Below are 545,073 nucleotides of genomic sequence, written 5' to 3'. Positions count from 1 at the left end.
TGATTTTCCTCCTTTTGTCCCAGATTTACCTGTTCCCTTCTGCCCTTTCCTATAGTTCCCCTCCAGTAGGTGTTTTAGAATTGTGGCAAATTAAAGGGCCTCAACGGCCTTGATTTGGGGCAATCCTGTTTGGCTAGCCATTTACCCATGATAGGATAGGTAACTTTGGGTATTTCATTTATTTCTTTTCTCTCTTTGCATGCTAATTCCATTAAAGTTCTTTTCTATTAAAGGTCTGTCACACTAAGAATATGCTTTGTCTTTATGTGGCAGATGGCAGAGCTGTTTAGAGTGTACAAATTTGGGGTTCTCTTGGGTGCCCCTCAACCTGCCTAACATCACCACTCTGGGAACATTCCTGTCAGGAACAGAGGGAGACACTGGGAACCCATATTTATGCAGTTGTATCCTTTGATTATTGCAAGGTTCTCAACCCTGCCAGCATATTATCTGGATTGCTAATAAAAATAGCCATTTGCTACGCTCCTCATAACAGTGGTTATGATTTAAGAGGTCTGGGGTTAGCCCAAGCATTTGTAGGTATTAAATAATGTTTTCTAGGTAATTCTACTGTACATCCAGGTCTGGGAATCTTGGAACTCTGCTCATATCAAATTTTTTTTTATTGCTCACTAATGCTTGTGAGTAGAAATTTTGGTGTCTGTGAGTTCATTTCTACTATTCTCCAAACTCATTTGGGTCCCTCATTAGGCTTAAGATGGAGGGAAAGAGAAAGAGGCAAGCAGCTAGAGAGATTAAAAAAAAAAATCATTAAAAAGAAATATCTGAGGTTCTCCCCTGCTGGTGCAGGCTGTTGAGCGCTGTGCTGTGAAGCTGTCCGCAGCCTCTGCAGTGCTGGTTCGATCCCGGCCAGCCGGCGAGAGTCCCACATGGTGCGGCGGACCTCTCCTGCCTCACCCACTGCTCCCCTCAGTCTGCCTGTTCTTTTCCCCGCTCTGTCTCTGGTGGATTCTCTCACCCTCCCACGCATCTGTCCTGTGCCCCGGTTCTTGTATAAAAAATAAATAAATCTTTAAAAAAAATATATCTGAAACAGAGGGCATGTAAAGGGAGAAGGGGGAGATAGTTAAGGGAAATGCGGAGTTCTTCACTCCACATTCACTCCAGAACCTTTGTGCACAAGATCCAATAGTTTTCAGTTTGTAAATATTTGCACTGATTTTCAATACACACTTGGAGTTTGAAAACTCTGATGTGTTGAGACATCCATCTAAAGTACAGTCAATGAGGAATTGATAGGGATCATGTGCAGATGGTGATGAGACAGAGGGTTTCATCATTTTCATCATCAATGAGACTTGGAGTAAGCAGAAGAGCTTAGGTTTGCTGATTGGATTTAGAAAAAATTCCCCATAAATTTGGGAAGGCTTTGTATGAAAATCAAAACCTAACTTCATCTTATCTGAGGCAATGGCCAAATGGCATACCTACCTGAGTTGGGCCCTCAAAATGAAGCTCCTCAAAGGCCAGTCATTGGATTTAGGACTCATTCTAATGCAATTGATTGATTATATTTGCAGAGACCCTATTTCTGGATAAGGTCACATTTACAGGAACAAGAGATTAAGATTTCAATATACCTTTTCGGGAAACACAATTCAACCCATACAGACATCCTGTGCAGAGCTGCCTTCATTTTGTATAAAGCTGTTTTAGCCATGAATCCAATAGTGGCCATACTTTTGAAATCCATTTTCCCCACCTCTTCATTTACAGACCTATAAATTATTCTTTCTAGCGTTGTACTTTCACTTGGTAAAAGTGCAGCTAAGTAGCAAGGAATGGTGACATGTTGTCACTTTCTCTATCACCAGACTGATAAGCATTAAATTACACTGACAAGACAGATGGCCTGGGAGTAAATGGCCAGTTTGCAGAGAAAAAAAAGAGTAGCAATCAAAGTACATGTGAAGACACCTCATTTTAAAGCTCTTTTTCCTGTGCACACATTGAAATACTTGTTTGACCACAAGAAGTTATTTTACTTCAGTTTTTGTTCTGTGCACAGTACTTGAATGTCGGTCTGAGAAGGCACAGAATTCTGGAGAGGCAGGCTAAATAGCCTCTTGGGATTCCTTGGAAATGTTTGATCTTTTTTATTTTTGCTGTTGGAAAGTGTTGTAAGAAAACTCCCCACACTTCGCTCCAAAACTAAGAAACATCTTTAATTTGGTCACAGACTAGAATAAATTTGTTCTTATTCAGTGAGATTCTACTTCTACTGGATTGTAGGCATAATACATTATAAATAGACAATTCCAGTTACAAGTTGTGAATAAGACAGCTTTTAGGTTCAGGTTGCCAAAATCTAGATCAGAATCAAAGAGGTAAGACTGTATGGAGAAAAGGAGAAAGAGATAGTAGGAAGAACTGAGGTCAGGGGCAAAGCATAGCAAAGTCAGAATGGCTGGGATGCTGAAGACTCTGATTGGATCAAGGCAGATTATGACCACACCTGACTGGACCTGGGAACATTTCCTTCTCCTTCATGGTGTGAAAGGAGGCTCCTACAGGATCGTGGAAGTGTTACTAAAGTAGTTCTACAGATTTTGATCCATATTTAAGGTAGGAGACTGGAGAGGGAAAAGAGGATGCAGGACTTCAGTTCTCTGACTGTTTACACTTCAAACACAATAATCCCAAACAACATGCATAGTGCTTATGTTTCTGAATGAACAGTGCTATTTTATCACCACACAACTCCACCCTGCAGGTGTGTGGTCCAGAGTTATCTTGTTTTCTTATTTATCAATGTTGTAAAGGCATTCCCTAGAGATGGGAGAACATGAAAAACACATCACTGAGCGGCAGGAGAGTAAAAACAATCCAAATATATTCTGACTCTGGGTGTGGAGCTTAAGTCATAAAGGAAAGGAGACTTTTTGCGTGGCATCTTCCCCCTCTCCCAACAACAGCTCAAATCAACTGCTAAGAAGTCATGTGATTGTTGCCCAGATAGGGCCTTTGATGACACCCATATAGGCTTCTACGACTGACTCCTGTACTGGACAGAATTTTGGGGTTCATATTCCTCTATGGCCTGAGAATTGTGCATATGAGTCTAAATAAAATATTGTTTCTAAACAAGAAGGAACTTATTGAGCTGTACAGGAAGAAGGGAAACCATAGAACTAAGTACCCTCAGCTGTGCTTGTATGACTTGCATAGTATAAAAATATACTCATAAATTTTAGGTAGCAAACACATTAGCATAACTTACTAAGAGTTGAGGGCTTCCTGCATATTGAGATTTAAGGTGTCCCAATAAAAGCGCCCCTCCCACGAATTTTCTTCTAGGATTCCATAAAATCACCATAGTCTGAACTTCTTTGCATAAAGGTGAAGGTCCCTGATTCAGATATGTTAAGTTACCAAATGCAGTCTCCATGGTAGCCCTGCAAGTCAATCACCATCACCATTCATGGCTATCCTGCCTTTCTTGGTTGGAAATTCTAAGAATGTCATACAGGATCAGCATTGAGTGAACACCATCCCTCCAGTTTTCAAGGAAATAAATAGAAGCGTCTCCCACACAAGAAAGTTAGTCACTAGTTAACTTTATGTGAAACATTTAAATTAGCAATTTTTTTACTAGACTATTGTAAATTGAGAAACAACATAGAGCAAGTGAATCTGGATTTGGATTGAAAAGTCCTTAAATAGCAGTTTTTCATATCATGGCTATTATAATTTGGGCCATGACATAAATTTTTTCTTCATCTGTAAGGGTAGATTAATATTTGTTTCACAGCATTGTTTCACATGTCTGGAACACATTTGGGAGTTTTTAATAAATGTTTATATACAGCAATATGGATGGAGCTGGGTTTGTGCTCAGTCACAAGGAAGCAGACAGATACCAGGTGGTGTCACTAACATGTGGAATATAGAGAAACGGAACAAAGGGTCAGGTAAAGCCAGACTCAAAAACTAACCTTGAAAGTTAACTAGAATTGAGGCATTTAGTTGGGGAGGGGCAAGAGCAAAATAGGGAGGGAATGCAAAGGACTGTGGTTGTGGACTATGGGAGATTTCGTGGTGGTAGTGCTATGGTAACACCTTAAGAGGGGGATAGTACCCTTCCAAAATACAAAGAAGAATAACTATAAGAAAGAAAATATCAAAATCAACAAACAACTATGAGAACAGAGACACTCTATGGGGGGTGGGGGACGGGGAAAGGAGGGTTTGGGGTCAAAATAAGGGGGTTGTAATTGTATGGGGAATATAAAAATAAAATTAAAAAAATGAAATAAAATTCAACTCTTACACTTAAAAAAAAGATGTAAATCAATGTTACTTCAATAAAAATATTTACAAAATAAGTATTTAACTAATAGACCATTACATTTTTCAAATGTGTATATATATAATTAATATAATAAATTAAAATGTGTATATATAATTAATATAATATATAATTAATATATAATTAATATATAATTAATAATGTGTATATATATAATTCAAAGGGAATACTGAAATGGCACATTTATCTACTTAATTATTTGGGAATTTAAATAGTTATATTGAAATGGTCAGAGGGTAAATGGACTTGTCATTTGACAAGTGTTAAAATATTCAGCTGTTGGGCCTCCCTGGTGGTGCAAGGGATTGAGATATAACCTATGAAGCTGTCTGCAGCCACTGTAGCACGAGTTCGATCCCTGCCCAGGGAGCTACCCACATGGTGCAACAGACCTCTTCTGCTCACCCACTGCTCCTTTCAGCAGTGTGTTTTGGTGGGTCTGCCTGTTCTGTTTTCCACTCAGTCTCTGTTGAGTCCTCTCACCCCACCCCATACCTCTGGCTTGTACCCCAGCTCTTGTATGCATAAATAATAAATAAATCTTTAAAAATATATTCAGCTGTCTTTCCTTACTTGGTAAATAAATTCATTTGCTTCCAGGTATTGGGTTGTGTCTCACCATTGATCAATTTGGAAGGCTCATTTTGGGTGCTTGGCATAGCAAGTTTCCTTTATGGAAGTCCCAAGAGGCCATATGATGAATCTAAGCGGTATAGTTTGAAGTCAGAGTGCTGTCAGGCTCCTCTGAAGCAGTTGACACAATGACTGACTTACTCTTTGCTAGCACATTGATATCAAATCACAGGTTTTCTCAGATCCCAAGATGGACTCATAATTTTTTAAAAATTTATTTATTGGCATACAAAACTGGGGTACAGGTGTGGGGGATGAGAGGATTCACCAGAGACAGAGTGGGGAACAGAACAGGCAGACCTGCTGAAATACACTGCTGAGGAGAGCAGTGGGTGAGACAGGAGAGGTCTGCTGCGCCACGTGGGTAGCTCCCTGGCCAGGGATCAAACTCATGCTACAGTGGCTGCGGAGAGCTTCATAGGTTGCATCTTAACCCCCTGCATCACCAGGGAGGCCCTCATAATTTTTCTTATCCTGTCCTTAACATGCATTTGGAGGGATGCTAGTCTTTTCCTCACCTCAGAAGATTCAGAGAGACACACTCACTTGACTCCAACCTGAATTGTTGTTTTCACTGGAAATGGTTATTTTCTTAAAATACTAGGATGCAGTCAGGAATAAAACTGCTGGATGATTGATAAGTGAGAATTGTGCTGTACTAGGGAGAGTTATATCTATAAATCATAAGAATTTATATGAGTCCATGGGAGCATGTAGGCATAAATTAATACGCCTTTGAGTCCAGCTTTTGGGATGTGTGGTTATTTGGCAATGAGGAGATGTCAGGTAGTCCCATAATGACATTACCAAAAAGAGCAGTTTAGGTTTCTGAAGAGATTTTTATTCTAGAGGCCATCTAGCAAAAAATCTCAATATAAACTTCTGTTCTTCTCTTTGAATGCACTGAATAGTGCTGGAAGTGTTTAACTTGTTTCAGAGATGCTAATTTGAGGCTCCGACAGCTGCAGTAGTTATTAATATGAGCACAATAGCTGACAATTTGACAACAGCCTCGAGTTTTCATTTGCTGCTTTCATACTAAATGTCCCTTTTGTGCACAGGGTGTAAAAACCATGGTCAGATGACAGACTTGGGAGACAGGCCTGTGGACTGACCAGCATCTGGGAGCTTTTTTTTTTTTTTAAAGAGTGATACCCTTTTAATAAGGATATTGGTGTATCTCATACTAGATTACAAATCTTTAACACATGACTAGTTTTCCCACAGTGCAGTGAAAACTGAAGAAGAAAGTTATTAATGAAATTACTGAGGGGTGATATGCATTTAATGAATATTTACTCTAGATAAATGGACATATAAAAGTGTCATGTGACATTAACCTCCTTAGAACAAATGTTTTTTTTTTTTTTGTCGATGTGATTTAGAGGTGACTATTTTAAATCAATCTTGGGTTTTCGTGCCTCTTCATTCTTTACAATTGTCCATAAATAATGTTATGCAAGTGAAAAAAAATCTGATGGCATGTATTTTCTTTTCTCAGTTGGGTTTTATGAGTCTGTGTTGGATTGATGTGTAAAAAAATATTTGTATTTGGTCTGTATGTTTTGCTTACAGAGCACCATATTGCTTGGTTGAACTCTCTTTTGTAAATGTACAAAGGCTTAAATCATCCTGTGGGCATCTCTGCATGTGTCACATTCAATAGATAAGTTGTCTAACTCCATGAATGTGTTTCTTTTGAAGGACTCAGCTGATCTATTGTTTGAATAAATGCAAATAACCAAGTAAAGGCTGAAAAACTATCTCTTACCTGTGCTGAGTCAAAGTCAGTTAAAATACAGGCATTTTCCTATAGTGTACGATTTCACAATTGAAACTGGATATCTTAAGGTTACTATAGCAATAGTATATAACTATAGGTTACTATAAAGAGATTGATTAACTAGGAAACGTACCTTGTATAAAGCAGCTTGTCTTTCCAGTTAGAAAATCAGCTCCATCAGACCAGAGACTGTTTTCAAATCCTGAATCCTGTATATCTGGTTCGGTGCATGTCACAGGAGTGAGTGAATAAGTGAGTGAATGAATGAATTGTTACAGAACTTGAATATTTATACAGGACTTGAATGTAAGATGTTTTATTCTAACAACCAATATGCAACATGAGCATTCTTATTTCCATCTCTTGAAGAAAGAAATTTAAGCAAACATTAGAATTATTTTTCAATATTATCCAGCTAGGGAGGGATAGAGCTGAAAATTGAATTCCTGTTGTTCATTCCAAATTTTAGACAATTATCAATGTCCTCATAATATCAAATCTCTGTACTTAGGATTTACTTCTGCCGCTATATGAAAATAGTATATACACCACCCTTGTGTTAACAAACTTTTTCTGTGAATGGTCAGATAGTAAATATCTAAGGTTTTGAGCCATCTGATCTGTAATATAGCCCCTCAATTCTGTCATTATGGCATGAAAGTACCCTTATGGTATATATACATATATATACACACACACATACACACACATATATACATATACATGCACATATATGCATATATACACACTCATATATATATATGTTTTCCAATAAAATTTGATTTATAAAACAGGTAGTGGGCTGGATTTGGCATATGGGAGATAATTTGTGGTCCCTCTAGTAATAATAGAATAGAGGACCAGTCTCAGAAAATATCTGAGGATTTTAAGAACTTAATACTCCAGGTTGCAGTATTAAAAATGGAAATTTTAAAAAATTAGTAAAAATACAAAGAGCTAACATTTATTAACTCAATAAATATAAGTTCTTCATCAAATTTATCTCATTTTTTGGAATCTAGAAAACCTAAATAAGGGACCAGGAAAAAGAATAACTATAAGAAAGAAAAAAATCAAAATCAACAAACAACTATGAACCAGAGACACACTATGGGGAGTGAGGAAAGGAGGGATTGGGGTCAAAATAAGGGGGTTGCAACTGTATGGGGAATATAAAAATAAAATTAAAAAAAATCTCATTTTTAAACCTGTGTGCAGAAAAAACTATGCCAGTCACTCAAGATCATTGCCCTATTAGTTGTAGAGCTGGGCTTAAGCAGGTCTGCTTCCTCAGCACACCCTCAAGTCTCAGGAACCACAACAGGAAGCTCCTGCTCTCAACAAGATGAAACAACATGCTGCAGGATCTGAACAAAGCCAGTCCATCATCTTTGGTGACATGGAATCCAGGAAGAGATGATGTTTTGCGCTCCCACAGGCTGGCACACGGGGATGCTGGCTGTCTGGGATAAGCCATCACTGATGACACAGAACTCGGTAAAGAGCAGATTCTGGGATGTGTGCTGCTCCTCTTGGCATTTACAAACAACTCTCCTGAGCCCTGATTGCTTTCTAGTGCATCAATGTAAATGTTTTCTTCTCTTTGAATATCTAATAAAGGACTCATTTAAATAGAATTATGCAAAGACAATGTTGCTGGGTCAAATTTGAATCTGCAAACCCATACCAGGGCCACTGTACCTTTTCACTCTGTCTCATCTTGAGAAATGCATGTCTGCTCCAGGGGCAGACAACCTCACCCAGTGAACATGGCCATTAGGCAGTTTCCAGTACTGGGCAAGTATATGTTACCCTATGGAGCATTGGAAGGTTGCTGTTGCTATGGCCGCAATCCTTGCATCCCAGTTGCAGGAATGTGGTTGGGTGGGAAAGTGAGAATTGTGGACAGGCACAACTTATTTTTATAGTGATCTATATCGAGAGCTCCCCTTAAGACAGGGAAAATTCACAGGTAAATTTCCAACATTACAAGAGCCAAATAGTCTTCTCCTGATTTTCTTTCACTGGCTATCTATTCTTGTTTGCTTTACAGACTCCATAGGGAAGGTAACAGCCTGAGACTTTAGATTCTTTCAACTCACTTTCCTCACTGCTGAACTAGACCAGGACTATATAACATATACAGTACCATGAGAAGTTAGAGAAAGCAGAAGAAAGATAAGTAGAGAGGAAAGGATGAGTAAAATACTATCTTTGACTAATGTATGAAAAGCAATGATGGCAGAGGGGAGGTAAGGAGATAGTATTTACTAGGTATAGATGCAAAATCCTAGAGATCTGTTGCACAATAATGTGAATATACTTATCACTATTAAACTGCACACTTAAAAATGATTTAAGATGGCAAATTTTTTGTTATGTGTTTTTTAAATCATAGTTTCAAATAAAAATAGGAGGAGATGTGGTTGAAAACCTAGCTCTGTAACTAGTTATATGAATCTGAGAGACTTAGGAAGCTTGACTTCTGCATAGCTAAGGTCAGAATATGATTCCTACCATACTAGGTGGATAAAGTTAAATGAGATAATGTATGTAAAGTGCCAGTTGCAGTATTTCACACCAGCAGAATTTCAATAAAAGTTAACATCCTTTTCCACCTCTATAATTCTCCTCCATTACCCTTTGTCCATAGCTTTGCTGACAATTTTATTTTCCTATGTAATATTTTTCCTGGGAGGTCAAAAATAATTTAACTGGCTTCTCTTGATGTCCATTATTTAGTTCATTTTGTACATGTTGTGGTCTACCCAACACACTAAGTAATAAACTAAGAGTTATCTGGATTTATGAGTCAGCTGGATTTACTAGTGCTGTAGTCATCAAATTGCAAAGTGTGAACAATTCAGGGGGTTGGGATGAAATATGCTATATAGTATTTCCTAAATGTCCCAAGGAAGAATAAGAGTTGTTGAGTGGTAAACCAATAATGTTAAATCCCTAGTCATGACAACGATAAGAAAAGTTAAAAATAGAATGTGAATCAGGAAACTAGATCTTAGCAGACTACCAGTTATCCCTTCAAGGACAGAGGTGGAAGCTGAGGAGCAAGTTGGTGAGAGTTGTAAGTAGTAAAGTAATGAAGAATTCATATTTCACTTAATGCTTACTAGAGACGAGTTAGTTCACCTTCGCCTCCTTCCCAATTGTCTCAGAGTTTGTTTGACAATGGTTGTTTTTTTTGTACATGGTTATAGAGACATGCATATAGTTTTACAAAACCATTTTTTTCAGTGGCCCTTATTTTTTTTTCTCATAAACTTACACTTAGCACCTAGTCTAGACATAGCCTAGTGCTGGGTGCTGAGAGGAATAGTGGGCTAATGCCAAAAGAGTCCCTGTCTAGTCTTCTGGGTGAGAGGAAAGAATAGAAGTGTGTGAGCACGCACAAACACATAAATGCATAATCACACACTCATGTGTATTAGTTAAGCATAGAGCAGGGCAGGTACATTAATAATTATCAAATTCAGAATTTTATATCATCAATACTTCAGATGTTGACAAAAGGGAGAGGTCAGGGTAAGGTGAATCAGTTTTCCTCAAATGCAAGTGTGCAATCAAAACCCCAGGAGATCTTGTTATAATGCAGATGCTGATTCTGTAGGTCTAGATTGGAGTCCACATTTCTAGCAAATTTCTGGTACATTTTGTTTATTTGTGTATTTGTTCATTGTTGAGTCTGTCATGCACTATGCATTGTGCTATATGCCAGGAATAAAGCAGCAATAAAATACAGCCCTTCCCTCAAGGAAACAAGTAAAGCAAAACTTAGGACTACATAACTTATAGGAATACTCTAAGGTTTTTTTCTGAGTCTAGAGGTATAAGATGCAGACTTATGAAAGAAGGATATGAGTTTACATAGTAAACAAGTTGTTGTGGGAAGTACAGGTAGGAGGGACAGTGTGCATGAAGTCCTGAAGGTGTTCAACAGCATCCATGAGGTTGATTGAAGTCTACGATGTGGCCAAAGCAAAGGCTTAGGTGGAAGAATGGAGAGATAAAGAACTGGGCAGAGGCCAGGGTCCAGGTTGTATGCCAAGGATGTTAGCACAACATCCTAAAAGTCTAGGTGAGCTGTGGGAGAATCCACAAGCAGCTTAGAGTTTCCCTTAATAGACATTATGTCTCAGCCTTGACTTTCACTTGTATATGTCCACATCAACTCCTCTCTGGGACTGAAGTGCTTGATTTGGCGCCCACCCTGAGCCACCCTCCAAACCATGTGAACCACTCCTTTCTATATTCTGCTGCTCCAGTGGTTTTTTTAGAAGTTGTTAGTAATGCACAAAGAAACAAAACTGTTTTGTCCAAAACAGGACCTCTTAGAGAGATTAAGAGAAGCTTCAGCAACTTTCAATGTCTAAGTCTTCTAGTTTATTTAAAAAACAAACGAGTTAAAATAAGGTGACAAAGTTTGTATTTTAAATATTCTCTTGAATAAATTAAAACTTTTACCATAAGACATATACTGCAGTGTGTGCTATTTTAAAGATAATTATATCTTTATAAGCACCAAAGTACATTAGGAGCAGAATGTGGTATAAAATTAATGCCTGCTTTTCAATCCTGTGTCTCTATAACCACACACATAACCTATTTTATTGACATAAAGTAAGAATATGAGAGCTTTTGTATATGTGAGATTAGGTCAAACTGTTACCATACTCCCTACCCTCCCTACCCATACATCCTAATAGGCCCAAATCCAGGAACTTCAGAGATTCTATTTGCTTGTTTAAATATTGGAGCAACCAAGCAGAGACCTCACAGAAAATCACTGCACTGATGGAAGGATATGCCGGGTGACCAATGACCTTCAAATGTCACCTTGAAAGTTGACAGAAAAGCCCACTGTCTTGCCAATCTGGACACATTCAATAAAATGACAAAAACCACCGAAGAGGAAATGGACATGTCATCGTGTTAAAAACAGACTAGCTGGTCCTCAATCATTATCCTCCTCCTCCTCCTTTTTTTTTTTTTTAACTTAGTGGAAGATTTCCTGATTTGAAAAGACAGGTTTATTTTGGAGACAATGAAACCTAAATGAATGCACAAACAAAAGGCATATCTGGCAGCATAAGAAGCAGTTTGCAGTTTAAAACAACGATAAACACCAAATTTAGCTCCCATTCCCTGAAACAGCCCAAGAAGCAATATACAGAAAGCTGCATTCAGTAAACAGACTCATGTCTGTGTTGTATTCACTGGCTCTGGAAATCAAGATAGCAGGTCTTCATAGGTATAGTTTCTGTGCTTGAATTATTATTTTTTTCAGAGAAATAAAACATGATCTGAATCCACAGAATATATTACTGAAGAGCTTATTATTTGTTGGAAGAAAAAAAGGAGCATCCTAACAAGGAAAACGAAAACAAACTATGATTTAGTCACTTGGATAAATTGAAATTGTCCAGCCTGGAAAAGATCTGATTGGCTGGAGTTAATTTTGGAGTGAAATTTTATGGTTATGTCATCGAAAAAACATGTAAATTGGCAAGCACAACGTCAATTGGACCTTGCAGGCATCAGCAAGAACACACTGTCCATCTCACTTAAGAGATGGCTGCCCCTGCTCAAAGACCTCCAGTGATTCATGCCAGCACGCTTTGGCTTTGGCCATGAGGGAGTCTGGAGGAACAGTGGGGGTGGGGCAGAGAGCTTTCAAATGAAAAAGGATCCTGCTCTGTAGAGAAAATGGAGCCAGAGCCATAGACAATGAACCTGGAGGACTCACCCTTTGCTGTGCTTTCCTTTGCAGCAAGAGGATTTCTGGCAAGGTTGAGAAGAATTTACATAAATGCCCTTTAGGATGCAGAGGTAGGTATCTAGACTAGAAAAGGAGGAGGTTGGAAACATGGCTAAAGCAGGAACAGAGAGGTTCACAGATTATGAAGATATCAGAGTAGCAGTGGCTTTAGAGGTTTTCTAGCCTGATGCCTTTTTTTTATACAAATGAGGCATGAAGGTATACCTCAAGTGATTTGCTTAGGGTCGCACCATGGTATGTTATCAGGGTAGAGTATTAACAACATATAAAGTTTCTGAGTCAAGTGACTATAACAGATTATTGCAAAAGTGACCCCGATTTTTCCCTCTCTGTATCTGTAACCAGAGAAACGCCTAGCCTGACTAAGAAGAGCAGAGCAGAGAGCCAACTATGATCTGTGAGAATAGTAATGGATATTCTTCTAAGCCTCTCAGTTGGGGGGTGGTTTGTTTGCAACATTCTTGTGACAATATGTGTCTTGGTGGTGGCACCGTGAGATATCAGTTGTGGAGAGGAGAAAGAAGGAGCAGGATAATCCCCAAAGTTTAAACCCTGAAATTTCTATCATATAGAGGCGCATTGAGGTCTAGTATAAGACAAGATCCTGGAAACATAATTCCCAGAAAATCTCCTCATGCCATCATCGAATTATGCTCCCTAAATGCCAGATCATCCCAAAGCATTGTTTAGTCACACCCAGGAGCTGTAATAATGCTGGAAATCTTCCAATCCTTATTTTACAGATAAGGAAACAGAGGCTGGATGTGAAGGCAAAATCGGCGGTGTAATTTTCAGGACACAACAAAAAATGAAAGTGTGGAGGCTTTTGTTTAAAAACCAAAAATTTTAAGACTAAGATGGCAGAGCAGTAAACTGAGTATGGGGCCTTTCTAAGTGTAGGTGCTTCTGCAACTGGGTAGGATGTATGCATGGAAATCAGCCTGGAGTTGAGCAACTGGTCCAAGGACACCCCTTCAGGTCCTCCTGCTTAGCTTCTACTAAAAAAAAGTAACTCAGTATATTTGTTAACAGCTAATTAAGATGTAGGGCAAGAACCTAAGGCCTGTAGTTCCTACTCCAGTGACTGTTTTTTCTTCATTTTATGAAAGACTGCTAGAAAGAAAACCTGAATCAGAAACAATATGGCTAATGTGGGGTCTGACTCAGAGAGAAAAATTTACAATTCTTTATAGAATATGCTGAAGCATAGGAATCTGGATTCAAGTAAACTTTGAAATTAGAATTGTTACATCAAGAATTTGCTGTGTTGAATTATATCTTTATATCATATTATAAAGATATAAAAGATTATATCAATGATATAAAGATATAATGTTTCTTTATGGAAGTAGATTACAGTTTATTACAATAAATTCCTTGAATTGTCTGTCTCTTAGCTATTTCTATCTTATCTTTGCTTTTGTCTTGTCTTTTCCCTTTTAAGAGAAAATGCTCAGGTGCTAAGTAAACAAGCATTTAATTTTTTTTATTTCTCTTTAGTTTTGCCATATTATGACATTAATGGATTTCCAATAGCTCTGAATGCTTCTTTCCTTCAGAGCTCTGAAAAAAATGATTGTTAAGTACATTCTTCACCCCATCCTCAACCAAATTTGTCATTATTTTTAACACTGTTCTCTGTGATTACACAAGATACTGCAGTTAAATTTATGGGAATCCTTATTTCTGCAGGAAACCAGTTTCCATTTCTAAATTTTATATTTAATTTAAAAAGAAAATGGATGCTTCTTCTGTAGGATTTTTAATTTTCTTTTCTCATTGGTTTATTGTGGTATATTAAAAAAGGCCCCATAGGTAGTAGAGAAGAGCGTGTGGGTTAAAAACTTTTTCTTTTAGAAAATACAAGGTTTCTTTGACCTCTTTTTTTAAAAGACAATGAAAGGGACAAGGCAAGATCTGAGATGACAAAGTTAAAGGCATCACTAAGGGCAAAAGCCAGAGATGAGAAACAAGAGTGAGAACACACACAAACGCTAGAGGCGATGTCATGAGGAACAGAGCTCAGCTTCTTTGTGCATCAAAGGTCAAACTAACTGAACATTAATGCTTGATGCCAGGCAGAGTGCCTGCTGCACAGAGGTGGATTGTTTTCTGAATTAACATGGGTTCTTCTGGCTTTAAGGGTCACTTGCTAAGTCACCAAAGACACATATTGGTGCAGTGACTTGCATCTTTCCTCCCATCCACCTGGCCTTGTCTGCAGCTGCAAATGAAAGTCAGGTTCTCAGCATTCCCTCACAACTTCTCCTCCCTCAAAAATCACCATCCCGGGATTACATTTGGTCAGTCACCTCTAAATGAATTAATAAAATGTTTAATTGAATTTGGAAAAATGAGTCTTGATTCTGCTTTAGTTTATTTGGATTCTTATCAAAAGAGATTAATTTTTTTAATGGAGGTAATATTGGTTTACATTGTAATTTGTGTTTTAGAAGTATAGGCTCTTCCCACTTCAGGTATTGTTACCAAACTGCACCCACCACCAAAGCTCTCCTAGTCTACTACCTCAGTCCATTTTGCTCCTTCCTCACCTGGTTCTCACTCCTTCTCCTCTCCCTCCCGACCAATAGAACTGGTAGCCTCAGTTCTACTGTCAGATTTTCCAGTGTTTGTTATTAGTTTGGCTTCATCTGATCCTTTATTCGATTTCACTACATTCTACATAACAGAGATACAATCTGGTATTTGTCTTTCTTCTGAATCAGAATAAGTTTCCATAGTCCCTAATGGAAACACCAACTTTTTCCATCAGGTTGGCAAAGGAATTACATTACCAAAGGCAGAGGTTTTTTGATTCAGTTTCTAGAGTAAGTACCGCAGCGGTCAGGACTGGTCAAAGAACTGTAGGTCAGAATAATCATGACTGGCTCTGGTTATTATACTTTGGGCATGTTTTTTCTTCTCCTCCCTGCTGTTTCTACCTAGTCTATCTCTCACCTCTCTTTCACTTTTCTCCCCTATACCAACGCTGTGATCCTTCTTTGATTTTTCCAAAGTCACATTGGTTCAGAAATCTTTCAGCAGGCTTCCCTTAGGGACAAAATCAAACTGAAACTTTCTGTCCTTAAACTGAAAGTTATATAAGCCTTTAGCTACTTAGCTTCTGTTTGGCCTTTTCTCTTTCTTTTTTATCCATTCTTCCTCTCCCAAACACCAGGCGCACTAGATTGCTTCCTGTGCCTCTCTCTTGCTTCCTTTCGTTTGACCCTGAAAGACAAAATGCTGATAAGAGCATTTCCTTTGCCTCATTAAAAAATAGCCATAAAATTTATAGGTGGTTTAGGCTGGCCATCACTGATCTTCTTGATTTAGTTATTGCTAAGAAGTGTTTTATGATTATTCACTGACTTATTTACAACAAGCTCAACAAAGTCCTTGGTGTTAGGAGCCTGAGTAGATCCTCCAATTTGTTTGGAAAATAGAGTGGGTAATCGTAGTTCCCTGCATAGAATGAGGTGACTTGGGTTGTTTGACTTGCACATTTTATAGTAGAAGATAAAATCTCCATGGTTTAATATGTAATAACAGTAAATAATTGTGCTGCTGTGTAGAAAATGTATACAACCCTATGACAACGCAGGAAACTTTCCCAAGCATTAGTTTCAAGGGGCCATTAGTTTCAGGAGGCCATTAGCAAGGCTGGTAATTGAAAACAAATTGCACTGGTGATATTAAAATTGTCTATTGGTAGAAATCGCTTGAATATTTGAATGTGATGAACTCAGTTGATGAAACAAGAGTGATTTAGAGGATGATGTAATAACCACTAATCTTGAAACTATTTCAAGGATTGCTCAGGGCAGGAATGATTTAAATGTTTGATACATTTGAATTGTGTTGACTTTTCAGATGTATATTTGAAATAGTGAAAGTGACCTCTTCCTCTTACAACCCCAGGTATCATGTTGGTTATGACGAGAACTTAAGGTGCTTAATCGTACCCAAAGCTTTTTAACAGGTGGATGTTTTATTCTGAGAAAAATAATATAATTACCTAGAACAGATCCATTGAGAAGAGTTGTGATGCATGTTTTCAAAGAGAAATCTTGACTATATCTTTCAGGAGTTAATCCAAAACTAGGGTGCCCTTGATGACTCGAGCACTTGACTATCAAAGAAGGAATCTTATGTCCATAGGGTGGTTGTATTGTTCTGCCATTGTTAGTCACTTCCCAACTGACTAAGCCAGGTTTGGGATCTGAGGTGCTGTCACTAGAGATTGCCTGTACTACTATACAGATGACTGTACTACTGACCACTGCATACCTTTGATGAGGCCAGTGCTATTTTATGGGGAGTTGCTTATGGAAAAGAGCTTGGTGGTAAAGGTGGAAGAATGAAGACTCTTATTTAAGGCATAGTAAAAACAATATACATAGGAACCACAAGATCATAACATGGCAGACCTGTCACCACACGATTAGAAAAGTGCCACTTAGCAATTCAGGAAATGTGGCTGCATGAACAGGCACAAACTGGGGTCTCACAAGGCCATGTCTCCACATGATGCTCCACTAAAAAGCACAGTCCAGAAACCAAAGTAATTACAGCTGAAAGCTAATGGTTACTTTCAACTCTTAAAGATCATGAAAACAGATTCAATTTTAATTCACAGTAAAACACTGTTCAAAACTCTCTTTGCTTTCTTTTCAGTTTCTCAGACAGCAAAGCTGCTCTAAAGACACCCAGGATGCTTCTTCTCATATAACATGCAGATTTTCATCACTTACTTTACTTCCTCAGCTTTCATTTGGCAGGTCTACTCAGGCTCATTTGATGTTTTTTTGTTATTGTTGTTTGTTGTCTAATGTGTTTCTGGATTATGCTTATTCTTACAAAAAGATTAGGAACTAACGTGGTGAAATTTTTTTCAGACCCTCAGGCAAGAGGAAGAGAAGAACCAAAATTCTTATAAGCTAGGGTGGGAGGAGTGTCAAATTACTACAAGATTACAGTTAATATTTTTTGTTCCTACTATAATCTATAATTAAAAACTAACATTTATTAGTAGTTCCACTCATTTTGTTTCACATGTTCTACTCTTTTTTGCTACCTGTTATTGCATTAATGATGTCATAATAAAATTAATATTCTTGGGCCTCCCCTGGTGGTGCAGGCAGTTGAGAGCCATGCCGTGAAACTGTCCGCAGCCTCTGCAGCCCAGGTTTGATCCCGACCAGTGAGGGTCCCACATGGCGCAGCAGACCTCTCCTGTCTCGCCCACTGCTCCCCTCAGCAATGTATTTCGTCAGTCTGCCTGTTCTGTTCCCAGCTCTGTCTCTGGTGTATCCTCTTACCCTCATGCATATCTGGCCTGTACCCCAGGTCTTGTATAAATAAATAAATAAATCTTTAAAAAAATAAAATTAATATTCTTGTAATTTGTAATATCGCTAATAATGACACTAGTTTAAAGTGGTTGAATAACTTGCCCAAAGTTATACTGCTGGTATATGGCAGAACTATCCTTTCTCTGTCTCAATCTCCTTCCAAAGCCTCTGTTTTAATCATCATAAACTTAGGTATTCTCATTCCCTGACAGTGGAGGTTAAATGGAGGAGAATGAAGCAACCATTTAAACACAATGCCACATGTTTGTATGTAATAAATACAATTTAACTCATTCTTTTTTTTTCTTTTGCACAAGTTTTTAGCCAAATGCACCATTTTGTACCCAGATCTGCATTAACATACTGGTCACCAAATAGGATACATTTCTACAAATTAGTACTAGAACTTCCCAACTAAAAATCTATAAATGCTTGTGATTTGTGGAGAAAAATATAGAGTATACTTTTTTCTTGTTTTTTCCCCTTATTATTTACTGGGTTTTTTTCCAAAAGATCAAGAGGTTTGTGGCCCAAGGTCATAATCTGGAGTCTATTCCCTCTGAGTAGTTCATCTCTACAGTTTCTCATCTTTCAGGTTGGGGGAAGGATTAGAAGAGGGATTAGGAACTCCTCAGAGCAAGAAAGTGACAAGGGGAATACAGAGAGTATGAAATGAACTCCAAATGCAACTGTCAACTACCCTGTCTAACATACAACCTCAAAAATTTCCTTTATGTTAAATCTCTAATTTTTGAATAAAAATGTTTCCTTGCTAGTTATATATCTTGACTGAAAGTCAAATGCTCTGCCTCTCATGAAATTTGTCATTATTTCTCAGAAGTCAGGTCTTAAGTCAATACTTTCCATTTGTCTCTCTTAGTAGATGACTTCAACCTGGAGTATCTCTTGAGTCAGTTACTTTAATTTTCAATGTCTAGAATCAGTGTTAACTCGCCACTTGGTAGTGAGTCTTGGTGTCAATTGCCTTTCATGTTTGTCAGTTGGCCTTCTTTATAATAAAATGAAAGTGTGACCATGTTATTTAAAGCAAATGGGAAAAGGATAGGTAAGCTGAATAAACCTTACATTTGGATGACTGGCCCTTTTGAATTAAAGCAAACACCAGAGTTACAAAGAGAATCATTCCAAGTCATCCATCTCCAATTTCTTGGCCCTATTATAGAAAAGGTTTATTGGAACTATTACAAGAGATTTCTTTTTTTAATTTAAATTTTATTTTTATATCCCCCATATAATTACAACCTGTTTATTTTGACCCCAATCCCTCCTTTCCCCACCCCCCCAATCCCCATAAAGTGTCTCTGGTTCATAGTTGTTTGTTGATTTTGATATTTTCTTTCTTATAGTTATTCCTTTTCCTGGTCCCTTATTTAAGTTTTCTAGATTCCTGCTATGAGTGAGACCATCCAGAATTTTTCTTTTTTCTTTCTGGCTTATTTCGCCGAGCATGATCCCTTCCAGCTCCATCCATGTTGCTGCAAATTGCATGTGTTTATCTTTTTTGAATGCTGAGTAATATTCCATGGTGTATATGTACCACATCTTCTTGATCCAGTCAACTATTTTTGGGCATTTGGGTTGTTTCCCAAGCTTAGCTATTGTAAATAGTGCTGCTATAAACATAGGGGTGCAGGTGCTCTTTGGAATTGATGTTTCTGTGTCCTTTGGGTAAATACCTAGGAGTGGAATTGCTGGATCACGCCACTGACTGGGAGAACATTTTTGCACACAACACTATGATAAAGGGCTGATCACAAAAATCTACAAAGAGCTGATGAGACTCAACAACAACAAAGAAAATAATCCTGTCCAAAAATGGGCAGAAGAGCTAAATAGAAACTTCTCTGAAGAGGAAATGCAAGTGGCCAACAGGCATATGAAAAAATGTTCAACATCACTTGCAATCAGGGAAATGCAAATCAAAACTACAATGAGATACCATCTTACACCAGTGAGAATGGCACATATTAAAAAAACTAGCAACAACAAATGTTGGCAAGGTTGTGGAAAAAAAGGAACTCTCCTGCACTGTTGGTGGGAGTGCAAACTGGTCCAACCACTATGGAGAGCTGTGTGGAGATTTCTTGACCTACTAAATATTACAAGTGATTTCTATATTCCTATGCTAAAAATAAATACACCTTAGATGTACCTGTAGTATTTGTTTTTCACATTTAAATAAGTGCTTTGTAACAAATACATGTTAAAATAATGTGTAACATACATTATTATAATAATACAGCTTTTATGATATGTGTGTATAAAAGTCAATATATCAATGTAAGCAAGAGATCCAGCTACTATCATGAAACATTTGTGAACCCTTTTGTTAGAAAGGAGTTTTCATTTTTTAAACAGCTGGGAATCACTAAACTAAATGGTAGTTCCCATGTGGTCAGCAAAACGGGAAGAAATATGACAGTGGTCATAAATATGAAGGCATTTCTACAAATATAGATCAGGAGGTCTCTAACTAAATTGATCAGTTTTTGTTGGGAAAATGGCTGACGTATCCTTGCTTTACCTTGGAGCTATAGAAAACGACTGCTTGATTTAGCAGGGGTGTTAAAGTATCCCGTGTCAGCAAACTCACAGGAAGAACTTGTCATTTGTACTGGTATTTTGTCTAAGCTTCAAGATGGCACAGCACTCAGGTGCCCTAGTATGTCATAATATCTTTGACATTTTCCTGAGGAAAAGTCATAGATTATGAGTCAATGCACAAAGGGGCAATAATGAGCTATCTCTTATTGTGAAATTTCTGCTTCTAGTTGGCAATCAAAAGAATCACCTAAAGGGCATAGCACTTAAGTAGTTTTATCAGTTTTTACCTGCCTAACTTCATCTCTCTTGCTTTTGGTAACAGAATCTCAGTTTTCTTTTAGGGAATGGGCCATACACACAGACGGGCACATGCCTTGGATCTGCTCTCAAAACTTTTTTGGCTATTGAGAAGAAGTTGAATTCATCTGGATGAGGTTTTGAACCTGTTTAGAAGTCAGTTTGGTGTTGCTTGTGGTCATCTTTGTCATCACAGAAAAAGCCTGCTTGAGAATAAAGCAACACAGGTGAAAGCTCACCAGAAAACAGCAAAAGAGTCCAAAAACATCACTTGAATATCTGTTCCAGGTATTCCTGGCTTTGCTTTTTGAGTTATGACTCAATCAAGCTGTCTTTGTTGCTTACATGTTTGAGTTAGGGTATTGTCACTGGCACCTTAAAGAAAACTGATTAATGCAAGCTTGTCCTTCAGCCTCTGATAGAATTTACTGTCTTTTTCCAATTGTTTCCACATTCCAACTCCAGGAAAGCCCCACCCTGCCGGGTCAGGGTACCATAACCTCACACCATTGTGGATGCTCTTGGTGTGCAGCAGAAGGACTTTTTCCTCTGGTACCCCTGCTGATTTCTCAGCCACACTGAAGAGGTTAAAAAATAGGTGCAGGGCCTTTATCATAAATGGATGTTAAACCTTGTAGAACGCTTTCTCAGCAACAATTGATATGATCATATGTTTTTTTTTTTCCTTTTTTGTTAATGTGTTGGATTACATTAATTGATTTTTGGATCATGGATGGAGCTTGAAGGGATCATACTCAGTGAAATAAGCCTAAAAAAAATGGAAAAATACAGGATTGTTTCACTTATAGGAGGAATGTAGAGGATCCAAATAAGGGCTCGGGGTGGGGGTATGGGGGAAGTAATTATAATAAAGTGAAAATCAAAATCAACAAGCAACTATAAACCAGAGACATTCTGCAGTGGGGCTGGGGGGGGGGGACGGGAGTAGGATCAAAACAGGGGTGGGTAGAGCACAAAGGACTACAGTGATGGTACACGGGTGAATTGGTAATGGGAATTTCACTGGGACTATAGCTGAGATGAGAAAGCATACATTGCACAAAAATGAACAACGATGTAATAATATATAAAATTAAAAAACATTTTAAAAAAGAAAAATAGGTGGAGACAGCAGAGACCCTATTGATTTCCTGGAGAACTTGACTGCCAGACATGATGAAAAGTCACCTCACAGTAGAGGGTTCTAAGATACAAACTTGAGGCTTTCTTTTCAACTGACAATAAACAGCAAATGATGCAGCACAGTATAAAATGATTACCAATTCTTGATAGAGATGCCTAGTAGCTCAGCTGGAGATTCTAAGAGGGAAGACTATAATAAGTACAGCATTATGTAGAGGGGCTATTTTGATGCTGACCCTTTGATTTTGCTTCCATTCCTTTCTTCTGTGTTTTTTGTCTTTTTTGTTTCACCTACTGTGTTCTTTTCCAATATCATTCTTCTCTTTGTCTAAAATTGGACCTACAGAAATGAGCCTATAATAAGGGGACATGAGAGTCCCTAAACTGCTCTCATTTTGATTTTCTACTTTATTAATATTTCAGTATATGGAACATGCAGGAGGTATTTTAGCTCACTGGCCCTTCAACTTATTCATTCTGCTACTCTCTAATCTTTGCATGGAAAATCTGAATATGCATCACAGCACCTAAAATTGACATTTCTAAATCTGTGCTACATTGTATAGGAAATTATTTTTCTCTCATTAGTAATTGACAAACCTTCTTCATACATCATTCCAACATCCAGGGAAATAAAGAAAGTGGGGAGATTTGTATACATGGGAAATGCAGTAATAATAATATTATGAGCCATTGATAAGAGAAAGCGATTTGCTTGGCTTAAAAATGATACATGATTTTTGTCTTCTTGTGGTGCTTAATATATAATGAAATAGGATAATTGCTCCTTCATTATCTTTGCATAGAAGTAAAAAAATAAACTATAATGAAATGAAATGTCTCCTCCCTCAAATATATGCAGAAGCCCTTTAAGACTTCAGGTATAGTGAACATTTATTATGTGCCAATTATTTTATATGTATTACCTCATTTGGTCTTTAGAACAATTTTATAAGACAGAAATAGCTAGTCTCCTGATTTTCGAAGGGGAGAAATTGAGAGCTAAAGAAACCAAGCAATCTATTCAGAGGCTAGTATGAGATCTGTCTCAATCCAGCGACCATGCTCCTAACAGAGAGGGTAGAAAGAGGAAAGATGTTCTACTATTATATTACAGATTCTTATGGAACCCTGGATTCATGGATTAATGGGGAGAAAACAAAATAAAGTCTCTTCCTAGGTTTCTGATTTGAGGTCATTCAGAGACAATGGAGCAGAAATAGACAAGACTAGGTGTTAGGGGTGGGGTGGTTTTGTCCTAAGGTAATTTTGGATTCAGCGGGCACTTTCACAGCAGTTTGCAGAGTTGCCAAAAGCTTCTTTCTTTTACTGATGACTTGGCAACAGCTGGAGCCTAAGACACACTTGTCCCCTGTCCACATCATCTCTTTCATTGCTCCCTCACACCCTACACTCTAAACCATGGTGGATTTTACGCACCTTGAGCTCATTTTCTCACTTCTGGGCCTTTACACATCCTGTCCTACCTGGCACATCCCATTCCCTTCTTTCCTCCCCTAAGTATAACTGTGCAGGTGCAAGTTTAATGATTTTTTTTCCTCCATGAAACTTTTGTGCTATCCCTGAGTCAATTCAGCTCTGTTTTGGACAGGTACATTTGACTGTAATGTCTTTTTTACTTTTATCCCACTTACTAAGTTATAAGATAAAAATCCCTATATACTCTGATGGAGAACTCACTGAATAAACTGTTGTTATGTGTTTAATGTTTGGTCTTTCCACTGGACTAAAGCCACTTTGAGGCAGGAATCCTGTCTTTTGTTCACCACTGAATTCTCTGAGCCTAGTAGAATATCTGGAACATAGTAAGATCTTAATAATATTTATTAAGTAATTGAATAAGTAAATGAATGAAATAATTCAAGTTAAATAACTCAGTGCAATTTTTGCACCGAATATTAGAATGGGTCAACAAGTAATCCTTAAACAACGTTTTAACAGGTGAAACTAAAACAACAGTGACAGCAGCAATATGCCTTGAGGATACAACAGTGTTACATATTACTTGGAAAGGGGAGAGAGAATGACCCATTACTGGCCTATTATTTATTTATTTATTTATTCATTCATTCATTCATTCATTCATTCATTTATCTTTTAAGTGAGAATAGGGACCCATTATTTATTTATTTATCTATCTATCTGTTTATTTATTTATTTATGCTGGTTTATTTATCTATTTATTTATTTATTTATACAAGCACTGGGTACAGTCAGAAGCACGGTAGGGTGAGAGAATTCACCAGAACCAGAGAGGAGAGCAGAACAGGCAGATTGACGAAATACACTGCTGAGGGGAGCAGCGGGCGCCACAGGAGAGGTCTGCGCACCATGTGGGACCCTCCCCCGGGGTCCAGAATCAACCGGTGCTACAGAGCTTCGCAGCCCAGTGCTCAACCGCTGTGCCACCCAGGAGGCCCCACTGGCCTATTATTTAGAGTACAATACAATATATGTGAATTTTTTTCGTAGTGTACAATAAGAGAAACAACCTACAGCAAGACCTAGTACACATACACACACAACTAAAACATAATTTTCTCAAAATACTTACATTTCCTATGTGAGGCATACTGATAATTGATTTTATTTTAAGTTTTCTCCTCTATTTCATTAAAGAATGCTGATCACGACCCATTAAATTGATCTCCTATGTCTTTCAAGAGTCCAAGCATCTGTTTGTAGTGGTGAGGAACACGGGTTCTAGAGTAAGATGACTTTCTGACTCTGATACATTGGTCCAATCCTGATCCAACATGGTGATGCCTCATTGTGATATTTGCAAAATGAGGATGATGTTAGTAGCCCACAGGGTGGTGGGAAGGCATGATGGGAAAGCACTTAATACAGTGTCTCACACAGAGAAAATCCTCAATAAGCAGCCTTTAGCATGTACCAGGTACTATACGCATGCTTGTTAGGTATCTCCCTTTTCCTATGACAAGTGTTATGAGATAGCATTCATTATTATCAATTTATAAAAAGAAAAGTGAGGATTAGAGAGGTTAAATGCATAGTCCAAGACTAAATGGTTAATATATGCAGAGTTGGTACTCAAATCTTGTCTGTTTGACTTTGAGGCCCATAGTTTTTCTAGGAAATGTCAAGAAATTCTGAGAAAAACTTCACAAAAGTAGTGAGATTTAAGGTGGGCTTTGAAAGATGAATGAATGAAATATATCCAAATGCTACTGCATATGGTTGAAAATGGTAAGTTTCCTGATTTCTTCAAATCTATCCTTAACTCTATCACTTACCAACTTAGTGATTATGTGTAATTTTACTTAGCTTCCTGAGCTTTAGTTTTCTCAGCTTTATACTATTTATATCAACTTTGCAATGTTTTGTGAATAAATGAATTATGCATAATATATTTTCTATTGTATGACATATAAGAGCTCAACAAATAGAAACTGCTTTTATTGGATAGAATTTGCTTGTAGAGTATGGGAGCGAAATAATTTCCCACCCAAGATTTAATTAAATCTGTGGTTTGTAGGCTTCAATAGATACAATTTTCAACCATACTGGGAACATGGGTAAACATAAACTGTAAAAACGGATCTAGTAAGTTTTATTATTAATCCTCTTAAGCAGTTCCAAATGGAATGACTATGAGTGACATTAAGATTGCAGTTATTGATTGTACTTCTGGTAGTAGAGTTTGCCAACATAATCTCTTCCAAATTATTGGCAAAATTGTTTGGCTTCCAGGAGTTAATGTAAAGTAGATACTTCTGCTCACCTAGGGGCCATCAGAACATTTCAGTGGCCTTTAGCAAGTATTATGGAGTATCAAATGACAGAAGGGCCAATTTGGCAGCACTGTTCATTTCCATCTCAGTTTAATAACCAACTCTAGTGCTTGTTTTTCAAGCCTTGAGGCCAGGAATGAATCAAATATGGGAACTATAAAGTTGGCTCTTTCTGCCCCATCTCACTTCCACTTTTGTGGATTTGAAGACAGAGAAAATCAAATTTCTTACTCCCTAGGGTACCAATGAAAGTATGTTTTACGACTTAACAGGGCATGCGGCTTCAACTGCTATTCATCTCTGGTTACTTTGAAATCATTCAGTTTAATTTTTCCCCTGTGGACTTCAAGGTGTGTTAGGTGGTTACTAAAGCCCTGGGCATCAGAGGTAGAGTATGGCAATGATTCTAAAAGGTTCAGTCATAAGTGGAAAATGGTGACAGCAGAACTTACAAAGTTGGGAGGGCTTGTTAAGACTGTTAGCTGTCCAACCAAGCTTGGACAAACATTATCCTGCATGTGAATCATGAGATATAGGAAAAACAAGTGTTTTCGTCTTTTGGGCAATTACTACATTCCTCTGACAGAGCAACTAGGAGAGTTGAAACTGCCAAAATGGCAATTTATATACATAAATTATCATAAGTAGGGGTATAATTCTACCTTAGAAATTTTAGGTTTTATGTGTTTAGTGATATAAGAAAAGTGTTTTAGTAAAAAGTATTCCCTCAAATAGCTTATTTATTAATAAGTAGCAGTAAAAAGCACTGAAGTCAAGAGAAAGGAATTTGAATGCTCATCCTACTGCAATAGTTTGTGTTGACTTGGGCAAATCACCTATGTTTTGATCTTTTAAAAATTAATTTGTAAAGTTCAGATTTATTTCCATGGAACATTGAGTCTACTTCCAAGATTATTTACCTGATATTCTGTAAGTCTAATTTAATCAAGCTGGGCTATGTGTATGTGCATGTTTATTGATTGGGATTAAACTCCATTAACATTTCTTGAACAGAAGGAACCCTTTGCATAGTACTAAGGATCTCTACCCACAAGTTAGCATCTGACATGTCAGATAAAAGAGCCATATATAGAATATGTCAATGAACTACTTCCCTTCAAATACTGTATTTATTAATGAGTAGCAATAAAAGAATGAAAGATAGAGTTTTCAAGATTGTCACACATCTCATATGATATTCATAAAAACTCTATAAGGTAAGTTATTATTCTAATTTAATAGAAAAAAGAACTGAGGTTTTTAAAATAATTCATTTCTTACCCACGTTTACATAATTAAGAGGCAAAGATGAATCTTACCAATGGTCATGATATTAGGAATCCTTTGTACTATGCCACATATCTTTCAACTTTCAGCCAAATGCACTTGAATATACATGATTTTGTGTAGCCAAGGCAGAAGTTGTTAATCTGTGAGGTAAAAATCCCTGGTGAGGTGGTTGGAAGGTAATTTCTAAAAGCATTTGGAAATCCTTATGGATACTAAGCTTTATCTATTTACTAAATGTCAGTTTGAATGTGCTGCTATAACAAAGGGTAGACTAGGTGGCTAATAGACAACAGAAATTCATTTCTCATTGTTCTGGAGGCTGGAAGATCAAGGAGCCAGTATGGTTGGGTTTTGGTGAGGGCCAATTTCTGGGTCACAGTCTGCCTATTTTTTGTGGTACCTTCACATGATGAGAGCAGAGAAATCTCTCTAGGGTTTATTTTATAATGGTACTGATCCCATTCATGAGAATTTCACTATCATGACATAATTGCCAATCAAAGTACCTCCTAATACCACCCATCACATTGGAAGTCAAGATTTCTAACAAATAAATTTTGGTATATACAAATCATTAATCTGTAACACCAAATAAGCATTATAAATACATATGAATGGTTCTTCTATTACTCAAATATTGTAATACAATTGTGATTACTGAAAAATTACATTAAAAATTACTGAACTAGGGCCTCCCCGGTGGCGCAGTGGTTGAGTGCTGGGTTGCGAAGCTGCCCGCGGCCTCTGAGACGCCAGTTCCATCCCCGGCTGCTCCCCGGCCAGCAGAGGAGGGTCCCACATGGCGCGCAGACCTCTCCTGCCGCCCGCTGCTCCCCTCAGCAGTGTACTTCGGTCCTTCTGCCTGCTCTGCTCCCTGCTCTGGCTCTGGTGAATTCTCTCACCCACCCGCGCTTCTGACTGTACCCAGCGCTTGTATAAATAAATAAATAAATAAATAAATAAATAAATAAATGAATAAATAAATAAATAAATCTTTAAAAAAAATAAATAAAAATTACTAAACTAGTAATAACTTTTTGTCAATAGTATTTTTCAATCAGTAGATCTGAAAGTACAAATAATACTGGTTGGACTCTGAAACTTTGGACTTGTGAACTTGTGAACTTCCTGGGGTTATAGAAGTGTTCTCTATCAAGATTTGGTGTTAACCACATAGGTATAGACGTTTGTCAAAATACACTGAATTATATGCTTGAGATCTATATATTTCCCTACTAGCAATTTTATCTCATTAAAAAAAAATGAATCCTTAGATACTAGGAAATTTAACAACCCAAATGTATAGCAACCTCTTGGGTCCTACTTTGTTTTCTCCTTGTAGGCAGTATTTTGTGTGACAGTGTCATTCTCTGTGTCGCCCTCTGTGAGCTAAGCTACTAAAAATCACCATCAGTGAGTAAAATTGGCTACCTGTGAGTGCAAACGAAGAAATTTCCTGCAACTGAGTGTCTAGAAGGCGTGAAAACAGCTGTAGTGTCAACCAAAGTGATCAGGACATACATATGTGAAGGCAGAAAGAGAAGGTTACTTTAATTTAAGAAATGGAATCTAACTGAATGTTTAGAGAAAGCAAAAAGTCAATAAAATTTATTCGGTTCTGTGAATAGAAGGGATAGTCAATCTGAAGTGTATAAAGGAAGTATGAGGATTATCTAATGTTGCCCAGAGAAGAAATCTCTTGAATCCAATAGATACAAATTCAGATGTTCTCTTTGGTAGCAATGTAGATTACAAAACTTCATTTGGTTAAAATAAAGCAGGTCCAAATTAGCTGCCTTTTATTGTTCTGATTCCCAATCTTGAGACAAGTTTATGTTTGCCCATTTGACATGACAGGCAACATAATTCTGGGAAATAAGTGCCCAAGTTACAAAATGGGCCTGAAGACAGTGATGACTCCTTTATTAGTCAAGAATTTTTGGTCTTCAAGTAACATGAACAACCCAACTTGATTAGGTAAAAGCAGGAATTTACTGACTCATTTAACTAAGAAGTTCAAGGTGGCATAACCTTGTTGAGCAGAATCAGGGCTTGAATAATTTGGCTGCAAATATTGCAATCTCTACTGCTAAGCTGTGCTTTACCTTCCATAAGCTCCATTTTTATTCTGTTTTCCTTTGTGTCTGGACAACATGCTTGTAAATAGATCTAAATTAGTCTCAAATTAAAAGATATTTCAAAAAGAAAACAATCTTTAGTTGCAAAGTCTCCCTTCACCCTCTCAAAAGTCAAATTGACTTGATAAATGTCAAGAGGATAAGCTTGAATTAATCACCATTGCCCAGGCCAGGAAAAAAGAACGTGCTGATTGACCTGAGATATCTATCCTCACTCCTAAATGTTAGCTGCACCTGGAGGCTGAGATGGCCCTCCCAATTTGGAGAGATGAAGAATGGGGAAGGAGAGTTCTCAAATAGAAATCAGAGGTTCAACATCTGCTTTAAGAAGAATGGAAGCTAGGCAGGAAAACACATTAAAGATCCACCATAACCCTCAAAGTCGTACAAATCTATCAAGCTTTTCTTGGCCTGTCAGCCAATAGCTCTTAATTCATTTTTGTTACTGTTTTCCTTTATTACCTCCAATCCCCCAACCAGTAAGTAAATTAATACCCCCCCAAAAGTATCAGTGGTCATGATTTGTAAATGTCTTTTAAAAACCAATATATTCTAAATTTTATTTAGGGAGTAAATCAAATATAATGTGGAGTTTGTATCCTAAGGACATAAACCCAATAGTTATCCTTAAATAAGTGTGGATCTGCTGAGAACAAAAGGATTACTTGAAACCAAAATAATATTTTTGAGACATGCTCTTCTATGTAAACACATAAAGGCTGCTTTGTAACAGTGGATCATCCATTCATTCTTCATTCAGCAATTATTTATTAAGAACCTACTGTATGCCCAGAACTGATCTTAAAAAACTATTGCATTAACATTCAATTTACACGATTGTGACCCAAAAGATGATTTTGGAAGTCATATTGTCAATGTCTAACACAATATATTCATAGTTAAATAGTCAGGAGTGTACCAGATTGAAATAAGCAATGTTTATTAAACATTGCTTTATGAGTGATTGGTAAGGGCATAGGAATGAAAGTGAGCCTCCATTCTGGCAAAACTACTACACAGTATAGATTATAGGCCCAAGCACTATGGCAAGGAGACCAAAATAGTGGTCCAGATGCTGGAATAGTGTCATGAGGTGGAAATGAATTCAGAAAAAAGGCAGAAACCAAGCAACTAGATTGCAACTTTTGCTACAAATGAGGTAGCAGAAAGCACAGCATAATTCTGTGTCATAGAGAAAGCTCTGACCAGCTTGGAGTCAGCAGAGGCAATACAGAGCTACACTTGGGCATCAGGGAGAGCCCAGATAAGGGGAGCAAGAAAAGGGTGGTTGAGCACAGGCCTCAGGCAAGTCATTCCAGCCATGTTTATTGATGACATTAAATTGCTGGTTTAGCAATCCTGTGTGTGTGTGTGTGTGTGTGTGTGTGTACATGCTTCTAGTGTTAATCAATATTCTAGTGTGTGTGGACCTACTTTTAGAATGTTTTTTTCACACATCTCCTTTGAATTCCTAAAACATTTCTGCAAAAACTTTATCAAGATGCTTCTTTAGAAAAATAAGCACATTTCTAGCAACTAACCAGCAAAAAGAAGAAATTTAAAAATGCTTTCGTAAATCAAACATCAGAATTACATGACTTTTTTAAAAGGGAGAAAATATTTTCAACCAAGTTGCTATTTAGACACCATCTTTAAAGTATATAGGATTGTTCTAATCTTTCACTGTGCGAGAAAATAAATGCTGTGCTATATAGAGTGACTAAACAAGAGAGATTCCTAGGAAAAGATTATTGGGCTATCAGTAAGAACAAAGAGCTCCTCCCTTCTCTCCCTCCTCCACCCCATTTTTCTTTTTCTCCTTACATTTTTTTTTTTTAAATCCAGAATTATATCGAAAACCTGGGCTGGACTTCAGAGAGGAACACTGGAGGGCTTTGGCGCAGCGGTTAAGCGCTGGGCTGTGAAGCTGCCCACAGCCTCTGCAGTGCCAGTTCAATCCCCGGCCACCCACGAGAGTCCCACATGGTGCGAGAGACCTCTCCTGCCGCGCCCACTGCTCCCCTCAGCAGTGTATTTCGTACTCTGCCTCTTCTGTTCCCTGCTCTGGCTCTGGTGAATTCTCTTACCCTCCTGCGCTTCTGACTGCACCCAGTGCTTGTATAAATAAATAAATCTTTAAAAAAAAAAAAAAAAGAAGAAGCACTGGATCCTACATCTTCATGCAATTTCTCCCCCTGTGTCCTTGGATAGAGAATAAGTCTCTGTTTGATACTGTTGGGGGTGAAGAACATGTTCATTTCCATTTATGTTTGCACCCATCTCAAATTCACACCACAATTAAATGTCCTTCTTGGATATCTCAGTAAAATTGAGGCTCTTTGAGTCTTACATAACTTTCCCATGAACTTGTTAAGAAATGAGAAAATTCAAATTCTGGTCTATGATCTATTTTGGCAAATGCCTTAACTTTTCTCAACCTGTTATTTCTTCTACAACCAAACAGTTTTGACTAGATTCACATTTTCAAAAATCCTGGCACTCAGGCAGCATGGAAAAGTTTTTATATTCATCAGCTAAATATAGAGAACATGCTACATATGGCAAATTATAAAGCAAGAATATATCAGTCTGAATCCTATGATCCATGAGTTTATTTAAAAACTTTCTGTAAAAATGGTTGGAAAACATCAAAAATAATAAAATGCTAATGAAGTACTAAAACAAGATGAAGGATAGATATTTCAGTACTTTCCTCCTTTCTTTCATGTCACTCTTTTTCTCAGACATGTCAATTTGGGTATAATTTCCTGCTTTCAGGTGGCAACATACAGCAGTCTGGCTCAGGTACTCAGGCTGGCAGTAATAATAGCAGCAGACATTTGTTATTGTATATCAGGTCGTTTGCTAAACAATAATCTTCCTTAGTCCTTATCAAACCTTCCCCCTAACATATATACCATTTTACAGATCAGGAAACTGACGCTCAGAACTAACAGCACCAGGTCAATGAATGGCAGCCCTGAGAAGAAAGTCTGGTTTGTTTGGGTTTGGCCTACACTCCTTCTACTATGCATGTGTCCTGTACCACATAGAAAACAAAAGAACATTTTGGGATTTGAAGAGAAGAATAAGACTGCAAACAGAACAAATGCCTTGTGCAAATGTATAATTTATTAAAGATTTGTAATTTCACAAAAGTGTCAAAAATCTAGGTCTCTTTGCAAAGCAACTCACAGATCCTTAGCAAGCATCCAAGGAAAAAGGCAGAAACCAAGCAACTAGATTGCAACTTTTTTTGCACTACAAAATATTTTTGAAAGTCCTGTCTACAAGATCTTTAACTAAGGATATTTCAGTGTTAACTTACACCTGTCCTTTACTGATCTTTAATCATTAATATAGGATAGTTCCTATTTTTGGATGGGCAGATATGTTGCCCTTCTTAGTTTTCATTCTAGGGCATTAAACTTCTATTGGAGGTTTTTCCAGTGAACATGATCACAATATATAGAAGTGAAATTTTGGGAGTAGGAAACAAAAAGAGGAGAGATGAAGAGCAGATTTAGCTGTTGTTGCAGTAGTGAAAGAACATTGGACTAAGCAATGGGCTCATTCCAACCCAGCCCTTCTCTCTTCAGATAGAGGAATTCATGTGTGTTAGATTGGCTGGGCCTACTCATCAAAAGGGGCTGAAAAAATGAGACTCCACCAGGATCTGAGTTTGTGAGGAACTGACCTGAAGAAGTAACCAAGCCAAGTACACTTAATGCTATTCAATTCCTCTAAAGGAAATCTGCTGTTTCAAAGCCTGGACCCTGAGAGTATCACATAATAACATAGACTTTTATTTGAAAAGTTAAGTCCTAAGATTGTTTCTTGATCATACCTTCCTGATTGGCTTCCTAAATCCTATCTTCATGTACCTGACAGATGTACTAGTGTTCTGAGATATTTCTGGCATATGAAAATATAGATTGTTGCATTCTCAAGAAAAGAAAAGAAAACATTCAAGAATGTAGCAACACTTACTTATGTAATTTCTCTCACTTTTTTTTTATTCACACACACATACACACACATGTGTACATGGAAATACATGGTTGTTTCCTAGGCTCATGGCACAACAAAAGCAATAAAGAAAAAAGGAGAGGTAACATGAAGTCAAGATCTCTAGGCATGTTCTGCACTAATTATGTGTGGTCTTGAGTGAATGTCCTTGAAAAGTGACCACCTCTAAATTAGAATATGTTGTTTGATCAGAAATATTTGATGTTGAAAAATTGTAAACTCAAAATTTGACAACACTTTTCTATTGAGAAGCCAACAGCAGCATAAACTACCTAGAAAGTGGAGAGTTTGGACTCTTGACCCAGAAAAGCTTTGGTTTTCCTCAGGTCTCAGTAGATAGGTCAGTTATTTCTGCTTGTTAAATACTCTAAGTCCAAGAGACATCTTTAAAGTACTATTCAATAGCAGGTATCACTATACAAAAGTGATAAATGTGTTTTAATCTTTTTTGTGTCTTAATTTTTTTTCAATACATATGTGCATGTGAGCGTGAGTGTGTGTGTGTGTGTGTGTGTGTGTGTGTATGTGATTATCCTTTATACAAGGTCAGGGCCTGTCAGCAGCCTGAGTGGCTTCCCCCACACTCATGTTGCAGAATTCTACACAAAGCGAGCACTTTCTATTTCATTAATAATTTTAAGCAGATAAAGGAAAGGAGTAGAAACTGCCTCAAAGAGCATATAACATTTTGCTTTTAAAATTTTTGTTCTTTATTTAGCTCCTAGCTAAATCCTCTCTCCCACAGGATATTTCTCCATGTAGTAAATTCTGTTTCTCTTCTCAGCTTACAAATGACACTATTTAAAGAGGTGGAAAGGCTGGAATCTTGCTAAACAACCACCATTTATTATCTAAGCAAAGGAACATTATGATACCAATCAATATCATATATATAAATGCATGGACAACCACATGAATTATGCCTTTTATGCATAGAATCTAGTTAAAGGTGTATTTCTCATACATATTGCCTACTGTAACAATCTCTATCAGGATATAATAAACACTACTAGTGTTTGGTCTTCATTCATTTTTACCAAACGAATGAAAAAGATCATGATGAGCCGAGGAGATCAGAGGAACACCAGGAGGTGCAGTGTCTGGTTTGGGATCAGAATGAGTCTAGAAACTTTGGGACAATTGCTGAGGTGGGTTTGATGTTAGGTGAAATAAATGTCAGGGACAGCTGTGTCAGGAACTTCTTCCCTACTTGTGGATGTCCATACCAACTAATAGCTGCCTTACCCTGCCAATCCCAACCCAATTCCCCCTTTACTCTTCCCTAAAGGGCTCCTGCGGGCAATAATGATAGCCTTAGCAGCTGGCAGTGACAAGAGAGACTCACAGTTATACAGTCCCTTTTCCCCCTCTGAATCCTTATATAATCTTGTAGTATCTCCAGCTGAGCAGGCATTCTGTCAAAACCCAGAGCTATCAGAAAAAAAGGGGGCAAAGAAAGGTTACAGGGCAAACTCCCTGGTTCCCTTGAGCCCTGTCACTGATTTCTGTCATCTGGTAATAGTTTGAACTCCCCCTTTTCCAGCCTGTTCTCCTCCAGAGATGCTCACATCTCCATGGTTCAGACAGCAATTACAATGAACACCAGACATGTAGGTCAAGGGAGGACCGACAAGATTAGCTTCATGTCATAAGAACAGGGAGTGAAAGAGACAGCAAAAGGCTTTCTTTACTCCAAAGCAGTATCTGATTTCTATTAAAGATCACTTACTCAAATTCTTCACCTAACATATATACAACACAGAATTGAAGACAAGGGTTCATATAGATACTTGTACTTCAATGTTCACTGCAGTATGATTCACAGTAGGGAAAAAGTAGAAACAATATGGGACTATGAATAGATGAATGGATAAACAAAATGAAGTATATAAAATCAATGGAATATTATTCAGTTACAAAAAAGGAACGAAGTTCTAATATATGCAATGATATAAATGAATCTTAAAATACATTTTTCTAACTAGAATTAGCCAGATGCAAAAAAAAAAAAAAAACCCCACATATTGCATGGTTCCACTTACATAAAACATCTAGAATAAGCAAACTCAGAGACAGAACATGGGTTAGAAATTACTGGGAGCTAAGGGGAGAGGAGATTGGTTGGCTTGTTATTGTTTAATTGTAACAGAGTTTCTGTTTGTGGAACTGATAATGTTTTGAAAATAAAGGTAATGGCATCACAACATTATAAATATAATTCATGCCACTGAATTGTACCCTTAAAAATGGTTAAAACAGCAACTTTGTGCTATATACATCTTAACACATCAAATAAATCATTCAGTGAACATTTGTTTGTTTCCATAAGTAGTCTTTATAGATTCTGCCAAGTTGCTGAAAAATTTTTATCTCAACAGATTGACACATATTCGCTTTTCTTTTTCTGCATTTCCCCATTGTCTGCTCCTCTAAGCAACTATTAGCAAAAATAATTACTTAGCAGTTAAGAAGTCCCAGGCGCTCTTCTACATGAATTAATGAATTCAATTCATATGACAAGTGCTATTATTATTACAGCTATTTAACAGCAGGAGAAGCAGATATCTTTCCCAGTGTCGTCCAGGAAGTAAAGGCAGAGTCAGGTGTCATTCCCTGAGAGTTAGGGTCCAAAACTCATATTCTTAGCCACTACATTATGGTATCCTTGGTATGCTGCAATGGATGCTCTTAGAATACTTGGAAAGAATCAGACTCATGGTCTACCTCATACTGATGGAATCAGAAGTGCTAGAGGTGAGGCCCAGGAATTTACTTTTAAAAAAAAAAATCTCTAACAAGAACTAATCTTTGTGGGTGGGATTGGAGTAAATAGTAATACCCTGGAAACAAAACAAAACAAAAATAAAATAAAATAAAACATGTCAAAAAATAAAACAAAAATAAAACTATCTTCACATGTCCCAATTTCAAAACTTACTACAAAGTTATAATTATCAGTGTCATTGCGGCACTAACATAAGGATAAACAACAAATTAATGAATAGAAGTGCTAGTGCAGAAATAAACTCTCACAACAGATATTTGACAAGTGTCAAGACAATTCAATAGGAAAAGAATAGTCTTTTTAACAAGATGGTGCTGAGAAAACTGGATATTTCAAGTAATAAAAACAAATTTTATTAAAAAAGTAACTGAAAGAAAATCAAACTTAAAATCTAAAACTATAAAATCCCCAGAGGTAAACATAGGTGTTAATCTTCATTATCTGGGATTAGGCAAATCTTTTTTAGATATGACATCAAAATCACAAGCAGAAAAACAAAATTGATGAACTGAAGTTTATCAAAATTAAAAACATTATTCTAAGGACACCATTAAGAAAGTGAAAAGTGTGCCATTTGCCTCTGAATCTGTCCACACTCACTCTTGAGTGTGTACTTTTACCTACAATAAAGCTGCTTTTCTAGGACCTCCCCTCGTGGCACAGCAGTTGAGTGCTGGGCTGAGAAGCTGCCTGCAGCCTCTGCAGCGCCGGTTCGATCCCTGGCCCCCGGCAAGGGTCTCACATGGCGCGCAGACCTCTCCTGCCGCGCCCTCTGCTCCCCTCAGCATTGTATTTCTTCAGTCTGCCTGTTCTGTTCCGTGCTCTGGCTCTGGTGAATTCTCTCACCCTCCCGTGATCTTTATAAAGCTGCTTTTCTAACTCACCAAAAAAAAAAAAAGAAAGAAAAAAGTGAAAAGATAACACATAGAGCAGGAGAAAATATTTATAAATTCTGCATTTGAGAAGGTACTTGTTTTTAGATGTTATGGATGGATTGTCAATCATTGGAGGTAGTTATATAAAACTATAGGAGAAAAAATTCTTAAGACACTATAATAAATTGTTCAATTGAGAGATATGAAGACTGAACTGTGAAGCCTCCTACAACTTAACAAAATTATATATTCTCCAATTAAAAATGGGTAAAGGATTTCAGTAGAAAAATCTCCAAAGGAGAAATACAAATAACCAATTTGCACAAAAAGGAAGTCCAACATGATTAGTCATCAGGGAATTACAAATCACAGCTAGACACCACTTCACATCCACTAGAAATTCTAGATTCCAACACAAAGATAATAACAAGTATTGTTGAGGATGTGGGAAAACTGGAACTCTTATCAATCACTGATGGGAATGTAAAATGGCACAGTAACTTTGGATGAAAGTATGGTAGTTCCTCAAAAGGTTAAATATAAAGTGACCTATGAACCAATAACAATTCTACTTCCAGACATATACCCAAGAGTGATAGAAACATATATTCACATGAAACATACACACAAATGTTTATAGCAGCATTTCAAAACTGACAAATAGAACAACTTAAATGCCTAGCAACTGAATGAATAAAAGGTGGTATATCCACATAAGATGGAATATTATTAGGCAATGAAGAAGGAATAAAGTACCGATATATGCCAGAACATGATGCACATTTGTTGCGAGCCAGCCGCAGCAGTCTGGATGTCGGGGGTTCCTGAAGGATGGGAAGGCGTCAGCGCAATTGTAGAGAAAATGGTAAGGGAAGGGGGAGAGGGAATGAGGAGATGCAGACACTTGATCAGGGTGCTGACATCATCCTGCTGAGGGTCTCAGCAGCCCTTTATTTATACTATGAGTACACAAGCATAAGGTAGGAAGATAACAATCATCACATGTCCTTTTTCAGGAGCCGCCAAGGGTTTGTTTGCCTTCCTGCAGAGGTGTAACATTTATTATTCTTTGTCTTAAAGAAGGCACAGTTGCTAAACAAATGTTTTCAAAATAGTTATTTACTTTAAACAATCTAACAGTTATTTTATTACTAGCAAAAAGCCTATGTGTCTACAACTAACATTTCTAAGTTTGCCATGGTGAACGATTAACTATGGGCTGAGGGAAACAAAGGGCAGGAAGTTACCTGGGGGATGGGAGACAAAGATTATTTCTAACTAACCTATAAAGTTTAGACCAACATATAACTAATTGATTAAAGTAAAAAACAGAAGGCTTTTATTTAGAAATTATTATCTATATTGTTTTAGCTCGACCAGTCATAAAATTGCTGTTGACTTATTCTTGAATGCATACTCTAACAGCTACCATACCAATTGTCACCTCCAGGGGAATCAGCCCTAAACAAACAGGAAGAATTTAGCAGGAGTCAGCTATGGCGCCTCCTGGCTCATCAGGAATTTTCTTACACTTGGAGCATGGATCACGTCTGCCACCCAACTGCTATCTTTAAAGTAATAGAATTTCCTTCTCCAATTAGCTCTTGCCTCAAAAGACCACATCTCCATATTAAAGACTTGGCCAAGGGATGTTTATAGCATTTTGTTCCCAGAAGTTTTTTTACTTGTTAATGTAAGGCCAAATGTTGACTGCCTTTTGGCAGAGAAGGACTAATTTTATAAAAAATGTAATATTTGTATCATGCAGTGCCATTTGCCATCAAATTGGTTATTCAGTAATTGATCAGTATTTGCAGTTTTACTTTTAAATGCGTATTTTTAGCAATGGTAGAAACTAGCCATAAACAAATGAGGAGAATCTTGGAGTCAGCTAATGAGATTCCTGATTTTTCAGAAATCTGCCCCAAGCCCGGACTTTTGTCAGACGACATGAGTAGCATGGCTCCCAATACACATTAAAGGCACTAAGCCAAGTAAAGGACATATATTGTATAAGTCTACTGATAGGAAATTTGCAGAATAGGCAAATTCATAGAACAAAGAGTAGATCAATGGTTGCCTAGTGCTGGGGAAGTTTAGGAGGGGGGAGTGACACTAATGGGTAAGAGTTTCTTTTAGGGGTGATTAAAATGTTTTAATATTGATTGTGGTGATTGTTGCACAACTTTGCTAATACATTAAAAAATTAAATTGTGCATTTTTAAATGAGTAAATTGTATGGTGTGTAAATTATATATCAATAAAGCTGCTATTAAAAAAATTCTCTATGTTCTCAAGCTAAAGACCTATGAAAGGCAAATTGGCATTTTTTAAATTAGAGTGAAATAGTAGAGTAGTAATAGATAATTATTTTATGGACCTACTATATTCTGTACATCATTACATTAATCCATTTGACCCTCACAGAAAACAAAATTTTTAACACAATTTTTGTTTTGCTCTTATGATCCCCAATTCAGGTACTCTTAGGTATAAATTGAAATGATGGGATAGGCAAGATTCTCTAAAAAGGGCAAGAGGACAGAGAGATGGGTTGAGAACACCTATATATTGTAGAAGAGACAGAAAAGAGGGCATAATGCAAGAAGATTGAGAAATATAAGGAGATATAGGACAAGAATCAAAAGAAATGACAAGGCAAATATTTAAGAAGGAGAATGTTGACTTGACAAGCTCATCAATGAAGTACTTATTATGATACTCTTAGTTGCAAATAGATTTAATAATAGGATTTAAGACTGTCTTACTCAATCTAAAGGCAGGCATATGGCCAGGCCTCACAATGTGCTGGAACAAGGAACTGCACAGCTGTCAGGAACCAAGAGAAATACCTATTTAGTTCTCTAACAACTGCTTCATTCATTTCTCTGCAGATGGTCTCTTTCTTCTTGCTGAGTAGTTCTCTGAATCCCAATTTCAAGTCATTAGAGGGAGAATCTGTTTACAGCTGGGTTAGGTGCCCACGCATTATCCAATCATTATCCATGGTCAGGGTGGGGAAAGATACCTAGAATAAATATGGCAGCCACGAGCTGCTTCTGTGAACAAGTGAAGAAATTTCAGAGAGGGACTGATTGCTGTGAATTAGGCAAATGCCTACAAAGATATCTACTATAAGATTAATCAAAATGACTACACTAAAATTTGGCAACATATTTATAGGGTAAGGAAAAATATCAGGCTTTTCTGCCCTCCTGCCATCAGGATAGATGAAGGAACCCTGTGATCCTGAATGCATGCCTGATGGCGGGCACCTGGAGTGGGTACACCTGGGCTAACACTGTGCTTTTAAGGGCGGCATCACGGGGACGCCAGATGAAGCCGAAGCAGAAGCCAAAAGAGAAGCCGAGAAAGAAGTAGCAGAAGCCAAGAGAGAAGCAGAGAACGCTGGAGAGCCCAGATAGAGTGAAGACTTGCTGGGGGCTGGGAGGCCTGCCAGCCTCCCTGCCCCCCCAGCACCCCTGCCTGCTACATGCCTGGTGAACCCCAATAAAAGGCCTGCAAAACCACTGAGGACTCTGACTCCTCCTTTACCCAGTCTGCTGGATCCTAGAAAACCTGCACTGGTGCCTGTTCCTGCCCTTTACAATTGGCGTAAGTCGGCAAGATGATCCATGCAGATGGGTATTAGAGCCCTCCAAAGGCCTGGAGAGACTAAGGAGTCAAAGACTGCCTGTGACGATGCTGGGGGTGTCATGGCGACCTAGCAGGTGGATAAGGTCCAGAAGCTACGGGATAAGACCACGCCTGGAGGAGGAGACACCCGACAGGACCAGCCAACGACACCTGAAAGGACCAGCCAATGACCCCTGAGGCAGCAGAATCATCGGCGAAGAGAGGACCACGAATCGGAGCTCGCCAGTGCTGATGCAGGGAGAGGCCAACGGACTTCAACTGATGGACATGGACTGATGAACTTGGACTGACAATCCCGCCAGAAGGTGGAGGAACTTGCAGGTTGATATGTTTTGGGATGCTGGGGATGGAACAGTTTTGTTTGTAAACCCCAGGAGATGGGACTCTGGGGGTGGCCAGTAGGTCTTGGTGGCCAAAAGCAGCCTGTGTATGTCCAGCAGCCAGGCGGAGGAGAAAAGCCAACTGAGAAGGCAAAAGCTGGTGCTGATGCTAAGTTGAGAAGCCCTGAGTGGCTGTTAAGCAGCCTGAGTATGCTGAAGAGCTGTGAGTCTCGTAAAATCACCTGTGGGTGATGCCCTGATCATTCTTGAGGGAGGGTGAGGAGCTGAGGAACCTGTCCTTGAGGGACAGGTGGGGAAGATGGCTTGGGGTGGAGCCCAAGCTGCATGTAGAGTTTGGATCCCCGACCCATGTGCTTGTGCAGTGGGTTGGCCTGAGTGCAGGGGTCTGCGAGTCGCATGGGTGGCTATGAAGGCCAAGTGTTGGAGCGACTGCAGACCGAAACCCTGAGGGTTGGCGATTATACCCAACAGAATAGATTCGCCAATCCCAGAGCTAGTGCATCCTGGGGGTGGATGCTGTGTGTGGCTTGTAGCCTAGACTATAGCCAGAGAAGGCCAGGAAGCCTGACAGCTCCTGGTGTGTTACAGTAGATGCTGTGAGTGGTTCCCCTCCCTCGTATGAGCAGTGCCTTCGGCAGCAGGTTTGGTGGCTCATCTGCTGGTACCAATAATTGTCTTTTGCACTAGGTTGGGGCCCTGCCTGGACTTATTTGTGTTCCATTGTATTTTGTTATATTGTGATGTATTTCATTTACTTTTGTGGGCCATGGCTGCAGTGTTCATATTGCCAAGAGACATGTGTTTATAATTTGTATATAGAGACTGATAAAGACTATATGGCAAAAAACCCTGAGGGGGTAGACTGTAGGGTAAGGAAAAATATCAGGCTTTTCTGCCCTCCCGTCATCAGGATAGACGAGGGAACCCTGTGATCCTGAATGCATGCCTGATGGCGGGCACCTGGAGTGGGTACACCTGGGCTAACACTGTGCTTTTAAGGGCGGCATCACGGGGACGCCAGATGAAGCCGAAGCAGAAGCCAAAAGAGAAGCCGAGAAAGAAGTAGCAGAAGCCAAGAGAGAAGCAGAGAACGCTGGAGAGCCCAGATAGAGTGAAGACTTGCTGGGGGCTGGGAGGCCTGCCAGCCTCCCTGGCCCCCAGCACCCCTGCCTGCCATATGCCTGGTGAACCCCAATAAAAGGCCTGCAAAACCACTGAGGACTCTGACTCTTCCTTTACCCAGTCTGCTGGATCCTAGAAAACCTGCACTGGTCCAGTTCCTGCCCTTTACAATATTACAAAGGAAAGAACCTGACTCCTTTTCTTTCTTCTGTTCTTATTTCTTCTGATAGTCCAGAGGGAAAATTGTATTGTTTATGTTGATTTTTCCATAACAGATTAGAATAAAAATTTGGGAAATTCCTTGATGTAATCAGGTCAAATATCTAAATAAATACAAAGGATTTTAGATATTTTTTAGGAAGAGCTAAAGCTTCCTGGTTGTTTTTGCCTTCCCTGGGTCTCACTGATCTCCCAGGTTGTACTAGCTGCTTTCTGGCCTCATTAATCAAACTGCCACCTATGATAGACTGCTGGCCCCTTGTCTTATTTTGATTAATTCCATTCTCACATTCATCTCTCTCAAATAGTTTGCAGTGGATGATTCGTTAGGGCAGAATGGGATGGGGGATGACTAGGAATTTGGAGCAGTGGAGTCATCTCCTGAATCTGATTGAGTCTATCTGCTAACAGAAATATTTTTCCCCTTCATTCCTACCAGATCTAAGAATAGCAGTACCAGCTGTACTTGCCCGAGCCATATCTAAATTAATAAAGTGGGATTATTGACATTTTCTTGCTTCAACTAGCAAATGTGCATCTTTGAATTTTTATCAACGAAAATGTTCTTATAATGGAACATTCACAGAAATGGGTTTGACATAAAAATGATAATGCACACTTTACTCATGCTAATTATGCATTTGTATTCCTCTTACTCATGTTGTCCTTTTATCTATTTTGCATTTCAGAAATGAGTATTAAACTGAGACAGCTAAAGGAAAGCAGTATAGGTTAGTAATCAGGAAAGGGTTTTTGTCGTGAGACTTGTGTTGATTCCCAGTTCTATTACCTAAAGCCTGTGCGACCTGAGAGAAATTATTTAACCTTTCTGAGCCTCATTTTCAAATTTACATAATTATTCTGTTTTGAAGCGTAAATGATATATGTAAAGAATGCACTATAGTATCTGACACATGGCAAAGGCTAATTAATGTTAGTTCCAAAAAAGTTGTTTAGGTGGGGAAAGAGCGACTTCTCAGCCACACTATTCAGAATCCTTGCTTCAGACATCGAGGTAGAGGGACCATTTAATGAGTGGATGAACCCAAGAGAAATCTAGGAACCTGATTTAGCAGTGAGACTAGAATGCTAGCTTTCGATCTATAAAAGTAAATAATCAGTTCTAGATTTCTGCATTGTCTTTGATCTACTTCTCCAAAAGCTTCAATTCTTTATCTTGACCACATTGAGTCCTGGATTTAGTGGGAAGACATGATCATTGAATACTTAAGCTGTGCTTGTGATAGCTTGGTGATAGCACTTTAACTTGTTAATGTTAACAGGTTACCTTGTTTATGTTAACTGCAATCTATCCAGGCTGAATTGGATTATGAAGCGCTGTCATTCTGCCTTCAGATGATGGCCAAGAATGAGATGATACAAGACCTTGTTTGCCTGTATATGGAGTTTCAATTACATATCAAGGGAAGCCATTGTAAAGTTTTAAGCAGAGGAAATGTGACCTTATGAAATTGGGATTTTTAAAATGGGGCTATGTCTAAAGGAGAAAAAGGTGTAATAAAACTAAGTAGGAGGCTTAATCATCTCTAGTTTCCCTTTGAGCTTCTTTAAGGAGAAACCTTGTGAATCATTTTCATGTGGGTATCCACAGAACCTAGCACAGAGCCTCGTATGTGGACATTAAGTCAGTGAAGACTACTGAAGTAATCAGTGAATAAAAAAAGGACTAAAACCTCCCAGAGGGCAAAAAGAGTTCTTTGTCACTGATCAAATTTTGAATGGCTACTATGTACAAAGAGTGGGCTTAATGCATAGAGCACAAAGTGGCATAGCCTCTTTTGTAGTAAATTATAAGCTATTGAAAGGCAGCAGCTGTAACTCTTTTTCTTTGCATCTCTGCTTGCCCTTCCTCCTAGCACCTAGCACAGTTATTTGTACATAGTAGGCCATTAATAAATGTTTACTAAATGAAAATTTCTAGTTTTAGACTAGAAAAGTATATTTTTTAAGTAAACTGCTAAATAATCATTTTAATATCCTTCCTATGTTTCCCAGTGCCTCTTTGTGAGAGTGGTTCTGAGCATTATAACTACGAACAACTGAAAGAAATAAAAACAAAGAACACCCAAACGAGACCAAACTAGAAGTGTTAGAGGTCATCTGATCCAAGTCCCTACACTATGTGCAGTGGGACAACTGCTATAGGTATTACTTTCTATTTTGGTCTCATGGTTGACCCATACATGACTTCTCTGAGCTCTGTCCTCATTTCTTTCCAGCCCTGTATAGTACACATTAGCATGATTCTACTATATCAGTTTGAAAATGTAAAAATAAGATGAATATCAGTGTGACCTACTGAGTGTCATTAAACCCGGCACAGATCAACTTCTTTGGCATTAAAATAGGGCCTTCTGGACTAAGAAGTATTAGGTGTTCTAGAAGAATGCATAACCATAATGTTTGGGGCATTTTACTGGGATTTGCAGAAGTTACTTTTTGTACCTTTCAAGTGACTTAATAAACAAAACAAACATATAAGGTGGATATTGGGATAATGTATATTCACCATTTAGTAATGTTATCACTAATAAGCATCCCTAAAGTTCTTTATTGGAGTTTTTATCCTCTTATTTACTTACAAAATGTTTTCATAAATTTTGTTTCTCTTTGTCAATGCATTTAAGCTCTTTAAAATATCAATTACATCAACCATGAACACTCAGTCAAGAACTACTCTGCTGTGTCATGCTTTATATGGTAGGTCATACAAAGAAGTAGACCACTTGCCCTCTAATAGTATGTGTTGGTTGCTGACAACAGGAATAATGAGTTATTGCAAGGCTATTGGCTAGTTTAAAGAAAAGTTAGGCTTGACCTAAAGAGAATCTGGTAGGTGGGCATACAGAAAAGAGTAAAAGGTAGATGTCTTCCCCAGGTCACTACTACTAAGAAAAAAATGAATTGTTTTCCCTAAGTTTGTGATACTTTGTTCAAGTTTTAAAGCCCTGGGAGAGAAATTCCAACAAGCCCTGGAGTCAATTACCCTTAAGAAAATAAAAGACAAAGATTCCCTCAAGACAATGCACAATGGAAGAGGAAAGAAAGGGAACACTATTAATAATTAGACAACAGACATAAAATAGGACTGTCCTGAAAAAACGAGGACACTGGGTCACTCTATCTATAACCAATTCCTCACATGGAGTCAAAGTTAAAGGATGGTTAATTATATTTAAAAACTTAATGCTGGGGGCTTCCCCGGTGGCGCAGCGGTTGAGCGCTGGGTTGTGAAGCCACCCGCAGCCTCTGCAGCACCGGTACGATCCCCAGCTGCTCCCTGGCCACTGGAGGAGGGTCCCACATGGCACGCAGACCTCTCCTGCCACCCGCTGCTCCCCTCAGCAGTGTGCTTCGGTCCTTTTGCCTGCTCTGCTCCCCACTCTGGCTCTGGTGAATTCTCTCACCCTCCCGCGCTTCTGACTGTACCCAGCGCTTGTATAAATAAATAAATAAATAAATAAATAAATAAATAAATAAACAAATCTTTAAAAAAAAACACAAAAAACCTAATGCTATCTTACCTAATTTCAGGTTACTCTTTAAGTGACACTCAAGACTAATTTTTAGCTGTTGATGAGAGCTGTGGACTTTCACATTTAAGAAGTCCCACCCTTACTCCTGCCCATCCCTGTATCATTGTGGCTTTTTTCTTCCTCTACCTTGGGTTTGTGTGTGTGCCTATTTGCCAATAATTATATATTAACTACTGAAACTATTGCTTATTCATAGCTAATGTTTGTAACATTATGACCACAGGATTTTTTTTTTTTTTTAGCAACACGGGGTTATTCAATTTCTCATCGAATGTCTGAGTATGTTTGTGTTTACTTCTTAATGGAATTCTATAGACGTACTGAATTTACATGTTTGAAGGATTTTTTTTTTTTTTTACAAAAAAGTTTAGTACATTTGATTTGTCTTTAAAAGTGTTGGTTGACAGGGCCTCCCTGGTGGTGCAGCAGTTGAACGTTGGGCTGCAAAGCTGCCCACAGCCACTGCAGCGCCGGCTCGAACCCCGGCCACCAGCGAGGGTCCCACATGGCGCACAGACCTCTCTTGCCATGCCCGCTGCTCCCCTCAGCAGTGTATTTCGGTCCATCTGCCTGTTCTGTTCCCCTCTCTGGCTCTGGTGAATTCTCTCACCCTCCTGTGCTTCTGACTGTACCCAGTGCTTGTATAAATAAATAAATAAATCTTTAAAAAAAAAAAGTGTTGGTTGGCAGACCTCACTAACTTAATCCAGTTGTCACCTTAATTAATGGCTGTTGTCATTAATCAAAGGACTGCTTAGTATGACATCGGTGAACATTCTAATTGCCATAAAATATAAACTCCCAAATCTCAATGGTTTAAAAAAATAAAAGTAATTTCTTTTTAACTCAGACCAAAATGAAGACAGATATTCCTAAGAAGTAGGATGACTTTTGTCTGAGAAATGATTAAGAGACCTAATTTCCTTCCATCTTCCTGCTCTTAGGCCAGAGTGGAGATGTTACACATCACATCCACATCTTTTGTGGGCCAGAATTGAGTCATATTTCTATACATCACCGCATACAGCTGTGAAATGAAGTCTAGTTGCAGTCATAAGAGGAAGAGTAAATAGGTTTGGTGAACACTCAGGCAGTCTTTGCCACAAAGGTGATTCTTCCACACCATTTGCATGGCACACTGGACAAGAATTGCACTTAGTACAATAAATTCAGGACTTAGTGTGTACCATATCTCCTCACTGTGAGAATAGACCCTTAAATTTTATCCAAGCCCTTAAAAGGCAATAGATCAAACAGACTCAGGTATGACCTTGAATAATTCATTTCACATCTACGGGCTTCAGTTTTCCTATCTGTACAATTTAGGTAAAATTGCCTAGTATCATTTATGGCACACAGAAAGCTAGTAGCTAAAATTTTTACGGATTTACCATGGCCTGTGCTGTGCACCAATATTGGATTCATTGCAGGTTAGTTTTGTTTTTGTGGTATCTTTCTTACTAAGTAAGATAAATTAACAGGTATTTAATGGCGATATCCACCCCAAAGCATACCATTACCTTTCCCAGTAACCAGGGCTTCCTTCAGTCCTCCAAGTTGCTAGACGATACCTAGTGGCCCTCCTGCAAGGTCCTATTGATAATCCATCTAGTTTCTTAATGCATGATTCAGTGATTTCTTGCTTTATTCTGGTATAGTTTTCCATTTTCCCTTATGAAAAAATACTCGTTTCTGGGCTATATTTGAATTCCTTTAGCAGATATTTTTATAGGATATAGTAAATATCAGTTCAAGGATTACTGGCATTAACAATATCAGTTGCTCAAAATCAGGAACAGTCCGCAGGCTAGATTCCCTTAAACATGGCTTTCCGGTTTTATATAGACCATCATTTTTATTTTTACATTTGCCTTCAGGAAAGATAGTGTCATGAACTCATATATATAGTAGGAAGCAAAAGGAAAAACATAGTAGTTTTTTATAAATATTAACTTATTTTTTCCATATTTTTGAGATGTAATTGACATATAATATTGTATTAGCTTAATTTATACAACATAATGATTGATATATATCTATATTGTGAAATGAACACTAACTTACTGTATCCTCACATATTTAAAAATCTTCATTTTAATAAAATGAGTAAGCCAAATTCAGGGATATTAGTTGATTTGTCCAGTTTCTTTTTTAAAGATTTATTTATTTATTTATACAAGAACTGGGGTACAGGCCAGATGTGCAGGAGGGCGAGAGGATTCACCAGGGATAGAGTGGAGAACAGAACAGGCAGACTGATGAAATACACTGCTGAGGGGAGCAGCGGGCGCAACAGGAGAGGTCTGCTGCGCCATGTGGGACCCTCGCCGGCAGGCTGGGATCGAACCGGTGCTGCAGAGAATGCGGACAGCTTCACAGCGTGGCAATCAACTGCCTGTGCCACCAGGGAGGCCCAACTTGTCCAGTTTTGAGAGAAGCTTTAGAATTCACAGAAGACACATGCTCCTTTCTAATACACATTCTCAAGGTGTGGTCCAGGAACTATCTATTTCAGAATTATCAGAATCCCACATAAGAGTTTTAAGACAGGACAGAAATCACTGAGGGAGGCTTTCAGAAACTACAAATAAGTAAATTAATTAATTGATAATTTACTTTTCATTTAAAGTTTTTGAGGTAACATTGATTTACATCATTGGTAGTTTTTTTGAAGTACAGGATCCCCATCTTCAGGAGTTGTTACCCTAGTGCACCCATCACCAAAACACCATCACCAAATCACCATAGTCCATAGTCCATAGCACCCATCACCAAAACAGCATAGTCCATAGCTCCTTTCCCAGTCCATTTTTGTCCCTCCCCTGCCCGCTCTAGATGCTTCAGCTCTATAGTTTAAGGGTTAGTTTTTGTGGTTGACTTTATCTGACCCTTTTTTTGGTTTCTCTGTATTCCACACATAAGTGACACCATCTGGGATTTGTCTTTCTGCTTCTGACTTATTTCACTTAGCATAATTCCCTCCAGTTCCATTCATGTTGCTACAAATGGCATGCATTTATCTTTTTGATTGCTGAGTAGTATTCCATTGTGTGTATGTACCTATGTGTGTGTATGTCAAGAAGATGTGATATATGTATATGTGTACACACATACATACACACACACACCACACATTCGTTTTGGGACACTTAGGCTGTTTTCATGGTTTGGCTATTATAAATAGTGCTGTAATGAACATGGGTATGTGAAGCTTCCTTTTGAATTCTTATATTCTTTAGGTAGATACCTAGGAGTGGAATTGATGGGTCATATGGAAGATCCACTTTCAATCTTTTGAGAAACCTCCATACTGTTTTCCATAAGGATGTAGACAAGTCTATATCCTCATCAATAATGTAAAAGGGTTCTTCATTTGCCATGCCCTTGCCAGCACTTGTTTCTTATTCTTGGATATGGTTCATTCTCACAAAAGTGAGCTGGCATCTCATTGTGGTTTTGATTTGCATTTCACTGATAATAAGTGATGAACATTTTTCACATGCCTATTCGCAAAGTGTATGACTTCTTTGGAGAAGTGCCTATTTAGCACTTTTGCCCCTTTATTTGATTGGTTTGTTTTCTTAAAGTGGAGTTGTTTAATTTCTTTGTAGATCTTTGATATTAGCCCCTTGTCTGATGCAAATATTTTTCCCATTCATTAGAGTATTGGTTTCTCTATATTTCACACATAAGTAACACCATCTGGGATTTGCCTTTCTTCTTCTGACTTATTTTTCCCATTCAGTAGGGAGTTTTTTCATTTCAGATTCAGTGCAGAATCTTTTTAGTCTGATGTAGTTCCAGTTGTTTACATTCTCTTTTGTTTTTCTTGCTGTTAGAGAAGACTCTGCAAAGACATCACTGAAATTTATGTTGTGTTTTGCCTATTTTCATGTGACGTGTTTTGCCTATTTTTTTCTATGTATTTTATGGTTTCAGGGTTAACAAAGAAATATTTATCTGTGTTGAGTTGATTTTTGTGTATGTGTAAGACAGTGGCCGAGTTTCATTCTTTTGCATGTGGTCCAGTTTTCTCAACACCATTTATTGATAAAGGCTTTCCTTGTTCCAGTCTATATTCTTGGCTCCTTTGTTGTAGATTAACTGTCTATATAGATGTGGGTTTATTTCTGGGCTCTCAATTCTATTCTATTGGACTGTACGTATGTTTTTAATTATTTTGGCTGTAGAGTATCATTTGAAGTCTAGAGGTGTGATACTGCCCTTCTGCTGGCCCTCCCTGATTACTTTAACCTCACCTGCTAATTTTACCACAAAAACATTCCTTAAATTCCTTAGTTCACTGCCATCAATTAACGCCACAATCTTTATTCAGAGGTTCATTATTTCTCAATTTGTTACCTGCTCAGCCTTCTGAATTATAGTTTGTCCCTTTCTTAGTCCAGAAATAAAATATCCACAAAACTTCACTAAAAGACACACCATCTTTGAGACAGGGAGGTTCACGTCTGGACCTCACTAAAACTGTATGGAACTGAGAAAGGGCTGTCCCTGGTGTCAGAGGTGAGCTGACATCCGGCACGAGCCAGGCCCGGTGACTGCCACAAATCAGAGTCCAGAAGGGAATCTAGCCATTGCCCAGGCAGACCACGCACAGGGGAGCATCCCACAGATGCACCATCTTTAAGACAGGGAGGTTCGCATCTGGACTTCACCAAAACTGTCAGAGCTTCCAACATCCCAGAAGGAGCTCACCAAAGAGATGCCGGCCAGTACTAGTAACACAGTGTCCCAACTCATAGGACAAATCAGAAAATAAGCAGCAGGGAGAAGAAAAACTACAAGCAACCAAGCAAGCCCTCAGGGAAATCATATGAAGTAGATCATATGACTAAAGCTCTAAACAAGGATTTAGACTCTTGGGCTTAACAGACAACTAGAACACTACACCCCCAAAAATCTGAGTACACATTTTTCTCAAGAGCACATGGATCATTCTCCAGAATCGATCACATGCAGGGGCACAAGACAAACATCAACAGATATACTAAGATTGAAATCATACCAACCATCAGGGCCTCCCCTGGTGGTGCAGGCAGTTGATTGCCATGCTGTGAAGCTGTCCACAGCCTCTGCAGTGCCAGTTCAATCCTGGCCGGCTGGCGAGGGTTCCACATGGTGGTGGCAGACCTCTCCTGTCTTGCCCACTGCTCCCCTCAGCAGTGTATTTCGTCAGTCTGCCTATTCTGTTCCCCACTCTGTCTCTGGTGAATCCTCTCATCCTCCTGTGCATCTGGCCTATACCCCGGTTCTTGTATAAAATAAATAAATAAATCCTTAAAAAAAAAAAGAAATCATACCAACCATCTTCTCTGACTATGAAGGCATCAAACTAGAAATAAACCATAAAAAGAAGGCAAGGAACCTTCCTACATCCTGGAGATTGAAACTCACATTACTGGAAGACCACTGGAATAAAGAGGAGATCAAAGAAGAAATTAAAAAATACTTTGAGTTGAACAACAAGGAGGATACCAATTTCCTAATGTATGGGACACAGCAAAAGCAGTGATAAGAGGAAAATATATAGCAATAGAGGCTCACATCAAGAAACAAGAAAGAACTCAAAGAAACAAACTAATCTCACAGCTCAAAGAACTAGAAAAAGAACTACAAAAAAACTCTAATACCAGTAGAAGAAAGGAAATAATAAAAATGAAAGCAGAAATAAATGAAATAGAAATTAAAAAAAAAAATCCAAAAGATCAATGAAACCAAAAGCTGGTTCTTTGAAAAAATAAAATAGACAAACCCCTAGCCAGACTCACAAAGGAAAAATGGGAGAAAGCACAAATAAATAGGATCACAAATGAAAAAGGAGAAATCACAATAGACACAGAAGAAATTGAAAGAATATTCAGAAACTACTATGAACAGTTATATGCGAAAACGTTCAACAATCTAGAAGAGATGGGCAAATTCCTACAACTTTACAATCACCCAAAGCTAGAAAAAAGAAACAGAATGCCTAAACAGCCCAATTACAAGAAGTGGAATTGAAATGGTAATCAAAACCCTCCCCAAAAACAAAAGCCCAGGACCTGATGGATTTACAAATGAATTCTACCAAATATTCAGAAAAAATTAGTGCCTATCCTTCACAAACTCTTTCAAAAAATTGAGAAGGAAGGGATAATACCAAACACGTTCTACGAAGCCAACATTACACTAATACCAAAACCGAACAAGGACAACACAAAAAAGGAAAACTACAGGCCAATCTCCCTAATGAACACTGATGCAAAAATCCTCAATAAAATTTTAGCCATCAGAATCCAACAATGTATCCATAAGATAATTCACCACGACCAAGTAGGATTCATTCCAGGGACACCAGGATGGTTCAACATCCAAAAATCAATCAATGTAATTCAACACATCAACAAAAGGAATATAAAAACCATATGATAATATCAATAGATGCTGAAAAAGCTTTAGACAAAGTACAACACCCATTTATGAGAAAGGCCCTTGAAATTCTTGGGATACAAGGAACTTACCTCAACATCATAAAGGACATATATGACAAGTCCATAGCCAATATCATTCTCAATGGTGAAAAGTTGAAAGCACTTCCATTAAGATCTGGAACAAGACAAGGATATCCACTCTCACTACTGTTTTTCTTTTTTTTTTAAGATTTATTTAGATATTTTACACAAGAACCTGGGTACAGTCCAGATGTGCAGGAGGGTAAGAGGATTTACCAGAGACAGAGAGGGGAACAGAACAGGCAGAGTGACGAAATACACTGCTAAGGGGAGCAGCGGGTACAACAGAAGAGGTCTGCGGCACCATGAGGGACCCTCACCGGCTGGCCAGGATCAAACTGAAGCTTCAGAGGCTGCAGACAGCTTCACAGCATGGCGTTCAACTGCCTGCGCCACCAGGGGAGGCCCGCCACTGCTTTTCAATATAATACTAGAAGTCCTAGCCAGAGTAATAAGACAAGAGAAAGACAGCAAGGAATCCAAATAGGGAAGGAAGAAGTAAAATTATCACTATTCACAGATGATGTGATAATACACATAGAGAACCCAAAATCTCCACAGAAAAACTAATCAAAGTAATCAACCAGTTTAGTAAAGTAGCAGGATACAAAATCAACATGCAAAAATCAGTAGCCTTCCTATACACAACCAATAAATCTGTAGAAGAAATCAAGAAAACCATCTCTTTTCTTATTGAAACAAAAAAAATCAAATACTTGGGAATAAACCTAACAAAGGAGGTAAAGGACCTACACAAAGAAAACTATAACACAATGTTAAAAGAAATAAAACAGAAAGAAATGGAAAGACATCCCCTGCTCATGGATTGGAAGAATTAACATTATCAAAATGGCCATCCTACCAAAAGCAATTTATAGATTTAATGCTATTCAAATAAAAATTTCAATGACATTCTTCAAAGAAATAGAACAAATATTGATGAAATTCATATGGAACCACCAAAAACGCCAAACAGCCAAAGGTCTCCTGAAAAAAAAAAAAAAAAAAAAAAAAAAAGAACGGAATGGAGGTATCACACTCTTAGATTTCAAACTATACTACAAAGTCATAATAATCAAAACTGCATGGTATTGGGACAAGAACAGACATACAGACCAATGGACCTGAATAGAAAATCCAGAAATCAACCCACAAATTTACAGTCAACTAATCTTTGACAAAGCAGCAAAGACTATGCAATGGAGCAAAGAAAGTTTGTTCAATAAATGGTGCTGTGAAAACTGGGTCGCTATATGCAAAAGAATGAAGCCTGACCACTACCTCACACCATGCACAAAAACCAACTCAAAATGGATTAAAAAACTAGACATAAGACCTGAAACCATAAAATATATAGAAGGAAAATAGGTAAAACACTATATGACATACACCTCAGTAACATCTTTAAAGACACATTACCCAGAGCAGTGATAGTAAAGGAAAAGATAAACAGATGGGACTACATCAAATTAAAAAGCTTATGTACAGCAAAAGAGACAGTAACCAAAACAAAGAGACACCCCACTGATTAGGAGAAAATTTTTTACACAACACTAATGATAAAGGACTGATCACAAAAATCTACAAAGAGCTGACGAGACTCAACAAAGTAAATAACAGAGTCAAAAAAGGGCAGAAAAGCCAAAAAGAAACTTCTCCAGGGAGGAAATGCAAATGGCCAATAGACATATGAAAAAAATGTTCAACATCACTGATAATCAGGGAAATGCAAATCAAAATGACAATGAGATACCATCCTACACCAGTGAGAATGGCACATATGAAAAAACTAGCAAGAACAAATGTTGGCGAGAATGTGGAGAAAAAGGAACTCTCCTGCACTGCTGATGGCAGTGCAAACTGGTCCAACCATTATGGAGAGCTGTGTGGAGGATTCTCAATCTGCTAAAGATGGAGCTTCCACATGATCCAGCAATTCCACTCCTATGTATTTACCCAAAGGATACAGAAACATTAATTTTAAAGGGCACCCGCACCCCTATGTTTATAGCAGCACTATGTACAATAGCTAAGCTATGGAAACAACCCAAAAGCCCCAAAATAGATGACTGTTTCAAGAAGATATAGTACATATACACAATGGAATATTACTCAGCAATCAAAAAAGATAAACTCATGCAATTAGCAGCAACATAGATGGAGCTGGAAGGGATCATGCTCAGTGAAATAAGCCAGAAAGAAAAAGAAAAATACCAGATGGTCTCACTCATAGCAGGAGTTTAGAAAACCTAACTAAGGGATCAGGAAAAATACTAATTATAATAAAGTAAAAATCAAAATCAACAAGCAACTATGAACCAGAGACACACTATGGGGGAGTGAGGGGGAGAGGAAGTAGTATCAAAACAAGGGTGTTGGGAACTGTACAGGGACTATAACCAAGATGAAAATGCATACATTGCACAAAAATGAAAAAAATGATGTAAAAATATATACAATTAAAAAACCAAGAAAAAAAAATAGTATAATCTACCTCAAACCCAATCTGCCATGTTTCTGCTAGGTTTACCCATTTCCATGGCTCCCCACCTCTAAGAAAAGTCTAAGTTTCCTAATACAGCTTACAAGACCCACCAACATCTTATTCTGGCCCTCCTAACCACCTCATTGCTCATCATTGTTCTGTCACTAACTCATATTCCAGCCATGCCAAATTCTCTTCTCAATGTCTCTTCTCCTACAGATATGCTGTATCTTCCATTTTTTCTTATTCTAAAATCCATCTCCCATGTCCCGTACTGCTCCTAGAAAAATTTCAATTTACACCAAGTCAAAGAAATGTCTGCCAAACCTTGAAGTATTTCCTCTCCATAGGATGTTTATATTTTAACGGAGGATGAAAAACCAGTCTCTAATTGTGGAATTTCTAGCACTGATGTGCATGTGGAGGAAATATGAAATCACACCACGAGGCTTGAGCCCAAGCATAAAAACAGACCTTTGAAATAATATCTCTTGAGTATGTTTAGGAAAGGATAAATCCAAATCCTTATGTAAATCATTACATTAAATTAAATTCCAGATGGATCAAAGATTTAAATATAAAAAAAGAAACCAGAGGAGTGCTAGAAGAAAATATATTTTTCAGTAATTTTATGGTGGTTTAAGTCTTTTTAAGCATAGTTTTAAAACTAAATAAAAGATTGATACATTTAATTGCAAAAGATGGAAAACGCAAAACATGAATGTAAAAATATTAGTATAAATATCATTGAAAGACAATAGTAAAGTGTGTGTGGGGTGCTAGGTTTTCTATACACATATTGCCTATTTAAATTGGTATAGCTTTTGTGCAGAACAGTGTGGCACACTGTGCAAAAATGTAAATGTTTATTCACTGAGCAATCTTACTTTGGGGACATTAGCATACTGATATAGACAGGCAGGTAGGTAGGTAGACAGACAGACAGACAGATACATATAGATGCAATGTTTATGGATTATTACTGAATGGAAAAAGATGTAGATTATAGACTGATTTGAAAACAATCTCATCTGTATAAAGTTATACATAATCTAACACAGTTTTAAAAACTACGTGTGTATTTATACATAGAGGGGGGATATCTATTTTTTCACGCCATTTCAATTTATTTTTTATATTTTTAAAAATTAATTTATGTATTTATATATATTTTACATCATTGTTCATTTTTGTACAATGTTTGCTTTCTCCTCTCAGCTATAATCTCTATAAAATTCCCACCACCAATTCACTTGTGAATTCACAGTCCCTTGTGTTCTTCCCTCCTGTTTTGCTCCCTCCCCCTCTTGCTCCCCTGCAGAATGTCCCTGATTTATAGTTGCCTGTTAATTTTTTTCTTTATTATTGTTGTTATAATTTTCTTGATCCCTTATTTGGTTCCCCTATATTGAGAGGAGGAAATCTTAAAGACAAAGGCATGGTTCTTTCTTGCACACACCTTTAAATGTTCTGTGCCTGTCACATAATAGATATTAAATGAGTAGATGGGAGAGGAAAGGATACTGGATTAAAAGGAGGTTGAGAGGTAGAGAAAGATTATATGTCAAAATGTTTAATGGTTGATAGGTTTTCAGGTCATTTTTAAAACACTCAATATATCACTTTTCTAAATTTCTTTGATATTTGTTTCCCAAATAGCATACATAGCTAGAAAAATAACAAACCGATTTTGTATAAGTAAATATTTTGTAGCTGAATATACAGGAGAGATTTAGTGGTCTTTGGAAAAATCCCAGTCATCTGAGACTGAGGAGAATGGGCTTTTCGCATGGCCAAGGAGCAAAAAAAAAAAAGGAGGGATTGTTGTCTTTTCAGCCTTTTCTTGCCACCCCCAAAGTAACCACTTCATCTTAGGAGAAAAGAAGAGACTTTCACCCTAAACTTTATTAGGTGACGCCGGACAGTTCCCAAAGCCTACTTCAGTGGAGTCTCCATGAGTTAAGCTTGTCCTGTCTCATCATCCTCCTATAGGGTCTTGCCAGTATTAAGCCCACTCATGGGATTTGCATTACTGATTTAAGTTAAAGTTATTTATGCCCTCCTTCCTCTCTCTTGCCTCCCTTACATGATCATTTTTGAAGCTTTTCCTTCAGTCACTGATTTCCATCTTCTCAATGTCCAGGCCACATGATCCAGTTCTAGTTTCTGCAAGAGACAAAAAAAATAAATAAATAAATAAATAAATAAAGGTCTGTCTGCCAGGAGAGGAAACAGGATGCTGAAGTGGTGCCTGGTTGCCCCACATAAAGTGCTTCTGTCTGGATCTTTTCCCAGAATCCTTGGGAGAAGAGGCTGCTGCCAGTGGGTGTGCTTTTTCAGATGGGGTTTGGCAAATTAGAGATAGTCTCACTTCCCTCTGTGCTGTGGGAACACTAAGGCCAGATTACAGGAATGTGGCCTCTTTGGGGTTCACCCTCCAGAAGCTGAATCTGGTGCTCTTTATCTGCCTAGGCTGGCGACAACCAGACTCCAGTCAGCTCCAGGGCAACTCAGTACTTTGCTTGCCAAGGCCTTTCCAACCTGACCCTAGTGTTGACAAAGACCACCTATTTCTTTCTAAATGAACAAAAGCCAAGTTTAGTTCCAAGGCACTTTTCAAGCACTTTGGTGCTTGTCCTGGTATCTTAATATATATTCTCAACATTTATTTCTGTATTGGCCAGTGTTGGTTTTTTTTTTTGTTTGTTTTGTTTTGTTTTGGAAATAACTCTGGCTTCTTTGTTGCTTTTTTTTTTTCTGTCTTCCTTTCCTTCTATCTTTCAAATTGCATTTTTATTTTTTTTTCAGTTTTAGTAGACATATTTCTCATGTTTAAAGTGTACAGCACAATGATTTAATATGTACATATTTTACAGAATGGTTATCATAATGTTATTTAATACATTCCTCACCTCACATGGTTACAACTTCTTTTTGTGTGAGGTGAAACTTTTTAACATCTATTCTCCTAGAAACTTTCAAAAATATAATACAGAATTGTTAACTATAGCCATCAGGCTTACATGACATCCCCCAAATTTATTCATCTTATAATTAGAAGCATATGTCTTTTGACAAGCCTGGTTTATAATTCTCTAACCGTATACTAGATACATTCATTTCATAGCTACATTGAAGAATTATAGCACAGGGAATCCTCAAGCAGTAAGTCAAAAAAATCTTACTAAAATGAACATTTGATCATGTTATTAATGTATTAGTGCGGTGGAAATAAAGACCACAGACTTAACCTTTTAAATTGGATCTCTAACATCTTCAAACAGGTAGACAAAATAGGATAGGCTCACAAACAGCACTGATTCCATGTCTCAAACTGCTTGGTGTTTTGGTCTTTCAATTGTACTTCTACTTGTTCTTTAATGCAACTGGCTTAATAGTTTAAGAAAAGGGTCCGAAGTATCCTTACAACAGCTTCCAATTTTTGTCATGAGAGGCCTCCTTCCAAGAATGGCATTTTTCAAAAAACAACAAGTATTCTTTTGACTCTGAAGAACCACATTTTAGGAAGCTGGGCATTAAAAGCAGTCACAACTTCAACCCCTCCTCTGCCTCTCCCCTCGCCAAAGAAAAACCAATGCTCAAGCCTCTTTCTCTGTGTGCGCTAAAATAACTGTATATTCTCTTTTAGACAGAAATGGTTTTCTCTACTAGGTAGGAGAACGTCCTCTGGGAGTAGCAGTTTCCTAGCTTTTCCAGTGGCAAGTAAAGAATGTCTCCTTTGAGCTTGTGTGTGTTCTTACACATTATACTTCTGGCCAATCACTGAGGCAGGGAGGTTCTTGTGATTGGTCAATTGTTGGTCCACTGACAGACCAATCGCTGGGCCCAGGAGGCAGACCACTGAGGTCTTGTGAAAACCAGGGTGTTAGAGCACCACCCCAGGTATAGTGGTAGTCCTGGATGGCCTCTAAAAGCCCTCTGCAATACTCCTACCGAAGATTCTTCAGTGATTCTTCACTCCATGGGATGTTCCTCAGGGTCTACCTTTGTGGCTTCATGCCTCACTCTGTTTCTGTACTCATTTTAGTTCTTCAGTGAAGCTGTTCTGTTCCCTGCTGCACCCCATGTCTCATTTACTTAGCAAACTTCAAATTAACATTCAGGATTACATTTCTAAGTCACTTCCTTGGAGAGACATTCCCATCATCAATGCTTCCTCCCGTGAGTCTCCTTAACTTCTTGTTAGCAATCCTATCATTTATTTACATGCTTTACTGTCTCTTCTCCAGAATCTAGAATATATTGGGTTCCATTTATCTTTGTTTTTAGGATTTAACACAGCCACTGACACTTCCATAGATGTTTGTAGAATGAATAGATGAATAAATTAATGGAAGGCAAGGGAAGGAGGGAGAAGAACCCTTTAAATTTGACTAGATTCTTTAGAAAAGAACTTACAAATGCGGGCCTTCCCAGCGGTTGAGCGCTGGGTTGCAAAGCTGCCCGCGGCCTCTGCAGCGCTGGTTCGATCCCCGGCTGCTCCCCGGCCACCGGAGGAGGGTCCCACATGGCGCGCAGACCTCTCCTGCCGCCCGCTGCTCCCCTCAGCAATGTGCTTCGGTCCTTCTGCCTGCTCTGCTCCCCGCTGTGGCTCTGGTGAATTCTCTCACCCTCCCACACTTCTGACTGTGCCCTGTGCCTGTGTAAATAAATAAATAAATAAAATCTTTAAAAAAAAAAAAACCTTACAAAGGCTCTATTATTTCAAAGCCTGCATCATCAAAACGATTTGTATTGGAGCCATGTTTGTAAATTGGGCAATAGTAGTTGCAGAGTAGTCCCTAACATTGTATTTAAATTAATTAAACTACACCTAGCAGCTGGTGTGCTGGGGAAGGGGGAGGGTGCTTGGAACAGTTGAGAGAGATAATTGAGAATAAGAAAATCACAGGAAAACATATGTTTTTACATTTGCCAGGGAAGTCCTGATTTTAAACATTCTATCTCATTGTCTATTTAAGCATACTAGTTTCTGTTAAATTATTCTGATAGCTGAGTAGGGAAAAACGGTAACAACATGCAAAATCAATCTCTCTCTAGTTCATAATAAAAAAAAGAGAGACTTGAAAGTGAAGGCACAAAGGGACTAAAGGGCCTTATGTAAATTTCTACTAGTTTGAAACTTTCAGCCTGGTGGAATAGTCTGTTGATACAAGACAGAGAAAAGCAAATCTATGGAAATTGTTAATTTAAACACTCAATGTTATCATTTAAGGACAAAGAATCAAGGTATCACATTTTGTTGAGGTACTTGATGAATAAATGGTCATTTTCATGAAGAAAAGTGTGTTGTTTCTCTGTCTCTTTTTGGCCATACTTTTGGGAAAATTGGCCCCAAAGTCAAAGAATTAATTTCTGTATGTTGTTAATTATTTTTAGTTTTAGGGAAAAGTAAAATTTAAAGCAATGGTTGCTAATCCTAGCAATCTTTTCAGTCTGCATTAGAGATATTCAACCAGTCTCCTACCTCCTGTTCTCTTGCTAGATTCTGGCTCTACATAACTCTGGACTGGAACATCAGTGAAAGTATTTAAGAAAAGCTTCAGAGACATCCAATTTCAAGGACTGAGCTTGTATACTAATGCTTTTCAGGTGACGGTATTGTTCTAACCCAATCAGAACACCTGGGTACGTAAGAAAAAATCAGATTTTCATATCTTGTCTAGCATCCATTGACAGCTTCTGGATGGAAAGTTCAAGAAAATGCATTCGAGGGCCTCCCCAGTGGTGTAGCGGGTTGAACACAGCACTATGAAGCTGTCCGCAGCCTCTGCAGCGTGGGTTCAATTCCCAACCAGCTAGGGAGCTACCCACATGGGACAGCAGACCTCTCCTGTCTCGCCCACTGCTCCCCTCATCAGTGTATTTCAGTCAATCTGCCTTTTCTGCTTCCCACTGTTTCTGGAGAATGAATCCTCTCACCCCCTGCATCTCTGGCCTGCACCCCAGCTTTTGTATGCATAAATAAATAAATATTAAAAAATATTGATAACTATTAACACCCACCTAGCCATGTAGATCTATATAACCAGAATGCTCAGAGAACTGGAAATTCAAGCTAATTTTGTGTCAAAATTATCCTTAACAATACTTAGAGTGCTCCCATCTTCTGAGCCTAATCATAAATTCTAAAATTTTCAGAACATTCCTCCCATAATTTTATTTACAAGTAGCACCCATGAGCTTCCTAGGAAAGAGCACTCCACAGAGAGAAATATTGAAGAAACCACCCTTCGTCCAAAGGCAATAGGATGGCACCAGAAGCGAGGGCAAGCAAGGAGAGTGAGGTTTAAGAACTTTATACACCAAAAGTGAAAACAAGTATAATGTCTAGAATACTCCAAATCATTGTCTTTATTACAGGACAAACAAAGCAGGTGAAGCATGCTTTTCAATGTTGAGGTGGTTGGTTATATTCACAGTACAGTAAAAAATGGTGGCTTTCTGCTTATTCATTCTCACTGAGATGTTGAACTGGGAGGCCATGCCTACATATTTCTGACTGATAAAGTCAGAATATATTCCAGTGTGGCAGGAATTTGAGGAATTTGAACAAAATGAGCACTATGTGATGTTGACAGGATAACATTCTTCCCAGTTCATGAAATACAAGTGCTGGGGGCTTCCAAAATCACTGAGGGAGATTTTTGGAATGTGCGATTTTCTTGTAGATAGTAGACGTGCATGCAACTATTTTCTATTCTCTACTGTTTTTGTGAGATTCACAATACCTAAGGAAACAGGGAATGTATGTGTTTTCTTTAATGGAATTCAGTCTAATATGATATGTTCCTGCTATAGTATGGAGTAGAGAAGATTACTTTGTAATGATAAGAAAATGTGCTAAACCAGATATCAGTAACCCAGTATATTCTAATTCTGGGATCCATTCTCTGCTGTGTGACTTTGAGTCAGTTTTAGTTTCCTTTGAGATCCACCTAGGGTTCTGCTTTGATTAAATTAAATAATAATTGAGAATGTACTATACAAATGTAAGAGGTTCTGATTATAATTGAATCTGCTCTTGATTGAGGTAGTCTGGTGATTACTGAACAGTTCTCTTGAGCATTTGCTCTAAGGGTCATTCCATAATGCCTGCAGGCATTAAAAATTTGTAATTTGTAATACCTGTAATTAAAAATTACAAAGTATGCACCTGCCCTGACTTTGCATATTCTGATGGGAGAAGGGAAGGCCTCTACATATATATCTAAAACTCTTCAGATGAATCTAAGGGACAGCAGAGGCTGAGAGCCACTGCTTTAGTGTGGAGGTCAACTGTAAGTGGACAGAGTACTGACAACCTGAGTCCTGCCTCTGTCCCCAATACATTTCTTTGCAGAAGAAGTAAGCACAGTAGGAGCTTGAAAATTCACTGAACTCCCCAGTTTTTATTTTTCCCATTTGTAAAATGTAGATCTAGACTAACCAATGAATGTGTTTTTGTCACCATTATTCAATGAGAATTTTACTTGGAAGCAATGATAAAACAAACAAACAAAGCAGCTCTGCTTTGATTTCACCCCAGCAACACCTACAGGATTTCAGAAACCTTTGACCTGCATAGTTGAAAATGTCCCTTTAATACTATAATTCTCTTCAAAGCAGAGAAAATTTTCATAAATGTGTACCTCTTCTCTTTCATTATAGTTAGATGGTATAGATATATAGATATATATTTTGGGGACCGTGACTTTGGTAAATAGGCAGATAGACCTGGACTTCTGCCGGTTTGCCATCTTATCTTTTCCTTGCCCTGCTCTATTTTATAAATGCACTTGCCAGCTGGCTGTGAGCTGGGTTTGGTCAAAAGGATGCACTGACAGGAGTGTGGATGTCATGAGAAATTGTGAACTATAATATTTCAATCCGACTTTGTCTGCTTTGAATGATGCCTCGGGTAGACAAATGCTATCTCCTCCCTCTTCCGGAGCCAAACTGCTAGAGACAGAGTGTGGAGGTTCTCCTTCTAGATGTCCCACCAACCCTAGGGATTGTGGCAGCTACTGTTTATATCTATGTCTAATATCTATGTTGTCTCACCATCATCCCTATGGCCTCTCAACAATTCCAACACCTCTTCACTGTATTAATTTGCCTTTGTTGAACTACCTGGCAAGAACTCCGATTTTTTAACTAGATCTTGACTGATGATGGTCTGTTGGGATTACATCATCAGGACCTTGAAAAGCATGCTAAGAAGTCTGAATTTTAAGACTTAATGTTGGAACCATGTGTTTAAGAAAATTGTAGTGGGTCATGTGTGGTATCAAATTGGAAAAACCAATGAGAGGACATAGGAGATAATGAATGTTACCAGAATACAATGACACAACCTCGTCACTACTCAAATTCATAAAATGTTTTAACCATTCTGGTTATGTTGTTTTCTCAAGGAATTTCTGTTTTACAACAACAACAAAAAACTCAACACAACACAACAAAAATAAACAAGCAACTATAAATCAGAGATACTCTGCAGGGGAGAGAGAGGGAAAGGGATTAAAACAAGGGTGAGAAGAGCACAAGGGATGATGGTGATGGTGCATGGGTGAATTGGTGGTGGAAATTCTATGGGGACTAAACCTGAGAAAAGAAAGCAAACATTGTAAGAAAAAATGAATAAATAAATGGATTTTTAAAAAGAATTTTCTGTTTTATCAGTTTGGGGGAATTCTGCCTCCAAATATCTCTTGGCTGCTTGATCCACCCACTCCTTTCACTCTGACTTTCAAAAGAGGAGTTAGATGGCACAGAAAGGGATCTGTGACAGGGCATTTAAGGAATTCCATGATAATAGAGGTGAGACAACTTAAAGCAATGCCACTCCTAGGTACATACCCAAGAAAAATAATAATTCATATCCACACAAAGATTTGCAGACTAATTGTTCTTCACAGTGCTATTCATAATATCCCTAGACAGGAAACAACTTAAAGGTCCATCAATTGGTCAACAGGTTAATAAAATGTGCATATGTGTAAAGAGTAATGTTATTGAACAGTAATACTGAATTGGTGAAATACTGATACATCCTACAATGCTTGTGAATTTCAAAAACATATCAGGTGAAAGACACCAGACATGAAACCACATATTGTATGGTTTCACTTATATAAATGTCCAGTAAAGGCAAATCTATAACGACAGAAAGTGAATTAATGGTTGCCCAGGGTGGGGTAGGGAAGGAGGGTAGGTGGGATTAACCCATAAAATAGTAGAAGCAATCTAATTGGGGGTGATGAAAATGTTCTGAAATTAAATTTGAAGAATAGGTGCCCAACTTGGAAAATGTACTAGGAAATTATTGACTTGTACAATGGATGTGAGTGAATTATATGATATATAAAATACGCCTCAAAAAGGTAATTAAAAAAAGAAAGAGAAAGGTAATAGGCAGCAGCACCATTATTAATCTATGACTTTCTGAAAACCAATTAATTTCCGTATTGCTTTAAGCTACTTTATCCCCAAATCTATGTTATTTTCATGGACTATCATCCGAAAACACTGTTTGGAGCTTGCTGAAGCCTAAATAGATTATTCTGGTATTCCTATGCATTTATTCAGTTCCAAACAAAAAGGTGATTTGGTCTGCCATAGTTCAGGCTCTTATAAATGTGTATTGATTTTTTTTTTTTAAGGACCATTCCCTTGGAGGTTCAGGACTTTAAACTCCTACCTTCATTTAATTTCAAAATGGTCCATAAACTAGTAACCTAATACCATTTCCTGCAAGAGATTTGGGAAAATATAAACTATTTTTGCATAATTTGCACTGAGAGGTGTGGAAGAGAACGCTTGCCTTTGTTCTCTTCCCAATAGCTGAGGGATAAACAAACATTTTTAAAAATAATTTCTGCCCAACATGGTAATAGCTTTAATTCCTACGATCCGAAGAAAAAGAAGCCCTCTTTACCTTGCTGTGTTGTGGCAATAAGGTACTTGCTGTGAAAGGCTGCTGTTCATAACAAAGTTCAATGACTCACATAATAATCTATTGATTCTTCCCACACTGAGTTTGTCGTTACCTTCAGATTAAAGCCCCCTTTTCTGATTTCAGTGTTCGCAAATCTGCCATGAACAGCCCAGTGAGTATCAAATCACGGTCTTTGAAATGACTGAGCTAGATATTTAGTTTCTTACTTATATTATTCTCTCATACTTTCTCTCTGGGAGGGAAAATAATTGGTCTCCACCTCTCCACACCCAAACCTGTACCTCAGCATGGCTAAAAAGGAGAGAGTCCACTCAGCCATAACTCTGTCATAATTAATTGAGGAACCTCAGGAAAATTACTGAAGCTTAGAGTCTTCATCTACAAAACAGATTTCTTACAGTGTCTGTCTCCTTTGCTGCAAGATCGTGAAGAGGAAAGTAATATGTAAACATTTAAAAAAAATATTTACTGGAGGAGCTATTCAGAGACATTTTGATTCTAAATTGAAATCAAGCTGAATTTCAAATATGTGTAGGGAGGTAGGGAGAAGAAAAACAGACAACAGGATTAATGTCAAATTTTTCAAGGACTGCATTGCTTTCAGATTCTGAACACTCTGCTTGGTGCTCTTTGTGTCGGGATCCTGCAGCTGATCTGAGTAAAGGAGGGACAGCTGCGGGTCTTTCGATAATTGAATTATAAGAGGACTGACAGTAAATGCCACCACACCCCCTCTAATCCCATGTCACTCCCAGTAGCAAGATGTCTATCCCCAATCAAAATCCTGTCCCCTGTACTCTCTGTTGCCTCTCCTCGGCCCCGCCACATCTGATACTCTTTTCATCTCCACTTAATAGATGCCTAAATGCCTGACATGCAACAGCAATGCCTGTTCCCATGGTGCCGCTGCTTCCAGGAAAACTAGCAACACACAAATCCACGACAGAAAATGGCCTCCTTCTTGGGGATGAAAAGAAGCTGCCTTGATGAGGAAATCTGTTCCTAGTTTTCCTGTCACTAAAATTCTCTTCTGACTCTGGTTAACTTTATTGTGCACCCCCAGAAATAATTGTTCTCTCATAAAGAAACACACACTAGAGAAAATATTGATTCTACAAACTGATTTTTATGAATTCGACCAAAATGGAATGATCAATACAAAAATGGGGGTTGCTAATTACCTTAAGACTAAGATTTTATCTCCTGTTGTGCCTTTATATTGCTGGGAGAACACTCAAGTCTAACTTGAAAATATCTGAAAGAAAACAATTATTGCCTGTGTATCAGCTTGCAATGTAGTTCATACCTATAGCTGTGTCTGTATCAGTTTATTAGAATCAATGTATTTCTAAGTGCCTAACACAAATCAGCTGCAATGATGGGCACTGAGGAAACAAAGATGGGGGTTCTGCCTTCCAGGATCTTACATTTCAGAAAGGTAGGCATATGAATAACTACCTGCGGAACGTTGTGTTAAGTTACTCAGAAAAGTGCAACAGAGGCACAGGTGAGGTAGCAAAGAGCTGGGTGAAAAAAAAAAGGGGGGGGGCCTCCCCAGGTGGCGCAGCAGTTGAGCGCTGGGCTGCGAAGCTGCCCGCAGCCTCTGCAGCACCGGTTCGATCCCCGGCCACTGGGTGAGGGTCCCACATGGGTTCCTGCTGCCCGCTGCTCCCCTCAGCAGTGTACCTCGGTCCCTTTCCCTGCTCTGCTCCCCGCTCTGGCTCTGGTGAATTCTCTCACCCTCCCGCGCTTCTGACTGTACCCAGTGCTTGCATAAATAAATAAATAAATCTTTAAAAAAAAAAAAGTGGAAAAAAAGTAAAAACTTAAAAAAAAAAGAAAAAAAAAGGAGCATTTGAAATAAAAACCCATAAGAGAAAAGACATTTATACTGGGTTTTCAAAGGATGAGTTGATATTTTTCTGGTTAGACAAGGATGGAAAGGGCATATTTCAGCAGAGGTAAACTGAATAAAGACCCTGAAACATGGAAGTGCATGTCATGTCCAAGAAACATGTAAACCTTGAGGGTGAGAACACTCAGTAAGCATCTCTCCTACCTGCTTGTGATACAGGCGTTTCTTTTCACAAACCTTTTCCCTTTGCAAAGCAGCAGCAGCAGTTCTCTGCCTGCCTGTGTCTATTCAGGTGCCCCCATTTTTCTGTTATTTTCCTAATAAACTTGTCCTTTTAAAATGTAAAAAAAAAAAGGAAAGGAATGGTGGATAATACTTCACCAAAGACAGTCATCAGTTTCACCATCATTTTGGATGTTTCTTCTATTTTCAGCTTCCTGAGTCCCAGACTAAACATATTGTATTAGAATATGTGAAAATAAGGAAGAGGAACATGAATTTTAGAAGTGTCCCATCCCTTGTCTGGGTGATAAATAAAGGTTGAGGACAATCTATTCAGGTTGTTCCAGGTAGTGTGGAGAATGCAGGGAAGGGCATGCTGACTTAGCTCTCCAAGTGGTTATACATCTATACACTATCAGTCAGACTGGTAAATTCAGTCTTCAACGTGTTTTAATGAAATAAACACAATTCACTGTTTATAAATTTATTATTATAAATTGTAAATCTTCTATAAACAGAGATTCACCTATTGTAAATCTAAAAACTCAGAAAACAAAAATTCAACTGAGATAGTTTGAAAATGGGAAAATGCTTTCCAAACTGTTTTCAGGTCCAAAAAGAAGCTTTTTCTCATAAAACACTGGATCTTGATTAAAATTTCTCCCAGCTCGGCAACACAAAACTCTCTCAAGGAGTTTCAAAAGAGAGTCCTCTTAGAGTTGCTTACAACAACCCTTCCGTCCTCGAGCATAGTGTATCACTATACAAGCTGGGGTGACAGCAGGGGCATTGCGAGGGGGACAGGGCAGAGAGCAAGTTGAGAAGTTGATGGACTCCTTGTCTGAGGCACAGAGTCTGTACCAGGAAGACTGGATAGTTCAGAGAGAAAGATGAATTTCTTAACTGGCACATCATCATCAATGCAAAATGATAATGATAAGAAACAGACAACATGAGTCTGACAGCAGCAAAATAAAATCAAAACAAGGCAAAATATTGTTAACCACTTATAGAATTACACTTTTCAACCTGTTCCCAGAGTGATTTACCAATTTCACAGCTATACTGTAGTCCTGGTGACCTACCATCTTCAACAATTTTGCCACAAATATCTGCAATTGAGTTACTGGTTTAAATTCAATATAAAATTTAGTCAGAGTTGCCAATGTTTCTCAGTAAAGCCCTTTGCCCTTCTAAGATGGGATTTCTCATATGACAGCAAACAGATTCTTCCATCAGATTCTTAGCTAATCTTGTTAAAATGCTAACAATTGGATGCCAACCCCTAGCCTCCAGGAATCTGCATTTTCACAGACTTATGTGGATGATCCTTAAGCAGAAATAGGTTGAAAAACCTCTAATTTAAAGGTCCTGCTTAAGTCTCTTTAGGTAATGCTGACATAAGCTAACTGAAGGGGGTAGCCTCAGTAGGATCAATCTGATGGGGTAGAACTGGTATAGAAGCCAACAGTGTAGAACTGACCCCTAACTAGGTGCAATTTCAATCAGGCAATTATTGGATTAGGTAGCTGTGAAAATATCTGGCTATTTGGTTAGTTGAATTAAAGGAATAATTCAGTTATTTTAACATTGTGAAAACATAGTCAAAATACAGCTCATTATAATGCCTTTGCATCATTGGGGCTAAGAGTATTGGGGAGACCAATAAATCAAATGTTTCTCATTAATACTAAGGGTATCATAAAATAACAAAGGTGTAAGAGGCCTTAAAGATGTTGTCATCTGACATTTTATTATACAAATGAAGAAAATAGCCTGGGTAGGCCTAGTTTATCAAGGTCATATAAGTCATTACTGGTCAAGAACCAAAATGTCCTGACTTCTAGCCTGGGGTTCTTTCGATGATGCTTCCCCTGAGATCACAATAAGTTCCATTGCTAAAAAGGCAAAATAATTTTTTCCCTTAAAAAGTTACCTCATCTCCTCATTGAAAAGAAATTCACTGAAATCAAAAGTATATACAAAGATACATTTTTTTTTTGTTCATGAGAACAAATAATAGATTTGATCACACCAGGAAAGTCACCAATTAATTAATTAATTGATTGATTAATTCAATGTGCATTGTAGAAGGCTACATCTCCTCATACCTTGAGTAGGAAAAGTTCTTGAGTAAGAAGTAAGAAGACACTACATAGAGCTTGCTATTTCGCTCCTTCACCTGTATTCACTTGCTCCATTTAATTTTCAGTCTCATTGTTTCTCAAATTAAACAGTCCATTTCAGCCACTCATTCTCCCCATCAGCTTTATACCTGCTTTCCTCAACCGGCTATGCCTTCCCAATCTCTCTTTTGATTCTTCGAATTCCAAGCTCAAGAGTCTTTGCTTCCTTCTTCAAGTCTCTCTTCTTAGATCCTAAATTCTTTCCCTTCAGTCATCTCTTGTTACACTCAGTACTAAATAAAATACTTGGAAATTTTTTCCTCATTGGAAATTTTTCTGGTGAAGCTTTGAATGGCCATAGTATATGGTTGAAATTCAAGTGCAGAGATTTAAGCATAAGTTGCTAACTAACTGCCAGAGTTTCTCATAGGTATCTCTAGTTCAGCAACTTACCCACCTTCAATCCAACCTCCCCTCCTGCAACAAACCTATTCATTTTCCTATTTTGTCAAGAAACTGGGGTTCATTTTTTACCATTATCATTCCCTCACATAGTAACAATCATAATGCAACATTTTCCCTTTTAAACATCTCCAGAATCTACCCACCTCTCTTCACCACCACTCCTGTACCATCCTTAAGGCTGACATCAATCCTCATTTAGATTATTATAATAACAACAAAGTCCTGCCTTGCCTCCTTCAATGTTAGCTATTCTGCAACCATGAAGATCTTTCTTAAATTCTCGTAATGCCACTTCCCTACTTAAACCTTTTGGTTCTCAGGTTAAAGTTCCAACCCACTCAAAGCACTTTAAAAATCAAGTCCCTTGCTAGTCCTCCAACTCCATTTATTTTTCTTTTTCACCTTAACTTCATTTCCAGCTCAATGGCTTACACATGCATCAAACTCTCTATTGCTGCTGGTTTCTACATATTGGTTCTTCTACCTGGACTGCTTTTCTCCCATGGTTTTCCTTGTCTACTGCTAGTTTTGGAGAGATTAGCTTAGGCAATATCTCTTCTAGAAAATTTCTCTGATCCAGGTGTCACTCTTTTGTATTCTGCTAACATTCTCAGCTTACTCACCATGATATTGATTAAATCATGTCTTGCCCCAACAAGACAAGTGGAAGTCCTAACCACTAGTATTTGTGCATGTGACCTTATTTGGAAATAGGGTTTTTTGAGATACAACCAAGTTATGATGACATCACTAGTATGGAACCTACTCCAATATAACTGGTGTTCTTATAAGAGGATGCCAAGTGAAGATGGAGTCACATAGGTGAATGTTACGTGGTAGCAGAGGCAGGAAATGGAGTGATGTAGCTGCAAGTCAAGAAATGGCAAGGCTTCACAGTCACTGCCAGGAGGAAGAAAGAAGTAAGGAAAGATTCTACAGGGAACAAGTGGGAACATGGCCCTGATAAAAACTTGAATTTGGAGTTTTCAATAATAAATTTTTTCAATAATAAATTCTTTCAATAATAAATATATACATAATAATAAATAATATTTTTCTATAATAAATAAATTTCAATAACAAATTCTTGTTTTTGAGCTACACAGTTTGTGGTACTTTGTTACAGTAACCCTAGGAGAAGAAAATACTCTGATTGGGGCATTTTGCCGCTATATTGTATTGGCTTGACATAGTAGTATGGAGACAGACATCTTTGAAATCCAGGGATCTTCTAAATTCCAAGGACATAATAATTGCTCAATAATTAGTGGGAAAAAAAGTTCAGGGCTATGAAAATGAACTGAAATATTTTAATATCTCTAGCAAAGTACCTGGTATAGTGAATGTCAATTACCTTCCCTTTCATCACTCTAATCTTTTCAGATGCAAACATGTAACCTTCTTTCTTCATTTCCTTTACAGTACTGGAATAATGCAACAGAGAGCATTGGGGCTTCCTAAACATCCACATGCTCCTCATATTCTCTAGCCTCCCTGGCATTTAAGATTAAGGTCATATAATGGATTCTAGTCAATTAGCCAAATATCTTCTGCCTAAACCTTTGGAGATGTCTTACCATGCTGTGGCAAACTTGGGGACCCACTGGCTAAGTAGGTATGAGATGAAGGAAAGTGAAATGATATGCACAGAATTTTTTATGAGTGTGACATACAGTACTCTTGTTAATTCCTGAGATTTGAGGGTTATGTACAACCACAGAAGAACCTAGCCTATCTTGATTAATACAGAGAAGCAATGTGTACACATAGGGGTTCTGAAAAGTGTCTGTCTGTTGGTTGGTTAATTAAGTTATCACAACAAATAAAGAGATTGGAGAGGCCTGACTGAATAAAGACTGTTTGAGGAATACTGGCATCTTTATGTTTTCTCTTGGCATTCTCTTATAGTTTTAAAAAGAATCTGGAGCTTGAATATTTTGATTGAGAAGAATTTGCCCAGCCAAGACACCTGCTATGGGGAGGCTGTCCCCCCATGACACAAGACTGGTCTATGTGCCTGGGAATTAAAAGGAATTAGTTCAGTGGAACCAAATAAAACTGATGGCTTCTGTTCTCCTCATTCTTCTGGTGGAAGGTATATTTATATCATAAGACATGTTTTTGTAATACATTATTGTCAGGTTGTAGCTCTTGCCATAAAGTTAATAAGGATAGTTAATTAAGACACTAAAAACCTAAACGATGATAATTATCTGCAAGTAAATGTCTAGTATGGTAGAAAACACAGCATCACCAATAAAAGATACATTGAGCAGACATTCTCTAGTAATAAAATTAAAATTTCACATTGTAAACTGGTTAACCACTTGGTATTATAATGTATATTTAAAGCTTTATTTGCATAGAGATATATAGACTCCAAAACATTTGGGCAGAAGTTTCAGTGCTTAATTAGGAGTTGAGTCCACTTTTCTTGACAGTGCATTGGATGTTCCTGGGATGGGAAAGGAACTTGTTGACTGCCACAATTCATTAATGCCCAAAGGGCAAGAGTCATCAGCACTCATTTGTATGACTGACTCACAAAAGCCACACAGGAGTGTTTCCTGCTAATGGTTCTCACAGTTAGAATTAGTACTGTAGTGTATTATCAGCCCTATTGCTCTTGCCCATTCTATGTCACATCTTTTCCATGCTATGGTGCACACAAAAATGATCATTCTGTACCTTTTCCTCTCCAGACTCTTCAACTTTGCTCTTAGCCAATGAAAATGCTTGTTAATTCACTGAAGAAACAAAAGCAATGGCAATAGCATGTTCACACATTCTCTTAACCACGCTAACTCATTACCTCTTTCTGTTCCCATTTATTCTGCCTTATCTTCTATTGCTTATGGACGAAATATATGAAATCCTGTACTTGTCACTAGACATCAGCACATTTAATTTACTCAGTAAATTGGTCCAGAAATTCTCTCCCTGTCTCTTATCCATCAATAACTTCTCTACCGGATTGTTCTTACCAATACACAAATCAAAAGAACTATGAAAAGACTGAGATTTTACCCAAATGCAAACCGCAAGTTAGCTTATTCTTGTTTCAGCTGGCTGAAACAGAGACATAGGACTTTATTACTGACATCAACAGCAGTCATCAAAATACTGGCATTTTATTGTGATGATTCCCCAAGCCCCAGACCCACAGGGCAATGCCAAAAGGACCAAATAACTCCTGCAAACATGGTGAAGAATATATTATTGATTCATTAATATTGAACTTCTAACTTATATCTGAACAAAACTTACATATGCTTGTCAACAAGGGCCATCACAGCCTTTTTTTACTAAGAAACACTAGATTGTGCCTGGGGAGGTGGTTGTGTGTGTGGGGGGGAGGTACATTTAAACAGAAAAATCACTGATAACACAAAAATGAAAAAAAAAAAAACATTAAAAAAGTGCCACTAAACAGACCAAGGACATTTGTTAGTATGAGATAGTAAGAGACCAGAGCTAGGAGGGCAAAGTTTTGCATTGTTTGATCTCACCAAAGAATGTTGCCTGTCAAGTGACACAAGTTTTCACTGCTCTTGCATGTTTACAAATGACCATGAAAAGTTGTACTGACTGTAGTTACAAATAACTTTTAGCAGAATTCACAAATATGGAATCCATGAGTAATGACAAAGAACTGTACTTATTATATATATTATGAATTTCTGTATGTAACTACTACTATTTATTGTGTTTCTCTACTAAAATAACAACTCTGGAGATTTTTGTCTGTTTATATCACTGATGTTTTCCCAGTGCCTAGAATAGTAATTGGTACACTCAATAATACTATGTGATTAAATGAAGGTACCTTTCTCCCTAGGATGGAAATTGAAGTGCTATTGAGGATTCTGAAGGCCAGGAATGTTGATATTGGGGGCCAGGGTTCCAAGGTTATGGAAGTCATGGGAACATTCAGAATAAATATCTAGCAGAAAATGTGAAGTTTGCATGCCAGGGAAAGAAATGTCAATGAATCATTAAACGCAAGGTGGGGTGGGGAGGGTGAGGTACCAAGTAAAGAGAACTAGGAGTGAAGCTTGGAAGCAGAGGGACAAGAGAGGGATGCCCTGAGCACTGGACTAAAAGACAAAATAGGACAGTAGTTAGGAAAAATCTCTGAAATTCTGGTTAATGTCTTTGCCTAGGTTTTTCATGACCATGATGGCAAAGACTGCGAAAGGGCCAGCTGGATGTAAAAATTCAGAAATATGGAATACACCACTAGTTGTGAGCTGCTTTAAATCAGCACATGTCCATTCCAGCTTTGTATTTCAGCTTCTGACAATACATGACAAACAGTAGTTCTAAAAAAGTTATTGCTGAAAAACCTCATATAAACTATCAGAAGAAAGTATTTGTGCAAATTCATAAGTCTATGAATCTTTTAAAGAAGACCTCCATTCAAATTGGACTACATTTCAACAAGGTCCTAATTTGGGTACAGCTTCCTCCTCTCTGTTTTCAATCCTACTCTACTAGCTTTCTGAGAGAGGTTTCCTATATGTTCTTAGTCCTCTATGTTCTGGAATAGATCCATGAAAGAAAAAAATGTTTACTGAAGTTGATCAACTCAGTTACCTTTTTAAGGGCAGAAATGATTAATCTGGCATATATGAACTGATGTCAAATCTATGAATTTACTGACATGTAAAATGTTAGGTGTGCATATGTGAAATTTTCTGGGAAGAAGATTCATAGATTTCACCAAGGTGGATGCATTTAGTCAAAAAACTATGAGAACAATTTCTTAAGAGTCATTATGATAGTTCCTGCAGACTAGGGATAGAATTATCAATGAGTAGAACTCAGTAGAGTATCCATCAAGGGAATTAATTGTTCCTTCATGTAGATAGAGGTTATAAAATGTCAGTGTGCATGGAAATCACTTGGGGACCCTGATAAAAAAGGGTCTGAGACACTGAAATTCAGATTAGTAAATCCAGGTTAGTGTTCTGAAATTGGCCTTTTATTTATTTATTTTTTAAAAGATTTATTTATTTATACAAGCATTGGGTACAGTCAGAAGCCCAGGAGGGTGAGAGAATTCACTAGAGCCAGAGCGGGGAATAGAACAGGCAGATTGACGAAATACACTGCTGAGGGGAGCAGCGGGCACGGCAGGAGAGGTCTGCACGCCATGTGGGACCCTCGCTGGTGGCCGGGGATCGAACCGGCACTGCAGAGGCTGCAGGCAGCTTCGCAGCCCAGCGCTTAACCACTGCGGCACCAGGGGACGCCCCTGAAATTGGCCTTTTAAATAAACTTGAAAGGAAATTATGATATAGGTGATCCCAAGAGTGCACTTCTGATTTTCTAAAATGTCTGTTCAAGTAAAGACATGTCTCTTGTCCATTTTTGTTCAGTTGATTCCATTTCATTGGTCTGGGCAGTGGTCTCCAAACCTGTTTGGAATTACTCCATCAGCTGCTGTTTAGTTGGTTGTGGTGGTGGTCGTTTCAATATACAAATGCTCAGGCTACACACTAGAGATCTTACTAGAGACACTAACCTAAGTTGTGGTAGGGGCTGAAGATATACATTTCAAAAATAACCAAGGTATCTACATTTTCAAAAATAACCAAGGTATATTTATTCTATACACAAACATGATTACAACAACTGGAGTAGAGGCAGGACAAGAAACATCATTTAAATAATGGCACACCATGGGTAAGGCCATCCTCGTGGACCTGGTCCCATAAACAAGCTTGAAATTTAATATACAACCAAGCTTTGCTGAGAAAACATTTTCATTTTGTTAAGCTTTGGACTCCTCTTAAAAAGGCAAGTGAGCAAGTAACAATTTAACACTTGTTAATGTTTATTTTCACAGAAATCAGTGAAGGAAAACATACTTCATGAATTGAATTTCAAATTGGAGAATTAGCCATGTAAAGGCCAAAGTGAGACCCATACTAAAACTAGCTGTGGAAGTTCCTCCAAGCAACAGTTAGATTAAAATAAAAATGACTTAATTAAGGAGCTGAGTGAAAAATACCAGAAGGTAAAATGGTGACCCAACTTTTTAGAACAGTATGTTCTACAAATACCAAATAAGAACAATACAAATGCATCATTAATGTTCAAAATTCCCTCCAGTTACAAATAGTCCTTAACAGTTACTTTTGTGTCTAATACTCTCAAAATATGAACATAAGCCAAATAGTCACTATCTAAAAACAAAGAAAACCCACAATGACTATATGGCATTTATACAAAAGGACAGTTTAAAACTAATACCCTAAAGAAACATTTAGTAATTTTTTTTTTGTAATTAAGGTTTCATCATATTGCTTTTTATTTGTCTTTTTTTGAATATTTTTTATTTAATATATTTTTACATCATTTTTCATTTTTGTACAATGTATGCATTTTCATCTTGATTATGGTCCCCATACAATTCCCACCACCCTTGTTTTGATCCTTCCTCTTTCTTCCCCCCACCCCCTGTAGTGTGTCTCTGGTTTATAGTTGCTTGTTGGTTTTGATTTTTACTTTATTATAATTAGTTTTTTCCCTGCTCCATTATTTAGGTTTACTAAATTTCTGCTATGAGAGAGACCATCGGGTATTTTTCTTTTTCTTTTTCTTTCTGGTTTATTTCACTGAGCATGATCCCTTCCAGTTCCATCCATGTTGCTGTAAATTGCATGAGTTTATCTTTTTTGATTGCTGAGTAATATTCCATTGTGTATATGTACCACATCTTCTTGATCCAGTCATCTATAGTAATTTTTAATAAAATACTCAGCTTAAACAAACCCTTATTCTATCCTAATTTACTATGATTCAAAGGAAATAATGTCTATAGAGTCCTTATCATGGTATCCATTGTACAGTAAGTATTTAATGAATTATCATCCTAACAGTTTATAATTCTGGAATCTGTAACAAGTCTGATGTGCGTGAAAGTTCCCAGGTCACTTTGCACAAAACTTTGTGACTGATGGCTTGACTCCTAAATCCACAACAAAAATTCTCAGATCAAAGAAAGATGAAGACTATGCTAACATCTATTCCAGGAAGATGCAGAGTTTGTTTGTTTGTTTTTTAAGTATGAGAGATAAAGACACTTTTCCCATCTTAGAACACAGCTCTAGAGTTGGTAAAAGAGACTCAAATGGTTTCAGACTATTAGTTTCAAGTCCCTAGGAAATTTGGTATGAAGTATCTAGATGGAGAAAAACATAAATCATACACAAGAAGTACAATACCTGAGGCACATTTGGAGGAAAATCTCTTAGAAATCTCTCCAGGCTTCTACATCTCTCACTCTTCTTTTTCACTGGAGCCTCTCACTGGCTTTTTTCCCTACCAGTCCCCTCCTCTCCTCAGGATTTAATGATTAAGGCTCTTCTTTGCTTCCTTAATTCTCATTACCATCTTGCTATGGTCTTATTCTGAGCAATATTACCCCAGACCTGCTGAATCAGAACCACATTTTATCAAGATTTCCAGGTCATTTATATTTGGATTAAAGTTTGAGTAGCACTGGTTTAAAATACATAATTTAGCGCCCCTTTGTTTCACAGTGTCCATGAAGAGTTTTAAATTGTACATTAAAAGTTTGTGATTAATTCACAAACAACTGGGAGCCATGGAAAATTTTAAGCAGCAGAGTGAAAGAGCACAGGCTTGAAATGTGTTCAACTTGATGACCAATGGTAGTTTATTGCACTAAGGTTTCAATATTACTTTGGCTTATGACCAAATTTGAGTAGAAGTTGAGAATTTCATATTAGAGAAAATAGCATGCACTTAAAAAAAAACTGGCTTAGAATCTTTTAATTGGGAACATCAAGTTATATGCTCCAGTTAAGCCAATATCTACCCTCCTGCCAGAGGAAGCATCTTCACATTTTCAACCACAACCTGAAAAGTTCATAATAGTTATTTTTTCTGACATGCTTGTGATTTAGTCTTATGAGTCATCCTTCTTAGCAAAACAGAAATTGGATCTGGAGCCATGGAATTGTACAGAAATAGCTCATGGTTCAGCTCCCCAGATCTCTCATTCTGCTTTGATTTTTTTTAAAAGCAAACTGTCCTAACTTTATGATTCTTTACTTTAAAAACACCAAACCTATATCCATACCGTTTTCCCTTTTTTCAATGAACTGGTCACTTAGTTCAACAAAGAAAAGTCAAATCAAGCAACTGCAAACACCAATAGATGGTAGGCAGAAATGACACACAAGCAATACAAAGAAAAAGAAAAAAAAAAGGCGAAGATTTAAAACACCAGGCAACAAAGGGGGATAAGGACATTCCCAGTCCAGACAAAGCTAGAATAGCTTCGCTAAAGGAAAAGCTATAATTTGTAGCAGCTAAAATTTGTTGCTTAAGTACCAGCTATGTTATAGACATTTTTCTAATTCCCTAACTGCCCTGTGAAGTAGACATTATTTGTTCTTCACAGAGGAACACACTGACACTGAGAGCTTATCTAACTTGCTCCAAATTATAGACATACCAAGGGCATAATTAGAATATTGCCCCAGGTTTAACAGCCTTTGAAGCCCACAGTCCTGTCCACTCTGCCGTCATGTCTCCCTTGAGGAGAGGGTTACCTTACATTTTTCTGTCTTCACTGTAAAGAAGAGCTCCTAGATCTGACATTCCTGCATTTTCTATAATGTGCCTAAAGGAACACCAACCCTGAGAGATCCTCTGTGAAAGGGACTCAAAGGCTGGGTATACTAGGAAACAGGGAGAACTTAGAGGATCCCAGTGCACATTTAAGGTGGTCTTGAGAACTCATTTGATCTTGATACATTTATTCTACCTATATTTTGGTATATTTAGTGTTTTAAAGAACACTAGAGGAGAGATCTCACCTTAATCTCTCTGAGATACCTATGTCTAGGTGCTTAATAATGAAAATGTATAATGTTATGGGAAAGCATTATCCTGAGAGTCAGATAAAGGATACGGATTTGTGAAGGACTTCAAGCTAATAATTAACTCTTGAATTTCTACTGTTCGCCTCTATCCCACTTCCTCAATCCATCAAATTCTAGATTCTGATCCTTCCATATCCATCAAATCTGACCTCTTCAATTAAGGATCCTTGTTGTCATTGCTTTTTCAGAAACTTCATTTCCATATTTCATCTTTCACACATCATTTTTCCAATCAACCTCATTTTCCACACTTCATCTAGAAATCTTTCTAGAAAATTAAATCTTGAAAAACATAAGCATGTGCTGAATTTTGTTTTAACACCTCTACTCTCTCTCTGTTGCTAACTTGATGAAGTTCAAAGCTTTTTGCTGGCACATGCAAGCTTCACACTCTGGTCCCAACATGTATCTTGTTATTGTCCAATCAAGCTGAGCTCAATATTGTTCCCAACATTTTCCAGGTTTTTCAAGATTCCTTTATGCATGGTGTAGCCTCTGTCCAAAATATTCTTTTCTCCCTTCATTGTAAGGCAAACCCCATTCCTCCTCCATCCCCAGTTTAATTACCACCTCCATAATAAAACCATTTTTAGTTCTCTGAGGCAAAGTTTGCTCCTTTCATTTTTATACTCATTGTTTTTTTGTTCCTTTCTCTAGGCTTACGAGGCAGTTTTTTCTTTCAGATTGAGTCCTGGTGTCTCTCTGTCTCTCTCCATCTCTCTGTCTCTGTCTCTCTCTCTTTCTCTTTTTCACACACACACCCCCCCCCAACACTTTTTTTTTCTTTTCAAAATGTATCATTAGGATAGTAAAATAGGGTAAATAGGACATCACAAGCCCACAGCATCAAATCCAAATTCTGCTTCTCTCCCAGCTGCTTTTCACTGCATGTCCATGACAGTGGTTAGCCTCATGCCTATTTGGAAAATTCCAGCTTATCTTCTATTGTCTTTGTTTTTGAAATAACATTGATGTACAACACTGTGTATGATCCAGAGTTATAGGATCACTAGACAGCCCTCTAACTTAATTACTTTCCTGTTTTTCATCCTTACCAGACTGTAAACTCCTTAAAAATAAGAGCTGTATTTTATTTATTTTGTGGTCTTATTTTTAATGGGTGTTAACTAAATGTACAAAAAAATGAAAGCCTATTACCAAGTACCCCTAATATAAAGATTTATTACAGTAGCTGCTCTGTTTTCTCTTTCATGCCCTCATGTAGAAGATAAACTTCCTCATACTCTAAATATCTTAGGTTTTCTTGACTTGGCAAATTTCACAATTATTTCTTTAGAAAATCTTGCCCAACTCATGACAATCCATCATATCATTTCTTTGATCATCTAGAGCCTTTTGAACCAGGCCTACCATTCCTTGCACTAGTGTTTATGATTTAAACCTTGTTGTTCATTTAGGGGAGAAGCGTTTCTTTTTGAAAGGCATCAAAACTGTTTCCCAAAAGGTTCAAAGTTAGTGACTTGGGCACAGTTTTCCTCATGTGAATTTCTCTTTTGCTTATGTCAGAAACCCTTGGTGAGAGGTCATAAAACAAAATAATATAACATGACTATATTTCCTTAAGTCCTTCAGGTCAGTGTGAGGTACATTAAAGCTTAAGAACCAAGCTGTAAAAGCTTGGGCTTTGGAGTCAGAATACCTGGATTCAAACCCTTGTTTTACCTAACACCCTTTGTACCCCGTATCACATCCTCCTGGCCAGCACTGTAACTTCTGCCATTGGTGTGATAAACTCTCTTGACCATACTTTGCTCAGTTAAGCTCATCTCTTGCTTTCTGCTCTTCCATTGACACATTGGACAGCTATACAAACCTGTACAACATTCTAATATGTTTGTAAACCTGAAATGAAGGGAGTTAACCACTTACGGGGCAGCCCTTGACCAATGGGGTTTGGGAACCAATTATTTAAAAGTCCTTTGTTCCGTTCTTTGAGGATAATTTTGTGGCATTTTCTTCTCCCCTCCTCAGAGCATCCATGGTTGATTGAAGTTCTGCTGCCCACCCAGTGACCATGTGCCTTTAATAGCTTTGAATGGCTTTCCCTGCTCTTCTCTCTCACTCTTCCCAGTCCCCATTCTTGTTCCTTGAGGTCACTTCCCAAAATAAATTATTTGCCAGATAAATCCTTCTTTCTGACTCTATTTCAGGAACCTCAGGCTGAAACATCAGATAAGATCCTTCATTTCTCCAAACCAGGCCTAATATCCTAACATGAGTCAGTATAATAACTGCATTTACTTTATATGCTTTTTTAAAGGGCATTAAGTGCAATAATGCCAAAGTGCATAGAATAGCTTCAATATGATCGACAAAAGTTAAGATTACTATTATTCCCTTCTTCCTTTAATTTGTTCACAACTATCTAGTCTCCATCTGTGACCCTATTTTTTATTTCTTTGATTACAGGTAGAAAATCTAAAGTCTTAAAAGACTTTAGATCAGCTTGGGGAGGATATCAGCTTTGAGGGCAAACCTCATCTTTTTGTCTCTCAAGGAAGCTGAAATTGAAATGGGAAGATCATAGTTTTTGGAACTAGGAAACAAATATTTGGCTGCTCATAGTTGCTGAGTGAATTTCTAAAAGTGTTACTTCTGCTTTTTCTGTAGACTGGAATAATCTTACTTACTTGTAAGTTCTCATGAGCAATATAAGATAAATCTTATATAGAGTCAGGAAGATGATAAGTCCTCAGTAAATGCCGGTTCTTTCTTTCAGTGAAATATGACTTTTTTTCTCCATTTTTATTGTCACTGTCCTGGCCCAAGACCTCAACACCTCCTCACCTTATCTTTTACTGCACTTTGATTTCTTTCCTCATTGTAATCTTTATAGTCTTTAATACATACCACATACCCTGAAAGGCCTTTCTAGAAATATTATTGCATTTGATGGCCTTTGATAATATTGTTTGAACCTAAATATGCGATCTTATTTTTCACTATTTCAATTTATATTTTTCATACAATCTCCATTTTCTTTCACACTAAATACCGACATTTTATGTTCTCACTTCTTCCTGTCCTGCCCTGCGTTGCATTCCTCATGGACACTTTCATTTCCCAAGGTTCTTTCTTTAAGCTTCTTCATTTGGAATGGTCTTCCCTTTTTCTCTCAAATAATAGCATCCTCACTTCCCAGATGCCAGCATCTCCAACTACTGCTTTGGTTTCTTTCTCCTCTGATGACTCCTGCATTTGTAGTTAACAGCAAACAACTGGGTGCTTAAGAGTCCACATTTAAGGCCCACTCTTGCACAGCTTAGTATCAGGGCATTTGGACAGCATTAAGGAACAATGCCAATATCAAGAGGTCACCTAAATGACCTTTCATTTCAATTTTATAGTCATCCAGTCTTAACAGAAGGGAACATATATACATTTGTATTGCAAGATACTTGATATTATTTTTGGAAGAATATTATAAGCTATAACTAAGTGGTCATCAGTTGTAAATATTTGGCACTAAGATAGCAGCAATCATAAGTTATTACCCTGAGGCATGCATTCAACCTCCCCAAAACACAAATACGAAGACTTTAGATTTTCTACCTGTAATATAAGAAAAGTAATCCTTATTAAATAAAAACATCCTAAGAAAAGTTGAAGAACATGCCATCTAATGTTGAAGAATACCCCATCTATTGTTCTCATGTCACTTTTGCTCATCAGAGAAACAGTTCTGAAAACTGTACAACTACCTGTATTCATTTAATTTGAGTAAAGGCTAAACTCACAGTTTTCAGCTTACTTTGCAGAGGGATAAAAGGTTACATGATTTCATGTATCTATCTTCATCCTCACCCTGGGTCACTGGATCTAAGTGTCACCCAAGATACAGATAATTTGTTTATGGGTAAGAGTTATAACAGCTTAGTACTTGTTGGTGCTTATTTATGGGTATTTTGTTTTGGTAATAGTTTGAATATACACATTTCAGGGTGATAATTTATGATTACTGCAATCTTAGTGCCAAATATTTATAATTCATGATCACTTATAGTTTATAATCTTCTTCCAAACATAATATCAAGTATCTGGCAATATAAATGAATATATACTCCTACATGGAGTTTAAAATAAACAAGAAAAGGATATCAAACATCACATAAAGGAAGGTCACAAGTCTCCCAGGACTTCACAAGGAAGTCTAGATGATTGTCCTAGATAAAACTGCCACTTTTGGGATCTTGGCTGACTCCCACACTCAACCAGATGATCTCTCCACAGCTTCCCTTTCTTTACTCAGGTTATCTGGAGAGTTTGTGGGAACATGATAAGGAAGCAGAAGTAAACCAAGGGTGGGCTAATGAGAGTAATCAAGTATTGCATTAATTCCAAACAATTCCTGAGAGCCAAACCAGGAAAGAAACAAAGGGGGAAATAGATATAACTCTCATACTAATAAAGCAAAGAACTACCTGACATATAAGTGAGGTGAATATTCTTTCTGAAGAGTTTTGGGGAAATGGAATTGTATATAATTATTCATAAATGTAAATGTGATGAGGTCAAATCATGGGAAATATCTTCAGATGATGTTTTCTGATGATCATTTCACATATGAAACCACCATTTTTAAAAATGTATTATTAAATTGTGGTTTTCAAACAGGCAGACGGGGCAACAGGGTAAATGGAAGGATGGAACGGCAACCCACCTGCCCTAGCTCTAAAACAAGAGAGTCTCTGAAAAGCCCCAAAAGGCCGAGAACCAAAACCAAGGGCTATTGCAATCCAATACCCACATAATAGGAGCCTATGGGCTATAGCTGAACAACAGGACAGGGACACAGTAGGACAGGTCACTCTCTGTGGGTTCTCACCCATGCATACAATTGCAAGAGACCTCGGAGTCCAGAAACAATCACCATGGGGTTTACTTTACAAACAGAGGAAACAAAGAGCTTACTGTAGCCACAACTGGCTGGTTATCTCAACCAGATAGGGTCAGTAATGGTCGCCACCAGTCACCAGGAGTGCTGGACAGCACTGGACAGTAGTGATGAATACTACTGGTCTCTCAGAGGCAGTGTGAGAGACTCAAGTGTTAACAGCTCTTTGTGAGTTAGTTGGGCTATCCCAGCAACAAACAACTCTTCGAGACACCAGGACCAGAACCTTTGGTGTTCCCATCAGGCAATGTCAGAGACAGGACCAAAGGCTCAGGCTCTGCAGAGGTCTTTGCCTTTTCTTTCTTCCTCAGAGGTTGGCTGCTGGAGACTTCTTTTTTTCTTTCTTCTTTGGAGGCCAGGAAAGGAGTCCTCCCCTTCTTTCTTCTTCCTGTGGAGGCTGGAACCATCTGTCCTGTATAAGGGCTGGAGTCATCTCTTCTGTTCTGGGCTGGAACCATCTCCTGTTTGGGGGCTGGCATCATATCTCTTTTAACTCCCTCCAACCTTGGCTTATATTCTCTTTCAGGGTGCCCCACCCACAAGACTGGTTGGCTGACTGGACCATTTAGCACCAATCAGCTCATAGCTTGCACTTGATTGGTCTATTCCACAATCCAGGAAGTACACTATTACATAAAAAGGGCTCTGAGAAGCAACTGCCACAACAAACTTGTGGTGGAGCAGCAGAGTGAAGGAACACCATGAGACTGCTGGCTCCATCCACTGAGGCAGCTGGGTTCCGGTAAGTTTGATAAAGGTATTTCTATAGGGAAATATGTACTACATATATATTTTGCTAGCACATTCAAAGTTGTTTTTAGCATGTAGAAAATTAGGAGAATAGCCCTCAAGCACTGTGGAGGAAGGGCAGGTTGGTGGGAAGCAGATGCACTAAATTTAGAGTTTGATGGTCAATGACCAAGGAAGGTATCTAAGAATTGTGAGAAATTTGTCTTCAAAATCTAGGGGTTGGAAATAAATCACACATAATCAAGCCCTAAAAGCATCCATGATCAACACTAACTCAATCTACCCCCAACAGGATTTTTCTGTGAAATCTTCATGGTGGTCCTTTGGAAGAGCTTCCTCTCCAGTCTTTAGATTCATTTTGTACTTAATTTTATCTGTATGAAAAAGGAGGTGGAGGCTGGCAGGTGGTCATGGACTTAAAGTTTACCCCAGAACCATACCCTGGTGAAGACGACTGTGAGTGCCTGAAAATTTAAACCATTGGATTTCAATGACACACTCTAATACACTTTGTGAAATTTGAGCCTGGCTTTTAAAGACAATTTATCAATGCCAGAATTTTCTACAGGTTCCTATGACTTTAAGAGGGGAAAGAGCTTAGCTGAGGTACTCTCAACCAGAGAGTTTTCTAGCTCAGCCAACAACTGAGCACTAACAGTAAAAAGAGTGTTGTGTTAAGCAGTGTTGTGCGATGGAAGAAAAAAAAAAGGAATTTGAAGTCAAAAGATAAGTGGTAAATCCTTTTATAATCCTGGTTAAGCTTTGTTACCCTTTTGCATTCAATGTCTTCAACATTAAAACAAATGGTTTGATTATATCATTATGAGTTCTTGCTGTATTATGACATGATTATAAATTATGGATTTGAATGTGCTGTGTGTATAGGGAGAGGGTAGTGCATGTGTGATCATGTTACTCCTTTATGTAATAGCCAACATTAGCTTTGGGGGTAAAATCTAAATTCTTCAGAGTTGGTTTATAAAACACTCCATGAATGGAGTCTGGTTAATGTCTACATCTATTATACACACACACATCCACACATACACATTACATAACATATGTACTATATATGTGTATATATATAATATGTATATTTTATATAAATACTAAATATTCTGTTACCCCAAGCTAGTTCTCTTAACTGAAGCCCCTTACATAAGCTGTTCCTCTAACATGATCTCCATCCTTCCCTTGAATCTCACCTACTCGTCCTTCAAATCCCAAATAACAAAAGCAACATAACAGTAGCAATAAAAATACTAGTTATAATAGTTTATGAATAGCAATAATACAGATAACAGTATCAACTCCAATTTTGCAGAACGTACTATAACTTAGCATATAACTATGCTAAGAAACTTTATATATATCATCTCATTTAATCTTCACCTCAAATTCATGAGGTTGTATTATTATTCTTTCTTTAAAGACAAAGAAACAGTGACAAAAATGTGACTTATCCAAAGTAATTTCCTCCTGCAAACCCTTCCTGATCTGATCTCTCAAATCTCCATTAGCTGCCCAAACAATGGGCTCCCACAGACAGCATCAATAACAGCAATCAGTACAGGAGGTTATGGCATCCACAGTGCTCCATAAAGGAATCTTGCTTATATTATATTCACTATGTCTGGCATAGTACTTGGTTCATAGTATGCACTAAACAAATATCTTTTGAATGGAGGAACAAACTCAGAACTCTCCTTATACAAAATTATGAATTAGGTCTAATTAAACATCAGTGTGTCCCATTCCCTATTCTTTACCCATATTTCCTTTCTAGTTACTTAGTGGATGCATTTCATTTTTTGTTGCTCAGCATCTGAAACCTCAAGAGTTGGTGAAAGGTAAGGCCACATTTCTCATCATGGAAGCCAAAAGGTTTGTAAGGTTATTCTTCAACCATGGCTGGACACAAGTTGCCATTGTTGATACAAGATATGGAGTTGCTCCTGGTTCTGCTGCTTTCTCTATTGTAGCAGTCTATGTATTACTAAGTAATTTTGAGTAGTGGATGGTAGCCAGAGAGTCCCTCATGTAAGGAGCCTCCTACAGATTGTCTCTTTGTCCACCCCCCTCCGCCCTCCTGAACAAGATAATATGAAAACTTGAAGATCCAATCACCTTGCCTCTGGGAATGGTCCTGGGAGCTTGGACACCTTCCCATTTGCCAGAAATGCCACATAGAGCAATATTAGTTATGAGCAAGATATAATGGATTTCTTAGTAAAGGAATAAAATAACATGCCAAGGTGTGTCCTGACTTAAGATACATTGGCTAATTTGCTTTTTCTTACAATTGGATTGCTGCCAGTTGCTATTTTTCAAACCCTAGAGATCCGATGACTCGATGGGCTGATTGTCCCCATTAGTCATCAGAGACCACAATTAACTATGATGAAGTCAAGTGGAAAGTTGGAAATCTTTGACAAAAGCTAAAATATCATTGAAACATTTCCTCTTCCTGAGATTCAAGCATAACACAAAATTTATTTTCATTATCCATGGTTTAGAAGGCATCATTTCCCTATGAATGTAGACTCATGAACCTTGGGTTCTATCACAGCAGCTGGTTCATTATGAAATTGAAACCAAAAAAGGGATTTTGTAAATAAGATGGTATAGTGTAATAGGACTTCTGGGTGGTATCTGAGGTCCTAGATGTTCTTTTTCACTGGTTCCACCTAATCATCTGTTTCCATATATGAAAAAGAACTATAGGAAAGGTCTAGTGAAATCCTTGAAAACAAACAAACCAAAAAAATGTTTCAAACATATTCTGATAAGTGTAGAAGGAGGAAGTTCAGTTGCATACCACCTTCTGGTGGTCATGGCTGTAGAGGAATTTCTTAGCAGCATCTGAAGGTTTTGGAGACACAATTCTATAGTTTATGGCAATGAATCTAATTTTTATCCCCAAGTGAAGCTCTGAGTATAAGTCAGCTGACTGGGAGAGCACATGGTAAACTGTCTAAAGTGAGAAAAACACTGTCTCTGTGATACTAAACTTTCCAAATCAAACAAGGAAATAAAGACCCCAAATCCAGATGTGTTGCCCAACAGTGAGATGTTGGGAAACAGCTGCTTCTTGGATTGATTCTCTCCTCTAATTTTTGTCCAGATGTGTACCAATGTCAAGATACATCTGGAGAGTCCTATTGCAACCCCCCTTCTCTTAACCACTCTACACATGTTGGCAGCAAAGTAAAGTGGTAGGGTTGGCAAACCAAAGCACATATGTGTTCTAAAAAATTGAGATGGACACATTACTTCTGGTATGCCACATGACACCTCATTTGAGAAAAAAGCTTGGGATGCCAGACTCCATTGAGTTTCTTAATCATTGTCAGTAGCAGTCTAGGACATGTAATCTCACTCTCAAGGTTTCTGAGACACAATCCTCTAGAAGTTCTTGTTAAAACACACCTTCCTAATTCCTGCCCTAAACATATGGAATCAGAATGTCTAGGCAGGGGACCTGCATTTTAAACAAGTTCCTGGTATGATTTTTATATACTCCAAAGTTTGAGAACTTCTATATATTTGAGAGTCCAGACATTGAGTTCCAAGCACTGAGAAAATCTGCTCAACTGCTCAACAATCATAAAGCAATATTTATTTAAAACAGAAAATAAATAGTTCAAAGTCACTGTTTCAGTAAGTTATCCTTTCTACCAGTTTATATCCCTAAACACGAATCCCTCATTCACATGGTTTTTGTTTTTGTTTTTTTTTTTTTTTTTGCTTTCTGTTCAGTCTTTCTGACCTGGTTTCCTGGCTCTACTTGGTTTTAATAACATATTAGAATAATATTAGAAGGGATATTAGACTACAGATCACTTGTACTACCCCCTACATTACAAGTAGGTTTGACTTTGGTGAGGTCCCCCTGAAACTTCTCTTGAGAGAATATTCTATTTGAGGGAAATTCAGTAATCCATCAAACATACATCAATCTAATTTGAGAAATAGATACTGAAAGTCTAGCACTGTTTTAAAAGATTTGGTTCTGAGAAATCAGAACCATATTAGTTAAGAGGCAACAAAGCAAACCATGCATGAATTATCCTCTTCTCACTGTTCTTCTATTTATGATTAGTTCTCCCTGAGTACAGATTTTATATATCAGCAGCATGTTACTCCTATGGACTTAGCCCAGACCTGCACACTACAGGCTCCTGGAAAATATCTGTTTAGTGATGGAAAAAGGGCAATATGAAAAGAAAGGTGGATTTGTTTTCTAAAACAGAATTCAGTGCTGGTCATGGTCAGGTAGGCTTGGGCTACCACAAAGAAACTGCTGGCGTTCATCAATATTTGTGTTCTTTTCTTTACTGGCAAAGAGCCAGTCTCTTTTCTTTTTTTTTTTTAAATAATAAATTTTATTTTTATATTCCCCATACAATTGCAACCCCCCCATTCTGACCCCAATCCCTCCCCTCCCGCCCCCCACAGTCTCTTTTCTAAGATATAGTTACATATCTGAGTTCCGGTTGAAAGAATGTGAGTAGAAGAGATAGATATGAATTCTATCCTTGGTCCGTGAAGACCTTCCACATAGGATTCTTAATGTCATTCTCCATCTACCTCTAGCTATAAGGGTCTAGAGAAAGGCAGGTCAACAAGGTGTACAAATATGATTTGTCATGTTTATACATTGCAATATAATTACCACTGCAGCATTGACTAACACTCCTAGTGCATTAATTATCATTTCGTTTTTGGATACAGGAAAAAGATCAAGTCTCTCAGCAACTTTGAAGTTTATAATACACTATAATCCTTATGTTGTACATTAGATCTCTGGGACTTATTTATCTAAAAGTTCCAAGTTTATTTTTATAAGTTCAAATTTTTTGAACTCCACATATAAGTGACATCATATAATATTGTTTTATCTCTGTCTGACATCTCACTTAGCATAATGCCCTTAAGGTCCATTCATATTGTCACAAGTGGCAGAATTTCCTTCTTTTTCATTGCTGAGTAATATTCTATTATATATCTATTACCACAACTTCTTTATCCATTCATTTGCTGGTGGACACTTACATTATTTGTATATCTTGGCTATTGTGAATAGTGCTGCAAAAATATGGGAGTATGTATGTATCTTCAAAATCCTGTTTTCATTTCCTTTGGATATATACCCAGAATTGAAAAAAAATGGATCATATGGTAGTTCTTTTTTTACTTTTTTGAGGAACCTCCATATGGCTTTTATAGTAGTTGATTGAGCCAATTTACATTCTCATCAACAGTGTACAAGGATTTGTCTCCATATCATCATCAACATTTGTTATCTTTTGTCTGCTTGCTGATACCCATTTCAACAAGTGTGAAGTGATACCTTATTGGGGTTCTGAGTTGCATTTTCCTGATCATTAGTGAAGCTAAACATTTTTTCATGTATTTCTTGGCTGTTTGGATACCTTCTTTGGAAAAATATCCAGTTAGTTCCTTTGTCAATCCTTTTTTTTTAAAAAAAATCAGATTGTATTTTGCTACTGAGTTGTATGAGTTCTTTATATATTTTGGATATTAAAACCTTACCCAGCATATGGTTTGCAAATATTATCTTCCATTCCACAGTCTGTCCTTTTACTTTAGTGATTGCTTATTTTGCCTCACAGATGATTTTTAGTTCTAGTCTCACTTTTTAATTTTGCTTTTGTTCTTATACTTTTGGTGTCATATCCAATAAATTATGACCCATATAAATGTCATAGATTTTCTTCCTTACATTTTATTCTATGAGTTTTACAGTATTAGGTATTATGTTTAAGTCTTTGATCAAGTCAATTTTCATTTTGTGAATGGTATAAGATAGAAGTTCAATTTCATTTATTTTTGGTACATGACTATTCAGTTTCTCACCATTTGGTGAAGAGACTTTCCCCATTGAGTTTTATTGGTTCCCTCTTCAAACATCACTTGACCATATATGCATAGGTTTATTTCTTTTTTTCTTTTTTTTTTTTTTAAAGATTTATTTATTTATTTATTTATACAAGCACTGGGTACAGTCAGAAGCGTGGGAGGGTGAGAGAATTCACCAGAGCCAGAGCGGGGAGCAGAGCAGGCAGAAGGACCGAAGTACACTGCTGAGGGGAGCAGCGGGAGGCAGGAAGAGGTCTGTGCGCCATGTGGGACCCTCCTCTGGTGGCCAGGGAGCAGCCAGGGATGAACCGGCGCTGCAGAGGCTGCGGGCAGCTTTGCAACCTAGCGCTCAACCGCTGCGCCACCGGGGAGGCCCGCATAGGTTTATTTCTAGGGTCTTTTTCCTGTGTTTATGTGTCTATTTTTCTACCAGCACAATACTGCTATAGTTACAGGTTCCTCCAATCCATGACATCTTTCCACTTCTGTCTTCTCTCAGGTGGTCCTTTAGACACTGCCTTTTGTAAGAATTCTCCCTGAAATCCTCCAGGATGGTTTTATTTGCTTGTCTCTCCTTTGTTTTCATAGCACCTCAGTATCCACACAAATAAGTACACACACACACACACAATCAGCCTCAGTAGGAAACAGATGGAATAATTGGCATAATTCAATTTAGCAATTTGATTGTAATTTAATAAATCAAAAATATAGGCAGAATTTGGGAGAATCAACAAGGGATTGACTCATGCTATTAGCATCAGAAAATGATAGACTATACAAAACTTGACAAAGGAAAGGAAAAAGCGGTTACCAAAATTTAGAGAAAATACCTGATAGAGAAGTCCACCTTATGAAGACTGTGACCTGTGGATAGAGTTACAACTGCACGAGGGAGCTCGAGAACTACATACCCCAATGTCACATTCCTATTGCCTTCTAATCTACTGCCAATGACACCAACTGGTTAAATCCAACCGGATGTCAAAAAGGAAGGAATGTATTTCTTTCAGAAAGTCTGGAGAAAGATGTAATTTGCATATGCAATCCAAAAATGCCAGCATTCTAGGTCAAAAAACAGGGTTTAGAGAAGTAGAGTGTGGATCCAGAGGGGGAAATATAAGATAAACTAGCACAGCTAATGCCCATTTATCTAATAGTACTTTACTTGTAAAATGGTACTCCTACTTCTTAAAAGTATCCTACATTATATATGCAGTTATCTTCACTTTTCAAGTGAGAAAACAGGCTAACTAGCTAGGCTAGCTAACAGGGGGCAGGGCATGGCTCAAATACAGTTATGTCTTGTTCTGAAAGCTGAGCTCTTTCTACTTTTTCACACTAGTATTTTGTTGTAATATTTTGTCTCATTCACTAGACTATGGTTGACTTGAGCACAAAAATAACATATTATTTATCTTTAAATCATTAATGCTTTGCACAGAAGCTTACCCATTGTAAATACAGAAAATAATGAATATTTGTGAAGTTAACAGAATGATTTACTAGTTATGTGAGTAGGATAGGTAATGGGATCATGCCAGGGGTTGTTAGTGAATTATATTTGGCACCAATACACTTCTTTGTAATTGTCCTTTATATAAATAATCATCTTCCTCTAAGTATCATAAGGAGAAAGAAAGTTTATCTTGTGGGGCCTCCCTGGTGGTGCAAGGGGTTGTCTCGGTGGTGCAAGGGGTTGTCTCAGCACCATGAAGCAATCCATAGCCACTGCAGCATGAGTTTGATACCCACCCAGGGAGCTAACCCAAATGGTCCTGCAGACCTCTCTTGTCTTGCCCACTGCTCCTATCAGCAGTGTATTTCAGTCAATTCACCTGTTCTGTTCCCCATTCTGTCTCTGGTGAATTCTCTCACCCTCCCTGCATCTCTGTCCTAATCCCCAGCTCTTGTGTGCATAAATAAATCAATTTTTAAAAAGAAAAAAAAAAGTTTATCTTGTCTTTTAGCCAAAATGGAGTGTAAAAAAACTGACAATAAATGGGTTCTCTGTATGCTGATCATCTTCTGTCTTCCTCCTGACTTGGTTAAGAACTAGTGTTAACAAACAATGGAGCCCGTTCTCCCAGTTCTTCCTGTGTGACTTTTCTTCTGAGCTGCCATGCCCCTTTCTAATGGTTCATTTCTCTTTCCTTTTCACTTAACTTGGCTTTTATATATCTGTCCATCACTGACATTCTCACTACCAGCTAGGATGGCCTGACTTTTTTTTTAACTTTCAAAGGAATTGCCTGCTCTGAATATGTGATGCTAGAAAATGGATTTTAGTAGATCCTTAAGAACACTTGTTTATGTTCTTTCAGAGGTTGCCAGGTAATAAATAGTTATTTGAAAGTGAAGGGGAACGTGGTATTTCATCACCCTGTTCTCTATTCTTGTGTTGGTTTGAATCATAAAACACTGTGATTCAAACTTCATAGAGAGATCTCATCAGCTTGGGGTTACTGAGTGGGCAGAGGCACTTGCTTCCCTACTCAGTACCCAGGGCACTACTCAATCCCGGCCCAGTTGGAACTCCACTGGCTGAACCTTTGAAACTCTGAGGCTGATTGAAGCTTCTGAGCCAACAAAAGAGGCAAAGGGTCTTTGTACTCCAGCATGGAAACATTCCAGTTCTTTTGCACTTTCCTAATAAAGGCTAGCCCTACAGCTCTAGTGTCCCTGGCTCACAGGAGGGGGTTGTAGGGAATAAAGACAATGACTCTTTGGGGTCACTCCTCTCTTCCCAGGGACTTTTATGGATGGCCTTCTAACCATTGAGGGGTTTTCTACTCTTTCAGATTTCATAGCTTTGTATCTGGGTGAGAAAAAATAAAGTTATCTTGTATATTGCTGAATTTCATCATATATATAAATGTATGATTTTCATGTATGTCTTGTCTCATTTACTTCAGCCCCTATCCAGTTTTGTTCATTTATGTCACCTGACTAGCCTCTTAGTGATTTCCATTTGCCACACAAAATTTATTTTGTAAATTATAGTGCAATGTAAATGATTTACTATTGTTACTGTTGGATCAAGTTAAAATGCTTCTTTGTATTGATGCAGATATTAATTCTAGTGCCATGTACCATGTAATACATTCATAAGCTGAATGAGAGAGTCCTCCCTCTTGACAAAATTTTTTAAAACGTGAGATTTTTTTTTTAAAGAGTCCAGGACCCACATTCTAATTTCCATTGTGACCTGTTGTATTATATATCTGGATTTGGAAATTGAGGCAAGCATAACTACAAACAGTAGATCTGAAAAGAGATTTAGAATCTGATCCCCAATCCTTGACTTTATAAAAAGGCTATTTGGGACCCATAGTGATTACTGGATAAGAGTATGTGAGATATGATAATAGTGTCCCACAGGTCATCAACTAGAAATCCCCAAATTTTCAGAGCCCCTTAGATAATTATGACACAACATCTGAGTTTACAATGAATGAACATAATGTAAACGAAGTCATTGAAACATCTGGCCCTAATCAGATTCCAATTTAAGACCTAGTTTACCTAAAGTTTTCTACAATTTATTTACATCAGAAGACTCCAAAAGTTATTTTTATGCAGAGAAAATTGGACTCAAGTTAAAGTTATTTTCATCATTTCATCTAATTATAAAGCTGAGCACAGAACTATGAACATTCAAACATGCTGCAGATATAACAAGAAGAGTAATAGCAATAAAGGACTATCTTGACTAGCTGCCAATGTAAGCAAAGTTGGGGGGAAGTGACTCTCATGATTGGAGAGGAAAGTAAGGAATTTGTAATTTCTTTTCAGAATTTTTAGGCACTCTGTTTAGTTCTATATTTTAAAAGCTCATGGTAACTATGCCATTGACTATTCCTTAGTAGATGTACATATTGTATATATAAGTATACATTGTATATACTTATATATAACTATATATACTATATAGTATATATACTATAATATATATACTTATATATGCTATACTATACTTACAGTATATATACTTACAGTATACTTATATATATATACTTATAGTATATATACTATAATATTATATACTATAATATATAATATAATATACTATTATATATACTATAATATATATATACTATAATATATAATATATATAATATATATATGCTATAATATATAATATACTATAATATATATACTTATAGTATATATGCTATACTATACTTACAGTATAGTACATATAGTACATATAGTACATAAGTATATACTATATAACTATATATACTATATAGTATATATACTATAATATATATACTTATATATGCTATACTATACTTACAGTATATATACTTACAGTATACTTATATATATATACTTATAGTATATATACTATAATATTATATACTATAATATATAATATAATATATATACTATTATATATACTATAATATATATATACTATAATATATAATATATATAATATATATATGCTATAATATATAATATACTATAATATATATACTTATAGTATATATGCTATACTATACTTACAGTATAGTACATATAGTTATATATAAGTATATACTATGTATACTTATATATACAATATGTACATCTACTAAGGAATAGCCAATGGCATAGTTACCATGAGCGTTTAAAATATAGAACTAAACAGAGTTAAAGTTGAGATTTAAGGCTGCAAGTTTATATCCCTTTGGGTGATTCTTTCTTTCTTTTGGGATCTATTGGTTCAACATCCAAAAATCAATGAACATAATTCACCACATCAACAAAAAGAAAAATAAAAACCATATGATCATATAAATAGATGCTGAAAAAGCACTTGAGAAAAAGTTAAACACCTATCTATAAAGGCCCTTGAAAAACATGAATAAAAATAACATATCTTAACATAATAAAAGTCATATATGATGAACCATAGCTAACATCATCCTTAATGGTGAAAAACTGAAAGCCTTTTCATTATGACATGGAACAAGACAAGGATGTCCACTTTTACCACTGCTATTCAATATAATATTGGAAGTCCCTGACATAAAAGACATCCAAATTGTAAAAAGAAGTAAAGCTATCATTATTTGCAGGTGATATGATTATATACATAGAGAACCCTAAAAGCCCATAGAAAAATTAATTAAAACAATAAACCAGGGCCTCCCTGGTGACGCAAGGAGTTAAGACGCAACCTATGAAGCTGGCTACAGCCACTGCAGCATGAGTTCAATCCCCCACCAGGGAGCTACCCACATGGCGCAGCAGACCTCTCCTGACTCACCCACTACTCCCCTCAGCAGTGTATTTCAGTTAATCAGCCTGTTCTGCTCCCCACTCTGTCTCTGGTGAATCCTCTGACACCCCTCACCTCTGGCCTGTACCCCAGTTCTTGTGTGCATAAATAAATAAATCTTTAAAAAAAAAAAACAATAAACCATTTCGGTAAAGTAGCAGGTTACAAAACCCAAATACAAAAATCAATTGCCTTCTTATATATGCAAATAATCATCCTGAAGAGGAAGAAACTAAGAAAAGTGTCCCATTTACAATTGTACCGAAAAAAAATTATTAAATACCTGGGAATAAACATAACAAAGGAGACAGAAGATCTATACAGGAAAATTACAAAACATCATTAAAACAACTCTCAATTACCTGTGGCCAGATTAAATGGATTTTAGTTTATCTAGTTCCCTTCTAATATATTGTTAGAGAAGCAACTGTGAAAATTTTCTTATTCATTTAGTTACTCATGCTGCCCAAGAGACCAAGACCTTAAACCAAAAGAAAAAAAAAAAAAGAAAAAGGAATGGTATCCCTACAAGACTACAAGGTATGGGTTTGCACTAATCCAAGATTTATTACTTCCCAGAAAATGGAAGAGGTTAGAAAGAGGATGGAGGAGTAACTTTCAGATTCATGTAAATGAAATACTTACTGTCCTTACAAGATGGAAACTTTCCAGATTTCAGACAATGGCATGTATAAATATATTATTATTGTGGAAGGGGGCTGAAAGGTATCACTTCATGAGTGTGGAGATTTTAATTTTATCAAAAATTCTCTTATCAAGCATTCTCTATGAGTTTCAGGCACATGCAGTCTTTTAGGTTATTTTATACTTTTTTTCTTTAAAGATTTATTTATTTATTTATGCATATAAGAGCTGGGGTGTAGGCCAAAGGTGCAGAGGGTGACAGGATTCACCAGAGACAGGGTGGGGAGCAGAACAGGCAGATCTACTGAAATACACTAATGAGGGGAGCAGTGGGCAAGACCGGAATGGTTTGCTGTGCCACGTGGGTTAGCTCCCTGACTGGGGATGGAACTGCAATGGCTGTGGATTGCTTCATGATGCTGAGATTTTTTTTTATAATAAATTTTATTTTTATATTCCCCATACAATTGCAACCCCCTTATTTTGACGCCAATCCCTCCCCTCCCGCCCTCTACCCCCATAGAGTGTCTCTGGTTCATAGTTGTTTGTTGATTTTGATTTTCACTTTCTTATAGTTATTCATTTTCCTGGTCTCTTATTTAAGTTTTCTAGATTCCTGCTATGAGTGAGACCATCCGGTATTTTTCTTTTTCTTTTTGGCTTATTTCGCTGAGCATGATCCCTTCCAGCTCCATCCATGTTGCTGCAAATTGCATGTGTTTATCTTTTTGAATGCTGAGTAATATTCCATGGTATATATGTACCACATCTTCTTGATCCAGTCATCTATTTTTGGGCATTTGGGCTGTTTCCAAAGCTTAGCTATTGTAAACAGTGCTGCTATAAACATAGGGGTGCAGGTGCTCTTTGGAATTGATGTTTCTGTGTCCTTTGGGTAAATACCTAGGAGTGGAATTGCTGGATCATATGGAAGCTCTATGTTTAGTAGGTCCAGAAATCTCCACACAGCTCTCCAGAGTGGTTGGACCAGTTTGCACTCCCACCAACAGTGCAGAAGAGTTCCTTTTTCTCCACACCCTCGCCAACATTTGTTGTTGCTAGTTTTTTTAATATGTGCCATTCTCACTGGTGTAAGATGGTATCTCATGGTAGTTTTGATTTGCATTTCCCTGATGACAAGTGATGTTGAACATTTTTTCATATGCCTGTTGGCCATTTGCATTTCCTCTTCAGAGAAGTTTCTTTTTGGCTCTTCTGCCCATTTTTTGACTGGATTATTTTCTTTGTTGTTGTTGAGTCTCATCAGGTCTTTGCAGATTTTTGTGATCAGTCCTTTATCATTAGTGTTGTGTGCAAAAATGTTCTCCCAGTTGGTGGGGTTTCTCTTTGTTTTTGTTATTGTCTCTTTTGCTGTGCAGAAGCTCTTTAATTTGATGTAGTCCCAGCTGTTTATCTTTGCCTTCACTATCACTGCTTTGGGTGATGTGTCTGTAAAGATGTCTTTGATGTGCAAATCACATAGTGTTTCGCCTATATTTCCTTCTATGTATTTTATGGTTTCAGGTCTTATGTCTAGTTTTTTAATCCATTTTGAGTTGATTTTGTGTATGGTGTGAGGTAGTGGTCAAGCTTCATTCTTTTGCATGTAGCAACCCAGTTTTCCCAGCACCATTTATTGAACAAACTTTCTTTGCTCCAATGCATATTCTTTGCTCCTTTGTCAAGGATTAGTTGACCATAAATCTGTGGGTTTATTTCTGGATTTTCTATTCGATTCCATTGGACTGTATGTCTGTTCTTCTTCAAATACCATGCAATTTTGATGATTATGGCTTTGTAGTAGAGTTTGAAGTCTGGGAGTGTGATGCCTCCATTCCCTTCTTTTTTTTTTTCAGGAGAGCTTTGGCTATTCGGGGTTTTTGGTGATTCCATATGAATTTCATCAATAATTGTTCTAATTCTTTGAAGAATGACATTGAAATTTTGATTGGAATAGCACTGAATCTGTATATTGCTTTTGGTAGGGTGGCCATTTTAATAATGTTTATTCTTCCAATCCATGAGCAGGGAATGTCTTTCCATTTCTTTGTGTCTTCTTCTATTTCTTTTAACAGTGTTTTATAGTTTTCTTTGTATATGTCCTTTACCTCTTTTGTTAGATTTATTCCCAAGTATTTGATTTTTTTTGTTTTGATAATAAAAGGGATAGTTTTTTAATTTCTTCTTCTTCAGATTTATCGTTTGTGTATAGGAAGGCTACTGACTTTTGCGTGTTGATTTTGTATCCTGCCACTTTACTGACCTGATTGATGAGTTGAATTAGTTTTTTGTGGAGTTTTTGAGGTTCTCTATGTATATTATCATATCATCTGCAAATAGTGATAGTTTGACTTCTTCTTTTCCTATTTGGATGCCTTGTATGTCTTTCTCTTGTCTTATTGCTCTGGCTAGGACTTCCAGTATTATATTGAAAAGCAGTGGTGAGAGTGGACATCCTTGTCTTGTTCCAGATCTTAATGGAATTGCTTTCAGCTTTTCACCATTGAGAATGATACTGGCTGTTGGCTTGTCATAGATGGCCTTTATGATGTTGAGGTATGTTCCTTGTATCCCAAGAATTTCAAGGGCTTTTATCATGAATGGGTGTTGCACTTTGTCGAAAGCTTTCTCAGCATCTATTGATATTATCATATGGTTTTTATATTTCTTTTTGTTGATGTGTTGGATAACGTTGATTGATTTTCGGATGTCGAACCATCCTTGTGTCCCTGGAATGAATCCTACTTGGTAGTGGTGAATTATCTTATGGATACATTGTTGGATTCTGATAGCTAAAATTTTATTGAGGATTTTTGCATCAGTGTTCATTAGGGAGATTGGCCTGTAGTTTTCCTTTTTTGTGTTGTCCTTGTTCGGTTTTGGTATTAGTGTAATGTTGGCTTCATAGAACGTGTTTGGTATTGTCCCTTCCTCCTCAATTTTTTGGAAGAGTTTGTGAAGGATAGGCACTAATTTTTTTCTGAATGTTTGGTAGAATTCATTTGTAAATCCATCAGGTCCTGGGCTTTTGTTTTTGGGGAGGTTTTTGATGACCATTTCAATTTCGCTGCTTGTAATTGGTCTGTTTAGGTGTTCTATTTCTTCTTTATCTAGCTTTGGGTGATTGTAGAGTTGTAGGAATTTGTCCATCTCCCCTAGATTGTTGAACTTGTTTCCATATAACTGTTCATAGTAGTTACTGATTATTCTTTTGATTTCTGCTGTGTCCGTTGTGATTTCTCCTTTTTCATTGATGATCCTGTTTATTTGTGCTTTCTCCCTTTTTTCCTTTGTGAGCCTGGCTAGGGGTTTGTCTATTTTATTGATTTTTTCCAAGAACCAGCTCTTGGTTTCATTGATCTTTTGGATTGTTTTTTTAGTTTCAATTTCATTTATTTCTGCTTTGGTTTTTATTATTTCTTTTCTTCTACTGGTTTTGGGGCTTTTTTGTTCTTTTTCTAGATCTTTGAGCTTAGAGATTAGGTTGTTTCTTTGAGTTCTTTCTTGTTTCTTGATGTGAGCCTCTATTCTATATATTTTCCTCTTATTACTGCTTTTGCTGCATCCCATACATTTAGGAAAGTGGTGTCCTCCTTGTCATTCAATTCAAAGAATTTTTTAATTTCTTCTTTGATGTCCTCATTAGTCCAGTGGTCTTCCAGTAGTGTGGTTTTTAATCTCCATGAGGTAGGAGAGTTCCTTGATGCCTTCATGGTCAGAAGAGATGGTTGGTATGATTTCAATCTTGGTGTATCTGTTAATGTTTGTCTTGTGCCCCAGTATGTGATTGATCCTGGAGAATGATCCATGTGCACTTGAGAAAAATGTGTACTCCGTTTTTGTTTTTTTTTTTTTTTTTTGGTTTAGTGTTCTATAGATGTCTGTTAAGCCCAAACGCTCTAGGTCCTTATTTAGAGCTTTAGTTTCTTTACTTATTTTTTGTCTTGTTGATCTATCCATTGTTGATAGAGGTGTGTTGAAGTCTTGACTGCACTACTTTAGTTAGTGAGCATTATGTTGGCACGAAGGGATCACTATCACCTCAATAATTTACCTTTATTGTGAACCTATGAAATGAAAATATCCAATATATTTTTGTTTTATTTAGTTGTTTCTTTTATACCGCCTTTCCCTTTCTCCAAAATAAATCATATGATACATAGCTGCAATGTAATATCTTTAAATACATATTTTTATGAGCTCCATTATGAATAAATACACACCTTATCTGTAACCAGAGTAGTTATGTGTTCAGTGACAAAAAACATTTCCTCCACTAACCTGATGCTCAAGACTTATATTTTACCAGTGAGTATTCTAGCATCAAAATGTTAATTACTCTACAGAAGTATTTCTCAACCATGACACTCTAATCAATATTTTGTATCAGATAATTTTTGATATGGGGAGTTCTGTGCATTGTAGGGTACTTAGTAGCATTTCTTTCCTCTACCTCCTAAATGACAGTAGAAACTGTCTCTACCAACTTTTCCCAAATTATAATAATCAAAAAATGTATCCAGATATTGCCAAATAACCCCTAAGGAGGCAAAATTGCCTCTAACTGAGAACCACAACCCCAGAGACAAGATTTTACTCCATTTTAAGTCATAGACAACATTATATTGTTTTTTCACATGAATAAAAACCCATCAGAATAAACCTTCACTGATGTTTGTTATAAAAATTATTATTAAAAATAGTATCATTCTTGGGCCTCCCCTGGTAGTGCAGTGGTTGAGCACTGGGTTGCCAGGCTTCCCGCAGCTTCGGCAATGCCGGTTCAATCCCTGGCCGCCAGCGAGGGTCCCACATGGCACGCAGACTTCTCCTGCCATGCCTGCTGCTCCCTTCAGCAGTATATTTCATCAGTCTGTCTGTTCTGTTCCCCACTCTGGCTCTGGTGAATTCTCTCACACTCCCACGCTTCTGACTGTACCCAGTGCTTGTATAAATAAATAAATAAATCTTTTTTAAAAAATGTATTTAAAAAAAATTAGTATCATTCTTGTAAAAAAATTGTTGCAGCTAAAAGCATAAAATACAGGTTAAATCTATTAGAAAGTAATATTTAATCACTCTTACTGTCATGTTCGAGAGTCAGGCAGCATTATTATTTATGTATCAATCCTCTTAATTAAACTCTTTAAAATGAAGTTAGATTGCATATACTGCTTAGCCACTTGATTATTTTTAAATTAATAATATCTGACAAAAATTATCCAGCTATAGCATACTTTTAAAAGAATAGCATCCCACAGTATGGCTTTAGAATTGGTGAATCATTCATCCATTTTATAAACATAGTGAACCCCTATGTATCAAGCAATATAGGTTCTAATCAATGCAATATGGTAAGAAAAAAAGAAAGACATCCAGATTAGGATGGTAGAAATGAAACTATTTTTAGGATACATACTTATCTAAGTTGAAAGTCCTAAACAACTTACAAAAATTCCTATGAGAATAAAGAAGTGAACTTAGGTCAAAGAATGAGTACATAAACTCCCAGCTTGTGGTACTCATATAACAATGAAATCAAAATACATTTACAAATTGAATGCAAACAAATAAAATAAAATAGCATAATTTTGATGTGAATGACTATTTTCTTTGCTTTCACAAGAGTATGAGATGCTTTATAACATCTTACATTGCTCTGAGGTAAGCAGTCCTATTATTACCTGTTACATGAAATGACCCAAATACTTCTTCCCTTCTATTTCAATTATTTACATAGCATCCTGAAATAAATTTTCATTTTTCATTGGCTTCAATACTTCATTTATTTGTTAACTTTTGACAAGAAGTAAAAATAAATAATAAAACTTGGAATTCACACAATCAAAATCACAACTACAAATATAAACTTTGGCACTGAAATGTGGTAGCAGTACTCAATTATATGTTAGCACCAAAATGATCCAGAATATGTTTAATTAATTTTGAAGTACTTTTATAAAAATATACCCTCCATATCACACAGGCACCTTCCATAATAACACATTTGTTGCCTAAACAACAATCCCAGTTCAAGAAATACTGGTAAATACGAGTCATTTGGCAGTAAACCCTAAAAAGTCTGGTTCTACCTCTCGCCTTATGTACAATACATTAGAGCCAAGGCATTTTCAAGCTTTTATGGAACAAAACTATGCTCAGTATGTAAAATAAGAAATTGTTTATTTTCTAAGGTAGGAGATATTCATCTGATATTTGATTACTTTATACCCAAATTCCACTTGAGTAGAGGAAATGCCCGACATATATCTGAAGAGGTATGATCCTATACCTTTGAATCACATTCAGTGTTTTAAACTAATGTTTCCTCAATTTTTGTTTAAAGAATGCCTTTGACCAATACAAAATTTTAAGGTTCAAATTGTCGTTTTCTCTCTGGTTGTAAAATTGGGGACATTACCTGTGTGTCATCAAATTTTAAAAGGTACTAGAATTAATATTGCCTGATACAAACTTTGAATGCTTTTATGTATATCATGAGAATACAGGTTTTATCTTACTTGATGCTACCACAATCCTATCAAAAAGGTTATGCTTTCCTCCAACTTATGTTGCTTAGGAAAGCATGAAAGTCCTAAGCCTTAGAGAGGGTCAACAATTGCCTAACCTCACCCAGCTACTAAGCAGCACAACTGAAATCTGAACTCACACTGATTAACTTTGAAATAGGGTACTATATCCCCATGTTTGCATGTTTTAGTGAATCCTGGAAGCTTCTCAGCTGTACCTGATGACCTTTGCCTCCAGAGCTTTGCAGTTTGCCCTACAGCTGAGTGAGTTGCTTGTACTGCCTTATATATACACATAAGTAAGAACATCACTTTGCTCCATGAAGACCTGTAAGGAAATGATATTATTTCTCAGTGGAGGTTTAGCTTATTTATTTGTACTCTGACATTTTGTGCATCTATTTTTTTAATGATTTGATTTGTGCAGCTGGGGCATGTTACTAATGTTCTGGGAGTGCTAACATACTTACATGTGGAGACTGATTTTTTACATCAGGAAAAAAAAAAGACTGGATTTTCATTTTCTTTGATAATCAAACTTACCACTCCCCTTAAACTACCCAAAAGGAGGGACAGCTTCTCCTTCATTCTCCATATTAAACTATATGATATTGAAGAGATATACCAGCCATCTGGATTTAATTAGTCAGTACACTGTGTGAATATGCTTGTGGCAGCATTACTGAGGGAAATTAGCTATAATGGAGAAAATCTTATATTTTGAGTCAGAAATTTTGTGTTTTCTTTGGTCTCTGCTACTAACTAACCTCTTACTCTATGGTTTTTTATCAAAAGAAAATAATATTTCCTTTGCTACTTTACTGGTGTCACTTCTACTTTGAAGATCGGATAATAAACTTTTGGAAATGTTTCAAAAAGCACAAACCATTGCATAATGCAAAAGCTTCTGTTGTTATTATTATAGTATCACATAATTTAATTCATTTTAAACTTTTTTAATTTTTGAAATATATTTTTACAACATTTTTTCATTTTTGCATAATGTATGCATTTTCATCTTGGTTATAGACCCCATAAAATTCCCACCCCCCTTGTTTTGATCCTACTCCCTTCTCCCCCCGTGTAATGTGTTTCTGGTTTATAGTTGCTTGTTGATTTTTACTTTATTATAATTTGCTTTTTCCTGGTCCCTTATTTAGGTTTTCTAAATTCCTGCTATGAATGAGACCATCCAGTATTTTTTTTTTCTTTCTGGCTTATTTCACTGAGCATGATCCCTTCCAGCTCCAACCATGTTGCTGCAAATTGCATGAGCTTATCTTTCTGATTGCTGAGTAATATTCCATAATCTTTGACAAAGGAGCAAAGACTATGCAATGGAGCAAAGAAAGTTTGTTCAATAAATGGTACTGGGAAAACTGGGTCACTACATGCAAAAGAATGAAGCTTGACCACTACCTCACACCACGCACAAAAACCAACTCAAAATGGATTAAATAACTAGACATACGACCTGAAACCATAAAATATTTGGAAGGAAATATAGGCGAAACACTACATGACATACACCTCAGCAACATTTTTAAATACTCATCACCCAAAGCAGTGATAGTGAAGGAAAAGATAAACAGATGGGACTACATCAAATTAAAGAGCTTATGTACAGCAAAAGAGACAGTAACCAAAACAGAGACACCCCACTGATTTGGAGAAAATTTTTGCACACAACACTAATGATAAAGGACTAATCACAAAAGTCGACAAAGAGCTGATGAGACTCAACAAAAACAAAGTAAATAACATGGTCAAAAAATGGGCAGAAGAGCTAAAAAGAAACTTCTCCAAAGAGGAAATGCAAACGGCCATTAGGCATATGAAAAAATGTTCAACATCACTGATAATCAGGGAAATGCAAATCAAAACGACAATGAGATACCATCTTACACCAGTGAGAATGGCACATATTAAAAAAACTAGCAACAACAAATGTTGGCAAGGATGTGGAGAAAAAGAAACTCTGGTGCGCTGCTGGTGGGAGTACAAACTGGTCCAACCACTATGAAGAGCTGTGTGGAGGTTCCTCAATCTGCTAAAGATGGAGCTCCCATATGATCCAGCCATTCCACTCCCATGTATTTACCCAAAGGACACAGAAACATTAATTCAAAAGGGCACCTGCACCCTTATGTTTATTGCAGCACTATTTACAATAGGTAAGCTATGGAAACAACCCAAATGCTCAAAAATAGATGACTGGATCAAGAAGGTGTGGTACATTTTAAACTAATTTTTACAACTATATGATATCTAACACTTTCTCATTTGTGATTTACTTGATTGAACAAAAGATGGGGAGCATAGACTTTTGAAACTCTCACTTTTGTAGTCCATTATCTCTGCAGTACCTGCTTAGTCATACAAGCCATCTATCATGAAATTAGAATTTTCTTTTATTTGAAAACTTTCCTTCCACTTCCTATTACCTGACATTTCAGAAGTTGAAATATTAGGGTATATTTGCAGGACGTCAAAAAATTATTATTGATTTCATATTGAGCTGAGGATTCCAAAATAGTTCAAATTCGAGAAAAATAATTTACATAGCACTTTTTTTTTTTTAGATTTATTTGTTTATTTATACAAGCACTGGGTACAGTCAGAAGTGCGGGAGGGAGAGAGAATTCACCAGAGCCATTGCGGGGAGCAGAACAGGCAGAAGGACCGAAGTACAATGTTGAGAGGAGCAGCAGGCGACAGGAGAGGTCTGCACACCATGTGGGACCCTCGCCAGCAGCCGGGGATTGAACTGGCGCTGCAGAGGCTGCGGGCAGCTTTGCAACCCAGCGCTCAACCACTGCGCCACTGGGGAGGCCCTACATAGAACTTCTAATTAGCCAGCTGTGACCAAAGGAAACCAAATTCTATAAGGGGAAACTTCAGTAGTATTAAATAATAACAGTGTGTGGTTCTGTGATTTTGGCCCAAGGTAGAAAATGTAGTGATTCTTAGATTTTTTTAAAATTTATTTATACAAGAGCTGGGGTATAGGCCAGAGGCCCAGGAGGGTGAGAGGATTCACCAGAGACAGAGCAGGGAGCAGAACAGGCAGAGGGACCGAAGTACACTGTGCGGGGAGCAGCAGGCATGACAGGAGACGTCTGAGACAGGAGAGGTCTGCCGCGCCATGTGGGTATATCCCTGGCTGGCCAGGAATTGAACCCACACTACAGTGGCTGCGGACAGCTTCACAGCACTGCACTCAACCTGCTGTGCCACCAGGGAGGTCCCAAAAATGTAGTGATTCTATACAGAGTTTGCTCTTTTAATGATATCTATGGCCATTCTCATTTCATGGCCAAATATTAGAAAATTAGACTTGGATTGTGTTCTTGAAAACCTGTCAGCTGATCATTAGTCAGGTAACAATAGAAGAGGAAAGATTTGTATTAGACTTTTAGCCACAGTCTCACTCCTTTGAGAAATCAGAGGAAAGTAAACAGACAAAACAAAATGAACAAACACCAAGCAAACAAAATACCAGTACATAAGCACTAAAAACCTAAATTACCAAGGAGATGATGTGATGTGATGTGATATGTCATTTGCCAACCCCACTCTTCCAGGTGGCTTTGTGACTTAGTAACTTGAAAGAAAATTTTCAATAGTTTTTCTTCTAGCATTAAATTTTAATTATGTGCTTTTCTTTTTTTCTCTTAAAAATATTTTAATGTATTATTGCAAAGATGATATGCAATATCTATAGAAAAATTGGGTATTAGCAAACAAAAACAAAATAAAATGAATAAAGCAGTCAACTTGGACAACTCATAACATTAATTATCAGCCTTATTGAGACAACTACACTGAATCAATGAAGACTCAATCACAGAAGTGATATAACAGTACTTCTTAAGTTTCCAGATGAATGCAGACTAGTAAGAACTAACCCTCACTGAAAGCTTACCATGTTTCAGACATTGTTTTGACCACTATGACAGAGATATTTAGTAACCCACCCAGAGTCACCCCAATAGAAGGGGGAAAGTTTAGATTTGAAATCAGTAGTCTGACTCCAGAGTTCATACCCTAAACCAGAAGTCATCATGTTATAGCCAGTAAACCAAATCTGACCCTCATATTCTTATTTTAAGTAAAGTTTTATTGAAACATACATACACACATCAATCATAATCTCAAAGCTCAAGGTTAACTTTATTGATTATCCATGGGTATATCCAAGGACATACCTTTTTTTTTTTTTTTTGAGAGGAAAGGGAAGAGATTATAATGACTAAGAACAGCGCATTTTTGAAAATTATTTAAGATTTATACCTATTCCAGATGGTTACCACTCAAATGATTTGCAAGAAAAAGTGTCACATGACATCTCAAGGAGAATATGAATTCATATATCTACTAGAGAAAGCTAAATCCTCAGACAGATTTTGATAATGCTGTCTTTGATAAACACAATTGGCTGTATTATTGTCAGAGTTCAGACTCAAATGAAGTACTGATTTATGCCTTGACCCTAAGTAGGATTGGTTTGGAAGTCAAGAGTTGTGAGAGGGGGCCTCCCTGGTGGCGCAAGGGGGTTAAGCACCATACTATGAAGCAATCGGCAGCCTCTGCAGCAGTTCGATCCCCGGGGCCGGTCAGGAGCAATCCACATGGCGACCGCTCCTGTCTCGCCCACTGCTCCCCTCAGCAGTGTATTTCAGTCCATCTGCTGTTCTGCTCCCCCCTCTGTCTCTGGTGAATCCTCTTATCCCACCCCCGCATATCTGGTCTGTACTCCAGTTCTTGCATGCATGCTTAAATAAATCTTTTAAAAAATAATAAAAAATAAAAAAAACTAAAAAAGAGTTGTGAGAGGTTAAAATATTTTAGAAATATAAATACTAATTATTATTTTTTTAAAAAAAAAAACCAAAACAGAATTTTAAAAGCCAGCAATTAATCATGTCAATGTAAATAAATATTTATTAAGTACTGCTTTGAGAGCTATAAAACAGACACGAGAAAGCTAACGTCTCTAATTTAAAGCTTACAACTTTGCTCACAAAAAGCTTACAAAATTTACTCTCTTACAGAGCTCCTAGCTGTATATGAGTTGTTTAAAGATACACCCTTCTAGGTTATTCCATTCTATGGGGACTGATTCTTTCTTGTCTTAGAACTATTTTCAACAGTATAAATTATAGATAACTGATAAAAAGACTTCTTGTCTATAGATATGCAAATATATTCTGATCAGTGAAAATTCAAAGACTTCCCTCTTCCCCTGTGGACACAGCAAGTTAAGACCATTTGCAAATCCACTTCAACATTTCTGACACATAATAATGTATATTCTTTAGATACTCTTGAACTGGTTCTAACATCTTTTTATTTATTTATTTAAAGATTTATTTAAAGATTTATTTATTTATTTATACAAGATCCAGGGTACAGAACAGATATGCAGGAGGGTGAGAGGATTCACCAGAGACAGAGTGGGGAACAGAACAAGCAGACTGATGAAATACACTGCTGAGGGGAGCAGTGGGTGAGACAGAAGAGGTCTGCCAGGCTATGTGGGATTCTCGCCAGCTGGTGGGGATCAAACCCGCGTTGCAGAGACTGCAGACAGCTTCACAGTTTGGCGCTAAACTGCCTGCGCCACCAGGGAGGCCCTAACGTCTTTTTTTAAAAAAGATTTATTTTTATTTATTTATGCATACAAGAACTGGGTTCTAGACCAGAGGTGCAGAGGGGTGAGAGGATTCACCAGAGACAGAGTGGGGAAAAGAACAGGCAGATCTACTGAAATACACTGCTGAGGGGAGCAGAAGGCGAGACAGGAGAGGTCTGCTGTGCCATGTGGGTTAGCTCCCTGGTGGGGGGATCCAACTCATGTTATAGTGGTTGGCGACAGCTTGATAGTGCTAAATTGTACCACCAGGGAGGCCCTGGTGCTAACATCTTACCACTTCTCTCATTTATATAACAAGCTAAAAAAATCTTTCACGTGTTCATTTTACATTTGTTAAAAATTTATCCTTCAACATGAACTTAAACTCTAGAGTCAACCAGGAATACAATCTAATCATTTTTTTTTTTTTTTTAGATTCTAGGTTTTTTTTTCCCCCACACTGGCTGTGTAAGTTTAAGCAAAAACTCGACCTGCCTATTAATAATACCTGTCTCATTCAATTGTTGTAAGATTATGTGACATGTTACATCTATCCTTAAACTTAGAAGCATTCAAGCAAAGACAAAATTTCTTTTAAGAATCAGCAGAGTCAATGTATGGAGTGATTAATGAGTAACACCAATAAACTATGCCCAGTCAAACAATATCCAGAAAGTATGATGACTAGATATTTTTACACCTTTAAAGTTGCTCTTTTTTTTTAAAACCTTTAAAGTTGCTGCCTTAATGTTTACGATTCAACTGCCTAAATAGGTCAAAATGTTTTCCAAAGCCATATAAATGAAACAGGCTCATGACTTTCAAATTCCAGTTACACATATTTAGTATGCAAAGGTTAATCAGCAAGTAATCTCTGCAATCATTTTTGCACAGGAAAGTACACATAATAGTCAATTTTATGCATTTCTTCTCTAAATAACTTTTCCTGAAGTTCTCTAAAATGTACTTCTTATCTAGCAAACATTAATGATAAGTTATTTTTCAGTGGATATGGAACACAAGTTATCCCCCCAAAATTAGTAATCCTTAGTTTTAATTCTTGCTTTAATCATGAATATAATTAATTCCTCCTACAATTATACTTTGCCATTTACATTTAGAAATACTGAAACAAGTTCCCCCTTTTTGAAACTGGAATGAATCATTAAAATACTTTTTTAGGGGGTGAAGACAGTTGACAAAACTGAACATATCACTGTGTGGTATAACATGACACTTATGTAAATAGTCATTAGTTCCAATTTGAGGTCCCTTTCAAAAATCATTAAGAGATTAAGAAGATCTCTGGGTTTTAGGAGATTTATTTACCAAGCATCTTAACTTCTGGACCAAAATTATCCCAAGTGCCCCACTTCAACATTCCCCATTCATCTGTTCCACTTTGAGATACATGAAGGCGTACTTTCTCAATGAGAAGCATGAGAGTTGAGAACACTGTAATAATATCCCTCTCAGAGATCACTGAAGATTCTGAGAAGGTCTATAGCAAAGAAACCTGTTGAATTTTGTTTAATCCAGTGGTTCCCAAATCCAGGACTTCACCTCACTGTTTGCCCTCTGCCTTCAGTCACATTTATCTTCCTTCATTCCCACTGAATCTCAACTCTGGTACATATCAGAATCCAAACCTCTACTCTAAAGTGCGCAAAATTATCTATTCTAAAGTGCATAAAGCGATTTTGCTAAAGTGCTCCACTCAGGTGATTCACATTCAGCTAGCATAGGAACCACTATTCTTAGCTCTAAATTACATGGCAGAAGGACTTGCATCTGATTTTGCTCACCTATATTATTCATATAATAGATAATTTTAAAAAGCTGTCAAATAAAGGCATGATGGATGAATGAATGAATTTTTCAAACAGAGGGTGAATGAATGGAAGGAACAAAAAGTGCTCCTTGGGAAACACTGCCTTAGAAAATCTCATGCTGACAAACAATATTACTAGGTACACATCTGTTTATGAATGGGGAGGGCTGGTCCAATTTTGACACTTCATGAAGAGCTCAACTCTTTTATTTTATTTTTTAAAGATTTATTTATTTATACAAGAACTGGGGTATGGGCAAGAGGTACGGGAGGGTGAGAGAATTCACCAGAGACAGAACAGGGAACTCTACCCTTTCAGACTTCTTTCTGCCCAGTAAAACTAGGTAAAACTCCTTAGACTTAAGCACAAAGTCCCAGAAAAAGATAATCCTGGTCATATTCTGTGGCTAAGGATTGCTGTTGGAGGAGCCCAAGTGTTTTCTCTAGCCCCTGTGAGTCTCATTTCTTTTTTTTTTTTACATTTTATTTTTTTTTTTTAATTTTTTTTAAAGATTTATTTTTATTTATTTATTTATACAAGCACTGGGTACAGTCAGAAGCGCGGGAGGGCGAGAAAATTCACCAGAGCCAGAGTGGGGAGCAGAGCAGACAGAAGGACCGAAGTACACTGCTGAGGGGAGCAGCGGGCGGCAGGAGAGGTCTGCACGCCATGCTGGACCCTCCTCCAGTGGCCGGGGAGCAGCCGGGGATCGAACCGGCGCTGCAAGACTGCGGGCTGCTTCGCAACCCAGCGCTCAACCGCTGCACCACCGGGGAGGCCCTATTTTATTATTTTTTAAACATTTATTTATGCATACAAGAACTAGGGTACAGGACAGAGGTGTGGGGGGTGAGAGGATTCACCAGAGACAGAGTGGGGAACAGAACAGGAGGATCTACTGAAACACTGCTGAGAGGAGCACAGGGTGAGACAGGAGAGGTCTGCTGTGCCATGTGGTAGCTCTCTGGCCGGGGATCGGGGATCAAACTCAAACTCATGCTGCAATAGCTGTGGACCGCTTCATAATGCTGATGCTTAACCCCTTGCACCACCAGGGAAGCCCCCCCCCCTTTTTCACATTTTAAAAGGATATGTTTATTTTTGGAAAGAGAAAGAAAAAGAGAGGCACCTGCATAGTCATGGGCAGGCAGGAAAGCTCCATTAACCTCATTTCTTTAGGAGCTTCTATAGCACAGATTCATGGGACGAATTCCATGCTCAGGTCCTTTATATCTGAAATTCCTTCCACAGTCAGTTGAAATCACATCATCATTGTGATGCCTTCTTGGTTCAAATATATCTCTTAACCTCCTCCAGCTCCTCTGAACAACCTTTGCTCTTATTTGCTCATCACGACAAAGCAGCAGCTCTGAGGGCCAGTGGCACAGACTTCAAGATCAGATTGTCTCAATTCAACTCCTTTCTCTACCACTTTCTGCCTGTCTAACACTGTAAAAATTACTCAACCTCTTTGTATCTCAGTTTCTTCATCTGGTCAATGAGGATAATATGAAATTCTCCTGCCTTCTAGAGTTGTGAGGATTAAATGAGATCATGAATGAAAAACATTTAACAACATGTTAGGAAAATGGAAAGCATTCTATTAGTAGCTATTATTATTATTACTCTCTCAATAGTAGTGATTTTTTTTTTTTTTTTTTTTTTGTGAGACCCTCGCTGGTGGCCGGGGAACAAACTGGCGCTGCAGAGGCTGTAGGCAGCCTCGCAGCCCAGCGCTAAACCGCTGTGCCACCAGGGGAAGCCCGCAACAGTAGTGATTTTTAATGTAGTTTGCTAGATTTAATGTGGTTTGCTAGATTTGCTAATTTTTTTTTAATTTTTAAAGATTTATTTATTTTTGCATACAAGAGCTGGGGTACAGGCCAGAGGTATGGGGGGTGAGAGGATTCACCAGAGACAGAGTGGGGAACAGAACAAGCAGATTGATGTAAGTACACTGCTGAGGGGAGCAGCGGGTGAATCAGGAGAAGTCTGCTGTGCCATGTGGGTTGCTCCCTGGCCAGCCAGGGGGTTGAACTTGTGCTTCACAGGCTGCGGGCAGCTTCATAGTTGCATCTTAACCCCTTGCACCACCAGGGAGGCCCTCATATGTTTATATCTTAATGTGACTTCTTGAATTATAAATTCATGAAAGCATGTCTTCATATTGTATGGTGTATGGTGTACATTGTTGGTTTTCAAAAAATAATTGCTGGTTATTATGATCCCTGCTCCTTGGCAGGGATCATATTTGATTCAGGATTCTTTTCTCTCTAATTCTCAGTTTCCTAAATTCCCTAAATGGCTGGAATGTCTAGTGTGTGAGGAAGAGTTATCTAGGTCTTTATAATTGTCCTGGATTCAAGGCAGACACTATGCTTGACTTGAGTCCTATCCCAAGAAGAATATGACCCACCAAAAAGACTTGGGGCTTAAGTGTACAAGATAGAGATTTATTATTTCTGCAAAGGCCTGCATTACCTGAGACATCTGAGACAGGCTGAAATATCTCTGTGTCTTGATAGGTCAATGAAATGTCAAAGAACTCTTAATATTGCCAGATAATTAGCAAGTGAAGGAGCCTATTTAACTTCTATTTGTTTCAGGAGAATTTAAAAAACCCAGGTTGCTTTGGTCTCACTATCCCCCAGGTTTCTTTTCCACCCAATTTTAGAGAATAGCTTCTTTTAAAGTAGAGTATGGAATAGTTGTAGACTTGAATCACCCAGGGAATATATATATATAAACACAAGTGCCCAGATTTAGTCCAATATCAATTAAATTAGAGTATCTCAAGATGGCATTGAACGTTAGTATTTTACAAAATATCCCCAGGTGAGTGTACTATGCAGCTAACATTGGTAATCACTAACATAGAGGTTGAAGCTCCTCTGAATAAGAATCAACAGTGAACAAAATTGAGCACATTATGCTAGGTACCGTAAAGGATACAAAACAACCAAAAATTTGTCTCTCCTCAAAAGCTATCGGTTACTTGCAGGAGAAAACTTCCCTCCAGAAAAAGGAAAAATAACCCAAAAGCTGTAAGCAGTGACTAAATAAGTATACCAGAAACTAAAAGCTGCAGAAACTTAGAGGTGAGCAATCAATAAAAGTGGAATGGTCAAAGTTTTCTTGGCAGAGGAGGGAGATAATTGAAGATATAGAGAGCTGTAAAGTCAAGAAAGGCTGACTTTTAAGGAACTTTGCTATGAACTTTAGAATAAATTTTAGTAGTGTGAGGTGCTTTTTAGGATACCCACTTTTGTTGACTAAATTTTTAACATTGCAAAATTTTTGTAAATACAATTTGTTATTTCTGCAAAGTTTCGATTCTCAGAACAGCTCTTGAAGGTCATGCTGTTATTATTTTCAGATTTAAAGAAGCATGGTACATCTGTAGGTGCACACTGAACTTTAGGGAACAAGCTGGTAAAATCTGTGGATCTCATATTCAGGCTACTTGTCAACATTTCTCAGAAAATTCAGAGTTCCTTTTGTCTTTTTGGTCTTTTCCTAGGTCATACAGAAAAGAAAACCTTCACTCTAAGTAGGTAAACAAAGTTCTAATGCCTGATGCCCCCCAGCTAGTAGCCTACAGACTCCTTTGCAAGTGGCACTGAAATTAGTCCATGGCTATTTACGTGTTCCTCTTGATAAGAATAAGTAATCTCATCTCTACTAATTTCAACACAATTTCTTTGCTATCGTCCCTAAGAGTTATACACAGAAGGAAAAAAAAAGTACTGAAGTTAATATACATTTTGATTTTTTCATGACTATCTTTTTTACATATGGAGTTTCTGAGATCACACCTTCGTAAAAGTCAAAAGAAACTCATTAACTTTCCCTAATGGAAGAATTAGAAGCATCTCTTATTTCAGCTGAAGTTTTAATTCTAACCAAGGACACGGCACACCATATGCTGTTTGCTTTAAAATCCTTTTTTTAGAGGGAATCTGACAGAACATTGACCCTAATTACTGGTGTGTGTGTATCTGTGTGTGTGTGTGCATGTACATGTGCTTAAATGCTGCTACTTCAAAATAAAAACCAATTTAATTCAACTCTATAGGAAAGCCTTATACAATTCCTCAGTTAGTCTGTAGCTCATTTCTACTTTGTGATATTTTTTCTTATTGTTTACACATAGTGTTCAATTACAGTGAATTGCCAGATCAGGTGCAAATCAGGTCTCAGAGAAATTCTATAGAATATGGGAAACATAAATTTCTATGCATTGATAATTTTCTGGTCCTAGGCATCTTGAGAACTCATTAATATTTTTAAGTTGTTCTACCAGGTAGTTTTGATTTTGCCATTTGTGAAAACAGCAATTGCTACCTTTAAGAGTAATTTGTAAATTGGTTTAATTTTCCAATGTCTTAAATATCTCTAAAATATAAATGGAATAATTATATTGCTAAGTATTAGTTTGAAATTGATAACAAAATCAGGTCATTAAAAATCAATTAGGCTCCACTAAAAAGAATAAAGTATAACAAAAGAGAAATCTTGGGCTTCAGTTATAGTATCCAATTCAGTAGAGTAGCAAAGGAAAGTCTCAGGATAAAGGTATGCAGTTTGCCTTCTAGAAAGCCACTGAAACTAAAATAAGAGGGCCAAATTTATTCTAGGAGCAAAGCATCTAGAAAAAAATAGAAATCAAAATTATCTGACAGGTTATATTTATCAGTAAGTCTATTAAATGCTGACTGCCACAGAATGTACACAAACTTACCTATCATTACAGAGAAAAATCAAATGAATTCCCTAAAAAAATGCAACTAATAACTTCAGGAAAAACTAAAAAGTATGTTCAGGGAAGGAAATAAAATTAGGTGCATGTTTCTTGACCCAAAGTGAAATATATTTACAATGTTAAAGTTAAACCTAAAGATAATCCTTAGAAAAATGGAGATTAGTGTTTCGCTTATATTTCCTTCTATGTATTTTATGGTTTCAGGTCTCATGTCTAGTTCTTTAATCCATTTTGAGTTAGTTTTTGTGTATGGTGTGAGGTAGTAGTCAAGCTTCATTCTTTTGCATGTAGCAACCCAGTTTTCCCAGAACCATTTATTGAACAAACTTTCTTTGCTCCAATGCATATTCTTTGCTCCTTTGTCAAAGATTAGGTTGTGGAGAAAAGGAACTCTCTTGCACTGTTGGTGGCAGTGCAAACTGGTCTAACCACTATGGAGAGCTGTGTGGAGATTTCTTGACCTACAAACATAGAGCTTCCATCTGATCCAGCAATTCCACTCCTAGGTATTTACCCAAAGGACACAGAAATATCAATTCCAAAGAGCACCTGCACCCCTATGTTTATAGCAGCACTATTTACAATAGCTAAGCTTTGGAAACAACCCAAATGCCCAAAAATAGATGACTGGATCAAGAAGATGAGGTACATATACACCATGGAATATTACTCAGCATTCAAAAAAGATAAACACATGCAATTTGCAGCAACATGGATGGCGCTGGAAGGGATCATGCTCAGCAAAATAAGCCAGAAAGAAAAAGAAAAATACTGGATGGTCTCACTCATAGCAGGAATCTAGAAAACTTAAATAAGAGACCAGGAAAAAAGAATAACTCTAAGAAAGTAAAAATCAAAATCAACAAACAACTATGAACCAGAGACACTCTATGGAGGGTGGGGGTCGGGGAAAGGAAAGATTGGGGTCGAAATAAGGGGGTTGCAATTGTATGGGGAATATAAAAATAAAATTAAAATTAAAAAAAAAGAAAAACGGAGATTAATACTAGAAGAAACAGGTAAGATATTTGAAAGTATCAGCCTCTTAAGAGTGGGGTTAATGTGGGGGAGAGCAGCTGTCAGTTTTAGTATAAGCTACTTAGCATTATATGACTTTTTATCTGTATGATTTTGATAAAAAATAACAATTTGAAATATAATTTTGCAATTCTAGTTATTTTTAGTGTAATTGCAAGTTTAGCATGCTTTCCCCAGTGTTTTGTGGAAACATGCTAAAGATGGATGACTTTCTTTTTTTTCTTTTTAAAGATTTATACAAGCACTGGGTACAGTCAGAAGTGCGGGAGGGTGAGAGAACTCAGCAGAGCCAGAGAGGGGAACAGAACAGGCAGATGGACTGAAATTCACTGCTAAGGGGAGAAGTGGGCGCGGCAGGAGAGGTCTGCGTGCCATGTAGGACACTCGCTGGCGGCCAGGGGAGGCCCTTTCTAAACATACATATCGGGAAGAATTTGGTGTGTTTGTTAGGAGGAACCATAGTTTGAAGTTCTATCTAGAATGCCCTGGTCAAATCTTGTAAATAATCTCTTTTGACATTGATCCAGCCCTGATAAATATAGAGACTTTAATAAACCTCAGAAGGATGAGTTCTTAGGGTTCATTTGGGATTTTGAGTTAATCCTTACCACTAGTGGCTGCTGGCCCAAATGTAATTTGCATTTTGAAAAATGTTTCTCTGGGATGCCTGAATGTGCATTGGTTTGTGTTTAAACCTTGATGTATAAGAGCATCTTGCTACATCTAAGGCCTTTGGGTGAAGAGGTTGAGGAACCACACCACATGTTTAGTTTTTCTCAGCTTGCAAAATAGGACCAAAGGGATATGGTAAATTTGGGTTAGTAATTACATTTTTTACTTGAGTAAGTTTCAAAATTTTACATTTCTGACCTTTTTTATATCATGACTAATTCTATGCCTGCATCAGTGTTCCGTCATAGCTTAGTTATTCAAACATAGCAAAAATTTTTCTCGAACTGGCAACTGGTCACTTGAGTTGAGGTATGTGATTTTTTTATAATCTTAAGTAATGGAATTGTTTACAGTCATGTTAATAATTAAGGGAGAAACACATTCTAGTTTAGGGTCAGATTAAGATGGAACACGGTATATATTTAGAGAAAGTATATAAGAATCTCTTATTTGCTAGGTATACTATATGTACATCATTCCATTAATTCCTACAACCCCCCCCCTGCATTATTCTTATTTTAAAGATAAAATACAGAGAAGTCATGTGACATTTCTATGGATTTCTACCTAGTAAGCTGTGAAATTGGAATTTTACCCAAGGTTTTACTAGCAACAATGAAAAAGAGACGCTGAGTCATTTATATTAGCATACATCCTCTTTCAGCAAAATAACTTGTAAAACTTATTAAAAAGTGGAAATTGCGGGCCTCCTTTCCTAAAATATTAAATCATGATTTCTAGGAAAAGGACCAGAAAATGCCCTGTGACTTTTATGTATTCTACAGTTTGAGAACCATTGCTGTATAATTGTAAAGTATGCTCCAATTATTTTGAAGAACACATAGTGTTATCCTACAGTTGAGCTCCCTGTAAGTTCAAGTTTGCTTTATCACACTGTCTACTATCTTTCAGTTACTCTGGATTCCATTAGAATTTATTTATTTTTTTTTAAAATAACAAATTTTATCTTTATATTCCCCATACAATTGCAACCCCCTTATTTTGACCCCAATCCCTCCCCTCCCACCCCCCTACCCCCATAGAGTGTCTCCATTAGAATTTATTAAAACTGCATGTATAGAAAATATCAAAGAATAAATAAGATTAAACTAAATTTGAGGCATAAAGAGTTAGCATTTTCTCCTCAAATTAAGTTTATGGAATAGTCATACAAAACAATGGTAGAATAGGAAGAACAAGAGCTGAGAAATTTACTGTGTGTGTGCACTGATGGAAAGAACCACAAAGCTACTGCAGCTATTGACTGTGGTTTCCTAATGACAGTACTATATTAACTGATAGAGGAACAGATTATTTTCTTCTGTTCATTCTGATGGATCAATGGTTATGTGCTAGTAGTTCTTGCTAGTACTTCTCTCGCTGTGTCTGTGTCTGTCTCTGTCTCTCTTCCCCTTTATTTCTTTTTTTTTTTTAAAGATTTATTTTTATTTATTTATACAAGCACTGGGTACAGTAGAAGCGCGGGAGGGTGAAAGAATCCACCAGAGCCAGAGCGGGGAGCAGAGCAGGCAGAAGGACTGAAGTACACTGCTGAGGGGAGCAGCGGCTGGCAGGAGAGGTCTGCGCGCCATGGGGGACCCTCCTCTAGTGGCCGGGGAGCAGCCGGGGATCGTAATGGCGCTGCAGAGGCTGCGGGCAGCTTCGCAACCCAGAGCTCAACCGCTGCGCCACCGGGGAGGCCCCCCTTTATTTCTTTTGACGCTCTTATGCATGGTTTATGCAGTGAATAGTATCGAATTTGAGAAGACTGGATGAATATTCTCAGAATCACTAAATAGATTATTATCAGAAATTAGATAAAAAAACGATAGACAGGGCCTCCCCGCTGGCGCAGCAGTTGAGCGCCGCACTGCGAAGCTGTCCGCAGACTCTGCAGCGCCGGTTTGATTCCCCGCCTGCCAGGGAGAACCCCACATGGCGTAGCAGATCTCTCCTGCCTTGCCTGCTGCTCCCCTCAGCAGTGTCTTAGGTCCGTCTGCCTGTTCCGTTCCCCACTCTGGCTCTGGTGAATTCTCTCACCCTCCCACGCTTCTGACCTGTACCCCAAGTCTTGTCTAAAATAAATAAATCTCTTTAAAAAAATGAAATAATAAAATAAATAAATAAATGAAAAACGATAGACATAGACAAAAATCAAGTGCCTTACAAAATTAAGGAAACGTAGGAAAGAGGGAGAAAAGAATGGAAGACATGCACTGGCCCATTTTCCCCATTAATCCAAATAAATGGGCCATGCCCTAAATATAACAGTACAGAAATGACCAGATGAAAAGAGATGAGTTCAGTTTATGCTCTTTCTACTGTGTCCTTTTCCAAAAATGGAAACCTGTTAATGTAGAAAGGTGGGAATTATGGATTTTGGCACTAGAGTGCAGTTTTTCCTTTTACAATAATTCAGCATATTTTAAAATAATAGAGTATAAGGTAACTAGTAAAATCTGGGATATTCATTTGGAGTTCAACGCATATTTACTGAATGACCTCTATACTAATAACCTCTGAGTTTTGAAATACTGAACTTCTAACAGGGAATGAGGATACATGAGTTCTAGCCCAGTTAATTATGTAATTTCAAGCTGCTCATTCATTTTCTCTGACCTCTAATCTCTTTCTCTGTAAAAGGAAGCCAGCTATTTCTGAAGTCCTTTCAAGCTCTGTGAATTTCCACATGGAAAGTCTAAAATTTTACTTTGGAGGATTAGGAGACTTTGAGTGAGGAAAGTTAAATTTAAAAAAAAAATTTAACATAAATTTGTTAAAATTATAAAAATGTAACTGTACAAAAAGATACTTAAATACAACTTGATAGTTATTATCTTTGGTTAACATATTCAGTTAATATGAGCCCAATAAAGGACCCAATCTGTATCTGCCTGTTTCTGAGACAGTTATCAAGTTAGTTCTGCTGATAAAATAAAATGCTAATTTTTAAGGTGTAAAGTGGAGAGGAGAAAGTGGTAAAACATTTGCATTTGATCAACCTGAGGTGATAACTTTCATGCACACTGTTGTATTCCTGCTAATTTTGAACAGTTTTACTGAGGTATTCATATATAATAAGTTGCACATACTCAAAGTGTATAATCTAATAAAACATATGTCCACATATTCAATATAATCCATGAACCCATCATCACAACAAAGATATTGAACATGTACATCTCTCTCAAATTATTCCTTGTGCCCTTTTGCCATCCCTATTTCCAGTCTTTTCCACCAATCAATTATCTGCTTTCTGTCACTATCTGATAATTTGCATTTCCTCGAATGTTATATAAAGAGAATCATATAGCATATACTCTTTTTTGCTTATCAAGCCAAAAAACTGTTTTGAGATTCCTCTCTATGTGGTTGCATCAAGATTTCATTCCTTTTGTTGTTAAATAGTATTACACTTCAAAGAAATTTTATCCATGCATATATTGATGGACATTTAGGTTGATTTCAGTTTGGAGCTGTAACAAATACAGTTATTATAAACGTTTATATGCAAGTCTTTATATGGAGATATGCTTTCATCTCCTGTGGGTAAATAAATGCCAAAGAAGAATGACTGAGTCATATGGCAGATGTATGTTTTTTTATAAAGAACTTCCAGACTATTTTCAAAGGGTTGTTCCATGAAACATTTCCACCCATGGTATATAATACTTTTATATTATAAAATGATAGTTTTCACAAGGCATATCTTTTTTTGAACTTTTCCTGTTAATTTATTTGTGTCTATAGTTGAAGTAGGTTTTTTGTAGACATCATATATACTTTGCATTAATTTTTTGTTCAATATAACAATCATTGTTTTTTAAAGCTGCATTGTTGTTTATTGAAGTAACTTTGGTTTAAAACATTGTATGTTTTAGGGGTATAGATTCTTATGTCCTCAGTTGTATGTTACCATATCATGTACATCATCAAAATCCCAATACTCCTCCACAACAGTCCAGTGGGCCCTGTCTCCATTTAACTCCCCAGGCTCTCTTTCAGTAGTGTCAACTCTTCAGTTATATTTCTAGAGTGTTTGGTTTAATTTTACCTGTTTCTTTGTTTTGTTTCTTTACATTCCACATATGAGTGAAATCAATCAGTATTTGTCTTTCTCTTCTGACTGATTTCTTTAGCACAATCCCCTCCCAGCTTCATGCATGTTGTGGCAAATGGCAAGATATTTTATTGATGAATAGTATTACAGTGTATAATGTATCATGTCTTCTTTACCACTCATCTGTCTGTGGGTACTTAAGTTGTTTCTATAATTTAGCTATTTTAAACAGTGCTACAATGAACATAGGAGTGCATCTAACCCTTTATATTAGTGTTTTTGCATTGGATGTGGTGTGGTATACACATGAAGAGTGTGATCTTATAACTTTAAATCATATACAATGTTATAAACCAACACTGGGAAACCAGTGTTGGGGAAAATTGAACAGTCACATGCAAAAGAATGAAATTAGACCACTATCTCACAACCCACACAAAAGTTAATTCAAAAATGGATGTAAGACCTGAAATCATAAAATACATAGAAGAAAAAACATAAGCAAAACACTCCATGATATTGTCTTCAGTGATGTCCTTAGGGATTGGACTACCAGAACAAGGGCAATAATAGTAAAATAAACAAGACTACATCAAATCAAAAAGTTTCTAAGTTTTATCTGACCGTTTGTTTTGTTTCTCTGTACTTTCACATATAAGTGCATCCTTTGGTATTCCTCCTTATTATATACTTTCTTACCATAATACTCTCCAGTTACATCCATGTTAAAAAATTCAAGAAGAGCTTGACATGTCTATATTCTAAACAACGGTGTGTGAAGCTTCCTATATCTCCACATTCTTGCCAATACTTGTTTCTGGCCTTTTTGATATGAGCCATTCTCATATGCGTAAGGTAGAATCTCATTGTGGTTTTCATTAGCACTTCTCTGATGATAAGTGATGAGGAACATTTTTCCATGTATCTGTTGGCAATGTGTATATAGTCCTTGGAGAAGTGCCTATTTAAGTCTTTGGTCCATTTTTCATTGGGTAATTTGTTTTCTTTTTGTTGAGTTGTATGAATTATTTTACATCTTGGTCATCAGCCCCTTGTCAGATGTATGGTGTGCAAATATTTTCTCCTATTCAGTAGGGTGTCTTTTTGTTTCATGACAGCTTTTATTTTTAACTATACAGGAGCTTTTTAGTCTGATGTAGTTCAAATTATTTATAATTATAATCTCTTGTTTTTCTTGCTATTGGACATGAATCCACAAAGACATCAATTACTGAAACCTATGTCATGAACAGTTTTAACTATGTTTTCTTCTGTGTAGTTTATGATTTCAGGTCTTATGCCTGAATCTTATATCTATTTTTGTGTATGGTATGAGATAGAGGTCTAGTTTCATTATTTTGCATGTGGCTACCCTGTTTTCCCAGCACCATTTATTGAAGAGACTTTCCTTTCATCAATGTATACTCTTGGATCCTTTGTTATAGATTAACTGTCCATGTCAGTGTGGGTTATTTCTGAGCTCTCATTTTTTTTCCATTGGTCTGTTGGTATGTTTTTGTTTTAGCACCATACTGTTTTGATTATTATAGCTTCATAGTATGATTTGAAGTCTGGTGGCATGGTACCACCAATCCACCTCTTTTTTTTTTTTTCAAGATTGCTTTGGCTATTCAAGGTCTTTGGTAGTTCTATATGAGTTTTAGTTTACATTTTTAACTTATCACAATCTACCTTCAAGTGATAATACTCATTTTAAATGACATCATTCAAGTGATATTATTACTGTAAGGGCCCTATGAACATTTACTTTCATTTTTCCCAACTTCGTTTTTGTGCCATTACTGTCATACATTTTAATTCTACATGTCTTATAAACCATACATCCCCTGTTATTTTTTACTTATGTAGTTGATTATATTATAAAGTCATTTAAATAATATTTTTTTCTTGTGTTTCATTTTGTTTAGGATATATTGCTGTACGTTCAGGTTCACTAAACTAATCTACCATTAATCTCTTCTTCATCCTGGTTTTATTATAGCATTTATTCTTTGATTTTTTTGCCTTTAGAAGTTTGATATTAATCTTTATATCTTTATCTATTTAGTACATCAATATTTTCTACAGTTATTTGAATAAAGGCAATATATAATTCCCTCATGTTCTCTTGTCAGCTAATTCTACATTGCTGTCAGTTCCGGGTCAGTTTTGGTTAATTGATTTTTCTCTTCATTATTATTCTCTTCATATATGTAAGTGGTATTTTCATGCTTCTTTTCATACCAGGCATTTTTTGATTAGTTGCAAGATATTGTGTGTTTATTGTGTTGGGTGCTGGATAATTTTGTACTCCAGTGACTTTTTGATTTTTTTTCTGATACACACTTTGTTTGAAAATGGTTTGATTCCTCCTCCTAATCTGCATTTAAGATTTATTAGGCAAGACTGGAGCAGTATTTTGTTTAAAGCTAAGTATTCTCCATTAGAGGCAAGACTCTATCCAATGTCTCATGAATTGAGGTTTTACTCTCTGGTAAGGAATTGAGCACTATTCTTGCTTCTATGTGGAATCTGAGTACTGTTATCTTTAATTTTTTTGAGTAATTCTTTTCTGAGCTGCAGTTTTCACACATATACATTTTGATAATTACTTGGGTGAATACTCCAAAAGGACTCTCAATTTTCAGAGTGCTCTCTCATTACAGTCCTCTCCTCTCTAGACCTATGCGGGTAAACTCCAAGTGCCATGGCCTTTCAAGATTTCCAGTTCCATCTTCTCAAAGCAGAGTGTTTGTTGGGCACTGCTTGTTTCTCCTTCATATACCGTGGTCTAGAAACTCTCTCAAAGAAAAAAGTTTTTACAATCACAGGGTTTCATTATCAGTTTGCGATGTCTTAGGAACTACTGGCCTTCAACGCCTGATATTTAATATCTTGAAATTTTTTCATAGTTGTTTCAGGAAAGAGGATAAATTCAATTCCTGCTACTTCTTCTTAACCAGAACCATATCTCTTCTACACCTTTTTAAGAGTAAACAGTAAAACTAAGTAGAAGAAAGAGTAAGAGCACAGAAATCACTGGGGGCGGTGCGGGGAGAGGAATGAGGAAGGAACTGAAGATTATCTTCAAAAACATATAATCTATGAGCAAGCCTTGCAAATTCCTTCCAAGCATCATTTCTTCATAACTTTCTATTCAAAATATGAGGTAAAATACTATTATAGTCACAAAATTCTGTGCAGTTTTAGAACATAGAACTATTTTCCCTGCCCCAACTTAGCTGTGCTTGATTTTTTTACTATGCATGGGCACTATCGATGGCAACAAGGTTTTGAATACCTTCATATGAGACCCAAGACTCATCATTGCAGGATGACTCAAGCTGACAAATTTAAAATAGAAAATCATTTTGATTGCTCTGCTGAAGTCTGACTCAGTAAGACAGGAAAAGCATTTCCCCCATTAAGCAGAATTCTCGACAAATGTCAAGATTCTACTGGACATTTTCATGAGAAAACTTGAAAAACATCCACGGTTTTATTCGGTTTTTATTACCAGGTCAATATGACTCCCTTTTATTTTGCCAAGTTCCATGGGCATTGAATGAGGAAAAATAAAAAACAAGTAATAAAAAATAAAGTTAGGGAGACTAAAATCAAGCCTCAAATTTCAGAGTTGACTTATTACATTTCTTCTCTCTTTTATATGGTATGTACTCTTGCTTCTCTTCCATTTTGTGAATTCCTTTCAAACTTAAAATTTATGTATATTTTCTCATATTCTTTACAAAAGGAATGGGCAAAAATATACTTAGTACATGTAAACAACAATCTAGTTGGTTATAATAGGTGGCTAAATTACTTGGAGGGCGGATAGTTCACAAATTAGCTAAAAAAAGAATCAATCACAGTGTGATATGACACTAGAACTAGAAAGATCTTAGTGACTGCACGAACAAGGACGGCAAGCACCTGGTACGAGGTGTTTTCATTTCTCTATCTTGAGCTTATGGCTAATTTATCACAAAACACTCATTGTATCAAGATTCATCTCAGCTATCTTAACTCAGTACCCCAGGTGGTCACTACCAAGTACTCTACATTAGACTTAGGTTATTTGCATTTCAGAATCTAGTCTATTCTTTTAATTTTATAGACATGGGACCTAAGGCTTCCAATCAACTGCAAGGTTCATATTGGAACCAGGTCTCTAACTCTAAGCACAGTCACTCCAGAAAGGTTAATTAGTCCTACAGGGCCAAACATTTTTGCATGAATACATGATGGCAAAGCAGATATGTAGACACAGGATGATAGAAGTAGTCTGGAAAGGAAAACAAAAAGACTCATCCCACTCTGCCTAGTGCCAGATTGAACCCAGGTATGAAATGGAAAATTTTGCCAAGAGAACAAAAAAATTTTCAGCTGATTAGAAACTAATCTTGTTTGTCAAGCAACCCAGGAGTATAGCAATAGATTTTTGTTTTTATTTTGTTCTGCCCCTCTAATACAGAGGCAGCTTTATATAAAACTGTATAAAAATTTAGGGTCATTGGAATTTAAATGAGCAGTCAATTCAAAATATTCCCTCATTGTCAATTCTTTCAGTAAATATAAAACCTATCAATACCCATTGATTTATTGTCCTAAAATATAAATTACTCTGGTTAGAAGAAAATCATTGGTAAGGGTATAAACAGAGTATTTTTCTAAGGGCAGTTTGTGATGAAGAAGAGGAATGAAAGAGAAAAAACATAGCAAGAGAGAGGCTGTGAACCAAAGAGGCTGGGACAACAAAGGTTATTTTTAACAATTTGGAGCTTAAGTTAGGATTAAGTGAGTTGCCCAAGGAAGGTCTTTCAGGTAAAACTAAATTTTGAATCCTAAATCCCTTGACCTGATTCACATTATATTCTACTGCATTGCACACAGCCCTGGCCATTCCATGATTAAAAACTATCGATTGCTTTTCAAAGTTCCAGATAATAATCACTAATATTAAGTGAATATCTTACTGTGTGCTAGATTATAGGCTTACTCATCATCCATTAACCAGCCAGAACATCAGTAAGAAAATTGCCTTAGATAAGATATTGAGCAGATGGGCTTGATAGTGATTTATAGGGCACTGTCCTTCCCTCCTAAACCCCCAAGGCTGACTACACCTTCTTCTCAAGTAAACATGGAACATATTCTTGAGGATAGGCTACATGCTGGGTCACAAAACAAGTAACAATAATTTATGAATATTGGGATCATATCAAGTATCTTCTTTTAATACAATGATATTAAACTAGAAATCAACCAAAGAAGAAAATAAGAGAAAACTTCAATTATATAGAGGCTAAAGGTAGTACTGAATAACTATTGAGTTAATTAGGAAATCAGAAGAGAAATGAAAACATAACCTGGAAATGAATTAAAATGAAGATATGAGCTATTAGACTTCTGGGATGCAGGAAAGACAGTACTAAGAGAAAATCTTTTATCAACATAAGCCTACTATCTACAAATAAGAAATATCTCAAGTAAGCAATTTAACTTTGGTATATGTGTTGCTAAAGCAAACACAAGCAAACTTAAGGAACTACAAAAAGAAGAACAAGAAGAAACCAAAAGCTTATGGAAGAAAGGAAATAAAAATTAGAACAGAAATAACCAAAATACAAATAAAAAAGACAGTACAAAAGATCAGTGATACCAAGAGTTGGTTCTTTGAAAAGATAATAAAAGAAAAATATCTATAGCTAGCTTCACTAAGAAAAAAGGAGAAACTCTAATAAATAGAATCAGAAATGAAAGAGAAGTTACAACAGATATAACAGAAACACTGGAGTTCATAAGATATTGCTTTAAACATCTTTATGCCAGGGCCTCCCCGGTGGCGCAGCGGTTGAGCGCTGGGTTGCGAAGCTGCCTGCAACCTCTGCAGCCGGTTCAATCCCCGGCTGCTCCCCGGCCACTGGAGGAGGGTCCCACATGGCGCGCAGACCTCTCCTGCCGCCCGCTGCTCCCCTCAGCAGTGTCCTTCGGTCCTTCTGCCTGCTCTGCTCCCCGCTCTGGCTCTGGTGAATTCTCTCACCCTCCCGCGCTTCTGACTGTACCCAGTGCATGTATAAACCAAACAAACAAACAAATAATAAATAAATAAATAAGACATGCCTCTAGAAAATTAAATAAATAAATATCTTTATGCCAAAAAACCCTGGAAAATCTAGGAAAAAAAATGACAAATTTTTAGAATCATACATGCACCCAAGACTTGATGAAGATGCAGAAAATCTGAACAAAATCAGAACAAGCAAGAAAATTGAAACAGTAGTCAAAAGTCTCTCACAAACAAAAGTCCAGGACCAGATGGTTTCACTTGTATATTTTATGAGACAAAATTACCTTGACACCAAAGAAAGATAAGGACACCACAAAAAAGAGATTACAGACCAATATCCCTGATGAACGTAGACAAAAATCCTCAAAATTCACTAGTGAAATGAATTAAACAATATTAAAAAGATCATACTTTATGACTAAGTATTCCAGGGATCCAAGGATATTTCAACATCCATGAATCAATTAATTTAATTTACCACATAAACAAAAGTATCAGTAAAAATCATGTGACCATATCAAGAGTTGCAGAGAAAATATCTTATAAGATCTAACATTCTATTTATGATAAAAACTCTCAATAAAATGGGGATAGAAGAAACATACCTTAATATAATAAAGGCAATATATGCCAAATCCATAGCTAAAGTCATATTCAGTGGTAAAAAACTGAAACCTTTTCCTCTAAAATCAAAACAAGTCTGACCACTCAACACTGCTATTGAATATAGTACTGAAAGTCTGAGCTAAAGCAATTAGGCAACCAAAGAAATAAAAGCATACCAAACTGGAGCAAAGTAAAATGTTAGTATATTTAGATAACATGATAATCATCATAGAAAACACTTAAAAGCTATTAGAAATAGTAAAGTGTCAGGCTACAAAATAAATACACAAAAGTCTGTTGCATTCTTACATGATAACAATAAACTAGAAGAGAATGAAATCAAGAAAACTATCCTATTTACAATCACATCAAGAATTAAATATCTAGGAATAAACTTAACAAAGGTGAATAACATGGGCTGAAGAAATTAACAATGTTAATGTAGCCATTTTACTGAAAGCAAAATACAGATTTAATGCAATCCTAATGTTTCAATGGCATTTTTCAAGAAAATGGAGGAAACATGATTGAAATTTGATTAGAACCCAGAATCATCAAAGAAATCCTGACAAAAACAAGAAAGGAAGTATTATATAAATGCCCAGGCTTCAAAGTATACTGCAAAGCTATAGTAATCAAAACAGTAGGTATTGGACTAAAGATAGACCCACAGATCAATGGAATAGAATTGAGAGTGCAGAAATAAATCCACACTTGGGGCCTCCCCGGTGGCGCAGCGGTTGAGCGCTGGGTTGCGAGGCTGCCCGCTGCCTCTGCGGCGCCGGTTCGATCCCCGGCTGCTCCCCGGCCACCGGAGGAGGGTCCCACATGGCGCGCAGACCTCTCCTGCCGCCCGCTGCTCCCCTCAGCAGTGTACTTCGGTCCTTCTGCCTGCTCTGCTCCCCGCTTTGGCTCTGGTGAATTCTCTCACCCTCCCGCGCTTCTGACTGTACCCAGTGCATGTACGAACAAACAAATAAATAAATAAATAAAACATGCCTCTATAAAAAAAAAAAAAAAAGAAATAAATCCACACTTACATGGACAGTTAATTTACAACAGAGGAGCCAAGGGTATTCAAATGAGAAAGGAAATTCTTCAACAAATGTTGGGAAAATTGGACAGTCACAAGCAAAAGAATTAAACTAACCACGATCTCACAATACAGACAAAAATTAATTCAAAAAGGGTGAGACTTGGGTGGAAGACATGAAGCCATAAAATGCATAGAAGAAAACAGGCAAAACATTCCATGGCACTGGCTTTAGTGATATGTGGGGACTAGACTACAAGGGTAAAGGAAATAATAGTAAAAACAAATGGGATGACATCAAATTAAAAGGATTACTCACAGTAAAAGAAACTATCATTAAAATGAAAAGACATCCAACTGAGTGGGAGAAAATACCTTCAAATCATATATCCAACAAGGGACTAATATACAAGATCTATAAAGAACTTATACAGTAAGAAAACAAGAAACCCAATCAAAAAATAGACAAAGATCTAAATAGGCACTTCTCTGAAGAAATACAAAATGGCCAAAAGTCACATGAAAAAATGCTCATCACCAGGTGTCATCAGGGAAATGCAAATCAGAACCACAAAGAGATACTACCTCATACCTATGAGAATGGCCCATATCAAAAAGACCAGAAACACAGAGATGGTATGAGGGTATGGAGAAAAGAGAATGCTCTTATTTTGTTGGTGAGAATGTAGACTAATACAAGCTTCAAAGAAAACAGTATGGAAGTTTCCCAATATATTAAAAATAGATCTATCATATGATAAAGCAGTTCAATTCTTAGATATTTAAAAGGATAGGAAAACACTAATTCAAAAAGATACATATTCATTGTAGCACTATTCACAATAGCTAAGCTACATAAACAACATCAATGACCAGCAACAGATGAATGGTTAAGAAGTACATATACACAATGTAATACTATTCAGCAATTAAAAACAGATGTAATCTTGCCATTTGCCATATCTATGGGACTGGTGGGGATTATGCTAAATGAAATAAGTCAGAAGGACAAAGACAAATACTAATTAATTTCACTCATATGTGGAATATAAAGAAATTAAAGAAAGGAACAGAAAAAAACTCAATCACAAATCAAACATGACAGCAGAATTTAGGCTACCAGAGAGGAAGGTTGGGGGTGGTGAGGCTGTGGGTGGGGAGTAAAGGGGTGAAGGGGGTCTCATGGATTATGGTGGAGTATTACTAGAGTGTGGTGGCAGGATTGGTGTGATAACACGCATTTGTAAGAGGTGTGAACCTATACCCCTAAATTATATATTGCAAACAAGGTTGTCTCAATAAATAAACATAATTAAAAAAAATTAAAACTTGGTTATCCCTGGCGGTGGAAAGGGTTAAACCTCAGTACCATGAAGCTATCAGCAGCTATGCAGCATGAGTTTGATCCCCAGCCAGGGAGCTGACCCACATGGTGCAGTAGACGTCTCCTGTCTGGCCTACTGCGCCCCTCAGCAGTGTATTGCAGTCAGCCTGCCTGTTCTGCTCCCCACTCTGTCTCTGGTGAATCCTCTCACCCCCCACACCCTTGGCCTGCACCCCATATGCATAAATAAATACAATAAATCTTTTTCAAAAATTAAAATTTTATGTAAATGGCATTAATTTTTATACTAAGGAGACATAAAATACTAAAGGACGCCCAAGTTTTACTTTCTGGGAGTACAGTAATGTTGGAAGTGTTATTCTCAGTTAGATATGGTCTATGGATGGATGGATGGAAGAGGAAAAACAGGAGATGCATTAAAGATTCTGAAAGAATGCCTTGTCCAAAAATAAGAAAACACTCCACAGTGTCCTGAAAGCCATTTGCTGCACATCTCTAATCTGTTATTGGAAATTGGGTATAAAAATAATTTTCCAATAATGTATTTTTATAGTCATTAAAAAAGGTATAATTTTTCTGTGTTGTCTGAAAATTCAGTGATCTAATGGAAACAATGTGTTACACATACAGATAAATAGAGGGGAACTGAATTATTGGGCATCAGTCCCACTAAAGCATTCTATAACATGTAGAGTCATTTCAGTGGTCTGTATAGATGCTAGAAACTAGAGGTGAAATTATAGCCATGGATTGAAAATTCTGCTATAAAACCTTGTTACCTACAAGTTATCCTCCCCAACAAGTTCATGAGCTTTGGCCTTCTCTAATTTCCCCTCAGTGCTAAGGAATTACCGATCTTTTTCTCCTACTTAATTTTTCCTGAGACTTGAAGAATTCACAAGTCTACACCTCCCGATATCTGATCTTTTATATCCCATCCTGCCTCCAACTCTCCCCAAACCTCAGCCTCAGACTTTTGTTTAAAGACACTTCCCTCACTTAGTAAGGCTGACTTCGCAGGATTGAGAGGCTGTGTTTTACTTTTCGCTGTGTTGTCTCCGAGGGTTCCCACTGAGTTCCTCCAATTTTACCTTCTCAATCCAATGATTTCCTCTTTTTTTGTCAGTCTAAAGAACACTTCTCTACTTTGAGTTTTGTCAGCATTAAAAGCTAAACTCCACAACTCACATTCAAGTCTCATTTGATTGTTAGTACACTTTCAATTTGTTTTTTTCCAATTTATTTTACACCATCTTAACTTCCTTTAACCATCTTTGTGCTGATGCACACTGTGGACTATTTATTAAAGTCATTTAAATCCATTCCTAAATTGAGGGCCCCACTATTCAATGAATGATTAGTACAACGTAACAATGCTTATGTTTTCCATTTGCTTCATTGTAGAGCCATTTCTATGGTACACTGCATCAGGAAGTTACTTTGAAGTCAATTATTTTGATCTGTTCATTCTGGAAATAAGAGATAATATCATTTAAAAGGCAAGATGACCTGAGAGAATTTATTACAAAAGTCTAGCCCTCCTGGCAAAGGAAAATTCTAGCACTCATTCTGTTGTTGCTCTCATGATAAGACCTCAAAAAAAAAAAAAAAGCTATTTAGAAGTAGGTCTGTCTATTAATTGAGAATGAACTACCTCTCAGTTTTCAGTGAGGAATAAATTGCTAAATCACATCCCTAACACACAGTGTTCTATAGCTCATCCCTGGACAGGGACCTGAGCCAAGAAGTATAAAAATGGCTCTCTAGATATCATCACACATCTTTTATAGGTGAGTCAATTCTAGGCAATAAAACTCACACATGTGAGTTAGAAAAAAATAGATTTAACTAAATCACAGATGAGTCAGTTTTTTTCAGGCAATGGAACTTAACACATAGAAACTTAAAAGTTCTTATCTAAAATGTGTTAGCTTAACTTCAGTTTAGCATGATTTATGATCCTGTAAAATGGGGTTAATATAGGCAGGAGTCCATAGGTCAAAATAATTTAAGGTTATTCTTCCTGGGCATCCCTGGTGGCACAGGGGTTAAATCTCAGCGCTATCACCCCTAGGGCCTGAGTTAAATCCCTGGCCAGGGAGCTAACCCACATATGGCTCAGCAGACCTCTCCTGTCTTGCCACTGCTCCTCCCAGCAGTGTATTTCAGTAAATCCACCTGCTTTGCTCCCCACTCTGGTGAATCTTTTCACCTGCTGCACCTCTGATTTACACTCCATTTCATCTATGCATAAATGAATAAATAAATCTTTTTTAAATGAGCAATTTTTTAAAAAAGATTTTATTTTTATACAAGATCTGGGGTACAGGCCAGAGGCGTAGGAGGGTGAGAGGATTCACCAGAGACAGAGCGGGGAACAGAACAGGCGGACTGATTGAAATACACTGCTGAGGGGAGCAGCAGGCGAGACAGGAGTGGCCTGCTCGCCATGTGAGTTGCTCCAAGGCTGGCAGGGCTCGAACCAGCACTGCAGAGGCTGTGGACAGCTTCACAGCGCAGCGCTCAACCCACTGCGCCACCGGGGAGGCCCAACAAATCTTTTTTAAAAAGACTATTCTTTGTTATACCACTGAGTGATATGTAACCAATGATTTAATACCTATCTTGCTAATAGACTTTAAGACCCATGAAAGCAGAGTTAAGTTTCCTGTTGTATTCAATATACATTTGCTGAATGAACAAATACATGGTTTAAAAGTGAAACTGATGTCAGGTTTTGTTGAGACAAGGATTCTGAGATTCTCATAGTTGAAATTCAATTCTACTTTTCAGGTGTTATTGATGTATTTGAGAATCACAATTTGGTTTGTGCAGGCTGGTACCAATTTTTAGAGGGTTTATTTTGTAAGGTTCTTTTGTGGGGGGTATTTTAGTGTTCCAAGTGAAATTTATTTAATGGCCTGCAAATGTTGGATCTGAAGTATAAAAACATAAGGCTCTATTTACAATCACAAACTAGATTGGAGCTCTGACTTGGGATGGGTCCACAGAATTAATCATAAAAAAAAAAAAAACTATTCACATATACTTTACCTATATTAACTAGTGCTCCTCTAATAAGTCCTGTATATGGAAACACCTAATTTTTCCAAGGTTCACTTGAGACTATACAATAGTAATAGTCTCTGTATACCCCATGATTCTGTAGCTTTATACTACTGGACCTACACAGGATTCTGACTACACTTTTTGAGCTCCCTCTGGTCATAGCTGAGTCTCTGTTGGAGGTGGATCATTAAGCCTGAAGATCAGAGCTAGACTTGTTTTAATCTTGTTATAGGAGTCATTGACTTGTCAGGTAACCCCTTATGTGGTAATCCTATATCGAAGCAAAATCCTCACTTTGTTGTGTACCAATCTCCAGAACATTCTCACCTTGTTCAGATGCCCTCAACAGGTAGCTCAGTTTCCCCCATCAGCCATTATTCCTTTCATGTCGAAAATAAGTTGTGATAATTCCAAAACTCTGATCTGAACTATATAAAATGGTATCCTCAATAGAGAGATCAAAACTACCTCAGATTGTGAAACTTGAACTCTTGTATATGAGAAAATGTCATTCATGTTGAGATAGAAAAAATGAGTAAAATCAGAGAGGCAAAAAGGAAGAATCATCCAGTGAGAGGAATAAGCTTGAGTGAGAGAGCAGGTTCTGTTAAGGAGCTGAAGGATATTCAACAGTGCAGGGAAAAGGTGAGGGAGTAGAAATAGGAATAAGTTAAAAGAAATAGTGCAGGATATTGGAAGTTCAGGAAGTCACTCTAAGGAGTTAAAAGTTTTAGTGATACAAAAATCAACTCAAAATGGATTAAAGAACTAGACATAAGACCTGAAACCATAAAATACATAGAAGGAAATATAGGCGAAACACTACGGGATTTGCACATCAAAGACATCTTTACAGACACATCACCCAAAGCAGTGATAGTGAAGACAAAGATAAACAGCTGGGACTAAATCAAATTAAAGAGCTTCTGCACAGCAAAAGAGACAATAACAAAAACAAAGAGAAACCCCACCAACTGGGAGAACATTTTTGCACCCAACACTAATGATAAAGGACTGATCACAAAAATCTGCAAAGAGCTGATGAGACTCAGCAACAACAAAGAAAATAATCCAGTCAAAAAATGGGCAGAAGAGCTAAAAAGAAACTTCTCTGAAGAGGAAATGCAAATGGCCAACAGACATATGAAAAAATGTTCAACATCACTTGCAATCAGGGAAATGCAAATCAAAACTACCATGAGATACCATCTTACACCAGTGAGAATGGCACATATTAAAAACACTAGCAACAACAAATGTTGGCGAGGATGTGGAGAAAAAGGAACTCTTCTGCACTGTTGGTGGGAGTGCAAACTGGTCCAACCACTCTGGAGAGCTGTGTGGAGATTTCTGGACCTACTAAACATAGAGCTTCCATATGATCCAGCAATTCCACTCCTAGGTATTTACCCAAAGGACACAGAAACATCAATTCCAAAGAGCACCTGCACCCCTATGTTTATAGCAGCACTGTTTACAATAGCTAAGCTTTGGAAACAACCCAAATGCCCAAAAGTAGATGACTGGATCAAGAAGATGTGGTACATATATACCATGGAATATTACTCAGCATTCAAAAAAGATAAACACATGCAATTTGCAGCAACATGGATGGCGCTGGAAGGGATCATGCTCAGCGAAATAAGCCAAAAAGAAAAAGAAAAATACCGGATGGTCTCACTCATAGCAGGAATCTAGAAAACTTAAATAAGGGACCAGGAAAATGAATATAAGAAAGTGAAAATCAAAATCAACAAAAAACTATGAACCAGAGACACTTTTTGGGGGTGGGGGGCGGGAGGGGAAGGATTGGGGTCAGAATGGGGCGTTTGCAATTGTATGGGGGAATATAAAAATAAAATTTAAGATTAAAAAAAAAAAAGTTTTAGTGATAGATAGAATAGAAGGTAATGGAGAAGGACTTACTAAGAATGACTCCCAGATAGGTGGGTTAGACAACTGGACAGTAGAGAAAGGAGGTTAATTCAGTTTTAGAGTAGTTTGACATACCTATCAGATCCACATAAAATATTTCAATTGCTGTATCTGAAACACAGAAAACAGTTTGAGTTAGAGATGTAGATTGGCAATTTGTCTGCATATAGCTAATAACTGAAACCAAGGGAGTGGGTAAGATTGCTAAAGGAACAAACAAAGGAGAAAAGAAGACTTTATCTTAGCCAGAAACTTCTATGCTACTATTTTGCTAGGGAATACAATTCAATAGAAGCAGGAGATGGTAAGGGGAATGAGTCAAGGGAAAAAGGACTAATAGTAGTCCTTTACCAAGCTGACTGCTGCTAAATATCAAATGGAACTACTTTAAAAAAAAAAAAAAAACTGAGTTAGTACTCTGTGTGTGTGGGGGTGGGGCATGTCAAAGGGAAGAAAAATGTATCATTCACAAGTCATGACTCCTGTCTCCCATTGGTTGAAGGTTTACCTCAGTGACATTCACTTTCCAAGAAAGTTTAAGTTGGTTTGTAAAGAGTCTGTACACTCTAGGGGAGAATATAACAAACACTAATATTTAAGAGATGAACAGAGGAAGAGTAGTGGTAAAGAAGACTGAAAAAAGCCCAGACAAATTGCTGGAAAGATGGGGGTGAAGGAGAGAATGAAAGCGGGGAATGGTCAGAAAATAAATAAATGCACTATATTCCAGCAAAATTAACGATTCCCGGAGTATCCACCCCACCCCATACCATTACTAATTATGTTCCCTCTTCTTAATGTATCTTTCCTTTCATTGTCTAACCTTGTATTTTACCATTTGGCAAGTGATGAATTCCTTCTGCACACAAAGTCTTTTATTATCTTCTCCATCAGGACCAGAGGTCATTTCCCCCTCCTCAGGACTACAGCACTGTAACACCTTTGCCTTTGGCTATTCTTATCTATCTATACACACTACAACCTCCTGAATATCTCTTCCAATATTTTTCCAGTAGCAGAGGCCCTAGGGATACCTATAGATTATAAATGATTTGAAGGATGAAATCATCATTGAAAAGCCATACTCAAAGGCTTATTATCTAGCTAATATTTCAAAGGACTAAATTCTAGAATGATAATTCTCTGAAGCCCAGACTCTTAAGTGAGCACTAAGAGGACGGATCAGGAAGTAAGAATAAACTGGGTTTTTGTTGCTTCAGTCTTCCTCGGTCTTCCTTTGTCTTTTTTCTCTCACTTTTTTGTCTTTGCTCTTTTCTCACATGCATTTTCATTTCCCCATCATTTTCTTTCGTCATTATTTGTGACTATTTCGTCATTATTCATTCCTTACTCATTTTCTTTTTCAGTCTCTCCGGTCTTTCTCCTCTCCCTCCAAACTTGTTGAGTGTTTCTTAAACACCTATTATGTATAAGGTGCATAAAGGGAATCACTACCTTGCTCATTTCTTCCAATTCATTCCTCTGTTGGTTTAGATTTTAAGGTGTCTTGTAATATTTCTTGCAGTGAGAGTTTGGTAGTAGCGAATTTCTGAAGATTTTGTTTGTCTGAGAAGGTCCTTATTTTTTCCTCACAAAGGAAGGAGAGTTTTGCAGGATAAAGTATTCTTGGCTAGCATTTTTTGTCTTGGAGTTTTTCTGAATATGTCACTCTATTCTCTTCTTCTTCATAATGTATTTTCAGAGAAGTCTGATGTCAGCCTAATATGTTTTCCTTTATAAGTTATCTGTTTCAAGGCCTCCCTGTTGGCACAAGGGGTTAAGCACAGCACAATGAAGCTATCCACAGCCTCTGCAGCATGAGTTTGATCCCCGGCTGGCCAACGAGCAACCCACATGGCGCAGCAGACCTCTCCTGTCTCACCGCTGCTCCCCTCTGCGGTATATTTCAGTCAGTCTGCCTGTTCTGCTCCTTATTCTGTCTCTGGTGAATCCTCTCACCCCCCACACCTCCGGCCTGTACCCCAGTTCTTGCATGCATAAATAATCTTTTAAAAAAGTTATCTGCTTCTTCCCCCTCATCAGCTTCATTATTTATTCTTTGTCTTGGACTTTTGGAAGCTTCACTGTTATGTTTCTTGCTGTAGTTCTCGTTCTAGCTTCCTGTATGTTTATTTTCATTTTCTTCTTCATGTTTGGAAAGTTCTCTTCAATTATTTCATTTAATAGTTTCTCAGTTCCTTTGTCTCTCTCTTTACCTTCTGGGACTCCTATGACTTCCATTTCCTTTCCTCAGGTGTTGGATAGCTCTCAAAGTGTTTCTTCATTCTTTTTCATTTCTCCTTCTCTTTCCTTTTCTTTTTTGGTTCTTTTTATAGCTGTATCTTCAAGAGAACTGATTTGTTCTTCCATTTCATCAGTTCTGTTTTCAATGCTTTCCCCAGAATTCTTTAGCTCCTTTATTGAGCTTTTAAGATCCTGCAGTTCCTTTATTTTCTTAAAGATTCATTTTTATTCTTCAGTTTGTTGATCATATTTCTCATATCATTCTTTTCCTTTTCTTCTTAAAGTGTTTCACTTATGGCAATTCTGAATTCTTTATCTGTCAGGCAAGAAATTCTTCCATGTTGGTGTTGAGTTCTGGGGAGTGATTTTCTTTTTGTGCTGTGTTGTTCCCTAGAGGGCTTGCTTGACTATTTGCATTTTTCTTTCCCCCTGTTGTTTACTTAGGATTTGTTCTATGAACAGGGCCACTGTGCCACTGCTGCCAGTGAGCAAGACTTCAGAGCGCTCCCACTCTGGGACGTCAGGAATTGAGGGCCAGGCTGAGGGTCAGGCAAGGATTGTGATGATGTGGATGGGTGGATGGGTGCTAGTCTTGGAGGTCACGGAGTCTCTGTGTGCTCTTGGTCCCTCCCTGTATGTGCACATCTTCACTCACAGTACTGGGTGGTGTGACACAGCCATGCTGGGCTTTGCACAGACACTGATGCTGTATGTGGGCCAATGGGCACTCTCCCCAGTGGTCCCTGTGTCTCTGTGTGCTTGTTGGTCCCTCCCTCTATCTGCATGCCTTCACTCACAGGGCCAAGTTGGGTCAGCACAGCCACGCGGACTCTTAAGATCAGGCACTTATGTCCCTCTATTCCATGTGTCTCCTCCTGTATCCCCCTTATCTTGTATCTCTCTTCTCTATGCATAAAGGGAATCAAATTAATGACCTCAAGGAATAGAAAATATAATTAGGTAAATGGAATACAGACATCTTAATATGATCTTTTATTAAATGCCTGGAACATGCCTCTCTATTTCTATTATTTCAGCTTTTTCTTCTCTATCACCCTTGCCACCCTTATTTTTGCCTCAAGTTCCTAACAACAGCAGTTCATTTTCAAGTTGTCATTGAGGTACACTATAGGTTTGGGTTTGAGACCTTGGACTTCAACCACAAACAGGCCTTAGTACAAGGCCAGTTATGCCACTTGCAAAGGAAGAACAGTGGGCCAGTTAAGACTCAGTTTCCTTGGAAAAATCAGAATTATAGCTTATTTCATTGGACGATTATTAGGTTTAGAGATAATGTATGCAAAGCATATAACAGAGTGCCTGGCACACATACACTGCACATTAAGTGTATCTATGGTAAAAATAATCATTGTAATAAGTCAGTATTATTAAGTTAGAGTCTATGTTTTGTTTAAAAATCAGATTAGAGATTAACCCTTTATAGCATTTTAGGATGGCAGGCAAATAAATGAAGTTATTTAAGACCAAGTGGCCTTTTATAGCAGTAGGGGAAGGTAGGGGGTTATTTCTCTTTTTGGGAATCAGCAGAGGAGCATTCTGCTTGAATATGGAGGAGAGGCAATATCCCATCCTTTATTCCCCAACCTCCTGCCTTTCACTTCCAATGACTGGGTTAAGTATGCCTTCTCAAAAATAAATAAAAACAAACAAACAAACAAATAAATAAATAAAAATGGAGCTCTGTTTTCTTTATGTTTATAAGTAGTTCCATGCTGTAAATTTCTAACTCTGCCCAGAGACATGGACTCTGTTAAGAAGATCCCATGAAAGAGTCAGGCCAATGCATTTTCTAGAATTGTGTTTTTGGTATGCTGTTGGCACTAACAGTCCCTATGGTTACCCACTCTTTTAGGAAGAGCACTTCCCCCAAGGGACTGGAATGGAGGAGGAGGTGGCAAATGCCCAGCATGCAATCTTGTCAGAGGAGAGTAATGGAGTAGGAATGATAAATGAAAGAATATACTGTGAAACAGAGACAAGTTAGGCAGGAGGAATAATAATTGGGCTGAAAAGGACTCTGGAAATAAAGGGAAAAAAGAATTTACCACAAAAGAACTTAGGGATAAAAATATAATTATTAAACCAATACAGATCACAATGAACTTTAAGGTCCCAAGCTATTATATGGAGAAGAAAGGAGTTATCTTATTGCTCCAAATAACTTTTGCACTAATTTTTTTTTAAAGATTTATTTATTTATTTATACAAGCACTGGGTACAGTCAGAAGCACGGGAGGGTGAGAGAATTCACCAGAGCCAGAGCAGGGAGCAGAGCAGGCAGAAGGACTGAAGTACACTGCTGAGGGGAGCAGCGGGCGGCAGGAGAGGTCTGCGCACCATGTGGGACCCTGCCCCAGTGCCCGAGGAGCATCCGGGGATCAAACCAGCTCTGCAGAGGCTGCGGGCAGCTTTGCAACCCAGCACTCAACTGCTGCGCCACCAGGGAGGCCCTGCACTAAATTTTGGAAGTCAAATCTATCTGATAATTTAGATCCCACCATACCCCCAGCTCCAGAGAAATGGTTCTTCAACTTTTTGCAGCTATAAGATAATTTATGTTTAAATCTAGTTCCATGCTGTAAATTTCTAACTCTACCCAGAGAGACTCTGTGTTAAGAAATAAACAGGCTGAGCATGATCCCTTCCAGCTCCATTCATGTTGCTGCAAATTTCATGAGTTTATCTTTTTTGATTGCTGAGTAATATTCAATTGTGTATATGTACCACATCTTCTTGATCCAGTCATCTATTTTTGGGCATTTGGGTTGTTTCCCAAGCTTAGCTATTGTAAATAGTGCTGCTATAAAGTGGGTGCAGGAGCCCTTTTGAATTAATATTTCTGTGTCTTTTTTAGAAAACCTAAATAAGGGACCAGGAAAAAGACTAATTATAATAAAGTAAAAATCAAAATCAACAAGTAATTATAAACCAGAGACACACTATGGGGGGATGAAGGGGTGGAGAAGGGCGTAGGATCAAAACAAGGAGGGTAGGAATTGTATGGGCACTATAACCAAGATGAAAATGCATACATTGTGCAAAAATGAAAAATGATATAAAAAGCATATAAAATAAAAAAGTTTAAAAAAAATAAATAAACAGGCAACTATAAACCAAAGACATTCTGCAGTGGGGAAGAAGGGAGCAGGATCAAGTCAGGGGTGGGAAGAGCACAAGGCACCATGGTAATGGTTCACGGGTGAATGGGTGATGGGAATCTCACCGGGATTATAACTGAGATGAAAATACACACATTGTACAAAAATGAAAAATGATGTAAAAAATATGTAAAATAATAATTTAAATAAATAAAAAAATATAGCCTATTTAAGTTAAAAAAAAAAAAAAAGAAGACCCCATGAAAGGGTCAGGCCAATTGTTTTTCTAGAATTGAGTTTTTGGAATGCTGTTGGCACTGATCGTCCCTATGGTTACCCACTCTGTTAGGCAGAGCACTTCCCCCAAGGAAGCAGAGGAATAGGGAGATGAGATGTAGGGAGCCATGAGAAGATGAGAGTTTTGGGCTCTCCCGCATAGAAAAGACTTCACTTAAAAACAAAATGATACATGAACTCCAGAGTTCTCCAATTGACAGAAATAAAATCTTTTGACCTCCTTTGACTGATGGCTTAGTTAAAATAAATCATTATTTTCAGAAAACAATTGATAAGGATAAAAGGCTAGTCCCAAATCTAAGAAAATAATAAAATCTTCACTCTGTGATCTAATACAAATTAAATATTATAACATTAACAAGGTTGTCAGATTGACTTGACAACCTCTGCTTAAGTGTTTTCTCTAAGGGCCTGAATTATGTAGGGAAAGTGAAAATTGTACATTTCTGCCAGTATCTAGTTTCTGTAGTTTGTTCATCTGATCAGAGGCAAAGGGCCTTCAGAGAGAAGCCTGGGTAGAGAAAAAGAGTGCTAAAGAGGGACTGTACATTTAAAGAGATGTATATTCCTATTTTACATGGCGAATAAATGATAAATACAGGATGATTAGAAAATTAAAACCAGGAAATAGCTAAAATACACAACTGAATTGATATAAGGGTTTTGTGGGACATAAATGTTAAACTTCAAAAGTGAAATTCAAAGAATCATGAATTTCTAAATGAAATGTAGGCTCCAAGAACAAAAATAGTTCACTAGTAGAACAGCAAGGGAAATCTGGAGAAAATCTATGATTTATTGAATAGTATTGTACCAATGTTAATATTCTAATTTTCATAAATAATCTGGTTATGTAAGATGTTGAGATGGGGGAAGTGGCATAAAGGAAATATTGGAAATTTCTTTTCTATCTTTGCAACACTTCTGTAAATCTAAATTTATTTCAAAATAAAATATTATTTTTTAAAAGAATCCTGAACAGAGAAGCCAAAATAAATCTTTTTAAAAAAAATCAAATCATCAGGGCCTTCCCGGTGGCGCAGCGGTTGAGTGCTGGGTTGCGAAGCTGCCCACAGCCTCTGCAGCGCCAGTTAGATTAGATCCCTGGCTGCAGGGGGAGGGTCCCACATGGCTCGTAGACCTCTCCTGCTGCCCACTGCTCCCCTCAACAGTGTACTTCCTCAGTCTGCCTGTTCTGCTCTCCGCTCTGGCTCTGGTGAATTCTCTCACCCTCCCCTGCTTCTGACTGTACCCCAGTGCTTGTATAAATAAATAAATAAATCTTTAAAAAAAATCAAATCATCAAATATGATTTCAGAAAAGTACATGCTGATCCAATCACTTTAAAACAGATTCCACCTGGTTCCTTAATAAATCCCCCCTTGCATTTCATCTCTCTTACTGTAACAGTCCTTCTTTACATTTGACTTGTTTCCTCTCTCCAGATTCCTTTTCATTTATGAAGAAAAGAAAACACTTGGTTCATCAAGCTTTACTCTTTTACATTCTTGAATTAGCTCTCCTATTTGGAGTAAAAAGATTCCTCTAACCCTTCTCACAAAGAAAAGTAATGCAGCAATTAATCACTTCCATTCTTTTCAAACTTGCTTCAAAATTTCATTTCCTCCTAAAATCCTATCAGTATAATTGGGTGGAAAAATATATAATGGATACTATGAAATGGATGTATTGACCTGTGAGCTGTAGGAAAAGAAAACACTGCCTTTCCAATGTTTTAAACAATTACATTGCTATCTTAATAAAAACAAATCCACCGAAAAATTTTTATGTAACCAATACAATATTTATCGAGAGCCTTTTATGAGACATTTAATGAGGGGAAACAAGGTTGACTAAGATGAAATCTTAACTTCAAGGAGATTCCATTTTAAGAAAAAAATAGAGAAAGAAGTAATTTCAGTGCAGTAAGTGCAATTAGAGAAGTATGCAGTTATCTTAGGGGATTCTATGTGTAAGGCACTGGGACTCTAGCCAAATGCATGTTTAAATAATTCTCTTGTCCAGTATTAAACAGATGAAATGGTATCTTTCCCATGGCTTAAAAAACAACAACAAAACAGATGCTTTTCCCTATACACAAAGCATCTTTTAATTATTTCACTTCAGACACATGCATCTATGACATGCCATTTTCTGTGAAACACATTGTTGCATTTTTGTCTAACACATTATTTTCCCAATGGCTATTTATCATCTGCTCTATGTTTGTCTAATGAACAAAAAGTGCAATGCCAGGAATAAAACACAACAAAACAATGGAAAGGCAACCATGCATCATTGATTTAGCAGGGCTAAAAAGGGAACAGATATAAAGAGCATGAAAACTCAGTTGCTTCTGAATACCCAGAAAAGGCATCTGTGTTTTTCAACATGTTAATAGTACCAACAGTGCCAACTAGTTGGAGCCACAGAGAAAGATAAAGCCTTACAAATTTAATACAGAAAAATTCTTCAGCTGTATTCAGGTGCTCCAAAAGTAAACAACCACTCCAAAAAACCAAAAACATCATTGTATGTAATTAGATTTCACATTTACCCAAACAATAATTTCTCCTTCCACTACCACTAATTCAACCATGGAAATATTTAAACATAGATAAATTAAATGCAAATATTTAACATCTAAAACTACTCATGTACTTAAACAGAAACTTATTTCTCCTAGTTCTAGAGACTGGGAAGTCTAAGATCAAGGTTTCAGCAAGAGGGGTTTCATTCTGAAGTCTCTTCTTTTGGCTTGGTAGGTGACCTTCATCTTATTATATGGATTCTTTATGATCTGGGGAGAGAGGGAGATCTCTCCAGTATCTCTTCTTATAAAAACATGTATTCTATTAGATGAGGGCCTTACCCAACAACTTCATTTTAATTTAAATTACTTCCTTAGAGGCTCTCTCCAAACATGGCCACAGTGGAGGAGATTAGGGTCTTAATATATGAATTAGGGTGGGGGGAGGCCACAAATAGTCTATAAAACTCATGAAATAAAAAGGATGGGAGGGGGAGTGCAATTGTCAGTTCATGCCAATACAAAATTATATATTCAAAAGTTAGTTGCTGGGTACACATCTTCTAAAAACACTGTCAACCAGAGTAGTATTTCTAGAGATGTCAGTGTCTCGGGCACATCTTCCTGAATGTCAGAATGATTAAAGCATCCTGGGAAGTTGGCACATAATACATGATTGGAAGTAATATATTGAAACTGGATTAGGGATTGGGGCAAAAAGGCAGGGAATGCAAAGAAGCTACTGGTAGATGAATAATATTACCCAGGAAAGAGTATTTAAAAATCTGGAAAAAAAGTAACTGTTTAAACTTATATTTGAATTAAAATAATTTGGAATGACTTTATGAGTGTAGCTTTGGAGAACTAGTGGGGTGTGTGTGTATGTGTGTGTGTGTGTGTGTGTGTACAACCTTTCATTGTCTAGGTCTCCATGGTCATTATATAGAATGGCACTGAAAAATACTTTTTATAACTTCTCACATTGAGACAGAATAACCATAACACATCAATATAGAACAGATTTTTTTTTGGTGGGGGAAGAGAAGTTTCTCCTACAAAAACACAAAACAGCTCATACATTTGGACAAAGCATCAGTAATCATTGGATTTCTCAATTGTAAAACAAGGATAGTAAACTAAAATTTGGTCTTTGAGATTCCTTTGAACTTTAAGACTCAATGTTTTTCATGTGATCAAACTTACAAATATAAAAATGCTGGGAATCTTTATGCTTATAAAAATCTTTAAATATTAAAAAAAGTTGAGGGGCCTCCCTGGTGGTGCAAGGGGTTAAGACACAACCTATGAAGCTCACCGCAGCCACTACAGCACAAGTTCAATCCCTGGCCAGGGAGCTGACCCACATGGCACAGCAGACCTCTCCTGATTCCCCTGACTTGCCCACTGCTCCCCTAAGCAGTATATTTTGATCATTGTACCTGTTCTGTTCCCCGCTTTGTCTCTGGTGAATCCTCTCACCCTCCTGCACATCTGTCCTGTATCCCAGTTCTTGTATAAATAAAAAATAAATCTTAAAAAAAAAAATAGTTGACTCCAGGGAAGTGTGTGACTAGTAAATGGCAGAGACTCAACCCACTCTTTTGATTCTAAACCTAGAAGCCTTTCTCCTCTGCCTTTCTAATATTAATCTTACTCTACAGTTCCTATAAACATCATTGGGAAATTTTAAAAATTTAATTTAAAAAATTTAATGGAAAATTTAAAAAATTATTAATCATATTATCCTATAAAGATTTATTGATTTTTTTTTAATTCTATACCTGTACTGGGCTTTGAGGTTATATTAATCAAATCAGAGTCCCTACAGGATTCCTATCTACAAAGCAAATATGAATTTATAGACATTTGCAAAACTAAAATTTCCACCTGTTTATAACATTTTTCATTTACCCACCTTACTAATTATTTTTTACTCTTCATAATTTATACCCCTTTGATATATTATGAGAAAAAAAAATGCCTTCTTCAATATTACCCAGTTTACCTACCAGTATACACTGACTTAAAAATGTGATTAAAGTAGGGCCTCCCTGGTGGCGCAGGCAGTTGAGCACAGTGCTCGCTGTGAAGCTGTCCACAGCCTCTGCAGTGCCAATTCATTCCCCGCCGACCTTGGAGCAACCCACATGGTGAGCAGACCTCTCCTGTCTCACCTGCTGCTCCCCTCAGCAGTGTATTTCGTCAGTCTGCCTGTTCTGTTCCCCACTCTATCGCTGGTGAATCCTCTCACCCTCCCACGCATCTGGCCTGTACCCCGGTTCTTGTATAAATAAAATAAATCTTAAAAAAAAATGTGGTTAAAGTAAATATAGAAAGAAAAAGTATAGTATTATACACTTATTTTCTGTGTTTTACTTCCTAGTTTTAATATATGGGAACTAGCTACTGTATTATTAGGGAAATGTCAAATGATGAAGGGTAAAGATAAAAGTCTAGGTTGTATTAGAGACTATCCAAATAAGAATTCTAGCAATGGCGGACATGATAAAAGTTATGATGAAAAAGAACAATTTCATGAATAGAATAATTCACTAGAGGAGATTCCATAACATTGCACTGTGTTGATATGATAACAAATTACCTAATATGTGCATTGTAGATCACACAGGGTTGATGATTAAGTGTACTAATATAATTACCATAAAAATACTTTTGCTGTTTAAATTGCTAGTACCTGGGAAAGATTTAGAAAGATCCTAAATAAGACTTCTCTTTATATTGGTCGAGAACCGAAAATTCAGGGACTTGAAGAAGAGTATAAAATGATAGTGAAGAGTACTGACTGGAAAGATGATATTTAAAATGTTGGGCTCAGAGTAGAGTTAGATTTGGAAATGGAGAACTGAATTTAAGATTTCATGCTAACAAATTAAAGAGAACAAAATATCTTTAGAGCCCAAAATGTGTGTCCATTGTTGACAGAAAGAGATGGCTATGCCTAAAGATGGGGTTACTAATAGAGCTATATAATTGGGAACTCTCATACCTCCTCAATTAATCACTTGTTAAAATTTATTGAAGTAGGTCACATTCTGCTTAAATATCTCCACATATCTAAAACAAGCTTCCCAGGAGGTTTTGTTTCCAATCCCTTCAGACAAGACAAATTCTTATTTATGTTAATTTGGCAACTGAAATCAGAGGAGTAGCTTCTTGGAAATCTTGGGGTCAAGGAATTTTACTAAAAATGTATTTCACTTTTGATCCAAGGGATTCTTATCACTGTAATTACTTGGTGTCATTTATAGGGAAAAAACACATTTTGCATTGCTGGAACATGGCTGAGAAGCATTTGTGTCCAATAATTTTTGGGTATAAAAGAAAATGTATGAAAAGTAACTGTGGTGTTAGAAGGTAAGGACTATAGTAATAGTATTCACTCTTTGTAATCACTAATTCATGGTAAAATGGGGAGAAAAAATGCTAGAGTAGTTATGTTTGCTTAGTGTTCGTCAACATTGAACACGTGCTAAACATCCCTTACTATGCTTACATAACATCAGGTTATATAAGAAAGACCTTATATAATAAGCCAGATTATATAGTCTTATGTTTACCACAAACAGAACTAAATTCTTCTCCTAAGGCTATGAAATGCCATTTTATGCCTCAAAGGAAGCAATTAATGAATAGGATAGAAATAAATTTTAATTTCTTTAGAATTCATAAGAAATTTTGATAATTTGTTTGATGTCCTCGGCCTACTTTGATAAGAAATACAGTCTGATTACGGCAACTCTAACCACATAAAAGACATATATTTCCTTCCTAAAAGAACATTTAAATTTTGTTCTAGTGTGTTTAGCATGGATATAAATGATCCTGTGCCTTAATTTAGGTACACTTTGTCTATATTTCAACTTTTTGCTTTGAGTTTATTTGGCTTGAACTTAACATTTGAAGACATTAAAGCAGTATGCATTTAGATTTTGTCTTTTACTATATGTACTTTTTCTGTGACATAAGTGTGGAACTTAAAAAGCTTGATAAAATCAGAGTGTTATCAACATGCACCTAGGTTATTCTTAGGGAGAGATCCTAAAAATAAGTTAGCTAAGTAAACTGTGGAATAGCACTCTGTCAATAATCAAATATACTGCTAATGAACCTGGGAATCTAACTGATGCAGACGGTAAGATAAGCCTGGTAGATTTCCCCAACAGAAGCCTGATAACAGACCCCAGCAGGGTCTGACCAAGTCAAAAGCCAGAAGCCCATGAAGAACAAGCATTCCTTGGATATCTTGCTTGAGACCCCCTCCCCTGTGGAAGCTGTTCTTCCCTCTCTAATAAATCACTGACTTCTTTCACACTACCGGAATCCTTGTTGTTCTTTATGGACACCTGTGGCAGCTAATTCCATTCTTCAGAAGCTGAGCTTCCCAGAACTCATTCAGGCAGGTTTGTCTACCTTCCCCAGTTTTATAACCATGTCTAATAATAATCCAAAATTGTGAATGTGAACTGTGACCATAACTAGGTCAGAGTCTGTCTCCACAAAAGGGTTAATAAGCTCTTGTTTTTATTTTGTAGTCATGTAGTATATTTTCTAGTCATGAAAAGCAAAAACTATGGTTGAATCTCATATAAACTTTTAATTCAACTAATAGAAATTGGGATTTCAGCATTGCAAAAAAAGAGAAAATATCAGGCAAACTAGGTGGAGTTAATCATCCTATCAATTGTCCTTGTCTCTTCTCCCTTCCTAAAAAATGAATATAGTGCCCAGAGGTAAAACTCTCACCTTAAAATGATAAGGATAAATGATTTTATAAAGTATAAATAAGGAAAACCTATGTCCCTAATGGCCTATCTAGCATTCAGCTTTGAACTATCACTTTAAAATCTCATTTTAGGCAGGAAAAAATCAACCTGGTATGTTGCAATTACTGGAGTAGCATTTCCTGTTAAGTGTAGTCAAATGTGTTCTGAACTTATGGATAAATCCAGTAGAATCAGAAAAGCTTCTTAGAAAAAATTGTGATTAAGCTGAATCTCAAATCAATGAATAAAAATTAACAAGGCAAAGAAAGGTTTTTTAGCCAGAGGTCAAGCCACGGTAGGCACTATGTGGAACAAATATAATGCCATTAGAAAACCCTCCATCTGTCCAGCATGAAGAAAATGACAAAGTGTACGACAACTACAGCCACTTGAAATTATGTGTGATGAAGTAGGGGGTGTGCATAATTCCCACAAGAAGAAAGCCAGAAAATATACAAGGCAGTCAGAGAAAAATGACTGATAAACACAGGGAAACAAATTATAGAAATGAAAGCTCACTCCTTCTCGGAAACAATAAAGACCAGAAAATAGTGGAACAAAATTATTAAAGTGCTGAAAAGAAAAACTTGCCAACCCTGAATTCTACATCAAGTGAAAATATCCTTCAAAAAATGAGGGGGAAATAGGGGCCTCCCTGGTGGTGCAAGGGGTTAAGACACAGCATTATGAAGCTGTCCACAGCCACTGCAACACGAGTTCGATCCCCAGCCAGGGTGGTGACGACCCAGATGGCACAGCAGACCTCTCCTGTCTCGCCCACCTCTCCTCAGCAGTGTATTTCAGTAGATCCGCCTGTTCTGTTCCCTACTCTGTCTCTGGTGAATCCTCTCACCCCCACACCCCTCTGTTCTTGTATGCATAAACAAATAAACCTTTAAAAAAAACTGAAGGGAAAATATAGACATTTCAAATAAGGGAAGATTGTCATACAACCATATTACAACAAATGCTCAAGGACATTCTCAGAACTTGATGGAACTTAAGAAATTAATAGAATTTCAAATGATAAATATATAAATATGAAAATTATTTCTATTAATTAAATGACTTTTTAAAAAATTATGTCATTATGTCATAAGGTTTAATGCAATAGGTGCAATAATGACTACAGTATAAAGGGTAGAGCGCTGCAACAAATGGGTCTATATAGGAACAAATATTTTATTAAATATTGTTAACTCAAAGCATATTGTGAAATGTTTGCTATGTATATTTGAAATATATCTAACATAACAACAGCCACATTAAAATGAATCTCTAAAAATATACAAGTAATCCAAAAGAAGATAATAAAAGAACAAGAAAGGGGAATCAAAACAGAGGGGAAAAAGCAAAAAAACAAGTGATAAAATATAAGATATAAATGTAATCATATCGGGGCCTCCCCGGTGGCGCAGTGGTTGAGCGCTGGGTTGCGAAGCTGCCCGCGGCCTCTGCGGTGCCGGTTCAATCCCCGGCTGCTCCCCGGCCACCGGAGGAGGGTCCCACATGGCGCGCAGACCTCTCCTGCCGCCCGCTGCTCCCCTCAGCAGTGTACCTTGGTCCTTCTGCCTGCTCTGCTCCCTGCTCTGGCTCTGGTGAATTCTCTCACCCTCCCGCGCTTCTGACTGTACCCAGTGCATGTACAAACAAATAAATAAAATGCCTCTATTAAAAAAAAAAAAAAAGAGTACTGTGCTAGGACTCAAAAGAATAATTTTTTAAAAAAAAAAAAAAATAATAAATTTAATCATATCAACAATTACAATAAATGTTAATGAACTATCTTAATGCATCAATTAAAAATTAGAGATAATCATAAAGTATTAACAATAAAGTCCAAAATACCTGCTCCACAAAAATGAATTTTATGTACACAGACACAAATAGGTTGAAAGTTAGCTAACAGTAAAGAGATACACTGCAAACAGTATGCATAAGAAAGCTGAAGAGCTTCTTAATAGAAAATAAAATAAAACTTCAAGGCAGAATACAAGCAGAGTTAAAAATGAACAGATCATAATGATATAAGTTGAACTCAAATAATAATCATAAATATTATACATGTAATCTAACTATTAAGAGGTTTTTTTTTTTTTTTGAAGATTTATTCATCTATCCATACAAGCACTGGGTATAGTCAGAAGCACGGGAGGGTGAGAGAACTCACAAGAGCCAGAGCGGAGAACAGAACAGGCAGAATGACGAAATACACCACTGAGGGAAGCAGCGGGCAGCAGAAGAGGTCTGCGCGCCATGTGGGACCCTCGCCTGGCAGCCAGGGATCGAAACAGCACTGCAGATGCTGCGGGCAGCTCTGCAGCCCAGCGCTCAATGGCTGCACCACCAGGGGAAGCCCTTAAGAGTTTTGAATATATGAAAACAACAAGCAGTTTTATTTTCATAACTAGAGAATGAATGACTCCTCTCTCAGACAAACTATATGAATGACACTCAACCATCTGGGCTTAAATAGTATCCTCAACAACTACAGAAATACATATTATTTTCAAGTGTATATGGTATTTTCACCTATGTACAAAATAAATCTTATAAAGTATAATTTCTGACCACAATGGAGTTAAAGAAAAAGGCAACAACAACTGCTACACCACATCTAATAATTGACTAAGGGAGACCAAGAGGAAGAGAAAAGACAAGTTACTGCAGGATGGACTGAAGAGAGAAATGTTGAAACATTTGTCCAGTGTTGTATAAAAAATATTTAATAAAATAATATAAAACAAATTATTATTACAAAATGCCCAAAGTCCAAGGTTTGGGCAATAATTAGAATGCAAAGAATATTTGTGAAAATCCACAAATTAAATGTGGAATAGAACCAAACTTAATCAGTACTTAGAGTAAAAATGTACATTTCTAAGAAAGGTCAACAGTGACCATCTCATTCAGAAGTCCTTCTACAGTGCCTATTTGAGAAAAAAAGAGATTCACAACTCTGGTTCCTGTTCGATTTGGGGAACCCAGAATGCATTGATTCAACTCTGTATTTTAATTTCCTGTTTATTCTTATCAACCTTGGCCATGAGGTCTCAGAAGGATTAATGAATTAATAATCTGAAACCATTTGAAGTTATTTGAGAAGATGGTGCTCTATTAGGTTTTATCTCCTGAGGGCAGAAAATAACTATTGGATGTTCCATGGTTGTACTATATGCTTTTCTTCTAGAGCAAAAGTTTGTGAAAATAACTCTTAACACATCACAATTTATTAAACTTGGTGGTACATAAAGCTATGTTATTCTGAGAAGTCTAAAAATACAGGGAAAGCCCAGGAATTTTGGATGCATAGACTTTGATTACCTCCTGGTACACAGACTGTGAGTGATACTTTCAGAGCTTGGCAAGTAATTCTCATGTCTAGAATGGGTTTTCCACTCCCTCAAGGACCATGACTAAAGCCTACAGAGAACTGAATCCTGATCCAACAACTAAAATAAATGATGTCATTGTAGAAGCACACAGGGTTATACATAAAAATAAAGCAAAATTTTCATTGCTTCCTTGGAAGAGTTACTTAATTAAAAAAAAAAAAGAATAAGAAGTTTGAAAATGTTTTTGTTTATTTAAAGTATAAGAGGCATGTGCATGAAATATAGTCATAAGACAGATTCAAGCAAGATATCTATGCATTGTCTAAATTGGTCTGTCTAAAAATCTATAGTCAGAATTATTTGAATAGATCAATATCTTTTATTCTGTTTCCCTAGGATTCTGTTCCTTGAATTTTTTGTAATTTTACAGTTCTTTTTGTGATTAGTTGAATGCTTTTTTCCACTAGTCTTTAAGTTATGACATGGATAGTCTGTTTTGTTAACAATTAAATATCTAGCACTTAGCATAATGACTGGCACAAGTGTGCATTCATTAAATATTTTTACTAGAAAATATTAATTATTAAGTTGTATTATTTTAGCCCATCTGTATCTCCTCATCCATATAACACATACAATAAAACACCATTATCAAATGTTAAAAAGATTAAATTGTATTATACACATTAATGTTCTCCATGAATAGCAAATTGCTTTGCAAATTACATACCATCATATTTTTATGATCCTTACTCCCCTTATCTCTCTGAATCTTTACCAAGAGTTCTTATCATTCTTTTCCTTCCTGTGCCTCCTCTCTACTTCCTATATCACGCTCTCTGTATCCTCATTATTTCCCTTTGAGTGCATTGCCTCATACTCAGCTCCTCCTTATTGAAATACATGGTGATGATGATGGTGACAATGATAATGATGTTGATGACAGCAATGACAATGACAATGACCCACTACCATCACAGTTAAGAATATAAGATTGTGTAGGATCTCATCAGAATAAAAAGGATAGAAGGCTCACATTCCCAAATCATCAGAATTGTATTTTTGTCTGGAGAAGTTTCTCTGCATCCTATGTTAGTTAATAATACACATTTTTCTCTTTTTGAAAAAAAATAAAGGAAAATTGTAATACTGACCTTCCACCATTTCAGCATCAAAAACTAGACTATTTTATAGCCATGTCTTTTTTCCTCTCCACCATGTGGACTGTGTAAGACTTGAGTTTAATCCAGTTAAGGACCATTTTACTCAAATGCAAAACTTAAGTTCTAGGGTGTCTTTGGGTTCAGCGTTTTGGCTTTTTCCTCACTACTCATATATATACAGCTATTTGGATGGTGAAGCGGACTCTTATTGTTCCAATACACAAACTGTATCCATTGGCTTACTGCCATTTTAGTAGAATTTAAATCAGGAGCAAATATAGATTACTGACTTGTAGAGGCCGAGACTACTGGTTGTTTTACTCAGTGTACACCATATTATCTATTGCTACCTAACAAACTGCTCAAATTAGTGCCTTAGAGCAGCAACCATCACATTCACTCAAGGATTCAGATACAGTTCAGCTGAGTAATTTTTCTTCTCCATGTGGCGTCAACCAGGATCACTGTCATTGCTGTATTCAGCTGATGGGTCTATTGGAAGCTGGGTTCAATTGTACTGCTGGAACAGCTGGGGTTTGAATGTACAAGAGAGCTTCACTCTGTTGGGATGACTGGAACAGTTAGGGCTGGAAGGTTGTATCTCTTTCTATGCTCTTCCCAAAGTAGCTGGATCACTTTACATGGTGGTTCAGGGCTCTGAGGAGGAAGCAGACACTGTTAAAGTCTAGCATCAGAAGTTTCACCATACTTTGTATGCCAAAGTAAGTCACAGGGAGAGCGCAGATTCTAGCAGCAGAGAAAGAGATTTTACTTCTTGAATGGTAAATGGCAAGGCTTCCTTGCAAGAGAGTATGTGGAATGAAACATAAAGTGATCATCTTTGGAAATAAAAACTACATACTCAGGTACATTTCCTACTGAGTAGTTTTCTCTGAATAACTTTGGGGTCAGCATCTTTAAGAAAAAAGGAATCTTAGAAGTTGCATAGTCTAACACATCAACCAATAAATAATCATATATATAACATGCATAAAGTAGTGACAGCTTGTTAGCCCACCATAACCCAGTGTCTTGCCCAAACTTAGTGACAGGTCAAAATGGCATTTCAAGCAGTTCATATTTGGACTACTCTAATTTCCTCTAGTTTTCTTAATCAGAATTAAGCAAGATCTACAAGTTGCATTTGACTGATTAGTCTCTCAGATATCTTTTAATAGAAATCGTTTTACCTATTGCTTGCCATTTATTTACTAAAAGAACTGGCTCATTTATCTTCAGAATTTCCCCTATTCTACACTTGTTTCCTTGGGAGATTGTTTAGACATCCCCCTATCCTCTGTATTTTCTGGAAAATGGTAATTGAGGTCAACATATTCAATTTTTTTGGCATGAATTTATTATAGTTGGTATACTTTTGATCAAATCATGTCAGGAAGTATAAAATGCCTGATTGTCTCTCTAACTATGTTCTTAAACTTATCAGTGGATTCAGGTGCTACAGGCTAATCTCCCCAGCATTAAGTTCCTCTCGTTTTAGTAGTCAAAATGTACTATTTCGTTAGGTATTACAAACTGATTATTTCCTGGTTCTGTCATTCTGAATTTATTAGCTGAAATTCCTCATTAGGAAAAAATTTTGCTCATCAACTATTTGGTTACACAGTTTGTGTAGCAAGAGAACAATAAATGCTTGATTTTTAAATTTCATTTTCCATCTCTTAGAATTAATAATTTGGTGCTCTAGCAACTTTTAAAGATGATCAATGAGTTCTGTTTTCAAACTCATATATTTTAATGTACTATTTCAATCCATTGGAATCATTAGTCTTTTGTTGCACAAACGTCCATTGTAGGTCTGTGATAGTCCTTAAAAGCTACCTCCAGATTCCTCCTGACACAGTGGTCTTTGATCACTTCCATATTTCCCAGCATAAGATGTTCCAAGCTAATCTAGTACATTTTTTGCCAGGATGTGGCATCAGTCTTTTCTCAAGGAAACTTGCTCCGTTTGGTGAAAAGCAAACTGAGAAATTTCAGTCTGGGTTCAGTTATTACTGTTTTTGTGTTGACATTACTTGAAATTTTTTTCAGTGGGTAGAGCTAGGAACTAAATATATCTATTTTCTAAAAGGAAAAATACATCATAAATTTTATACTGGTGTTAACAATTTAACTTTGAAATTGTAGGATTTTCCCTCAATTCATTTGATATCAATATTTGTATCTCATTTCACTTACTCTGAAATAATTATTCATAGACATTAACATAATTATTTATGGGTGACATAATAATTATATGAGCACCTAATATATGCATATAATTAGGAAATAGCAATATGATTAAGTATCTTTTATACTTTTTTTTTGCCTTCAGGATATATCTCCTAGAAATATACATTCAAATTACTGAGTTTTATAGATAATTGATTTCTTCTCTAACAAAGCTCCAACTTGACATAAAAATGTCTTATCTCATTTTCTAAGTTTTTTAAAGGAATTTCCTTGTTTTTCAGATTACTTTGACCTAGGTTAATTAACTATAACTTATTTATATGATTATCTTTTCAAAATAACTTGAGATATAATTTGCATAATGCAAAATTCACCACTTAAAAATGTACAATAAATTCCTTATGCTTTCACTGGTGTCCAACTACCATCACAATCTTTAAGATAATTTTTGTTCACCCAAAAAAGAAAGCCTTTAGCAGTCATTCCCCATTCCCAACCACCTCCATGCCTCTTCCCCCTAAGCCCTAGGCTTTTACTTTCAATCTCTATAGATTTGCCTATTCTGGTCATTTCATATAAATGGAATCATATAATAAATAGTTTTATATGACCAACTTCATTAAATTAGCATAATGTTTTCTAGTTTCATCCATGCTGTAGCTTTCTATCAACACTTCATTACTTTTCATTGATGAATAATACTCCATTATATGGAGTTTCTCTGTATCCATTCATCAACTGATGGACATTTTGGTTGCTTCTATTTTTTAGCCATTATGAATAATAGTACTACAAACATTTGTATACACATTTTGTGTGGACACATGCTTTCAGTTCACTTGGATATATATGGAAGAATGATATGTGTATCTTGTAAAGGCACAATTCTTTCTTATTAATAGAAATAGTAGTGATATTATCCTTTGCCATGTTATACACATTAAAGACTTATGTATCACTTTATGTAATCACTTTATGTATCACACATGTTCTATGTACCTGACAACTGCTGGTCATAATAATTTTTTATTGTATAATTTCAGCTTAAGGATGATATTAAGATTTAGTAAATAAAGTTTAGAAACAGCATTGTATTCTTTTTTTTACATGCTATATAATTTATTAACACCAACCCAACAGAGGTTGAGTACTAGCATGGTAATTGGTTGTGCACTGGGGTGTCTTGACAAATTATTGTGGGAAAGTTGTAAATGCTCTGTTTCCAGCAATTCATTCTCCTTCTTTTCTTTCACATACCATAATAAAAAAAAAAAAAAAAAACCTGGAACACTCAAGGTGACAGATGAAAAAAAGTGTCCTTAAAACTGTCTACAGATAAAACTCAGGCAGTTTGGCCCTTGTCCAGAGTTTCTTCATTCATTAAATGTAAATATCTCCATTCAGCTTTCTCCAGTGAGACTTAAATCTCTTTTGGTAATAGTGTCTTCTATGCCTGTTATCCTTAGGAGAAATAAATTTAATTTTTCTAGGTTGAGTTCCTATTTTCATTACACTATGTCTCTGTGTTCAAATCACTAAATCGAAGTCAGCTGATGGTGACCCAGCCCCGTTTGTTTCAAATTATGTTTGCCAAGTTTATTCATAAATCTTTCCAGGTATTCCAAGGTCTAACTTTTTTATGCTCATAAATTTGCTATAAATTGGAATGCTAATTTAAATTTAGCATCATTTTAGATTATATTTTCACTTATTCCATTTAGCATCATGTACTACAGGAGTTTGCACTAAACCAAGACATCATTAATAGTTCTGACAAAATCATTGTGTTTCATCAAATTGCTCCCTAGTTGACATTTCCTTGTTCACTAATGAAAAACAACAAAATTTTATGAAATAAAAATTGTTCTTACAATAAATTTTTTTCAGAGACCTGATCATTACTATTGTTTTCGTAATTACAAATGTAAATAAATGTTATGTCCTGTAACTGGGTTCCATTGAAAGAACCATTATTTATCTTCCACAAATAAGTTTTATGCAATTAAAAATTAATATTTGGCAAGTTCACTGTAAGCAAATTTATCAGCTTTTTGAGCTAAGTCAACATTCAATAAATGTGTATACTTGAAAAACACAACTTCATACATTTTGACATATGTTTATATACCCCAAGAAGCCATTAAAATACCCATCCCCAGCAGCTTCCTCATGCTTCTTGGACTTCCCCCTCTCCATATCTTTCCCTACTGTCCCACTGCTGCCTCATCCCTAAGATATCATTGATTTGCTTTGTCATGATAAGTTTGTTTATAATAGAAATGTATTACATAAATGAAAACACTAGGTGCTCTATTTTGTATCTTTTCCTTCACTCAGTATAATTATTTTGTGATTGACCCATGTTGTAATTTCCACTTCTTTTGTCCATTCACCTCATCATGAATATTGGGTTAGTTTCTGTTTGGGCAAACCCAAATAACACTTCAGGGAATATTTGTTACAAGTCTTTATATGATCTTTTAGTTGCTCTTAGGTAAACAGTAGTAGAGTGGATGAATCATTTGGTAGACGAATGACTTTTTTAAGAAACTGCCCAAATGTTTTTTGAAATGGTGGAACCATTTTACAAAGCCATCTCAGAATTCAGTATATTTGAATCAGTGTTTGAATTTCAGTCATTCCCATAGACATGTAGTGGTAATTCATTGTGTGAATTTGCATTTTCCTAGTAATTCATGATGTTGACCATCTTTTCAAGTGCTTATTTACCATCTGTATATTATTGAGTTGTTGGCTTTTTCATTAGTGGGTTTGGGGAGTTATTTTTATATTCTAGATAAAAGTCTTTTATCAGACTTAGACAATTCAAATATTTCCCCCAGTCTAGGGCTTTCCTTTTAATTTACCTAAAAGTATTCTTTGAGGAGTGTAAGCTTATCATTCTCATGAAGCCTAATTTTTATGAATTTTGCTTTTGGAGTCATGTTGCAGAAATATTTGCCTAAGATCATACAAATTTCCTCTGAGGTTTTTAAGATTAATTTATTTATGCATAGAAAAACTGTAGGTCAGAGGTGAAGGGGGGGGTGAGAGGATTCACCAGAGACAGAGTGAGGAGCAGAACAGGTGGATCTACTGAAATACCCTGCTAAGGGGAGCAGCAGGTGAGACATGAGAGGTCTACTGTGCCATATGTTGGTTACCTTCCTGGCTCGGGTCGAACTCAGGTCCTACTGGTGATAGCATGATAGTGCTGAGACTTAAACCCTACCACCAACTAGGACCTGTTTTCTTCTAAAAATTTAAGTTTTACATTTAAATTTGTGATGTATGTTGAGTTAACTATTCTGTATAGTACAACATATGGACTAAAGCTCCCCTCCCTTTTTAGTTACATCCAAACTTTTAATTGTTCCAGCATATTCTGTAAAAGCCTGTTCTTTATCCAATGAATTGTTTGAACCATCATCAAAAATCAGCTTCCCAAATATATATGGACTGTTCAACAAATATGAGAGTTAATTTCCATTCCATTTTTTAGTTCAAAATTTTCTGATTTCCCACCAATCCTCTTTTTCTTAGGTAAACATGCCAGTTATCTCAATTACTATTCCTACCGTGATACAATGATGGCTAGTTTTCCTGGTTAGGAGGGAAGTGAATTAGAAGAAATCTCTTTACGATAAACTGTAATTCTATTCCCTTTTGGTATTATTTTATTATTTGTCTTTATAAATGTAACAATTTGGTGATTGCATAAGATTATAACAAAGGCACTAGATCATCACTCAATGTCAATTAAATTCATACTGAGGTAATCTGGACTATACAGCAGGAAGGCATACATGTCACAAATCTATTTATGTCTGCTGTGCCGGGCCAGTCATGCAGATGAGTTCTCCCTTATCAGAATAAGACAAAAACTTGCATAGAATTGAGTCTGCAGACAAAGAAATAGAAAGGCACAAATAAAGAAAGACAAAGACAATCAAAAGTAGGGTAGTAGCATTGTGCTTATGCCTTGAGTATGTGTTCCTATAGTGTGTCTATCCCTAGGAGAATCAGCAATCCCTGTAACAATGAAAAGATCATGGGACTACTGTAAGATACCACTCAGAATGTTCATGCACTTATACAGACACTAGATTGACATTTTGAAACAAATATTGATTGATAAGGAAGGTGCTGAGTCACCTAAAACATAATTCTAATGATATTGAATTGATAGCTAACTTTTTTTTCAGGGGTTTTGCCATACTCCTACACTTTATTCATATTGAAATTGTTCTCCCTACACTTAAATACCAACTTGAAGAGGGATAAAGGAAGAATTAGAGAGCCTGACAGTTAAAACAGAATAAGTATTTTCTTTAATTCTGACTATATCCGCTATATCCGATTATATCTGATTATATCTGCTATTTTCTTTAATTCTTTAATTCTGATTATATCACCTCCACTTGGTGGAGGTGATATGACGCCATATAGATAACACAATTAAGCCTTATAAGTGTAGGCCTAAAGCACTTGACTGTTTTCATTTTAAACCTGTTTTTCTTTCTTTTTTTTTTTTTAGCATTTTCCAAGTTTTAATAAACTCGAAACTTTGAGAGCTCATTTGCCAAATTTAGGAAAAAACCCACAAAGCTGGTAAGAGTCCCCTCTTCCAATATTATTTGTGTATCTATAACCTACTATTAATGTAAAAACATTTCAATAATATAAGCTCTCAGATTAACAGTTTTCCCCATGACACAAGCCCAGTGGCACTAGTGTGCCGATGTCCTGGCTATGCAGGTCCTTACTCTAAGGTCATCCTTGGACTCCTCTGGAACTGTTCTTTCTCAAGAGGCTTTAAATAAATACAATAAATGCAACTTTATTTAACTACATCAACTGTGACCTTTATCAGATGGGCTATGAGGTTATGCAAGTTTTCCAAAAATGGATATTTTGTCAAAGTTCACAGTTTTAAAGGCAAAAGCAATTTATTCCCTTTTTAATCCCAGCTCAATCTGGCCTTTTCCATTCCTAGAACTGTTTTCTTCAGTTTCACCAGGATTCTCTATCCTACATCTTCTCAAAGAACCAACCTAACCATGCTACTCTTCATTTTTGCATATGTCTTCTTTTTTAGTTTCTGCTCTAATTGTTATTACTTTTATGTCCTCTCTATATACAACTTATTAAATTTCAATCTTTCTTCTACTCCAATGTTAGCAAAAGGATACAAATTTCTCCTTAGGAATTATCTTAGTTCCATCCCACAAGTTGGTTTGATAATGAAATCCTTATTATCATAGTTACATATGTTTTCTCATTCTTTTTGGTGAGTAACTTCAAATGTGTTTTAAGTCTCCCAAACTTATGGATTTTTCAAAGCTTTTGTTTTGTTATTGTCCTAACATTATACTGTAACACAATCACATTGTATTGATTAAGCTAATAAATTCAAGAGAAAAGCTCCCAGTTATTTAAAAAAGTCACCCCAAGCTTGGGAGAGGGATATGGGGCTGGCCTTCCCTGCCCATTGCCTTCTTGCAGTACTGCTGTCAAGGCCACGTGCTCCCAGTCCCTGCCAATCTTGTGCAGAGTGAACATTTCCATGATGCTCTGGGTAGGCAGCGGGGAGCAGAGCTAGTGATGCTTCATGTGATGACCTCACTCTCCATTCTCTGCCCCACTCAGGTACACAAACAGCTATAGAATCTTGGGCAGAAATATCAGCAAACCTCCCTCCCAAGTCATTCTGAGGGTCACCATCGTGTGGTCCTGAAACTTCCTTCAACTCTCCAGGTCTAAGGCTGTCCTGGGGCTTCTAAACCCAGGTTCTCCCTGAGGACTGCTCTTATGCACATGGAATAGCAGCCACATGATACTCCGACAGGGACAAGAAGCCAGCATGTGATCAGCCCATTTGGTACCGCTTACAAGTCCATGACACCATCAACAGTAAACACTCGAGACTCCAGGCCGGCGGCGTGAGATTGCGACCAAGCGAGAAGCTGCGGGTGTCGGGCATCGTGGGATGCGGCACAGGGAGGCAGTCACACCGCCGGCGAAGCGCCCCGGCGCCTCCACACAGGCCTAAACCTGTTTTACAATATTCAAGTTATGTTTGCTCCTTAGCACAAAAAGTTGAGAGTTGGTGTCAAGTTAAAAAATCTAGCATTGGGCCTCCCTGGTGGCGCAAGGGGTTAAGACACAACTTATGTTCCTCAGCCACCGCAGCATGAGTTCAATCCCCAGCCAGGAAAATACCCACAAGCGCAGCAGACCTCTCCTGACTGTGACCTCTCCTCTCCCACTGCTCCCCTCAGCAGTGTCTCCCACTCTGTCTCTGGTGAATCCTTTCACCCCCATACCTCTGGCCTGTACCCTGGTTCTTATATGCATAAATATTAAATCTTGCAAAAAATCTGGCATTACCATTATAAATCAGTAATGATAATGAGTTGGCCTTCTAGTTTTATATCTAAACTTGGGCAGGTAGTAGTAGTTATGTGATTGGAATAACAAGGTATAAAATTTGTGCTTAGTACAACTTAGTGAGCAAATGTCCATAATTTTCCTCCTATTGGAACACACTGCCTTAGGAAGCTATATACATTCAAGAAATACTAACATTTACTATCTCTAAATAAGAAGAAACTAAAGACAGATTACAGATATAGTCATTGGGTTTCTTAATAGCTTAAAACAAAAGTAAACAGTATTTTGCCACTGTCACTAGTATTCCACAAAACACCAAAATTCATTAAAACCACTAAATTATCCTGCTTTATATAGTTTTTCATGTAATTAAACTTTGGTTACATCTAAAATCTCAAGTCAAATTATTCTTACCCATAATTACTTCTAAGTCACTAGAATAGAGAAATATAAAAAAAATAGGGACAACTCCTTTGGGATCATATGTATTTAATTCTACAATAATTATTAAATAAAGACTCACAGTTCCTTAATTATATATTAAAATATTAGCACTATACACTTTAGTGCAAGTCAAATGTGTCTTTTTGGTTTTTGATTTCAAGAGGGTCATCCCAATCTGCGATCTCTTCTACATAGGTTGGGGTAAGGATGGGCCAGAAAACAGATGAGTTAAGAAGAAATGAGGTCAAATATCAAAAGCAAATGTTATGAACTAATATAAAGAACTAATAAAAAGTGAATTTTCAAAGAGCAGGAAAGGCATAAGTTTAGGGAAGTCAAAAGTGGAAGTTGATGAGTAGTTTGTCTAAATAAGAGGAAACAATTCTCAGTATTTGAGAAAATAAAATGCACAATTTAATGATCTGGGATCCCTGATATGACACATAAATCTACATTAAACAAAGTGAATCTCTAATAACTCTAACTACTTATAAATCACATTTTAAATATATTTCTGAAATCCTCCTAGTGATAGTACTAGGGAAGAAGATTAGCAGATAGGTCTGTTAAGGACTGCTAAAGGCTGTGAGCTAATTAATAAAGGTTTAAGGACCAGTGGGAGGGTAAAAGGAGATCTCTGATTTGCTGCATTAGTTAACTCATTTCTGTGGAAAAAAAATGTTTCCACCATGGCCAATTTGAAACTATCAACTTGACCTCACTAAAAACATTGTTTAGAAGAAATGTACAAAAACACTTTTAAAGTGATTTCTCCATATACATAAAATTGTTGTCAATAACCTCAAAAATACAGATAGTAATAAAATGCAGCAAAAGATTGTTTTGAGTATTTATAACCTTTGTTTATATAATTTATTTGAATGTTTATATAACTTAATTTTTAATAATGGCTGTGCTTAGCAGCTAGCATGTAAAAACACTGGAGATTTAATAATCAGCTCTTGCAAGCTGATATGAACAGATTATAACATCCCACTGCCATCAAAAACTGTTTAGATGACTTTTCAGGCCATAGTAAAAAAATAAAGCCCAATAAATTTTTCAGGCTTGATATCAAGTAACTAATTATAGGCAGGACATAGCTCCTAGTTATCTTACTCTCAATTCTAAAAGCAAATTCTATATCCTAATCAATCACTCAGAGTGTTTATTAATACTTTCTTCTGGCAAGGAAATTAAATGTAGGAGAAGTTGCTTGTTAGAAAACTCAACTGAAATAGCTCAGTGTTTAGAAAATTATATAATCACTGGAAAGGAATATAGATTCACTGTCACAGACTCAAAAACTAGCTGATAGCCAAGCATTAAGTCTAAACGAGAAGTGTAGCTCAGAATTGAAAGCTATGAATACTGGAGTTAAACAACCTGGTTTGATTCCTGGCTCTTGTACTCATAATTAGTGTAGGCTTGAGCTGCTTTGTGCCTGTGTACTCATTTATAAAATGTAAATCAAAATAATATCTAATAAATGTAAGTGCTGAGAACAGTCTCTGGCACATAGTATTTGTTAAATAATTAGTTATTGTTAAGAATAGAAAATATATTTTCTATTTTTTTCTATTTCTAATTTTCACTAATAGTTTAATCCTATTCAATAACTGATTATTTTATAGGAGTAATAAATGCCACTTTTAAACAACTACTTTAAATAAAAAGATTTATTTATTCATTTATTTATTTATTTTTGCATGGAAGAACTGGGGTGTAAGCCAGTGGCGCAGAGAGTGAGAGAATTCACCAGAGACAGAATGGGGAGCAGACAGGCAGATCTACTGAAATAAACTGCTGAGGGGAGCTGTGCACAACACAGGAGAGGTCTGCTGCACCATGTGGGTTAGCTCCCTGGCCAGGGATCAAACTCAGGAAGCTGTGGAGAGCCATTCAGGTGGCAGTGCTGACTCAACCCCTAGGCCACCAGGGAGGCCCCTTTAACAACTACTTTTGTGAGCCTTTTATGTATATGTGCATGTAAGCTCACATATATTTCTGTGTGGTTACTCATAATTTACAACCAAACTTAAGAAAAACACATTTTATCCCTTCATTTTATTGAGTATGAGATGTAAACTATTACCTAGTTTTTTAGTCTGTGACAGTGATTCTATATTCATTTTCTAGTGGTTATATAATTTCTAGTGTGTCATAGTTGACATAGCTAGAGGTAGAATTAACATTTAAACCCACACTCTGTGCCTGAAGAATGTACTTTTTTCATATTTAATGTGACCTCTCTATGATCTCACAAAATATGATGCTCTGATCACAACGTATTTCTTGAAGTATCCATTTCTGTGTCAATTTCTTCCAGCTCACCAGATCCAGTGTACTTGATCATCCCTATTGCAGAGTTTGAATCACACATTATAAATCACACTCACATGGTATTCTTGCTGAGTATATCTGCCTCTGTGTCCAAATTTCACTTTTATCAGGTATCAGTCATATTGGATTAGTATTCATTCTAATGACCTCATCTTAACTTGATTACATTTGAAAAAACTGTATTTTTAAATAAAGTCACATTCTGAGGTATTCAGAGCTATATGACTTCAACAAATGAAATATGGGGGATATATATACACAATGGAATACTATTCAGCAATCAAAAAAGATAAACTAATGCCATTCACAGCAACATGGATGGAGCTAAAAGGGATTATGCTCAGTGAAATAAGTCAGAAGGAAAAACAAAATATTGGATGGTTTCACTTATAGGAAGAATATAGGGGAACAAAATAAGACATTATGGAAAAAATAGTTAACAATAAAAAACATAACAAAACAAAACAAAAATAAACAGGCAACTATAAATCAGAGACATTCTGCAGGGGAGGGGAAGGAAGGGGGATCAAAACAAGGGGGAAGAGCACAAGGGACTATGGTAATGGTGCATGGGTGAACTGGTGGTGGAAATTCTATGGGGACTACACCTGAGAAAGGAAAGCAAACATTGAAAAAAAATGAAAAATTATATAAATTTTATATAAATAAAAAAAGAAATACGGAGGATAAGTCAAACCATAAATAGTACTCTACACTGATTTTCGGAAAATAAGAAATTTCTGCTTTATCTTTTTTTTTTCCCCAAAGGAGAACTCTTGTTTTTTTTTTTTTTTGTTTATTTATTTAGTTATTTATACAAGCACTGGGTATAGTCAGAAGCGTGGGAGGGTGAGAGAATTCACCAGAGCCAGAGCAGGGAGCAGAGCAGGCAGAAGGACCAAAGTACACTGCTAAGGGGAGCAGCGGGCGGCAGGAGAGGTCTGTGCGCCATGTGGGACCCTCCTCCAGTGGCCTGGGAGCAGCTGGGGATCGAACCGGTGCTGCAGAGGCTGTGGGCAGCTTCGCAACCCAGCGCCCAACCTCTGCGCCACCAGGGAGGCCCTCTGTTTTATCTTTTATGGTTTATCCATGCTTCATCTCTCAGCTTTGATTTTAAAATGCATAGGTTTTCAAAAGCAAAATTTTCAATATTTATTTATATTTGACCTCTTGCAAAGGGAACTTTCAGCAGTTAGAAAACAGCAAAATAAGGATAAACTAGATATATAAGATAATAAATGTGAAGATAGTATAAGTATAAAAATATAAACCTAGAAGACTTTTTTATTTTACATGTCATATGTCCTATACAGCAACTGCAGGAGGGTACAAGTATGAATTACAAGGATTTAATATTTTAAAGGACTTCCATTTATATGAAAATTACATTTACTGTAGAAATTTGGAAATCACAAAGAAAGCATTAACCATGCTTAATTCCACTATGAAAATGTGGGCATGTATCTTCCCAGGTTATAATAATATCAATAGGTAGTTTGTAATTTGGAAGTAAACAGTATGTACAAACTTGAATGCTATCTTTTTCACTTATTATATTTTGTGCATCATTCTGCAGCTTATTAATACCATAATTAATTTCATTTGAACTAATCTATCTTACATATGGTTGGCTAAGGGCATTATATTTTTTAAGAGATTGATAAAGATTATAAAATTAGGAACTAGATGCTAAAACTTACTTTCATCAAAACAGAATAGGGGCCTTCCAGGTGGCTCAAGGGGTTAAGCACCACACTATGAAGCAATCTGCAGCCTCTGCAGCATGAGTTCAAGCCCCGGCTAGCCAGAGAGCAACCCACATGGTGAAGCAGACCTCTCCTGTCTCGCCTGCTGCTCCCCTCAGGAATGTATTTCAGTCAGTCTGCCTGTTCTGTTCCCCATTCTGTCTCTGGTGAATCCTCTCACCCCCCACACCTCTGGCCTGTACCCCAGCTCTTGTATGCATAAATAAATAAATCTTTAAAAAAAAATAGGCAAGAACTATTTATAATTTAGCAAGACCCCACTTAAAAAATATAAATTACCAAAGGTATAGCTTTAGAAGAAATATCATACAATAAAAGGGCACTAGTAATGTTTAAAAGACCTGTACTCCATTTAATTAATTAATAGCTTTTTAGGACATAGATTGAGCAAGCTTACCCTGCATATATGTTCACTACTTTTTGACATACACTGTTTCATTCTACTGTTAAAACGTTTTTATATGAAAAGATATATCCTTTTATTACTGTAAAAAAGTATAAAAGGTCTATGATTTTACCCTGCTTATAAGCTAAGAAGCTAATCTATTACTGCTTAATGGATGCAGAAGATATGAGACTTCTGGACCTGAGACAAAAGACTTTCTTACTCATAACAAAGCAATATAGGTTCCTTTTGGTTTGCTTTGGTTGCCATGCCCTTCCAAATCCCACAGGGATAATATAAATGGCCCTAAATGGATGCCTTCAGAAGCAGTGTGTTACATCTAAGAATAAGAACACTGAATTTGGGGAAGTACTGCTTTTATAATAGTAGTTCTTTATCTCGGGAAAGACACCACCTTGCCCTCAAGATTGTTGCAAATACAATACTGAATAATTCCCTGGGAAATAACACAATACTGAATTATTGCCTGGAAAATTGCCTGGGTATTCTTGGTATACCAAATCAGAAAGTTCAGGGAACCTCTTGGTTGGTAGTAGATCGTACTTGCTCTTCTTGACCTTTCATTGACTACTATTCCATGCTTTACCAAAAATCCATCATTGTAGTGTAACAAATCACCATAAAGAAAATAAAACCCTACTTTCCAATAGCATTTGAATAAGTTGTTTTTAACTCTGCATTCTGCTTTTTGTGCCAAGGTTACAACCTTCATGCCTACATAAAAACCCATCTGTATTCTCTTTATTCTTCCAATTTCCCTCCCCAGACCTCCAAGTCACTAAAACTGTGTTCCAGGTTTCTTCTGGCTCTCTCAATCTCCTATATAAATCTGTTGCTGTGGGGAACAGTTGGTAAGCTTCATGCATTTTGGCAAGTTCACTGATGCATTTAAGGTGCTTTACTCCAGGAAGGGAGCACACATTTCAAACGACAATTTAATTTCAGGACTACCACTTCTCATTAAAGAGCTCCATGTTACTCTACTTTCTGCTTTCTCTAAGAAGTAATAACTTGATTCCAAATACCCATTATTGCCCACAGACCATTCTCCCTACCCTCCTTACCTTGGTCTATGATTGCAAGTTATCAGCTTTCTGATAACTTTTTAATCTTATCTAGAAACCTTTATCTTTTTTTTTAAGATAAAGGTTTCTTTTCATAGAAACCTTTATCTTAACATGTATCTGTGCAACCCGTATAGACAGACACCCCTCAATTTCATCAGTTTTTCCCTTAGCAGAAAAACTAGGTTGCATGAATATGTTAGCTAGGAAGGCAAACATAGCATTTCTATGCTAGCAATTTAAACAGATCCCCTAAATCTATACTTATGGGTCCCAAATTGAAATCAAATTTCTCCTTAGAAGCTGTTAAAGTATAAATTTGATGGGGCTGTTTTATAGAATTTAAAGGAATTCCTGCAAACATTACATAACCTTATTTGGCAACTCTGCCCCCTCCAAGATAATCTCTGTTTAAACATTAAAAAATAACTACCAGAATATCAATCTCATCCTCAATAAAGAAATGACTGTTGTATACTTACAATTTAATGAGTACCAAAATGTGCCAGGTGCTTAGTTTATCAAATTCTACTATAGACAGCTCTTACAATGTGTGTTATAAGTGAAAACTATACTTCTAAGTGTCTTTAAATATTAAAATGGTGGATCTGGGAGTCAGCCTTAGGCAATCAGATTGCAGATCTGTACACCTAATCACCAATTTTATACACACACACACACATATCATTCATATATATATATATATATATATATATATATATATATATAAACTGCCAGGCTCATAGTTATCTGCAATTTAAAATGAGAAAACTTAGGCAAAGAGAAGTTAAATATTTCGCCAGGCCATTCACCTATAAGTGGTGGATCTCAGATTTATTGAGATCTTTTCACAAAACACAATGCCTCCTTTATAAATTTTCCTTTCTAATTAAATCTTGTCTAATAGCATTATTCTCTCAGTTATTTATTTACAAAACAACCTTGCATAACAAACAAATTCTATACAAACTCACTGACTGCATTTAAAAATGTATTTATCTCACATATCTTTGTGGTTCTACTTACTCAGGCTGGGCTTGCTTGCGTGTCCGCACTCAGCTGTAGGTCAGCTACATAACTTTCTGATCCTGGATGGGCTCGTTCACATATCTTGGGATTGACTGGCTGTCAACAAATTTAATGTGGTATTAGCTGCAATGACAAAGGCCATTTGACTGTGCTAGCCTGGGTATGTTCAGATGGCAATGGCAGATTTTCAAAAAAAAAAAGTGGAAATGTGAAGATCTTTTTCAAACTTCCATTTGTGTTATATCTGCTAACATCACTCTAATCAAAACAAGTCACTTGGCTGTGTCTGAACAGTGAGTGGGAGGACACAACACATGGCATAGGGGGTAGAAAGGTGAGGAGTGAAGCACTGGAGCTATAACACAATCTACTGCAGTTGTTGTTGGGAATAAGTTATAGAATTACGCACTCAGTTGTGTGCATAAGAACAAACTACTAAATTTCAGGAATTTTGAGTCAGTGAAAAACCATTCATAGGTTGAAATTAGTCCATAGAGGTTTTGTACCACAAAAACTAGGCAACTACTACAAATCAGGGCTCTGTAAAGTCAGTTTACCAGTGTACCACTATACATCTTAAGACTTTCAGTTTCAACTTTCTCCTAAGTATAGAAAATTTCAGGTGATTATGTGATTGTTATATTTCTATTTTGCATCAAAGAAAATAATATGGGTATTATTACCAGGTTGCTGTTTTGTTTTCTTTTCCTAAATTACCGTCTACATGTGTAAATAGTCTAAAATTCTAAAAATAGATGGCTCATCATTTCATGACAGGTATAGTAAGACTAGTAATTAACACCATCAAAGAAATTACTTATGAATTTAAAGGTTCCAATTTGCTATTTTCAAGTATTTTAAGTCTCATTCATTCTGTGTTTTCAGCAATAATCCCCAGGTAGATAATAGGGGGGGGGGGGCGGGCGGGGGAAGGGATGAAGGGACAGCATCAGATGATAGAATGTATGAATTTTTGCCTGTAAACAGCTGAGGCTATAATTTTGGCTCACCTAAAATTATAGGTCATATGAGGCCTTCTATCATTCAAAGGATTTGGGCAAGAGATTATTTTTCATTAAAAATATTCTTTTTATTTCAAATACCAGTAAAACTGTTTTTCACAAACTCCTGTGACTTACAAAGCTGGGAAATACAGGAAATGGGAATCTTTCTATCCTTACAGCCATCACCCAATTCTCTGTTGTTGTCACCATCAACAACAATAAAGTTTACAATAGACCATAATTCAAGAAATTATATAACACTGGTGTTCCAAATAACTATCTATTGTTTTTCATTCCTCTGTGGGTAAGGAAAGTGATTCTTCTATCTCTGTGAGAATTTTAACTATGGTAGTAAAATGCAAAACTCTACAATTTCTTTCTTATGGAGAAGTAAAACACTGAATCTTATACATACATATATTCTATATTCTTTCCCTTTCTCTTATCACTTTCTCTTTATATGTATAATACATACATATACTTTTTTTTTTACTTTTGCAGAATAGAAAATGATTATGATTGAAACCAAAATGTGCCAGTTCAAATTCAAGTTCAGTGACTACAAAGTACTTAACAAAGTACTACAAAGTAATACCGAGTGCGGTATTTATTTTCCTCACCTGTAATATGGACATAAATAGTATCCAACCCAGAAGGTTGTTATAAATATTCAAAGAGCTAATACATGTAAAATACTTAGACCAATGCCTATAAATCCTCAAAAAGTGTTTCCTGTCATCATTCAGAAATCCAAAGTATTTTCAGTTAAGTAGGTTTTTAAAAATTAATCCGTTAACTCAATGTTTAATCATATTAGCTGCCATTATTATATATTGCCTTTTTTCTCAGTGACGTGTGTTATATCAATACAATTTAAGAATGTTTAGACACAGTCTGAGGTAGGCAACAGAAGCTCAAGGTAAAGAAAAGAACCTCCTATTTCAGTTTTAAGGCCACTGTGTGTTATTTACCCAGAAACATATGTCACAAAGACCTTATGAAAACATGATTTCTGTGTCACTTACAGTTCCATAGTACAGAAATTATAAACAAGATATGATAGAATTGACTGAGGTATACTTATCTTTTTTAGCTGTTATTTAACCAGGAAAAAAGTCAGAGAATGCTAAGAAATTTTTATTTTTGTTTTTGTCTTTTAATAAATACAACTTCACACTGAGGACAAAGAGAAAATGTACCTTGGTATCTTTTCATGATGTATGCCTAACAAAAGCCCAAAGGACATTACAGGAAAAGAGCCAACATTCCTTGTAATAACATAATTTATTATAGATGCTGACTTTACAACTTTATAATATACTATGATATAACTGATACAAAGACATATTTTGTAAGCGTGGAACTTGATTATATAGAACATATAACTGGAAATCTCACAGATATAAAGACATGTATATCTCAATGCAAAACCCACTGAGCTAAAAACTGGCAATTGAAAAATTGTATAGTGATTTTACTATACAGTGCTTATAGATAAGCCATGATAAGTAGAGAAACATGAAACTTGCTATTTATATGTATATTTATAGGAGATTAAAAAGCCTCAGACACTTTCAAATATAATATTCATATATTATAAGAAAATGATATTAGATGAATTGAATTAAAAAATTTAAGCTTATGATAGGTAATCACTCAAAATCAACCAGAGTTGAATCACTATTCAGGGGCCCAGAATTTCAAAGAATAGCACTGTCAACCAACTTTAGTGATCCTTGCCTTTAGATAAAATAAGAAAAGACATTAAACAATTTATAGTGGGGCCTCCCTGGTGGTGCAGCAGTGGAGCGCTGGGTTGAGAAGCTGCCCGCAGCCTCTGCAGCACCGGTTCGATCCCCAGCTGCTCCCGGGCCATGGGAGGAGGGTTCCACGTGGCGCGCAGACCTCTCCTGCCGCCCGCTGCTGCCCTCAGCAGTGTACTTCGGTCCCTCTGCCTGCTCTGCTCCCCGCTCTGGCTCTGGTGAATTCTCTCACCCTCCCACGCTTCTGACTGTACCCAGTGCTTGTATAAATAAATAAAGAAAGCTTTAAAAAAAAAAACAATTTACAGTGTACACAAATACTTTCATTATATCTAATGAAATTAAAATTGTTTATATAACTGGTCTCATTATTCAGCACTGTTAAATGCCCTCTGCACAGAGAATACTCATCTTCCTTAGTCATTAAAAAAAAAACAATTCCAAACAACAGATCAGCCATTTTACCCAATAATTCAACTCCTAGGCATCTAGGATGCCAATCAAATGGCAACATGCACTCCCATGTTTACTACATCAGCATTTACTATAACTAAGGGAATCAAGATGTGATATTATAGACAATGGAATATTATTAGTCAGTGATCAAAAAAGATAAACTCTGGCAATTTGTGGCAACATGAATGGAGCTGGATAGGATAATGCTAAGTCAAATGAGTCAGAAGGAGAAAGATAAATAGGAAGTGGTTTCACTAATATGTGAAATACAAAGAATAGTATTAAATATTAATATACTAAAAGATACAAAGTATATATAGTGGAATATAAAGAGTCAGATAAAGACTAGCTTAAAAACTAACCCTTGGGCCTCCCTGGTGACACAAAGGGTTGAGACGCAACCTATGAAGCTATCTGCAGCCACTGCAGCATGAGTTCAATCCCCAACCAGGGAGCAACACAAATGGTGCAGCAGACCTCCCCTGTCTTGCCCGCTGCTCCCCTCAGCAGTGTAGTTCTGTCAGTCTACCTGTACTGTTCTCCACTCCGTCTTTGGTAAATCTTCTCACCCCCCACACCTCTGGCCTGTACCCCAGTTCTTGTATGCATAAATAATAAATAAATCTTAAAAAGAAATAACACTTGATAGCGGACTACAGACCTAAACACCAGTGGGTGGGAGGGGTTAAGGGAGGGCTAAGAACAAAGAGAGAAGGAAACATAATGGACTATGGTGGAAGAATATGGGGGATTTGGATGTGGGTGCACTACGGTGGTAATAGTGGATGAGGATATCTGAATACTACCTCAATTTAAAAAAATTCCAAAGAACATATTATGTTGACACTGGTATGTTGACGCTGGGTGATTTGATCCAGCATTTTTTTCCTGATAAATCTACAGAAAAAAAGAAAAAAACTGTTTTTAGGAGTAAGATGAATGCTTTTGTGGATCCCTTTACAGATTAAAATGGTTGACTCAGCAGCACTCCAAGTACAATGTAGAGCTTAGAAAAGCAACCTGATGGCACTTAAGTTTACACTCAAGACAAGTGTTTTATTCACACAGATTTCCCTTAGCTAAAATTAATTTCTCTCTTCTTTGTGCTTGCACAGCACATGAGTTCTTCCTCTCCTGTAGTGTTTGTCACATTTTGCCTAATTCTGAGCACCACTGCTTGTTGTGAAAAGGAGAAATATCAATACCTACAAATATCTAGATAAACTTTTGAATGTTTTTCTATTTCTTCCCTCCTTCTCCATGTATTCTTCTCCTCTAAAATCAATACTCTAAAGCATATGCTGCTACCCAGAATACCAAGTATAGGTGGATTGGTACTACTACAAAATAAACAGCAATGAAAATGAAAGACAAGAGTGAGTTAGAATGAAGGCACAATATCTATTTTATGTTGTTTAAGTCTATACTCTGGTATGCCAAGAAACTATTAATGTCTTTCTTTCTGAACAAAAAATGTTTATAGTGTATATTGTATCATGAAAATCAGATTATTTGATGAGTTTGATGTGTCCTTTATGGCCAAAGGCTGTTATCTCCCTATGAATAAATTCAATCTCAGAATAAACTCTTTCACTTCTCTATCTTCTAGTACTTAGTGCCCTCAATATAGGAAGCATTAAAAACTTTTGTTAAAGTACTTTGATCAAACCAATTATGTTTACATTTATTAATTCTAGTCAGTCAGTCAATAATTTGGCAAACCTCCCCCATCTATTCTATACACATAGGCCACTACCATAATAAAGGAAAGAAAAATATCTTTAAATGACTGAGTTTCAGCTATCTTCTGTGTTTCCTGGGGAGTTGAGGCACAGAGAACAGATATAAATAGTTCAAGGAAACTGAAACCTTTCAATTATCTTATTATAACTCAGCTGTGTTAACAATTTCACAAGTTTACCATTTCAAGTAATTTAAAGACCATTATCTTGACAAAGGCACAGAAGCCTTAGGAGTAAGATGCACTACTATAGATTTGTGGTCTCTTAAGAATACATGGGGCAAAATCATTATGAACTATGTTTAAAAAGGACTTGAACACACTTTCAACCAAACATTCAAGAAAGTATTTTCAAGTATGAAACAAATTAGATGCTTGATTTGTTCATGTGACATCAGACAAGTTTTCTTGACTGAATAATCATCCATCCATTTCATGAAGTAAACAGTTGTTTGGTTATGTGTAAGTGTGTATATATATATATGTGTACATATACATATGTGTGTACATATACATATATGTACACACATATATACACATGTGTGTCTATCGTGTATATTAAGAGAGCGACAGAGAGAATGAATGATCAATGGATGTAAGACAGACCAGAAACCAGGGCAACAGAATATAGTATGAGACATAATAGAAAGAAATTATTATGCCTAGTCTGCTCAAAAGTTCAGTGTTGTCAGGTGATAGCTTAGAATTTTACTTTGTATTTGTATCAGTCTTTTTTCTGGGAGTATTAGAACCTATTCTGTAGACGTACACGAATATGTAATGTCTCACTCATAGACTTAGTCTGTCATTGGCTATGTTTGTTTAAAGACACTTAATTTCTTTTATATTATGTTATCTTAAGCCACTATTTTACTAGCAACATTTTTGTGAAGGAAAAGTAAATTCAGTATAGGATTGTGCTATAATACTACAAGCATCACGTAAGAGACCAAAGAAATAATCTCCCTTATCATTATAGCAGCATCAACTAAATCCTTATAAGACTATCTGGCTTCCTTTGTGAAAATGTGAAATAAGGCTTTTTATTGTGTTTCAGACTGTCAAACACCTTGCATACTATGGAAGATTAGCCTCTGATCTGTACCACAAAATGTGTGAATCCACTAATACTTTGTGGTTATATGACACTTATCATAAATAGAAAATCTTATTATCAAGCTTTATGACATATTCTGATTTAAAGGTCTTAGGGACCATAGAGTAATCAAGAGACTATATAAAATATAACTGCACTACAATAGTTATTTCATTTTTTATGTTATGCATAATTAGATTTAGTATCATCCGTGATTTTTAAAAATGAAACCTGTAGGCATTTCTTTCAGTTTAGAAATACAAGACATTAAGAAGCTTATTGTGAGAAACAATAAATGAAAGTGACTGTGAAGGACTTTACAAAATGAATAGCCATATACTGTCAAACAATAATAATCAAAAAGCATTTTTAATGTGAATGTACTAGCAATTTATTTAAATGTACTTACTTATAACCAAACAGTTCAGATGAGCTGCTTTATTGTGAATAAGCCACCCCATTACATTGTATTTAGTTCTGAGCATATTTTAAATGGGAAATATATTAATTTTAGAAACTATTTAGAAGAAAACGCAATACCCTTTGAGGCAAGCTGTAGTATTTGGAAAGATTTAGACTAGAGAAAAGAAGAATTAAAAGAGATGTGATGTTTGAATCTCTCTCTCTCTCTCTCTCTCTCTCTCTCTCTCTCTCTCACACACACACACACACACACACGGCTGTCACATGAAAAAGAATGAACTGTTCCCTCTGTCTCCAGGATTAAGTGGGAAAACACAGACAGTGGGAATAAGTTTTTGATTCCATATAATGTTGAATCTAGAGTTCTCTGTAAATAGAACAAACTAAGTCATCAAGAGGAAATAGTTGTTTAGTTGTTAGTTGTATTCACATACAATTTGGCTTAGCTATTGTGGAAAAGTTTTAAACATGGGAAGAGCAGTGACAAAAACAAACAAACTCCCAACTTTAAAGTATTTGATCCCTTTATGAATATTATACAGTGAATATGAGTAATCTCATTTATGTGTCCTAGTGATGGGGACATCATTAGGAAGAGCAAGAGGCAACGAGCTCTGTCTCCATGATGCTGGATACTGCCACTTTCTAGTTGAAGTCCCCTTTGTGAATAGTTAATAATTTTTTGTGATGGCATCTACTCTTGCTAAAAATAGTGAACCAAAAGCAACTCCATTTATCTTCATTCTAAGATAACAGTAATTTATCCTAGAATGAAGGATAAAATCCTTCATTAACAAAGGATAAATCCTAACTTGGTTAAAGATGTTGGCATAACCACTATTATCATCACAGAAAACTTACTTCCCATTCAATTATGTGCTCTAACCTCACACATGCATTGGTACATACACACAGATGTACACACACACACATAGCATTGGATTTTCATTCACTGACTGAATACTCTCTTTAATAAGCATCCACCCATCCTGAAGTTTTTCTCACTATGAATCTTAGAGCAAGCCTAGTTTGGATGGAGTCAGGTAAGTTAAACTGCAGCTGAATGCAGTGTGGTAGTTTTTGTTTACATTTATGTAACAGAGAAAGTCTCAAGGTAAGATATGGCTGTTAAATTAGGTCTTTTTACCAAACTAATGAGTGCATGGCCAGTGTACACTATAGAACATCACTAAAATTACAGAACCTTTCAGAAGGTTTGAGAGTATAGAAAAAATGAGATGGCTTTTAGATATAGATAGGCATTTCTTTAAGCTCAAGAAGAATTTAAGAAAAAGAATTGTGCTCATTATTATAAAAGTCACAGCTCTAATTCTGCAGAGATAGAAGTCTAGACAGAGCCTCCCTGGTGGCCTAGGGGTTAAGTCTCAGTGCTATCACCTCTAAGGCCTAAGTTGGATCCCTGACCAGGGAGCTAAACCACATGGTGCAGCAGACATCTCCAGTTTCACCTGCTGCTCCCCTTAACAGTGTACTTCAGTAGATCTGCCTGTTCTGCTCCCCACTCTCTCTCTGGTGAATCCAATCACCCCCACACCTCTGACCTACATCCCAGTTCTTCTAAATAAATAAATTAATTAATTAATTAATTAAATCTTTAAAAAATTCTAGACAAAGAATTACCAAGAAATCACTGTGTTTAGATTAAAGAGAACACCAATTAAATTGGGTTTTTTAGGAGAGGGGTTTTGAGCTGTGTTCTAGGGAAATAGACTATAGATACTGTTTTTTGACAACGTAAATAGGTAAATGAATTAGTTTTGAGGCTGATGAAAAACTTAAGACTAGAAAGATACATTTGTGAACCAAGAATAACCTGAAACTTAAGGCAAACTTATTGTGCTTATATACTTATAATTCTGTTGACCATATATAGTTTATTTCCATGATTCCCTGACATGGTGCTTAGGAAGAGCTTTATACTTCTGTATTTCACATTCTGAAATACTTACTGTGACTGATGATGAACAGAGGGAAAGGACCAGGGAAGAATAGAAAAAAGTTAAAGTTTTCAAAGTTTTTAAAGTTTTCCATCTACAGTCTCTATCCCTCCTAAAATTTTTCAAATCCAACTCCAGTGCTTTTTAAACTTGACTGAAGACAGCAGAGTTGGGTACAGAACATTTTTGTATTGTGGGTATAATACATTTTTCTTGTTTATATACCATATAGTGATATACTACAGTATTAATGGAATAGTATATAATCATCCGTATTATGAGTGAACCATTTAATCTTCTAAAATATCAAAATAATGAAGGACTCATTTTTGTGATGTTTTAAAAATAATTTCATAAACATAATAGTGTAACATCACTCTCTCAAATTCATTGCCTTTTTTCCATCCCCAATTCTATTATCCCAGTATATAACACCTTGTAATTTCCTGGTTGGACTACAGTAATCGCCTAAATTCATGTTTTCCTCTATTCCATTTGTCCTATGAAAAATACACAGAAAAATTTTATAACACAGTTTTGCAATTTTCATACAGTTGTCTAAAAAGTTTCAGTAGCTCACCATTAACTGTAGAACGAAAATAGGTAGCCACTGTATTTTACTGAGAAAATTCTACTTAAGGTGTTTTAGTGCACTGATCTTAGCAGAAGGATAGAATAAAAAGGAAGGTAGGAAAATGATGTACATGGAAATTTCAATAATCTGGAACAAACTAAGTCATCAAGAGGAAATAGTTGTTCAGTTGCTAGTTGTATTCACATACAATTTGGCTTAGCTACTGTGGAAAAGTTTTAAACATGGGAAGAGCAGTGGCAAAAACAAACTCCCATCTTTAAAGTATTTGATCCCTTTATGAATATTATACAGTGAATATGAGTAATCTCATTTATGTGTCGTAGTGATGAGGACATTGTTAGGAAGAGCAAGAGGCAACAAGCTCTGTCTCCATGATGCTGGATAGGAATCTTATGTACATGGAAAATTATGTACATAGAAATTTCAATAATCTGGTCAGTGATGAGAACCTAACTGTGGTAGTAGCACTTACAATTCAGGAGCACTTACAATACACACATGCAAAAAATTGCAAAATTTGAATTGCTTTCACAATAGTTTGATTTAAAGAAGAAAAATGAAAAGTTGAAATTTGGGTGATACTAACAAAAAAGATTTGCTACCAGTGACTATAATGGGGGAAATTAGAAAAGGGAATTAGATTGAAGGATGAATTGATTAATTAGAAATTATTATGGGAACATAAATAAAAAGGCTCATTGGCTGGCAATAGGGCAATGGCTTTTGTTTTGAGTTAGGACTTGAAATTTGATAAATATGAGAATTTAAATATTAAGAAGATATTAAAATTCATGGGGATGTGTGCATTCTCAGAGGAAATGGCTTTAAACAGATAAGAACATAATGTCAGAGGCTGAACTTTAAAGAACACCTAAACTCAAGAGGGCAGCTTAGAAGTTAGAGTTGATAAACATTAAGAATACATATAGGAAGAAATACAGACGAGTTCAGCACTACAGAAGTTCAACAGAAATAAATTGCTAAAATATCAAAGATATTTTATGCAAAAAGATAGTCTTTATATCTGGTAATACAAAAAATTCTACCAAATCCAAAGATGGCATTTGAAGAGTACAAATCAGAGTGGTGGTGATGGGTGATAAATTTTATGACATTTAAAGGAAATGGAGACAATAACACTTTCATAGCACTTCATAATTTATAATGGGCTTCTTTTATATATTAGAATTTTAAGAAATTGGATACTGTTTGCTTCAGGTAAGATAATATTTAAAAATCAAGGAAATATGACAACATTTAAAGACCAAAAATGCCAGAAAGGGGAAAAAATGAAGAAGCTGGTGGTGGGGAAAACAGGAAGCTAATTCTACCCTGAAGTGCACAGGCACTGAATGAAGACCACAACTGAGGGAAGAAGCAGTAAGTTTTACTAAGACCTATTGAACTAAAATTAAGAACTAATGAGAAATTTCACCTTTTTTCCCCCAGGAAAGAGAAAAAGTGATGATCTTCTGACAAGTTTTCAATAAGAACAGTTCTGTGATAGTCATAGAACTGTGAAGCATGTTAAATTTTGACAGGTTTTGGTGATATAAAATTAGGACTGAAGAAATAAAATATTAGGAAGGGACTCAATATTGAGTATTTGCTTTTGGGTTTGGCAAATCTGTCAGTGAAATAAAATCTAAAGCAAACATAATCTGATGTAATTCTTAAGAGTACCAACTTATTAAACCATAAAATTCTAAATATGAAAGTTCTTAATATTTTAAAGTATTTTTTCTTTTTCTTTTTCCTTCTGACTTACTTCACTGAGCATAACCCCTTCTAGCTCCATCCGCATTGCTGCAAGTGGCAGGAGCTGGATGGCTTCACTTATAGGAGGAATATAGGGGAAACAAGTAAGGGATATGTGAAAAAAATAATAAATAAAAAACTGAAACTAGCAGGCAACTATAAATCCAAGACATTCTACAGGGAAAGGGGAGGGGGAGGAATCAAAACAGGGCTCTGGAAAAGCACAAAGGACTATGGTGATGGTGCATAGGTAAATCGGTGGTGGAAATTTTATGGGGACTACACTTGAAAGGAGAAATCAAACATTGTACAAAAATGAACTATGATGCTATACACACACATTTTTAATTTATTATTAAAATATTTCTAAAAATCTGTAAATTTGATCCTATACTTTCTTAATGGCAGCCTTAGTATCCCATAATAGCAATATCCTAAATTGTGAGGATACTTTCACATGCATTATCTTATTTGATCTTCACAAGTCTAGACAGTATTCACCTTTAGTCAAGGTAATGAATTTAGAAAATTTGAATTGCTTTCAAATTTGATAATCACAAATTTTCTTTTCCCCTACCATTTGTAATAAGGAATTAGTGAAAACTCACAAGAGAAATGAAAAAAAAAATCCCATCATATATTGGTATAAAAATTTGTTTCTCCCTATGGTTTCAGTTTTTACTTTGTCCTCAGCCTAGTCATAAAAAACTGTGTTGTGCCTACAGCTGAGGTTCATCTAAGAATAACCTCTGTACTTACAAACTAACTTAAAGGACTTTGTAACTTACTTTTTCTTTGGGTTTGATAAAATTCTAAGCTGGTCGCAGCAATAGAATTAAACACATTCAAAGTTCTGAAGTTCAATCAAATAATTCAGCAAATTGTACTGAGTACCTTCTCTATGCAAATATTTTGATATGTGTTTAAAATTTACATCACACAGGCAAAATAAATGTTCAGGGAATAGGGATAGGTTTTTAGTGATTGCAAGCTCAGGATGTGCAAGAAGAGTGATATCACTGTCAGAGAAACAAATGAGTTCCTAGGCTGTTTTGCAAGATGTCTGGCATATAGAACAAAGATGGTAACAGACCACTGTATTTTCCTTTATATTATCATATTACCACATTGAACATGTTCACTTCTGGCCTCTTAGAAAAATTATAGGAATCCTGAGGAGAATGTCCAGAGTGAGACTGACTCAAAAAAATGTGGCGCCAGCAATGCCTGAAAGATTTAAGAATTAAGAGTATGGAGTCTGTGAACTGACTATATATAGACAGAAGGAAGGTTCATCTGAATATATACAGACAGAAGGAATTCAATTCATCATTGAATTCCAACAGAGGGAAAAATTAAGGCCTTTGTATTGACCTTATTGGTTCAGAATACAATTTTGGATTACTTCATGAGGATTTTATTTTACTATTTATTTAAAGATAACTTATTAGATAAGGGATTGAATTAGGGAATATTCTTTCCAAATTTGAATATCATTCTTCATGTTTATTTATAACTTAATGATATTAGATTTGTGGATGACTAAAAAATAAAACTTCATGGAAATAAAAAAGATTTTTGTCAAAGGAAATAATATTTATAGAAAAGGTACCATTTGAGTTGGAGTTTGAATGATTGGCAGGATTTTGACTGTTATAGTGGGCACCTCAAGCTAACAAATGATATAAGTATATATGGATTATGATTACTCATATTACAGCTTAGATATGGATTTTCTGATTTGGTCACCTTCATGAAATTTCATTCATTAATAAAAAGGGGAGGTGGAATCTTGTTTGTTTGTTTTAATCTAACCAAGCAATCTAGGTTCACCAGTATTTAATCAGTTCTTTTAGGTAAAGTTTGTTGTTTTTAATCTAACCAAGCAATCTAGGTTCACCAGAATTTAATCAGTTCTTTTAGGTAAAGTTCAGTTTCTTTTGATAAGACCCTCAGTCTTTCAGATTCCACCTTTTGCCCTTTATCTATTTTAGAGGATATTTGAAACTATTAGTAGAAAAGTCTTTTATTACCTTGAGGCAATGAGACAAAGGGTTATTGTATTTGAATAGTGTTCTCTACCTTCTTTGGTATCTGGTGATATCCTTTGGATGTGTAGTTGGTTCTATTCTTTCATTTGAAGTTGATGGCTAGAAAAACTCAAGATCTTTGCTTTCTCAGTATGATCAGGGCCTAGTAGCCATCTCTACCAAAAGATCTCATCTTTTTGACACTTTGAACATCCCTGGTTCAGAAGGTACATTCTGCAGTCTTTATTATTAGAGTATAATCGTGCTCTTTTAACATCAAGTCTCATAGGAGGTCAAGTAGCTCTCAAACTCAGGTAATGAAGTACACAGGAATTATCAACAGTGCTAGAAAGTAAAATCCTGTTCTCCCCCCACCTAACTAGGTTACCGGAATTGGTCCCCCTCTGCCTGCCAGGAAAAATCTGGGAATTGAGGCATAAGTTTCTTTGTTCTTGAGTTTTCCCATACCTATCTGGATAGCTCTAAAATCAAAACCTCTTACCCTACTTTCTCAAAGTGAGTGAGTAAAAATATCGTTGGTTCCCTTTTTTAAGCACTTCTACCCCTTTCCCATAGTTCTCTGCTAAACAGGAAAGACTATTCTACTTTATCTTCCTCATAGCCACCATCTTCCTCATACCAGCCTTTGACATAAGTATTGGTGGTGGACTGGAAAATACTGACTTTACAATGTGAGAAACTCTATCATTTGGGTCATTAGGCCTATTTTTGATATTACAAACAATAAATAAGTTTTATATTTTATCCATCAACAGTAACTTGATTTGCCTAACAACTTTCAAAAAACAGTGTATATTAAATGTCAAAAGTTGAATATTAACTTTTTATTTTGTATATTCTATATAATAATCTAGATCTTCAGTAGAAAGGTGCCTTGGATTGAATAGGTCTAATATCTAGAAAGTTCCATTAATATTTCTTAAAATATTGCTCCCTTTTCCAATTACACATATATACTGGTCTATAAATCTGCTTTTGTTAATTTCCTATTTAAAGTCTTTTTAGAAATAAAATAAAATAAAATCTTTTCAGAAACTTCCCTGACTAACCAGACTAAATTAGGAGCCCTGTGTGCACTTCCACAAGCTCTCACACTTATTCTTTCATAATACTCATCATTCTTTTACTTCTTTAATGTCTACAATTCCTAACAGATTTGAACTCAAAATATCCCACATCTAGGATATTTTCCTGAAAGTAACAGATGCTTAACAAATATTCACATGAGTTATAGTTTTATCTATATGCATGAGTTATATTCCTCACTTATAAAGCAATAAATTGGTAATCTAACTTACAGGTCCTTTGAAATTTGTCAATGTGTTGTGACTCTGAAAGATGAACTCACTGTGGTTAGAATGACGACATCAAGTTCTAGTCCTCCAGAGCTAGGGTTTGGAACTCAGGAAATTCACCAATAAGTGCCACCTTGTCGTATTTCTTGACAAGTAATAATTTATCCTCTCTTCAGGGAATTCTACATTGACACAAGAATTCTTTCAAACTACAGGAAGATCCTTCATTAATACCTACGTTCATAATGAGGGGGTTCTACTTTAAGATACCTAATAATCTTCCACAGATTTTTATCAACTTGCAATTGTGTCAAGTTTTCTCACAGGGTAATTTCACCGTTAGCTAGCCCTTCTGTTTTATGTGGCTTCAATTAACCAGATTCAGTCAGTTATGGCTACAAGATTGTGACTACAATTTACATAGCAATCCATATGTAAATTGTTACTCTATTGGGTTAACATTTGTGTTTGCAACTGGAAAATCAATGAAAAGGAACTTAATTTCAAACAAGCGTACACATTAAAAAAAAAATAAGAGGGGAGGGCACTATTTTTGATTCTGAGATAGCAACCACACTAAATCTATTCCAAAAATGCAAAGAGAGAATAGGGGTCATTAAATAGACTATGACCTCTGCCTATTTTATTGTAAAAACGTGTACCTCCACTCATGCATTGCAGAATTTTAAGGCCATTAAAAGCAAAGGCACGTAAATTTAGGGTAACTTGAGAAAGCACAGGTCAACCTCCACCATCCACTACAGAAGCAGTCCCTTCCACAGCCACGAGGGCAGGCGCTGTTCGTCCCACCCTTGGGTGGCATCCAGAACAATGCCTGGCAGAGTAAACACCTAACATGTATTTGCTGAATGAATGAAAGAAGCCCGACTGCAAAGGTTGAGCGGTAAGTGGTTTGTCAGCAGGAGGCACAGCCGAGGCTGGCTGGCATTTCTTCAGCCCCTCACCTTCCTGGCAGTTCTGAATTCCACCGGTTGCCCATCTTTCGGAAGGGCTCGGATCCTGTCCCTAAATCCCGCCACTCCTCACTTCATCTGCTCATTTTTCACACAGGCTCGGCCGTTTCTGAGGAACGTCCAGCCGGCCAAGCAGGGGGCAGGCGGCGAGCAGTCTGACACCTTTCGGGGGCTCCAACACCCCCACACAAAGGGTCTGGACCTTCTTTTCACAATCTTGTTACCTACCTACCCGTGCCGAAGCTAAAGTGCCAACCTGGGCTCCGTCAGACACAGCGAGGAGGGAGGAAAAGGACGCCAAATCTCACCAGGAGAGAGGGCCGCCCCAGAGCTCGGCGCACTCGGCTCACGCGCGCTCGGGCCCGACGCCTCGCGCGCGGGGTTGCGAGGGCCGTGGCGCGAGGGCAGCCGGGGGCGCGCGCGCGCGGGAGGGGGCGGGGGGCGGGAGGGAGCGGGGGAGGGTGGGGAGGAGGAGCGCCGCGCGCCAGCAGGTGGGCGCGTCCTCCCGCGCGCGTGCGCGCGCCGCGCCGTCTCGCTCACGTTCGCCGCGCGCCGCGTCCCCTGCCCGCCGAGCGCGCGCGGGTACCTCTCGGTGTCTCGGCGCCGCACACTCACCGGAGCTCTCGCCACGGCCGTCGCCTGGGCCGCGGCTCGCCAGCCCCGCGGCTCAGCCTCCGTCCCTCGGCGCTGCGTCCCAGCCCTTCTCCCTCTCCCTTTCCTTTCCGCCCTTCCCTCCCTGCGGCTGTGCGGAGAGAGTCTGGCTACGAAGCAGGCGGGCTTGAGACGGGGCTTGGAAAATGGAGGTGCCGCGCCTGGATCATGCCCTCAACAGCCCCACCAGCCCCTGTGAAGAGGTGATCAAAAACCTCAGCCTGGAGGCCATTCAGCTGTGCGACCGGGACGGTAAGTGCGTCCGGAAGCGGGAGGAGAGGGGCCGAGCCCGGCCCCGGCGCCGCGGCCGCCCCGGCTCAGCGCGCGCCACCCGCCCCGGCGGCGGGGTCTTTTGTTTTTCCCCCCTCCTTTCCTTAAGCCCCCCTCTTTGGGGGCCCCCCGACGGCCATCCCTCAGACGCGAAAAGCAGAGGAGCCCCCGAGGCTCAGGCTTTGGCGCGGAAATTCGCCATCGACCGCGGCCCCGGGGCCGCTCGCTTTCCTCGCCCGCTCGGACCAGCAGAGGAGCTGCCCCGGTGAGGACGCCGTTCCCGCCCGCCGGTCCTGCCCGGGCAGCGGCGCTTCCTGGCTTTGCCGCAGTCCGGGTTTCCTGGGGTCTTGGGGCCACTGGAGGGGAAATCCCCTCTGGATGTTTCTAGCACAATCCACAACCCCCCCACCCCACCCCATCACTAACCCCTTCCTCACGCACACACTAGTTAGCATTCTTTCCCAGAAACTTATCAGTTTCTTATCTCCAACCTTCAGACCCTCCCCCCCCCAATATTTATAAGTCTTTTTATCCTTATAGAATGGGATCACAATGTCAGTTTTTTCCAGTAAAGGGGAGGGCGAAGAGGGGGAGTGCGTTTCAGCACCAAGGACAGCCGCAAGCTTCATGGGTTGGGGCTGTGATTCATAACTGTCAAAAATCTGTAAAGGAATTGGCCTAATATATCGCCTGTGATTCAGAATATACGGCGAATACTCACCATTGTGTCTTGCTATTATGTAGCTTAGTCTATTGTTAAAGTTGGCAGTCTCCTAAAGGAAAACAAAATGAACACAGGGCGGAGGGTTAGAGATAAGCTAACCATGTGTGCAATGTGGGTAGTTATAGTGGTTCTGTGTTAGTTGCAGTAGTTGGAGAATCCATGCTATTTCAGTAATGTGGAATAGAACTTCATTTGTAAAGAAGTCATTTGATTAGTAACTGGCCAACTGATTGTAAAAAAATGTACATATGGAGTAAAAAAAATTACATGTTTAGATGACCCTGAACATTTTGGGGTGTTAATGTTTAACTATATAGAGACTATGATTTAGACAGATTTTTAGGCAAGGTTATGTAGAGATGATAATACGTTCTCAGTAAGGTCATAAAATTTAACAGTATGCAATCCAAAGAAATACAGAACAGAGGTCTTTCTAAAGTCATCTAAATGGTGATAAGTTGGTTAGGTGTTGCCACACAGTTTAGTTTAGGTTAATTGAGCAATGAAATTCTGTTTTTAGTAGGTTCAGGATGCAGAATAATTGCTCTTTGAAGCCAAAGCCACTTTAAATTATTCCAGAAACAGGTGTAGTAGGGATGAACACTTTTGAAAAGGCTGCTTGTATTTCCTTTGTCCTTAGATATTTTGGTCATTCAAATAATAGATGTACATTATTTGTGGGATCTTCAAAAATTAGCATTTTGGTATTCCATATAAGCTTCCACTATTAGATTATAAAGATTATTTTTACTATACCAGATAGAAAATTATGTGGGTTTTAGTTTATGCCTGCATGAAATGACTTTGTAATGTTACCATTGTAAATATTTCTATTTTCTTAGCTTGATTTTACAAAAAAGAGTCTAATGAAAGTAGATCATTTTCATTTCTTTCAGTGATTTATCAGGATAATTACTATAGTTAATGAAAATAGGCAATGTATTGTTGCTCCTAAGAATCCAGTAATCTTAATACTTAAAATTACAATTACCACATGTTTCAAAGAAGCCAGGGAAAATAAAGTTGCTTTTTATTTTTTGTGAAGTTCACAAAGTTAATAGTGTAGAGCACAAAAATCAATGCTATATTTACTGTGGTCTCTTCTCCTGGACTGATAGCTAATTTATTCTGGTAATAATTTTTAGTTATTCATTTTATGAATCCTGCAAATTATGCAACATTTAATTGGGGGTGGGTGGGTGCTAACATTATGCAGTATATGAAAATTACTTTTCAATCTTTGAATTGATTCGGTATTGACTAAATAGGGTTCCATTTTATAAAATAGCATGTACTGGCAAATACAAAGAGATAACTGTATTTAAAGATATGTAAAAAAAGTTAGCATTATAGGGATAATTTAGGGGGGAATAAGATAGTTTTTTAGAACAATTTAAAAATGTTGCATTAAATTTTTTTCCAGACCTTTTGTCACAATTTTATACAGAGAAATTTTCAGCTAGATGCTGTTTTACTCCCTTCCCTTCCTTCCTTTCACTTTTCTTCCTCTCAGTTCACATCATTTTATTTCTGTAAATATATAGAAAGATGAGGATGTGGCAGAAGGTCTATTATGTGCACATAATAAGTGCTATATTTTAATACTTTTATGGCCATGTAAATGCATTTTTCTTATTTGCTTATTACTTTTTTTTCACTTTTTTTTTACTAATAATCTGGTAATGGGGAAGAATGAAATCATATATTACTTGGAAATGAAATAAAGGTAAGAGAAAGTATAATGTGACTGTTCAGTATGCATTTTCATTTACCCTCTCCAACATAAATGTTTTTAATTTTATAATGTTTTACATATTTCATAATTAAGAGTTGTAGCTGCTAGTAAATATGGCTCTCCTTGGCTCTCGTATTTTTTTTTCCTCTTTATTTCTCTCATTTGTCTATTTTCTTTCTTTTAACTAAATGTCATTGATCTACCACTGATTTGCAATACTATATAAATTTTTGGAGCATAGCTTTACACCTCTATTATGTATTGATACATAAGGTCTCACCTCTGCTACCACCAAAATTATAGTGTGATTCCCACTATCAGATTGACTCTACTCCTCTCATGCTGTCCCTTCTCCCTCTAATAATCACTGAGTTTTCTTAGAGCCTTAGAGTTATTTTTGTTGTGATTTGTTAGTTTGTTTGCTTTGGTTATTATATTCCACATATGAGAGAAACCATCTGGTAATTGTCTTTCACTTTCTGAATTACTTAGCATAATCACCTCAAGTTCTATCAATATTGTTGCAAAAGACAAGATTTCATCTTTCTTAATAGCTGAATCTGTTTACTTAATTGGCAACAATTCACAATGTTTCTTTTATTCATAACTTATCAAAATATTTAATAGTCCCTGAAGATATAGAGCAGGGTGCAAGTAGTCATGTAATTACTTTTTTTTTTTAATTGAGCAAGATGGTTCCTATAAGCACATATTATCTCATGTATATTTTTATCCTAGGCATGTGTGCTTTGATTGCTAATACATGGTTCCTGCATAGAAATTACCTGTGGTTTGAAATGAGAATTCTGAATAGACTTCTGTTAGGGAACCTTCTGAAGATATGCCGAGGGTCTTGCAGTTTCTGAAATTGTTGTTGCCAGTATATTTCTGTTCCTCCGTCTCTTCTCTGCTGAAGAATACTCAAGTTGTGTTTATGATGTACTTTAATTTTGGCCTTTCCCAGCATTGAAGGAAAAAAACTAATTTGTCATCTTGAAACATCAGTAATATCAGAACCTGTGCTCAGTGTGTTTCTTCAGGTAGGTACTTCAAGCCTTACTGATATGTGAGAAGAAAAAACAGCTCCCTATTCTACCTATGATATAGTTATTCTACAATACTTCAACTTCTCTTCATCTTTTGTATTGTAACTATATAATGAAGCTCTGTTATTGAAAATAATAGATTTATCTAAATGTTGATTTACATGCTTCCCTGTACTCTTGTTGTAATGGTAAGGAAGAAAATATGAATTTAATTTGTTGTATAGCCTTTAAATCCACCCCCAAAGCTTCTTGGCTTTAACAAGTTTATTTCCATGGCCAGGCTAGTTTATGGCTGCCTAGATAAATAAAACTTATGGAGGTTATGATATTAGTCAACAAGGGCACACATTTTAAAGAAATTGCACAGACAGAAGTGGACAGATTTCCCTGTCTTAATTCCTAATAATAGTTGTTTTTTGGGTTTTTTTGGTGGGAAAAGAAAAAAAAAACTTTCCTTTTTTTCCTTGTTTAAAAAGATAAATTCCTTTGAATTTGGACATTATCATATCTATTTAACTTATAAATCAGTTGGGACCTTCTTCCTTATGCTTATTGAACTGTGCATTCAACAAATTATAACTTTGGGAACAAAATAACACAGAAATGCTTGGTGACACATTGCTGTAGTAGATAATCCTTAATGACATTTTCTGAAACAGACGTCTAGGAGACATATCAATAACTTTCCTTTAATAATCCAAGAATGATGGGTAGTCATTACTCAGTCTCATAGAGCAGCAGACCTCTGCTAAAACATTAACATCTTGTAGATAATATAATGTTAAGCAAATTACATAGCCTTTTAATTTTTTTTCAGTAATGTTTAGATCTTTGTTTTTTTTTTTATATCAGTTGAGTTTTGTTTATTTTGTAAGATCCTTCTACTTCATGAATATTCAGTGGAAACTAAGTTCTGAATTTTAAAAGAATAGTAAACTTTAGAATCACAATTACAATATTTTTATTCTTTGCTTTTATTTTACCATCCCTTCAGTAATATCCTAGTCAGCCTTAATCCTAAGAGCTGTTTTCAGCTTCTTTTTCAAATCTACAGTTTGCTGCTTTTCATGTGCCTTGTGACCTTGTTACTTTGAATAGGTATTTATATCAAAAACCTCTATTTTTGCTTTAACAATTTTTTTATTTATGACTTTCTCCCCTAAGGATTGATCTGTAATAGCCCATGTATGAAACGTTACAAAAAATACAAACTAGATGAAACAGATAAAAAACTTGAAAACCATCAGATTATGTTAAACCAATTTATATTCTTGGTAGGAGTTCTAATTCATTCCCTGAGAAGACCTCAAAGTTATTAGAGTAAAAGTCACATCAAAGGATATGTGCCCAGACTCCCTCCAGTGGTAGAATTACTGATGTGTCATAAGTAGTAAAACTGGCAACTTGTTTTGTTGCCTAGGTAGGCCAGTCACAAATTCACTTTATAGAACACTATGTAGACAACTTTTAAGTCTCTTGGTTTTATTGCTGCTGGTATTTCCCCTTCATCTGGGCCCAGCCTTTTTCTTATAATTTATATAAGGCTAGTTTCCTAATTACTTTTATATTTTATATTAAGCTTCAGTGATGACTGCAGCTGTAACAATCACTGCAGCAAGCATAGTTTGCTAATTTCTAGTTTTCCTTCTCTGCCCATAGTAAATGCACGATTTAAGTTTGCCTTATAGAGTTTGTTTTTTTCTTGGGTTTGTTTTCCATTTCTGTTGAATTTCTAAGAATTTTTATACTTTATTAAAATTCTATTTTTACTATGCTAAGACATAAGCCATATTTTTAGCTGTTTAAAATGTTGTTACTAAATTGTATTATTAAGTAGGAAGTAAATATTTGAGAAGTAAAATGAACATTTGGGGAAGACTTCTAGCAGAAATGTATAGAAGAGTTGAAGAGTCTTGATAGGGAAAACAAGTAGGCAGCATGTTCTCTAGAGGGAAGGACTGTGAGTAGCAATAGCATAAAAGAAACCGAAAAATAATTACCAAGAATTGGTGATTGGGTTTTCAAGATAAAAAAAAAAGATCAGTAATGACTTTAGATTTTAGGTAGTCAAAAAAAATCATTGGCAAGTAGGGGAAAAAAGAGAAAGGAAGTAATATTTAGACATCATGATGATATTAATTTTTTTATATTTCAAATTTTTAGTGTAAGTAGGCATCCAAATATGTCCTAATCCCTTTTCCAGAGCTGCTTCCCTCTCACAGAAATCATATTTCCAGAAGAGTATATGCTGCCTTTTCATTATTCTTTCAATGCGGATACTCAGAAAAGAACCCACGGACCATCTTTTTCAGCTATTTTCTTTATTCCCGTTCTTCAGAGGCTACTCATAATTCAATGATATTATGAGAATCAATATTAATTAAAAACTAAGCATTTGATACTTCATAGAAGTTTGTGAAATAGAGATTTCATAGTAATCTGTACAAAACTAGTTCTGGAATCTTAGAATTTTCAGATGGGTTTATTATAAAGTAAGATGAAATGTTCATGTTAAAAAATCTGAATCTAACAGTAAGAGTTGCCCTTGGAAACTTCTATCAAACATTTAGCAATTCATTTTGTGTTCTAGCGGAAAGAGTTCTAGAATGTACAAGAGAATTATTCATAGAACTCTATATTCCAGTAGGGAGACTATAACTTAAGTATGAAGTAGGAGCAGTCAGGGCAGGAGGCCGGATGGTAGGATGGAACAGCCACCCAGCCTGCCCAGGCTCTGGAACAAGAGAGCTGCCAAAAAGCCCCAAAAGGCCAAAAACCAAAACCAAGGGCTGTAGCAATCAAATACCCACACAATAAAGGCCTGTGGGCTATAGCCAAACAAAGGACAGTGCCCAAAAAGAGGACAAGTCGCTGTCTGTGGGTTCTCATCCACATGCACAATTGCAAGAGAGCTCAGGCTCTAAGAACACCAACCATGGGGTTTATTTTGCAAACAGGAGAAATAAAGAGCTTACTGTAGCCCCAAGTGGCTGGATATCTCAGATAGTGTTGGTGATGGTCACCACCAGTCACCAGGTGTACTGAACAGCACTGGCCAGTAGTGATGGTCACTACTGGTCCCCCAGAGGCAGTGTCAGAGACACCAAGTGTTAACAGCTCTTTGTGAGTTAGTTGGACTATATCAACAAAAAACAGGTCTTAGAGACACCAGGCCCAGGGCCTTTGGTGATCCTTTCAGGCTTTTCTTCCCTCCTCAAAGGTCGGCCGCTGGATTCTTCTTTTCTTCTTTCTTCTTTGGAGGCCAGGAACAGAGTCTTCCCCTTCCTTCTTCCTTCAGAGGCTGGAACTTTCTCTTCTGTTGTGGGGGCTGGGAGTGGTCTCTCCTTCAGCTTCCTCCCACTCTGGCTTATATCCTCTTTCAGGGTGCCCCACCTACAAGAATGCAACATTTTTCAACCCTGTGAGTGATTGGACTACTTAGCACCAATCAGGTCACAGCTCGTACCTGATTGGTCCATTCCATGATCCAGGAAGTACACAGTTAATAAAAGGGCTCTGAGGGGCAACTGCCACAGCTGACCTTGTGGTGGAGCAGCAGAGTGAGAGAATACCACTGTTGCTACTGGCTCCCACTGCTCAAGCAACTAGGTTCCCGTGACAGGTGAAGAGGATAGGAATTTACTTGGTTCTAGAGTAAACTCTAATGAGCATTGTGTCTCACCCCTTGAAGGAAAAGGGTGATCACATGCTGGAGAAAGCCAACTTTGAATTCCAAAGGTGAAGGAAATCCATAATCCAGGTTTATTAAAAATATAAACAGGAATTCTACATTTTGAAGTTGATCAATAGATGTGAGTTAAACAAAAAGCCTCATACTTGAATTGTAATTATTTTGTTTGTGATATTATGACTATTTGACCTAGTTTGTGGTTCATTTAAAGGGATTGCTCTGTGGGGATTTTTGCATATATTATTTGGTATGGTGGTTATGGAAGCTAGTGTAAATAAATCTGTCTTTTTGTTTTCTATAGCCTGTGGGAGTGTTGCTATATAATAATATGATGAAAGGTTTATAGCTTCCCTAGACATATGCCATTAAAGACAAATAATTTTTCAATATACTTTATTTTCTTGGAAAACGGTACCTTATCATTTATAAGCCTGAATGTTAGTTAAATTCAGTTTTTAAAATTTTTAAACTGATAATACAAATAAGAATCATAGAATTTTTGAGTGCCTATTATGTGATAGGTAGGTTCTTAATGATTGCATTTCAGGATTCTATGATGTAGAACAAGGTCAGCACTTTAGAGTCCTTGGAACAAATCCAAAAACCAACTGTCAGGTTTTGTAAGAAAAAAAATTATTAGAACAATTTTATTAGCCATGCCCATTTGTTTACATATTGTATATGGATGCTTTCTTGCTGCAGTAGCAGAATTGAATAACTGATAGCAGATCACATAACCCAGAAAACTTAAAATACTTTTTATCTGGGCCTTTATTGAAGTTTTCCAACTCCTAATGTAGGAGCTTGTGAAAATAAATATTTTGTGATAGAAGAATATTGAAAAAAATTTCCTTTTATATTTTTCCAGTGTTTTGAGACTATGCTGGTCAGGCAGAGAACTGTTAAAGGGGGACAAAAGGGTAGGCTTGTGTGGAGTCAATCCAAAATAGATACCCCTCTATGTCTGATTTTAACTAGAAATCTAGCCTCCATAAAGTAGGTTTAGAAAGAAATACTAGTTAGGCATTAGTATTTAGAGCTACACTCACAAACCTATTAATAGACATGTTTTAAAGTGTCAAAGATCATGTGAATGTTTAGAAGAAAGTTATATTGACACAAAATAGACAAATTATGTAAATCTTACAGTCTTCCTTCTAAACCCAACTTTTATTGAAAGAGTCATGGTCTTAATCTTATATCGTTTAATGTAGTGTTTTTCAATCTATCAGTGCTTTGCTGTTTTTTTTCAATATTCAATATGTCACTGATATTTCATAAAAATGTAATATAAACAATCAGAAAAATGAAATTTAAGAAAGCTGGAAAGATTCAATATAAAAATCACTGCCAAAATCCCATAAAAAATTTCTAAATGTGTAATCCCAATTATTGTATTTGTCTAATCATAGACTACTAGTTTGCAGACTGCTTGTGGGTGGACCATATTTCAAGTACACTAAAGAGAGGACAGTGCCATTCTATTCTTGTTCAATGAATAATTTTTAGATACTACACCTAACCAGTTAATATTCTCATCTTTTATTTGTTGTTCTTGCTCTTTTACTTGTGTAGTATTAACAATTATACTTAAAACTTGCTATTTCATATCAGCCTTAATAGCCACTTTATTTCTGTATTATTTTATTGTGCTGTGCCTAGGAAATTTTGCTTCATACAAATAGGGAGTAGCAAATAGTGTTGTTTTAAAACTCATTTTGCCTTCTTGACATAGAATTCAAATAAACTTAATTGTAAAGATCAGCTTCATTATCAACAACTTATTTTCACTTATAAACTTGGTAACACCATATTGTAAAATTGAGTTTCTTCAGTTTATTAAAGAGCTAGATAATCAAATTTATTTGCCCAAGGTTTTTATATTGGAAAGATTTTTGTCAAAGGACTCTTTAATAAAAAGTATTTCTTCTTTGTTTTAAAGTATTTTTTTTTTACAGCACCTCTCAGTTATACATTATTCAGGGAAAAACCTCCAATTTAAATAATAGTCTGTATGTGACTATGGAAAACTAAAATCTTGAAATACTTTAATATCTAATCGTTATTAGTGAACAATCACTACTTAATGAAGACTGGAAATAATTTTTTTCAGGAGCTAAAATTCTCGATTTTTTTTTAAATTTTATCTACTTCCCTTAATGTAATTTTCCCAACATTTCAGACAATTTAGTTGATAGTGTGTTAGATTTAGATATTATTGAAGTTTTCAATAATATAAGATATAATATAAAATATAAAAAGATATTATTGAACTGATTTAGATATTAAAATTTATTTCCATTCTGTTTTACCATCCTTGAATTTACCTTTGAGAAACTTCTACAAAAGCAAATGGATCAATCACATTTCATATCCAGCTAATTAGAAGGATTTTTACATAATCTCAACATTCAAATTAATCAAATAATGTGGTGAATAATTTTCTATTCCCCATTTTCCAATATATACCAGTGTTCCTTTTCAATTTTTTGATAATATTTTACTAATTTAACATATTTGTTTCAATGTCAGAAGTGAGGAGTTAATAAACTTTCCTCATTCAATTGTGTATGCTTTTGTTTATAATTGGTATGGTGACTTTGTTCTGAGCATACTTTAATTACTATATTTATAATAACTTTAGGCATGGTTTTTTTAATCAAAATTATGAAACTTGTTAGGAACTATATAACTACTTGCAAAATTTTGTTTTATGAAACCCAATGAAAATTTAGCAGTTTTTATTACTAAAATTTAAGTTCTACTGACAGATGACTGTCATTGAATTTTTAGCATTGCATTGTATTTGAGTTTTGGAGTGTAAGTACTTCCATTATATTTATTTCAATTTGAACACAGTTTCCAGTGTGGTAAACACTAGCTGAAAAAGAAATTGGTTCTAATTATGACTTGAGATATTTTGAGCCCAATCAATGTCAAACACCCATATTAAGATTTGTTTAATATTTCCTGATTTTAAATAGGGCTCCATTTCTACTTTTATAAGTAATTATTTCATTACCTATCTTGGAAAAAAGTATAGCTCTATCCCAAACCTAGAGTAACTCCACCACAAATATAATTAGAGAAGTACACAAAACTTACAGTATGACTTTAATCTATTTAATTTGTTCTGATGAGAAGGGCTAAACAGATGCAGCGGGGCCTTGCTGGCATGTAATTTGAATGTTGCATACAAATACATAATCTGTAACTGTAAAATTTTACTTGAGCATATACTTGCTGACTTGTGTGTTAAAAGACAAACATGAAATAACGTTTTCGTACATTGTGCCATTTTGAGCATTGAGGCAGCAAGCAAAATTTTATTTTGATGTTAACCCAAAATTACATCTTGCAGCATAATAGAATGTGTGCTATTTCAAAAAAAAAAAGTTTTTAAAAGTTTTGAGATAATTAAAAAGAAAGTTAAATGAATATATTGCTGAACCCCTTAATTATTTGTATTAAAAATTGAAATCTTTAGTTCTTAAAATTTATCACCTGGAGTGCTTGTTAAAACCTAGATTGTTTGGCCCCACCCTAGAGTTTCTAATTTATTAGCCCTGGGGTGGAGTCCAAGAATTTGCATTTCTAACAAATTCCCTGGTGATGGAATCAGAGACCACACAGCATGACTAAAGAGGTTACTTGGTAAGAAGAGATAGTAAATATTTCTAAGTCTAGTATCTATTAATAAATAATATTCTGATATCAATTTGAGGAATAAACTGGAATATTGAGCTCAAGAGTTTAACCACTTGTAAGGCAATTATAAATAATAGATAAGATAGGTAGAAATTGCTCAGCGAAATAAGCCAGAAAGAAAAATACTGGCTGATCTCACTCATAGCAGGAATTTAGAAAACCTAAATAAGGAACCAGGAAAAAGACTAATAATAAAAAAGTAAATATCAAAATCAACAAGCAAATGTAAATCAGAGACACACGGGGTGGGGGGGGAGTTTGGGGAGGAGGGATTCGGGTCAAAATAAGGGGAGGTGGAAATTGTATGGGGAATATAACCAAGATGAAAATGCATACATTGTGCAAAAATGAAAAATGATGTAAAAAATATATAAAATAAAATTTTAAAAAGATAGGTAGAAATTGGGGGTGAGATGGAGCAAATTTTCTAAAGCAAAAATCAGTCAACTTTGATTAAACCAGAAGCATAATATATGAAAATGGAGTTGTTGATGATGGTTAAATTTGCTAGATAGGGAGATTAGGTACAATTTACAACAAAAAGTAGAAATTGGTGGTGGTAGGGATTATGAAGGAATAGCCTTAATAACAAGCTATAAAATAATATCCTGTTTCAGATGTTTTTGGAGTATCTACATGGAAACATCCAGAAGGCTAGTAGAAATATTCATCTGTGTCTGACAAGGAAGGTTGGTTGTACACAAAAAGTGAAAATTCAGTAGTCCTTTTCAGTTGGCTTTATGGAATTTTTCTTATTTCTCTTTTATCAAGTGTGTTTCTTCATTTTTTAGCCAATCTTTTAGATCTAAGACAACTGTTGAACTGCTCATTCAAGTACATAAATTAGAATGTCGATACCTTTTTTTGTGGTGTCTAAAAGAAACATTGAAAATATTTTTTAAATAATTGAATTATGCTTGGGTCTGGTTGGTTGGTGTAGTTAACATGTGAGAAATATAATTGACCAAAGCTCTGTATTTGATGGGTTTCTCTCCTTTTATTTGACACAAGAGAATTAAGTGCATGCTTTTTTGTTTGCTTACTATGGAAATACACTAGTAATTTTTCCTTCCTTGACCACATAGTCAAGTACATAAGATAAATTAACTGTTAGAATTCAAATCAGCACAAAGATAATGATATTGGAGCTTAAAGGATAAATAAAATCTCCAGTAAAGCTATTGAAATACTGTAGCTTGGTGAAGGCTTTTTCATACTGAACATATGTCCAAGATTTTCTTTTGACTTTGAACTGCTAATTTTGATGTTTACTAGGATGTTTGTTGAATGCTAATTTAAATAAGTCAGACTTTTTTACACTTAATTTTTTTTTCAGATTCATGTTTAAGCTTAAACTTTCCATTATAATAGAGATTTTATATAATTTTTTCAAGCTGTGCTAAGATTGATTGTTTGAACCTATTTTTATATATTTTCTTGTGGTGCAGTTCATTGTATCTGATGTTAATTTTCCTGCAACTTTAATTAGCTTGTTATTTTAGTGATTTTTTTTTTTTTTTTTGTGGGACCCTCGCCAGTGGCCGGGGATCGAACTGGTGCCACAGAGGCTGCGGGCAGCCTCGCAACTCAGTGCTCAACCACTGTGCCACCAGGGGAGGCCCCCCTGATTTTTTTTTTCAATGAGGAAACCTAATGACTAAAATGCAGTTGGTCTGAAACTTGTTCTTTTTATCACTTGTTTTGCTAAAAGCTTTACTCACTCAAATTCTGATATAATTAATGATATATCATTTATAATAAGTAACATTTACAATTATAAAATTTGAGTTTCAAGTAATCAGGTTCAAGTAATATCCCAAATGAATCTGCCCACCACAATCATTCTACACCATGTCTTTTAGAATTGCATCTTCATTCATATAAACATTTCTAAGAGCTCTGCAAATATTTCTAAAAACTTCATAAGGATCTCCACCACTGAATAGTTTCTTCTCTGGTCTCATAATGATTTGAACAATTTTTTTCTAGATTTTTTTTTGCCCTCATTTTTAATACTTTACAATTTTAACTTTCTGACATACAAAGAGCACTTAGTTTCATTATCATGTATTAACATTTTAATTAAAATCTTAAATATTTCCCCGGATACATGTGTTACACTATTTTGTACAGATAATGTGCACTAAAATGCATGTAAGTTGCACTTTAAAATGCATGTAAGTTGCCCTTAAGGAAATCTGAAATAGGAAATCTAAACTTATAAAATATGTTAATCAGGGAAATATTATTTTCCCTGCAATCGTGTTCTCTGTCATTTTTATAATGCTCTTGTTTCCTTTAGAAGAAATTTACAAAGGCAAAATGACAATAAAATGTAATACAAACTAAATTGTCTTAAATAATGGTTTCTTAAATTGCCTAAAGTTTCCATAAAGGGAATTATATAGTAGTCATTGGAAATTCAAATCTTTAACATTTTTACCTTTATTTATATATAAGCCATGTTAATGATAGCTAAATTGTAACTTTTCTGACAACTGAATTTCAAATGCACTTTAGAATGTTGCATTTGTACCATGTGCTTATGAGTTTGCAAAGCTTGTGGTCCAACATTTCTAGTAATATTTTTAATTTTTTTTGCAGACAGAACTCTTATGAAATGTCAAAAATAATGTTTTAAAATATAAAGTGATTCCTTAGAAAACTCAGTGTATGATGGAAGAAAACAGAAAGGGGTCCCTGGTGGCGCAAGGGGTTAAGTCTCAGCACTATCAAGCTATTGGTAGCCACTGCAGCATGCTTTTCATCCCAGGTCAGAGAGCTAACCTACATGGCGCAGCAGACCTCTCCTGTCTCTCTCTCTGCTCCCCTCAGCAGTGTATTTCAGTAGATCTGCTTGTTCTGTTCCCTACTATGTCTGGTGAATCCTTTCACCTCCCACACCACTGGCCTACACCCCAGCTTTTGTATGCATAAATAACTAAAATAAATATTAAAAAAAAACAGGAAGGAGAAAAAGGATTTTACTCAGAATTGTCTTTGTTCAATTAAAAAGTAGTTTTGCAAGATTCTTGCATTGACTAAATTTGCTGTACTAGCATTGTAAGGAATAAAATAATGTATTATAGTGCCAGAATTTAATTGCTCTTAAAGTGACTTTTATTGTCTTGCATTATCATTAAGGATATGTGAATAGCTTGCTTATGTTTTTCTGTTGTATTGTTATTTTTTATGGGAAAATCATATGCCTTAATGTTTTTACAATGTAAGGACTTTCCAAAGTGATATGTATGTTTTGCAAATGCTATGAGTGTTTGTATGAACCCCAGAAGTCATGTAAGATAATCACTGAGCTACGGAAGAAAGTAGTAGAATTTATATTAATTTTTCTATCTTGTCTAAAATAAGAAAAAATAAGTTTTATTAACCATACCTATATATATATATTATACTTGATTTATCAAACTGTATGTGTGTAGGGTACACATATATATATTATATACTTGATTTATCAAACTGTATGTGTGCAGGGTACCTCTTTATAACTGATATATGAAATTGAGAAATGAAAAATGTTGGTGTTTAGTAAGATAACTACAGATGCACTTTATCCATTCCAGTGAACCCTTTCTTGTAGGATATCTTTTCCAACTGTCATAGCACTTGAAACCAAGTATCTAAGTCAAATTTAAAACTGATCATCTCCTGGATGGTCTCACTCATAGCAGGAATCTAGAAAACTTAAATAAGGGACCAGGAAAAGGAATAACTATAAGAAAGAAAATATCAAAATCAACAAACAACTATGAACCAGAGACACTCTATGGGGGGTGGGGGGCGGAGAAAGGAGGGATTAGGTTCAAAATAAGGGGGATGCAAATGTATGGGGAATATAAAAATAAAATTAAAAAAAATTAAAAAATAAAACTGATCATCTGAACTACTGCATCACAGTGCTAAAATAAAATTATCAGAGAATTAAATCTCATACTTTTTAGTGTTAAAAATATATTAAAAATATTTAAAATGTCTAGTTTGTTCATATTCTACATTCTTCTTAAAATATTAGAACAGTAGTATATATATACTATTTCCAAGAAATGACTGTACCTATATTATGAGAACACTGAATTTTTTTTATATAGAGATACAAGATCAAAAATTTTAAGAACAAATTTCATTATATTCTGTTTTTACACATCTTTTCATACAAGTATATCTATAATAAAATTCACTTAATATTAAAAGGATAGTATGATTGAAACATAACTATATACACTTTATCAAAAAAATTCTGAAATGTACTTTTTAACATGATGTGTTGTGAAGCAAATTAAATGAACTCCTGGTACTCAGGAGACCAAAAGAAAAAAATTTTAGTTGTATATATGAAATCTCAATTTAGGTACTCATTAAAGAACTAAAATATACTACAAATTAAGAAACATCGTGCTATTCCCATTAATAGTCTTCTTTTCCAAAAGATGTTTTCATTATCCTCCCCAACTCCCCAAACATTGACCTAGAATGATTCTCTATTAAAAAAAAAAAACAAATATTCTTTGAATTTCTTCTCTTTAGTACTGTAATCTGATTTTATCTGTTACAACTTTATAATTGAATGACTGAAAATCTCCTTGATGATCTACACATTATTATTCCCTCTTCCAGTCACATCTTTGTCTTGCTCTAAAAAGTACTCTTTGAAAATAGATTTTCAGCATCTATCTTCCCTGTTAAGTACCTTAATTCAAATTCAATGCATTTGTGTACTTTCATGAGCATGATTACAATTTTCTCTCTTTTAGGATCATTTAGTTTGGGTATTTACCACACAGTTAACCAGGTTACCTGGCTCACTACTCAGCTGACCATTTTTTTCATCTACATTTCATGTGTGTTCCTTCCAGCATCATACCAAGCGTGAAGCATATTGCTTAACATCATACAAATCATTGTACCACACTTTCCCCTACTTTTACTCTTCTCCTACAGTTTACCCATATCTTCTATCAATATTTTGGATTTGCTACCAGATTTATTGTCTTTCACCTAAGACTTTACTTCCTTCTTCTGTAGGATCCCTGTACTTGCTGGATCACTGACAATTCAAGAGCCTGCTTTCTTTTAAATTCAGTCTTAAAATAGTTAGTTTCTCTTTATTCAGTCATTCACATTTATTCTATTTCCAAAATTCTTTTGTGCTCTTCTTGCACATTATATATTTTTTAAGATTTATTTTCATTTGTGCATAGAAGAATGGGGGTGTAGGCCAGAGGTATGGGGGTGTGAGAGGATCCACCAGAGACAGAGAAGGGAGCAGAACAGGCAGATCTACTGAAATACACTGCAGAGGGGAGCAGTGGTCAAGACAGGAGAGGTCCGCTGTGCCTATGTGGGTTAGCTTCCTGGCCAAGGATTGAACTCAGGCAGCAGCCTTGGCTCTGAGACTTAACCCCTACACTACCAGGGAGGCCCCCTTGCACGTTATATTTACTGCTTTTTACTTTATCCTGTCAAGTACAGTTGCATTTGTGTTTTTGTTGCTAACTACTTAGGGTTGTGTCTGGGGCTTTATTTGCATTTGTATCCTCTTGTGGGAGGAAGCACAGAGGAAGAGTAGGCATAAGTAGAACTGGATCTATATTATATCTGCTTTCTTATTTTATTTTATTTTATTTTTTTTAAGATTTATTTATTTATTTATTTATTTATACAAGCACTGGGTACAGTCAGAAGTGCGGGAGGGTGAGAGAATTCACCAGAGCCAGAGCTGGGAACAGAACAGGCAGAGGGACCAAAGTACATTGCTGAGGGGAGCAGCAGGTGGCAGGAGAGGTCTGCACGCCATGTGGGACCCTCGCCAGGTAGCCAGGGATCAAACCTGTGCTGCAGAGGCTGCGGGCAGCTTCGCAACCCAGCACTCAATCACTGCGCCACCGGGGAGGCCCTCTGCTTTCTTATTTTTAGAAGGTGCCACCATACCTACTGTGATACAGTGATTTTGAAGAATCAGAATGTTGTTAAAGCCTTTGCCTTCCAGTTTCAGTCTCTGAATAATGAAATTTAAAACTTACTATTTTTCAAAATTATAAATTAAATATTGAGGGTGAATCTGAGCCTTGATACTTTAAAGATACAAATTTGAATCTTTATTTGCAGATTGAAGTTTCATCATTTATTCTTTTTTGTCTAATGAAGAAATATGTAGAAAGGTCTCCTAACTTACTTGGGGGCTGGGGGTGCATCAGGGGAGTAAAGTAAAACAATTTGCAGGATGAGTAGAGACTAGGAAGGAAAACGCCCTGAAGACAGTGGCTATAAGGGTGAGATAAAAGAAATAGATAGTAATTAGCCATGTATAAGGAATCGCTACAACAAAAGCTTAGTTATGACCAATGAGAGTAAGAATTGGAGTTATCAGAGGTTAGATCAGAGAAGAAAGTATGCCAGACCTTAAAGAGACAATTTTAAAAGTTATCCCAATTTAACTTTATCACATTGTTAGCCAAGAAGGATGTAAAGAATGGAAGTAGTATTATCATCACATGAATGTTTAAGAGGCAAATTTAAGTATTATTGTTCAGATTAATAACACCAAAATAATTCTTGCTAGCTGATTTGTATTATTTAGTTACGGAGGTGCATGTGTATGAATATGTGTGTGTGTGTCTGTGTCTGTGTGTGTGTGTCCTTGTGCTGATACTGTTTTATACCAGTTGGTTCTTTGATACTTTTAAGTACTATTACAGTTTATAACCAGAATTAAGGAAATAAGTTTAGAGCTAGAGAATACCTTTAAAATTATCTAATTCAAACTTTTCCATTTTTCAGATGTGAAAGTCAAGGATGATTGACATTATAAACTCTCTCATGTTACATAGTAAATAGCAGAGTCAGGGTCAGGATTTGAATCAGCATTCTTTAAATCCAAAGTTCATGCTCTTAACCAAACTACCATTATACAAAACAAAATCAACGATAGGTACAATTCATACATGAGTTTTCAAATTTTTGTTATTATATTCTTATTTTGCAATTTTAGCTGTTTACATATCATAATTTTGTACAAAGTCAAGACCACATTAACAAAAGCTACAGCATAGTAGCTCAACTTCTGTGGAATGTAGGTATTACACAGTAGGCAGTAGGTAGGGTTACATTTCTTAGCTATTTACGTAGGAATTCCTTTCCTTTGACTGGAAAGAGAGCAAAAAAGGCTTAAATGGCTTCATTGCTTTTTATAGAAATCTGCATCAAAGTCAAATTTCATGAAAGTCTTTATATGGACATAGAATATAGTTTATAGAATGTATATATGGTTATGTCAAAAAAACAACTTCAGTGCCTCCCCTGGTGGCACAGCGGTTGAGCGCTGGGCTGCGAAGCTGCCGGCAGCCTCTGCAGCTCCGGTTCCATCTCCGGCCACCGGCGAGGGTCCCACATGGTGCACAGACCTCTCCTGCTGCCCCCACTGCTCCCCTCAAAAGTATATTTCGTCAGTCTGCCTGTTCTGTTTCCTGCTCTGGCTCTGGTGAATTCTCTCACCCTCCTGCGCTTCTGACTCTATACCCAGTGTTTGTATAAATAAATTAAAAAAAAAAACTTAAAAAAAAAAAAACTTCAGAAAAATTTAGTAAAAAGAACTAAAATAGGTAAAAGAAATAAGCCATTAATATGCCTTTAAGATTACAAATGTTGAATTTAAAATATCCTAAACGTGCTAGAAAATTGTATCTTAAATTAACATTAAAATATGAAAATTGATGACTAAGCTACCATTTAAATTCTGTTACTGTTAAGGTACATGGTATCATGTGAGGGGACAAGTGATATAAATATGTTTAAGTGTATATTTACTGTCCACAATATAATCCACCCTGTATCTCAATCTTTTTTTTTTTTTTCAGTATTCACCTAAAAATTCTGTGTGAAGACAGACTAGTTCTATAAATTCAGCAGATCAGTGAAGCCTCATGACAAAAACTCCATGTTGTTTTTAGGTTTAGAAACACAGAAACACTTTTATTTAAGTCAAACTTGTTTACTGCATAAAGAGAGAAATAATTACAAAAGCTACCAGTTAACTAAAAGCTGTTCCAGTTTGGGTTATGTTTTATTTACTTCTTCTAGTAGTTTTTGGAAAACTGAATCCAAAGACTCAAGGAAAGGATAAATGTACCTGTTAGTTCATGCTGTTATTACATTTTAAGTAATTAAACAAAAGTATAGTTTATCTCCTGTACTAATCATGCTTTATGACATCCAAAATTATGGAAAACATGACAGGAGACATTATCATATTAGCTGACATTTCAAATAAGTAATGACGGCTTATTTAGTAAAATAACACAGAAAGATAGTCTTCTAGCGAACCAAAGGCTAGTGAGGATGGAGGGGAAATTTTCTCCTTCTCTTCCAGGTTCTTCTTGAGCTGGTCAAGTAATCAAAACATCAAACAGATTAATATGCGACCAAGTTTAATTACATACATGTGGAGCACTACATGAATATAAACTTTGGATTAAATAGGACAAAAAGGAAGTTTATATTTTGAGTTAAAAAGTGGAATAGGGACCTGGGACTTCAAGGAGAGGAAAGAGTGACTCATTTAGCAAAAACCAGATGCTCTGTAACTGGATGTTTGCCTTGCCATATGCATAGATTTCATTTATAGAAAGGTTGTTTCTGGAGACAGCCCTTATCTGGATAATAATCCTAATTTTCATTCTTCTATGGATTTAAGGTAATGCTATTAGTAAACTGTTACTATTACTTGCAAGGCCTTATGACGTTAGCTCAAAATAACCTGCATGCCAAGGTGAATCATCTTGGTGAGGCCTGTCCTTAAGCTAAAACAACAGAGATCACAGCTAACCAACCTTATTTAAGAATATCATAAATAGATCTTTCATTTAATTAAGTGTAAATTTAACTACCTTACAACAAAGAATGGGAATAAACCACAATACTTTATCGATCAAGTGATTTTGTTTATAGTTTGTCTTTCATAAAGTCTGATTCCTTTTCTAAAGTGAGATTCATATTTCTGATTATATATTTTTCTTTTCTCAAAAGGGGCTTATATTTTTGTTTCCATAGAGATAAAATCAAGCTGTTAGTGAAGTTTATCCCTAAGTAACCACAGACCCTGTAGTTTGTTTTTTTTAAATAATAGATTCATTCCAGTGTAACACTTAAGATTATATGGTACATAGCCTGTGTGTGTTCCAAATAATACAGCAATTTTCTAATTGTGGATTTATTTGCTTATCAAGTTAATTATTATAGATTATAAATTAATGATATATTGTATTTCAGTTACTTAGTCTATTAGATTTCCTTAGAAACCACATTTGTTGCCTATATCATTTTCAAAATGACAGTTGATAAAACAATTTTATATCCCTATTTCCTGTCAACTTATACTATACATTTTATAAATTAATTGGCAGTGATATGCCTTTCTGTGTATGGTTCCAAAGTATAGCTTTTGATTAATAATTTGCAGAAGACTGTGTATAATGTATAATAAGCTCCTCAATCGATTTGGATGAAAGGGCTTTTTAAGAAAAAAAGATAATCTCCTGTGCTCCTGTACTCTGTTAAGTGCTGCCAGAGGATCTACCAAGGATCCTTCTAGGATAGCATTTTATCATGTGATTTGCTACTCATAATTACTTAGGGGTTGCTTCTTGTCCATGTTATTAAATATTAACTCTAACATTAAAAAAAAAACCCTCGACAATTGGCCCTTATCTCCTAATCCAGCCTTATTTCCTGCCATTTCTCCTCTTTTTCTAACCTAATTGTCCTGCTTGCTTTGCTTTATCATCCCATGCTGTCTTTGAAAGCTTGAGGGAAAATATATTGAAAATTTATATAATTTTATAAATAAAATTTATATAATATATATTAAATATATATTAAATTTTAGAATAACCAACTGTAGCTATGATTATTCTCTGAAAAGAAAAATATAAGAATAATGGGGTGATATAATTTCATGTTTAATGATACACGATAAGAGTTGGTTACTAGAGTTAGTTCAGAAAATTCTGATAATTATATAATGGACATGTTTCAGTCATAGAATGTAGTGCCGACTCAATGGCTGCTATTTGGGGAATACTTCCTATTAAATTGTGGGAGCAAATCAGTTGTCTAGCTAGGTTCTTTGCTACAAATAGCCAAGACTACCTTGATTTAAAAATCAAAGTACAAATAAATTGGAAAAATTTCAGGTGACCCTTAATGTTAAAGCTAGAGGATATGCGCTGAACAGAAAACAAAGGATGCAACACAGCTAAGATTCTGCTACAAAAATAGTCTGTTTCAGGTACTGCCATTGTCATTGGATGCTCTCAGCCATTGTCACTGACCCTTTTCCTATAGGAAACCCCTGCTCTGCCTCTGGACTCAATAAATGGTGATATTTCTAATAAAGAAATGGGTTATTCAATTAATGATGTTGTACCAAGAGAGTCAACTAGATAAAAAATTAAAATAGATTCATACTCTGTAACATAAAGTCCTTATGTATCAAAAATTTAAACATTTAGCAAAATGAGTCAGAAAGAAAAAGAAAAATATCAGATAGTTTCACTTATAGGAGGACTATAGGGGAACCAAGTAAGAGATCAGGAAAATAATAATAATAAATAAATAAATAAACAAAATTAGCAGGCCACTATAAATCAGTGCCATTCTGCAAGGGAGGAGGAAAGCAGAGGGATCAAAAGAGCACAGGGGACAATGGTGATGGTAGACAGGTGAATTGGTGGTGGGAATTTTATGGGGACTACACCTGAGAGGAGAAAGCATGTATTGTACAAAAATGAACAATGATGTAAATATATATATATATATTTTATTTTTTTTAGTACATAACATACATGAATTTTTTTATTTTTTTGTGGGACCCTCGCCGGTGGCTGGGGATCGAACTGGTGCTGCAGAGGCTGTGGGCAGCCTTGCAACCCAGCGCTCAACCACTGCACCACCAGGGGAGGCCCTATATATATATATTTTTTTTTTTTTTTAAGAAAAAAATTAGAGAATGAAACTGTAAAAGTAACAAGGAGAAACAGTGTGGAGTTTCTTCAAAAAGAGGAATATATTCTTCAAAATTGATCTAAAGCCACATCTCTAAAAGCCTATGCTGATGACTCCAGGATCTATAGATAACTTTTTTCAGAACTCTTATAGCACTTTCTGTTAGTTCTGTATAGCCCACAGTTCTTCAGTTCTACTCTATATTTATACTGTATGGGCTTTGAATATATATAAGGCTTTGAGATCTTTGTCACTACTAGTTCTGTGATCTTGGAGAGATTACTTATGTGTGCTCAGGTGATTTGCCTTAAAAAAACATGTATAAGCATATATAAATATGAATAATCATATAAGTGTATCTATAAATATATATGTGCATGTATAAATATACACTAGATTGTATTGTCAGCTCCTTGAAAGCATTAACTGTAGTGTCTCATTGATTCATAGTTAAATTCTCTTGCACTTCAACTTTCAGCAAATGTCTATTGTACAGGAAGGTTATCTAGCCTTCTAACTATATACCTGAAGAAAAGAGCTTGTAATATGTATTTTAGTTTACTATTCTTGGAAGGAGACTCTAAACCTCAAAATTTTTGTATTTACTTGTGGAGATCTGCTCTTGCCTTTTCATAACCTTGAAGTGACGTTATAGCATACTAAGCTACCTTTTACAAAAGCACATCATTTGCAACCAAGACACATTTTAGTTTTCAAGTATATGGTGAATTTGAGTGAGGGGGTGCCAGTCTATTCTTTTTATTTAGGAAGATAAATTACAGTGTGTTGATCAATTTTATAACAATGCTCTGAATACAAATAGAGCTCTGTCTTGAAAGAAAATACTTTATAATGCAATAGCTTCTCTAGTGTTTGCAATCATACTTGCTGGTGAAAATTGGAATGAAGTAAAATGAATAAGTAACTTGTCAAAAACAAATATTGTATGTTTTTAAATTTCATTTTTTAAAATTTCTACTGCAGAGAAAAGTGTACATGTTTTTTTCTTTATTTTCTGTATAAAATATAATTGTGCTGTTTGTATTTCAAGGTAATATTTGCTCTTAAAATATTTTGTTTCTGTGCATACTGATACATGTGATATTAGTAGATTATCAGTGTATTTTATACTTTTAAATGCTTGTGAATAAAGTTCTGTGTATCATAGTAAGGAGTCAGATAAAAAACTCTCTTTTATAAATCATTCAATTTTAAAAATAATATTTGAATAACTGAGATATTTCTGATTCATAATCAAAACATAAGGAAAACTGAATGTATGTCACTTCCTACTAAATAGATATAATAGCTTTGCATCACTCTTACCTTCATTTGAGAAACAGTTCTTATAAAGGCATTTACCAGAAGAAATATTTCATCCTTTGTATCCAGATATTCAGAAATGGTGCAAGCAGAAGCCTTTCTGACCTTGGACTGAGACCAAAGTGAAATTCTCTTTTCACTCAGTTGCCTCCTCAAAGATTATTTTTCAAATGTTAACATAAGGTTCATTAAAATCAGACCCAAAGGTTCTACTCTCCATGCTGAGTCATCCAAGTCCATAGGCTAAAGATTGTTGCTTAAGTAGCTGTTCTTGTTTTGAACATTTTGGATTTTCATATTGGCTTGTGTTTTTCTTAGACAAGCAGGGATAGAGCCAAATTTTGTGGTGCCTAAAGTTTATACAATTTTAGGTACCCTATTTTGGAAAAACAACACAAAATTAAGGATAGAGAAATAGAGTGCTTAAAAAGTACAAGAGAAGAGCCCTTAAAGCTTAAGCTTTATTAACTTCCTGGTAAATTCACCTTTCCTGATGTAGTAGGTATCCTTCCCCCATTTTTCTTTTTGGATTTGAATAACTTGAATATATTTAAGTAATCTCTCCAAGATCACAGAACTATCAGTGACAAAAATACCAAAAACAAAAATACCAAAACCCTATCTGATACCAAAGCCTACACAATGTAGATATGGAGTAGAACAATACTGACAACATGCTGTAAGAGTTCTGAGAGAAGCTGTCCATAGACCCTGGAGTCATCATCGCAGGCTTTTAGAGATGTGGCTTAGATCAATTTTGAAGAATACCTTCTACTTTTTGAAAAAAACCCCACACTATTTCATAATGACTATACCAATTTTCGTTTCTATCAGCTGTATACAAGGATTCCCTTTTTCCACATCCTCTCCAACACTTATCCTTTTATCTTTCTAATAATGTTATCCTAACAGTTGTGAAATTATATTTCATTGTAGCATTGATTTGCATTTCCATAATGATCACTGATATTGCATGCCTTTTCATTACTTGCCTGTGGGCAGTCTGTATTTATAATTCTTGGGGAAATGTCTCATCAGGTCCATTTCTTGTTTTTAATAAAATTACTTTTTAAAATACTGAGTTCTATAAGCTACTTATATGTTGTAATGTGATTATTAACCCTGTATCAGATGTATATTTGCAATTTGTAGGTTGCCCTTTCATTTTGTTATTTTCTTTACTGTGCAGAAACTTCAGTTTGATGTCATCCCACTTGTTTTTTATTTTGTTGCCTGAGCTTTTGGTGTCACATCCAAAATATCACTGCCAAGGCCAATTCCATGCATCTTTATCCCTGTCTTTTCTTCTAAGCGTTTAACAGTCTTAAGTATCATGTATAAATCTTGGAAACATTTTGAATTGATTTTTGTATACAGTGTAATTTTCATTCTTTTGCATTTATGTAGTTTCCTCTGCAGCATTTATTGAAGAGATCATCCTTTATTCATTAGGTATTCTTTGTTCCTTTGTCAAAAATTAGCTAACTGCAAATGTATGAATTTATTTCTGCACTCTCTATTCTATTCCATTGGTTTTTTGAGTCTATTTTAGTACCATAATATAGCTTTGTGAAATAACTTGAAATCAAGATTCTTCCAACTCTGTTCTTTCTAAAGATTGCCTTGGTTATTTGTGCTCTTTAATTTCATATGAATTTTATGATTTGTTTCTTATTTCTGTGAAAAATGCATGCAATTTTAATAGGTATTATGTTGAATCTTCATTTCATTTGGGGGAATGTGGACATTTTAACAACATTAATTCTTGTGATCCGTGACCATGACTTTTCATTTATTTGTCTTCTTCAATTTCTTTCATCCATGTTTTATAGTTTTCAATGTATAGATCTTTCATTTTTGTCTAAATTTATCCCTAAGTATATTATTCTTTTTTATGTTATTATAGCTTTTCAAAATTAATCACTGTTGGTGTAAAGAAATGTACCTGATTTTTGTAGGTTATATTGTATCCTTTACTGATTTTATTTGTTAAGACAGCTTCTTGGTAGAATCCTTAAGGTTTTCTACATAATGAATCACCTTAATCTATAATGAATTTCACTTCTTCTTTTCTGATTAAAGATGCCTTTTATTTCTTCTCTTGGTCTGATTGCTCTTGTTTCCATTTGACCCAGAAATTCCTCTTGTGGTACAGAGAGGAGACATCTGTATTCCCAAGTTTTTTTTTATTTTAGTTTTAATCACAATAGCCAAAATATGTATATGTCTGTTAACAGATGAATGAATGAGCAATAATATATACACTTTATATAGATGATATAATATATATATATATATATATATATGAGTGGGATATTATTCCACCTTTAAGGAGATCTTGCTGTTTGCAATAACAGATAAACCTGGAGGACTTTATGACAAAATAGACACATTTTGAAAATATAGATGTGATCCTATTTATATGTGAAATCTAAAAAAGTTGAATGCATAGAATGGTGGTTACCAGGGACAGGGCTATGGGAAATGGAAATACTGGTCAAAGGTATAAAGATGTAGATGTATAGGAAGAATAAATCTAAATAACATATATTATATAACTATAATAACACTGATCAAATATTGGAAATTTATTTGGAAAGTAGATTATAAGTGTTCTCATAATACAAAAAAATAAAATAGTAACTATAAAGAAATGATGTTAGCTAGCTTGACCATAGTAATCATTTTGTTGTGTGTATATATAGTTGATCCTTGAACAGGGAGCGAGGGTTAGGGTTGCCGACCCTTGTACAGTTGAAAATATAACCATATTTAACTTTTGACTTCCCAAAATCCCTAATAGCCTGCTGTTTACTGGAATTCTTACTGATAACATAAACAGTTGATTAACAAATATTACATACAGTTTATGTATTCTTCACTGTATTCTTACAATAAAATATGCTAAGAGAAAAGAATGTTATTAAGGAAATCATTAGGAAAAGAAAATACATTTAGAATACTGTATTTATTGATATTCATATATACATTCAAAAACATTTATACCTGCTTTGGAGGAATATATAATTCCCTATCTGAAGTGGACCAGTTCCCCTAAATTATATACAGTATTATAAACCAGTGTTACCTCAATAAATAGATGAATAAATAAATACATAAATATGTTTCTTTAAAGAGGAAAAATATATCTATACTTTCCATGGAATGGACCATGCAAATGAGAGCCCCTATATATTAAGCTTCATTAACTTCATTAAAACCCATCTTTTATAGTTCAGCTGTATAGATTTTGTATGCCATATATACTTCAGGGGGCAGCTATTTATACATCATGTTGTATAATTTTCTTGAACTTATCTGGCGCTGTATTTTGAAAGAATTTTTGGTGTCCCTTAATCAGGTAGGCATTGTTTTCTGAGCGTATTAATAAATAAATAATAAAGTGCTATTTTAAAAAATAATTAAAAGAAACTCAAGGAAATAAAGAGGAAGGAATTAATGCTAATACTTTGTCTTGTTCCAGTTGGTATTTTTTTATATAGCTAAGTTATGTTGTTATATAATAGTGTGTGTGTGTATAATAGTATAATATATATATACACACTCTCTCTATATATATAGAGAGAGAGAGAGAGTATCCATCAATATGTTTCCTATAATTCAAGTGCTGCCTTTAGTTGCCCAGGTGGGAACAAATAAATTAAAATGTGGTACACTAACTAGTCTAGAGCTTCATGAAAGTGGTTTATTTTACATACCCCAAACTGGTCCATCCTCTATTGTTTCTTTAACTCACAACATTACATTAATTGGATCTCCTTAAATGTAAAGTTTTTATTTTTAATGGATAGTGAGTACTATTTTACAAAAAGTTTTAAACTTGATAATTAATACTCATTTTACTGCATGGAAGTATCTTCATATATGTCAATTAAATGAATTTTCCTTATGGATCAATTATTTAAGATTACTAAATACACTGGGTGAACAAGGATGAGTCAGGAAATTTTAGTTGATGTTAATAATGAGTAGATACATTTTTAGAATCATGTAACAATTCTTAAAATATATATCTTCCTGATAGTGTATAGTTGACTACAAACTGTTAAATACAAAACACAGATATTAGGAAATCATATAAAAATAATAAAGAGACAGGTAAATTGAGAAAACAGAGACTAGGATTATGTAAACAATTTGTATTTGTTCTCTAGTGGTGAGGAAAAGGAAGGATAGAATCAGTTCAGACCTAAGTTTAATGCAGATTCTGACTCTTCACATCATTTTTGCGCTAAATTGCTAATAACTAACAAAACAAAGATAAGCCTCTTTTCTACTCCCACTCTTATCTCCCCCTGGGTGTCCTTGTTGAGGATTTAATGCTATCAAATGGTAAAAAGATTGGCATAGGCAACTTTTAAGTCAAATTAGATCAGTTCTGCTTTTTTTCAGATCAAGAACAAAAATAAATCACCACTAAAACAAACAAAAACAGAAATTGACAAGTCCCCTCAATTTAAAGAGGGTAAATTTATGTTCAAGAGAAGTTAGTGATCTAGCTGGGGCCATACAGGATGTCACTAAGACAACTTGGAGCAGATGCTAAGTTTCTTTTCCTACTCCATTCAGGATACCACCAATTAATTATCCTATTGCAAGGAAATAGTGTAAGAACATTTTTACTTCCTGGATATGAAGATACATTTACTTTGATCATGAGGTGATTTAAAATACTGTTCCAAATCAGGAAGCCTAGGAATATTCCATTTGGGAAAAGTCTGATAATCAAGTATGTAGTTGGGAGTTCTTTAAAGAGAATTTAATACAGACCAGTTATCTTATGTTACAAATGAGGAAACAGGAAGGTTAAGTGATTTGGCCAAAACAATACAGATAGTTCTAGAGCAACTATGATAAGGTAGCTGTAGTACAGTAAAAACTTACACTATAGTACCAGATTCTCTGGATTTTTATATCCCTTATTTATTGGGCCTCCCCGGTGGCGCAGCAGTTGAGCTCTGGGTTGTGAAGCTGCCCGCAGCCTCTGCAGCGCCGGTTGATTTCAGGCCGCCGGCCAGGGTCCCACATGGCTTGCAGACCTTTCCTGCCCTGCCCCCTGTTCCCCTCAGCAGTGTACGTCGGTCCTTCTGCCTGTTCTTCTCCCTGCTCTGGCTCTGGTGAATTCTCTTGCCCTCCCACGCTTCTGACTGTATCCAGTGCTTGTATAAATAAATGAATAAATCTTTCTAAAAAAAATTTTATCTAATACTAATATATTTTCTATTGTATTTAATCAGGAAAACTTTTATGCCTTGATTTACTCATTTAGTAGAAAAACCAGAGCTAGTCCCTTGTGTCTACAATTGTCATCTAGCGATTTTCTTAATCATATAAAATTGGTTCTTTGTTATCCTGTCGTCATTTGCCTAAGTTTTTTGCAACTTTGAATAACTTTACCATTTGAGTGCTGAGACAAATGAAAAATTTACTTCATCTTTAAAATATGCTTAACAAAATGCCCTCATTTTATCATTGTTATCATTTAGCTTTTATAAGGAGAAATGACAAAAAAAAAGTTATTGCTATTTACAACTTTTAGCCCATGAAAATGTATTTTGTATAGCTTTAAATGCACCGTAGATGATGAATTTTACTTTTACACTTGCTGCTTATTTACTAGTGCTTCAACTTAACTTTAGGGGCAGTGATCACATCTGTTTTAAAATTGACTAACTTGGAATTTAATACTAGATATGTTTAAGAGAGTTAAGCCTACAAGTAGAATGAAGCATTACTCTTGTACTGCTCTTATGTTAGTGAAGCCAGACTTCTGTGTTTCTTTTTTTTTTTTTTTAAATGCATAGAAAAACTAGGGTGTAGGCCAGAGGTTCAGTTGGTGAGAGGATTCACCAGAGACGGAGTAGGGAGCAGAACAGGCAAAATAACTGAAATATACTGCTGAGGGGAGCAGTGGGAGAGACAGGAGAGGTCTGCTGCGCCATGTGGGTTAGCTCCCTGGCTGGGCAGGGATCAAACTCAGGCAACAGAGGTGATAGCACTAAGGCTGAACCCCTATGCCATAGGAAGGCCCCCCTTTTGTGTTTCTTTTGTGACTTAGATAATTCAGTGGTAGATGTGAAGGATCAGCATCACAGAGGTATACAGGTTTCTTGGTTTCACATAAAAACTCAAGCCTCTAGATTCCCCCGAGCATTGTGAAAATAAGTATATTCTGATTGTTTTGAATGTGGGTACCTTAGACTTAAAAGTTTGAGATTCCAGGGTGGTCATGTTGCTTTTGACCACATAGATAGGAACAGTTTTTCGTAATTTTAGGTGCAGTGTTCCCAGTAGAACCATTTTCCTAATATTGTGATACTTGAATTTTTATGTCCTAACATCTGAAATAATGAGAAGCTGTGAAAAAGCATTGGTATCAGGAGGTTTCAATAGCTGCAGCTGACTGAATAAATGCAGTTTCCTCATTGGTGAAGAATTTAAAAAGTACCGTTAATTAAAAAGCCCCATTACATAAATTTAAAATAAACCCAGGAATGAACATCACAGGATAGAGACTTTAAGATCCAAAATTGAGGGGAAATGTCACTTGAACACTATAGTTATTAAGAAAATATAATTTTTAAGTTAATGATTTGGATGTGAAAAAAGCTGAAAAATGTGCATAAAAGCATAATATAAGAGAAATAATTCAGAAAAAAAAAAGAGGTTCAAGGATTAGGATAGATGAGAGGTAGTAGAAAGTGACGTATTATTTGTACAAAAATAAAAACTAAAGTCCTGGGGCCTCCCTGGCGGCACAATGGGTTGAGTGCAGTGCTGTGAAACTGTCCGCAGCCTCTACAGCACGGGTTCGATTCCCGACTGGCCAGGGAGAAATCCACATGGCACGGCAGACCTCTCCTGTCTCGCCCGCTGTTCCCCTCAGCAGTGTCTTCAGCCCAACTGCCTGTTCTGCTCCCCACTCTGTCTCTGGTGAATTCTCTCACCCTCCCACACCTCTGGCCTGCACCCCAGTTCTTGTATAAATAAATAAATCTTTAAAAAAATAAACTAAATTCCTGTGGAAATAAATAACATGCCAAGCAGGGTGGCAAGCTATAAGATTAAATATACCTTAAAGGCAGGAAATTAGATGTGATTTGCAAGGTAATTTGATTTTTTAAAATAAAGGTAATGATATATTCGAGAGAAGCATAGGTAATTTAGAAATATTTATACTCAAATACCACATCAAAATAAGAAAATTGAAGCCTCTTTCAGCCTGTATGGATTTATTTAAAATTATTTACATATATTTGGACACTATGAATGTCAGCATATTTATCTAGTTTCAAAAGAAAAAAAATCAAGATTTCTAGAGATATTGACTTTCTGGAGTGAATTTGAAAAGTTATATATCTATTAGACTAAAGAGTAGAGTGAATTAATATTTCTTTCTCCATCAGTATTATGTTAAATTAGCAAATAAAAACATTGTCTTCTACATGCTAGATGCAATATTAAATATTTTTGTGTTTGCATTATCTTATTTAATATTTAGATATTAATGGAGGTTTAGCAGGTTATAAGATTTATTTTAGATCAAACAATTCCTTATGCCATAGGTGAAATTCAAACTCTTGTTTGTCTGAATATTATATATACTCTTAGTCAATCTATAATTAATAGTTTTGTACTTAGGTGTGTAGGATATAGCTATCAACATAGGAAATTAATTTGAGTGTTAACATAATGGACTTATGTAATTTGTGATAAATATTCAGAAGTATGAAGACAGAAAAAATTTACCTTAATTGAAAATGAAACTTAAAAATTTGAATTCAAGGGCCTCCCTGATGGCACAAGTGGTTAATTAAGATTCAGCCTGTGAAGCTGTCCACAGCCTCTGCAACACTTGAGTTTGATCCCCGGCTGGCCAGAGAGCAACCCACATGACGCAGCAGACCTCTCCTGGCTCGCCTGCTGTTCCCCTCAGCAGTGTATTTTGGTCAGTCTGCCTGTTCTGTTCCCCACTCTGTCTCTGCTGAATCCTCTCCCCCCGCAACACCTCTGGCATGTACCCCAGCTCTTGTGTGCATGGATAAATAAATCTTTAAAAAAAGAAATGCAAATAGCACAAAATTAAAACGTAAAATTCTTCAAAAAAATTTTTTTGAGTTTACTTTGGCCTAGCTCTACTATTTGTTCATTGATTTCATTCTTTTTCTTAACTTTGTCCTGCTTCACATTGTCTTTCCAGAAACAGTTTTACAATTCATTCTTGGCTCTTTCTAAGTAGCATTACTCTGTACTCTTTTTGATTGCTGCCTTATTATGCAAGCCTGTTCCTACCTCTCTTGTATAGGTTAGCACAATCCTTATCTTCCATCATGCCTCAGTCCCACATCTTATTTTCTGTTTACTTCCATACCCAAGGAGTATTTTTTCTCATTTCCTAGCTTTACTTTTGGAAGTTAGATATCCAAACTTGGATTGATCTTAAAACATATTCAGATTAATGGGATACCACTAAATAAATATAAAAATAATGAAATAGGGCCTCCCCTGGTGGCACAGCAGTTGAGCGCTGGGCTGCGAAGCTGCCCACTGCCTCTGCAGCGCCAGTTCGATCCCCGGCTGCCAGGGAGGGTCCCACATGGCGTGATAGACCTCTGCTGCCGTGCCTGCTGCTCCCCTCAGCAGTGTACTTCGTCGGTCTGCCTGTTCTCTTCCCCGCTCTGGCTCTGGTGAATTCTCTCACCCTCTTGTGCTTCTGACTGTACCCAGTGCTTGTATAAATAAATAATCTTTAAAAAAAATAATGAAATAGCCCAAAAATAGCTGAGCTGAATGATATAAAAAATATCTGTTGGATTAATTAACATTTTAGTTCATTTTCTAAAGGATGTATATACTGACATTAAGCAATTGATTTATCTGAGGTTTTTGTTTTAACTGATTAAATGATTTATATATTTTTATCATAATTAAAATAATTGTAGAGTAACATCAATTGGAAAATCAAACAGAAAAGGGTTAAATAAGAAAATATGATATGATGCAGATGAATTCTACAGAAATTTCTACCATTATAATCCAAAAGGCTTTTCATTGTCACATTTAAAGATAACTACAGTCAGAATAATAAGTAAAAAATGTGAGCTTTTCTAAATAGACAGTTACAAATGTTTAAATCTATATTGCCTTTCCTTTTCCCAAGGTCATTAAAAAGATTTTTTTTTAAATTTCTTCCCTTTCCTTGTTTTCTGAAAGGCATCAGACCAGAACCAATTTTTTTAATTCTTTGAGGTCAGATTGGGAGGAATGTGAAAGGTTGGAGAGTAATTTGGGGGGGCGGAGTTTTGTGGAGAAGGAATCTGGAGAAACTGGAGTGTGAGGGACGTACATAGGAGAAATAAAGAAGAGTTTTAAACGTTATTGTTCAAGAAATAAAAGTAAAGAACTTAAGTTATTTCTAAATTTGCTTCCAAATGCCACAACACAACTTGAGATAATACAATATGGGTCAAGATTTAATGAAACTGGGAATTGTCAAAAGTTTTATATCATTGTCTAAGATGGGAGTGTTGGGATGCAAATTACAATCTAATCTTAAAGTGGAAGCTGTTTTCACAGGATAATATTTTAAATGTTTGTTGGTCAAGAGTTAGTGTTTTATTCTGTTAAGGAACAAGTTATGTAACTGATTTATGTGCTACCATTTTTTATGATAAGAGTAATTACATTGTTTTTCTCTTCTGGGACATTGAACATTATGTTGGCTTGCAAAAGCAAATGTAGGAAGGAAAAGTGGAGTAAAATTTGATTCTAATATGTCTTTCCTGCATATGAAACACACTTGACATGTCTATTTTCTTTTTGTCCTGCATCATTTTATGTTCTACAGATACAATCCAAAGCAACAGCATTGTCTCTAAATAGAAATGTAAGCCAGTGTCAGATTAGTTCTTCAAAATTTTAATGATCAATAAAAATGTTTTTCATCTTTTAACCTTATCTGTTGTTTTAGCACTCAAAATTAAATTTATTAAAATACCATAAAGATTCCTAGAGTAATCCTGGGTATGGTAACTTGTGAGTGGTCTTCAATATTATTTGTATATGTGCTATAATCATTGAGTATTGTTTATATATATATAAATTTCCAAAAGGGAAGAGGAGGAACAATTTTATAGACTCTTAGTGGTACCTCATAGATTTTTAAAAAATGTATTTTTTTAATCTAATAGAACCTCTTTCATTATCAACATTTCTGACATCAACTAATTTAAAACACCTGATATTGCTTTAGAACAGAATTGAACAGAATTGTAAGGTCTCAGGGCCTTCCAGATAAAACCTACAATGTAAGGCTAGTCTGTCATAGATTAGAAGGGGATCTTCTGTTTTTGTTTTTTATTCTGTAACAGCAGAAATTGGAAAGATAAAGTGAAAATGTTGAGGTGGTAAAGACTAATTTAATTCTGATTTATATTGGTAACATCACCTTAAAAACATCAGTTACTATCAGTGACACCCAAATTCATGAACAAAATGAAGTCCCAGATTTAATAATTAGAAAGTTGAGTTCAGAAATACAGCTAATAGCTTTGCAAACTGGAAATATTAATAGTTGGATGCTAACTTTCTGTGCTTTGTTTTCTTGCAGGGAACAAATCACAAGACAGTGGCATAGCAGAGATGGAAGAACTTCCTGTACCACATAATATCAAAATAAGCAACATTACATGTGATTCTTTTAAGATTTCATGGGAAATGGATTCAAAGTCAAAGGACCGTATTACACACTATTTCATTGACCTCAACAAGAAAGAGAACAAGAACTCCAATAAATTTAAACACAAGGTAAAATCCTCATACATCCTTAAATTTTTTGTATCAGAAGCTTTCAAAGTATGAGGATTTTTTTTATTTTTATTTATACATACAAGAATTGGGGTGTAGACCAGAGGTGTGGGGGGCAGTGAGAGGGTTCACCAGAGAAGAGTGGTGAGCAGACAGGCAGATTTACTGATATACACTGCTGAGGGGAGCAGCAGGTGAGACAGGAGTGGTCTGTTGGACCTTATATGGGTTAGCTCCCTGGCTGGGGATTGAACTTAGGCCTTAGCCACCAGGGAGGCCCCAGTATGAGGATATTTTGAAAGAAGGAATAATGTTCTATTGTTTGCTGATATGGTATCATCAGCATTAGGAAGAATAAAAATATTATGTCATTTAATCGATTTGCCATTCAACTCATTTATTTCTACTCATAGATATCTACCCCAAAAATCCAAAAACACTGATTCTAAAGGAAACTTGTACTCCCATCTTTATTGCAGTGCTGTTTACTATAGCTAAATTATGGTAACAATCTAAGGGCCCCAAAATAGGTGAGTGGATCAAAATGATGTGGTATATATACATATTGGAATATTATTACTCAGCGATCAAAATAGATAAACTCATGCCATTTGCAGCAACATGGATGGAACTGGAAGGAATAATGTTAAATGAACTAAGTCAGAAGAAGAAAGATAAATACCAGATGCTGTCAATAATATGTGGAATATAAAGTAGCTAAGCTAAGAGTCAGATAAACACAAACTTAAAAATCTAAATTCAGAATGGTTAGAGAGGGGAGAAGAAAGGGTAAGAACAATGAGGGAAGGAAGCACAGTGGACTATGGTAGTAAACTAAGGCGAATGGTTATTTGGTGGTGGGTGCACTATGTGGTAATACTTGATAAGGGTATGCAAATATTACCTCAATTAAAACTAAATTTATATTTAAAAGAATAAATAAACAAATGAATTAGACCAACTAAGAGAATTTGACTCAGTAATCTCTGGCATATCAATAAATATAATTATAGATGTCTAAAAAAAAAAAAAAAGAACTGTCATTTAAAAATCTTATCCCTCACCATTTATTGAACAAACTTTCTTTGCTCCAGTGCATATTCTTTGCTCCTTTGTCAAATATTAGTTGACCATAAATCTGTGGGTTTATTTCTGGATTTTCTATTTGATTCCATTGGTGTGTCTGTTCTTGTTCCAATATCATGCAGTTTTGATAATTATGGCTTTGTAGTATAGTTTGAAGTCTGGGAGTGTGATGCCTCCATTCCCTTATTTATTTTTTTTTTTTTTTCAAAAGAGCTTTGGCTATTTGGGGGTTTTGGTGATTCTATATGAATTTCATCAATAATTGTTCTATTTCTTTGAAGAATGTTATTGAAATTTTTATTGGAATTGCATTGAATCTGTATATTGCTTTTGGTAGGATGGCCATTTTGATTATGTTAATTCTTCCAATCCATGAGCAGGGAATGTCTTTCCATTTCTTTGTGTCTTCTTCTATTTCTTTTAACAGTATTTTATAGTTAGCACCCCTATGTTTATAGCAGCACTGTTTACAATAGCTAAGCTATGGAAGCAACCCAAATGCCCAAAAATAGATGACTGGATCAAGAAGATGTGATACATATACACAATGGAATATTACTCAGCAATCAAAAAAGATAAACACATGCAGTTCGCAGCAACATGGAGGGAGCTAGAAGGGATCATCTCAGCGAAATAAGTCAGAAAGAAAAAGAAAAATACCGGATGGTCTCACTCATAGCAGGAATTTAGAAAACCTAAATAAGAGACCAGGAAAAAGACTAATCAATACAAAGTAAAACTCAAAATCAACTAGCAACTATAAACCAGAGACACACTATGCGGGGGGGGGGGGGGGGGTGAGGGAGGGGCTGGGAAAGGAAGGACTAGAGTCAAAATAAGGGGGGATTTTATGCAATTGTATGCGGAATATAACCAAAATGAAAATGCATACATTGTGCAAAGACCAAAAAAGATGTAAGAATTATATAAAATAAAATATTTAAATAAAAAAATGGTTAAAAAATAAGTAAATAAAAATCTTATCCCTCTAAGGAATTTGTAAGAAAATGAAGTGCCAACCAAGTATGTTGTTAAAAAGCAATTTTTTCTTCAAAAAAAAAAATCTCATACAGACATAAAAATGAACATGTGTTAAAGAATTTAATTCATGACTGTGTAACTGATGAGGTATTACAAGCAATTTAAAGAGTAATCCAAAGACAAGACACTGTAATAGATCTGGAGTACTGAAATGAATGTTTAAATGGAAGCAAAGCTTCCTCACTGGGGTGAGGGAAGAAAACATGTCCCTCCACTGTACAGAATTCATTTATATATATTTAGACAAGAATAACTGAATTGTTATGTATCTACAAACTACGAAGTTATAAAGTAGCTTCCACCAAAACAGAAGATAGCCAAAAGAGTGTGCCGCTATAGGCAATTCATGGTTTGCCACCAAAGCATATATTTGCTCCTGTGATAACTATCAAACTATCCTATGATAACTATTGATGCAGTTTGTAAATTCAGATTATATGTTAGAAAACTTTGGGATGGAAAATTGCTTTATATAGTCAATTTTATGATTTGAAATTAAAAATTAATCATTAGATGTTCTAGATATATAATACTTCTTTGATATTCTTATACATTTTACTTAATCTATTTTAATACATACCTCTCTTCAGAAGTAGTCATAAAGAGGATAATATTATAGTTACCTGTCTAAGTATTCTTTTGATATTTTCAGTGACAATGATAATTGGTCTCTTTTTTATATTGATACTAAATTTTAACTTAGGAAGTCTTTTATGAAAATGATCTTGTCTGGAAATTACGTGTCTTACTAAATGTGTAATTATACATGCTAACAATACATCAGGGTTATATCTGCATATGAGTGTGAGAGAGAAAACAGATCGATGTCATTATTTTTCCCATGTTCCAATTTTGACTATGCTTTTTGGAAATGAATATTCTCTTAGATTACATACTTGAAGTAGTTTTGAAATATTTAACATTAAATGATGAATAGATCAAGATTTTTACCCCCTTTCTTTAATCTACACTTAAAATACTGTATCTGTGGATATGTAATAAATATTCAACTAGTGGTTTAATTATGTGTTGTTTAGAAATACATAAGCATTACTGTGACCCATACTTGATTACAAATGAAGCAAATGTTATCTTATTTAGATGTAAAACTGACTCATTTATTTTAAAAATATTTTCTTTCTTCATGTGTAAAATATTTAGTAATGGGTTGCTCTAGCAAAATTATTAGCTATAATAAACTAAGCAGATATAATACTTACAAATGCTATGTATTGAGTTATAGTTTCTCTTATCACTGTTTATTAGAATGTTGTATTTTAGGAGCATATATAAGGAGTATACAAAAAAATAACATTATATTGGAAATCAAGAAGCCTGGGATATAAATATATTTGTCATTAACTAGCTGTGTGATCTTGGGCATGTCTCTTAATCAAGTTGTGCCTTAGTTTTTACATATAGAAAATAAGAATTTGAATATAAAATTGTTAAATATCTTTGAACAGGGAAATTCTATCATCAGCCAGAAATTTGTAAATAATTTTGTAATTTGTAAGCAATTGTAAACATTGTTTACAGTTGATTCAAATTACCCTACTAAATTTATTTCCTCCCTGTTCCTCTCTCCCACCTTCTTCCCTCCTCTCTCTCCCTCCCTTCCTTCCTTCTGTCTTTAGGATGTCCCAACAAAATTGGTGGCAAAAGCTGTACCCTTGCCAATGACTGTTCGTGGACACTGGTTTTTGAGCCCAAGAACTGAGTATACAGTAGCAGTGCAGACTGCTTCAAAACAAGTTGATAGTGATTATGTTGTATCAGAATGGAGTGAAATTATAGAATTCTGCACAGCAGGTAAGAAAACTGGGTACAAATACAGAAAAACAGCACCTTATTTAACAGTTTCTGGAAAGCTAATTACAGAAAAATCTTTCTTGTAGTTATAAGGTAATAGGTCTTGCACTGGTCATTTTTGCATTGCCAGTAGAATTGTGTAACAGAATTAATGTATTAATTGGAAGGAGCTGAGGTACTTAGAAAAAGCTATGTAATGGCATCAAATTACTTTTTACTGCATGCAGTTTGATTATTCAAAGTAAAACCTTTGCAAATAAAAATGGATGCAGTTTGAAAATATATTCAGTATATTTTGAGTTTCATTGACAGAAATTTTTTGCTTTTTCCATTTTTTCATTTTCATAGGTATTAAAATATACATGCTTCTGTAATTTAGGGGAATGCAGATGAATGAATGCAGATCTCAATGGTTACTCCTTACAGAAATGTTATTAGATTCTTCACTGAGTGTTAGAAAAATTTAAGAAAAGTTGTCTCTAAACTAGTGTGTCTGCTTCTGTGTGTGTGTGTGCGCGTGTGCACATACTTCGCTCAAAAATAGCTCAGGATATCTGACATGGAGAGCCCATCCCCTCTGATGTTGAATTGTTCCTTAATATTCCATTAAACTGAAAATGTTACCATTCATTTCATTCATTCATTCAATCAAGAAACATTTATTGAGCACTTAAATAGGTGTTGAAGGAATACAAAGATACTTTAAAGACTATGTCATCCTCTCCTTTGTTTCAAGACTGGGACTATTTACTCTTCTTTGTCTAGGTGACTATTTCCTCTAAAAAATTATCCAGTGTTTCAACATAAAGGAAATTGTAGAACAGACAAATCTTAAACATTATCTTAAAAACAATTCACCTCACCTATGTCAGGTTGCTTAGCAACTTCCCCAGCTGAAGTGTCCTTCAATTAAACAGCTTTTATTCCCATCTTAGATTTATTACATGCTTAGCTACTGCTTTAGCTCACCATCATCTCTTTCTTAAACTCAGTATAAAACATCTATGGATATATTGAATGAATGAAAATTCTATGTTTTTAAAAAATTTTATATTCACTGCTTTTGTTTTTTCTAAAAGGAAGTTGCTAAGGATTGCAATATCTTTGGTTGATAAGGATTTTAATGTTTGAGAGCAAAGAAATCTTGTATCTGCCTAGTACCATATTTCTAAATAGCTAAGTTATCATTGATTAGAAGGACGATTGTTTTATGTATCACTAAGAAAACATATGCCAATTAAACTATAAGTGTTTTCTTATCACAGTTATTGTTCAGGTTCATGTCAGAAATGCTATAATATGAAACAGTACATTTTAGAATAGATGAAAGATGGTATTCATCATAATCCAGGGTTAACATAATATATTAGAAGAATTCTGACTGATGAAACTTTCACCTATACTTGAGCTATAATATTGGAATTAATATATCTCTCAATTTTTTCTTGACATAAAATCCCATCTTTGAATCTACCTTATTTATTCTTTTATATTGTATTTCTTTACATTTGCATTCATTGTGCCTACCAGTTAGGTTTAATCTATGACAAGTAGGCACAGTTTCTTCTGACATTGTTTCAGTAATTCTATTCCCATAGGACTACACAAAACCGTATCATAGTATTTGTACATTATAATTAACTATAATTTACCAGCTATACCCCTATTTTACATTAAGATAAGGTTTAAAATATCATTTCTTCTTTAGCTTAAGGAAGACATTTGACATTTCTAGTTCAGAAATACATCTATCCATCCATCCATTCATCTTCTCTATTCTCTATCAGTATCAGTAGTAGGTCTAGATACATATATACACATGTACTCTGTTCTATAACCTATTGAATATAAGTATATATTTTATTTATGTGTGTATGAAGAAAAACCTTATGCTTTCATTTGGAGTGATCTCACTGTTGCTCTTAATTAACTATCAATACATTCTCAAATTTTCCTAAGGAAGTTTTTGGTAAGTAATAAGAAAATCCAGCATTTAACTATGCCATAATACTTTCCTATAAATTATTTTGCAATTTTATTTCCATAAGTAAAATCAAAGGGGAACTTTGATGACATTGTAAATGGGACTGTTTTCTTGATTTCTTTCTTTTCTAGCTTATTCTTTGCATAAAGAAATGTACATACTTTCTTATATGTATAGTTTTTTGTAGCCTGCCATTTTACTGTTCTGATTTATATTTTCTAATAGTTTTTAGTGACATCCATAGCATTTTTTCTGTATATTATGTTGTCTGCAAAGTGAGTTTTCTTTTTTCCAATTTGAATTCCTTTTATATCTTTTTTTTCCACCAAATTGCTTTAGCTAAGACTTAGCCAATACTATGTTGAATAGTAGTAAACAAAGTGAAATTCCTTACATTGTACTTGATTTTAGAAGAAAAGCTTTCAGTTTTCCAACATTATGATATTAGCTGTAGGTTTGTCATATGTGACATTTATGATCTTGCATTGTGTTCCTTGTATCCCCATTTTTATAAGAATTTTTATCATAAATGGATGTTGAATATTGCCAAGTGCTTTTCTCTGCTTATATTGATATGCCCACTTCTTTTTAATCTTTTATGGATGTGGTAAATTGTATTGATTGATTGATATGTGAATGTTGAACCATCCCTGGAATAAATCCCACTCAGTCATGATAGATGATCCTTTTAATGTATTGTTGGATTTGATTTGCTAAGATTTTGAGGATTTTTTTCATCTGTGTTTATCAATATTGGTCTGTAGTTTTCTATTTTTTTGTGATATCCTTGTTTCCTTTTGGTATTAGATTAATTCTAGCTTCATAAAATGTATTTGGAAAAGTTTCCTCTATAGCATTTTGGTACATTTTGAGAAAAATAGATATTAGTTCTTCTTCCATGGTTTAGTAGAACTCACTGGCTTTTATTCACTGGGAGACTTTTGGTTACTGTTTCAATATCCTTGCTTACAAAGTTCTGTTCAGTTTTTCTATTTCATCCCAATTCAGTCTTGGAAACTTGTATGATTCTAAAATTTTGTCCATTTTTGTTAGGTTATCCAATGTATGGACATAAAGGTATTCACAGCAGCCTCTTACAACTCACGATTTCTGAGACCTCTTACAACTTTTACTTTGTTTCTGATTCAAGTTTTCTCCCTTTGTTCTTTGTGAGACTAGCTAGAGGTTTTCTCTATTTTGTTCATTATTTCAAAGAAGTAGCTTTGGTTTCCATTGATCTTTAGAAATATTTCTTTGATTTCTATTTCATGTATTTCCACTCTAATTTTTATTATTTCCTTCCCTCTATTGGAATTTGGTTTATTTTTTCTAGTTTTTAAGGTGTGAGGTTACATTATTTACTTTAAATCTGTCTCATTTCTTGATATAGTCCTCTATTGCTATATACTTTACTCCTAGTTTTGCTTTTGCTGCATCCCATGGGTCTGGTGATTCATGTACTCATACTTTTAATTTCCTCTGTGATTTCCTCCTTAACTCAAAAGTAACATTTTAGCCTCCATAGATTTGAGGTTTGTCCACATTTCTTTCTGTGAGTAACTTGCGGTTTTGTACCATTGTGTTTCAAAAAGATACTTGATATGATTTCAGACTTCATGAACTTATTAACACTTGCTTTATATCCCAACATCTGGTCTATTCTAGAGAATGTGCACTTGGAAAGTAGTCAGATTTGGGGGTATACAGTCCTATAACATGTCTATTAAGCCCTGTGGTCTTCACGGTCACTAGTACCATCCTCCATTTGTTCTGTTTACATATTTCTCTAGAATTTTTCATCTTATCTATTGAGCTTTTTTCACTTCCTGAATCTGTTTTCTTATTAAAACTTCAATTTCTATATTCTGTTCATTACCTTTATTTCTCACTTCATTTTTCTGAATTTTGATGTATCTCTGATTAGCTCTTTTAGATTTACTTTTCTGCATTTTCTATATTACTATTTTTTTATTATTATGGCAGGTTTGAACTTTTATCTGGTAGGGAAATAAAAGTGTTTTTTTTTTTTTTAAGATTTATTTATTTATTTATTTATTTATTTATGCAAGAACTGGGTACAGTCAGAAGCACAGGAGGGTGAGAGAATTCACCAGAGCCAGAGCAGGGAGCAGAACAGGCAGACAGATGGAGGACACTGCTGAGGGGAGCAGCGGGCACAGCAGGAGAGGTCTGCGTGCCATGTGGGACCCTCGCCGGTGGCCGGGGATCTAACCAGCGCTGCAGAGGCTGCGGGCAGCTTTGCAGCCCAGCGCTCAAAAGCTGCGCCACCGGGGAGGCCCTAAAAGTCTTTTATGTCTTTGTGGTTGTACTCTGGAGAGTTGTTCTCTCGTGATGTTTCATATTCCCTTAAAATCTCAAATTGTCATATGTTATGGGTTCTTTTGTTTCTGTACCAATTTTGCTGCTTTGGCTTTCCCTGATTTCAGGAAATATCTTTAGCAGCATCTGAGAGTTGAACTTTTACTTTTCCAGCAGATGTCACTGTGGTTTCATTTAATTTTAGTTTTGTTTTTTTCTTTGCTGGCTTCCAAAGACACTGAGAGCTGTTTCTGCAGTTGCTGAGTCAGAAGGTACAGGAGGAAACTGAAGGGGTCTAGCCAATAGTGCAGATGTGCTGGAGTTTGGGGAGGAATGACTGGCTGAGATTTGTGACACCAACTATATCCCTCCTCTCTGGGGGTCTCCTCTAGATCACAGACTCTGCAATCTGTACCCTATCAGTGTGCGTCACTAGGTCACTGACAATGCTGAGTGGTGGGAGAGGAAAGTGCAGCACAGCACATTGTCTTTTTTTCTTTTTACCTCAGTCAAGGGTATTGCCTCCACACTATTTAACTCACCCCCCCACCCCCAGGACCCTTTCTAAGCCAGTAGCCACATTGTCTTTATTGCCTAGCCTGGATTGCAGCATCAAGGCTCCTCTTTCTACCTACTTCTTGTTCAATGAAGTGTGATTCTCTTCTCTGTTTCATCTTCTCTGTCTCTATTTGTGTTAGTCCCTGATGTCAACGTGGTGTTTCAATTTTGTCTCAAGCCATAGGACTCTCTGGGTGTAGTGTCTTTCTGATTAACTGTTAGATAATCCTTGTGAAGCAAATATCCTCTGTAACTAAATTGGTCAACAAGCTAAAGAAAATTTTTATCTTTTAACCTACTCATCTTATTCGAATGGTGCCTTGTACATCAAATGCTCTCATGTAAATTAATATTTATTGAGTTGGTGACACAGTGAGTAAACTACGTGCCATGAGCTATTCAACTAAATTCCTTTTGTTTGGAAATTTTTGCTAATCTTTAAAGACCTAAAGTTTTGCTTAGATTCTGGTACAGAAATTTGACAACAGATAAGATTATTTTGAGGGATAACTTTAGTTTTTGAAGAATTGTATATGTACCCCAAAACTCAAATTGAGACCTAATTCTGGATTTGAAAAGTCATTACATTATGACTAGCCTCAATGTCAGAATCAATACAATGATCATAATTAATCTACCTTATGAACATCCCAGATTTAGAGAGTAAATTAAATTAACATTATTACTACCACTTTATATTCTTTATTGATTATTGATTATGAGCTTCTTTTAGTTGTCTTATCAGATAATTAAAGAAAAGCTAGTATGGTGTTGATTGACTTTACTTGGGTTATGCAGAGTCTATTCCATATTTAACATTTTTGTCTCAAAAGGTGAAAAATTATGCAAAGGTATTATTAAAAAAAACATAAGCCATAACAAAATTATTTCTATGAAAAGGAAAAATATAGCACACAAAGACAATGAATGTTTTCTTTTAAAAATAGTTTTCTACTCACTAACATGAATTTCCTAATGTTGAATTTTAATAATCTCCATTTATTAAGCATGTAGTTGTTATTTTTGTTAATACATTTTTAATGAGGCTTTTTTTGTTACTTTCAGATTATTCAAAAGTCCATCTAACACAACTGTTGGAGAAGGCTGAAGTGATTGCAGGTCGTATGCTTAAATTTTCTGTTTTTTATCGTAACCAGCACAAAGAATATTTTGATTATATTGGGTAAGAGTAAAAAAAGTTATTTGCTTTACTAAATGTTATTCCTAATTCTAGATTCAGTTTTCCCTTGAGGCTAATTCTGTAAAATAACAATTTCAATTTCCTTTTCAAAATATTTACACTCTTATTTTTATTTCCCAGATAATTAAGCAGAAAAAAGTTAGATGATGAGGTGTTTTTTTTTTTTTTACTTCACTTAAATTTCTTCCCATACTCATCTGTTATACCAATTCCTGTCTATTGAAATGAAAGATTTTCAACTTCCAGTGTTTGGATTGATGAGCATTTAATGTATATAATCCTCCTCTAATTCCTAATAACTGAATGCTTTCTCCCTTATACTAGCTACCAATTTTTCTCTTCTTGTGGGTTTCTTTAAGACAATGAAAATGACAAAATAAAAGGGTGATCATTTCAGGAAATATTATGGTGAATCAGGTGGGATATTTAGGCTCTTGCCTAAGTAGAAATCTCTCAGCCATTATGTTAGATAAAGTGTTCATGAGGAATGTCTTTTTTTACTTTTGAATTCTAGTATTGAATTGGCATTTCTAAGATAGCCTATGTTTACCCCTCACAGCAGTTTCTATGAATTCAAAAGAACTTCACACCACAGGTAGTTTTAATACTTACTTACAAGCATTTTCATATTTGTAAATAGGCAAATATGTTTTAAAGTGAGATGAGATTTTAAAGTGATATATGCTATATAGGCTCTATACATTAATTCCCATAGTTTGTCATTTTAAAAGCCTTTATCTCACTTTAAAGGATTCTAAAGTTGATAAGATTTAAAAGTGAAAACATTTAGGAAACTTTTTAAATGTTATATGCATCATACCTCTTTAGCTTTTCTTAAATCCAGATCATAGTTCCAGGTTTTACGTCAGCTCCCACCTGCAAAAAATGCAAACAAAATCAGAGAGAGACATAAATTTAACCATCTGTGTTTTTCAAATGAAATAGTTTGCTGTATCCTGGTTTTTATATATTTTGATGACAAAAAGACATTCCTGTCTTATGTTTGAATGTCCTTATAAACAGAGAGTTTAGTATATCATTCTCTTATCTGGATAAGAGATTACGTGTATTTCCTGGTGGATGCCCTTACCCTAATTTAGAAAGAACAAACTGAGATACAAAATATTTTAACCTGCCCACTCTTGGCTGATGTGGCTATATATATTCAACAAGAAAGGTATTTCTTTATATTTGTTAAGCATAAAACTTAAAAGCAAAAATAAATCCACTATTCCTTTTACCTTTAATAAGACATGATAGAATAAGTATATCTTTGGTAGTAGGTTTAGATTCCTGGAGTATGGACAATGTCTATTTTAAGTGGCCACTGGAGGTCAGTGTTTCTTTGATTTTGTCAGTCCTTTAGGTGGGAACTGGTCTTTTGTTTGCAGGTCCTTGGGCGCTCTAAAATTTGCTTCATTTATTTTCAAAAATTCTTCCAAGAAGAAATATTAAGACAGAGATTATAGAAATGAAATTATTGTATATATTGTATGCTTGATTCCAACACACCTAGTGTGAAAGATACGTTTACTAACAAGGAAATTTACTATTGTTGGAGTTCTCTTCATAGTTGTAAAATCCATGCAAATTAAGTCGATGCAGTACATAAATAAATACACTTGCCAAAACATGGGTACAATTTTTAAATGTTAATTTTGGAAAAATCTTTATTTTTAAAAATTAGTATATTACCTTCAGTAGGTCTTGATTTCCTCTTTAGGGTAATAACTTTAATCAAGACATACTTCCTGTATTGAAATCTATTTAAAATTTCATATTGTTATTCAGAATACTTGAATAGAATGGAACTTTTCACTTACTTAACAAACTTTACAAATCATTATAAAATATGTAAAACTCCTCAGTAAATTCCTCCTCAGTTCACATGAATGAACCCATTTTGGCCTCTCTTTCTAGAAATGAATTCCTGAATATCACTTTCCTTTACCCCCAAATGAAACAGGACTTTCTGTCTTCAAGTTCCTTCAAGTTCACTAGATAGGCTAATTATGTTTAAGATGAATTCTTATATCTGAAAGTTTTCTCTCTGAGAATCCAGACTGGTAGACATGTATAACTTCCTATATTTTTTATTTTTATTTATTTATTTTTTTTTAATGCAAGACAGTATATCTTCCAGCTACATGGTGTGAGTAGAAACCTGGTGGGAGCCTATCAGCTCTGTGTAGTAGCCTCCACACTCTGCACCATGTCATTGAGGCTGACTGGGGAACCTAAAATTTTATCCCCTGTCAGCAGTAAGTGATACTCACATACACTTACCCTATTGACAAATAGTCAGAAGAGGCCTACTAAAATACTAGATTTTTTTTTATGAAAAAGATTATAAGATCAAAAGTCTCATGGCATAATACTCAAAGTGTCCAGATATAGTCAAAATCTACTCATTATACCAAAAACCAGGAAGTTCTTAATTTAAATGAGAAAAAATAACCAACTGATACAAATTCTAATATAACAGATTTTACAATTATCTGACATGGATTTTCAAACAGCTACCATAATTTTTTTTTTTCAAGAAATTACAACACACTTGAAACAATAAAGAGAAAAAGAAGTAGAAGATATAAAAATAAATTGAAAAATGTTGTAAGTGAACTAAAAAAACTAAATGGAGTCAGCAAAAAAATCAAAAATACAAAAGAATTAGTAAACTTAAAGATAGAACAGTAGAAATTACCCAAACCGAGTAACTGAAAGTTGAATGGAAAAATATTAGCAGAGCCTCATGATGTGTGCAGCTATAACAGGCCTAACATCTAATATCACTCTTACCAGAGTCAAGAAGGAAAGGAGAAAGGAGGGGATACTAAATAAAAAAAATAAAAAAAAATCCAAAAAGTTATAGTTGAAATGTTCTCCTATTTGGGAAATGACTTAAATGTAAAGATTCAAAAAACTAAGTAAATTCCAAACAAATTAACCCAAAGAATTCCATGCCAAGACACAACATTCCTAAAAACAAAAGACAAAAAAAAACTTGAGAAAACATCTTATCTATATTTGAATGAATGTCATCATTAGAAATCACATATACCACGAGGAAGTGACAGCATTTTCAAGTGCTGGAAGGCCACTGTCAATTCAGAATCCTATATCCAGTGAAACTATCCTTCAAGAATATAGGGGGAATCGAGACATTCTCAGATGAAGGAAAACTAAGGGAATTTGTCACTAGCACCAACTACCATAAAGGAATGACTAGAGAAAGTTTTTGAAACAGGAAGGAAATAATTTTTACAACGGAATCTTGAAGCATCAAGGCAGAAACAACAACAATGAGAACAAAAACATAATATCTGATCCAGGATATCACACTACATTTATCATTTCCCCTTAGTCTCCTCTAATCTGTGACAGTTTCCTGATTTTCCCTTGACACTCCATTTTTAATAAGGTCCCTTCATAGTTCTCAGGCACTAAAATTTGAGACAAATTGCTGTTCTAAAGGTAGAGGCAAATCCTAGACACATTTTACTAAAACAAACTCTTTAAGAAGCATGTTGACTGGGGAAACCTACCCTTATCTGAGTAGTAATTTGTCCTTTTCATCCCAAGTCATTCTGGTCAAGGACCCTAGAAGAAAGAGAAGACAATCTCAGGGGGAATTCTTGAGAACAATTAACAAAATCACCATTCACAGAAATATAGTCAGGGTTGAAGCAATTTGTTGGGAATATGAAACTAGCAACTGTTAAGATTTGAAGCTTTTATTATTCTTAGGAAGAGTGAGGCAAGAAAAGGTCACCTAGCATGAGAACTAGTCAGAGATATGTGTTTACAGAACCTCAGCCAGACCCACAAGCTTCCAAAGCTTGGAGAAAAAGACTTTATCTCCTGCTCCCCTAGATCTCCTGCTAGTGCTTCACATTGGTAGAACTGAAATGGAGAGGACCAAGAGACAAGAATTGGATGACAGAGTACCATTCAACAGTGGAAGGCAAAAGGCTGGAGAATAGATCTGGGGGTAGTGTAAAGGGTGAATAACCTGCACTGTTTTGAGCAAAAAGCAGGAGAGAGGACTTGATTAGTAAACAGTGTCTGGGTCAAACAAAAAAGAAACTAGAAAAGATGTAAGTACATCACTCATCTTAGGACTAAATTTCTGGCATACTTTGAGGAAACCTTCAACATGTTTAATCAGTACTGTGTCCAGTTTTCTCTTCAAAAAGTTCTAAAACCCAGTAGGCATATATAATGGATGTGATTTCAGCTGTAGGATTTCTAATTCCACTTTAGTTTTTTCTAGTCAGATAATTTGTTTTCTGTTAAAGATCTCCAAGGTTTATAGTAGAATATCCTTACCTTAGGGTCAAGGCTAAAATTTAGCCAGCTATTGATAATGTAAAACACTGCATTCTTTTTCTGAGAGTAGGATGAGCATTCAGACCTTTGACAGAAGACAGTAGATTTTTACATCTATCACCATTCTAATCTTTAGACAGTAGCTTTATCACTACTGTTCCCAGCACTGACCATTTCTTCTCTCTGACAGAGAACATCATGGGAATGCTATGCAGCCCTCTGTCAAGGATAATAGTGGTAGCCATGGCTCTCCTATCAGTGGAAAATTAGAAGGCATCTTCTTCAGCTGCAGCACTGAATTCAATACTGGGAAGCCACCCCAGGATTCACCTTATGGAAGATACAGGTTTGAGATTGCAGCAGAAAAACTTTTTAACCCCAATACTAACTTATACTTTGGGGACTTCTACTGTATGTACACTGCTTATCATTATGTGATTCTTGTTATTGCTCCTGTGGGATCACCAGGAGATGAATTTTGTAAGCAGCGCCTTCCTCAGCTAAATTCCAAGGATAATAAATTTCTGACCTGTACAGAAGAAGATGGGGTGCTGGTTTACCATCATGCCCAGGATGTCATTTTAGAAGTCATTTACACTGACCCTGTGGATCTTTCTCTGGGCACCGTGGCAGAAATCACTGGTCATCAACTCATGAGCTTGTCTACTGCAAATGCAAAGAAAGATCCCAGCTGCAAAACCTGTAATATCAGTGTTGGACGTTAATGCCCATTTTTCTTATTCTTAGTCCCTTTTCTTCCCTTACGAGGATTGATTCTATGTTGTCTATTTTCATCACCAGATGTTTTCCACTGAAGCATGCACATGCCGCTATCACCAAAACCAAACTGCCACTTTTCAAATTTCATTCAGAGCCGTTTAAGTGTCTCCTATTCCTTACCCTTCCCACCTATTTTCAATGATAAAATACTGTTCTCCTTCTGACACTTTATTGCCTAGATGCTGCAATGTTTTATTTTTCCTTTATGCCAAACATAACAAAACAATGATATAAACTGCTTTAGCAAAAGACAAAATAACGGCTTATAAATGATGTTTAAATATGCATTCATTTTAATCTACTGAACAAATATTGGGATAACTCCAAATCGCATGAAAGGGTGTAATTGCAGCATGAGTTAAATCTTGAAGCCTAGAATTGTCAGCACTTCCAACTTGTTGTTTGACAGTGTTATTTATGTTATTTATATTAGCTAACAGGAAACAACTACTGTGTTCCAACATAATAAATACAATAGAAAAATATTTTATTTGTATTGTTGTATAAAATATTTACAGTCATATAGAATATATAGTTACATTTTAATAGCAATTGTATACATGTCACGAAACCATTTTCCTTATCAAAGATGTAGTTTGTAAACCTCAAATAGCTGTGTATCTGTCCTGTTACAAGTAGATGACTTCAATTAAACAAATATATGAAGGATATTATTCTGATTCATAAAAGTTATAAAATATCAGGTAAATACAGAGAAAACAATAAGCCTCTGAAATAGTCCACATCTGAAATAGTCAGTATTCTTTCTATCCAAATTATACGAAAATGTGAATTCTTCAACATCATGCTTAAACATTACAAAAAATAGAAATACAAACATGGTTGGTACAAGAGAGAAAATGTCAACCTTATTTTTACAAAAGCAAAATTAATAACATGTGTTTTAGTACAAAATAAGACAAAACAATATTCACTAAAATTGATGAAGCAAATAAAATATGCTGGCCTCTTTTCTAAGTATCATGGCAAACAATCTTCAAACCTTTCATTTTGACACAGAAGGAAGAATAACTACAGCTCATGAGAAAGCTTTTTGACTTTACAAAGTATAGACCTTGGAACATTAAGAAAAACATGTATTCCCAATGGAAAAATAGTTATATAATCTTAGTTTTAATAAACAAAAAATTTAGCAATCATAACTCTGGTCACATTAGATTATATACTACAGACATGTATCTATCCAAAATACCTATTTTCAAATTTTAATACAATATTTTAATATAAACATCTGTCAATTTTAGACAAAGATAATTCACAAAGTACATGCTATCAGAATGAACTTTGGTAATCAGAAATGTAAAATTTCAAATAACATAAAACAATGTGCTGTTTTTATATAGAAATAAAAAATTAGCGGGGACACATTCTAGTATATTTTAGGGTATTGAAAGCCTAGCAGACTTAAGGGACAAGGTAAGTTTTTTTTTAATCACTTAAAAATCTAGTAGAAGTTTCAAATAAATTATGTTCTTGCTAGCTGCATCCTTTTCTACATAAAAATGCAGTTTCTTTTTCTCCTCTAACTGAATTTTTAAAATCATGCCCTTTTCCTTACATCAATTTAAGCAATCTTTGGACACTAAACAGACTTCCCTAACATTGAACAAGTGGATGCTATGTATTAAGCTTGCTAAAATATTAGATACTTCCTGAAATAATTATATTGACTGAGTTTTCTCCTTGGCCTGGAAGAAGCTGAATTTTTTTTCCAGTTGCACTCTTATTTGTTGTCCATCCCCCATTTAAATCCCTCCTGCTCATTTATAATTACACTTACCATTCCTTCTTAAAAACAGATAATACTACCACTAAAGTGCTTCCATTTTCTGTATGTCAACACTACTTAGCAAGAATAGAAGAGGAAAATTAACTTCAGTTTATCTTGGTTGAAAGTGATCACAAACAGTTCCTGAACCTCAAATAGTTTTGGCCACATCTTGTTTGCTGATAAGGACCTCTAATAGTCTCAGTTTGGCTTTTATATGCTTGTATTCATAGTACTCATCTGCCATTGGTATCCTGTCTTCCTTTTGTGGACTTCTGCAAAGCAGAAAATACAGAAAATTCATAATGAATTAAGTCATTAAAAATCCTGTTATAATTCTTACATGAAAAAGTACGTGGTAGCAATTTCTTGATTTTTGCATCATATCACTTTACCATCTCTTTACCTTCATTCACTCCCTTTTTCATGTGTTCTTAAGTTTCTGTATAATAGTGCATTTTGACAACTTGGAGTTCACAGGTGTTTTGCATATATATGAATCCGTGAAGATATTTAACACTGGGGCAACTGAAAGGATGTGATGAGAAAAACAAAAACCAGAACCTTCAAGTTATTCTCCCATTACTTACCATAGTTCTATGCCTAGGAGAATGTTCACTCTTTATAATGACAGTTATTTAAAAATATCAAAAAAAACTATAAAAATTATGTTATAGAAATAATTTATGAATTTATGATAGAGGAAATAAATATAACAACTACCTTATAAACATGAAACATTTCCAAATTTTCTTCAAATGTGTCTCTACTAAAGTGTAACAGAATCACTGAGAAGTTTCCTGATTACTTTACGGATGTAAATTGCAATGAGTCTCTCCATATTAGTCCTACTAGACGTATGACAATGCATAGATTTTTATACATATGCATTACAACCACTACATGCTTTTTCCATTTACTTTGAAAAATAATTGGGTACTTCTGTAGTTGAAGCCATTTTCCTTCCCACAAAACTATGTTCCCAGGATATGCTTTCTAAAAGGCAATATTGCCTCAGGGTCTCAGACTTGTCTTCTTTTGGTTGGTAAGATGGTCAGTTGCTTTCAAAATAGTTGCATTCATGACTTGGAAATTTAGGCATGAAAAATATGAATTGAATCACCATAGTTTTTATTGAATATAAAGAAAAATACTATCCAGTAATAGTAAGCTGAACATGGGTAAATAGCATTTAATGTTTTACATGTACCTCTATTTCCCAATACTGATAAATATCTCTCTTACAAATAAAAATAACTAATCTATAAGGATTCTCTAAGAACATATTTCTCAGCTTGAGTTGTACCACTATACATTGCCCTGTGGTTTCCAGCAAAGAACTCAAAATAGTAGACCAATCTACAGAATTCTTATTAATTTATATAATTTATATAATTCCTTTGCCTCCATTCTGCATTATGAGCTAAACTTATTACTGAGTATCTAAATACTCACCTTAATTTTTGTAAACAGTGATAAGTGAAGAAATAGTCTAATTTACAAGGAAACAATGATCAACATATAATTTTCTCTGTTCCTGCATACTAATCCATTTTGACTAACAAGAATATGTTGACTAGAATGAACATTTTTGCTAATTATTTTTTGAAGTTGGTTTCCCACTATATAAAACATGGTAAGTTGCTTAGTATAGTTCCTGGCTCATACTTTTTAATAATGTATAATACCTATATGACTGTCATGCCTCTTGTATGGTAAATATTACCAAGAAATCACCATGCCTTCCAATTTCTAGTGAAATCATACCCATGATTATTTTATCATATGGATAGTTAAACCTTCCCAATAAAATGTCTTAAGAAAACAAGATTAAGATTCATATTTCTAGGGGGGGAGAAAAAAAGATTCATAATTTCTTAGCCATTCAACTATTTGATTTTAGTTGTAATATATCACCAATTTTGCATTTAGTTTAAATATACTACCACAAGAAGCATACAACCTCAATGAAATATAAGTATGTCTGAAGTGGGTTTAGGACTCACAGGTGCAGTAGAATACTCTTATGTAGAACATAACTAGCTTCTCTATATAGGAAACTGTATGTCAAGTACCACTGTAGATCCATTAGGCAAGACTACTGGCACTTTGGGAAGTTCTCAAACTCTTTAAAATAGACTCTTGGATTCAAATAACTAAAAATGTAAAAGTAAAATCTGTATGGAAATTTTGTTAAATAAAAAAAATGAAAGTGGAAGAGGAAAACAAATTATGTTTTATATTCTAAATTTAGCAACCACATAACAGTTCTCACTAAATTAAGTAAGAACAACAGAAACAGGAGTTTAGCTGAGCCAATCAACTTGAAAGGGAAATTCTAGTAGAGAACTAGGTGGGTTACATCTGTTATTTTGCCGAATGCCAAATGGTTTTGACTTCATAGGATCAGTCTTAGTGAATGGCCCTGGGGGACTAAGCCCTGGAAATGTTGCTAAGAGGTGAGTAGAACAAGCTTTCAAGTGGTTTTAGAAAACTTTCCTTCTCTATCAGGGCAATCCTGAGACTACTGAAATGAAAGCAGTTTAGGAAAGACATATGCCTAGATGTAAAGGAATACCAAGGAGTTAATATAGCACTAATCCCCACCTTTGCCACTTAATAACTTTGTGATTTTTGGAAAGTTACACTTTTTAAAAAAAGACTTGCAATCCGTCATTATACCTTCCCCCAAAGTAGCCCAATCATTTCATCTTACGACATGGAAACTGAGGCACAGGATAACTGTCTTGTTTTTGTCTCTTCTAAAAGTAGATCAATAACCCTTATCTCATAATTATTTCATTTTTTTAAGATTTATTTTTATTTATTTATGCATGGATCTAGGCCAGAGGTACAGGGTGTGAGAGGATTCACCAGAGACAAAATGGGGAGAATAGGAAGATCTACTGAAATACACTGCTGAAGGGAGCAAAAGGAGAGACAGGAGAGGTCTGCTGTGCCATTTGGGTTAGCTCCCTGGCTAACCCACATTGAACTCATGCTGCAGTGGCTGGTGATAGCTTGATAGCACTGTGACTTAAGCCCTTGTGCCACCAGGGAGGCCCTATCTCATAATTTTTTCAAAAAATTAGAAGAAACTAGCCGAGTGCATCAGAGACTTAGGTTGACATTGAAAAACAAAGGACAAATAGAGGCTATAGCTAAACATTTATCTAAGGGGTAGAAAGAGTACATATGAATTTTTGACCAAATCCTGAAATAAAAAAGTAAGGGACAATCCTGAAGTTTAGAACATATATTTAAAGCAAAGGAAGAATTGTGTACTGAAATAGGAAATAAGTTGTGGAACTAAGTAACCAACAACAAAAATATTATACTGTTTGGAAAATCAAATCGATTTATTAAAGGTTTAGATAAATTAAAAAGTTATCAGGAGATTTATTATGCAAAGTTAGGAATTTCTGTAAGTTATCCATAATTTTTTAAAGTTTGATATTTTATTTGATAGTATAACTTTAATTAAGTTATACTACCCACATATCATTTTTATATTCCATAAAAATCTCTAATGAGAATATTACATTAGACAAATCCTAGGACTGAATCACAGTGGAAATGGTATCTTGTATAAAGTTACTGTTACTGCAAAAAAATGTAGTCTTAACAATTGTTTCCTTGGAAATGTTAGCCTAAAAAGATCTCTGCCCACACTTACCTTCCTGTTTGTTTAAAAAACTGTTCTTCAAATTCTCGTAAGGCTTTCCGAAGTCTCTTCTTATCAGCCCTAGTTTCTCGGAGATGGTCAAGAAGTACAGGCCTATATCAGGTAAAATATATTTGTCATTACTGAGCTCTGGTGTAACTGATAAGTCATCATGAATAGATTTATCTGCTCAGCAAATCATTTATAATAGTATTCTATCTAAAAGACTAGCTATTGAATAAGTATGAAATACACACACATACACAGCCTGACTATAAGGAAGCATATAAGCAGAGGAAATAAAACAAGCCATAGGAATGAAGAAAGAACAAATTAAGCCCATTATTAAAAATGGTGAGGGCAGTGGCATATGAATAGATGAGTAACAGGCATTATGAAGGATACTCATCAGTATTTGTTGAGGCACAAGAGGAAGAGAGTATATTGACAATGGAAAAACGCAGGGGAATAAAATTAAGACTCAAAAGAACCTATAGTTACACTGAAATTCTTCTTACTTTACTAACAGTGAAAAGTCACAATGTTAGAGTAGAAATTTTTATCTGGGAAACTTGTTTATGGTTTGAGAGACTGTAAATGCCTTAAAATTATATATGGGCACTTTCTTTAAAAAAAATTCCATTACTTTAGAAAAAAAATACAATGCCCCCCCCCAAGTTAATAGCTGCTTTAGAACAACCAATAAATGAATAAATAAATGAAGGGAGGGAGGGATAGAAAGAGAGAGGGAAGAAAGAAAAGGAAAATAGATTGATTTTCTGCTTTAAAGGTCACTCTTCTATGAGCTTGAACTGAGGTACCAAATGATTCTACAAGCACATTAAAACTCATCTCACAACTTAGTCCTTGATTTCACCTCATCTATTTGTGAGGATTCTATCCCTGTCTTGAAGCATTCATTCTCCACACTATAATACACATTAAAAGAAAATCTCATAATCTGGCCAGTAATATACAAACCAAAGAAGGCCAAATGATCCAGAGGAATTTCAACTACTAGCTAATGATACTGATAGCAGTAATGCTATTAATGAAAATCCAAATGGCTCCTCCCTGAGAAGCTATTAGGGGCCAAAGGGCAGCTCATTTACTTAAGGACAAGGGGATTCCCAGTCTAGAGGAACCATCTCACTAAATGGAATAGACCAAAATGATCCCCCTGACAACTGTTAACCCATACAGGATCCCAATTCCTTTGGTGAGCATTTTCAAAGGCCTGCTCTACTTCACACGCTGCCAAGGTTGGGTCCTGCTGAAAAGATAAGTGACGACAGCAAACTGCACATTAGCATTTATAGCATCTTTAGGACCCTCTTGGGAGCCTTGGTTCCTCATGATTTTGTCTTCTCAATTCTCCAGTTAAGAAAACCACCAGATTATACTTTTAGGATTACTGTGATGGATTTTTTTAGTCAAAAAAAGCTCTTTTAAATTTCTTTATATATAGTCTCTCTATATTTTTTTTTATTTCTTTATATATCCTTTGAATTTATTTTGTGTGGTACCCCAAACAAAAAGGAGTGAACAGGAGACTCCTCACTTTAGGTTTCACACTCACATGGTGGCCTCATGTAAATTGGACATGGAGAGGGCTGGTTGTTTGATTTCCTTCTTTTCATCTGGTAGCAGGACCCTAACAGGCTCACTCTCGTTAGAGTAGGTGAGGTGGTCAGCAACAGGAAGGTGAGATGTTGGATCTGGCAAAGGTTGTTGGCTTCCCTTTGGACACTCTTCATCAGAATCCTCTTCCTCCTGCTTATCACAGGCAGATTTAAATAAAGTCACAAAATACTAAGCACCCCTTGAAGCAAAAACAGGAAGGGGAGCCATAAATAGATACCATGAAAGTATACTTAAATTTAATATTTATTTCTTTTTATATGAATATCCTGGCCAACTGACTGTTTCAATATCTATGGAGTAAGGGTTTATGGAGCTTTTCTATTTCTATATTCCTGTAAGTCATTCTTTATTAAAAGAAGTTTAATTCAATTTCAGTATTCACATTTTCTATTGAAATAAATCTACCTATAATGGTATATAAACAATGTTGTATTATATCAAGGAACATACTGTCAATTTTCATATGAAAGGAAAAAAACAGACTAGAAAGGTTTGGTTTGATCTAGCTGCATTATAAATTAGACAATACCAAAGTGAAATACATCATTTCTTCTCATCCAAGCTATGACAGCAAATGTTAAAATTGGCTTCAAAATACAATTGTGAAATATTCTCACTATGCAATAGCTTTAATTATCAGCCACTGTTAAGTATAGTACTGGGGTTGAGGGAAACATATTTCCACTTTTAAAAAATAACAACTAGTTTTGCTAGAAGCAGAGATTTCCAAGAAGATTGCTTTATAACTCACAGCACTGCCTCCCTAAAAAATAAAAATAAAGCACAAGTGCAGATTTCTAGTTAATATAAGCATTGTGACTTACAATTGTTGGAATAAGGGAAGGTGTTGACAAGATTTGCTTGATAATTCTGTATCGGTCATAAAGAGGCTTTATGAGATTCTTGTCTTGCTTAGTTACCTGAAAAACATGATATTCATTATTGTTTCTCAGACAAGAATAAAAACATGCCACTATTTTTAGCAGGTAAAAAAAAATGTTTTGAAGCTTCGAAGTAAGGCATTATACTATATAATAAAACAGTAATTAGAGCACATGCCAGTTTTCTTCTAGGAAAAGTTTCTTAAAAGATAGATCCAAGTTTAGAAAGATATTTTTAAAACTGGCTGAAGGAGTTCGTGATGTATAAATGATAATACCATATTCCTCACTGTGTTCTGAAAAAATCCAGTTAATAATCAAGACCTATTGGTATTTCTTCTGGAACATATACATATTTTATAATTATATTTACAAACACCAATCCTATCCCGGTCTTCACCACATGCTTGGGTTTTATACCTGTTTACTAGCTAGCTCTAACTATTTTGAATAAAATAATCAACTCTGAATTCACAATTTCCTACCTAACAAGGTAGTTGGAGTTACAAAGTTTGTTCCAACTAAAATATTTCATAATTTCTTATTCCTCCAGTACATTCAATACCCCTCTGCTGTATGACTGGTCCCTAAGCTTTATTTTCAACAGATCACAATATCATCTGCTTGCTTTGGTTTTCCTTCCTGCTACATGCCCTGTGTTAGATTTCCATATTATCTACTACACACAACCCCCCTTTCACTCTAGTCCAATAGTTCTCACTTGACAGGTAGTGGGAGGAAAATGGTGGAAAGCTGCACATAGAATAATGACCCTGTTATCTTCTCAAGGTAAATATTCCCAAGTGTGCTAGCCGGCTCTGCCTCCCAAGTCCCCTATTGATAATCTCAAGGGAAGAGAAAATGGCTCCAATATGTATATTTTTAAGCTTCAGAATAATTCCTATGCTACCCTATCCCCATACCAGTTGAGAACCATTCTGTTCCAGTCTGTCTTCCTTTCTCCAAAAATCTCTTATCTTGTTATCTGGCCCTTCATTGTTTTTCTGTGTTTCAATTTTGTCTGTCCAAATAAAGTTGAAGTTTCTTGAGGACACAGATTATGTCAAATTTCTTTGAAGTCTCTCAGTTCACAACATATCCCAAATTTATACGCAAAATGACTCCAATTTTTAACAATTTTCATATAAATTCCACATTCTATAAGCTACAGCGCTCTTATTTTCAGTAGGAAGATCTCTGTGGATGCCTTCTAAGAATTGGTTAAGTAACCTCAAGAGTCTTTTGCTTCTAGCCCGATCATTCCTTAAACATTTTCTTAGTCATGACACCTTTCCATGAAAATTAAGTCCTTTCATGTATCCCAAGGGGATTTAATAGGTAATAGGAAAAAACCCTCCACCTAAGTTCAGAAAATGTTGAAGTAATGTTTTTTATTGGTGCTTCTATTTCTTAGAAAATACTTGAACAAACAATGCATTTCACTATTATTGGCATCTGTCACAAAAATTTGATTTTTGTGATTTTATTCATTTTTGGTATATTCTCTGGATTCTACAAAAGCTAAATTTAGTCTAAACAAGAAAAATAGAGTAGCCAAAAAACAAGTTAGAATGAGGAATGCCATTATAAAAAATTATCTTCCACAGATGCTAGATGAAAACCAGGAAACATGTACAGTGTTTACATTCATCTTTCACTCTGATGATTTCCTTGTTTTACTCTTAGCATCATTACCAGACTGATACCCAAAGACAGCATTCAATGGTCTTAAGTATAAGACACTGTCAAAACTCTAGTTTCAGAACTGTTTATCCTCAAGCAGACTTGGAAGGAAGGCTGCCTGAAAAAGTAGGGGTGAGACCGTGTCCAGGAGCTTTCCTCTACTTATAGGCCTGTGAAGAGAAGCTCTACAAGGCATGCAAAGTCAGCTCATGAAGGATACTGAGTCAAGAGATAGTTGGGCTCTGCTGAATAGGTACCCCAAAACAAAAGGGCAAATATACATTAGACTTTATTGTTCCTCTCCACTTTCTGGTAAAAATCAGTTTTCTGAATTCAACAGCTTTCAATTTCCGAAATGCCTCTTCCCTCCCTAATCCTACATATTGGTAATTGTTTTATATTCAATATATCTAACCTTTGATTTTTGTTATGAGAATGGAGGAAACAAGTACCATGTTGAATAACCTAAAATTGCCAGAGAGAGATCCAGATGACCAACTGATTGACAAGTGTGAAAGATAAACAAGGTACTAAACCTCTAAAAATACTTACTTTTCACTCCTCTATATTCTATGGTATCAGAAGAAGTGAAAATAAAAGGTAGCTGAGCAACAGGGGATTGGGCATTTAACATGATTTGATATAATTTGCTGATAGCTTGACATCTTTGCCAAAGGAAAAAGAATCTTGATCCTCTATCTTGCAGGTTATTTGAATCAACAAGGTTTGGAATAGTAGCCTAAAACAACCTAGCTTTCAAGAGGCAGACTGCTTTCTGCTGAGTGGCCAGACTAAGTATATTTCTTCCTTGGAACTGCTCAGAAAATTGTTTGGGGGAAAAACTGCCATATGTCATAGCTTACATTGCCCTCTCCACCAATCCTCATGCCACTGGTCCCATGTATTCTTCCATAGTAAACCACAGAAATTTGAAATAAAATTAACAAACCATTCCCATAAATGTACTCTTCCTGAAAAAGACATAAAAGTGATTCTCTATTCTCTGGGCAGTGAGTGATGAGACTATTACTTTTTAGTTTTAGGGACTCAAAACCTGCCAGTTGGATCCTATGTCTCCCGTATTGAGGGAGACAGTATATGTGGACTAAATCTATTTGAAATAACTGGTCAGCCAAACAGCACAGAAAGTCTGTAATGAATATCATCATACAAAACAACTGCTGAAAAGAATGGTTTGGTCAGTTTAGACTTCCAAGCAGGGATTAATAATGGCCTTGAAACCAGAGACATGAATTCAGATAATTACCTTCAAAGTTTACAAGCCATTTTTAACATAGGAAATGGTGTAATCTCTGAAGCTTGGATTTTTTTTTTAAGATTGACTTATTTTATGTATACAAGAGCTGGGGTACAGGCCAGAGGTGCAGGGGTGGTGGTGAAAGGATTCACCATAGACAGAGTGGGGAGCAGAACAGGCAGATTGACTGAAAATACACTGCTGAAGGGAGCGGCAGGCTAGACAGGAGGAGAGGTCTGCTGCACAATGTGGGTCAGCTCCCTGGCCGGGGATCCAACTTGTGCTGCAGTGGCTGTGGATAGCTTCATAATACTGAGACTTAACCCCTTGTGTCACCAGGGAGGCCGTGAAGCTTGGATTCTTAATATGCAAAATGAGGATAAATTTTAATGTTACCATATGTAAGTATCCCACACAAAGTCAGGAGTACTTGATGTTATTTAGCTATCAAACTGGTTAACTTGAGATTACTATCAATGTATAACACTAATAACAGAATGCCATGGTGCTACTACAGAATATTTTTGTTTTTTAATGAGAAGCTCCCTGGTGGTACAGGGGTTAAAGTCTCAGCACCATCAAGCTATCGCCAGGCACTGCTGCATGAGTTAAATCCCAGGCCAGGGAGCTAACCCACATGGCGCAGCAGACCTCTCCTGTCTTGCCTACTACTTCCCTCAGCAGTGCATTTCAGCAGATCTGCATGTTCTGCTCCCCACTGTCTCTGGTGAATCTTCTCACCCCTTGCACCTCTGGCCTAGATCCCTATTCTTGTATGCATAAATAAATAAAAAAAAAATTTAAAAAATGAGACATTATTTTTTGATATAAAAAACTATCCAAATATAAAAAGTGAAAAAATGATACATAATTGCAGAAACTGCTATCATTTACTTAAAGGAGGCAGTTAAGCATGTGTATTAATACTTTCCTATATATGCTTTATTTAGAAATTCCAAAAGGGGCCTCTCCTGATGGTGCAGCGGTTGAGCGCTGGGCTGCCTGCAGCCTCTGCAGCGCCAGTTCAATCCCCGGCCACCGGTGAGGGTCCCACATGGCGCAACAGACCTCTCCTGCTGCGCCCGCTGCTCCCCTTAGCAGTGTATTTCTTCATCTGACTGCCTGTTCTGTTCCCCGCTCTGGCTCTGGTGAATTCTCTCACCCTCCCGTGCTTCTGACTGTACCCAGTGCTTGTATAAATAAATAAATAAAATCTTAAAAAAAAAAAAAAAAAGAAATTCCAAAGGACACATAAATCATTAATATAATAGTTACCTGCTAGTGAATGGGAGAGCTTAGAGCTGGATCTGCCAGATGAGGTTAAGGAGTCTTTTTACTGCCTTTTGCATTTTCTTATTAAACTATATGAGAAATTATCGCCTATTCAGACTAAATCGTTTTTCTTTAAAAAAAAGGGATAAGTAAGCAGAAGAATATAAAAGGATTTTTCTTTCAGTACTCTTACTTAAAAGTCTTTCCTCAACACAAACAACTCACTATTCAGTTATTAAATTTTTATTTGATATAAAAAGATAAAATGGGTAATTTTGCCTTTTAAAAAACTTGCTTCCCTCCTCAAAGATCCTACAGTTGGTGAAGGACTAGAAGTAAGTGCCATTACTCACCCACTTGTTAATTTATGTTGTGCACCTGACTCCAAACTACAGTTCCTAGAAAGGGCAAAAACATGGGTGTATGTTCCAGTGCCAATTTGGGATTTTTAAGAGAAAAGAGAACACAGATAGCTACTACAATCAGGGGATGATTCATTCATTTCCAGTGCTCTATGGATATTCCCGTGACCCAGTAATGATTATTTTCAAAAATCATCCATAGATGAGAGAAGAAAATTGCTCAGTAGCAATATCTGAACTGAGAAGGCACTGCTGTCAGATTTATCAGATTTAATATGATTTCTGACTAAATATCAAATGCAAATATTTCAGAAAGTCATAATAAAAGTCTCTCTAGAAAAGAACGAATTCTTCATTCCGGAAGTTTTAATATTTAATGCATCTTCAGCAGTAAAGCAAGGACCCCAAATGGATATCATCTGTCAATTTGAGTTTAAAGAAATGCGACCTAATAAGATCATCTCAAATGCTAATGAGCTCACTGGGGAGCCAGGAATAATATGGCTCTTTTGGAAATTTACACTCCTCATTGATTCTGTTGTGATTTCTGGAATCCCTCTTAAGACCCATCTTATATCCACTTCATGGTTTCCTCTGTTAAGCTCTCTGAGGAATAATACTGCAGCTTTAGGTACTGAGGCCTGCATTTCTACTTTAGATGCTCTCTATTTAAAGGCTTTAACTTCAGCCTCCTAGAGAAATACTAAGTTTATTTGAAGGAGTTTCGGACACTTATTAAACAGTTCAACAAATACTTCATCTAAAACACAGTTGGCAGTTATATAAAGATGACTTCTAAAGAATGCAATTTGTCTCTGATCTCCAGACACTGGTTTTTATATTCCTATTTGATTCAGATGCCTCATTAGAGTGACCAACTATGCCAGTTTCCTCAAGAATAAGGCATTTTAGAAGACATTGAATTTTCAGTGATAAAACCAGAAAAGCCCAGAGAAAGTAGAATGGTCAGTCACCCTATTCCTCAAAGATCCTGAAATTAACAGACCTTCTGAGTTTTTAGCCCCGACATCTGCTCATCTAGTGTTACCCATCTCAGTAAATGTTTCCTCATTATTTTAGATTCTCCCTGTCCTCCCATTCAATGATTCAGTCCTTTGATTCTATATCTAAAATATACTTTGCATATGTCTACTTCTTTCCATTTCCCAGCTGGTCATTTCATCATCTCTTTTCCACTTTTTTTCCTTATGATTTATTCTCCATACAACCTTTTAAATGTAAATCACACCATGTCACTTTCTTGCTTATAATACTTCCATGGAATAAAGCCTCTGTGTGATGGGCCCCAAGGTATCTTCCTGACTTCATCTCCTGCCATCCTATGCTCCAGCCCTTAGACTTCCAAGTACACATAAGCTCTTCCTTAAAGACCTTTATACTTGCAGTTCATCTGTCTAGAATGCTCTTTGCTGTTCTCTTGGCCTACTGATTCTTCTTCATATATGTCACCTTATCAGCCTTCCTAATAACCCTAAAGAAAGTAGAAACCACATCCATCACTTTAATTCTTTGTATAGTACTCACTAAATTCTCTGAAGATTTTATTTATTAAGCTGTTTGTTGTATCCCCTCTCCCATGAGGGCAGTAACTCCCATGACTTCTCTATCTTATTTTTTGTATCCAGCATGTATCATAGGTTATAATATAAAGTAGCTGCTTAAATCATTTTGCAAATGAATGCCCACCAATCACCAGGCATCTCACTTTACTGTCATAATAATTATATAAGTAGATATGATCTATGTTTTATATATGAGAAAATTGAATCTCAAGCATTAATTCACTTGCCAAGTATACCGGGTTAGACAGCGGCACATTCAAGTGCTCAGCGCTGCTCTAAGTCTTACACCAATCCCAAGTGATTCCTCACTGTCCTTGTCTATTGACTAAAACATAGAATTAGGTTTTCGGTACTGGCCCTTGGGCATTATAATCAAAGTAGCTATAAAATATAGGAAATACACAGCAGGATGGAAAAACCACAGTGTGCCATATGTGTGTGTGTGTGCATGCGCACATATGCACACTCATACATAGAAGTTATCCACTTACCCACTGGCTTTCACAAAAGTCCAGAATCTTTCAGAGGGGGAGGGGTGAATTGATCAAGTGAATAAAAATCTTATATTTACTCATCACAATGAATATTGACTATTTTCAAATCTAAAGATATTTCATAATGATGGCCAAGGACCCATTTCTACGTATAGATCACAAATCCCAATGTAAATGACCAGTCCATGAGGCTATGAGCCTTTTATGAATTGACATATGTTGCTGCTAAGACCAGAAAATGTACAATAGAACAAGGGAAAGCAGCATTCTCCCTAAGAAAATTTCACCCCAAAGTTAAATATACTCATTTGTCTATTCATCCAGCAAACATTTATTCAGTATCTACTATGTACAGTCACTGCAAGATGATGTGCAACAAATAATCCTTCCACTCAAGAAATTTAAAGTATAGCATGAGATGGAAAATGGCATACAGCAGAGGGCAATGATAGGTTAACTACAACTCTTATTTCAGGCAAGCACACCACTCTTGCCTGGTCACTTACAGGATTACAAGGAGGTATTCTTCACGTAAGTGAAATATAAGGACAAGTATATGCAAGATGGAGGCTCACCAGGTACAGATTAATTGCCCTCACCTTCCTCCTTGTAAAATATAATATTTTCTTTGTGATCAGGGCTTATATATCTAAAATGCCTACTGACAACTCTTTCTGGGTGTCATGCAGATTTCAAAACAAAGATGTGTAAAGCTGAAGTTTTTACTTAATACTCTTCAAGAAACCCTATCTCTCTATTCTTGTCATATAAAATACTAAGCTAACTTCATTACTATTTAAACTTTAACCTTGCTTTATTATTTTTATTAAAATATATGGTAAAATAGGCTTGTAATGCTAGTCCTAATTCATTTACTAATTTATGGGATGAAAATGGGGGGAAAAGAATATGACATACCCTATTATCTTTGCCATTTGCTTCCCATCAATAGATCACACTAACCTCTAGAATGGCAACATATCCTAGAATCGTGAGGCAATACCCCCAGGTCATGAATAACAGACCACTATGAACTAATGTGATGGAAATTTCAGAGCCAGTATCCTAAAGATGTGTATGTCACACCAGATTACTCTGACAAATTGGTCAAAACCACAATCTCTGGCAGTGTGTGGAGTACTGGGCCCTCTGGTGAGGTACCTTAGAATCCTCCTGACAGGGAAGCTGTTCTCTCTTCTTCACGCATGTCAACACCATGTCTGCAGTCTCCTCTCCAGAGGAGTTTGGCTCAGGGCCCACAGCTTCAGGCTTCCCATTCTCTCTGGGCACTGTGGGTTGCTCACAGGATAGGTTTCTAGGTGGGCCTTTGGCAGCACTCCCTTGTTCTTCTGACAGCTTCAGCTTTAGTTCTAGGAGAAAGGCATGAGTTACCATGAGCATGAAGAATTCACTGATCTTAGTACAAGCAGAGAATTATTCCTTTCAGGAATCCTCTCCCCTGAGGTCAAGTCAGTAGAAATGAACACAGCTAATGATGACTTTCCATGGGGCAATGGCAGCCTTAGTAACCAGGATAAACAGGTGTGGAAACAGAGGCTCTAGAGGCTGAGAATCATGGAGGAGGAGGATCATGTGTGGGAGTAACTCAGTGGTTAAGATTTTGGAGCAGAAATTATGGAGGAAGACCACTGCTACCTGGCACTGAAATTTCCACCTGCAACCAGAAAGTCTACACTCAAAGATTTATTCACTTGAGCTTTGAAAGTTTTGCAGTCTTTAGGAGCCTCTGTGAAAAGGCAAGTACTTCTGAGAAAATACAGGAAGAATAGGAAAGAGGAGATAGGAATGCTAGTCCCATTTGGACAGATTTCACAATTTTGTCTAATGCCAGTTTTTAAAATCCAAGATTAAGCATTATTGCAATGTGGCTTTATAGAAGCCAACAAAATTAAAAATAAAAAAGTCATTGGGGACTTTTAAGGGAATTACATTTCAGAATATGCTAGGGCACTGGTCATTTGAGTGAAATCATTTATACATTGGTGTGATATTTAAACACTGCTCATTTTATAAACCTGCTACATTATTACAAAGCTATACCAGTGAATTAACATTCCCTTCCAGTTCCTTAATCATCATCCTTCTAGAAATGTGGAAAAACTCCCAAGTCTCTATGTACATAGACATATATTGAAATGTGAGTTTGGAGAGAGGAAAATAAATTTTTATTGGTAAGCAACCAGTCTTTTTAATTGAGCTTCTGAGTTAATTAATCTCCAGAAGAGAAGTAACCCTGGATTAGGAGGCAAAAGATGGAGTTTTATATCTAGATCACCACCTCCTAGTTATGTAATCTTTCCCTCTGTCTGGGCATAAGTCCTCATCTATGTGATGGGGTACATGGAGTATTAAATGATTGCTCAGGCCACTTGTGTTTTTGACATCCAAGAATCCAGAACCCAGGGAAATTAATGCTCTACTTGTTGAAATGTTCCTGATGCTGTAGTGAATCATTCCACTGGCAAGTTGGGAGTTCCTCAATCCTTTTCTTCAAAAGTTTACTAAATAATGAAGGGAACCCAGGATCCTTTATATCAAAATGGGACCTCCAATCTAGGCAGAAAATAGTGCTAAAAGGGACACATGTGGCAAAGAATCAAAAATACTCTAGAGAACATTTTCACTATTTTAACTGCTCTCTTCCTTAGAAAAGGCATTTACCTTTGAGTTGTTTACGACCTTTAGCTAAATCATTCATCCATTTCAGGACTTCAGGATCAGATGTCTTGTCAACATGTGAAGGCTGTAAAGGGAAGAAACGTGGGGGTGGAAGAGAGAAAAGGAGAGAGAGAATAAAGTAAAAACAAAATTGTAACAATCAAAGCACACAAAGATAATTCAGGCACATATATAACTTGGAGAGAAATTCAGGCATTAAAACCCCAGCTGATGTAGATGCTTCTGAAAAATAGAGCAAATATTCTTGACCACCTCCCCACTGTCATCTTGTCATGGGCAATGTTTATAAACACAACAGGCAAACAGCATTTTTAACATAGCCCTGACTATGCTAGTGCCCTCAAAGCCTAAACCTCATTGACCTTTGAGCACCTCGCACCTCATTTCCAGGACATTCTTGGCATTAGTGTAGATGACTGCACTGATATGAACCTGCACTTGCTCCCTTGCCTCTGCTCACATACAAGGTTTATGACCATAACCTGTCTGGGGAAAACTGGAAGATTAATTGCTATCGTCATTCCCTCCATACTAAAGAAAGGCTATCCCAGGATCTTGAAAATCTGACAAAAGTCTTGAGAACTCAGTATGTCTGGGGAATACCCAGATCTCCTTGCACTGTTTCAATACCCTACTGGATTAGCATTAAAATAAAACTTAATCATGTGTGTGACCTTAGGCATGTTATTTAGCTTCTCTCTCTCCGTCTCATCTATCAAGTGAAGACTGTAATATAGCAACTCCCAGTGTGAGATAAATTAATATATGTAAAACATAGAAAAGCAGTCCACACACATGCTAAACTCTCTAGATATATTAGCTAGAAAAACTAATATTATTGTTATTTTTACTGGCAGTACAGAAGATCGTAGTAGTGTAGTATACAAAGGAATATTGATTATGTCTACACTGACAACAGATGTGGAAGGGTATGTAGGTTCTGTCAAGTAGTTAATTACACTTGGCTATAGCAATAAGAATATATAATTTTTATTTTAGAAGGACATGACTGCTCACATAAATGTTTCACCTTGATTTCTGTATTTATTCTCAGAGCATAAAAGTAGATTTTCTATTGAAAAAAAAAAAAAAACAAACCTAGGAACAAGTGGCAAGTATATCCCCATAAATCAGTAACAAACTTTCTTAAATGAATCAAGGCCACATTAGTGCAGGTTCAAGAAAACTACTGATTCCTTTGAATTGAGCATACTCTAAAGTGTATGCTCAAGATGATATGATTATAAACATTATAATAACAGCCAGAAAATGTGTGCTTTGTTAGTGACCAAGTCCAGTGGCTCTGCCACATTTCTTTCAAGATCCTGTAAATTCATATGATGTCAGCAGGTTGTTAGTGAGAAAGAGGAATAGGAAGAGGAATGTGTTCCTCTCAAGTTCAAAACAAAATGTAGTGTTTATATGAAAGGATTTTTAATTGCCCTTGGGATTAGATTTGTTTTTTGTGAAGCATAAGGCAAGATTCCGTTGCTTCTAGAGTGATATAAAAACAATACATTTTAAAATTCTGATGGAAAAGAAGAATGAAGGAAAATAAAGAGTGTTCTTTGTCCTAGAGACACTCAGACAAGATATTATGATTTCCACTAGGGAAACCCTCGTTTCAGGAATGCGGACAGTGACGCATGGGTGTGCCTCCCAAACAGCTAGCCTGGGCCTACCCAGGGGATGCTGGAATGACGGACGCACTATGCATGGTCTGGTCTACTATTCTGGCTCTTGGTAACAGTCTTGTTATATGGACAGTCAGTGTTTTACATTTGGTATCTCAAAATCATCACAGAATTCTCTGCTCTGATCTGAAAATAAATCTTGTTCTCTGGAACACATCTTTTTCACTGGATATATGCCACATGTCATATATCATACCATCTTTTGAAATACTGTTTTAGAAAAATACCCAAACTGAGATCCTAATCCTATGAGTACCAATGAAATTCATCTTCACCATTGCCAATATGACTTAGGAGAAATTTAAGGCTGAATTTTATGAAGTGATTTTTTTTATTTCCCTACTCTTAGGGGAGCTTTCAAACAAGGTTAAGTCCAGCTCACAAGGATGGCAGCTCTCAAGCCACATGAAAAGTTTTCATATACTAGCTATGGATCTTCAAGCTTTATAACTTCAGAACAGAAATATTTCTGTTTAATAGACCCCAAGGGCCACACACCCATAAATTACAGTGTAGATTTTGTTCAATGCAGTAAAAATGGGCGCCTGAGTCACATAACCGATGGCAAAACTGGACCAAATTTATGGTACGCCACAAAGATTTCTTGATTAGGAATGAAAAGACCCGAGTTGTTTTCTTAGCTAAATGATCCTTTGCTGTATGATCCTAATGAAGTCACTTCCCTTCTCTGGACCTCAGTTTCTCTCATGGTCAAAAAAGAAATAAGACTGGCTGATCCCTTCCAATTCTAACATTCTCTAATTCCATGAATTGGGCCATCTCACTTTTCAATGTCCATTAATCTAACTATAGTTAAATATAAAATCAATTGTATGGAAAAACATGGTTTGGACAGAAATGTGAAGTGGTTGCATTCAAAAACAGAGGGAAAGAGGTAAGTAGTACATAAGCATCAGACTATCACAGAGGCCCAGATGGAGTGTGGATTTAAAAATTAGCAGTGGGTGCCATTAGTTCCACAGTTAGGCTGCCAGGAAGGAGAGTCTTAAACACAATAACCAATTAAAGGTCATTGGCATATCAAACCTCTAACCACAGCCTGGCACTCTGACAGGAAGGGCAAGGGGAAGCCCTGTTTCCTGAAACACAGAAGGTTCTGATCACACCAGACTTTTATACATTCTGAGGCTGCAGTGACCATGAAGCTTTCTTCCCCTGTTGTTCCTGAATCCATCTGTCTACATGTATGAGTGTTTCAGTGTGCGGGCATGTGTCTGCTCTGGCACTAAAGCTTCTCTGGACAAGGGCAAAAGGTTCCAGGAGAAATTCTCTTCCAAAATAGCCAACTGCCAGGAGACTGCTATAACTGAGAGAAATAATCCAGGGTCTGTGGCTACAAATAGAAAAGTCCAATGGAAAATTAGTATGTATAATTTTCTGGCAAGACAGAGACTGCCGCAGAATATCCTATTCAAATACCACTCAGATTCTAAAGTCAATCATCTCTAAACATGGGAATAAGCATTATACATGCACTCCCTCATTTAATAATCACCAATTTCAGAAAGATCTACTAATATTGACTCCCATTGAGACTCAGAAATATAAAGTTTAAACAATCCACAGTCACAAGTTCCTTAGTGACAACTGGATTCAAATCCAGATCAGTCTGATTCCAGAAGTGCCAGTTAAGAAATAATTGACAGGTACTGGGAATGGAGCCCATAGATGCTGCTCTGCAGTTGCAAATGTGAGAGCATCACTGATGCAGTAAGATTCCACTGGCACACAGAGAAAATCAACTTCTCTTGGCTATCTGGAGTTTTCAAAATGTGGATATTAATAAATTTTACTTCCATTCTTTCTCTGAAAAACCTGCTCATCTTTAATCTACCAGCCCAAGCCTGAGCTGATAGGACACAACTACCTTAGACAGTTACAAATCTTTGCCAAGTATGCGTTTCCTTTTCTGAAGTCCTGGGTGGAACACCGTCCCACCTATAATAAATTACCCAAATTTGGTGACTGCCTAATGAAAGGAAGACAAGAATCTTCAAAAATTTGGAGGTTGTCTTGAAAACCAATATGATACATCTTCCATTTTGCAACACTTAAAACCCCTCTTTTAGTGGAAAACACAAACAGGAAGAACGGGAGAGTAGACTATTACCCACTCTCACCTCCCTCTCGAAAACTTATCCCACACTCATACAGACCTGCCAATTGCCGCTATACCAAGTGCTTTGTGAGCCTTTAAATATTTCAAGATGTATGAGACATTATTCCTTGTTCTCTTTGATTCTAATAACAAGCTGTTCTGGGCCCTCTGCCAAAGACCTGATATCTTTGTGCAATTCTACATGAATATATTTTTTCTCTATGCCATGGTCACCATTAGAGAAAATAAATAAAACTAACATTGGTCATGAGGACACTTACCTCTGACTCTATATTGGTCTTAAATAAGACAATAAGAGCTTCCGCACAACAGCACAAAAACTGATGGAAGGACGGATCAGGATTTGTTCTTATGAGTGACCTGAACCGATGTCACTGGGAGGACCTCATCCATCAAAAGGAAGTACTTTAGTGTTGAAAAAAACTCTCTCCCTCATTCTGTTCCACAATTAGAGATTCTGCCTTTGGGTCTTTAATTGGTTCTTATTAGAGGGTTATTAGAGAGCAAAAGAAAAAAATGAAGGCCATCATTTAAAAGTTTTCCAAAGTTGGTCCTAGGAAACACTAGTGAAGGTAAAATTTCTTGGTGAGAAAATGGGAATCAATAATCAGTTTGGAAATAAGAGCTGTAAACCGTCACTAGGTTATACCTTACTGGTGATCCACTGACCTGCTGTGAGATAACAAGACAGGCCAGGATGGGCTCTCAATTCATGACAGATCCTAGTTTGCTGATCAAACAGAGCTGTCCACTGGCACAGAGGGGTACCCAAAAAAGGACAGAAAAGCCCACACACTTAGTATCTGACACAATCCTCTGTTGTATTCGAACTCCAGCTCCTTACCCGGTATTTCTTTTCTTGTTCAAATTTTTCTTCAAATTTCCGAATTTTCCGTTTGAGGCTCTGGATATGCTTGGTGAGTTGAGTAATGGTCTGTGGCTCCTTGCCATCACCACAGCTGCACCGTGAAGAACTTCTGGGCCTATGATGATCATAGGGAGGGGAAGATTCATCAAAAATAATCATCTTCCAGCAGTGAACACTGCTGCTGGATGACAAACCAAGCTCCCTAGATTTTCAGAGAAGTCTGGAGACATTTGGTCTATAAACCAAGCTTCCTAGACTTTCAGAGATGTTAGGAGTCAACTACAGTAGTATCTGTTCATCAATGGAGACCCACTGTTCACAGAACTCCAATTGGACAGATGTCCTCAGGGATTTTGGCATATAAATACCAGAGTATTAGCACAGGAAATGCACTAGTTAAATCTTGGGAGAAATCAATTTAGGACTGAAAACAGACAACCCTGTTATGGTGATTTCATCAATGGGTTGCATGAACTACCAACATCTGCAAGGAAAATTTAGATGACTAATAAGTTTTTCTTGACATGAAAGAGCCTCTGGGGATCTGATGACATAAAAGAGCCTCTGGGGATCTGATGACATAAAAGAGCCTCTGGGGATCTTGACATAAAAGAGCCTCTTCACAATGTGTACACCTCCTCACATGACACACACTTTATAAGCATTAGCAATAATTCACTAACTCCCTCAGGTCCATCAGTAGTCCAAGAGCCCAGATTTAGATAAATTCATGAATAGCAGTAGGACCTAGCTATCAAGGGGAAACTAGGAATTCCCCACACATATTTTTTTGCCAAAGCAATCTCATTTAGCTATAGATCAAAATTATTCGTGAAACTTTAAAGGAAAAGAACATATACATCCACACCTTTTGGTGAGATGGAGCAGCAATTGAAAACTACTACTCTTCTCAAATCTAAGAAACTAAGGTGACCAGCTCCCAAGTACAGCAAAAATCTGTTTACTGGGGCTAAAAACAGAAAGTATATTGAGCTCATCAAGAATGATATCTGGGGGGGCGGAGCAACATGGCGGCAAGGAGACGCTGCGAGTAAGATCTCCCATTAAAAAAAGTGAATAGGGAGGAAAAGCGGCAGGTCCCAGTGAGAACTGGGACACGGAAGATAAACGGGTGACGCCAGCGAACTGCCCGAAGAAGAAACTGGCCATAAAAGAGGACTAGAAGGGAGGGAAGCGCAGAACCCTGCTCCCCTCCCCGCCCACAGAGGCGGCACTCTCCGACCGGCAGAGAGGAGGAAACAACAAACCAAAACGGCCCACAAGAACAAACGACGCAGCAAGCGGGACTGTGAGTGGAAAGGAACTATTGCAGCCACCACACCCCGTGAACGGGAGCTGAGGCGAACCCTGCAGGATCCGCCGCGGCGGTGAGCGAACGGCTCCGGGCGCCATTAGAGAAGAACAAAGACCCCGGGAGACGCGCACACAGCCCGGGCTGCCAGTAAGCCTGCGCGGGAAAGCAGCGCGCTCGGGGAGCTTGAAAAGCAAGTGCAGACCTGGATCTCGGCTGCCCAGGTCCCTGCGCCTGCGACCTAGGCTTGTGGGGAGACGACCTAGGCTTGCGGGAGACACACGGAGGTCCTCACTGAGGTGAAGGTCCCTCCCTGAGTGAGCAGGAACCAGGCGCCCAGGCACGGGAGCTGTGCAAAAGGCACCATTCCCGCGCCACTGAACTGGGCTACAGCCCGCGTCCTGGAACTGAGGGCTTTGAACTGAGACCCGGGGCATGAAAATTCGGGGCGTGGTTTCTCCACGACGGTGGGGCACAAGGCAGACACAGCACCCCAAAGCTGTTGAGGTGTACCCTACCATTCCCGCTCTGTTCTCTGTCCCACGGGGTGGGGGGAGGCGAAAAACAGCCCCCCAAGGACAATAGGAGAGATCTCTGGCGCCACCTAGCGACCAGGAAAAAAAAAAGTCACTAACACCCTATAAAACAGGACATTTCTTAAGACTGCTTGAAAAGGGCAGAAGGTTTCTGGAGGACCCAGTGGCCAGCCGGGAAGTTATTCCATGCCAGGCCCCTTCCGATCAGCAGTCTGAGCCCACAGAGGGAGCAGGCACCCACGTCTGGGGCAGACTGGGTGCGCAGAAGAGTGTGCCTGAAACCGGAGGCGCAGGGACTGCATCCGCTTCGCCATTTGAGAACAGGGACATTTCTTCAGTAAAAACTGCCTAAAACCAGCAGAAAGCTCCCCCAGAAGACAGAGATGGCTCCTGGAAGAGCCAGAGGGGAGCGGAGAAGTTCACCCAAGATGTCAGTCAGTCCGAGCAACACAGTGTCCCAACGCATACGACAAATTAGAAAACAGACAGTAGGGAGTAGAAGAACCACACGCAACCTAAAAACTCCTCAGGAAAGAAGCACACCACAAAAAGAAAACCACTCCCCAGATTGCAACGACAGCAACTTGGAAGAACTTCTGAGCCTTCCAGAAAGAGAATTTAAAATTGCCATGATTAAAAAGTGATAGATCAGAAGAAGGAAATTGAGTCCCTAAAGAGGGAAGTAAGAGAAATGCAGGAGATCAAAGAATTAATGGAGGAACTAAAGAACTCTGGGAAAAGCAATGAAAGCAGAATAGATGAAATGGAAGAACGAATAAGTAATCTTGAAGACACAGAAATAAAAAGAACCAAAACAGAAAAGGAAAGAGAAGTACGAAGGAAAAAGAATGAAGAAAGACTTCGGGAACTATCTGACTCCATGAGGAAAGAAATATAAGAGTTATAGGAATTCCAGAAGGAGAGGAGAGAGATGTAGGAACAGATAAAATATTCAAGAGATATAATTGAAGAGAACTTCCCAAATGAGAAGAAGGAGCTGAAAATTGATATACAAGAAGCAAGAAGAACACCAAACTTCCACGACGAAAGAAAAACACAGCAAGACACATAATAGTAAAGCTCCCAAGAATCCAGGACAAGGAAAAAATAATGAAGCTGACAAGAGGGAAGAAACAGATAACATTCAAAGGAAAACCAATCAGGCTGACATCAGACTTCTCTGAAGAAACACTACGGGCAAGGAGAGAGTGGAGGGACATAGTCAACAGACTCCAAGAAAACAGATGCCAACCAAGAATACTCTATCCCGCAAAGCTCTCTTTCCTCCATGAAGAAAGAATATGGACCTTCCCAGACAAAGAGAAACTCCGGAATTTCATTGCGACTAAACCCCCACTCCAAAAAATACTACAAGGAATCCTAAAGCCAGAACCTCAGAGGGACGAATAACAACGAAAGAAGACCAAAAAAAAAAAAAAAGTTATTAAAAGAATAAATAAAATCAAAGGAAAGACAAACATAATGGCAAATACAGATGCTAACATATCAATATTAACTCTAAATGTAAATGGACTAAACTCTTCAATAAAAAGACACAGAGTTGCAGCCTGGATTAAGAAACAAAACCCAACCTTTTACTGTCTCCAGGAAACACATTTAGCTACAAAAGATAAAAATAGGCTCAAAGTCAAAGTATGGAAAACAATCCTACAAGCAAATGGGCCAAAAAAGAAAGCAGGACAGCTATACTTATATCAGATAAAACAGACTTCAAACTCAAAAAAATAAAAAGAGACCCCAATGGTCACTACATTATGATTAAGGGGACAATACTTCAAGAAGAAATAACACTCATTAACATATACTCACCAAACGAAAGAGCACCAAAATATATCAGACAACTGTTGTCCTCTCTGAAAACAGACATCAGAGAAAACACATATGTAGTGGGAGACTTCAACACACCACTATCAACAATGGATAGATCAACAAGACAAAAAATAAGTAAAGAAACTAAAGCTCTAAATAAGGACCTAGAGCATTTGGGCTTAACAGACATCTATAGAACACTAAACCCAAAAAAACGGAGGAGTACACATTTTTCTCAAGCGCACACGGATCATTCTCCAGGATCGATCACATACTGGGGCACAAGACAAACATCAACAGATACACCAAGATTGAAATCATACCAACCATCTTTTCTGACCACGAAGGCATCAAACTAGAAATAAATCATAAAAAGAAGGCAAGGAACTATCCTACCTCATGGAGATTAAAAGCCACACTACTGGAAGACCACTGGACTAACGAGGAGATCAAAGAAGAAATTAAAAAATTCTTTGAATTGAATGACAAGGAGGACACCAATATCCTAAATGTATGGGATGCAGCAAAAGCAGTAATAAGAGGAAAATATATAGCAATAGAAGCTCACATCAAAAAACAAGAAAACTCAAAGAAACAACCTAATCTCGAAGCTCAAAGATCTAGAAAAAGAACAACAAAAAAACCCCAGAACCAGTAGAAGAAAAGAAATAATAAAAACCAAAGCAGAAATAAATGAAATTGAAACTAAAAAAACAATCCAAAAGATCAATGAAACCAAGAGCTGGTTCTTTGAAAAAATAAATAAAATAGACAAACCCCTAGCCAGGCTCACAAAGGAAAAAAGGGAGAAAGCACAAATACACAGAATCATAAATGAAAGAGGAGAAATCACAACGGACACAGCAGAAATCAAAAGAATAATCAGTAACTACTATGAACAGTTATATGGAAACAAGTTCAACAATCTAGAGGAGATGGACAAATTCCTACAACTCTACAATCACCCAAAGCTAGATAAAGAAGAAATAGAACACCTAAACAGACCAATTTCAAGCAGCGAAATTGAAATGGTAATCAAAAACCTCCCCAAAAACAAAAGCCCAGGACCTGATGGATTTACAAATGAATTCTACCAAACATTCAGAGACGAATTAGTGCCTATCCTTCACAAACTCTTCCAAAAAATTGAGAAGGAAGGGACAATACCAACACGTTCTATGAAGCCAACATTACACTAATACCAAAACCGAACAAGGACAACACAAAAAAGGAAAACTACAGGCCAATCTCCCTAATGAACACTGATGCAAAAATCCTCAATAAAATTTTAGCTATCAGAATCCAACAATGTATCCATAAGATAATTCACCACGACCAAGTTGGATTCATTCCAGGGACACAAGGATGGTTTAACATCAGAAAATCAATCAACGTTATCCAACACATCAACAAAAAGAAATATAAAAACCATATGATAATATCAATAGATGCTGAGAAAGCTTTCGACAAAGTGCAACACCCATTCATGATAAAAGCCCTTGAAATTCTTGGGATACAAGGAACATACCTCAACATCATAAAGGCCATCTATGACAAGCCAACAGCCAGTATCATTCTCAATGGTGAAAAGCTGAAAGCAATTCCATTAAGATCTGGAACAAGACAAGGATGTCCACTCTCACCACTGCTTTTCAATATAATACTGGAAGTCCTAGCCAGAGCAATAAGACAAGAGAAAGACATCCAAGGAATCCAAATAGGAAAAGAAGAAGTCAAACTATCACTATTTGCAGATGATATGATAATATACACAGAGAACCCCAAAATCTCCACAGAAAAACTAATTCAACTCATCAATCAATTCAGTAAAGTGGCAGGATACAAAATCAACACGCAAAAGTCAGTAGCCTTCCTATACACAAACAATAAATCTGAAGAAGAAGAAATCAAAAAAACCACCCCTTTTATTATCGAAACAAAAAAATCAAATATTTGGAATAAATCTAACAAAAGAGGTAAAGGACCTATACAAAGAAAACTATAAAACACTGTTAAAAGAAATAGAAGAAGACACAAAGAAATGGAAAGACATCCCCTGCTCATGGATTGGAAGAATAAACATTATTAAAATGGCCATCCTACCAAAAGCAATATACAGATTCAATGCTATTCCAATCAAAATCTCAATGGCATTCTTCAAAGAAATAGAACAATTATTGATGAAATTCATATGGAATCACCAAAAACCCCGAATAGCCAAAGCTCTACTGAAAAAAAAAGAAGGAAATGGAGGCATCACACTCCCAGTCTTCAAACTATACTACAAAGCCATAATCATCAAAACTGCATGGTATTGGCACAAGAACAGACATACAGACCAATGGAATCGAATAGAAAATCCAGAAATAAACCCACAGATTTATGGTCAACTAATCTTTGACAAAGGAGCAAAGACTATGCATTGGAGCAAAGAAAGTTTGTTCAATAAATGGTGCTGGGAAAACTGGGTCGCTACATGCAAAAGAATGAAGCTTGACCACTACCTCACACCATACACAAAAATCAACTCAAAATGGATTAAAGAACTAGACATAAGACCTGAAACCATAAAATACATAGAAGGAAATATAGGCGAAACACTACGGGATTTGCACATCAAAGACATCTTTACAGACACATCACCCAAAGCAGTGATAGTGAAGAGAAAGATAAACAGCTGGGACTACATCAAATTAAAGAGCTTCTGCACAGCAAAAGAGACAATAACAAAAACAAAGAGAAACCCCACCAACTGGGAGAACATTTTTGCACCCAACACTAATGATAAAGGACTGATCACAAAAATCTGCAAAGAGCTGATGAGACTCAGCAACAACAAAGAAAATAATCCAGTCAAAAAATGGGCAGAAGAGCTAAAAAGAAACTTCTCTGAAGAGGAAATGCAAATGGCCAACAGACATATGAAAAAATGTTCAACATCACTTGTAATCAGGGAAATGCAAATCAAAACTACCATGAGATACCATCTCACACCAGTGAGAATGGCACATATTAAAAAAACTAGCAACAACAAATGTTGGCGAGGATGTGGAGAAAAAGGAACTCTTGTGCACTGTTGGTGGGAGTGCAAACTGGTCCAACCATTATGGAGAGCTGTGTGGAGATTTCTGGACCTACTAAACATAGAGCTTCCATATGATCCAGCAATTCCACTCCTAGGTATTTACCCAAAGGACACAGAAACATCAATTCCAAAGAGCACCTGCACTCCTATGTTTATAGCAGCACTGTTTACAATAGCTAAGCTTTGGAAACAACCCAAATGCCCAAAAATAGATGACTGGATCAAGAAGATGTGGTACATATATACCATGGAATATTACTCAGCATTCAAAAAAGATAAACACATGCAATTTGCAGCAACATGGATGGCACTGGAAGGGATCATGCTCAGCGAAATAAGCCAAAAAGAAAAAGAAAAATACCGGATGGTCTCACTCATAGCAGGAATCTAGAAAACTTAAATAAGGGACCAGGAAAATGAATATAAGAAAGTGAGAATCAAAATCAACAAAAAACTATGAACCAGAGACACTTTTTGGGGGGTGGGGGCGGGAGGGAAGGATTGGGGTCAGAATGGGGCGTTTGCAATTGTATGGGGGAATATAAAAATAAAATTTAATATTTAAAAAAAAAAAAAAAAAAAAGAATGATATCTGCAGGTCCATATACTAATCAGGACTCTGGTCATTTCATCAAAAATGTTCAAACATGTGAACTCTTGAGTAGCCTGTATCTCATGAGCATTTTCTACTGACACAGGAGGGGTGGAAACAGCATTCCCAACTACTGTACACTGAGTTTTGCCACTGACCTATTCAGGTCTCACAAATGCATTTGGTAGGCAAGTTTGCACTATTTCAGATACATGCTTCACTGTAGTTTATAAATGTAGTATTTGAAAGGCTGTGTGAAATGAAGATAATAGCAAAACAAGGCTTGCTTACATCATAAACTGTTGAGTACTGGGCGGAGAAGGGGCTGATTCTGGATCTAAGTTGAATCTCTGGCTTTGGCTGAAGATGGAGCACCGTGGTGACAGGAGCGGGTTGTCACCATCAGTGATGTGATAGAGCAGCCTGCTGGTCCCAACAGACTGGAGGTCTTCTGGCACGCTGTCTGCTTCATTCTGCCCATCCCTGTGGTCGGGAGCAGGGTCTGAGGAAACAAGATAAATCATCAAGACTTAGAAGTGACAGAGGGCTTGAGACTGTCATGTTTCTAAATAAATATCATAAACATTTATTATAGTGTCTGGCCTCTTTGTCATTGCTTCTTTCCGGGAATACGGAAAGCTTTCAAAATAGTGTCATGTTTGTTCTCACAGAACCTGGATAGAAAATATTACAAAGCTACTACCACTAACAACATCAACAACAAAACGGAAATATAAACTATTTTAGTATGAGTTATAAGTCAGCAGAGCCCCAAACCACCAAAATCTTGTGTTTATTCAATGCCACTGGCATTTGTTCAAGGGTTTGTTACAAAATATAAGAGCAGATAAAAAGAAAACAATAAAATGGAGCTGAAGCAAAAGATGACAGATTATGAGGAAGAAAATGGATAACAGAATTGCCAGTGGAGTGGGAAGGAAAAGAGGGGAGAGGAGTCCCCAGAGAGAAAATTATTCAGCAGTCATTAAAAATGATGGAGAACTCTGCTTATCAAAATGGAATGGTGTTCACAACAGGCTCAATGAAAAGCATAGATTTCAAAACAAAACTAATGATTCCATTTTATATAAAAAAGAACACGTTTATATGTAACAACAATTACACCGCAAGGTCAAAGAGGCTACATAGTAACTTCAAAGCATGGTAGAATTAGGAATGATTCAAACTTCACATAGCATTCTATTTTGAACAAAAACAGAAAATATAAACAAAACCTGCTCCAAACCCTCTGCCCAGCTAGGCGGCTGGCTTTGTGCCTAATTCTCATTATGCTGATTCCTCTTAAAAATCAGCTCTTAGCTCCCCAACCCAGGGTCTGTCCAGAAGGTGGGCACCCCTGTGGTACAGGTGTGGGCAGCAGAGTGAGTACCATGAGGACAGGGAGTCAGGGTGGACTAGGTAAGGGTCTCTCCGTCCTAAAGCTCTGCACTTATTCAAGAGGCAGCCAAAACAGTCCTTCCTCAATTTTTTTCCAGAAGACAAGTCAAGACAACCCTAGGCTTTCTCTTACCCCTAAAGTAAGAGGAAAACTGGTTTTCTGGGTGGACAAACATAATCTAGAAATACTCACATCTACTTTTCCAAAATAAACATTTATCATAATTGGGTACCGGATGAATTGTAATCAGGTTTACAATGGCTCGTGTTCTCTAGAGCTTGAAATGCAATTTGCTTTGTGTAACATCAAAGGCCTGATTTGGTCCCTATGTGTTTTCAGTTGACTTCTTCCCTTTTGGGTTGCAGACTGGGAGGGTAGGTTACGCCTCCTATTGTGCCTCTAAAGCTCAGGGACAGCACTTCTGTCAGTGGTTGAGACTAGTCAGGCAGCATGGGGTGGTGACTGGGGAAGAGTTGGAACCAGATGAATGTCACTGCCTCGTGCCCCAGCCAGGTGTGCTGGAGTGACAGACAGCTCCCCACAGCAACACCCTTGCTATGAATAATAATCCAGGAAACACTGTGGCAGCCGCCCTCAGGAGTAACAGGAACAAGAGCTATTAACTAACCAGTCACAAATAAAGTAACAATCACCTTCCAAATTGACTAGGCTGTGTCTGGGTTCCTCATCCATGTCTTTTTCTTAAACCAGTAGGCTCTAAGAAGAAATGGATTAATTCATGTTACCTGTTTCTTGGCAGTATCTTTTGGGAAGAATGATGAAGAAAAGAATCCTTAGCAAGCACCTGGGAAGAGGATATTTATGTAGAAATAGGAAAGATCTGAGGCCTTAAACCCTTCAGCTCAGCTATGGCCCCAGGTCAAAATGAATGTGAATCCGCTGGAGCTGATTTTCAATGCCAGAAAGGAGGCACTTTGGTTCCTGGCCACCTGACTGAAGAGGAGGTGAGGAAAGAGTTCAGTTTCTGAAACCCACAGAGTCCAAAGATCTAACTTCACAGAATCACAGACCACTACGAGACCACTTCACAGACTCACAGGACCTACCTTACAGTAGTGTGCAGTGCACTGCAAACCTCCACTTACATGGCATCTGTTTTCTGTGGGTGCTCCCATAATTTACCAGTGCTGCCTAATTAACATCCTGGCCCCTCTTCACCCCCAATTCACCACTGACAGAAGCAGTAAGCTAGAATGATCCCAATGCAACCAAGTGAAAACCAACAGTCAAAACCCAGTAATTTGGTAGCTCTCCAGTTCTTTATCCAAACTCACCATCTGAATTAAGTGGTTGAATTAAATCAACAGAAACGTGTTATGTGTGTGTGTGCATTTGAACAGACAGAATTACTGACATTCTTGATCAGAACAGGCCGGTGAGTTTCAGAGCCAGCCGTCCTTGCTGCCACACTGGGAACAGAGCCCAGGCCACCTTGGACAGACCCTGCTCCCAGACAGGGAGAAGCAATATTGACCTCCGGTGGCTTTTGATGGTTCCCTGGGGGCACAAGACTTTTTTTTTCCAAAGGAAGAGGCAGCTTGCCAGGAGCTCTCATGTGCCCAGTATGTTTGAGAGGAAGGGAACCAAGGAGTCATGCGTGCCTAAACTTTCCTGTAGAGCTCAAGAGAACTCCCTGGCCTCTGTCAGTGTCCCAGTCTTACAGGGCTGCGACAGAGAAGTAAAAGGACACTGCAGTACAATATTGTACCTGTAGTTAATGAAACAGTGTTCTACACTGAAAAGGTTAAGAGGGTGCATCTCATACTGTGTTCTTACCACAACAAAAAAAAAATTGTTCTCCCTCTTCCTTTTTGTATTTGCTAAAATTTCTGTAACAAATGTCTTAGTTTTATGGCAAGGAAAATAAAAATTAATATAAAAATTTGGAAAAAAGAAAAAGAAAAAGCATTCTTGAGAGGGCAAGTAAGAAACAATGCCAGCTCAGCACTCTAGAGAGCAAAGGCTGTGAGACGGAATCCTAGGTCTATCACTGAACAAGAGGCAATTCAGAAACAATGGATCTTTCTAGACTTCAATTTCTTCATCAGTAAAATGGTAAGAATAATAGTGACAGCCTCACAAGGCTGTGAGGATAAAAGGAAACGACCTTTTTACAAATTTTGCCATATCTATTTTGCATAGACCTATTTTTAAAAAAATATGTACATATATGTACAGCAAACAAGTATATCATATGTATAAGTTTATATATTTTCTACATATATTTATTAATATATATATGGATAGATACACTTCAATTTAGTTTAATTTCAGTTCCATTCTAGGCAAGGTGGCCAAGAAATCATGAATTTGATACTACATTTTTTAACTAAAGCACATTACCATAAATTGCTATTAAAACAAAAATGATCACCTGTGCTTCCTTTGTATAGCATATTTGGTGAAACACTAAGATGGAGTATAAAAACTACTAAACACGGTAATCATGAAAACCTCATTTTAATAATTATTATAATCAAATAAGGAAATAAAACATCTTTGCTTACGAGCACCAACCACACTAGAGTCCCTGTGGGGTTACTGTGGAAAATGAGAAACAATATACCCCCCCTATATTTATAAATAAGGACTGATAGGACAGAAAGTAATAATAATCATCTATCATATCTAATATTTATGGACTGGTTCACTATGTCCTCAGGGTTTATACTTGTATTTCATCTTCATAACAACTATATGAGACTGGTAGTAATAGGATATTCACTTTAAATTTAGTAGGGAAAGTGGTACGACTGTGTGAACTCCACCCAAAGAGGGCTTGCCCAGGGCCCATGGCACATCTCTGGCCCTAGGAGCTTACGAGGGTTTCCCACAGTCACTCAATGAGCAGTAGGGAATACACAGAAGAGAAATATTCATCATCCTTGGTGTGTGAGGCCATGAGACCACTTCTGAGCTCGCTATACCTCTAGGCAGAAGCAGATGCTGCACTATGGCTGTTAAATAAGTCAGTTATATTGAAAATGATATCTTCTGATGTGAATTTTTAAAGCAATTCAATATTTAAATAAGTATCACTACTTGAGCTGGACTGCTGAAATCTGAGTAATAAATAGCCACCGTCTTATGGACTTAAGTTTTGCTTGCGTTTGACATCATAGTAGACTCCTAAGTGGCATTCAACATCCAAAAAGTCAAACATCAGCCTTTGTTGATTTTAAAAATGAAATGAGCCAAAAGCCTGTTGTGATTCCAATGAAGCTCAAGTCTCAGAGTTCTCAGCCTCCCTATCTGGACAGGTAACGGAAAGTTTAATAGTGACACACACAAAAGAAGCTGTGAAAACAAAAATAAAACGCAACCAACAATCATGTGGTGGATACAAGATGGGTTTGGTTTTAAGTATTTTTGACTAAGAGGTTAGCTATGGGGTCACAAAAGAACAGACATGAATAAGCCTGAAGTGATCCCGGTAACTAAGCTGGGGAAATAGATGAGCTTGCTTGAGGAGAGACCACTGTGAGGCAAGACATGACATGGCCAATGTAGCATGGGCAGGGTAGGAATGAGGGCAGATGAGGAAAAAGTCAGGTTGGCATCAATAATGAGAAACTAAGTGGGGAGAGGTAGGCACTCCAAGCAGGCTTCTGCATGCCAGCTTCTGTGGATGGGCACCTGAAATATTAGGGAGCTTGAGGGGTAGGAAACTATTTTGTGAAAACAGGCATTAAGACAGACACCCTGCCAATTCCAAGAGGTAGTTTACCAACATGAATCAAAACATGTGCTACAGTCTCAGAAACACCTAGATTCAGGCCCCACTGATGTGTGACGTGGACAAACTAATCTTTTTCAGTATCAGTGCTCTCATCTGTCACATGGAAATTCATTCATCCATTATTCAACAATGTTATTGACCATCTACTGAATGCCATGTCCTGTTTTAGGTGAGAAGGATACTAGTATCTACTTCATAAATTGTGGGGAGGATTAAACAAGATAAGGACCCTCATGCTTAGGACAGTGCTGAGGGGAATATAAAGTCTATCAATAATTGTTAATTGTAGCTTTGTATTTATGCTGGTATCTCTGACCTAGTTAGGGAACTTAGGAAGGGAGCCAGCTATGGGAAGAAAGGTAAGCTCAGTTCCGATGCACTGAGTTAAGAGACATTTTTGGTCATCCAGGTAGAGATTGTCCAACATGCCCTGGATATGTATGGTTGGGGAGCTCACAAGATCAGCTAACTAGAATCTGTTTTAGAAGCAGTTCCCCCCACCCTGCTTCTGAGTAGAAAGTAGAGCAACGAACCTCAACTTACTTTGAGAGAATCAATGAAATTCAGTGAAAATGAAAGGCAATAGATTAGGATCCTTGGTTAGTTGAGCACTGAGCAATTCCAAAACTCTTTCTGAAAACCAAAAGCTACATGGATCAAGAAACCTCCCCTCAGATCTAAACCTATTCCTTGCCTATACATTTTTGGCTAAAATCTGTTAGGTTTCTGTCTGTAAATACAGATCCAGGTTTCAAAGTAGATCTAAAAGTAAATTTAATCCCATCATTACTGTTCCCTAGAAAATTACAAGAGGATAATGTTAGCATAGTTTTTGCCATTATACTTAACATATGCAACATTTTTTACCAAGTAAATAAAACATTTAAATTGCAGAAATAAATAAATATTAAGTCTTCATGGTATGTTGTCATTGATTATTTTAAAAGTCCAATAGTAACTTACATACACATTCCAAAAATTTGATTAGTATTTTCATTGCCTTTATATATCTGCAAAGAATAAATGACTTCCGGTTTTAAAAAAAAGGTCACAGCAACAGAGGCCCAACCAAAGTAAAATCACAATGTCATTTAGCTAAAATGCTTGTTACAATATAATTCTGGGAGGTGAAAACAGTTTTAACTCACCCAACTTTTCAGTGAACTCTACCCTAAATCAGATCTGTACTGTGGGTCAAGGTAACATGACCCATGCTGAGCATAGGTAACCTGTGAGATACACAAAGGTCTGTTGTATTGGGAAAGGAAAGAATTCAATAAATTTGTGTCTAGGTAAAATTCAATAAATACCTTAAATATGCTTCCATTTCACACCAAAACTAACTGTGGCAGCCTCTGCCACTGCGGCAGCATCTGCCCCTGTGGCAGCTCCTGCTGCTGAACGCCAGTGAGTATGCTGGACAAAGGGTGGCTGTAACTCAGACACATAAAGTCAGAGTACATAAGACCCCCTTCCCCTGTGCGATGGACTGGACAGCCAATGACGGGTAAGATTGGGGGCAGACTACAGAAGGCACTGGCTGCACATGTGTCTGCGACTCCTGACAACCTAAGACAGGCGCAGTCCCCGAGGGGATTCATAAAAACCCCTTCTCAGGCCTTATAAGAAAATGGCTGCTATAGAGCAATGCCATTGTATTCCAGCTAACACTGCCCAGTTTGCTGAGACCACACCGCTAATCTTTAACTTACAGTTCAATAGCTTTGTGCTTCACTGCCCAGTTGCTACTTTAAACTGGTTTGACTACTTACAGAAAATGCTTGAGAATTTAATCAAGAAAAATAGTTGTTGTGATTTTATAATAGTAAATTTAAACAACAGAACAAGTTATAAGTAATAGTAAAGAAATATCTATGTTATAGTATATAAATAATACACAATGAAGATGGAAAATTAATAGTTGAATCAATGTTTAAACTAAGGTTAATAACAAAGACCTGAGGGTCAAAAATGGTTTAGGATGAAGGAGACCTCTTGCTGAGGTCTCGGTATGTACTTGATTTATTGACGATTGTACATGATTGAAATCTAGAAATGGTGCATATTGTTTTTTGTTATGTTTCACTGCATGTAATAATTTGATGTATGATTAACCACATACTGTGAAAAATAATCTTATGTAATGGTAAAAAGATGTATAAAAAGAGAAGGTTGATTCCAGCAAATTACGCTCAGATTTTCACTCCCTTAGAGTGTGTCTGGGTGTCATTTCTTTCTTTCTCTTCCGCCCGAATCCTTTGACCACCTCGTGCTCGTTCTCGCTCAATCCCGGAGACTGCCTCAATCTCCCCGCCGCTGCTGGGCTGGTCTGTGGCAACTAACAAAGGATTCTTAGCAAAGGATGATTCCAAAGGGTGAAAAAGGAGGACGTAAAGACCACTAGATTGAATGGAGACAGGAAGACAAAGCAGCTAGGTAGTGGGTGAGAAAGAGAAGCAGCCAGAAAGCTGTGGGAGCAGAAGAAAAACAGAAAGACACCATGGTGGAGGGGGTGGGTGAGAAGAAAGGCAAGGCAGGATGACAAAGGTTAAGTTCGTGCAGTGGGGGTAAACTCCTCAGACCTGAGGCCTTCAGCTGTCTGTGATCTCCACCCTAGATCAGAGCTGTTCAGTGGGCTACAGTAACATCACTCACACTGAGGACAGGTGAGCTTGCCGTATTGGGAAAAGGAAGAAATCTTTTCTTTGTATTGTTTTGCAGTTGAACATCTGAGGCAAGGATAATTCATATTTTTGGAAGCACCAAGCCAGAAATCCAATCTGGGGGGAAAAAAGCAACAATCTTATAGACAAATCTACAAGATTATCTGAATAATCAGAAGAAAAAGGGAAAGAATTGAGATTTATTCCTTTTTATATATACACATTGACAAAAAATCAGCTGAGAAACAAGCAAGGGAAATAGACAGTGAGTAGTAGCTAACCTCTGAAAATACCCTTTCCCCTCCCCTTATCATAAAAGTGAAGCCAAATGCTAAGAATACAGAACTCTGCCTCAGTCGTGGAGCAAGCGTCATCTGTGATCCTGTACAGGATTCAGATACATCCCCTTGGTATAAAGAGAGAGCTAGTACTGTGATTCTCAGCATTTTTCAGCCTAAAGGACGCTCTAGGTGTTCTAATCAATTCCTGCACAATTGATCACCTCCCTGTACAGCTGACAGAAGTCTGCTAGTCAGATAACAAAAGCCATTTCAAAAGGGAGCTTAATTTATGAGTAGATACATTTTGCAGAGCAGAAGGAAAATTAAATATACAATGTAAACAGGAAGACTACAGAAGGGAATTTCAAACTACAATAGGAGCTCAATCTTTATTCGGCTTATCCAATGTCAGTAAAACAAAATAAACAAAGATTTTTAAATGACCATAATAAGTGGGAATCTATGCACAGGGAAAAGGAATGCATGAGAACTCACTCTACTCTCTGCCCAAGTTCCTATAACCCTAAAACTGTGTTTTGAAATAAAGTCTTAATTAAAACCACATGCCCACAACTTTAATTCTATTGGTTAAAAGCCTGGGTTCTGGTCTGAGATGTCACTTGCTATTACACTAGTTCACTTAAGCAAAAGGTATTTTTTTATTATTTTTTATATCATTGTTCATTTTTTAAAAATATTTGCTTCCTCCCATCCCCTCAGGTATAGTCCCCATAGAGTTTCCTTCACCAATGCACCCGGGCACCATCACCTCAGTCCCCTGTGCTCCTCCTTCCCTTCCCCTGATTCCTCTCCCTCCTCCTCCCCACAGGATGTCTCTGATTTATAATTCTGTTTTTTGTTTTGTTGTGTTTGGTATTGTTATTATTTTTTTACACTGATGTCTTATTTGGCTCCCCTATATACCTCGTATAAGTGAAACCATCTGATATGTTTCTTTTTCCTTCTGGCTTATTTCACTGAGCATAATTTCTTCTAGCTCCATCCATGTTGCTGAGAATGGCATGAGTTTATCTTTTTTGATAAGCAAAAGGTATTTATAACAGCAATAGTCTATTAAGCTAGTAGTTGGATAATTACATCATATTATAATTTCAGAATCCTTTCTTTAGAAAACAAGGGGTTAATGTGATATTCCCTCTTTTCAAAGACTATGAAGATGATTATAAAAACATCATAGAAAAATTATTAACTATAAAGATCTTTTCCAGCCAAGTAATGTCATAGGTTTAGCACAGGATAGATTTTATGGTAACAAATGTAGTTTTAATTTTAATAGGAGGTAATTATCTGACCACCAGCTTTATAGACTATTATTATAAAATACCTTTTGCTTAAGGGAACTAGTATAATGTCAATCACATGCAAGGATCTTGAGATGATCTACAGAATGAACAGTACTAAATGTCATTTCTATACCTTGAAAGTAGTTTAGTAATTATGATAGAGTAGATATTTAAAAACAAAGGTAAACAATATCAACTGAAGGAAAGGCAACAGAAGCTTTGGATATGGTAAGGAAACCCAGCTTTTTAAATAATGATAGTTGACATTTATTGAGCATTTACCACAGGTGATATGCTAAGAGCCTCACATATAATATGCTATGTCCCTCTCACCAGAACCTTAAAAGCAAATACTATCTTTTCCTCTATTTTGAAGAAAAGAAAACTGAGGTAGAGATAGGTCACATAAACTATCCAAGATTGCCCAACTAGCATATCAAGTTCTACAAAGAGCTATGTTTCTAAACAAGGCAGAGCCAGTTAATACAATTTATTTGTGTTTTCAAGAGTTTATGGCATGGTTTCCATACAAAAAGTTGTTTAAAAACAAAACCAAATGATGATTAGACTAAATGTTTTGCAATCAATACAAAGTTCACTTAACAATATGCAGCAAAGGGCAGGGTTGAATTAGTGTTCTTATGACGAATATGCCAGTACTAATCCTTGCAAATGGATCCTGTAGTAATCTTATTTTACATTTCAAAATGACATTGAAGAGGAAGTAGAGTTGTGAGCCTGAGTTTGCAGATGATGTTGATATTTTTCAAACAGTAAAACATTAAGCAACCACAGAAGTCACAGACCATAAGGTGGCTCCATAGTGGTAGATGACCTTCATTGTGACTCAGTAGGCAATGCAACAGGAGAAAAATTCATCTATCAATTCTTAATAATAAGCACTAAACAACTAATTTGATAAGGAATAGAATTTGGAAAACCTTATAGAAAACAGTGATCTGACCAAAAGCGCCAAGAGCATGCATTTCTAGGTAGAGTTTGAAAAACAATCTTACAAACATAATATTTTTTGACTGTTTTCTAAATAAATCTTGTGCCTGTATTTTCAAGTCTAATTCATTTTATTGAGATCATTGTAGTTTCACATGTAGTAGTAAGAAATTATACAGAAAAATCCCTGTGGCCCTCCCTGGTGGTGCAAGGGGTTAAGACGCTACCTATGAAGCTGTCCACAGCCTCTGTAGCAGGAGCTCGACCCCCAGCTGGCCAGGGAACAACAAACATGGTGCAGCAGACCTCCCGCTGCTCCCCTCAGCAGGGTACTTTGGTCAATCTGCCTTTTCTGTTCCCTACTCTGTCTCTGGTGAATCCTCTCACTGTGCCCCCCCCCCCCACCTCTGGCCTGTATCCCAGCTCTTGTATGCATAAATAAATTGAATCTTTAAAAAAATAAAGAAAGATCCCTTGTACATTTGTCCAAGTTTCCCATTGGTAACACATTATAAAACTGTAATACCTGTGCTTATAGTTAAAAAAAAATTCTGTTTGATTCTATCATGTAGGTCAGGTAAATTCATGTCAAGAAAGGTACAGGGGCCTAGAAATAATTTAGACCAGAGGAGTTGAAGTGATTGTAGGACAAAAAGGCTGTCATAAGTTAATCAATTCTAAATCTAGATCTCTTTAATGTGAAAAAGTCAGGAGTGGATAAGAAAATCATTTTCACTCTATGTATAATATACATAATGTCCAGTGTATATAGGATGGCTATGAATTTAATTTTAAATTCCAGAATAGTAAAGCAATGGAGATATACTATGTAGGCTTGATGGCAAGTAGCATAGTGTTGAAGCACGTAGTTTATGGAGTCCTACTGAGGAAAATGCACCACTCCTCCCTTTTCCTCCCAACCCCCACCATTCAGTAGCAGCCCGTCCTTTCGCAAGTTACGTGACTCTCCAAACTTATTTCCTCATCCTAATCTGGGGATAACAAGCTTATTATTATAATCATGAAGTTCTTATGAAGGTAAGAAAATCCATGTCACAATGCCTAGTACAAATGAAAAGGTCATTGTTAGTTAATGTTATTCTTTTAAAAAAATGTCCTTAAAATCTTTCCAAATCTCAGTACTATGACATTTTGGACCAGGTAATTCTTTGGTGGAGCCATATAGTGGAAGGGTTTCCTGCATTGCCGAATGTTCTGCAGCATCCCTGGCTCCTACCAGATGCCAATAGGACTCACCCTATAACTATGACACCAAAACTGTGCCAAAGGGTGCAAAAAAACCACTGCTTTAAAGGAACCAATGAAGGAAAAATAGCTAAAGTACTACTTTCCACAGTGGTAGCCATTAGTCAAAGCAACAGATCATTCATACTGAAAATATTAAAGTTCAAGGATTTAGAAATCATACAAATAGACAGAGACACAGACCCATAATGAATAATGTTTCCAGAAGACATCTGGAATTCTTTGCACTGCTGAGGTAGAAGTAATGGAGACTGCATTTTCTGACTTCCAAACTGTCTGGGACTACTGCCATCAAGTTGGATGAAACATCAAGTTATTGGGAGAATCAAACCCACCAAGAGGATACCTGAGATGTTCCCGTCCCTGAAATCCAATTATAAACTGCACCTGCAGCAAGAACACATTTTATGGCACTCCTAGAGGGCCACAGTGTTCCAGAAAATATTCCTGAACCTCCCTGAATATCATCCTGATATTCTGATATTCTGATATTCACGGAAATTCTTATCTCTACAATTTATTTTTCCATTGTAGGGTGGGGATCCAAGACATCTGTAAGTTTAATAAGCACTCCTAAGTAAATGGTGACTTCTGGTCAAGTGGACAGTGTCTGTAAATGAGAGAAAAGGTCAAGTTCTCTTTGACTCAGCCCCACCTGCCTCAAATTCTACATTTGAAAGAGACCTACTACGGACTATGCAGAATTCTTTAATAGGATAATTACAGATTGTAAATATGTATATTATGTTAGGGTACTGTAATAATCAACACTAGTAACAAGGCTTTTACCCAAATGGAAAGTTCAATTTGAAAATCAAGATTTTAGAATAAAAGAATTAATTAGGTACTGCTGTGGAACTATTATTTCTAGTAATAAGTCTTCATGTATCCCCAGTGACAGCTTATGCTAAAACTCCATGCCATCTATCTCTGTTCAGACAGAACAAGGGCTACTCTGCCTGTTCATGTGGACTGTCAAATGGTCCTTCTGTAACCTTTGAGAATGACAAGCAGTAGAAAAGATAATCATCGTTCCTTTTTTCCATTCCACACCAGAATAAATACTATTCCCATGAAGGAATCATTTGTTTCATCAGTAAGAGGCTGCTGATTAATGTAGAAGGATTCTGAGCCTAAGTACTCTGTGGTTTCCATTTTACTTTATGCAGTTGCAACCTACAGGTAACCTGGTCAGCTGCCCTGGGTTGCCTAGGACTGAGAGCTTTCCAGAATGTTACACTTTTAGGGCTAACCTGGGATAGTCCTGGGCAAACCAGGGGAATTGGTTACCCTGTGTACAGTCCTGAGGTGGCCTAGCAGCTGGTTCTCTCTCTGTCACTTTTCCCTAAGGGCTTCTATATCCCACAAATCTGTCCTTGTCTCTGCCCCTTGTCCATGTCCCCATCTCTCCCACCCCCAGTGGACTTGGGTTCTTGAGCACCTTTCTCCTCCTAAGTAAATGGAATAATCCAACTGACCACAGACCCTGAGTTCTAAGTCCTTAAAGTCTATGAGCTTCTTCTAAATGACAACTGAGGTGAAGTAAAATAAAAAAGATCCTGACCTTTTCTTTCCTAATCTGAGAAATTTTCCACTTAAATTGAAATTCCCAGTACTCAGGAATTTTATGAAATATACAGATTCCAGAACTGCTGCCCCAGAAACTCTAGAGATGAGGTATGAGAGATCTTGTCTAAAAAGCTTCCAGATAATTACAATGCATAGAAATACTCAGGGGCACTTTCTAGACAATCATTTGCAAAAGTTAAGTAACTTTAATCTAATTCATATCCTAATCAAGCCTAATGTAAATTTAAAACTTCAAGTGATATAAATGTATATTTGTTTGTTTGTTTTTACTGGTTAGTCAGTAGCATATTGCATATAGATATTCCTGTAAAAATCAACTTTTGTTGGCTTTTGTCCTTTTAATATTAATTAATAACATTGGCAATTAGCAATTGACTACATGATACATGTAAGACTCACAGGTAGATCCTAGGCTTTAAGGGAGAGAAACCTTTTTAAATATACAATCCTTTGTAGAATTATGGCTAACCATGTATAGTCACATTCTCATCAGGAATTCATACACCCATAAAAACTACAGTTTCAAGATGTTCAACGATCATTCTAGAAATCCATTCACAGGTCTTAAGAACTGCTAATCTAATATGAGCAAATATACCTTTCTTCAAAGGACATACTATTTTGAAATGCACAGGCTTCTTGTAAGAGTGTGTCTGGGGAACCAAGAAGACCAAACTATCTTAAAACTTAAATTGCAAAAGCCTCTTTGAAATGCCTGTCACCTTGGCAATATCCCTGCTAAATGAAGACATTCCTCACTGAAAACAATGGGTGGTTCCAAGATTGTGTCGAAGGGTTTTATTGGGAAACTAGAGAGACACATGTGTCAGTCAAAACAATACAGGTCCTATACAGGGTACTGGGCCTATATATCACATCCAAAGCAGTCATGTTAGCCAAATAAGACTCCTTATTCATAAGTTCTACAAAGGATAATGAAAACTTGCAAGAACTGTTACACAAACACACACATACACACACAGATAAACAGAGAGAGAGAGAGAGAGAGAGCCCTCTCTTTCCCATAGACTTCCTTGATGAAGAATGATAGATTGCAAAACTATTCTTGACCTTTGGAAAAAGTCACACACACACACACACACAGAGTCAAGATAAAAAAATACAGGTATATATGTCCATACCCAAAATGCAACAAATACTTTTTTCAGCATTCTACTAGATACTTGAGTAACTATATAAAAAATCAAATAACTTCAAAGTTTGCTTTTATTTGACTTAAGACTTCCTTATGTATTTTGTATGTTGTCTGTTTGCAGGGGGTGGGATATGGGGTTGGTAGAAGAACAAGAGCATTGTCCAGTTATGACTTAAACTCCTAGTTGGCTTGACATTGGCTTCTGTCCAATTTTCCTTGCATATCATCCAAAAACAATGGCCAACAGAGCAGACAGTGCACCAGGCAAAAAGGATAGCCAATTGTCCATCTACATCCATAGGGAAATAATTTACCACTTACCAGCTGGGACACACTAGTTCAGCATCCTTACTATGAGTAGTATTTCACAGTTTAAGGAATTAAAAGAATATACATAAAGTGCTTATAATAGTGCCTAGATCATAGAAAATCTTCAGTAGTAACTACTACTATCAGTAACAATAGCCACTACTATTGATATATAGTCAAACACTGGCCACGACTGATTAGTCTGCTTAAAACATTTGGGTCTGTTTTAAACAGCAATATATTCTGTACTATTGCTAATAGTACTGAAAAATACTTTTGTAAATCTCTCCAAGATCCCTCGATACAAAGAACATTTCATGAAGTAAACTCACCTAAGCCCATTTCTACCACCTATTCAGAAACCAGTCTGCAAACCTCTGATTCATTGGTGTTAGAAAAGATAAACTGGCTTTCATTTCTACTCATGCAAATTGGTGTCTCTCTCCTGGCTAAGTCTTCCTGGAAGCATTAGTTTGCCTTCTGCTTGCTAGACAACCTACCAACCCCAGGATTAAAATGAGAGAAACTAACAGACTAATGAGACCCAATTTTGAGTTTTATACATGGAAATTAATGCTAAAAGAGTGACACAGAATACGATAAAATAAGATCAGAATGAGCTACACCACTCACCTCCACTTTCCCTGTGCTAATGGATCATCTAATAAGCAGTTAATAGAAGAGAGGAATAGCAATGTAAAAAATTCCCCACCCCTAAATATGTCAAAAATGTTAAGTTTCAGGATAACAGATTATCCAGATTCAGTGATAACAAAAAAAAAAGCACACTACTCAGTGTTCATAAGAGACCAACTAGAAAAATGAACATTTAGGAGTTATGCTTTTCACCTGACACCCACTTATATAAGTGTTACTCTCAAGCTCCAGCTAGAGATAAGGCTCTATGTTATAACACATCTTAATTCCTCCTGCTCCCTTACAACGACCCCAGTATAACTCCAGTACCTCTTTAGCTGTCTTGCTGCACCAGAGACTTTCCCTTGCCAGGTCCAGGATGAAGCAGCAAAAGATCGAGCTATCTGAAGAGTATAAATGAGGACCTTCCCCAGCCCAACCTCTTACCTGCAGCATCTGCCCCTTCAGCAGGCACACTCTGGGTTGACACTGGGGCTGGGTCCTTGACTCCATGCACCTGAGCAGCTTCTTCCTGGTTTGTCAGAAATGCAGAGCACAGATCAGTTTCAAGGGCTTGAAGCTTCAGCAAGGAATTCTGCCAGCAAAAGCAGAACATCAGGCCAGCTAAGTAGGTGCCTAACACACAACGGTGGGTCTGCAGCTCTTGTAAACACCTTCCTCCAGTGCCTGTCAGGAAGAGGGTCTCAGCCACAGCTGCTTCAGGCAGAGCTGGTTGTGCCAGGATCAGATACGCATTATTCCACATGCAGCCTCAATTTAAATCCTAACGTATATGGATTATCTGTGACACATGGGACTGGTGATTTCGTCAGCAAGAGACGCTGCACTCAGAGAACCAATCTGAGAAGGTATCTGCTTCCCGGGTGCTTGAGGCTTTACGCTTGCAAGTGTTTCATTCATTGTGCTGACATCAGGAGCTGATGACATTAGGCCCCTCCCAGGCTACCATTCATAAAAGCCAGCATCCCGCTACTGCAAAGTCTGCAGTAGACCGCAGTGCACAAAGAGTTACTGCTGCAGAGGCTGCCTGGCTTCTGAGAGGCACTTGGGGGTTCCCTTTTCTATAGCTGTGGTGTGTGTGTCTGTGCATGCGTGTGCACCTTCTACAGTTACTACTAAAGGATGGCTACAGCCACCTTTTATCAAACACACTACAAGAATGAGGGAGATGACCTTGGTCATTTAGTGTGATCTGCCCAGCAAGAGAGAAGCCATTTATCATCCATAGCTCTCCGCACAACCTCCCCCTCACCCCTTTCATTTGCCACTTTAAATTTCTCCACTGGTTTCTAATAAGAACAAAGTCATACACACTGACGCACATATCCTGCTATGATGCAGCTGCTCAGCAAATTCATTCCCCTGACCAGGTGAAAATGAGTCATGCCTGAGTCGCTGGCTGGGAGCTCCTCCACCCACTGGGGTCCTGCAGAGGTGGCTACCTGGAGTGGAGCCATTGGACCTTTCCCCATAGTGACCTCCCTGCCCCCCCACATACTCCTACTCACTCTCTACCTTCCACATATCCTATTTACCCCAAATCCTGACACCCTGTATCTTCATCCCCTATCCTCCACACCCACACACCCAATTTCTGCTCCTTCATGCCCAATTCCACACACACACTCTACCCCTCCAATCCCCCTACCTCCACTCCATATATATTCACATTCCTAACCCTCACTGTCATCCTTTTTATCCCCTATTACACACACTGACAAAAATACGTCACATTACACACACCCCCTACCTCCACACTCACCCTCACACCTTAATTCTCATGAATGCCTACTCCAGTATCACCTCTCACCCCCACCCCTTTCCTCACGTAACACTCCCACACTCATACTCTCATCCATCTGCTGACGTGAGTAACATGAATCCACAGCAGTGTTTGCAAAGCTGCCCACTGAGGAGCACCTTATATCTGTTGTCCCTTGAGCATTTTGAAAGAGGCGGTGCCTAGATGGGCTCAGGATGTGTGCTCAGATGTGCCCCCTCCTTCTTTCCCCTCCCCTTCCTACTCTGCATAGTCAGACATGGGGCCAGGGTGGGCACAAGCCTCCTGGGGCCTCAGGGGCTGCTGCCTGAGAGCCCACAACTCAGATAAAACATCTACCTAAGACCAGGCCAGTTTTCACAGTGTCTTCCTCCTTTCTGGGATGTTTTCCCAGCAACTGAATGTGGAAGGAAGAGCCTGAGGCTGCTGGTGGGAGGCACACAATGACCAAGGGCTCCAAGTTTCTGGAAAGCTTTAGTAATCAAGCCTCTGGGAGGCAAAAATATCAATTCCAGGCAAATTTTCGACTGGGAAAAACTTGGAACTCATTGTGGACTCTCAAAAGAATGAAACTATGCTGAAAATTAAGAAATAATGTCATGAGGATATAAAATGGTGCAACTACTACAGAAAAGAGCATGTCAATTCCTCATAAAAATTAAAAATTGAAAGAATGATACAGCAATCCCACTTTTGGGTATACATCCAAAAAGATCCAAAAGCAGGTACAATAACAGATATTGGTACACCCACAGTCACACCATTATTCACAAGCCAAGAGGTACATTACAGAACGAATTGAGTGTGTCTCCTTCAAACTTTGTTGAAGGCCTAACCCCCAACATGACTATACTTTGAGTTAAGACCTTTAAAGAGGCAATTAAGACTTAAGGCAAGCTAAGTCTTCAGGGTGGGAACCTAATCAATATGACTGGTATACTTATAAGGAGAGTCCAGGGATGCACAGACACAGAAAGAAAGCTTTGCCATCTGCAAAGCCTCAGGAGAAACCTGCTGGCAGGGCCTCCCCAGTGGCGCAGCAGTTGAGCGCTGGATTTTGAAGCTGCCCGCAGCCTCTGCAGCACAGGTTCGATCCCCGGCCACTGGGTGAGGGTCCCACATGGCGTGACAGACCTCTCCTGCCGCCCGCTGCTCCCCTCAGCAGTGTACTTCGTCCATCTGCCTGTTCTGCTCCCTGCTCTGGCTCTGGTGAATTCTCTCACCCTCCCACACTTCTGACTGTACCCAGTGCTTATATAAATAAATAAATAAATCTTTAAAAAAAAAAAAAAACCACTAGCAAGGATATAAAATAATGGCACTTCAGTAACAATAAATAAAAAAAAAAAGAAAGAAAGAAAAAGAAACCTGCTAGCAACTTGATGATCTTGATCTTCGAGTCTCCAGAACTGTGAGAAAATAAATGTCTGTTGTTTAAACCACCCAGTCTGTGATATCTTTTTATGGCAGCCCTACTACAGTACTAGCAGATTATTATATGGTGAAATCAACCCAACTGCCCATTGACAGATGACTATGTTAAACAAAATATGATATCTACATATCATGGGGCACATTGTAAACTTAAAAGGGAAACATTCTGACACAAGCTGCAATGTGGATGAACCTTGAGTATATTATGCTAGGTGAAATAAGTAGGTCACAAAAGGACAAATATCTATAGTGATAAATTCATAGAGACAGAAAATAGAAGGGTGGTTGCCAGGGCTTGGAAGGGTGGGGAGGTGGTAGGAGATGGGAGTTAGTGTTTAATGAATACAGAGTACTAATTGGGAAAATGAAATGAGTTCTAGAAACAGATGGCGGCAATGGCTGTACAACAATGTAAAGGTACTTAATGCCACTGAATTGTATACTTAAAAAGGGCTAAAGTGGTGAATATTATGTTGTGTGTGTGTATGCATGTGTGTGTGTGTGTATTGCCACAACGAAATAAACAAAGTTAAGAAGTAAAGAATGCCAGTCCCTACCTACATTTAGGGTGAGGACAGAACCGGCTGCCTCCTGCAACTCCCTGCGCTGCATGGCGGCATCTTCTACACAGACGAGGATGAGGACCTGGCCTTCACACAGACCCAGAGGGCATGTCAGCATTGCTATATACTAAGCATCTGGCTTTGGGCAAGCAATTTGGCTTTGCCAAGTCTTGGCTTCTCCATCTAGAAAAAGAGAACCTACTGTGAATCCAACAGAGTCCATTTTGTGTCTTAACTGAGTGAACTGAGTGCAGCCTGACTCAGCAACTCACTGTTTTCTCCTTATCCATGACTGTGAAAGAAACAGGAGACCATCTGCTGACTATTACAAAAGACCCCACATGGCAGCTTTCTGTTGTGTCAACCAATAATAAAGACAAATGAATTTAAGAACTAATCTGACAGTTTGAAAACAAATGACCCAAACGTAGACCATGTCCCTGCTTGACCCTTTAAAATTCCCCTGTTCCCTGACCCTAGTGACACATCTTGGAATTCCGCCCCCGAAGGCTATGGCTCTGAATCATGGTCCCAATTCTTAAATAAATGCTTTCTTGATTATTTTACGGCCTGATTATCTCTCAGTTTACAGAGACAATAATAAAAATGGCAATGGCACTTGCTCTCCAGAGCCATTCCAACTATTAAATAATGGAAAATACTTTACGCAACACCAGTCCATGGTAAGCACTCAGAGACCCAACACTGTAGTCAAGAATTAATTCCAAGCTCCAAAGGCTGCTGGGCAGAGCCCTGGTCATATGGCCAAACTCTATGCCAACTCTGAGGCCTTGACTCATCACTTTTCCTCCCAGGGCCTCTCTCTGCAGCAGCCTAGGTGTTTTCTATAGATGTCTTCATAGATGACAAGTATAAAGGAGTTTTAGAAAAGCACACATGTTCAGATACTGAGGATGGGAGCTAAGAATCTGGCACCGAGTGGGTGCTGAGTATTTGTAGATGTGATGCAAGTATTCGTGCAACACAAAGAGCAAAGCATTTCCCTGCTTAGGAGTGTGTTCGTGCACATCAAAGGCTCTGAACACCCACAGAGAGTGAGGTTTAATGCTGAGACCTAATTATGCTACAAGTAGTAATACGGCGGTTTTAATCCATCTTCCACTCCCACCTTCTCCCTCATTTGTACTCACACTGAAGCAGAAGCAAGGAAGCAAAGACAGAGTGTTAAAGGAGATCTGTTTGCATGGCTGGTTTATTCCTCTCTGAGATACTAGATAAGACTAAAATAAAAGGGTTGGAGAAGAAAAGAAATGGAAAATAGAGGAGGAGAGAGATGACCTCAAAGATAAAGCAACCCCCATTTAGAAAAGAAAACAAATTGCTGTAAACTGAGGACAAGAAGGTCTATGGAAGAAACTCTACAGACCAACTGTTGTCAACTACATCCCCTCCACACCACAAACTTACCTACTACCTTAGGACAACCTGTGTTCCATAGCACAGAAAACCCAGAAGCTCTCCAGAACACAGTGTGGGTATATGGAAATACTGCGTGGAATGGGCTTACAAATGGACGCTTCTCCTGGACAGGGATGGGGAAGGTGCTCTACAGATGAGCCATCTTCTTTGCCACTGTTAGATACACAATCCTTCCAGTGCAAGAAGAAGACATCTAGCCTGTCCTGTCAGGACTGAACCTTGCAGAGTCACCCCTGAGGGGGCTCACAGACAACTGATACCACACAAGGCGCATGCCCTCAGGCAGATGTAAGGCCACACACACAGCCCACAGGCTCTCCAGTTTTCAAAGCACAGAGCTGCACTAGGCTTGAAACTGATGTTAGCCCCTCACTCACAGGGCTTCTAGTCTAGTGGAGAGACAGCTAATAAGTCAGAAAAAACTATCATATAATAATTACTGTCATGGGTTATGCAGGAAAGAAATAGCATCTCAGGGATGCTATTTACTCCCTCAGGATACAGGGAGTAAAAGCATCTATTTCACTCTCTGATCATGTCTAATATAGTGCACTTTAATATAGTGTAACAGGGTGGTCCCCAGGAAAGGGGGAGGTTCCCTGCCCCTCCCAAGGGAGGGTGGAGCTGAGCAGGAAGAGGAGAAGCTGGAGAAGAGACTAAGGAAGAAAGCAGGATGGAGCAAGGAGACCTGGAGGAGGCACATGGAGCCTAGAGACACGTGAAGAAACTGCGCTTGTCTTTTGGTCATGGACTAGGTGACACAGATGTGGGTGAGACCCGTGGGGAGGTGACAATGGCAGCTTTTATCTTGATGTTGATTTTGCTCTTTTCCTTCCGGGCTTGTCTGGTTGTTTGTGACCCTTTTCTGTGGGTCCCCACTGGAAGATGTTTTAGACTTGTGTCAGGCTTTGGGGCCTTGCTCTGGGCCGACCCCATATGGATGGAGTTTTACCCACGAGGGGATGGGTAACTTTGGGTGCTTCATTTAGAAACTAGACTCTTTGCCTCACCTGTATTGTTTCCTAGTTTAATTAAAGTTCCTTCCCATTAAAGTGTCATATGTTTTGTGTTGATGCGGCGGATGGCAGAACCCATTTAGAATAGGCAGGTTTGCGGGGTTTGGGCTGCCCCTCTCCCTGTCCTATAACAATAGGAATATGCTTTTCCCCTATAGTAAAACAAAAGGTAATAAATCCTGTGTTCCTAGTGCTGTCCAATCCAGCCCTACTCCCTATGAGGCTACTCCCTATGAAGGACATTATGACATTACTCCCTATGAGGCTACCACAGTCCATCCCTTGTGATCAGCCTGCTAACATTTTTCCAGGTTTACATTCAAAGTCTCTCTGAATGAATCCCTAGGACCTGCAAAAAAAATTGACCAAAAACTGATCGGTGCTCTGAAGGACTTCCTCTCTCTTACCCAACTCTCCCATCTCCTTAGGAAAGAAGCCTAAGAGAAGTTCATGAAACCTGGGTGTGGTTTCAAAAAAGTTAATTTTTGTTTTTTACATAATGGGAAATACGCTACTCATTTTAGAAAATACTCATTTTCTCTCCTCTGCAATTACCAAGTCCCACTTTAGTTGGTTTGAAATGGAGAACACCCACACAGGCTGGATGGGTAAATACTATTTTAGGGTGCCTTCGTCTGCGGTTCACAGGTTGCGGAACAGCAACAGCTTACATTTCATTTCTCTGAAGGGGTTCAGTGGTCCTCTCCCATCATCTTTCCCAAAACTGTGGCTTCTCCATGGTGATAAGAAACGAATGCAAGTTGTAAATCTACTCAAAACTGGGGCTATAACTGTGTTTCCACACATCCCTATTTCTACTTACCAATCTCCTCCTATAAGTTTTCATTATCCTCCACCGCAACCACTACCACTACCTAATCACGTGCTTGTGCAGACAGGCACATTCGTGCTCACTCGCGTGTACAAACACACACAAACACACACACCCTGTCCTTTCCATCTGCTCCCTGCTCCCACATGCCCAGGCCTCATTCAGTTGTAGTTGCTTCACAAATTTCCATCAAATTCATGAGCAGGTTCTGGTTGCTTTATCTAAATACGGCCCCCAATTTCTGTTGGCATCTTGCTTATTTCCTTCTGAACACATTACAATATGTAAATTTATTTGTCTACTAGTTTATTGGTTCCTTCCATCTCCAGAAGGACTGGAATCATGCCACCATTGTTCACAGCTGTATCTCATACAATGAGTAGCACAGGAGCAACCAGTAAAAAGACTACCATTGTACATTCATTGTACATTCATTGTGTTATCCTGGACCTTGTAAGCAATATTTGGGAGTCCCTCTGAATATCCAATTACAAGCACCCCCCCTCCCCTCCTGTTTAGCTAACCTAGTTCAAAGGAAGTTTAAAATGATGACCACTCATTGGGGAGATTGTTAAAGATGTGCACTCCCAGGCAGGCACCACCCCGGAGGTTCACATTTGGTAGGTCCAGGGCAGGCAGTCCAAGGTCCACACTGAGAAATGTTGCCCTATCCCCAATGGTTTTGGCCCACTCTAAATGTTTCCATGGTTGCCTGCTATTTCTACCTCTCCAAGGGACTATAGCTTTTCCCAGACCCCAGCCCTCTGACACACTTGTTAGCCTCCTGCCCTGCTGGACCCCAATACCAGGAGTATAAAGTGCAGAGTGCTCAGAAACAAGGAAGTATCGTCTCCTAAACTACTATTGCTGTCCTCTGGATGCTCTTGCCAAAAAAAGTGGAACTCCACATAACAGTGATATCTACAAGAAAAAGTCAGATTTAACCCACCCCTAGGGACACTGGGCCTTGCCTGTGTTGCTTATGCTTATGTTGAAGCCAAGTCTAACTGAAGGATAACACATCTCAGCTTACCCACCCAGATTCCCTCTGCTTGGGATGGGCAGCCCTCACGCTGCCACACCTCCCAAGAGAGAAATTCAATGTAAGAGAACAAGATAGTCACTTCAAGGGACACTCGGTGGACAAGAGGATTGTCATCTTTCTGCCCCTAGCAGCACTTCTTTGTAAACAAGCACAATCTCAAAACAACAATAACCCAAACCAAATTTCCTTCTGGCCAAATGATTTCAGACTAGGAAGGGGGAGAGAGTTGAGCACCTCTTTGTGATATCTTTATTATGTTCACCTTATTAAATAAACAGTTAAAATGAGATATTTGGGAGAAAATAATGCAATTCTAAAAACTCATATTTTAATTCAAAACTGAGCTTTACTAGACGATAAGACATTGATTTTCTAAAACTAGAATGGTCTCATTTTTAACACACAGAATGACTTCAATAGTTTATTTTTGGAGTTACTAGCACTTAAGCATCCAAAAGCATAGGGCATTACAGAGATACACCTAGCCCCATAAATCCCCTAAGAATCATGTTTTCCAGAAACTCAATTATATCCCAAGGAGTAAAGTTCACAAATCTAGTCTGTGTTGTAGACCACATGATTACCACTTTGTGGCTGTTTAAGTTCCAATTTCTTTCAATCCTGAAAAATATTAATAACTAAACTCAGTAAGGTGTGGGCACTGCAGAAGGTCCACCCTTTTAATTGCAAATCTACCACTGACTCCTGCTATGTCTGTGGGCAAACCATCCACCTATGCCAGGCTTCAGGTTATTTATTTTTTTCTGATGGTATTACCTTTAAAACCCTCTCAACATCTAAAATTCAATGAATATTAGAAATCAATACCTATCCCCATCAGAGATTTCAGATGTGATATGAAATAAACAGACTACCTATGTCTTTAAAGGTCACAGTGGATAGCATTAGTCATTTATTCAAATATTAACATTTTATGAGGATAGAAGAAAATTTATCTTTTGCCTGCCTCAAAGTCTGAGTATTATAGCTCCATGAAAGCCAACAATTTCCTAAAAAGGGCAAAAGATACCAATACTAGCAACATGAGACTTCAGGATATTGAATTAATGTGTGTTTTTATATCTCCCCCAAAAGAGAGAATGAAAAAACTTCTTTCTTTTCCAATAGCCCCCACATCCTACTCTGGTATCAAACTTGGAACTGGGTACATAATTGCTTCTCAATTAATACTATTGAAAAAAAGAACTACTCCCTAGGGGAAAAAAAATATCCAATAAGTCATACCTTTCAGGAAGAACTTGCTCTGAGGATCAGCAGAAATATTTTTTTTTAAAGATTTATTTTATTTTATTTTATTTATTTATTTATACAAGTGCTGGGTACAGTCAGAAGCATGGGAGGGTGAGAGAATTCACCAGAGCCAGAGCGGGGAGCAGAGCAGGCAGAAGGACCAAAGTACACTGCTGAGGGGAGCAGAGGGCGGCAGGAGAGGTCTGCGCGCCATGTGGGACCCTCCTCCGGTGGCCAGGGAGCAGCCGGGGATAAAACCAGCGCTGCAGAGGCTGCGGGCAGCTTCACAACCCAGCGCTCAACCGCTGTGCCACCGGGGAGGCCCAAGCAGAAATATTTTTTAAAGTTGGTAAGGGAGGGGGAGCAGAATATATATAATCAACTTTATGTTTCATTCCCAAGTGAGTGCATGTGGGAAATTTAGAAAAAGAAAACCTTTTTTGTCATCTTATCACAAAATGAAATTTTAAAGAACAATATTTAAATAAAGACTTATTTGTAGAATTTGGCTTTATGAAAAACTATCTTTTTCTCCTTTTTCTACAAATTAATGAAAACTGTAACATTACAGTGTCAGTCACATGGAACCACTACCTGGATACAGTTGATTCCATCTCTTCCATAAGGACACAGGAAGCTGATAGTGCAAAGAGGAGTAAATGAAAGTGGGAGCCACAAGGAAAAGAACTGAGATGCCACTCCAGGAAAGAGAAAGAGCTGGGCCAACAGGACAAAGCAGAGGTAAGTCAATGATGGCAAAGATGATGGGGAAAGGCAGACACGAGGTCGGGGGGAGTCAGCAATGGCCAAGTCTTGCCACAGCGTCTCTGTTCAGTCCAACACCTCAGAAGTTCCTCCAAGTTAATCCTTAAATAAGGAAGAATATGGGATACTATTGGCAAGACTACTCTAAGGATTTCCCTGAAGATCAGGACTACAGACCTGGTTCCCCTGGAAATAAGTCAGCCCAGAATAGTTGTCTCTGAATGACAGGGCAGAATAAGCCAGGCCTGGGTCAGGTCTGAAAATAGCTCAGAGTTTCCTTGCTGTGCAGTTCACTCACCTCGGAAGGAGGAGCAATGCTCAGAGAAATAAGCAGGGTTTTCTCTTTGATCATATTGGCTATACGATGCCCTTGCTAACATTGACTAGAGGTTAGCTAAAATTAAATGAGTCATGCACACTATTCTGACTGGGGGAGAAACTGGTGGAAAAGCACGGTCACATTATCTCAATTCAGAAAACCATACCAGAAAAACACCCAAAGGCAAGCTGCAGTGGTCCAGCACACAGGAAAACCACCTTGGAGATAAAGCTCTCAGAGAACAATGTTATGTAGCCCAGCATCCATTTATCCACCTTCGGATAACAGAATTCCCAAATCCAAAGTGGGAGATACAGTCTACTTTGAGAAAATCAACTTATTCCAAACCCCAAGGTCATAGAGACTGGCTTAGGGTTGGTTTAGATATCCTAAATGAGTTTCATATATGATCCTTTTTGGAGCTACAAAGGAAGAATTATTTCTGCTAAATGGTAGACAGAATTCTAAAGATGAGCCCCAAGATTCCTGTTCCCTGGTCAGTCAATCAAACACTAAACTAGGATTTGCAGATGTAAATAAAATTTCAACTCAGCAGACAAAAAGAGATTATTTGCATGGGCCTGACTCAATAGAATGCATCCTTTAAAACCAAGGAGTTTCTTGCAGATGGTAACAGAAGACAGAGAGACATCAAAGCACAGAGGATGTGGTACACTATGGCTGACAAAAAGATAAAGAAGCCACATGTAGGAAATGTGGGAAGCCTCTAGAAGCTAAGAATTGTCACTCACTGAGAACTGGCAAGGAAATCTGGGCCGCAATCTAACAATAAGTAACTAAGTTCAGACAACAATCTCAATGAGCTTAGATGCAGTCTCTTCTCCAGAACCCCAAAAGAGACTATCATGGACAATGCCTTGATTTCAATTTTGTGAGATCTTGAGCAGAAACTGAATTTTGTCCACCCAGATTTATGACCAATGTACCTGTGAGCAAATAAATTAGTATTTGAAAACAATAAGCTTTTGGTTATTTGTTATGCTCTAATAGACAATGAATACACACTGGAATTACTTAGCTAAAAAAATCCGTAAGGAGGAATCAACCAAAAGATAAAGCCAATATAGGAAACAGAACCAAGAGATGGAAAGAGGTGGAATTTATGACAATCCTAGGATCTAGCCATGCATGGAGCCTACCCTAATCCTATACTTTCAGCTACGTGAGTCAGTATAATCCTGTTACTATTAAAGCTAGAATGAACTGACCATTAGTCACAAAGACAAAATGCCAGATGCTGTTAAAAAAAAAAAAAAATCCCCAATCAATCCTGAACTAAGGCTCTATCCTGTGGACTGGGTTCAATAATAGAATATAGCTATTTATTCCTACAGAAATACCATTCAGTCAACTCAAAGGTCTAAAGAAGCCTCTTACTATATCTCTTTCTTCCAAAATTAAAACAATTTTAAAAGAGAAAAAAATCTCAAATAGTAAGTGCCATTTTGAGATCTGATATAGTTTAATGCCAAAGTATTTATATGTTAAACTATGGCAATCAAACCCTTAACATGGAGACACATACACAAACACACTCATATATGGTCTAAAAGGAACATTGCAAATGTGGAAATTGATCTGCCTTTTACAAAATTAAAGTATTAGAAGATTCTTTATAGACTTTAAAGAGGAAAATATATCTTTAATGTTGAGGCTAATGGTGAGCTATTACCACTAGCATAATTCAATAAATAAGAATAAATAATATGTTAATAAAAGATGAATTTTTCATATTGGATAAATGATCTCTTTCATGGCCAGCTAAACAAAAACACATGGCCCTTTGCAGAGTAAGAACTACGATGACAAAACCAAGGTTTCTTCTTGTTATTATTATTGAGCATTTGTTATGTGCTAATACTACATCTCTCTCTTAAAAACATAGAGCCTTCCAGAAAATTCTAATGGCATTCTTAAGGGATTGTTGCTTTGTGGTAAAATATAGCATAAGGCTGATTCTAATTTCACTTTGAGTCCTTTGCTTCCTCTAATTCGTCACCTATCAGTGAAGGTAAGGATACCACACACAAATGTGGAAATGTCCCAGCTATTTTTGATAAAGTTAAAATAAACTTCAAAGCAGCCACACAAGAACAACACATCTCTGAGGTGCCCTGTAGGATCAGTTAATACCTAAAATATTTCAATTCTATTCTGTAAACTTAAAAGAACTTATAATGGTGTCCTCAGAATAGAACTGTACTAACATTTGTTCCATTAAAAAAGATGCTAATTATCCTCTTGGTCTAAGCAGTCATGAAGGGAGCACAAAATGGTTTCAGAAAACTTGTGAGTGTTGGCCTATTTCAGACTTACTAATTTTTATTGATTATTGGGTAAATGGCATTCTCATGAAGCAACAAATACGAATAGAAATTCTTCCAACTTCAAAAACTATTTCTTTTTTCTGCTCTCAGAGTGAGAAAGGTGGGGGGGGGTAGCAAGATGAGAAAGGCAGTGTTAGGTCATTCTCTTCTATTCTGTGACTAGGATGTCCCTTAGTTGTGTAACTCAGTGACTTCAACTTGGAATTCACTCCTCCATCAGTGGTTCCTTCTATATTCAGTAACTCTAAAATTAGACTGATAACGATTCTAATATCTGGCCCCATAAGTCTTCACAACTTTCAACTACAATACCACTTCCATTCAACTATGGCTGATGATCTTAGAAGGTTGCCATAAAGTTCTAGGATCTCAAACCTTCTAAAATCAACCCTCATTTTTTCCATTGTACCCTAGAAGTAAACTTAGTCTATCCTCTAACTTATGTTAATATTCTAGATTCCTCTATATTCTAATGATCAACCATTCCACTTACACCTTTATCTAGTGGCCATTTGATTCTGGGGACACAAAAGAAGCAAGAAATATTTCCCTCAACAACCCCTTAAGACTAGCCACTTTGCAATCTTCACATTGACTAGAGTTGTGGGCGAAAGACTGATAGAGCATTCACTCATTTTCTCATTTCAACACTGAGTATCTGCTTCTCTGTGCTTGACACAACTCTCTTGGATAAACTTATACGGCAAGACCTCTTTTTCAGATTTATAATCTTGTTCTTTAGAAGAGAATAAACCATAGATTGGTCTATGCCATGACAAGACAGTTTCATAGCCAATAAGTCCAGGAGAGAAGGAAAATAAGGAATGAATGTAAGGGGAACCAAAGACAAATTTATCTTTCAGGTCCAGTTTACTTGAGGCTGATCTTACTCTAGAACCTTAAACTTCCAGGTGAAAAATTAAATTGAATCAAATTCTTTTTCACTCAGTCAGTACTTGCTTGGCATAGAAGTTAGGTACAAAATACCCTCAAAGTTATTTTCTTATCAAATACAAAAATATTTTTTTTTCTGTTTTTTTGTTTGTTTGTTCTGAGATGGCCTTTTCCTTCTGTAGCACAAGACATAAGGGTTAGATGGGGCAAGTACAATGGCAGAAACTAGACAGAAATCTCAAATTGATCCAGTGCTTCTGTTTGTTCCTTAGGATAATGGTATTATTTTAATCGTCAAGAGACATCAATTCTTCACTCTTGATTGTGCAGCCTCGCTCTCATGTAAAGTTGATTATCATGTCAAACATAAGCACAGATGTCATTTTTATAACACTGTTTATTTAGTATTTTCTCTCCATATCAGGCATTCCGTGATTGGCTTTGAGAAGGTTTTATGCCTGAACAATTCTGGGACAATGTGCCTCACCCTATCCCTGATGAAACCAATGACTAAATGTTGCAAGCCCTAGGTGAAAAGAGGCTAAACCTGAGAGGACTTAACCCACTTCAAAAACTGAGAACATAAAGTTTACAAATGAGAACATAAAGGAAGTTGATGGGATGCCTTATATATGTAATGTGGCATTTGGGAAAAAATTGTTTGAAAACCCAATAAGTCATGTTGTTTCAGAGAAAGAGAGATCCATTAGTTTTGTTTTTTTTTTTTAATACACTTTTTTTTTTTTTAACTGAAACCAAGACTGGGATCTATTAGGTTTTAGGATATAGAAAGGGGAAACAGTTTTTTCCCAATTTTGTCCTTTATACATCTTTTTGATCCATTGATTGTTAATTATATGGACATGGGAGAATCACTAAGACCAAAGATTAAAGCAGATGAAACATTGACAGATCTGAAATGTAGGATATTTTCCATACAGGAACTAGGAGATCCCAACAAATAAAATCCTGTGTCACACATGTATCACCATTTGGCAATAGGAGACCACGGGTCAAGTACAAGCTTAGGGAACAAACTAGAGCTGAGCCCCATCTATCTGTGACAAAGTCAGTGGAATTAAAAAGTTCAAATAGAAGTGAAAGATCAGATTTAAAATTGGGGGAAAGTATAAAGCACATATGTAAGCATCTTAAAGTTGGAAACATCTGAAAAATATTTGTGGATCAGGTTTCTAATGAGGCTTAGGAGACTTTTTCTCCCTCTAGACTTGCAAGTTGGAGTAGAAGAGAGAAGATATGGAATCGGTGGGTTCCTTTTAGAGAACTATTAATCTGGGGATAGGATGGTGGTACATAAATAAAAGAAAGGAAGAAATCAATGAAGAGTGCTAACATAACAAAAAATTCTATGTTACATTTCCATTCAGAGATTGAAGGAATACTCCTGTAAAAAGTCAGCTGCACAAATAGACCAAACAGCTCATAAACAAATTGCAATTCTTACAAAGAAAGACAATTAATAAGAACTGATCCCATTTATAAAAAGCAGAAACTACTATACAGTGGGTTACAGGAAGGAGCATGAAACTATAAGTAATGCCAAACTTGCATGAATCTCATAAACATAATAATGACCAAATGGAGACAGACACAAGACTGCATACAGTTAATTTACAAAAAGCTCAAAAATAGACAAAATAAATCTACAGAATCTGAAAAGTATTCTTTAAAAAAAAAAAATTATTTATTTATTTATACAAGCACTGGGTACGGTCAGAAGCACGGGAGGGTGAGAGAATTCACCAGAGCCAGAGTGGGGAACAGAACAGGCAGACTGACAAAGTACACTGCTGAGAGGAGCAGCGGGCGCGGCAGGAGAACTCTGTCGTGCCATGTGGGACCCTCGCAGGTGGCCGGGGATAAAACCAGCGCTGCAGAGGCTGCGGGCAGCTTCGCAGCCCAGCGCTCAACTGCTGCACCACCAGGGGAGGCCCTGAAAAGAAGTATTCTTTATTGGGGAACAGTGATAGGAAGGAATTACAAACAGGAATCTAATGGATGTTGGTAATGTTCTGCTTCTCGATCTAGGTTACACAGTTTCTGAGAATTAATCTAGCTGTACATTTATGATATATGCACTTTTATATATTTTTTTCTATTTCCATTAAAATATTAAAGCAGTGTTTCCCATCTGTGTTCCAGAGGACTATGTTGGCTAAAGAAAGGTTATTAGGGAATTCTTTCATGAAAGATTTTGGTTTTTCTTAAGTTTGGAAAATGCTTGGAAAGACCCATTTAAACACACTAAGTCCTCACTTAACATCACCATTATGTTCTTGAAAGTGCGGCCTTAAGCAAAACTATGTAACACAAAACCATACAAGAGTTAAGTCCTAATGGCATATTTCTGGTCACAAAACATCTCCAAACTTCTAAACACAGACCCCCAAAACTTCTCGTGTTAAACAATAATTTGTAGGGCCTCCCCGGTGGCGCAAAGGTTGAGCGCTGGGTTGCGAAGCTGCCCTCGGCCTCTGCGGCGCCGGTTCGATCCCCGGCTGCTCCCCTGCCACCAGAGGAGGGTCCCACATGGCACGCAGACCTCTCCTGCTGCCCGCTGCTCCCCTCAGCAGTGTACTTCGGTCCTTCTGCCTGCTCTGCTCCCTGCTCTGGCTCTGGTGAATTCTCTCACCCTCCCGCGCTTCTGACTCTACCCAGTGCATGTATAAACAAACAAACAAATAAATAAAATAAATAAAACATGCCTCTATAAAAAAAAAAAAACAAAAAAAAACAATAATTTGTATTCATTCATTCATTTTCCAACCTGCTTACTCTAGTTCAGGGTTGCCTATTCCATCAACTGAGGGCACAAGTCAGACACCAATGCTGGACAGGATGCCCTTCCATCACAGGACACACTCAGCTGTCCATCCACACTCACTCACTCACTCATCTTATATTCACCAGTAAACCTAACGTACACATCTTTGGGATGTGGGAGGAAACTGGAATACCCAGAGAAAACCCACACAAACATGTGGAGAACATGAAAATTCCAGACAATGGTTCCAGACAGGAATCAATCCCCTAACCCCTATTCCCCTATTAACATTATAACAAAATGATAGTGAATGACCTTTAGGTTATTCAAGTATCTGCTGTACATTCTCACTTTACAGAAAGTCTCCATCAATGAGTTAGAAGACATTAACTATCCCTGTACAACCCTGGATCATTCAAGGGTTGAAACCCATTCAAGGTCTCTTGAAACCCAAACTTTGGTCACAAGAGAAATCTGCATGAAAGCTGTGGATCTGCACATACAGTTTACCCCTTGATTGGAACAAAACCACTTGTGTGCACACATTCACTGTTACTAGCCAGCCTGGATCAGCAGCAAGAGTGCATACAGTTAAATTTACAAAAAGCTCAAAAATAGGCAAAAAGCTCAAAAATAGACAGAAATATTCTTTATCAGGGAACAGTGATAGGAAGGAATTACAAACAGGAATCTAATGGATGTTGGTAATGTTCTGCTTCTCGATCTAGGTTCTCATTGAAGAGCGCACACTACACATATGGTGCTGGCTGCTCATTTAGAGGCACATTTCCAGTCAGCACCCTTGCACCCATGTAATCCCAGAGCAGTAAGCTGGCACATTTCATGGAATTAGTAAATATAATAGAATAAAGGCATCAGAAAAGAGGATTTGTAAATAGAGCTTTTTTGAAAATGTGATTTCAGAATGCTCAAGTAATCTCAGCATGCTCACAGGTTTCCAGTTCACAGATCAGAATCTCTCCCAAATGCTTCAAGCCTATCACAAGTTGACTCCTATAATCATTTCCTTTTTCTTCTAGTCACTGATGTCAAAACAAATCAGTACTTCTTTACAACCATCATTGTGCTTATACACAGGGCGGGGAGTGGGGCGCAGGCAGCAAACAGCTGTGTCCTTTGATTTAGGCTCATGCCTCTTTTCTCTTAAACTCCTTTTCATTCTTGTTACTGTGAGTGAGATTGTGATGTTGAAAGTTGTCTTTGCACAGGAAAAAAAATGTGTTATTATCTTTAGGACATTTTTCCCAATTTCAACTTGGTTTAATCAGGCAGTTAGTTTATCTTTTGGCTATTCATTTCTGCCAACTTCTAAAGGGAAAAGAAAGACAATCACCTGAACTCAAATAATTTTGGGGGTGGGAGGGGGAGGAGAGATGCATCTTCAAATGACATTTTGCCTTGAAACTCGTTATTTCTCTTCCTGGCATCTGAGCATCATCATTCCTTGTGATGTTCAGCTTGGTTTGGAAAATAGGCATCAATAAAAAGCATACTACATTGCAAACACTCAATTATATCATGCTACATGGCTGACAGTGAGCATGATTATATTTGAGACTGCAAAAGTCAATAAAAAAAATACAGAGAGAGAGAAGAAGAGAAAATAAAGAGGAAATTTTACAAACGCAACTGTCACAACCAGGGTTATACAATCCTAAAGTAAAGTAGAAAAATAATTTAACAAAATGACTACTGGACTTGGTTTAGGTCCAAGACATAATGAGCAATATTGCAAAAAAGAAAAAAAATCTTAAACATATTTGCTCCAGAATGAGGAAAAATATTAGCCAAGAACTACAGTGAGACAAGTACACTTCAGAGCAGAACACTTAAAATTTTGGTGAGAAAGAATTCCTTGTACTAGAGAAAAGAATAAATTTTGAGATTGGCTAGTTCATATTTTCATAACCAGCAATGATTGCACCTACCTCATTTAAGTCCTGCTGACTTTCAAAAGCATCCTTTGGCCAGATGACAGACCTCTGGTCTATTCTATAAGACACAAAGAAAAATTATCTCCACTTAAAAGAAACCATTCAACAATGCGCATTTGAAACTTGTAGCTACAAACCTGTTCATAGCCCTATTAAAATTCTTAAACAGTGTCCCACAGCCCACAGAATAAAATCCAGACTACTTGCAATGGTCTGAAACACATCACAGTATTTGAACCCTACAACCTCCTGCCCTTACCTCCTGTCATTCTCCCTCTTGTCCGCTATACTATAGTCTCTCTGGCCTCTGCATTTCTCAAGCATACAGTGGTAGTTTCTTGGCCAACCTTCACACATGCTGTCCCTGACTGCAAGACTCTTCCCCCAGATCTTCATAAAGCTTAGCACATAAGCATCAGCTCAGTTCTTATGTGACCTCCCAGCAAGGTTTTGCTGATGTCTCTAAGTAGACAGCCCTCCCCCTCAGTCTTCATTGCACTGTCCCACTGTCCTCAGAGTCTGTCCTTAGTGCTTATCATTATCTGAAATAATATTGATTTGCATTTCCACACTACAGTGTAAGTTCCAAAAAATCAATGACTATGTCCATTTCCTTAACTGTGGAATCTTTAGTACTTAGTACAAATTTAATTGTTTTTTAGGCATTAAAAAAAATTGTTTTGGGGGCCTCCCTGATGGCACAGGCAGTTGAGTGCAGTGCTGTGAAGCTGTCCCCTCTGCATTGCGGGCTTGATCCCTGCCAGCCTCTAAGCAACCCACATGGCGAGCAGACCTCTCCTGTCTTCGCTTGCTGCTCCCCTCAGCAGTGTATTTCGTCAGTCTGCCTGTTCTGTTCCCGCTCTTTCTCTGGTGAATCTTCTCACCCTCCTGCACATCTGGCCTATACCCTGGCTCTTGTATAAATAAATAAAATCTTTAAAAAAATTGTTTTGGGGGCCTCCCCTGTGGCACAGCGGTTGAGCACTGGGCTGCGAAGCTGCCCGCAGCCTCTGCAGCTCCGGTTCGATCCCTGGCCACTAGCGAGGATCCCACATGGCACGCAGACCTCTCCTGCCGCCCCCGCTACTCCCCTCAGCAGTGAACTTTGTCATTCTGCCTGTTCTGTTTCCTGTTCTGGCTCTGGTGAATTCTCTCACCATCCCGCGCTTCTGACTGTACCCAGTGCTTGTATAAAATAAATCAATCTTTAAAAAAAAAATGTTTTGAATGAGTGAATGATGTTATAGAAAGATGTCATTTGTTCACTGAAGATAGTTTTTGGAAATTCCATCCTACCTTTTAACTAACACAAATGTTAAAATAATTGCTGTGTAATATGGTGAAGCTGGGTTTTGCCACTACATAGTTCCCAATAGATGAAAAAGAACTTAAAAGTAAATCGACTTGGAATCCATTTGGGGGGAGTTTTTTTTTTTAAAGGTTTTTCATTTAAAAAAACAAACTTCCACTACTGGCAGACGCTTAGCTCCAAATCATGATTTGTCAAATGGTTCAATGGTATCTATTACATAACATTCAAGTTTTTCTGTAGCAATTTGCATACTATTATATAATTAAGATATTGAATTATAGTTATTATCCTGATTTAAAAAAGGGCCTGCTATGTTAATGAATAATAGATCTAGCCAGTGTTAAGTCACTCATATAAAGATTTATTTTGGGACATATTATTTACAGTTATTATTCTTCCTCACTGTGAACCAAGCATAAATGTTTTCTGAATGGTCAATAAGAGTTATGATTTCTAAAAGTTAGGAAGCACATTTAGAAATGCCATGAATCTCACTTCAAAATATTCTTTTAAAAGCAAAATACTTTCAGTCCACAGGTATTCCTAAGGAGATGGTAAAACAAAATTGTGACAGTCACATTGAAGGCTACCATGTCTGTGCCAACTGGCATTTCCCTCCTTGGGTGGAGAGACAATTTGAGAGGTCAACCAGGAGCTCAGGAGAAGTTATTCATGAGAGGGAAGAAAGTGAGGAAGGTGACCATGGGCACATGCAACTATGGCTATCAATTCCCTAGCCACAAACAGTGATTTTAGTCCTTCCCAAAACAAAAAATGTCTCTCCCACAAAATGGGAGAAGTCCTCTTGGGGATGGAAATGAGCCAGTCCAGTCTAGTAACATCTAAAACTTTGGCTCATAATTTGTCTGCAACCTTGAGTTGATTACCAGTTGAATATCTATAGAGTTATAGTCACACAAGAAAAACAAAGTGAGTACTTTAATGGAAAAAATATTTGCTAGTTTATGCTTTTCAACCATAAATTTCTTGAGGGTTTTGGCACCAGCACAGGTTAAGACAAACAAATAGCAAACATGGATGGAAAAGCAGAAATACACTTTTTTAAAAACATTATTATATTATTGAGATGCAGAGATACTCATACAAATATAATCACATGACCTTCAAGGAAAGGTATTTGTAATCTCTAAGTAAACCTTCAAATCAAGTTTAAGAACAGTGGTCTAAGCATCAAAGATACTTTAATTTGACAATCTTCTGAATATCTCCTATGTGCCTGCTACAGAGTAGGGGGATACTAGTCAATAAGCAAAGTCTAGGTCCTAAGAGTCTCACAGTCCAGTGGAATCTCAAGAGAAAGATAAAACAAATTAATACCCAGCTTTGGGGCTATTTCAGTAAGTGAAGGATCAGGGCCTAGGAGTCGATATTAGAACAAGGGAGAATTAGGAAAGCACAAACAGATAAGAGGATTTTGAAGAACAAAAACAATCAAAAAGTTGTGTTGGGTATACATTGAAATTACGGAGTAAGAGATGGAGTAATCACAATTATTTCAAACTTTTATGGCTGTGACAAGAAAACTGACAGATGGTTCTTCTAAAGGAGATAGAAATATGTGTAATCTTGGTTGGGAAAGTGGGCAGCTGGCATAGGGGCAATTCGTGAATCTAGATTTAGATGTGCGAAGGTTGAGATAAGGCGGAAATAGGGAAGTGGAAATACTTGAGTAGGGCTCCCCCAGAACTGGACCCTCTACAATGAGCTCAGCAGAGTAAGGGCAGTGATAGCAACCATGACACACAGCAGACATGAGTTTTGCATCCATTTTTGTTTGCCGTGTGCGCAGAGCCCAGCATGGTACATGCCACAAGGCACATGCTTAGTACATGCCTTTCAGATGGCTGTATTAAGAGACAGAGGAAACCAAAGAGAGGGAACAAGAATGACCTTTTGATCCACCCATCACTTAATAGGTTGTATCTTTGAGCAAGATATTATTCTCTCTAAAGCCACAGTTTCTTCATCTACAGTAAAGATAATAACAGCCACTTCACCATCTAATTTATGATGTGAAGGAGAGTTTATGAATGATGCTAATTACTCACTCATGTTGGCCATATTAAAATAACAAGGATTCTATAATCATATACAAAATGCCAAAATAGAATTCTATCATGGCAATTAATGGTATATTTTATTAATAATTATTATTGAAATGTTGTGAATAAATAAGCTGGAAGAGATAAAAGTTGGGACAGCCTTACTCAGGACCAGAGAACAGGTCCTGAATTTGGCCAGTTTGGAGACAGAAGGAAGATAAACCATGAATAAAATAAAGATACATTGCTGAGTATTTAAAAAGCAAAGCAGAATACAGAAAAGAAAGAAGTTACTAGAAAGAAGCGGGTTGAGAAGAACTTAATTTACCAGGCCATGCTATGCTAGGCTGGAAAGGCAGGCAGTTTATTTACATTATTTCATTTAATACTCATGGTAACCATGTGATATAGCATTATTACACCTGTGTGACCTAATAGGAGATAGGGCAATTAAATAACTTTATTTCTTCATTAAATAAATATTAAATACCAACCACATGCCAGCTTGTAGGTGCTAGGAACAAAGCAGCAAATAAAGTCTCTGCCTTTGTAGGACTTACATTCTTGTGGAAAGAGAGAACCTAAAAAAAATATGCCAGACTAATAGTGTAGCAGATCCTAAGTATTATGGAGGACAAGAAAGCCAGTGCAGGGTGTGCAAGAGAAAAGCCCAAGTTCACACTGTTGGAAAATCTCAAAGTCACTTGGAGTTCATGGGGATGGAAGTGGGAGTAAAAGGCCACTGGAATGAAACAGATAAAGGTCATGGCAGGAGGGGAAAAAAGAAGATGGTTCTCAAGAGAGAAGTTTAGCAAACAAGACAAGAATTAGAACAGCAGCTAGGTGTTCCAAGTTCCTTTCTTTTAAAGATCTTTTAAATTGCTGCTTGCACCACTGCCTGGAAGCAAGGAAATAAAAAAATGAGTCACACAGAAACACTCTCTCCAATTCCTTTACCTCTCTTCATCCAAAACAACAGGAGAGTAGCCATCACATCTCTATCAAAACATGCTTCTGGAAGAGACAATGATGAGTAGGCCAGTCAGAGCTCTCAGGCAATGCCACCACAACCCTGCCCTCTAGTCCAGGCCCAGGTGAGGAAATGCACCCTGTGCACCTAAGTCCCATTAGGGTTCTTAGCACCGCACAGGGTGTGATGCCTGCAAAAAACAGTACTGTGGCCACCACTGTTACTGGTAACCATTATCACTGCTGTTGCCATGACAGAATTCCAATGAAATCATTTCTCAACAGAAAAATGCAAAACGTAAATTACATGCTAACATTTAAAGAGTTTTTTCCTGAACTACAAAATCATGGGTGGCCCATTCAAATGCAACTTTGCTAAAAATTGCTGGTATTCCCACATTGCTGAAACCCTAAAGCATGGGCTAAGCTAGTCCATAGGTTATGCTGCAGTGGCCTTCCCTCAGGAGGTATACTGGCATGCAAAACGGCAAAACCAACAAAGCATGAAGATATTTTTCTTGACCTAAGGCTAGTGTCAAACCACAGATGTAACAACGTATGAAGCAGTTCGGTAGTGCAGGATTTTTAATTTATATCAACATTTCAATTATCTATAATTAAAAGAGCAGGTCAAAGTGTTTCCTATCTCAGTGAAAAAGCTTTTCCATCTAGCCAGCTGTTTCTCCAAGACATCTGAGAGTTATCTGACACTCTCCTTTCCCTCAACCAATAGCCAATCTATTACCCAAGTCCTTCAATTTTTTATCCCAGATAACTTTGGCATCGGCCCCCTTCTTCCTACCTTCACTGAAACCACCTTATGCTTTCTGGACTGCCCTCTCTGGTCCAACTAATTTGCCTTCACCCCCCCTAAACCATTCTCCTCACAACACTTTGAAAAAAAAAAAAAACATTCTTTAGTTTTTGTTTTTTTTCTTTTTATTTATATATATTTTTACATCATGTTCATTTTTAAACAATGTCTGCTTTCTTTTCTCAGGTGTAGTCCCCTCAGAACTTCCTTCCCCAATGCACCCGTGCACCATCACCATAATACTCTGTGCTCCTCCCTGCCCCCCTCTGCTCCTTCTCCTTCCTCCTCCCCTGCAGGATGTTTCTGGTTTATAATTGTCTGTTTGTTTTTGTTTTGTTACAAAAAAAAAAAAAAACAGCATTTTTAAAGCATCCTATGACATGCTGAAGGACTGAGCATCTGTCCAACTCTTCAACCTCAACTCCCATCAATCTCCCTCCCTGTGCTCTCACTGCACTGACATCCTTCAGTTCCTTAGATCCACTGTGTTCCTTCCCACCTCCCCATGTGCTTTCCTGGGCCTGTATTGCTCTCCCCTCTCTACTTCTCTCCAAATTAACTCATTCATCCTTTGGATTGCATTTAGCTCCCGATCAGGTCTCCCTTTTGCATGATCTTACTATATTCTGATATCCGGCTTCTGCTGTGGAGCACATCTCAGTCCCTAATGCTGTATTTGCGTAATTATCAGATTGCCTCTTTCTCGTGATGGTAAGCTCTATGAGGCAGCCAAATGAATGTTTAACATTTTATCTCTAGGACTAATTCTGGCATTAGGCGCATAGTAGGCACTCATGTTTGTTGAAAAGGAATTGTTCTTGGGTCATGGGCAGCTGCTAATTCAGGTAAATTCCTGAGTGTGTGCAATGATCATGTTAAAACTCATGCTCCCTCCTCCACCTGCAGCAGGCCAGCAGGACTTGCAGCATGAGGTGGCTCATTCTGAAAAGCAATATTTTTCCCCAGACCTGCTAAAGATTAGCCAGTGGGGCTTTCTAATCTACACTTTGGAAAACTTGGGCAGAGAGTAAAAGGAGAGTATCCAGCACACTTCCTAGTGCCTCGCAGAGAGTCAGAACATTAAAGCTGAACAGTGCCTACCATGGATCACATTCTAAGAGTCCAAGATACTCCAACCACATCAAGTGTTGATCCTTTATATTAGAAAGCAACAGGGGAGGCACTCACGTATACCTGGAAGAATGCTGGCTGGCTGTGTGACTGCTGCTTCCTGAAACTCTTTTGAAAACAAAAGGTATATCCCAAGAGGACAACCTTCTGAGCAAAACATTCTTTATGTATAAACAATAGCTCTATATGCAGACACAGAGACGATGCCAATAAATTCCAGTAATATTAGCAACAATAATAATCCTCAATACCAGTAAAGATCAGGTTCCCTTCTCTGGGAAAGGACATTATTTTATTGGTTTTTACCAAAGTACTATGTTAAAGGACTGAGGTCAAATACTGAACTTTAAACTTTATTTTTTTAAAGATTTATTTATTTATACAAGAACTGGGGTACAGGCCAGCTGTGCGGGAGGGTGACAGGATTCACCAGAGACAGAATAGGCAGACTGACAAAATACACTGCTGAGGGGAGCAGTGGGCAAGACAGGAGAGGTCTGTTTTGCCATGTGGGACTCTGGCTGGTCGGGATTGAACAGGCGCTGCAGAGGCTGCGGACAGCTTCACAGTGCGGTGCTCAACCGCCTGCGCCACCAGGGGAGGCCCTGATCTTCAAACTTTAAAGAAATGGAGACCCAGTTTAAAATGACTCCTCAAGGGACCACTGACAGAAAACAGAATTAGAAGCCAACAAATGTTCGTCAACTATCTATATGTGCAGTTCAATGAACTCCTCTAGAGGAAGAAGGATGCCCTGTTCATGAGCAGAGCATGGATTCATCATAACCTGCTTTCCCACCTCCCACCTTATACTCAGAAGATTAGACTCAACCAGTGTTATTAAAAAGAGTCCTTAACCCCACACATACTGAATTGGAATTTCCAGAGAAGTAGGTTGCTAACATGTATTCAACAAACATGCTAGAGGATTCCCAGTTGGGAATTATAATTCTGAAAATCCAGGTGTAACAAAAACTAAGAGCAAACAATGGCTAAAGGGCACAGGTAGGGGACTTCTGTGAGAACAGAGCCCTGGCCTCTCAGGGGACACATTTCTGAAGGGCTATATACCGAGAGGCTGTATGAGAAACTACAAATACAAGATCACCCAGGACACTGGAATAGATACCACTTTTCACAAAAACTCATGGGGCTGAAACTGAGCCCCCAAACAGCCAGATCCATGTCAATTCTCAGACAATGGTGAGCCAGGGAAACTTCAAGATATGGGGAGAGAGAAAAGGTGGGAGAGTACTCATCTTGTAGGGCAAACACCCCATGAACAAAAAATAAACAGTTTGGTATAGGACCTTGAGGGTAAAGGACCTTCTAGCAGCGGAAGTCCTAATAATGCTCTCATAAATAATGATGATAGCAGTGCCTGGGTTGCTGAGCAGGTGACAAAGCACTTTGCTTGCATCATCTCATTTATTCCATTCACTTAATAAATAATTGCTAGACACCTGCTCTCCGTGCCAGGTAGGCCTCACCCAGGAGACAGTGTTGTAGACAGTTGTACTCTCTCTCAGTATCTCCCCTCAAGTATCAAGTTTCTTCATTTTTCTGTCTCAAGGTTTTTACAAAGCAAAGCTGCTCCTTCAGCTCAGAAGTGAGAGAGTTATTGCTCTAGAGTTATCTCCTCTCTTAGTCAACAGTAAAGGGATTGTGTGGATACACACTGAAAACCTCAATTTTCAGAGGGATATCATCTGAGGATTCTCTATGTGATTCCTCAGTGGCCCCAGGGAATCTCTAATGGGCAATAGTGGTAACCTCAGCTGTGCACCTGCTGTGGACTCCTTCTCCTTCCTGGAATCACCTCCCAAGGCCTCCTATTAGGCTCTCCTTTCAGGAGGAACCAAACATAAGAAATTAAGCGATGTGACAAAACAGACAAAATCTGTGTATGTATGGAATTGGGGAGAGAGGTAGACATAATTCTGCAATTGAAAATTTAGTTCAGAAACAGATATGGTGAAGGGCACAGGACATTACAAGTGGTATACAAGGGGTGCTAATTTAAATGACAGGTCAATGCTTGATGAATATTAAATACTAATTACATTAGCTCGGTGATAGCCAATCTTCCAACATTCTTCTTAATTATGAATCAGGATAGCTCTAGGAGTGAAAAAGGCACAGAGCACTTGATTGGAAATAAACAAGCCTAAGTACTACCTGTTCCCAATTAAGGGTTTTGTTTCTTTCCCAAAAGGAAAGTTTTTCACTTGTCCCCTTTCCTCTGTCTTCATTGCCACCCTCACCTCCCATATGCATGTAGTAAGCTTGAAAATGTCTCTGCTTCCCATAAAACACACTACCCAGAGTGGTCTCTGTAAAATGTAAATCTGAGAAAGTTACTCTCCCGTTTATAACTTCTAATGACTTCCGTTTGGACTTGGATAGAATCCACGCCTGGCTACCCGACCTGTGCAGTCTGGCGATTGCCAGGTTTTCTAAAGTCATCTATTCTCTCTCTGTAGAGCCACTAACTCCAGTCTTATGGATCTCTATCTGTGTATTGAGTAAACCAGCACCTCTGGTTCTGCTGTAGTGCTGGTTTATAGTAAGAAATAAGTATTTAGCCCTTGTCCCATTCATGGCATAGAGCTCCTAAAACCTTTGGGATTTCTAAGTGATGAACACCATAAAGGTACATTTCATTTTGGGCCAAACCTAAGGATGGGGGCTAGTTGCCAGGAGAACCAACTTTGTGATTAAAGGGTTGCAATTCGGGCCTCCCCGGTGGCGCAGCGGTTGAGCGCTGGGTTGCGAAACTGCCCGCAGCCTGTGCAGCGCCAGTTCGATCCCCGGCTGCTCCCCGGCCAGCGGAGGAGGGTCCCACATGGCGCGCAGACCTCTCCTGCCGCCCGCTGCTCCCCTCAGCAGTGTACTTCGGTCCTTCTGCCTGTTCTGCTCCCCACTCTGGCTCTGGTGAATTCTCTCACCCTCCCGCATTTCTGACTGTACCCAGTGCTTGTATAAATAAATAAATCTTTAAAAAAATAAATAAAAAAATAAAGGGTTGCAATTCTCAGTCCCAACCCTCCTGACCTCAAGGGAAGGAGAGAGGTGCTGGAAGCTAATTCACCACTGACGGCCAATGATTTAATCAACCATGTCTGTATAATGGAGCCTCCATAAAAACCCCAAAATATAAAGTTGAGAGTGCTTCTGTGTTGTTGAGCACAGGAGCATTCATGGAGAATGGTGTGTTATACCTGCCAAACTTTCTCCATACCTTGCCCTATGCAGCTCTTCTTTTTTTTTTTAAAGATTTATTTATTTATACAAGAACTGGTGTACATCAGAGGCACAGGAGGGTGAGAGAATTCACCAGAGACAGTGCAGGGGGCAGAACAGGCAGACGGACTGAAGACACTGCTGAGGGGAGCAGCGAGCAAGACAGGAGAGGTCTGCCACGCCATGTGGGTTTCTCCTTGGCTGGCTGGGAATTGAACCCCACTGCAGAGGCTGCGGACAGCTTCACAGAGCGGCGCTCAACCCTCTGCGCCACCACAGAGGCCCTATGCAGCTCTTCTATCCTTCCTGAGTGTTGTCATCCTATAATAAACTACTAATCTAGTAAGTAAAATGTTTGAGTCCTATGAGCTACTCTAGCAAATCAATCAAACCCGGAGGGTTATGGGAAACCCTGATGTATAGCCAATTAATCAGACACACATTACAGAACTGTGATTGGCAGGGGGCAGTCTTATAGGACTGAACTCTTGTGGGATCTGACAGTATCTCCAGTTAGATGGTGTCAGAACTGAGTTCAACTATAGGACACCCAGCTGGTATTAGAGAATTGCCTAGTGGTGTGCAGAAGTCACCCGCACATCACCCGCCCATCAGAACTGGGAGCAGAATAGGGCCAATTTTCTTCCAGAAAAAGTTTGTGTTAAGATTCTCATTCTCATTCCACTTTAAAGCAAACAACAAATCCTATCCATGCCTTCAACACAAAACCATCCTTACTGATGGGGTCTTGGCACAATGTGAGTAAAACTTGGATCAGTGTCCATCTGAGGGAAAACAGGTGAGTTAATGAGCAGAGAGGCAAGTCAGGGAAATACTAGTTCCCTTCATGTTTTTGTCTCATGAAGGCTGACCTTTTTGCAAATTACCTTAGAGGTGGTTCTTCCCCCATCAGTTCCAACTTCTGCCCAGGTCCCCAAGTCACTCCAGCACTATACTGATTTTTCTGCCCAGCACTTTTCATTTTCAAACCACTTCTGAAAACAACCTTCCTTTTCCTAAGGGAATCAGTGCTCAGCATACACATCCCAGGGGCTCTAGAAAGTGTGTTTGGATTGGTTCAATAGGCAGGGTGTGGCCAAACTTGTTTGCTTATGTTTGTGTTCAATTCAATGAAGACTTTGTAGAAGAACACTTTCAAATCTGACCTTACTCTAACTTCCACCCTTTCGAAACCCTTCCCCATTTGAATGAGCCTTGGAATTTCCTTTGTCCCTGGCATCCACAGGTTAACAGGGTTCCCTTGGTAGGAACTCGATGCTAATGGACCCTGAGAGGCTTATGCTGCTCAAAGTATGTGAAGAGATTTTCTTCTGCTGTTACTCACAGAGTAAAACATTCAAAGAGGTATCTAGAACACAAATTCTGGTTTAAAGCATGACCAGACCTTCTAAAAATCACCTTTAATATTTTCATTATAGTCCCAACTGGTCCAAACCATAAAAGTCACAGGTAACTTTAAAGGTTCCCGGAGCTAACAAAAAATATATACTCTCTCCTAACACTCTATTATTCCTAACTACCTTACACAAAGATATGACAGTTCCAAAAACGCTTATTTTAATGTGATTGTAAAGACCTTAACAAATTAACTGTGGGTCTATGTTCTGTGCAGTGCCTATTATTTTTTCATTTATAAACAATTTCCCAAATTTCAAATGTAACAGGGTCTACACAGGGGGAAATATTGGAAATCAAAACCACAAAGAATATTTTTTAAATCACCCCCAGTCATCCTACCTAAAAGTTACCACCAACAAAATACTGGTTTATGTTTTTCAGTTTTTGTTTCTGTGTACAATTCTATTTTAAACAAAAATAAGATCATATTGTAATATTGTTGTGTAATTGCTATTTTCCCCATCTATAAATAGATCATGAACATGTGCCCATTTTAATACTTTTGTAAAAAACAATAAAAACAAAAACAAAAAAACATAGCTTTAAATATCCATCATGCAGATTAGCATTTTTTAAGGGGAAGATTAGGAGTTAGTAAGCCCCCTAAGGAGCATTTAGAAAACTGGGGGCTATTTTGTGATTGGCACAGAGTCTGGAGGTACCACTGGCATTCTGTGAACTAAAGTCAAAGATGCCAGAGCCGTGGGAAGTGTGGGCCAGTTCCATCAACGCAGCAGGACTGCCACATGTCCTCTGGGAATGTTACAACCAGAGGCACTCATCCCTCAGTACAATCTGAACTAGTAAACTATGAGGGTTAGTGGATAAAATATAAACAAATATTTAGAATATACAAGTATGAAGGAAGATATTGAATTGAATTGTCTCAAATACTCTACCCAGAGGTCCTATCCTATGATTCCATCACATTCAGAAATTTAGCCATGTGACTTTCTCTCTAGTTCTCTCAAGTTATAAATTGTTCATTATATTCTCTGCTGCCATGGTCAGATAAAAATTTATATCCCATGTCTCATTTCAGTTAATCATTTCAAATCTTATGCCTAAACAGCTTTCATCATCACTCACAAAACAAGGAACTACAATGGTTACACATTAAAATATATACAAATATAAATCCTAGAAGCTATCAAAATATCAAATGCTTTGGAGTTAAATGAATGATATCACTACAGAATGGAATAATTCATAGTCATTAATATTTTAGAATATTTTTCTGGTTAAATACAATATTAAGACAAACAAGTAACACAGAAATGTGTGTTTCAGATTTTATACATTTCACGTATATGTGAAAATATATGTACAATAATAAATGTAAAAAATTCACAGTACCATTATATGTGGCATGCATGTGTGTATGTACACTTGTGCAGACTATTTAACATAAGTCTTGTAAGGGAATAATCCTGTTGATGAACTGAAACAAAAACACTGGAGTAGCCACTGCCGCACTGGGAAGATGAAGAGTAAGTTAAAGAATAGCCTCATTCCCTTGGCCTCGGAAACAATGAACACTTAACCAGCTGGCCAAAGTTCTAAATTAGGGATAAGTTTATACACTGTCTGTTATAATTATTATTAAAATTTCCCTCTTAAATCTATTCCATGTTAGGCCAAAAAGCTTTTCAAGATGCTGAGATAGTAAGGATGGTTTCTTACTTGAACGCCTAGAAATATTTCCAACACTGGGAAATAACAAAACCAAAGTTTGTGAAACATGTTTCTAATAGAAAATTGCATGTTAGAGTATTTGTTATGAAAAATACAATTTGTTAACTTTAGCCATAAATTAACTCAACAGCCATGTGATAATTAACCCACGACTTTATTACTCAGCCTCTGTGAAAAGATTATGTAGTCAGAATGCATTCTGAACTAGTTTTATACTCTGGCATGAAATAGTGCTTTTAACAGATTCTAATTCTAATACATCAGGAAGCCCCTCTCATACACAATTCTTTTTTATGCCAACATGAAAACAATAACAAAAACACTTTTAAAATATACACTATAATGGTGATAATGGTTTTATCTAGGTGGTTAAGTCTACAAGAAATTATTTTCTTGGAATTTTCTATATTTACCAATATATCTGTGTTTCACTTACTTTATTGTTATTTTTTGAATGAGAAAAGAGGATAAAGGTCTCCCTTTTTTCTTTATGCCTAACCAGTGTCCAGAGAAAAGGCTATCAACTTATCAAATGACCAAGGGCAAACCCCCTTTTAAAAGAAAGAGGGTCTTATTGCCAGAATAATCAAATATAGACTGATTCAGTAGTTCAAAGCTTTCGTGTATGATTTTTTGTTACTCTGCAGCAAGGGGGAATATTATTTTTCATCAGTGACTATAAGAGTAATAAGTCATTCCATGTCTAATCCTTTGAACATCTAGACTGTTGAGCATTTTCAATGTTGGAGCCAGAATGGGCCTTGGAAATTCTCTGGCCTAAATTCCTGCGAGGGGAGCAGATTCAGGGATTTCAGTGAAGTTAAACAATGTCACCTGATAGATACAATAGATGACCCTGCATTTCTTAATTTAAATGTTCTTTTCAGTCTACCAGATTTTATTTTCTGTACTGTGGAGCTGAAGGCAGGATGCAGAGGTGGTTTGGAGATGGTGGGGGTGAACACTGAAGGACTGCCTTTGGTATGTGACCCCTATATTACCCAACCGTATACCAGACTCTCAAAACATTGTCAAGACAAGCTTTTATTTTTTAAATCATTACCCTACTCATGCCCATCCCCCTTAAAAAATTTGAGCTATGAGCACATAAATGAGAAAGAACATGCTAACAACATGTACTCCTGGTCTGGTAGAGTCCACAGTTCAAGAAAGCAGAGCATGTTTTCTGTATTATTAAAATTCTCTGGATGTTCAGTCTCTTACTAGATCTTTCTCTTTTTAGCAGCTCTCATTAAAACTCTACTTTACTTCTATGAATTACATTTAAATAATAAACAATTAGCTATTAAGACACACAGGAGTTGTCTCAAAAACAAAAGATGAAAGGACCTGTCTCCCACGTAAAAGTTGTAGCCAACAAAACTTCCTCTTTCCATAAAGCAACAAAGCTTCTCTTTCATATGGAATGCTGCAAATATAGTTCTAACCATCAGTGGCCATTATCCTTGCTAATACCCCAATCTTTAACTCCCTGTAAGTGGGGACTTTCAGATGAAGAGACTAATGAACTCCACTTTGCAAATGAAACCACCAACTTAATTAGTAGTAGCACAATGCTATGGAATAGCTCCCATTTATACAGACACAGTTTTTAATGACATTAAAGGTTTAATGCTGTCATAAATTTTAATACAGTATCTTAAACACAAGTGAGCTAATCACTCTCAAAAGTAAATTTACATAGCGGGTAAGAAATCCCCGACTTCATTAGTATTCTCTACATTCATAAATTCACTTTTGTCATATCTAAGGGTTTACAGTAATGGCACTGGCATACGCTATAAAAATCAATCAAACTGATGCATATTCATCAAGTGGCTCCTCTAAACAGATTGATGGTGCTTGTCTAGGTTCTATTACCAGGGAAGTGAGGTCTTAGCATATCACAACTTTTCTGGATATCAAAGTATAAAATGAAAGTTGATGAAAAGATTACTAAGGCTTCATTCTTGCTCTAACTATACACAGTTCTATAATTTTACATATTTTGAAAAACTCCCAAGTATTGAGGAGCATGCCAGAGTAATATAATATATAACCCTTCCACAGAGATGCACTGAAAATCCAAGTTAAAATATAAACAAGTCATCTCTGCAAAGGAGACAATTAAGACTTTATGAGCCATCACCTTATTAGGGCTTAGTGCCAGGCAGCTTGAGTCCCCAAGAAGAGCAGTTGCTGGGGAAGAAAAGGATTGAAGCAGGCATTATAAATCAAATACCTAAAAGAGCCTGGCAAAGAATGTAAGTCAAGTCAATGAGGAGATCTGAATGGGAACTGTGAAAATTAGAGAGGTTCTCCTTAGCTCCAGCTAATAATTGCCTCTTAAGAATGTAGCCCGTGGGGTTTCTACACCTTCAGATTATTCTGATTTTTAAATATTAAATCAAAGTTTTTGAAAACACTGTATGAGTCAAATATACGTGTTGATACTGTACACAGACACAGACATATAAATATTTATATAGCTGAACACACACACACAGATATACTAGATATACCTGCAAGACACCAAGTGTGAGCTGTCTGATGTGGGGGGAATTGTACTGCCAAGGGATATAATGTAGCAATGAGGAGAACACAGGGAATGGGAGAAAGAGTATAATGAAAGGATCAAGGGGGCTAAAATGGTATCTGTTTGCTCTGTTCAGAGAATTCCGTACAGCAAGCAAATGCATAGGTAAGAGGAGATCAAGAGAGTAGTTTCATACCACATATAGTCCTAAATACTGTCTGTAATTGTGAAATATGTTTTAGAGGTTTTCCCTGGGAAAATAAAGGTATATGTGTGTGTACTAGGAGTAATAATGTCCTCATCCCTTGTGTCCCTCCCCCACAGGATTCTGCAGATGTAAATTAAGGACCTTGAAATGGAGAGATTATTATGGAATATCTAAGTCACCCTCATCTAATCACAGGAATTCATAGGAAATCCTTTCTGGATAGGATCAAAGGGAAATATACCTGTAGAATGCTCAGAAAAATGCAACATTGCTTACTTTGGGGAAAAGGCTATGTTAAGCCAAGGAATGCAGGCAGCCTCTGGCAGCTGGAAAAGACAAGAAAATGAACAGACTCTCCCCTAGAGTCTGTAGAAAGGAATAAAAGTCTGTCCTTGATTTTAACCTAGTGAGGTTTATGGTGGACATGATATAGAACTATAAATTAAGTCTGCACTGTTTAAAGTCACAGCTTTGCCTTTTTTATAGTAGCAACATGAAAACAATGTCACCTATATAAATCCAAACTTTGGCAAAAACATTCATAAGCCTTCCTGAAAACCATTCACAGACACAATAAAGGCTCTTGATATTAGAAGGAGCCAAAGACACAGAAGACACAGGTTCTGAGAACTGAAGGTATGAAACGGTTTTTCCTCGTCATGCCCACCCCATGGCACAATCAGCTCAAAAATATCACTTCTACAAGGATGGAGTCATCCTCTGAAAACTACTCAAATGACATGTGACTCCTGAAGGCTCCTTGCTTCAGAAAGGTCTTTCCTCTTTTTCTGGAAATGTTCATTATGCTAGTAACGTTTTCCTGTGATAGCCAAGAAGAGGGCATTTTATTTTGTTTTTAATTGTATCATTTATTTATGGACATAACATCGGTTTACAACACTGCACATGACTTGAACCTCCCCCCCCCACAAATCTTTTCTCAGACAAAGAAACTTCCCCCGCCCTACAAACTTTTTCCCAACTTACGAATCCATTCTCCCACCTGACCTCTCCTCACCCTATAAAAGCCTGCATCCCCCTGACAACATGCGCAGCTTCACTGACCCCCACCTTGGGTCCATGAGGTCTGCCTAGGGTGCAAAAAATTTTCCCTTCCTTTGAGAAATTTAGCCTGGCTCTCCTTTTATTTACCTCACCAAACTTTTCATCATGGAGGGGTTGACACCTGCTTCACTTTGAGCTAGACCCAGGGGTATCAGTTACAGTATCAGATCTCTATCAAGATCCTATTGGGCACATTATGCCTAAACCTGGTCATTTGCTGGCTTAAAATGGAAGGGGGTTGTTATCAAGATTGTGAATACCTGACTCAAAGTTGTTTTTAGCCTCAGCTCTCATTTCACCAGTTCATCAAGTTTCACAATCCCTGTAATATTTTGAAATTTTTTTTTAAGTTCTACTAGAATGTCCTTAAGTGACATCACCATGACTGTGAAAAGTATATCTGTACTCTGAAGGTTACCAGCCCAATCTAAACACTAATCCTATTATACCAGGCATAACTGACCTAACATCACTCCTGACTGTGACTTAACCCCGGATCCTGTGATTGCCAACACTAGTGCATGGAATATTTCAAAATGCTGCCTGTTCTGAAAGTTAGGTCCTGCAAAAGTAGAAAATGGAGGCGAACAGGGATAAGGAAGAAAAGGACAAGTTATTTGGGATTATATGGAGATTACTAAAATATAGAAGAAGAAAGATCTGTTTTACACGGAGAAGTGGACAATCTGCTGGGAAGACACACGTGACTTTGTAAGGAAGGCTGCCCAGTGACTCTGATCTGATTCTTTTTCCTGACATCCAAAACACAAGCAATTTTACATAACTCCCCACACCCAAATATAAGAATGCAGTTCTATATGTTTTCTCATCTGGATGACTCTCATTCAATATATACTCTCAGCTCTTCACTAGTCATATATGACTGAGCCCCACCACAGGGTGCTTTAAATTTCTGACTTGCCCTATGATAATAAGAGTATTACCACTTAACCTTTTCCATCATAAATGAGATATAAAGTGGTTTTATGTTTACTGAATATCAAGCATCTTTGAGGTGATTAATTACTAATATAATTTCTCCCTATCAGCCTCTGTGGAATATCTACCCCAAAGGGCTACCATTTATTCTCTAGAAAAATATGATTTAGGTTTTTTTCCCATTTTTGCTTTTTCACTGTTTTGAAATATGCATGGGAACACAGCTCTGTTCTTGCTGAAAGAGACAGTGACCAGTCTGGTGTAGAGAGAGCGGTTACTGCCTAAATTGGTGTTAGTCAGTCTAAAAGAGCTTAACCCAATAAGCCCTCAAATAGAAGAATATCCTTCTCAGAAGAGAAATGACCAGGTTGAATCTTACCTGACCTGAGCTCAAGGACAATCACACACACAGGAGCTAGTAACTCCTGAGGAACTGTCATCAGAAAAGAGTGGTCACAGGTGTCCATGAATCCAACTGCATAGTAGTTGTACCTAGAAGTAGATCACCTTACTTCTAGGGTGTTATGCTTCTAAATATAGTATGCAGAATACTATATTTTTAAGATATTAAAATATTATTTTAATATTTTGAGAAATTAAAGTTTTTAAATAAATGTATTTTTGTGATGGTGCTTTCAAATGTAAAAATATTAATTTATTACTTTAAGGAGATGCTTATAAGTGTGTCTTTAAATTTATTATTGAGATACCATTGTTTTATAAAACTATGTAAGTTTCAGGAGTATGTTGGATATTTTAAAGCACAATTACATAGTACAGAGAATCATCTTGTCGTTTTTAATTCATTAAGACTCTGCTGCCTTAGAAAAACTTTCTAAAGGTCATGCTCTGAAACACAGCATTCTCTTTCCCCTGAGAGAAAGCTATGATTACACTGTACACAAGATCCTACAAAGACAGCTGACACAACTAGCGGTTGAATTCTTCTGTTTATTTCCAGAAGAGACTTTCCATAGACAGCTGCAATGCAAGGCTCCCATCAGAATGCCATGCCAACTCTGCTTCAGACAGCTTTCCACCCATGTCCTTGCTCAGGACTCACTCTGCCTGCAACATGGTCTAGTAGACCGGAAATTCTAGCCCTGGGGCTACTTCCAGCCATAAGAACACACTTGGATCAGCAACAGAGCCACACCTGCTATGCTGCAATCCAGGCATTTGTCCATTGAAACTCTGGCTCAGCCTTTTCCCTTGTGCAACATCAGGCCTTAATGTCTCAGGCCTCTGCTCCACCTCCCTAAGATTAGGCTGTGAGTACTCACTTAATGAGGAAGTGGTGAAGACGAAATGAGATATATGTGAAAAGTAATTGGCTTGATGTCTACACTGTCATCACTAATTATTATTATCACAGAGGAAAACCTAATCATCTCTAGCATAGAATAAAGAGGACAAAATGAAATCAGCCTTTCTCTCCAAGGGCATACTGTTTCAACCCTGTGAGCCTGAAGGCCAATTATCTTCAAACTAAAGACAAAATGGGTTATTTAAAATTCTGTTAAACTCAGATTCAATGACTCTTCAGTAACTTCTTTGACTCTATGGGATACCAACAAAAATCAGAAACCTTGACTCTTTATGGGGCACAGGCAAAGCATTTGGGAAATGAATCCCAGGCACAGTTTAACTTCTGCCAACAAAGGGCCCACCTGGGTTGAAGCCGCACTGTTTCTTGGCACCTAAAGGTTTGGTTTTGTGGACTCTGCTGAGCTGGTGTCCCCGCTCTCCCCCGACACTCCGACTGGCCAGGCAACACATGCTCTGTTTCCTGCAAGAAGAAACAACAAAAGCGCATGAGTTATCAGCTATCAGTTCCACAGAATTCTCCAGGTGGGGCTTGGGTCTTAGGCAGAGCAGCAGCACACTTAACCCTCTACCACTGTGGTCACTGAAGGGTCCCAATGAGTGACCCCAAACTTGAAAAATCTATCAGTCAGTTTGCTGCAAGATGACAGAACAAAGGGGAAAAAAAGCCTAATGTTCAAAAGATATGATACATTCATACCATAAAAGCCTTAGATATTAAAATTTTTATAGAATAGAATGAATATATCTGAAAATATAATTTCTAGAACAATGTTCATGGTGCAAGTTCATTTTTTCAAAATGAATCATATGTATGAATGTATATACACACACACAAATTGGAATAACATCAACCAAAATCTCAACAGTGACTAATTCTGAGATATCATTTCTTTAGGTAACTCATCTGTAATAGGAAATTTAAGTTAGCCTAAAAACTAAGAAACAAATCGCTTTTATAAATTCCAAATCCACTGTATCCAAAAAAATCACTACATTAGTAATCCTGTGATGCAAACTACTTATTAATTTTGAAAAATTCCAAGATGCTAAATTCTCTAGAGGATATCATAAATACACTAACACTCTTCCCAAGCAAAAATGAATCTGGGTTCAATACAAGGACACACATACCAAAATGAAAGACATATGTATATTCAGCAGCTGAATTACCAATTGGCACAGGCAAATTTTCTGTAAAATAAAATAACCCCTCTTTACCTGATAAGAACTACTAAAACCACAATCATTGAGAAATTTAGTAAACCCAGATGGCTATTGTTAAGCATTAAAATATTCAAGTGATATGGTGAATTTGGCTCTGATTGTGTCATATATTGTGAAAGCTATGTAGATCAAGCCCCTCCATTAGGGGTGTGGGATGAATTCAGTACAAGTGCCAGTTAAGGGTATATCAGAAGGTGATTTTTGAAATACTAGAATAATTTAGTGGGGCTATTCACCTAGTAGACAACACAAGCTTCAACAACAAAATCATATAAATGCTGTAGGGTCAGGACTGGACATGGAGCAGATTTTCTGATCCAGCAGACCGGGTAAAGGAGGAGTCAGAGTCCCTAGAGCCCTCAGTGAGTTTTCAGGGGTTTATTGGGGTTTACCGGGTACACAGGAGACAGGGATGCTGGGGGGGGGCCGGGAGGCTGACAGGCCTCCCAGCCCCCAGCAAGTCTTCACTCTGTCTGGGCTCTCTGGTGATCTCTGCTGCTCTGCTCTCTCATGGTTCTGCTTCTGAGCTTCTGCTGCTTCTTTCTCGGCTTCTCTTTCGGCTTCTACTGGTGTCCCCGTGACGCCGCCCTTAAAAGCCCAGTCTTAGCCCAGGTGAATCCCATCTACCTATGCCCACACCCTATTCCAGGTGTCTGCCATCAGGCATGCATTCAGGACCTCTAGGATCCATCATCTATCCTGATGGCAGGAGGGCAGAAAAGTCTGACATTTTTTTTCTTTACCCTACATACAATGCCATCCTATAGAAACAATAAAGTGGGAAGGGAAAGTAGAGTTGAGGAAAAGAATAGTTCCAGTGACATACAAGTTCCCAAGACTTGATAGTTATTTGTGAAAAATTCTACATCTATCCAAACACTGGCCACATTTTCCTCAACAGTGGTTTTCAAGAATGGTTTTCAAGTGTGACAGCTCTACATGTTACTTGCTAGGTGTGTGAATGTAGGCAAATATATCAATTATCTGGACCTCAGCTTTCTTGTCTATGAAATGAGGGTAATACACTAAGTTCACAAGGTTGTTGACCAACTTGTCATTAGAACCTCTTTTAGAGACAACTAGCAGCACATGGTGGATAGAAACAACTGATGATGATACTATTCTTCTTGAAATTTCCTCAAAGCTCAATTTCTGAAACTAGTATTAATCACAACTTTGGAGATTTAACACAAATGAATTCAGTCAAAACAAAATCTATTTTTGTGGTGGAATGCTTGTGTAGGGTAAGGTAAAAAGTATCAGGCTTTTCTGCTCTCCCGCCATTAGGATGGATGACAGAACCCTGTGGTCCCGAATGCATGCCTGATGGTGGGCACCTGGAGTAGGGTGTGGGCATATGCAGATGGGATTCACCTGGACTAAGACTGGGCTTTTAAGGGCGGTGTCATGGGGACGCCAGCAGAAGCCAAGAAAGAAGCAGAGAAGCAGAGAAGCCGAGAGGGAAACAGAGCCATGAGAAGAGTAGAGAGAATTTGAGAGAAGGCCAGAGAGCACAGAGTGAGGACTTGCTGAGGGCTGGGCGGCCTACTAGCCTCCCAGGCCCCCAGCACTCCTGCCTGCCGTGTACCTGGTAATCCCAATGAAAGCCTGAAAACCCACCGAGGTCTCTAGAACTCTCTCCTCCTTTACCCCATCTGCATGGGATCATAGAAAACCTGCTCCATGGCCATTCCTGACCTCACAGCTTCTTTCATGTTTCTATACTAACATACTAACAATTATAGTATTTTAAATATCATAAACATCTTAATGCATTTAGGACTGAAGAATCCTCTAAATCTTCTAAGGTCAACCAAAACAATATTTTTTTCCATCTCTTCACACAAGATTTTATCTACGTCCAATGCTGATAAAATTTTATTTTCTTCAACTGCTGGCTTAAATTTTAAATTAAAAGTTTTGATAACTAATCACTCCATTCCTAACAGCATATACAAGAGCATGTTATTACAGCTCTAATCACTGCATGATTAACTAGTCAGGTCACACCATAGTCTGCAAAAGCATTATATATTCAGCTCTAAGAATGAACAAGAAAAAGCAGTATAAATCAATCCTATACCACCCTAGAGTTCCTTCTACCTTACCTGGTACACCTGTGTGAAAGTAACTTAAAGTCCTTTTGAATAACTGGGAATTTAAAAAATTTTTACCCTTGATTAAAAGAACTATTGGATTATCACATTTATTTCATAATTGGAGGAAAGGATGCCCTAGTGGAGCAGATTTGAATTTACACTTAACAATGTGTATCTGAGGAACATACCTCAACATCATAAAGGCCATATACGACAAGCCAACAGCCAGTATCATTCTCAATGGTGAAAAGCTGAAAGCATTTCCATTAAGATCTGGAACAAGACAAGGATGTCCACTCTCACCACTGCTTTTCAACATAATACTGGAAGTCCTAGCCAGAGCAATAAGACAAGAGAAAGACATACAAGGAATCCAAATAGGAAAAGAAGAAATCAAACTATCACTATTTGCAGATGATATGATAATATACATAGAGAACCCCAAAAACTCCATAGAAAAACTAATTGAACTCATCAATCAGTTCAGCAAAGTGGCAGGATACAAAATCAACATGCAAAAGTCAGAAGCCTTCCTATACACTAACAATAAATCTGAAGAAGAAGAAATGAAAAAAACCATCCCCTTTATTATCGAAACAAAAAAAATCAAATACTTGGGAATAAATCTAACAAAAGAGGTAAAGGACCTTTACAAAGAAAACTATAAAACACTGTTAAAAGAAATAGAAGAAGACACAAAGAAATGGAAAGACATCCCCTGCTCATGGATTGGAAGAATAAACATTATTAAAATGGCCATCCTACCAAAAGCAATATACCGATTCAATGCTATTCCAATAAAAATTTCAATGTTATTCTTCAAAGAAATAGAACAATTATTGATGAAATTCATATGGAATCACAAAAAACCCCGAATAGCCAAAGCTCTCCTGAAAAAAAAAGAAGGGAATGGAGGCATCATACTCCCAGATTTCAGGCTACACTACAAAGCCATAATCATCAAAACTGCATGGTATTGGGACAAGAACAGACACACGGACCAATGGAATCGAATAGAAAATCCAGAAATAAACCCACAGATTTATGGTCAACTAATATTTGACAAAGGAGCAAAGAATATGCATTGGAGCAAAGAAAGTCTGTTCAATAAATGGTGCTGGGAAAACTGGGCCGCTACATGCAAAAGAATGAAGCTTGACTACTACCTCACACCATACACAAAAATCAACTCAAAATGGATTAAAGAACTAGACATAAAACCTGAAACCATAAAATACATAGAAGGAAATATAGGCGAAACACTACGTGATTTGCACATCAAAGACATCTTTACAGACACATCACCCAAAGCAGTGATAGTGAAGGCAAAGATAAACAGCTGGGACTACATCAAATTAAAGAGCTTCTGCACAGCAAAAAAGACAATAACAAAAACAAAGACAAACCCCACCAACTGGGAGAACATTTTTGCACACAACACTAAAGATAAAGGACTGATCACAAAAATCTGCAAAGACCTGATCCTGATGAGACTCAACAACAACAAAGAAAATAATCCAGTCAAAAAATGGGCAGAAGAGCCAAAAAGAAACTTCTCTGAAGAGGAAATGCAAATGGCCAACAGGCATATGAAAAAATGTTCAACATCACTTGTAATCAGGGAAATGCAAATCAAAACTACCATGAGCTACCATCTTACACCAGTGAGAATGGCACATATTAAAAAAACTAGCAACAACAAATGTTGGCGAGGGTGTGGAGAAAAAGGAACTCTTCTGCACTGTTGGTGGGAGTGCAAACTGGTCCAACCACTATGGAGAGCTGTGTGGAGATTTCTGGACCTACTAAACATAGAGCTTCCATGTGATCCAGCAATTCCACTCCTAGGTATTTACCCAAAGGACACAGAAACATCAATTCCAAAGAACACCTGCACCCCTATGTTTATAGCAGCACTATTTACAATAGCTAAGCTTTGGAAACAGCCCAAATGCCCAAAAATAGATGACTGGATCAAGAAGATGTGGTACATATATACCATGGAATATTACTCAGCATTCAAAAAAGATAAACACATGCAATTTGCAGCAACATGGATGGCGCTGGAAGGGATCATGCTCAGCGAAATAAGCCAGAAAGAAAAAGAAAAATACCGGATGGTCTCACTCATAGCAGGAATCTAGAAAACTTAAATAAGGGACCAGGAAAATGAATAACTATAAGAAAGTGAAAATCAAAATCAACAAAAATCTATGAACCAGAGACACTTTTGGGGAGGTGGGTGGAGGGAGGGGAGGGATTGGGGTCAAAATGGGGGGTTGAAATTGTATGGGGAATATAAAAATAAAATTTTATAAAAAAATTAAAAAATAAAAAAATGTAATATAAAATGCCAAAAAAAGAAAAAAAAGAAAAAAAATGTATATCTGATATTATTTTAAATATTCTGGACCTTTAAGAAACAGGCAACTTGGGGCCTCCCTGGTGGCACAAGGGGTTAAGATGCAATCTATTACTACAATGAGATACCATCTTACACCAGAGAGAATAGCACATATTAAAAAAAAACTAGCAACAACAAATGTTGGCGAGGGTGTGGAGAAAAGGGAACTCTCCTGCACTGTTGGTGGGAGTGCAAACTGGTCCAACCACTGTGGAGAGCTGTGTGGAGATTTCTTGACCTACTAAACATAGAGCTTCCATGTGATCCAGCAATTCCACTCCTAGGTATTTACCCAAAGGACACAGAAACATCAATTCCAAAGAGCACCTGCTCCCCTATGTTTATAGCAGCACTATTTACAATAGATAAGCTTTGGAAACAACCCAAATGCCCAAAAATAAATGACTGGATCAAGAAGATGTGGTGCATATACACCATGGAATATTACTCAGCATTCAAAAAAGATAAACACATGCAATTTGCAACAACATGGATGGAGCTGGAAGGGATCATGCTCAGCAAAATAAGCCAGAAAGAAAAAGAAAAATACTGGATGGTCTCACTCATAGCAGGAATCTAGAAAACTTAAATAAGGGACCAGGAAAAAGAATAACTATAAGAAAGAAAATATCAAAATCAACAAACAACTATGGGGAAAGGAGGGCTTGGGGTCAAAATAAGGGGGTTGTAATTGTATGGGGAATATAAAAATAAAATTTAAATAAAAAATAAATTTAAAGTTAATAAACTAGAAGAGAATTTAAAAAAAAAAAGAAACAACTTTGGGTGCAGCACAAATTTAAAAAAAGATCCCCATACATTCAAAATACATATTGTAGGGCCTCCCCGGTGGCGCAGCGGTTGAGCGCTGGGTTGCGAAACTGCCCGCAGCCTGTGCAGCGCCAGTTCGATCCCCGGCTGCTCCCCGGCCACCGGAGGAGGGTCCCACATGGCGCGCAGACCTCTCCTGCCGCCCGCTGCTCCCCTCAGCAGTGTGCTTCGGTCCTTCTGCCTGCTCTGCTCCCCTCTCTGGCTCTGGTGAATTCTCTCACCCTCCCGCACTTCTGACTGTACCCAGTGCATGTATAAACAAACAAATAAATAAATAAATAAATAAAATACGTGCCTCTTTAAAAAAAACAAAACAAAACAAAACAAAAAAAATACATATTGTACATACAACTCATAAAAAAAAAAAATGCAATCTATGAAGCTATTAGCAGCCCTGCAGCATGAGTTCAATCCCAGCCAGGGAGCTACCCACATGGTGTAGCAGACCTCTCCTGTCTTGCCCACTGCTCCCCTCAGCAGTGTATTTCAGTCAGTCTGCCTGTTCTGTTCCCCACTCTGTCTCTGGTGAATCCTCTCACCTGCCACACCTCTGGCCTGTACCCCAGTTCTTATATGCATAAATAAATAAATCTTTAAAAAAAAGAAACAGGCAACTTAGAGAACTATTTATTCAGACTACTTTTTAAATAATTTCAACCTCCCATATCACAATTTCTACACAGAAATAAAATAAAATCATGAAAGACAGGTCTAGCTTCAAAATTCACACGCATACACAAAGTAGGATCTTCTCTATCCCGTTTTTACCTGTAATGCAAAGATATCACCCAACTCACTGTGTACAGTTTTAAAAAATTCTAGTACAAAAAGGACATTGAAATAACTCAAAAGATGTCTTCTATCTTATCCACTTTTCAGATCAAATGGCATTCACTGAGTACCTGATCTGCATGTACCAGATACAATACAGTCACTTTTAACTTACATTTCCTCACTTAAAGCTGGACAGTGGATTTTAGTTTTCCAGGTTTCCTCAGTGAGAATAATCAAGTGAAGACAAAACAGAAGACTTACCAAGCCAGAAAGATGATCTTTTATACAAGAGATGCTGATTTAGTAATGAGTTTAATGTTCTTTATTCAATGGAAAATGATGCATGGGTGGGGAGTTCAAAGTCTGTAAAGTGGTAGAGCAATTTCCAGAGGCATTTTGGGCAAGAGCAACCTTTCCAGAGCATTAGAAAAGGAAAGTAGAAACAGGACATGATTGGCTAAAAGATCCAGGATTTCCTTATAAGGCTAGCAGATCCTATTTTCTGGGTATGGTAAACAATCTAAAGCTGTGTTGGAGGACTGTGATTGGTGTATCCTTGACAGGTGTTTCCCATAAGTGCAGGCTGACTTGTTTGTATTTAAATGTAGATTTAGATCTATAATGTGGGTCATGCCATTGGGAGAGCGTCCGTTTGGTGGGTGCCAATATAGGAATTAAGTTTATCACCATAGCTGAGAAGTATCCCATGCGAATCAGCATGAACACAGTCACATTTAACAAAATGTAACAGCTGGGGTGGATGGTATTCAAGTGTAAAATCAATAAAGCATACACAGTGCATAGAGAGTCACAAGGCATCTGGGTCCTCAGTGGTATTTATTTTTTCTCCTCTACAGCATGTGCCTAAAGGACACAGGGACTCAGAAGTGAGAAAAATTCATAAGGAAATGAAGGCTTTCCTTTAGTGAGTTTGCACAGACTGGGGGCTGAGACAGGCAGTAATTAACCAGCTCTGTGAGAAGCAAGATGAGCCAACTTTGTTGTGAATTCCCAAAATCTAAGTACCTAGCTCCAGGAATCCTCATACGCTACTCCTGTGTCATTGAGGAGTCAGGCCTTGAATAAGTCTCCAACTTTGCTGTTCACTTGCAACATGTCACTGAGTCCATACAGGACAAAGCTCTCAGGAAAGCAGGAGGCAAGCAGATTCTGGTTGTATGTGACCACTTTGCTTTACTCCCTGATAGCACTGGTATCTTAAAGGGACAAGCTCAGGCCCTAAAAAATGCTTACTGGTTCAAAAATGCTTTGAACCAGCCACATCCCTCAAGGCTTGGGAAGCTCCTCACTTAGGTAGTGTAACTCATTCAGGAATAAGTCATCTTTTCAAGTTTTTGGGATTCCTGATTTATGAATACATTTATTTGTCATTCAAATATGCAGTTCCATATTTGCAAATATGCAAAATATGCAGTTCAAGCAGATGTTATGTCCTGTGCCTTTCCTAGATCCTGCCACCAGGAAGCTCACAATCAAGTAGTAATGACTGACAGTGGTAGTTGTGGGGGAGGTGTAATTTAGGGGAGGGAGTGTGTGTGACACAAAACATAGAGAGACAATTACATTGGAGAATGATGAATTGCATGACAGGATAAAGGTAAGTGTAAGATGCTCTGGGAACAAGTCCAACTCATGGACAATGCATCACTCAAGTGACTTAAAGGACATAGGGACACAGAATGTACCAGGGCAAACATGTAAGTAAGGTATGACTTGATCAAGAAACTCAGAGAGGTTGACTGTGTTTGAGTTAGAGTTTCACATAGTTGGGGATGGTGACCAATGAGCAGGCGAGGCAGAGGCAGGGGCCAGAGCCTAGGAACTCTATAGGTCTTGAAAAATTTGGGCTTTATTCTGAAGGAATTAGTAAGTTACTGAATATGCAAATAAGACATTTTTAGGTTTGCACTGAAGAAAGTCATCTGGGCCCTGTGGGGCACATGGATTAGAAGGAGGGAAAGTGGAAGAAGGAAGGACAGTGAGACAGAGGACCACAAACAAGAGCTGACTGTCACTCAACATACAAATTGGTATTCAGAAAAACTGGTTGGCTTACAAGAGATTAAAGAGGTAGAGACAATAGCTCTGGTGATTGAAAGGATGCAGTTGAATGAGAAAGAGGAAAGAGTAAGAAGAATCTCTGATTTGGAAAATGGGATAATATTGTTCTCCCTGAGATGGAAACAGGAAGAGAAACAGTGATCACTAAGAGGTGGCTATTAGTGCCTAGGAGGCATCCAGGAAGGCAATGATAAATAGAAGAATTAAAATCCCAGAGACAGATCAGGGCCAGGAATATACATTTTGGGATGAGCATGAAGATAACTAAAACTAGGGCCTCCCTGGTAGCACAAGGGGTTAAGCATCAGCACTATGAAGCTATATGCAGCCACTGCAGCATGAATTCAAGGTAGTGCCAGGGAGCTACCCACATGGCACAGCAGACCTCTCCTGTCTCACCCACTGCTCCCCTCAGCAGTATATTTCAGTCACTCTGCCTGTTCTGTTCCCCACTCTGTCTCTGGTGAATCCTCTCACCCCCGGCACCTCTGGCCTGTACCCCAGTTCTTGAATGCATAAATAAATCTTTAAAAAAAAGATAACTAATACTAAAAATGGTATTCCACCATTCAGCAGGTACAGAGACCAGAGAACACCTGGAAGAGAACCCTGAGAAACACCAATATTTGCAGGACTGATTATATATTAAGTTAAAAATCAAGCTGCAAAATTACATACACAATAAGAGTCCTGGGGAAAGGAGAGGAAGAACAAGTGCATGTATGTTATCATGTACTTTTTTATATGGGGCATGCTAATTTACAAACTATTCTATTACTTAAGCTGGTTAATGAATATATATTACTTTTATAATTTAGAATAAAACTATTTAATTTTAAAAACATTTAAGAGACAGGTGGGTGGAAAAACAACTGCAAAGTAGACCAAGAAATAGAGACGTGAAGAAAATGCAGAGAGAAACCTTATTGCTTGATTCTACTTATGTCTTATTTCAATGGAATGCTATAGGATTTTAAGTCCATGTAGAAAATCAGGGTAAAGCAATAAAAATTATTATAAAAGCACTCAGCAATATGAATTCTCTCTGAAGATGTTATAAATAGTGGTCTTGAAAATAGGTGCCACTGTTACAATCTACTTATGTAAATTTTTTAAAAAGACATGTAATTTTCATCAGCAAGAAATGAAAAATCATGAGCAAATGAGACAACTGGAGCAGTGAGTCAGCACCTATAAAAACAGCAACACAAGCTTAAGCATTTCTACTAGAATTTGGTCACATCCACAGGCAAAGGCATGAAGGAAAGACAAAATAGCCCCTTTGTCAAGTCTCACTCATTCTCAGACATGGCCTCTCATGCCTATTACAGAAGTTAGTGGCTTATTTTGACTTCAAAAGACTACTGTAATTTTAAGAATCAGAAATGCCAAATTATGTGATTTTAATGTAAGTTAAATATTTTTATATATTTTAAATCATCTCCCTTTGAGTTTAGATGTAAGTCCCTTTAAGTACCTCTGATATATAGTCCATTACCTTTCCAGGAAAAAACCTTTTTTTCCCACTGAAAATATGAACAGCCTGTTGATATGGAATCTCTACCATGTTATTTTCTGAAATTATTAAAATGTATCTGTTATTCTTTGCTTTCAAATATCCCCAATGTTTCATTTCACAAGCTCCCTTTTTTATTTCATTTAGTTGAGCAGACATCAAATTATTCTTCTACTCCCAAAGCAGCCATGTGAAAAATGCAAAATTACTATCACAAATATTACCTGAGTTCTTCAAACTTCTCAACTAACATCAAACACAAGGAGAATTCAGAGAAGTGCCATACTCAATGAGCACAGGGGCGAATGTGGGTTTCTTATTATTAATAAACTCTGGTTCAATGGTGGCTACTAATCAAACATTTGTTGAATACTTTCTGCAGTGCCAGGGACAGTTCTAGTTGTGAGACTGAAATAGTAAGTGAAATGGACCATCACTCAGGAAAACAACAACAAAAAGTCAAAAGTTCTAGACTTTTGTTAAGTTCTAGACTTTTGTTCTAGACTGAAGATACATGCCTACTTCCCACCTCTACAACAATTATTGATAATCACACCAATAAGTCTAAGAACACCACGTAATGGATGTAGAATAACTTGGGGTGCTAGCTCTCCTGAGCTCCCTTCCATTCACACCTTTCACTCTCTCAGGACAGTTTCTTCATTACAGGGAAGGCTGCCTCATTCCCTTCCTATTTATATCCTACCTCTGTTCAAAGTGCTATAATAAAAATACCATAGACTGGGTGACTTTAACAGCAGAAATTTATTTCCTAAATTCTGGAGTCCAATTTTAGAGTCCAAAACAAAGGTTCCCAGAAATTCATTTCCTGATGAAAGCCCTCTTCCCAGTTTGCAGATAAACGCCTTGTTGGAGCTGTACATGGCAGAGAGAAGAAGCATGTTCTCATGTTCTCTCTTCTTACAAGGGGACTAATCCATCTCCCAAAGGTCCCATTTCTAAATACTATCACATTGGAGATTAGATTTCAACACATGAACTTGGCAGGTAGGGGGCACACAAACATGTCCCACGGATCCTGGGTGATCTACCCCAAATTCTTTCTCCTCCAATGGCTTAGAGCCACATCAGCAGCAGTATCTCTCCTGGATTCTCCTCTCCTTCACTGTTGTCTTTAAACCTGTACAGCCTTGCTGCACAGTATGTGCAAAATCTGTGTACCTGCCTTAAGTCCCCCAAGTTAAAATGTAAGCACTGCAAGGGAGGATATCTGCATGTCATATTTCTTTCACTCTCTCAAGCTGCTTCAGCACCTTACAAAGTATTTGTTAATTCATTCATTTAGTTAAAACATGCTCACTGAGTGCCACTGACTGACACCAAGAAGCAGTTGTGGATTTGGAAAACCTAATCACATGCACACACGTGCACAACACAAACCCCACATTTGCACACATGTGTGCACACACAAGCCACAATCTAAAAACTCTAGAATTTGGGACTAAATTAAGGGAAATGCCATTTGAATTTCTGAAAAGTTGGAGCCACAAAATATTTGCATTGAAATGTCAGTTTCTCACTGCTAGCATGCTAATTTCTGTACGTGGAATGAGGCTAGAGAGTTTGGCCTGATAAAGGGCCTTGAACATCTGTTTTACTGAATAAATAAACTGCCAAATACTAACAGCAGCTTACATTTACAGTGTGTAAACTTTCCAAACTGCTTTCCCAGCCATTAACATAACTTAACAAATATGTTTTTTAAATGAGACCATTTATGCACTAGTAAAAAATCAGTTTTAAGTGTTTCACCTGTTACATTATTAAACTGTTTAACCATTTTTCATAGATGATGGTCATGTAAAATTCAATCCAGATTTTTCTCACAAATTCTGAATAAATGAAAGCTTCAAACACTGATCTTCATCCAAGTGCTGAACATAACACAACATTAAACAAGGCATTCCATAACTTTAAATACTGGGCTCAAAACAGGTTTCTATAGGACATATGTCTTCTATTCTGTGGAACCAGTCACTGAGGATTTGAAAGAAAGTGTAAACGTTCTCACAAATGTCGAGGAGTTCACATAAAGAAGGAGTGTGTCATTCCAACATTCTCCTTTTAAAGACTTTGTAGAACCATCAGATCTTCCCATCTTTGAAATAAATGGTTCTGTTTTGGTTTATTATTGTTGTTGTTGTTGTTGTTGTTGTTATTCTCTTTCTAAGGAGGTTATAGAAAGCAGTGGAAGAAGGAGGGATAATATTGTCTCAGAAACTAGAAATGCTAAATAGACTTCAAAAAAACGTTTGTTTTTTTTTAAAGATTTTATTTATATAAAAACCAGGGTACAGGCCAGATGTGCAGGAGGTGAGAGGATTCACCAGAGACAGAGTGGGGAATAGAACAGGCAGACTGACGAAATACACTGCTGAGGGGAGCAGCAGGCGAGACAGGAGAGGTCTGCCGTGCCATGTGGGACCCTCGCCGACTGGCCGGGATGGAACCGGCACTGCAGAGGCTGTGGACAGCTTCACAGCTCGGCGCTCAACCACTGCGCCACCAGGGGAAGCCAAAAAAAAAACAAGTTTTTTAAAAAGAATTTTATATCTCGAATTAAACTGGTGTGAAAATGGAATATTATATATTGTACTATCATAACTTAAAGGTAAATAACAGAAGTAAAAAAGTAAATCGAATTCAGTAGACAGCAACATGGCGGCGAGGAGACTCTGCGAGTAAGATCTCCCATTAAAAAAAGTTAATAGGGAGGAAAAGCGGCAGGTCCCAGTGAGAACTGGGACACGGAAGATAAACGGGTGACTCCAGCAAACTGCCCAAAGAAGAAAGTTGCCATAAAAGAGGACTAGAAGGGAGGGAAGCGCAGAACCCTGCTCCCCTCCCCCGCCCACAGAGGCGGCACTCTCCCACCCGCAGAGAGGAGGGAAACAACAAACCAAAACGGCCCACAAGAACAAACTATGCAGCAAGCGGGACTGTGCGTGGAAAGGAACTATTGCAGCCACCACACCCCGTGAACGGGAGCTGAGGCGAACCCTGCAGGATCCGCCGCGGCGGTGAGGGAACGGCTCCGGGTGCCATTAGAGAAGAACAAAGACCCCAGGAGACGCGCACACAGCCCTGGCTGCCGGTAAGCCTGCGCGGGAAAGCGGCGCGCTCGCGTGCTTGAAAAGCAAGTGCAGACCAGAATCGCGGCTGCCCAGGTCCCCGCGCCTGCGACCTAGGCTTGGGAGACGACCTAGGCTTGCGGGGAGACGCGCAGAGGTCCTCACTGAGGTGAAGGTCCCTCCCTGAGTGAGCAGGAACCAGGCGCCCAGGCACGGGAGCTGGTGCAAAAGGCGCCATTCCCGCGCCACTGAACTGGGCTATAGCCCGCGTCCTGGAACTGAGGGCTTTGAACTGAGACCCGGGGCACGAAAATTCGGGGCGTGGTTTCTCCACGACGGTGGGGCACAAGGCAGACACAGCACCCCAAAGCTGTTGAGGTGTACCCTACCATTCCCGCTCTGTTCTCTGTCCCACGGGGTGGGGGGAGGCGAAAAACAGCCCCCCAAGGACAATAGGAGAGATCTCTGGCGCCACCTAGCGACCAGGAAAAAAAAAGTCACTAACACCCTATAAAACAGGACATTTCTTAAGACTGCTTGAAAAGGGCAGAAGGTTTCTGGAGGACCCAGTGGCCAGCCGGGAAGTTATTCCACGCCAGGCCCCTTCCGACCAGCAGTCTGAGCCCACAGAGGGAGCAGGCACCCACGTCCGGGGCAGACCGGGTGCGCAGAAGAGTGTGCCTGAAACCGGAGGCGCAGGGACTGCATCCCGCTTCGCCATTTGAGAACAGGGACATTTCTTCAGTAAAAACTGCCTAAAACCAGCAGAAAGCTCCCCCAGAAGACAGAGATGGCTCCTGGAAGAGCCAGAGGGGAGCGGAGAAGTTCACCCAAGATGTCAGTCAGTCCGAGCAACACAGTGTCCCAACGCATACGACAAATTAGAAAACAGACAGTAGGGAGTAGAAGAACCACACGCAACCTAAAAACTCCTCAGGAAAGAAGCACACCACAAAAAGAAAACCACTCCCCAGATTGCAACGACAGCAACTTGGAAGAACTTCTGAGCCTTCCAGAAAGAGAATTTAAAATTGCCATGATTAAAAAAGTGATAGATCAGAAGAAGGAAATTGAGTCCCTAAAGAGGGAAGTAAGAGAAATGCAGGAGATCAAAGAATTAATGGAGGAACTAAAGAACTCTGGGAAAAGCAATGAAAGCAGAATAGATGAAATGGAAGAACAAATAAGTAATCTTGAAGACACAGAAATAAAAAGAACCAAAACAGAAAAGGAAAGAGAAGTACGAAGGAAAAAGAATGAAGAAAGACTTTGGGAACTATCTGACTCCATGAGGAAAGGAAATATAAGAGTTATAGGAATTCCAGAAGGAGAGGAGAGAGATGTAGGAACAGAGAAAATATTCATGGATATAATTGAAGAGAACTTCCCAAAAGCGAAGAAGGAGCTGAAAATTGATATACAAGAAGCAAGAAGAACACCAAACTTCCACGACGAAAGGAAAAACACAGCAAGACACATAATAGTAAAGCTCCCAAGAATACAGGATAAGGAAAAAATAATGAAGCTGACAAGAGGGAAGAAACAGATAACAATCAAAGGAAAACCAATCAGGCTGACATCAGACTTCTCTGAAGAAACACTACGGGCAAGGAGAGAGTGGAGGGACATAGTCAACAGACTCCAAGAAAACAGATGCCAACCAAGAATACTCTATCCCGCAAAGCTCTCTTTCCTCCATGAAGAAAGAATATGGACCTTCCCAGACAAAGAGAAACTCCGGAATTTCATTGCGACTAAACCCCCACTCCAAAAAATACTACAAGGAATCCTAAAGCCAGAACCTCAGAGGGACGAATAACAACGAAAGAAGACCAAAAAAAAAAAAAAGTTATTAAAAGAATAAATAAATAAAATCAAAGGAAAGACAAACATAATGGCAAATACAGATGCTAACATATCAATATTAACTCTAAATGTAAATGGACTAAACTCTTCAATAAAAAGACACAGAGTTGCAGCCTGGATTAAGAAACAAAACCCAACCTTTTGCTGTCTCCAGGAAACACATTTAGCTACAAAAGATAAAAATAGGCTCAAAGTCAAAGGATGGAAAACAATCCTACAAGCAAATGGGCCAAAAAAGAAAGCAGGAACAGCTATACTTATATCAGATAAAACAGACTTCAAACTCAAAAAAATAAAAAGAGACCCCAATGGTCACTACATTATGATTAAGGGGACAATACTTCAAGAAGAAATAACACTCATTAACATATACTCACCAAACGAAAGAGCACCAAAATATATCAGACAACTGTTGTCCTCTCTGAAAACAGACATCAGAGAAAACACATATGTAGTGGGAGACTTCAACACACCACTATCAACAATGGATAGATCAACAAGACAAAAAATAAGTAAAGAAACTAAAGCTCTAAATAAGGACCTAGAGCATTTGGGCTTAACAGACATCTATAGAACACTAAACCCAAAAAAAACGGAGTACACATTTTTCTCAAGCGCACACGGATCATTCTCCAGGATCGATCACATACTGGGGCACAAGACAAACATCAACAGATACACCAAGATTGAAATCATACCAACCATCTTTTCTGACCACGAAGGCATCAAACTAGAAATAAATCATAAAAAGAAGGCAAGGAACTATCCTACCTCATGGAGATTAAAAGCCACACTACTGGAAGACCACTGGACTAACGAGGAGATCAAAGAAGAAATTAAAAAATTCTTTGAATTGAATGACAAGGAGGACACCAATATCCTAAATGTATGGGATGCAGCAAAAGCAGTAATAAGAGGAAAATATATAGCAATAGAAGCTCACATCAAAAAACAAGAAAACTCAAAGAAACAACCTAATCTCGAAGCTCAAAGATCTAGAAAAAGAACAACAAAAAAACCCCAGAACCAGTAGAAGAAAAGAAATAATAAAAACCAAAGCAGAAATAAATGAAATTGAAACTAAAAAAACAATCCAAAAGATCAATGAAACCAAGAGCTGGTTCTTTGAAAAAATAAATAAAATAGACAAACCCCTAGCCAGGCTCACAAAGGAAAAAAGGGAGAAAGCACAAATACACAGAATCATAAATGAAAGAGGAGAAATCACAATGGACACAGCAGAAATCAAAAGAATAATCAGTAACTACTATGAACAGTTATATGGAAACAAGTTCAACAATCTAGAGGAGATGGACAAATTCCTACAACTCTACAATCACCCAAAGCTAGATAAAGAAGAAATAGAACACCTAAACAGACCAATTTCAAGCAGCGAAATTGAAATGGTAATCAAAAACCTCCCCAAAAACAAAAGCCCAGGACCTGATGGATTTACAAATGAATTCTACCAAACATTCAGAGACGAATTAGTGCCTATCCTTCACAAACTCTTCCAAAAAATTGAGAAGGAAGGGACAATACCAAACACGTTCTATGAAGCCAGTATTACACTAATACCAAAACCGAATAAGGACAACACAAAAAAGGAAAACTATAGGCCAATCTCCCTAATGAACACTGATGCAAAAATCCTCAATAAAATTTTAGCTATCAGAATCCAACATTGTATCCATAAGATAATTCACCACGACCAAGTTGGATTCATTCCAGGGGCACAAGGATGGTTTAACATCCGAAAATCAATCAACGTTATCCAACACATCAACAAATAGAAATATAAAAACCATATGATAATATCAATAGATGCTGAGAAAGCTTTCGACAAAGTGCAACACCCATTCATGATAAAAGCCCTTGAAATTCTTGGGATACAAGGAACATACCTCAACATCATAAAGGCCATCTATGACAAGCCAACAGCCAGTATCATTCTCAATGGTGAAAAGCTGAAAGCAATTCCATTAAGATCTGGAACAAGACAAGGATGTCCACTCTCACCACTGCTTTTCAATATAATACTGGAAGTCCTAGCCAGAGCAATAAGACAAGAGAAAGACATCCAAGGAATCCAAATAGGAAAAGAAGAAGTCAAACTATCACTATTTGCAGATGATATGATAATATACATAGAGAACCCCAAAATCTCCACAGAAAAACTAATTCAACTCATCAATCAATTCAGTAAAGTGGCAGGATACAAAATCAACACGCAAAAGTCAGTAGCCTTCCTATACACAAACAATAAATCTGAAGAAGAAGAAATCAAAAAAACCACCCCTTTTATTATCGAAACAAAAAAAATCAAATATTTGGGAATAAATCTAACAAAAGAGGTAAAGGACCTATACAAAGAAAACTATAAAACACTGTTAAAAGAAATAGAAGAAGACACAAAGAAATGGAAAGACATCCCCTGCTCATGGATTGGAAGAATAAACATTATTAAAATGGCCATCCTACCAAAAGCAATATACAGATTCAATGCTATTCCAATCAAAATCTCAATGGCATTCTTCAAAGAAATAGAACAATTATTGATGAAATTCATATGGAATCACCAAAAACCCCGAATAGCCAAAGCTCTACTGAAAAAAAAAGAAGGAAATGGAGGCATCACACTCCCAGACTTCAAACTATACTACAAAGCCATAATCATCAAAACTGCATGGTATTGGAACAAGAACAGACATACAGACCAATGGAATTGAATAGAAAATCCAGAAATAAACCCACAGATTTATGGTCAACTAATCTTTGACAAAGGAGCAAAGACTATGCATTGGAGCAAAGAAAGTTTGTTCAATAAATGGTGCTGGGAAAACTGGGTCGCTACATGCAAAAGAATGAAGCTTGACCACTACCTCACACCATACACAAAAATCAACTCAAAATGGATTAAAGAACTAGACATAAGACCTGAAACCATAAAATACATAGAAGGAAATATAGGCGAAACACTACGGGATTTGCACATCAAAGACATCTTTACAGACACATCACCCAAAGCAGTGATAGTGAAGACAAAGATAAACAGCTGGGACTACATCAAATTAAAGAGCTTCTGCACAGCAAAAGAGACAATAACAAAAACAAAGAGAAACCCCACCAACTGGGAGAACATTTTTGCACCCAACACTAATGACAAAGGACTGATCACAAAAATCTGCAAAGAGCTGATGAGACTCAGCAACAACAAAGAAAATAATCCAGTCAAAAAATGGGCAGAAGAGCTAAAAAGAAACTTCTCTGAAGAGGAAATGCAAATGGCCAACAGACATATGAAAAAATGTTCAACATCACTTGTAATCAGGGAAATGCAAATCAAAACTACCATGAGATACCATCTCACACCAGTGAGAATGGCACATATTAAAAAAACTAGCAACAACAAATGTTGGCGAGGATGTGGAGAAAAAGGAACTCTTGTGCACTGTTTGTGGGAGTGCAAACTGGTCCAACCACTATGGAGAGCTGTGTGGAGATTTCTGGACCTACTAAACATAGAGCTTCCATATGATCCAGCAATTCCACTCCTAGGTATTTACCCAAAGGACACAGAAACATCAATTCCAAAGAGCACCTGCACTCCTATGTTTATAGCAGCACTGTTTACAATAGCTAAGCTTTGGAAACAACCCAAATGCCCAAAAATAGATGACTGGATCAAGAAGATGTGGTACATATATACCATGGAATATTACTCAGCATTCAAAAAAGATAAACACATGCAATTTGCAGCAACATGGATGGCACTGGAAGGGATCATGCTCAGCGAAATAAGCCAAAAAGAAAAAGAAAAATACCGGATGGTCTCACTCATAGCAGGAATCTAGAAAACTTAAATAAGGGACCAGGAAAATGAATATAAGAAAGTGAAAATCAAAATCAACAAAAAACTATGAACCAGAGACACTTTTTGGGGGGTGGGGTGCGGGAGGGGAAGGATTGGGGTCAGAATGGGGCGTTTGCAATTGTATGGGGGAATATAAAAATAAAATTTAATATTTAAAAAAAAAAAAAAGTAAATCCTGATAAGAAAATGATTGTAAGGTGTCTAAAGAAAGTGGACTTAATGAAAATACTGCTATCTTGTGAATGCCCAATAGTCATTTGTATTTATGGCTTCTCTCCCATTTTAAAGTAGTTAAAAGAAACCAAGTAAATCTTTGATGTTAGGTTCCCTTGGTCATATCCCAGATACTAGGCTCTGGAAGATTTTACAAAGGTTAAAAATTCAAGCTTCCTCTTTTAAAAATCTCAATTCATAATGTTAGCACAAAGTAGGACCAGCTCTCCAGAGAGTGTAGCTGTGAGTTCCTATTTCTAAATTTCAATTAACAGTGATTAGAACTGTTCATCTCTAAGTCTTTTACTGGATTCTTCAGCCACAGGACAATATGGAAAGCAGTTGTTTCAAGAGGGTCTCTATTTAGAAGCATGCTTCCTTGTATACCATCAGATCAGCTGACAAATGTAGACTGAACTGAATGTTCCAAGTAAAAGTAAAACATGAAAAAGATTTTATGTGGACCTAGGAAAAGTCTTAGAAGGATCTATCAAACCCAAATACTAACTGTAGCACTACTCATGCAGAGGACATTTTCAATTTGGAAACCTTGCAATTAACTGGAATGAGGAAAGAGCTTACCAGCCACCATATCTGAACTCACAGTATTTGAAGTTCAACCAACATCTGGAGTCTCAAACCCTCAAGTGACAGACAGCCCCCTGCTCCACACTAGTTTCCATAGAGCTTCAAGATACACAGATAACCCTGACAGGAGACAGGATTCTACCAAATGAGTGATGATGAGAACACCTGAAGAAAGACATTACAAGTAATTCTGAAAATCAGGTTAAATCACTTTCTTAAAAGTCTTACTGTCCTAAGAGTCTACAACTCCCCATGGCCTACTCTACGCTTCTTAACCTGCGGTCAAGTCCCTAGTGATAGGGCAGATGTTAGGTGCTGTGCTGGGGGGGTGCAAACACACAAGATAGGTGTTGGAATGCAAGCTTCATTAGGGCCATTGTCTCCTTGGACTCATTCTCTGTAATATCCTATGGATATTTGTTGAATGAGGAGCTATTAACATGGCATAGTTTCTTGAGATAACACATTTAGGTAGAGATTTAGAAGAAGAAAAATATATCTCTATTAAAGTAGTTATATCCATAAACCAGATTCTCAAGACTTTTTAAGATGCCATGCATGTACCAGTCAGGTTTCTTGGCTTCAAACAATAGAAACAAACTAATTTAAGCAAAGAATGAAAATGTGTTTGGAGGTTTACAGAATAACCCAGGGGGCTGAAGAACCAGACCTGGGACAAGGCTAAGACTGTTTGTTCTCAGACCTGAGCCCATGTGTATACTTCCGCCACCGCCAAGCACTCTGCATCTCTGATGTAGCTGACCCTAGGACATCCATCATTATTTTATTTTTAAGAAAAAAAATTGTTAATCTGTTTTCCAAATTCTATCACAACATACATGAAGGAACACCCAGATTGTAGCAATGTTAAAACACTGGGAACATGTGAGTCTTAGGAATGAGGAAGAGCCCAATTCTGCGATGTGCACCACTTATGCCACACCTCACAGTGGGCACAGCTACCACCACCCTGACCTCTGCACAGAGGAATTCAGGTCTCCTCTCTTGCCACATCTACTTCCACCCCAGGTGGTGTCCACATCCTCACTGACAGGGAGATTGGACAAGCAAATACTATCATTTTCTGCTTCCATAGTAGGGAGGTGAGGAAGATTCTGCCTTTTCCCCTCTTATAGGAAATTTGTCAAAACCAAGAACAGAGTTCAGATGCTGGGCAGCCAAAATAGAATGACAAATATTTCCCGTAGGGAAATATTTTTTTTTTTAATATTTCCCTCTATGGAAAACATCTCTCCTGTGGTTAAAATTTGGAAACCTAGTAAAATGTTTAAGCACCAGAACAGGGAAAACACCCTAGGATTGAGTCCAAGAAGCCCCTATACACTGTTTCACTTTAGTTTCTACCACTCCATGTTGTGCAAATCCTATGGCCAGAGAGAACCAATTAGCTGGCAACTCTTGAACTGCCATTTTCATGTCTTCACTCACAGTATTAGAAAACCTACCTCCCACTGCAATTTTTCTTGATTTAAATCACCCCCAGGTCATGCAGCCCCATCTCTTGTGATCCCTTAGCACTTTATACACATCTCCATTGTTGAAGGAAGAAGTTTCTATTCAATATCTGAACAAAACACTGAGTTTATTGCTTGCTAAAGCAAGGGAGAGCTGCACTCTAAAAGATAGTCTCCCTGGGCAAAGCAGAGAGTGTTGGTCTTATATAGGTTTTGGAGACCCTTCCAGTTCAGGGTCTTGGAGACTTCTAGAACTTGGAATAGTTTGGCATTAGTTGATTGATACATGCAGAAGCTGAAGTGAGAATATTATTGACTAAATGACCTGTACGAATGTGCTCAATAAGGTGAAAATGTTGCTGATTGTCTGGATTTATAATTATTTACATTGATGTGCTTTGTTGTCACTGATAGATTAGCTTATATAAGCATGAATGATTCCTGTTATTGATAAACGGGAATAAAACAGTTTCTGTAATTTAGTGGTAGCCATGGTCACAGAACAATCTGTCTGTTCCTAAGAGCCTAGCAACTTTTTATTCCCACTACTATTGACCACATATTAGGATGTGATAACCATATGAATTAACCACACAAATTCTAAAATGCATTGCGTGATTACCATGCACCAGGCATTACAGTTAAGTATTTTGCAAAGATTGTTTCACTTAATCCTTGCAACAAACTTACATGTGGCTACTACTGTCCCTCATTTCAGACAGGTAACCCCGGGGCCTCACTGGGGTCCTGGTTCAAAGAGAATGATGACAGAGGCTGCATGATAAGACTCTGTTGATGATCCATTTGCTGCCTCTCTGGGACACACCTCTCAGAGCAAGCACCACAACTCCTCTTTCTCAGTGCCCACAACTACACTGGCAGTATACCCTCATTCAGTGGCTCCCTCAATGTCTACTGTTACAAGAAGCAAGAATGGGTCCTGAATCACTCCATCAGTTCAAAGTCCGATCTGAGTGTCATCTTGTGGTCCAAGCATGGCTAACGCCAACAATACAATCAACATCCTGTGCTGTCAATTACACCTGTGGTTTGAAGACAGTTGGGCCTTAAGATGATATAGTCCACCTGCTTTCCAATTACCCTGCAACCCATTCTCCACCCTCTGATGCAAGAACTAAGCCTAAAAGTTTGGTCATCAGTCTGCCCCAACTTTCCCAATTGGCAGGATTCTAGAAGCCTAAAGCCAAATAGCAACACCAGCTGAATAAAATCAAAACTAGGTTATTTTGCCACTGTTTGCCTATGTGCACACACCCAAATTGCTCCACTCACCAATCTGAAAGAAAAGCCCTCCGCTACTACCTTAACATATCAAACCGCATCCACTCAGATCCAGCAAAAGTCCCATCATTAATGACAAAGGTGTGTCATTAAAACATCTCTATTTCCTCCCATCGCTCCCTAGTTAGTGCCATAATCCCTCTGCAATTTATTCCTTTACTAAAAACTATATATTCTTGTTATCCATAACATATAAGAATATTGTGTCCTTCTCTTGATCTCAGCTCAGTCTTATCCTCTAAAGCCCTGGACACATTCAAAATGTGTGGTAACCTATTTGGTGTATATATTGCAGGACCCACATATGTTTAATCTACCACCCAAATCAATAAAAAGCATAAGTCAATTGTAATACAACAACAAGCATAATACCTATACTACCATTCAGTTAGTCATTCAATTTGTGTAGACTTGAGCAAGTTATTTAACTTCTCTGGGCCTCAGTTTCCTTATCTGTAAGAAAAATGAGAGTGGTTGTAGGAATTAAGTGAATTATTACATAAAAAGCATTTGAGACAAGGATGAATATAGTTAATAACATGTAGCTGTATATTTAAAAGCTGCTTAGAGTAGATCTTAAGCATTGTCTCCAAACACACACATACACTCACAGAGAGAGAGAAAGCGCTATGGTGAGTAGATATATGTTAATTATCTTGATCTTAGCAATAATTCCCCAATGTTTATGAATATCCAGTAAAAGTGTATAAGATTATATTTTTCAATTTCTCCTCAATAAAGTTAAAAAAATAAAAGACCAGGCTGTGCATGGTCTTTATGGAAGAAGCAATGTTTTCATAATTATTACAGCCCTCCAAGTATAATCTGGCCTGAACTAGGGCTGCAGCAATAATACTGACAAAGGAAAAATACCTGGAAGAGGTATTTTAAGATCAATGATGAAAGCCTTCAACTCATCCACTATCCATGTCTAAAAAATACAAACTGAATCCACGTGGTATTACAAAAGTGCACGAATAGTAAATACTTCGTGTGCATACAGAGACTTTCAATTATCCAACTTTCCGTGTCATGAACCACCTGCCACCCTCCCTTGCTCTACCTTTAGCAGAGTCATCTGACCTTGACCTGTTTTAAGGTTCAGCTCTATAGGATCTGAGCTGATTCTGTCCTTTGTCAAAAGAAAGGGTAAAGCACCAATAGATGTGTCTTGTTGCAATTGCCCTTCTGAATTTTTATTCCTAGTGTCTGTTTGTCCCTGCCGTCTAGCCTCCACTCTGTGCCCCACTCTAGTAACTGGATCCCAGCGGAAACACCCTAGACCACATGTCTTAGCCCTGCCAGTATGCTAATGCACCACACCTCCTGCACAGGAATTCCACTGGACTCTGGCCAGTCCCCCTAAAGCATGGAGACGCCAGCCATACCAACTTCGGGAGCATCTTGTATTTGTTTCTTAGGGCTATGCTATCAAATGACCATAACTTGGTGGCTTAAAACAGACATTTATTCTCTCACAGTTACAGAAGCCAGAAAATCAAGGTGTCAGCAAGGATTACACTCTCTAAAGGCTCTCGGGAAGAATCCTTCCTTCCCTGGCCAGGCCCAGAATGCTCCAGGCATTTCTGGGGTTGTGGCAGTGTTACTCCAACCTTTGCCTCTATCTTCACATGGCCTTTCTCCCTGCTATCTCTCTGTATCCTCTCCTCTTCCTACAAGAACATGAGTCATTGGCTCTAGAGCCCACTCTAAGTCCATGATGATCTAATCTGAATTCTTACCCTCTGCAAAGACCATACTTCTCAGTAAAGCAATGCCCACAACAATGCCACATTCTGAGGTTCTAAATGGATATCAATTTTGGGGGAGACACTATTCAACCAATATACTCCTTAAATTTTTGTTCCTGGTTACTTACAAAAAGAGACTGGCACACTCAATTTAATATTACTAATGAAGCACCTGCTGCAAGCCTGCTTAGGCAAAACTGATGGATGGTTTTGCCCAGGAAGGGATTATTAGTGAAACTATAATTTGGGAAGTGGAAGAAAAGGCCAGGTCAGTATGCATAGGATGGACTGTCTTCCAAACGTAATGTAGATACCTAAATCCCAAAAGCTGAAAAGATGACATTAAATCATCCACTTTGAATACAGAGACAGGTGATAATTTGCATGTGTGTTAAAGACACACTCTTTAATCTTGTTTGTGATGAAAAACCCTTTTAAAGAATACAACATGAAAAGGTTCTGAGATAAATCACATTCAGCAATTAGCTCAAGAGAAAGAGGAAACCAAATGAAACCAGCTTCAAAGGGACCAAAATGTATTCAGAGTAACATAACTGCAGTCAGACACAGTAATAAAACCTAGATGTGACATTTTGGAAATTTTAGCCAAATAATAACCATTCCAATGATGAAAAAATAATGCTCAAGTACAGTTGCAGCTATTACAATTTCTGACTTTGAAAAATATTTTAAAATAGTGTCTTTAAACCCATTTGTTATTTTGTAAATTAGAATTTTATCTGCACCATACAGAGATTAGATCCTTGTTTCCTTTCCAGTGTGAGCTCCTGCCGGCCCCTCACTGTGAGGCCTAACTCAGCCCACTTCACTCTCTGCATAGAGTCGATTACCTCTTGAGGGACTTTGTGTGTGCATGGCCCAGGGATCACTCACATCTAGTGCCTGATTCTCTAGACTCTTCAGCACATTAACAATCAGTCCCTGAGATCCCACTCTATACTTTAGCATAAGGTGGAAGTGGGAGAGTTAAAGTTTTAATAGGGTGTTATCTTTTGAATTTTTTAACACCCTCTGTTTCCATCTTTATGTTTCATTTCAGGTAGAAAAGTGAAACACTATCAGTTCTTACTAAGTAACCAGTAAAAAAATAAAGTGAAAAGGATCCTGAAAATAGGGCCTCCCTGGTGGCGCAGCAGTTGAGCGCTGGGCTGCGAAGCTGCCCGCAGCCTCTGCAGCACCGGTTCGATCCCTGGCCGCCACGGAGGGTCCCACATGGCGCACAGACCTCTCCTGCCATGCCCACTGCTCCCCTCAGCAGTGTACCTCAGTGTACCTCATCAGTCTGCCTGTTCTGCTCCCCGCTCTGGCTCTGGTGAATTCTCTCACCCTCCCATGCTTCTAACTGTACCCAGTGCTTGTATAAATAAATAAATAAATCTTTTTTAAAAAAAAAAAAAGGATCCTGAAATAACTAGTATTTGCTTGTTTTTTCACATAGAGTGAAATGAAATCTCTTTTTCAATCCTCTTGTTTTACAGAGACCAATATTCAGAGGACCAGCCTTTGTGGGTTTCTAAATCAGATGTCAGTTTCAATGTGTCTAAGAAGACAGCAGGGAGAAAGAAACTCATAGAGGGAAGAAGAGGGAATAATGCCCTCCTGTGGATCCATAAGATCAACATCAAGGACTTTTTCCTCTTAGTTTTTAAATCTGGTAGGTCATACCTTAGTATAGTTAACGTTTCCTGGATTAAAACAAACTAAAAGTCAATCACTCTCCCCAACACATGGGCAGACTGGTCAAGAGAGCTTTAAGTCTTGACATTATGCCTTTGGTTATTTAATGTTAGTTACAGCTGAAAAGTCCAAAAATAATGATGGGATGACCTTTCCTTTGGAAATTTCCCTGGAACATGTAACATTACCAAGCTAAGCAACCACAATATTGTAGTTCAGCATGTTAAGGAACAAAAGAAGCAGGGTTGAACATCTTTGTTCCTGCAAGAAATCCCTTAATTGTGATTACACTTATTAGGTAGGCAGTAATGCTGCAGAGGACTCAACTGTTAAAAAAAAATAAAAGTCATGAAAAATCAAGCAGGGCTTTATTGGGGGGGAGGGAAGGCAAATTCTATCCAGAGGCAAAGACCACCAGTTACCTGTGCCTGGAGTCAATTACACATTAAATGTTTAAAAAGTAAAAAGTAAAGCCTCTTCACATGCTACCCTACCTTCTAGAGCAGCAGTTTTCAAGGCAGCAATCCAGTCTGGATGTTTCTCCTGTAAAATTAATGCTAAATACAATGCTGTTGTTCTGTTTGGCATCACTTGTGTTGTTTTTGATCATTTTAACACAGAAATTGACTCATCAAGTCAGCCTTCTATTGACTTCATGATGGTCACAGCTCATGGCACAGAGATGTGAGTGGGATGGTCAGAAGACTTAGAGGGTAGATTTTAAAATTTTCGTGTGCTTCTACCCAATTTTTAAGACTTTATCATCCCCAAAGAGTGGGTTGCTTTTCCCAGGATGTTTCATGCTGTTCACACAACTATGTAAAATAAATACTGTACTAAAACCCTCAGACCTTGACAGGATATTCACTTCCCTTCCCATGCCTTCTTTAACTAGTCAAGAAGGATTGAAATGGGGAGCGGGGGGAGAAACGTGTAATGGGGGGGCAGAATCCTATTCTCTCAGGCTACAATGAAGGAAAAGGTGAGTGAGGTTAAATGTTCACATCATTCATTCTTGATACAGTTCTATTCCTAATAAATATGACGTCTAGTTAAATTTGAATTTCAGAAACACAACAAATAATTTTGAAGTTTAAGTATGCACCATGTAGATGTTTTGAACAGGAATGGGAGTCTCATTCAAGCATATATCTACATGGAACATACTAATATTACAAAGTTATTTGTTGTTTATCTGAAATTCAAATTTAATCAAACATCCCATATTTTACCTGTCAACTACAAAATATGGAACCAAAAATTGCAGGCTTGGGGTTGGTATGTTAGTCTCACTCCCCAAGTGATATTTAACCATGTTTGATAAAGTTTAGATTGGCAATTCTTAGTTACCCAAAATGTCATCTCATTATGTTTCTGCTATCCAGACATCCAAACAGCTTTGCTTCCAAGCATCAAAACAGGCTGCCTAAGTCCTTGCTAAATTGTTTTCTTTGCCTAAAGAACACCCTGCTCTTGGATAAAAATCACCAAGTACATGAGGCTATGAATTTGCATATTTGTGTGTATACAGAAACTCAGATCACATACCTGACAACATCTAAATTTCAAATCCATTTTCTATAGGAAGTATTATTTTTTTAAAGATTTATTTATTTATTTATACAAGCACTGGGTACAGACAGAAGCACGGGAGGGTGAGAGAATTCACCAGAGCCAGAGCGGGGAACAGAACAGGCAGACTGACGAAATACACTGCTGAGGGGATCAGCAGGCGGCAGGAGAGGTCTGCGCGCCATGTGGGACCCTCCCTAGCGACCGAGGATGGAACCGGTGCTGCAGGGGCTGCGGGCAGCTTTGCAGCCCAGCGCTCAACTGCTGTGCCAGCGGGGGAGGCCTAGAAGCATTATTTTTAATCAAATTTTAAAACACTTCCTAATCACATCACACATTTAAGCAGGGAGAATCCATAGTCACTACAATCAATCTGGCAAGAGTAAGACTATAGTTACTCCTAAGTAAAATAAGAAAATTAATCAACTCAAGTTTCATGTTAAGGGAAGAAATTAAAAACCAAATAAACCTTTGTCTTGGTAATAATACAACAGGTGTTTAGCTTAACAGATGCTTATACAAAACAATGATACAATGACATGTATATCTTTTGATGATACTTAGTCTAATTAATGTCTTTTTTTAATAGTCCTTGACATTAATAATCTTAATCATTCAGGATTATGATGGACTAGATGAGCAAAAGACCAATTAACATCTCACTTTATATTATATGCTACTTTGAGTAGGCGATGTAGAAGTCATTAGTGCTGTTGGCTAGTATTTCATTCCCCCACCTAGGACACACTGCATGACACTCATCATGGTTCTGGTGTTATGGGGTTGTAGTTAGAGAAGGAAACACATGACCCACTCTGGTCAATTAGCTCACAATGGAAATACTAGGAAATGCTTCAGTCTTAGACCTTCTAATTATTGGGCAGAACCCCCAGAGCTTTCTTTTCTCTCTGACTCAAAACCAGCAACATTCAAGAATTACTGCTTCCTTAGCCTGGTCCTTAATTGATCACAAGGAAAAGACACTTCCTTGTGACAGACATGTACCATGATAGATATGTAAGAAGTGCACATTTGTTGGTTTGAACTACGTAGGTTTTGGGTTATTTGTTACTGCAGCAGAGCCCAGCCCAGCCTCTATCTCAGGGAATATGCAATTAATGAGGTTTTCTTTGTTGACCTCAAACTAAAGCAATCATTTATTTTAACAACATGAATTAAAGACTAATAACACATGGAAGTGCACATGGGATCTCTAGGATCACCCTGTTCAATATACCTTATTTTATGTTATTTTGTTTCCTTTTCCACAGGATGAGGGAAAACAAGACAATTTTAAGAGTAATCCTACATGAGAGCCATACGCATCTCTTTAAATATTGCAGGCAGCAATAGATAGACTGATACCAATCCTGTAGACAGATACCAATCCTGGCCATCTTACACTATTATACTAAAAAGAACTAATGCCATCAATATGTTCTTGGTAATTTTATTTTTTTTTCAGCAATAGCATCTTAAATTTATTTTTTAAGATTTTTTAATATTAATTTTTTTACTTCATTGTTCATTTTTAAACAATTTTAAAAGAATTTGTGTGCAACTTCCATCACAGATGAAATATTAATTAAATAATGTGACCCAGATCACTATTATACCAGTTTCAAATTACTCAAATTATTCATTGCTTGTAAAGTTGCCTTATAAACTAGTTATATATTGTTTGAACACAAACTTCTAATAGTTTCTATCTCTAAGAGATTTTTGAGATTAATGCACAGATTAACAAGGCATATCACCTAATTTAATCTAAACATAGTTGGTTGTTTCCAACCAACTATGGTAACCAAGGTAATAAAGTTATGTGCAGTTATTCCAGTTTCCATCTCCCCCTTTAAAAAATTAACGAAATCATTTAAAGACATGTTGGTCGTTAATTTCAAGAGGAGTATTATCAGAATACCCTGTGGAAAAAAACAATTAATCTAAACATGGATTCAGGTGGTCTCATTTTCAAAAACCCTGAACTTCTCAGTGACCTCGCACTCTGAATCTCAACCACTTTCCTCTTGGAGGAGGAAAGGGGATCTGAATAACAAATCCAGAAAAAGCTTCTAACCAGTAACAAGTTTTTAAAAATTCATACTGAAACAGGAATTGATGTAAAACTTCTAAAACAGAGATGAAAAATCACTGCAGAGAAATAATACAACACAGATGTATCAAAACAATTATGTAAGACCAACTGTTAGAAACACCGTGGGTTCATGCTTTTGACACACTATAAGTAGTAAGCTCTCAAACAAGGTTTTCCTCTCACTGAAAAGCAAATAAATTTCTATTTGAAGTTCATTTTCGTTTGCAGTACTTTCAATTTCAAAGTCAATCAGCTGTACTGATTTTCTTACTTTTACCATTTGCACTTGCTCAGTGGTTCAATAATATATCAAGAAAAACAAACATTAAGTAGATATATAATTGGAACCAAAATCTTAGGTCCTTTTCAGAGAAAATATGAACCAGAATTAACTACTCTCTTTTTTAAAAATTCATAACGTAACACAATAAAAGAGAAATATACCCTCCCCAACCAGAAACATAGTAAATACTTCATAGTTAGGTTATTTTGTCTGAAAAGTATTTAGGGATTTTCAGTTCTATAAAAAGAAAAAAAATGAAAATTTCACAATCAGACCTAGATTCCTTTCCAGTCTCTTAACACATCCACTGGAGCCAAGTAGAATCGATTGAGTGCTAATATACACTAGATATGACAGCTGGTCTCCCCCAGGAAGTAGATTAACACCTGATCACAGTACACAGCTCACTGTAGAAAAGTTCTCTATATAGCCTTCCACTTTTTGTCTTCTGCTAAAATAGCCACCAGAGTGCAGCACAGAAGGATGTTGCATAAACTTAGGCCAGCTGGTAGGGAAGGAAGATGGTTAAGACTTAATCTACCAATGCTAAATCTAAACACCGTCTGGACAGTTATGAGGTCCAACACTGGAAGACGGTTTTATTACTCATGCAAAATCATCCCCAAATCAGGTTTGTAGGAATTAATACTATAGCAATAGAGAATCACTTTCAATTTTTGACAAAATACTATGAGATATTCTATTGTTTTTTTCTTAACCAGGATATGTTCATTTTAACCAATAGAGGAATGCCAATAATTATGATTTCATTATTAAATAGTAGATTTATACATTTTTTGTCTGTTACCAGGAAAATATGAATGTAAGAAATTAATGTGAGAAAAACAGTTCTAGATAAAAGTAGATAATGTAAAAACAACAGGAAATAGTAATCAAGACCACAGTAATAACAAACAGAAAATGCATGTGTTGTGGGGGGAGAGGGATGCAGATCTCACAGTTGATCAAATCCAAAGTTTTCCAAGATGAAGAAATACCCAAATATTCTAAAGGGGTGAAATGAAACCTACAAGTCTCACTGTTTTTCATGAGATACAACAAGACACACAAGCACTTTTAACTGAGATATCACTGACATCAAACATTATATTAATTTCAGGTGTATAACAAGATTTTATATATATATATATATACAGAAGAATGATCAATCACCATGATAAATCTAGTTAATGTTCATCACCACACATAGTTACAATTTTTTTTCTTATGAGAACTTTTAAGATCTATTCTCTTAGCAACTTTCAAATACGCAATATTGTTTTAACTATTGTCACCACGTTGTACATAACATCCCAGGATTTATTTATTTTATATCTGGAAGTTCATACCTTCTGACTACCTTCATCCATTTTACCCATCTCCCATACTTTGGGTAATATTTCACAACTATTACAACATAAATAATCTATTGTCTTTAATCAGTATCCTATGTAAATAATCAAGTCAAACCTAATGAGACCAGATTTATTTTGTGTCAAGAATGATATAATGATCACAAGGGAGAAAGGGAGTGAAGAGAAGAATGTAAGGAGAAATTATAAAAGACTTTGAAATTTCATAGATGTCCTGGCTAACTCAATCATCTGGAAATCTATGCTTCTGTCTGTCTACGCCTAGGTTATTTCACAAGGCTATAGAGACAGAAGTGAGCATGAAAAAACCAATGACAGGGAATTCCTTTCCAAAGAAAAGCAAATTGTGTCTAAATTAAATAAACATCACCCTATATATATTGTAAGTTTTGCCAATTTTTTATCCATTTGTAAATTCACTTCAACATTTCTTGTTAGTATATAAAGTGTGAAATACTTTGTATCTCTTTTGAACTGGTTAGGCCATATTATTCTCTCATTAAATAGTGATTTAATAAGTTCTATGACAGGTCTTCATTTTATATCTGTATGAAAGTCATGATTATATCCTCTTAGAAAATATAACTTTTTACAAATGACTAAATATATCATGCTTAGATTTTAGCACAACAAAAAAGACACCAATCATATGTATCTCTTACCTGTTTTGAGTCATTCAACAAATAATACTGAGTGCTGGAGATCTACAGACAGGCAAGCAGGTCCAAACCATCAATCTCAAGAAACTTACATCCAGTAGAGCTAATATTCATATCATCAGCAGTTTCCTACCTTTAGTGACTAATATCACAAAGTCTTAAGGCAGAAAAGAAAAACACAATAAAATTCTCTCCAATCTTGTCCTTTCTAGGGAAGTAATTGCTGCTTAGCAACACAAAATATCAAGATAGGGAGAGCATTCCAGAAAGAAATCACAGGTTTCATATAAAAATTAAGGTGTGAGTATTATAATAGGCTGCTAAATCAGTAGACTCATAGTTGGAAGATCTGGATTACCTCTTACTAGAAACACTGTACTTTTTGGAAAAGATTACACCCAAGATCTTCCAAATCTGATAAAAGAGGTTTTCCATTGGTACCAAGATAATATTACTCCTTCCATGGATTATATTATAACATGACACACAGCATTTTCTGCATGTGTGTTGATTGTAAATACATACTGTATTCTCTACCCTATTTACCAAAACATGGGAAATGCTCATATAAGAGTTAGCTGATTTTATTTTATGATACTACAGATGTTCAACCAATATTAATTATTGCATCCTAAAGAAAATAGGAAGAATGAAATATGTTTTAAACTTTTTCCACATATGTAAGACCTAAAATAAAATAATATCAAATTTCTCTTAGACATTAAGGAAACAATCCCATCGTGCAGTTAGAGATGTTAGGGAAAAAACTAGAAATTTTCTGGAACAAACTGGGAATCCATCAATCTAGATTCCAATGTTGTATTATAAGCAAATACTATAATAGCATCTCTCTCTCTCTCCTGTAATATTCCTGTGTATGAGAAATACCTTGAGAATTACATACCCCATTAGCATCTTATTAAAAGTAATGATTTGGTAATTTCCGTAAGGCCAGGTTACAGGATGATAAGAAAAAGGGCATTCTGGGAGATATGACTGATTATCTAAAGCCCCTATGTCATGGATGATGGTTAGGTGGAGATGTTCAAGGTCCTGTCCGATTCTGAGGGCAGCTGTTAAGATACCAGTATCCTCCCCAATACCACAGTCCTAATCAAATATGTTCTGGGTGCATCCAGTGATAAGCAAGGTCTCAAGTTTATCGTAACTCAAATGATATTTCACACTTACCTCTCTCTGCAACCCAAGTCCGTTTAAAATAATCACAATACAGCTCACGAATGCAGAGAGCATTTTCATTTCAATGAAAAATTAACTGACTAAACAAGAGATCATGAATCCAAGTAAGAAATGAGATAAAAATCACAAAGCAAATAAAATTACAAGGTCAAATAAACTTCCCAGCCCGAGTTGGCCTAACAATCAAAACACTGATGCCTATTTGCTAAACAGGACTGGACTTAAAGATATTATATAATTAACCTATTACACTTAGAGCCTCTCATGTTGTTTTTAAGGTTAACAGTGAAGTGTTAACACAAAGTCAGTTAACATTAATGGCGCATCTACGTCTCTAAAATTGAGTTAGGTACATTACAAGTATAACCTCAACACTGGGACCATTAACCTCCTAGGAAAATTAAAGTAGATTATAATCACTTAATATCTTTTGAAAGCATCATAAATTATTTGAGGGGCTTTTAAGTTTAAAAAAAATGACATTCTCTGCTATGTCCTTCTACAACTAAAACAAGCTTTAAAAAAGTATTATAAAATGTAAATTTAATACATTAATCTAGTTGGAAAGATGCTTCATTCATTCATTTAAATGTATGTTGACCTCAGTGGCCCAGAGGCTGCACACATACACATGCACACACGCACACACACACACACTTGAGTTTTTTCCAGGCTGCTAAAGGATAATGGCTACAGGTAACTCTGGGATTTACAATTTGCAGAGAGTAATCTCTAAATTTCTATGTCACATGTACTAGCGATATGCCCTGGGCAAGTGAGGATAGTTGGAGCTCCTCCACTCTCCCTATAAAGAACATAGGAGCTCCTCTAAATCAATGTGTCAGACCATATTTTAGAATATCAATCTGGATGGGCACTACATAGTTAGCCTGTCCAGACCACTCCAACAGGAGCACCCACATCTGGGTTCTGCAATAAGCATAGTAAGTCACACTAAAGAGCTCTAACTGTGTCCAAAGCAACCCGCTCCAGCTGTCTGTCATACTAAGCTTCCCCTTAGGAGTGCCCATCTCAGCCAAGGCTGGAGTTGTAGAGCCTGCTACCTGACTTTCTCCGTGGCTCCTCCCGTTCTCGGCTTTGAAGATGGACTTGGGCTTCCGGGACTTGAAGTTGCCCATGCTGGGTCTTAGCACGCCATCCAACAGCAACGACTGTTCTACATGCTGCTGAGGCTCGCAGGAGGGCAGCTCTGGCTCCTCTAGGAGAGCCCCTGTGTCAGGGTAATTTTCTTTATTGTCTTCATCTCTAAAACAGCAAAGACCCCATTTAGAATGTACCAAAAAAAAAAAACCCCATTATACACAGCTGCCAAAAAGAGGGGCTGTCTATATTCCTTGCTGCTGTATTTATGTGATACATAGCAAAATTATTAGTGCAGACTTAGATAATTTCACATGAATCAGAACTTAAGTAACATGAATTTCACTCTTTAGATCACTCCATATTCCCTTCCGATCTTTGCTAATGGATATGTTTTTTTGGAGTTGTACTTTTATACAATACTAACATTGTTTCTAATCTTTCACTTCAAGATACTTTCATGCATCTTGAAATATATTTTTCTCTCACAATATTATGAGATAATCAGGTTAGAAATTGTCATCCCAATGTTATAAATTGAGTCCAACGCCAAAAATATTAAATAAGACTAACAGAGTGTTAGTGCACCCTTCTGCTAATGTGGGTATCCAGCCTCTCATGCTTGTGTCCTTGGTTAAAGCAAACCATTGCCATTATCAATGTATAATCTTCAAGGGTATTTAAACATGCCAGCCAGGTCTCCCTGGTGGCGCAGGGGGTTAAGCACCGTACTATGAAGCAATCCGCAGCCTCTGTAGTATGAATTCGATCCCCGGCCGGCCAGGGAGCAACCCACATAGTGAGGCGGACCTCTCCTGTCTCGCCCGCTGCTCCCCTCAGCAATGTATTTCAGTAGATCTGCCTGTTCTGCTCCCCACTCTGTCTCTGGTGAATCCTCTCACCCGTCTGCATCTCTGGCCTGTATCTAGCTCTTGTATGCATAAATAAATCAATCTTAAAAAAAAAAAAATGCCATCCAAACTGTGCCTTCTCTGAATGCAAAGTGAAATCAGAAGTGAAAGATCTGGTGTGTGGGTTCTATCAATGAGAAATTGCCGGAGACCAAATGGCTAGTGCTACCTTCACACAGTCAGTGCTGGATGGCACTTCTAATTTTTATTCACCAATCAAATTCAGTACACCATTTCTTCAAAAATCACATAACACTCATATGTGAAGTCATTTGTGCCACTTAAATCTGGTGCATTTGTATTTTCCTGTTTTGCTAAGAATCTAGCAAGCAGCCTAAACATAACTAAAGGGGGTATTTTCTTTATATGTTCCATATCATCACCTTAACTCATGGCAATCACTAAGATCATAAAATTCTCTAAGTGGCCACTTCTCCCAGGTGGCTCCCTGACCAGAGCACCCATAAAAGGTCTTGGCAACATCAGCTAAAAGCAATTCCTTCTGACTTAAGAACACATAAAACCAAGACACAGTACCATGAAGAAAAGATTGCTATGCCCACAACTCAAGAAAGAGAGATTAAGCTGTTATCAGGGAAGGATGAGCTACAATAAGCCCCTGGAAAAAAAGACAAAAGCTAACATGAGAATAGGAGGTGTAGAGCATGATTAGGGTGCAGCTGCGTTACAGAATGCATCTCTACAGGAGAGTGGACATTATCACAGAGCAGCACACCCAAGATCAGGCAGCATTTTTCCCATTTCTATTTACAAGGAACTGCCTTGGACTACAATTCCCAGCATGCTGTGAACCAGACTTCCTGAATGAGAGAGGGCAGATAAAAAGGGTGAGGTGGATATGTAAATGTAGGTTGAAGCAAGGAGGATGGAGGGACATGTGGAAGAGAGATAGTTGGAAAAGAGACACGTAGAGGGGCTGCTCTTACACTTTAACATTTTGGCAGAGACAACAGCAGGCATTATCTTCAACTCATAATAGATTTTATGATACATTTCAATTTTAAATCTCTAGGTCCTGCCTAACTCTTTCTTTATAGCTCCTGCTGGCATGTGCTTTGTACTTGTGGTGCTTCTAGGTCTTAACTGCCCTGCCTTAGGCGAAGACTATTTTTCCATGAGGGGATGGGTAATTTTCAGAGTTTGGTTGGGAATCTGTTATTTGAAATCCTTTCTTCTTTCTCTCCTTTTCTCTCCAAACCCTTTTAGAACATGTACCCCTTAACAGTTTTTGGTTCCAGGGTATACCTTGTTCATACAGTTACAGTTGGGCAAGATGTGGAAATAAAACTATGTGGAGCTGTCAAACTCAAGTCTCAGGACAAACTTAGAGCTACCTGGTAAAGGAGGTACCAACTAGCAAAATAATTCTTCAATGTTAGTAACTGAAGGGGGGAAAATCAATGCTAAAGACACTAGTTAACTTTTTCCCTTAATATCATTTTTGATTAAAAAAAAATCTCTAAGTCACTAGTGGATTTGGAAATCACTATCATAGCATGAATTGGAAATTGCACTAGTTTGTTTGAAGTGCATTTCTCTCACAGAAACAATACTTATCCATGATTTCTGTGTTCCTGGGTGAGAAACAAAAGGAAGAACAGCTGCCTAAATATTCCTCATTGATGGAGGACTCTAGAGCACTCAAGAATAAGGGAAGAAATGTTTTAAAGACTCACCCCAAAATAATGCCTTAATACTATTTTCAAATCACATTTTCAAGGCACCCAAAATGTATAAATAGCTTGTTTACCTCCTTATGTTGAAGGTCATGAAAAATGGAAAAAAACAAAATGAACCTTTCTCTCATTATACAAACATAAAACCTATATGAAAGTCGTCTTTAGAAATATTTCAAATCTATGACTGATTCCTTAGAATTTCCCAAACAAAAAAAAATACAGGATATATATAATTTATGCCACTATTCATTGAAACAAATCATAACTGAGAATGAGCATGGTGTCCTAAAGAGAACAAAAGTTCAAATGATCCTTTCTCACGATGGTTGTATAGCTTGGGTCACAACAACTCTCTCTGCTCTCATCCATAAAACAGATGCCATCTCTACCTCGCAGTGATCACACAGTGTCTGTGAAATGTCTACCATAGCAAACAGACTCAAGGCCACCAACCAATCAATGGAAGCTATTGTTACTCTCACAGAGGGACCTTAGGCATCTGGTTATATGCAAAGAAACAACCGAGTGCTCTTTTTAAGTCTTCCCAATACCTCCAGGAAAAATTCCAAATTCTTCAGTAGCAAAGTTCACAAATCCTTCAGAAACTGGTCTTTTTTATTTTGGAACTTCATTTATTATTACCCTTTGCCCCCTCACTCCAATTTGATGCTCTAGATTTCTGCCATCCTGAAGTAGCTGATAGAATCATTTTATTGTCTATAGGTTTTCCATAAATTGGCCCCTCTGCTTGGTGGAATCATTTTTAAAAAAAATCATGTGTAAAAAGAAAAAAATCAGCATAAATTTCTTCAAGAATCCATCCCAGAAAACTCTCTAGGTATTTGGTCTTGCTAAATGAATCTTATGTTTTCCTCTAATATAATAGCACTTAAAGCAATGTAGCAGCATCATCTATTTCATGCCTATTTCTTTTAGTGGGCTGAATGTCTGAGAGCAAAGCTTGTTTTTTTTTTCCTAATCCCATATTTTGACAGGTTTCTTGGCACATAAAACAGACATGCAACATATATTTGTTATCCAATAACTGGACTTTTTAATCAGGGAGACCTGAGTCCCAATTCTGCCTCATAAAGCCTATGTTATCTTGAACCTCTGTTTCTCCATTTACCCTTAAGTTATTTAGATTAAAAAATAAAATGTACAAAGTAAGTGTGAAAGAAATGGTTAACCAAGAAGATTTTGCCACTGTACAATGAACCCCTTAATAACCAATACCATACTCCAGATAATCAATGATGTGTTTGGTAAATATATCTAGAACTTCTTCCTTCAGCTCTATGATGGGAACATGGGGATGGGCTGATGAATTTTAATTCAATAGGTATTTATTATGAATTCTCCACATGTAATGATCTGTCCTGGTTGCTAAAGAAAGTGCAAACGTGAAGACAAGGTTTGCCTCAAGAGCTGATAATCTATTGGAAGAAATAAAACATGGTAACACGTGATTAAAATTCAAAGAAGAAACTCAGACACCAGACCCTGGTGGTTTCTGTCCTTCATAGTAACCTAGCAATGGTGGGGGCCTACCTGAGACTGGAGCAATCAGTCTGATCTTCATGTAGAGAGACTGTGTCTTCGTCACACCTGGGAAGAGGGAACAAAACCATATCACATCCAACTGTTTGCTGCAGCAGAAGCAGAAGTCTACAGTTATCTCAAGATTGGTGTGGTAAACTAAATACTAGAACAATTCTCACCACTGACTCCCACACCAGCTCCAAATTCCAATATGTCTACCAAGTGACACCAATGTTGCCATGTCATGTGAGTCTAAAAACTCAAAACCAGAAGCTCAAAACCTTTTCTTCCACTGCTTTACATCACCTAAGCTAATAACATCTTAGCAAAGACCTAAGTATTCAAAGTACTTGACAAGACATCTGACACCAGGGTTGGTGGATTGTGTTGACTCAAAAGACCCCATTACATGCCTCTTGTCTTTATTCTACTGCACACCATCCTACACCACACCATCTCCCATCTGAACTACTCCATTACCGCTGGTCTTTCTGACCCCCTTCTTTTTCACAACACTTCTGGCCCTACCTTGTGAAAAATACTTGACTTTTCTAGATTGAAAAATCGCCACACTCCCAAAGGAAATCTGGAATAGGATGTTTCCCTCACTCTAGTGTAGGAGGCAGCCTTTGTTCCTGTTCTTAGTCATTCTCACCTTATCTCACCCCACCTGACTCCAGCCTGGAATACCTTTCCATCTTCAAATGCTATGCATGCTTCACTGCCCAAGTCAAGTCTCATAAGCTTCATGAATCTTCCCAGCCAAGTTCACCCACGTATCTACTTTATACTTAACATACAAATATTTATTCTTCATTCTGAAGTTACAGTAACCAACTATGTCTTGACTCACACTGCTATGTAATTCCCCTGTACCTCTAAGAACTTTTTAACTAGTTGTTAATTACATTGAAAAAAATAGTTATAATTTCTTTTTCTAGGTACACACTGTGTATCTGCCACAATAGACATGCAATAAATGCTAGAATTGAATCACTAACACTGGCCCTCAGCAGATCCAGTCCCAGAAGTAATATAACAAATATTTATTATGTATTTATTGCCTTCCAAGTACTGCATTAGACATTAGAACACTGCTTTTCAATTTCTTTGAAATTCAGAATCGACCCATTTGTTTTCTGTTTCCAACCCCCTGTGCATACTTTGGTAAAAATGTCACAGGAATGTCAAATTCCTATAGCAGTTCTTAAATGCCGAATTCCTAGTTATGTACTTTTCTAGTCTTAGACAAGTTATGAACATTTTGGGGACCCACACTTTGAGAAGCACTGCTTCTAAAGAAAACAAAGTTCTGCCCTGAGAAATTCACAATGTAATGAGTAGAAAAAAATACATTTGTGAATACCTGCATAGTAAATATAACCATAATATGGTATTTTTACTATACTTAATCATTTAAAATTTTAAATATTCCGTACCAGCAGTGGTGTGTAATTTGCCCATAGAACAAACTGATGAAAGCTCTAGTCATCCATTCTTCATATACATTTTAAAATATGGGTTTGTAATAAATTAAACAAAGGTCACCTATGAATTTGAACTCTTGTAGCTGCTGAAATACCCTATTTTCTCTTGTAGTTAAAAAAAATACTCTTAATAAAATGAATGAAATTTACTTGCTTTCTCATGTTTTTGACTATTAGAGGCCCATTCTGTCCATCTCATGGAAAACAATTAAATGCACAAGTACTGCTTTGCTCACCACCATCAGAGACATTCGCTTAAATAGAACATCTGAACTTTGTAATATGAATAAAAATGTTTCCCCATAAAAGAAACCTATATAAGTAGAAAAATCAAAGAAAAACAAATCTAGAATTGTTGCCTCCAAAGAACTAGGATTCAACTAGAGGTTCAACTCTGGAGCTCAACAATACCTATTGTTTGGGGATTTGGAAAGAATTTAATTTCCCCCCTCATTTGACTTATGAATCTTTCTTCTCAAAGTACAATTAAAAAATGGAAACTCAGTACCAGAACCTACAGAGTGGCAGACGCTTTCTTAAGTCTGAGGCCGAACCTAATTAACTGATCCAATTTTCAATCTTACCAAACAATTCTAGTGCTCACTCAAGGAATCACAATTTCAAATGAAGATACAGCAATGAAAGAGATCACCTACTTGTTCACATGGCACGCACACACAAGCTCTTTGAGTTCAGTTGGATTTTCATTTGCTTTGATGAAGATTATCAAGTTCTGCTTAATTAACATCTCCTTTCTGGTTGTTCTACTGATTCCTTGCCCAGGAGCCCTCTATACAATATTGACCCAGTTATAAAACTGGATTCTACAGTGGCAACTCATCTCCAGACATGCCCACTCTTGGAAGATAATCAACTCAGACCAAGTGCCTTAATAGCCCAAAGCAGAAATTCAAAAACCAAGCTATTTAGTAAAGCTCTCAAATATTCAAAAAGGGTTCTTCAGGTGCAGTGTTTTCAAACTAAATTTATGACCTCTTAGTGAATTTTCAAAATAGACAGAAGTTACCAGCATTCGGTTATTATTATTAGACACAATGGAAAATGTTAATATAGAAAAGGTTAAATGTTACTTCATAAAATTTGTTTAAATTACGAATTTGCAGGCTTACCCCAGCCCCCTAGAAAAGTAGAGTTTTGTGAAAACTTTCCTAATCTGAAATGGTTTAAAGCAAAGCAATTACCAGTAATTTATATGGAAAAAACTGAGCATTCCTAGACCGAAAAAATTACTTACAACACATACCAAATAACATTTAAAACCTAAAACAATATTCATATATAGCAAAAGCAGAAAGTAAATGATAAATACACAGAATGTACAAAATAGTTCCTGGTTCAGGAGTTTGGTGGCCCAACTCTAACTGCCTGAGGTACATCCTGCCTCTGAAACAGTTACTATATAACAAATCTGAATGCTGTTTTCACTTTTGTAGTAAAAGCAGAAATCCTCTTCGGATTTCTTCCTGTTAGCAATTCCTGTTAGCACTTTTTTAAAAGTGAAGTCACATAACTCAAACTACAAGCAGTGGGGTATACCTGTATATGTGCTCTAGATTGCAATATAATTTTTTTTAAAAAAAAACTGCTGTTTATAGAAAAAAAAATGTGAAAGGCACCTCTTAAATTACTTCCACTGAGGTTCTCATCCACTATATTCTAAACCCCACAAGTCTCAATTTGTGGTGGTTGCCCAGACAATTTACAGATAATTTGTCCTTACAATCATTTCTTTGTGAAATGTTCAGGGTCATTACTTTTTTATCTATTTAAACTTTCGTTCCCTCCATCAACCACAAACAAGAAAATGTATGGTACTTCACAGGTCACCTTCAACTTCACCTCATCTCAATTAAGCCTGACAGTGCTGTGAGGTAGGAATTATCTTCACACAGAGGTTAAGGAATTGCCCAAGATTCTAAGGTGTAAAGCAATGAAACCTGAGTCCCACACACTAGTATGTCACACTGCTTTATCCCACTAACCCCAGAAAGGCAGGAGTCAAATAGTTCCTTCAGTATCTATTCCCTGAGGCTCCCAAGAGAGGGAGAATGACTTGTTTCTTAGAATAATGATGGTAAAAGAAGTGTCCATGAAAGAGTCTCTTTTTTTGACTTGGGATAAATAAGAGTGATTATTAAGTACAGTGTAGTTGTGTCTGGGAAGGGACTTCCATTCTCCCTAGAGTGATGAAGCTGCAAAAGCAAAATTGCAGGAGCACAGCCTCCTGTGGGATTTCTCAAAGTATGTCTCCAGAACCACCTGCATTAGCATTACCTGGGATGGCTGATCAAGACAGCAGGGTCCAATCCCACACCCAGCTCAGTTCCAAGATCGACTCTGACAGTGGGACCAGGGACATGAATTTTTAAGGCAGACTGCCCTTCCCCCCACAGAACAATAATGCTTCTGAAAAGTTCAACACTGATCTAAAAGTTTACAAAACCCAGACCAACACTGGGTTGACTCTGCCCATAATCACCCTTTCTGGGTTCCCACTTTTGGATAAAGTCTGTGAAACAGTTTTTTTCACAAGCCCCAACCCCTCCTTCTCCAGAGATCTTGATAATTAGTTGGTTTTAAGAACTAGTGCTTTTGGATGATAACGAATCCGTTGAAGAATTGATTGTTTCATTTCAAATAGCAAGTTAACCAGGGCAACGTAGGAAATGACTAGGAGAACGTAACAGATGAAAGAACACCACATATGCATAAAGGATGGCTAAGTCCATTCTGATACTGGAAAAACTTGGGTAGAAAAAGAAACTGAACTGGTCCAGAGCTGCACAGATAGTGCCAGGTCTGGAAAAATCTGAGAAGAAAATAAAATCTGTCCTTAAGTCTCTCCCAATCCCTCTTTGCTTGGATCTTACAAGACCCCACCCACCCCAGCTAACCAAGCAGAACCCTATTCGGCTAGAATGTCTGATATCATTTATATTAAAGTATTAATGATGACTTAAATCCACCTCCCAGGGGCACAGACTTTTTAATTTCCATTTTAATAAGGATAGCCACCAGAGGCCTTTATCTTAAAAAAAAATATATATATAGGCGTAATTTCACACACTAAAAAATAATAAATGCACACGGTTAGCTGGAAGTAGGAGTGAGGTGAGAACAGAAATAAGACGACATTTTCTTGTATCCAAAACATGTGCGAGGCAAATTCCTCTGCTGCACTTGCCAAGACCACTCCCAGACATTTAGTGAGCACCTGCTATATCTCTGTATCAGGACAGTGCATCCTGATTCTGCTGGTTTTGGGTCATGTTCAGAGCACCAAAGAAAATGGCTCATATTATTGAGGAGAGGAGAAAATGTTACATTAGACAATGGTTAGTTTTAAATGACCCCAGTCTTTGGGTTACACCTATGAAGCTTTTGGTATGTTTTCAATACGTTCTTTAGATTTTCAGATTAGCCAGATGGCATTCTAATTGTCACTGAGTCTTTTCAAATAAATCACTGTCACTTCTCTGAAAGCAACAATAGGATCTTATGCAATCAGAGCCCCTTGGGGAGTGTCCAGAGATGAGACACCAGACTTTCCCCAGCACTTAACTCTAAAACCTTTAAATAAATAAATAAATAAATAAATAAATAAATAAATAAATAGATAACTGTCCATGTGAAATCTGGAAGTAAGTGTCTCCATTTTGAAGCTGCTGTGTTTGGGACTGACTCTGGGGATTCAGTCAGACAGGGGTCTAGAAAATCTGCACAGAAGGCACTTGGTGCTTATAAGCACCACAAAGACAATAAGGCAGTAGCAGTGTGCCTGAACCAGGAAGGCAGGTCTCATGTCCTACCTGTGTCTTTAGAAGTGCATCTCTCCTCCTCTCTGTTTTTCAAGAACTCAAAAGTTGTAACACAGTTACCAATCTCATTCACAGATTTTGAGTGCCAAGGAATATTATATATTGAATCTTCTAAAGTCAACCCTAGGTTTTTTTTTTTAAAAGTAACTCTACTTTAGTGAGTCCAAAGTCAAATATTAAGAAAGTAGCATATCCAAACAGAGAAACAAAAGAATATGGAAAACAAGAGAACCCTGAGAATTAGACACCCCATCATCAAGTTGTTTGACTTGAAACGCACATAATAATTATTTCTACACGTTTAGGGAACTTTAGCAAACAGCTCCAAAGTTGAGCTTTCTATATCAAATTTGCAGCAATTTTTATATGTAGTTAAGCATACAAACTTACATATCGTTTTTCACTGAAAGAGCTGTTTAATGTGACTTCTAATGAATGCCCCAGAAGTGAACATAAGTTAGCCTGGAGAAAGAGTGTTAGATGAAGAACATATAGTTCAGACATACATGTAAATAATATATTAATTAGCATAGCATAATAGTCACATAATATACTCTGTTAATTTTTAACATCTACATAACATGATAGGAAAGAAAACACATTAAAGAAGGGATGACAAAGAATAAAGTCATGAACTATAAATATCTGATAAAAAATACTGTGACTACAGGCATTGAGAAAAACATTACACCCCTTCATTCCACGTTTAAATGATGTTAGTTGCCCAAATCAACAGCTTTAACCATAGGACAAGATGACTCATTTCTCAGATCGCCAGATCTCTGAGGTCAGAAAACAGAAATGACAAAGGGCACATAACAGAAGTTTACTTCTGTGTCTTAAAAATCTGTAGACAAGAGAGGGTAAGGATAAGTTTAGCCTGTTTATCACATGCTGGAATTCAACTCATTTCACATTCATCTCCTATTTGCTGTATACAGCGTGTTCCATGAAAACTGACGCCAATGTTGGCAAAACACAACAAAGCTTCCTTTCTGACATGTGAAATCGATTTAAAAAAAAAAAATCTGAGCTCCAAGAACACAAATCTTTGCGCACCGAGCTCCCTCAAGCAATCAGCTTGTTTTAATATCTCTCCCGTAGCTGCTAAAGGAAAAAAAAAAAGGTGGGGGTGATTTAAACCTGTAAAGAATTCTGGGCCCCATCAGTCAGCACATCTCGCGGTCTTCACAGCCCCAGATTACAGGAGACAATGCATCTAATTCGGAGAGCCGCTGGGGACGGGGTAGGATACCTTCACGACAGTTGCTTCCACAGAAAGGCATGCAAGTCTTATTTTAAAAGCAGGAATCACTTACTCTGTTACAGCGGTGCTGCTGAAGGAATTATCCTGAAGGCTGAAACAAAAACAAGAAAACATCAGCCAAGTCCGGCCGGGGAGCCGTCTCCCTGATCGCTCTCCGGGAGTTAGAGCACATACACAAACATGGCATTGCAAGGCAAGTCTCAGGGCTCTCCCGGCACGCTCGCTCTACCTTGGGCTGCTGTCTGCACATGCTCGTAACGACACCCCCAGCAGGGGCCCGGCGCACGGGCGAACCACAAAGCCCGGCAACCCGCGAGGCTGCAGGGACAGAGTGGGGCGGGGCGCGGCGGCGGGGCCGGGACCCCGGGACTCCGGGATCCCAGCAGGGAGCACCTGGAGAGTCCTCGCAGGACCCCAACCCCGGCGCTGCGTTTAAACCCTTCTCGGTGGCAGTCACCGCCAAGGCTGGCAATTAGAATGCCCAACTGTTTCTGCCTAGGTGCTGAAATCCTCAGGAGACTTGCTTTCTTCCTAGGCATCTCCTACCAATTTTACAGAGCCACTTCCCCCTCCTCCCACTGAGATGGAGACTCGCAGAAATTCATCCATATTCGGAAAACCGAGAGGAACCGAGAACAGGGAGGGAGACGTTGCTTCTGATTTTTATATTGTTTGCTGAGATTTGTTTGTCTGTCTGTTTTTTAATTGCCTACGAAAAATAAGACTTCCCGAGGAGGGTTCACTTCATCACACCTGAGCTCTTGTTATTTCAGTCCCTAAGAGGAAGCACCCAGCCCTGGACCGCACAGCTGTGAATGAGCCCACGCAGGGCGAGTGAATTTAGCCCAGGCTTTAGCTGGTGACTGGGGGGCGCTGCAAGAGGTGGGGCTTTCTGTATCTAGAGCAGCCAGCCTCAGCTCCATTCCCAAGCACCTTTACAAAGGATGAGAGATGGAGCCCACAAATGCTATCCCCTTTAAAAAAAAAAAAAAAGCCAGCTTTGTGGGGGGAGGGGAAGGCTGCCAGCCCCTACTTGCTTCACTCCCCTGGGGATGTTTGTCCTGCCCTCTTTCCATTGTTCATTTCTCCTGTCAAGTTGACCTTGATATAGAATAAATAGTTATCTGTGAAAGAAGCTTATTTCAAATTTTGAATTAAGAAGATCCCAGCCTACCCCTCTTTTTTATCTCTACACCTCCAGAAGCATCTGAGATGGTAGTTTTCAGTCCAAACTATATAAACTGATAAATTAATTTATAACCAAAAATCTCACAATTTTTTTATTTTTGGATAATTAAAATATTTGGTAGAGCTTTTCAGTGTCATGTTGAGACATTATTTCACAAAGCCACACAAGGACTGCTTAATTCTTTTGGAAAATGTACCTGTTTGACTAGGCTATTCACTGTGGGTGGATCCCCCAGGGAATTTAACATGTTAAAGTGCACATTTTATCCAATTGGCCCAGGAAATATAACCTCAACATTTATGGTTTTATTGAATTGTATGCCTTTAACCAATATTGTATCTATCCTAATAATCGTATACTGACATTCTAAACGCCTCTAAATATTCAGATCCTCAAAATGCTATAGGTACCAAGAATATCACCATCCTATAGATTCCCTCATTAACAAGTTAATACATCTTTGATATATGCCTATATATGTATGGCTCATGTTTTTAAATTTTATATTATACTTTGGAAAATTAAAATTGAGTTTTCAAAGAAAAACAGGTTTCACTGAGGTTCTTTGCCATTTTACTCTCTCCAAATATTTAATAAATAGTTGAATAATGGTCTTAGACCAGAACTCTTTGACTAAACTAAATTAGAAACATTCACCATTCACCCTTTAAAGGATTCCATTCTCTCTCTCCACCATCCCACCCCACCCACACCCACATCCACCCAGCTTTTGCTTCATATGAGTTAGGTTAAGGAGTATCAGACATGGTCTGATACTATGTATGTGTTTTCATTATTTAGACATCACAAACTGAGGTCTATTCTTTCTACTTTATTGAGACTCATAAAGTTAAATCTACATTCTGTCTTCTTGACTCTAAAGATTCAAAGGCTTTCACAACCCCTTTTTACTCAATGATGCTGATTCCAAAGTTCAAATGCACAAAGAAAAAAATCATACTTTTCTCATTTATGTGTTCCCATTGATCCATCTGGAATGGAAAAATATAATTTTCTTTCAACTTTGAAGTAGGACTTGGACAAATATATAAAATAATGTGGGCCCTTTGAAAATAACATGAAATAAAAACTTATAAAATAAATGTAGTTATTCAATAACATCCACAGAAAATAAGAATTCTCAGCAGCTCATGAATCATATATACTCAAATTAGATTTTAGTAGTACTCTTGCATAATGATAATAATCTGTTGATATATTTTATTACATTTAAAAACAAAAATGTCCCGGAAATAAGCAGTCATTTGGCAGTATGTAAGAAAATAAATCATTAACATTTTTAATTCTCAACCAATTCTGACATTTTTATCGGAAATGTTGTTTAGAAGTTATCTAAAGAAACTGTGGCATATCTACTCAACGGAACACTACTCAGCTATTAAAAAAAAAAAAGATGATGGTCTCTTTTGGAACAAAATGGATGAATCTTTTGGAAATTATGCTAAGTGAAATAAATCAGGAAGTAAAAGATGGTTACTAAATAGTCACTTACTTGTGAAATAGCCAAAGAAAACAAACTGGCAAAACACAATAACTCAACTCTTAGACTCAGTGAAAAATACAGTGGGTGGGGGATGGTAGGGTAATGTGATTGTCTATTGGCACTAGAGCTTTGGTGAAGGATTAATAAAATGTGCACATGTTAAAGTGTGAAGCTGTACTCCTAAAATTACAGTTATTTAATGAATGGCAAATCAATAAAATTTAAGAAAGAAGTAATCTATACAGTATTGGGGGTTTTAATTTGATATTTTGTACTACTCAATGTAGAACTGGACAATAGTGATGAATAATCATTCAACATGTGGTTATTTTAGAGGCTCTTTTTGACAAAACAGCAATTCAAAAAGAATTCAAAAAGGGAAGAGAAAAACTAATATTGGAATTCTGGAAGAAGTAAGTTCTAGACCAGTGTTTCCCAATATGTCTTTAGACTAGTGGAATTTTAATCTCACAGATGGCCCAAGAAAAGAAAAAAGTTACATAGTTAAAAATAAGTTTTTGAAAGAATGTATGTTATAAACTAACAAGGCACATTAGGCAGTAAAGTGTTTCACATTTTTTTTTTTTCAGTCCAATAAAACTCTTTAATTTAGATTGCCCCAATATTTAATTTTAGTAATTTAGCTACCTTTATATCACCCTGTTTAAACTTGATTCTCAAAATGCTTTCATATTCCTATAAAATTCCATAACTTTTCTTGAAGTTTCAAAAGATCATTTTGCAATTTCATTGGGTATGTGCTTTAAAGTAAAAATTATTTTAGATCAATATATAACTACATGTATTTTATTTTTTTTTTTTTTTTTTATAAATTTTATTGTTATATTCCCCATACAATTGCCGCCCCCCATTCTGACCCCAATCCCTCCCTCCCGCCCCCGCCCCCCTAAAAGTGTCTCTGGTTCATAGTTTTTTGTTGATTTTGATTTTCACTTTCTTATAGTTTTTCATTTTCCTGGTCCATTATTTAAGTTTTCTAGATTCCTGCTATGAGTGAGACCATCCGGTATTTTTCTTTTTCTTTTTGGCTTATTTCGCTGAGCATGATCCCTTCCAGCGCCATCCATGTTGCAGCAAATTGCATGTGTTTATCTTTTTTGAATGCTGAGTAATATTCCATGGTATATATGTACCACATCTTCTTGATCCAGTCATCTATTTTTGGGCATTTGGGTTGTTTCCAAAGCTTAGCTATTGTAAACAGTGCTGCTATAAACATAGGGGTGCAGGTGTTCTTTGGAATTGATGTTTCTGTGTCCTTTGGGTAAATACCTAGGAGTGGAATTGCTGGGTCATATGGAAGCTCTATGTTTAGTAGGTCCAGAAATCTCCACACAGCTTTCCACAGTGGTTGGACCAGTTTGCACTCCCACCAACAGTGCAGAAGAGTTCCTTTTTCTCCACACCCTCGCCAACATTTGTTGTTGCTAGTTTTTTTAATATGTGCCATTCTCACTGGTGTAAGATGGTATCTCATGGTAGTTTTGATTTGCATTTCCCTGATGACAAGTGATGTTGAACATTTTTTCATATGCCTGTTGGCCATTTGCATTTCCTCTTCAGAGAAGTTTCTTTTAAGCTCTTCTGCCCATTTTTTGACTGGATTATTTTCTTTGTTGTTGTTGAGTCTCATCAGCTCTTTGCAGATTTTTGTGATCAGTCCTTTATCATTAGTGTTGGGTGCAAAAATGTTCTCCCAGTTGGTGGGGTTTCTCTTTGTTTTTGTTATTGTCTCTTTTGCTGTGCAAAAGCTCTTTAATTTGATATAGTCCCAGCTGTTTATCTTTGCCTTCACTATCACTGCTTTGGGTGATGTGTCTGTAAAGATGTCTTTGATGTGCAAATCACGTAGTGTTTCGCCTATATTTCCTTCTATATATTTTATGGTTTCAGGTCTTATGTCTAGTTCTTTAATCCATTTTGAGTTGATTTTTGTGTATGGTGTGAGGTGGTGGTCAAGCTTCATTCTTTTGCATGTAGCGACCCAGTTTTCCCAGCACCATTTATTGAACAAACTTTCTTTGCTCCAATGCATAGTCTTTGCTCCTTTGTCAAAGATTAGTTGACCATAAATCTGTGGGTTTATTTCTGGATTTTCTATTCGATTCCATTGGTCTGTATGTCTGTTCTTGTTCCAATACCATGCAGTTTTGATGATTATGGCTTTGTAGTATAGTTTGAAGTCTGGGAGTCTGATGCCTCCATTCCCTTCTTTTTTTTTCAGGAGAGCTTTGGCTATTCGGGGTTTTTTGTGATTCCATATGAATTTCATCAATAATTTTTCTATTTCTTTGAAGAATGACATTGAAATTTTGATTGGAATAGCATTGAATCTGTATATTGCTTTTGGAAGGATGGCCATTTTAATAATGTTTATTCTTCCAATCCATGAGCAGGGGATGTCTCTCCATTTCTTTGTGTCTTCTTCTATTTCTTTTAACAGTGTTTTATAGTTTTCTTTGTATAGGTCCTTTACCTCTTTTGTTAGATTTTTAAATTCAGTGTTTCTCACATTCATTGAAGGCAAACAGTTTTTATTAAATATTTATTAACATTTAATTGAAATAGGAATTTTGATAAGAGAGTGCCTCAGGAGAAAAAAACGCAAAACAGATTGACTGGTGTAATTGTTCTTTTAACGAATGAATGAGCAAATGATGCTACATGCTTGTCACTGTTCTACAGCTATGAACAAGACAGACGCAGTCTTTGTCATATGTTTTGAGAGTAAATATATATTGTGTGTATATATGCAAATATAAATACATATATACATATGTATGTGTGATGAAAATATATCTTGTAGGGCCTCCCCTGGTGGCGCAGGCAGTTGAGCATTGTGCTGTGAAGCTGCCCGCAGCCTCTACAGTGCTGGTTCGATCCCGGCCAACCGGCCGGCGAGACTCCCACATGGCACGGCAGACTTCTCGTGTCTTGTCTGTTGCTCCGAGACTCCCACATGGCACGGTAGACCTCTCGTGTCTTGCCTGTTGCTCCCCTCAGCAGTGTATTTCATCAGTCTGCCTGTTCTGCTCCCCGCTCTGTCTCCGGTGAATCCTCTCACCCTCCCGCAAATCTGGCCTGTACCCCAGTTCTTGTATAATAAATAAATAAATCTTTTTTAAAAAAAGAAAATATATCTTGTATATGTATGATTATGTGTATATTATATATACAACTCTATTTCTGAAAACAACTAAAGGCTCAATAAATGCTACTTAGCAGCAGCAGCATTATTACAATAAATAGGGTATATTAAAAAACTTGTAAAAGGATGAATAAACTGTGTTGTTTGCATAGTAGGCTTACAGACAATATTTTTTTCTTTCCCATAATGTCACAGTGTTAACATGTTTTTTTCTTTTAAAAAGAACAATGAAAATAAAACTGTACTAAATGTGGATGGGCTGTTCTTAAAAAGAAATGAATTCCAACCAGAGTGGCTTTGTGCTCATTTTACAGCTCTTTGATTTAAAATACTTACATATCCTTGGAGGAACAGACAATTCTGAGAAATCACTTTCTGCAAGATGTTCTGGCAAGGAGCCAGAATCTTTACAATGCCAGGAAGTTAACAGAGTCCTGCTCTACTGGCCTGGACACAGTAACTTGCAGCTTCCTGCCAAGACCCAGGGGAATAACCAAGCTTCACTGTGGAATGAGAGGACTCTTGCCTGAAAAGATGATTTTCCATAAAGAAAATTTTCTGTGACTCCTTATGCTCAAATTCTTATCCACAACAGTCCCAATACCTAAAGCTTAATAAGAAAGGCCTCATCTGATTTGTCAATATCTGAATTCCTGTAGATTCAAAATGCCCAGGAAGCTAAGACCTGATCCCCAAACTATCACTCAAACTATTTATATGGTCTCCATTCAAAATCCTTCCCCAGTTATTATACTACATTGCAAGTTCACCTTTGACAATCATTCTCTGATTCATCTGACAACAAAATGAAGATATGATGTAAATTGATTACTAAGTGAAATTTCAATTTTTGCAAAAGTGTTAGGGTTTCATTAAGTCAATGGAAGTTATGTTGAAGACCAACTTGTGTAACATTCAAAACCAGTAACAAGTAAGAATTTGGCAGTGACAACCAAAGGGGAAAGATTGCCAATTTCAGAGGCTAAGAGTGTTCCTTGAAAATTTTATAATTAATTAAATTATAAATTTAATTAACTTTATAAAGATTGCTTTTTAATAATTATGTAATTATTAAAAGAGATGAGGGTTATTTTCAACTATTACATGCTTTTTAGAAAAATATGACTCCATTCAATGAGTACATGTTTGTTTCTAATAATTAACTCACAATTACAAATATCCATAATATAAATTAAGAACATCATTATAACTTCTTTACTATTTACCATGACCTACCAGAGCCTGCGACAACTCTGGCACTGGAGACAATTCTGAACTTATTTCAAACCACACTTGGCCTCTCTACTGTTATTCCAATAGGTAAACTTGATCTTTTCTATGACTTTTGCCTCACTATTCCCTCTGCTGGGAATACCCCCTCAGATCTGCTCAAATGTGCTTCCTTCCCAGAAGCTTCCCTGACCACACTCTCTAAATTGGCAGCTCCAATAACTTTATTATGCTTTTGGTTCTTCATAATATCTGTCACTACCTAATATTTAATATGTTTGTCTATTTGTGTTTGTCTATAGACTACACTAGAATGGGAACTCTTTGAAAACAAGGATTTGTGGGTTTTATTCACTACCGTATCACTAGATATATGCCTATGGGTGGTATGTGCCATAGAAGCCACCCAGTAAATATTTTGGAATAAAACAAATAGAATATTTAGTATCTTTTTTCCTCAAGATAATGCTCTATTTACCCTTCAATTTTTGTTTATTTTGAAATCCTACCTCCTGTTTTAAGTTAGTTACTTTAAGTAGGATTTTTCCAAAACAAGTAATCTTTAGGTAATGAGGCTTCCCTTAATCAAATATTTCTTCCTTTGCCCTGCAAGACTGACAGATTTCATGTTACTATGCCAACACAGTTGATGATACTAGCTGCCCAGATATGGTTTGCTTCCACTGTGGTCCCAATACAGCAAGAAAGAGCAGTATTTGCAAAGGGACAGCAAATAGGGGCTGCATTTGCTATGAGAGTATGGTAGCAGTATTATTGACCTTGATTTCCCTATTAAAACAAAACATTTTATTGGGCAAAACATACCTCCTTGTTTAAATTAACTTTCAGATAACCAAATGTGTCCTTCCTTTTGATGTGATTCTAGGAACTCTGAAGTTATCTGATATAATTTTTTTTAATACCTAAATTTCTGCCAGGTTAGAATATATCAATACACATACATATATATATATATATATATATATCAATACACATACATAGATGTATGTATAAATATATATTTCTATACACATATATGTGTTAGGAAAGTATATTAAATAGGTATTCAATATACTAAAACTTAATGTATTAAAACTGCATTTGAAATCTTCAAGGACCAGAAATTCATATCACACATATTCCTTTATCAGACTCCTATAATTTAAAAAAAACCTCCCCTGCCTCTTGTTGCTTTCACCCATAATTGAATGGCCCTAAAAATTAATGGCTTTCATCTTCTGCTCTTCTGGCCAGATAGTCCCAGCTTCTTCAGTAGATTCTCATACTACATGACTTGGAATCCCTACAGCATCCTTATTATGTAGTCCTGGGAAAAGTGTGATATGTGCTCTTAAAGTGCAGGAGCTACACTGCACATATTACTCCAGGTGTAGTTTGTGGAATGAAACTACAAAGTAATTTGCATCTTCTTTTTAATATACTCTTGTGTGGAGTCTAAGATCATTATGAGTGGTGTTGGTGATTACATCACATTGGAGGCTGAGATTGTTACAGTCAACTATCGCCACAGATCCACATTTTTACCATTCAGAAGGCAAGAAATTGATTCATTGAACTCCAGCCCTAACTTTGCACATATTCATATGAAGTTTTATATTTTTTAATCTGACATTTCATGCTGAAAAGTGAAATCCAAACTTTCAGGTCTTTAAGAATACGCACTCTAGCAAAAATTATGTTGGCTAACTCGCCCAGTTTCATATAATCAGTTTTCTTTGGATATAGTCCTACCAAAACCTTGATGCATACAATAGTAATACTTTTATTCCACTCACAATTTTTTCATTTATGTAAATCAGTAAAGTATATTAAATAATTATTCAATATATTAAATCATAGATTATTTGAAACCATTTTACTTAGGGGTGTAAGTGGGAAAAGAAGAAATGAGAAAAAGGGGTTGGGCCCAGTATTCAGGGTGCTATTAGGATGAAAGATAGCAAAGTGAGGGCCACAGGGCTAATAAGTGGCAGCAAGAAGACACAAATTGATTCCAGATGGGAGTGGCATTTCTGTTCTCTTCAGCACCCTCTTTTTCCCAGCAAAGTGATACAGCTGAAGCATAGAGAGCAATTTAATGAGTCATCCAGTCAAAGGACAGCCCCATCCTTCCTTGGATACACATAAGCAGCAGATAGCTAAGATACCTGGGGCCCACTCACAAAACCTCTTTTGTTCTATGAAGGGGAAAGGGTCTTTTCTCCACAGATTTCATCCTACACCTATAAAGAGAAATTGTTCATTTTCTTTCTCTTCCCACAGTCCCATTTAACTACTCTGTTTTGAAATCTTAATAGCCTCCTCTTTCTTTACATATGCTATTCTGAGCTTTGGCCCATGTAAATCAGCCCCATAGTTCAACCTGTAATCTCTTTACAGTGTGTGATTCTGCATCTTTATTATTTTGCTCTTGATTTTGAGGATCAGAAATTCGGAAAGAGTACAGCTGGGAAGTATGTCTCTGATCCATGTTGTCAGCTGGGGCAGGTGGGATGAAAGACACCCTTCAAGATGACTTCTGCACTCACATGGCCAATAACTCAGTTCTCTTTCACCTTTTTTTTTCACATGTTTCTCATCCTCTAGGTCTTTCCATATGGCTTGAACTCTCACAGCATAGCGGTCTTAGGGTGAAATATCCTCTTACATGGCAGCTGACTGCCAAAACACCAAGGCAAAGTTTAGTCCACTTAAAGGCTTAGTCTAGATGGGCATAAGATCACTTCTGCATTCTCTAATGGTCAAAACAGATATTAGTCAGCTCAGATTCAAGAGCAGGATAGCAGACCCTCCTCTTATTGGAAAAATGAATTTTCAACCCTCTTGAATGGACCACAAATATTTACATTGATGCATCTAGGAATAATTATTGTTTCCTTATCCTAGAGGCATGACACATATATAGTTATACTTCTCATTTCAAAGGACCACTAGTATACACTTTTGGGGTACCTATATGCATGTAGAATGTATGTAGAGATAATATATGTATAGATAATATATGGAACATATAACTATTATTAGAGAGGCAAGATTTCTGGTATTCTCAAGGAACAAAAAGTCTGGCTACTTGATTTAACTAATTCAACCAACAGCCCTCAGTGATGTTATTTCAACATCCTGACAAGACGTGACCAGCCAAGAAGTGTGTTGCAACTCTCTAGTCATTTGTCAAAGACTGACATTTGCAAACAATTTAATGTTTAAACAATAAACTAGAGATCTAAAGATATAATGTTTAAACAATAAATTAGAGATCTAAAGATCTTTTTTTTTCTATAATAGCATCATTTTTACTCACACACATTCCTAACTGCATTCTTCAGTGGAAATTAAGGGGTGGAGTTGTTATAGCCTTCCACTGGGAATTGCTCATAATCCTGGCACACTGATGGGAAAATTCCACACCCTAGCCATTGTATGTCCTGTATGGCTTGAAGGAAGAAAAAAAATATATATGTATATAAGTATAATGTAATATATTATAAATGTAGACTATGTGTGTGTATATATAAACTATATATAAATAAAACTCCTAGCTTAAAGCATTTTACTACTAAAACCAGTATTAGCTAGTTAGATAAAACTGGATAAAATCCAAATATGAAGTAATTTTTGAACTTTATTTTGCTCAGTAGCAACAGAGAAAGATCATATGGTCTTGTCCTCCCTCTTTGTTTCTGCCTTGCCCTTCCCTCTTGCCTTCCTCTCTCCTTTCCCCAATCCTTCTCCCAGGAAGCTAAAAATTATGGGGTAATGTAACTTAGTAACATGTATCAGCTACCAGTAATATTGGAAAAACAATATAAAAGTCATATTTTGCTAAGCTTGGGTCAGGAATACTGTTTACTGATACTGAAAGCACTAGATGTGTTTATAGTTCCAAAAGCATAATGCCTCACTCCACAAGTATCTGTAATTACTAAATACATATTAGTACATATTAGTATAAAATAAAATTTGCCCTTGTCACTTCTTTGAGGCAATGACCTCACTGCCTCTTTATCGACCTTGTGAGCTGCTTGCCTCTTGGAGGTGGTTAACACACATCTAGAGAGAGTGCATTCCCTTGGGTGCTGGAGCCGTCTGAGGCTGCTGTGCTTCTATATTTGGTATCAATCCTTCAGCATAAGATTCAGCTCAGATCACTGCAGGGCCTTGTCACTGAACTTGATTTTGCACAGAAACCAACTAGCTTCTTAATGGTCCTCAAGAAATCATTACAAATGTATGAGTTATATTGTGACTTTTAACCAGAATAGGAAAGATCAAGTCCTAAAACCAGCATGACATGATTACTGCCATAAAACTAATGATCAGCAAGTGATCAGATGGTCAATCTGGTGAGCAAAAATTGAAAGTTCAGAATCAACATACAGAGAAATAAAAAAATTTAAAATAGATCTCTGTCAGAGAGACTTTTCATCACAAAACTAAAACACCACGAGCTTAAAAGCCTAGAAGCTGCCTCAGTTCTACATTTACACTCTCAACCTTGTGTGATGTGTGGCTAAGCTTTCCTGCACTTCTGCATCCTAAATTACAAGGCAGCTAGATTTGATGGTCTTTAAGGTCTTGGCCAGCTATAAAATTCTTTGATTCTTGAGAAATATAGAAATAAAGTTGCATGGCCCAGTTTGGGAAGGAAGAAAATAAAAAAAGAAAACTGTATACATAGGGAGGAAACTTTAAAGTTAAAACTATCTATTGTTTATAATGACCACATCACCACAGTAAGTAACTTAATGAAAGTGATAAAGGACGGACTGACCAGTGAATTTGAATTAATGGTATTACAATACTACTAAACATCATTTGGTTCACTACACACAATGTTAACTTCGGAGTTCTGCTTATAGACCTTTAAGAAACCTCAATAACCCCATCAAAAAATTATATTCTACAACCTCCCTGGTGTTGCAGCAGGTTGGGTGCAGTGCTATGAAACTGTCCCGCAGCCTCTGCAGCGCAGGTTCGATTCCCAGCCAGCCAGGGAGATACCCAAATGACGCGGCAGACCTCTCCTGTCTTGCCTGCTGCTCCCCTCGGCAGTGTATTTTGGTCCATCTGCCTGTTCTGCTTCCCGCTCTGTCTCTGGTGAAGTCTCTTACCCTTCCGTGCCTCTGGCCTGTACCCCAGTTTTTGTGTAAATAAATAAATAAATCTTTTTAAAAAAATTATATTCTATTTTTGGAAACAGAATAGGACTGTTTCAATACTGTTTCCCTCAACTTTCCATTGAAAAAGAAGTGTTATTTCTGTTACATTATGGGTAAATTGGTTTCTGTGGGCAAATCTGACTGTTTATGATCCCACCGTTCATGAAGTTTTTTCTATGGATGAAACCCATCTCTCCCCTTCCATTATAATCTGAAAGTCTGAGTGTAGGAGCAGAAGAAGGGAAGGGTTTGCATTGAGGTCATGGGAAAGCTCAGAAGGAGAAAACCAATGATGAGATGTATGATGAGAAGCATGAAAAGAAGTGAGGAAAGAAATAGCAAGCAATATGTGTGGCTATTAAAAGGCAATGGGGCTATCTGGATTTCCAGTAGACCCTGGCATTCTCCCCACTACCTGGATTGTCCGTTACTTCACACCCCAAGGATCCTTGCATCTTACCTATCTGTTATCCACCTCCTTCTCCACCTCCTTCTTGCCATCATGAGAATTAGCACAGAGGAAAAGGGTTTGCTTCACACTCCCTGAGCTCTGGCCACTGATCTGTATAGCCTGTGCTCATGTGGGCAGCGTTATAGACTGGGGTCTGCATTTACCATTCATGAGTGGGCAGAGTTTTTGTTGTACTGGCTATTGGCAAGAATTGAGTTAGGAGTTTCATGTTCACACTACTCAAATGGAGGGAGACCATGTCATTGGGCTATAAGAGGCTAATACTGGGACTAATTTTCCAGTCTAGTTATCACATTGTCTTGAACTCTCATCACTCACTGAACAGCTCTTTTTCTTGGCCTTCAGCCCTGCTAGGATTTAATGTAATGATTTTACTTCTTTTTTTTTTTTTTTTTTTTTACTTCACCAGTATACAAAAAGACAGAGGCACTAGTACAATAAACCCTGTATGCCTATCACCCAGCTTCAACAATTATCAGTCATTAGTCTTTTGCCAAATGCTGACTCCCCCAAAATAGCATCAAACTAACCTATTAATAACACAAAACAGAATTTATTCTTATTTGATAAGGTAGAACACTAACACTCATCAGTCTTAATACCCTTTAAAAGTGAGAATGGCAAAGCTGGGAAATTAACAAGATTGAGGGTTCTAGCTTAAGGTGGGCTTCTCAATGGGCTGAGGGCAAGATTAAGATTAAGGATCATCATATAATAAAGTATAATCCCTGGACACAGCAAGGTGAGGATTTTGAGGCAAAGGGTTCAAGGACTCTTGGGTGTAAACAGTGGCTTGATATGGTCTATTGAAGAACTGAATCCTTTGATATTCATCTAAATGTGTTTTATGGGCAGTTCCTCAAACACACAATAAATTTATTTATAATTTTTATCTTCCTGGGCAAGAGTACCTTGCAATTGTGAAATCTGATTGGTAAAATCAGTGGTTTAGTAAAGTTATATTTATAAAGCAACCAAATAATAAAATTGTGTTAATATACAATTATTAGCCCATCAGGGCTTCCCTGATGGCATAGGGTTAGGTCTCAGCACTATCACCATGAATGCCTGTGTTTGATCCCGGCCAGGGAGCTAACCCACATGGTGCAGCAGACCTCGCCTATCTCGCCCACTGTAGATCCACCTGCTCTGCTTCCCACTATGTCTCTGGTGAATCCTCTCATCCCCCCACACACATTTCTGGCCTACACCCAAGTTCTTCTATGTATAAATAAATAAATAAACCTTAAAATATGCACACACACACACAAACACACAGTTTGCGTCCCCAGTATTTTCAAGGTCCCACTCACTTTTAATGTTGCTGTTTGCTCGAGCATTTAGAATTTTTGCTTATTCCCTTTAGTATTCAAATGATGCACAGTTTATCTACACAGTCTGTAATTAGATAAAATCCCTAATAACCAAAACCCTCAATACTTGCATTTTTAAAAAGTTTTCAATTGTTCTGTTCTTAGCATTACTAGAAAAGCCAAGGAAATAACACTCATACTAGGAACTCACTGACACACTCTGAAATAAAAAATACTGGAGACTATTCACAATTTTAAAGAGCTCTAAACAGTAATCAATTTCTTATTGGTAGTGTCCAATCCATGATAGCAGCAGCAATAAGAACCAGAAGTACAAATTCATTGTGGGCTTTGTAGGGAGTGTGCAGGGTGATATCAGTTCCTTTTTAGTAAAGTAAGCTTCCTAAAGGGAAAAAACTGGCTAAAGAAATTCTGTCAATATATAATCAGAAATAGACTTCCTTTGGAATTCTGGTAAATATGCATGCATTTAGAGTAAAAACATAATTTGAATGTATTTTAAATGTAGGATAAATACCTGGGTTTGTGTGAACCTTGAAGAAATCGCTTAACATGTAATTCTTAATGTTTCTAAGTTTCAGATTCCACTATAAATAACCTTTCAAGCTTTTTAAAGACAGGAATCTAGAATTTATTGTTTTAAGTAATATCTGTCCTCAAGGAGATTTTTAAAGGCCAAGAGTAGGGAAGAAGGTCATCAGGTTGTGCTGGGATCTGGCCGTGCTGGACTTTATTCTGCACATCCGTGGCTATTCCAAAGTGGGATCCTGGCATGACTAGAGCACACTTCAGGGGTATGGATTTAACCGCCATTATCACCCTTGGATTAGGGCTGGTGGGTCTCTGTGCTGTTCCTATCCTTGAAAAGAGTGTTAGCTGTGAAGTGGTAATTTCTTTAGGACCAACTAGTACTTAGCTCTGGCTGAGCTCTAGCCCCCACTCACGGAATCTTGCCTCTGACTCGGGGCAATACTCTTCCACATCTTGCTTCTGTTCTTAAAAAAAAAAAAGTGATTAAGTCCAAACGGCATGGTAGTTTGATAGTGCATATTTTCCCACAGATACTATTCGAGCGTACTGGGAGGATTTGAATGACAGAAAAGCTTGGGTAAGAGAAAAGACAATTTAGTTAACTTGTCAATCCTCCCTCTCACATAACACAAATGCGTGAGACTCCTGCATACTGAAGTATTTCCCAGTAGAGCTGAGTCTCCATTTTGCCTCTTTTCTTTCCTATTTATAGCTCTAGAGACACTAATTACTGAGATATCAGCAGGGAGGGAACATTTTACAAGATGAAACAATTTATATAACTTCAATATGTATCAAATAAAATTGTCCCTTTTTAAAAAAATAAATTAACCTGCATGATTCAGACACATAAACACAAAGAGACACTTCTACAGCTTAAGACATGCATGCATGAAGCATGATAGCAATTCTTTATGTTTATGTCTGGATCTAGTATTGCTTTAAGACAGGGTGAAAATTAAGGATGTGTTACAGATTTATATATTGAAATTATAATATTTTATGATCATATTTTACCATGTAAACGAGTTATAGTATTAGGACATGATACATAACTTTTATATGATATATAAAGTTATGACTATTTCCAAATAAAAACATGGCTTTAAGAACTTTTGACAAAGCCAGTTTCTCTTATTTTAGAAAAATGAAGTTTCTCTAAAATAAAATTAATGAAAAACTATCTAAACACTCTAATAAGTAATAAGGTTATAGTGTGGTATTGCTGAGATTATACCACAAATCACTTGAACACATTGATTATATAACAACATAATTATTTGATTTGGTAAAATTTAAGAAGAAACAAATTTTGTACAATATATATAATAAAATTATGTGTTTTAATTTTACTATTCTTCTAAACACCACTAATCCATTCAAAGAACAATTATATATTTGCAATGATAAATTCACTTCTCTGGCATTTTCCCAGATTTAATTTTATTAAAACCATAGCTTAAAGATATTCTGATTTTATAGTATGAAGATATATTTGCAATAAATTGGATTTTACTAAAGAATGTGTTCATTTGTTATTAATTTAAAATATTTGTATTCCTGCTCCAGTTTCCTCAGGTATTGGGGTGGGCTTGTTTCCAGCAAAATCTTTATTCATTAACCATAATTAATATTAGTACCTTTGATGTGCCAAGTAGATTGGAGAGAATAAATATTTATGTGATCAGACCACAGGAAAGCCTTCTGCAAGAGTCCTTAACTCAAAAACTCAGAGATCAAAAAAAGCCTGTGAAGCAGACAGGAAGGAGGAGGTGATGACTATGATAGATAAGGCAGAGTTCAAGTTCCCTTTGCTTGAATAGCCCCAAGCCATTGGTGCCACTTTGCAGTCTTCACTTCATTTTTTATTTTTTAAAAAGACTTATTTATTTATTTATGCATACAAGAGCTGGGTGCAGGCCAGAGGTGCTGGGGGGGGGGCAGGCGGGGGGAGGGTGGGGGTGAGAAGATTCACTAGGGACAGAGTGGCGAACAGAACAGGCAGTCTGACTGAAATACACTGTTGACGGGAGCAGCAGGTGAGTCAGGAGAGGTCTTCGTCACCATGTGGGTAGCTCCCTGGCCGTCTGGGGCTCGAACTCGTGCTGCACAGGCAGCAGATTGCCTCATAGTGAGGTGCTTAACCCCTTGCGCCACTAGGGAGGCCCTGCAGTCTTCACTTTAAACTGAGGGTAGCAAGGCCATGAACTAACACTTCCCTGGTGCTCTTTCACCATTTATATTTGTTCTTCTTACTACTATATTCATTTTCCTCCCCTCTCCTCCTTTTTCTCCTCCTTCCCTTACACCTCCTCCTCCTTGCATTACACCTGCTCTTCCTCTTCCTCCCCCCTCCTTTTTCTCTTCCTGTCTCCCTGTCTCTCCTCTCTTCTCCTGTCTCTTCCTTTACCCTCCCTCTTCTCCCCTCCCTCTCTCTCTTTCTCTCTCCCCATCTCCTCTTTTCCCTCTCTCCACATTGGCTTCTCTTTTTTTCTGTTCCCATTGTTAAATATAACTGTCATGCACACTTTCACTTCAGTCACAATTAAAAACTAATTGAGGATAGAAAAGGCTCTTAGCTAGCACCATTTATTACATGAACAAGGGTACAGTTTTCTAGAGATGTTGGTTTGAACACCAAAGTTCTCTCTCCAGGATAACGGCAGACTGATTCAAAATTAAAATGCCTTGAAGATGTGCATTAGGACAAAAATAAAATCAAAGGAGTTTTTGCATCCGATAACCAAATATTACCCATTTCTCAAGCTCACAACCTTATACACAAAGTAAATTTATCATATACTTGTACATTGGAATATGAAAACCAACTTGTCACATTAAAAATAATACTGGTCATACAGGTATATAATCGATGGTATACCTAATTCTATTTTTGCACCTATTCAGACCTAATAATCATTACCTGAGAAAATATATCCTCTCTGTTAATACCTAGCAGAGCACATTTAGCACCAGAGTCTGTGAGCTAACACGTCTACTCCCATGTAATGGCAATGGGATAGAAATAACTGTAGCTAGAAGACAAAGGTGCTAGGGGAATCATCACAAAGAACTCAGCAAGTTAAATACCATTATGCTGACAATATGGCCACAAAAGTCTGAACAGGATAGGAAAAATGCAGTTTGCTTGATGTTCCAACACTTGACCTTTCTGACTCTATTTCTTCAATTTCTTCTCTGAAATCTTCACTTTCAATGTTTGTGGCAGCTATATTCCTTTACTCTAAGTATTCATTTATAGGCTTTTAAATGTCAAATAACATTTAAAACACCAAATATTTAAACACAAAATACAACAATTTATGGAACTAGACATTAGGAATTACAGAGGCATTTTGAAATGCAAGGCCAAATGATGACTGGCCTTGCTTTAAGTAAAAAATTCATGGAATCTGGGGCCTCCTGGTGGCACAAGGGGTTAAGCACCACACTATGAAGCAATCCGCAGCCTCTGCAGCATAAGTTCGATCCCCGGCCTGCCAGGGAGCAACCCACATGGCGAGGCGGACTCTCCTGACTCACACACTGCTCCCCTCAGCAGTCCATTTCAGTCAGTCTGCCTGTTCTGTTCCCCACTCTGTCTCTGGTGAGTCCTCTCACCCTCTGCCCCCACATCTCTGGCCTGTACCCCAGCTCTTGTATGCATAAACAAATAAATCTTTAAAAAAATTCATGGAATCATAAAATAATGCATGGGTGTGTATACATACATTAGGATGTATGATTGCATGTATGTAATGGTTTCTTCCTTGACCACATCACTGCACTCTAAAGTTGGAAGATGTGAGTTAAAACCCTGGGGCTCCAATGTCCCTCATGCCAATCACCCCTGCCCGAAGAATGCAAATGACACAAGTTGATGGTTTCCTAAGCTGATAAGGGGACTGAAGACATAGTCCAGAAGTGTGGAAGAGTTAAATCCCTATAAAGTAAAACACTTTCCCCCAGTAGGAAATGGGGGACAGGAAGGAGTCAGGCACATACATCTGCCCTCCTTTCCCACTTTCATGGATTAAAATGAGGTGCATATTCTCTTTGGAGCTCCTAAGGAGTCCTTCACTTTAGGGAAGCTGTCTTCTGAATGATCTGCCACGTTTTTTGTGTTGGTTCATTGGGACATGAGACATGGTAATCAGTTGTGACCAAACTAAAATGCTTTGAAGTTGTTTAGTCCTGTGTAAGAATTTATATGGAGAATATACTGTATATTGTCTTTTGGGTACCTATATTCATTGCTTTGAGCAATGGTACCACCTCTAGCTGTGATAATATGATCCCAAACAAGATGACAACATGGGAAGCTGGAAAAAAGACATCCTGGAATTGCTTGAGATCCCTTTAACCAAGTAAGTCTGATCTGTCTTCTCCTCTTAAAGTGACAAGTTAGTAAGTCCCAGTTAATCAACTGATTTTGAATGTTTGTAAGCCTTGCCACAAAATTCATATGTTGAAGTCCCATCCTCAGTGTGATGGAATTTCAAGGTGAAGTTTTGAAGGTAACTAGGTTGAGATGAGGTCATGATTGTAGGGTGCTCAGAATGGGATAAGTACCCTCATAAGAAGAGATGAGGCAGCTCACCTTCTGTCTATCATGTAAGAAAATAGTGAGAAGACATCCATTAGCAAGCCAGGAAGGGAATACTCACCAGGAAGGGAGCTGGCTGGCACCTTGATCTTAGATTAACCAGACTCAAAACTATGAAAAGTAAATATTGGGCCTCTCTGGTGGTGCAAGGGGTTAAGATGCAACCTATGAAACTATCTGCAGCCTCTGCAGCACAAGTTCGATCCCCCAGCCGGCCAGGGAGCAACCCACATGGCGCAGCAGACCTCTCCTGACTCACCCACTGCTCCCCTCAGCAGTGTATTTCAGTCAATCTGCTTGCTCTGTCTCTGGTGAATCCTCTCACCGCCCGCGCCTCTGGCCTGTGCCCCTATTCTTATATGTATAAATAAATAAATCTTAAAAAAAATCTATTTAAGCCTCATAATCTGTATTTTGTTATAGCAGAACAAGCTGACTAATACAATAACAGTGATAACCTACCTAGGTTCAACTTTGTCACTTATTTCTCTCAAACACAGTTAGAATTAGTAAACAGAAAGGAAAAAAGAAGATGATCAATGAATGAAGGGGTCAGAGTAAAGTTGAAATGCAATGATTCTCTCTGAAATCTTCTCAAAACACAAACAATTAAAGAAATACATTTTCTGTGATACTCAGAATTGCTAATGTTGACCTTGGCCTTTCCAAGTACCTTAGGACGTCAATGCTGAATGCTCTGGACTGTATCCCATGGAAACAGGATTAAATAGCTTCATCCAAAGTCACAGTTAGGGCATACTCTAGTCAGCAAAAGGAACGGAAATATCATCTGCAGTCCCCTAATAATATTTGCCCCAAGAGTTAATTCAAATTTATTTGGTTTATTATGCAGAGGGAAAAAAACATTATCTAAAAATCCCAGCTTTCACAAAGCCAGGGATCTTAGAAGTCAAACCACAGATTCAGCCATTTACATCACCAATAATAGAGATTCTATAATTAGAGATTGGCCACTGCAATCATTTCTGATGCTTCAGACAGCTGGATCAAGCTGATTTCATCACAGTTTTGTCAAGCTAGAATGTCCCATTTCTTCCCCTTTTAAAAGAACTCAGCAAAATAGTGTGATTCAGAAATGCATAGAATCTCTTTGCACACCCAAATCTCTAACAAAGTATTTTTTATATCTATACATTTTTTTCTAGCTTCACAACATCTCCCAGTTAAAACACTTTTTTTTTTGTCATGGAGCTCCTGGGTGAGATGCCTAGGAAGTCTTTCATCGTGACTTCAAATTGATGACATTCAGAATGGTTCTTTTGAACTAAGTCTTATATTCAATCCCATATGAAAAGAAACATTGGTTTATTTTCTCCAACAGCAGCTGTCTGAGAAATTTTAACACTAATAACCATGGCAAAAGGAGTGACAATGATGTCAATATTTTTATTATTATGGAAAAGTAGGCACTCCAGACCAGATGCTTTTTAGTACAAATTCTAAGTCAATGGGAGTTCCCTCCTAGATTTTACTCTGTGCCTCAAAATCCTTCTTTCCATTAAAAACTGGAGCTACTGAATATATTTTGACCATTTGTAGGGTAAAGAAAATATCAGGCTTTTCTGCCCTTCCGCCATCAGGATAAATGATGGATCCTTGTCCTGAATGCATGCCTGATGGCGGGCACCTGGAATAGGGTGTGGGCAGAGGTAGATGGGATTCAGCTGAGTTAAGACTGTGCTTTTAGGGCGGCGTCACAGGAACGCCAGCAGCAGCACCAGTAGCAGCAGTAGAAGCCGAAGCCGAAGCCGAAAGAGAAGCCGAGAAGCAGCAGAAGAACGCTAGAGAGCCCAGATAGAGTGAAGACTTGCTGGGGGCTGGGAGGCCTGCCAGCCTCCCAGCCCCCCAGCCAGCACCCCTGCCTGCCATATGCCTGGTGAACCCCAAATAAAAAACCTGCAAAACTACTGAGGACTCTGACTCCTCCTTTACCCGGTCTGCATGGGATCAGAAAACCTGCCCCGCGTCCGTTCCTGCCTTTACAATTGGCGTAAGTCAGCAAGATCCATGCAGACGGGTATTGTAGCCCTCCGAAGACCTGGAGGGACTAAGGAGAACAGACTGTTTGCCTGTGATGATGCTGGAGGCGCCATGGCGGCACAGAAGGTGGACAACACCCACGAGCTACAGGACGAGACCTGGCGTGAAGGAGATGCCCAAAAGGACCAGCCAACGACACCGGAAAGGACCAGCCACCAACACCGGAAAGGACCAGCCAATGACCCCTGAGGCAGCAGGCCATTGCTGACGCAGGGAGAGGCCAATGGACTTGAACTGATGGACTGATGGACTTGGACTGACAATCCCACCAGAAGGCGGAGGACCTTGGCAGGTTATGTTTTTTTTTTGAGAATCTGGGGGTGGCCAGTGGGCCTTGATGGCCAAAAGCAGCCTGTGCATGCCCAGCAGCCAGGTGGAGGAGAAGAGCCAACTAAGAAGGCAAAAGCTGGTACTGATGCTAAGTTGAGAAGCCCTAAGCGGCTGTTAAGCAGCCTGGGTATGCTGAAGCCCTGTGAGTCTCGTAAAATCACCTGTGGGTGATGCCCTGCTCATTCCTGAGTGAGGGTGAGGAGCTGAGGAACCTGTCCTTGGGGGACGGGTGGGGAACGTGGCTTGGGGTGGAGCCCAAGCCACATGTAGAGTTTTGATCCCCAACCCATGTGCTTGTGCAGTGGGTTGGCCTGAGTGCAGGGGTCTGCGAGTCGCATGGGTGGCTATGAAGGCCGAGTGTTGGAGCGACTGCAGACCGAAACCCTGAGGGTTGGCGATTACCCCCAACAGAATAAAATTGCCAATCCCAGAGCTAGTGCATCCTGGGGGTGGATGCTGTGTGTGCCTTGTAGCCGAGACTACAGCCAGAGAAGGCCAGGAAGCCTGACGGCTCCTGGTGTGATATAGTAGATGCCGTGAGTGATTCCCCTCCCTCGTATGAGCAGTGCCTTCGGCAGCAGATTTGGTGGCTCATCTGCTGGTACCAATAATTGTCTTTTGCACTAGGTTGGGGCCCTGCCTGGGCTTATTTGTATTCTGTTGTATTTTGTTGTGATGTATTTGCTTTTGTGGGCCATGGCTGCATTGTTGTTTGCTTAGAAAATTGTATATATATGTATAGACTGTATGGCAGAAAACCCTGAGGGGGTGGACTGTAGGGTAAAGAAAATATCAGGCTTTTCTGCCCTTCCGCCATCAGGATAAATGATGGATCCTTGTCCTGAATGCATGCCTGATGGCGGGCACCTGGAATAGGGTGTGGGCAGAGGTAGATGGGATTCAGCTGAGTTAAGACTGTGCTTTTAAGGGCGGCGTCACGGGGACGCCAGCAGCAGCACCAGTAGCAGCAGTAGAAGCCGAAGCCGAAGCCGAAAGAGAAGCCGAGAAGCAGCAGAAGAACGCTAGAGAGCCCAGATAGAGTGAAGACTTGCTGGGGGCTGGGAGGCCTGCCAGCCTCCCAGCCCCCCAGCCAGCACCCCTGCCTGCCATATGCCTGGTGAACCCCAAATAAAAAACCTGCAAAACTACTGAGGACTCTGACTCCTCCTTTACCCGGTCTGCATGGGATCAGAAAACCTGCACTGTGCCCAGTCCGGCCCTTTACACCATTGTTCTCACCTTTGTTCTTTTTCGTGACATGGGAGGCTGGTCTTATATTTTAATGTAAATGACAAAGTTAAGAATGTAGCAATTAAGAATTACTCGAAGTTTTTGCCTTTAACATAGTGCCAAAATACTAAAACACTTTTACAAATTAGTAATTTATTTATTTCACAGTTATTATAAGGTATTATAGGGATAGCCAGATCAAATCTAAGGGAATATATGAATATATTTTACAAGAAAAAAATACTTCCTTATTACACCTTCAACAAGTCATTCACTAGTTGGCTACCACCAAAAACTAAGGAAAGACTAAAGAAATATGATTTTTGAGTTATTTGTAGATCTTGGATATTAGACCATAATCAGATGTATAAGGTGTAAATATTTTTTCCCAATCAGTAAGATGTCTTTTTCTGTTAATGGTTTCTTTCACTGTGCAGGAATCTTTTAGCTTGATGCAGTCCCAAATGTTTATTTTTGCTTTTGTTTTCCTTGCTGTTGGAGTCCAGGTCGCAAAGATATCTGATATTTATGTTTCTCTGTGGAGCTCAGGTTGGTCCTGGAAAGAGAATAAAGTTGGGTTTTGTCTTCTGATTTGATTAGTCACTTTTTGCTGTTTGATTGTGAGTTCAATTCATTTACATTAGGGTAATTTTTGATATATCAGGATTAGTTACTGCCATTTTTGTCTTTAGTTTTCTGCTTTTTTCTATTTTATTCTGTTTTGTGGATTTTCTAGTCTTAAATTTAGATGCACAAGCTCCTTTTAACATTTCTTGCAAGAGGGGCCTAGTTTTGACAAATGTCTTCAGTTTCTATTGTCTGGGAAGACTTTTATTTTCTCTCTGTTATATGATGGAGAGTCCTTCCAGGATACAGTATTCATAGATGGCAGCTTTACCTCTAAGTATTTTTAATGTCTCTTTCCATTCTCATTGTGTGTAGGATTTCCTCAGAGAAGTCTGATGTAGCCTGATAGGAGCATCTCTATAGGTTATCTGCTTTTATCTCCTTGCCACCCTCAATAGCTTTCCTTTGCCTGGTGCTCTTGGCAGTTTCATGACAAAGTGTCTTGGTGTGGATTTCATTACATTTAGATCTCCAGGTGATCTTTTAGCTTCGTGGACATGTATAACTAGTTTCTTCCCCATATTTGGGAGTTTTCCTCTAATATTTCTTTGAATAAGTTCTATATTCCCTTTCTTTCCCTTATGGAATACCAATTATCCTTATGTTACCTTTTTTAATGGAGTTGTATAGTTTCTTCTTTTTTGTATCCTTATATTTTTCTTTCTTCTTCCACCTGAATCCTTTATGTATTATTATCTACGAAGTCACTGATTCAATAGTCCATTTGCTCTATTCTCCTTTCATTGCTTTCTCGGAATATTTTATATGCTCAAGTATTCTTTAACATTCTCAATCTCTGTTATTTTCTTATTTAAAGTTTCAATTTCCATTTTCTGTTACCATTTTTATTTCTCAGTTTATATATTTGTTTTCCTGATTCTTTTTGTATCTCTGTGATCAACTTTTCTGTGTTTTCTTCCACTTCTCTGAATTTATTTATCATGGCAATTTTGTACATTTTATGTTAGAGGGAGGTATAATCTTCCATTATCTGTGGTTGGAGTCTGAGGAGTTGTTTGCTCCCTGACAAATTCCCATGTATTCCATATTTTTCTAGTAGGTGGCATTATGATTTTCTGTGGGTTTTTTTTTGTTGTTTGTTTGTTTGTTTTAGTTTTTTGACCTTTGCTGATCCATAGACTTTGGGAAGGCTGATGTTGAAGCTATTGAATCATGGGGTGAGAGAAGGGCTTGGAGGGATATAACTGTCAGTGTGAAGGTGCTGGGAATGGGGGCTGGCTCATGTTTGTGGCATGTTTACATCTAAATATATAAAACGGGGTATTCCTATGTTTATTGCAGCACTATTTACAATAGGTAAAACCTGGAAACAACCTAAATGCCCAAAAATAGATGACTATTGATCTATTATGATCAAGATGTGGTATATATACACAATGGATCTATTGATCTATTGATCATGATCAAGATGTGGTATATATACATAATGGAATGTTATTCTGCAATCAAAAAAGATAAAATCATGCCATTTGCAGCAAAGTGGATGGAGCTAGAAGGAATTATGTGTAGTGAAATAAGCCAGAAGGAAAAAGAAAAATATCGGATGGTTTCACTTATAACAAGAGTATAGGGAAACCAAATAAGATATCAGTGTAAAAAAATAGTAACAGTATAAAACACAACAAAGCAAAAACAGACAATTATAAATAAGAGACGCACTGCAGGGGAGGAGGAGGGAGAGGGATCAGAGGGAAAGACAGAGGAGCACAGGGGACTGAGGTGATGGTGCACGGGTGCATTGGTGAATGAAACTCCATGGGGACTACACCTGAGGGGGTGGGGGGAAGCAAATATTGTTTAAAAATGAACAAGGATGTAAAAAAATTTAAAAAACTAATTAATAAAAAATAATTAAAAATGAATAAATATATAAAATGGGGTATTGTGAAATATATAAAAAGCACATCTAAATTATGAATTATTACATAGTCAATATATATTTTCTAAGCATTTTAATGACTTTTGAAGTTATCAAGATGTGATGTTATTTTAAAAAATAGGTATTAGAATTGTTTATGTACATAAGCTGAACTGTATACATATGAATAAAATTAAACTAACAATTAACAGTGAGTATTGCTGCATAGGAGAATTTTATGGTAAATCTTGTATTTCCTCTATTTCTGTTAATTTCTTCAACAAACATTTATCAGAGGGTAAAAACTGAAATTCTCTCTCTCTCTCTCTCTCTCTCTCTCACACACACACACACACACACACACACACACACACACGCGCGCGCACATGCCTGAAGGAAAATATCCAAAGTTTGAGTCAAACTGGATTTAAAATAGAAACATGCTGATAGCTAAGAACCCTCTGGGTGAGCCAAATTAAATGATTATGCTGTAAACACTCAAATCCCTGGCTGTCCTTAGTTTTATCTGCAAAAGGGACCTATAGCCAAGGCCTTGGAGCTATATGGAACATAAAAGATCTAGATCCTCCCAGGCTGATGTAATTGTTAACCCATCTCACAGATATTCTTGACTTTTCCCCTAAAATTTATTGCTCCTGTCAATGTACAGATAACTCATGAGAGCTCTAGTGTTGCAGGAAAAACAAAATCAAATAAGTTATCTTGAAATTCATGGCAAAAGGGATATAGAAACTGATGATTCACATTTATGATATTATTTACAGTTCCTAACTTCCATAGCAATTTACACATATATTGACTTATAATCAAAATGTGAGTTATGCAGGACACACATTATCATTACTTTACAAATATGCTTGTTTTCCCAGGTACTCACAGCTTTTCTAAGTGGCAAAGCCTGATTTAAATTACAGTATCTTTAACCCAATCTTATGAAACTTTCACTTAACCATGATACTATTCTTCAAACATCTCCTTCGTGCCTCCTATTAGAATTTTTCATCTTCAGAAAGAGTACTGTGCCATATACAACTTCTCTGAGATTCTTAAGAAAACTATAACAGTGTTGTAGGGCTGCTTCTAAAACCATGTATCAATGCAGATGACTAACACTAGAAAAGGAGCCAATTTTATAAAAGCAGTCTTATGGGAAGATGGACTGCATATCCATCAGCCAATTTTCTTGCTCCAACAAATGTTTCGGAGTCTTGAATTACATCAAACTTGAAAGTCATACTCCCGTATTAGGTAGGACTGAAAGTTGCAAGTGACAGAGACACAATTTAAGCTTGCTTAGGCTAAAGGTATGAATAGTCTCACCAGAAGGGAAGCAGTACAACTGGGTATTAAAAATAACTGGGGCCAAAGCCTTGACCAAAGTTAGTACTTTCTCATCTCTACTTCATTTGGAATATTACCTTCATTTTCTTAGAACACCTTCCTTTGCATGGCCTATGTTCTGAACTTAGCAACTACTGGATCCTAAGGGTCCAATCCTTATGATCTCATTTAACCTTAATTACTCCTTTAGTAACTTCACTTCCAAATATAGCCTGACATGTTATGGCTTTTCATTGGTGGTGTCCTGGTATCAATTTCCAACAGGAGTGTGGGTGGGTTTTCCCACACTAAGAAGCAACTCTTGGATATCTGAGAATTCAACTCAGTTCAGACACTATTTACCAGGATGCCCTCCTCAGGTGCCCATTCAAGCAGTGATTATTGGCTAAAACCAGAGGTCCCCAGGATACCCTTCCCAGGCTTGAATAATTTTCTCAACAGGCACACAGAACTCAGGAAATCTGTTTACTCACTAGATCATTGATTCATTACAAGGGATACTAAAGGATAAGAATTCAGTGAGATTGAAGAGATGCATAGGCTAAGGATGGGAAAAAGGTGCCTAGCTTAAAATGCCCTCGCAAGGTTTATCATTCTCTCCCAAATTTCCATGTGTTCACCAACCCAAAACTCCATCAGCCTCATACTCTCAGGTTTTTATGGAAGTTTTATTACAGAGGCATGAATGGTTAAATTACTGACCATTGGCAGTTGCCTTCAACCTCTAGTCCCTCTCCCCTCCTCTAAGTTTGGGGGTAGAAGTGGAACTAGAAATTTCAACTCAGTGATCACAAGGTTAGTCCCCCTGGCAACCAGTCCCTATCTCCAGGTGTTTTCCAAAAGTTACCTTCACTAACATAACATTTATCTCTCACAATATTTAGGAAATCCCAAGTCTTTTTGGAAGCTGTGAGCCGGGAACTATGAATGAAGACCAAATATGTATACTAAATGTTTCTTGGTCATCTGAATAATTAAAATATATATTTCATGTAAATAATAATAGTACAGATTTCAACATACAAATATTGAAGGGACATAAATATTTGGTCCTTAACAGATTGGGCTAGCAATTGTCTAATGAAGAAGATTGCTACTTCCAAAACAGGGAAAAAAAATTTTGACAGACAATACAATAGATTGGCAGGTGTCCACTAATAGGATCTCTATTGCTGTTACTCTAAGCATCTACTTAAATGGGGAGATGTTTATTTTAAAAACCAAACAAAATGGAGTGTGATGAATATTTTCTTATAAAAATTCTGGAGACTGGGCCTCCCTGGTGGCACAAGCAGTTAAGCACTGCACTATGAAGCAATCCCCAGCCTCTGCAGCACGAGTTCCATCCCCGGCCCTCCAGGGAGTAACCCACATGGCGAAGCAGACCTCTCCTGTCTCGCCCACTGCTCCCCTCAGCAGTGTATTTCGTCAGTCTGCCTGTTCTGTTCCCCACTCTGTCTCTAGTGAATCCTCTCACCCCCCAGACCTCTGGCCTGTTACCCCAGCTCTTATATGCATAAATAAATAAATCTTAAAAAATATATTTAAAAAAAATAAATAAAATTTAAAAAATCTGGAGACTGACAAACATACATCATTCTACTTCTGAATTGAGAGAGGACATTTATAGGATTTGGTTCTTCTTTGGTACATTTCACACCACAAATCATAGCCAAATTGTTTTAGCTGGTAAAACATTTAAAGCTTCAGATATCCATCTGTGCTATTAAAAATAGAACTATCAGGAAAGCCAGACAATATTGAATATTTAAATTGTGCACGTTGATATATCTTCCAAAATAAATCAGATGCAAAATATGAACACAAATGAAGAGCTAAAACTTGCCATTTGTTAAGTGTTCTAGAATACAGTTAAATAATAGGATGATAGAGCAAATCTCGTCTCCTCTTCCCCCCCAATATTGTTGATAGTAACGTATATAATCTGTATCCTTTCTTTCTTTCTTTGACAGTAATTACAGAACAGGCTTGGTTATTTATCAGCTTGTTCCTGATAGTAAAATCATGACATCTAAATGGCAAAAATATTTATCTTTTCACATTCTATGGAAGGAAGGTGGGATTCTATCTCATTCAAAAGTAGCTTTAAGACATAAGCTTTGAATTAAAAGGAACAATAAACAGACCAAACTCTTAAGATGAAAATTGCTGTGCTGAAACAATAGAAAACAACAATCAACCCAGACACTTGCAGTCATATTAAGTCATAAATGTATCAAAAGCAAAGGATGTGATTAGATTTCTGGCCACCTAAAACAAAATTTGCAATCAAGAGAGACACATAAACTAAAGATGAATTATATAATAAGGTAATAAATCTTTCATTTCTGCAGAATAAATAATATGTCAAAAAGTGAAATACATTAATACTTTATAGTTCTAGTAATATATGTGTTCTTTATAAAGAAAAATGTATAGTGGGGACTATACTGTTGACTCTTGAGTGTCAGTCATGTATTAGCTAACTCTGCACCCATATTTTAATATTAAATTACATAATCCATTAGTGTCTCCCCCTCAATTCCTTGCAGTGTTTTTGGTGATTACAAAAGCAACTCTCTTTCTCTCTCTCTCTCTCTCTCTCTCTCTCTCTCTCTCTCTCTCTCTCTCTCTCTCTGATACATGGCATGGCTTTCTCTAAATAAAAATTTTAAAATATTCTTACTGAATCCACTTTCTATCCTTTATTGTCCTCCAACTGGATGAAGGAGTCAAAAAGTCATAATCAACCTCATAAATCAAACTTGAATATTTTCTTTGAAAATGTGCTTCTTGGTGGTTGATTGCCTTACCCTTCTTAACCCCCTTTAAATCTGATTCAACCACCTACCAACGGATATCTCCGTGCAATTTTCCAATAATTTTGAGAGTTGTAAATCAGGAACTGTAAACGAAGACCAAATATGATGAGAAATGCACTTTTGTAATATCAATGACCATATATATAGATAGATACACACACACACATATATATATTATATATATATATACATATTTCTATAAATCACAACACTGCACCTGCTAAATAACCATCCAGATCTTAGCTTCACACATTTTGCACATGTTCCCCATGGCCAAATATATTACCCAAATTTAGTGTTTCCCACTTCAGTTATTACACCTGAAGGCTTTCTAAGGTGATAAGAAATTTATACTAACATGCAACTTTGATTTAAAGAAAAGGTTTTGGTGGCCTTTTCAGGTCACCCTAACTGGTCAAGTTTGTTTTTTTTTTAAAGAGAGATACTTGGATGAATACCATATTTTCATGACATAATGAAGCTAAGCTTATTTTAAACTCAAATAGAATATTGATGGAAGGTGAAGGTAATAAGTTTTCCATTGACACACTGGAGCAGAGTTTTAAACAGGCTTTGGAGAAAACAGGTCACAATAGAGTCTTAAAACAATTGCTGTGTCTGTGATGTCTTTAATTTCCATAGGCTAATTTGTGTTTCATAATAAGCATTTTCTATAAGCAATATAATTTCTAATTCTAAATTAATCCCTATAATTAATATATATGCCATTTATTTGATATGATTTTTAATTGACTATGAAGAAAAAAAAGGAAATTTACATTAAATTACCATACTTTATCACTCTGGTATTCATTGCTACATACATTTTTTTGAAAGTTTAATTCTCATTGCAAGCTCATAGAGTTATCATTACCATACCCATGGATAAGAGAGAGAATGAGGACAAGGATAAAAACAGAAGCAAGCAAGACAGAAAAAGAAACAACTAAAATGTAATGTGTACTTCTTATTACATTGCAGCAGAATATCACCTTAAATTTTTAAAACTTTTATGCCCACATTTTCATAAATGATGAATTACACATTAAAATGAAATAATTGTAAAAAATAAAAGAGTATTTCACAGGGAACAAATTTTCTCTCCTGTTGACTCTAGGTAGACCCCACAAGCTAGATCATTGATAAGCCTAATACAGATCCCCAAAGATAAATAACTCACTGTAGGAAATGTATAATAAATTAATATTAAATACTCTTATGAAATCAGGAGAAAAATAATATGAACAGTCTGGGGAATGATGGGCAAAGGATATTACTAAGAGAAGACCTATGAAGATAGGGAGGCAGAAAGGAAAGCTTCGAAGTTCCCCCATTTCTAGTATAGATCTCTGTAATCACAGTCCTTATCAGTCATGATAAAAAATTAGTTAAGAAAAAATATATGATTCATTTTAATGATTAAAGAAGAAGAGAAGATTATAAAGACTAACATTAAAACACCAAGAATAAGAGAGAAAAAAAGAAAAGGGATAAAATACAAATTAAAATTGGAGAATAACAAGATTTATAAAGACAAAAGATTAACAATCAAAAGTAATAAAAGAAAATAAATGATGCTTAAAATAAATAAAGTATAAAAGGCTATGAGCCTCCCCTGGTGGCGCAGTGGTTGAGCACTGGGCTGCAAAGCTGCCCGCAATCTCTGTAGCACCAGTTCAATCCCTGGCCGCTAGCGAAGGTTCCACACTGCATGCAGACCTTTCCTGCCACACCTGCTGCTCCCTTCAGCAGTGTATTTCATCGGTCTGCCTGTTCTGTTCCCGTCTCTGGCTCTGGTGAGTTCTCTCACCCTCCCGTGCTTCTGACTGTACCCAGTGCTTGTATAAATAAATAAATAAATCTTTAAAAAAAATTTTTTTTAAAAAGGCTACAGGTCAAGGAGATTAAGGAATAAAAACCTAAAGGATAAAAATACATGAAATAAATTTTTTGACAAAACCCACATAAATACAGGAGATTAAAGATTAAGAGCAGGAATTAGGACATAAAAAGGTAAAAGTCAAATAAAAATTTAAATACATCAGTATAAAGAGGATTACGTTTAAAGCCTTTAAAGTGAAAAGTTAAACTTTAGAGAAATCATTGAAATGAAATGGTAGAGAATGACAATGGACCCCAGTGGGAGGTGATATGACTACTGTCAAAGACTCTTGGGCCGAGTCTCTTTCCCCTCATAAGAAGCTCCCTTTTAAGGGGCTATATGTTGTTGGGGCCTGCAGCTGGTACGCTGAATCAAAAATATGCAGATTATAATTTGAAAACTCACCTCCAGCAGCAAGAAAAACAAAGGAGAATATAAACAGCTGGGACCACGTCAAACTAAAAAGCTACTGTACAATGAAAGAGACAATGACCAAAACAAAGAGAAAATATTTCCACACCATACATCTGATAAGGGATTAATATTGAAGGCCTACAAAGCACTTACAAAAAGCTCAAAAATAAAACAAACAACCCAATCAAAAAATGGACAGAAGAGCTAAATAGGTACTTCTCCAAAGAAGACATGCAGATGGCTAACAGATATATGAAAAAATGTTCATCATCACTTTTTATCAAGGAAATGCAAATCAAAACCACAATGAGATACCACCTCACACCTGTGAGAATGGAGAATGGCCTATATTTAAAAAAACAAAACAAAACAAACAACAAGTACTGGCGAGTGTATAGAAAAAGGAGCCATATCCACTGTTGGTGGGAATGTAATCTGGTCTAGCCCCTATGGAAAGCTGTGTGGTAGTTCCTCAAACCACTAGAAATAGATCTGCCATATGACTCACCTATTCCACTCATAGGAATCTATCCAGCGAGTACAAAAACACTAATTCAAAAGGAAATCTGTACTCCCTATGTTTATTGCAGCACTATTTACAACAGCCAGGATATGGAAATGATCAAAATGCCCCAAACACATGAGTGTATTAGGAAGATGTGATATATATGAACAATGGAATACTACTCAGCTATAAAAAAGATAAACTCATACCATTTGTGGCAATATGGATAGAGCTAGAAGGGATTATGCTAAGTAAAATAAGTTAGAAGGGGAAAGATAAATAACAGAAGGTTTCACTTATATGTGTAATATAAAAAAAAAACAAGCAAGGGATCAATCAAAGACAAAACCTGAAAACTGACCATAGATCTGGAACATTCAGGAGGGGAGGGGTGTGAAGGGTGAGACTAGGGCGGGGGAGAGGGGAAGATCACAGGGGACTATGATGATTGGACTATGGTGCTTTGGTGGTGGGAGAAGTGCAGTGACCACATCGAGTAGAGAAATCACACATGGAGCAAAAATTAACAATGATGTAAGAAAAAGGTACTTCATTTAAAAATAAATTCATTTGAACAAAAAATAAATAAATAAACCCCACAGATTATCTCTTGTTGAATGAGGAGGCACAATCCATCCATGGGCAGGTAGCTCCCTCAGCATCCAAGTTCCAACTTTGGGGAAGTAAAAACCTCAGGGTCATTTTGATTGAAAGCAGTTTCAAAGCACTCCCATAAAGAGATTAACTGCAGATGGTCAGCAGGGGTGATAAATAGGGGAAAGGCAGTACTCCATCCCATATCCAAGAAAGCAGGAGAGAGAGAGAGCAGGATAGCAAGTATCTATTATTTGTTATGGTGCAGCTCATTAACTTTTTTTTTTATTTATTTTTTATTTTTTTACATCATTGTTCATCTTTGTACAATGTTTGATTTCTCCTCTCAGGTATAGTCCCCAGAATCTTCCCACCACTGCGGCACCCATGACCATCACTATAGTTCCTTGTGCTCTTCCTTCCCCTATTTTAACCCCTCTCGCTCCCCCCTTCCCCTGCTATATGCTTCAGATACATGGTTTGCTTGAAAGTTTTGTCTTTTCCTGGCCCTTTATTTGGTTTTGCTATATTCCCCCTATAAGTGAGATCATCCAATATTTTTCTTTTCCCTTCTGACTTTTTTCATTTAGCATAATCCTTTCTAGCACCATTCATGTTGGTAAATGGCATGAGTTTATCTTTTTCGATCACTGAGTAGTATTCCATTCTGTATATATACACCCCATCTTCTTGATCCATTTGTTTGTTTTGGAGCACTTAGGTTGTTTCCATAATTTACTTATTGTAAATAATGCTGCAATAAACAGGAGTGTAGGTTTCTCTTCAGATTAATGTTTTTGTGTCCTTTGGGTAGATTCCCAGGAGTGAAATCACTGGATCATATGGTAGATCCATTTTCAAGTTTTAAGGGTCCTCCACACAACTTTCCTTGATGGCTGAACCAGTTTGCATCCCTACCAAGTTTAAGGGGGTTCCTTTTTCTCCATTAACTTTTTAAAGGCTCAACTCTGTGTGATTATTTTCAAAGTTACCCAATGAAAATCAAAAAGGGAACTTGTGGTGTGAATCATAAACTCAGATCCTCATCTATATGTCCAGACTGGGTATGAGTAGCGTTTTCAGACTGTAAAATGCAGCAGCTTTTTCACTGTAAGTGGTCCTTGCAGGTGGGATATCTGAAGGGTGGGCAGCAATCTTACAAACTTTACTCTTTGAGTCTCTCTAAAGCATAAATTAGAGAACCTTATAACAGACTGGTCTCTCAAGATCACTGGCCTTCATTTGGAGAGGTTTAAAGTCTTAGAAACCATTGTTTTGTATGTTTTGTCTCAATTTTTTTTTTTTTATGTGGGAGGGTAACTTTGGTACCTGAGTTACTCTATTTTGATTAAAAGTGAATGTTTACTGCATGGGGTTTTATGTTCATCAGATGCAAGAATGTATTTCTGAAATATTTAGAATCCAAACCCTATTCAAAACACGATATCCTTATAGGGCTTCACGCACAGTCTTCATCACACAATTGTCTCTCTAAATGTCTTTTTTCGTACTTTCTTAGATCTGGCCACTATAAACATGCAATGCTTTTCTGATACAAGATCTTTCCTCATTCCCCACAAGGTCTCGGATATCAACTAGTTAACTATTTAAAGCCCATCCTATCAAAAAGGTAAGAGAAAATTAATCTATACAGAGAAAATTAATCTATACAGCGTAAGATGCTATGCCACTATTAGTGGAACTACAGGTCAAATAGGCAGGAAGAAAAGAAAAGGAACTTTAGCAAAAAGAGGATATTCCAAAACTCTCACAATGGGTACTACAGATCTGCAAAATGAATTAAAGCAGTTCTCTATATTCTACTGTAAAGTTTTCATTAATTCCTAATAATTAAAGCAGTTCTCTATATTCTACTGTAAAGTTTTCATTAATTCCTAATAACTAAATTAAGATACAGACCTGTGTATCTAGCATGTTATTATTTGTGTAAGAAAAAAGGAAATATAGACATATTTTCTTATATTAAAAAAAGACCAATAGAAAGATAAACTGCAAAATAATAAAAGTAAAGAAAGAAAACTGCACAGAGAGGAATAGGAATAAAGCTGAATTTTCTTGAATTTATTTTGTTTTGTAGTTTTGACTTTGGAAACATGAATATGATATATGCAATTACAAAACAATTTTGCATAAAAATAAATAAAGTAATTCCTGAGAGAGGAATATAAAACAAAGTATTTTTTAAAAAATTAATGTGGCTTAATATTGAGTAGATGACAAACACAGTCAAGAATTATTTCAAGAGGGCCTCCCCGGTGGCGCAGCGGTTGAGCGCTGGGTTGCGAAGCTGCCCGTGACCTCTGCGGCGCCGGTTCGATCCCCGGATGCTCCCCGGCCACCGGAGGAGGGTCCCACTTGGCGCGCAGACCTCTCCTGCCGCCCGCTGCTCCCCTCAGCAGTGTACTTCGGTCCTTCTGCCTGCTCTGCACCCCGCTCTGGCTCTGGTGAATTCTCTCACCCTCCCGCGCTTCTGACTGTACCCAGTGCATGTATAAACAAACAAACAAACAAGTAAAATAAATAAATAAAGCATGCCTCTATTAAAAAAAAAAAAAAAAGAATTATTTCAAGAGACATTTTAAAATAATATAAAGAAATTTTAATTTTTTAATTGAGATACAATTTATAGGGGCCTCCTCGGTGGCACAGCGGTTGAGCGCTGGGTTGCGAGGCTGCCTGCAGCCTCTGCAGCGCCAGTTCGATCCCCGGCTGCTCCCCGGCCTCCGGAGGAGGTCCCACATGGCTCGCAGACCCCTCCTGCCGCCCACTGCTCCCCTCTGCAGTGTACTTCGGTCCTTCTGCCTGCTCTGCTCCCTGCTCTGGCTCTGGTGAATTCTCTCACTCTCCCCGCGCTTCTGACTGTACCCAGTGCTTGTATAAATAAATAAATAAATAAAATCTTAAAAAAAAAAAGAGAGATACAATTTATACACCATAAAATTCACCCTATTTAACATAAAATTCAGTGATTTTTAGTTTTTATATTCAAAATTTAATGTAGGGTAGTTACTTTCAGTTTTGAACATAACTGAATTTTTATTATTGTCTAACCACTGCCTACAAATATTTAAGATCATTTTCTTCATTCCAAAAAGAGTTCTTTACTCATAATAGTCATTCCTTTCTAGTTCTAGGCCCCAGAAACAGCTTATCTACTTCCCATCTCTATGAATTTGCTTATTCTGGACATTTCCTATATGTGGAATCATATATCACATAGCCTCTGATTGTTTTCATTTTCACTTTATTCATGTTGTAACATACATCATTTAGTAGTTTATTCCTTTTTGTAACTAAGCAATATGACATTGTGTGGATATATCACATTGTATTTATTATTTCTCAATTGACAGATATTCAGGTAATTTGTATTTTGGAGCCATTATGAATAATCCTGCTCTGAAATTCATACAGAAATTTTGGTGTATATGTACACTTTGATTTCTCTGGCTGTGCACTGAAGAGTGAAATTGATGTTTAACCTTTTGTTTATGTTTAACCATTTTAGGAACCTCCAAACCATTTTCCAAAGATGCAGCAGCATTTTTATCCCCACCAAGAATGTATGAAACTTTCAATGTCTCCATATCCTTCACAACACATGTTAATGTTCATTTTTAAAATTATAGTTGACTTAGTGGAGATGAGGTAGTACTTTTATGGTTTTGATATGCATTTCACTAACCTTCAGGGAAATGCAAATCAAAACCACAATGAGATATCATCTCACATATGTTAGAAGTGACTATTATAAAAAAAAAAAGTCTAGAGATAAATGTCAGTGACAATGTGGAGAAAGTTTGAATGCATAATTTAAGCACAAAAACAAGAAATAATGACAAGTTAACATTTATAAGATACATATTGACTTAAGTGATTGAACTCTAAATAAGAAAAGATGCAAGTATAACTGTAAGTTCTGAACTCAAAAAAGTATTCAAGGATTTCCATAGAAGACTTAATCAAGAGATGAAAGATTGGAAAACTATGAATAAAGACTCAGGAACTTATGAGATATTATCAAGCAGATCAATCTATGTTAATGCATATACAATAAAAAAACATGTAATTTCTGACATCAGTAACAAACTGTGAGTGACAAAGGTATAAAAGAATGAGATTTTTGTATGTAACTGAAATTAAGTTATAAGGTTAAAATAGATTGTTGAAACATTAATGTTTTATGTAGTCTCCATAGTACCTACAAAAGAAAATACCTATAGAAGATACAAAATGTAAATGAGAAAGGAATTAAAACATAGTACTACAAAAAAAATTAAAAATCACAAAATAAAGCAGTGAGGAAAAAAGGATCAAAATAGCTGTATGACATACAGAAAGCAACGAACAAGTTGGCAATAGTTAAGTCCTTGTCTATCAAAAATTACTTAAAATGTAAGTGGATTCAATTATTCAAATCAAAGATATAGACCAGTGGAATGATTAAAACCAGCATCCAAATAAATGTTGTCTATAAGAGATTCACTTTAGATCTCAGGAAACACACAGACTGAAAGTGAAAAGATGGAAATAGACATACTATGCAAATGGTTATGAATAGTCACCAAAAGTAGTCATAATTATATCAAATAGAATACAGTTTTAAGTCAAAAATGATCATGATACCACAAAAGACATTATATAATGATAATAGGGATAGGAAAAGATAACAATTACAAATACATAAGCACCTAACATCAGTTACCAAATACATAAAGCAAACATTGACAAAAATCAAAGGGAAAATGGATATCAACACAATAATGGTAGCAGATGCTATAATCCATATTCACTAATGGAAAGAACAGTCAGACAGAAGGTCAATCAGAAAACAAGGGATGAAACACTATATCCCATTTGAACCTCTTAGACAGATACAGAGCATTCCATACAGAAATAACAGAATTCACATTTTTTAAGCTCACATGAAACATTCTCCAGTATAGATCACATGTTAAGCCATGAAGTCAATTTTGACAACTTTAAAATTACAATCTTATAAACTATCTTTCTAAACACAATGGGATGAAACAAGAAAACACTAGCAAAGATGAAATATTAGAAAACCTACAAATATTAAAATGAAATAATATCCTCTTGAATAAGCAGTGAGTCAAAGGAGAAATCACAAAAGGAATCAGAAAACATTCCTGAGACAAATGAAAGCAAAAACAAAATCATACCAAAATATGGGATGCAGCAAAGGTATTAGTATGATATAAATCTATAATGGCCAGTGTTTATATTATAAAAAGGAAAGCAACCTAACTTTATACCTCAATGAGCTAGCAAAAGAAGAAAAAGCTAAATGCAAAATTAGCAGAAGAAAAGAAGTAATGAAGAGCAGGCAGAAATAAATGGAATATTGAATAGAAAAACAAATGGAAAAAATCCACAAAACTTGACAACTAAATTGACAAACCCTTCACTAGAATAAGGGGATAAAAAGACCTTAATAATTAAAATTAGAAATGAAAGAAGAGACATAACTGATGCCACAGAAATTTTTTAAAAAGGATTATAAGAGACTAAAATGAACAAGTCGATACTAACAAAATGGAAAGCTAGAAGTGGACAAATTCATGAAAATTTGGGCCCTTGTGCACTGATGGGAGTCAGGCAAAATACAGCCTTTATGAAAAACACTACAGAGATATCCAGAAAATTAAAAATAGAATTATGATCCCAGCATCCCAATTTCAGCTACACATACAAAAAAATAAAAACAGAATCTTGAAAAGATATTTGCATAACCATGTTTACTATAGCATTATTCACAATAACCCAGAGGTAGAGGCAACCCAAATACTCATCAATGGATGAATGAATAAAGAAAATATGGCACATACAATGGGCTATTATTCAGTCTCAAAGAAAAAAGAAATTACGTTACACGATATAACGTTGATAAACCTCGAGGGCATTATGCCAAGTGAACTATGGCAATTCAAAAAAAGACAAATACTGTATGATTCTACTTTTATGAATTACAGTTAACCCTTGAAAAATACGGGTCTGGACTGTGTCCACTCAGATGTGAATTTTCTTATAAAGAGGGGACATAAACTTATGTTACTAATAAATAAATTACAGTAGTATAAATATATTTTCTCTTCCTTATGATTTCCCTAATTATCTTTTATTTTCTCTAGCTAATATTATTGTAAAAATGCAGTATAAAATAGATAACATGAAATTTTGTTAATTGCCTTTATGTTATCAATAAGGCTTTCCATCAGTAATAGGCAAATAGCAGGTAATTAGAAGTCAAGTTTGGGGGGAATCAAAAGTTATACAGAAATTTTTGACTGCAAGGGGGTTGGTGTCCCTAGGCCATGTGTTGTTCAAAGGTCAACTATATCTAAAGTATTCCGTGTCATGGAAACTGAGAGTAAACTGATAGTTGTCAAGGATTGGAATAAAGGGGGAAGTCTGTTCAATTGGTATGGCATTTTCAGTTTTGCAGGATGAAAAAGTCTGGTGATTTGTTGCATGATGATGTGAATATATAGTTAGCTTTGCTGAACTGTACACTTAAAAATGGTTAAGATGGTTAATTTTATGTCATTTGGTTTTTAACACAATTTTAAGAAAAAGGATGTGGTGTTTTTCTTTACTGAATAATGTTCACTTACTTTTTGTCAGGCAGTGACTGTATTTGATCCACTTGAGATTTGGTTTTAGATTTTGTTAAAACATGCCAGAGGAGGGGGGGGCGAAAAACAGCCCCCCAAGGACAATAGGAGAGATCTCTGGCGCCACCTAGCGACCAGGAAAAAAAAGTCACTAACACCCCATAGAACAGGAAATTTCTTAAGACTGCTTGAAAAGGGCAGAAGGCTTCTGGAGGACCCAGTGGCCAGCCGGGAAGTTAGCCCGCCCCACGCCAAGCCCCTTCCGACCAGCAGTCTGAGCCCACAGAGGGAGCAGGCACCCACGTCCGGGGCAGACCGGGGGCGCAGAAGAGTGTGCCTGAAACCGGAGGTGCAGGGACTGCATCCCGCTTCGCCATTTTAAAACAGGGACATTTCTTCAGTAAAAACTGCCTAAAACCAGCAGAAAGCTCCCCAGAAGACAGAGATGGCTCCTGGAAGAGCCAGAGGGGAGCGGAGGAGTTCACCCAAGATGCCAGTCAGTCCGAGCAACACAGTGTCCCAACGCATACGACAAATTAGAAAACAGACAGTAGGGAGTAGAAGAACCACACGCAACCTAACAACTCCTCAGGAAAGAAGCACACCACAAAAAGAAAACCACTCCCCAGATTGCAACGACAGCAACTTGGAAGAACTTCTGAGCCTTCCAGAAAGAGAATTTAAAATTGCCATGATTAAAAAAGTGATAGATCAGAAGAAGGAAATAGAGTCCCTAAAGAGGGAAAACAATGGTCAGAAGAATGAAATTGAGTCCCTAAAGAGGGAAGTAAAAGAAATGCAGGAGATCAAAGAATTAATGGAGGAACTAAAGGACTCTGGGAAAAGCAATGAAAGCAGAATAGATGAAATGGAAGAACGAATAAGTACTCTTGAAGACACAGAAATAAAAAGAACCAAAACAGAAAAGGAAAGAGAAGTACGAAGGAAAAAGAATGAAGAAAGACTTCGGGAACTATCTGACTCCATGAGGAAAGGAAATATAAGAGTTATAGGAATTCCAGAAGGAGAGGAGAGAGATGTAGGAACAGAGAAAATATTCCAGGAGATAATTGAAGAGAACTTCCCAAATGCGAAGAACGAGCTGAAAATTGATATACAAGAAGCAAGAAGAACACCAAACTTCCACGACGAAAGGAAAAACACAGCAAGACACATAATAGTAAAGCTCCCAAGAATCCAGGACAAGGAAAAAATAATGAAGCTGACAAGAGGGAAGAAACAGATAACATTCAAAGGAAAACCAATCAGGCTGACATCAGACTTCTCTGAAGAAACACTACGGGCAAGGAGAGAGTGGAGTGACATAGTCAACAGACTCCAAGAAAACAGATGCCAACCAAGAATACTCTATCCCGCAAAGCTCTCTTTCCTCCATGAAGAAAGAATATGGACCTTCCCAGACAAAGAGAAACTCCGGAATTTCATTACGACTAAACCCCCACTCCAAAAAATACTACAAGGAATCCTAAAGCCAGAACCTCAGAGGGACGAATAACAACGAAAGAAGACGAAAAAAAAAAAAAAGTTATTAAAAGAATAAATAAATAAAATCAAAGGAAAGACAAACATAATGGCAAATACAGATGCTAACATATCAATATTAACTCTAAATGTAAATGGACTAAACTCTTCAATAAAAAGACACAGAGTTGCAGCCTGGATTAAGAAACAAAACCCAACCTTTTGCTGTCTCCAGGAAACACATTTAGCTACAAAAGATAAAAATAGACTCAAAGTTAAAGGATGGAAAACAATCCTACAAGCAAATGGGCCAAAAAAGAAAGCAGGAACAGCTATACTTATATCAGATAAAACAGACTTCAAACTCAAAAAAATAAAAAGAGACCCAATGGTCACTACATTATGATTAAGGGGATAACACTTCAAGAAGAAATAACACTCATTAACATATACTCACCAAACGAAAGAGCACCAAAATATATCAGACAACTGTTGTCCTCTCTGAAAACAGACATCAGAGAAAACACATACGTAGTGGGAGACTTCAACACACCACTATCAACAATGGATAGATCAACAAGACAAAAAATAAGTAAAGAAACTAAAGCTCTAAATAAGGACCTAGAGCATTTGGGCTTAACAGACATCTATAGAACACTAAACCCAAAAAAAACGGAGTACACATTTTTCTCAAGCGCACACGGATCATTCTCCAGGATCGATCACATACTGGGGCACAAGACAAACATCAACAGATACACCAAGATTGAAATCATACCAACCATCTTTTCTGACCACGAAGACATCAAACTAGAAATAAACCATAAAAAGAAGGCAAGGAACTATCCTACCTCATGGAGATTAAAAACCACACTACTGGAAGACCACTGGACTAACGAGGAGATCAAAGAAGAAATTAAAAATTCTTTGAATTGAATGACAAGGAGGACACCAATATCCTAAATGTATGGGATGCAGCAAAAGCAGTAATAAGAGGAAAATATATAGCAATAGAAGCTCACATCAAAAAACAAGAAAGAACTCAAAGAAACAACCTAATCTCGAAGCTCAAAGATCTAGAAAAAAAACAACAAAAAAACCCCAAAACCAGTAGAAGAAAAGAAATAATAAAAACCAAAGCAGAAATAAATGAAATTGAAACTAAAAAAACAATCCAAAAGATCAATGAAACCAAGAGCTGGTTCTTCGAAAAAATCAATAAAATAGACAAACCCCTAGCCAGGCTCACAAAGGAAAAAAGGGAGAAAGCACAAATACACAGGATCATAAATGAAAGAGGAAAAATCACAACGGACACAGCAGAAATCAAAAGAATAATCAGTAACTACTATGAACAGTTATATGGAAACAAGTTCAGCAATCTAGAGGAGATGGACAAATTCCTACAACTCTACAATCACCCAAAGCTAGATAAAGAAGAAATAGAACACCTAAACAGACCAGCGAAATTGAAATGGTAATCAAAAACCTCCCCAAAAACAAAAGCCCAGGACCTGATGGATTTACAAATGAATTCTACCAAACATTCAGAGACGAATTAGTGCCTATCCTTCACAAACTCTTCCAAAAAATTGAGAAGGAAGGGACAATACCAAACACATTCTATTAAGCCAATATTACACTAATACCAAAACCGAATAAGGACAACACCAAAAAAGAAAACTATAGGCCAATCTCCCTAATGAACACTGATGCAAAAATCCTCAATAAAATTTTAGCTATCAGAATCCAACAATGTATCCATAAGATAATTCACCACGACCAAGTTGGACTCATTCCAGGGGCACAAGGATGGTTTAACATCCGAAAATCAATCAACGTTATCCAACACATCAACAAAAAGAAATATAAAAACCATATGATAATATCAATAGATGCTGAGAAAGCTTTCGACAAAGTGCAACACCCATTCATGATAAAAGCCCTTGAAATTCTTGGGATACGAGGAACGTACCTCAACATCATAAAGGCCATCTATGACAAGCCAACAGCCAGTATCATTCTCAATGGTGAAAAGCTGAAAGCAATTCCATTAAGATCTGGAACAAGACAAGGATGTCCACTCTCACCACTGCTTTTCAATATAATACTGGAAGTCCTAGCCAGAGCAATAAGACAAGAGAAAGACATACAAAGAATCCAAATAGGAAAAGAAGAAGTCAAACTATCACTATTTGCAGATGATATGATAATATACATAGAGTACCCCAAAATCTCCACAGAAAATCTAATTCAACTCATCAATCAATTCAGTAAAGTGGCAGGATACAAAATCAACACGCAAAAGTCAGTAGCCTTTCTATACACAAACAGTAAATCTGAAGAAGAAGAAATCAAAAAAACCATCCCTTTCATTATCGAAACAAAAAAAAAATCAAATATTTGGGAATAAATCTAACAAAAGAGGTAAAGGACCTATACAAAGATAACTATAAAACACTGTTAAAAGAAATAGAAGACACAAAGAAATGGAAAGACATCCCCTGCTCATGGATTGGAAGAATAAACATTATTAAAATGGCCATCCTACCAAAAGCAATATACAGATTCAATGCTATTCCAATCAAAATCTCAATGGCATTCTTCAAAGAAATAGAACAATTATTGATGAAATTCATATGGAATCACCAAAAACCCCGAATAGCCAAAGCTCTACTGAAAAAAAAAGAAGGAAATGGAGGCATCACACTCCCAGACTTCAAACTATACTACAAAGCCATAATCATCAAAACTGCATGGTATTGGAACAAGAACAGACATACAGACCAATGGAATCGAATAGAAAATCCAGAAATAAACCCACAGATTTATGGTCAACTAATCTTTGACAAAGGAGCAAAGACTATGCATTGGAGCAAAGAAAGTTTGTTCAATAAATGGTGCTGGGAAAACTGGGTCGCTACATGCAAAAGAATGAAGCTTGACCACTACCTCACACCATACACAAAATTCAACTCAAAATGGATTAAAGAACTAGACATAAGACCTGAAACCATGAAATACATAGAAGGAAATATAGGCGAAACACTACGGGATTTGCACATCAAAGACATCTTTACAGACACATCACCCAAAGCAATGATAGTGAAGGCAAAGATAAACAGCTGGGACTACATCAAATTAAAGAGCTTCTGCACAGCAAAAGAGACAATAACAAAAACAAAGAGAAACCCCACCAACTGGGAGAACATTTTTGCACCCAACACTAATGATAAAGGACTGATCACAAAAATCTGCAAAGAGCTGATGAGACTCAGCAACAACAAAGAAAATAATCCAGTCAAAAAATGGGCAGAAGAGCTAAAAAGAAACTTCTCTGAAGAGGAAATGCAAATGGCCAACAGACATATGAAAAAATGTTCAACATCACTTGTAATCAGGGAAATGCAAATCAAAACTACCATGAGATACCATCTCACACCAGTGAGAATGGCACATATTAAAAAAACTAACAACAACAAATGTTGGCGAGGGTGTGGAGAAAAAGGAACTCTTCTGCACTGTTGGTGGGAGTGCAAACTGGTCCAACCACTCTGGAGAGCTGTGTGGAGATTTCTGGACCTACTAAACATAGAGCTTCCATATGATCCAGCAATTCCACTCCTAGGTATTTACCCAAAGGACACAGAAACATCAATTCCAAAGAGCACCTGCACCCCTATGTTTATAGCAGCACTGTTTACAATAGCTAAGCTTTGGAAACAACCCAAATGCCCAAAAATAGATGACTGGATCAAGAAGATGTGGTACATATACACCATGGAATATTACTCAGCATTCAAAAAAGATAAACACATGCAATATGCAGCAACATGGATGGCGCTGGAAGGGATCATGCTCAGCGAAATAAGCCAAAAGAAAAGAAAAATACTGGATGGTCTCACTCATAGCAGGAATCTAGAAAACTTAAATAAGGGACCAGGAAAATGAATATAAGAAAGTGAAAATCAAAATCAACAAAAAACTATGAACCAGAGACACTTTTTGGGGGTGGGGGGCGGGAGGGGAAGGATTGGGGTCAGAATGGGGCATTTGCAATTGTATGGGGGAATATAAAAATAAAATTTATTATTTAAAAAAAAAAAAACATGCCAGAGGAACACTTATTTTATTTATTTATTTTTTAAATAATAGATTTTATTTTTATATTCCCCATACAATTGCAACCCCCCCATTCTGACCCCATATCCCTCCCCTCCCGCCCCCCACCCCCAAAAAGTGTCTCTGGTTCATAGTTTTTTGTTGATTTTGATTTTCACTTTCTTACAGTTATTCATTTTCCTGGTCCCTTATTTAACTTTTCTAGATTCCTGCTATGAGTGAGACCATCCGGTATTTTTCTTTTTCTTTCTGGCTTATTTCACTGAGCATGATCCCTTCCAGCGCCATCCATGTTGCTGCAAATTGCATGTGTTTATCTTTTTGAATGCTGAGTAATATTCCATGGTGTATATGCACCACATCTTCTTGATCCAGTCATCTATTTTTGGGCATTTGGGCTGTTTCCAAAGCTTAGCTATTGTAAACAGTGCTGCTATAAACATAGGGGTGCAGGTGTTCTTTGGAGTTGATGTTTCTGAGTCCTTTGGGTAAATACCTAGGAGTGGAATTGCTGGATCATATGGAAGCTCTATGTTTAGTAGGTCCAGAAATCTCCACACAGCTCTCCATAGTGGTTGGACCAGTTTGCACTCCCACCAGCAGTGCAGGAGAGTTCCTTTTTCTCCACACCCTTGCCAACATTTGTTGTTGCTAGTTTTTTTAATATGTGCCATTCTCACTGGTGTAAGATGGTATCTCATGGTAGTTTTGATTTGCATTTCCCTGATTACAAGGGATGTTGAACATTTTTTCATATGCCTGTTGGCCATTTGCATTTCCTCTTCAGAGAAGTTTCTTTTAGCTCTTCTGCCCATTTTTTGACTGGATTATTTTCTTTGTTGTTGTTGAGTCTCATCAGCTCTTTGCAGATTTTTGTGATCAGTCCTTTATCATTAGTATTGTGTGCAAAATGTTCTCCCAGTTGGTGGGGTTTCTCTGTTTTTTTGTTATTGTCTCTTTTGCTGTGCAGAAGCTCTTTAATTTGATGTAGTCCCAGCTGTTTATCTTTGCCTTCACTATCACTGCTTTGGGTGATGTCTGTAAAGATGTCTTTGATGTGAATATCACGCAGTGTTTCGCCTATATTTCCTTCTATGTATTTTATGGTTTCAGGTCTTATGTCTAGTTCTTTAATCCATTTTGAGTTGATTTTTGTGTATCGTGTGAGGTAGTGGTCAAGCTTCATTCTTTTGCATGTAGCGACCCCAGTTTTCCCAGCACCATTTATTGAACAAACTTTCTTTGCTCCAATGCATAGTCTTTGCTCCTTTGTCAAAGATTAGTTGACCATAAATCTGTGGGTTTATTTCTGGATTTTCTATTCGATTCCATTGGTCTGTGTGTCTGTTCTTGTTCCAATACCATGCAGTTTTAATGATTATGGCTTTGTAGTAGAGTTTGAAGTCTGGGAGTGTGATGCCTCCATTCCCTTCTTTTTCTTTCAGGAGAGCTTTGGCTATTCGAGGTTTTTTGTGATTCCATATGAATTTCATCAATAATTGTTCTATTTCTTTGAAGAATGACATTGAGATTTTGATTGGAATAGCATTGAATCTGTATATTGCTTTTGGTAGGATGGCCATTTTAATAATGTTTATTCTTCCAATCCATGAGCAGGGGATGTCTTTCCATTTCTTTGTGTCTTCTTCTATTTCTTTTAACAGTGTTTTATAGTTATCTTTGTATAGGTCCTTTACCTCTTTTGTTAGATTTATTCCCAAATATTTGATTTTTTTTGTTTCGATAATAAAAGGGATGTTTTTTTTTTTTTATTTCTTCTTCTTCAGATTTACTGTTTGTGTATAGCAAGGCTACTGACTTTTGCGTGTTGATTTTGTATCCTGCCACTTTGCTGAACTGATTGATGAGTTGAATTAGTTTTTCTGTGGAGTTTTTGGGGTACTCTATGTATATTATCATATCATCTGCAAATAGTGATAGTTTGACTTCTTCTTTTCCTATTTGGATTCTTTGTATGTCTTTCTCTTGTCTTATTGCTCTGGCTAGGACTTCCAGTATTATATTGAAAAGCAGTGGTGAGAGTGGACATCCTTGTCTTGTTCCAGATCTTAATGGAATTGCTTTCAGCTTTTCACCATTGAGAATGATACTGGCTGTTGGCTTGTCATAGATGGCCTTTATGATGTTGAGGTACGTTCCTCGTATCCCAAGAATTTCAAGGGCTTTTATCATGAATGGGTGTTGCACTTTGTCGAAAGCTTTCTCAGCATCTATTGATATTATCATATGGTTTTTATATTTCTTTTTGTTGATGTGTTGGATAACGTTGATTGATTTTCGGATGTTAAACCATCCTTGTGCCCCTGGAATGAGTCCAACTTGGTCGTGGTGAATTATCTTATGGATACATTGTTGGATTCTGATAGCTAAAATTTTATTGAGGATTTTTGCATCAGTGTTCATTAGGGAGATTGGCCTATAGTTTTCTTTTTTGGTGTTGTCCTTATTCGGTTTTGGTATTAGTGTAATATTGGCTTAATAGAATGTGTTTGGTATTGTCCCTTCCTTCTCAATTTTTTGGAAGAGTTTGTGAAGGATAGGCACTAATTCGTCTCTGAATGTTTGGTAGAATTCATTTGTAAATCCATCAGGTCCTGGGCTTTTGTTTTTGGGGAGGTTTTTGATTACCATTTCAATTTCGCTGGTCTGTTTAGGTGTTCTATTTCTTCTTTATCTAGCTTTGGGTGATTGTAGAGTTGTAGGAATTTGTCCATCTCCTCTAGATTGCTGAACTTGTTTCCATATAACTGTTCATAGTAGTTACTGATTATTCTTTTGATTTCTGCTGTGTCCGTTGTGATTTTTCCTCTTTCATTTATGATCCTGTGTATTTGTGCTTTCTCCCTTTTTTCCTTTGTGAGCCTGGCTAGGGGTTTGTCTATTTTATTGATTTTTTCGAAGAACCAGCTCTTGGTTTCATTGATCTTTTGGATTGTTTTTTTAGTTTCAATTTCATTTATTTCTGCTTTGGTTTTTATTATTTCTTTTCTTCTACTGGTTTTGGGGTTTTTTTGTTGTTTTTTTTCTAGATCTTTGAGCTTCGAGATTAAGTTGTTTCTTTGAGAATAGATGAAAGTCCTAAGATGGAGCTTTCTTGGCATCTCTACTGAATACCCAACTAAATGTATTTACTCAGATATTAGACCTCTAATATCTTTCTACGTTATTCAGATTATAACCTCCATTCATCTCATGTCCTTAAGTAGTTCTTTTTTGAGTCTCATGGAGTATTTCCCTGTGAGGACCATTTAGTATTCAAACAGTGGCTAAAAGGACCTTGGTAAAGGTCCTTGGTAAAGAATCTTGAATTTTTCTCAGCAGTTTCCTCCTCCTGCTTCATAAATTCCAGCCAAGTCTTAATTCATAGTTTGGAGTCCACTGATTTTTGTTTGGGTTCTATTTCATGATACTCTGCTTTAGAAAGTGCTTCTACCCAGAAAGTCAAGGTAAAAGTGTTGCTTGCCTCCTATGTTCCTTTTCATTCAATAATAATAGTTCAGTAGGCCTATTGTTAGATGTTTGAAAAGAGCTGTTGCTTATTTTTATTTTTTTTTTTTTAGTTCATGTAGTTGAAGGCTAAATCTGATACTCCTGCCATGCAGGGACTAGAAATTTATCATTTTAAGACTATTTTTAAATTCTATACCTAAATCTCATCATTACGAAATATTTTTTTTTTGTGAGGATTTTTTTCCTCTATCTACCCCAATATAACTTCCATGAGAAAAGCAACTCTGATAGTCTTAGTTTGGATCTCTGGTGTTCAAAGCAGGGACTGGTGCTAGTGACTGAACAGTAAGAAAAGACAATAGAATAAGGAACAATTGAAAAAAATTCTAATGAAATTAAATTTAAAAATGAATGAATTGTTAAATAATTATGCATTGACAAAATTTGCTTTGGGATGTTTGATATTTTACAGAAATTTTAAAAGGATAGGTGAATAGGTGTTGAAGAAAAATATGATAAAGCCACATTACTGAAGATTAAAAACAAGAGGACGGAGAAAGAAATGAAAGGATAAAAAAATTAATGAAAAAAATGGAAAGAAAATTGGAGAAAATGGGGAAGAAAAAAGTTTGTAAAATTGTAGAGGGAAAAATGAGAATCAAAAACTTTGAGAAAGAAATAAATATAAAGAAAAAGGAAAAGGAACAAGAAAGTCAAAACTTTTCACTTTCAATATAACAAACACATTAGGCACTGACTTTGTGATTGAAAGCAAACTCCTAGGGGTACATTGATGGAAAATACCTGGTTACTCTCCTCCTTTGTCTTCTGGTAGGAGAGATGACATGTCAAAAATAAATACATAAATATAAGCCAAAACAGATTCTAATGATTGCTATTAGGTAGTGCTATGGGAACACAATGATTTCAAAACACTATCTGGAGTTCTGGGAAGGTTTCTTAGAGAACATGACTAAATTTCAAGGAAAAATAGAATCTCAGCAGATGACAGGAGAGGAGCAGTTTGAGAAAAGGTTTGTAGGAGAGGGAAAAGGTCATAAACCAGGAATTGTGAAATTTTCAAATTGGCTGCCGTAAAGGTTCCTGAAGGTGCTAGTGGGAATATGGCTTGGGAAGGCAAGTTTACATCTCAGGTGGAAAACCTTGAACATTACACTAGGAGTTTGAACTTTAAGTATACTTTAGCCTTTGGAAGCCTCTGAGCGCTTTTCAATAGTGAAATAATGAGGTCAGAACAGTTATTTTAGAACATAAAGTAGAAGAGAAGAGGAGAAAGAAATAGAAAAGAGAAAGAAATCAACTTTGGGGAAATTTCTTTTCTTGAAAAAGCACGTTAGGCACTTAGGTTTAGAAATAATTGAAAAAAAGACAAAAAGTGGAAATTATTCTACCACTCTGTCTTCATTCTGCTTCAGAAGGCATGCCTTTTTACTATGCATTTAAGAATCTCTTTTACTTAAATCACCTCCACTTGGAGACTCTCACTTATACCGCCCTGAGTCCCTTGATCACAACAAGAATTAAAGTTGTAGGCTTGGGAATCTGAAACACTGATTCTTTAAGTAAAAAGTCAAACAAAAATAAAGTGGAAAATTACCAATGCTCAGGAATCAATTCTTCTCTGAAATAAAAGAAAATAGAGGATCACACTCTCCCACTTTGTTTTATTTACAAGAATTAAATTGGATTTGTGGTACAGAACAGATCTATCTCAATAAAATTGAAGTGCTGTCCAGAAGATAAAGCGCATTTACTTTTAAATGGAATTGCTTTTTATTTTGGTGTTGAGGTGACCGGACATTTAAAAAGTCAATTTAAACATTTAGTCAAGGAGTTCTTCTATATGAAAGGGGATCCTTAGAGTTAGCTTTTGAAGATTACTTCTAAGTTATTTCAAGTATGTAGAATGTCTTCAAATTATATTCATTCAGATTGATTTGGTCATTCATGGACAGTAATTGTTTTCGGTAGTACTCCATAGAGTTAAAAAATAATCACTATACTCAGAACTACTTGAATAGACAGTAAATGGTATGTAGAGTTACTTAATTTGAGAAAATTTCTGATCATGCCTGAACATTATCAGAAAAATCCTAATATTTTTGTTTCTCCATATCCTTGAACAACCTTCAGTTATCATTACCTCATTATTAATATATAATATGTATATATATTTTGTGTGTATGTATAAGCTACTAGCACAAAGTCATGGATACAATAGGAATAGGAGTGTTAATGATAATGACAATAAACATTTTATGTTGATACATTCGGTATTTCAATATTTGGAAATACTTCTTCCACATTTTTACCTTACCTTTTTAGCCACTACCTTTACTACTCAGCTCTTAACCATAAATAAGTTGCCACCACTCCTCCCTAGAGATAAAGAGCTCTTTAATGTATGCTCTAATTCTTTATAATTTTATTGACTACACTGATCAATTCCTTAACTTGTGGAACTTTTCAATTTTCACTGTCTGAGTCAACTATATAATTTAAAATGTTTATTAGAGGAAAATATAACTCAGGAATAATTCAATGAATTGTAGAAAATATAAGAGTTGGGCCATTTAGCACTCAAATCAAATTGACTGTACACAGGCCCCTAAGTGTTCTTACAATTGAAACTTTTATCTCCAGAAAGGGAGTCGCTAGGATTCTTTGCCATCAACTATTCCTGTAGAGAAAGACTGAGAAAAACACTGCATGTTTTTCTTTTTTGTGTTAACCATGTTTTTTACACTTTTAAATGGTTGAAAAATTAAAAGGAGAACATTTCAAGATAAATTAAAATTATATGAAATTCAGATCTCAGTGTCCACCAGTTTTCTGGAACACAGCCACGCTCATCCATCTATGGGCTGTGACTGCTTTCTTACTACAGGGGCAGAGCTGGAGAGTTGTGACAGACTCTGTAGTCCACAAATCCTGAAATAATTTCTATCTAATCCTTTACAGGAAAAGTTGCCAAACCCTATAAAACAAGAGCCAATTGTTCATGGAATTTTTTTAACTGCTTTTTCAAGTTGGATTAGTTGGACCTCTCTTGTTTTAAGTGACAGAAACCCAACTCAAATATGGCTTAAGCAAACAGAAGAATGTATCAGATCATACAGCTTAGAAGGACATCTGGTAATAAGCATGACCGCATTCAAGGATGGACTCCTAACCTAATCAGGGTCAATCAGTGATCCTTCCTGTGGCTGACAGGCAGATCCTGAGAGAAGGTTCTTATCACACACTTCTGCTCATGTTGCTAACCTGGTATATGTCTTAGGCCTATCGCTCTCCCTGAGTGGTGACAGAGATGGCCATTGTCCCTTTAAGTTGCCAGTACAAAATGCTCAACTCTTTTCTTATAGTTGTAGCAAAATTCCCAAGGCTAACTCTAACTGTTCTGGTTTGAGTGGGGTCCAGGATACCATCAAACAAACATATGGGCTAGGCGTGGGTAGGGGTGTTTATTCAGAAAAATTAGGAAAGGAAATAGGCAAAACAAGCAGATGGTCACTGTAGTAAAAAAAAAAAAAAAAAAGGAGGTATTTGTTCTTCCTTCTAATAGCCATGAACACCTTATCTCAAAATATTCACACTTACTCAAAATTATCCAGTTGTAGAACACAATTTACCTTCTAGTCAATACTTTCTAGCAAACCATGATGCCTGTCCAAACAGTAGTTATTCAGGTGCTAAGTGTGCATATATCACCCTGGTGAAAAGTTTTGAATATTCTATAAATTAGGTTTTTCTGGTATTATGTAGGTAATTATCAATTTCCCTGTCCAATATGCAAATCCATCTTTATCAAATTAACTTCAACCACTCAGCAATGCTGAAGGGAGAGGGACTAAGAGGATTCGTTTGATGCAGAGGGAGGGATCAAGGAGTGGGGGTTAGTTTTCAGAGCAGAAGGTACATCAAAAGAACCACCCTGTGCCACCATCAGAAACCAGGAAATGGTTGTGTGTGTGTGTGTGCATGCAAAAGTGAAAAAAAGAGAAGGAATATAAGAAGGAAGAAGAGGAGAGAGAGGACAGGGACAGGAGAACACTTGGTTTCTGAGAGGTGAGAGTAAATACACACTCTAAGGATTAGCTTGAGAAAAGCTCCTAAAAGATAATTTCTGCTAAATAAATGAAATTGAAACTAAAAAAACAATCCAAAAGATCAATGAAACCAAGAGCTGGTTCTTTGAAAAAATAAATAAAATAGACAAACCCCTAGCCAGGCTCACAAAGGAAAAAAGGGAGAAAGCACAAATACACAGGATGATAAATGAAAGAGGAGAAATCACAACGGACACAGCAGAAATCAAAAGAATAATCAGTAACTACTATGAACAGTTATATGGAAACAAGTTCAACAATCTAGAGGAGATGGACAAATTCCTACAACTCTACAATCACCCAAAGCTAGATAAAGAAGAAATAGAACACCTAAACAGACCAATTACAAGCAGCGAAATTGAAATGGTAATCAAAAACCTCCCCAAAAACAAAAGCCCAGGACCTGATGGATTACAAATGAATTCTACCAAACATTCAGAGACGAATTAGTGCCTATCCTTCACAAACTCTTCCAAAAAATTGAGAAGGAAGGGACAATACCAAACACGTTCTATGAAGCCAATATTACACTAATACCAAAACCGAATAAGGACAACACAAAAAAGGAAAACTATAGGCCAATCTCCCTAATGAACACTGATGCAAAAATCCTCAATAAAATTTTAGCTATCAGAATCCAACAATGTATCCATAAGATAATTCACCACAACCAAGTTGGATTCATTCCAGGGGCACAAGGATGGTTTAACATCCGAAAATCCATCAACGTTATCCAACACATCAACAAAAAGAAATATAAAAACCATATGATAATATCAATAGATGCTGAGAAAGCTTTCGACAAAGTGCAACACCCATTCATGATAAAAGCCCTTGAAATTCTTGGGATACAAGGAACGTACCTCAACATCATAAAGGCCATCTATGACAAGCCAACAGCCAGTATCATTCTCAATGGTGAAAAGCTGAAAGCAATTCCATTAAGATCTGGAACAAGACAAGGATGTCCACTCTCACCACTGCTTTTCAATATAATACTGGAAGTCCTAGCCAGAGCAATAAGACAAGAGAAAGACATCCAAGGAATCCAAATAGGAAAAGAAGAAGTCAAACTATCACTATTTGCAGATGATATGATAATATACATAGAGAACCCCAAAATCTCCACAGAAAAACTAATTCAACTCATCAGTCAGTTCAGTAAAGTGGCAGGATACAAAATCAACACGCAAAAGTCAGTAGCCTTCCTATACACAAACAGTAAATCTGAAGAAGAAGAAATCAAAAAAACCACCCCTTTTATTATTGAAACAAAAAAAATCAAATATTTGGGAATAAATCTAACAAAAGAGGTAAAGGACCTATACAAAGAAAACTATAAAACACTGTTAAAAGAAATAGAAGAAGACACAAAGAAATGGAAAGACATCCCCTGCTCATGGATTGGAAGAATAAACATTATTAAAATGGCCATCCTACCAAAAGCAATATACAGATTCAATGCTATTCCAATCAAAATCTCAATGGCATTCTTCAAAGAAATAGAACAATTATTGATGAAATTCATATGGAATCACCAAAAACCCCGAATAGCCAAAGCTCTACTGAAAAAAAAAGAAGGAAATGGAGGCATCAAACTCCCAGACTTCAAACTATACTACAAAGCCATAATCATCAAAACTGTATGGTATTGGAACAAGAACAGACATACAGACCAATGGAATCGAATAGAAAATCCAGAAATAAACCCACAGATTTATGGTCAACTAATCTTTGACAAAGGAGCAAAGACTATGCATTGGAGCAAAGAAAGTTTGTTCAATAAATGGTGCTGGGAAAACTGGGTCGCTACATGCAAAAGAATGAAGCTTGACCACTACCTCACACCATACACAAAATTCAACTCAAAATGGATTAAAGAACTAGACATAAGACCTGAAACCATAAAATACATAGAAGGAAATATAGGCGAAACACTACGGGATTTGCACATCAAAGACATCTTTACAGACACATCACCCAAAGCAGTGATAGTGAAGACAAAGATAAACAGCTGGGACTACATCAAATTAAAGAGCTTCTGCACAGCAAAAGAGACAATAACAAAAACAAAGAGAAACCCCACCAACTGGGAGAACATTTTTGCACCCAACACTAATGATAAAGGACTGATCACAAAAATCTGCAAAGAGCTGATGAGACTCAGCAACAACAAAGAAAATAATCCAGTCAAAAAATGGGCAGAAGAGCTAAAAAGAAACTTCTCTGAAGAGGAAATGCAAATGGCCAACAGACATATGAAAAAATGTTCAACATCACTTGCAATCAGGGAATTGCAAATCAAAACTACCATGAGATACCATCTCACACCAGTGAGAATGGCACATATTAAAAAAACTAGCAACAACAAATGTTGGCGAGGATGTGGAGAAAAAGGAACTCTTCTGCACTGTTGGTGGGAGTGCAAACTGGTCCAACCACTATGGAGAGCTGTGTGGAGATTTCTGGACCTACTAAACATAGAGCTTCCATATGATCCAGCAATTCCACTCCTAGGTATTTACCCAAAGGACACAGAAACATCAATTCCAAAGAGCACCTGCACCCCTATGTTTATAGCAGCACTGTTTACAATAGCTAAGCTTTGGAAACAACCCAAATGCCCAAAAGTAGATGACTGGATCAAGAAGATGTGGTACATATATACCATGGAATATCACTCAGCATTCAAAAAAGATAAACACATGCAATTTGCAGCAACATGGATGGCGCTGGAAGGGATCATGCTCAGCGAAATAAGCCAAAAAGAAAAAGAAAAATACCGGATGGTCTCACTCATAGCAGGAATCTAGAAAACTTAAATAAGGGACCAGGAAAATGAATATAAGAAAGTGAAAATCAAAATCAACAAAAAACTATGAACCAGAGACACTTTTTGGGGGGTGGGGGGCGGGAGGGGAAGGATTGGGGTCAGAATGGGGCGTTTGCAATTGTATGGGGGAATATAAAAATAAAATTTAAGATTAAAAAAAAAAAAAAAAAAAAGATAATTTCTGCTTATTTCACAATTTTGCCCCAATAGGATTCTGACACACTCCCCGGTTGTAAATAGGTCTCTATCTAGAGTGTAAATGGTGAGCAGAATCAATATGCTAGACATTTCCATTTGCATTAGGCAAGCAAAATGACAATTTCTTGCTTTTTTCTAAAGATAATGAAAGTGCATGGCTTAGCAAGGATGACTCACTTGATGAGTCAGTTGTTTAATGCTGTCTTTTTAAGTTATCACTCAAATCAAGTTCCAATGTTATGCCAGTGATTGGGGTCTCATCTCAACCCAATTCATGAAGACTCTTTCAACTCAACTCATTGGCCACCTGCCAAGTCCATCCCTTACTTTGGGAGAAGGTACTTGATTGATATCTGTGTGCACAGAACATGACAATCTTGAGCAATACAGCCAAAAGAAATTTAAAATTGTCATCTCTGTGGTTTTGTATTTAGTTTCCAGATGAGCGAAATGGTATAATATCTTCGTTGTGAATTCAATCTGATTCCCAAACATTTAAAACAGCAGGGATATAACAAAGTAGACATTAAGCTGAAGAGTGAACTGGGTTCTGGTTTGCATAGAAAACATGAACTAGATGTTAAATAAATGTCAATATTCTTCAAGCTGTTTTCCATTTTTGGATTTGAGAATTTCAACTCCCCATAAATTCTCTAGGAGTAAAACTATTACCATAAGAAAAGCTTTTATTAATTCAGCTCTTCTACATGTTGTTTCATTTGATTTTGGGCTCTAACATTTCTTAAAAGGATGCAATTCTTTTAAGTCTAAGAGAAATGCTTCAATACCTATTAGACATAGGTAAATCTAACCCATCAGGATTGTAAACTAAGGTAAATCATGCAACTGTTCCCCATAGAATCCTTTAGCAATGACAGTATTTTATATGTGTATTAATAGCCCCAAACTGATGGAGAAGTTAGACTTTCTGCGAAAAGGAAATGCAAATAACAGAAGTTCATATATGTTGGGAATAAAAGTCATTTTTCCTGTTTGAGTGAAGACGATCTAATTAAGCATAATAGTGGTCTACTCCAGGCAGGTTAGAGAAAATGATTCTTTTATAGACTGAATTGGTTATGATAAATCTAGCGCAGGCTATTAAGAGGGAATTTGGACCTCAAACTGATAAAGATGAAGGCAGAGCAGAGTCTGCCAAGAAGAGGAGAAAGAGGACCTGTGGATTTATTTTACTCCTTGCGAGCAATTTCACAGGACAGAAGAAGTTGCTTTGGGTTCCAGGGAAGCATTGTGGGTTCAAAAAAATGATAACTGGAGGCAATAGAGTCAAACATGAATTGCCTCTGCCTGCTCATCTCTTTTCCCAATAACAAAGTATATGACACTTCCCCTGCTTTCAGTCCAAGTGGATCACATAGGCTAAGCTCACCTATTTGACCTGTTCTTACCAATCATAGGTGTCACATGACTTCTGCCAGACCATTAACCTAACCTAGTACCTTATCTTCAGTGATTGATTCACTGTTGGGGTGTGCAATCCAAGCTGGTCCAATGGGTCCCCCAGCACTTCTTTGCCTCTGTTTAAAAATAATCAATAGACTCTTTCCCTCAAATTACTAAATTGGCAGATTGGACATTAAAAACAGTAGTCTTTCCCATTTTTAGGGAACAGACGGCCTCAGAACAAGACCAATAAAACAGTAGACACAGTGACAGACACCTGCAGACACACAAAGCTGCTAACAGCCTTTGAGTCTCTGAACCAAACCATGCATGATTTTCCTTGAACTTAATGGTTATTTAAGCCAATAAATCACTTCCTCTTAAATCTACTCTGAGCTGAGTTTTTGTTGAATTTTTCATAACTCGCAAGGAAACTGGTTTACACAAGTTATCTATTTTCATCCTGGATTACAATAAGAAGCAGACAAAAGGAAAAAGAAATATGAAAAAGATAAAGAGGGATTCTATACTGGTGTCAAATAACAGGTAGCTTGTAAATAATCTCCGGCTTGGAAAACCAAGAAAAGATATATTTTTTACAGCAAGCTATTTTTCTTTCCCTTGAAGCTGTAGGGGGAGAATTATTATCTCAAGAGAATTTTCTCCCAAACATTTTATTACTCATCCTATCATCAAGTGTACTCTCAGTTTGAATGAATTCTGATGCTTTTAGACACCTTCTCCAATTTGTGTTATAACAATCTAATCTTCAAAATACATGGTAGGTACTGAATGATGCTTGGGTCAAGACTGAGTCATAACAATGGAAAAGCTTATAATGAGTCATTGCAATTGTTGTAATGCACCCCCAATTCTTATTTTTTAAAGCCTGTCATCTGTAGCTATTTTTTCCATAAATAACTTCTCTGAAAAGAGCAGAGAAGTTTTATTGTCATGCAATTTAAGAAGTTAAGATTTACATATTGTCATTTTTGTATTTTTGTTGTTGATTTTCCAAAGGAAGGAGATGGAAGCAGATAAAACTGACCCATTCTGAATAAAACCAATGTTTCCTTGGAATCTTGTTCTTTTCCAAGAGATATGAGTCATGAAGCAAATGAGCTTATGAATCACTCTCTTCAACACAGGGAACATTTATAGTAAGGTTGTCTTCAGTTGCATTTATTATTCATATTAAAAAGATTTTCTTAGAACAATCCAAATCACTAGCCATAACCTCCCAACTGTACTTAGACATTTATTTAATTTCTAAGATGTACAAAAGGTTAGTTAACAATAACAATCTGGGCACAAAGTTTTGAGCCTTGGTGAAGGAGGAAGTTAGGAAATGGTGTAGGAATAGGCAGTTAGTTAGGAACAGGGTGCCCCAAGCCCCAAGTCCATTTGTCAGTCTGACTGAGAAACAATCACAAATCAAGAGGGTGCCCCCTCACCAATTCAATCAAAAATGAAATGTTCAGAACACCAACACAATAACGTTATAGCAATGGACCAAAGCTGGTTTCACAAAGGTAGGCTGGATAATATGGGAAAACTCAGTGGACCTTGGTAGCCTAGGCGATCCCTCGGGCCCAGCCAATCAAAAAGAGACACAACACCGAGACACCCAATGGCCAAACCGCAAGTCCTTGCCCTCTATACCCATATAAGAACCTACCTCTCCCTACCTCAGTGGCTACCCACTTAGGGTCCCTCTCTGCTCGGAGAGCTTTCCTGTTCTTCCTCCCTATCAATAAATCTCTTGCTTTTCTGTATCTTTGACCTCAATGTTGAATTCTTCCCTTGGCAAAGAAAAGAACCAAGAAAGGGCCTCCCTGGTGGCTCAGGGGTTAAAGACAGCCCTATCAATGTATTGCCAGCCACCTCAGCACGAGTTTGATCCCCATCCCCAGCCAGGTTGATTCCCACATGGCGTGGCAGACCTCTCCTGCTTCACCCGCTGCTCCCCTCAGCAGTGCTTCGGTCCATCTCCCTGTTCTGTTCCCCACTCTGTCTGGTGAATCTTCTCACCCTCCCGCACCTCTGGCTGGTACCCCAGCTATTTTTTAAATAAAAAATAAATATTATAAAAAAAAAGAACCAAGAAAAAGTCCTCCTAGGGTCCTTGGACTCCAGTCTTGCTCCCCAAAACCCTGATTCATCAGTACTTGATAAATTGCTAAACACCTCTGGACGTTTGTCACCTGTGAATGTGATGTAAGATCAATTTGTGCAATGGACTTTGTATCCATGACAAAATCAGGTTTAATTAATGGATGTTGTTGGTCTGATATGGAGGTAAAATAGAATTATGTGAACATTACTTCTTGAGGAGCTGGGCACATAAGTCAGTAACAGATCCATTAAACCTATAGGCCCTGCCTATGTAACACCCAAGCATCTACTTTATAAGTAAGTAAGTTAACATAACTGGTTTTCACACAGCCCTTTCTCAATAAAGTGACTGACATCTTCCTCTAAGAGCGTATTTAGCTAGCAATTAATGTTAAGGTGACTATTTTTGTTTGGTGAGGGTGGAAGTCCTCCACAATATCAAGCTTAATAATTGCTCAGGCATGGAATCACAACCTGAGGACTTTCCAGCTTTTTTACTGATGCTCTGCCTTAGACGACAGAAATATTTTGTGCTTACCTCTTACCTGCCATGGTTACTTTGGATGATTTTGATGCTTCTACATGTCTTCTCTGTCCCTCAGGGGAATTTCCACTACTTGACTCTCTGTCTCTCTGGTGACCTTTCTTACCCTTGTGCTTGTCTGTAACTGCTTCACTCTGCTTTTCCTGAGCAAATGCTCTTATAATTAGAAGAGCACAGAATACAGGACAAAGAGAACTGAATTCTCATCCTAACTTGGGCATTGTACCCTATGACTTTGTGACATTTAGCAAGACATTTTTGCTCCACTGAATTTTGTTTCCCTGTACAGAAAATGGGGATAACAATGAAGTTTTTCTTATAGCAAAGTAAAAAGTGTTCAACAAAGTAAAAATATGTTATATTGCATTAACAATGACTCGAGGTTGACAAATACTAAATTCTAATTCATTATACCCCAAAATGAGCCGGTTCTGCCATCTTGCAATGAGGTAACACGTTACAATTTACTAAACTTTTCAGAGCCCTTTCTACCAGGATAGAAGTTAGGGAGACTGTGCCTCTATTGATTAGCATTTGTATCTTCCAGAAACAATAAGGGAATCTCAGAACTACCAGTTGGGGTAGCATGTCTTCTCCTATATTGGACTCCCAGTCAGATTTATTAGTCAAGTCATATGGTCACGGTTAAGTGTTTTGAGTGCAACTATATATGTTAAGGAAATTATCCTTTTGCTTCCCTAATCTGAGAGATGAATTTATATCCCATTTTCATATCCATATGACAATTGTTTGAAGAAGCACTTGCAAGAGCCAAAATGCCCTAACTCGGTGTTTTTCAAAATGACTACATACAGGAAATCACCAAGGAGATTAGATTCCCTGGCGCCCTACCTCAGTCGACTGAATCATAATCTTTTTAAGTGGGTTTATGTTGTATAACCATGATCTTTAGTTCATTTCTTAACTTTGAAATGTGCTTTTTACTTTAGGTCAAAAATCTATTTACTGACTGACCCCAATATGACAGGTACATGGAGCTCATGAACCAGAACCTAGAACATCACTTTTAGTTTTATTATCTCTATTCTGCAGGTATAGAAATGGAGACTCAGAAATGTCAGATGAATTATTTAAAAGCAGAGACAGAGTAAGGAGCAAAGGTGAGTCTCAAACCAAGATTGCCTAATGCCAAATCCCTGCTCTTTCACTAGGCCACATGATCACTCCTCTATCCTACCCAAGGCATCCTGTTGCTACTCTAACATGCCCACACTCACGGTGCCCATGCCAATGGGGGATTTTATCCCCTCTACCTAATCTTCTCTTCTAACTCATAGATTACTAAATGGTCTCAAGGCCAAAACCTAAAAGAGGTCAGATTACCCTGAAGCAGGCCAAGGAAAAGAGACACATTGTCCAATAAACTTTTTCTTAAGGATCTCCCCACTTGTGTAATCAGGATTGCTTTCCTAGTGAATATTTTCAATTGGTCTAATAAGTGGGAAGAATAGTATATTGGCCCATTTTGTACTCTTTATTACATTAACCTTAATGATATTTTGCATTTTTTTTAAAGATTTATTTATTTATTTATACAAGCACTGGATACAGACAGAAGCACGGGAGGGTGAGAGAATTCACCAGAGCCAGAGCGGGGAGCAGAGCAGGCAGAAGGACTGAAGTACACTGCTGAGGGGAGCAGCGGGCAGCAGGAGAGGTCTGCGTGCCATGTGGGACCCTCGCCCCGTGGCCGGGGATTGAACCAGTGCTGCAGAGGCTGCGGGCAGCCTCGCAACCCAGCACTCAACCGCTGTGCCACCGGGGAGGCCCCATTATTTTGCATTTAATTAAAGTTGTATTGATGTTAATTTTAGGGGGAAAGTTACTTAAAATGTGTTCTATCATCTCTACTTGTGATAACCTCATGATAATTTTGGAGGTAAAAACATCTCACTTGTTTTCAGGATATTCATATATATATATATATATATATATATATATATATATAATACCCTCTACGCAAGTTTATGATTTTACTTTTATCTTGAAACCTCTTTCCCATTTGGGAATTTTTTTCATGTTTTTGTTTTCTTTCAAATTATATTAATTGTCCAGTCATTTGCATAACTACGTGATTTTGGAAGTACAACCTCACACCGACCATATGTGTCCATGCTTCATTCACTCTCCACCAGTTTGAGAACCAGTAGCTTCTCACCTTCCCTCCCCTATGCTCTACTCCCTGCCCCCAGCCCCTCTGGTAACTAGTACATTTTGACTTTTTTTTTGTCTTACTCAGAAACTTTTAGGCAATTATAATTAATAATAGTTAAGTATAGTAATAAATATTGAGTAAATGGAATAAAGGCTTTATTTGGAGGTTATTAATAGTTATTAAAACACAATGTGTAAATAATAGATTAAAAAATCAGTTCTTGAAATTATATAACTGTTCAGTTATTGATCAGAAAAAGTCTGCTAACAATCTAGATTCCCAAATAAACTGTCGTGAATACCTCTTTGGGACTAGGACTGTACCTCCAAATCCCTCAGAGACCTTTGTGCAGACTAGTCACATGAAAATTTCCTAATAAATGTTTTTTTTTTAATAATATGCGTATTTGTTATTCTATGGATTACAAGTCTTGTTAACTGAATTTTCAATTCTTCGGCTGAGTCATACATAAGTGGGACCAATGTCATGGGAAAACCAATGTATTTTAAACTTAACGTTACCAGGAGGTTCATTCCCAGTCAGAAAACCAAAAACTGATACCAGGTGGAACTGAGAAGAGCCCAGGGAACTCAAACTGTTAAATAGAAGTCCTCAACAAGTGAGTGGCAAGAATGGATGGAGACCAAGATGCCTTTGTTGAAGCAACTTCATTCTTAAGAGTATCATAAAGCAAGAGAATTGAACTTCAATTCCCATGGCAGTAATCTACTCAAATTCTGTGTTACTGGCTTTCTTCCCTTCCTTATTTCTCCATCAGCATTCTGACTGTGCTTCTTGGGGGTCACCTCCCATAAAGCTACTTGCACTCGCATCCATGTCCAAGAGTCTGCTTTTGTGGGAACTTAAACTAAAAGAAGAAGGAAAAGCAAGGCAATATTTATTTGAAAAACAAAGAGATACCTAGTATTGGTTTCCTCTAGCTGTAGCAGACAGTTTAAGCAACTCTCTCTGAACTTACCATATGCTTAAAGGGCCTCTCTTTCTTGGAAACCATCTACCAGTTCTTCAGAAATCCCTCCATTTCTGAAGCTATCTCATTCTTTATTTGAGGTTCCTGTGTTGGGGCAACATTCCTATATAACACTGCTTATAACTGATAAGTTCTGACTATTTCTAGAGAAATAGACACTACACAATATATGATGTGTAAATATAAAATATAAATCATATAAATACTGTATATATGTTATCTATATTCTAGTATACATGATACATACACTATATAATAATATCTATAAAAAAAGAGATTATCACAAAGAATTGACTCATAGGATTATAGAGGTTGAGAAGCCCCATACTTAGCTTTAAAGTAGAGTGTGACAGAATTCTCTCTTCCTTCTCCTTTTGGTTCTATTCAGACCCTCAACAGGTCAGATGATAGCCACTCATACCAGGAGGGCAATCAGCTTTACTTAAATATTAACCTCTTGGAAACATCCCACAGACACATCCAGAAATAATGTTAAATCAACTATCTGGACACCCTGTGACCCACTCCAGGTCATACATAAAATGAACCATCTTTTTTAGTCTTTGGTTTAGGCTCGACCACATCATGCTGAAATTAGAGTTCCATTGTCCCATGAAATGTTTTTCATATAATAACAGCTCTGGCCCTTTGCTCTGTATCAAAATATCCATTTCTCATGTATTTTTTCACCCAGATGAGTCCTAAGTTGTAGATCATTCCCAAGGCAATAATCTGGATAGCTGTCTTATAGTGGTATTATATACATATATGATTTGCTGTACAAAAGGAATCTAAAGTATACATTCTTGTCTCTAATTTATAGATGAGGAATTCAAAGCCCAAAGAGTTTTATTATTCATAGGTCATAAAAGAAGTTATTGGGAATTAAGAAACCTCAATAGTTTCCAGGGGTTGTTTTTCTCTGCTCAGTTACATCAAATAATACAAATCAATAATGAGGTTTGGAAGAGCCAAGTGAATTGAATCACAAGAGCACATGAAGTTCACAACAAAAGCAGAAGTGATTTGAAATAGTTTATGATACAAATAGTATAAACTAACATTTAAAAATTATTAGCACTACACCAAGCTATAATTTTACATCTATTAAACTGTAAAACAAAACAAGAAAAAATTCTATCAAATACATATAGTGACATAGTGTTCTGGAGAAATGGTAACCTCACACATTTACCGTAGAAACTGGTAAAAGCTTTTTTGGAGAGCAATTTGGAAAAGCTCTTCAGTAACTATTAACTGCTCATATCTTTTGACCCATGTAATTTTACTCCTGGAAAAAATAGCCTTAGGAAAGAATTCAAAATTATTTTCACTGAAGTGTTTATTAATGCTAAATTTATAACAAGATAGATTGGACACCTGTGAAATGTGAAAAAAGCAAGATCTGTATAAGGATGAATTTTCGTATTTATTTTCTCACTTAATCAGAAAATGATGAAATGCTCATGGTGTGCCAGACACTATGCTAGACACAGGGGTACGAAGGTAAATAAGGTAGATGCACAGTCCTGTCCTATGCAAGTATTTTATGTTTGTGAACAAAAAGAGAACTGGAGCATAAAAAAAATAATTTTTATACTTTTGGTTACAAACTCTTCCTTCTCAAAGAATAGGAAGAGGCTTCTAATACCACAAAATAGAATAAACAAATGCAGGACCAAGAAAAATGCACATGTTGATAAGTTCAGGAAGAAAGACTGCAAATAACACAGGGCCCTGATGGCTGCAAAATTTAGAATTCAAATTTGTTTCTGGGCTTCCAAGCAGGCAAAGGAAAAGCAAAAATTATTAGTGAATTATTTGCCTCTTTTTTCAAAGATTTATTTTTTATTTATTTATGCTTACAAGAACTAGGGTGTAGGCCCCAGTGGGGCGAGAGGATTCACCAGAGACAGAGTAGGGAGCAGAATAGCAGAATTACTGAAATACACTGCAGAGGGGAGCAGTGGGCAAGACAGGAGAGGTCTGCTGCTCCATGTTGGTCAGGTCCTTGTCCTTGGATCTACTACTTGCCACTGTGGGTGGCGATAGCTTGATAGCACTGAGACTTTAACCCCTGCACCACCAGGGAGACCCCATTTGCCTTGTTAATGTAAAGAAAACATAAGAGTTCCTCATTAAAGAAGTCATTCTTTGCATTTGATCTAGAATTTATGTCTCTTTTGGGAAATAGTAAATATGTGATTAACACTGGCACTTCCTAGGGGGTTGGAAGATTTTTGGAAATAAAATATTTGGGCATAGGAAAATGCATATAGTTAATATAATGAGCTTATGTATATTCCACGCATGGCTTAAAAATTAAAATTGTATAATGAAGGCTCTTTTTTACTTCTCAACACTTCTATTACTTGGTTTCTTTAGCCAGAATTAATCATTCTCCTGATCTGTAATCTTTCATTTCATTCAATTCAATTCACATGTGTGTACCCGAGAAAGTATATAACATTTTTTTCAGGAAATAACTCTGGGACCGCTAACTCATTCACTTTTTATTGATGAATAATATTTTATTCTATGACTATGTCACAATTTTTATTCTATGACTATGTCTATGACTATGTCACTATGTCACAATATTTTATTCTATGACTATGTCACTATGTCCATTCTATTGTCATTTAAGTTATTTATGTTATTTCCATTATTTTTTTTGCTATCACACCCCTGCAACAAGCTTTCTCATATGTATCTTTGTTTCTTACTGTGAAAACTCCTCTAGCACTATATCCAAAGTGATGTTGCTAGCAGAGGGTATGTGCATGTTTACTTTCACATACTATAGCCACACAGAACTCCAAACTGGTTATGTAAATTTGCATAAAGAAAAACTAAGTATGAAGGCAGATAGTCATAGTACAGCAAGGGATGCAACAATGATATGTGACCACCACCTCCCTCTTGCCCTGCAGGGCTCCCATTCAAGGGACATCTCTCCGAGGCAGAGATGAGGAAACAGAACTAGCTAGTGCAAAAGTATTTTACTACCTCCTGAATTTATTTTTTTTTAAAGATTTATTTTTATTTATTTATACAAGCATTGGGTACAGTCAGAAGCACGGGAGGGTGAGAGAATTCACCAGAGCCGGAGCGGGGAGCAGAGCAGGCAGAAGGACTGAAGAACACTGCTGAGGGGAGCAGTGGGTGGCAGGAGAGGTCTGTGCGCCATGTAGGACCCTCCTCCGGTGGCCGGGGAGCATCCGGGGATCGAACCGGCACTGCAGAGGCTGCAGGCAGCTTTGCAACCCAGCGCTCAACCGCTGCGCCACCAGGGAGGCCCTACCTCCTGAATTTAAACCCTAAATTCTCTCAGACACATGAGCAGAGAGAGAATTTGCAGGATAGGGTCTGAACCCATATGACCTGGAAAGAGAATTACAAATGTGAAAAACAAAACCTCTCAACTCACCTCCCTGGTGGTGTAAGGGGTTAAGCACTGTGAAGCAATCCGAATCCTCTGCAGCATGAGTTCGACCCCCAGGTTGCCAGGGAGCAACCCACATGGCGAAGCAGACTTCTCCTGTGTCGCCTGCTGCTCCCCTCAGCAGTGTATTTCAGTTAGTCTGCCTGTTCTGTTCCCTGCTCTGTCTCTGGTGAGTCCTCTCACCCCACCTCCCCGCATCTCTGGCCTGTGCCCCAGCTCTTGTATGCATAAATAAATAAGTCTTTAAAAAAACTCTCAACTTATCTATCACTCACCTGCACAGAGCAAGGAGGAGAGGAAGCCTATGATGTGGTACCCCTTCATCAATGTGGTCTAACTGTTGGTTGTAAGATCAGAAATGCTCCCTTCTAAGAGAACTAGCACTTGGGATGTCAGGGAGAATACTGGAGAATTGGGCAAGGCAGAGTCCCTCTGTGACTGTGTATATTTTGTTTTGTTTTCACATTGATAATTAAATGACCAGTGTTTTAAAAAAGTTTTCTTTAAAGCATGCTAATGGTTGAGATTTTAATGTATTTTTCCCTAATGAAGGTATAAATATCATCAGTGATGGAAGGGACTGATTGGGGAAGTACAGGTGGAGGAAAATAACACACACAAAGTTTCTGCTCTGGAAAGCTGCCCTTTAAAAGTTAAAGAATGGAACTGGGCCTCCCAGGTGGTGCAGTGGTTAAGTGCTGGGTTGCAAAGCTGCCCACAGCCTCTGCAGCGCCGGTTCGATCCCCGGCTGCAGGTGAGGGTCCCACATGGCGCGCTGACCTCTCCTGCAGCCTGCTGCTCCCCTCAGCAGTGTACTTCGTCCATCTGCCTGTTCTGTTCCCTGCTCTGGTTCTGGTGAATTCTCTCACCCTCCCGTGCTTCTGACCGTACCCAGAAGCATATATATTATTGTTAAGCATTATATATTATTGTATAAATAAATAAATAAATCTTAAAAAAAAAATGTTAAAAAAAAAAAAGAACGGAACTGATGTTGAGAGTATCCATATTAATAATCCTAAAAACTTTAAGGTAATTTGGTCTATTTTTTTATAATTATTGGATTAACCAATTTATGGCCCCCTATTTTTGGATAATTGCCCATATTTAGTTTCTTCTTATCCATGAATTTATAAGTTCAACATTTTTTCAATGTCATTTCTCTTTTAATAAGAATTTTAAAAAGATTTTCAGACAGTTGTATGTAATTGTAAAGGAAGAGCATTTTTATAAAAAAAAAAAAAAAAGCTTTTACTCTTCTTCCGCCCATTTATGACCACCTAAGATGACCTAAAATGTTCTCTTCTTCTTTTTAAGATAGCAGAGAGAAAAAAGATATGGTCATTGCCAAAAATCATTATATTAATTAAAGGCACTAAATAGCCATTACCAAATACACTTCGTATATCCTCACAACTCTCAACTCCAAATTCAGATGCATCAATAAGTAGCAAAGAATTTAATGTGGTCTGAGGTCCATGAGGTTTCTTTAAGTCCCAAGTTTATAGTTTTCCTTCTCTCAATGCCATTTAAAGGATGATGAACACCTAGTGCAGCTATACTTTATTCTCGAGAAACCCTTGAAAGTTCCCCAGGAAATTTTTCTCCTAGCCCCTTCCCTTTTGGAAGGGAAATACTTTTTTTTTTATTTTTATCTCCTACTTCTTTATTTTAAAAAAATTGCTTTGACTCCTAATAGCCAAAACTCCCATCTGGATTTTTCTGGAAGATCATAGGAAAAATTGTTCTATCACAGTCACTTATCTTCAAGTTATAGGAGAAAATTAACAACTTTGATTTAATTATATTGCAATTTCTACTACTTAGAGCAGAAATAAAATCCTCACAGGTATAAACCCTTATATTGACTCAACTATTAGTGTAGACAAATCTTTACTCATATTGTTTAGTTTCTGCCTTGTCAGCCTTATGATCACCACAGCTAAAGTTCTAACTACATCATATCAAAGATGGATTGCAGAAGTACCCTACAGAAGTTCATCTTCCTCTTCCAATTTAGTCCGTATTCACCAGATTAATTTATTTCCAAGCCCCCCCATAATCATTTGTTTCCCATAATCATAAGTATTTAATAGTTCTTCACATTTAAATCTAAAAACGTAGCCTCGACAGTCAGGGCACTTGACAATATGGCCCTATCCGTCCTTTCCACCCCATTCTATTATCCTTAATACTGTAATCCTTCAGTCCACATAGGGCAATATAGTCGGGGTACCCAAGACATACTGCTCATTCCCACCCTTTTACCTTTTCCTCCCGTCCTCTTCTCAATCTGACAAGTGTATATTCAACAGGATCTATGTATATATAGTGCTGCATATGGAGAAAGTAAAAATGAATAAACGAAGTCCCTGCTTTCTCCTGTCTATCCATCTGAGGGCTGAATAATGCTCATGTCCATTATGGTGGAAGATTATTAGTGTTTTGTTGGTGGGTGTGATTTGGTAACATACAACTGAGTAGCTATGAGCCTATACCCTTAAACCATACACAGAGTTGAAAACCAACATTACCTCAAAAGAAAATTAAATAAATACAAATAGAAAAAAAAAAACAAAAACCTATGTCTATTTCCTGAACCCCAGAACCTGTATTTGGAAAAGGGTTGATCAGAGGTGTGATTAAGTTAAAGATCTTGATTTGGGGGAGATTATCCTGAATTATCTGTGTGGACCCTAAATATAATTACAAAGATCTTCTAAGAGGGAGGCAAAAGAGTTAGTGGAGGGAAGTGGTGATATAGTTATGGAAACTTATATTGGAGTGATGCAGCCAGAAACCACTAGAAGTTGGAAGCAAGGAACAGACTCACTCCTGCAGTCTGCAAATGGAAACAGCCCTGCTAACACCTTAAGTTAGTTGTGTCAGACTCACTTTAGACACTTTATCATTCCAATAATATCCCTTATGCTCATTTACAGTTAATCCCTGTTCTACTCCCAGCTCCAGGAACCACTAATCTACTTTCTGACTCAAAGGAGTTACATTTTCTAAACCTATCATCCTTCCATGGAATCTTTAGAGTACTGTTAATCATGTTTTATGTGAGGAGTCCATAACAATTCAAATTTGATATAGTTGATATAGCCTAACAATTTGATATATCCTAACAATTCAAAATTGATATATTTTCATATGAATATTCTCAGAGAAGATGCTTATTTTTAATATTTAAATTTATACTGTGGATTTGCTTTTATTCTGCTTCTTAAGTTTTCAGCATGATCACTCATCTTTAGATGAAATTCTTGGAGAGCGGATTTTTTTTTAATGTGTTTTATGTATCATCTCTATTTCTTATTCCAAAGTTTTGGCTTCTGGATACTTTAACATTAGCATTAGCACTTATACCAGCAGAATCACACAATTAACACTTAGATGATTTTGTTATAGAAAAAAATTTAATTATAATAATAGCTGTTAAAATAATAGCATAGTAGTCATCAAAATCATGTTTATACAAACAATAATAAGCAACTAGGACAAAGGATATGGGGTATTTCTATTTATCAACTAAAATGGTATCAATATTTTGCCACAGTCAAAACACAATTTACAGGTCACCCAGAGAGCCAGTTGTGAAGTTTGAACATAGTTTTTAACATTTGGAGGGCAAAAACATGAATATTATTGATAACTTTGCATTGTTCAATTTTAAATTTACATAAAATATGGTCCTATTAATTCTCCTTACCACTCACTTGTCATTTATAATATCAAACTTTGATTAGTCTAACTGCCAATATCCTTAGGTAGACTAGAAGCTTCCTTAAATATTGCATTTTTCCTCTCCCATTACCTGCTTCCTCCTCCATCACTTCTAGAATATACTACAATGCTCTGTCTGGGTGACTGAACAGCATTTCGCTCAAAAACTTCAACTCTATTAAAGACAGTTACCTCTTCAAATATCTACAAATAATCACTCAAAGCAAATGACAATTTATGTTACAATAAAATTATATGCTTATTTCACTCATGTGCTTCTCAGGGAACAGGGATCAATGTCAACTTATGCACATTTTAACTCAGGTGACTCTGGTACTCTAATTTTGAAGATTAAAAATATTACCCAATATTAGTTTCCCAAAGTTTTTACCTTTTTTGATATGAAAAGTCAAGTTCATAGAAATATAGAACTCCTTTCAATTAATAATAATAGTGATCTTAAGTTGATTCTCCTTCCATTAGGATATAGCCAGTATGAAATTAGTTTCTTGTGAATGGACATATAAGCTTTATCTGAAATTAAAATTTCCCTCAAAGACAATGCTTAATAGAGTTCAAAAGAAAAGTGAAAGACAATAATTCCATATGTAACAAAATGGAGTGATGGAGTTTTAATTCATTTATGTGCTTCTCCAAAAATAATGAATTCATTTAACAATGATATATAAGGTGGAATTTCAAATAGTAGTGCTAAGTAGAAGAGGATGGTTGTCATTAGTTTTTTAAATACTCTAAATGAATTATTTAAAGGTGGTATATCATTTTCACAGTGGAATATTTTTATTCAAATAAGTTAAGTCAACAAAATAGGTAAAAATAAGATTTAAAAGTTATATAGGTACTAAATTATGGCGTTAAGCCTCCAAATCCAAAGGTGAAACTGTACATACCCTTAATTGAATTTCATCTCTTTCTGTTAACTAGGTCAAATAAAGGGAAAAAGAACAAGGGAATCATAGACTTAAACATATCTTGATTAAAACATTATTCTTCACCTGTTTAAATAGGGCAATGGGAATGGGGTAGAATAGATTATCTTTGGGTATTACACTTCTGGGATACAAAATTTTTGTTTTTTAAAATCATGCATCCAAAGAACAGGTTGCTTTTTTGGAAACCACCTTTTATGAGACGGCAATCTTAAAATTATGGACTATCAGAAGTTGGAAAAGGAAATTTTCATTTCATCACCAATGACCAAGATAGAAAATTTTGAAAGAAAAGATACTGACCTTCGAACAGGTTAATGTAACAAATTTAAAAACAACAATATTTAATTTTTATTTGGTTCTTACTAAATGCCAAGCACTTGTACATATTTCATCTCATTAAGCCCAAACAGTAAGCAATGAAAATATTCTCTTCATCCCCATTTTGGCTATACAGAAACAAAATTAGGGGGCTGAGATAACTGGAACAGCATCACATAGCTCATTACAGCATGAGCATGAAAGAGCTAGGATATAAATCCTGGTTTTCCACCGCCAACGCTTGAGCACAAGATCGCTGAGCTATAATTGTGTGAGGACCAAGAGTACACAAGAGAGCTGTTTGTCCAACGATCATATCCTCCTGATTCTGAGATTTATGCCAATATTCCCACAATGATACTATTTTTTCCAAAATATTAAGTTATAGAGTCTCTGAAGATTGTTCTATTTGGCATTGTAAGTTCATCTTCTTTTCCCCATTAAAAGTTTTTATCCACAAACAAGAATTGTCTAATATCAGTCATGTGGTATCTCCTTGTTTCTCCAATTGCCGGATATATCTTTGCCTATTCTCCAATCCTTCTGAGTCACTTTGTCTAGATATATGGGGCGGGTGGGGGGGGGCAGCAACTAACACATCCAGCAGCCATATACAGAATCAGAAAAATGAAAGGATGAGTGGATTTCTCAGGTGGCACTTGTGAAACATTTTGATGAAGCAAGGGATGAGTAAGCAGTAGAAATAAAGCTCTGGCAAATATCAGTGGGCAATAAGATTTCCAAACAATGTTTCTAGTTTCCTTTCTCAGTTTCACAGGATATGCTTTGTCTTTAAATTCAAAGCTATTGAGACAGAAGCAAGATACTTGGTCTCAAAAAAGGAGTCTTGGTATCCTGTGGTTAGCCAAAACCATCCACATCCACTGACCTGACTCAGTAGCAGAGGCCAAAAAATCATAAACCAGATGCAAATAAACTTCTGCACATTTTCTATAAACAACACTGATTAGCTGGCACAGGCTGTCCTTTATCTGCTTTAGTGCCAATAATACAGTACATTTCATTTAGGTTTTGCCAGGCTCAACACCATGGTTTGAGACATCTCCAGGGATAAACAAGGCTGATAATAACCCAGGACTGACTCGGCCCCTGACCCTTGGACAAGTTCTCCTAGTTAGAAATTGCTCATTATCACTTTTCTTTCTGCACCTTTTATGCTACTTATAAAAAAAAAAGCAGAACAAAAATGTCAAAATACTAATCATTAGTACCATCCAGTGAGATTATGGACTGCTTTAGGAAACCGCAACAGTTTACCAACGTTGTATCACAGACTTAACACTGATCGTGCACAAGCTAGGCAATTCTTTTAGTTCCTTATGCTCCAGAATTTAAACCTCATGAAAAGTTCAATAGTTTAACTCTCTTTTTCTAGGCACTTGGTTTCTAAGAGATATCTTTTGGAAACTTTATTCTCTCACAGATTTAAACTATTTTTTAATATATTTTTAATAATGTGACATGCACTTTGTTTTAGTTTGCAGTTGCCAAATACATCTTTAATCTTCTTTTACAGCTAATCTTTCTGAATAACTTTCTTTAGGAGTATGGAAGCAAAATGGACCCATTGTTCTCTACCATTATAAATAATTGTGTACATCATGACCCATCTTCAGAAAGGAGAAATCTCACTTTGGACTAAGATAAACCAAAAATAACAGGTCAGTTTGTTGAGTTCTGATCTCTGAAATGAATGAAACATTAAGCATTTCTTATTCAAGGAAACAATTTTATTCTTGATTTTATAGTATAAATGTCTGAGCAAATGCCCTGGGCTTTGTGGCTATAATAATTGTGAAAAAAAAGAAAATTATGAGAAATTTCTAGGATTTTCAACATGTTGAGGCCATTATAAATTAGTACTCTTTGAAATCTTGTGTTATTCCCTTAAAATAAATATTATTTTGATTTGGTGAGACAGTATTTCTGACTCTCTTGTTCCACTTTACTAGTGATATTCTTCACTTTTCTAAAATACTATTCACTTTTCCTTTGACATTATGAATCTTACTGTCCGTGTACATGATATTCTTTAACAAATTATTTCAGACCATTATTTATCCTTGAATCTTCTTTGCCTGGAAAAATAGTTGGAACTTTTTCTTTATGAAGGAAAAGAAACTATGAATAACAGAAATTTAGGGGAAAAGACAGTGTAGTCTTGTAGGGCATCTTCATTAACTATTTCTGCCTTCATCAATTTAGTACCTATTATGTAGAAGGCAGTTTTAGCCTCAGGTAATATGTTCATAAACCAAAAAAATAGTCCCAGGCCTTATGCCACTTTCAAGATACTGGCTATACATAAATGATTAGGGGTGGTACCATGCTCCCCAAACCCACATAAAGGCATCTGCCTTGGACTAGCTGCTGGGAACTAGGTGTGGAGCTGAGTGGCCAGATGAAGCTGTATAACATGAAAGACAGGTAGGTTCAAAAGGGATTTTGCTTCTGCAGTCTGACCTGCATTCTGGCACTGCTGGGAAGTAGATCTGGGGAGAACACATTGAGGAGAGACATGCAGGACACGTAGAAGAGACACATGGGTGAGAGATGTATGGGGAGGCTGTCCTGGTTCTTAACAAAAGCAATGGCAGCCTTTGTCCCAACTTCATGGTGAATTATTTGGTACATTTTAAATTCTGACTCTTTCTTTTTGCCCCAGATCTCTATTAACTGTCTTATCTACTTCTTGGGGTTCTCTGCCAAAAGATGACATAGTTATGGCAAGATTTTGGATCTCAGCTGTCCCAGCTCAGGACAACTCTGGAGGGGCATTTGCCCATGAGGGGATACGTAATTTGGGGTGTTTTATTGGGTAACAATTATTAGTAATATCCTTTCTTTTGCTCTCTGTCTCTCTCTGTCTCTCTGTCTCTCTCTTTCTCTCTCTCTCTCTCTCTCTCTCTCTCTCTCTCTCTCTCAGCACACTAATTCTATTAAAGATCTTTCACACTACGATTCTGCGTCCATTGTCTTCATATGGAAGATGGCATAATCCCTTGAAAGTGTGCAAGTTTGGGAGTCTCTGGGTAGCCCTCAGTCAGGCACTACAAAAGAAATAAGTATGTGACAGTTCAGGCTATATAAGCAACTTGAAAAAAAGCACTGAAAGAGAATAGAGTTAAGGTGGAAGACAGGTTTTGTTTGTGAACTCTCTTACAAGGTGACAGTATATGTCATGAAAGAAGTTAAGGAGGTAATCCCTTGAACATATCTGAGATAGTATTCCAGCCAGAGGAAGCAATGAGTACAATGCTTCTCACATCCTCGACAGACACCACAGTGCATTTGGCCAGTGAGCCAACAAGCATTTCTTAAATACCTACTGTGGAATAAAGGACTTGACACAAAATAAAAGTGAAAATAAATTAAGCCATTAAAAACTTGAAATGTAGGACCTCCCCTGGTGGCGCAGCGGTTGAGCGCTTGGCTGCAAAGCTGCCCCGCAGCCTCTGCAGTGCCCGTTCCATCCCCGGCCACCGGCGAGGGTCCCACATGGCCATAGACCTCTCCTGCCACCTACTGCTCCCCTCATCAGTGTACTTTGCTCCTTCTGCCTGTTCTGTTCCCTGCTCTGGCTCTGGTGAATTCTCTCACCCTCCTGCACTTCTGAGTATACCCAGTGCTTGTATAAATAAATAAATCTTAAAAAAACAAAACAAAACAAAAAAAACTTGAAATGTAGTTAGACACACTTTAAGCCCATTGCACTTCCCAATGCTGCTGGGCTCATAAGTGTAATCCCTGAGCTCACCCCCACTGTGATCCAGTCTTCCAGTGAAGTCACATTAGTAGAAATGGCTATCTAACACCAAAGTCCTCGAGGAACAGTGTCCCTCATTATAATAGTTTTCCTTAAAGGAGCAGTGTGGAATGTTTACCAGAAATTTCCCTTATAAAAATGTTTTATAGACATCTTTCTCCCTTCTCAAATTATCCTGTTCATGGGAGCTGCTTAATTCCCCCTGTCCCCATTCCATCTTTTGCTTTTCTCACTCCTGTGCTCTGGTTCTGATCCACTCACTTCTGTCACAAACATGCAGGGTTCTGGATGTGTAATTCCCTGTCACAGGCAACTGTTGTTTTTCTCTAGCACTAGTTGCTTGTCTGAGTAAAAGTGCTTGTTTGAGAATTCTAGTAAAAAAAAGCATTACTTCAGATGATCAATAGAGCTGCTACTCACAGAGCCATTGTGGGTTTTTTTTTAATGTTTTAAAAAAGAGAAGGTACAGCAGCTTATTATGGCAACAGGAATGTTTAGGACTAACAATTCTCTTTCTTCCCAGCAAGAAAGCTGCAGTCTTCTTCACAAAGGGGAGTTTGGATCTATGTTTTAGTATCAAGGAAATTTATTTGGAATTCATCCCCCACTATCTTTTAGAATCTACTCATTTTCTTACCCCCTATGGGATTTCCCTCATTATGAACTGTTGGCTTTTTATGATAATTTTTGTCTATTTGTTTACATGTTGGCTTAGTCCTTGTTTTTCCTGCTTTGATTATTTTATTTTCCCACTGTAACTTCTTTACATGCAACTATTCATTGAAAAACAATTGGTGGCCTAGGGGTTAATCTCAGTGATACCTCTGTGAAGGCCTACTTCAACAGCCTGAGTTGGATCCCAGGCCAACGAGCTGACCCACATGGCACAGACCTCTCCTGTCTCACCTGCTGCTCCCCTCAGCAATCTATTTCAGTCAATCTGCCTGTTCTACTCACTCTTTCTCTGGTGAATCCTTTCACCACCACCACCACCTCTGGCCTGCATCCCAGCTCTTCTATGGAAAAACAAAATCTTAAAAAAGAAACACTTGTAATGAATAAAAAGTAAAAGTTTTGTCTCCACCCAAGCAACTTTCCAGTCAGGCATTGTTAATAGTTCAGAGTGTATCTGAATGGAGACCTCCAGCCACAAGCACAAACAGACATAGACACTTAGAAACTATGTAATTTTTTTGTATTTACTAATAAATCTTGGAAAGCTTTCTACTTTACTATTTATAGCCATATCTCATTCTCTCTCTCTTTTTTTAAAGATTTATTTATGCATACAAGAGCTGGGGTACAGGCCAGAGATCCAGGGGGTGAGAGGATTCACCAAAGACAGAGTGGGGAACAGAACAGGCAGACGGACTGAAACACACTGCTGAGGGGAGCAGCGGGTGAGTCAGGAAAGGTCTGCCTCGCCATGTGGGCTGCTCCCTGGTTGGACAGGAATCAAACTTGTGCTGCAGAGGCTGCGGATAGCTTCATAGTGCAGTGCATAACCCCTCACACCACTAGGGAGGCCCCTGTATCTCATTCTCTTTAATAACCTTTTAGAATGAGGCACTTTGTTCAGACTCCTCGATATTAGATCTTATCTTAGTCATGCATACTGTTTTCATTCCCTCATGTTTTATGTTCCTTGAATTAATTTAGCCCAGCTTTGCTTCTTTCTCAGACAAAGCACAGGGCCTTGCAAACCTTTACAAGGGCAAAACCAGTGGTAGGCTGCACTTGGCTTTAACTGTCTTGTGCAAGCCAACTGTGAAAATATCAGGAATTTTGCAAGGTGGTCATTAAACTTACACATTATTAAAAATCAAATTATACAGACTGATCATTTAATAAATTATATAAAATTAAGGGCAATAAATACTCAAAGGTCACTTCCTAATCATTATACTAAACTTCATTTTTATCTATGCTATTAAAGTCATTTACTATGCTATTAGGCTGTCTATTAGTTCTGACTAGTGGAAATACTACAACATCATGTATTAATAGGTATCTCTCCCAACTCTGTGAGGTTTCATTAGCAACTTGAAATCAGTCATGATGGGAATATTTATACTAAGGAAATCAATAAATGCTACAAGATGGGGCTTGGCTTATAATTTTGTTGATTGTCTAGGATTTTAAAAATGTGATAAAATTTAATGGCACAGGTTGAAATGAAAAACTGGATGCCTATTATCATTTGACTGTCAACATCACAGTATATGAAAATCCTCAATTTCAGCCAGAGGTCATTTACTTCATTGTCAAATGAGATGTTTCACTTTTATATTTTCTACATTTATGTTGGAACTATTCTTTATTGTCAATGAGATGAGTGAATTTTTTCTGAATATTGTCACAATTTGATTTCATGACTCTTGTCAATAGAATTATAGAAATTGATTACAGATTTCGCAAGAAATAGCAAGTCACACTGAAAATATAGATATGTGGAATTGATAATAAAGTGTGCCATACTGTTTTATTTGTATGTGGGGTGATATACATCTTTTATATCAGTATAATTTATAACAAAATTATGTCTATGAAAGTATGCATAAATTTGGGGAGAACAGATTATCAAAGATTGGTCAGCACATGACTACATGAAACTCTGGGCTCTCCTTCCCTTGATGGAGAACTTGGGAGGAAAAAGAATATACACTGAACTTTGCTACCAACTAGCTCTCTGACCTTAGACTAAGTTTGCGGAGACTAGCTTACTCCTTTTTAAAATGAGGGTTTTGAGGAATTTGTAACATTTTCCATTATGGATTCCTTTGACAGTTTTTTAAAGACTGAACATTGTTTACTAGAAAAAGGAATGGACATACATTTTCACAACTTATTTCTGGGGATTTATGGAATTAAGTGCTTTTAAGTATTTCAGGTTAATCTATGCATCCTCTAAATTGCTTCCAGTTCCAGAAGCTAGAATTCTGTGATGTAAAAACACAATTTGATAAAATATTTATAAAAACATTGAGAGAAACTGGTTATTCTTCCTGTTTCAACAGCAAAGTCAGAGTAATGCAAGTTGGAGTTAAATCAGCAAATGGATTTATTTCCCAAAAAAGATAATTGAAGAACAACCCACCAGCCAAACCCACATGGCAAGTCCTCCTGCACAAAAATCCTGTTCCTAAATTTGAAATGCCCCACTCCTACTGCACATAAGAGAATATTATTATTAGCAGGCAGAAAATTCATCGTGACATGGATTTCAACAAATATTTATTTGGTATTTTTGGAAAGTAGGATGTATCTGTAGGAAAACTAAAAGATATGTAGATAAATGCAAAAGATTTCAAAATCCTTCAGGTTTAGCAGAATATGAAGCAGAGTTTTTTCAGGCACCTGAGAAACTAATTTCTGTTTCTCAAAAAACATGGCCTCGTGTCGGAAGGCAGCATATTCCTCCATGAAGAAGGGGAGCCTGAAAATTCAGACATCTCATAACAACCAGAAATATTAACCAAGCCAAACTCAGCATATATGGTGAACACTGAGTGATTTATGAAGGTCTGATAGCACTTTCTGGAAACTTCCAGAGCAAGACATTTCAATAAATGTTGGGTTAATAGTAGGAAAACTATTGTGGATACTAGCACAATATTCACAAATATTCGCTAGTCTCTAAAAATTTGTAAATTGGAATTTATGTTTGGCCATTTAGATTACTATACCTATCAATATGAAAAGCTAAGTATATGTAGGACAAAAAGGTTAGTTACAAAACTGAATACCTTAACATGATTTAATTTCTGTAAAAAGGAATTATATACATGTCAATATTCATTAAAAAATAGACGTCTCCAATGAAATGCTGATAGTGGTTATTACCAGGTGGAAATTTAAGAATATATTTTTCTGCTTTCTAAAAATCCCTTTTCTCTAATGAATGTGTTACTTCCGTAATCTGAAGACAAAATAATAAAACATTTCTAACTACAAGGATAAAACTACCAGTGTAGAAGAGTTTGCATTGTTTCTGCTTATATTTTACCAAAAGGCTTAAAATCCAAATTGTTTTAAAAATGCTTCCAAGGGCCTCCTCTGGTGGCACAGGTGGCTGAGCAGAGCGGTGAAGCTGTCTCAGCCTCTGCAGCGCCAGTTTGATTCCAGGCCAGCCAGGGAGAGACCCACATGGCGCAGCAGACCTCTCCTGTCTCGCGTGCTGCTCCCCTCAGCAGTGTATTTCTGTAGATCTGCCTGTTCTGCTCCTTGCTCTGTCTCTGGTGAGTCCTCTCACCCTCCCACGCATCTGGCCTATAGCCGGGTTCTTATGTGTATGAATAAATAAATCTTTAAAATTTTTTTTCTAAAAATAAATAAATAAATATGTTTTTAAGTTCAACTCTCTTGGTATATTTTACTTTGAATACTCAAATCCTAAGCCAAAATAACTTTCAATGTTTCTAATAAATTGAAACAAAAATTATCTTTTTGACTTACTAAAACCTGAACTTTGAATTTATATAAACACAAAATTGAGAAGAAATATTTCTCTTTGATAAGCAGATTGCTACTAATTGTTTTTTTTAACTCTCAATCATTAAGGAATTATTGCACACCTATTTGATAAGGTACAACGAAAGATACCTAGGTTTTCCTTCTCTGCTCTGAAAGTAATATGGAATCTTTAATTTCAGATGTCAAACCTGGTCCCAGCCTGAACTGGTACCCACAAGGATTAACTCTTGGACATTTAGGAATAACCTTAATGAACACTTCCCTTCCTTTTCCACTTCTGTGGAATGTCCAGAGGTGCTGGCAAAAATGTTATGCCTTAACTATAGTCAGGAATGGGTGATGGATTGTTTGGTGTGAGAGACATATGTCAGCAGTCCATTGACCAAAAAGATAACTATCTCCATCAAAATTTCAAGAAATCCCATAAAGAGGAAAACAGCCTTTGGGTACAACTGCTAACCCACTATCGGCTAACAGCTTGGAGAGATGAGTTAAGTCCTTCAAGTCTAGAAATGCTGTCTATTGATTTTTAGAAAAGAAAGGAAGAATAAATGATGTACAAAGACAGGGTATACTCAGGGGTGCTAAACGCTGAGGTGGACTGATACAAACTCACACATATACACATACAGACACAACTTTGGCCCCCAGGATTGTGCCCAGGATTAACACAAGTCATGGAAAGGATTATACCTATATTTCCTCATACTTTACATTAAATATTTGCTATATAATAGATACTCATGAATGCAAAAAAAAAAAAAGGCTAATAATTAAGATTTACCTGAAAAGGGGACATGGGTGAGCAGGGGAGGAGAGAGCAGTCAAGCTGTCAGTGTTTTGCATTCACAGATGCTTACGGAATATTAACTGAAAGAAAGATTTAAGTACATGAAGAAATATATAGAGCCAGATTGATATTTGTGACATTATTAACAATAATAACATCAGTAACAACCACTTTAAATGCAAAGGTTAAAAAATATAAGTAGCTTTGCATTTATCATCAAATTAAGTATGCTCTTGTCCTCATATTCATGTTTTGAGAGAGTGAAAAACACAATTGTTTAATAAAACAATTCAAAATACCAAGTCTTGAACACTTGCCTCTATCTTTGTTATTTTTATCTGCTCCCTTTTTCAGAATGAATAACTGCTGATATTCTGGATTATTCATAAATTGGCCTGGAACTATTATTTCCACTGGCTGACCTTAACATGAATCAGAAGCAACCAAAGCTTTCTGCTTTTGTTAATGACAGATTCTGGACTGATGAAAAATTTTATTTGGGACAAAGTCAATCAGTGGAAAGTCTACAACTGAGACTTACATGGGCTATCTTTCCAAAAAGGAAAATGCTTTTTATTCCATCACAGTCACATTTAAGAAAAGGCCCACCTTCATTTGAGAATCATGCTTTGCACATGTGTCAAAAGCAGAAACCAAGCAAGTCAAACCAGATGACCTGTTATAATTGAATGTTTAAACATCTGGAAAGACAACCTTAAATAAATGAATAAATGGATTTGGAAGTCTCAGAGAGAAATCAAAATCACTGGAAAAGAATAATGGTTGATACAGTGACTCCATCCTGAATCTTCTAGGAGAGTTCAACATTTTGAATAATCTATCATTAGTCACACAGATATTATCATACTTATCATAAACCTTGCTTTAGGATTCAGAGAAAGTGCCCCATGTATTTATAGCCCAATAAGGATTTTAGACAATATCTCATGATTATAGAATAATTAATAGGTTTGTTAGTTTGGTTCAAATTAATTATGTTTCTATAAACTAGAGATAATTAATTTTCATTTTAACCCACTTTGTTTCATAGACAGAATGTTTCACCCCCAAATACCTTTGAATATAGTCTAGGAATATATTAAAATGACTAAATAGTAATGGAATTTACATGTTAATCAGATTTTCTGATTACTTACGGATTAGGCAAAAACAAATTTTGTGAAAATAAAGTTTCTGAAATGTCTGAGTCATTCTTAAAAAACAAACATAAAGAATGGAATTAAATATTTTTTTATTGGATCAGGGTCATTATTCTGTAATTTGTCAAGGGTTATTTCTAAAATTAGACTGGTAGTGCAAGCTATTGAACTAAATCTGGACTGATATTGAAACTGCAAACAGTATTTGAGCCAATGAGCTTTAAAAATTTTTGCATACAACAATTATTTTGTTTTTCAACTTATATAAAGGATTCAGTTCTATTTTGGTTTGAAGATTTTATTTAATAGGATGCTATTTAATACATCTGCCTACCTTCTATTTATATATCTTTGGCACCTGCTATGATCAGTGGAACAAAGTTTTATTCCCATTTACTCAGACAGTTTCTTTCAATTTTATATGTTTAATCTTATTCTCATTTGAATGCCCAACTAAGTCTTTGTCTGTTGTTTGTGGGAGGCGTCTGTGAGCCTTGAATAAGAAACACCATCTGTAGTTCATTTCTTTGGCATAAGGGTCCATTTAGAGAACTTTTTTGGCATTTAAAACCAAATTGCTGTGCTGCCCTCTGGCTGCTTCTGATAAAACCTAACAGAAGAAATTGCTACCATAGTCCCTACAGGTTTTCCTCAGCCTAGAATTTCATAGTTGTTACACAGCCTACTTGAATATCCATTCATCTCATCAGGCTCACATATTTTATTTCTCACTGATAGGGTTGTAGACACATTTTGAGATAAATTAGACAGAATCCGCTTCCTGTTAAAGTTTGCTCTAAGACTGTATGTGCACACTTCTGGTAATTTTCCACCCAGTAAGCTTGATATATTTCCTAACAGTTCAGATACGCCATTATTTTCCATTTTCACTTCACCTTGATGCCTGCATATCAGGCAAGGGAAATGCCACTTTGTTTGCTGTGTATTCCACTAAAAGTGGAAGAGTTTTAATGGCCCCTCTCTGTATGTTTCCAGAGGGGCTCAGCTGACCCAGGCTGTGATACTTATCATCTAATTATGATAAAACATCACATCTTTCCAATTAGTTTCACCTCAGATTTGGAAAGCTTTAATGTTACCTGTACTTAGGGCACATCTCTACCAAATTCACCCAGACAAGAGTAAAAATCTCTTTTATGATTCAAATAGAAATTTCATTCTTCCTTTTCCAAGAAGACAACACTATCAAATTCACAAAATTTTGGCAATCACTGTACCTTAAATTTATAAAGGTCCATTTGTCAAAAATCTCATTTGAAGATTTTTTTTTTAATTAAAAGGTAGGATGTGAAGAGTTCTGGCTTTAACTCTGACACATTTAAGTAAGAGTTTAGACATTTTCACAACCAGTCAGATTAAGGAAAAAAGCTGAACAAATTGAAAAATCAGTGAGTTTACTTGAACCATCAGAGAATTGGAGATGCAGGCAGATATTCCCTTTGGAATTTAGAGAGACAGAAGGGAAAAAAAAACCCACAGCCAACCAACATCGGCTTATCCAGAGCAAATATCACTGAAGTCACAAGTTGGTAGAAAGGCTTAAATGGCTATTCTGATGAGCCTCCCATTTTGGAAGCTGAGTATAGACAAGCAAGAGAATGAGAAATTCTTGAGAATTCAGAATTAGGAAGACCACCCTCTTTCATGAATTGTACCTCTAGGAAACTCCTCGGGTTTTCACCATGAAGAACCAAGAAAAATTACCTCATGTTGGTGAGATTAGCTGACTACACTGTATTGTATAATAAACTTTATCAGAAGAGTAGTAAAAAAAAAAGATGGAGGACAATAATAATGTAAGATGATTGGAAGTGCTATCAATCTCAACAGGGGAGGAATTCTTTCAATGTATACGTATGTTAAATCATCATGTTGTATACATTGAATATATTTATATTTATACAGATACACTTTATTTGGGAACTGTCACTAGTTAACTTCAAGACCTACTAGAAAGCATAGTAATCAAGCCAGCATAGTATTTTTCAAAAGAATAGGCACATAAATCAAAGGAACAGAACAGAAAGCCCAGAAAGAGATACACAAAACATAAGTCATTTTTAACTTAATTTAGATACAGGTAGTTGCACACAGAAATATTGATATATTGATATATATGAATAGATATTGATTATATATCCATAAAGAGATCTCTAGCTATTTTTGCCTTTATATGATTTTTTTTTTTTTTTTTTTTTTTTTGCTTCCTAGAGTTATGCTCATGCTACAAATGCAACTTCTGGTAAAAGATGGAATTGGACTTTCAGTGCATACTCAATACAGATGTTGATTTACAACAACATACACCTGAAACTTATATACTGTTACAATGTAGTATTACTTCAAAAACAATTAAAAGAGAAAAAATGAAGCTCCTTTCCAGTGTTGTAAAAATGACTGCTGTAGCTGATTTGCATGCTCCCTCCGCTGTGGGATGAGGGAAATGTTATTGAGTTCCATGCTTATTATTGTCAGATAAATGACAACTTCTGATTTGGGTGCCATCTGGAAATGCTGTCTCTTAATATTCAGAAGTAATTTTCTCTGTTTAATTCCTTTGTTGTTCCAACAAATTCTTTCTTTGCAACATCTGTGGTTTTAACCATTAACCATTTTCTGCTCTCTTACTAAATAACCTTCCAAATGGAAGCAAGTTTGTTTGTTCACTTATTCAAGAAACATTTATTCAAAAACATTAAGTACATACTATTTTGTTCCAGGAGTAAACTTAAATGGTTCTAGTCATTTTAAGTAATATTCTATGCTGGCGAAAATAAATTGTAAAATCACAGTGGCTAAATTAATAGGAATTTATTTCTTACTCAAGAAGCTCAGGTAAGCATTGTTCTGGGCAGCCAGCAATTCAGGGACTTGGCACCTTTGTTCCTACAGCACATTTCAGCCACCAGCCCTAATCACAAAAAGGCAGAACATGCATTTTTGGCAGGTGTCTAGCAATCTCTGTCACCCTGCTGGAGATGCCAAGATGAAGCTGACTGGTTCTCAAATACATGAGAATCCCCAGCCAGACAAAACAGAAAGAAAGAAAATCTAACTAGATTACTTCCATCTCTACCTAGTTCTCACATTAAGGGAGTCAGTTAAAACAGCTGAAGAGAACCTGGAGAGCAAAGTGTTTGCTAGAATCCACAACAATGGGGGCTGATTGGAAAACAACTTGCCTTTCTGCTACAGGATACAAAAAAGATGTGGAAACCTATCTTATACAGCAGAGTAACCCCTTTATATTGGTAAGTCCCTAGGCTATTGGGATTAGACAGCCCATCACCCAAATAAATAAAATATGAGAAATAAAATATGGGGCTGTGTTTGGTGTCATGGGACTACATAAACAGATTAGAGATTTCCAGGAGGCTGAGAGCTGATTGAATGTGGGACTGAACAAGTAGTAGTGAAGGTGGTGGGAGAATCATTATCTCTGACATTTGTGCCATCTTACCCTTGGCCCTGGGAGCTTCAGCTAAGAGTCAAGAGCCACCCTCAGCCACCTGCACCCCTGCCACTGGTCACTGCATTTGGTTGGAGGATGGAAAACCTTGACTTATTTGTCTACTGAGACTGGAGCTCAGCATTTTGTGAGTGTCAAAAGCAACTTTCCTTTGGGCACAAAGGAGGCAGTATGCATCCCTGCAAGCTACCAGCAGCATTCCTGTGCTCATGAAGTAGGCTGACCTCAAGACAATGCCACAGAGAACAAAATAGGAGCCCAGGGAAATGCCAGGTTCTCAATGATGCCACCGAGTTATAGAATCAATTCTCTCCTGACATGCCCATATTCTAGACCTTTCAGTTTTAAGGACCAACAAATTCCTATTACTGTTTAAAACAACTTGGATTTTTGGGTAATTTTCATAAAAATGCATCCTGTTGTATTTCATTTAGAAATCATGACATTTTATAAATGGTTTAGATTTTTTTTTACCAATCATTGTTATAATAAAAATAAAATGGTTCTAGCTTTCAGGAAATTTATGTTTACATTTTTTATTTCAACCTTGAAATAAAAACTCTTTAGTCTGTGGATACTTGCCCTGTGCCATCAAGTCCCACCAGGGATGCCAACTGAAGAAATAAAAGAATTTGGAGTTTATGTAATGCTCTAGGATGTCAAACATTTTTTTTAATTCTTGTATTCTTTCCTAAATTTCCTACAACCAACAACATAGTATTAAACCTGGAAGAAAAATTCTATAATTTTAAGAATTCATGTCTTAACATTTATGGGATAGAAATAAGAAGAGTAGCAATTGTAATTTATGTTTCCTCAGAAGGTAGTAAAACTGGGGCCCATACAGAAATACCCTCAGGAGTCCTGAAGTTGGCTCTCCCCATTACCTTACTGATGCCTTTATTGCTTTTTTTTCCTCTTAAATATAGAATGTATTTGTAAAGTTACTGCATACACAATATGTGAGAAATAAAGAAAGCAACAAAGATTCCCACAGTGACATAAAAGATATGAAATATCATGTCACCTAGAGAAGCTTATTTAACCCTTGTGAAGCAGATTAACCCAGGTTTGAAGAATAGGCATTAAGACAGAGGGAAGAGGGAAGGAAGAAGGAGCACAGGGGACTGAGGTGATGGTACACGGGTGCATTGGTGAAGGAAACTCTATGGGGACTACACCTGAGGGGGTGGGGGAAGCAAATATTGATTAAAAATGAACAATGATGTAAAAAAAAAATTTTAAAGGGTTGGGGCATAATAGAGGGGTCAAGATGAAAGAAAGGAGAGTAAAAAAGGGGGTAGGAGAATGAAGAGGGAGAGGGAGGACTAAACTGAAAGAAAGACAGTATATGTTTAGTGGGATGGACTTAAAATTGCAGAAAGCATTAACATGCTTGCCTATGAGACAGGAAGATAATTTACGGTGAGAATTTATTCCTGTGCAGGAGTGCAGTGATATTACTACACCAGGGGGTAGATTCCATTATATGTCACTCCTTTGCTAAGAAAACTTCAGTGGTTCCACAGGGCCTATGACTCCAGGAACAAATACTAAAAGCCAGAAATAGTGAAGGTGTTTCATAATGTGGCTCCATTCTTCCAAACACAACTCCCTACTGTGAAGCTCCCCCGACATGATTACTTCCTACAAATGTCAGAGAGTCACTTCACCCCCCTTACATTTGAACACACTGCTACCTCATTAACCTCCTTATACTTCACACATGTTTCCATGAAAATACTACTCAACAAGAGGACTTATTTCATATTCTACCTTCTCCCAGGAGCCTTCTTAACCACTCCAGCCTCACCTCCTCTCCCCAGTCTGAAACATGGCTATAATCAGCCTGGAGTATACTCTTTCAGAAACAAGTTTAAGAATGATTAAATGGGCCTCCCTGGTGGCACAAGGGGTTAGGATGCAACCTATGAAGCTATCTGCAGCCACTGCAGCACGAGTTCGATTCCCGGCCAAGGAGCTGACCCACGAGGCGCAGCAGACCTCTCATGACTCACCCACTGCTCCTCTCAGCAGTGTACTTCAGTCAGTCTGCCTGATCTGTTCCCTGCTCTGCCTCTGGTGAATCCTTTCTGCCCACCACTCCCCCCACCGCACCTCTGGCCTGCACCCCAGTTCTTGTATACATAATAAATAAAGGTTTAAAAAAAAAAAAAGAATAGGGCCTCCCCAGTGGTGCAGCAGTTGAGCACTGGGCTGCAAAGCTGCCTGCAGCTTCTGCAACGTCGGTTCAATCCCCGGGCACATGGGAGGGTCCCACATGGTGCAGACCTCTCCTGCCATGCCCACTGCTCCCCTCAGCAGTGTACTTCATCAGTCTGCCTGTTCTGCTCCCCGCTCTGGCTCTGGTGACTTCTTTCACCCTCCCACGCTTCTGACTATACCCAGTGCTTGTATAAATAAATAAATAAATATTTTAAAAAAAAAAAGAATGATTGTATGAAAGAATGAATGAATTAGGAAGCTGTTTGCTTCATGTCCATTCATAATCACTCACTGCTTTGTTCTTGATTATTTCATATATGAAATCTTTCTCTCTTTACAAAGATTGCTCTAGACAAACCAGAACATAACCGAGCCAACATCAGAAAAAAAAAAGAAAAACTTTTAACACTGGGACTCTTTTTGCATCTCTACCTTCAATGGGATAGCACTGCCTTATACAAATCAAAGGAGCAAATTGAGCTACAGGCAAAGTTTCTCTTTGTCTAAGTGTATTTATAGATAGTAGATTCAGTGCTTTAAGCAACATCTTCTACTTCAACTTTTAAGAAAGGAAGCAATTTTTGGTAATCAAAGGAGGTGTCTTTATTCTGCACTAGTGCTCTTCCTGGAAGGAAAATCCATTCCTCATCTGCTAAGGAAGAGGTGCACTGCCTGCTGAGTCAGATTGAGTCAAAAATTGAGGTGAAGTCACCTGAGAGCTGACCCAGTGATGTGGTATTGCTTTGTGTTTTGCTGCTTTTAAATAATGTTTAAAAGTGTATATTCCTTGAGACTAATCTGCACTAGCAAAGTCCATTGAGAATAAATTTACAAAAGAGGTCACATTTTTATCATGAATTCAATGCTTTTTAAAAAAATCTTTGTGATATCATCATAAAAATAATTTTAAATTTTGAATTCATTTTAACTTTGATTTTACAATAGCAGGATGAATCAAGCATTGATGGGGAGACAGTTCATCTTTCTGACCTAATCACCTAATCATCTCCCCAAAGGTCCCACCTCCTACAACCTTCACACAAGACATCAGGATTCCAACAAATGGGGCCTTCCTGGTGGCACAAGGGGTTAAGCACCGCACTATGAAGCAATCCGCAGCCTCTGCAGCATGAGTTCAATCCCAGGCCAGTCAGGAAGCCACCCACATGGCAAGGCAGACCTCTCCCACTGCTCCCCCCAGCAGTCTATTTCAGTCAGTCTGCCTGTTCTCTCTGGTGGGTCCTCTCATCCCCCCACATCTCTGGCCTGTACCCCAGCTCTTGTATGCATAAATAAATCTTAAAAAAAAGGAGTCCAACAAATGAATTTTGGGGGAACACAAACATCAAGACACATAAACATATATAGAGAATATATACATATAATATTTTCTATCATACATTTGATTGCTGCAGCATGATCATAAAGAGATTAATTTTTGCAAAAGTACGAGAGTTTCACTGACTTTCCTAAGATTTTTCTGACTAGTTCAGTAGTCGAATACATTTCTTTGGAAGTACTTTTCATGTCCTCAGAATTTTTCCCCCAAGACAGGGAAGAGGGCAGTGTTTATCCTGGGGCTTCCTGTAGTCCAAGGTATTTCCCCTCAACAGCATTATCTGCTCCAGCACTGATAGATCCTCTTTGTTAATGGTTCCTAAGGTCACTTGCCCATTCCTCCGTGGGTTGATTACCTTCATGAAATCTTTTATCTTTCGTAAAATTAGCAATTCCACTTTGGAGCTGATTTCAATGTTTATACTGTATTATCAGATACTAAACAGCAATAATTGTTGATTAAAAAAAGACATGTTGGGTCAACACAAATGGCAATTAAAAGTTGGAAGGAATAATTTAATGGAAACTAATTTAATATGGATTCTACAAAATATAAAGCTCTTGTTTTCCCACAGACCTAAGTAATGTCTGTATCTCCGTACTGTGTACCTTACTTCAGTTCCACTCAAAGTAAGATTTAAGAATGAGCCAATATACAAATTATGTGTTTTCAACCTATGAAAAGATAAAATATTGAAGTGTATAGGTAACTTTTATAATAATTTGGCATTGCTGGGACAGCCACTGAATGATATACATCCACATCTCACTGAATGATACACCAATCATTTTTGGATGTCATTAAACACATGAGTTGAGCAAGCTGTGAGCAGGAAGAGGATTGTGTGTTGATCTATGATGGACTGAGATTTTAGAAAATTGATATTTATTCACAAACACTTTGTGAAACTCTTTTCTATTTTACTTCCTAGAGTATCCATAAGTACAGAAAACCTTAATAACCCTTAACCCTTTGTGAAACTCTTTTCTATTTTACTTCCTAGAGTATCCATAAGTACAGAAAACCTTAATAACCCTTAACCTTTTGGCAATGCACATCCCACAGTTAACTGATCTCATCATGAAGTACTTCTGATTATCCTTTTAAAAAACTGTAACTTACCTCTTGGTGCTAATTTTTCCTCTTCACATTTTACATCCCTAGTTACATTTCACCACCATAACTTTCTGAGGTGAGCTGTCCTCTTATAGAATTCCTAATGTATGAGATAGTTGAGTTTCCTGTTGCTGAAAAGTATTCAAGCAGAAAAAGGACAATCACTTTGGGGTGACTTTGCTAAGGGAAATCATGCAGCTACATTTTGTAATTGTAAAATTTCTTCAGACCCAGAGATTCTGCAACTGAATACCACCATTCCTCAGCACAGCATTTCCCACCTTTTTGAACTCAGGCAGAGAAGAATGAGAGAAAACACCAATTATGTGAGCTATCCTTTAGTGCTATGTATAGAGCTAGTAGTCTATAACATTCAAGACATATGGTCCTGACTTTCTGAATTTAAAACTAAGTAGGTATACATTTCCAATTGCTTCATGTCCTAAGCTACAGCAAAAAAATTAAAGTATTATTGCTTGACCAATAAAATCTTACTCTGGAGCAATATGGAGATGTAGCCAAGGTGAATACCTTATGAAATGAAAAATTATGGATGTTACTTACTTTGGATTTTCAATGTCAAGCAAATATTTAATGAAATGTAGTTAATTTAAAAAGCTATATCAAAAGCCTCATGCTTTTCTACTCCCATTTGCCATATGTTATCTTTCTGACCTTCATCTTGTTCTATATAAGTCTTTGTGATTTTCATAGGTAGACTCCTGTTAAGAAGCAAGTGATATAAAACCTGCTACTCCAGAAATGCTTTGAGAAGATGCTTGGTTGCCTGCTATTCCTGATGGCTTGTTTATAGAGGGTTGCAATGGACTCTGGAGCTCATCTGATTCATCTACCATACAATGCTTAAATATTCTACACAACTTCCCCAACCAGCTGGGGGAGTTCATTACCTCCCCAGGGTACAAATGGGTTGTTTGCAATTTTTTATTACATTGATTTAACATGTTCCCATTGGGTCCAGAAAAATTTTTTTTTCAGATTAAAGTCCATTGTTTGGGTACATAAATTTTAATTCCTGTTTCCATGGCTTGGACATATTCCAGTTTCTTTTTTCACTCTTTTATGATGAGTCTTCACCCACTGACATGGTTCTTCAGGTGTGAATTAACCAGCTCCTATTGGAAAGGGAATCCCACTTCCCTTATTTCAGACTTTAAAGCTGCATCTGATACCTCTGATGGACCTCTTCTGGAAGTCTTGGCTTCCCATCCGGTAGTCTCTCGCCACTGGCTCTAATCATCTTTGGGCTCTGACCAACTTCTTGCAGGAGCAATGTGACAGCACCTTACTTCTCATGTGCCAGAGTGCTTCTCTTGCTCCCTCCCCATGACCTGCTATGATGCTGAGTCTTGGAGAAGGAGCAGACCAGCTAGGTGTCCACTCTTTTAATGCTCACAGGGCAAGCCTTTGGTCAACTGACATTTAAATTCTCCCATTTCCTCACCTAAGATGGCCCAGTCTGAGATGCTGTTATCAATGTAGCCTATCCAATCAAGTCACGACATTAAACTGTTAGTTCCTTACAGTAGCTTTCTTTCCTGCCCAGCCTTGCTCCTAATTACCATCATTCCCAATTCCCTAAAAAATAGCAGTGCAAAAGTGTCTGCTTTCTGAGTTTGTTCAATAAATGGTGCTGGGAAAACTGGGTCGCTACATGCAAAAGAATGAAGCTTGACTACTACCTCACACCACACACAAAAACCAACTCAAAATGGATTAAAGAACTAGACATAAAACCTGAAACCATAAAATACATAGAAGGAAATATAGGCGAAACACTATGGGATATGCACATCAAAGACATCTTTACAGACACATCACCCAAAGCAGTGGTAGTGAAGGCAAAGATAAACAGCTGGGACTACATCAAATTAAAGAGCTTCTGCACAGCAAAAGAGACAATAACAAAAACTAAAAGAAACCCCACCAACTGGGAGAACATTTTTGCACACAACGCTAATGATAAAGGACTGATCACAAAAATCTGCAAAGAGCTGATGAGACTCAACAACAACAAAGAAAATAATCCATTTGCAGCAACATGGATGGCGCTGGAAGGGATCATGCTCAGCGAAATAAGCCAAAAAGAAAAAGAAAAATACCGGATGGTCTCACTCATAGCAGGAATCTAGAAAACTTAAATAAGGGACCAGGAAAATGAATAACTATAAGAAAGTGAAAATCAAAATCAACAAAAAACTATGAACCAGAGACACTTTTTGGGGGGGCGGGGGCGGGAGGGGAGGGATTGGGGTCAGAATGGGGGGGCTGCAATTGTATGGGGAATATAACAATAAAATTTAAAAATAAATAAATAAATAAATAAATAAATAAATTGTCAAATTGCAAAAAAAAAAAAAAAAAAAAAAAAATAATCCAGTCAAAAAATGGGCAGAAGAGCTAAAAAGAAACTTCTCTGAAGAAGTTGGCAAATGGCCAACAGGCATATGAAAAAATGTTCAACATTACTCGTAATCAGGGAAATGCAAATCAAAACTACCACGAGATACCATCTAACACCAGTGAGAATGGCACATATTAAAAAAACTAGCAACAACAAATGTTGGCGAGGTTGTGGAGAAAAAGGAACTCTCCTGCACTGTTGGTGGGAGTGCAAACTGGTCCAACCACTATGGAGAGCTGTGTGGAGATTTCTGGACCTACTAAACATAGAGCTTCCATATGATCCAGCAATTCCACTCCTAGGTATTTACCCAAAGGACACAGAAACATCAATTCCAAAGAGCACCTGCACCCCTATGTTTATAGCAGCACTATTTACAATAGCTAAGCTTTGGAAACAGCCCAAATGCCCAAAAATAGATGACTGGACCAAGAAGATGTGGTACATATACACCATGGAATATTACTCAGCATTCAAAAAAGATAAACACATGCAATTTGCAGCAACATGGATGGAGCTGGAAGGGATCATGCTCAGCGAAATAAGCCAGAAAGAAAAAGAAAAATACTGGATGGTCTCACTCATAGCAGGAATCTAGAAAACTTAAATAAGGGACCAGGAAAATGAATATCTATAAGAAAGTGAAAATCAAAATCAACAAACAACTATGAACCAGAGACACTTTATGAGGGGAGGGGGGTGGGGGGGAGGGATTGGGGTCAAAATAAAGGGGTTGCAATTGTTTGGGGAATATAAAAATAAAAAAATTAAAAAAAAAAGTGTCTGCTTTCTGGAGTACCTAAGTTGAAAAATAATTATAATAAAGCAAGACAAGTTTCATCTGCTACCTTGCCAGGCCTCTCAAGCCACTAACTCATATTGAAAATCAATTCATCTAAAACTCTAAAATCTGTTTCTTTATTACAACAATAATAATGACTAGCACTAGTACACATAATGTTTATTTTGCACCTGGGTAATATAGATACAGTATAAATATAAAATCATTCAGTGTCCCCAGTACACCTAAAATAGGATCACTTTTATTCTCACCAATTGTACAGCTGAGAAAACTGAAACACTGAGAGGTTAATAACTGGTAATTGGCACAGCCAGGATCTACAGAAGGCAGAATTTCAGAGTCTCTGCTCTATTACCCCGTTAAGCTGAATTTCTATTACCAAACTTTCAAAGCCAAGCATGAGAGTTTTTATTTATTTCTTTACAATTTTATCTTGTTAGAGTTATGTTTATCTCTTAAGAGAGTTAAGAAATTTTGGACACCCATTCATCACAGTCTCTTTTAAAAATCTTTCTGGCCCTCTGAAACTTGACTGGTCTGCCATGAATATATTTTGCTAACTCATTAATAAAATGATCATTCAAGCAGGGAAGAAGACAGAGCCCTATGGCAAATTACCAAAGACTTATTTCCAAGTTCATAACTCTTGGTCAAACAATAACAAACTTCATATAACTATAACACAGTGTCTATCTATTTTTCCCATCTACAAGGAAAAAGCAAAAGAGACATTGTTGGTGACCTCATTAACATCCAGACATAGTACAGTGAAGCACTCCCTGAATCTATTGCTCTAATAATCCACTCTATCAAGATGGGAACTGGGTTCAATAAAGCATATTTCACTTTTGGTGAGGCCATATCAACTCTAAGTGACCATCTTATTTCTTGAGTCACCTGTTTGATATTTTATTCCAGAATTGTGCTTCGAGGAATCTCAAATTCACCAAAAGTACCACCTTTCTTCTGAGAAAAATTAAACTATTTCTTCCTTTGAAGTCTACTCTGTTCTGAATTTTTACCCCCCCCCACTCATTTATTGAAATCTTAATGCCAAAAATGGGGGTCTTTGGGAAGTGATTATGATGTGAGGGTGGAGCCCTTATAAAAGAGAAACCAGAGAGCTCTCCTGTCCCTTCTGCCATATGGAGTTACAGTGAGAAATTTGTGAACCCAAAGACCTCACCCAATCTCGGACTTTCAGCTGCCAGAACTGTGAGAAATAAATTTCTGTTGTTTACAAGCCACTCAGTCTGTGGTATTTTGCTATGGTAACCTGAACAGATGGAGGCACAGTCTTTTCATATGTCTTTTAGTCCCTTGGGATACATAAAGAGTACAGAAAATGCTTCCTATTGCCAAATTCTCTGTGTCTGGAGGGTCATCTCTCAAGATAATGAGGCTTGCATTTCTTTAGGGCAGAATAATATTCAACAGAAATAATTCCTGCTGAGCTTTCAGATCTCTCTTACCAAATTGGTTCTGACTTTTTGTCTTTCTTTAGCATAGGAGTCAAGAATTTGTGTAGCTTTGCTTCATCTTCAGACTGCTAATGACATATTTGCAACTACTTGAAGCTCTTTTAATTTTGAGTCTCTCAAGTGCTTTTACATTTTATTAAGAACATTGAATATCAGTAATATTTTTATTCAGTTTCAACCAACCACAGAATTGAATTCGGAGAAATGCCACATTCCCAAGAGCATTCTCCCCATTGCTCCTTGGGAGAAAGGCCATCCATTTCCATGCTATTTATAGAAATGGTTTCCTTTTTTTATTATTTACAATTCTCTTTCACTTTATAATTTATTTACAATTCCCATTCCATTTTAAAATGAGTTTCTTGTGCTTAATGCCCAAGTACAGACTTTCAAGAAGCTAACATTGTTTAAAAATGAACAATGATGTAAAATATATTTAAATTAATTTAAAAATTTTTAAAAAGAAATCAATTTCAGCAATGATTAAATACTCTATCAATACTAGAAATTTTTATGATTGTAACTTCATACCAACCAACAGTAGGACATTTTGTTTCTTTTTTTTTTCTTTTGACTGGTCTTAGATTTTTATTTCATGAAAATGAAAATGAAGGTACCGATAGTTCTTGTTAGAACTTTGTCCTGTTCAGGGCCTCCATCCCAGTCCAGACCCCTTTTGGCTTCATGGTGACCCATATGTCTCAAATTCCCATTACGTGCCAGCTGGAAAGACTCTGTCACTAGTCCAAAGTCCTATTTAAATAGTTGTAAAATATGTTTTGATTCTGGGGCAGTAAATTCAGGGAAATACTCAGCCTTGGGCATGTGGAAATCTATCTGGGAGTAGGGGTTAGAGAGTCTTGAGGCCCTCAGTGATGATTGTATCTGTGCCTGAGGGAGTTCAAAGGACAAAACCTCCTCTCTCTGGATTATATAACTCTGGGGCCAACGGGGTGCTTCTGGTCCATTCAGGTGGTCTTCATGTAATATCTTCCTCAGCCTATTCCAACGAATAATCGTTAATCTCCTGAGCAAGGTCTTCTAATGAAAGGACCTAATATCTGAATTTTTTAATGTTTTTTTCAGACAAGTTGGGAAAATCTTGCATTGTGGGATGATGTCATTTATTTTAGGTGCCATTTTATGGAAAAGAGGAGCCACAAGATTGGTAAGGGCTAAGAAAATTAATAAGCAGTTGGACTGGGATTTGAGGTCTCTGTGCAAGGAAGGGCATGGTCTCTGTGTCGAGAGGTAACCTGAATCTACTATTCCCTCACCTCTGTGTCGAAGGAAAGGCCCTCTGCCCTTTCCATCCCCCTTGGCTCCCTATCTTTAAGAAACGGAAACAGAAACATCAAAATAGAGTGTCCTTCCTGCTGTGAAATTTTGTTCTTTCTAGTTATTATGACAATTCATAACATCACAGCCCTGATTCAGAGTCACTTTAAAAGAAATGAGGAGAAACACCCAGGGACTCACCCGTGTTGTGCCAAATTTAATTGATGTTGCAAACTCATCCATCATATATACTATGTTTAGGCCACCCTAATCAAACCATTGCCTTTGACCTATACTACTTCTATGTGGGAGGAGATAGAAAAGAACAGATAGAATGTTATAGGTTCTACAATTGAAGGTGCTTGGCTTTGAATCTCAGCCCCACCACTTACTATCCTACTCCCTGCTTTGGTTTCCTCATCTATAAAATGGAGATGGTAAATAAAAGTCTGGGTGGGCCTGGAACACAAGAGTCAATCAACCAATTATTTCCCCTGCACTGAAGATTCAGGTTAAGGAAAAGAGGAAGAAGAAATATATCATGGACCTGATAATACACAGGGTCATGGAAAATAAGAACATTTGGATGGACACCCTGTTTTCACAGCAATGAAGCTATCATTTTCCCAATACAGGTCCATATTGTAAAATATTTCTAAGGATCTGACTTCATTGGTTGTGCAAGGAACCACCAAGTCTAGAATAAACAGAAATGCCACGCATTGTTTTCTTGTCCTGAATTTGCAGACAGGATGGGAACTAAAGAACAAATTTTGGTTGCATGCAACTGTGCCTTAACTAGCATTATAAATGGCAAATGAAAAACCCTGGATAATATATACTATAGTTTTGGCAAGCAGGAGGCAAACCATATGCTTATGCTTGTGATTATTCTGTCCTCCCTTCCTTCCTTGACAGGGAGTAGGGCAGAGGAAGGATTCATTCAGAGTTTCATTTGCCTGGAACTACCCTTATACACATACTTCATATTTAACCTGAGCACTAGGAGAGAAGGAAGAGAAGAATGAATAACCTACAGGCTTTGATGGAACAATTCACTTCTGGATATCATAGAACAGGTGTTCTCAAAGTGTGATTATCCAGACCAATCATGTTAACCTTACATAGGCATTTATTAGGAAAGTAAATTTCTTGGCTCATACCCCAGATCTACTAAGTTAGAAACTCAGGGGCTGGGATCCCAACAATCTGTTTTTACAGATTCAATATATATTAAACTTTGAAACTACTGTTCTAGAAGTATCCTTGTTCCTGTATGAAAATACATGTATGTAAAAGTGTGTTTGCATTGCTGCTTATAATGGCAAAATAAAAGGAAAAAAGTAAAGAGGTTAAGTCCAACAAAATACATAATGTTCAACAAAATACATAAATAACTAGAATACATCTGTACAATGGAATGCTATACAAGCACTGAAAAGCAACAAAGCAACTTTATAAGTTCTGATATTAAGAGATTTCTAGGATATATAGTTAAATGAGAAAAAGCAAGTTGCAGAACAGTGTGTATAATATCCTACCATTTGTGCTTAAATATACATTTAGACGTCTATATTTACATATTATCCACAGTAAGTTTTGCATGATAAACTGGAAGTTTTAGTGTTCTAGTTTCTAGATGTCAAGTGATAGAGATCCTCAGATCCACATAGAAATTAGAAAAAAAATGATTATTATTTCTGTCTTTAGTTAATAAACTATTAGCACCCTGACTCTATAACAAAGCAGCAGGCCAAGAAAACTCAGCCATGTCTTATTATCAGCTCAGACATATAGGACCAGGGTCCTTCACTAGTCATGAGTTCAGTAAAAGACAAAGTGAACATGACCACATGTAGCCACATACTCATAGGCACAAAATATAATTTCCTCTTAGGCTCCTTTAATTAAATGTAAAAGAATTGGAAATATTTAGCTGGAGAACAGGAGTTTAAGGAGACATGACAGTTGCCTTTACGTATCTAAAGGGAAGATGGATTAGACAGATCTATGTTTAAACTCAGGGGATAGAACTGGGATCATAAATTTTAAAAAGTTAAGAGAACACAGATTTCAAATAAATATAAAATATTCCTGTGGAAAAAAACTTTGAAAGTATGCTTCATCTGATAGTGAGTTTCCTGTCACCAGATGTGTTTCAGAAAAACCTGGGGATGTTTTAAAAAGAATTCAAGTATTCAGAAGATAACTGTATTATGAAAGTTTCTAATTCCTTTCATTTCTAAGATACTTTAATTCTGTTCTATGCTGTAGCTGTGGTCACAAAATCCTTTGTGTGAGCATGTAGATATAGCACACTTGCTAAGCAGAATGGAAACACCTCATTCTTATTTTGGACAAACCTTGGCTTTTTGTTCTTATTGTCCACAGAGTGCATCACCATCAATTATTCATCAGTCTGATCACATCACAACTCCACTGCTCAGCTTCTCTGAACTTGGGAAACGTGACTCTCCACTGAAGGGTAACCTTAAATTCACAGTCAACTTCTAAATTAGTGGCACTCTCCAATGAGAGTGAGAGCTTTGTAGAAACAAGGTTTTGGGTGTTTGAGGAAGAGCTTAAGTTCCTCTTCCAAGTTTTGGTTTTTTACATCGAAAAATAAAAGAAGGCCATGTGAACAATCTCCATTGTTCATAGGAGAGTCATAGCATTAGAAGGACCATTGTTTATATGAGAGATCAAGTGGTTCCAAAATGGTTATAACCTAAAACATCAAATAAATGTGGCAAGAAGATACATTCTAGGAGGGAACTTAACAGCAATTAGGGCTGCCTAAAATGGACTAGGATCCATTGTGAAGAAGTGAGTTCCCTATTCTCACTTACAGTGTTCAATCCAACTAAATAATTACCTATGAATTAGAACCAATCTGAGAAGGGTTTACCAGGTGGCTTCTAAGGTGCTGAGTCTCCAGAAGTAAGCCCACAGTGCCCTAGTGAGGTAGGAGGGTCTTTCTGACAGCCTAAAACTGATACATACACATAAATTCTGTACTCTCTTCTATGATAAGTAACACATAGCTCCCAGGAATCTTACAAGTGTGATTAATACTCACAGTCTACTAAGAAAGTTATTCAGAACAACTAAACTTTATTATTGCAAGAGTGAATAATTTTCAATTAAACAACTAATACTCGAATATGTATTTGTTTTCTATTACTGTGAAGCAAATTACTACCAATTAAGTGACTTAAAATAGTATCCATTTACTTATTTCTGCAATTTGATTACAACATGACTAGGATCTGCTAGTGTCTGAGAATTAATGAGAAGTACAATGTCCAAGTAATAAAACACACATTTCGATGCTCAGGGTATCATAAGGCTAACATCGAGGTGTGAGCGGTTGCTTATCTCATCTAGAGCTCAAGTTCTTCTTCCAACTTTATATGTTTGGAACAAAATTTGGGTCCTTGCAATTGTTACACTATGGCTCTTATTTTCTTGCTGAATGTTAGCCTGCAGCTATTCTCAGATTCTGAAGAATGCCTCTAATCCTTGACATGTGAGCTCCATCAACAATACAGTGTCTAATATCAATGACCCATCTGTCATTGAATCTCTTGTTTTTTCTGCTTCTAACCTCTAAACACAAATTTAAAGGGCTCATGTGACTAGATCACACCCACCTGGAAAAATCTTCCTTTCTTAGTCAACCATGACACAGAACATAACCCAATCATAGGAATAAAATCCATCAAATTCATAGTCCCAGAAATTATGCAACATAGGGATAGGGACCTCAGAAACATCTTAGAACTGTCTGCCATCATATTTATAATCAAAATTAAAATATTACAGAAAGGACTCAAGTTCTAACTAACCACCAGCTGCTACCAAAGTCACTAACAAAGATAGTCCATTTTATCAGTGTGGCATTTATCCTTCTAAATCTTTTACTATAGACTTACAAAATATACATGTCTTGTTTTTTTAGAGTATATACTGTTTTATAACTATTATGTAGTTTTATAGTTGCTGTTTTCACACAACAATAACCTTGAGATTATTTTTGTATCAGTACATCCAGAAATAACTGATTTCTTTCATGTACTCTATTAATATTTCTATTGTTTATCATGTTTAGCTACTCTGAACAAAGTTGTAGTGAGCAATCATGTTAGTGTTTTCTGGTTTCTAAGTATGAACTAGAAGTATATGTCTAAGGTTTAAATTATAGGCATCTTAAATAATAGTAGATACTAAAAGATTGAATGGCAACATTTTTAAACACAGAATTCTGTACTAAGACCATTTCTCCCAGAAATGAGAAGGAAAGCTTATACCATATAGAAGGAAATTTTAGATAGACACACAAAAAAACATTTTGTCAACTCAGATGGTGAAGTAGGAGGCTCCTGAGTTTCCTCCATTCCTTGGACACACCAAATACAAAACTATACAAAGAGCAATTCCTTCTGAAAGAAATTCAGAAAACAGCCAAGTGTCAACTACATATTGGGTGAATGAGAAAATATCCACATGAAAATGGGCAAGAAAGGCTGAGAAACACTCTCATCCTAATTCCCACCCTTGGCACACTCTAGATATCTAATCAGGAGGGAACTCATAACTCCAGTTTCTCCCTAAGGAATGAGAACTATAAGATTATAGCAAAAGGAAAGCAGTCCTTAATGAGCTCTTGCCACAGCTATCCCCCAATAATTGTCACACAGAAGAAAGTAACTGACAAATTATTGAATTACAGCACAGGGCTCACTTACTCAACATAACTAAAAACATTGACGATGTGATGACATAAATGACAGCTGACAATATATCCCAGGTACGGAGGGCATGCTAGGAAGCTGCTGATTGGAAATACAACATGGCTGTGAGATTCCTGAGGCTATGCTGTGTAAAGAATTGGTATTATTTCTCAGGTCTATACAAAGAATGTGAAATGAGGCTTCTTGGTTCACATATTATTTTAATTGGTATAGATGAAGACAAGTCCCTCAGATATATAAGTGTGATCCTATGGGTTTAAAGCCAACCAAATTCCTTGAAAGAAAAATATAAATATCTCAAAAAATAATCTAACTATATACCTCAAGGAACTAAATATCAAAAACCAACCAAAGTCAGTAGAAGGAGGAAAAGACAAATTTCACAGTGGAAATACCATAAAAGAAATGAGGACTACAAAGACAATAGCAACAATCAATGAAAATATGAATTGATTTTTTAAAAAGATAAACAAAATTGAAAAACCTTTAGCTAGATGCAGGAAGAAAAAAGACAAATTCAAATAAATAAAACGGTATATTACAACTGAAACCTCAGAAACACAAAAGATATTAAGACTACTATAAACAATTATAATGCAATAAACTGAATATAGAAGAAATGGATAAATTCTGAGAAATATGCAATCTACCAAGACAGAATTATGAAGAAATACAAATCTGAACAGATCAATAAGCATCAGAGATTGAATTGGTAATCAAAAACCTTCCAACAAATACAAATATAGAACCAAATGGCTTTACTTGTAAACTCTACCAAACATTTAAAGAAGAATTAACAACAATGTTTCTCAAACACTTGCAAAAAAAGAGGAGGGAATACTTTGAAACTCATTTTAAAAGGCCAGCCTTACACTAATACCAATAGCAGTCAAGAAAATGCTAGACTAATATCCCTGATTAAAATAAATGCAAAAATCCTCAACAAAATATTACTAAAATGAATTGAACAGTGTTAAAGGATCAAACAACATGAGCAAGTGGAATTCATTCCAAGAATGCAATGATAGTTCCATACCCACAAATCAATCAATATGACATACCACTTTAACAAAATGAAGGATACAATTATGCATCATCTCAGCAGATTCAGAAAAAACATTTGACAAAATTGTACCCCTTTTGTGATAAAAATTCTCGACAAATTATGTATAGAGGCAACACACTGAAGTCATAAATGACAAAGCCAGAGCTACTATCATATTCAATGATGAAAAGCTGAAATCATTTTCTATAAAATCAGGAAAAGACAAGCATGCTCACTCTCATCACTCTAAGTCCAAATAAGAACAACCAGGCAAGAAAAAGAAATAAAATCTGTCAAAGTCAGAAAGGCGGTAGTATTTTTTTCTATTTGCAAATGACATGACATTATGTAAAAAAAAAAACTGAAGACTCACCCAAAACCTGCTTGAACTAATAAATGAATTCAGTAAAGTGCAGGATACAAAATCAATATACAAAAATCAGTGTGTTTCCATGCATTAACATTGAATTATCAAAAAGAAAAATTAAGAAAACAATCCTATTTACAATAGCATCAAAAAGAATAAAATATATAGTAATAAATTTAGCCAACGAGGTGAAATTACCTCTACACTGAAAATTACGAGACACTGATGAAATTGAAAAAGATACAAATAAATGGAAATATAGTTCATGTTCATCAATTAAACAATTAATATTGTTAAAGTGTCCATATTATTTTAAATAATCTAGATTCAATGCAATTGCTAGCAAAATTCCAGTGACATTTTTCACACAAATTGAACAATCCTAAAATTTGTATGTAACCACAAAAGATGCCTAATGGCAAAAGCAATCTTGAGGAAAAACAAAACTGGAGGCATCATGATTCCTGATTTTAAACTATATTACATAGCTATAGTAATGTAAGCAGTGTGGTATTACACAGATCAATGGAACAGAATTGAAAGCCCAGAGAATAAACCCATATATATATGGTCACTTTTGAACACATTTCTACTAAAGGTGTTCAATCTATACATTTTAATTATTTATAATCTGTCATTTTATTACTTACATGAAGAGAAAATAGTGAAACCAAACCAGTGTTACCTTCAAAGCTAATTAGTAAAAATATTGCAAATGTCAAAGATTGCAAAATATCTGCTTATTCTAAACATGAGCTGACCCAATTACAAAATAAGTAAATGCAATATTACTTAAAAAATAAAATCAGAAAAATAAATACCTTGCAAGTGCTGTCAAAAAATTTTCTGTCTTGTAAACAAACATTTGAGAGAATTTCAAAGTTCCCTTACTTTTTCATACAGACATATAAGTAGTAGGAAGAAACAAATGCTGGATTATGAGTTAGAAAATAAGAAATTCATTCTCCTTTAGTGAGACACTTAATTTCTCAGGGTCTTAGTTTCCTTTCTTTTATTATAAAATTATTGTATTATAAAATCATTTCTTGTATTGTAAAGTAGTTGCTCTATTTTTCTAACTTTTAGCTTTAATAATAAAGGGATAAAAATATAGTTTTTCAATAATGAATGAAAGTTTCATTAAACTTACAGAATTTCATTGTGACCTGTATTCACTCTTCTGCTGCAAATTATCTGTTAATGGTAATTACATTAAAGAGGCAAAATTGTAAAGGTACAGAAGGTTTCCCACCTATCCACTCACTATTTTGGGTTTAAAATAGTGAATACTTTAAAAAAAAAAATTCTGCTACAGACTGAATAGCTGTGTTCCCCCAAGAATCATTTGTTGAAACTTAATCTCCAATGTGATGATATTTGGAGGCAGGGTTTTTGGTAGACCATTAAGTCATGAGGGCAAAACCCTCATGAATGGGATTAGTGACCTTATGAGAGTCTCCAGAGTTCTCATATTTTCATGCATGTGAAGATGAAATAAAAAGTCTGCCACCCAAAAAAAGATCACTTGCCTGATCTTGTTGATATCCTGATCTCAGACTTCCAGCCTTCCAGAACTATGAGCAATATAATTCTAATTTTTATGTCAGTCTATATAATTTGTTTTAGCAGTCTAAATGAACTAAGATAATTCCTAAATTTACTCACATGCATCTCCATTTCTCTTTTAAATGACTCTAATGAATATGGTTGAATGATCTAATGATCCAACTATCCTTTGGATGTTTTAAGGGCCACCCATTTTAACAAACAACTTCCTATTTCTGTACAGCCTCTCCTTTCCCCTGCAGCTGTTGCTAATGTGGAGTGTGACCAGATTTGATAGGTGGCCCCAACACAAGGCCTGTGAGCCAGCCCCAACTCCCAACAGTATCAGACAGGGATGTGTGAAAGGCAGGAATACCAAAGAGGATATAAGATAGAGTAGTAGCCAGCTTGAGCCATTCATTAGACGGCTTCAGAACAGACTCCTTGGGACTCCTGGAAAGGCCTTTGCAAAAGACTCATTGGGACAAAGACCACTACAGACTGAGACCTTTGCAGAGACCATCACAGAAACCTGACTACTGCACCTGCCTCCAGTCTACCCTCTAATGTCACCTTTAGAGAGTACCATTGGCCTGTGCTCACTCACTGTCCCTAGAAGTGCTGTTTGCTATTGGCTTATCCCCAGCACCCAAGAGTTGTCATTGGCACAATAGCAGCTCTAATGCGATTGCTAACACTGGTGTCTCTAGCACCATCTCCTGACCTATGTCCAGTCTCCTCTGAGAGCTGCCCACTGCTACTGGTCCTCTGGCACCACATAATGGTGTTGTGTCTGGCACTGTCTGGTCCAACATTCAGTGCTGTCCATCCAGTCTTTGGAACTGCTGTTGTTGGCTGCTATGGTGTCACCTCAACAACCCCACCTGTGATCACTTCCAGCTGCCACCATGAGTTGAATCCTGGTATTGCTTACTGGTGTGCCACCAGCTTCAGTGTCTGATTGAAAGTACAGTGGTATCTTGCATGAGCAACCTTTGTTCGGGACTATTGGACGTGTAAACATCATCTGGGGTAGGACAGCTGGCCATTTGTGGCCTTAGACATGCTTTCCTTTTCCTAATCTTCCCTTTGTTAATAAGCCCCATTGTTGTTGCACTGTGAATCTGAGTGGTATCTTGCAATTGTGAGCACATGGGTAAGAACCCAGAAACAGTGCCCTGTCCCACCCAGCCTTGACACCTTTTTTTTTTCCTATATGTTTTGAGATACCATGCAAGATTGATGGCGATAATTTGCAATGATGGTAATTGATAATATTTGGCCCTGGTCAGAAATTAGATGACTATGAAATATAATGCCACCCAGCATTTATAACATGATTTATAGTATTTTAAGCTGTATTCTGGATAAATGTGGTCTGAACAAGACCTGTCATTAAGACTTAAGATCAGACAACGACAAAGTACTTACTGTACTTGGGACTCATTTCATGGATAGAATCTACAACATAAAGGAAAACTGAAGGTAGGGGATGGAGTGGGTAAATCAGCAGCTATAATTCATGGCATAAAAAGCAGGGAAAATTGTTAAGGTATTGACTGTGTTACTAGACCACAGACACTTGTGTGTACAGCATTCACTGCATATGAAAGCAATATTTTACAAGCCTACTATGCAATTTTCTCTGCTGGGTTCTTGGATAAGTCCAGTCAAAATTCTTAGTCTGTACCTTCTTGGGTTTTCATTTATTATTTTGCATTGACACTACTCAAGCATTTTTCTTGATCTTTTGATTTGGGGAGCTGGACTGAATTTGAGTGAAGCAACATAAACAATATGTTCTGCAACCATCCCAAATGGGTAGGTTCATCATTGGTTCAGGCAGCTTGAATGAGAACCTTGGAGCCCTTGGCATCATCCCCACAGATTGGGGGAAACAAGATAGCAGGGAGACAGCAATCTGGGCCACTCTGCAGATCCCTATATGCTCTTTTCTCTCTTAGCTATTCTCTGACCCTCTCCATCGCTCTTCACTGTACCGTACCATAGTCTTCTGCCACCTCCCATCCTCTGCTGCTGCCTTAATATGCTCAGTCTCTCGGCTCAGTTGTGCCCACTTACGCAGGTGCCAAACCACACTCCAGGTGCTGCCATCAGGTCTGTGTGTATGACCATGGGTGTTGATCATAGATGCAATGGCAGGAGGGCAGAAAAATCCTGGTAACTTCCATTTACCCCACACCATACCTTTTCTTTCTTCATGAAAATTGAGATAGAGAAGTTTTATATAATCCATGACTTTAAGTTTGTAACCAATAAGTGGACTGAGTTCTGCTCTATATAGCATTCCTGAATTGTTGTTCCTAAACATGAGAGAGAGTAGATCACAGTTGTCTGGGGAGCTATTCTAAAATACAGATTCTGTAACCCCACTCCAGACCTGCTCCAACTAAGAATGTGTTAAGTTTGCCTGGGTAGTCTGTTTGTTTGTTGTTTTTAAACAACTTTCCAGGTGGATAAGACATGGGGGTCAGCTAAAATGGTTCAAGCCCTTGTGCTTAATGCTGTGTGATCTTGGCTTAATTTTATGTTCTTAGGGAGTGACTTTTGCCATCTGAAAATGGAGGTGAATGAATGACCTGTTCTTTCTGATAGCTTAAAATCTGATTTTCTGTAATGCTAAAAAAATCAATAATCAGTATGCTAAGGAAATAAATTAGTGTCCTTTTAAAAAGCAATGTATTGCCATTCAGTAGAAAAGAGAACTGACCAGAAGGAAATCATTACCAGAGAGGATGAAGATTGGTTCATCTGCATTTTTATTTTTAAAACCTCAACTGAACCATGTGTGAATATTTGTGTGTACATAAAATACAATGCAAATCCAACGAGCATATGGAATTTGTACTACAACTCTGGTCATGCATTTTTCTGGTTGGAATGAATGGTTTTCTACTTTTACAAAGGTATATGTACTATGTAATAAATCAAGACTTTTTAAAATATTAGCACAAAAGGGTGCTCAAAGCTCAGAACATACTTTAGTAGCTAATGGCTTAATTTTTGATATTAAAAATTCCTGCATGGAGAGTTAAGTAAACACCTATTTAATTAAGTGAATAGTTCTGTAGCCTCCATTGGGGCCCGAGGGTGTTTATACCTTACTAGGGATGTTCACCGGTATTAAGCTTAAAGGCAGTCAAACTTAGAAGGGATCTATACTGAGGGGGCTACATACTTGGGGAGGGATTAGAATAAAGCAAGAAAATAAAAATACTTGAAGTGGGCATTTATGGGAGGGTAAAAGCAGATGAGAAATGAAAATAAAAATAAGGAGCAAGTAACAACTTGAAGCATGGACAAAAAGGGGTTATTTAGTGCTATCAAACAGCATCCTTATGCATAGTCCAGCAGACTGGATGTGGATTCCTAAAGAAACCAACTTATCAGACGGTCTTTGCCATGGTTTTTTCATTTGGATTAGAAAGTAACACAAAAGTCTAAGATAAGTGACCCAGAAAGGTAGGTGAAATTGAACTGAAATAAATGAAAAATATTAGAATTGGGTCAAATGCTGCAGCTACAGCACAGGATAAAAGAGATGAGCCATGTGAAATCAACTTTGATTTTCAGTAAAGACAGACTGGGAATCCAAAAATTTCACAGGGGTGCTGCCTCTTATCCAGTGAACTTATGGATGCCAAGTCCAAGGAGGATCTGGCCTGACACTATATAACTATTTATGGCTACTATTTACTGGGTCTCAATTAAGTACCATATTGACTGTCTCATTTAATCCTCTGGGGTAGGTACTGTCATTAATCCCATTTTACATGCAAGGTAGTCAAGGTTGGGAGAGACAACTGGTATGTGGCAGGGCAGGGTTTAAGCACAGACCACTTGACTCTGGAATCCACATGCTCAACTGTTATACCTTTTACCTTCACTGAGCAGAGTCATAGACTCCTGAGAAATCAAGCTTCAAATGGCCAATTAAGTGACACTAAGCACCCGTCCATCCTTAAAAGTCTGTGATTCCAGATCCTTCTATATCACTAAATTGATACGTGGACTTGAGTTGTTTCCCTGGATCTTGTTTCCATTTCCTGTAGAAACTAAAGATTTGTTAGCTGCTGAATTCTTCAAACAAAATCTTGCTGAAATCCAATGTATACATCAGATAATATTAGGCTGCTCTGATTGAAGAAGTGGGAAACAGGCTACCCAATTGATAATCCCCTCAGTTCCTTCCCATGGCTGCCTGAGACTGCTGCTCTTCAGTTCTAGTTCCTACTGAACATATTACAAAGCCAAGGAACTGTATTATTTCTAGGATCTCTTCCAACTGCAATTTTTTTATAGATTCAAGATCTCGATATTAATAAAGTTACACAACTTTAGTGAAGTAAAGTTGACTCCAGCATTCAGAGTAAGTTCTACGGTTCCTGTTCCACTTTAGAATATGATTGTGGGGCCTCCCCTGGTGGCACAGTAGTTGAGTGCTGGGTTGAGAAGCTGCCCGCAGCCTCGGCAGTGCTGGTTTGATCCCTGGCCACGGGCAAGAGTCCCACATGGCACGCAGACCTCTCCTGCCGCCCACCGCTCCCCTCAACAGCCGCCCACTGCTCCCCTCAGCAGTGTATTTCGTCAGTCTGCCTGTTCTATTTCCCACTTTGGCTCTGGTGAATTCTCTCACCCTCCCGCACTTCTGACTGTACCCAGTGCTTGTATAAATAAATAAATAAGTCTTTTTTTAAAAAATAAATAAATAAATATGATTGTGTTTGTTTTGTGCTATCTGGGTCTTGCTTCTGCCATCTGAAACATGAAGTGAATGAATGACCTATTCTTTCTGATAGTTTCAAATCTAATTTTCTGTAATGCTAAAATTTATATGGTCCTAAGTTCCAGCATTAGTGCTTTATTGTAAATTATTCACTCCCTTCTTTCAAGATCCTAGAGAGAAAGCTAGTGGCCCGATTGTTCTAATAGACTTCTCAAAAAAATAAATAAATAAATAAAAATTGCTTTGAATCCTAGAAAAGTGATTTGCTGAGATGAAGTTTTCATTAATGAAAAATGTGACAAAAGATAACATTAACTTCTTGATGGCAGTACCTTAGAGTCAGAGAATATGGCCTAATGCCTTTTATTTATTTTGTAACAGCTTTATTGAGATACAGTTCACATATTGAGAGTATATATTTCAATGATTTTTAGTATATTCAAAGGGCTGTGCAATTACTACCATAATCCATTTTAGAAACTTTTCCACATCTCCCAATGAAACCTGTTAGCAATCCCTCCCACACCCCTCAGCCCTAGGCAACCATTAATCTCTATAGCTTGGACTACTTTGGACATTTCATTTAAATGTAATATACAATGTAAGATCTGTTGTGACTGACTTTTACCACTCAGCATAATGCTTTTCAAGGCTCATCCATGTTGTAGTATGTGTCAGCTCCATTCCTTTTCTTGGGTGGTAATATCATTCATGTGGCATGGAGGTACCATTTTTTTTTTTACCCAGTCAACAGTTGCCAGATTGTTTCCACCTTTAGGAAATGGAGCAAGTGTTCATAACTTCATGTTGCCCCACCATTTGCTGTCTCTGTTGTCTTGGGAGATCAAGGAAAGGGGACTCACCACAAACCAGCAAGTTCCCTGTACTTTCTGTCTGGAGAAGGTCTATGACAGAAAGGGAAAAAAATGGCCTTTCAGGTCCTTTCATTTCTTGTTTTCAAAAGTCTAAATTCATTTGTCAACATGTGCTATGTACTAGGAGGGAGAAATAGGTATCTGTGATGGAAGCACAAAAGAAAGGAAAGTGAGTCTCCCTGTTTTCAGGGATGAGGAAGGCAAAGTGAAGAGAGAGAACTCTAGAAGGTCTGAGGAACTGTGTAGCCCCTCCTTGGGAGATCTCAGGCTTTCAATAGGGAATGGTTATCATTCCCCCAAATGTGACAAGCAAGTAGCAGGGAAGGACCCTTGAGGAGAGATGCTAAGATGGGACTGACATTTAATTTCCACTCCCTAATAGTATGCCTAGAGGTTCAAAGTTAATACCATGTTGGTTTAAAATTTCATTCATTTTTGGAGTGAGAGTCATACACATATGAGGCAAAAAATAGTCAAGACACAAACTAATTAAATAAATGTATTTTTAGCACTTAGAAGAGCAGTGCCTCAACCTCGCATATCGGAGGTAAGCAGGAGCAGAAGAAAAGCGAGTAAGTAATTCAGAAAAACCCAGAAGATCAACCAGTCTCTGACACTAGGGAAATGCAGGGGATATCAGCAGTTGAGTCACCAACAACCAAAAGAATATCAAAAGTGAGACTGCTAGGCAACTCCAGCATGCCCTTCCCATTAATTCCCCTTTATAATCTGTACTTTATCCTGAGCTCTACTGCAAGCTTTTTTTTTTTTTTAAATAAAAGACAGTAGTATAAAAGTAACATGTTGTACTGAAAAATACATATATATTTATACATGTATCCTTGTGATCATAAGCAATTCCTTTATTCTATTATAGTGATGAATTTCTATAATCATAACTCTTTCATTCCTGCCAAAACCTATTTCACAGCCAGCTAGAAGCCACTGAAAACTGAAAGTGGGTGGATAAATATGAATTTGCAAGTAAGTTTCTGTAATGTCTTAAGATGTGCTTTTAACAGAAATTCCCCTCCCACCGGCAGCAAAGTCATTGCTTTTGACCTTTCCCCAAAGTAGAGATTATATACTGTTTATTTATAGTTTACTTTAACTCCAAGTCTTTTCTTTGCAGCCATATCACACATGGTTCTCCACCTCCCATCCTTTGCCAGCCAAAATGACTGCTTAACGTTTCTCACTGACATACCAGTCCCCTGTGTCTTTGTGCAGAATGTTCTACTCATTCCATCTGTTTATACAATCCCTCCTTTCTTGGTTCTCTCAGAATACTTTACAGATACTTCTGTTTCTGTCCAGATTTTTCTAATAAAAGTTGAATTATTTTTCTTAAATTCACTTAATGGAAGACTGAAATACAGACCCAAATTTAGGAAAACTACAAACCCAAATCAATTATTAAAATGGAGCTTACTCTAAAAAGAAACTTCTCTGAAGAGGAAATGCAAATGACCAACAGACATATGAAAAAATGTTCAACATCACTTGTAATCAGGGAAATGCAAATCAAAACTACCATGAGCTACCATCTCACACCAGTGAGAATGGCACATATTAAAAAAACTAGCAACAACAAATGTTGGCGAGGTTGTGGAGAAAAAGGAACTCTTCTGCACTGTTGGTGGGAGTGCAAACTGGTCCAACCACTATGGAGAGCTGTGTGGAGATTTCTGGACCTACTAAACATAGAGCTTCCATATGATCCAGCAATTCCACTCCTAGGTATTTACCCAAAGGACACAGAAACATCAATTCCAAAGAGCACCTGCACCCCTATGTTTATAGCAGCACTGTTTACAATAGCTAAGCTTTGGAAACAACCCAAATGTCCAAAAATAGATGACTGGACCAAGAAGATGTGTTACATATATACCATGGAATATTACTCAGCATTCAAAAAAGATAAACACATGCAATTTGCAGCAACATGGATGGCGCTGGAAGGGATCATGCTCAGCGAAATAAGCCAAAAAGAAAAAGAAAAATACCGGATGGTCTCACTCATAGCAGGAATCTAGAAAACTTAAATAAGGGACCAGGAAAATGAATATAAGAAAGTGAAAATCAAAATCAACAAAAAACTATGAACCAGAGACACTTTTTGGGGGGTGGGGGGCGGGAGGGGAAGGATTGGGGTCAGAATGGGGCGTTTGCAATTGTATGGGGGAATATAAAAATAAAATTTATTATTTAAAAAAAAAATCCAGAAAAAAAATAAATAAAAAAATAAATTAAAAAAAAAAATAGAGTAGGACCCACCTATGTGCCGCACCCACCATGCTCCCCACAGACTTTTTACTGTCTCACGGAGCTCAAAAAAGAAAAAAATAAAAAAATAAAAAAAATAAAATGGAGCTTACTACGTGATGTTTAGGACAAGGTCTTGCTCTGCTATTAATTGTATTTCCAATGCCTACAAAGGTATCTGATGTGTAATTCAGTATTTTTGATGAATGAATGTCTGATTGATTGATTAAAGACACCTTTAATCTATCTTGTTGCTTTACTTTACCTATTTTACCCTTTAAGGGTTATAAAAGGATCATATTTTATTTTAAAAATCATTTTTTCTAAGACATCATCACTGATGATTGCCCACCTTTCTCAATCCTATTCAGCCCCTACCTGTCCTTAAGAAGTCTCAGGTAATACTTGGAAACTAATTGTCATTTTAGAAATTCAAAGTTCAAAACCTTTATCAGGTATTGGAGGGAAAAGAAAAAGTTATTGGAAAAGCATGCCTTTAGTGTTCCTGACCTCCAATACACTAGTCTCTACCTCCTTACTATTCCACTGATACAAGTTTGCTTCCATCTCTGTGCCTTTTCTCATAGCTGAAATTATCTTTCATTATTTAGAGATTCAACATCCAACAAATGTACATTATTAACTTGCAGCAAACCAAGGATATTTTAACTTGTCAGACACCTCAAGGGAAAAGTAACAATTGGCAGTCTTCAGAATCACCCAGCAGCATAGATTGCATTTCATAGCGATTTTGGCAGACTTTTTTCACTCAACACTCTCTTAAATAAAACCTTGATGCTAATTTCTCCCTGGTTAGCAAATCCATCATGGCAATTATTCTACTCAGTAATTTACTTTCCAAATAGCAACACAACTTGAGGATTTTACAGATCATTTTCTGAAAGCAGAAATTCTGGCAGGTAGTTGGCTTGAGGGGGTGCAGAGGGGTAACCCTGAAAGGCATGCAGCCTCAGTACATGAGCTGGGGAAAGAGTGCACAGCAGCTCTCTAGCTCTCTTTTGGACAGGCTTAATTTCCCAGTCCTTCAACCTACTCAGAGCAGGTGCTCTAAACTATGCTCTTTCATGTCCTCCCAGGTTTTTGCCCCAACCCTCTTACCAGTTCTAGGGAGTTTTTTTCAAGCAGCTCACTATTAGCAGTTTTCCCACAACAGTTTTTGCTGCATCACCGATTGCCCATAAGGCAGTTTTTCTGTAAAAGGGGAAAGAATGAAAAGGAAAGCATATTCAAAAATGTCACCATGAAATGTGAACAAGTAATAACAAAATTAAAAAGACAAAGTACAAAATATTTGAAAATAAAATATTCTAATATACTGCAAAAAAGCAAAAAATGTTCTAATATGCTTAAAAATACATGTAAATCCATGGTGATATTGTATAACTTTTATGGATTTTATCTAAGCGCTGTCTTCCTAGTCTTTCATTTGGAACTAGTATTGAAACCAAGGCCTACTGAAGCCCCCAAGTCCATCAGCACAGGGTGCAAGATGGAGCCAGAGGGGCAGCCAATGCAAGACTAGCTAGTGCTGCTCTGCTTGTGTGCTTAGGGGTACATGGCCCCTCTGGCTGCAGCTGTTCCCTGCCTGTACCTCCAGGGGTGGCCCTGTAGCTGAGGTTCCAGACCAGGCAGGGTAACTTCAATGTGGGGAGAGGGTCCTGAGAGCCTACAGGTGACTTCCTCCAATTAGAGACCTAGAGATGGGGATGAGCCATATAGGATGGTCTCCAGACTAAACAAATGACCCTTTTTATCTTGTGGACATTAAAATTGGGTAAAAATGAAGGTGCTTTTCTTTTTTTGTGTCTTATAGCTTCTCACCTCCCACTTTCCTTTAGGGCTGAAACAATAATCCAACCTACCACCAGCAGGTACAGAGAGACCTGCTTAAGCAATTTTTCAGCTTACTTTCACAGAGGTAATAGAATATAACACTGTGAGAATCATATAGCACAAGTGTTCCCAGAAGTAATGGGGAATGGAGCTCAAAGGTAGATTCCATTTACTAAATAGTTATCTTGCATCTTAAGCATCATGAAGCATTTCACACCTGTTTACATCTGCATAACTTGGAGGAAAATATTGTTATCCTTGTTTTTATAAACAGGTAATAGAGATTCTGAGAGGTTAAAGAATTTGTAAAGCTTACATAACTAAGAGAGAAAAGAGCAGGGATCTGCAGACTGGTGGGGTGAGGAAACAACCCTTCCTTTTCTCACGTCACCATCCTAGCTCTCTGATGTTAAGACAAGAAATCTACAATTTTAAGATTTGGGAATTAGGGATGGCAAACAGGCCCCATCATTTTCCTCTGACTTGAATTCCCCTTTCTCTATTCAAGTCAACCATTTCTTACTTCATCCCTGGGGAATAAGGAGCACATTGGGATTTATTTGCTACCACAGTGTAGCTAACTTCATCTCCATAACAAGATAAGCAAGGAGGACATCCTGTCATTTTTACAGGATCAGGAAAATGTAGCGATTTGAAAAATCAGCATATACTAAGTGTTCTCTAAACTAGGACTAGCCTTTAAATTTTGTCTGTAATTGCTTCTGTCAACTTAGATTATATGTTTTAATTTTTGTTTGAAATTTTATTTCATCTATTGCTTGTTTTTTCCAAAACATTCTAACACTTCCAATTTTCTTTCCCTTTTTTAACTAAAATTAATACAAAATAAATGCAGTCATTTTTAAAATTGCATTGCTTCATTCATCAATTTCTTAGTTCACTTTCCTTTTGCCTAAGCAAGAAGCCAGCTGGCCGGATGTTAATCATGGAGAGCACATTAATCAAATTCCAAACTTTGCAATGACACATGTAGAATGTACCCACAAATTATTAATAATATCCTCTTCATGAAGCAGAGTAGGACAGTAACCTGAAAAAGATATAAAAATATAGGGGAAAGTGTCTGGTTATATTGAAATGGAAAGTAAAATTTACTTGCTAGATAATGAAGAATTTTTCCTAAAAGTTTACATATTTCCACATTTTTATTACTTTCATCTTTAATTAGCATCTCCTAAGCTGATCCATGTTTTTATTCCATGACTTAAGTTTTAGTATTTTTTTATTCCACTTTGAATTTTCCTCAGTTTTCTCCTGAGAATTCCTAATATGATGTCTTTCTCAAGTTTATCCAAGGAAGAACAACTGGAGTTTATGATACTTGATGAAAGGGTATCTCTGGATGTAAATACCATCAATAGTTAAACAACTGAATTGGAAACATATCCATTAGAACTGCATCCCTAATTCTTTACTTATGTAATTCCATACATTGGGGTAATCTTTATAACACTTTTAATGGAATGGTGAATTAACCATTTGCAAATAAGAGAATCTCAATTTAAAGTAGGTGAAACAAAAGAGAGAATTTAGATCCATGAAATGGGAGACTAAGCTTCTAAGGAGAGCAGATATTTTATCCTTTTTCTTTACTACCTTTTTTTCTTTGTTCATGCCTTCCCCTTCTTCCTCCCTTTTTGTTGCTGTTCACAATTTTATTGAAAAATTTGTTCCCAGGTATTAAGAATGAATATTTAAATCCTTAAAAAATTCATATGTTGAAGCCCTAACCCCAGTATGAGAGTATTTGGGGTGATTGGGAGGTGATTTGGTTTAAATGAGATCATGGGGTTTGTGTCCTTGTAAGAAGAGGAAGAACAAACAAATCTCTCTCTCTCTCTCTCTCTCTCTCTCTCTCTCCCCCCCCCTCATCCCCCACCACCCTTCCCACCCCATGTGAGGACACAGTGAGAGGTGTTCATCTACAACCCAAGCAGACATTTCTCATTGCTCAAACTTTGATCTTGGACTTCCAGGCTCCTGAACCCTGAGAAATAAATGTCTGTGGCTTAAGCCACTCAGTCCAATGTATTTTATTATAATAGCATGAGCTAACTAAGTCACAAAGCTAAACCAGGCTTCTTTACAGTCATAGCTTAAGTATCTGAAAATTTCACTGGATCATAGCTGAAGTATGAAAATTAGAAGACTTTAAGAGCAGAGCAATTTTTGAAAAGTTAATGCTTATGAATTTAAGGATAAATTTCAGAGGCCTGGGCTTCAGGAATTAGATCCAGGAACTGAAACAAATACCTCTGTCTCAATCCAGCTCAGCTCATTTTTACACCTTCACCAATCTCATTACCACCCACTGCAGGCAGGCTTTCCTGAGTGGCAGGATAATAGCCACTGAGAGTTTGGCAATCCTACCAGAAAGAGAGTATGTTTTACCAGTCATCAAAATAAACATAACCCTAAAAAGGACCTTTGGCCTTGCATTAGCCACATTACCATCCCTGTGGTGAGAACCTTTCTCAGAAGGGGCACTGGAAGGCTTCATGCACAGATCCAATTAGCCATCAGAGTTCACTGCAAATGTTAGGTTCATCTTGCTTCCCCCATAGTGGCTAAGTATATCTCATAATTCAGGATGTGAAGAACCTTAGATAAAGCCCCACATTTTCATGATAACTCACTGTCCTTTTTATAGATGTGCTCATTCCAAATTCAGGTTCTGCAATGAGCCATACCACTTAACAGATCCTGGAAAGTCTTTACAGGCACTAACTGCCTCAGATCAGTAGATTTGATTGTTGATATTAAAATAGCAAAAGTGGGCCTTCCTGGAGGTGTAAGGGGTTAAGTCTAGCACTATCAAGCCATAGCCAGGCACTGCAACATGAGTTTGATCCCCAGCCAGGGAGCTAACCCACATGGTGCAGCAGACCTCTCCTGATTCGCCCACTGCTCCCCTCAGCAGTGTATTTCAGTAGATCTGCCTGTTCTGCTCCCCACTCTATCTCTGGTGAATTCTCTCAACCCCCAGCACCTCTTGCCTGTGCCCCAGTTCTTGTATTCATAAATAAATAAAAATGTTTAAAAATAAAGAAATAGCAAAAGTTACTATGACCTTCAAAGAAATAAAAATTTATATCTTTATATATTTCTTTACATTTCAATAAAAACTGGGGGATGTTATATCTTTTTAGATAATACACGCATGCTGCACATTTAGGCTTCCAGACACACAATTAATTCATTGACAGACAACTTTATAAAACATTTTTATCACAAAGGCTATTGTAATACTGTGAGAGCCACTTCCCACCCCCTCCCTTAATTTATCTATTTATTGTGAGAGATGGGAATTAAACAAACAACGGAAGCAGAACAACCAGGGTATGCAGAAGTGCAACCAGGGTATGCAAAAGTGCACCAGAGCACTTTTAATACTTACATCACACATATTGAGTTACCATTATTAATTCATGAAATTTCTACCAAAATTTAAAGCAAATGTTAGATTGGTAACTAGTTGTCTGGCCCTGAGCAAAGGAAAAACTGAAATTTTCACAGGATTTGGTGGGTCTGGAGCTTTCTAAATGGCAGAAGTGATAGTTTAAATTCACATTTTAGGTTAGGGAAGAATTTTTCATTTAGAGTCCACAGGAGCAGAAAGACAAACACCAGACAAGATTGTGAGGAACACACAATCACCAGCCATTGGCAATTTTATCTCATACCATACTTGCTAGTTGAGAGGCACTACAGGAAAGGTTCATGAAATGTGCTCCTCAGAAAACAGTTTAACTTTTTGGAAAACAATTTCCATGGAGAAAATAGCACAGGCTTCTGTAAAAATCAATAAATAAATAAAGGAGGGGGTTAGAGATGAAGGACTTTGTCTTTTGACAGCGTTGTCAGATACTAGTTGACAGACAATAAGTCACTTTTCCTTTCAGAAAGGTGAACATAGTTACTTCACATTGTGATTATGAGAAGTAAATGAACATATGAACGTGCTTACTACCACGTACAGCATATTTAAATGCACAATAAATACTAGCTCTTTCTACTCTTTAAAACTGAGAAAACAGGCCAAGGAAAATAAAAGGGTTATGCTCAGCTGTACAAGAAGAGCATCTGCCAGGATGTTTTTGTCCTAATAAAAACAATTTGATCCAACTTTTGACTCCAGTTACTTCCTTTTTCTTGGCTCCCCCCCTTAGGTGAAAAACCTAAAATAATAAACTTTCCTTTTGTAGCCAATTTCTTTCCTCATATTTCTCCTCAAGTGCACAATAATGAGGCTGTCTGGCTAGAGAAAACCTCTGGATGAGGTCAATAATGACTCTCAAGGCATCCTCCCTTTCTATATAGTCATACTATGATGATCTATGCCAATCCTATCACCACAGAAAATACCAACTCTATTCTGGTGACCCCAAATTTTCATTCTGCCCTGTCGTACTCCCCAGAACTGTAAGTTCTCATATTCAATTTGCCTACTCAGTATTCCTACCTGGCTGTTTGACAAATAGTTCAAACTTAACATGTGTAACACTAAACTCCTAATCTCCCCTTTGAAATATGTTCCTCCTATAATCTGCTCTCAGTCAATGGAAATTCCATCCTTTCAGTTGCTTAGACAAATCCTTAAAGGCATGCATATTCCTAAGATTTTCCTGGGCTGTGTTACTGTAACAACAATAACAACAAATCTAGACTGCTTATAAAAATCTTATTACTTACTAATATTATATATCAACTGAGGGAACGCTATGACTGTTTTATGGCACTTTTGCTCCAGGATCCAGAATGAAAATGCAACCTCTTCCAGGACAGTGATTTTCTCTTGCCAAAGGACCAAAGAGACACCACAAGTTAATGATTCTCCTGGAAAGAAACATCATTTTTATGCCTAATTCACTGACCAGGAAAAGTCATCTGTACTAGGTTGATGTCAGGAGAGTGCAAAGGTAAGTCTCCCAGAGACAATAGGTACAGCAGGAAGGGTCAGCAAGTGTTTTGAAAATAATATAAAAATCTTTGTTTCCTTTCTTTCTTTCAGACCTAATATCTAATCTATCAGAAAATCCTGTAGGTTTTACCTTCAAAATATATCTAGAATGTTACCACTTCTCACCACCTTCACTGCCACTTCCTTAGCCTAACTCACCATCTCCTTCCTGGAATATTGTAGTTGCCGACCAGAATTGTGCTTCTGTTCTTGTCTCCTTATTGCTTATACTTAACACAAAGCTCTGGACAATCCTGCAAAAAAAGTCATTCATGTCACTCCTCTGCTTGACTTTGATGGTTTCCAATTTTTTTTAATTTAAATTTTATTTTTATATACCCCTTATAATTACAACCCCCTTATTTTGACACCAGGCCCTCCTTTCCCCGCCCCCCATCCCCCATAGAGTGTCTCTGGTTCATAGTTGTTTGTTGATTTCGATATTTTCTTTCTTATAGTTATTCTTTTTCCTGGTCCCTTATTTAAGTTTTCTAGATTCCTGCTATGAGTGAGACCATCCGGTATTTTTCTTTTTCTTTATGGCTTATTTCGCTGAGCATGATCCCTTCCAGATCCATCCATGTTGCTGCAAATTGCATGTGTTTATCTTTTTTGAATGCTGAGTGATATTCCATGGTGTATATGTACCACATCTTCTTGGTCCAGTCATCTATTTTTGGGCATTTGGGTTGTTTCCAAAGCTTAGCTATTGTAAACAGTGCTGCTATAAACATAGGGGTGCAGGTGTTCTTTGGAATTGATGTTTCTGTGTCCTTTGGGTAAATACCTAGGAGTGGAACTGCTGGGTCATATGGAAGCTCTATGTTTAGTAGGTCCAGAAATCTCCACACAGCTCTCCATAGTGGTTGGACCAGTTTGCACTCCCACCAACAGTGCAGGAGAGTTCCTTTTTCTCCACAACCTCGCCAACATTTGTTGTTGCTAGTTTTTTTAATATGTGCCATTCTCACTGGTGTAAGGTGGTATCTCATTGTAGTTTTGATTTGCATTTCCCTGATTACAAGTGATGTTGAACATTTTTTCATATGCCTGGTGGCCATTTGCATTTCTTCTTCAGAGAAGTTTCTTTTTAGCTCTTCTGCCCATTTTTTGACTGGATTATTTTCTTTGTTTTTGTTGAGTCTCATCAGCTCCTTGTAGATGTCATTAAGGAAAACAACACTCAGAAAAATGAAATTGAGTCCCTGAAGAGGGAAATGAAGGAAATGCAGGAGATCAAAGGATTAACAGAATAGCTAAAGAATGCTGGAAAAAGCAGTGATAACAGAATAGAGGAAATGGAAGAACGAATAAGCACTCTCGAAGACACAGAAATAAAAAGAACCAAAACAGAAAAGAAAAGAGAAGTACGAATGAAAAAGAATGAAGAAAGACTTCGGGAACTATCTGACTCCATGAGGAAAGGAAATATAAGAGTTATAGGAATCCCAGAAGGAGAGGAGAGAGACCTAGGAACAGAGAAAATATTCAAGGAAATAATTGAAGAGAACTTCCCAAACATGAAGAAGGAGCTGAAAACTGATATACAAGAAGCAAGAAGAACACCAAACTTCCATGATGAAAGGAAAAATACAGCAAGACACATAATAGTAAAGCTTCCAAGAATCCAAGACAAGGAAAAAATAATGACGCTGACAAGAGTGAAGAAACAGATAACATACAAAGGAAAACCAATCAGACTGGTTTCCATTTCTTTCTTCACAATGGTAATCATGTACAAGATTTTACATTATCTGTCCAGCATCCCTTATTTTCTGAACCTCATTCTCTGATCTCCCTATTAACCCCAATCCAATGCAACTACACTGAACTTCTTACTGTTCTTCAAATCATAGGTATACCATAGCCTCAGGATCTTAGCAATAAGTCCTTTTGATTGGAAACCACCTTCACTAATATCTGCCTGGCTTACTTCATGCTGTCTTTCAGATCTCAAATGTATCTTTTTAATAAAGTCTACCCTGGCTACCTCATTTAAAATTTCAGTTCTTACCCCAAGTTAATTTTCACTCTGAGATGATACATTTAAATGTAATCACAAATTATTAACAGCATCTTCAAGAAACAGAGTGGACACACCACATTTCAACTTATTATATAATTTACTTTTCTATTATTCTATTGCCACACCCTGCTAAAATGTAAACCTCAAAAGAAGGGCTCTTTGCCTGTTTCATTCTCTGTTGCATATAGAAGTATCTAGATGCCTAGACACATCTTGCCAGATTCTGACTAAACTGTTATAAGCATATATGAAAATCAATATTTGTTGAATAAATAAAATGAATGAATTAATAAATCTCAAATAATTTCCTCACTCTGCCTCATCAATTTCCTTGTCTAACATTGTAAAGTTTACTTAGTCCATCTCTTAGGAGATATTCCAATTAAGTATCTACAGCTGACATTAAAATTTCTCATCCTTCATTAAGGTTGATTATAGCAGGTTAATTTCTCAAAGGCATACCAAGGATTGAATCAACTAAAACTGAGTTTCATTTGGACTGAGCAAAAATTTTGCTATTTCTCAAACTACTTTATAACAGTAATATTAACACTTAAAATATTTGATTTTCTGTTGCTGCTGTTTTCTGATTTGGGTGAGTGATTGAAGAAGTGGGCCTAGTATTTTAAACCAAAACTTAAGTCTTAGAAACTTTGAAAAAGAAGTTCCAAAAGAATTCATCTAGAGAAAGTAACTTCTTAATTATATCATTTTTTAAATGCAACAACAGGTATATACAAAATAACTAGGTCAAGAAAAATGAAAAATACTACAAGATAATGCTAAGCTACTTTTTACTGTGAATAAGACTTTATAGTTAAGCTGAGATAGTGTTTCCCCAGTGCTCCTGGGGAAAACCAATTTCTTTGGTTATTGGCTCACTTTTAATCTTTTCAAAATAAATCGAACAATCTCCCTGCTATTACACATGCCATCATTGATAAAATCTCAACCAATTACCCCATATAGTAACATGAGTCAAAATAATTAACCAGAGTGGTATAAGCATTAAACGAAAAATGGGTAGAATGGGTAGAATTAGCCTACGAAAAAGAAAATTGTAATAGTAGTCACATCACTTTTGCATATAATAAGCTAAGTCTCCTGCAAAAATTGTTGGAATTTATGAAGAACAAATGTATATCTTCTTTCAAATCATAAATAAATGAAATGAAAACATTTCAGTGGGGATGATGGGAAGGAGACTATTAGGCAAAATGTACTAAGTCATCAAGATGAATAGGGATCATACCATTAAAAATCTTTAATGGCAGAGAATTAACTGCCATTAAACTAACTGCCCACCCAAATCATGGCTCTCCCATATACAGTTGTTAATGGGAAGTGTCTACCCTGCCAGGGACTATGTTACCAGACCCCCTTACATCTAGGAGTAGTCATGTGACAAACTGTCATCAGTAGGATGGAAACAAAAAGGACATGTGTCATTTTCTCTGAACTTACTCCTGCTAACAGAAAGAAGACTCAGAGGACCAAGTAGATTGGCAGCCACAAGGGGAAGTGGGTCTGGTTTCATGAACCACCATGAGGAGAAAGCCTACAAGTGATAAACTGAGACTATTATCTTTTTTAAAAGCCCAAATTTGGAAAAGAAGAGTCATGAATATTCTCCTCTGAAGCATTATTTATAACAAAAATGAAAATAAATCAATATGCAAGAATTGTTAATTATTATGCATTCAGCTAGATTGGTTTTATGTAAAATAGATCTGCAGAAAGTTATAAAAAAAAAATACCTTGGACTCGATGAGTGAGATTGTTGTGGGAGAGGTGGTGAAGACAGATGATTGACAGATAGGTAAGTGGGTAGATAAGGAGAAAAAAGAGGAGAGGAAGGAGGGAGGAGTAAAGGAATAAAATGGCCAAAATGAGTAAATCACCGACACTACACCTTTAAAAAAAAGAATCATTATATTCTGAGTTTGCAGAGGGGAGAAAGACAGAGAGCATGAGGGAGGGAGGGAAAGAAGAAGGGAGGGAGAGGGAGAGAGAAATCGAGAGAGATCCACTAAGATTAAAAGAACTCAGCTTTTCACCATTCTATTTCAATGGCTTAGAAGTGAGTACAGGGCCTCCCCGGTGGCGCAGCGGTTGAGCGCTGGGTTGCAAAGCTGCCCGCAGCCTCTGCAGTGCCGGTTCGATCCCCAGCTGCTCCCCGGCCACCGAAGGAGGGTCCCACATGGCGCGCAGACCTCTCCTGCCGCCCGCTGCTCCCCTCAGCAGTGTACTTCGGTCCTTCTGCCTGCTCTGCTCCCCGCCCTGGCTCTGGTGAATTCTCCCAATCTCCGGTGCTTCTGACTGTACCCAGTGCTTGTATAAATAAATAAATAAATAAATCTTAAAAAAAAAAGAAGTGAGTACACTTCCCCCTAATTTGTACCTCTCTGTATTAGCAAATTCCCTTCAGAAATAATGCCATCCTCTTTCCTTCCAAAAGGTGAACTCCTTGGGAGCGGGGTTCCATCTCCTGTACCCCTACATCTATTATTGCTAACATACAGTGACCTCATTTTGTCATTTATTCTACAAATGTTTGCATGCCTATTGTGTAGGCACTGACAGTGACTTTATTCACTTGGTCCTGATGCTCACGTTCAGTGGAAACATGGGTTGATGCTGTCTTCCTCTCTCATTGACACAGAATCCATCTGGGCTTAAAGACATCACTACAATCCTTTAAAAAAAAATAGCTTTAAGAAGCCTTCATCACTACACACCACTGGAATGGTTATAATTAAAAGACAGACATAACAAGTTTTGGGAGTTGATAGAATAATTGGAATGTTCATATACTGTTAGTAGGACTGTACAATGGTGCAGCCAACTTAGAAAATATTCTGGCTATTTCTTAAAAGGTTAAATATAGAACTACCATATGACCCAGTATTCCACTACCAGGTTTATATCCAAGAGAAATGAAAACATGTCCACAAAATGATTTGTACATGAACATTAATAGCAGCATTAATTATAATAACCCAAAATGGAAACAAATGCCCATCACGAGATGAATGGACGGCCTCCCCGGTGGCGCAGCGGTTGAGCACTGGGTTGCGAGGCTGCCCGCAGCCTCTGCGGCGCCGGTTCGATTCCTGGCTGCTCCCCGGCCACCAGAGGAGGGTCCCACATGGCGCACAGACCTCTCCTGCCACCCGCTGCTCCCCTCAGCAGTGTACTTCGGTCCTTCTGCCTGCTCTGCTCCCTGCTCTGGCTCTGGTGAATTCTCTCACCCTCCCGCGCTTCTGACTGTACCCAATGCATGTATAAACAAACAAACAAACAAACAAACAAACAAATAAATAACATGCCTCAATAAAAAAAAAAAAGAGATGAATGGGTAAGCTAAATGTGGTACACATCTTTATAATGAAATATTATATAACCATTAAAATAAATACAGCACTGATAATAACTACAACATGAATGAACCTTGACACTATTATGAAAGAAACTAGTACAAGAGGCCACATATTGTATGATTCAACGTACATGGAAAGGCAACTCTACAGAGACAGAAGGTAGATTAGTTCTTGTCTATTTGGGGTAACAAAAATATTCTAAAAGGTCCTCCCCTGGTGGTGCAGGTGGTTGAGCACCACACTGTCAAGCTGTCCGCAGCCACTGCAGCGCCAGTTCGATTCAGGCCGGCCACGAGGGTCCCACATGGCGGCGCAACAGACCTCTCCTGTCTCGCCCACTGCTCCCCTCAGCAGTGTATTTCATCAGTCTGCCTGTTCTGCTCCCCGCTGTCTCTGGTGAATCCTCTCACCCTCCCACGCATCTGGCCTGTACCCGGGTTCTTGTATAAATAAATAAATAAATCTTTAAAAAAAAAATTCTAAAATTGTTTTTTACCATTTCACAGCTATCATAAATACACTTAAAAACTATTGCATTATATGCTTTGAATGATTAAATTGTACTAAATGTGAATTATATCTCAATAAATCTGTTTTTTAAAGGAAAAGAAGAAGAGCAGGAAAAGGAGGAGGAAGCTTTCAATGGATAAAATATTAGCATTTGTCTGGGAGATTGGAAGCACCATGAAAGCTTCTGCAGGAAGTCTGGTAATTATTTTGAGGATCTGAAGCTCCTTTCAACACAAATAAGCTGTGTTTGTAAGACAGTGATTCATTGTCCTTTACAAACCTTTCTAAAAAATTGAATATTGGTATCCTGTGACAACTACCTTTTTTTTTCTATGAAAGAGGCATTAGAAAAAGCCACCAACTCTTTTTCCAGTAAAAGTGTGACTTCCAGTGTTGCACAGCTGGAACATATCAATAGACTGAGGAAGGTTTCTGCTTTGCTGACAACTGTTAGCAACAATGAATCTGACAGAAAACATATATTTGTCTTTCTGTCCAGCTGGAATACACACTTTGAATAATAGATGAGAAAAGCAATAATGTTAGACTTCTTTCAATATAAGCCTTAAAATAAAATAATTTTAAAATCCTTACTGGAGATTGCAAAATGAACTTTACAGAATCGTGTTTAGTGCAAATCAGTCTCTATACAAAAATGCAAGTGAAAAGATGGGCTTGATCATTTGCAGCATTCTAAAATTAATCCACTGACTAAATTATTATACTGAAGGTCACACCAGCCCTGCAGGCAGTTCTTGATTTGTAACCTGACACATCCAACTCCCACATGACCAGCAGGGAAGGCGCTGTGGCTGACCATCACAAGGGGTTCAATTCAATGCCTGGCATGACTACAGCCTTCCAGAGGCTCTGAGAGGTGGTCTGTTTCACACCCTGGGGCATGCCAGCCTGAGGAATGTTGTGTTCCACCATGCACATTCACCAGTTGCAACAGTTCCTCTTAAGACTTATTTTTCAGTTTTGTTATGATTGGAACATGGTCTCTATGTGTCATTAGGGGTTTTCCACCAGGTTCAGTACCTGTGTCTGTTGATATTGACTTCTACACCTTGCAAGGATACAAAAATCTTTTTTTTCAAAAACAAGATCATGTAGGCCACGAGGTGAATTCACTCAAACAGTACATTGAATTTCATATTTTATTTCAACAAAGAGGCCCTTTGGGTGCTGTTGCAAATGATTTCTTTAGTTTCATTTCTTAGTTATAAAGAATAAAATCTCATCCTTGAAACATCCCTAAAGAATGACAGTCTTGTTGATAATAATCAGGAAATCAGAGAGTTGATACACATGGGTGGGCACTGGGTAAGGCACAGATCACAATCCTCCCTGTGTGCTCCCACCTGCAGTGTGCTCTTAGGCAAAGCTCTTGCCCTCCCAGATCCCATAAATGAAGGGATTAAATCAGATGGTCTCTAAGTTTCCTTCTGACTCTACAGTGTTTTCCCTTTAACTCAGCTAAAATTGCCCTCTACAAAATCCAATTAATTCTATTCTCATTAATGGGAAAAATTATTATACGAAAGTAGCTCTTGGTTACTCACACAAAGGAAATAATCAGAATTCATAGCAAATGGCATTTTATTTATCTTTTGCATTTAGGGTTTTTATTTTAGTTTGAAATCCAATTCCTGAAATGCACAATGAAAGATTTTAGAGCAAGAAGCAGCCAAAAGATTACTGGCCAAGAAACTGCCTCGGTAGCAGCTTGATTTCTTTTTAGATTTAACCCTGCAGGCATGTTCTGGAAAATCTGATCAATTAATATGTCTTTTATGGCCAGACTATATTCTCTAGCTTCATCTATCATCTGTTCTAGAAAAAGACCAAGAAGCCAGATTTAAAAAAAAACCTTGTGGAAGATTTTGCTGCAGAGAATGAGTCTTTTTCAATACAAACACTGTCCCCACTAGGAAAATTTGAATGCATCTGTTTCAGAAATCAAAGTCAAGTTCATCTTAACCATTAGCAGAATAAGTTGTGGCCCTATGACATGAATATTGGTCTAGTGAAAACTGTCTCAATAAAATCTCTCTCCTTGACCCCCACCTAACCCAATAGGAAATATCTCCTTAAGAACTGCAAGCATGCTATTTTAAAATATAGATTTTCGGGGCCTCCCCGGTGGCGCAGTGGTTGAGCGTTGGGTTGTGAAGCTGCCCGCAGCCTCTGCAGCACCGGTTTGATCCCCAGCTGCTCCCCGGCCACCGGAGGAGGGTCCCACATGGCGCACAGACCTCTCCTGCCGCCAGCTACTCCCCTCAGCAGTGTATTTCGGTCCCTCTGCCTGTTCTGCTCCCTGCTCTGGCTCTGGTGAATCTCTCACCCTCCCGCGCTTCTGACTGTACCCAGTGCTTGTATAAATAAATAAATAAAAATAAATCTTAAAAAATAAAATAAAATAAAATAAAATATAGATTTTCTACTAGTGTATCAGAAAGGAAAATGAAATCAGGTGGAGAGCTTCGGGCATTGCCGGGAATGCTGACATGTGGTCTAGGCATCTGGAAAAATACCCAAAGGACAACAAGACAAACAAAGAAATGTCCTGTGGCAACCCTCCCCCCAATTTGGGTTTCATTTCTTTCTCAACAACCTTTAAATTCTTTATTATTTCATCCCTCCTCTATACTTCTGGGAAGTCAAGAATAAAATGGAACTATTGACTATGGTATGCTGCTGGCTAAAAATGAAAAACTGCTGCCCTTTTTTTAAATGTATTTTTTAAATTCAGGTAACAATGGTATATATGTATAGCATCATGTATGATTCAGAAGAGTAAGTTCACACTTCTTCAGATTCATGTTACCACAACAATCTACCACCAAAGCACCCAAAGTCTTCCACCATAGTCCATTTGGCCCCCCTCCACACTTGCCACCCCATCACCCTTCCCTTCTAGTAGCCTCACCCTCTAATATCAGATTTCTAGAGTTTGTTTTAATTCAGTTTTGTCTTCTGTTCCTTTGTTTTGTTTCTCTATATTACACACATAAATGAGATCATCCAATATTTGTGTTTCTCCTTATAATTTATTTCATTTAGTATAATTCCTTCCCTTCATCCATGTTGTTAGAATGGGAAGATTTCATTTCTGAACTCTCTGGAAAATAGTGGACCTTTGGACCTCCTAAGCTTTCGGTATGAGACACCAAGATCTATCAGTCATACAGACCCCCAGTCTGTGAAGTTATGTGTTATGTTTAAATCAGTTTGCTTTCTCCATGAAGCCATCTATGACCTCTGAAACTAACATCAATCTTGTGTTGACTAACTTCCTTCTACTTAGACTTGCAGTGTCCATCTCAACTACCAATTCTAGTTACTTGGTAGCTCTCTGGGGGTTGAATGGGAGGACATCCTGAGCCACGTCCCATGATCAAGTACTAACATCTGCTCTGAGTCCAGGAAGGAGCAGTGATATTCTAAAAATGTGTCCCTGCAGTGCACTGCTTACCTTCTTGTTTACTTTCCCTTCCCAGTGGAGAGATAAGTCCACGTTTTCTGCTCCTCCTGACTTCTCTCACTGTGCCCATTTATTTACTTGGCTTTAACTATCATTAAAAACTTCCAGCAGTTCTCCAAGTACTGCAGCAGAGCCTGCAGGGCCAGAGAAGTTCGCTACCCAATCTCTGTAATCACCTTGAATCTCTCAATTTGCATAACCTTCATCTCTTTCACTCTCCCCCATGCTCGCTTTCTCTTTGTTAGTATAGATGATTAGGGTGATAAAATGACACACATTAGAGAACATTACCATATGGTATATAATCAAGTGCTAAATTATGTAGCACAAATTGCATGAATTCAGGGATAATGAACATAAACATGTAGACATACAGGCTTGTAAGTAGATTCTCTTATTCCACAAATATTTATTGAGGGACAAATTCTCATGAGCCAGTACAGAGACAGCTGCTGGAAAATGGGAAACACAACTAGATGGTCCCTGTCCGCATGGCATTTACAGGCCCTTGCACTTCCGCCTGTGTGTACATAAATGGTCACTCACTATGCAAGGCAAGGTCTCAGATCTGCAACTATTCCCCACACCTCTGAAGGTCAAGGAACTTGTTGTCCAGTTACCAACAGATCATCTACCATGTAGTTGGCAACCACTGTTTTAATTTTTCCCCCTAGATTAGCTTTTCCTACTCTAGCACTCTGTCTAAATGGAATCATATAGTATATACTCTTTTGTGTGGCTTGATTCACTCAGAAAAGGCATGGGAGAGTCATCCATATTGTGGGATGCTGTAGCAGTTTGCTCCTAGCTAATCAGAGATCCAGCCTGCTTCATCTAAGAGTCTTGATTAGAAATGAAGGTAGAAAAGGATTGAAAGTGATTTTCACATTTTATTCCAGTTATAGTAACACAATGATTTAATATTTGTTCTCAGCTGTGGCATTCTATCAGACATGGCAAATTCCTCCTAGGAGGCAGCAACTGCCAAAATGTGCCAGAGGACTCCCCAAAGAATCATTCACTTCTCAGTTATTTAGCTAAGGAGAAAAATTCAAGTTCAAATTCCTTGTTTACACAAAGATCGATATTAATAGGGACCACATCTAATTTCCTTTGTACCTTCTCAGTTATATAACTGTTCTCATGGCCTTAAATTCCATTGTAGTGTTATTATCAAGCATCAGAATCATAATTAGATATGTTGGATGGGAGAGGAGCAACTTAGCAGCAGACTGAAGATGCTGGGCTTCCCTCCTTCACATATTCACAGCTAGATTACAACAAAGCAAAGTATTACAGCACATACTAAGAAGTAACATCAGGTGGTGGGGAGGAGGACCCAGAGAGCGGTAGATTGGGCCAACAATGTAGCCCACCTGTAAGGACGAGGTGAGCCCTGGAGGACTAGCAGACACTGAAAGCTGCGGAGTGGAGCTGGCAAGGCTATAACCCAGTAAGTAACCCATGGCCAATCTCAGGAGCCTTGAGTCCAGGATAGGCCCAGGGCAGTATACTCTCCAGAGTAAGCCTCCACAAACATCAGCACAGACGTTGGTGAACTCTAGGGCAGGTTCTGAAAGCAGTGCCACTGGCAACAGCCCTCAGCAGATCTCAGTGAGTCCTGGGGCAGGAGCTAGAAGAAGACCCTACAGAGTAGTCACCCAGTGAACCTCATTCAGACCTCAACGCAGACCTCCCCAAGCTCTAGGGTGGGTTCTGGAAGCAGCCCCACTCCAGAAGCCATCAGCAGACTTTAGCAAGCCCTGGAAGAGGACCTAAGAGGTGATCTGCCAACAGGTACCCCACAGATCTCAGTGAGCCCCCAGGAGAGTCTAGGAAGCAGACCCACAACAGTAGGCCTTTGCAGATCTCAGTAAGCTCAGGACAGGTTCTGGAAGCAGTCTTTACCATGGTCGGCCCAGGCAGGGCTCAGTAAGCCCCAGGGAGGGTCCTGGAAGCAAGCCAGATCTGCTAGTTCCTAAATAGCAGTGGAGTAGGCCCTGCCAAAGAAGCAGATGTGACAGGCCCTGTCAGAGACAATTGTAGGGTCTGATCCCCATGAGCTACAGCCCTTGGAAAGGTGAACCAGAAGGATATTATTTGGACAGAGAGTCACTTAGATAGACATGTGATTGACTGTCCCTTGGTCAGGAGGGACCATGAAGGCAGACTTCATCAGAGTTAACACTGAGGAAATTCATGCTACCTTGAACAGACAATGAGCATAGCATATTTCCTTCTACCCACCTTCTATCCAGTCATGAATTTTCTGTTCAACATGAGCACTAGTGCAATCTGTGTTGGTCATTGAAGTGCAAAGGGTTCTTCACTCTCATCCCAGGCTATAGCATTCTCTCAGTTGCTGTTTTCTTTCTTTCTTTTTCTTTTTTTTTTTGGGGGGGGGGTAGGGCTAATTGTTGTTGTATCTTTAGGAAGTGAAGCAGAACCTCCTTTGTTGCAGTCTTGGTGACATCACCTCTCTCATTTTCTTTATATTGCTTTTTAAAGAGCAAGGTTTTAATATTGATGAAGCTTACTTTATGGATTTTTCTATTAGAATTCAAGTTTTTTTACATCATATTTAAATTATTGCAAACCCAAGGTCACTAAAATTTTCTTCTATGCTTCTAGAAGTTTTGCAGTTTTAGATTTCACATTTGGATCTATAATCTATTTTGAGTTCATAATTATACATGAATCAAAGTTTTCTTTTGCCTTTTTGTATATAAATATCTAATATTCCAGCACTATTTCTTGAATCTTCATTTCCCAATTTGACTGTCATGGCACCATTACCAAAACTCATTTTTATGTACTGATTATTTCTGGACTACTTTTTCCATTTACTTATATATTTATCTTGACACCAAAACCACATTTTCTTGATTATGGTGTCTATATAGTAAGTCTTGACATTAGCTAGTTTTAGCAATTTAATTTTGCTCTTATATTTTCAACTTTGTCTTGACTAGTCAATGCTACATCTCCATATAAAATTTCAAAACAGTCTACAAAAATAAGTCTTTGGGACTTTGATTAAGTATGCCAGATCAAGGGCCTCCCCAGTGACACAGCGGTTGAGCACTGGGTTGCGAAACTGCCCGCAGCCTCTGCAGCGCCAGTTTGATCCCTGGCCACCAGAGGAGGATCCCACATGGCGCGCAGACCTCTCCTGCAGCCCGCTGCTCCCCTCAGCAGTGTACTTCGGTCCTTCTGCCTGTTCTGCTCCCTGCTCTGGCTCTGGTGAATTCTCTCACCCTCTCGCACTTCTGACTGTACCCAGTGCTTGTATAAATAAATAAACAATAAATCTTTTAAAAAAAAAAAGTATGCCAGATCAATTGGAGTGATTTGACATCTTAATAATATTGAGTCTTTCAATACATGAACATGTTATCTCTCCTAACTAAGTCTTCATTTTATCTCAGCAATATTTCACAGTTTTTAGTGTGCAGGCATTACACACTTTTTGTCATATTTATTCTTAAGTATTTCTTTTTTTATATTACTATAAATTATATTTCAATTTTTAATTGTTCATCGCTACTATACAGAAATATGATTGACCTTGTATCTTGCAAGCTTGATAAATGACATTACTATGTAAACTTTTTTTGTAGATTCCATAGAATTCTCTACAAAGATGATTCATCTGCAAGTATAAAAGTTTTACTTCTTCCTTTCCAAAATATTTGTTGTTAATTTCTTTACATTCCAAGAAATCCTGCTCTGTTTGAACTAAGAATATAAGAGATTTTGTGAATCAGTAGCCATCACTCAAGGTAGTTTGGCTTGAATCATCTTACAAAGAGCCACCCAGGAGTATCGACTATAGAAGGGAATTGCAGTAGCAACGGTACATGGATATAATTTTGGAGATGGGAACTGGGAGATTGGGCAGTTGAATCAGAGTCAGAACTACCATGCCAAGGAACCAGCACTGGGAGGCTTTTCCCTTGAGGTCTCGTAACCCATGAGATCTAGCACTTAGACAACAGCTGCACAGTGGGCATCAGTGGCAAGAAGAGGAGTGTCAACCAGAAAAACATCAACAACCAACAAAAAGAACAATACAATCATTCAGTTAAATAAGAGACTCTTGTCTTCTTTCTCTCTCCTCCCTGTTCTAGTACAATGAAATGTTAGAGTCTAGAAGAAGAAAAGGAGGATACTAAATGAGCTCATTCTATCCCTCAATGTGGAGAGGGGGTGCAGAATAAAGGATCATCTCTTTCTCTTTCTCTCTCTCTCTTTCTCTCTCTCTCTCTCTCTTTCTCTCTCTCTCTCTCTCTCTCTCTCACACACACACACACACACACACACACACACACACCATAAGGGAATTTTTTTGAATCAGATATGAGATTGAAATTTCAAACTATCACACTTCTAATAATCAGTGACCAGGAAATTATAATCTTTTCCAAAGATTTGCTATCTAGAAGGGAAGGGAGAGATAACATGAGACAATGGGGATGTGACAATAGAAAATGGTAATTTGATATAATACTCCAAATGAGAAATATATTTGGTTTAAGGTTGTCTCTCTACTAAATTAATTGATTAAAAATAATAATGTGTTTACCTGGATAAAACCCGATAGAAATAACCTTCCCATCTGATGCTTAAACATCCAGTTTTCTAGCTGAATCCATGACCTGGAACTTTTTGAACAGGGCTGGAGGAAGTATCTACATGCTCACAAAGCAGGAGGTTTTACATAATGATAAGACTCATTCAAAATGCCTTTATTCAATTGCCACTTCTTTGACAGTAACATGGAGAAGATTGGACTAAATTACCTCTGTTACTCTTACCTCTCCTTTCTTTGCTTTTCCAAGTTGGTCAATTCATATTTTCCTCTTGCTTTTGAATATCTGGGATTGATCTCAAAATGAATCATCTATCTATTCCTCAAACACACCATGTCTGTGAATGCCAATGAATTTGATCATATATTGTTCCCTTGGGCAAGAATGCCTCTTTTGCCTCACCACCTGAAAAACACCTCTTTCTACCTGAAGATCAGAATCCCCTCTCTCTTACTTCCCATGTAAAAATGACAGCCAATATTTCACTGATATCCACAGCACTCAGTTTATATCCACAGTTTATTCCTCTGAAGACTTTTATAAAAAAGACATTGAATTGGGTCTGAGGTCTGTTCCTTAAACTGTATCTCTTTCAAGGAGAAAATCTAGCTTCTGGCCAGTTTCCTAACAAATTTTCATACAAAATTTGAGTTATGAAAGAACAAGACAAGTGAAACGAGTTAGAGATTCTAAGCCAATATTTATGATAAAGATTATGAGCCCTGAGACGAAACTGGAGAGAAACAAGAAAGACTGCATTGCCAGGATTGTGAACTAGTTTGAGGGAGCTTGCAGTGGAAGAGAAGGGAGCTTTCAGCAAATGATAATGGAAAAATTAGATATCCATAAGCAAAACTGGTACCTTTGTGCTACTGGAGCTATTTCAGTTAGAAGTAATACGGAGAGGGCATGGAACAGATGTTTTGTTTTGCTAAATAGATGGGGTTGCCTTTGGCATTCTTAACCTTCCATGGAGTTTAAATAGGTTTTCAGTTATTCAATATTCATGCTACTATGTCTTTGAACATGACCCTATAGTGAGGATGGGCTATATTCTAGTGACATCTACCTTGTTAAGTGTTAGCAACTTAAAATTATATTTTAATGTCTATATTCACTTCTCACTTATCCCACCACACCTTTTTTTAAAGACATTTATTTATGAGTATAAGAACTGGGGTGTAGGCCTGAGGTGGGGCGGGAGGGGAGGGAGTGGTCAGAGGATTCACCAGAGACAGAGTGGAGAGCAGAATAGGCAGATTTACTGAGATACACTGCTAAGGGGAGCAGCAGGAGAGAAAGAAGAGGCCTGCTGTGCCATATGTGGGTTAGCAACCTGTGAGTGCCACGGATCAAACTCAAGTCATAGTGGTGATGGTGCTGAGTATTAACCCCTAGGCCACCAGGGAGGCCTGCTTCCATAATTTCCTTGAGAGAAAAGATTATGCTTATTTATTCATTTCTCCTGCTACTCTGAATGAATGATTCACCCAGAAAAGGAGACTTTCCCTAAAACCTTACACTTCAGGCAGGTCTAGACGTATAGAAACAGGTAGAAGTATACTAGATGTATACAAACAGGTAGAAATACATATAGAAGGCTTACGTGCTCTGGTTTGGTTAAAGAGCTCTGGTTAAACAGATTTAGTTTCTAAACCAGTTAAACTATGTACTACCTGCACGATTTCTAATCCCCTCTATCTCAGTTCCATCAACTGTAAAATAGTGGATACATCATGCCTGCTACATAGAGTGATGCAGATTGAATGAGATAATACATATTAAATACTGAGTACAGGCAAACATAAATATTACAGAGAGAGATTAGATATGGACATAGCATATCGAAAGCTATTCAAACATATATATACATACTGAGTTTCTATTTTCTACCTTCCCTTAGAGTATTCTTATGTCTTAAATATGTATATATAATCTGACATTTTCTAAAAGGGAAAAAACACATGAATAGTAACACTATCACAATTATTATAAGTGTGCTTAATTGACTGAAAAAGAGCATTGTGTACATGAAATCTGAATGTATACATCTCTTTAAACTGTTAATATAACTCATGTTGCATCATACACATATCTGTCAGGCAAAGGTTAATAGAGAGTTTATGAAATTCAGAATGCAATTAAGGCTCACAGGAATCTCAGTTGGAGGCCATGCCAGTTTCTATGGCAACCAAAGAGCTCAGGCAAAGTGGGGGGAAGGGAAGTTAATTTAAAGGCGAGATAAGCACATAAATATAGCACTACTCTACCTTTTCTTCTGAGTTCCAATAAGCAATCCTTAGTGTATTTAAATTATTATAAATCAAATTGATTTTTCATGGCCGAAAATTAAGAGTTTTTTTTTTGTAAAAAAAAAAGTGATTCCAGTTTTCAAAAATGTACCAGTTCTCTGGTTATCCAGTTTATGAAATGTGTCAGGTGTAAGTCTCAAATCCACAGGAAAAAAACAGGAGACTAGATTTAAAAAGAGAGAGAGAGATTTTATCCTTTATAGTTTCTGCCAGTTTTCCCAGGATTCCGTCTTCATGCTCTGAAGTAGTATGTACTAATAGGAATGATCATGGTCATCAGAAACTATAGAAGAAGAAAAATAATCTTCCTTCTATCTTTTATATTAAGTCCCTGATTGTGAAGCCTTCTTCTCTAGGGCACCTGGTAAATGAATAAATTTATCTAAGATGGTTAAAAAGTATTCACTGTATTTTGGATGGTTTCACTTATAGCAGGAATGTAGGGAACCAAATAAGACATCAGTGTAAAAAAATAATAACAGTACAAAACACAACAAAGCAAAAATGGACAATTATAAATCAGAGACATCCTGCAGGGGAGTAGGAGGGAGAGGGATCAGAGGGAGGGGGAGAAGCACAGGGGACTGAGGTGATGGTGCATTGGTGAAGGATACCCTATGGGGACTACACCTAAGGGGGTGGGAGGAAGAAAATATTGTTTAAAAATGAACAATGATGTAAAAAAAATAAAAAATAATAATAATAAAAGGGAAAAAAAAGTACCCACTGTAGCCATTAAACTTTAAGATTGTCTTTGGTAAGGTTAATCTACTATTTCAGCCTTTAAACAAAATTCTATTTAACTGAGGCTCACTTGGGACCCAGTTTGACCCCAGGCTTATTATGTTCTAAGTTAGATCCAGTCCAAATCCAGTTGGTAAAGGACTTTTGCCACCTGGAGAAAGAAATGCTTAAATAGTCTGAAAATTCATAACACAGAGTTATAAAACTAGGGCCCAGGATCTGAAAGGGACTAACCTGTGATCTTTAGAGGCAACAAGAAAACAACTAGCTCAAGAGTCTCAAAAGATACCGAAGAGAACTTTGGCCAGAAAATTGGAAAAAGAAATAGATAGAACCAGAAAACAATAGGCAAAACTGCTGCTACAAGCCCTCATATATTAATAATCACTCTTCATGTAAATGGAATTGTTAGGGGGAAAGCATGTCCTGAACAAACTCCAGAAGTAGGATTTATGGACCCTACGGCCACTCCAGACCAAAGATATCCAAGACACCAAGAACTACAAATCCCATAATGTCATCATCACCAAAGGGAGGATTGCTGGGAACTGAGGGTGGAGTTAAGCAGCCATGTTTGGTATAAAACCAGATATGTTGTGGTCCTCTTGGTTTTTGCCAGCTCTCGGCATGCTATTGGGGATTCCAGCTCAGCGGAACTGGTAGGCTGCATTCACGAATTTATCTCCCCCTCTTTCTCCCTGAGTTATTCATTTCTTCATTTTCCCTTCTTTTGTAAATAAACCCTTTATTAACCTTTTCGTGTGTGCCTGTAGTTGAGTATTATTATAAGTCCCGTTTAAATATGCAGGTGAGGACCCACAGTCAGGCAACCCATTTCATATCTGGGTTGCCTGGTAACAATTTGAATTCACCAATCAAATGGTACAGAATGGCTTGGTTTGATTAAAAAGCAAAACTTAACTATTTACAGCTTATAAGAGACACATTTAAGCTGTTAGGACAAACATGAACTAAAGTAGAGGGATGAAAACTGGTGCTCCAAGCCAATGAAAAATATTAAAAGGCAGGAATTGTTATTCCTATATCAGATAGAGTAGACCTCCAGTTAAAAAAAAAAAAAAAGACAGCAAAAGACAAAAATAGACATGTATAGTGATAAAGAGATCAAAATATTAGAAAGACATGCCAATTAGTAGCATATATATACCCAAAAAAGCAGCACCAAAGTGTATGAAGCAAATGTTAACAAACCTAAAGGCAGACTCTGACAGCAGTACAATAATAGCAGGGGACTTAACAGCTCCCTTACACCAATGGACAAATTATCCAGAAAGAATATCACCATAGAAATAATACCTAAAATAAAAAATTATATAGGACAGACTAAGTAGATATTTACAGAACATTCTACCCCAAAATAAAAGAATGTGTATTGTTTAAAGTGTTCAAGGAACATTCTCAAGGATAGACCACATGTCAGCACACATGTGGTGCAAGAAGATGGAAAGATGCAAGAAGATGGAAATCATACCAAGCATCTTTTCAAATCATAAATGTATGAAACTAGAAATAAACCAAAAGAAGAAAGAGGGGACAATCACCAATTTATAGATAATGAACAACATGAAATTGAGTAACTACTGAGTTGATGAGAAATACAAAGGTGAAATAAAAAAAAAAAAAGCATGGAGATGAATGAGGCAACATAACTTCTCAGAACATAAGAAATGCAGCAAAAGCATTTCTTTTTAGAAAAGCTTTATTGCAATACAAGCCTACCCCAGCAGGAAAAGAAATCACAAATAAGTAATATAAGCTTAAACCTACATGAACTAGGAAAATAAAAAGCAAAATAAAATCAATAGAGGGAAGAAATAATAAAAATTAGAGAGGAAATTAACAATATAGAGATCCAAAAGACAATTCGAAATAGAAAACCTCAACAGACATATCATGAGCAAGGAAATTGAAAAGAGTAATCAAAATACTCCTCCAAAATAAAACCCCAGGATCAGATGGTTTCACTAGTGAATTTTACCAAACTTTCAAAGAAGAATTAATACCTATCCTACTCAAGTGTGTATGGAAAATTGAAAAGGAGGGAAATTTCCAAATACCTTTGATGAAGGCAACATTATCCTAACTCTGAAGCCAAGCAAGGACACTGCAAAAAAGAAAATTAAAAACAAACATCTCTTATTAACATAGATTCAAAAATACTCAACAAAATATTGGCAAATAAAATCCAGCAATACATGAAGAGAATCATATACCATAATCAAGAAACATTTACTCCAGAGATGCTGGGATGGTTCAACATAGGCAAATCAATAAGCATGATAGAGGATATCAACAAAAGGGAAGACAAAAACCATATGATCATCTCAATAGATGCAGGAAAGCATTTGACAAGTTGCTTTCTGTTAAAAACTTTCAACAAAATGTATATGGAAGGAATATGCCTCAATATAATAAAGACCATCTGTGACAAATCCATAGCCAACATCATTAATAATGGTGAAGAGTTAAAGGTTCTTCCTCTAAGATAACGAAAAAGACAAGGAGGTCCACTCTTACTGCTATTATTGAATATAGCTTTGGAAATCCTAGCTACAGCAATTACACAAGAAAAAGATAAAATGGCACCCACAATGGAAAGGAAGATTGCAGATTTGTATATGGCATGATAATATACATAGAAAACTCAAAGACTCCAGTAAAATGCTATTATGAATAATAAATGAATAAAGTGGCTGACTACAAAATTTAGATACAAAAATCATTTATATTTCTAGATGCCAATAATGAACTGACAGAAAGATAAATCCAAAATTAATACCTTGGAATAAATTTAACAAAATTGAAAGACCTGGAATGACTCAGTGGAGCAAGGAAAGACTCTTCAATAAATGATATTGGGGAAAACTGGTCAATCACATGCAAAATAATAAAATTAAGCACCATCTCACATCTTATACAAAAAAATAATTCAAAACAGAGTAAAGATTTTGATGTAAGACCTGAAGTCATAAAATACACAGAAGAAAATATAAGCAATACACTCCTTGATATCAGCCTTAGAGATGTCTTGGGGAATCAACTGCAAGGGCAAGGGAAACAAAAGGAAAAGTAAACAGACTACATGGAACTAAAAAGTTTCTTCACAATGAAAGAAACTTGCATTCAAATGAAAAGACATACTACCAAATAGGAGAAGCTACTTGCTCATCATATAGCCCACAAGCAGTTAAAATCCAGCATACACAAAAGACTCATAAACTCAACAACATAAAAATAACCCATTTAAAATACAGCAAAGGATCTGAATAGACATTTTCTCAATGAAGACACATAGATGGCCAATAGGCAGATGAGAAGATGTTAATCAAGTAATTTTATTAGAGAAAGGCAAAACAACATATCAAAACAATAATAAGAAATGTACCTGTGAGAATGGTTATGCTCCAAAAGATGGGAAATAACAAGTGTTGGAAAGGATGTGGAAAGAAATGAAGCCGTATTCACTGTCGACTGGAATGTACGTTATGGCCATTACGGAAATAAAAATAGAAACTCCATACAATCCAGCTATCTCACTTCTGGGTATTTAACGATAATACCAAGACACTAATTCAAAGATGTATGTTTATTGCAACACTATTTACAAAAGTCAAAATCTGGAAATAACCAAAGTGCCCATCTACTGATGAACATATAAAGGTATAGTGTATGTACACTATCCAGCTTTAAATGGAACACTATCCAGCTTTAAAAACAAAGATGAAGTTCTGCCATTTGCAAGAACATGGATGTACCTAGAGTGAATAATGGTTTGTGAAATAAGCCCAACAGAAAAAGACAAACACCATATGATTTTGCTTATGTGTAGTATATAAAGAAAACAAACAGAATAAAAAAAAATAATTTTTAGACTATAAGACTAATTAGTGGTTACCAGAAGGGAGATAGGGAAAAGGTAAATCAGGAAAATAGGAATAACGGTATGGTGATGGATAGATTTGTACCTTACTGCTAAATTTAATGCAGTATATATACCTGTTGATTCTCAAACATAAACACCTGAAACTTATACAATGTAATAATGCAATGTTACTTCAAAAAAAAAAAAAGTCTCATGAGCAGAAGTCAGGCCCATCTGCTTTCCTGGCTAAGATCCTACACACCAGACCACACAATCTATCAGAACCAACCCTATTTTGCTATCTCATCTGGACATCGGCATAGTTTCAAGATCCCAAAGACCAACATTTTAGAAATAAATCTTGCTGAAATAACCGAATGTCTCATCTACATCAGCACAGTGGTATTACAAAAGTAGAAGATGTTGCTTGAGAAACTAATTAAAACTTAAAAAGTTTCTGTAAAGTCATGTTTCCCAACCTGAACTTTCACAACTAGGGGCAACATCCAGGGTTATCTGCAGGGGTTGGCTTATGCTTACAGTTAGATAAAGAATAGTGAACAAATTCTGTAATTTATTTCCCAGGGATTCCACTCCTCTATCTCTGAGCAGAACTGCTTTCTATTACCTTATTTTTAGTTTGAGATAACAGGAGATAACAACTGTGAATTGACTGATTCTCTCACTTGAATCTTCCACTCACTGTCTGCTGATACATTCATAGTTCTTGACATTTTTTGGTGTTTTTTTTTTTTTCTCTGCTTTCATTCTTTCCCACTTTATTACTCACAGGATGGTCACTTTCCCCTTGATTTCTTCCATTTTCTCCCCTTCTCCATCTCACTCACACAATATCTCTCACTTTGCTCTGCAATCACAGGTTTTCTAACAATTGGGTCCCTAAAAATACCTTTCTTGAGTATTTCAGGATGAGATTGTGCAATTCACATTATCAACTATTTTAAAAAAAAAATTCATTGTTTCAAGCTTCTCTAAAGAGATTTTTATGAATAACACTCCAAACTGAGTTTTAACAGCAACATGATAACAATCATGAAAAATAAACTGCAAAATTTCCAAGGCAAATTCCTTCAATGAGTCCTTAATATTGTTCAGTAATATCTATCAAGCTTCCTGAGAAATTTTAATCAACTTTGCAAAGTTATGTGGTAACTATCCAGAAAGCGTGTAAATACTGGATGGTAATCTGGCTAACAACATTGCATTTGGTAAATACATACTGGATATTCACTGCAGTCTATTTTTGTGGTAGTTGGTATTTGATGGAATGCAAAATCTCAGTTTCCTAAACTATTCAGTCTTTGTGAAGAGCATCAAACAAGAGCCTAGAGATTTGGCTCCCAGTGACAGCTTTTAGGAACCAACTAGCTGTATGACCTAGGCCAAGATACTTCACTACCCTGGGTCTCAATTTTGTCATTTTCCAAATCATGGGGAATTTTTGAAGTCTCTGAAGTTCCATCTCTATAATTCTACTATGATGAGATCCAGAAAGGTTCATATATGCTTAAGAACAATCATCATTCAATTCAATAAATATTTATTGAGGAATAATAGAGGTAGAATATTAAAAAAGAAACTATTAGAAAACAATGGGAAGGAAAAGGCATATCCTCTGCCCTTCAGTTTTTCTCCTTCTACTGGAGAGAAAAATAGCATAGGAATCACCACCATAATACTTTGTGTTCCTACTCAAAAAAGCAACACAAAGAAGCAGCATTAGTTCATATCAGTGCCAGCCTAATGCCTCTGCTGCTGTAACCCATACTAACAACCTGATTGGACACGCATGGGCTCAACAGCCAAGGAAATCATATGGCACAGTTGACATAAAGTGACATCTTCCTGGAAGATATTCAAGAATTGCAGGAGACAGAATGATTAATATATTTGGGAAATCTGTAAAATTGTGCTGAGGGGCAGGGAGAAGAAACTACGTTTCTGATCTGCACACTAGCTGGTTCATGAACTGTCTAGGAACATGAACAGCTAGACACCTGACATCAACAAAGAGGACTGTGACCCAGAATGAAAGAAAGATGGGGAGGAGAATGAGAAGAAGGAAGAGAGGAGAAAGATATCAACCCTAGGAACTTAGAGTATTATCATGTCAAAGTAACCAGTGATTTGGAGCAGCAGAAAGACAATGTCCTTGATCCTGATGCCTACAAGGAGTCTAAGCACAGCCTCAGTGAGCACTTAGTGTCTATGCTACAGGCCAGTTGATGTTCACCACCATCAGCTACATCCTCCCTATACACTGGACAGCTGATTGTAGTGATCAGTCCTAGTAAAGGGAGGAAATACTGAATAAAGTTGTAAGTAGAGAGGTGGGCAACAGGTTGCAAAATTTCTATAGGATAAACTCACAACCAAATAACCACTGGAGTTGCCTTATCTAATCTAGTGAGAAACTTGGAGTTATCTCCTGGTAGAGATAGGTGAGAGGTTGCACAGGTCCAGAAGTTTCACCTTACTAAGGCGATTTTTCCAAGTCCACAGAGTGATGTTAACACTACCTCCATTCTCAATTCTCTGAAGCCATTAGTCATTGAAGAAAGCACCATTACAGTATCTCATGAAATACAAATCTGTGGATTTGTATACTGTTTACCATGTCAGGAAGTGCTAAAACATTCATATACACTTAGAGTTCATTGCATCTCAGAAAATCTTAGCATCACTGGCCTGCATCCTGCATTTCTGCTGGGTTTCTGACCCTCATTTTCCCATGCATACTAGCGAGTACTGGATAGAACTGTGTGACACACTTAACTATGCTCTTATATGAAAAATGAAGAACTTGGCTATCCAGAAGCACTGGGGAGGTGATATAACTATAAGTGGAAAGTGCTGAATATGTTTGAGGGCCTGTGTTGGGCCTGCAAGTTTCTATGATAAACACAGTCTATACTAGACAGCCAAGAACTGTGGCAGCTTCTTTGTGTGAATCACTGATGAACAGCAGAAAAGTCTTTTTAGACATACATGTAGTTAAATGTCTCCTGAAATAAAGATCTGGAAACCAAAAAACAAAGCCAGAATGGATTACAGCCTATGGGTCATGAAATGCTGTGTTCATGATGAAGGGGAACAGTCAGAAGTAATCCCACAAGAGTTATGAGCAGGAATTAGAGATCCCAGCAGTTTCTTTCCAAAATGGTATGAGGTTGAAGAGCACAAGGGAATGGGGAGAAAAGTTTAAAAAGATGGGCTGCACTTGATTCTGACCACATTTTTGGCTCTAGAAAAGCCCTCCCTGAACTCTCCAGACTTTGGGCTCCTGCAGTTTTTTGACTAATGTGATCTCACCACTTGAAGAACTCTTTGTTCCTGGATTTCCTTTCTAAGATTTCACACCTGACTATCTACCTTTGACTTTCCAGTAGCTCATTTAACATTTTTAACTTTATTAATGTCTTGATCTGATAGGTCCTCTATTTCTACATCCTTTACATAAGTCCCAGAATTTGTTCTCATTTTGCTTTTTCATCTTGTATTCAGATGTTCCTTGTTTCCTACAGATGTGTGTTGCCTTATTTGCTTTTATTGTCATTGGGTTACTGCCTGTTTAGTTTTGTTTCTCTTTTTAGCTTACCTTGTTTTGGGAGTGGAGGTAGGAGGAAATTTTGGAGCTTAAATACTTGATCTCAATTTGTTTGAAGAGTGAGACTGGTCACTTCTACCCCCTCACCTCTCTCTCTCCACAGCATCTGTTTGGTGCTTCAGTTATTATAATTTCCCTCCCCACCTCTCTTCTTCTCCTTCCTTACTTCATGATCTGTGAAGCTTGTGTCTCCTGGCGGGGTAGGGAAGCTAGCTCTGTTCCACAAAGCTCATGCTCTAGGATTCAGTTGGGGTTGGAAAGCAAGAGGCACCTGAATGGGGTATGTGCACCACTGCCTGGTCATGGCCATCAGCTATAACCACCAGTGCAGCCTCCCCAGCTGCTGCCCTGTCTCCAAAGGACCAGGGCTGCAAGCTCAGCTTGCCCATTTGATACCTTCTGAGTGATTGGTGAGTTCTCTCTCACCAGTACTTCTCTCTGCTACTGGGTCTGCATGGGAGCTTAGCATGGCTCCACCTGGTCACCCTTTGGTCTCTTACTTCTGGGAGGGGGTTAGGAGAGGGGTTTTCCTTGCCCACACTGGTTGTGGAGTTCTCAGTGGCCCATGCTGGATCCTTGCCCAAATATGATGAACTCCCTTTTTAGGCCCTCCAGGGAAATTAACAGTGCCTCAGAGTTCCCTGTTGTACTTGGGGAGCTGATGGCCAGTCCATTCTGCTGGTTGCAGTATTTACTTTCCCAGCCATGTTCCCTTTGCCTCCTTCCTGTTCCCTGTCTTTCCCTACAACAAGTCACTGACCTCAGTGTGAGTCATGCATGAGTCATTGGTGGAAAAGTCCTGGGACTCTATCAGGGAACTTCCAAATCTTCCTTTGAGCAAATATTTTTTGTAGGTTTTTTTTTTTTAAGGATAAAACATAATCCCAACCTATCTGTTCTGCCATGATGAATAGTTGGACCAGGTATAATTTATGTACTCTATAATTTATCCATTCTACATATATGATCTAACAATATTTAGGAAAATTATAAATCGCAAAATCACCATAATTCCCATTTTAGGGTATCTCCATCATCCTAAAAATTTCTCCTGTGCTCATGTCAATCAAGCCATCCCCCTCCCCCAGCCCCACTTCCAGACCTAGGAAATATTTTGTCTTTATAGTTTTGCTTGTTCAGAAATTTCAAATAAGTGGAATTTAACCATATATATTCAGGGTGATTGATTTTCATCATATTTTTGATGTTCATCATGTTGTAACATGTATCAGTACTTCATTCCTTTTTGCTGCTGAATAATATTCCATAATAGCCAAGGTATGGAAATAACCCAAGTACCCTGATGATAGATGAATGGAGAAAGAAGATGAGGTATCTATATTATTCAGCCATTATGGAGACGAAACTTTGCCATTTGTAACAACAGGGATGGACCCTGAAGAGATTATGCTAAATGAAATGAATCAGAAGGGTAAGAAAAATATGGCATAATTTCATTCATTTGTAGACTATAAAGAAAGAAACAAACAAACACAACAAGACAACAACAAACCCTTAGAGTCTGACAACAGAATAGTGGTTTTGAAGGAGAATAAGGCAGGCAGCAACAGAGAGTGTTGATTGTCTGCTGGTGGAGTGTGACTGTATATTTGGTGGTAGGTGTGGTGAGATATATGCAGTTGAAAAGGTAAGAAGATGTACTCCTTCACTCCTGGAACCTGCAAAATGTTACCAAGGATGATTTAAGGAGAATCAGATGACCTCCATTGTCTCATTCTTCAAATCAATTGAATTTGCAGTTAAAAACCATTCTACCATGAAAACTAAAGACCCAGATAGCTGAATTGGCAAATTGCACCAAAGGAAGAGATGATGCCAATTTCACACAAACTCTTCCAGAAAATTGAAGAGTACAAAACAGATCTTAACTCATTCCAGGATAAGCCATTACTCTAATATCTAAACCAAAGACATTACAAGAAGGAAAACTATAGACCAATATCTTTCATAAAGAGAGATTGCAGGGTCTCCTTGGTTGCTCAGCGGGTTGAGCGCAGCACTGTGAAGCTATCCACAGCCTCTGCAGAGCTGGTTCAATTCCAGCCCGGCCAGGGAGATACCCACATGGCGCTGCAGACCTCTCCTGTCTGGCCCGCTGCTCCCCTCAGCAGTGTCTTCGGTCCATCTTCCTGTTCTGTTCCCCACTCTGTCTCTGGCGAATCCTCTCACTCTAGCATGCCTCTAGCATGTACCCCAGCTGTTGTATAAATTTAAAAAAAAATTTAAATAAAAATGAAAGAGAGATTGCAAAAATTTTCTTTAAAATGAAGTAACATTGGTTCATAGCATTATATAGTTTTAGATGTACACTATAGCTCAACATTTGTTTATGCTACACTATAATTTTCTCCAAAGTTCAGTTTCTATTCAATGCAATTGACTCTCTTTACCCCCATCTCCTTTCATTCTGTTAACAACCAACTTGTCATCATAATCAGAGTTTGATTTCATTAGGTTTTGTTTGATCATTTATTCTACTTCATTTTTTTTTAAGTTTTGGGTGTACACCTCTATAGTTCAATTTCTATATGTACTACATTACGAACACCAGAAAAATTTAGTTTTCATCACTGCCAAATAATTGACCCCCTTAAACATTTTACACACCACCCATTCCACTTCCTCTCTAGTAACCACTATTCCGTTGACAGAATCTAAGGGTTTGTTCTTGTTTAGTTTTTTTTTTTATCGTTCACTTTGTTCTTTTATTTCCACATAGAAGTAGAATCATAGTGAAATTGTCTTTCTACGCGGATTTATTTTACTCAGCATAATCTCCTCAAAATTCATTCATGTTGTGGCAAAGAGCAAGATTCCATCTTTTGTTAAAAGAGAGAGAGAAAGAGAGAGACAGGAAGAGAGAGAAAGGAAGAGAGAGAGAGAGAGGGCCTCCCTGGTTAAGCAAGCAAGGGATAAGCACAGCACTATGAAGCAATCCGCAGCCTCTGCAGCACAAGTTCGATCCCGGGCCAGCCAGGGAGCAACCCACATTGTGCAGCACACCTCTCCATCTCGCCCACTGCTCCCCTCAGCAGTGTATTTCATTCAATCTGCCTGTTCTGTTCCCCACTCTGTCTCTGGGAATTCTCTCATCACCCCCACACACACACCTCTGGCCTGTACCCCAGCTCTTGTATGCATAAATAAATCTTTAAGAGAGAGAGAGAAGAGACAAGAGAAGAAAAGATATAGGTAGTTGCATAAAGTCTGGGTGAGAATGGGTAGAGGTTATGGACAAAAGTGAAGGTGGAAAAGCTGCTAAGGATTGTTGTGTTAGAGCACCCACCAAAAATGGTAACAGTGGACTGGGATAAAGGAGCACTCAGTGTCTCTCTTATTATTCTCCTATTTCCCACCAACCACCATGAAGCTGACTGTCAAGGAATTACCCACCAAACCCCCATAAACTGACAATGGGGTGAGGAAGTTAACAGAGAATGGAGGGAAACTCTTTCAAACAGAAATTTGAAAGAGAAGTGGTGGTCACTATTAAAAGATATAACCTGACTTAGAGATGAGCTAGTTATGGCCTGGGCATCAGAATTTTATTTAATCTCCCTCGGTGATCTTAATGTGCAGCCAAGGATAGGAATTACCATTTTTATGTTTTCTTACACATCAAGTAATCCATTGTAATCTCTTCTGTCACAGAAAAATTCCATGGTTTTTACTAATACTAATAAGGTGAAACAACTAGAAGTAAAATATTGCAGTCAATGTCCCTTTTTTGCTAAACTTTCATCATTATTGCATGCTACTGTGTAATGCTGTTGATGTAAATCATGTCTTTAAAGATGAGAAGATTTCAAAAGTATTACTATTATAACACCAAGACATGGGATTTAGAATGAATTGACCAACAAGTTTGCTGCAAAGTGAGTTTGCAGCTGTCAATCAAGGGGGTGACAACAACCAGAGTTATATTACTAGTGATTTTTCTAATTTTGTTACTATATGGATATTTCTACTGAAATTTCCAGATTGACATTGTTACAAAAACAAGAATGTAGCAGCAATCGAGAGCACAATACTGACCCCAAGTGGAATAAAACCTAAATGCCTCTTTAATGTCCCTGCAGAAGTGACAGCCACAGAGTCTGATGGAAAAGAAATATCACAAGCAGGATAACATGCTCAGCTTTAAAGATGCCTGGAAGAAACAAACATGTTGATTTCTCTATCTGTAATAAGTTTGATATAAAAGATAGGGATGATCCATGACGGAATATCTACTTCCAGGTAATTATGCTGTAATCTCATTGTGTACATAAATAAATAAATTTCCAACTTTCATTGTATGTGCGTAAGGCTAATAATATTCATTTTAGGTTATAAATGGAACTCTTTTTCCAGAAAACAAAAGTATAGTTTGATGAGGAAACTAAACAATATGTTCTAGATGAAAATATAATGCTTTATCAAAATCTTAAAAAGAAATGTTTGCAATTTTATTTATCAAAATTTTGAAACTCATTTCCAGTTCAGTGTTTATACATAGGTACTAAAGAGCAGAAGACACAAGTGCTCTAAAGGGGAAATGGAACTGTGTACTCATAAGTCACGTATTACAGGCTACAAGCCTGTCTTAGCATGCTTTTCCATCTCCTTCATTTGTCACCTAAATGTGTTCACTTACCTGAGTGTATAGAAGGGGACTGAAATGGCTGGAGGCTTTAAAATAAATTGTATCAATGTGTATGCATTTTAAAAGTTACTCTGAATGGCTCTGTCTACATTAGATTTAGTCCAGTCCATTGCTTGGTGCCACCCCTTGGGAAATGCTCTATAGCCAATAAATCCTCCCCAAACTCTTGACCAAAGTGCTTCTTCCATTCATTACCCCAGGGCTCCCTGAGTCCACAATATGAAGAAGGAAGTATAAGAGACTGTATGAAGAGGACAACTACCAGTGTCATTTGCAGAGACAGGAAGGGAATGTTGGATAGAACATGTGTGATCCAGGCTTTCAATGAGAAAAGATTGCTGATTTTGAGTTCTCCTTGCCCAGAGTTAGATATTATTGTCAATAAAAGCAAAAAGTAAACAGAGCTTGCTCTGGACACAGGGAAGAAGAGAGCGTAAATCTTTCCACCTGGATAGCCTTCTCTACCCAACAAGACTGAGGCAAGTGTGCGAAATGCACAAATGACTCAAATGGAAAAAGAGAGTTAAAAAAAAGTTTTATGAAAACTTGTGCACAAGAAATATCAGACTCCATTAGAAGAGGATAAGGATAATGGGTATTCCTGAATTTGGAGAGAGAGAGCGAGAGAGAGAGAGAGAGAGAGAGAGAGAGAGAGAGAGAGAGAGAGAGAGAGAGAAGGGAGCAGAGACCTTATTCAAAGAAGTAACAGCAGGGAACTTCCCAAACCTAAGGAAAGTATGTCCAGGAAGCTGAAAGGGCACCCAAATTTCTAAATGCAAAGTTCACCAGGAAACGTTGTTAAATTATCAAAAACCAGCGATTAAAGAAATTAAAGGCTGCTACAGGGGAAAAAAAGAATTTAATATACAAAGTCATCTTGATCAAACTTTCATCAGATTCAGCAGAAACCCTCAGGCTAGAAGAGTATGAAATGGCATATCTATAATTTTAAAAGACGAAACAGCCAAGAATATTCTATCTTAAAAAATGGTCCTTCCTTCAAATATAATTGAGAAATAAAAGCTTCCCCAGATAAACAAAAGTTAATGGAGCTTACCACCACCAGAACTTCAGCAAGAAATGTTGAAAGAAAATATTCTACATGGAAAGAAAAAAAACTTGAGCAAGGTGATAAAGAGTAATACCGAATCAGAAGTATAGACAAGAATAAATGGGGCAGCAACAAAACACCAGAGGGAGAGAAAGACTAGGACAGAATCTGTATAATCAAAGGACGAATTGATATAAGCACAGAAAGGATTATTTTCGATACAGAAAGATCAAGACAACCCTCATGGTAACCACAAAACAGAACTAAAATAGAGACGCTTAAAAGAAGAAATTTTTAAAAAAGAGGAAACACCAGAGAAAGCCAACCAAATGCAAAGCAGATAGAAACACATAGAAAAAGAAGCAGAAAGATAAAGCAACCAAAAAAAAATAAATACAGAATGTCAGTAAACAAGTCTTTTATATCAATAATCATCCTAAAAACAAGTAGTATCAATTAAACACATCAATTAAAAGACACAGAATGACATATTTGATTCAAAAAGTATGACCCATCTATGTTATGTAAGAGTCTCACTTCAGCTCAAAAGACAAACATAGACTTGAAGTGAAAGACTACAGCAAGTATTTTAAGTCAGTGACAGAAAAAAGTAAAAATGCTATTCTCATATTTAATAAATTAGTCTTTTAGCCAAAAAAAAAAAAAAAAAAGGTAAGTTGTGACAAAGGTGGCTACTCTATAATAATCAAGGGAACAATTCAAAAAGATATAATAGCCATTGACACTAACGTACCCAACGCAGGTACACCCAAATATATAAAAACCTGCTGACAGATCTAAAATCACACATTTATAATAACACAATAATTGTTGAGGATTTCAACACAACATTTATACGAATGGGCAGATCATTCAGACAGAAAGTAAATAAGAAAATAATGGCCTTAAGTGAATTATTAGAACAGATGGACCTAACAGCTTCTACAGAGCCTTCCACCCCAAAAGAAATCAATACACATTTGTCTCAAGTGCACAAACATTCTCAAGATAGATCATATGCTTGGGTACAAAACACATATCAAAAAATAAATGAAAAGAGAAATTATATCAACATCTCTGAATAAGTTAGAAATAATCACAAAAAGAACCCCCCCAAAAAATTCAAATAAGTATAGACTAAAAGTACTTTTATTTTTAGTCAATGGAGAAATTAAAAATCACCTGCAAATTACTGAAAATAAAGAGACAAGCTACCTGATTCATAGGATACACTAAAAAAACAGTATTAAAAGGGATGTACAAGACAAAACAGGCCCACATCAGTAAACAAGAAAACTTTGAAATAAACAATCTAACTTAACATCTGAAGGAATTATGAAAAGAACAAAAGCAAAAAATCAATAGAATTAAGGATAGGGCCTCCCCTGCTGGTGCAGGCTGTTGAGCACAGCACTGTGAAGCTGTGTGCAGCCTCTGTAGCGAGGGTTCGATCCCGGCTGGTAAGAATTCCACATGGCGCAGCAGACCTCTCCTGTCTCTCCTGCTGCTCCCCTCAGCAGTGTATTTCACTCAGTCTGCCTGTTCTGTTCCCTGCTCTGTCTCTGATGAATTATCTCCCCCTCCCGTGCATCTGGCCTGTACCCTGGCTCTTGTATGTATGAATAAATAAATCTTAAAAAAAAAAAAGAAGAATTAAGGATATAATAAAAATTTTAGTAGAAATAAATGAGTGAAACCAAGAAGAAAGTTAAAAATAATCAATGAAAACAAGTGCTGGTTTGTTGAAAGGATAAATAAAATTAGAAACCCTTCGCTTGGCTCACTAAGAAGAGAGAAAATCCAAATAAAAAGAATCAGCTATAAAACAGGCAAAATTACAAGAGATACAACAGAAATGCAAAGAATCATAAGAGACTACCATGAACATCTACATGCACAAGATAAGGCAACCTAGGAGAAATGAACAAATTGTTAGAACCACAAAACCTTCTACAACTGAAACAGAACAATTAAAAAAATGTATACAGAGGGTCTCCCCCGTGGCGCAGTGGTTGAGTGCTGGGCTGCGAAGCTGCCCGCAGCCTCTGCAGCAGCGGTTTGAAACCCGGCCACCAGCAAGGGTCCCACATGGAGCACAGACTTCTCCTGTCACGCCTGCTGCTCCCCTCAGCAGTGTACTTCGTCAGTCTGCCTGTTCTGCTCCCTGCTCTAGCTCTGGTGAATTCTCTCACCCTCCCATGCTTCTGACTGTACCCAGTGCTTATATAAATAAATAAATAGATAGATAGATAGATAAATAAATAAATAAATAAATAAATAAATCCTTAAAAAAAATGTATATGGCACCACAAGGACTCAGTGTAGTGAATGCAACCCTGAGAGAAAAGAAAAAAATTGGAGATATCACATTTCCTGACTTGACAGTGATAGTAATCCAACATTATGGTACTGGAAGAAAAACAGAAACACATACCAATAGAATAAAAAGAAATAAACCCACACAAATATAGATAATGAATCTTTGACAAAAGAGCATTAGCCCTGCACCCCTATGTTTATAGCAGCACTGTTTACCCAAAGGACACAAAAGAGCATTAGCATACAATGGTGAAAGGAAAACAATGAGCCTAGATCATCATGTAACTCCATACACAAAAATTAATACAAAATGGATTAAAGATTAAATGATTAAAGGATTAAATAACTAGGCATTACTAAAGATTAATAATTCAAAATTATATAAGTCCTAAAGCTGTAAAATACAAAATAAAATTAAAAACACAGGTGATACACTCCCGGACACAAACCACAGGTGCATTTGGGAATGCAACTCCAATGGTAAGGGAAACAAAAGCAAAACAAACAAATGAGGTTAATCAAACTAAAAAGCTGTTGTATCTCAAAAGAAACTATTACAAAAACAAAAGGGAAGCCTGTAAAGTATGAGAAGATATTTGTACATTACACATCTTGACAAGGGATTTCCAAAACCCAATTTCCAAATGATATAATAACTCATACAACTTAAAAAATAAAAGCCTAGTAAAAAAAAAAAAATGGGCAAATGGCTAAATTAGTGCTTCTCCAAACAAGGTATTCAAATGGCCTACGGGAACATGAAAAAATGCTCAGCATCACTTACTATAAAGGAAGTAAAAATCAAAAGCACAATGATGTATCACCTCACCTCTGTGAGAACAGCTTATATCAAAAAGACTTAAAACAAGTTGGTGAGAATGTGGAGGAAATGGAACATTTGTGGGAAGGCTTTGGTGCAGCCTCTATGGAAAACTGCAAGAAGATTCTTCAAAGAAATAAAAAAGGAAATGCCATATGATCTGGAAATAACACTTTTATGTATTTACCCAAAGAAAATGAAAACAATAATACAGAAAGATTTAAGCACTCTTATGTTCATAGCATCATTATTCCCAATAGCCAAGTCAATGAACCAAGCTAAATGTCAACTGTCAGATGACTGGATAAAGAAATTGTGGAATATACATTCAATGAAATACTACTCAGCTATTTCAAAAGATGAAAAAACTGCTTTGGGGGATAAAAATGGATGGATCTTGAAATGACTACACTAAGTGAAATAAGTCAGAAAGTGAAAGTCAGTTAATGCATGGTTTCACTTATTTTGAGAATATAAATACCCAAAGAAAGCAAACTGGCAAAACACAAAATACCACAAAAGTAATTCTTACCCTTTTGTGAAAAATGTACTGATTTCCACAGAGGGTGGGAGTAAGAAGGAGATAAGGAAGAGAAGGTGATAGGACATTAGCAGTGGAGCTTTGGTGGAGGGTAAGTGAAGCACATGCACAAATGGAGGGATGAAGTTGCATTCCCCAAATTATAGTTATGCAAATGATTGTCAAATTAAAAAGAAATTAAAGAGTATTTAATTACATATGGTAAGTGGGGAAGGATATGACATATTTCAGGTCTACGGGGGGAAATGCAAAAAAGCTTTGTTTCATAAAACTAGAACATGTCTCTCAAACATGGGAAAACAAGGTAATATGTTTCATTGTCAAGAGGTCATGCAAATGTTATAAAAACTCAGAGTCAGAACAGGAATTGGGAAAGTGTGGGGTGGGGTATTGAAGACTCCAAGATTTTCCATTAGAGTACAAAAATGCTAATTCGAAAGGAAACCTAAACTCCCATGTTTATTGCAATACTATTTACAATAGCCAAACTATGTGTTGGCTATAGAAACAACCTATGTGTCCAAAGACATACGAGTGGATCAAGATGACATGGTATATATACACAGTGGACTACTATTCAGCCATCAAAAAAATAAATCTGTGGCAAAGTGGATGGAGTTGGAAGGGATTATGCTAAACATAGTAAGAGAGATGGAGAAAGATAAAATACTGGATGTTGTCACATGTGGAAAATAGAGAAACAAACAAAGGGTCAGACTAAGACAAATTTTAAAACCAATCCTTGAAAGGTGACCATAGAACTGAGGCATTTAAAGGGGAAGAGAGTGGAAGAGAAAAGGGTGGGAGTCCATGGATGGACTATGGTGGAAGACTGTGGGTGCGATGGAGGTGGGTGCACTGTGACGACGACATCTGAGGGGGGATTCCATACTTCCAAAACACTGATAAGGATGTGAACCAATGGTACCTCAACATTAAAAAAAAATATTTATTTATATATCTATAATTTTAAAAAATTAAGAATTTCTACCAGAGATTGAAGTTTTCTGCATAGAAAGGAAAGAACAAGCAGAGATAGAAAGACAGAACACTAGACTGCGTGAGAAGGAGGCACAGAGAGTTAGAAGGAAAGAGGGCAGGGAGGTGAAGAAGTTTTGGTACTTCAAATGACAGGCTAAGAGATTTTATTTTTCTCCCCTGCATGTTATCTCACCTTGAAACTCTATTTCTGGTCTACCACTTGCTATTGTTTTTTGTTGTGGTGGTGGTGGTTTTTTTTTTACCTATTATCAATATTCCTCCTAAAATTTTCTCATCTATTGATACTTGGTGCTTCAGGTACATTTTATAATCATTTGAAATGATTCAGTTGTAACAGACCTCTTAGCAACTATCCTCAGTTTCCCAGAAAATAAGAAAGTATAGTCAGAGGGTGTATGTGCACCCATGTAAAAATAGTGGTATAAATGGTATTTGCTGGCATTTTCCATTGTCCCCTGTACTTAAATCAGCTTAAATGAACTATGATTTCATTTTCAAATTAGTGTTCTCACAATTTGAAAACCATAATATGGGCCTCCCCGGTGGCGCAGCGGTTGAGCGCTGGGTTGCGAAGCTGCACGTGGCCTCTGCGGCGCCGGTTCGATCCCCGGCTGCTCCCCGGCCACCAGAGGAGGGTCCCACATGGCGCGCAGACCTCTCCTGCCGCCCGCTGCGCCCCTCAGCAGTGTACTTCGGTCCTTCTGCCTGCTCTGCTCCCCGCTCTGGCTCTGGTGAATTCTCTCGCCCTCCCGCGCTTCTGACTGTACCCAGTGCATGTATAAACAAAAACAAACAAAGAAACCAGCAAACAAATAAATAAAGCATGCCTCTATTAAAAAAAAAAAAAAAAGAAAACCATAATATCCTCATTACCATTTCAATGTCTATTTGGTTATTAAAAGTGATAATTCTTGCTTGTAGGCAGCAGCCCTGAATGAAGGTCAGTAATGAGATGGCATAGCATTCCTCACGCCTCTAATCCTCAGCTGCTAACCTGTCTGGCCTCACTGCACTGAGGGTCAATCTTCCTGTAGTGCACAGGCCAGTCACACAGATGCTACCAAATAAATCCCCGGTGTGGTGCTGCTTCCAACAGATTTTATGATTTAAATGTTTCTCCTGCTGTAGTTCAGTTTCAATGGAATGAATGGCTATTGGTTTGAAACCACACTGATTGAACTGACTCTTATTTTAAGAAGGGATTCAATCAGGAAAAGAGGGGTTGGCTGAGGCAGTTAGAGAGTGTATTGGAACTGGAAAGTATTCAACAATTGAAGAGGATCCTAGGATGAATTGCTCTCTCTGTTCCACTACTGAGCCACTAGCACTCTCTCCTGGTTCACTGTTTCCCTCAGTGAACATGTGGTCCACCTCCACTCTCTCCCTCCAGCCTCCACAGCTCACTGAGTTTTAGCTCCCTCACAGCTCAGTCTTTCAGAGTCCACCCTGAAAGTTCCAACTCCCAGTTAAAGGTCTCACTATCTAGTATTCTAGGTAAACATTCTTAAGAAAGCATGATTGGCCCAGTTCACCTATTGTACCTGAACAGTGAATGCCAGGCTGGGATGATATTCAAATTACTGAATTTAACAATCAGCTCTGCACTTGCCCTGCATAATCAGAGGTCTATTGCAGGGTCTCCAAATGCCCTAGCTGCCAGAGACTAACTCTTTAACTGCTGGATTGCGGAAAGTTGATGGGAGAGGAGGGTTCAGAGGGCCAGATCAGTTGAAGGGCACTAGTCAGACTCAGGGAAGTCATGATTTCAATAGATATAGAAATTTTCAATTTTTACTAACAAGTATGGTTGTACTGATATATATTGCTGAAAACTCTGACTCCTTGGGGGTGGGAAGGTGCAGAGACACAGTATGCACAATCTGGCCACTTTAGAAGGCTCATTCTTTGAGATTCAACCTAATACCTATGGAAATATCTAAAACAGTTATGAACCTTGAGGGCAGTAAGTACCTAAGTATTTAGTTTTTATTCAACTCCACACAGAGATCTTCCTGGTCAATCATACCATGCATCAGCTAACCAGTAAGAACTCTCCTGGCTACTAGGACTGGTTTTTACACATATCTAACCTTGGAACGTTGGACCCAGGGTCTTAGTTTCGACTTTAAAATGTGAGTTTCAAATGAGCAAATTTTGCAATTCCTTTCCCACCTCAGAATCCTCTCATCTTTGAGGGTTTATTTTAAGATTTGTGAACAGAGGTACAGGCAGTGCCAACTTTAGGAGGGGGAGAAAAGACAGGAAACTAACCTTATTTGAAGAAAGTCAGTACAGCAATAAAGAACACAGGCTCTGGGATCAAATCCTGACTCAGTCCACTGTAGTTTATAAAACCATGGAGTCTTTATAAACTTCAAGTTTATAAACTCACAGTCTTTCTGTCCTCATTTTCTCATTTGTAAAATGGGAATGATTAAGAAGACTTAACAAGGTTGTAATAAAGAATAAAGAATAAAATCCATGTAAAATGTTCAAATTTGTACCTAGCACACAGCAAACAATAGATATTATTCCAATATTATTGTTGAAAGCCATACTAGGAAATTTCCGTTAACTATATCATTTAGTTATTTTAACAACTATATAAGAGATGCTGTTAATTCCATATTATTGATGAGAAAATCTGAAGCTGAGAGAGAGATACTTTAAATCACTTAAAGGTGGGTAATTCACTAACTCAGGGGTCAGTAAACTTTTTCTTAAAGGGCCAGTTAGTAAATATTTTAGGCTTGGCAGCCCATCAGGTCTGTCACTATTCAACTTTGCTATTATACCTAAAACTAGCCATAGAGGATAGTAAATGAATGGTGGGGCAGTTTTTCAATAAAACCTATTTACTAAAATATGCTGTCTGGCCCTTGGCAATTATTTGCCAAACCCTGATCTAAAATCACAGGGCAGGCCTCCCTGTTGACCCAGAGGGTTGATCGCAGCGCTGTGAAGCTGTCTGCAGCCTCTGCAGCGCTGGTTCCATCCTGGAGGGCCTGCGAGAATCCCACAGGGCGCCACAGACCTCTCCTGTCTCGCCTGCTGCTCCCCTCAGCAGTGAATTTCAGTAGATCTGCTTGTTCTGCTCCCCACTCTGTCTCTGGTGAATCCTCTCACTCTCCCGCACCTCTGGCCTGTACCCCAGCTCTTGTATAAAAATAAATAAATCTTTTAAAAAAAATTTTTAAATTAAAAATAAAAAAATAAAATCACAGGGCAAGCCACTGCAGTCAGGACTTGATCCCAGGAGAACAAATTCTCTTTCCACTACACCAGGGATTTTCTAATTTTTCCTTTACTCGTGGAAACTTTTTTTTCCAAATAAAAGTTTACATAAACCTTAAGAGCTGAATTACAGCTACACTCACAAAGTTTCTTCTTAACCATCCCAACTACTGACCTTGAATAAGCCAGTGGTTCTCGAAAAAGGTGTGTTTGTTGACCATGCAGGTCTGCTGGTCCTTCCTTCCATAACCTCTGGTTCAGATGATGCGGTGTGGTTCTGAGTAAGGTACATCGTTTATAAACCACCCAGGTGATTCTGAAACAGAGCAGAGTTTGGAGACGATCTCCTGGTGCCCACTGCCAAAGAGCAGGACGGTGGTCTTTCGGACATTAGTCTGCCGCCCTCCTCTTTTGTCCACAAATAAAACCGCTTTACTTTCCCTCAAACTCAGTTTCCTTTTACTGGCTTAGGGAAACTGAGACCGGCGCTCGGTAACACTGGTGTGTGGGTTCTCACCCAGCGCCCACAATTGCAAGATGCGGCTTAGTCTCAGGATGCAAAACAGGGTTCACTTACAAAGGGATAACTGGGGGGGCCCGGTGGCACAGGGGTTAAGTCTCAGCGCTATCAAGCTATCGGCAGTCACATGGCGCAGCAGACCTCTCCTGTCTTGCCCACTGCTCACCTCAACAGTGTATTTCAGTCAGTCTGCCTGTTCTGTTCCTCACTCTGTCTCTGGTGAATCCTCTCACCAACCGCACCTCTGGCCTACACCCCACTTCTTGTATGCATAAATTAAAAAAAAATCTTTAAAAAAAAGGGATAATTGGGGAAAAGGAAAATATTCTTAAGGCTACAAAGGCTGCTGCCCTAGCCCCGTCAGTGTCCAGTCACCCCAATATAAGCTGCTCGCAAGATGGCGCCGTCTCACCCACACCTACACCCCCACCCCCACTCCTCAGGAGAGCCTGGAACCCGTGTCTTCCGGGTAAGCGGCGGCCAGGAGCCTGCTACCCTGTGGCAGCTGAGGCCGCAACATGAAACATCCCTCCTGAAGCAGGAATCTGCCTCCTCCTGAAGCCGAGGTCTCTCCTGAAGCTTCTTCCAAACTGAGTCAAGCCTCTCAACGGATTGAGCCTTCCCAAGCAGCCTCAAGCCTCTCCCAAGTCTCAAATTATGTCCCCCTTCAGGGGACCCACTTTCAAACTTAATTGGCCCATTTTCCAAACCAGCTGTTTCCAAGACAGACATTCCCACTGCGGGAGGGGATCAAGCCCAACACCCCACGGTGCGTCCCATCTGCCCGGGCCTCTACCCCCAGCGGCGGGCCCGCCGGCTGTGTCTGGATGGAGCCGCCGGGTGCAGCCCCGACCTGCGCCTTTCCAAAACTACCACAGTTTTTTTCTCTCCGTTTTTTTCCCCCTAAAACCCAAACCTGCTTGGGTGGTGTCAACTATAAAAGCCAACTGTTGGGGCGTCGCCCAGGTTGACGTCGCTCAGCTGGGCTCCCAGTGCCTTCAGAAAACTGTTATTGGGGGCAGGCTGAAGGACACCCCAGGACCCCCAAGCCTGCCTGTTTTAAATGGGTTCTGTCATCCCCTGCATAAAGACAAAATATACTTTAGTGCATAAGACCTTCAATGGAAAGGACTTATTTATTTATTTGTGTATTTATTTATTTTTATTTTCCCACATCATTGTTCATTTCTGTACATTTATGATTTCTCCCCTCAGGTGTAATACCCATAAATCTCCCGCCTCCACATCACCCATCACCATAGTCCCTTGTGCTTATCCCTGCCCTGTTTTGACCCTTCCCCACCCCTCCGCTGCTGTAGGTCTGGGATCTATAATTTGCCTGGTAAATTTGTCCTTTTTTTCTGTGACCCTTTGTTTGGTTTCCCTGCATTCCATATATAAGTGAAACCATCCTATATTTATTTTTTTCCCTCTGACTTATTTCTGTCAGCATAATCCCTTTCCACTCCATCCATGTTGCTGCAAATGGCATGAGTTTATCTTTTTTAACTGCTATGTAGTATTCCTTTGTGTATATATACCACATCCTGATCCAGTCATCTGTTTTTCGGCATTCTGGTTGTTTCCATATCTTAACTCTTGTACATAGTGCTGCAATAAACATAGGAGTGCAGTTTTCCAGAATGAAACTTAAATAAAATTATTGTGTGATAGAGAAAAGAAAAGTAAAAGAATGTAGTTAAAATAGGTTTCAATTAAACACCCAAAATTACTCATCCCCTTGTTTGTAAATGTGCAGCAAAGCAGGTTTGGCCCAAGCAGGGCTGCAGAGGCCCAAAAGCATGCCCCAAGTCTAAGGCACCTTCTGGTGGGAATCCATAGGAAAGGGGCACAAGGAGGCAGGCAAGCCTGGAAGGAAATGAGCCCAAAAAAAAAAACTGAAGTCAAGATAAAGGTGGCCATTGTCAGCCTCCCCACAGGTCTTTCAGCCACATCTGTTTGAAATGTTTCCTTCCAGTTCTCCTAAGTCCCTGGACCACTCCAAGGCCAAGAAGCACGTGCAGCTGCTTCTTCACTTGTCTTTCTGCTCCATATGCCTCTTCCATTCTTCTTCCTCCATCTCGCTCTGCTTCTTTTCCTCCTTGCGCTCTCAGCCCTTTTTCACAGTCCTTATTAGCTTCACACTGCTACAATTCCTATCTTCAGCTTCCTGTCCAGCTCTGTTCTTCCTTAGGATGGGGTAGAGAACTTACACTGTTAGAGACCAGGAGCCACAAAGACTGTTCTTACAATGCTGACTCAAAGTGGCCTCAATCCACTCTTTGAGAAACATGAATACAAGATATTCTACCAAATGCAAAAAATATAATTCTCAAGATTGTTTTTAATTGAAGATAGGAGCACAAATGAAGAGGCATCACAGCACAGAACCTGAGTTTTACTGACCTTATACCTTTGCCTTGGATTTGAGACAGGGATTAATCTATTTTTGTATAATCTACACTCTTGCCTAAAAGCTCATGAATCTCTCCTATTTACATTGTCATAGATCTCCTTGCTACCTGATCTTATAATGTGCAGCACATACAGAATCTTTACTTAATCCTTCTGTAAATCTAACAGGAAGCTAGAACAGCAAAGAGTTCCCTGAAGACATTGGGATAGAATATTAGAGATAGGAAATGATTCCAAGCATTCTGACACCTGCAGAGAGTAAAGGCCAACGCGGGTCATATGACAAATGATATCAAATAAGTATCTGCCTCAAGCAGCTGGTGACAGCTCAGTGCAAAAAGGACAAGAACAGGGTGCCAGACAAGCAGATGTCTGAGAAGTATGGGCTGGTATCTAGTTCCATTTCTAAAAGAGAATTATTAACTGAGAAAAGCACAGGCATTAAATATTAATATTGTAAGTGCTAAATGTCCTAATAAAAATTGAAAATCTGTGCTTGCTGGGCCCAAAGGGAACAGTCTGCACTTTTGTGGGCCATACACTTACCTATGTGGTATGCTAACAAAAAGGACCATTTTCCATCGGTTGGTCTTCCTCTTCCTTGGCCTTTTTAAGGCCACTTTCTGGAAAGATTATCCAACATCCCTGGATGCCCACACCAGGCTAGTTCCTAAGCAGCTGCAAGTGCAAAAGATAGATTTACTAAGTAACCGCTCCCCAGACAATATAAAACTAGAAACAGCTTGTTGACCCTGCCTATGACAGTCTCCCCACTAGCCCCCTCCCTCCCCAGCTCCACAAACCCTTTGTTTGTGGTTTTTGCATCTTCTGAAAAGCCACCAGTCTGACTACCTTTAGGATTGATTCAGAGGATCAAATGGAGAAAGTACTGACCTAGAAGTTGAAATAGATCAAAAATTACAATATAGTGGCAGCCGTGTAACAGGCTAATCAATAAGCACTTTTAGCTGCACTAATTCATTTAAATCTCACCACAATCTTAAGAGGTTATATAGTTTCTTGCTACCTAAAATATTTTCCATGGACTAGCAGTCTAGGCCTTACTTGGTAGCTTGTTAGATTTGCAGTCTTAGTCCGCACCCAAACATACCAAACCAGAGTCTGCATTTTTTTCAACAAGCTCCCTGGGAGATTTCGCTTACAAAATAATAACTTGGTAACCTACTTCCTTAGTATGGGTTTTCTTACCTGATACTAATAACTGCTTCCACTTTTTGAAACAATGCTTCTAACCCTCACAATAGTCCTAAAAGGCTGGTATTCAGAGTCTCACTTTACAAATAAGAAAACCAAAGCAGAGCAGTAAATAAACAATTACCCTCTTACAATTACCCTGCTTACAAAGTTAGTAAGCAATTGAGCCAGGATACAGACCTTGCCTGCCTGACTAGAAGATATAACTTCTCTACCATGCTGTTTTCCTCAAATAATCTCAGCTTTTAGTCAAAAATTGACCTGACTCTATTGCTTACTCAATGGACATATTAACCAGCAGTTCCATAACTTCCCTCCAAAGAATGGCTTGTTCTTGCTCAGCTCCTCAACTGCCTCATTGCATTCCACATGTCCAACCTGAAAGCCCCACACTTCAGACTTTGAATCAGCTGCCAACCGACAGGCCAATCTGGCACAAGCCCTCTAGAACCTTTTCCCCTAACAGCTCACTGTGGACTACTGGTCTCACCTATTCCTCTGCAGGCCAAACTCAGCCTCACTTGAAAACTTTATAGGAAAGAGCCAGCCCTTTCCATCCCTTTTTTATAAATGGGGGATTTTCTCATTAAAATAGAGCTAACAATGCAGTTTATCCCAATGTCTGGCTTGTTCCTTGTGAGGGGAAAATACTGACCTGTGTGAAACCCCTTCACTTCTCATCTAGTTGACATTTCATTTGGCACTGGGGGACTTCAAGGTCCAGGAAAGAAAAATCTACTTCTTTCTTCTCATGGTCAAAAGACCCATTTAATGGTTACCCTCAGCCTCTTGAATGAAATTTTAGTCTATTCTATTATATATTGCAAAATTGTCATTATATTTATTTGATTTAACAACAAAAAAGAAAACCTGCAGGTGTCCAATTTTTCTTGGAAGTCCAATAGCATTAAAAAGGCATAAAAAAGGGCCTCCCTGGTGGCGCAGCCAGGCTGAGTACAGTACTGTGAGTCTACAGCATGGGTTTGATTCCCAGCCGTCCAGGGAGGTACCTACACGGCACGGCAGACCTCTCCTGTCTCTCCCACTGCTCCCCTCGGCAGTGCTTTTGGCCCTTCTGCCTGTTCTGCTCCCCACTCTGTCTCTGGTGAATCCTCTCACCCTCCCACGCCACTGGCCTGTACCCCAGTGCTTGTATAAATAAATAAATCTTTTTTAAAAAAAGGCATAAAGACGAGATGAAATGACAGAAAGAAAAAGACAGTAAGAAAAAAATGAAAAGAAGGAAGAAGGAAATACAGAATCTTGAATCAGTTTTCACCAATTCAGAAGTAGAGTTAATTAAAATTCTTCAATAGTAATAATAAAAACAGGGCCTCCCCGGTGGCACAGCAGTTGAGCGGTGGGATGCGAAGCTGCCCGCATCCGCTGCAGTGCCGGTTCAAACCCCAGCCACCAGGCGAGGGTCCAACATGGCGCGCAGACCTCTCCTGCTGCCCGCTGCTCCCCTCAGCAGTGTATTTCGTCAGTCTACCTGCTCTGCTCTCCCCTCTGGCTCTGATGAATTCTCTCACCCTCCCGCGCCTCTGACTGTACCCAGTGCTTGTATAAATAAATAAATCTTAAAATAAATAAATAAATAAATAAAATAGTAAAAACAACAACCTTTTCTTGTGAATACACTATGCATTAGACATTCTTCTTTATTCTTTCCTGCTGGAGACCAGCTCCGGCTAGAAGTCGTGTCAGGGATCTCAGAAAGGAGAGGACGGAGTTGGTGAAGTTTTTCTCTCAGAGGTCTGAGGGGAAGTGGAACGAGGTAGAAGTGAGGTAGACACAGACACTCTCTCTGGTACAAGTATCTCCTACTGAGGGTCTCAGCAGGTCTTTATTTATACCTTAAGGCAAGCGGTGAGATTACATCAGCATAAGCATCAAAGCAGAACAGAGACAATCATTACATATTTTCTCATGAATATACAAAGACCCTCTTGATCTCATACTACAAAAGGACACTTCTTTAATCTGATTAAGAAAATCAACAGGGACAATTACTCTCCTAGGTACAACTCATTTTCTAGCAATAATCAATTGTCTAAGACAGTACAATGTTCAGTAACAATCAATCATCCTGTCAAGCCTTCCTAATTTTGGAGTAGACATGAAAGTTCATTGTTATGCAATATTACTAAAATCAACCCATTCCCTAGTACTCAATTAATCTAGCCTATTATCGATTACTTCAAAGTGATCTAAAGTAACTCATCAATACTGTTTAGTTCTACAGGAATCTAACTTTCAACTAAAAATACCTAACCTCCACACAACCTGCGAACTGTTAACTTTTCTCATACACCAGGAGATGTACTGTTGCCACAAACAGGTACCCCCCAGGTTAAGCTATGGTTTCCAAGCACAGCTGGTTCAGGGCAGCTTGTTCTCCATAGTTCTCAGGGCCGAAACATTTCTTTCCTAAGTATACCTTTAACAATTTTTATTTCTTTTGTGATAGTTCATGCGTAAGAACAATGAGCCAATTGTCACCTGGGTCCGAATTAGGTTTTCACATACCAATTAATAACTAACTTACTTCAGCATTAACCAAGAACAAAGAGGAGAGCATTAGCAGGCGTTGCCATGGAGACTCCCTAGTTCAGATCTTCTTTGGGAAGTGCAAGAACTCCCCTCTTCTGGGAAGTACAACTTTCCCTCTTCAGGGGAGCACAGGAACTCCCCGGGAGTCTCCCCCAATGCCCAGACCATGTCAACAGACAGCATGGGAGGCGCAGCTGTAACTGACATTTAACCATACAACACTAATGGGGAATTATCAGACCCAAAGATAGAAAGTAAGTAATTAAACAACTTAACACATTCAATAACCAATTCAATAAGACTTACCAAATTCAATAGGACTGAGGTTCAAATTCTGGCCTAAAGTCCATATTCTCTACCCTAAAAAGAAGGAACCGGTAATCTTTTCTCCCTTCAGTACAAACTTCCATAGGTGCCCAGGAGTGTCACCTTTAACAGGATGGTATTGGACCAGAAACCAGAAACAGCAGTGAGGCTGTAAACAGGAGAGATTTGATTTTGGGATAGATTAACTTAAAAGGGCAACATTTTCTTTCTCTCTTGGATTCTTGTGCTACCATTGGGGTTTGCTGAGTAGGGTCCTTGGGTTCCTCGAGAAAAAATTTGGCACAGGTGCCTATTCAGCAGCACCCACCAAGTTTATTTTAAAAGAAAGACATCTACACAGACACAAATGGGCAGTTCTTAACGGATAAGAAGCTGTATTTTATAAGTAGGCTTACATAGACCCAAAAAGGGCAAAAGCAGCATTTTGCCAGAGCAAGGGGTATCCTTACATAATTTTTGATGGGATTCATTTCTTTGTGGAATTTTATCCTTTTATGGAGTTTATCTCTTTGAGGTCTGGTTGAGTTAGTCTGTAAAAATTGATAATTTCTCTGCCTCCACCTCTAGTTCTTGGCTTGGGAAACTTCCACAGCAAGTTTAACAACTTGTTAATCATTTCTACCCCTATCTTGGAGTGAACTTTCACCCTCTTCCATCAAATTCCCCCAGACCACATCTATCTTGAAATTTTTGGGGAGCTGAAGGTCCATCTTCCATAATTGCTTCAGGCTGGAGCCACAGGGGGTTAAAACTGTCCCTACCTAGAGGCCTGGGATATGGTCTCTCTAATGCCCCTGAACTGGCTGGTTCTGGAAGGAGATATAAACAGAGTCCAAGGATGGGAATGTTTGGGCCTCTCTTGTTCCTCTTGGTGGCAAAGTTGTTTAATGGCCTCTAAAGAAGAGATAATTTAACAATTAGATTGAGTCTGAAAAGTCCAAAGAGGAGATTGAGAAATATTGCCACAAAGGGCAACAGGAAATGCAGTATCCATGGGGAGCCCCATTGTATGTCCCCTACCATCTTGTTCCTGTTGAGCAGCAGTAAGTAGATAACCACTAAGAGGAGTCTCATGGTAGAATTTTTCAAGAGATCTACTGGTGGAGGAGGGGGGAAATAGATGGAAATTAAAGGAAGATAGAAGATTGGTGTGGCAATCCAGTTTAGGGTCTGGATTGTGTCTCTTATTTTCTGGATGACCACCACTTGGGACACGACAGCAGTCCTCTTTGGTTGCCTTTGAGGAGGTATTCTAGGTAGCAAGGCACTGGGCCACAAGATTCCTGTTTGTCAAGTAAGATAGAGGAGGGTGTGTTTTTGTTTGTTTTTTTTTTTCATTGCAAAATGGAGGGGATCCTGCTTTACTACTATGGATGCTTTGCAAACAAACCTGAGCATTTCTTGACTCCTACCCTGCCCCACTAGCAGAAGCTTCTCTAGTTCCACATTAGCTTGTTTCCTATTAATGTAAACAGTCTCAGCCACTGCCATTTAATTTATTGCTACATTAGCCCCAAACCTGACTAGGGAAATACATTAACTTTTAATAACATGCCTTTGATGACTTGTGGAAATCAGTGCCTGCCAGCTCTCTCCTCACATTTATCCTTATGAATCAAGGAGCAATGGGGGAATCTGGCAAATTAAACCTAGTGGTGTTCTGCAGCTGAAGAGAGAAAAAGGAATTTGGAGTCCTTGGGAAAACTTTAAGAATATATCTAGTATTTAATCATATGCTAAAAAAATATAGTGGTAAATAGTTAACTTGTTAGCAGGTTACTGGAACTGGCCCCTACCATTCCTCAAAACCTTCAGTAGTTTTGCCAACTAGTATTGTTAGGGGGAAATGATGTCCTGAGTTAATCCCATACAGGCTTTGTGGACCCCACCCCCACTCCAGACTAAAGCCATCAAGACATTGGGAAAGACAAATCCCATCACCACCAAAGGGAAGGTGGCTGGGACCTGAGGGTGGAGTTGGGCAGCCAGGTTGGATATAAAAACCAAACACGTGGGCCTTGGGGGGCTCCCTATCGCTCGCCTCCTGGCTTCACCGCTCCTGGCTAGCGGCCAGTTCTCAGAGTGCCATTTTGGGATTCCTGATCGGCGGATCGGGTAGGACTCATAATGGCGCTGGAAGGGATCATGCTCAGCGAAATAAGCCAAAAAGAAAAAGAAAAATACCGGATGGTCTCACTCATAGCAGGAATCTAGAAAACTTAAATAAGGGACCAGGAAAATGAATAACTATAAGAAAGTGAAAATCAAAATTAACAAAAAAACTATGAACCAGAGATACTTTTTGGGGGGTGGGGGGCGGGAGGGGAGGGATTGGGGTCAGAATGGGGGGTTTGCAATTGTATGGGGGAATATAAAAATAAAATTTATTATTTAAAAAAAATAAAAAAATAAAACTTTGTCTCCCACTTTTCTCCCTGAGTTGTACATTTCCTCATTTCCTCTTCCCTTGTAAATAAACCTTTTATTAACCTTTCGCGTGTGCCTGCAGTAGAGCATTGATAAGTCCTTTTAAGTGCGTGGGTGAGGACCCACAGTCAGGCACCCCGTTTTGTATCGGGGTTGCTCTACAACAGTATCAGGAAAAGGAAGGCTTACTTAGAACTTCCTTGGGAGTATTCGTCCTGATCACAGCCATGCTCTCCAAAAAAGGGAAGCAGTTTAGATTTTACTCATTGCTGTAATCGACCTGAAATTAATTCAGAATCTAATCACAAGTGCCTAAAGAATCAATCCAAATTTTAGTCAACATCATTATCATCAGCATCAACAAGTGTTTACTGAACATCTAGGATACCAGATGCTGGGAATACAAAGAAGCCTGAGTCCCTCTCCCTCCTCTGAAGGGGCTTCAATGATAGAAAAACAACAGCACAGAATAGAATTCACTCAAGATTAAAGGTGTTACAGGAGGTGGGCTGGGAGAGCAAAGGAAAGTCAGAAAAAGGAAGCCGCATGGGCAAAAACACAGAGGTCAGAATTCAGATTGGATGCCCTGAAGGTAAGATTCTGGAATGGGGGTGGGGTTCATGTGGACTGCATTACTGAAGATCTCCAAAAAGTTTGTGCACTATGAGGCAAGGAGAGTTTGGAGCGAGACTCAGAAAGAAAGGTTTCCCTGTTAAGAACACCAAACAGACTCTAAGGGTGGCCTATGGGAATATAAAAGAAGGCACAATTGTAAATATCAACAAAGAGAAATAAGAAACCCGCAATTTCCCTTTTTGTGACTCTGAAATTATCTGCAATTTCCCACTGATCTTTCTCCCCATGACAATAAAATAACAGAGAAACCAGGTTGAAACACTTCATTTTTCTCTCAGTGATCCTATGCTCTCAAATAAATTTCCTTTGATTTTGTTTTCTTCCCTTTGTGTATTTTTTAACATTTTGTTTTACCCTATTTGAAGAAGCTTTGTTTTAAACAATCCCTTTTTAATAAGTAAGCTATTTTCTTCAAAGAGACCTGTGAAGGTTGTTTATTTAGCTGACAATATCAATCAATTGTTGAGCGCTCCTGTAAAGAAAGAAGCTGGCTAATGCATAAACAACCACAGGTCACTGGGGCTGGTTTGCTGCTTAGGGCTTTCTTCTTTTAATTAACATTGGGATGACCTCTGAGGGCTGATTAACTTCTCCAAACAATGGCGAAGCCAGAAACGTTTAAGTTAGATGTCCCCAAGTTATGAATGGGTTGTATTCTGAAAATGTGTGAATTTGTGGGCCTCCCTGGTGGTGCCCAGGTTAAAATCTCAGCACTATCAAGCTATCACCAGCCACTGCAGCATGAATTCTATCCCCAACCAGGGAGTTAACCTACATGGCCCAGCAGATCTCTCCTGTCTCACCTGCTGCTCCCCTCAGCAATGTATTTCAGTAGATCTGCCTGTTCTGCTCCCCACTCTGTCTCTGGTGAATCTTCTCACCCCCTACACCTCTGGCCTACATCACAGTCTTGTATATATAAGTAAATAAAAATAAATCTTTTATTAAAAAAAATGTGTGAATTTGTTATTTCAGAGTCAAACTAAGCTTTCCCATAGAGGAAAAAATTATTCCGCCGAACAAACAGGGTGGTGGCCTTTGGTGCTATGCCTCCTTCTCTGCAGTGGACACTCTTCTAAATCCTTGTGTGGATTATTCCATTTACTCCCCCAGAAAATTCTGTCTAGTTGATATTGTTGTCATTTTTGGAGTCTGTGGGTTTGGAGTGCGGGGTCCTTGGGTTCACTCTGGGAAAGGTTTCACCAGAGTTCCCCTTTCAGCGACACGCAGCGAGTTTCACAGGCGAGTTTCTCCACCAGACAGAGTGTAAGGGTCAGGACTGGGCACAGTGCAGGTTTTCTGATCCAGCAGACTGGGTTAAGGAGGAGTCCTGGAGCCCTCAGTGGGTTTATGCAGGTCTTTTATTGGGATTTACCCGGTACAGCAGGCAAGGGTGCTGGGGGGCCTGGAGGCTGGCAGTCCTCCCAGCCCCCAGCAAGTTTTTACTCTATCTGGGCTCTCCAGCCTTCTCTGCTTCTCTCTCGGCTTCTGTTCGTTCTCGGCTTCTTGGTTTCTGCTTGTGTCCCAGTGACACCGCCCTTAAAAGCCCAGTCTTAACCCAGGTGAATCCCATCTACATCTGCCCACACCCTATTCCAGGTGCCCACCATCAGGCATGCATTCAGGACCGCAACCATCATCTATCCTGATGGCGGGAGGGCAGAAAAGCCTGACGTTTTCTTTACCCTACACAGAGACATTAGTTCTATTTAAAGGGCAGGTTTATTAGGGAAAGGATAAAACCGTTAAAGACTTGCGTAGGCACAGGCGGGCAGGAAAAGCTGCCCCAGAAGGGACAGGTTTGCTAAAAGAGGCCTGCATGGTTTCAGGCAGGTGGCCTTGAAAGGTGCCCGGCAGGCAGGAAGCTGCTGCCCTGCCGAGGGAGAGAGTTGGTGAAAAGAAGCACCTGCATAGTCATAGGTGGGCAGTGGGCGTGCTGCCAACCCTGTGCAGAGACTGCACTGATACAGTCTTCTGTTTGGGAGGGGCTCGCTCCTTGTGAGTTGGTTGCTAATTTTGTGTAACTATACAGAATTTGAGAGGAGGAGACTCCCTGGTGGCGCAAGGGTTAAGACACAAACTATGAAGCAATCTGCAGCCATTGCAGCACGAGTTCGATTCCAGGCCAGCCAGGGAGCAACCCATATAGCGCAGCAGACCTCTCCTGACTCCCCTGTTGCTCCCCTCAGCAGTGTATTTCAGTCAAGCTGCCTGTTCTGTTTCCTACTCTGTCTCCGGTGAATACTCTCACCCCCCACACCTTGGCCTATACCCCAGGTCTTGTATGCATAAATAAATAAATCTTTAAAAAAAAAAAAAAAAGAATTTGAAAGAGACCTGAAATTCTACAATGAGCTCAATCTCCATATCTTTACCTTTGGATGGGCGCTAGATACCTGCTTGGATGTTATGCTTTGTAATCTAGGCATCTGCGCCTAAGGATACCAGTCTGCACCTAAGAATACTAGTTTCCGTAACTGTTGTCTGCGCCTAAGGATCTTGGTTTCCATAGCTGTGTCAATGGCTATGCTAGTCTCTTCTAGCCCCACCTGTGTGAGCCAGATTTCTGGTCTTGCGGTACACCTCCTTTTCAGTTTTTTTTTTTTCTATTCTTGTCCTCCATCAGATATGTTTATTATCCACTGTTTTCCTGAGAGGGAAACTGGGCTACAGAGTTGTGTAAACAACTTGCCTAGTTTATACCACTTAAGAATGACAATACCAATGATACCATGCTTTTAACAGAGCTTGATCTTGCCTTTGCTGGAAGTACACAGATTCCAAACAAAATCAGTACTAGGATAAGGGTGAAGCAAATGAGGGAGTCACCTGGGGCACAAAACTGAAGGAGATGCCCCTCAAATCTCAGTAGACTAGTCCCAGGAAGCATATCTATCTAATTTGTAGGGAGGCTGACCTAACACATTCTTTACACTGTCTATTAGAGATGTCTACTCCCTGAGAATACTGGGGAGCTGCTGCAGAAACTGTGATCAGCAAAACAAGCAGTTTTCATTTGCTGTGAAGAAGCCCTAAGGCAAGATGCAAGAGACTGCCTTCAAAAGTCTGTTTCCCAAGTCCACCCACGGTCATGTTGATGAATCGCTGGAAGGAAGAACATGAGGTCACTATCTAGCTACACATTTGACCCTCACATGTGTAGGGGCACCCTTTACCATGAGAGACTCAAATTGTAACAGTGTAATCTAACAATGGGAGGTTCCATGTTCCCTGACCCATCTAGTGAAGGGTGGAGCTAATCGTGGAGGGGAAGCTAAAAAGGACTTGAACAAGGAAACAGGTTGGACAGGGAAAAGATTTGAAGGAGGCACATGGAGCAGAGACAAGTGAAGAAGCCACGCTTGCTCTGCAGCCTTGGACTTGTACCAGGGACTTGGGTGACATGGAAGGAGACTCTTGGAAGAGACATGTGTGAGAGGCCTGTGGAGACGCTGACAATGGCAGCTTTTATTTTGACTTGTGTTTTGGTTTTGCTTTTTTCCTTCCAAGTTTCCCTATCCCCATCTGCACCTTTCCTGTGGTTCCCTGCCAAAGGTGCCTTACACTTGTGGCAAGCTTTTTGGCTTCAGTGGCACTGCTTTGGACCAACCCTGTTTGGCTGGACATTTACCCATGAGATGATGGGTATTTCATTGGGAAATTATTCTTTCTCTTTGCCTCTCTCTATTGCACACTAATTCCATTAAAGTTCTTTTCCACTGATGGTCTTACATGCTAAGAGTATATTTTCTCTTTATGCAGAGGATAGCAGAACCTATTTAGAGCATGTAAATCTGGGGGTGTCTCAGGGTACCACTCAGTCTGGCCGCTAACAAAATTACCTTCAGTACTTATATCTTCCTGCACACAGACAACTCTGGGTTAACTCTGTAAGATTCAGGGATGCTACATAAACTGAGACCAAACCTCTGAAGGTGGGTCAGTTTTTCAGAGAAATCTGTTGACCCTCCCCTGGGTCCAGGTGCTCAGTTTGGCTCTGAATGGCCTCTTTATTTTATTTATTTATTTATTTATTTATTTTTAAAGAGGCATGTATTATTTATTTGTTTGTTTGCTTGTTTGTTTTGTTTATACATGCACTGGGTACAGTCAGAAGCACGGGAGGGTGAGAGAATTCACTAGAGCCAGAGCGGAGAGCAGAGCAGGCAGAAGGACTGAAGTACACTGCTGAGGGGAGCAGCGGGCAGCAGGAGAGGTCTGCGCGCCATGCGGGACCCTCCTCTGGTGGTTGGGGAGCATCCGGGGATTGAACCGGCTTCGCAGAGGCCGCGGGCAGCTTCAGCAACCCAGCGCTCAACCGCTGCGCCACCGGGGAGGCCCTGAATGGCCTCTTTAATGAACTTTCCATTATTAGGCTTTGAATTTCCTTTGCAGCAGTTATTATTTCAATTGATACTATGTCCCCCATGTATATGTATAGAGTATACATATTATTACATGATTATCCACTGGAACAAAAAATCTGGGTCACCATTGTGTTTCCAGTGCTTAGCACTGTACCTTGCATATATACAATTTCCATATAAAAAATACCCCTGTAATAACACAGAATCTCATGAGAGTAGGGAGTTTGTTATATATAGTATTTCCCTAGTCCTAATAACAATGCCTGACATATTGTAAGTCCTCAATACATATTTGTATAAATAAACCAATAAAAATGAATATATGATTTAGTGGAAAAGAGGATAAAGATTTGCTGGGAGGGTCTAGTCTAAGTAAAAGCCACAGGATGGGACCATGCATTAAATGGGCCACAAAGGAAGGAATGTATCTAGAATGTGGTAGAAAGTTTACATTAATATACAAGCTGGAATTGGTTGGGTTTAAAACAAAGCTTTAATGAGATACATTGAGATGAATGCCATCTAAGTTATGAGTGAAAATTATCAGGAGACACACATCATAAACAGAAAGAATAATGTATGTATAAAGGCAGGACATGGGCACAGTGCAGGTTTTCTGATCCCATGCAGACCGGGTAAAGGAGGAGTCAGAGTCCTCAGTAGTTTTGCAGGTTTTTTATTTGGGGTTCACCAGGCATATGGCAGGCAGGAGTGCTGGCTGGGGGGCTGGGAGGCTGGCAGGCCTCCCAGGCCCCCAGCAAGTCTTCACTCTATCTGGGCTCTCTAGCGTTCGTTCTGTTGCTTCTCGGCTTCTCTTTCGGCTTCGGCTTCGGCTTCGGCTTCTACTGCTGCTGCTGCTGCTGCTACTGCTGGCGTCCCTGTGACGCCGCCCTTAAAAAAGCACAGTCTTAGCTCAGCTGAATCCCATCTACCTATGCCTACACCCTATTCCAGGTGCCCACCATCAGGCATGCATTCAGGACAAGGATCCATCATCTATCCTGATGGCGGAAGGGCAGAAAAGCCTGATATTCTCTTTACCCTACAGTATGATATTTTACTATATACAAAAAGAGAAAAACTCTTGATAGTAGAATATTAAAGTTACCTTAGGTAGGTGGAGTTACAGGTGATTTTAGTTATCTTCCTTCTATGTTTTAATAATTTTCTTAATAAGCTCGAACTAACTTTACAACTTAGACGAAAAGTATTTTTAAAGTTGCTTTTGATTTCTACAGTACTGAAAGATAAAGTCTTCTGGAAAGTCTTATTGTCTGTGTGAAATACGACTATTTAGTCATACCATATGTATTTATAAATAAATAAAAATGGAAGAAGAGTGGTAAAAGAAAAAAGATTTCATTATTTCTTTAAGAAGCAATGTTTAAGCTAGACATGAATGACAGTATCAGTTAATCATAGAAGGTAGAAGAATATTTTCAAGCCAAAGAAATAATGGCAAAGATTCCAAGGTGGAATAAACTAGAAGAGTATGATGTTCAGTAAACCTATACAATCTGATTTACATTTTCTTTGCACTGTGTGAGATGAATGGGAGGTGGGGTTGGGGAGAATGGAGGAAAGCAAAAGTGAAATACTGGAAGGCATTTAAAAACAATAGTACATAAACCTAAAAAGATGACTTGGTTTGGATTAATAAGAGATGGAGATAAGAGGAAAGAGTTGGGATGTATGTTAAAGGCAGACCTAACCAGACTTGCTAATGGATTGGTTGTGGGAGGTGAAGCAAATTACTGCCAAGTCATATGGAATCTATCCTAAGTTACCATAAACTTCTGGAGGCATATGGATTAGCATTGCATTTGAAAGATGACATTATAACTCCATATCACTCTTTCAAAGGCAGCAACACCCAAAGAGAGAGGTGTCAGTTACTCACCATTATCAAGTGTCCATTGGGTGCCAAAATACTGCTAGAGAGCACTGTGAAGAACAGTGTAAAGGAAATGGAAGGGATAAATCTTTTTCTCTTGAAGTTTCTGAGCTTACAGTTTATGAACTTTCTCATATGCTTGAGCACAGATATAAACACACTCTGATTAATTAAAAAGGCTGATGGCTTATTGCAATTTCATGAAGAATTATATCTCTAAGAATTTATGTTAAAAAATCCAGCTCTGCAGTTTATAATTACAATATCAGGAAATGATCACAGTTAATATTAATGCATAAATAGAAGTCAGTTTCACCTGCCCATCTTTAGCCTTCTTTTATATAATGGCATGTCACTCTGAATGACAGGATCATCAGTCTTTTTCATTCTAGAGTTGCATCTTCCCAGCACCAAAAAAGAAAAGGTCATTTGAGTGAGAGGCTAAATTGTCTCTTGTCACACGTGTCATCTAGACAGCACAGAAGGAACTATATGAAACTTGCTTCTAAGCAAGCTTCTAAAGACAAATTTGCATTCTGAATAAACCAAAGATAGAACTGGAAGAACTTCTGATAACTAGATTTCACCTGGACTTTGTTATCTGTAATCATGAATTCTGAGAACAGAGCAAATAAAAAGAACTCAGGTAATTATGGCATTTCTAAATTGAGAAATATTGGGTACTGGTAACGCATTCCAATCTGGAAAATTTTACATATGCACGTAATAAAACAAGAGAAAGAAAATTATGATTAAGTGTAGTATGTTTTTATTCTACATAATGTATATCTTTTGAATCTCAGTAAGCTTCAGCAAGTGATTAATCTGTTAATAACTTTGCTTTCTGTCATTCATGGTTAAAGTATAACTGCTACTTTTATTTTTAATGTTTTCATTCACTACTAAGGAAGAATAAAAACTTATCAACTTCTTTAATTGCCAAAGAACCTACAAGTCAATGTATTAAAGGTATCAAGATTTTATTCCTTTCAGAAAACTTAGTGCCAGGTAGATATAGGTGGTTATTCTTCACTCATCTGGGAGCCACTAACAAAACAATCAGTGCAGGGTAATGGTTAATAACAAAGGAATTGGGGATGCTGGAGGCTAGCTTGGTAGTACAAGAAGCACCAGTCCCCTCCCCCACTGTGGGCCTGGCAGGCAATTGAACAGTCAACTACTATGCAATCCACAGCTTCCTGTGGTTCCTGCCCACAGCCTGCAAGATAATCTGCTTGTAACTGAGTCTCAGGGAGAAGACACTGCCAGGAAAGCTTGCTGAGATCAGAACTAACCAACAGCTGAAGGGTCATTTGCAGCTTGTGGTTTCTGGAGAACACCACCAGTGGAGTCTGCCTCGACCTGCCTTAACCAGAAGAAGACTGTCCAAGTGACCGCAGCACTGACTGAAATTTATCACCTTGCCGATCTACTGCAGCAACATCAGTCTCTCCAGCTCTCACCCTGCAGGCTGCACCACTCCACATTGACTCTTGAGCTCCAGTCATCCTGATGATGATGAAGTTTCAATCACTACAGTAACAGGAACTAAGGCACCCAATACCAACACCCTATACCAGCAATATTAAAAGAAAAAAGCCCGAGTTCACAAAAAAAGTAACTCAAAATGGATTAAAGATTGCATACAAGACCTGAAACTATAAAATACAAAAAATAAAATGAAAAACAGAGGTGACATACTCCTGGACATCAACAACAGAGATATATTTGGAGACACAATCCATACAGAGATATATTTGGAGACACAATCCATATAGCAAGGAAACGAAAGCAAAAAGAAACAAATAGGACTACAGCAAACTGAAAAGGTTTTGTACAGCAAAAGAAGCCATCACACACACAAAAAAAAAGGCGTTGAGAGAAGATATTTGCATATCACACATCAGATAAATGGTTAATTGCCAAAATATACAAAGTACGCATACAAAGAAACAAACAGCCCACTCCAAAACTGGGCAAAGGACCTAAATAGATACTCCTCCAAAGGAGACTTCAGGGGCCTCCCTGGTGGCGCAAGGGGTTAAGACACAGCACTTTAAAGCTATCCGCAGCCACTGCAGCACAAGTTGGATCCCTGGCCAGGGAGGTGACCCACATGGCACAGCAAGCCCCTCCTGATTCACCCACTGCTAGCTTCAGCAGTGTATTTCAGTCGATCCACCTGTTCTGTTTCCCACTCCGTCTCTAGTGAATACTTTCACCCCCCACACACCTCTGGCCTGTACCCCAGTTCTTGTATGCATAAATGAATAAATCTTTTTTTTTAAAAAAAGGAGACTTCAGATGGCCTATAGACACGAGAAAATATGCTCAACATGACTTATTATAAAGGAAACACAAATCAAAACCACAATGATATACCACCTTACCCCTGTGAGAATGTCCTATATAAAAAAAAACTGGGGGCCTCCCCCATGGCGCAGCGGTTGAGCGCTGGGTTGCGAAGCTGCCCGCAGCCTCTGTGGTGCCGGTTCGATCCCTGGCTGCTCCCCGGCCACTGGAGGAGGGTCCCGCTTGGCGCGCAGACCCCTCCTGCCGTGCCTGCTGCTCCCCTCAGCAGTGTACTTCGGTCCTTCTGCCTGCTCTGCTCCTCGCTCTGGCTCTGGTGAATTCTCTCACCCTCCCGCGCTTCTGACTGTACCCAGTGCTTGTATAAATAAATAAATAAATCTTTAAAATAAAATAAAAAAAAAAACTGGGAACAGAAATTGTTGGTGAGGACATGGAGAAAAAGGAACACTCACCCACTGTTGGGGGAATGTAATTTGGTGTAGCTTCTATGGAAAATGCAATGGAGTCATCTTAACAAAATAAAAATGGAAATACCATAGGATTTAGCAATACCACTACTAGGTATTTACCCAAAGAATATTGAAACGCTAATACAAAATGATCTATGTACCACTTCGTCCATAGTAGCATTATTCACAACCGCCAAGTCATGGAACCAACCTAAGTGCTTAAGAGCAGATGACTGGATAAAGGAATTGTTGAATATATATACTCAATGTATACTCAAAACTACGCAGCTATTTAAAAAGATGAAATGATACCTTTGGGAGAAAGTAGGTAAATCAAGGTGATTATGCTAAGTTATTTAAGTCAGAAAGTGAAAGACATTACCAGGGTTTCACTTGTCTGTGGAATATAAATAACCAAAGAAAATAAACCAGCAAAGAGGAGCAAAAATCATTCTGAGATTTGTGTAAAATATACCAGTAACAGAGGGAAAGTGGAGGGAGGCATAATGGGTTCAAGGAGGGAGGGGACAGACACTTGCCCAGGCATGTTGGCGGAGCACTAGTGAAGCACGTACACACATAGCTGTGTGAGATGATTTCTATTGTGCTTCTACTCAATGCTGGAGAACTGTCAGAGCACTTTCAAGGAAGCATTGGCACATGAGTCTGACTCATGTTAAGAGAGCTGAAAATTATAACCTTTCAGAATCACATTAATCTTCATTTCCCAATTTATTTGTTGCATTTTCAGACAGCAAGTCATTTTTACAGCATACATATATTAATGTAGTTACATAAGAGTCACATTTCATACTAAAGCAAAGATGGATGATTGATAGGCTGTCATTCTCCATTCCCTCATAGAAAATGAATTGTGGAGTATGAGCTTACCAGTATACTTTGAGAGAGCAATTGAAGTGAGATAAAGAGTACTTTTGTGAGTATCAAAATGCTAAACTGGGAATCAAGAGGCACAGGCATTCCTAAAATTCATGAAGCAACCTTGAACACATTCAGATTTTTATTATTATTGTTACAAACTTAGAATGATATTCAGATCTTAGTTATCTCATAGGTTTGATCTGATGCTACAGGAGTTGAGAAAAAGAGACAAGGGTATCAGTGGAGATGATCTCTGATCTCTGTTTACTTCCCTTAACTCACCCATCAGAATAATAAACTTCGGTTTTATGTGCCTACGGATCTTACTCATGCCTTGTTTTACAGCATTTCTCAATAATCATATGGGCTGCTTCTTTAATTATTTCTATTAATGAACTTCATTTTTCAATTTGGAAGGGGAAAAAATAGATCCTCGCACAGTCAGTTTATAAACTGGTATTGTAGGGAAACATAAAAACTTTAGTTATCTGATGCAGGAGTTCTCTCAATTCTCTGGTACTAAATTGCTCCAAACTAGTGTGTTTGTCAACAATATAGTTGGTGCCCCAAATCCCATGATCTCTCAGTGCTTACCATTTCCCTGCATGCCTATTGAAATTCCCACCACCCCTATCTGCAACTCTTTCAAAGGGCTTTGTCTGAGTCTAGGACCCACTCCATTCCTGCTGTCATTCCTTGCCAGGGAATGAATGTTTCTTAGGACTTCCTTCAACCAATGACAATAGGAATTCATGAACAAACATGTATGCTCTGGCCTAATTTGTAGGCCAGAGTCAGCTCTCAGATCAAGTTAATCAATTGAGCTATTGAAGGGTGTTTCACTGTGATATCAGAACATAGATATACAGAAGAGATTCCCTAATACTAAAAGACCTGCAGCCATTTACCCATAAAGGGTCATTAAGCAGAGGGGAATGACCAGACCACTTGAGGATGGTTTGATACACGATCTGACAGGTTACTAGTTCCACTGAATAAAAATCACCATCTCTCCCCAATTAGAGTGGCAGGAGGGTGTGGAGGCATGGGGATAAATGGAGTCTCAGCCCATTTGTTATTCCCACTAATGATGAGAAAAAGGAGACAGAGAGAGTTCATAAAATTTGGAAAAATCACATCAGGAATGCCTGCCTTGGAGTTCCATGAACTTTTCCCTATGCTACAGAGATTCTCAGGAATAAAATAAAGCAAATTTTGCACATCTCCTGGGTTTATAGTTTGGAGCACATATCAACTAGTGCAATCACCAAAACTAGAACTATTAAAAAAAAAAAATCAATTGTGAGAACAGGGTGAAAAAAAGTCTTAATAAAAGCAGTTGGTACTTACCAGGACTCCAGTCATGGCCTACAATGCTGGCTATAAAGCAAACAATCTAAGTTCACTCTGTATGTGTCAATTGCAGAGTGTTAAAGAATGCACCTTAGTGAGAGGGGGAGAAGCATTACAGCACAGTTTTGAACACCATTTTCCCCTGCCCCAATTACATGCAGCTGTCTTAGGTTATAATTCCCAGGCTGCCATGAACTGGACTTCCTGAATGGAGAGCAGATGGGAGGCTGCTCCTGGCCCTTGGCAGAGACAAGAGCCAATTTTATCTTGACTTTTTAATGGATTATATGGTACATTTTGAATTTTTGAGTCTCTCCCTCTGCCCCAAAGCCCTGCCTATGCCCTTTCTTGTAGTTCTTCACCAGAAGGTGCCTTAGACTTTTGTCACATTTTTAGGACTCAACTACCCCAACTGCTCCACCTTGGGCTGAACCTGTGTGGCTGGACATTTGCTTGCGAGAGGATGAGTAATTTGGGGAGTTTTATTGTGAATCTATTTGAAATCCTCTCTCTCTCTCTCTCTCTCTCTCTCCCCCACCCCCCCCCACACCCCCCCCCCCCCCCCCCGTCGGTCTCTCTCCCTCCTTGTGAGAGAATAAGTAATTTGGGGAGTTTTATTGTGAATCTGTTTGAAATCCTCTCTCTCTCTCTCCACACACACACACACACACACACACACCCTCAATTAAAGATCTTCAATACTAAGAATTTGCTCTCTTTGCCTTGTGAGCACAAATGGCCAAACCCTTTTCTAACATCTACACTTTAAGAGCCTGAAGCCCCTTGTTACTCCTCAGTCATACAGTTACAAAAGTATGAAAATGTAGGTAACTCACAATTGTGCTCTACTGAAAGATTCCTTTAAGCTTCAAATGTGCATACCTCTAGAAAATAGTTGAGGATAAAAAAGAAGTGAGGCACTAAAAATATGATCCATAAAGGAAAAAGTGATAAAAAATTGAAAAATGAACTTCATCTAAAGCAAAAAAGAAAAAAAAATCAACAAAACTTGCTTTGTAAAATATCCTGTAAAGACAACAAAAGAAATTATTTGTAAACCCCTTACTCAATAAATAGAATATACAAAGAACACTCAGAATTCAAGAGTAAACACATAATTAGATTTAACTAGAAAATGGATGTAGGGGAGCAAAAATCTGCAACCCCCAAATATGCCCCTTTTTGTAAACATTGATTTCATAAGACTGAACCAGCTGGGTGGAGGTTGCTTTCAATATTTATATGTAAACTTCTCTTTCTAAGGTCCTCTCCCAGGAAAACCTAATCTCCATTTCAACAAATAAGGCAGAACTTAAATCTGTAAACTCCCTAACTGAACTTCCTTTTTTCTCTTCAACTTCCCCTGTCTTAGCTGAGCTATGTAAGTCATGAAGGGGAGTTGTCAATCATGCCATATCTCTCCATCTATACTGGAGGTATACACATTATTGTTAAACTTCCTTTGGGATTTTTCTCTTATTAATTTGTTTTTGTTTTTGTTTTTTTAAAGATTTATTTATTTATCCATACATACAAGAACCGGGCTACAGGCCAGATTCGAGGGAGGGTGAGAGGATTTACCAGAGACAGAGCGGGGAACAGAACAGGCAGACTGAAAAATACACTGCTAAGGGGAGTAGCGGGTGCAACAGGAGAGGTCTGCCATGACTTGTAGGACCCTCGCTGGCTGGCCAGCATCCAACTGGCACTACAGAGGCTGTGGACAGCTTCATAGCACTGCACTCAAGTGCCTGCGCCACCAGGGGAGGCCCTCTCTTATTAATTTGTCTAAAGCTTGTTTGATGATTTGCCAGCCTTGAAGAACCCAGAGGAGTACAGGATTATTTCTTTGTGACCTGACATGGGCAAAATATGAATAGATTATCCACTGCAGAAGCCATACAGATGGCAAATAAGGACATGAAAAAAATATTCATTAGTCTCTGGTGAAATGTAAATTAAAACCCCAGTGAACTATCATTGCATGCAGCTATCAACATGGCTAAAATAAAAAATAGTGACAACCCCAAATGATTGCAAGAATGTGAAGAAACTAGATCATTCACAAAATATTGATGAAAATATACAATGCTATCGTTACTCAGGAAAAGAGTTTGACAGTTTCTTACAAAACTAACCATGCATTTGCCATGTGATCCAGCAATTACTCTCAAGCATTCATCCCAGAGTAATGAAAACTTATGTTCACACAAGAACCTATATAAAAATGTCTATAGCAATTTTATTCATAATATCCACATACTGGAAGCAATCCAAATGCCTTTCAACCGGTAAATGGTCCAACAGGCAGAGGTACATTTATATGATGGAAAAATAATCAACACAAAAGGAATGAACTATTGATATTCATAACAATCAGGATGAATTTCAAGGGAATTATGCTGCTTAAAAAAGCCTCAAAAGTTCATATATGTTATTAGTCCATTTATATTGTGTTCCTGAAATGACAAGGTGCTAGAAATGAAAAACAGTTTTGTGGTTGCCATTAGCTAATGATTAGAACTGGTGGGGATGCATAGGAGGGATGACTGTAACTGTAAAAGTTTATGGTTATGAATGGGTAGCACAAAAGTTCCTTACGATGACAATATTCTATATCATAACTGTGGTGATAGTCACATTATTCTACACAGGTGATAAAATTGCACAGAACTAAACACACACTGTTGAAGTCTGAATAATGTCAATGTTGTATCAGTATTAAATCTTCTGGTTGTGACATTGTACTATAATTATGTAAGCTATTACCATGGGGGAGGGTAGACTCTTTCTGTAATATTGCTTATAAATACATGTGAATTACAATATTTCAAAATTAAAATCTCAAAAATTTTAAAAATACGCTAGAAATGGAACTTTTTTTTAAGATTTATTTATTTATGCATACAAGAACAGGATACAGACCAGAGGTAGGAGGTGGGATGGGGTGAGAGGATTCACCAGAGACAGAGTGGGGAACAGAACAGGGAGATTGACTGAAATATACTGCTGAGGGGAGCAGCAGGTGAGTCAAGGGAGGTCTGCTGCACCATGTGGGTAGCTCCCTGGCCAGGGATTGAACTCTTGCTGCAGTGGCTGCAAACAGCTTCATAGGTTACATCTTAACCCCTTGTGCCACCAGGGAGGCCCTAGAAATGGAACTTTTATAGCATTTTTTCCCATCATCTTTTATTGGCTATCATAACCATACAAAAAGACATGAAAAAAGTGAAGACATAATTGAAGGAGACAAAATAATCATTTTTGAATATCCATGAGAAATGATAATGTATTAGAGCAAGAAATTTCAGCAAAGTTGCTGAGTGCAAGATTAATGCAAAAAAACAAAAAACAAATCAGCGATTTTTTTTATGCACTAGCAGCATGTATCACAATTTTTATGTTTGCTGATATTAATTTAAATGTAGGTTTACCTTCAGAAAATGGTAGATGAGAAGCTTATTTACATTTTTATACCAAGGTTGATTCATGCTACGATTTCTTTTAGGTAAATAGGACAATGAGATCCAGCAGTAAATTAAAACATTTGGATCTCCAACAAGAAATGTTTATTTGTCATACCCTCTACGTCAAGAGGGTATAGTGGAAAAAAATCCTCTTCTAGTAATTAGGGATCATTGAAGCTAATTTTTATTTGCCTCTTTCTAGCTTATACGAAGATTATTCCTTAGAAAAAACAGTATTAGGGTCCTCCCTGTGGCCTAAGGGTTAAGTCTCACTAAGGCCTGAGTTTGATCCCCGGCCATGGAGCTAACACCATGCCCCCACCCCGCCACCTCTGGCCTACACCCCAGCTCTTCTACACATATATAATTAAAAACAACAACAACAACAACAGTGAAATCTTGCTTTAAAAAGATAAAAAATCAGTGTTCGGAATGTCCCCCTACTTATTAAATATATTTTAAATATTTAACTTCTAGCAGACAAGAAAAATTTTTCTCCAACTGTATTCACATACCATGATCTCACTCTTTTTCTTAACAAGTAGATGGAGGTTCTCAGTCATATTCACAAAACTTTGATCTGTTCAAATAGCAAAATGACCCCAAGCCAAAACTCTCAGATTTCCTAGCAGACGTCAGACCTGACATACACTGCTGATAAGCTAGTAGAACAGACTTTCCCCAAGAACTCACTCCCTCTTCAGCCAAAATAAAACTTGAATTCATTCCAAATGGCTGTGTCATTAGAGAGATATTTGCTAGCTATGTACATTGATCTATGTCTACCTTTCAACAAGAGCACAGCATGAACAAAATAGCAAAGGAGCTATTACTGACATGGTCTTAAGAGGTTTTCTCTCTTCCTCTTTGTTTTATATTTGGATGAAGAGGTCATGAACTTTACAAATATCAAACTCTATCTTACAATTAGTGTTGCTGTGTTCACATCCTTTTTTCTTTCTTGGATGCTGAGTCACAATGTTGGAATGTTAGGAGATCCATTCCTGTGGGTCCTCCATTCCTAGCACATCTTGTTTAACTTAGGTAAATTGTAAAGGAACTTTGAAAGAGGGATAGCCAGCCCTCTAAAGTACTTTCGGAGATGGAAAGAGTCAGATAAAAGTCTCTTTGCATTTTTGTTCCAAAAGAACTGTTGAGGAAAGCAGTTTATAACAAATATTCTTAAGGTAAAAAAAAGTTTCTGAATTTTGGAAAATAGTACTTGAAGTTTATAAATGGTGGGAGATTCAAAGTAATCTTTAAAATAAATTTTAAAGATCAAAACAAGACAAAGTAAGATTGTGCTGGATCTTATGAAGAGGCAACATTATAAAGCTACCACGATAAAGGAAAGTAAATGTTTTAGTCGCTATGTAGCTCCTAAGGGTCTAAAATTTTCAAGTAACTAGTCCAAAGAGAAAGAATCAACCTCAGGCAATAATTAGCAAGTATTTATTGCTATATTAAAAGGCTATTCACATCTAAAAATAAATAAGCAACTAAATACACCAAAATTTTTTTGTTATCAAAACTCCCCAAAGAAGTCAAGGTTTTCTGGGGATTATTACTTCCTTGGCACAGGCTTCCTAAGCTTCTCATCATTAGCACTTAATGGGATGAAAAGCAAACATAGCAGTGGTAATAGGAGTGACGTTTGTGTATATAGACATTCTGGCATTCTTGCCCTATCCTTCTCTCTCACTGTAGCTGCAACTCCCCCAACCACCACGGCAAAATAACAACTCAGAAACAAATTAAAACAGGAGGAAGTGGATGTAGTAAAAGAAACAGTTTCCTGGCTTTGTCTGATTTTCTGGAGCCCTAGCAGTTGGGCCTGTGCAGAAACACCAGTGGCCAAACACCGTGACGCAGTTCAAAGTGCTCTCTACACGTAATATGTTTCCCTTTTGTTACCCTCTAGTCTTTAGCAAAGTCTTCTCCCAACTGCCCCAGTTTTGTCTCAAAAGTATTGTGAGAAAAAAAGTGGCAATTGTAGTGGGCAATTGTCTGCTGTGGCTAGGAATTCTAAAGACAATATGGAGAGCATGGGACAGCAGTGGGAACTGATAGAGATAGCAAGAGGTTCAAGACTAAGGCTTTGTGAAGAGTTGGGGTCATGTGCTACTGCCAGCCCACTCCACAAGGGCAGTCTTAGAGTTTCTGGTCTTTCTATCTTTAGTTCCTTTGGCAATAATGAGATATCCTGCCTCTGATATTATTTTGGAGTCCATTCACAACCACAGCTGCCCTCCATGCAGTAAAATCACCTGTCAACTTGTTCAGAATAGTATACTAAGCAGGACATGGACTAGACTCAAAATGTATCCTTCAAGGCCAGGTAAACCTAGGCCTTCCAGCCAAGGCTGTCACTTATTTTTATCAATAAAGTTTTGTTGAAATGATGCCATGTCACTTTTTGTATTGTCTATCACTGATTTCATGTCACGGAGTAGAGTAATTGTAACAAACACATGACCCACAAAGTCTAAAATATACTCTGGTGTTTATAGAAAAATTCTGCTGACTCCAGGTATAGATAGTAAAAACAAGAAAATTTAAAGAAATTCATACTTCATGCTGAGTTTTTAAAACTCCTTTCATGTGCATATATTCTTATTTGAATCTTCAATATGCCCTTTGGCTTTCCAATAACCACACTGAATGAGGGAAAGATCCTTGAAAGAATATCTAAAGGAGCACATGGCTTTAGCATAACATGTTATAATAATGTATTAACCATAATTTTCACACAGTCTACTTGCTAAAAAGGGCAAATGCCAATCATGGTATTATGTACTGACATTGCCAGGTCTGGAGTAAATATAACTGCAGATAATTTATCTAGCAATTGTCCCCTTGAAGCAAAGGATGTGGCAATGGGACTGTAGGAGAGTGGGAATGGGCCCTTCTCAGATATTGGTGGCTACAGGCTCCCATGTTAGGCTGGACCTTTGAGAAAAGACAGAAGCAGTGGCAGCTTCAGACAATGGAAAGTTATGCAGTTTTCTATCAAACATCTTCAATGTCTTGTACATTGAGACTCTTTTTTTTTTTTTTGAGATGACTGAATTTTCCTTCTTTGAACTTTAATATATTTTCAAATTTTCTAAGAAATACATAAACTTTTATTTTATTTTATTTTATTTTATTTTTTTAAAGATTTATTTATTTATGCATACAAGAGCTAGGGTACAGGCCAGAGATGCCGGGGTGGGGGGGTTGTGAGAGGATTCACCAGAGACAAAGTGGGGAAGCAGACTGACTGAAATACATTGCTGAAGGGAGCAGCGGGCAAGTCAAGAGAGGTCTGCCTCACCATGTGGGTTTCTCCCTAGCTGGCCTGGTATCTAGTTCATGCTGCAGAGGCTGTGAATTCCTTCATAGTGTAGTGCTTAACCCCTTGTGCCATCAGGGAGGCCCCATGAACTTTTATTATCAGAAAAAAAACTATTTCAAAATGAGTTATACAAAGTTC

General features: G+C 37.4%; 2 protein-coding genes and 2 long non-coding RNA genes across 16 annotated transcripts; 2 read left to right on the top strand and 2 right to left on the bottom strand.

Moving 5' to 3' along the window:
• Nucleotides 1-83,815: 83,815 nt before the first annotated feature.
• Nucleotides 83,816-160,811, top strand: LOC129145071 (uncharacterized). The gene is made up of 3 exons (XR_008550115.1): nt 83,816-83,889; nt 158,484-158,557; nt 159,596-160,811. It is a non-coding gene; the product is annotated as an uncharacterized LOC129145071 (long non-coding RNA).
• Nucleotides 150,838-182,856, bottom strand: LOC119234887 (uncharacterized). 2 transcript variants are annotated; one of them, XR_005122695.2, is made up of 3 exons: nt 182,734-182,856; nt 167,389-167,487; nt 150,838-152,410 (listed from the first exon to the last, which is right to left on the bottom strand). It is a non-coding gene; the product is annotated as an uncharacterized LOC119234887 (long non-coding RNA). The 2 variants fall into 2 exon arrangements; XR_005122694.2 differs by having other exon boundaries at nt 182,738-182,856.
• A 209-nt stretch (nt 182,857-183,065) lies between these two features.
• Nucleotides 183,066-234,229, top strand: PHYHIPL (phytanoyl-CoA 2-hydroxylase interacting protein like). Of its 8 annotated transcripts, none has more exons than XM_054690716.1 (6): nt 190,418-190,553; nt 194,948-195,019; nt 217,300-217,496; nt 221,261-221,435; nt 227,362-227,479; nt 232,017-234,229. In XM_054690716.1, the coding sequence occupies exons 3-6, from the start codon at nt 217,332-217,334 to the stop codon at nt 232,549-232,551; spliced, it is 993 nt and encodes a 330-aa protein (XP_054546691.1). In that variant the 5' UTR covers nt 190,418-190,553; nt 194,948-195,019; nt 217,300-217,331; the 3' UTR covers nt 232,552-234,229. The 8 variants fall into 8 exon arrangements, with proteins under 8 accessions (XP_037353859.1, XP_054546695.1, XP_054546691.1 ...); XM_054690717.1 differs by lacking the exon at nt 190,418-190,553 and adding an exon at nt 190,676-190,743; XM_054690718.1 differs by lacking the exon at nt 190,418-190,553 and adding an exon at nt 191,204-191,242.
• On the bottom strand, nt 233,073-360,606 carry FAM13C (family with sequence similarity 13 member C). 5 transcript variants are annotated; one of them, XM_037497961.2, is made up of 15 exons: nt 360,527-360,606; nt 360,350-360,388; nt 353,714-353,770; nt 349,515-349,716; nt 314,821-314,939; nt 295,751-295,814; nt 277,756-277,840; nt 262,285-262,495; nt 254,615-254,753; nt 249,919-250,000; nt 248,398-248,606; nt 240,528-240,623; nt 239,639-239,835; nt 238,072-238,173; nt 233,073-234,670 (listed from the first exon to the last, which is right to left on the bottom strand). In XM_037497961.2, the coding sequence occupies exons 4-15, from the start codon at nt 349,587-349,589 to the stop codon at nt 234,547-234,549; spliced, it is 1,503 nt and encodes a 500-aa protein (XP_037353858.1). In that variant the 5' UTR covers nt 349,590-349,716; nt 353,714-353,770; nt 360,350-360,388; nt 360,527-360,606; the 3' UTR covers nt 233,073-234,546. The 5 variants fall into 5 exon arrangements, with proteins under 5 accessions (XP_037353858.1, XP_037353857.1, XP_037353855.1 ...); XM_037497960.2 differs by lacking the exon at nt 360,527-360,606 and adding an exon at nt 360,472-360,492; XM_037497958.2 differs by lacking the exon at nt 360,527-360,606 and having other exon boundaries at nt 360,350-360,515.
• Between the last annotated feature and the right edge of the window lie 184,467 nt (nt 360,607-545,073).

Source organism: Talpa occidentalis, unplaced genomic scaffold, assembly GCF_014898055.3.
Source record: "Talpa occidentalis isolate TD23 unplaced genomic scaffold, MPIMG_talOcc4v2.1 talOcc4.8, whole genome shotgun sequence".
In the NCBI taxonomy this organism is placed as follows: domain Eukaryota; kingdom Metazoa; phylum Chordata; class Mammalia; order Eulipotyphla; family Talpidae; genus Talpa; species Talpa occidentalis.
Note: the sequence above shows the minus strand (reverse complement) of the source record. Positions and strands in the feature narration are given on the sequence as shown.

Excerpts from the sequence above, each read along its gene's own strand:
- PHYHIPL (XM_037497962.1), top strand. The coding sequence starts at position 183,303 with ATGGAGGTGCCGCGCCTGGATCATGCCCTCAACAGCCCCACCAGCCCC. Across the intron at positions 221,436-227,361 it reads TATAGAATTCTGCACAGCAG|ATTATTCAAAAGTCCATCTA; the intron begins GTAAGAAAACTG and ends TGTTACTTTCAG. Across the intron at positions 227,480-232,016 it reads GAATATTTTGATTATATTGG|AGAACATCATGGGAATGCTA; the intron begins GTAAGAGTAAAA and ends TCTCTCTGACAG.
- FAM13C (XM_037497958.2), bottom strand. The coding sequence starts at position 360,411 with ATGTTTTCTTGTTTTTGTTTCAGCCTTCAGGATAATTCCTTCAGCAGC. Across the intron at positions 353,771-360,349 it reads AGCAGCACCGCTGTAACAGA|GTGTGACGAAGACACAGTCT; the intron begins GTAAGTGATTCC and ends CCCTCTTCCCAG. Across the intron at positions 240,624-248,397 it reads CCTGTCAGGAGGATTCTAAG|GTAACTAAGCAAGACAAGAA; the intron begins GTACCTCACCAG and ends CATGTTTTTCAG.